This window comes from Esox lucius, chromosome 14 (genome assembly GCF_011004845.1).
Source record: "Esox lucius isolate fEsoLuc1 chromosome 14, fEsoLuc1.pri, whole genome shotgun sequence".
Taxonomy (NCBI): Eukaryota; Metazoa; Chordata; class Actinopteri; order Esociformes; family Esocidae; genus Esox; species Esox lucius.
In genome coordinates this window covers 28,375,825-28,952,540 of record NC_047582.1, presented here as the reverse complement: position 1 = coordinate 28,952,540, position 576,716 = coordinate 28,375,825, and the positions used below count along the sequence as shown (strand labels likewise).

Genomic DNA, 576,716 nt, shown 5'->3' with positions numbered 1-576,716 from the left:
TGTCTCTGGGTGACCGGTAGCAGCGCTAGTTAAAGATCCTTGAATCTACATCATAGTGGCTTTCAAACAGGAACACAGACAGGCCGTGCACCCAGTTGGATGACAAGGTACGTACCTCTCAGTTGAGCTGTCCTACCTAGGTTTCACCCAAGGCATGTTGCCCTCCTGCATTTTACAAATACCTTTGAAGCGACTGTCAGCCTACTTACATCAACTACTATACAGTAGATATAAGATCACTGTAGTGTACTAATGAAGATACCAGTGCGCTGGCCTACAGATCACACTGTAGAAAACATTAACACACACAGGTGAGACAGGGGGACAATCATTGACAGAGAATCGACATTTGGATATCCAGGTCCCATTTCTGTTTAAGCTTCCTTGCCAACTTCTATTGTATTATCGATGTCATGCAATCACATGGTCTTTCTGGTCTTGTGAGCGGATACTTTGAAGTCGGTAAAGATTCTGGTGCACAATTACTGTAAAAATCACAAATCTGCTTCCCTATCAAACTAATTATCTTATCTTCAATGGTGAATTTCAAATGTTCTACAAGTACATACAGTACACATATCCATAAATACCTGCCTCACGTTGACCTCCCTTGTGGTGTTGTCTTGGTGGTTCTGACTTCTGTCATGCAGAGGGTTGCAGAAGATACCAAACCTACTTGATTTATATACCTGTGCCAAATGGGGCAGTGATCAATCTTTATTGTTTAAATTTTTTTTAGCAGAAATACTAACTTGTACTTTACCATTCCAAATCCTTAAATTGTTGACTGACTTTTAGAAGCCGGTCCATAAATTCCTAGCAGTAGGTCAATTGAATACATGATTAACCTGGTTCCCAGGTAGATGGTATGTACCCTGATATTGAGACACTTATCCCAGCCTGGACTCATATGACCAACCATTCATTGCTTTGTGCGTTTAAAAGGAACCCCAGCATTTAGGATGTTGAATAACTGTCTCTGGAATTATACACACCATCCTCATCCCTCCTCCCACTTAACAAGACCCCCATCACACGGGGAGGATGAGGCAGATGAAACATTTTACAATATGTGAGGAGTGAGGGGAGCGAGGGCGTAAAGGAGAGGCGACATCAGAATGACTGAACAAGTGACTGTGCAAGCCAGGATGTTGGGAAAGTGAAATATCTATCTGTGCCTTTGTGCAAGTCACATCACCCCGATTTCTCCTGTATTTTGCTCTTATTTACTGCGTCTGCTGAATGACTCGTGTAAAATGTCTGTTTAGAATATTTAAACAAATTTACTGATGATTGTTTTACCATTTTAATGTAACCTTTTGTGTACCATCTTTTACAAGTAACAAATCTAATTTCAGCGCTAGTATTTACTGTAGCTAGGGCAACCATGAAGGGTCACTAGACCGTGAAAAGCAGCCATGTTTAATGATTACCCCCATGGAGCTGACCTAACCCAGATGGTGCTGACCTAACCCGGATGGTGCTGACCTAACCCGAATGGACCAATGCTGTCCACCAGACCCCCAGGCCAATGTACAAGCATGATTTAAACACTGGTCTCACAATAGCACAGCTAAATATTAAGAATTTAATATACCAGTACAACATTCAGGGGCTAAGTGGAGCACTTATTTCATTCTCAAGATGATCCATCTTAAAACAAGGAAGTGTTTATGGTATACTAAATGTACTCAAACTCTGAAATGATGCTGACTTCCTTATGGCCTCCTCTGGCCAGAAAAACATGAAAGAATGATTGTCTTCTTACAAGACTTCCTTCAAAACCTGTTTGACTGCACTGACATTTCAAGCGAATCCTTTCACTCCCCCAAAAACGACAGTATTATACCTGGGGAAATAAACATTATTCTGATACATGAAGGATTGTTAACAGATTTAGCCTTTGAGCAGTACAAGTACATTCTGTATCAACTTGTGAATACCGGCCACTAATGACAGGGACCCTGGTACAGAGTTGTCTTCACCCCACATCCAAGCTGAGCCATTCTGTACAGGACCCCTGCTGAATCCACCCAGAAAATGTAGGCCGCCATTTCTTTATTGGAGCAATATTGGAAGAATCGTAGCTGTGTTCACTAGCTCTCATCGCAGTATGCTGTGTTGTACAGACATCAACAAGAACAGGAATGAAGTCTCTATTCTTTGATGGGGGAAAAAGCATCCAAATGCCATCCTCCCTTTTGCCTTCTACTATGCCCTGTGTATTTTAAAGCTTCCAGACTTTTGGCAGTATATCCTGTCAAAAAAATTTATTAATCATTATTTTGGAATAATAACAAAATACATTTGGGAATGTCAACACAATAAAAATGGAAGGGGCAGTGATGCTCATAAATACATAATGGGACTATGTGTTTTACTAACTCTTAATTTAGTCACGTTATTAGTGAACTACACTATCACACACACAACCACACCAATCTGCTTCTATCACACACAACCACCCAAACACACCAATCTGTATCTATAAAACACAACCACCCAACCACACCAATCTGTATCTATCACACACAACCACCACACCAATCTGCATCTTATTCCTGGTTTATTCTTTTGGCAGTGTAGTTTCTTCATAGGCATATTTATCTTTATTAATTCATAGGGTTTTGATTCTGGACTAGTGGTTGAAGGTGGTCTCACCCCACAACTTCTCCTCTCAACCCTGTCCTCTACACAGTTTTCCAGACTATATCTGGAAAAACTCCCCTCAAGAATCAACACTTGTGACTGCTCTGACATCAAAAACTATCCAAAATACTATGCATGCTGTTTCTGATCAGCCTTCCAGCAAACTCGCTCAGAACAATCTGCTCAATCCTAACCAGACAGGCTTCAGGTGACGTTTAGGCCCTCCTCTTGTTCTCTATACACCAAGGTAAAATCTATTTAATAAAATGTATTTTGGGTGCTTGGGAAGTGAATTTAAATTTTCATCATTGTTCGACTTTGTTGTCGTTTCATCTGACCTGCGGCCCTATGTCTTGGACACTCGGGTGAAGAGAGGGGCGGAGCTGTCAACTGATCACCACCTGGTGGTGAGTTGGATCCGATGGCGGGGGAGGAAGTTGGACAGACTCGGCAGACCCAAGCGTACTGTAAGGGTCTGCTGGGAACGTCTGGCCGAGTCTCCTGTCAGAGAGATCTTTAACTCCCACCTCTGGCAGAGCTTCGACTGGATCACGAGGGAGCCTGGAGATATTGAGTCCGAGTGGACCATGTTCTCCACCACCATTGTCGAAGCGGCCGCTCAGAGCTGTGGCCGTAAGGTCTCCGGTGCCTGTCGTGGCGGCAATCCCCGAACCCGGTGGTGGACACCGGAAGTAAGGGATGCCGTCAAGCTGAAGAAGGAGTCCTATCAGGCCTGGTTGGCTTGTGGGACTCCTGAGGCAGCTGACGGGTACCGGGAGGCCAAGCGGACTGCAGCTCGGTGGTTGTGGAGGCAAAAACTCGGGCTTAAACGAGAGGCGACATCAGAATGACTGAACAAGTGACTGTGCAAGCCAGGATGTTGGGAAAGTGAAATATATCTATCTGTGCTTTTGTGCAAGTCACATTTCCCCGACTTCTCCTGTATTTTGCTCTTATTTACTGCATCTGCTGAATGACTCGTGTAAAATGTCTGTTTAGAATTTTTTAACAGATTTACTGATTAATGTTTTGGTCTAGCCCAGTTTTCTTTAGAATGGGGATGACAGCAGCAGCTTTGTAACAGGAGGGGACAATACCATTGGGGAGAGGTTGACTATGCTTGTGATGTGTGGACAGAGAGCAGGTATGGAGGCATTAATCAGGACTGTGGGTAGAGAATTGCGAGACCGTAGAGAACAGAATCCAGGAGTTCATATTGGAGCTACTGATGATGTTTGAGATGTAGGAGGACCTGGTAGCACTGAGGGCATCACTGTAAACTGAAAGGTTGAGTTTGTAGGCTTCAGCTTGAAGTGAGCCCTGATTTTCTCAACTGGCATTCAAGGCAACAACCAACTTACTTCATGGTATAGCTTGTACCTTTTAATCATGCAATTCATAATATAACACACATTATTGTGTTTTAGTCCAGAGAGATTGGAAAAAATATTTAGGTCCTCAATGAGACCACGCAGTGATTACATTTTTGGATTTACGAGAGAACTTGACATCCGCATACAAGGAGACATTTGTTTTTACCCCTTGGATTTCTAAACCCCTTGATTTAATTATTGGTTGTGATTTTAATAGTTTGCCTTTCAATGGCTACAATGAATAAATATGGGGATAATGGACATCCTTGTTTTACGCATCAAGATGCATTAAAACTGTGTAAGAAATTGACATTATTCATAATTCTACATCTGTGGTTACTACACAACACCACCCATTGTATTACAGGTGCAATGATATGGTTCAGACATTATATATAATATTTGTTCGTACATCCATGATAGAGCTCAAATGGGCCCAACACAAGGAGTAGGTAGAGCGCAGCGTAACAAGGTAGCCATGTCAGGGCAGTCCATTTGTGCCATGCCCTCTTGACTCAAGAGGAAGTCAGTCTATATCAGTGTCAGTATAAATATAAATCTATGGTAAGTCAGGTTCATAGCAGAGCAGAATGTTTGGAAACATAATTGGATCACTGGTTGATTTCTACTACTAGGCCTTTATTAGGTCTGTATTTTCTGTCAGTCTTGCTCTCTCTCTGCGTGGTGTTATTTTCTTCTCTCAGACCTTGAATGGGAGGACAGTGTAGAAGCTGTCCACACAGTGACAAAGACAGGCAGGGACTGGAGAGCCTCTACAAATTCTTACTGAGGCTATAGAAGAGGCCTAGGAACCATAACATCCAGGACATACCATCTGGGCCCAGTTAAGCCCAATACAATGTGCCAGGTTAACAGGACAAACATTATAACACACACAGAACAGACAGGTGGACATTGGCAGAGAATCAACATTTGGATAACCTGGTCCCATTTCTGTTTATCGCACATTTGCACGTTGGAAATACATTGCCGTTGACTTGGTTCTGTTGCTGAGTTAAATTCATGATTGCAACAGCTCCACAGTTGGTTCAGGTGAGTTGAATATCGAGGTGTCACCGGTGCACAGCCTGCTTAGCATTGAGCTTACTATCACACTACTTGCTAGACCAGCATTCGCCCAGCATACTGTAAAAAATCGCATTCCCTGCTCAACAGCCACGATTTAGCTTGCTTGCCCCTGATTCTACCACGAGCCGTCACAAGAGAATGAATGAGCACCTGGTGGGGTTATGGTTAGGCATGAGCTAAGGACCATTAACACTGTTGCATTTTATCCATCTGTGACAGTTTGAATGAAAATAGGTACCATGGAAATATCCCAAGGCGGTCTCTCATTCCATTCTCCCGCTACCATCATGTTTAATTCTGTATGATGACGCATGGCCCCTCAAGGTCTCAAGGATCTGGACAAAATTCTGGGATCTGAAAATGTCCCAGTTTTTTCATGGCCTGCATAGTCATCACCTGGTATAGCGTAAATTACACAAACTTTTCAGGAGCCCTGTAGAAACACAAATTATATTTTATTATGAAAACAGTTACCTTTAAGTACACAGCATCAAGAGACAGTTTGTATGATCTTTTTAGCTGTACATTGAATTGTACATCATTTGCATACAGTTTCATAAATAAGCAAGGCATTTGTAGTTTCTGTGCTTTTATTTGTTTAATCAATACAATAGTATGTGATATATGAAAGAAACATTTTCATTGTCTTGCCTTTTGCAGAATATATGTCAATGTGTTTAAACTGGACAATGTGTTTACTCGAAATGATCACATACTTACACGTGTAAACAATGATATTCTTGTACAGAGAGTGGAAACAGCTTTCTGCCCCAAATAGCAGTGCAGTTCACTTACAGTACAGATAATTCATAACTGAACAAAGGAGGCATGAGGCCTTTCTAGCAGGGTGTGCATTTTGCCATATGTTACGACCAAATCCATGGGATGGCAAATCTGGGCATTGCCCCTCCAGATAGAATCTGTGCCCCTCCAGTTTTCTTTCCCCATAAACACTGCAAATATTATATGAATTAGATATGTCCCCTCATTCATACCTGTCTCTTTAGTTACTTGAAATCCATAGATACTGTTCAATCACTTATTAAGTAGTGGACAATTCTGGGATCTTTTGAAACCAAATCAACATCAGGTAAACCAAGAAAGATTTCAGCAAAACTACCTGAAGAATTGTTCGGGAAACAAAGAAAAACCCACAGTTAACCTCAGGAGAAATACAGGCTGCTCTGGAAAAAGACAGTGTGGTTGTTTCAATGAGCACAATACGACGATACTTGAACAAAAATGAGCTGCATGGCCGAGTTGCCAGAAAGAAGCCTTTACTGCGCCAATGCCACAAAAAAGCCCAGTTACAATATGGCCGACAACACCTTGACACGCCTCACAGCTTTTGGCACACTGTAATTTGGAGTGACGAGACCAAAATAGAGCTTAATGGTCACATCCACAAGCGCTATGTTTGTAGAGAGGTCAACAAGGCCTGCTGCATGAATGCTGCGCATGGGATGCTCTTGGAATTTCCAGCACAACAATGACCCTAAGCACAAGGCCAAGTTGACCCTCCAGTGGTTACAGCAGAAAAAGGTGAAGGTTCTGGAGTGGCCATCACAGTCTCCTGACCTTAATATCATCGAGCCACTCTGGGGAGATTTCAAACGTGCGGTTCATGCAAGACGACCAAAGACTTTGCATGACCTGGAGGCATTTTGTCAAAACAAATGGACAGCTATACCACCTGCAAGAATTGGGGCCTCATAGACAACTATCACAAATGACTGCATGCTCTCATTGCTGCTAAAGGGGGCAATACACAGTATTAAGAACTAAGGGTATGCAGATTTTTGAACAGGGGTCATTTAATTTTTTGTTTTATGATTGTGCCATTCTGTTATAACCTATAGTTGAATTTGAATCCCATAAGAAATAAAATATGTGTTTTGCCTGCTCACTCATGTTTTCTTTACAAATGGTACATACAGTATACTACTAATTCTCCACGGTTATGCAATATTTTTATCACAAACTGAATAGACAGATTTACTTATATAAAGACTATTTTTTGCATGTTACAGTGTCTATTGTATAGAGTTATTTATACACCTTTTAAATTATTTATGATTCTTAAGGCCATGAAGTTCAAATTACAAGAAACCTTTTAGCGTTCCCAGGGAATCGTCTTTGCAATAGATGAATATTCCTTGCTCTCAAAGGATCGAGCCTGGGCCTCAGGTCTGATAGCCATGCTAGAACAATATACATACATGTCATATTGTCCTACCTTGCCTTCATGTTGGAAATATGTAGCCCATGTATCATAATATTTATTGTCCGTCTTGTAATTGTAGTAGAATCCAACCCATGAGTAATAGAACCTTTCCTGCCAGTTGCTGAATGTGTTCTTGATGATCAGATGAGCGCAGGCGTATCCGTCTTTAGTGTAGATTTGCAGACTGGCATCGAAGCCCTTGATATCAACAGGAGGTTTCCAGTCTGTGTCGTCATAGGTAGGACCACACATAATTTCATACTTGGTTTCCATAAACTGGAGACGGGGGCTCAGGCCTTTGTTTAGGTATTCACTGGTGTCGTAGGTTCCATAGCTTCTCCTGTCAAAAGGTGAAATGAAACACTTTCCATTTTCATTACAGACATTCACTTGGACCCCAATGTCCAAGAACCTGTCAGGGATATTAGACCATCTGATCCGAGCATACCCGTTGTCCGTGGCTTTCACCTCCAGCAATATTTCATAGCACTTAACATGGTTATCATTGTTACTCAAGGTAACTCTTTTGTTTACAGCAGTGGACTCGGTGGGAGGCTGTTGGCCTGATGCTTCTTCCACCTGATCTATGTTGATGTCTGGGCCAGTGTAGTAGCAGTAGTAGTTGAAGTTCATTGAACTTCCATCATAGTTGGCGATATACAAAAACACAGACCACCCCATTGTCTGACAAGGTATATATCTCTCTAAGGAGGGCAGGGCTTATGCGCCAGGTGTTTTGCGGGTCATACTGAGTACTATGGGGATCATTAAGGGGATAGTGCTGTGTAATATAAAGCGCCTCTAACAGTGAGCTGTTGGGGCTCGTTCTGACCACCACTCTGTCCCTGTTTCTCTCTGCACGATTTAGGGTGTAGCATTAGCTTTGTGTGACATGGGGGGCAGTGAGGAAGATACTTTTGTATTCAGATTCCCTACTGAGTAGTAACCCTGTTGGTTTTGATCTTGTAGTGCTGGAAGCACCCCTTCAGAGTTATGGTACTGATGGAAGCCCCAGTCTCCCCTGCCTGGCACAAAGTTTGGTCTTATGACATTGTTGTTATCTAGAACCAGTTTATGAGTTATAAAATAGAGCAGATGAAGGCCGTGGCGTGGGAAGCTGTGGCCAAAATCAATGGTTCTGAGCTCACTGATGGTGTTGAGGGTTGGGGGGTTTGCCCAGACCAAGACCACAGGTAGCAGCATCAGAAAGATGAATGGCAGGAATTCTCTCCCCATGGTGAACCTGTGACAGAGAGATGGTATGACAAACAGTGTTAAAGTAGCAAGACAAAATGAAATATTGAATGTTTAAGTATAAGAACTTGTTGATTAGTATTTTATGCTATGTAACTATCAACTGCTATAGATACAAGATCACTGTAGTGTACTAAAGTACTGTAGTTAAGAATGGACTGGCCTACAGATCACATCGTAATGAGCCCACAAAGCACACATTTACATATAGTTTATTATAGTATATTAGCATAACGTGTGTAGTGCAGCCTACAGAAATACAAACCTTGCATTATTTGTACTTTTCATGTTGTCAGGATATGTGTAGCTTGATATGTGTAGCTTGAATCAATCACACACAACTCACACCTACTTGCATCTATCACACACACACAACCACACACACATATCTGCATCTATCACACACAACCACACACACTTATCTGTTTTTATCACACACAACCACCTACACCCCTCTGTATCTATCACACACAACCACCTAAACCCCACTGCATCTATCACACACAACCACCTACACCCCTCTGTATCTATCACACACAACCACCTACACCCCTCTGCATCTATCACACACAACCACCTACACCCCTCTGTATCTATCACACACAACCACCTACACCCCTCTGTATCTATCACACACAACCACCTACAACCCTCTGTATCTGTCACACACAACCACCTACACCCCTCTGTATCTATCACAGACAACCACCTACACCCCTCTGTATCTACCACACACAACCACCTACACCCCTCTGTATCTATCACACACAACCACCTACACCCCTCTGTATCTATCACACACAACCACCTACACCCCTCTGTATCTATCACACACAACCACCTACACCCCTCTGTATCTATCACACACAACCACCTACACCCCTCTGTATCTATCACACACAACCACCTACACCCCTCTGTATCTATCACACACAACCACCTACAACCCTCTGTATCTATCACACACAACCACCTACACCCCTCTGTATCTATCACACACAACCACCTACACCCCTCTGTATCTATCACACACAACCACCTACACCCCTCTGTATCTATCACACACAACCACCTACACCCCTCTGTATCTATCACACACAACCACCTACACCCCTCTGTATCTATCACACACAACCACCTACACCCCTCTGTATCTGATCTAGTTTGGCAGTTGAGTTTGTTTCTAGCCATATTCATCTTTATTAATTAATTTAAAGGGTTTGGAGTCTGGTCTAGTGGTTAAAGGTAGTCTCACCCCACAACCTGTCCTCTCAACCCTGTCCTCTACTCACTTTTCCAAACCTCCTTAAAGTGTACAGTGCACTCCAGCTTTTGTTTAAAGGTTGAAATAAAAAAGACCAACCAATACTATGTAATTGCAAAAAAGGATAATTTCTCTGAAAATGATTCTGTTGTCTGCATGAAAAAATGTCCACAGTTTAGTTCTTCAGTTTACTTCTTTAGAATGCATGGTAGATATCAAAAGTTTGTTCACCAACTTCATAAGTTGTTATCGACAATATTTAAGTGAAAAACAAATTGATATTTCCTCTGAAAATGCCTTGGTTGCATACATTTTAAACATTTTGAACTAATTTTTGTTGGGGTACTGAGCACATTTCAGATCTTGAGATTTTGCAAATTTCTGGTGCACAGTTAGTGCACAAATCTTCTTCACTTTCAAACTAATAATCTTATCTTCAATGGTGAATTTCAAATGTTCTACAAGTACATACAGTACACATATCCATAAATACCTGCCTCACGTTGACCTCCCTTGTGGTGTTGTCTTGGTGGTTCTGACTCCTGTTGTGCAGAGGGTTGCAGAAGATACCAAACCTACTTGATTTATATACTGGTGCCAAACAGGGAAGTGATCAATCTTTATTGTTTCATTAATTCCTAGCAGTTGGTCAATCAAATACATGATTAACCTGGTTTGCAGGTAGATGTGCCTCTGAATCAGTCACCCTCATATTGAGTCACCTATCCCAGCCTGGACTTGTATGACTAACCATTAATTCCTTTGTGAACTTTAAAGGACCCCCTGAATATAGTGCAGGACATTGACTTATTCTCTCTGGAATTATACACACCATCCCCATTCCTTCGCCAACTTAACCATCACATGTGGAGGATGAGGCACATGAAATGCCTTACCCCAATATTAAAAAAAACTCTTTGAACTGGGCTGTTTGGATATTGAATATTGGCAAAGACACCAAAATAAGAACTGCATGTCATTTCCTTTCCTGTTTCCCATCAAGGAAACAAGGTGATTGGGACAATGCAGTAAAATGTCTACTCACGTTTTGATCATTGTGAACTGTAAACATTTTACAATATCGTGAATTATTTCCTATTGTAATAACTTCTCTTGATATCAGTAAAACCATCCAAAATGTTAACAAATGAGTTATACAGTGATTTGGAAAAGTATGTCCCTGGCATGTAATAAAGACACTTTCAAAAAACAATAAACTGCAACAGAAGACAAATAGTAACAATAAAAGAATAAAACACCTGACAAAAAAAAACTGTAATAAAAATTTGCATACTGTTCAAATTGTTTTTGATATACAGTGAGGGAAAAAATTATTTGATCCCCTGCTGATTTTGTACACAATTATAGACTGATCAGTGGGCAAATGTACAAAATCAGCAGGGGATCAAATAATTATTTTCAGGTGTCAGGTGTTTTATTCTTTATTGGTTGGTCTTATGACTCCAAGATGGGATTTGTAACTCGATAACAGAGTGACTGATTACCCTGGTTCAGATGCAGGTAGAGGATCATATTCGACTGACCAACTGCCAGGGAGGACCAGCTAGCAAGGTCCCTACAGAGGCCTGTTTAATTATTATTGTGAAACCCTTTAATTACTTGTAAATATAAGTTGATACAAGTTTGTAATACTTCAGCAATAAAATAAAATCACTGCTCTATTTGGAACCTCAATCAATCAATATCTTTATTTTCCAGTGTTTTCCACCAAAAACTTTATTGACCTTCACGTGGGCGGGAGTACATGTGCAGGCTCCTTCATTCTGTTTGCAGAGTCTGTCCAGCTTCCTCCCCCGCCATCGGATCCAACTCACCACCAGGTGGTGATCAGTTGACAGCTCCGCCCCTCTCTTCACCCAAGTGTCCAAGACATACGGCCGCAGGACAGATGAAACGACAACAAAGTCGATCATCGATCTATGGCCTAGGGTGTCCTGGTGCCACGTGCACTGATGGACACCCTTATGCTTGAACATGGTGTTCATTATGGACAAACTGTGACTAGCACAGAAGTCCAATAACTGAACACTGCTCGGGTTCAGATCAGGGGTTCCTCCCAATTACGCCCCTCCAGGGGTCACTGTTGTTGCCCACGTGGGCGTTGAAGTCCCCCAGTAGACCGATAGAGTCCCCAATCGGAGCACTTTCCAGCACCCCTCCCAGAGACTCCAAAAAGGTTGGGTACTCTGCACTGCCGTTCGCCCTGTAGGCACAAACAACAGTGAGAGACCTATCCCCAACCCGTAAGCGCAGGGAAACGACCCTCTCGTTCCCCGGGGTAAACTCCAACACATGGCGGCAGAGCTGGGGGGCTATAAGCAAACCTACACCAGCCCGCCGCCTCTCACCATGGGCAACTCCAGAGTGGTGAAGAGTCCATCCTCTCTCAAGGAGTGTGGTTCCAGAGCCCAAGCCGTGCATAGAGGTGATCCCGACAATCTCTAGTTGGAACCTCTCATCCTCACGCACAATCTCAGGCTCCTTCCCCGCCAGCGAGGTTCCACGTCCCTAGAGCTAGTTTCCGTGTCCAGGGATCGGGTTGTCTAGGCCCCTGCCTTCGACTGCCGCCCAATCCTCTACGCACCAACCCCTTATGGTCCCTCCTGCAGGTGGTGAGCCCACGGGAAGGCGGACCCACGTCGCTCCTTTGGGCTGAGCCCAGCCGGACCCCGTGGGGAAAGGCCCGGCCACCAGGTGCTCGCATAAAAGCCCCAACCCCGGGCCTGGCTCCAGGGTGGGGCCCCGGCTGCGCCATACCGGGCGACGTCACGGTCCTCAAAATGTTTTCCATCATTAAAGGGTTTTGAACTGCCACCTTAACGTGGTGGAGGGGTTTGAGTACCCGAGTGACCCTAGGAGCTATGTTGTCTGGGGCTATGTGCCCCTGATAGGGTCTCCCAAGGCAAACAGGTCCTGGGCGACAGGTCAGACTAAGAGCGGTTCAAAAACCCTTTAATAATTATACATCATCACCCATAATGAAATGTCTAAAAAATTAAACACAGAATCAGCAGAAATGAAACTTTTAATGGCACAAACAAGTACAAATGAAGAACAGACAAACAAGACTATTTTGGTTTAATTTGTAGCATGTTAGGGGGCTGAGTGACCTCAGAAAGACCTATAAAATATTATTTAATATCTATAAAATGATAGCAGCACAAATGAAAATGTTAACAGCAAAAGCCAGCAAAAACAGAGCACAAACCATTGAGCCTATTTTGTCAAAGTTTTGCTTTGGGTGGGGCCCAACTTCACACAGGTGTCACAAATGCCTGTAATTTTTTGCTTTGCTACTATTAAGCCATGCTAATGAAGACTCTACAAACATTAATTATCCATTAATTACTACACATATGGTTTATACTTTACAATAAGTGTCACAAATGCCTGTAATTAATGCTTGGCTACTATTAAGCCATGCTAATGAAGACACCTACAAACATTAATTATCCATTAATTACTACACATATGGTTTATACTTTACAATAAGGGTCACAAATGGTTTGTAGAGTCTTTAATGGTTTACTACTATTAAGTCATGGTAATGGATAGCCCACAAATGTTGATAATACATTTATTTCGGTTGTATTCCAATATACCATAATGGTCATGCAGTACATTTACTGCACCTCATAGCAGTGAATATTTTGTGAATATTTCCTCATTATTTTGTAATTGTACCATATGTGCACACAAGCATTTATAAGGTATAGGATTAACTCAAAAATGTGTACATTCAAGACACTGGAAGATGAGCAAGTAAGTTAAATGCACAGTCCGATAAAAGATAGGTAAAATAATATCTTTAGTTAATGTATGTATAGATGTTTACTCCAACAGAAAAAAACATGAACAATCACTTATTAAATGAATGAGGTGAATGTTAATACATTTTAACTAATACCGGTACGTTCACTAACATTAATACTTACATGTATAACTGCTTTAGTTAATATTAACAAAGACAAATAGATGATTAAGACCTATAATTCATGTTTATTAATATTTACTAAATCACTTTACAATTAATGAACACTTATTGTAAAGTGTTACCCTTTTTTGATTAAAGGCAGTCATTGACATGACTGATAAGAAGAGATAGGTTAATGATTTTTTAAGTCACACTCAGTTGACCACAATAAATGGGTCCAATCAGAGTTCATGATATGTATTTTGTCCTATCCATGATATATATTTTGTATATATAGGCTTTGCGGTAGCGCCTGTCAGGCATATCATTTTTGAAGTAGTCCACGAGTATAATTCAAAGACTGTATATTTGTTGAGAATAAAATTAAAAGACCCCCATTGCATTTGTATTACAAAAAACAAATAATATATGGCAAAGTTTATCTTTTTAAATGATTCATGTTGTATAGACGGTCCATCGGTCTGTGGTGCTCCCTCTGCTGCATGTGTAATCAATACTTACGTGATATCTAATCTGTAGTACAATAACATGACTGTTAGCTAGCTACCAGTCTGTACATCCATATCTTGTCACATCTCATTGCCTGGATGAGAGGCTAGCTAGCTAACGTTAACATTTGCTTATTTGCTGGTTAGTTAAGTTACAAATGATAAAGATATATAGATATATAAACCATGTTTACTGTCGGAGTAAACTCTCCCCATTTTTGATATCAACAATTTGAATTTATGATCTCAAAAAAGTAATTGTTTGTCTCAATAATTATAATTTTTGATCTCAAGAATTCAATTATTGAGATAAAAAAATATAATTGTTGATATCAAAAATGCGAATTGCTGATATCAAAACTATTACTGATATCAATTAATTGATATCAGTATTAGTATTAATTAATTGAGACATTTAGACATTATAATCGACCTACTGTATGAATGTTTTAATAACTGCCATTATCTGGCCCCCAAAACATGATTATGAAATTACAAAGAAATGTGTGGCTCTCCATCTAATTTCAAAATCTTGATGTGGCCACTGAGCAAAAAACCTTACCATCCCCTGGTCTATACATTGACTAGAATGACTGATAAGCTATATTCCAAATACAGATATCAGAATCAGCTTTATTCGCCAGGTATGTGTACACATTACCTATACATATACAGGCTCATAATGTGCTTACTCATAAAAAAACGTAAACAAAGGACACTCAACAAGAGTCACCGACTGCAATATACAGTACACATAAATACACTTAATAAACCAAAACAATAACATAGTAAGACTCATGAGACAGTAGTGCAATGAGCAGGGTATAAAGAGTGCTGGAAATAAATATTTTTGTGTAGGTATTATTATTTACATAATGACAGTGGATGTGATCAATATATACAGCTCTGGAAAAAATTAAGAGGCCACTGCACCTTTTTCCAAAAAAGATGAGTGAGGAAAAGGAGCACTTAATTTGCAGTGGTCCCTTCTGTTCCTCACTCAATACCTTCCTTTCCAACTTTTTGGGAAAGGAAAGAAAAAGGTGCAGTGGTCTCTTCATTTTTTCCAGAGCTGTATATGGTGTAATGGAGCAGAGGTCCAAACTATGCTGGGATAAATAAATAAGTATACAGTATATATACAGTACGACAAAATAATAAGTAGTAGACGTGTGGACATTAGGGTCAGATTTACTGCTGGAAACATTCAACTGAGTGCTATTACAGTACACAATAAGATCTCATCATGGGATTAAGATGGAATTAAGCAGTTAGACAAAACCATTCATTCAGTGAATCAATGATTCAAAAGATCCATGCCCATCATTAGTCTGAACGCCTGGACTTTTAAATTGGTAGTATTTTTAAATTGAAAATGTTTCATATTTTTTGTGTTTTTATGACCTTGGTCAACAGTTAGTGTGTTCTGTCTGTCATCAACAAGAAAAAACACAGAGGAGGCAGTATCAGTTGCAGCAATGGCTGAAGAATAATTAGCAGCAGAAAAAGTACTGTCTCCTGCCTTAATCTTAAATCATAGAATCAGATATTACAGGTTTAAGGCTGAGACAATGTTGGCAGATCAGAATCTGTGAAAAGAAGCTAAATGATGTGATATGATAACTGTGGCTGGTTTATAGAAAGGTACCTGTAACACCTGTTAAATTTCTCATTAATGCAATTATCTAATCAACCAATCACATGGCAGTTGCTTCAATGCATTTAGGGGTGTAGTCCTGGTCAAGACAATCTCCTGAATTCCAAACTGAATGTCAGAATGGGAGAGAATGGTGATTTAAGCAATTTTGAGCGTGGCATTGTTGTTGGTGCCAGACGGGCCGGTCTGAGTATTTCACAATCTGCTCAGTTACTGGGATTTTCATGCACAACCATTTCTAGGGTTTACAAAGAATGGTGTGAAAAGGGAAAAACATCCAGTATGCATCAGTCCTATGGGCGGAAATGCCTTGTTGATGCTAGAGGTCAGAGGAGAATAGGCAGACTGATTCAAGCTGATAGAAGAGCAACTTTGACTGAAATAACCACTCGTTACAACCGAGGTATGCAGCGAAGCATTTGTGAAGCCACAACACGCACAACCTTGAGGCGGATGGGCTACAACAGTACCCACCGGGTACCACTCATCTCCACTACAAATAGGAAAAAGAGGCTACAATTTGCACGAGCTCACCAAAATTGGACAGTTGAAGACTGGAAAAATGTTGCCTGGTCTGATGAGTCTCGATTTCTGTTGAGACATTCAGATGGTAGAGTCAGAATTTGGTGTAAACAGAATGAGAACATAGATCCATCATGCCTTGTTACCACTGTGAAGGCTGCTGGTGGTGGTGTAATGGTGTGGGGGATGTTTTCTTGGCACACTTTAGGCCCCTTAGTGCCAATTGGGCATCGTTTAAATGCCACGGCCTACCTGAGCATTGTTTCTGACCATGTCCATCCCTTTATGACCACCATGTACCCATCCTCTGATGGCTACTTCCAGCAGGATAATGCACCATGTCACAAAGCTTGAATAATTTCAAATTGGTTTCTTGAACATGACAATGAGTTCACTGTACTGAAATGGCCCCCACAGTCACCAGATCTCAACCCAAATAGAGCATCTTTGGGATGTGGTGGAACGGGAGCTTTGTGCCTGGATGTGCATCCCACAAATCTCCATCAACTGAAAGATGCTATCCTATCAATATGGGCCAACATTTCTAAAGAATGCTTTCAGCACCTTGTTGAATCAATGCCACATAGAATTAAGGCAGTTCTGAAGGCGAAAGGGGGTCAAACACAGTATTAGTATGGTGTTCCTAATAATCCTTTAGGTGAGTGTAAGTTCCACCATTAAGAGTTGAGAAGATATCCTAAACCTACTCACCAAACACAGCAGTCTTGTGTTCGCACCCTAGTGGCTGCATGAGATATACAGTTCCAGTCAAATGTTTGGACACGTACTAATTCATGGGTATTTCTTAAGTTTGACTATTTTCCACATTGGTGAATAATAGTGAAGACATCAAAACTATGAAATTACATATATGGAATCATTTACTAACCAGAAATGTGTAAAAAAAAAAATCTAAATACATTTCTAAGTAGCCACTGTTTATAACAGCTATGCACAGGTGGGTCAAAGAATGTACAGTCTTTGCATTCTTTGACCCACCTTCTTGAGTTGGTCCCCTGGAATGCAGGCTATGTGTTTGACTATATCTTCACTAGATGCTGTCTGTCCACTCATCTCTTTGTAACCCCTCCTCCAGGTCTCTGATCCCAACTTTATCTCTATCCTTTTTAACTTTCCTCTAATGCTACCCATCTAGTTTCTAACAAAATGGTCAAACGCCATCACAATATTTGTTTTTTCTCCTCTAGACTCTATTCCTCTATTTTCTCATCTATCAGATAGTCCTTTCACTACCATCTCTTACTTTCTTACTGCTGTTAAAACCGCTATTACTACAAATGTCAAGCATGGTCAACTGCTCCTCTATCTTTAATCCTTTAACTTCATCTTCCACCTTTGCCGATAGCTTCGTAAAGATTAGCTTAACTATGTGACATAAAAATGAACAGCCTTCCAACTAATTTGCAGGTAATTTGTATTAAACAGTGTGGAATGTGGTGACCAGATGGAAGGCACCAGTCATTCATTCGGCAGGGAGAAAATTATATTATTTACGCCTAGCATGGATGACTTATTTGTGACTTGACAATACTTAATTTGCATGTTTTAAAGAAAGAAAGTTGAAAGAATTTTTTTCCAAACATTTCCACACTTGACAGAAAATGTAGAGGAGTGTTTCTGCTGAAAGAACAGTAGGATTTTATCTCATGCTACAACATTATACAGAATGGGCACTAAAAACAGCAACTTTATGTGCTGGACCACCCTATTCATGACCTGGTTTATCCTAATGGTCCACATTTTAATGCAAAGTTTTTATTTTTACTAAGCCTAACACTAGAATCTGTGCCTTTATTTCAATATCAGAATTATTTTCTTCATGTATTAAGCGTTGTTGCATTTCATGGAGTGGCACTGTATATTCCCCACAGGCTTTATGTCCCACCTTGTTTGATTGGGATTCAATCTAGAAACCTTTCGGTTACTTGTCAGATGCTCTACCCACTAGAGCACATAAATATTTATTTATCAATGGAGATCCCATGCATGTGAACGTTGTAGGATTGTTTTATAACTGAATTAATACATTCCATTTGTAAGTGTCATTTTAGAATAGTTTCTATGCAATATTAATATTGGCCATTGATTTTGGCTTTTAGTAAAGATGGGCCAAAATTGTAAAAATTTAAAAACTTTATTTTTATTTTTTGCTTTAAATATGAGAGAAATTTTGCATTAGCAGAACGTTTGACGCATGGAACTCTGTAAGTGTGGAAAGAAGTTGTATGAAAATGTAGTTGACTTGCAGAAGATTTGAATCACACATTGCAAAAAACCCTGTCCACCACAAAGAATTGCCTGTGATAAGATACTGAAAATCTTGATAGGTGAAAATGTGTGCAGTTGGTATGACTAGAGGTTTTTCACATGCACTGACTCACTCTCTTAAACACAGAGGCTTTGCCACTCCTGGATGAGGGATCAGAATGTCATTCTTCACTGGTCGTACCATGGTGACGCCAGGCCAGGGTGCAAGCTGTCCTTACACCCCCCCCCCCCCCCCAAATAATTGCAATGCAGTATATATGCATGTAAAGCTGATCCTATCGTAGAATAACCTCACAGCCGACGTCTGAATAAGATAAGAATAGAACAACACAACGTAACAACTGCCCCCCATTACCGCTTCCCCAACCACAAATGCCCCCCATTACCGCGGCCCCCCTACCCACCAGTGCCTCCCCACCCACCTTCGCCCCCCATCCCTGCATCCCTGACAGTTACGCCAGTGTACATGAAAGTCAAGATTTCATTATTTTCCTGCTCAGGAGCACAGAGTTCTGCTTTCTGTGTATTCAGGGGCTCTATGTCTAATGGGTTAAGTACCACTGGCTATGACGACAGGTATATTATTGATATATTTTTTGCTATATTATTGCTTCATATATTTCTTAATTCTTACTATGTAGATGTTTTGTGCCATGTCCAGATATTTCATTGTTCAGGACGACGCTGTGTTATTTGGTGCGTTTGCTAAACAAACTTAGAACCTTTGGATTTCCTTTGTTCGATGTCAACTACTTCCTGCTTGTGGATCTTGAATTAATTAAATTCTACAGACATTGCAATTGGGACAATACTTCTGCCTCGCCCGGGTCATATTTTGGGAGAATACGACCGGATAAATGGATTAACTTTGCCAGCGAGACATATCATTTATGTGAGAAACATTTTAATACAGAGGATCGTGACCCCTGTATACTTAGACCAGTGGCTCCCAAACTTTTTCAGTTACTGTACCCCCAAAAATATTTTGTTCTGCTTGGAGTACCCCCTCATGTTAATTTCACTGGTAAGCCTATGGTGTCATAAGTGTTTTCAAGTACCCCCTGTGGAGTGGCCAAGTACCCCCAGAGGTCCTAGTACCCCTGGTTGGGAACCACAGGCTTACAGGACTGAAAGCAATTGCAATTCCATCAAGTTACCCAGTTCAACCCGTGGAGACAAGACAGATTATAAGTAATACTTCTGACTGCTATGTTATAATACACAAGGGTTGGGGATTAACGTGTTCTGTCCTAGGTGACTGTCCTAGGTGAATATCAAAAACGAAATAGGTAACTTGCTTTCTAGCTAGCGAACTAACTCTTTCCAAATGAACACATGGATTGATACAATTGTGAACAAAATTGACCAGTAAACACAGGAAGTACTTGTTTATTTGAAAAGAGAATTATATCACGGAAATCAAATCAAAACTTTGTTTTCGAGGAATACAACATTGTCATGTTCTTTGAGGTAAACAACACCACTTGTTTTAGTTTGGATTGTTTTAGAGTAGTTTTCCTTTTGCAATGCAGCTTTGCGATAAAGGTATGTATGGTTTCCATTCATGAATTTGTATGAAGCTAATAATGCTAATTACTGACTGAGACAGAGCTGAATAATGGATTGTTTTAAAAAAGGACTCTGTGTGCCTGAAGAACCAACTGGCAGTAAAGGTTCTGTCACTGAAATATGATGGATGAACGAACCCTTTAGGATTGGAGCGTAATTCAACTCTGAACAGTCTCCTGCAGATGTGTCATTAATATCGTGTTTGGCACATCATTCTTATTAGAACGATCTAAGGAAACTGGATCATTGATTGGTTTTACTACCTTTCCCAATATTGCCAGGAACAAAGAAAGATTGGCAGATGTGTGGGTTGGTCCCCATTAACCCGTGGAGTTACAGACCCTCTTATGGGGCAAGACGATTGCACTTATGAGAATTGGACGAGTATTAGTAAAGTTGTGTGTGAAGAACTATCGTGTTACAACTGGGAAAAAATGATCACTAAAGATAATACGCAACGATTGCTTACCATTGTGTTATTTTATCATGGATATAGGATTGTTTCATCCTGCAATAGCTTTCATAAAAATCACACTAAGGGAATGGGGAGAGATTCTATGGGAAGATTCTACCTTAATAAATTAGAATAAATTCCACTAGACTATACAGGTGCTGGTCATATAATTAGAACATCAACGAAAAGTTTATGGATTCCCAAATTCAGTATCTCCGAAAATTAGAATATTACTTAAGACCAATACAAAAAAATTATTTTTAGAAATGTTGGCCAACTGAAAAGTATGAACATGAAAAGTATGAGCATGTACAGCACTCAATACTTAGTTGGGGCTCCTTTTGCCTGAATTACTGCAGCAATGCGGCGTGGCATGGAGTCGATCAGTCTGTGGCACTGCTCAGGTGTTATGAGAGCCCAGGTTGCTCTGATAGTGGCCTTCAGCTCTTCTGCATTGTTGGGTCTGGTGTATCGCATCTTCCTCTTCACAATACCCCATAGATTTTCTCAAGGGTTAAGGTCAGGTGAGTTTGCTGGCCAATTAAAAACAGGGATACCATGGTCCTTAAACCAGGTACTGGTAGCTTTGGCACTGTGTGCAGGTGCCAAGTCCTGTTGGAAAATGAAATCTGCATCTCCATAAAGTTGGTCAGCAGCAGGAATCATGAAGTGTTCTAAAACTTCCTGGTAGACGGCTTCATTGACCTTGGACCTCAGAAAACACAGTGGACCAACACCAGCAGATGACATGGCACCCCAAACCATCACTGACTGTGGAAACTTTACACTGGACTTCAAGCAACGTGGATTCTGTGCTTCTCCTCTCTTCCTCCAGACTCTGGGACCTTGATTTCCAAAGGAAATGCAACATTTACTTTCATCAGAGAACATAACTTTGGACCACTCAGCAGCAGTCCAGAACTTTTTGTCTTTAGCCCAGGCGAGACGCTTCTGACGCTGTGTCTTGTTCAAGAGTGGCTTGACACAAGGAATGTGACAGCTGAAACCCATGTCTTGCATACGTCTGTGCGTGGTGGTTCTTGAAGCACTGACTCCAGCTGCAGTCCACTCTTTGTGAATCTCCCCCACATTTTTGAATGGGTTTTGTTTCACAATTCTCTCCAAGGTGCGGTTATCCCTATTGCTTGTACACTTTCCTTTACCACATCTTTTCCTTCCCTTCACCTCTCTATTAATGTGCTTGGATACAGAGCTCTGTGAACAGCCAGCCCCTTTAGCTATGACCTTTTGTGTCTTGCCTTCCTTGTGCAAGGTGTCAATGGTCGTCTTTTGGACAGCTGTCAAGTCAGCAGTCTTCCCCATGATTGTGTAGCCTACAGAACTAGACTGAGAGACCATTTAAAGGCCTTTGCAGGTGTTTTGAGTTAATTAGCTGATTAGAGTGTGGCACCAGGTGTCTTAAATATTGAACCTTTACACAATATTCTAATTTTCTGAAATACTGAATTTGGGGTTTTCATTAGTTGTCAGTTATAATCATTAAAATTAAAAGAAATAAACACTTGAAATATATCAGTCTGTGTGGAATGAATGTATACATTATACAAGTTTCACTTTTGAGTGGAATTACTGAAATAAATCAACTTTTTGATGATATTCTAATTATATGACCAGCACCTGTAGTTCCCCTTTAATTTCCCCCTGTTTTTCTCACAATGTTACAATTCTATGGAGCAACAGTAAATTCTAGCTCTGACATTAGATTTGTTACCTGTAAAGCATGGTGCACAAAAGGTTAAAACAAAAATTGGTTCGGGTCATTCATTAATGAACTTTACGCGAAAAAATAATTACAGCTTCAAAAATTCTAAACAGACATTTTACACAAGTAATTCAGCAGATGCTGTAAATAAGTGCAAAATACAGTAGAAATCGGGGTGATGTGACTTGCACAAAGGCACAGAAAGATATTTCACTTTCCCAACATCCTGGCTTGCACAGTCACTTGCACAATCACTCATGATAAATCAAAATCATACCAGTCAAAAACCCCTTCCATAGAGCACCAGTGACTATCATCCATTCACCAGAAAAGGACATCTTCTGCCGGCTTTTGAAAAACGTCTTCTTTTGTCTTTCCTATTGCAGGAGGCCTCTCTTCATGTGTACCCTGCTGTCACAGATCAAAGTGCTGGTCATTTCCATATAATCCTGGAGGGATTTGAGCACATCCTCCAACTTGAGAGCCAATAGACAGGCAACATCTTTAAACAGAGCCAATAAACAGGCAACATTAACATCTTTGTTACAATATTACATTTACCATATCTGAATTGCCCATTCATCTTCATTGCCATACATCAGCTAAAGGTTGCTTGAAAAAAACTCAAAATGTAATTAATAATTGACTAAAAACACTGATCTGCTTTTCAATTTCATTGTTCATGTATTATTCTCTCAGCACCTGGGATCTTCTTCATAGTCTGGTGACATTGATCCATTGATCCAGTTGTATTCTCCCCACAATACGACTCAGGAGTGGCAGAGGTATTGGTCCAATTGCAGATCGGCTACAATTTAATTAACTCAAGATCCATGAGCAGGCAGAAGTTGACATTGAACAAAGGAAATCCAAAAGTTCTGAGTTTGTTTAGCAAACGCACCAAATAACACAATGCACAATGAAATTCTTCTGACATGGCACACAACATCTACATAGTAAGAATTAAGAAATATCCAAAGCAAAAATACAGCAAAAAATATAGCAATAATATACCTAAATGGAAACTAGCTTTTAAAAAGCTAGGGTGAAGAAACCTATCTTCACATAGTTTGTTGACATTCAAATTCACGCTCACCTTGATGACATCACTGCCGAAGAACAGAAGCTGTGTATGTTAGCTATAGGGAATAGGTCGCTAGTGCCCATTTGAATACAGCCAATTCCGCTGGTTGTTTCATCAGTGTACAGTTTAGAAAATCGATGCTACCGCGACAGGTTACTGAATGTAGTTTGAAGTGTTTCGGAATCGTTTTCTGCTTGCATTGCAGCTTTGCGATAAAGGTATTTGCCATTTCCATTCGTTAACTGTGACAATGCTAATAATGTTAATTACAGACAGGGACATAATGGATTGTTTGAAAAAATGACTCTGTGTCACCAACCGTGAGGAAGGGGACTGTCATCGAAATATGATTTTTGGATGAACTATCCCTTTAATGGTCATGTGCTCAACCCCACCAGGTCCTCGATCATGCTCCTGTGACGGTTTGTGGAAGATCTCGTACAGGGTTGTGTTGTACTCCCTTCACAGAACAGCCCAAACTGTCTCTAACCAGAATAGAAAGAGGTGTGAGAGGCCCCGGTGCACAACTGAGCCATTAGAGTGTCTAGTTGGAGAAACAGACGCCTCTCAGGTCCTCAACTGGCAGCTTCATTAAATAATACCCACAAAACACCAGTCTCAATATCAACAGTGAAGTGGCAACTCAAGGGGTCTGGCCTTCTAGGCAGAGTTGTAAAGAAAAAGCCACATCTCAGACTGGCCAATAAAAAGGAAAGATTAAGATGGGCAAAAGAATATAGACATGGTACAGAAGAAGAACTCTGCCTAGAAGAAAGAAATCAGTCTGTCATTATAATACATTTGTACCTCACTGTATCTGATTCATCTGGGGCTCATTAGGAACCCTAATAAATACTAAAGGGTTAAAGTTAGTAATAATGTGTAATGGCGTTTTGTCACTGAAACAAAAATGTGTGGTCATAGCCAGTGATACTTAACCCATCACACTTAGACACAGACCTGCTGAATACAATGGAAGCAGCACTCAGTGCTCCTGAGCAGGAAAATAATGTAATCCTGTAATATCAGGTACAACAGTTAGGAGATGACAAGAATGACACTGGCGAAACTGGGGGCCCGCGGTGATGGGGGGGCCGTGGTGGCTGTGAGATTATTCTATGCCAGGATCAGCTTCACATGCGTATACACTGAATTGCAATTATTCTCCTTTGGGGGCGGGGGCTGGGGTGCGAGTAAGGACAGCTTGCACCCCGGTCCGGCGTCACCACGCTATGCCAGTGAAGAATGACATTCTGATCCCTCATCCAGGAGTGGCAAAGCCTCTGTGTTTAAGAGAGTGAGTCAGTGCATGTGAAAAACCTCTAGTCATACCAACTGCACACATTTTCACCTATCATGATTTCCAGTGTCTTATCACTGGCATTACTTTATGGTGGACAGGGTTTTTGCAATGTGTGATTCAAATCTTCTGCAAGTCAACTACAATTTCATACAACTTGATTCTGCACTTACAGAGTTTCATGGGGTAAAACATTCTGCCAGTGTGCAATGTGCATCAATATGCATCATTTGTTGTGTGCTTAGTCAATTATCACTCATGTTCTAGGTCATCTTGGCACCTTGTAAATCATCAGGCACTATTAAAATGTCTGCTATTGCTCGTTAAGAGAGAAAGAAATCCCCATTAACCCGTGGAGTTACAGACCCTCTCGTGGGGCAAGACGATTACATTCATGAGAATTGGACATTAGATTTGTTACCTGTAAAGGATGGTGCACAAAAGGTCATTAATCAATAAACTTGACACTGAAAAATTATTACAGCTACTAAATTCGAAACAGTCATTTTACACAAGCCATTCAGCAGATGCTATGAATACAGTTGTGCTCATATGTTTGCATACCCTGGCAGAAATTGTGAAATTTTGGCATTGATTTTGAAAATATGACTGATCATGCATTTAAGGATAATGATCATATGAAGCCATGTATTATCACATAGATGTTTGGCTCATTTTTAAATCATAAGGATAACAGAAATCACCTAAATGCACCCTGATCAAAAGTTTACATACCCTTGAATGTTTGGCTTCGTTATAGACAAACAAGGTGACACACACGGGTGAAAATGGCAATTTAAGGTCAATTTCCCTCACCTGTGGCTTTTTAAATTGCAATTAGTGTCTGTGTATAAATAGTCAGTGAGTTTGTTAGCTCTCATGTGGATGCATTGAGCAGGCTAGATCCTGAGCCATGGGGAACAGAAAAAAACTGTCAAAAGACCTGCATAACAAGTTAATGGAACTTTATAAAGAAGGATATAAAAAGATAGTCAAAGCCTTGCAAATGCAAGTCAGTACAGTTCAGTCACTTATTAAGAAGTGGAAAATTCAGGGGGTCTCACGATACCAAGCCACGGTCATGTAGACCAAGAAAGATTTCAGCCAAATCTGCCAGAATTTTTTTTTCGGGATACAAAGAAAAACCCACAGGTAACCTCAGGAGAAATAGAGTGTGTGAGCTCTGAAGGCACGGGGAATCTTGTGAAAATGAATGGCAAGAAGAATGCAGCATGTTATCAGAAAATACTGGCAGACAATTTGCATTCTTCTGCACGAAAGCTGTGCATGGGACACACTTGGACTTTCCAGCACGACAATGTCCCTAAGCACAAGGCCAAGTTGACACTCCAGTGGTTACAGCAGAAAAATGTTCTGGAGTGGCCACTACAGTCTCCTGACCCTAATATCATCGAGCAACTCTGGGGAGATCTCAAACATGTGGTTCATGCAAGACGACCAAAGACTTTGCATTACCTGGAGTCATTTTGCCAAATCGAATGGGCAGCTATACCACCTGCAAAAATGTGGGGCCTAATAGACAACTATTACAAAAGACTGCATGCTGTCATTGATGCTAAAAGGGCCAATAGACAGTATTAAGAACTAATGGCATGTTTTGTTTTATGATTGTGCCATTCTGTTATGATTTACAGTTGAATGTGTATCCCATAATAAATAAAAGACGTGTTTGCCTGTTAACTCATGTTTTTTTTTTTACAAATGATACATATATTATCAATTCTCCAAGGGTACGCAAACCTTTGAGCACATCTGTAAATGTTTTAATAACTGCACTTTTCTGGCACACACAATTTATGATTAACACATTATTAAACAAATGTGAGAACCTTGTGTGGAAAATTCTAGTTCATCAAGAATTAGACACTGAAGCAGAGGAACAGGGAAATGTGTCTTTACTAACCACGCTGTGTCTTTTTCCCCATCATCCCCTTCACATAACTCCTACATGTTCAGGTCATATCTGATGCAGCAAAGAGGGCCCTCTAGGGTCATTATGTGGTATGAGATGAAAAACCAATAACACACACTGTATTAATGCAATGTGTTAATAAAATAATGAATTAAAGAAAATATGGACACAACAGCCCTCCTTTTTATTTCAATATCCTGATTTGGTCCCCAAGCCAAAAGGTTTCTTCTTCCCTGGTCTATACATTAACTATGATGGCTACACCAGATACAAATATCTACTAGAAAATATTTATCTTTTAATTAGATAATCAAGAACATACTGAAATACCATTGATTTAGCTTGCTAACTAGCTAGATTGTTTTCTTACCAAACCAGATTTTCCTTGCCACAGTTTTCTACATCTGTATTTCTGTCTCTCTCCACTTGAATTTCTGCAGTTTGGCTGGAATGTGCGACTTTTGAGAGTGATTTAATGTCATAGTTATCAACCGTCCGTAATACTCGTTACACCAGATCATTAGCACTTATTGAAGATGATCAACGCTCAAACAGTGCAATATGCAATTGTAACCCATGTTATCTTTTTCAAATTCAGAGGTCTCTAACTTTCTACGTTTAGAGAGGAGTTGATAATTGCTTTATGGTCCCTAATGAAAGTGTCTCTAAATAACGATAGTTCACCTCAATGTTATCGACGTCATGCAATCGTACCATAGACGTTGGAAATACATTGGTGTTGGCTTTGTTCTGTTTCTGATTTTAAATTCACGACAACAATAACAACGCCACAGTTGGTTCAGGTGAGTTGAATATCGAGACGTCACCGGTGCACAGCTCGCTTAGCATGTTGCTTATTATCACAGTTATCCCTCGACTATGAAGCATTCGCCCAGCATACTGTAAAAGAGCGCATTCCCTGCTCAGCAGAGTAGCGTAATGCCGGCAACATTAGAGATTCAGTAGCAACATTAAGACTTCCGGTTTTCGGATTTTGCCTTCAGAATATAAGTCCGCGGTAAAACGCGATTTTAATAATATTAAATGTATCGATTTTGACACTTTGCTTAGTGTATATTGTAAACATTTATTGTAGGAAATGTTCAGGAGAGTGGATAGAGTAATTATATGCAAAAAAATCAAGGGGCACTGTGTATTTGCAATTGTTGCTGGCATTTTACTCCACCCACACCATTGGCCACAATGTAATTCAATGGATATGAAATACACTATACAGAAAGAACTATTCTATATGGCGCAGTGAATGTATTATAGGAAATGTTCAGGAGACTCTATAGAGTGATTATAGGCTTGTAAGACGTAAAATCTATTTGTATAAACAAACGTCTGGCGACACAATGGATGATTTAGCCACACCCCCAGCAACTGGTTTTCAACCAACCAAAGCTTTCTTTGAAACCCCTACCACAAAATGGCTTCCATTTTAATGTGTTTTTATTTCATGCATTTTTTATCATTTGTGATTCATTGTCAAAGTGTATGTTTTACCTTGAACAAATGTTGTATGAAAAATGCTATGTAAACATTGATGTGGTTTTACAAATGATTTTATTTTTGAATGATAAAGTTGACATACACATGATTTGCTTTTCTATTTCTTCAACAACAATGGCACAAATTAATTAGCTTCTTTATAACTCAGACCTTTTGTCATTTGATAGAGAAAGAACACACAATGTTGTCCACACGTGGTTGAAACCATGTCTTGTGCTTGTTTTGAACTGTATTCCACATTCTCACAGGTTTTCAGAAAGGCATTGATTGACTTGGGAAAATGTGTAATATCCGGGGGGTTTCCAAAACTGTCATAAAACCTTCCAATGCCATCTTCCTTTATGTAAATAGCCAGACAGTGCTCCCTGGGGTGATTGCTTTGATGTGTATTAACAATCATCATTGATGCAACATCTCGGACTGGTCCACTAGGTAGTTGGTCACTTGCCAGCACACCATAGAAATAAGTTCTAGATGAAAATTGGTTCACCACACCGGTCAACTCTGCGGTATTCATTTCCACACTGTTTTCCTAATAGTAGTCAACCATGACTTGTCGCCGGTTTGACACTTCGATAATGGAGTCAAAGATTGAATAAACAACCAAATTAATTGTGTGGGGTAGTGGTTGTCTGAACCTCATCTAAAGTCTTACATTCCCTGACTTGATCAAGGATAGGTGCTGACCACATTCCTCGTCCGGCGCGCAGTTGAATGCATAAAGGGCATAGCCGTGTAAGAAGTCCGACCTGTCAATACCCAAGGCTTGGTCCTTTAGGTGTTTTCCTGAAGCTAAGGCCAATTGGTAAAATTCACGCACTGCTGACCCTGTTGTGTAATTTGGTTGGAATGGTTTGCTAGGAAATTGCTGACCATCTACATACATAGCCATAAACTCAAAATTATAATGTTTGAAATTAAATGGATTTTTTGTGTAACTTCCTGTAAAACTGTCATTGTCCACCAATCCGATGACAATACATTTTGGCAGAGGTCCTAAAAATAGGTTTTCCTGGTGGCAAAAGCGACCCCCAGCCGGTAAACTATCCATCCATCCATCATCTTCCGCTTATCCGGGGCCGGGTCGCGGGGGCAGCAGTCTAAGCAGAGATGCCTAGACTTCCCTCTCCCCAGACACTTCCTCCAGCTCTTCCGGGGGGACACCGAGGCTTTCCCAGGCCAGCCGGGAGACATAGTCCCTCCAGCGAGTCCTAGGTCTTCCCCGGGGTCTCCTCCCGGTGGGACGGGACCGGAACACCTTCCCGGGAAGGCGTTCCGGAGGCATCCGAAACAGATGCCCAAGCCACCTCAGCTGACCCCTCTCGATGTGGAGGAGGCGCAGCTCTACTCTGAGCTCCTCCCGGGTGACCGAGCTTCTCACCTTATCTCTAAGGGATCGCCCAGCCACCCTGCGGAGAAAGCTCATTTCGGCCACCTATATCCGGGATCTTGTCCTTTCGGTCATGACCCAAAGCTCATGACCATAGGTGAGAGTAGGAACGTAGATTGACCGGTAAATCGAGAGCTTCGCCTTGCGGCTCAGCTCTTTCTTCACCACGACAGACTGATACATTGACCGCATTACTGCAGAAGCTGCACCGATCTGTCTGTCAATCTCCCGTTCCATCCTTCCCTCACTCGTGAACAAGACCCCTAGATACTTAACCCTTGGTAGCCTATGGGGCTTTCGGCCGGATTTCACTACTGGGTTTCTGTAACAGATACAACCTATTATGATGTATCCTGGTAATAGCAACCCCTCTGGCTACAATAAAAACACATAAAAACAGACTTCTGGGTCACTATTTATAAAACTCATCTGTTTGAAAGGCAAAAAAATTGTTTTCGGAAAACATTTCTGCCATTCAGCATCAAGATATATTTTTTTAAAGCATTATGAGATTTTGTGTCAATGGTATTTCCTCATACTTTCATGCCTTTACTATCAAATTACACTGTAATTGGGTTGAAAATAATGAAATAATTATATAATAGAAGGTAAAAAATATAGGCACCCCCAAAAAATTTGGTTCTTCAACCTAGAAATGAAACACTATAACATGAAAGATTATACAGCAATAAAACGGTTCCTTTATGTGTAATGACACAAAACGGCCAGCAGGTGGCAGCACTAGATCGCTAGTTACGTTTGGATTTATATATTTTATAAACTCAGAAAAATTACCAACTTCTTCCCAAAAACTCAAGAACATCCCCATACTATTTTGACTAAATATTTATTTTTATATCTTATATATAATACAAACAATGTTTAATGGTTCAAAACATCATATATAGTGATGTACACGCTTGTAATATTCATTCTGATGTACAAATGAGCCTTTCTAAGATGAATAGGCAATGTCGTTGCCTGGTGAAAAGTTCTCATAGCAACCCAAACTATACAACTATACAACCCATATTATACACGGAAAACCCCAATTATATACGGAACTCTTCAGGAAAGTGGCTACAAATAATATACCATTGGAATCGGACGATTATGGCGAATCTATTTTTTGAAATATTTATGCAAATGAGCACTGTCTGCAATATTGCGGACGTCGACCATGGATGGTTAAACTCCTCCACTTGACGCAGGCACTCTCCACCAACCTGAAGTGGGCAAGCCACCCTTTTCCGACTGAGGACCATGGCCTCGGATTTGGAGGTACTGATTCTCATCCCCACCGCTTCACACTCGGCTGCAAACCGTCCCAGTGCATGCTGAAGGTCCTGGTTTGAAGTGGCCAACACGACAACATCATCCGCAAAGAGCAGAGACGAAATCGTGTTGTCCCCAAACCTGACACCCTCCGGCCCCTGGCTGCGCCTAGAAATTCTGTCCATAAAAATTACGAACAGAACCGGCGACAAAGGGCAGCCCTGCCGGAGTCCAACATGCACTGGGAACAAGTCTGACTTACTGCCGGCAATGCGGACCAAGCTCCTGCTTCGGTCGTACAGGGACCTGACAGCCCTTAGCAAAGGACCCAGGACCCCATATTCCCGAAAGCACTCACCACAGGATGCCGCGAGGGACACAGTCGAATGCCTTCTCCAAATCCACAAAACACATGTGGATTGGTTGGGCAAACTCCCATGAACCCTCCAACACCCCGTAGAGGGTATAGAGCTGGTCCAGTGTTCCACGGCCCGGACGAAAACCACACAGTTCCTCCTGAATCTGAGGTTCTACTATCAGCCGTATTCTCCTCTCCAGAACCCTGGCATAGACTTTCCCGGGGAGGATGAGAAGTGTGATCCCCCTATAGTTGGAACACACCCTCCGGTCCCCCTTCTTAAAAAGAGCCATCCCAGAGACACTGTCCCTGACCGCCATGCAATGTTGCACAGGCGTGTCAACCAAGACAGCCCCACAACATCCAGAGACTTGAGGTACTCAGGGCGGATCCCATCCACCCCCAGTGCCTTGCCACCGAAGAGTTTCTTGACCACCTCTGTGACTTCAGCCTGGGTGATGGACGAGTCCACCTCTGAGCCCTCATCCTCTGCTTCCTCAAAGGAAAACGTGACGGCGGGATTGAGGAGATCCTCAAAGTACTCCTTCCACCGCCCGACGACATCCCCAGTTGAGGTCAACAGCTGCCCCCCTCTACTGTAAACAGCGTTGGTAGGGCACTGTTTCCCTCTCCTGAGGCGCCGGACGGTTTGCCAGAATCTCTTAGAGGCCAGCTGATAGTCCTTCTCCATGGCCTCACCGAACTCCTCCCAGGCCCGAGATTTTGCCTCCACAACCACCGGGCTGCAGTCTGCTTGGCCTGTCGGTACCCGTCAGCTGCCTCAGGAGTCCCACAAGCCAACCAGGCATGATAGGACTCTTTCTTCAGCTTGACGGCATCCCTTACTTCCGGTGTCCACCACCGGGTTCGGGGATTGCTGCCTCGACAGGTAACGGAGACCTTACGGCCACAGCTCCGAGCGGCCGCTTCGACAATGGCGGTGGAGAACATGGTCCACTCGGACTCAATATCTCCAGCCTCCCTCGGGATCCAGTCGAAGCTCTGCCGGAGGTGGGAGTTAAAGATCTCTCTCCCTTACAGTACGCTTGGGCCTGCCGAGTCTGTCCAGCTTCCTCCCCCGCCATCGGAGGTGGTGAGTTGGATTCTTCTATAGTTTTGCGTTTTGCTAGTGTCCTTGTCACTACTGGTAGCATGAGGCGGTACCTGCAGCCCATTCAGGTTGCGCAGTTATTCCAGCTCCTCCAGGATGGTACATCCATACGTGCCGTCGCAAGAAGGTTTGCTGTGTCTCCCAGTACAGTCTCAAGGTCATGGAGGAGATACCAGGAGACAGGCCATTACACAAGGAGAGCTGGACAGGGCTGTAGAAGGGCATCAACCCAGCAGCAGGACCGGTATCTGCTCCTTTGCGTGAGGAGGAACAGGAGCACTGCCAAAGCTCTACAAAATGACCTCCAGCGGGCTACTGGTGTGCATGTTTCTGACCAAACTCTCAGAAACAGACTCCATGAGGGTGGCAGATGTCCTCTAATGGGACCTCTGCTCATAGCCCAGCACCATGCAGATCGATTGGCATTCGCCAGAGAACACCAGAATTGGCAGGCCCCCCTTTAGCACACTGTTCTCTTCACAGATGAGAGGAGGTTCACACTGAGCACTTGACAGATGTGAAAGGGAAACTTTGGCGTGAGAAACCTTGGCGTTACCCTCGACCCGGGCCTGCTTGTCTCTGGGTGACGGGTAGCAGCGCTCGTTAAAGATCCTTGAATCTACATCGTAGTGGCTTTCGAACAGGAACACAGACAGGCCGTGCACCCAGTTGGATGACAAGGTACGTACCTCTCAGTTGAGCTGTCCTACCTAGGTTTCACCCAAGGCATGTTGCCCTCCTGCATTTTACAAATACCTTTGAAGGGACTGTCAGCCTACTTACATCAACTACTATACAGTAGATACAAGATCACTGTAGTTTACTAATGAAGATACCAGTGTGCTGGCCTACAGATCACACTGTAGAAAACATTAACACACACAGGTGAGACAGGTGGACAATCATTGACAGAGAATCGACATTTGGATAACCTGATCCCATTTCTGTTTACGCTTCCTTGCCAACTTCTATTGTATTATCGATGTAATGCAATCACACCATAATCACACGTTCACACATTCAATATACATTGGCATTGGCTTGGTTCTGTTTCTGATTTTAAATTCACATTCACAAAAGCTCCACAGTTGGTTCAGGTGAGTTGAATATCAAGACGTCGCCAGTGTACAGCTCCATTAACATTTTGCTTGTTATCACACTTCTTGCTCGACCCAGAAGCCCCAGCGTACTGTAAAAGAGAGCATTCCCTGCTCAACAGCCACGAATTAGCTTGCTTGCCCCTGATTCTACAACGAGCCGTCACAAGAGCATGACTGAGGACCTGGTGGGGTTATGGTAAGGCATGAGCTAAGGACCATTAACACAGTAGCATTTTATACATCTGTGACAGTTTGAATGAACATAGATTCCATGAAAAGATCACAAAGCCGATTGTCATGCCATACTTTTACTACCATCATGTTTTATTCTGTGTGACCCTTGTCCCAAGGATCTGGACACAGTTTCTGGGATCTGTAAATGTCCCAGTTTTTTCATGGCCTGTATAGTCACCACCCGGTGTCGTGGAAATATTACAAACTTTTCAGGAGCCCTGTAGAAACATCTTTTATTTTGAAATCAGTTGCCTTGGAGTACACAGCATCAAGATATAGTTCGTATGATCTTTTTAGTTGTACATTGAATTGAATATCATTTGCATACAGTTTTATAGATAAGCTCAGCATTTATAGTTTGTGCTTTTAATAGCATAAAAGATACAATAGGTTGTGATATATGAAACATTTTCATTGGATAGCCAAGAATATATGTCAGTGTGTTTAAACTGGACAATGTGTTTACTGGACCTGATCCTGTTCTTACACAGTTAGTGGAAACAGCTTTCTGCCCCAAATAGCAGTGCAGTTCACTTCTTATATTGGGCATGTCTGGCGTCCTCTGGAATGACGTGTGTCACAGCATCTTCCAGTTCCCATCAATCTGCAGTGACTTTGTACCACCATTGAAGAGGAGCTGGACAACATTCCACAGGTCACAATCCACAGCCTGATCCACTACATGTCAAGGAGATGCATCACGCTGCTAGAGGCAAATGTTGGCCCAACAAAATCATATCTCTCTTTTCAGTTACTTGAAATTGATAGATTAGGGCTGAATGAATTTATTTATATAGACAGATTTACTTGGGGATTTGAAATTTACCTTTGGGATTTTTGCATGTTTTTATTTATTTTCATTAGCTATAGAGAGTTATTCACACACCTTTTAAATGATTAATGATTCATAAGGCCATGAAGTTCAAATGACAAGAAAGGTTTTTAGCGTTCCCAGGGAATCGTCATTGCAATGGATACATATTCCTTATGGAGGAAGAATCGAGCCTGGGCCTCAGGTCTGATGGCCATGTTAGAACAAGATACATACATGTCATGTTCTTCTGCCTCTCTTTCAGGTTGGAACTTTGTAACCCATTGATGGGTGTCATAATTGTAATTGTACTTATTGTGATCGCTGTAGAATCCAACCCATGAATTACCGAACTTGTTCTTCCAATCAATGAATGTGTTCTTGATGATCAGACGAGCGCAGGCGTATCCGTCTTTAGTGTAGAGTTGCAGACTGGCATCAAAGCCCTTGATATCAACAGGAAGCTTCCTGTCTGTATCGTCATAGGTAGGACCACACATCATTTCGGACTTGGTTTGTATGAACTGTAGACGGGGGCTCAGGCCTTTGTTTAGGGATTCACCACTGTCGTAGGTTCCATAGCTTCTCATGTCAATAGGTAAAGTCAAACAACTTCCATCTTTACAGACATTCACTTGGACCCCCTTGTCCAGCAACCTGTCAGGGATATTAGACCATCTGATCCGAGCATACCCGTTGTCCGTGGCTTTCACCTCCAGCAATATTTCAAAGCACTCAACATGGTTATAACTGTTACTTAAGGTAACTCTTTTGTTTACAGCAGGGTAATCGATGGGAGGCTGTTGGCCTGATGTTTCTTCCACCTGATCTATGTTGATGTCTGGGCCAGTGTAGTAGCAGTAGTTGTTGAAGTTTATTGAACTTACATCATAGCTGGCGGTATACAAAAACACAGACAGGCTGTCCTTCCGATTGGCTGACAAGTTACGTATCTCTCTAAGGAGGGCAGGGCTTATTTGCCAGGTGTTTTGCGGGTCATACTGATTACTACGGGGATCATTAAGGGGATAGCACTGTGTAATATAAACCGCCTCTAAATATTCCCTATTGGGGCTCGTTCTGACCACCACTCTGTCCCTGTTTCTCTCTGCACTACCTAGGGCTAAGCGATAGCTTTGGGTGACAAAGTGGGGGAGTGAGTAAGATATTTGTAAATTCAGATTCCCTACTGAGTAGTAACCCTGTTGGTTTTGATCTAGCAGTGGTGGAAACACCCGTTTAGAATCACTGTAGGAAAAAAAGCCCCAGTCTCCCCTGCCTGGCACAAAGTTTGGTATTATGACATCGTCATCATCTACAACCAGTTCATGAGCTATAAAATAGAGCAGATGAAGGCCGTGGCGTGGGAAGCGGTGGCCAAACTCAATGTTTATGAGATCACTGGTGGTGTTGAGGGTTGGGGGGTTTGCCCAGACCAAGGCCACAGGAAGCAGCATCAGAAAGATGAATGGAAGGCATTCTCTCCCCATGGTGAACCTGTGACAGAGAGATGGAATGACAGACAGTGTTACAGTACGGTAGTAAGAGTATAATATTAATGATTGATGAAAAGTTAAATAGAACAACAATGGCAATTGGTTTTCTTTTAAGCTTTTCAATGTATATAAATACATACTGAAGTCAACATTGTGTATTCATAGACTGATATATTGTGTCATAATACCCATAAAACCTTGCAGCACAAATAGAAAAGCGTCCCTTTCAGTTGTTGTTATGCTATACATTTTTTCTATAAGAATTTTTTAAAACCACTTCAGATAAGGTCTGTGTGTTGTGTAGTCTTACACCACCTTGCCATTTTAATAACTGTGTAAGACATCTTTGCCTAGATTTAGCCAAAAATCTGCGGAAAGCTTATTAGCTGCTAACGTGGCAAATCTTACAGAACCACACTTTACGTTTGACATCATAACCAAATGTGGCAACAGGAAAATCCTCCCCAATTCCCTCTGAGCTAAATTTGATCAGTAAGTAACGTAGCAAGAATATAGTATATATCACATATGTAAAGATTTTATAAGATTGATTGGGTACCGTCCTATAAAACATATTCATGTTAGCTGTAAACAGCATTTGTATGATTTATAGTAAATCATTAGCTAATGTTCAATTATTTAATAGTTCTTCATGGTCTACAGCATGGCAATAATTTGTCCACCAGGGCGAGTGAATTAATAAAAAAATGCTACCTAGCATGCTATCTTGTTTGGAATTCTTAGTACACATACTGTGACCCGTCGCCCTCACCTCTGTGGATATGAAGTCATTTGAGTGCTTTGTGCTGTCCCACCACAAGACCATCACGACCCACTACTAGACCCACTGCAGTTTGCTTAGAGAGCCAACAGGTCTGTGGATGATGCGTTCAACACAGACCTGTTGAAATTTGTGGATGACACCACCCTCATCTGACCTACAATGGTGAGAACAAGTATTTGATACACTGCCGATTTTGCAGGTTTTCCCACTTACAAAGCATGTAGAAGTATGTTATTATTATCATAGGTACTCTTCAAAGACAAGGGCAGGCTACAATGCATCATCGGCTCTGCAGAGAAGGTGATTGGCTGCAATCTGACGTCTCTGCAAAACCCCAAAACGTTAAGGCATGCCCAGCGCTTAACTGTATAGTTACCTCCCTGACAGTTCGCCTCACCCCAGACTCCATGCTGTGACTCTTCACTCACTTTACTGTAGGCTACTGCCATCAATGCATCTGTCACACACTACCCACATTTGCTGATCACACTGCTGTAGTCCGTCTCATCCTGACATGAAAGAAATTAAAAATTATCTGTAACTTAACAAACGCAAAACTGTGGATGTGGTTTCTGAAACAGAAAAGACCCCTCATCTCTCCCCCTTGAGATTGAGGGCTCTGCTGTCAGTTGAAATATTCAAATTCCAAGGGACCACACCTCTCTCACAGTCTCAGGAAGGAGGACAACATAACAGCAGTCGCCAAGAAAGTACCCCACAACACACAATTCAAATCAACTGAAAAAATCTCCCAGACTTCCCTGACATGGGTCTAAACCAACATGTGTTATAAAAACATATGTTGCTAGTCAAACATTTTTATTAGACAAAAAAAAAAAACATAATTTCAAAAAAGAAAACTGTAACCTTACTACAGTATATATAGAGAAAATTACTTTCAGTCTGGGCCGTGTTGTTATAACAATTAACTGTACACAACTTCTAGAAGAGAAGAGTTCAAATTAAGGGCTCCTGTCTAACAAAAGGTAATGTTCAACTTTAAATGTTCTATGATTAAATATGGTACACTTCTATAAAACGTACAGTATATCATACTTACCAGTCTCAAAAAACTTTCCTTTTGGTTTTGTGTTGATGGTTGTGACTTCTGTCTTGAAGTGTTGCAGAAGATTACAATCCTGCTTGATTTATATACATGTGCAAAATAGGGCAGGGATATATATTGCCCAAGTAATATTTAGCAAGACAACAAATTATTTCCCAATAATTATCTTTAGCAATATTGGGGCAGAATTGCATGCATTTGTTTTTCTTTAAAGTCAAACAATTACAAAAAAAAGAATAGATTCTTATCTTTGATTTGAGGGTTTTTATGTACAATTTCAGAATGACAGCACATATCAAGGCACCCACTTATTTCAGAGGACCAAAAGCTTTGGGAAAGATTAATTGAACTACCCCACCAGATGCTCTGCCTACCAGGTCGGTACTGAATCCATCGTCGGTTGTTGTTTGTTTTGAGGTTTCAAATCTGAAAATCCACTTGGTCAATAAAACATTCCACTTTTTGGACCTGAGGAACTCCTTAGTTGGTAATTCTGTAAGGTGGCATTATCTTTATCTATGTCATCAAATAATTTTGCAGGATTTTTTTTTGAAATACAAGTGATAATGTAATCACCACTGAAAGAGATTATGTACGTATAGTCATATTTACGTTGTTTGGTCAACAAGCTAATTTGACAGAGAAGCAAGGAGAATTGCCCCTCTTTAACATAAACATGTTATTCAACTGTAAAAACAGAGTCAATGGTAAGTTTACCAATCTGTCGTAGTCCCATCATCAGCAAGACAAACACAGAAGACAAGTAGAGAAAGAGCAACGGAGTCAGGTCTGGGTGTACGTGAGTTTACTACTGGTGAGAATTGGGTGTTCAATTTGGAGAGCGTATCCAAGCCTACTTCAGGCTATTCATAATTCTTCTGGGAAAGAATGGACCTGTCATTGCCAAAATAAACAACTGATCTCTGCAAGCAATTGTCCAACAGAATACTTGACAAGTTTGTGGTGAGAAAACTAGAAAGGGATGAAACAAAGCAGATGTAATCTGTGCTCAAATGCTTTACCCCAAACTAAGCATTTGATTTGAACACCTCTGGTCTCCTTGCCATCCTTGGTCTCACTTATCTCATTTAAAGATGTTCTCTGTCCTAATACCCAAATAGTGGAGTAAGCTTACAACTAATGCTTAGTAACAATGTCCGAAAACCAACCTCTCCATACAAAGCATGTTGATTAACCCCACAGTCCCATGTTGTGGAAATTCTTCAACTGATGTATACTTGGTCCTATACATGTATAAATGGGTTACTAGTTAAAAGTACTGAGTCCCCATGTTTGGATAAGAAAAGGAACATGGTAGAGAGGGATCTGGTATTTGTTTAGGGGGGCATCCTTGACCGGCACCAGCGGATTAGAGGGTTACTCGTAAATCAGTAAATCTGTATAAATCCCTTTAGTGTCTATCTGTTGTTTGTCCAGACATTGTAACTCCTTGGGAGTTGAGAAGGTTACCCATGTGGAGGGGGACAGCCTGTCCCTTTGTTTGAAGCCCAGGATATGTGATGGAACAAAGGGAATGTGTTTTATTGACAAGACAGATGGGCAGCAGTTTAACACACCCCTTTTTCCTCTAAAAAGACAAACTGTTCATGTATTAAGTTAGAGACTCCTCGGATGATTATGTTTGTAAGCATTTGACACATCTCTCTATTTGCAAATAACCTATTAAATTGTGCAAGAGAATGTTGTCTCTGTCCTTACTCAATCAATCAATCAATCAAATGTATTTATAAAGCCCTTTTTACAACAGCAGTTGTCACAAAATGCTTTACAGAGACACCCGGCCTTAAACCCCAAGGAGCAAACAACAGTAGTGTTGAATTTCAGTGGCTAGGAAAAACTCCCTAAGAAGGTCGAATTTTAGGAAGAAACCTAGAGAGGACCCAGGCTCAGAGGGGTGACCAGTCCTCTTCTGGCTGTGCCGGGTGAGATATTAAGAGTCCAATTGGAATAATAAATACATTTCTCTGGGCTAAATCCAGAGTCTATTTGATTTTAGACTAGGTCAGGAGTATGACCAGGTGGACAAGGACAGGGACAGCAACGGGCCCCCAAACCAGGTAATCCGCAGGTGTGGACCAGGACCTCATCTCCTCCTAAAATTTAAAACTGGAGGAGACTTACTCCTTTGTAAGTTCTGATCGATGAAATCGATCGATGAAATCACACCCACCCTGTCCCAAAAGACACTAACTTAGACATTTTGAGTAAGACGGATATAGATTGTAGATTTAGTTTTTTCATTTGTGAAACATTTTATCTTGTCATTGTAGCAGTACTGCGGTTGGTCAATGAAATGCAATAAAGGCCACAAGACCACTTCTCTGAAATGTTTCCGACTGAGTTTCAACTTTATTTGGTTTTTGATCGCAATAGTTACTTCTGTATTTCTACTGGATTTTGTTTGACATGATGACAAAATCTTTTTAGCTAGTTTGTACAGCAAAAAATGTTTAGCTAGTTTGTACAGCAAAAAATATTTAGCTTATAGCTTAGAGTATTTTGCTGGTCTGTTTAAAGGCCTGGGCATGCTTCTACATTTCTGTTGCTGAATTTGTTTACAACGTGTGAAAACTATGTTCAATCAAGAGACAAAAAAGGAAAGCAAACTGCAGTATTACTAGCGGACATTATGAGCTGAAATGCGATCTGCCAACCAAATCCATAAAAGTGGAGCTGCTATTAGCCAAACACACTAAATATTATGAATACAAATATTATAGCTATCAGTTATGGAACGCCATTTGTGTCTTTGCATTTCAAAACTAAATAACAGTATTTAAAGTGTCAAATAAGTTTATTGACCAATCAGCACTCTATTTACCTTTATGTATACAGAGAAATCAACTGAGACTGACGTCTCTTTTACAGCTGAGTCCTGTGTTACAACATTTAAAACAAACACAAAATGGAAATAAAACAAACAATAAAATTATTTCGTTAGAAATGTAAAATGTCATATAGGCACTTAAAGATTTAACTTAAGCTCACTCTGTACTTAAATCTTTAGCTGGAGTCTATTATTTGGCCTGGCTTTCCTGTGCTTTATCACAGTTTTTTATGTCTATTATGTGCGTCAGTTGGCTGGAAATCACAGACATCTAGAAGAGTGACCTGCACATCCCTGTGCCAGACTGTACTATTTAGAGACTCTAGTGAAGAGATGTTGTCAGTAAAATGCTTTTTGGTTAACAGTGAAACCTTAACCTCGACCCGGGCCTGCTTGTCTCTGGGTGACGGGTAGCAGCGCTCGTTAAAGATCCTTGAATCTACATCATAGCGGCTTTCGAACAGGAACACAGACAGGCCGTGCACCCAGTTGGATGACAAGGTACGTACCTCTCAGTTGAGCTGTCCTACCTAGGTTTCACCCAAGGCATGTTGCCCTCCTGCATTTTACAAATACCTTTGAAGCGACTGTCAGCCTACTTACATCAACTACTATACAGTAGATATAAGATCACTGTAGTGTACTAATGAAGATACCAGTGCGCTGGCCTACAGATCACACTGTAGAAAACATTAACACACACAGGTGAGACAGGGGGACAATCATTGACAGAGAATCGACATTTGGATATCCAGGTCCCATTTCTGTTTACGCTTCCTTGCCAACTTCTATTGTATTATTGATGTCATGCAATTACATGGTCTATCTGGTCTTGTGAGCAGATACTTTGAAGTCAGTACAGATTCTGGGGCACAATTACTGTAAAAATCACAAATCTGCTTCCCTATCAAACTAATTATCTCATCTTCAATGGTGAATTTCAAATGTTCTACAAGTACATACAGTACACATATCCATAAATACCTGCCTCACGTTGACCTCCTTTGTGGTGTTGTCTTGGTGGTTCTGACTCCTGTTGTGCAGAGGGTTGCAGAAGATACCAAACCTACTTGATTTATATACCTGTGCCAAATGGGGCAGTGATCAATCTTTATTGTTTACGTTTTTTTAACAGAAATACTTACTTGTACTTGACCATTCCAAATCCTTAAATTGTTGACTGACTTTTAGAAGCCGGTCCATAAATTCCTAGCAGTTGGTCAATTGAATACATGATTAACCTGGTTCCCAGGTAGATGGTATGTACCCTGATATTGAGACACTTATCCCAGCCTGGACTCATATGACCAACCATTCATTGCTTTGTGCGTTTAAAAGGAACCCCAGCATTTAGGATGTTGAATAACTGTCTCTGGAATTATACACACCATCCTCATCCCTCCGCCCACTTAACAAGACCCCCATCACACGGGGAGGATGAGGCAGATGAAACATTTTACAATATGTGAGGTGTGAGGGGAGCGAGGGCGTAAAGGAGAGGCGACATCAGAATGACTGAACAAGTGACTGTGCAAGCCAGGATGTTGGGAAAGTGAAATATCTTTCTGTGCCTTTGTGCAAGTCACATCACCCTGACTTCTACTGTATTTTGCTTTTATTCACAGCATCTGCTGAATGACTTGTGTAAAATGTCTGTTTAGAATTTTTTTACAGATTTACTGATGAATGTTTTACCATTTTAATTTAACCTTTTGTGTACCATCCTTTACAGTTAACAAATCTAATTTCAGCGCTAGTATTTACTGTATGTAGGGCAACCATGAAGGGACGCTAGACCGTGAAAAGCAGCCATGTTTAATGATTACCCCCATGGTGCTGACCTAACTCAGATGGTTCTGTCCCCACCGGGATGATGCTGACCTAACCCAGATGGTGCTGACCTAACCCAGATGGTGCTGACCTAACCCAGATGGTGCTGACCTAACCCGAATGGACCAATGCTGTCCACCAGACCCCCAGGCCAATGTACAAGCATGATTTAAACACTGGTCTCACAATAGCACAGCTAAATATTAAGAATTGAATATACCAGTACAACATTCAGGGGCTAAGTGGAGCACTTATTTCATTCTCAAGATGATCCATCTTAAAACAAGGAAGTGTTTATGGTATACTAAATGTACTCAAACTCTGAAATGATGCTGACTTCCTTATGGCCTCCTCTGGCCAGAAAAACATGAAGGAATGATTGTCTTCTTACAAGACTTCCTTCAAAACCTGTTTGACTGCACTTACATTTCAAGCGAATCCTTTCACTTCCCCAAAAACGACAGTATTATACCTGGGGAAATAAACATAATTCTGATACATGAAGGATTGCTAACAGATTTAGCCTTTGAGCAGTACAAGTACATTCTGTATCAACTTGTGAATACCGGCCACTAATGACAGGGACCCTGGTACAGAGTAGGTTGTCTTCACCCCACATCCAAGCTGAGCCATTCTGTACAGGACCCCTGCTGAATCCACCCAGAAAATGTAGGCCGCCATTTCTATATTGGAGCGATATTGGAAGAATCGGAGCTGTGTTCACTAGCTCTCATCGCAGTATGCTGTGTTGTACAGACATCAACAAGAACAGGAATGAAGTCTGCTCTATTCTTTGATGGGGGAAAAGCAGCCCATCCAAATGCCATCCTCCCTTTTGCCTTCTACTATGCCCTGTGTGTTTTAAAGCTTCCAGACTTTTGGGAGTATAGCTTGTCAAACATTTTTATTAATCAATATTTTGGAATAATAACAAAATACACTTGGGAATGTCAACACAATAAAAATGGAAGGGGCAGTGATGCTCATAAATATATAATGGGACTATGTGTTTTACTAACTCTTTATTTAGTCACATTATTTGTGAACTACACTATCACACACACAACCACACCAATCTGCTTCTATCACACATAACCACCCAAACACACCAATCTGCTTCTATCACACAAAACCACCCAAACACACCAATCTGCTTCTATCACACACAACCACCCAAACACACCAATCTGCTTCTATCACGCACAACCACCCAAACACACCACTCTGTATCTATCACGCACAACCACCCAAACACACCACTCTGTATCTATCACACACAACCACCCAAACACACCAATCTTTATCTATAAAACACAACCACCCAACTCTACCAATCTGTATCTATCACACACAACCACCCAACTCTACCAATCTGTATCTATCACACACAACCACCCAAACACACCAATCTGTATCTATAAAACACAACCACCCAACTCTACCAATCTGTATCTATCACACACAACCACCACACCAATCTGCATCTTATTCCTGGTCTATTCTTTTGTCAGTGTAGTTTCTTTATAGGCATATTTATCTTTATTCATTCATAGGGTTTTGATTCTGGACTAGTGGTTGAAGGTGGTCTCCAAACGATACAAATTGGGACCTGGTGTTAAAGATTGAAAACATGTGACAGTCCGGGATGTGTTCGTTTTATATTTGGGAACTTGAGAATATATGGCACGGTGGCGCTGCTGCTCACCGCACCATGACAATGTCCCACCTTGTTTGATTGGGATTCAATCTAGAAACCTTTCGGTTACTTGTCAGATGCTCTAACCACTAGAGCACATATGAAGGTAAATATATATTTATCAGTGGAGATCCCATGCATGTGAACATTGTAGGATTGTTTTATAAATCACACTTTTTCTATGCGTACAGAATTAATACATTCCTTTTGTAAGTGTCATTTTAGAATAGATTCTATGGAATATTATTATTGGCCATTGATTTTGGCTTTTAGTAAAGATGGGCCAAAATTGTAAAAATGTAAAAACTTTATAGTTTTTTTTGCTTTAAATATGAGAGAAATGTTGCATTAGCAGAAGGTTTGACCCATGGAACTCTGTAAGTGTGGAAAGAAGTTTTATGAAAATGTAGTTGACTTGCAGAAGATTTGAATCACACATTGCAAAAAACCCTGTCCACCACAAAGAATTGCCTGTGATAAGATACTGAAAATCTTGATAGGTGAAAATGTGTGCAGTTGGTATGACTAGAGGTTTTTAACATGCACTGACTCACTCTCTTAAACACAGAGGCTTTGCCACTCCTGGATGAGGGATCAGAATGTCATTCTTCACTGGCGTACCATGGTGACGCCGGGCCGGGGTGCAAGCTGTCCTTACACCCACCCCCCCCAAATCATTTCAATGCAGTATATATGCATGTGAAGCTGATCCTATCGTAGAATAACCTCACAGCCGACGTCTGAATAAGATAAGAATAGAACAACACAACGTAACATAAAAATGTAAAACAATACATATGATAGAGGCCAAACATGGCCCCCCCATCACCACAGGCCCCCAACCCACCACGGCCCCCCCACCCTCCACTGCCCCCCATCACCACGGCACCCCCACCCTCCACTGCCCCCCATCACCACAGGCCCCCAACCCACCACGGCACCCCCACCCTCCACTGCCCCCCATCACCACGGCACCCCCACCCTCCACTGCCCACCATCACCACGGCCCCCCCCACCCACCACTGCCCCCCATCACCACAGGCCCCCAACCCACCACGGCACCCCCACCCTCCACTGCCCCCCATCACCACGGCCCCCCCACCCACCACTGCCCCCCATCACCACAGGCCCCCAACCCACCACGGCACCCCCACCCTCCACTGCCCCCCATCACCACGGCCCCCCCACCCACCACTGCCCCCCAAAATCACGACCCACCATCACCACAGCCCTCCCAATACTACGGGCCCCCCACCCACCTCATTTTAATACAGAGGATCGTGACCCCCGTATACTTAGACCAGTGGAGTCGATCAGTCTGTGGCACTGCTCAGGTGTTATGAGAGCCCAGGTTGCTCTGATTGTGGCCTTCAGCTCTTCTGCATTGTTGGGTCTGGTGTATCGCATCTTCCTCTTCACAATACCCCATAGATTTTCTATAGGGTTAAGGTCAGGCGAGTTTGCTGGCCAATTAAGAACAGGGATACCATGGTCCTTAAACCAGGTACTGGTAGCTTTGGCACTGTGTGCAGGTGCCAAGTCCTGTTGGAAAACGAAATCTGCATCTCCATAAAGTTGGTCAGCAGCAGGAATCATGAAGTGCTCTAAAACTTCCTGGTAGATGGCTTTGTTGACCTTGAACCTCAGAAAACACAGTGGACCAACACCAGCAGATGACATGGCACCCCAAACCATCACTGACTGTGGAAACTTTACACTGGACTTCAAGCAACGTGGATTCTGTGCTTCTCCTCTCTTCCTCCAGACTCTTGGACCTTGATTTCCAAAGGAAATGCAACATTTACTTTCATCAGAGAACATAAATTTGGACCACTCAGCAGCAGTCCAGACCATTTTCTCTTTAGCCCAGGAGAGATGCTTCTGACGCTGTGTCTTGTTCAAGAGTGGCTTGACACAAGGAATGTGACAGCTGAAACCCATGTCTTGTATACGTCTGTGCGTGGTGGTTCTTGAAGCACTGACTCCAGCTGCAGTCCACTCTTTGTGAATCTCCCCACCACATTTTTGAATGGGTTTTGTTTCACAATTCTCTCCAGGGTGCAGTTATCCCAATTGCTTGTACACTTTTTTCTACCACATCTTTTCCTTCCCTTCGCCTCTCCATTAATGTGCTTGGACACAGAGCTCTGTGAATAGCCAGCCTCTTTAGCAATGACCTTTTGTGTCTTGCCCTCCTTGTGCAAGGTGTCTATGGTCGTGTTTTGGACAACTGTCAAGTCTGCAGTCTTCCCCATGATTGTGTAGCCTACAGAACTAGACTGAGAGACCATTTAAAGGCCTTTGCAGGTGTTTTGAGTTAATTAGCTGATTAGAGTGTGGCACCAGGTGTCTTAAATATTGAACCTTTACACAATATTCAAATTTTCTGAAATACTGAATTTAGGGTTTTCATTAGTTATATTTATCAAAATAATAATCAGTTATAATCATCAAAATTAAAAGGAATAAACACTTGAAATGTATCAGTCTGTGTGGAATGAATGTATAGATTAAACAAGTTTACTGAAATAAATCAACTTTTTGATGATATTCCAATTATATGATCAGCACCTGTACTTCCCCCTTCAATTTCCCCCTGTTTTTCTCACAATGTTACAATTCTATGGAGCAACAGTAAATTCTAGCTCTGACATTAGATTTGTTACCTGTAAAGCTTGGTGCACAAAAGGTTAAAACAAAAATTGGTTCGGGTCATTCATCAATGAACTTTACGCGAAAAAATAATTTCAGCTTCTAAATTTTAAACAGACATTTTACACGAGTCATTCAGCAGATGCTGTGAATAAGAGCAAAATACAGTAGAAGTCAGGGTGATGTGACTTGCACAAAGGCACAGATAGATATTTCACTTTCACAACATCCTGGCTTACACAGTCACTTGCACAATCACTCATGATAAATCAAAATCATACCAGTCAAAAACCCCTTCCATAGAGCACCAGTGACTATCATCCATTCACCAGAAAAGGACATCTTCTGCCGGCTTTTGAAAAACGTCTTCTTTTGTCTTTCCTATTGCAGGAGGCCTCTCTTCATGTGTACCCTGCTGACACAGATCAAAGTGCTGGTCATTTCCATATAATCCTGGAGGGATTTGAGCACATCCTCCAACTTGAGAGCCAATAAACAGGCAACATCTTTAAACAGATCCAATAAACAGGCAACATTAACATCTTTGTTACAATATCACATTTACCATACCTGAATTGCCCATTCATCTTCATTGCCATACATCAGCTAAAGGTTGCTTGAAAAAAACTCAAAATGTAATTAATAGTTGTCTGAAAACACTGATCTGCTTTTCAATTTCATTGTTCATGTATTATTCTCTCAGCACCTGGGATCCTCTTCATAGTCTGGTGACATTGATCCATTGATCCAGTTGTGTTCTCCCACAATATGAGTTGGGAGAGGCAGAGGTATTTTCCCAATTGCAGAGCCGGTACAATTTAATTAACTCAAGATCCACGAGCAGGCAGAAGTTGACATTGAACAAAGGAAATCCAAAAGTTCTGAGTTTGTTTAGCAAATGCACCAAATAACACAATGCACAATAAAATTTATATAAAATTTCATCAGTGTACAGTTTAGAAAATCTATGCTACCGCGACAGATTACTGAATGTAGTTTGAAGTGTTTTGGAATCGTTTTCTGCTTGCATTGCAGCTTTGCGATAAAGGTATTTGCCATTTCCATTCGTTAACTGTGACAATGCTAATAATGTTAATTACAGACAGGGACAGAGCTGAATAATGGATTGTTTGAAAAAATGACTGTGTTTGAAGGACCAACCGTGAGGAAGGGGACTAACACTGAAATATGATTTTTGGATGAACTATCCCTTTAATGGTCATGTGCTCAACCCCACCAGGTCCTCGATCATGCTCCTGTGACGGTTCGTGGAAGATCTCGTACAGCGTTGTGTTGTACTCCCTTCACAGAACAGCCCAAACTGTCTCTAACCAGAATAGAAAGAGGTGTGAGAGGCCCCGGTGCACAACTGAGCCATTAGAGTGTCTAGTTGGAGAAACAGACGCCTCTCAAGTCCTCAACTGGCAGCTTCATTAAATAATACCCACAAAACACCAGTCTCAATATCAACAGTGAAGTGGCAACTCAAGGGGTCTGGCCTTCTAGGCAGAGTTGTAAAGAAAAAGCCACATCTCAGACTGGCCAATAAAAAGGAAAGATTAAGATGGGCAAAAGAATATAGACATGGGACAGAAGAAGAACTCTGCCTAGAAGAAAGAAATAATTCTGTCATTATCATACATTTGTAACTCACTGTATCTGATTCATCTGGGGCTCATTAGGAACCCTAATAAATACTAAAGGGTTAAAGTTAGTAATAATGTGTAATGGCGTTTTGTCACTGAAACAAAAATGTGTGGTCATAGCCAGTGATACTTAACCCATCACACTTAGACACAGACCTGCTGAATACACTGGAAGCAGCACTCAGTGCTCCTGAGCAGGAAAATAATGTAATCCTGTAATATCAGGTACAACAGTTAGGAGATGACAAGAATGACACTGGCGAAACTGGGGGCCCGCGGTGATGGGGGGGCCGTGGTGGCTGTGAGGTTATTCTATGCCAGGATCAGCTTCACATGCGTATACACTGAATTGCAATTATTCTTCATTCGGGGCGGGGGCTGGGGTGCGAGTAAGGACAGCTTGCACCCCGGTCCGGCGTCACCACGCTATGTCAGTGAAGAATGACATTCTGATCCCTCATCCAGGAGTGGCAAAGACTCTGTGTTTAAGAGAGTGAGTCAGTGCATGTGAAAAACCTCTAGTCATACCGACTGCACACATTTTCACCTATCAAGATTTTCAGTATCTTATCACAGGCAATTCTTTGTGGTGGACAGGGTTTTTTGCAATGTGTGATTCAAATCTTCTGCATGTCAACTACAATTTCATACAACTTGATTCTGCACTTACAGAGTTTCATGGGGTAAAACATTCTGCCAGTGTGCAATGTGCATCAATATGCATCATTTGTTGTGTGCTTAGTCAATTACCACTCATGTTCTAGGTCATCTTGGCACCTTGTAAATCATCAGGCACTATTAAAATGTCTGCTATTGCTCGTTAAGAGAGAAAGAAATCCCCATTAACCCGTGGAGTTCCAGACCCTCTCGTGGGGCAAGACGATTGCACTTATGAGAATTGGACGGGAATTAGTCCAGTCAGGTGTGAAGAACTATTGTGTTACAACTGGGAAAAAATTATCACTAAAGATAATACGCAACCATTGCTTACCATTAAAAACTCATTGTGATATTTTATCATGGATATAGGACTGTTTCCCTCTGCAATAGCTTTCATAAAAATCACACTAAAGGAATGGGGAAAGATTATATGGGAAGATTCTACCTTAATGAAAGATTGCACTAAATTAGAATAAATTCCACTAGACTGTAGTTCCCCCTTCAACTTTACCCTGTTTTTCTCACAATGATACAATTCTATGGAGCTACAGTAAATACTAGTTCTGACATTAGATTTGTTACCTGTAAAGGATGGTGCACAAAAGGTAATTCATCAATAAACTTGGCACTGAAAAATGATTACAGCTACTAAATTCAAAACAGTCATTTTACACAAGCCATTCAGCAGATGCTATGAATACAGTTGTGCTCATATGTTTGCATACCCTGGCAGAAATTGTGACATTTTGGCATTGATTTTGAAAATATGACTGATCATGCATTTAAGGATAATGATCATAGGAAGCCATGTATTATCACATAGATGTTTGGCTCATTTTTAAATCATAATGACAACAGAAATCACCCAAATGGCCCTGATCAAAAGTTGACATACCCTTGAATGTTTAGCTTCGTTATAGACAAACAAGGTGACACACACGGGTGAAAATGTCAATTTAAGGTCAATTTCCCACACCTGTGGCTTTTTAAATTGCAATTAGTGTCTGTGTGTAAATAGTCAGTGAGTTTGTTAGCTTTCATGTGGATGCACTGAGCAGGCTAGATACTAAGCTATGGGGAGCAGAAAAGAACTGTCAAAAGACCTGCATAACAAGGTAATGGAACTTTATAAAGATGGAAAAGGTATAAAAGATATAAAAAGATATTGAAAGCCTTGCAAATGCAAGTCAGTACAGTTCAATCACTTATTAAGAAGTGGAAAATTCAGGGGGTCTCACGATACCAAACCACGGAAAAAGACAGTGTGGTTGTTTCAAGGAGCACAATATGACGATACAAAAATGAGTTGCATGGTCGAGTTGCCAGAAATGCCACAAAAAGTCTGGTTACAATATTCCCAAAAACACATTGACACGCCTCACTGCTTCTGGCACACTAATTTGGAGTAAAGAGATCAAAATAGAACTTTATGGTCACAACCATAAGCACTAAGTTTGGAGAGGGGTCAACAAGGCCTATAGTGAACAGAATACCATCCCCACAGTGAAACATTTTGGTGGCTCACTGATGTTTTGGGGGTGTGTGAACTCTAAAGGCAACGGGGAATCTGGTGAAAATTAATGGCAAGAAGAATGCAGCATGTTATCAGAAAATACTGGCAGACAATTTGCATTCTTCTGCACGAAAGCTGTGCATGGGACACTCTGGGGAGATCTCAAACATGTGGTTCATGCAAGACGACCAAAGACTTTGCATTACCTGGAGTCATTTTGCCAAATCAAATGGGCAGCTATACCACCAGCAAGAATTGGGGGCCTCATAGATAACTATTACAAAAGACTGTACGCTGTCATTGATGCTTAAGGGGCCAATACACAGTATTAAGAGCTAAGTGTATGCAGACATTTTAACACAGGTTAGTTCATTTTTTTCTTTGTTGCCATGTTTTGTTTTATGATTGTGCCATTCTGTTATGATTTACAGTTGAATGTGTATCCCACACCGCTTCACACTTGGCTGCAAACCGTCCCAGTGCATGCTGAAGGTCCTGGTTTGAAGGGGCCAACACGACAACATCATCCGCAAAGAGCAGAGACAAAATCGTGTGGTCCCCAAACCTGACACCCTCCGGCCCCTGGCTGCGCCTATGAATTCTGTCCATAAAAATTACGAACAGAACCGGCGACAAAGGGCAGCCCTGCCGGAGTCCAACATGCACTGGGAACAAGTCTGACTTACTGCCGGCAATGCGGACCAAGCTCCTGCTTCGGTCGTACAGGGACCTGACAGCCCTTAGCAAAGGACCCAGGACCCCATATTCCCGAAAGCACTCACCACAGGATGCCGCGAGGGACACAGTCGAATGCCTTCTCCAAATCCACAAAACACATGTGGATTGGTTGGGCAAACTCCCATGAACCCTCCAACACCCTGTAGAGGGTATAGAGCTGGTCCAGTGTTCCACAGCCCGGACGAAACCACACTGTTCCTCCTGAAACCCGAGGTTCTACTATCGGCCGTATTCTCCTCTCCAGAACCCTGACATAGACTTTCCTGGGGAGGATGAGAAGTGTGATCCCCCTATAGTTGGAACACACCCTCCGGTCCCCCTTCTTAAAAAGAGCCATCCCAGAGATACTGTCCCCGACCGCCATGTGATGTTGCACAGGCGTGTCAACCAAGACAGCCCCACAACATCCAGAGACTTGAGGTACTCAGGGCAGATCTCATCCACCCCCGGTGTCTTGCCACCGAGGAGTTTCTTGACCACCTCTGTGACTTCAGCCCGGGTGATGGACGATCCACCTCTGAGCCCTCATCCTCTGCTTCCTCAAAGGAAAACATGACGGCGGGATTGAGGAGATCCTCAAAGTACTCTTTCCACCGCCCGACGACATCCCCAGTTGAGGTCAACAGCTGCCCACCTCTACTGTAAACAGCATTGGTAGGGCACTGTTTCCCTCTCCTGAGGCGCCGGACGGTTTGCCAGAATCTCTTCGAGGCCAGCTGATAGTCCTTCTCCATGGCCTCACCGAACTCCTCCCAGGCCCGAGTTTTTGCCTCCACAACCACCCGGGCTGCAGTCTGCTTGGCCTGTCGGTACCCGTCAGCTGCCTCAGGAGTTCCACAAGCCAACCAGGCCTGATAAGACTCCTTCTTCAGCTTGACTGCATCCCTTACTTCCAGTGTCCACCACCGGGTTCGGGGATTGCCGCCTCGACAGGCAACGGAGACCTTTCAGCCACAGCTCCGAGCAGCCGCTTCGACAATGGCGGTGGAGAACATGGTCCACTCGGACTCAATATCTCCAGCCTCCCTCGAGATCCAGTCGAAGCTTTGCCGGAGGTGGGAGTTAAAGATCTCTCTGACAGGAGACCCGGCCAGACTTTCCCAGCAGTACAGTACGCTTGGGCCTGCCGAGTCTGTCCAGCTTCCTCCCCCGCCATCGGAGGTGGTGAGTTGGATTCTTCTATAGTTTTGCGTTTTGCTAGTGTCCTTGTCACTACTGGTAGCATGAGGCGGTACCTGCAGCCCATTCAGGTTGCGCAGGTAGTCCAGCTCCTCCAGGATGGTACATCCATACGTGCCGTCGCAAGAAGGTTTGCTGTGTCTCCCAGTACAGTCTCAAGTTCATGGAGGAGATACCAGGAGACAGGCCATTACACAAGGAGAGCTGGACAGGGCTGTAGAAGGGCATCAACCCAGCAGCAGGACTGGTATTTGCTCCTTTGCGTGAGGAGGAACAGGAGCACTGCCAAAGCTTTACAAAATGACCTCCAGCGGGCTACTGGTGTGCATGTTTCTGACCAAGCTCTCAGAAACAGACTCCATGAAGGTGGCAGAGGTCCTCTAATGGGACCTCTGCTCATAGCCCAGCACCATGCAGATCGATTGGCATTCGCCAGAGAACACCAGAATTGGCAGGTCCCCCTTTAGCACACTGTTCTCTTTACAGATGAGAGGAGGGTCACACTGAGCACGTGACAGATGTGAAAGGGAAACTTTGGCGTGAGAAACCTTGGCGTTACCCTCAACCCGGGCCTGCTTGTCTCTGGGTGACGGGTAGCAGCGCTCGTTAAAGATCCTTGAATCTACATCGTAGTGGCTTTCGAACAGGAACACAGACAGGCCGTTCACCCAGTTGGATGACAAGGTACGTACCCTTCAGTTGAGCTGTCCTACCTAGGTTTCACCCAAGGCATGTTGCCCTCCTGCATTTTACAAATTCCTTTGAAGGGACTGTCAGCCTATACATCAACTACTATACAGTAGATACAAGATCTCTGTAGTTACTAATGAAGATCCCAAGTGTAATTGTCATGCCATTGTTCTGCTACCATCATGTTTTATTCTGTATGATGATGCATGGCCCCTTGTCTCAAGGATCTGGACACAATTTCTGGAATCTGAAAATGTCACTACCCTGGTTTAGTGGAAATTAAACAAACTTTTCAGGAACGCTGTAGAGACACAGACTGTCTTTTATTATGAAAACAGTTGGAGATTCAGAGTACACAGCAACAAGATACAGCTCATATTATCTTTTTAGCTGTACATTGAATAGAATATCATTTGCATAAAGTTTTATAGGTAATCTAAGCATTTGTAGTTTCTTTGCTTTTATTAGCATCATCGACACAATAGGTTGTGATATATGAAAAAAAAAGTTTTTATTGGATTGCCAAGAATATATGTCAATGTGTTTAAACTGGACAATGTGTTTACTGGACCTGATCCTGTTCTTACACAGATAGTGGAAACAGCTTTCTGCCCCAAATAGCAGTGCAGTTCACTTACAATACAGAGAATTCATAACTGAACAAAGGAGGAATGAGGCCTTTCTAGCAGGGTGTGCATTTTGCCATATGTTCCGACCAAGATCCATGGGATGGCAAATCTGAGCATTGCCCCTCCAGATAGAATCTGTGCCCCTCCAGTTTTCTTTCCCCATAAACACTGCAAATATTATATGAATTAGATACGCCCCCTCATTCATACCTGTCTCTTAAGTTACTTGAAATCCATAGATTTGGGCTGAATGAATTTATTTATACAGTTGTGCTAATAAGTTTGCGTTCCCTGGCAGATATTGTGACATTTTGGCATTGATTTTGATAATATGTGAAAAACTGTCTTTTATTTAAGAATAATGATCATGTGAAGCCATTTATTATCACATAGCTGTTTGGCTCCTTTTTAAATCATAATGATAACAGAAATCACCCAAATGGCCCTGATCAAAAGTTTACATTCCCTTGAATGTTTACCCTTGTTACAGAAACACAAGGTGACACACACAGGTGAAAATGGCAGTTAAAGGTGAATTTCCTACACCTGAAACTTTTTAAATTGCAATTAGTGTCTGTGTATAAATAGTCAATGAGTTTGTTAGCTCTCACGTGGATGCACTGAGCAGGCTAGATACTAAGCCATGGGGAGCAGAAAAGAACTGTCAAAAGACCTACGAAACAAGGTAATGGAACTATATAAATATGGAAAATGATATAAAAAGATATCCAAATCCTTGCAAATGCTAGTCGGTTAAATCGCTTATTAAGTATTGGAAAATTCTGAGATCTTTTGATACCAAGCCAAGGTCAGGTAGACAAAGAAAGATTTCAGCAAAACTGCCTGAAGAATTGTTTGGGAAACAAAGAAAAACCCACAGTGTGGTTGTTTCAATGAGTACAATATGACGATACTTGAACAAAAATGAGCTGAATGGCCGAGTTGCCAAAAAGAAGCCTTTACTGCGCCAATGACAAAGAAAAGCCCAGTTACAATATGCCCGACAACACCTTGACACGCCTCACAGCTTCTGGCACATTGTAATTTGGTGTGACGAGGCCAAAATTGAGCTTAATGGTCACAACCATAAGCGCTATGTTTGTAGAGGGGTCAACAAGGCCTGCTGCACGAAAGCTGCGCATGGGATGCTCTTGGACTTTCCAGCATGACAATGACCCTAAGCACAAGGCCAAGTTGACCCTCCAGTGGTTACAGCAGAAAAAGGTGAGGGTTCTGGAATGGCCATCACAGTCTCCTGACCTTAATATCATCGAGCCACTCTGGGGAGATCTCAAACGTGCGGTTCATGCAAGACAACCAAAGACTTTGCATGACCTGGAGGCATTTTGCCAAGACAAATGGGCAGCTATACCACCTGCAAGAATTCAGGGCCTCATAGACAACTATTACAAAAGACTGCACGCTGTCATTGATGCTAAAGGGGTCAATACCCAGTATTAAGAACTAAGTGTATGCAGACATTTGAACAGGGGTCAGTTCATTTTTTTTTTGTTTTATGATTGTGCCATTCTGTTATGACCTATAGTTGAATTTGAATCCCATAAGAAATAAAAGATGTGTTTTGCCGGCTCACTCATGTTTTCTTTACAAATGGGCATATACTACTAATTCTCCACGATTATGCAAATTATTTAGCACAAACTGTATAGACAGATTTACTTATATAAAGACTCTTTTCTGCATGTTTTTATTTATGTTACAGTTGTCTATTGTATAGAGTTATTTTCACACCTTTTAAATTATTTATGATTCTTAAGGCCATGAAGTTCAAATTACAAAAAAACTTTTAGCGTTCCCAGGGAATCGTCATTGCAATAGATGAATATTCCTTGCTCTCAAAGAATCGAGCCTGGGCCCCAGGTCTGATGGCAATGCAAGAACAATATGCATACAAGTTATATTCTTCTGCTTCGCTTTCATGTTGGAACTTTGTAGCCCATTGATAGGTATCAAAATATGTATTGTCCTTATTGTAATTGTAGTAGAATCCAACCCATGAATTATAGAACTTTATCTTCCAATCGCTGAATGTGTTCTTGATGATCAGACGAGCGCAGGCGTATCCGTCTTTAGTGTAGATTTGCAGACTGGCATCAGAGCCGTTAATATCAACAGGAAGCTTCCTGTCTGTGTCGTCATAGGTAGGACCACGCATAATTTCATACTTGGTTTCTATGAACTGGAGACGTGGGCTCAGGCCTTTGTTTAGATATTCTCTGGTGTCGTAGGTTCCATAGCTTCTTGATATAATAGGTGAAGTGAAACACTTTCCATTTTCTTTACAGACATTCACTTGGACCCCCTTGTCCAGCAATGTGTCAGGCATATTAGACCATCTGATCCGAGCATACCCGTTGTCCGTGGCTTTCACCTCCAGCAATATTTCATAGCACTTAACATGGTTATCATTGTTACTCAAGGTAACTCTTTTGTTTACAGCAGTGTACTCAGTGGGAGGCTGTTGGCCTGATGCTTCTTCCACCTGATCTATGTTGATGTCTGGGCCAGTGTCGTAGCAGTAGTAGTTGAAGTAAATTGAGCTTCCATCATAGTGGGCTATATACAAAAACACAGACAGACCATCCACCCAATTGTCTGACACAGTATATATCTCTCTGAGGAGGGCAGGGCTTATGCGCCAGGTGTTTTGCGGGTCATACTGATTACTACGGGGATCATTAAGGGGATAGTGCTGTGTAATGTAAAGCGCCTCTAAAAATTGCCTGTTGGGGCTCGTTCTGACCACCACTCTGTCCCTGTTTCTCTCTGCACTACCTAGGGCTAAGTGATAGCTTTGGGTGACAAAGGGGGGTAGTGAGGAAGATACTTGTGTATTCAGATTCCCTACTGAGTAGTAACCCTGTAGGTTTTGATCTTGCAGTGGTGGAAACACATCTTCGTAGTTATGGTACCTATGAAAGCCCCAGTCCTCCCTTCCTGGCACAAAGTAAGGTATTATGACATTGTTGTTATCTAGAACCAGTTGATGAGTTATAAAATAGAGCAGATGAAGGCCGTGACGTGGGAAGCGGTGGCCAAACTCAATGTTTCTGAGCTCACTGATGGTTTTGAGTGTTGGGGGGTTTGCCCAGACCAAGACCACAGGAAGCAGCATCAGAAAGATGAATGGCACAAATTCTCTCCCCATGGTGAACCTGTGACAGAGAGATGGTATGACAAACAGTGTTACAGTAGCAAGACAAAATCAAATAAATGTTTGTTGAATGTTTAAGTATATGAACTTGTTGATTAGTATTTTATGCTATGTAACTATCAACTGCAATAGATACCGGATCACTATAGTGTACTAAAGTACTGTAGTTAAGAACGGGCTGGCCAACAGATCACATCGTAATGAGCCCACAAAGCACACATTAACATATCGTTTATTATAGTATATTAGCATAACGTGTGTAGTGCAGCCTACAGAAATACAAACCTTGCATTATTTGTACTTTTCATGTTGTCAGGATATGTGTAGCTTGTATGTTATTTCCCCCTTGGGTTAATAAAGCTATTATTACATAATAATGTATGCTCAAACAGTCATTTCTTCCTGCCCTATCCAGGGTTACCTTCAAATCGTTTCGCCTTTCAGGAGTACAGTATGTCCTGTTTCAATATTTTTGGAGCATTTTGGAAAAATAACTAAATACATTTAGGAATACATACTTAATATGGCAAGGGCAGTGTGGAGCATACATCTGTAATAACGTGACTGTATTTTGGGTTGTTAATAGCCAACTCTTTATTTTGAACAATAGTAACGTTATTACTCAACTTATACCATACATTATTTTATTATTTTGTAACATACAGAAGTGGCCTAACTGTGCGGCTCATTTAGCCAATATTGCTTTAAGCCTGCTGTAGGGTGACCTGAAGCAACCCAATCATGCATGATGTCCCAAGAATATAAATGAAATAAACAGTTCTGTAAGGATGAAGGTCAGCGTGTATTTTTGGAGCCATTGGTGAACATATGCAGGACATTCAGGAGTTTACAAAAACATTTTAACAAGTATATGCCTCCTGTAGAAATTGGACAGATCACACACACCTATCTGAATCTATTACACACAACTCACATCTACCTGCATCTATCACACACACAACCACACACACTTATCTGTATCTGTCACACACAACCACACACACTTATCTGTTTCTATCACACACAACCACATACAACCCTCTGCATATGATCTAGTTTGGCAGTTGAGTTTGTTTCTAGCCATATTCATCTTTATTAATTAATTTAAAGGGTTTTAGTCTGGTCTAGTGGTTTAAGGTAGTCTCACCCCACAACCTGTCCTCTCTACCCTGTCCTCTACTCACTTTTCCAAACCTCCTTAAAGTGAACAGTGCACTCCAGCTTTTGTTTAAAGGTTGAAATAAAAAAGACCAAACAATACTATTTAATTTTTAAAAATAATAATTTCTCTGAAAATGATTCTGTTGTCTGCCTGAAAAAACTACCACAGTTTAGTTCTTCAGTTTACTTCTTTAGAATGCACGGTGGATATCAAAAGAACACACACCAGTTTTTGTTTATATTTTCACCTTTTCATAAGATGTCCCCGACAATATTTAAGTGAATAACAAATTGATATTTTCTCTGAAAATGGCGTGGTTGCATACATTTTAAAACCATGTCAGCAACATGGTCTAGAACAAATTTTTGTTAGTGCACTGAGCACATTTCTGATCTTGTGAGCAGAAACATTGAGATTGTTGCAAATTCTGAATGATCATATCTTCAATGGTGAATTTCAAATGTTCTACAAGTACATACAGTACACATATCCATAAATACCTGCCTCACGTTGACCTCCCTTGTGGTGTTGTCTTGGTGGTTCTGACTCCTGTTGTGCAGAGGGTTGCAGAAGATACCAAACCTACTTGATTTATATACTGGTGCCAAATGGGGCAGTGATCAATCTTTATTGTTTAAGTTTTTTAAACTTAAATATTAACCTGTACTTTACTAAGTAATTAAATGGTTGATTGATTTTGAAGGCCGGTCCATTCATTCCTAGCAGTTGGTCAATCAAATACATGATTAACCTGGTTCGCAGGTAGATGTGCCTCTGAATCAGTCACCTTCATATTGAGTCACCTATCCCAGCCTGGACTCGTATGACCAACCATTCATTCCTTTGTGAACTTTAAAGGACCCCCTGAATATAGTGTAGGACATTAACTTATTGTCTCTGGAATTATACACACCATCCCCATTCCTTCGCCAACTTAACAAGACCCCCATCACATGTGGAGGATGAGGCACATGAAATGCCTTACCCCAATATAAAAAACTCTTTGAACAGGGCTGTTAGGAAATGTAATATTGACAAAGACAGCAAAATAAGAACTGCATGTCATTTCCTTTCCTGTTTTCCCTCAAGGAAACAAGGTGATTGGGACAATGCAGTAAATTTTTTACTCATGTTTTGATCATTGTGAACTGTAAACATTTTACAATATTGTGAATTATTTTCTTATTGTAATAATTTCTCTTGATATCAATAAACCATCCAAAATGTTAACAAATGATTTATACAGTGATTTGGAAAGGTATGTCCCTGGCATGTAATAAACACACTTTCAAAAAACAATAAACTGCAACAGAAGACAAATAGTAACAATAAAAGAATACCTGACAAAAAATAAACTGTAATAAAAATGTGCATACTGTTCAAAATGTTTTTGATATACAGTGAGGGAAAAAATTATTTGATCCCCTGCTGATTTTGTAAGTAAATTATAGACTGATAATTTTTTGTCAGTGGGCAAACGTACAAAATCAGCAGGGGATCAAAAATGTTTTCCCTCACTGTATATCAAAAACTTTTTTTTTTTTTTTTTTTATTGGTTGGTCTTATGACTCCAAGATGGGATTTGTAACTCGTTAACAGGGTGACTGATTAACCTGGTTCAGATGCAGGTAGAGGGTCATATTCGACTGACCAACTGCTAGGGATCGGACCAGCTAGCAAGGTCCCTACAGAGGCCTGTTTAATTATTATTGTGAAACCCTTTAGTTACTAGTAAATATAAGTCAATAAAAGTTTGTAATACTTCAGCAATAAAAATAAATCACTGCTCTATTTGCAGGCTCCTTCATTCTGTTTAACATTTTGCTACGTGAACAGCGTTGCACACTGCAGCCATTGTTGACCTGGCAATCCATTGGCGTCCGTCTTACATCTTACAATGTATTAAGAAGTTTTTTTTTCAGTATTATCTGTTCAACCTACAGCTCTTTTATATAGTGACAAAAACATAATAATTATCTTAATGTTTAAAGGTGTACGCACATAAATATCTTGTTTGACTTTACACCTGAAGCACTACAAGCAGCCATTAAGCTGTACATTATTTGTAATAAAACTACTAACCTTTCATATTTGGAGCTGTTTATAGATGCTAAGTAGTCCAACACAATCCAAAACCGATTCATATTGCATAAGTATTATTTTCTATTTTGTATTATTATTATATATTTTACTGTTCCACAATTATATTGGTATGATGCTGTTTATAACTACAGAAGATGCAAACATGAATTCCTAGGATATGGGAATTTCCAGTGGCTGTTGTTGAGAATTTCAGTCACAGTCCTGACTTCGATACACATTGCATCCCTCTATCTTTCACTCTACACACCTGTATTGACTTTGAGGTCATCTCAATTTTGAATGTATCCTTTTTAGGTAAGACTTTAAAATAAGGGTACATTAACTAGTAACCTCAGAGGGGGGGTGGCCTGGTTGAAATGTTTTTGTCCAAAATGTAAATAAGTGTCACTGACATTAATACACATCATGGATAACATTGTAGTACATGCATAATGCTGTGGATCTCCTTTTTTGCATCTGTATTGTCACTTTATGTAGTTAGTACACAATATAATCTCAGTTTTTACATAAGAGAATATGAAAACTGATGTAATCAAGTAATGGTTTTCAAAATAGTTTAATAACTCTTTTGGTCTTCTCCTGACTCTTTCTCCCTTTTTTTTTTACTATCTCTTATCCCTCTCTCCCTCTTTGTCATGACACAGACACAATCACACACACACACACACACACACAAGTTTGTACAGCTACCCTCATGAAAATAGAAATTGCATGCTCCCTTGCCCAAATCTTAACCCTAAACCAAACCCTAACCCTAACCTTAACCTAACCCTAATCTAACCCTAAACCTAATAAAGTAACATTTATGCCTAAACTAAACCTAACCCTAAACTTAACCAACAACGCCTGGACCTTAAAGAAACCCCAATTCTAACTATAAATATCACATTATTTCGGGTTTTACTATACACATTGGGACATTTGGTCCCCATGAGTTCAGTAAGACCTAACCCACACTCACACACACACACACACACACACAAAAAAAGAGTGAGAGCAAATTGTGCAGTTTTAGTTAAAGTATTTTTGCCAATAGTTCCCTCTATATGTATTTCATTATAGATCATTTCCTTATAGATAATAAACCGTATGGTTTACACTTTACAATAAGCGTCACAATTGCCTAAAATTAATTATTTACAATTATTACGTCATGCTAATTAAGACTGTACAAACTTTACTTATCCATTATTACCACCCTTATGGTTTACACTTTACAATAAGTGTCACAAATGCCTTTAATTAATGCTTTACTACTATTAAGTCATGCTAATGAAGACTCCAAAAACGTTAATTATTTATGAACTACTACCCATATGGTTTACAATAAGGGTCACAAATACCTGCGTTGGCCCCCCACCCTGTGCAAAACCTCGTCAAAATAGGCTCAATCGTTTGTGCTCCGTTTGTTTAATTATATTTAATTATACATCATCACCCATAATTAAATGTCTAAAATATTAAACACAGAAGCAGCACAAATGAAACTTTTAATGGCACAAACAAGTACAAATGAAAAACAGACAAACAAGACTATTTTGGTTTAATTTGTAGCATGTTACGGAGCTGAGTGACCTCAGAATGACCTATAAAATATTATTTAATATCCATAAAATAATAGCAGCTCAAATTTAAATGTAAACGGTGTAAGCCAGCAAAATCAGAGCACAAACGATTTAGCCTATTTTGTCAAAGTTTTGCTTTGGGTGGGGCCCAACTTCATGCAGGTGTCACAAATGCCTGTAATTAATGTTAATAATCCATTAATTACTACACATATGGTTTATTCTTTACAATAAGTGTCACAATTGCCTGTAATTAATGCTTTGCTACTATTAAGCCATGCTAATGAAGACTCTACAAACGTTAATCATCCATTAATTACTACACATATGGTTTATACTTTACAATAAGGGTCACAAATACCTTTAATTAATGGTTTATTATTATTATTATGTCATGGTAATGGATAGCCCACAAATGTTGGTAATACATTTATTGCGGTTGGTTTCCAATATACCATAATGGTCATGCAGTACATTTACAAAATTCCCTACAGACAGACCGAAGTGTTGAATCCGTTGAAAGATAATACACCAGGACACAGTAAACGTATTCATTGTGTACTACTACTTCAATGTTTCAGATCTTTGGTGTACTGCCCCACGATTTCTGTTGGTGTTGCACCTGCGCATGCGTACACGCAACGCATAGGGAGACATGCACAAAGTACAGACCAAAAGTATGCAGGACAGGTGTGGCAGCCATCCTGTGTATGCGTGCATGTACTCACCGTGAAGGATGTTTGGGCCATTATGGTCCGCGGACTAAAAACTGTTTGTGAGTCTGGAAGTGTGTGCCCTGATGTTCCGGTAACGTCCACCAGATGGCAGTAGTGTGAACAGACCGTAGCCTGGGTGGCTGTAGTCTTTTATGATGTCCCGTGCTTTCCTATGGCATTTTGTATGGTAGATGCCTTGCACAGAAGGGAGATGACTGCCGATTATGCGCTCCACTGACTTCATCACTTTCTGGAGGGACTTGCGATCAGCAGCGGAGCAGCTGCCGTACCAGGCGTTAATGCGGCCTGTAAACGTTGGTGAGAGTTTTTGCAGACATGCCAAACTTCTTGAGCCTCCTCAGGAAGTATAGGTGCTTTTGTGCAGTTTTTACCGGCGATTAAGTTAGAGACTGGTCCCCGGAATAAGGAAATGAATGCCTATCTTAAAAAGGTTTAGCTTATACCAGTGGTGGGCAAACTTGCTCATAGGTAATAGTTTTAGGGTAAAGTAAATAACAACTCATCTGGATTTAAATTATTTAGACATTATAATAGATCTACCATATAAATGTTTTAATAACTGCACTTTTCTGGCCCACAAATCATTAATGTTTAACAAATTATGAAATTATGTGTGTGGCCCTAATTGTGTGGCAGATTCTATTTCACAAAGAACTAGAATACACGGAAGACAAGAAGACACTGAAGCAGAGGAACAGGGAAAAGTGTCTTTACTAACCACACCGTGTCTTTTTCCCCACCATCCCCTTCACATAACTCCTACATGTTCAGCTCATAACTGATGCAGCATAGAGGGCCCTCTAGGGTCATTATGTGGTATGAGATGAAAACCCAAAAGTTCATTGTCCCAGATTACCACATACATGGGATGCTCTGCCTGCTCATCACCTCTGTTCACGTCTCTGTAGTGCTTCCTGTATAGCATACAGAAACGTCATAAGATGTGCAGTGTTGTAAGGCCCTACAGTCACATGGCGGTGAATAAACCCGTAGCTGCTGATGCCAGCACATATGGTTACGTTGCCACCACGCTGCCCTGGCAACTCTACAATGGCACGTTGACCAATAATGTTGCGGCCTCTCTTCTCCTCTTGGTGAGATTGAAGCCAGCTTCATCCAAGAAGATGCACTCATGAGGCCTCTCCATGGAATCCAGTTGAAACATTCTCTATAGAAATGAACAAAAATAAATTCTTGAAGTAACGTCAATGACATAGCATTCCAGGCTTCATGCCTCTGTATACGTGTGCTGCATTACATTCAACACAGTAAAGATGTGCAGTTCTTCAATTGTGCAGTATAATCTCTGGACATGATTACTTACTTGTACATATTGATATCGTAGCTCTTTTACCCTTTCAGAATTTCTCTCAAATGGTACTCTGTAGGCTTGTTTGAGAGACTCACCCTGTTGATTCCTTCAAAATTCACATTGTCTTCCTCAACTCGTTGTTGTATTTCACGCAGACGAATGTGATTATTTTGAAGGACCGTATTGACAATAATGGTCTCCTGGTGTTGTGAGAACGTACCTCTCCTTCCACCGGCATGTGGCAGTCTTTCAATCCTAGAAAATAAAACCTCTTGTTAGAATTGTACAGACAGGCCTAATGCATTGAAATGTCCCCAAATATGTACAATACATAAAATACTATTATACAAGTATATCAGTATATATAGAGGGACCACAAATGATAGTACACTTACCTGTTCTCTTCTCTGAATGTCCTGACAATGGAGGCCACAGAGAACCTGCTTATATTTGGTTGAACACATAGTCCTGCTTCGTTATACTCATTCCATGAACCAGAACATGGTGTATGATTGTTGCTCTAATTTCATTGGAAATGATGGCTCTTGTCCTTCCTCCTCCTCGGTCTCTTCCTCCTCCTCCTCCTCTGTCTCTTCCTTCTCCTCCTCTGTCTCTTTCTTCTCCTCTGTCTCCTCCTCTGTCTCTTCCTCCTCCGTCTCTTCTTCCTCCTCCTCTGTCTCTTCTTCCTCCTCCTCTGTCTCTTCTTCCTCCTCCTCTGTCACTTCCTCCTCCTCCTCTGTCTCTTCTTCCTCCTCCTCTGTCTCCTCCGCGTCCTCGTCCTCTTCCTCTTGCTCATCCACTTCCCCTTCCTCCTTTTCTCCTGCCCTCCATTGTGATAATCACACATGCTATTTGGATTTGACATGGCTTTATATCCTGATTACTGAGTAGGTGCAACACAATACTGATTTGAAACAGGTGTGTTGAATTTGAGTGCTTGTGTATTACCGATGACAACAGTGTGTTGCTTGTGTTTCACTTTTGGGGGCTGTGTTGTGCCATTTTGAGTTGAAGTGCACCACAATGCTACATGTGCTTTGTGAATGAAAATGTGTTTACAGTTTTGCACAAAGAGTGGTTCCAATTTGCTAGTTATGTCTAACCACATGAGAAGTGTTTAAAGTTCTTCAAACTGTGTGATTCAATCAATAAGGTGGTTTGTACACTTGCAACTTTGGTTTTGCAAATGGATTTTAGTGTTTTAGCAATTCAGAAATACTGTAATGCAATATGTTAATAAAATAATGAATTAAAGAACATATGGACACAACAGCCCTCCTTTTTATTTCAAAATCCTGATTTGGTCCCCTTCCCTGGTCTATACATAAACTAGGATTACTGCTGTTGTGAGAACGTACCTATAATAAAACGTATATCTAATCACATTGACAGATCTTTTTAACATCTTAACCAAAGAGATGCTTTAGCTTTGGTATTAGCATGGAATTGGACAGGAATCTGTCTATCTATATGAATGAGCGTACTACATGCATTTTCCAGGGAATTAGCAACTAATGTGACTAGTGTAATTTCTCTAAAGAGCAATTGCAGACATTTTAATAGTGCCTGATGCATTACAAGGTGTTAAGATGACCTAGAACATGAGTGGTAATAGAATAAGCACACAACAAATGATGCATATTGACCTTTTAATTTCAAAGCCATCCAAACTTTTCAAGTCAGTTTGACAAGAATTGTAAGTTACAATTTCTATATGCAAATATACTTCCTTCTGGGCTAGGCATAATCAAATATTACTGATCAAACAAACACTTTCTGCAGTCATATTAAACACATGTTCACTAATTCTTGGTTTCAATTAATGGCAAGAAATCATTCAGCGTTCCCATGGCATCGATACTGTAGAAGATGACCCAGATGGAAAGAATCTAACCTGGGCCCCAGGTTTGATGGCAGTCCCAAAACAATGTGTACAGATGTCATAATATGGAATGCTTTGACTACATTGAAATTCTTTAGCCCATTTCCATTCAATATAACTGTCACTTCTGTGATCAGAGTACAATCCTACCCATGAATTAGAGGATTTTTGCATCCAACCACTATTCGGCTTGATGAATAAGGCAGCACATGCAAGCGTGTCTTTAGTGTAAACTTGAAAACTGGCATCGAAGCCTTGGATTTCAACGGGAAGTTTCCTGTCTGTGTTGTCATAGGTAGGACCACGCATAATTTCAGCCTTTGTGTCTATGAATTGGAGACGGGGGCTCAGGCCTTTGTTTAGGTATTCACCACTGTCGTAGGTTCCATAGCTTCTCATGTCAATAGGTGAAATAAAACAATTTCCATCTTCTTTACAGACATTCACTTGGACCCCCTTGTCCAGCAAAGTGTCAGGGATATTAGACCATCTGATCCGAGCATACCCGTTGTCCGTGGCTTTCACCTCCAGCAATATTTCATAGCACTCAATGTGGTTATTACTGTTATTTAAGGTAACTCTTTTGTTTACAGCAGTGTAATCGTTGGGAGGCTGTTGGGCTGATGGATCTTCCACCTGATCTATGTTATTGTCTCTGGATGGGTCAGAGTAGTCGCAGAGCTCGTTAAAGTAACTTGAACTTACATCATAGTAGGCGATGAACAGAAACACTGAGAGGCCATCCACCCGGTTGGCTGAGTAGGAATGTATCTCTCTCAGGAGGGTGGGGCTTATTTGCCAGGTGTTTTTCGGGTCATACTGATGGCTCTGGCAAACACCAAGGGGATAGTACTTCGTAATGTAAAGCGCCTCTAACAGTTGGCTGTTGGGGCGCGTTCTGACCACCACTCTGTCCCTGTTTGCCTCTGGATGCTTTGGGGCGTAGCGATAGCTTTGGGTGACGTACGGTGGGAGTGAGGATTCTGCTGATGTATTCAGACTCCCTGCTGAGTAGTAACCCTGTCGGTTATAATCTTTCAGGGGTGGAAACACCCCTTCTAAATTACTGTAGGGAACAAAGCCCCAGTCTCCCCTGTCTGGCACAAAGGTTGGTATTATGACATCGTCATCATCTACAACCAGTTGATGAGCTATAAAATAGAGCAGATGAAGGCCGTGGCGTGGGAAGCGGTGGCCAAACTCAATGGTTCTGAGCTCACTGATGGTGTTGAGTGTTGGGGGGTTTGCCCAGACCAAGGCCACGGGAAGCAGCATCAGAAAGATGAATGGCAGGCATTCTCTCCCCATGGTGAACCTGTTACAGAGCGATGGTATGACGGACAGTGTTACAGCCCCAAGTCAAAGAGATCAAATAAATTATAGGCAACATGTTAGGTAGAAGGACAGACTGGCTCTATGTCTTGGTGATTGAATATATCTATCTGTGAGGAAATACGTTTTACACAACCTATTCCACAATTAGTAATTATAGTGACAAAAGAGACATAACATTTGATTAAGGTTATGAACACTTAAGTCAGTCTTAATCTTTCCAGATCGATCAGCATAGATTGATATATTGTTGTTTTTTAGTTTATATGTGTATGTCAGTAGTCATGTTGTCAAGTTCTTTCCATACAAAAGTCCCATGGTGATACAGCTTGAACCTAGTCTGTAGTGTTCAGCCTGATGCACCTTAGATTGCTCTGCCTCCTCTGAAGCCCCAGCTGGGTGGTTGTTTCTTTGCTTTTAATTAAGAGAATATGTAAGGTGTGCTTGCTGAAAGCAAAGCACAACTTTAGAATTCTTTGATACTTTAATTTATAATTTAGTTTGGGCTGTAACCAGTAGAGACTAAATCATTCTTATATACTTATTTATACAGAAATATCAAATAAGACCCAGGTCCCTTTCACAGCTCAGCCATATATTATTACAATAAAATATACAAAATGGACACTGATCACAATTAACAATAAACTTAAAGTCAGGCACTTTTTTTCATTATTGATTTAGACTAGGTGAGACTAGGTGAGGTAATGTCTACCTTTTAATAGGTTTGTCATCGCAAAGGTTCCCATTTCTGATAATAAAAGCAAATGTTAATTTGTCAACATCAGACTCAAACACAACAACAAACAAAAGTCTAAAAATATGCTGCAGAAGAGTACATAATAAGGGCTCCAGGTGTATCTCTACGTGGCGTTAAAATATGAACTTCTGAATATTATCAACAAGTATACAGCTCCGGAAAAAATTTAAAGACCAGTGCACCTTTCTGTTTCCTTTCCAAAAAAAGTCGAAATGGAATGTTTTGAGTGAGGAACAGAAGGGTAAAATTAAGAGACCACTGCAAATAGAACGCTTCTGTTCCTAACTCAAAACATTCCCTTTCAACTTGTTTTGAAAGGAAAGAAAAAGTTGCAGTGGTCTCTAAATTCTTTTCAACTTACCAGTTGAACTCTGTTGTGGTTTAGGCTTGTAGTTGGGACTTCTGTTGTGCAGAGTGTTGTAGCAGATTCCAAACATGCTTGATTTATATAATGGCGATAAATAGGGAAGTGATCAATCTTTATTGCTCAAGTACTATTTTGCAATTACTTACATTTTCAAGTCATAAAATTTCTTCACAGTGCCCTCTGGAAATATTGTCACAGTATGGCATTTCTTCTTCATTAGGCTTTATGCTTCAGTTTAAGTTAGCGACAGCATAACATACTGTATTGGCTACCTGGATCAGTGCAGTTGGAATCGAGTCATTATGCGACGAGTCTCTGACAGCTCCTATATGTACAGGATTTTAAGGATGTATGAACTACTGACGTGTCAATCATGAATGATTCGTAGTTTTTTAGTTGAAGATTCAACAATCACTTATGTGTAAGAGAAAATCACGCAAAAATCGTAAATATATATTATTTCCTTTCAAAAAGTGTCTCTGTGAATATTTTCATGCAGTCAAACATATTTCTGGGTATGAGGTAGGTCTGAATCAACACAGTCAGAGCGTGGACAGCATGAAGCGTACCGGTTGTAGAACAAAAAAATTCAATATGGGGGAATGTTCTCAACAATATTTGTCCACATTTACAAAAATCTGTTCAAATACTGTCCAATGCACAATTTGATAAATCCATCTATCAACCCATGGAAGATGAACAGCTAATCTCCACAGACATTTTAGGTCCAAACACCCAGCCGTGAGACTTGAAGAGGTGAAAAGTGGGCATGAAACAGCAGATGCTAATGATGCAAGGCCTCCTTCAGCTCGAGCCATCACCACAGCCTCCATCACATACAGTACCACAACCACAACTACAACAACCACAGCTACTACAACATCTACAGTTACAGCGTCAACCCCAGCTACAATAACCACAATTACAGCGTCAACCCCAGCTACAACAACACAGTTACAGCTTCAACCACAGCTACAACTGTGACGACTGCGCCTTCTGCTGCCTTTTCTCCCCCTGCAGTGGGCAGGCCTCAGCGGTCGACGTCACCGGCCATCTGACACCACCGCCCATCCCATCAGTTCATCTCACCTGATTGTCTTGTTTAGCGCACACCTGGTCATTTACTTGATTCCCCCCAGTATATATGTTGCCCTCTGCTCCCTTAGTCTTTGTGTGTTATTGTCTCGTGTTACGAGCTATATAGGACTGTACTTCTTGTTTATTCTTCATTAAAACCCACCTGAGATTGCCTCCGCTGTTTCAGCTGCACCTTCTCTCAGTCCTGACAACAACAAAACAGTTAGATTCAACCACAGCTACAACCACCACAGTTACAGCTTCAACCACAGCTACAACCACCACAGTTAAAGCTTCAACCACAGCTACAACCACCACAGTTACAGCTTCAACCACAGCTACAACCACCACAGTTACAGCTTCAACAACAGCTACAACAACCACAGTTACAGTGTCAATCCCAGCTACAACAATCACAGTTACAGCGTCAATAACAGCTACAACAACCACAGTTACAGCTTCAACCACAGCTATAACAACCACAGTTACAGCTTCAACCATAGCTATAAAACCACAGTTACAGCTTCAGCTACAACAACCACATTTACAGCTATAACCACAGCTACAACATTTACATATAACTACAGCCAATTCTGAAACAAATGGTTTTCCATTGGTAAGGCCTAGAATCCCTCAGACTCTGCAGGAAACAAGTATGAATGGTTATGATATGATAGCACTTGTTTTTCATTGCAGCCTAAGAGGTGAAAAGGTGTATATGTTCCTTAACTTAAAAGAAACCAAATATGCACAGTCAATTATAGCTGTTGTTTATTGCTACCTACTGCATTGGCCTGATCTATTATTTTCTGAAGATTGTATCATTTGTTTATTGTAGGAAAAAATAAACAAGGTAAATTTTTTACCATTACTAATTTCATGTGTTCTATGCTGGAAACATTAAACTGAATGCTATTACAGTACACAATAAGATCTCATCATGGACTTAAGATGGAATTAAGCAGTTAGACAAAAGCATTCATTCAGTGAATCAATGATTCAAAAGATCCATGCCCATCATTAGTCTGAACGCCTGTCTTTTTGTTTTCCAAGGACTTTCAAATTGGTAGTGTTCTTAAATTGAAAATGTTTCATATTTTATGTTTTAAGACCTTGGTCAACAGTTAGTGTGTTCTGTCTGTCATCAACAAGAAAAAACACAGAGGAGGCAATATCAGTTGCAGCAATGGCTGAAGAAAAATTAGCAGCAGAAAAAGTACTGTCTCCTGCCTTAATCTTAAATCATAGAATCAGATATTACAGGTTTAAGGCTGAGACACTGTTGGCAGATCAGAATCTGTGAAAATAAGCTAAATGATGTGATAAGATAACTGTGGCTGGTTTAAAGAAAGGTAAGTTCCACCATTAAGAGTTGAGAAGATATCCTGAGCCTACTCACCAAACACAGCGGTCTTGTGTTCGCCCCCTAGTGGCTGCATGAGATATACACTTCCAGTCAAATGTTTGGACACATACTAATTCAAGGGTATATCTTAAGTTTGACTATTTTCCACATTGGAGAATAATAGTGAAGACATAGAAACTATGAAATTACACATATGGAATAATTTACTAACCAGAAATTTGTAAATAAAATCTAAATACATTTATATTTTTTTAGTTTTTCAAAGTAGCCACCGTTTATAACAGCTGTGCACAGGTGGGTCAGAGAATGCACAGTCTTTGCATTCTTTGATCCACCTTCTTGAGTTGGTCCCCTGGAATGCAGGCTATGTGTTTGACTATATCTTCACTAGATGCTGTCTGTCCACTCATCTCTTTGTAACCCCCCCTCCAGGTCTCTGATCCCAACTTTGTCTCTATCCTTTTTAACTTTCCTCTAATGCTACCCATCCAGTTTCTAACAAAATGGTCAAACGCCATCACAATATTAGTTTTTTCTCCTCTAGTCTCTCTTAATCTATTTTCTCATCTGTCAGATAGTCCTTTCACTACCATCTCTTACTTTCTTACTGCTGTTAAAACCACTATTACTACAAATGTCAAGCTTGGTCAACTGCTCCTCTGTCTTTAATCCTTTAACTTCATCTTCCACCTTTGCCGATAGCTTCGTAAAGATTAGCTTAACTATGTGACATAAAAATTAACAGAACAGCCTTCCAACTAATTTGCAGGTCATTTGTATTAAACAGTGTGGAATGTGGTGACCAGATGGAAGGCACCAGACATTCATTCGGCAGCGAGAAAAGTATATTTATTATGCCTAGCATGGATGACTTATTTGTGACTTGACAATACTTAATTTGCATGTTTTAAAGAAAGAAAGTTGAAAGACATTTTTTCCCAACATTTCCACACTCCTCTACAGGAAATGTAGAGGAGTGTTTCTGCTGAAAGAACCGTATCATTTGATCTCATGCTACAACAGTATACAGAATGGGCACTAAAAACAGCAACTTTATGTGCTGGACCACCCTATTCATGACTTGGTTTATCCTAATGGTCCACATTTTAATGCAACGTTTTTATTTTTACTAAGCCTAACACTGGAATCTGTGCCTTTATTTCAATATTAGAATTGTTTTCTTCATGTATTAAGCATTGTTGCATTTCATGGAGTGGCATTGTATATTCCCCACAGGCTTTATGTCCCACCTGTTTGATTGGGATTCAATCTAGAAACCTTTCGGTTACTTGTCAGATGCTCTAACCACAAGAGCACATAAATATTTATTTATCAATGGAGATCCCATGCATGCGAACGTAGTAGGATTGTTTTATCATACTTTTTCTATGCGTACAGAATTAATACATTCCATGCCAAGTGTCATTTTGGAATAGTTTCTATGGAATATTAATATTGGCCATTGGTTTGGGCTTTTAGTAAAGATGGGCCAAAATTGTAAAAATGTACAAATGTTATTGTTTTTTTTAGCTTCAAAATATGAGAGAAATGTTGCATTAGCAGAACGTTTGACCCCACTGAACTCTGTAAGTGTGGGAAGAAGTTGTATGAAAATGTAGTTAACTTGCAGATTTGAATCACACATTGCAAAAAACCCTGTCCACCACAAAGAATTGCCTGTGATAAGACAGTGAAAATCTTGATAGGTGAAAATGTGTGCAGTTGGTATGACTAGAGGTTTTTAACATGCACTGACTCACCCTCTTAAACACAGAGGCTTTGCCACTCAACTCCTGGATGAGGGATCCGAATGAAATATAATGGGTTTGGAGCGTAATTCAACTCTGAACAGTCTCCAGCAGATGTGTCATTAATACCGTGTTTGGCACATCATTCTTATTAGAACAATCTAAGGAACAATCCTTCAGCTCTTCTGCATTGTTGGGTCTGGCATATCTCATCTTCCTCTTCACAATACCGCATAGATTTTCTATAGGGTTAAGGTCAGGCGAGTTTGCTGGCCAATTAAGAACAGGGATACCATGGTCCTTAAACCAGGTACTGGTAGCTTTGGCTCTGTGTGCAGGTGCCAAGTCCTGTTGGAAAATGAAATCTGCATCTCCATAAAGTTGGTCATCAGCAGGAATCATGAAGTGCTCTAAAACTTCCTGGTTGACGGCTTCATTGACCTTGGACCTCAGAAAACACAGTGGACCAACACCAGCAGATGACATGGCACCCCAAACCATCACTGACTGTGGAAACTTTACACTGGACTTCAAGCAACGTGGATTCTGTGCCTCTCCTCTCTTCTTCCAGACTCTGGGATCTTGATTTCCAAAGGAAATGCAAAATGTACTTTCAACAGAGAACATAACTCAGCAGCAGTCCAGTCCTTTTTGTCTTTAGCCCAGGAGAGATGCTTCTGAAGCTGTGTCTTGTTCAAGAGTGGCTTGACACAAGGAATGCGACAGCTGAAACCCATGTCTTGCATACGTCTGTGCGTGGTGGTTCTTGAAGCACTGACTCCAGCTGCAGTCCACTCATTGTGAATCTCCCACACATTTTTGAATGGGTTTTGTTTCACAATCCTCTCCAGGGTGCGGTTATCCCTATTGCTTGTACACTTTTTTCAACCACATCTTTTCCTTCCCTTCGCCTCTCTATTAATGTGCTTGGACACAGAGCTCTGTGAACAGCTAGCCTCTTTAGCAATGACCTTTTGTGTCTTGCCCTCCTTGTGCAAGGTGTCAATGGTCATCTTTTGGACAGCTGTCAAGTCAGCAGTCTTCCCCATGATTGTGTAGCCTACAGAACTAGACTGAGAGACCATTTAAAGGCCTTTGCAGGTGTTTTGAGTTAAATAGCTGATTAGAGTGTGGCACCAGGTGTCTTCAATATTGAACCTTTTCACAATATTCTAATTTTCTGAAATACTGATTTTGGGGTTTTCATTAGTTGTCCGTTATAATCATCAACATTTTAAGAAAAAAACACTTGAAATACAAACCCGTTTCCAAAAAAGTTGGGACACTGTACAATTGTGAATAAAAACAGAATGCAATGATGTGGAAGTTTCAAATTTTAATATTTTATTCAGAATACAACATAGATGACATATCAAATGTGAAACTGAGAAAATGTATCACTTTAAGGGAAAAATAAGTTGATTTAAAATTTCATGGCATCAACACATGAAGTTGGGACAAGGCCATGTTTACCACTGTGTGGCATCCCCTCTTCTTTTTATAACAGACTACAAACGTCTGGGGACTGAGGAGACAAGTTGCTCAAGTTTATGAATAGGAATGTTGTCCCATTCTTGTCTAATACAGGCTTCTAGTTGCTAAACTGTCTTAGGTCTTCTTTGTCGCACCTTCCTCTTTATGATGCGCCAAATGTTTTCTATTGGTGAAAGATCTGGACTGCAGGCTGGCCATTTCAGTACCCGGATCCTTCTTCTATGCAGCCATGACATTGTAATTGATGCACTATGTGGTCTGGCATTGTCATGTTGGAAAATGCAAGGTCTTCCCTGAAAGAGACGACATCTGGATATGTTGTTCTAGATCTTGGATATAACGGTCAGCATTGATGGTGCCTTTTCAGATGTGTAGGCTGCCCATGCCACACGCACTCATGTAACCCCATACCATCAGAGATGCAGGCTTCTGAACTGAGCTCTGATAACAACTTGGGTTGTCCTTGTCCTCTTTAGTCCGGATGACATGGCGTCCCAGTTTTCCTTAATTGAACTTCTAATTTTGATTCGTCTGACCACAGAACACTTTTCCACTTTGCCACAGTCCATTTTAAATTATCCTTGGCCCAGAGGAAACACCTGCGCTTCTGGTTCCTGTTTAGATACGGCTTCTTTTTTGACCTATAGAGTTATAGCCGGCAATGGCGAATGGCACGGTGGATTGTGTTCACCGACAGTGTTTTCTGGAAGTATTCCTGAGCCCATGTTGTAATTTCCATTACAGTATCATTCCTGTATGTGATACAGTGCCGTCTGAGGGCCCGAAGATCACAGGCATCCAGTATGGTTTTCCGGCCTTGACCCTTACACACAGAGATTGTTCCAGATTCTCTGAATCTTTGGATGATATTATGCACTGTAGATGATGATAACTTCAAACTCTTTGCAATTTTTCTCTGAGAAACTCCTTTCTGATATTGCTCCACTAGTCTTCGTCGCAGCATTGGGGGAATTGGTGATCCTCTGCCCATCTTGACTTCTGAGAGACACTGCCACTCTGAGAGGCTCTTTATATACCCAATCATGTTGCCAATTGACAAAATAAGTTGCAAATTGGTCCTCCAGCTGTTCCTTATCTGTACATTTAACTTTTCTAGCCTCTTATTGCTACCTGTCCCAACTTTTTTGGAATGTGTTGCTCTCATGAAATCCAAAATGAGCCAATATTTGGCATGACATTACAAAATGTCTCACTTTCAACATTTGATATGTTATCTATATTCTATTGTGAATTAAATATAAGTTTATGAGATTTGTAAATTATTCCATTCCTTTTTTACTCACAATTTGCACAGTAACCCAACTTTTTTGGAATCGGGTTTGTATATCAGTCTGTGTGGAATGAATGTATACTTTATACAAAAAAAAAAGTTTAACTTTTTCAATGGAATTACTGAAATAAATCAACTTTTTTATGATATTCTAATTATATGACCAGCACCTGTAGTTCCCCCTTCAATTTCCCCCTGTTTTTCTCACGCGAAAAAATAATTTCAGCTTCTAAATTTTAAACAGACATTTTACACGAGTCATTCAGCAGATGCTGTGAATAAGAGCAAAATACAGTAGAAGTCAGGGTGATGTGACTTGCACAAAGGCACAGAAAGATATTTCACTTTCACAACATCCTGTCTTGCACAGTCACTTGCACAATCACTCATGATAAATCAAAATCATACCAGTCAAAAACCCCTTCCATAGAGCACCAGTGACTATCATCCATTCACCAGAAAAGGACATCTTCAGCCGGCTTTTGAAAAACGTCTTCTTTTGTCTTTTCTATTGCAGGAGGCCTCTCTTCATGTGTACCCTGCTGACACAGATCAAAGTGCTGGTCATTTCCATATAATCCTGGAGGGATTTGAGCACATCCTCCAACTTGAGAGCCAGTAGACAGGCAACATCTTTAAACAGATCCAATAAACAGGCAACATTAACATCTTTGTTACAATATTACATTTACCATACCTGAATTGCCCATTCATCTTCATTGCCATACATCAGCTAAAAGTTGCTTGAAAAATAATCAAAATGTAATTAATAGTTGTCTGAAAACACTGATCTGCTTTTCAATTTCATTGTTCATGTATTATTCTCTCAGCACCTGGGATCTTCTTCATAGTCTGGTGACATGCTCTCTACAACATAACAGTAATGATAGTTCATATTTTTCACCACAGTGGCAGCCATTCATTTCAACAAAATCCTTTTGGATTTCAACCAGGCAGACTGGACAGGTAACCAGAATAAGACAAACACGATATTAATGACACATCTGCAGGAGACTGTTCAGAATTGAATTAGGCTCCAATCCTAAAGAGATAGTTCATCCAAAATATTTCAGTGACAGACCCTTTACTACCAGCTGGTCCTTCAGGCACCTTTTTTAAAACAATCCATTATTCAGCTCTTTCAGTCAGCAATTAGCGTTATTAGCGTTGTACAAATTCATGAATGAAAACCATACTTACCTTTATCGGAAAAGCTGCATTGCAAGCGGTAAACTACTATAAAACACTCCAAACTAAGGTGTTGTTTAACTCAAAGAACATGACGATTCCTCTAAATAACATTTTAATTTCCATGATATAATACTTCCTGTGTTTACCCGTCTGTTTTGTTCACAATTGTATTAATCTACGCGCTCGTTTGGAAAGAGTTAGTATATACACAGTAGACAAAATTTTGAATTCGCTAGCTAGAAAGCAAGTTACCTATTTCGTCTTTGATAGTAATCTCGGACAGTCACCTCCGCAATGGTGAACGCTTTAATCCATAACCCTTGTTTTTTTATCCTCCTGAGCTTTGACAATGTATGAGCTTTGATAATGTACGCATTTTTAATGTCTCTTAGCTATTTGGCATTAGTAGGACCTGATAAGTATAATATCTAATCATTGTCTTTGAACAGGAAGTACTTTTTGAAAAAATGTATGATGGCATTGGGTTTATTTTACTACATAACACAATAAAGTCACCAATGTGTAACAAAGTAGAACATTTTTAATTTCAACTGTTTTCATCAAAACAGAACATGAACACATTTGCAGTGTGTGTGAGTACATGTATGTGTGTGTGTACTAGTGTGTGTGAGTACATGTATGTGTGTGTGTACTTGTGTGTGTGCATTTCAATGCCTGAACATGGCAACAAATAAGGGCACAACTGCTAATGACATATTCAGTCAAAGTGTTTTATTTATATACTGTACATCATAGTGCATACTGCATTTGTCAGTACCAGAGAGGTATTCAACGATCAATCAGTAATGCATGTTTACATGCACCAGCACAGGTGCATGGTGCAAGAAGCTTAAAACATAGTGACCTCATATGCAGACACAGGGTCTCAGGAGGTTAAAACATAGCAATCAGCAATATTACTTACAATCTGTCTTGTCTCCACGGGTTGAACTGGATAACGTGATGGGATTGGATTCGCCTTTAGTCCTGTAGGGGATCGGAGGTCAAGATCCTCTGTATTAAAATGTTTCTCGCAAATATTATAGGTCTCCTTGGCAAAGTTAAACCATTGATCCAGTTGTATTCTCCCCACAGTACGACTCGGGAGAGGCAGAGGTATTTTCCCAATTGCAGAGCGGATACAATTTAATTAACTCAAGATCCACAAGCAGGCAGAAGTTGACATTGAACAAAGGAAATCCAAAAGTTCTGAGTTTGTTTAGCAAACGCACCAAATAACACAATGCACAATAAAATTCTTCTGACATGGCACACAACATCTACATAGTAAGAATTAAGAAATATCAAAAGCAAAAATACAGCAAAAAATATAGCAATAATATACCTAAATGGAAACTAGCTTTTAAAAAGCTAGGTGAAGAAACCTATCTTCACATAGTTTGTTGACATTCAAATTCACGCTCACCTTGATGACATCACTGCCGAAGAACAGAAGCTGTGTATGTTAGCTATAGGGAATAGGTCGCTAGTGCCCATTTGAATTCAGCCAATTCCGCTGGTTGTTTCATCAGTGTACAGTTTAGAAAATCGATGCTACCGCGACAGGTTACTGAATGTAGTTTGAAGTGTTTCGGAATCGTTTTCTGCTTGCATTGCAGCTTTGCGATAAAGGTATTTGCCATTTCCATTCGTTAACTGTGACAATGCTAATAATGTTAATTACAGACAGGGACATAATGGATTGTTTGAAAAAATGACTCTGTGTCACCAACCGTGAGGAAGGGGACTGTCATCGAAATATGATTTTTGGATGAACTATCCCTTTAATGGTCATGTGCTCAACCCCCACCAGGTCCTCAATCATGCTCCTGTGACGGTTCGTGGAAGATCTCGTACAGCGTTGTGTTGTACTCCGTTCACAGAACACCCCAAACTGTCTCTAACCAGAATAGAAAGAGGAGTGGGAGGCCCTGGTGCTCAACTGAGCCATTAGAGTGTCTAGTTGGAGAAACAGACGCCTCACAGGTCCTCAACTGGCAGCTTCATTAAATAGTACCCACAAAACACCAGTCTCAATATCAACAGTGAAGTGGCAACTCAAGGGGTCTGGCCTTCTAGGCAGAGTCGTAAAGAAAAAGCCATATCTCAGACTGGCCAATAAAAAGGAAAGATTAAGATGGGCAAAATAACATAGACATGGGACAGAAGAAAAACTCTGCCTAGAAGAAAGAAATCATTCTGTCATTATAATACATTTGTAACTCACTGTATCTGATTCATCTGGGGCTCATTAGGAACCCTAATAAATACTAAAGGGTTAAAGTAATAAGTTAGTAATAATGTGTAATGGCGTTTTGTCACTGAAACAAAAATGTGTGGTCATAGCCAGTGATACTTAACCCATCACACTTAGACACAGACCTGCTGAATACAATGGAAGCAGCACTCAGTGCTCCTGAGCAGGAAAATAATGTAATCCTGTAATATCAGGTACAACAGTTAGGAGATGACAAGAATGACACTGGCGAAACTGGGGGCCCGCGGTGATGGGGGGGCCGTGGTGGCTGTGAGATTATTCTATGCCAGGATCAGCTTCACATGCGTATACACTGAATTGCAATTATTCTCCTTTGGGGGCGGGGGGTGGGGTGCGTGTAAGGACAGCTTGCACCCCGGTCCGGCGTCACCACACTATGCCAGTGAAAAATGCCATTCTGATCCCTCATCCAGGAGTGGCAAAGCCTCTCTGTTTAAGAGAGTGAGTCAGTGCATGTGAAAAACCTCTAGTCATACCAACTGCACACATTTTCACTTATCATGATTTCCAGTGTCTTATCACTGGCAATACTTTATGGTGGACAGGGTTTTTGCAATCTGTGATTCAAATCTTCTGCAAGTCAACTACAATTTCATACAACTTGATTCTGCACTTACAGAGTTTCATGGGGTAAAACATTCTGCCAATGTGCAATGTGCATCAATATGCATCATTTGTTGTGTGATTATTCAATTACCACTCATGTTCTAGGTCATCTTAACACCTTGTAAATCATCAGGCACTATTAAAATGTCTGCTATTGCTCGTTAAGAAAGAAATAAATCCCCATTAACCCGTGGAGTTCCAGACCCTCTCGTGGGGCAAGACGATTGCATTTATGAGAATTGGACGGGAATTAGTCCAGTCAGGTGTGAAGAACTATTGTGTTACAACTGGGAAAAAATTATCACTAAAGATAATACGCAACCATTGCTTACCATTAAAAACTCATTGTGATATTTTATCATGGATATAGGACTGTTTCACTCTGCAATAGCTTTCATAAAAATCACACTTAAGGAATGGGGAAAGATTATATGGGAAGATTCTACCTTAATGAAAGATTGCACTAAATTAGAATAAATTCCACTAGACTGTAGTTCCCCCTTCAACTTTACCCTGTTTTTCTCACAATGATACAATTCTATGGAGCTACAGTAAATACTAGTTCTGACATTAGATTTGTTACCTGTAAAGGATGGTGCACAAAAGGTAATTCATCAATAAACTTGACACTGAAAAATTATTACAGCTACTAAATTCGACACAGTCATTTTACACAAGCCATTCAGCAGATGCTATGAATACAGTTGTGCTCATATGTTTGCATACCCTGGCAGAAATTGTGAAATTTTGGCATTGATTTTGAAAATATGTCTGATCATGCATTTAAGGATAATGATCATATGAAGCCATGTATTATCACATAGATGTTTGGCTCATTTTTAAATCATAATGATAACAGAAATCACCCAAATGGCCCTGATCAAAAGTTGACATACCCTTGAATGTCTGCTTCGTTATAGGCAAACAAGGTGACACACACGGGTGAAAATGGCAATTTAAGGTCAATTTCCCACACCTGTCGCTTTTTAAAGTGCAATTAGTGTCTGTGTGTAAATAGTCAGTGAGTTTGTTAGCTTTCATGTGGATGCACTGAGCAGGCTAGATACTGAGCCATGGGGAGCAGAAAAGAACTGTCAAAAGTCCTGCATAACAAGGTAATGGAACTTTATAAAGATGGAAAAGGATATAAAAAGATATTCAAAGCCTTGCAAATGCAAGTCAGTACAGTTCAATCACTTATTAAGAAGTGGAAAATTCAGGGGGTCTCACGATAACAAACCACGGTCATGTAGACCAAGAAAGATTTCAGCCAAAACTGCCAGAAGAATTGTTCGGGATACAAAGAAAAACCCACAGGTAACCTCAGGAGAAATACAGGCTGCTCTGGAAAAAGACAGTGTGGTTGTTTCAAGGAGCACAATATGACGATTCTTGAACAAAAATGAGTTGCATGGTCGAGTTGCCAGAAATGCCACAAAAAGTCTGGTTACAATATTCCCAAAAACACATTGACACGCCTCATTGCTTCTGGCACACTAATTTGGAGTAAAGAGATCAAAATAGAGCTTTATGGTCACAACCATAAGCGCTATGTTTGGAGAGGGGTCCACAAGGCCTATAGTGAACAGAATACCATCCCCACTGTGAAACATGGTGGTGGCTCACTGATGTTTTGGGGGTGTGTGAACTCTAAAGGCACGGGGAATCTGGTGAAAATTAATGGCAAGAAGAATGCAGCATGTTATCAGAAAATACTGGCAGACAATTTGCATTCTTCTGCACGAAAGCTGTGCATGGGACACACTTGGACTTTCCAGCATGACAATGACCCTAAGCACAAGGCCAAGTTGACACTCCAGTGGTTACAGCAGAAAAAGGTGAATGTTCTGGAGTGGCCACTACAGTCTCCTGACCTTAATATCATCAAGCCACTCTGGGGAGATCTCAAAAATGTGGTTCATGCAAGACGACCAAAGACTTTGCATTACCTGGAGTCATTTTGCCAAATCGAATGGGCAGCTATACCACCAGCAAGAATTTGGGGCCTCATAGACAACTATTACAAAAGACTATACGCTGTCATTGATGCCAAGGGGCCAATACACAGTATTAAGAGCTAAGGGTATGCAGACATTTTAACACGGGTCAGTTCATTTTTTTCTTTGTTGCCATGTTTTGTTTTATGATTGTGCCATTCTGTTATGAATGTGTATGAATTGAATGTGTATCCCATAATAAATAAAAGACGTGTTTTGCCTGCTCACTCATGTTTTTTTTTATTTTTACAAATGATACATATATTATCAATTCTCCAAGGGAACGCAAACCTTTGAGCACATCTGTATATGTTTTAATAACTGCACTTTTCTGGCACACACAATTTATGATTAACACATTATTAAACAAATGTGAGGACCTTGTGTGGAAAATTCTAGTTCATCAAGAATTAGACACTGAAGCAGAGGAACAGGGAAATGTGTCTTTACTAACGATGCTGTGTCTTTTTCCCCATCATCCCCTTCACATAACTCCTACATGTTCAGCTCATATCTGATGCAGCAAAGAGGGCCCTCTAGGGTCATTATGTGGTATGAGATGAAAACCCAACACACACTGTATTAATGCAATGTGTTAATAAAATAATGAATTAAAGAAAATATGGACACAACAGCCCTCCTTTTTATTTCAAAATCCTGATTTGGTCCCCAAGCCAAAAGGTTTCTTCTTCCCTGGTCTATACATTAACTAGGTTTAATGATGGCTATACACCAGATACAAATATCTACTAGAAAATATTTATATTTTAATAAGATAATCAAGAACATACTGAAATAACATTGATTTAGCTTGCTAACTAGCTAGATTGCTTTCTTACCAAACCAGATTTTCCTTGCCACAGTTTTCTACATCTGTATTTCTGTCTCCCTCCACTTTAATTTCTGCAGTTTGGCTGGAATGTGCGACTTTTGAGAGTGATTTAATGTCATAGTCATCAACCGTCCGTAATACTCGTTACACCAGATCATTAGCACATTAGCATGTTGCTTATTATCACAGTTATCCCTCGACTATGAAGCATTCGCCCAGCATACTGTAAATGAGCGCATTCCCTGCTCAGCAGAGTAGCGTAATGCCGGCAACATTAGAGATTCAGTAGCAACATTAAGACTTCCGGTTTTCGGATTTTGCCTTCAGAATAAACGTCCGCGGTAAAACGCGATTTTAATAATATTAAATGTATCGATTTTGACACTTTGCTTAGTGTATATTGTAAACATTTATTGTAGGAAATGTTCAGGAGAGTGGATAGAGTAATTATATGCAAAAAAATCAAGGGGCACTGTGTATTTGCAATTGTTGCTGGCATTTTACTCCACCCACACCATTGGCCACAATGTAATTCAATGGATATGAAATACACTATACAGAAAGAACTATTCTATATGGCGCAGTGAATGTATTATAGGAAATGTTCAGGAGACTCTATAGAGTGATTATAGGCTTGTAAGACGTAAAATCTATTTGTATAAACAAACGTCTGGCGACACAATGGATGATTTAGCCACACCCCCAGCAACTGGTTTTCAACCAACCAAAGCTTTCTTTGAAACCCCTACCACAAAATGGCTTCCATTTTAATGTGTTTTTATTTCATGCATTTTTTATCATTTGTGATTCATTGTCAAAGTGTATGTTTTACCTTGAACAAATGTTGTATGAAAAATGCTATGTAAACATTGATGTGGTTTTACAAATGGTTTTATTTTTGAATGATAAAGTTGACATACACATGATTTGCTTTTCTATTTCTTCAACAACAATGGCACAAATTAAACGATTCACAAGATTGAGCAAGTTGTATGCAATTAAACATTTGCTTATCACGCTTACTCTGGTACATCTTAGCTACAAACTTTGAGACTAGGTCATCATTTTCTTGTAAATCATCAACATAAAAAGACATAGCATCTTTATAACTCAGACCTTTTGTCATTTGATAGAGAAAGAACACACATGTTGTCCACACGTGGTTGAAACCATGTCCTGTGCTTGTTTTGAACTGTATTCCACATTCTCACAGGTTTTCAGAAAGGCATTGATTGACTTGGGAAAATGTGTAATATCCTGGGGGTTTCCAAAACTGTCATAAAACCTTCCAATGCCATCTTCCGTTATGTAAATAGCCAGCCAGTGCTCCCTGGGGTGATTGCTTTGATGTGTATTAACAATCATCATTGATGCAACATCTCGGACTGGTCCACTAGGTAGTTGGTCACTTGCCAGCACACCATAGAAATAAGTTCTAGATGAAAATTGGTTCACCACACCAGTCAACTCTGCGGTATTAATTTCCACACTGTTTTCCTAATAGTAGTCAACCATGACTTGTCGCCGGTTTGACACTTCGATAATGGAGTCAAAGATTGAATAAACAACCAAATTAATTGTGTGGGGTAGTGGTTGTCTGAACCTCATCTAAAGTCGTACATTCCCTGACTTGATCAAGGATAGGTGCTGACCACATTCCTCGTCCGGCGCGCAGTTGAATGCATAAAGGGCATAGCCGTGTAAGAAGTCCGACCTGTCAATACCCAAGGCTTGGTCCTTTAGGTGTTTTCCTGAAGCTAAGGCCAATTGGTAAAAATCATGCACTGCTGACCCTGTTGTGTAATTTGGTTGGAATGGTTTGCTAGGAAATTGCTGACCATCTACATACATAGCCATAAACTCAAAATTATAATTTTTGAAATTAAATGGATTTTTTGTGTAAATTCCTGTAAAACTGTCATTGTCCACCAATCCGATGACAATACATTTTGGCAGAGGTCCTAAAAATAGGTTTTCCTGGTGGCAAAAGCGACCCCCAGCCGGTAAACTATCCATCCATCCATCATCTTCCGCTTATCCGGGGCCGGGTCGCGGGGGCAGCAGTCTAAGCAGAGATGCCCAGACTTCCCTCTCCCCAGACACTTCCTCCAGCTCTTCCGGGGGGACACCGAGGCTTTCCCAGGCCAGCCGGGAGACATAGTCCCTCCAGCGTGTCCTAGGTCTTCCCCGGGGTCTCCTCCCGGTGGGACGGGACCGGAACACCTTCCCGGGAAGGCGTTCCGAAGGCATCCGAAACAGATGCCCAAGCCACCTCAGCTGACCCCTCTCGATGTGGAGGAGCCGCAGCTCTACTCTGAGCTCCTCCCGGGTGACCGAGCTTCTCACCCTATCTCTAAGGGATCGCCCAGCCACCCTGCGGAGAAAGATCATTTCGGCCGCCTGTATCCGGGATCTTGTCCTTTCGGTCATGACCCAAAGCTCATGACAATAGGTGAGAGTAGGAACGTAGATTGACCGGTAAATCGAGAGCTTCGCCTTGCGGCTCAGCTCTTTCTTCACCACGACAGACTGATACATTGACCGCATTACTGCAGAAGCTGCACCGATCTGTCTGTCAATCTCCCGTTCCATCCTTCCCTCACTCGTGAACAAGACCCCTAGATACTTAAACTCCTCCACTTGACCCAGGCACTCTCCACCAACCTGAAGTGGGCAAGCCACCCTTTTCCGACTGAGGACCATGGCCTCGGATTTGGAAGTACTGATTCTCATCCCCACCGCTTCACACTCGGCTGCAAACCATCCCAGTGCATGCTGAAGGTCCTGGTTTGAAGGGACCAACACGACAACATCATCCGCAAAGAGCAGAGACAAAATCGTGTTGTCCCCAAACCTGACACCCTCCGGCCCCTGGCTGCGCCTAGAAATTCTGTCCATAAAAATTACGAACAGAACCGGTGACAAAGGGCAGCCCTGCCGGAGTCAAACATGCACTGGGAACAAGTCTGACTTACTGCCGGCAATGCGGACCAAGCTCCTGCTTCGGTCGTACAGGGACCTGACAGCCCTTAGCAAAGGACCCAGGACCCCATATTCCCGAAAGCACTCACCACAGGATGCCGCGAGGGACACAGTCGAATGCCTTCTCCAAATCCACAAAACACATGTGGATTGGTTGGGCAAACTCCGATGAACCCTCTAACACCCCGTAGAGGGTATGGGGCTGGTCCAGTGTTCCACGGCCCGGACGAAAACTACACTGTTACTCCTGAATCCGAGGTTCTACTATCAGCCGTATTCTCCTCTCCAGAACCCTGGCATAGACTTTCCCGGGGAGGATGAGAAGTGTGATCCCCCTATAGTTGGAACACACCCTCCGGTACCCCTTCTTAAAAAGAGCCATCCCAGAGACACTGTCCCCGACCGCCATGCGATGTTGCACAGGCGTGTCAACCAAGACAGACCCACAACATCCAGAGACTTGAGGTACTCAGGGCGGATCTCATCCACCCCCGGTGCCTTGCCACCGAGGAGTTTCTTGACCACCTCTGTGACTTCAGCCCGGGTGATGGACGAGTCCACCTCTGAGCCCTCATCCTCTGCTTCCTCAAAGGAAAACGTGACGGCGGGATTGAGGAGATCCTCAAAGTACTCCTTCCACCGCCCAACGACATCCCCAGTTGAGGTCAACAGCTGCCCCCCTCTACTGTAAACAGCGTTGGTAGGGCACTGTTTCCCTCTCCTGAGGAATCTCTTCGAGGCCAGCTGATAGTCCTTCTCCATGGCCTCACCTAACTCCTCCCAGGCCCGAGTTTTTGTCTCCACAACCACCGGGCTGAAATCCGCTTGGCCTGTCGGTACCCGAGTCCCACAAGCCAACCAGGCCTGATAGGACTCTTTCTTCAGCTTGACGGCATCCCTTACTTCCGGTGTCCAACACCGGGTTCGGGGATTGCCACCTCAACAGGTAACGGAGACCTTACGGCCACAGCTCCGAGCAGCCGCTTCGACAATGGCGGTGGAGAACATGGTCCACTCGGACTCAATATCTCCAGCCTCCCTCGGGATCCAGTCGAAGCTCTGCCGGAGGTGGGAGTTAAAGATCTCTCTGACAGGAGACTCGGCCAGACGTTCCCAGCAGACCCTTACAGTACGCTTGGGCCTGCCGAGTCTGTCCAGCTTCCTCCCCCGCCATCGGAGGTGGTGAGTTGGATTCTTCTATAGTTTTGCGTTTTGCTAGTGTCCTTGTCACTACTGGTAGCATGAGGCGGTACCTGCAGCCCATTCAGGTTGCGCAGTTATTCCAGCTCCTCCAGGATGGTACATCCATACGTGCCGTCGCAAGAAGGTTTGCTGTGTCTCCCAGTACAGTCTCAAGTTCATGGAGGAGATACCAGGAGACAGGCCATTACACAAGTAGAGCTGGACAGGGCTGTAGAAGGGCATCTACCCAGCAGCAGGACTGGTATCTGCTCCTTTGCGTGAGGAGGAACAGGAGCACTGCCAAAGCTCTACAAAATGACCTCCAGCGGGCTACTGGTGTGCATGTTTCTGACCAAACTCTCAGAAACAGACTCCATGAGGGTGGCAGATGTCCTCTAATGGGACCTCTGCTCATAGCCCAGCACCATGCAGATCGATTGGCATTCGCCAGAGAACACCAGAATTGGCAGGTCCCCCTTTAGCACACTGTTCTCTTTACAGATGAGAGGAGGGTCACACTGAGCACGTGACAGATGTGAAAGGGAAACTTTGGCGTGAGAAACCTTGGCGTTACCCTCGACCCGACCCTGCTTGTCTCTGGGTGACGGGTAGCAGCGCTCGTTAACCCTTTGGCGCGTACGATCACACCGGTGTGATCAATCTAGAGTGGTACCTGAAGCGTACGATCACACCGGTGTGATTAGAACGTCATGTTTAGAACGCACCATTAGCATACCTAGCTACAAGTAACGTAACAATGGCTGGTAAAACCGCACTGTTATTTACTCACATTTTGCTCAAACAGTGTTTATAACTTTATTTCCTGATTGTAATTGTTTCAAGACCATACTATGAAATTAACCAGGTAGAAAGCATTCAAATCGGGACAAGAAGTGTTACTTACGTACCAACAGACAGCCAACACTAATACACAAAAACGAATTATATTAGCGACTACTACCGATCAAAACCATTCCAAAAAGTTTCTAGAAGTTACGTTCCCCGTTGTATGCATTTTATATAGTTTACATCGTAGTGGCTTTCGAACAGGAACACAGACAGGCCGTGCACCCAGTTGGATGACAAGGTACGTACCTCTCAGTTTAGCTGTCCTACCTAGGTTTCACCCAAGGCATGTTGCCCTCCTGCATTTTACAAATACCTTTGAAGGGACTGTCAGCCTATACATCAACTACTATACAGTAGATACAAGATCACTGTAGTTTACTAATGAAGATAACAGTGCGCTGGCCTACAGATCACACTGTAGAAAACATTAACACACACAGGTGAGACAGGTGGACAATCATTGAAAGAGAATCAACATTTGGATAACCTGGTCCCATTTCTGTTTACGCATCCTTGCCAACTTCTATTGTATTATCGATGTCATGCAATCACACCATAATCACATGTTCGCACATTCAAGATACATTGGCATTGGCTTGGTTCTGTTTCTGATTTTAAATTCACATTCACAACAGCTCCACAGTTGGTTCAGGTGAGTTGAATATCAAGACGTCCCCAGTGTACAGCTCCATTAACATTTTGCTTGTTATCACACTTCTTGCTCGACCCAGAAGCATTCCCCCAGCGTACTGTAAAAGAGCGCATTCCCTGCTCAACAGCCACGATTGAGCTTCCTAGCCCCTGATTCTACCACGTGCTGTCACAAGAGCATGACTGAGGACCTGGTGGGGTTATGGTAAGGCATGAGCTAAGGACCATTAACACAGTAGCATTTTATACATCTGTGACAGTTTGAATGAACATAGATTCCATGAAAAGATCACAAAGCCGATTGTCATGCCATACTTTTACTACCATCATGTTTTATTCCGTATGACCCTTGTCCCAAGGATCTGGACACAGTTTCTGGGATCTGAAAATGTCCCAGTTTTTTCATGGCCTGTATAGTCACCACCCGGTGTCGTGGAAATATTACAAACTTTTCAGGAGCCCTGTAGAAACATCTTTTATTTTGAAATCAGTTGCCTTGGAGTACACAGCATCAAGATACAGTTCGTATGATCTTTTTAGTTGTACATTGAATTGTATATAATTTGCATACAGTTTTATAGATAAGCTCAGCATTTATAGTTTCTGTGCTTTTATTAGCATAAAAGATACAATAGGTTGTGATATATGAAACATTTTCATTGGATAGCCAAGAATATATGTCAATGTGTTTAAACTGGACAATGTGTTTACTGGACCTGATCCTGTTCTTACACATATAGTGGAAACAGCTTTCTGCCCCAAATAGCAGTGCAGTTCACTTACAATACAGAGATTTCATAACTAAACAAATGAGGAATGAGCCATAGCAGGGTGTGCATTTTGCCATCATATGTTTAGGCCCAGATCCACAGATAGAATCCAGATAGAATCGGTGCCTCCCCAGTTTTGTTTCCCCATAAACACTGTAAATAGTATATGAATTAGATACGCCCCCTCATTTATAAATAATGCCCCCTCAGTCATTACAACCTGGGGCCAGGCTTATATTGAGCATGTCTGGGGTCCTCTGGATTGACGTGTGTCACAGCATCTTCCCATCAATCTGCAGTGACTTTGTACCACCATTGAAGAGGAGCTGGACAACCTTCCACAGGTCACAATCCACAGCCTGATCCACTACATGTCAAGGAGATGCATCGCGCTGCTAGAGGCAAATGTTGGCCCAACAAATTCATATCTCTCTTTTCAGTTACTTGAATCCATAGATTAGGGCTGAATTTATTTATTTATATGAAAGATTTACTTAGGGATTTTTGCATGTTTTTATTTATTTTCATTAGCTATAGAGAGTTATTTACACACCTTTTAAATTATTAATGATTCATAAGGCCATGAAGTTCAAATGACAAGAAAGGTTTTTAGCGTTCCCAGGGAATCGTTATTGCAATGGATACATATTCCTTATGGAGGAAGAATCGAGCTTGGGCCTCAGGTCTGATGGCCATGTTAGAACAATATACATACATGTTATATTGTCCAAACTTGCCTTCATGGTGGAACTTTGTAGCCCATTGATGGGTATCATAATATTTATTACCCTTATTGTGATCGCTGTAGAATCCAACCCATGAATTACCAAACTTGTTCTTCCAATCGCTGAATGTGTTCTTGATGATCAGACGAGCGGAGGCGTATCCGTCTTTAGTGTAGAGTTGCAGACTGGCATCGTAGCCCTTGATATCAACAGGAAGCTTCCTGTCTGTGTCGTCATAGGTAGGACCACGCATCATTTCATACTTGGTTTCTTTGAACTGGAGACGGGGGCTCAGGCCTTTGTTTAGGTATTCACTGGTGTCGTAGGTTCCATAGCTTCTCTTGTCAATAGGTGAAGTGAAACACTTTCCATCTTCTTCACAGACATTCACTTGGACCCCCTTGTCCAACAACCTGTCAGGGATATTAGACCATCTGATCCGAGCATACCCCTTGTTTGTGGCTTTCACCTCCAACAATATTTCAAAGCACTCAATGTGGTTATTACTGTTACTCAAGGTAACTCTTTTGTTTACAGCAGTGTAATCGGTGGGGGGCTGTTTGCCTGATGCTTCTTCCACCAGATTTATGTTGATGTCTGGGCCAGTGTAGTAGCAGTAGTTGTTGAAGTTCATTGAACTTCCATCATAGTTGGCGATATACAAAAACACAGACAGGCTGTCCACCCCATTGCTTAACAAGTTACGTATCTCTCCAAGGAGGGCAGGGCTTATTTGCCAGGTGTTTTGCGGGTCATAGTGATTACCAAGGGGATAGTGCTGTGTAATATAAAGCGCCTCTAACAGTGGGCTGTTGGGGCTCGTTCTGACCACCACTCTGTCCCTGTTTGCCTCTGCATGATCTGGGGCTAAGCGATAGTTGTGGGTGACAAAGGGGGGGAGTGGGTACTGTGCTGGTGTATTCAGATTCCCCACTGAGTAGTAACCCTGTCGGTTTTGATCTTGCAGTGGTGGAAACACCTGTTCACAGTTACTGTAGTAATGGAAGCCCCAGTCTCCCCTGCCCGGCACAAAGGTTGGTATTATGACATTGTTTTTATCTACAACCAGGTCACGAGCAATAAAATAAAGCAGATGAAGGCCGTGACGTGGGAAGCGGTGGCCAAACTCAATGTTTATGAGATCACTGATGGTGTTGAGGGTTGGGGGTTTTGCCCAGACCAAGGCCACAGGAAGCAGCATCAGAAAGATGAATGGAAGGCATTCTCTCCCCATGATGAACCTGTGACAGAGAGATGGTATGACAAACAGTGTTATAGTACGGTAGTAAGAGAGTATAATATTAATGATTGATGAAAAGTTAAATAGAACAACAATGGCAATTGGTATTCTTTTAAGCTTTTCAATGTAAATAAATACATACTTAAGTCAACTTTTTGTATTCATAGACTGATATACTACAAGTCATAATACCCATAAAACCGTCAAAAAGCGTCCTTTTCAGTTGTTGTTATGCTATAATTTTTTTCTATAAAGATTTAAAACCACTTCAGATAAGGTCTGTGTGTTGTGTAGGCTTACACCACTTTCCCTGCTGCAGTGTGTGCAAACCTGGCCAAGAACTACAGGAAACGTATGATCTCTGTAATTGCAAACAAAGGTTTCTGTACCAAATATGAAGTTCTGCTTATCGAATACTTATGTCATGCAATAAAATGCAAATAAATTATAAAAAAATCATACAATGTTTTAGAATTCGTCTCTCACAGTTGAAGTGTACCTATGATAAAAATTACAGACCTCTACATGCTTTGTAAGTAGGAAAACCTGCAAAATCGGTAATGTATCAAATATTTCTGATGGAGACAAGTCCAACATGTGGGAGATTGACCAACTGGTGTCCTGGTGCAGACTTAACAACTTGGAGCTCAACACTCCCTAAAGACTGTGGAGATGATAACACCCCCTAAAAACTGTGGAGATGATAGTGGACTTCAGGAGAAGCCCAGCTGCCCTTCCCCCATCTCCCTGGGGGGCTCCCCAGTCAACTCTGTGGAGTCCTTTGGCTTTCTGGGCACCACCATTGCCCAGGACCTCAAGTGGGAGCTGAAAATCACCTCTTTTACTAAGAAAGCATTGCAGAGAATGTATTTCCTGTGACATCTGAAAAAGTTCAACCTGCCAACGACTATGGTGAGGCATTTCTACACTGCCATCACAGAGTCCATCCTGACCTCTTCCATCACCATCTGGTATGCTGCAGCCACTGCCAAAGACAAGGGCAGGCTGCAATGCATCATCGGCTCTGCAGAGGTGATTGGCTGCAATCTGCCATCTTTGCAAGACCCCAAAGCGGTAAGGCATGCCCAGCGCTTAACTGTATAGTTACCTCGCTGACAGTTCGCCTCACCCCAGACTCCATGCTGTGACTCTTGACTCACTTTACTCTAGGCTACTGCCACCAATGCATCTGTCACACACTACCCACGTTTGCTGATCACACTGCTGTAGTCTGAATCATCCTGACATGAAAGAAATTCAAAATTATCTAGAACTTAACAAATGCAAAACTGTGGACGTGGTTTCTGAAACAGGAAAGACCCCTCATCTCTCCCCCTTGAGATTGAGGGCTCTGCTGTTAGCTGAAATATTCAAATTCCTAGGGACCATACCTCTCTCAGAATTTCAGGAAGGAGGACAACATAACAGCAATCACCAAGAAAGTACCCCAGCGGACATAAAGACATCAAAAAGAGAAGAGTATATATTAAGTGCTCCTGTTTAACAAAAGATAATGTTCAATATTAAATGTTCTATAATTAAATCTGGTAAACATCAATAAAACGTACAGTAGATCATCCTTACCAGTCATAAACAAACTTTCCTCTTGGTTTTGTGTTGATGGTTGTGAATTCTGTCTTGAAGTGTTGCAGAAGATTACAATCCTGCTTGATTTATATACATGTGCAAAATAGGGCAGGGATATATATTGCCCAAGTAATATTTTGAAAGATAACAAATTCTTTCACAATAATTATTGAACATAAAATATCTTTAGCAATATTGGGGCAGTATAGCATGTATTTTTTATTCAATGAAATTTGTAAAGTCAAACAATTACAATGAGGTATAAGAATAGATTCATATCTTTTATTTGAGGGTTTTTATGTACAATTTCAGAATAACAGCACATATCAAGGCACCCACTTATTTCAGAGGACCAAAAGCTTTGGGAAATATTAATTTAACTACTCCACCAGATGCTCTGCCTACCAGGTCAGTACTGTATCCATCGTCGGTTGTTGTTTGTTTTGAGGTATTTTTTGTCTGAAATCTTATCCTTTAGAAACCTTAAGTTAGTTTCAAATCTGAATATCGACATGGTCAGTAAAACATTCCACATTTTGGACCTGAGGAACTCCTTAGTTGGTAATGCTGTAAGGTGCCATTATCTTTATCTATGTCATCAAATAATTTTGCAGGAGTTTTATTTTTTACTTTAGCATACGTTTCTAACTTCAACTCTCCTGAACCTGCTATGATTTTGATACTGGGACTAAAACAAATATTGATATGTAGAAATAATGTGTGATGTCACTGCTTAAAATCAGACTTGGTTTCATGGCTTTTTATTGGGAAACGTTGCCTTTGTACCCCACTCACACTGCATGAAGGCCTGTAGGAAACACTGTGACATATGAAATATAAGTAATAATGTAATCACCACTGAAAGAGATTATGTATGTATAGTCATATTTACGTTGTTTGGTCAACAAGCTAATTTGACCGAACAGCAAGGAAAATTGCCCCTCTTTAACATAAATAAACATGTTATTCAACTGTAAAAACAGAGTCAATGGTAAGTTTACCAATCTGTCGTAGTCCCATCATCAGCAAGACAAACACAGAAGACAAGTAGAGAAAGAGCAGTGGTGTCAGGTCTGGGTGTACGTGAGTTTACTACTGGTGAGAATTGGGTGTTCAATCTGGAGAGCGTATCCAAGCCTACTTCAGGCTATTCATAATTCTTCTGGGAAAGAATGGACCTGTCATTGCCAAAATAAACAACTGATCTCTGCAAGCAATTGTCCAACAGAACACTTAACAAGTTTGAGGTGAGAAGACTAGAAAGGGATAAAACAAAGCAGATGTAATCTGTGCTCAAATGCTTTACCCCAAACTAAGCATTTGATTTGAACACCTCTGGTCTCCTGGCCATCCTTATGAGAGGTTGGTCTCACTTATCTAATTTAAAGATCTTCTCTGTCCTAATACCCAAATAGTGGAGCAAGTTTGCAACTAATGCTTAGCAACAATGTCTGAAAACCAACCTCTCCTTACAAAGCATGTTGATTAACCCCACAGTCCCACCCTGTCCCAAAAGACACTAACTCAAAGACATTTTGAGTAAGATGGATGTAGATTGTAGATTTAGTTTTTTCATTTGTGAACATTTTTATCTTGTCATTGTAGCTGTACTGCGGTTGGTCAATGGAATGCAATAAAGGCCACAAGACCACTTCTCTGAAATGTTTCCGACTGCGTTTCAACTTTATTTGGTTTTTGATCGCAATAGTATACCAGAAGGTTACAATGAAGCAACTTCTCTTGAATTACTTCTGTTCTACTGTATTTGGTTTGACATGATGACAAAATCTTTTTGGCTAGTTTGTACAGCAAAACATTTTAGCTTAGAGCTTAGCGTATTTTGCTGGTCTGTCTAAAGTCTTGGGCATGCTTCCACATTTCTGTTGCTGAATTTGTTTACAATGTGTGAAAACTATGTTCAATCAAGAGACAAAAAAGGAGAGCAAACTGCAGTATTACTAGCAGACATTATGCACTCTATTAACCTCTATGTATACAGAGAAATCAACTGAGACCGACGTCTCTTTTACAGCTGAGTCCTGTGTTACAACATTTAAAACAAACACAAAATGGAAATAAAACAAACAATACAATTATTTAGTTAGAAATGTAAAATGTCATATAGGCACTTAAAGATTCAACTTAAGCTCACTCTGTACTCAAATCTAGACCTGCAGTCTATCATTTGGCCTTGCTTTTATCACAGACATCTAGAAGCTGGAAATCACAGACATCTAGAAGTGTGACCTGCACATCCCTGTGCCAGACTGTACTAATCAGAGACTCTAGTGAAGAGATGTTGTCAGTAAAATGCTTTTTCGTTAACAGTGAAACCTTAAAGTCACCTCTACTTTTAGCATTCATCCAGTGTAGAGAAGCAAGTAGTGTAGTCATACAATATTTAGGTTCTAGTCAAGATCCTAGCAGCCGTTCGTTTACTGGTCAGATGTTCTAATGGCTAGGGTGCATATGAGTGTAAATATTAGCATAGCTAGTTCAGACAGGAAACCTTAGTGGTTATCAATCAATCAATCAAATGTATTTATAAAGTGCTTTTTACAACAGCAGTAGCCACAAAGTGCTTTTACAGAGACGCCTGGCCTTAAACCCCAAGGACCAAACAACAGTAGTGTTGAATTTCAGTGGCTAGGAAAAACTACCTAAGAAGGCCAAATTTTAGGAAGAAACCTAGAGAGGACCCAGGCTCAGAGGGGTGACCAGTCCTCTTCTGGCAGTGCCGGGTGAAATATTAAGAGTCCAACTGTAATAATTAATATATCCAGAGTCTAATTAAACCAGGTCAGAAGCATGACCAGATGGACAAGGACAGGGACAACACGGGGGAGGGGGAGGTGTCAGCACAGTGGCAGCTGAAATAGTCAGGTATCGTCTTGATCTGCAACACAACCAGGAGGACTTTGGACAGGGACAGCAACGGGCCCCCCAAACCAGGTACTCCGCAGGTGTGGACCAGGATTTCATGCCCTCCTAAGTTCAAAACAGGAGACTGGGAAAATTCAGAAAATGCATTCCACATATTAACAACGATTTATAGTGGAGGAGGAGAACTTTGTGAAGAAGGAGAACTGACCCTACTCCCCCAGCACAAAAATATAGCCGTGTAAGACCTTGAGACTGAGACAGGGGGGGTCCGACGACACTGTGGCCATATCCGGGGGAGGAAATGAATCCACCCACATTGCCAAGCATCAACCAAAGGGACACCCACCAACTGCAACCACCCTGAATAAGGGCAGAGTATTGCCAGCAGAGTACAGCCCAATTGCAAAAGTGCGCGACAGAGAGACAACAACAAGCCAGTGACTCCGCCCCCGAAAGGCATTGTAGGGAAGGCATCCCAGTGGCGACGAGAGTCCACCTGGCAAGACAGCAAGGGTGGACAGTATCAAGCCTACTGGTGACCTTCACGCCCTTGGGGCAGGCTACACCTTATCATAAACTGTGCTGTAGAGATGTGTTTTTAGTAGACACTTGAAAGTTTGCACTGAGTTTGCATTTCTAACCTTAATTGGCAGATCATTCCACAGTAGTCTAGCTCTATGAGAAAAGGCCCTGCCTCCGGCTGTTTGTTTAGAAATTCTAGGTACAATTAAAAGACCTGCATCTTGCGATCTTAGGTTACGTGTAGGTATGTATGATTGGATCATTTCAGCAAGGTAAGTAGGAGCAAGTCCATGTATTGATTTATAGGTTAACAGTGAAACCTAAAAATCAGCCCTAACTCTAACAGGCAGCCAGTGTAAAGAGGCTAGTACAGGAGTAATGTGTTCCAAATTTTTTTTTCAAGTTAGGATTCTAGCATCCGTGTGCAGCACTAATTGAAGTTTATTTATTAATTTGTCAGGGTAACCGAAGATGAAAATCAGCAACTCTTGAGACATATTTTATATGTTCTTCAAAGGAGAAGTCAGGGTCAAGGGTAACGCCGAGGTTTCTTACAGTTTTTTGGGTTATTGGCTCATGAGTGACACATCGGGGGGATCGGTACTGTGTGCCTTGGTCATTGCCTATGGAGATTGCTATTTATGATATTATAGTGTTAATATTTGTTATTAGTTTAATTGTATGCACCATAATGTGATGGCGGTTAGTTACTACAGAGGAGCAGAACGCCAAGACACTGTTTGAGTATTGTTTTTCCTTGTTTCTCTTATAAATGGTTAAACTAATATGTGTTGTTTTCTGTCTGAAATATCACAGTGTAGGGAGGGGGAAAGGACACAGATGATTTTACTAAGTTTAAGGCAAGGAGTACCAAACTGGATGAGAGTAAAAAAACTAGATATAAGCTTGGGAAATACAGGGACACAAACAGATGACGTTGACAATACTTGACCAGAGACAGAGGGGAACTGATGGATTCATATAGTTATTATTGCTCACTTTAACTCTTCAGTGTTTATTAGAATCCCTAATAACCCCATGTTAATCAGATACAGTGATCTTTGAATGTATTTGGACAGTGACACATCTTTTATTTGTCACTGTATTCCAGCAATTTGGATTTCAAATGACACAATGACTATGGTGTTAAAGTACAGACTGTCAGCTGGTATTTGAGGATAATTTTATCGTTACTGGATGAGCCATTTATACATAGACCCCACCACTATTTCAGGTGCCAAAAGGGTGTGGACCCATTAGCATTACATCATCGGTGTTCAAGCACAATGGAAAGAGTCAGAGAAAGAGTAAGGCGAGGAGGAGAACGAGGAGAACGAGGAGGAGGACAAGGAGGAGGAGGAAGGGGAGGAAGAGGAATCAACAGAGGAGGAATCAACAAAGGAAGAGGAAGAGACAGAGGCCATGCTAGAGGTAGAGGTAGAGGTAGAGGAAGAGAAGAAGGTGCTCAAAGAGGACCGAATCTGACAAATGAGATCCGTGCAACACTGGTTGACCACGTTGTCCACCACGGCCTGACGCTGAGGGTGGCTGGACTGTACAAACAAATCTAAGCCCATACACAGTGGCAAGTGTGATAAGAACATTTAGACTGGAAAATAGGTATTGTAAAAATATCATAATATCAAAAACATCTGCACGGTTTCAGTAACTGCTTACAGTACTGTATTCTATGCACTATCAGCACTTCTGTTACCTTTTCCTGTGAAATTACTGTACTATTGTATACTGTTTTTTTTTCTACATAGGATTGAGGGTCAGGAACGACAAGGGGGAAGGCCTCCTATGTTCACAGAACAGCAAGAGAGGGAGATGGTAAACATGGTTTTGACCAACAATGCTATAACATGTCAATAACCACGCCAGTTTCAACGATATCCATCAGGTCTCAACATCAACACTGGCACACATCCTAAATAAAAAACATATTCAAATGAAGCAAATTTATCGAGCGCAATTCCGAAAGGTTGAAATGACTGCAGCAGGATTATGCAGAGGTATGTATTCACTTTAGCATTGTGATCTTGCATACTGTCTCATAATCTTTTATTGTACTGTTATATGTATACTACATCAACACTGAACTACACAATTTTGCCTGACACTGTTCTTCAGAGAGTTTTACAAATGGATGGAGAGGAGATCCAGCATGAGTTCATTTACGTAGATGAGGCTGGGTTCAACCTGACGAGCACACGAAGGAGGGGAAGAAACCACAGGGCTATAGTCATGGTCCCAAGGCAACGTGGGGGTAATATAATACTCTGTGCAGCCATTACACAGAATGGGGTCCTCCACCGCCATGCCCATATGGGCCCATATGGGCCCTTATGCGTCCTATATCTTCCACCATACTCTCCATTCCTCAACCCTATAGAAGAGTTTTTCTCGGCATGGCGGTGGAAGGTATATGATCTCCATCTCCAGGCTGAGGTACCCCTCATCCAAGCCATGGAGGAGGCCTGTGACCAGATGGAGGTTGCAGCAATGCAAGGATGGATTCGTCATTCAAGACGTTTCTTTCCAAGGTGTCTTTCCAAGGTGTTGAGTGCTGGATGATATCTGGAATGGACGTACGAGTCGTTTTCTTCATGTGTTTTTGGTTGCACCATTGCATTTCATGGCACAGATTGTACACTGCTCAAAACAAATTACAGGAACATGTAATCATCACTGTATAATACCAAGTCAATTAAACTTCAGGGATATCAATCTGTCCAGTTAGGAAGCATTAGCGATTGTGAATCAATGTCACCTGTTTTGGTACAAATGAAAGTGACAACAGATGCACTGGAGAGGCAAAAGCAAGACAACCCCCAAAAAGAGAATGTTTTTGCAGGTGGTGGCCACAGACAATTGCTCTCTCCTTAACCTTCCTGACTGATTCTTTTATAGTTTTGCGTTTTGCTAGTGTCCTTGTCACTACTGGTAGCATGAGACGGTACCTGCAGCCTATTCAGGTTGCGCAAGTTGCGCAGGTACTCCAGCTCCTCCAGGATGGTACATCCATACGTGCCGTCGCAAGAAGGTTTGCTGTGTCTCCCAGTACAGTCTCAAGTTCATGGAGGAGATACCAGGAGACAGGCCATTACACAAGGAGAGCTGGACAGGGCTGTAGAAGGGCATCAACCCAGCAGCAGGACCGGTATCTGCTCCTTTGCGTGAGGAGGAACAGGAGCACTGCCAAAGCTCTACAAAATGACCTCCAGCGGGCTACTGGTGTGCATGTTTCTGACCAAACTCTCAGAAACAGACTCCATGAGGGTGGCAGATGTCCTCTAATGGGACCTCTGCTCATAGCCCAGTCTGATGGCCATGTTAGAACAATATACATACATGTTATATTGCCCTACCATGACTTCGTGTTGGAACTTTGGCGCCCTTTGAAAGGTGTCATAATAGTAATTGCCCCTTTTGTGATTGTAATAGAATCCAACCCATGAATTACCGAACTTGTTCTTCCAATCAATGAATGTGTTCTTGATGATCAGACGAGCGCAGGCGTATCCGTCTTTAGCGTATATTTGCAGACTGGCATCAAAGCCGTTAATATCAACAGGAAGCTTCCTGTCTGTGTCGTCATAGGTAGGACCACGCATTATTTCATACTTGGTTTCTATGAATTGGAGACGGGGGCTCAGGCCATTGTTTAGGTATTCACTGGTGTCGTAGGTTCCATAGCTTCTCATGTCAATAGGTGAAATGAAACAATTTCCATCTTCTTTACAGACATTCACTTGGACCCCCTTGTCCAGCAATGTGTCAGGGATATTAGACCATCTGATCCGAGCATACCCTTTGTCCGTGGCTTTCACCTCCAGCAATATTTCATAGCACTCAACGTGGTTATCATAGTTACTCACTGTAACACTCTTTTTTACAGCATTGGACTTTTGGCCTGATGCATCTTCCACATTGTCTCCAGGTGACGGGTAGCAGTTCTCGTTGAAGATCCTTGAATCTATATCATAGTGGCTTTTGTACAGGAACACAGTCAGGCCGTGCACCCAGTTGGCTGACAAGGTACGTATGGCTCTCAGTAGGGCAGGGCTTATGCGAAAGGTGTTATCTGGGTCATACTGATTATTCTCGGAATAACGCTGCGTAACGTAAAGCGCCTCTATCTGTTGGTGGTTGGGGAATCATTCTGACCACCACTCTGTCCCTGTTTGACTCTGGATTCCTTGGGTCATAGCTTTGGGTGACATAATAGGGGAGTAAGATATTTGTGGATTCAGATTCCCTACTGAGTAATAACCCTGTCGGTTTTGATCTTGCAGTGGTGGAAGCACCCCTTCAGAGTTACTGTAGGAAACAAAGCCCCAGTCTCCCCTGCCTGGCACAAAGTTTGGTCTTATGACATTGTTGTTATCTAGAACCAGTTGATGAGTGATGAAATTGAGCAGATGAAGGCCGTGACGTGGGAAGCGGTGGCCAAACTCAATGGCTCTGAGCTCACTGGTGCTGTTGAGGGTTGGGGGGGTTTGCCCAGACCAAGACCACAGGAAGCAGCATCAGAAAGATGAATGGCAGACATTCCCTCCCCATGGTGAACCTGTTACAGAGAGGGTATGACAGACAATGTTAAAGTAGCAAGACAATCAAATCAATCTTTGTTGAAAGTTTAAGTATAAGAACATGTTGATTAGAATCTCTTTAAGCTATGTATTGTAATGGAAATTTACCAAGTCGAACTGTCTGAGGCAGGCAAGACAGAGACCAAAGAGAGAAAGAGGGAGAGACCAACACAAGATCAGTGAAAATCTCTCTGAGGTACTGCTCAGAATACCTCCTATTTATACAGGTAATAACATCTTACAAAAAAACTGACATTTCATTAATACATGTTTATCTGGTCTAAACCAGTCTGGGTTTGTTCTCAGTTTAGCTGTCCTCCCTAGGTTTCCCCCAAGGCATGTTGCCCTCCTGCATTTTACAAATACCCTTTTGAAGGGACTGTCAGCCTATGTCTTGTGCCTTCCCCAGTCTTGACCCCATTAGCACGTCCTGCATTTTCCTACTGTCTAAACAGACTCTGTATCATTCCAATCAGCCCAATACTTAACTAGTAATTCTCTACTCCCTTATACAACTTTAGAATTCATTTTAATACATCAGCTCAGTAGATTTCTATTACAGTAACTATCCACAGTTACTGTACTACTGGTAACTTCAGTAGTATACTATTGAAGTTACCAGTTGGCTGGCCTACAGATCTCATTGTAGAAAGGATACTAAACACACATAAGTATATTGTTTATTATAGTATATTAGTGTGACCTCTCTGTTCCGTCCTCCAATTCACTCACATGTCACACAGTAGGGTTGGGGATTAATGGACGCCAGAGGCGTCGCTAGGATCACAATACATTCAGTGCTTTGAACCACCCCCCCCCCCCCCATTACAGATCCAGGTAAAAAAAAGACTCATCGAAGTGCTGTTTCCATGTCAACCTCTATTATAGGTGCCATACTGTACCATGCTGAGTACTCTTCTTGGCAGACCATTGCTGAGGTTGGTAAACATCCGGCAATCATAAAACAACTTAGAAGTCCAAAATGTAGACACAGAATAACATTTTCAAAACAGAAATTCTATGAGATAATTCAGCAATAACACAAATTAAACAAAAACAGACTTTTATTTTGGTAGGATTCATTAGCTGTGGTATGTACAACATGTATTGGACAGAAACATGGTTTGGAAAACCCCAGCAATTCTACCTCTGTTAATATGGAAGAATAATGATGTATGTTTTGTCAGAGTACGTTCCCTATGTGCCTGGATGTCAAAAAGTCCTGGAAAGTGTTCACCCTCTCATATCTACAATATCAACTTCTTATTTACATCCAATCTGTACACCATTTTCATATTTACAAAAAGCAGGACAGTACCAGCGGAAATAAAGCAAACCCAATGTCTACATGGAATACGATGGGACTAGATTCATACCAGTGGGACCGAGGGTGTTGAAAGGTAAGAACTATGGATGACAACTTGATACATCCATTAAGTTCAATTTCAAATAGACATTTTCAGCTGGATTGGTTTGTAAAGTCCTCCAAAATACCATCATTCAAACCAGTCTGCAGTGCATTCAAACACATGGGGGAAAAGCCCTGATTCATGTATTCTGCTAAAGTTGCAGGAGTGCAACCTCCATGAACTCTGTATGAGTCCAGATCTGGTCCACAGACAATCATCTTCACATAATCGATTGATGATTCCTAATCTTATGACTCACTTCTACGTCTTTTCACTCTGACTGCTGGCTCATGTCCCAGAGGGACCACGGGTCGTAAAATATTGAATGTCCCCAAGCTGTCTTTTTCATTGGATTGTTTAGCTAAAAAAAATCAAAAATAAACGTAATTTCCCGAAACCTCGTTTAGCCCTTGAAATGCTCAGTTGGATTTTGTGGGTATTAGGAAACCAACTGGACCATTTTTCAGAACACAGACTTTTTGGATTATTAAATGGTCTGGAGCTCACAAACTCACCCAGCTGAGCAGTTATTTGGCAATTTTTAATTAAATCAGCCTTGTTACATCATGCAGTTGGTGAAAAATGATTGTTATAAGCACTATACAGACCTTTTATTTTATTTACACTGCTCTTACACAAAAACATAATTGTGATAATTGTTACCATTTCAGTGTTATATCAAATTTATTATGTGAAAACATAAACACAAGTCACATTTTTATATGCACTGGGCCTTTAAAAAAACTGAAAAAAGATTGGTGTTTTTCATTGGGCTTGAAGTCCAGGTAGTAAGTATCATACTATAATCGTTGACAAAACAATTTTTTTGTGTTTAGTACCTATTAAACCCAAGTGTCACCGCCCTGGTGGCAGTATGGGTAATTGCCAAAATACAGGGGTGATTAAAGGAGTGGCTGTTAGGACTAGCGATGGCCAAAAAAGGCATCATTACCATTCTTCTAGCAGCAGGATATTATGCTAGCAGAGTTAACTCAAATTTTCTTTTTCAAAATAAAATCCATAATTGGAAATGTAAGGCAATGTAGCTGGTCTGTAAAACATTTTTAAATGTCTGTTCCAATATTGTTAACTATATTAACTTATACATTTCAATGATGTCTTTTATTTTGATAAATAAAATCAGAGTTCTTCCAGCATAATATCCTGCCGCTAAAATAACGCTAACAAAACCTTGTTTGGCCATCACTAGTTAGGACACCTTGGCACAAGCTTCAGTGAAAAGACCATATGTCATGGCTTTCCCGGTCACCAAACACCAACCCTATTGGAAACTCAAGGGAGATTTTGGATCAGCTCCTAATACAGTCCTACACCATCTAAATGCTGAACACCAAATTATATTTTTTGTCCTGAAAGAACGGTGTTGCATCCCACCACTAGAGTTGCAGATACCATGCCAAGGTGCACTGAAGATGCTCATGGTGGCAATGCAAGACCATTCAGTTTAGCGATTATCTTTAGTAGAGAAAACGAATTGAGCTTTGAGTAACAAAATCCAATTTCTAAATAATTATTTAATAATTAAAGATTAAGACCCTGAAAATAACTTACTCAGCCTCAACAATATTCCGGGACATTCAGTATCAGTAACAACACATTTTCTAGCATCTACTGACATCTGCTGTGCAACATGTGTCATTAAGAGTAAGCTTATTGTGGGTAACCTAAAGCAATAAATTAATGAAATAACATTAAAAACAAAATATTCAGTTCTGTAACAACAAATATCATATGGACATTTAAAATGTGGAGCTTCTCATATTCTCTAAGTGAAACTGATGCCATTGGCCCTGGACTTGAAGTCTACTAGAGCCACAGCATAGTTTAGTTTTTGTTAGTGTCATTTCAGACAAAGGAAAACACAAACTGTCGCCGCAGTGCTGAACATGTATCATGAAAATAATACAAATACTGAATTTGGCTCCTCATGACTTTATAATTCATAATATTGAGCTAAGCTATCCTCCACTTTAACCAACCTGGAAAATACACTACCCTTCATTGTATATGTACTTGTGTGTTTTACTGCTGTTTTGGCATGTTCAGTATGCTTTAGAGTGGGGTTCTGATGGAGACCCAACCTTCACAGGCCCCTACCCTGTTTTCTTCACTATCCCAAATTCTCTCAACCATTTCCCATATTGCTACATGCTCTGGTCCTCTCCGTCTTGTTCCCAGGTCTTCATGGACATTCCATCCATCTAGTGACCTCCCAACACACACATTGAACTCTGATTCCTCTGCCTGTGTGCCACTCGTCTCAGGACCCTGTGGGCCAGGTGTTGAATAAAGAAGGGCACCACTTACACAAAGTTCCTTTTATCCATGCCTTCGTGAAAAAATAAATTCAGGTTGGCATGTTTCATTATTTCTCCTAGTCTGGTTTCAGCGCCTCCTCAAGCTCGGTTCCGGAGACCTCCTCACCACAAGCAAGTATTTCATTCTTCAATACCCTGAGGCCCTCCTCCCCTCTCTGTACTCCCCAGTCAGAGTCCCTCGGTGGGTGTGGTCACCCCAGATGGGGTGGGTGGGTGGGTGCGATAGAGACGGGACGGAGCACGGATTCCGGAACACACGTCATCCCTCAACCACACTCTAGGGAGCCAGCAAAGTGCAACAAATGCTTGCTTGCACACCCCCATTTAACATCCCCCCCCCCCCCCCCCGTGACAAGGGCGCAGCGGTCCAGCCCCTGGCCCAGCATCATGCCTTATACATGTTGATGGGGCTACTGAGTGTCAGCTGTCCTGTGGGCGCCACCTCCACGCCGGCCTCGTCCTCCAGCAGGCCCGACACGTCCGCCATGTTGGGCAGGCTGTCGTGGTAGCTGCTGAAGCTGATGTTGTCCTCCTTCAGCTCGATGGTCCAGAACGGCGCGTTCAGCTTGCGGTTGTGGTACTCGCGGTAGGTGTACACGCCGCCTGCCGCGGCCATCAGCACCACGAGCGCCGCAATGATCACGGCCAGGACGATGACGTTGAACTGGGTCCAGGAGACCTCGGCGACGGCCGTCGTGGCGTTGGCAAGGAGGCTCGTGGTGGAGCTGGAGGCGGTGGTGGTGAGCGTAGCGGCGGTCGCGTTCGAGGTGGAGGTCATGGTGCGTCCAATGGAGGAGGGCGGGGCTGTCGGCTCAGGGGGTACAGTGACTGAGGCTGGGGGAAGAAGCAAATGTAAATCAATAGGATTACGCTGTTACGCTATTGCATCTCGTGCTAAGTGGGTCAAAGGGCGAAGCACATATCTCTTCAGAAATCCATCCTCAGGTTTGTTCATAGAATTATTCCTATTACAAGGGTATGATTGAATGCCAAACTTGATAAGGTACATTTAACTGTTCACCAGTCAGTGTGCTTACAGGGATAGTTCAACCTAGATTCATTTTTGGATGAAATTCCGCTTACCATGAGCTGTTGTTGGACGACGCTAATAATGCTAATTCCAGGCTGGGACTGAGGTAGATAAAGGCTTGTTGTGAAAAATTACTCCAAGGGCCTTCAGAAATAACTCATGGTACACAGAATTTCAACCACATATGAACCTACAGTATCTCACAAAAGTGAGTACACCCCTCAAATTTTACATTATATCTTTTCATGTGACAAAACTGAAGAAATTACACTTTGCTAAAATGTAAAGTAGTGAATGTACAGCTTGTATAACAATGTAAACATTTCCACTTAGGGGTGTATTCACTTTTGTTGCCAGCGGTTTAGACATTAATAGCTGTGTTGTGTTATTTTGAGGGGACAGCAAATTCACACGGTTATACAAGCTGTACACTCACTACTTTACATTGTAGCAAAGTGTCATTTCTTCAGTCTTCATGAAAACATATCAAATATTTGCAACAATGTGAGGGGTGTACTCACTTTTGCGAGATACTGTATGTCGAATTATCCCTTTATCTGTATACTGTACATCAAATTAATCCTGGGTAAACTAAGACTGCCTTAGTGTTTTAAATGTTTTAAAGATCCTAATGGAACACTGAGACAGAGAGAGAGTTCAATTTAACTGTAGAAGAGATACTTTTTTTTTTTAAGCACATCCACATGAAGAGAATTGATTGGCAGGTGACCCTGACCTCTGCAGCTGTGGTCAACGGCAGTGCCCACGTAGCCCTCGGCGCAGCGCTCGCAGTGCTTCCCCGCCGTGTTGTTGACACAGCTCATGCAGTGGCCCGTCTCAGGGTTGCAAACGCGCGGCGATGTCCTGGGGTCGGCATTCCCGCTGCAATTGCAGGGCAGACAGATGCTGTCGGCGTTGTAGAAGCCATCCTTGCATTGGTCACAGTGGGGCCCCTGGTACTCCGGCTTGCATTGGTCACACACCGACTGTCCACTAGGGTCTAGGGTGGAGAGAGAATATTTCTTAGCTGGCCTTCAGTATGAGTGTCAGGGATATGCACCGCCACTAGGTGGTGGCAACGTACTGTTTAACAGGTGTTGTTAAAGGATGAGGTGTGCAGTGTGGAGCCGGTGTTCTCAACGTTCTCCTCTTGCCACTTTAGACTTTCACATTTAAGTTGTAACCATAAACTGGCACAGGTGATTCAACAAGACAGCTAATCATAAAGCACTGTGTGATTCATTTTAATTAGGTTTGCCAGTTGAGATTTAAAGTAGAAAAGGTGAGTCGAGGGGATGGTTGGAAATGCCTGGAGTTTAGGTCTTGTCAGATTTTGGAATTGTGATCCGAGGCAAATTAGATGTTTAAAATTCCCACCCAACACTGACTGGTCCCAGGTAATTATTCAGAAAATCAATCCAATTAGGATCAGAGGTGAACAACATCCAATCAGAAACATGTCAGAGATTAACAAGACCCACCTTTTTCTGCAGAAAAGGTTTTTACCTGTCTGGTGTTGAACCTTAGTGTTTCACATGCATTTTCTGTTATAGAGCAGCCTACCCAATACATGATTTGGTGTTCTACCGGTATCTTTAGTGATGACATCCCTCATGTAAAATATCAAGACAAAAAGGGAAGTTATATCAGTGTTCCGCTATTTTATGTGCATTCATAAATCATATATAGAGTAGATTGCGTAAAGATTAGTTTTTAAAAAGTCTTACTGAAAAGGATTCAAATGATTCTATAAATGTCAGTCATTGAGTAACTCCATTCAATTATAAATGAATCACTTAAATACAGTTGCTGCATAAGTAAGCCTATACTGGTAAAGCCTAAATTAGGTCAGGAGTCAACTTTAGCTCAACAAATCTCGTCTGAGAAATATATAAAAATAAATAAACTAATAGCCCTTATTTGGTCCTCCATCCAAACAACACCTAGAACATCTGCCGTGAGCACGTATGCGCTCAGACAACTCATATTTTAACAACTAAAGAACGATAAAGGTTTGAGTCTTTTTGCAATTCATTTAATTCACTGTCAGCAGACAACTGAAACGAATGACGGCCATGAAACAAACAACAGAATGACCGGAGTAAGGTATCTACCAGGAACTACCAGAGTAAGGTATCTACCAGGAACTACCAGAGTAAGGTATCTACCAGGAATTACCAGAGTAAGGTATCTACCAGGAATTACCAGAGTAAGGTATCTACCAGGAACTACCAGAGTAAGGTATCTACCAGGAATTACCAGAGTAAGGTATCTACCAGGAATTACCAGAGTAAGGTATCTACCAGGAATTACCAGAGTAAGGTATCTACCAGGAACTACAAGAGTAAGGTATCTACCAGGAACTACCAGAGTAAGGTATCTACCAGAGCACAGATTTCTACTGGGCAGGCAGACATGGAGGAACGAGGTGAGGTGGAGATTTGCCTAGGAGGGACTTGAGTTGGTACCAGTGGGTCCGTTGTTGTGTGTGTAGTGAGGACCAGTCTATAAGAGCATCAGGATGAAAGGGGTAACTGTTCTTGGGGACTCGGGAGACAAAGCGGATGATGCGGTGATAAACTAGATCTTATTATTATCTTTTTACCAGAGCACGCTTTGCAGTATCCGTGAAAGTGGCTTTGTTTGCGAAACAGGAAACCAACTCTTGATTTTATTCGAAAAGGCGGCTAATGTGGGTGTGGAAAGCGGGTGAACAGTCTAACCAGACACCAACACACATGTAGCTGTGGACAGACTAACTCAGATCTCCCCGAGGTGAGGATGTTAGCGAGGCAGGCAGGTACAAGCAGTTTCCCTTGGAAGAGCATGCATTTGTTTCACAGGCTACTAAGGAGTAGTTGGAGAACTAGGAAAGCGTGTTGTTACGTTACTGAGGCTACGTTAAAGGGACTCAGTACGCGGTTCAACGATGGGGCCAGGTGTGTTCAAAACACCCTTCTAGCTTAAAGGTGGATCGGAGAATCACCGGTAGCTGGTGAAATGCCACTGTATTACCCTTTACAGAGATGATAGATGGGAAAGCACAGAGACAAATCAGACAGCTGGTATCTCTTGAAGCATAGTCAAGTTAGGAGGCATTCAACCCTGCAGACACCACAAAGGTAACAGCTGACCTTCTGAACTCAGCTGTAGGACAGGAAGGAAACTGCGACGGCACTGTGAGGTTGTTGGAGAGTTTAAAACAGGAATGCACCTTTATTTTCGTGACTGGGAGACAACTGAGGATGGAGCAATCACAATGTTGTTTAGTCGACGATAATGATGTAAACTGAGTGAACAGAAAAAGGAACGACACACTATCAAGTAGCTGCCTCTTTATTTTCAAGCGTGGTGATGACTGGATCATGCTTTGGGTGTGCCTGACATCTTGCCAAGACTAGAGGGTTTTTCAACACGACAATAGCAAGGTCAAACCAGCACTCAGGTTGCTAACTGTGAATACAGTGAATGATTCCAAGTGGCCAGGTTACATTTGTGACTCAAATCAGTTTTAAAATCCACAGCGAGACTTGAAATCTCCAATGCCTTGACAAGGCCTGAAAACATTTGGAAGAATAAATGAAACAAAATACTCAACAATCCAGGATAGCAAAGCCCATGAAGATTCAGAAATGGAATCACATCCAAAGGCATTTTGAAAATGTATTGAATCAGGGGGGTGTATACTTATCTAATTATAAGTATAGTAGTGGTTTTATTCTTTGGTCCAGGAGCTTGATCATGCATAGAGCTAGTCCACCTGGCCTCTACACAAATGTAAGCCAGTAAAAGTGACAATGTTTGTATATCTGATGGTAGGCTATTTATTGTTTAAACAGATGCTGCTTCTCAAATACTTGTTTTTTTATTGCTTCAACAGTGTGTTGCATATCTATGGTGAAGGACAGTAGAACATACACCCAAACGTGTTTATGCATAATCACACTACCTCAGTGTGAAAGACCAGCACACTTCTGCTGGGGAAACATAAAAAGGTCTGCTTGAACACTTCTACCATAATTGAATAAATACAGCAATGTGCCAAAGCGGGAAACAGTGGGAGCGCAGTAAAAATGTTTTTCGGTAAGATAAAATGTGAATGGGAAATATCTAAGTTGTCAAAAATCAGGTGGGAGTTTGGTTTGTGGAAAGTGACGTATCTGGTCAAGCTGATTTGATTATAATGACAACGCCCTAGTTAAGACTTATAACTAGAGTTCCTTTTGACCTACAGGCAATATTATCTAGGAGGAAGATTCAAAGCTAGTTTGTCGGGTGTAGACCTTTGCCAATTTTTAATGGTAAGGAGGAGTCTGTGGTGTTTTAAGACTCATGTTCACCTGGAGGACGGCTGACATGAGGTGCAGGATTTTGTGATTGAGCTGCCGCAGTGCAGGAAATGCAAGATGTACTGTATGGCCACTTAGCCAGTGTGTGTGTCGTAGATGGGTGTGTTGAGGGTCCTTGAGAGGCGTGACGCGATTACGGTGGTAATCACATGGCCAACTCAATGGAGTGTTTAGCGCGGGTGAGGTTCAGGGCTGTGCAGCAGTTCTCTTACAGAACAGCAAGGTTAATGGTGATTGTTGTGCTTTGACCTGTGACCCAAGAGAGGTCGGCTGGGGGTGGGTGGTTTTTGTGGGTAGGAAGTGGGCGGGGCCTAATTTATCCTGGGATATAGGATTGGTTATAGGGCGGTGAATACACATCCTAGTCCTTGTTTTCTCCTCGTCTGGATACGTGACGCTCACCCCGCACGTGGTGGCGCGCACCTAGAACGGCTGTAACCCGCCATAATATTATGGAAGAGAAAGAGGTTTGAGAAGGCCGACGCTTGAAGTACTGTCATACCCATCCTGCTACACAGGTGCTATTAAGAAAGGTGTGTCAACTGGAGAAAACAGAGTCCTTAACTGCTCCAATCAGCCATCAGCTCTGCACGTTATTCAGTTAAAGCTCAGACTCATTGTCAGGCATCACTCACGTTACATGGACTATTCGTTAAGTTCCAGCCTTCCCAGTAAGCTCCTAAGTCTATACTATTGTCTCTGTCACCTTACTTTTGGACTTGGAGTAATTTTTACATATTTTGTTTATTTTGGAGTAGAGGACGTGACACTTGTGCTTATGGCTGATGTGTGTTGGAATAACAAGGGACATTACTGTGCATAAAAGGAAACACAAAAAAGACTCCTTTGTTGTTTGGTTTATTTCACCCACCCTTTGCCCCCTACTGCTTGCTTTTGTTCGGTTGGCTCCCCAACCGTTTACTAGAAATTCCACAGAGCATTTTCCACTCGGGCTCAGAGTTTTCCACATGCCTTCTGGCAAACACAAGTTGAGATTTAAAATGTTTTCTTTTCAACAATGTCTTTCTATTTGCCTCTCTCCCATAAAGGCCACTTTTGTGAAGCACCCAGCATATTGCTGCAGTATGCACACCATAAGAGTTGCCATAGGCCTCTTGCAGGCCTCCCTGAGTGCCCTTCTCTCCCGAATACCCAGTTTCTGAAGAAAGCCTGCTCTAGACAGATTCACAGTTTTGCCCTTATTGGTGCATTTGAAGAACCTTATTCTGGATTTGCTTTGAAGGTTCCATTGTCTTCATGATGTACACTTTGTTAGGAATAGGAATTGTACCAATCAACCATGGGACCTTTCAGAGACAATTAATTAGAACATTTTGCTGATTTGATATTTCATTTACATGGATTTTATGTTAATCAGTGGCAAAAAGTCCTGATTTGTCACACAAAATGAGCCGCTGTGTTTGTGCGAACATCTCATTTTGGATCTGGTTGGTATTGCAAAAACCCCAAAAAGATCCAAGATTGATGGTCGGAGTGTGAGCCGACCCAGGATAAATGGGTCAATCCCGTGGGATACCAGGTCTGATCTTGGATAATAGAATATAGGTATGCCTGTGAAGATATGCACAAGCCGGTTTCGTGGACACAGATTAAGCCTAGTCTAGGACTGCATGATGTTTTGCTGGACCGCGTGAGCGGAGGTCCCGCATTCTGGCCTCATTACAGTCAAAATAAACTATGCATTAGGATTTGTTCAGGATAGACAAAAGATTTGCTGGCTACAACTTTCAGTAGGTACGTTATCGTAAGCCTAAAATAAAACTGTTTTACGGTTATATTGCAACTATTTCTGGCTGATTTTTTAAGTACGCATCCGTGCATGCTTTCTGGGGTGATATAGGCTAGATCACAACCCCTTGGGCAGTAAAAAAAGGAGGGGTTTCCACGATTCTCTCGTCTTTTCACTTGACCAAAAAGTCAGTAATCCTCACCTATATTGATAATTATTGTATCAATGTCATTCACAAATGAAAGAAAGACAAACAATGTTGTGCCATGAAATTAAATAGCGTTGGCATTGTAAAGTATACCTTCAGACTCGCTAGCAATTGCTCAATTCTTATGACTATTCCAAATAGTAAGTTAGTAGATATGAGTAGGCCTATTCCTGGTTAATAAGCTATTAAAACGGCCAGTGGCAAAAGCCATACAGTTCATTGATGCTATTTGTGGTGGAGGGTAAACTTAATAAAAAGTCAGTTAGTCAGTATAACACAATGCTTGATGGTGTCTTGCGAAGTATTCAAACTTAGCGTAAAGCGTGACAAAATGATCTAATGTTGAGATGCTATACCGACACTGCGAGCGTATAGCTCTGTGATGTAGTGGTTAAAGATACAGCCTTTCATGTGGGAGACCCAGGTTTGAATCCAGTAAGGGCAACTGGGCAACATCACTTCTAATTGCGGGCTGGCTGAACCAGGCTTGTCTGGTTCCTTTTCCGGTTTAGACCAGGACGAGACTTCTGGGTCAGTGAAACCGAGCCCTGGTGTGGAATGTTTTTTCAGAAGAATCCTCTCTCATGGACAGATTATGGAAACATAAATGATCTTGTAGATCTGTCAATACACCATGCATTAGACTTCAGTTCTGGGTTAATGGAGACTAGTGCAACAGGCAATTCAATAAGCGACATAAAAAAAAAATCGCCTTTCTGACATCACTTAAAACAGTAGATCTCTGAATGAAACATTGGGATGTATTTAAGCAATCACACCATCCCATAAGATTTTCCCCCTTTTTCTTGATGCTATCTTAACTCTAAATCTAATGAAACATTTATTAGCAAAACTCACAGTTGCTAGGTCATGTTTGGACTAACTGTAAAAGAAAAAAAATAAATATATAAAACCAACAAGATCTCCTCACAGTGCATCGTCTTTATTTTACAGCCCTACATTTGCATCACTAAGCTCAAAATTGATGGGTTGTGGCCCATAAAGTCTAAGGTCCACAGAGATATAGCATGCCAGAGGGACTGTGGGTACAGTCAACCCAGTTGTACACTTACATTAAGAAGTCCTTTAGCAGACGCTCTTATCCAGAGTGACTTATACTGGCAGTAACGAGCGCATACATTTTTCATACATTTTATGTACTGGGTACCCGTGGGATTCGATCCCGCCACAAGCGCTATGCTCGACCAACTGAGCTACACGGTCTCCCAAAGACTCTGACCCACTGGAAACGGGGTTTTGGCATTGAGTACTTCAGTTCTAGCCTTCATGCAGGACGATGAAATCCCTGACTTAATCGCACTGAGCACTGCCACCAAATGTATCAACACATATCAAGAATGAATAGATCGATGGCGTGCTCTTCTTTATCTGGCGATGAAAGGGAATTTAACCATGGTTAAATTTAACCAATCATCGTTGTGGAAATCTGATTAACAGGAGAGATGCGCAACAACGGACCTGAATGGCACAGAGGTAGCGTGATAGTGGGTTGGGGGGGGGGAGCACTGGACCAGGGTTTGAATCCTGGTGGTTGATTGGTCCAGGGTTTCGGTGGAGAGCGGTGCATTTTGTGCATTTTCAGTCAAAAGGGCTGGTCAATAAACATGGCTGTCTTCCAGACCCCCCCTCTGGCTTTTCGGGTGCCCGGGGAGCCGAATCAAAGTAGGAGAACAGGGTTCGTTCCTCCTGGCATGCAAGGATTCTGCTCAAGACTTCCTGGTTGAGCGAGCAGAGTTGCAAGAGCCAGAACGCCATCGCATGTGCTCCGGATAAAGATAACCCGGCAACAAGTGAGTCGCTGTGATGAGGTCAGGCCTTTATCGAGAATTTGATATTCTGAAATCTGTGAGGAAAAAATGGGGTGAACGAGGAAGAAAAAAAGGAGGAAGACGTGCAACGTTTCCTTTGGCGCAAAGCCTTGGTGATTTACAGTACTATCAATCTAGCTTCCATACTGTTGAATCAGGAATCCACTCTGAGACCAATGAACCGGCAACCATCATCCATTCTCTCACTCTGCCTTCTCTAAGGCACTGGCAACAGAATGCAAAACTAGCAGATCAAAGGACTCCTACTCATCAGTGGACTGCCACTGGAGGAAAGCACCTGACGATAATCCAATTCCACAAGTAATGTGCAGGGTGACTGAGTCTGAGCCTAATGACCATTTCCAGATCCACAAAGGAAATGGGGGAACATTTAGTAACATATTAGAAGGCTCATTTAAAAACATTTACTGTTGCAGGAGAGGCTGAGTTCATTTTCTGTTTTGAAGACCCTCGTCTGCAGATGAGTGTGAAAGGCTGCACTGAAACAATGAACTAAAGAAATGAATAATGTTTATTTCAGTATTTCCTATCAGATCTCTCTGAGCACTGTTTTCTGTAGTCAGTGGCTGGAGGAAGTTACTTTGGTTGATTTCTTGTATTCAGTCTGTGATTTCACAATTTTGTTAGCTGGTAAAACAATGCAAATAACAATAATAGCAGTGGTGGCAGCTGAGTAAGGAACAGGCAGGCGTAATTCCAGGCTAAAATGACCGCTCATCAACCTCAATGTAAACAAATTATGACATTTGTTTGAACTATCCCTTTAACACACAGAGACTAAGTGGATTAGATTTCATTTTTGCTGATTCTAGTGAAATAAATAATTTCCCACTTCATAGTCTAATCCTATGAGTAGATTTTCCAGACATTTCTCACTCTCTCTCCCAACTACACTTATTTTACACTATATGGTTAAAATAAAAAGACATTCTCAAAATAACAATAATGCCCCTTTTATGTAAGAGCTGTTTTAGAAAAAAGAAAACGCCTGGAATTTCAGGCTGTACAGCTGGGTAGGAAGGTTGGACCTGGACCAGCCAATCAGGGCAACGGTCTGGGTAGGAAGGCTGGACCTGGACCAGCCAATCAGGGCAACGGTCTGGGTAGGAAGGCTGGACCTGGACCAGCCAATCAGGGCAACTGAAATCTTAAAATGGCTTTGTTAAAACTGAGCACTTCTAAGGGCCAATGGAGACTCACGGTAATGAATATAATATAATGAATTTCTATAAAACAAGAGAGACAGTGATGGTTTATTAAAATACATACATTTAAAAAGACCGCATATGGACTCAGGTGCCAGGTGACTCGGGCCGTCATGGTAACGTGCCTTCCGTATTGTAGCGTCCCCTAAGGACGAGACACTGTCTGGTGACAAAGTGTCCTCTGACAGAGAGAGAAACTGAGTGAGTGAGGGAGAGTTTCTGCTTATGGGATTTGACTTCTGCCTGATAAGTGTCCAGCTCCAGTGTATTGGGTGTACTAGAGTGTAAAATAATTAGCATTGCAAATTAGATAAATAAATCCTTACTGTGCAATTAATTTCAGTTCTGCTGCAGGGAGTGTCCGATTTTAAATCGTGCAGAACTACTGAATTAATGTGGATCAGAACACAGAACTCCATCAGTCTGCAGAAATGTCCTGTGCCTACATCTTTTTAAGCAGGGGGAATTGTTTGGATGAGCATAAGCTTTTCCTGACCAAAGGGAAGTGGCCTACACATTCAAAGATCAGCCCATCAAATGTCCACAGCCTACGGCGTGATCTGCCAGAGTCAAGTATTACAGAATTGACAAGGAAATGACACAATGTTGTGGTCACATACACAGAAAGAGAAAGAACCGAGGAGGCGTCCCATTCAAATCAGTGACATTATAGTGGACTGACATGGTGACACGGCGTTGGCGTGTCAGTCCCACACTGAGGGCCACTGCAGACATTTTTCATAATGACACCATCGGATGGGAAACAACGCCCGAAGAATGCAACACAGCAATGAACTCAACTGACATCAAGACTGTTTGAATTAACGTTCTTCATTACAATGGAAATTACTGCATCCTGATTCTAGGCAGCTATTTGCAATTGTCCCACCCAGTTTACAAGTCAAATCACAGGAGTTACAAACGCTTACTATTGTAAATTGAGTTCTCAGCATGGTACATAAATGTATCCATTGAATTGTTGAACTATTCTGAATTATTTACTGGCGGTGTCGAGGTGTCTTTTGCAACCATGTTCAAAAGCCTGCTTGAGTAATTAATTAAACCATCAGTGACATTTATATAGCACATGTGGGTCAGGCGTACACAGAAGGAGCTAAGTTAGGACGACGGCCCACATTTTTTACCCAATTGCAAATTAAGAGGCCGGATCATTCCCCAGATGGCACGCACTAACAAAATAAGAGTCAGCATTATGTATTCTGAATTGCAATTCCTCTTTTGCTGCCAGTGTGTAAAACATAAAAATATCAAACAAAGCCCAACCAATAATTTGTATATTTCTGGGCGAAATGTTCTGTATTCATATCATACGGAAAATGTGCTCTTTACTGTATGGCTTTGCGAAATGACTGATGAGAACCAACCTGCACACCTCTGTCGCTGTATATTGTAGCTCCAAGCCTGTTTGCTTGATGGACCAACCCGCAGAACCCTGCCTCAGGATCTTGGCCAGTGACACTGTGACAAATGCCATCCATGCAAGACTGAGCAAACAAACCGAGAACTGGCCCACTCGCCAGTTGGTCTGTTATGTTACAGCCAACCCCCCCCCCCCCCCAGTTCCTTCCCTGCCTCCTGGATGGGAACATTCTCCTGTCCCCCAAACTCACCCATCACTCACTCAAAACACACAACAACCCAACACTCACCCAACACACACAGGGGAGAGCAAGATAAGACTTGCTGAAGGAGCAGTCACCCAACCGACACTCAAGGGATGAAGCTGTCAACCCCCTATCCAAATTTAGGCACCAGGTTGGAAGTTAAACCAGAGAAGAAACGTTGTTAAATGTTCTGGAGCTGAAGTTAAGCCATAAAGCCTATGCTTTTGGTAAAACATTTGAAGGTGTCATGAAATACCCATCCAATATCCGCAAAGCCATATAATTCCATTTTACGATTGGGGGACAATAAAACCCCATAAAATGCTCCAGTATTCAACTTGGATTAAGACCCAGCCACACAAACTCCCACTAAACCTTCACTATGTTGCTGTTGTACACGGAAAATAAAGTATAGGACGAAGGAGCGCAATAATCTCAAACAAAGAAATCCCCATATATATTCTAAAAGCTCTCACAGGAGCAGGGTACCTACTCATTTGAAGACCGCATAACATTTTACAGATGCAGACACTGAAGCAATGCCTGCATGCATATTCACAGTCAGCAGTACCAAGACATTAGTCGGTAAACAGAAGCCCCCAGGATGCACTGTATCTGCCTGACCCACTATTTGTATGCATAGGACTGCAGGAACATTTATTCCCATCATCCATTTTGCTGGAGGGGCTTTTAACAGTTGTCCCCGAGCATTATTTTGCGTGCGCGCGCGTGTGCGTGTGTATGTGTGGGGTTAGCTGGTGAGTTTGCATTTCTTAAACAAATAAAATGATCCAAGACAGGTGATGTTTGGCTACAAAAGAAAGTACACTTGTCAGCAAGATGCAGTAATGAATTCTAGGCTACAACTGTTTAGGCCAAATGGAACCCATTCCGGTAGTAATAAAAAAAGACAAGAGATGGGGAGAATGAAAGCCTGGTGCATAGATATTAATAAGAACGAATTGAAGACGGCCAGGACGAAAAACCACTGTGACACTTCACCATCACGGACTTTAAGGCCCTCGGTACCAGAATCTGTAGAACCTCCCCCGCAATGGATTCTGGGCAGTGGTGTTCTTTTCTTTGAACACTGCCTTAAGGTGTTGGTTAATACAGGAAAAGCTCACGGCCGAGTAAACACAAGACAGGTTTGTTTGGAGTAGACATCAGACAGCCTGATGCGAAGGGTGGGTGGGGTTCTCTGTGGACCAATGAAACGACATTTCAGCTCCTTGGCAGGGCGGTATATAATATGGACCAAATTAGGCATTGGATGACGCCCTTCGTATGATGTGAAACGGGGGTGTGATAATGATGCAGGCTGGCTTGGTTGACGGTAAGTCTGGACCAGGTGGCGATGTGTCATAAAGACGATTATCCTGCTTTATAACAGTCCAATGTTCAACACGCTGTTCAAGAATTATCCATCCAAGGATGTGTGTGTTTCAGGAATACAAAAAACACACACATACACACACAGTTAAGAATCAATGCTGGACTGTTCCAGAGTGTGGAGCAAAGTGTTTAGATGTGAATTACAACAAAACCTTTGGCTAGAACCAGGAGTTGGTGGAGGATGGAGGATAACAGTTTCCTACTGAACAGCAGATCAAGTCGCCAATACAAAGGTGCAGGAATCTCATTGATGGCTACAGAAAGCACTGGTCTGCAGTTATTTTGCCTGAAGGTTGTGCAGCCATGTACAAGCTCTAGGATGTCTGTATTTTAATTACATTAAAATGTTAAACTGAATTAAGGCATGAAAAACTGTCAAATTCTGACTCAAATTAATAAACAGATTGTGTGCCTTAAGTGGTTCATCAATAACATTGACAAATGACTCCCACTTGATACTGTTATAACATCCAGAGTAAGGCTATGATACATGATACTGTTATAGTATCCAGAGTAGGGCTATGATACATGACACTGTTACAGTATCCAGAGTAGGGCTATGATGCATGATGCTGTTATAATATCCAGAGTAGGGCTATGATACATGATACTGTTATAGTATCGAGAGTAGGGCTATGATACATGATACTGTTATAATATCCAGAGTAGGGCTATGATACATGACACTGTTATAGTATCCAGTGTAGGGCTATGATACATGATACTGTTATAGTATCCAGTGTAGGGCTATGATACATGATACTGTTATAGTATCCAGTGTAGGGCTATGATACATGATACTGTTATAGTATCCAGAGTAGGGCTATGATGCATGATGCTGTTATAATATCCAGAGTAGGGCTATGATACATGATACTGTTATAGTATCGAGAGTAGGGCTATGATACATGATACTGTTATAATATCCAGAGTAGGGCTATGATACATGATACTGTTATATTATCCAGAGTAGGGCTATGATACATGACACTGTTATATTATCCAGAGTAGGGCTATGATACATACTGTTAAAGTATCCAGAGTAGGGCTATGATACATGATACTGTTATAGTATTCAGAGTAGGGCTATGATACATGATACTGTTATAGTATTCAGAGTAGGGCAATGATACATGATGCTGTTATAATATCCAGAGTAGGGCCATGATGCATACTGTTATAGTATCCAGAGTAGGGCAATGATACATGATACTGTTAAAATATCCAGAGTAGGGCTATGATACATTCTGTTATTACATCCAAAGTAGGGCTATGATACATGATACTGTATTAGTATTAAGTGTAGGGGTGTGAAACAGGATACTGTTATAGTATTCAGAGTAGGGCAATGATACATGATGCTGTTATAATATCCAGAGTAGGGCCATGATGCATACTGTTATAGTATCCAGAGTAGGGCAATGATACATGATACTGTTAAAATATCCAGAGTAGGGCTATGATACATTCTGTTATTACATCCAAAGTAGGGCTATGATACATGATACTGTATTAGTATTAAGTGTAGGGGTGTGAAACAGGATACTGTTATAGTATTCAGAGTAGGGCTATGAAACATAATGCTGTTATAATATCCAGAGTAGGGCCATGATGCATACTGTTATAGTATCCAGAGTAGGGCTATGATACATACTGTTATAACATCCAAAGTAGGGCTATGATACATGATACTGTTATAGTATTCAGAGTAGGGCTATGATACATACTGTTATAACATCCAAAGTAGGGCTATGATATTAGTATTAAGTGTAGGGGTGTGATACAGGATATTGCTCTGTACATTTAATAATGTGGTACGATGGTGTAGTGATCAGTGCATGTGTAGGTTGCACAGTTTAAAGCCATTTTACATAGAATAACTTTAAAAACTCAAATCCAAGCAATTCATAATAAGTTATTATTGTTAAAACTACACAGGCGAAATCGTCACCAGACAATCGAATTAAGTTCTAAAATAAAAAATGCTGGCAGGGTTGATAAAATCCCTAATTTATCTGTGTAGCAAATAGGTTTAAAAGTAACTATGAGAGGACTTGGCTATGTAAGTTGTACACAGATGGCACGCCTACAGTCAAAACAGTATTCGGCAATAGTGACTAAGAAGCACATCCGAACTGGAAATTAGTCCCTCTATGCCTGTAGACTAATTCTAAGAAAGAAAACATAGCACTTACAGAATTGCGTCATTCAAGTGTACAGTCCCTTTATTCCAGAAGACACTAGTGCAGACAAGAGGAAACCCATGAGGTTTAAGTTTTTTCAAATCTTGTTACGCAGGGACGTTTGACCAGACTCAGATTAGGCCAACTCCTGCACCAAAAACTCAGTTCAATTGAAAATTGAAATCTTTATTGAAAATGGTTATGTCATAGCATGACTTGGCTTAGTGTGTCGCGGCCTTATGAGCACAACCTTAGTGCATTTAATCCACCTTTTGCCTTTACGAAGCATATCGCTAATTGCCTAATTACCCTGCAGTCTAAACACAGAGCGCTAAATCACTGTGAAATGGCTACATTGGCAGTGTCTCCTTGACAAGAGAAATGGCATGAGGAGTCATTTCAAGGAGGATGGGATGAATATTGGAAGCATGTATCATTTTGATTGATGACTTAAGCTTGCTAGTAAGAGAAATGTTCTGTGGTGCATTGATCCCAATAGAGAGCCTTCCCCTGGAAGAAACTACAGTAAATCAGGGATTCGAATATTACATTTATTGCTAAATAAACCTGGTTGTTAATGTGGGGTCAAAGCTTCACAACACATTAACAACCTCGCAAATGAAATGTTGTGGACGGTTATATAGTTTGTAGAATGCAGTGGGAAGATCGCATGGGACTACCAGACTGAACAGGTCCTAGAGAGGAGAAAATAGCCAGTATGTTTAGCATCCTCCAGATCACAACTATCGTATATTATACTACAGTACTATATACTGTAACAGGACAATATACTGTAACAGGACTATATACTGTAAAGTGAATAGGACTGGGCTAAACAGAAACACAGAGAGAGAAACATACATATACATAGAGGGAGAGAGAATGAGAGACAAACTGTGACAGAGAAAGACAGAGAGGCAGAGAGAAAAAAACACAGAGAAAGAAACACAGGCAGAGAAAGAGAGACAGAAGGAGGCACAGAAAGATTTCCACTGAGATAAACCCCACAGGCTCACACACTGAGGCATAAAAAGGTGTCAGTAGACAGACTACAAAATATAAAAACAAGTGCTACATTGTGACGAAACGCTGAAAATGTTGTCATGGATGTGCTTTGTTAACCAATGCCAACGAGGACAGGAGACAGCACAGCCCCTTTACTTCCTCCCAAACTTCCAACGCTCTTTACAGTGGAATGTGTGTGTCACCATTACCTTAAACCCCGCCCTTTGTCAGGACAAGGTGTCGCTCTAAAATGATATGTCTGCCTCTCAGCTGTTTCAGTCTAGTAACCAAAACAAACCTAGGCACACTCCCCACCTTTCTCCACTCTGCTTCCCGGTCACAAAAGGGAAGACTGCCGGTTGGCAGGGACATTAATGAGGTGGTGGTCGGTGGCGCGGTCGATTTTGGGACTCACCAATGTGACAGCTGCCCGAAGAGGTGACACTGGAGCAGGGACACGGGATGCAGGCTTCAGCCGGGGCTGCGCCGGGCCTCCGGTAGAAATTATACTTGCATTCCTCACAGGCGGGTCCTTTCGTGTTGCCTTGGCAGTTCAAGCAGACGCCTGGGAGAAAAACAGGAGTGACAAGAGGTTGGCTAACTGTTGACTGTGCTGACAGACAAGTTGTTGAGAGATCAGTGAGAGCCACTGAAGGAAAAGGCCGGAAGTTGAGCTAGTGCGCAGGGCAGAGGAGAATTTAATTCAGACGGAGTTGGAAAAACAAACACAGGCAGGCGGCCAGATGCAAGCAGAGCAGAGTAAAAATAGAAAAAAAAGAAAAGAAAAGTGGTTGCATAGCTCACAAAACCAGGAAGTGACTCAGTAGGGGGAGGAACAGTGTTCACTCTGGGAGTACTTTCATTATGATCTGAATTGTAGAACATACGCTAAGAACATAAAATAACTCACTGGGAAGCACTTCGTAAATGTCCTGCATATTAATATAGTCATTTTCAAGGAAAACTGAATTTGTGGAATTTACCGGATTAATTCCCCTGTAGTCACGGAGTCAATACCTGAACCTAATTAAAATTTGCATAATCAACTAGAGCTGAGCTGTTGAAACAAGAATTTGTATTTCCCCTCCATCATTCCTGCACAATTCACATTTTCATTTGATCTATTGATTTATTCCATGGACTACTTCATTCTTAAAGCTACGCTGATTTGCTGGAATCAAGAAAGCACCACAGCTACTGTACATGCACCAACTGGTGTTGCATGGGGAGGAAAAACGAATACGGTTCACAAACTGTTTTGACCCATGAACACATTTTTGTTCCCATATTGTTAACCCCACCATGTAAGAAAAAAATAACGAAAAAATACAAAAGGAGACTATAGAGGAACGGTTATATATTGATACTGCATACAATTATTTTAAGTTTAACACAAAGGTAATATAGATGTTCATATAGTACCTGTTATTAACTAAAGATGAGTCTGGCAACTGTTAAATCCCATTTAGTTTGCAACTCAACAAGCACTTCATATGATAACTTAGCATTGTGGGCCTACTGTGTGATCAGGGAACTCCGTAGCCATGTGTTCTAATGGTGGGTGCATATTGGCTCCGCACCTTTTGGGTTAGGGGGGGAGCGGGGCGGGTAAGGTATTACGCGGCTCATTAGCATAGAGATGGAGAAAAATCTAATTTCTGTATCCGTGCCCTTATAGCTCCCGTTCCAGCCGGATCAGCGCCACTGAGGCCTTCTCACTGTCAATGCAGTCAATTTCAGCATAATTCACTGACTAATCTCTGGAACACAGACGAAGAATCTCGCCAAATGTGGTCAGACGTGTGATTACACCTGCCTGCGGGACATCACCCACCTGACGATCTCTCGCACACGATGATCCGGCTGGTGCCACGATCACAAGACCGATCGTGAGCTAATGAAGATGGGTGCCCCCCAATGGCAGCGTCCATACAGTAACCTTTTCCCTCCAAATTCAGTCCTCAAACATTCTCTGCACTAAACGCGCCCTAGACGACCACTGGAAACCTACAAGCTGACTGAGGCTGACAGAAAGAAAAGTGTTTTCTCTTGTCAGGTTGGTTTGGCGGACTACCTGGTTGATCAGGCGGTTCGATAAGCTGCATGACGACACGTTCCAGATATTCGCCTGTCCTGGACCCGCCGTGGGAGCGTGGCCACCATGAGACATGGTTGCAACTATCAATTGGGTACAATTTGAATAAAGCAATGAATAAAATGTGTTAGTATGCCTGCACCGATATATCGGCCATCTTTTTTATGGTTCAACGAGACAAATCGCGCTCTTGCTACATAGATGTTTTCAACAACTGATTGCTTCATGGCCTTGCCTGGCTACTTCATGGACAGGCTGACTTTATTGTGGACAGCTATACTGATTTGAACAGACAACAACCAAATGATTTCACGCTACTCAACAAGGCCACAGCTCTCAGCAGAGGTCCAAGTCTGATAGCGCTATGCTGCCTAGGTTGGAGGATTCTGTTTTTATTTTGCTTTTTGAAAGTGAATGAGTCCCAACAGAAAACCCTCTTCATTTAAAATTCACAAGTTGACCAGCTGGCTCTGGAAATGTTTTGCTTATTGGTCTCTACGGAGCCCCTTAGCTAAATCCTGTATTTTCTTTGTGTCAGTCACTGCGGAACTAGTCACCAGCTCTGCGTCTACCGGGCTTGGGTTTGTTTTAAATCAACTCTTTCTTCACCTGGATGCTGTGCCAGGTGGAGGAGATGTGCACGTAAGAGACATTTTAATTGGTTCCATTGCAACAGGCAGGCTAAATCAAGCAGCACAGGAGCATTTTTAAATGATTTCAAATAGTATTTGGAACCAGTTTCTGGTACCCAGGCCTACATACGTACACAAATGTCACTGCGTGTGGTGATAGAGAACAAAAGATGTACACGGTTGGAGTTCATCCACAGTAAAGTCGTTTTTCTTAATTACCTACAGACGCTTACAATGCCAGGGTTGTGGATTCAATTCCCAAGGGGGACCAGTAAAAATACGAGTACATATAATATATACACTCCCGACTGTAAATTCGTCTTGATAACAGAATCTGCTAAATGACTTAAATATAAATTGAAACAAATAATCTTCCTGGATTTTATAACCACCCCCAACGAGAGTTAAGCATTTTCATTATGAGGCAAACCGCATGTCCCGCCCTGTACTCTAGTGGTAGTCAGGGGCTTATCACCCAGCAAGGCAGGGTAAATGCTCTGGGTCCTCAAAATCCAAGGGGCCCACAAACCTATTATTATTATTGTTGTTGTTGTTATTATTATAGACGGCAGGTGAGAAGGTCCCATAACCCAATAACTTCCTCAGAAGCCCAAAAGGCTAAAGCCAACCCGGTTCAGATAGCATATGAAAATAACATAACCATTTAAGTAATTCAGCATAACTTACATTTAAGTAATTCAGCAGATGCTCTTATCCAGAGCTGCTTACAGTAGTGAGTGCATTCACTGTAATAAAAAAATAAGTGTAGCAGGAGATTTGCTTTAAAACTGCATTATTCTCTCTCTACCTTACGATAAAAGCAGATCTTAGGGACATAATTAGCAGCTTTTCTTTCCAGGGGTTCCTTGCCTAGCGTTTGTTATCATTTGGGGGTCCATGACATTACATTTGAAGACCCATGCACTAGATATTTCTGACACACCTTGAGCCATACAGTAAACTGTGTTTGGGAGGCCCTAGGGAGAGATGTCCTTTATTACTGTCCGTCTTTGAAGGCAGGGATCAAAGGGGCTGTGTATATCGACACAAACCCCCTTGTCAGACACCCCTGCTTGTGCTTTTCCTGTGCCAGGCCCCCTGGCGTCCCTTCAGGACACGGATCAAAGATAGAGATCGATCATTAGGCCCACTGTTCCTGTCTTATATTAAAAGGGCCCCCGGGTTTCCTAACGGAACCAGCTAACCGCAGGGTTCTGCTGTGCTGACCTGGGGTCAGAAAGCCTGGTCCCAAATGTGATGGCGCCGTTCGGCCAACTGAAACGGCAACAGATCTGGGGCCAGGTTACAGGCCCTAGATCCGTTGAGCTGAGAGGGGAACAGACAAGTATTTAAAACACACCCTATTCTGAGGCCTGGGGAGTAGAGTGGTCTTAACACCTCTGGTCTTCCTCTCCCAAGACATTCCGGAGACCCCCCCCCCCCCCACACTTCCAACTCTACTTCCAGGAATCCTCCAGAATTGATTTTTGGGATGGGATTTTGCAAACCTAGTGAAGAATACTGATGACTCTGGCATTTGAGCACTGAAACACATTGTGTGTATGTGTGTTTGAAATGCCATTTCAAGGTAGGCCACACTTTCCTTTCTGTATAATGGTTAGTGGTGAAGTGAATGTTCAGTTTACGACAATACATCTGTTTATCCGTACACAGGAAGTCACGTTGAGTCAAAGGCCGACAGTAATCAGCCAATGGGCTTACAGTACCGTGACGTGTATTCCAGGTTGGGATGTCTATAGAGGTACAACCAAAGTTTCTTTGAGATTGAGAGAGATGAGATCGGGTTTGTAAGACAGAGTAATGAGTCCATAACCTCATGAGACCGAACAATAGACTATCAAATGCTGTAATAAATAACTACGCAATCATTATTTCAACCACTATACGAAATGGCTGATTTTGAACATCAGTATCATTCCCAGATGAACTCTTGTGGAATCCTTGTCTCCTCACCAAGAACATTTGTCTCCTCACCATGAATGCTCGTCTCCTCACCATGAACGCTCGTCTCCTCACCATGGCATTAATTTACCTTTACCTAATGGTCTCTAAAACCATTAGAATCACAAACCTCTTTATTTCCTGAGTTCACGTGCACATACCCAGAATGGTATTTGATTGTAATGCTGCTTCTAGTGGTAGACAACTCTCAGAGTAACACAAAATCTATAAGCTCAAAGAACTTATTTACACAGCCAAAAGAAGAAAGTGCTTCACTGCCCCAATAATTTGAGATGGCACAGAACACTCAATGGGTGTGTAGCGTTATAAAATCATGGCAGATGAACAGTCAGTATACCCTATGCATGAATTTGAAGTTGATATAAAAATCTTCTGATTTTACAGTTCGCAAAACGCTAATCATAAAAGCCCCAGAGTTGAGCAGTGTTCAGATCGTTGCACCAGCCCAGGGTACACAGCGTGGGATTATGGATGCCATGTGCGCTATACTCCCGCTTGAGTTAAGTCTTACCCATGTTTTTTATTTTACATTTTTCACTGAGCTTCTCCAGACTAATTACTGTGTGTAGAAAAGAAAGTGTGTAATTAACTTATCATGCTGCAAATCCTTAAGCCTGCCATTCTGCCCAGCTGTGAACCATGGAGCAGTGAAATGAAACAAGCAAAAATGCTTATCACAGTGATTGCAGTGGGGTGATGACTGGCATTTTCATCATTAGTGGAATTGGCGCTGCTACATTGCCTGTGCTCGACAAAAACCCATTTTAACAACCAATGGATTTTCCTATTTTGCTATCCTTTCTTCCAAGGCATCAGCAATATCATGCTGGACGAATACAAAATCAAACCACTGCAACTCCCAGAACACTTGTCAGCAGGCAGTATGGGACAAAATCTCTACAGGAGAAAATTCAATACAGCTGTTTTGTACTGTTGCATAACAAATAATCTACACGCCGTTTCCTGTTTACTGCATAAACAGCGCTGCTGGGGACGTGTTAAAAATATGATTACAAGGAAAATATTTCTGTGGAGTTTGATTCACCCGGGTTTTATTTTGTTTAATGCATTTCTCTGCATCACGGAGAACGGCTGGCTCCTCTGCAGTGGCATAGAGTACAGGCCACAGCAGGCGCCTGTCTCAACACTGGAACCCAGGAAGGGGACTCACCTGATTGTGGGTGGCAGGAGCTGGAGTGATTGTTGCACTGGCACGGCTGGCACCCCATGTCGCTGAAGCGGAAGAACCCCGGGTGGCACTCATCACACTTGTCTCCGTACACGCCCGTCTTACACACACACGCTCCGGAGCTGTGAAACAGAGCGGACAGCTGGTGAAACCTCAGCCTCATAACCCCTGGGCCTCATAACCCCTGGGCCTCATAACGCCTGGCCCTCATAACGCCTCAAAATGCCTGGCCCTCATTAAGCCTCAAAATGCCTGGGCCTCATAACGCCTGGCCCTCATTAAGCCTCAAAATGCTTGGGCCTCATTAAGCCTGGGCCTCATTACGCCTCAAAATGCCAGGCCCTCATTAAGCCTCAAAATGCCTGGGCCTCATTAAGCCTCAAAATGCCTGGGCCTCATTAAGCCTGGGCCTCATTACGCCTCAAAATGCCTGCGCCTCATAATGCCTAGGCCTCATTATGCCTGGGTCTCAATACGCCTGGGCCTCATAATGCCTCAAAATGCCTGGGCCTCATTACACCTCAAAATGCCTAGGCCTACCATAAAAGAACAGCCACTGGCAGTGTTGTCACAACAGTGAAATGGATGGAGGGCAGAAAGCTGACCTGAGCTGTGAAACTTTTCCTAGAACTGAATTCTAATTACGTGTTAGGAGTACAATTATACTCCCATTGTAATTCTGTAAGTGTAGGTCATTTTCACTGGAAGGCATATGCAGCAGGAAATACTACTATATGATTGCTGAGTGGTGAGGGGCGATAAAACACAATTGGAAGGGACTTTAATCATTTGAATAATTGACATTTCAAGTTTGGGCACATTTTGGCTTCACAGTAGATCATAACAGTGTTTGGCAATAGATAAACGAGCTGTGGATCAGGGATTCTTGGAAATCTGTATTTAATCATTTAAAAATATCTCAATTTAAAATAAGTATTTTGAAAGACCAGAGTGTCAGCTAGGCCGGTTAAAATGAGTAAAGAGACTAACTAATAAAATGCAACTAACTGTATATTGGTATTGAAGATGCTGTCCTTGTTCAATGGCAAACTCCAAGCAAAACCACAAGTGTGTACAATGGTTTTCCAAAGGTCAGCTTGGACCTTTGGAACAACCAGACACGCAGAGAATGTGGCAGGGACAATTAACAGACAACACAACACAAACAGATGCCTCACTGCCAGAGACTAAACACATTCTTTGTACATCACAGTGGAAATGACACGTTAACCCTCAGTTAGAGCGCACGCTGGCGGCGTGAACCATGTGTGCAGGATGACACGTTAACCTCAGTTAGAGCGCACGCTGGCGGCGTGAACCATGTGTGCAGGATGACACGTTAACCTCATTTAGAGCGCACACTGGCAGCGTGAACCATGTGTGCAGGATGACACGTTAACCACATTTAGAGCGCACGTTGGCGGCGTGAACCATGTGTGCAGGATGACATGTTAACCACATTTAGAGCGCACGTTGGCGGTGTGAACCATGTGTGCAGGATGACCCGTTAACCCTCGGTGCACCATGTTTATGACACATTAACCCTCGGTGCACCATGTTTATGACACATTAACCCTCGGTGCACCATGTTTATGACACGTTAACCCTCGGTGCACCATGTTTATGACACGTTAACCCTCGGCGCACCATGTTTATGACACGTTAACCCTCGGCGCACCATGTTTATGACACGTTAACCCTCGGCGCACCATGTTTATGACACGTTAACCCTCGGTGCACCATGTTTATGACACGTTAACCCTCGGCGCACCATGTTTATGACACGTTAACCCTCGGTGCACCATGTTTATGACACGTTAACCCTCGGTGCACCATGTTTATGACACATTAACCCTCGGTGCACCATGTTTATGACACGTTAACCCTCGGCGCACCATGTTTATGACACATTAACCCTCGGCGCACCATGTTTATGACACATTAACCCTCGGTGCACCATGTTTATGACACGTTAACCCTCGGTGCACCATGTTTATGACACGTTAACCCTCGGTGCACCATGTTTATGACAGGTTAACCCTCACAAGCCTGCTGGGCCGGTGTAGCACCGCCAAACTGCTTGAAATGCATCTGTGCAGAACCTAAACATTGCCAAGGTGACCAAGAGAAATGACCACCACCCTGTCACAGTCGCTACAGTCACCCAGAAGGAGTTAACAAAGCTGGTCGAGGACCACGTCACCTCCATCGCGCCCACCACCGCAAACCGGCTGTAATGGTCGAGGCATGGCGGTCAGGAGGTCCACTCAAGGGCGCTGCGAATGGGCTTAGCGCTGCCCGAGGGCAGATGGGGCGCGGGTCAATATGGCTGTGCTGATTTTCAAGAATCCAAGTAACCTGCATGATCCCGGTTCGACGAGACCAGCCGACACCTGAAACATGTTGATACAGAACATTTAACACTGACATTCCAACAGGATCCCTTCCAACGTAGCAAGACGGAAACACAAAGAGGCCAAACTTCCTCTTTCCCCTGAGCATTTCTAAAGCTCTTTGGATCTGGTGGGGGAGGGCACTTGAATTATTTCAGAAACAGGCAGCTTCTGAGATTTATTAGAGAATAACTGGTTTCAAACACATTTCAACTGATCGTAGGGTTGTTGTTAATTGCTTATTTATGCATCTTTTGCTTAATGTCATTTTTCTGATTTTCTCAGGAACACCATTTCTCAGGCTAAGCAAGAATGCAGTACATGGGATTCCTGGTTACCCTGGTTGGGCTTTGATGTCCAAAACACTGTGTGCTTGAATCACATTAAAACAGACAGGTCTCCTTTTAACTACTGGCAGAACTTTCTGTCACATAATTCAAATAAAACAAAATTAACCATGAACCCTTTCAATGCAACTTGGGAAATGGAACTTCATGAAACCTGTAGCTTTAAATTTTGATGCATAATCAAATGTCAAGTGAGCCGTACATCAAAGCTCTTAAAACATAGGCTACCTCTTCATTTTACAGATGGATTCATTTAGAATGTAATTTCATAATCTGCTTGATGTGAAATGATGTACTGCAATTTAGGTATGACTTATACTACAGATATTCAGAATTTAGGATCTATGACTGGTTGTGTAGACATTAAGGATCTAGGACTGATAATGTAGACATTTAGAATCTATAACTGGTAACGTAGACGGTTAGGACCTAGGACTGGTAATACAAACATTCAGGATATATACGACTGGTAATGTAGACACTTAGGATTGGTAATGTAAATACTTAAAATCCATGACTGGTAATGTACTGCATACATGGGCCAGTAATAATATTATACAGCTCATCATAAAACAATATGACCCAGAATGGTTGAGAAATCAAGGACATGCTATTTCTTCATTAAAAATATTCTCCTCAGTCCATATACACTCACCTAAAGGATTATTAGGAACACCATACTAATACTGTACACCATACATGACCCTCTTTCGCCTTCAGAACTGCCTTAATTCTACGTGGCATTGATTCAACAAGGTGCTGAAAGCATTCTTTAGAAAGGTTGGCCCATATTGATAGGATAGCATCTTGCAGTTGATGGAGATTTGTGGGATGCACATCCAGGGCACGAAGCTCCTCTTCCACCACATCCCAAAGATGCTCTATTGGGTTGAGATCTGGTGACTGTGGGGGCCATTTCAGTACAGTGAACTCATTATCATGTTCAAGAAACCAATTTGAAATGATTCGAGCTTTGTGACATGGTGCATTATCCTGCTGGAAGTAGCCATCAGAGGATGGGTACATGGTGGTCATAAAGGGATGGACATGGTCAGAAACAATGCTCAGGTAGGCCATGGCATTTAAACGATGCCCAATTGGCACTAAGGGGCCTAAAGTGTGCCAAGATAACATCACCCACACCATTACACCACCACCAGCCTGCACAGTGGTAACAAGGCATGATGGATCCATGTTCTCATTCTTGTTTACGTCAAATTCTGACTTTACCATCTGAATGTCACAACAGAAATCGAGACTCATCAGACCATGCAACATTCTTCCAGTCTTCAACGGTCCAATTTTGGTGAGCTCGTGCAAATTGTAGCCTCTTTTTCCTATTTGTAGTGGAGATGAGTGGTACCCGGTGGGTACTGTTGTAGCCCATCCGCCTCAAGGTTGTGCGTGTTGTGGCTTCACAAATGCTTTGCTGCATACCTCGGTTGTAACGAGTGGTTATTTCAGTCAAAGTTGCTCTTCTATCAGATTGAATCAGTCGGCCCATTCTCCTCTGACCTCTAGCATCAACAAGGCATTTTCGCCCACAGGACTGCCGCATACTGGATGTTTTTCCCTTTTCACACCAAATGGTTGTGCGTGAAAATCCCAGTAACTCAGCAGATTGTGAAATACTCAGACCGGCCCGTCTGGCACCAACAACCATGCCACGTTCAAAATTGCTTAAATCACCTTTCTTTCCCATTCTGACATTCAGTTTGGAGTTCAGGAGATTGTCTTGACCAGGACCACACCCCTAAATGCATTGAAGCAACTGCCATGTGATTAGTTGATTAGATAATTGCATTAATGAGAAATTGAACAGGTGTTCCTAATAATCCTTTAGGTGAGTGTACATAATTGAAAAAGCCTTTCAATTATGTACACACACAAAGGTTAGCTTTTAGGAGCCTGTGTGTCACTCTTTCTTTCAAAGGGTAGGCCTGATCAAAGGGTAGGCCGGGGGAAAAGGCCTGCCAGAGGTTGCACTACACAGACGTGGCAGCTATTGGACAGATATAATTTGGTTTGATGGCCTAAATGTCACACTATCTAATATACGTTCATTAAAAAAAAAAAGTGCATTCTCACAGGAAAAGTGCAGCTTTAATTGTTTTGCACTGTAAAGACAAATCCAGACCTGGGACAGGTGGGTGCCATTAGACATGAGGTAGGACAACAGTACTCCTGACATTGTAGGGTAATAACTGAATACCTCGAATCTCGGGAGTGCAATTGTATTACGGTTAGTCTCTGTCTTGTCCTCACATACAGAATATGTACCTGATCTACTGCGGTACCCACCCATTGAGATAGAAGGTTTCCCTCAGCTTAAGTACTGAAGGACCAGGATTGGGGTCACAGTTCAGAGTGAGCCAGACGAGCCTCCTGGGACTGTGTGTTTCCAGACTACCAGACTACATGAACCGCCTCCAGACAGCCTGTCCCCACATTTACCCCCTCACTTCACCAGACAAACACACATTAGACAACAAGTGTGCTCCGCTACTACAGACTCATGCATAAAAGACCACACACACACACAGTAGAGACTGATAATGCATTAGTAAAAGGATCATGAATTATGAATGAGGTGTCCTAGAGCGGAGAGAGACCCTCCTATTGAAGGAAAAGGACTGAGTTTTTTTTTTTAGTAACGATGGATTAAGATGCCAACGTGCAATGTTCTGGCCCGGTAGAAGTGGGTGGCTGTCACAGAACTAACGTCTTAATGGGCTGGGACGGCACACATGGACAGTTTTATAATCACTCTGTGAAGGTACAGCGCAGGGCTCTCCACACTGGCAGATAAAGTGTCGTGTTTTCCACAGACATTTTCCCCACCTTGCATTTGCCTCCAGCATCTGATTATAATACTGCAGGCTCTCCCCTCCAGACGTTTTAGCCACGGGCACATGCAGTTCATAGACCTGGGGTTACTCGGGCTGAAATACCTTTAGGTATCCATGGAGTCTGTTTTGTTCAGCTCGCCACTCAGATTATTAGTGCAGGTCTGCTGCTGTGTTTTCTCGGTCATGTAAAACATGGAGAGCAGCCGGGATATAAGGGGGAAGTGTGCGGCAGAGCATAATGTGTGTCGCAGTGATAATGTAAACAGGTGTGAAGTAGCCAACGGTGGAGGATAATGTGTGTCGCGGTAATAATGTAAACAGATGTGAAGTAGCCAACGGTGGAGGATAATGCGCATCGCGGTGATAATGTAAACAGGTGTGAAGTAGCCAGCGGTGGAGGATAATGTGTGTTGCGGTGATTATGTAAACAGATGAGAAGTAGCCAACGGTGGAGGATAATGTTCCAGTTCCGACACCCACACAGGCCTTAGCTGGCGCGCAATATTGCCCCGCAAGATACCTCATTGCAATGTGGTGGGGAAAGGAGGTGGTGGGGGCACACCGCATTTTAATGCATCTCGGGCATAATCCCCCCAAAAAACCGGCAGAGCCACAACTCACTCCATCCTATCCCCACAGACGCAATGGGGGTTATGGTTTCCATGGTAACAACGGTGTGACCAGCACCCAGGGTGGGGATGGGGGGGTGGGGGGGGGCAGGTACCGGGAGAAACTGTATCTTCAGATTCAGCAACGGACACAAATACATATACATACATACATATATATATACACACACACACACACACGTGGGTGATGTGGCCAATGTCCAGCAATGTGTTTTCGTTAATAAAGCTGGAGGAGCAGATTGGACAGACAAAGGGATGACTTACAAAGCCGCCTCCCACTTCGTGATCACCGCCATAGGAGATAAATCTGACGTAACTCCCAGCTCTCCATATGTGTTTTATTATTATCACCACGGTGGTCCAAGAGCTGAGAGGCTTACGGAGCAATCTGTTCGGCATCAGATGTGCAATTTTAACATGATAGTTATAAAGCATTCATGGCAATTTACCTTATGACAGGCACTGGTAGTTGGTCCTTTTCTACAGTCTTGACGGCCAAATGAACGCCGTGAAGATAAAATGGCCCTATTTTTTTCTTCCTCACCCACTCATCAAAAATTCACTGAGGTTTCAAGAGTAAGACAATGAAAGTATGTATTTGCTATGATATGAGAATAATTACGCTGTTTGTCCCTGCATTATTGATGAAAGCTGTCAGAAACATCCTCTCTCATGAAGAATGTATTCAAGTGTGTTCAACGACGCCAGGAGCCTCTACACCAGCCACAGACACAGTGAGGTATAACTAATGATTGATGTCCAAGGAGCGGACAAGCAGCTGGCACGTAACCAACCTACTCACTTGGACAGGAATCGGACAACCCTGAAATTAAATGGACTGCTTTGAAAGCAGAGGACTGAAAGTATCCAGGAGTAAAAGGATACGGGCCGGTTCTTTTCATTATTCACATCAGGTCTTGCAAACCCACAGCACCAGGAGTCAAACAGAGAAAGGAGATGCCCACATATTGAAGGCCACCAGGGGAATAACATACCTGAGACAGCTCTTCTCTACCAGTCATTTTCTAAGAAATATGATTCAAACAGGTAATACGCAAGGCTGCAAGACTATGACAATGAAAAACAGATTTGTCCAGGAAACATTATTTCCAATCCAGCGGCATGAATCTGAACAAGAGGGGCTTTGTAACAAACCATGTGACCCAGAAAGGCTAAGGGTTTTGGCCTTTAAATGTTAACAGCATATTCACCAACGCAGCAGAGCTTCGGTGAAAGAACACAAAAGTAGTCTGTCAGCAGGCGGGGGGGAAGGGGGGGAATAAATGCTCGTCCCACTACTGAAATGTACACCCCCAGATCCACTGGACTGCATAATTGACACTGCATTCGGTAGCAGACAGGAAGACTTGCTCTCCAACCGGCCACTGCAGACGTAGCCGAGTGTCTGGGGTGGCCGGCGGCTTCCGGGACAGTTGCTGTAACAGCGGCACACTGGATGGGGATGAACTTGACGTATGGCTGACGTATTGAGCGGTGCCAGTTGGTTTCCATTAGCCAGAGTGGCCGAGGGGCTGAGGTTTGTCAGGGCCTCAGACAGGAGTACGGGGGTTGAGGGGCAGGACATGGGGATGAGTGGAGACGTGGCCCGGTGGGTGCCAGAGAGACATTAACGCGGACTTATTGATCGGGTCCCCCGTTAACGGAGAATGAAGGCAGCGAGGGGGGAAATGCCAGTGTCCCTTTGTGGGGTCATTTACAAAATGATTGAAAATGAAATCGTTTTCTATTTAAAGTGTTGGTCCCATGTTTCATGATGCCGAAATAAAAGACACCCGAAAATGGAAACAAACACCGTAAGACAATTTGCCTCAAATTCGTTGTCTTATTAACAAAAAAAGCATGATCATTACACGGGTGCACCTTGTTCTAGTTCATGATCATTACACGGGTGCACCTTGTTCTAGTTCATGATCATTACACGGGTGCACCTTGTTCTAGTTCATGATCATTACACGGGTGCACCTTGTTCTAGTTCATGATCATTACACGGGTGCACCTTGTTCTAGTTCATGATCATTACACGGGTGCACCTTGTTCTAGTTCATGATCATTACACGGGTGCACCTTGTTCTAGTTCATGATCATTACACAGGTGCACCTTGTTCTAAGGACAGTCAACAGCTACACAAAAAGCTTTTTTTAAATACATTTTTATACATTTTGGCATTTTATACCTTATTATACAGGAAAGGGATGAAGACCAGAGAAGGAAATGCATTAGGTCGAATTCGACCCACTGCACCAGAACGTGCACTCAGGGCAGCGGGGGAGATCGAAGAAATCCCCCACCATCGTTGCTTGCCGGCTTGTAGCCACTATTTGCAAAACTTAAGTTTTGAAAGCCAAAACCAGTCTGGAGCCACTGGTAGCAATACATGTTGACCTAGTACACACTGTGGTGCAACTGGGAGTTGGAAATCATAATAAGTGTTAGCTAAACATGTGCTGTGTATATAGTCACTTTTCAGGAGGATAAATATAGCAGGCCCACAACGTACACAAACCAAACTGAGTCACATACAAATATAACTTAGTATATTCTCTATTTGAGAAGCCAACATAAAGGCCCAGAGAATTCAGATAAGCCCTTCAGTTTTCGCCCCCAACTCTTTTTGTGTCCACTACGCTCTGGCAAAGCATCCTATACATTATACCTGAATTTTATTGAAACGTTTGAGACCGGCTTGTGAGTCTGTGGTACTTCAAAGAGAAATGGCCTGCTCAGGGATCAGTTTCTGGTGTGAAAGGGGCTGATATGGAGTGTCTGACAGGGATGAGTGGAGTTTTTTTGCACAGGATGTGCAGAATCAGACACCTACAAACTACACTCACCTAAAGGATTATTAGGAACACCATACTAATACTGTGTTTGACCCCCTTTCGCCTTCAGAACTGCCTTAATTCTACGTGGCATTGATTCAACAAGGTGCTGAAAGCATTCTTTAGAAATGTTGGCCCATATTGATAGGATAGCATCTTGCAGTTGATGGAGATTTGTGGGATGCACAACCAGGGCATGAAGCTCCTGTTCCACCACATCCCAAAGATGCTCTATTGGGTTGGGATCTGGTGACTGTGGGGGCCATTTCAGTACAGTGAACTCATTGTCATGTTCAAGAAACCAATTTGAAATGATTCAAGCTTTGTGACATGGTGCATTATCCTGTTGAAAGTAGCCATCAGTGGATGGGTACATGGTGGTCATAAAGGGATGGACATGGTCAGAAACAATGCTCAGGTAGGCCGTGGCATTTAAACAATGCCCAATTGGCACTAAGGGGCCTAAAGTGTGCCAAGAAAACATCCCCCACACCATTACACCACCACCACCAGCCTGCACAGTGGTAACAAGGCATGATGGATCCATGTTCTCATTCCGTTTACGCCAAATTCTGACTCTAGCATCTGAATGTCTCAACAGAAATCGAGACTCATCAGACCAGGCAACATTTTTCCAGTCTTCAACTGTCCAATTTTGGTGAGCTCGTGCAAATTGTAGCCTCTTTTTCCTATTTGTAGTGGAGATGAGTGGTACCCGGTGGGGTCTTCTGCTGTTGTAGCCCATCCACCTCAAGGTTGTGCGTGTTGTGGCTTCACAAATGCTTTGCTGCATACCTCGGTTGTAACGAGTGGTTATTTCAGTCAAAGTTGCTCTTCTATCAGCTTGAATCAGTCGGCCCATTCTCCTCTGACCTCTAGCATCAACAAGGCATTTTCGCCCACAGGACTGCCGCATACTGGATGTTTTTCCCTTTTCACACCATTCTTTGTAAACCCTAGAAATGGTTGTGCGTGAAAATCCCAGTAACTGAGCAGATTGTGAAATACTCAGACCGGCCCGTCTGGCACCAACAACTATGCCACGCTCAAAATTGCTTAAATCACCTTTCTTTCCCATTCTGACATCCAGTTTGGAGTTCAGGAGATTGTCTTGACCAGGACCACACCCCTAAATGCATTGAAGCAACTGCCATGTGATTGGTTGATTAGATAATTGCATTAATGAGAAATTGAACAGGTGTTCCTAATAATCCTTTAGGTGAGTGTATATTCATACTGAAGTGTGTCCTTGGAAGTGTGTGCGCGCGGCATAGAACGGGTTGCCCGTGGAACACACAGAGCTGTTGGCAGCAGGCTTGGATCGTGTCCAGCAGCCACAACACACCCAGCACAGGCCATCCACTGCCGGGACACAGGTGATTAAACACCGCCAACCTTCTCGCTGAAACTTCACAAGACCAAGTTTGAGTTTTGTGTTCATTTCGATAGTAGTCAGGATTAGCAGGATTTGTTTTAGTCTAAAGGTACCATATGCAAAATGTCCACCAACACAACCAAGATCCCAACTACAACAAACGCTACTATCCATTTTACAGCAATAGACTGATATACATATTTGGTTTTTGACAACTGAATTTTTTTAAATAAATCTGCTACTTATAACATCCCTGAAGCGCCCACCGATATACCCCCTCATGTTTAATTTACCTGAGAATACATTCAATGCCCTGCTTTGAATTGCAAATCACACACATTGCCAGTAGAGGTTAAGTATCAGGCAAATTTGCGTACAAATACTATTTAAAATCTTTCAAATACTTTAAGCATATGCTTTAGCCTACCAGGAATGCCAATTTAAGAGAGGCTTTCACATCTTCGACTATTCCATTCGTTCTATTAAATCAGACAAACTCAATAAAGCACGGATTAAATATTTGAAATAATTTCCAATAGTACTTGAATCCAGGTTGGAAGTCACCGTGTGTGCCTGATCCAAGCCATTTATCAGAACTGCCAGGCGGGATAAGCCGCTGAGGCACTTAACATTGGCCCGCATCTGGGAGGACAAATCTGGCCACCGCAAATACCTCCAACTTCAAGAGAATATTTACATTTCAAGCCATTTAAAAAATATTTTCAATAGAGAGCAATGCTCCACAGGATCGCCTTATATTTGACGTATATGTTTGGACGGATGACTAAGAGTTTCCTTATGGAAAAATAATCCCAAATGACATCCCACACACACACACACACACACACACACATCTCTGAAGTCATGAATGCCATTCCCACTGCCTTGAAACGTTGCTTTGGTGAGGTCTGAACTCCAAGATTGGGGCTTAGACCATCTTTTCCTTAAATCTCACATCCTTCATAATCAGTAGTTATATCAACGCCACTGAAATGGCATTGCCGACCAGCCAGACCACTTAACAAATAAAATCTACGCAAACATGGGAACATCCATTTCAGAGCAATATCCAGCCTTAATCTGATTACTGTCTAAACAAAAGGTAAATAAAAAAAAAATGTATACAATCTCAATCCCCTCAGGTTTATTGGATTTATTTATGGGATAGAAAAGTATTAACAACCATTCAACCACTAAATCCCTAACAGAGGATAATTTTAAGACCAACCCAAACCAAACTGGAATGAAGACTGGTCAATTGCCTCTTTGTATGTGTTTCAACTCGGTTTCCACTCTGTTAATACTTGAAATTGTCTCCCTGCATGCATACCACTTATTTTTGTCCTTTTTTCTATATCCTTGGTTTAAAACTGTAGGCTTGACCGTTTCTCTACATTAACAGAAGCACAGGACTAATTAGCTGTAGTCACTAGGCTTCACAGTGAAACGTGTCTGAATCACCATGGCTCTCTAGCCATTGTCATGGCACAGCAAGGGACACAGACAGACTGAATAGAGGTGCAACATGGAGCCCCCCCCCCATGAGCCTCACTGTAAGTAGCCCCCGCAGGCGGATTTTGACATCCTTCATCTGGCCATAATGACGTTCTAGTTGACACGATTAGCAGCCGTGACGGGAAGCTGCAATATTGAGAGTGTGACAGTTGCCCCCCCCCCCCCCCCCATATGAGAGGCCCCGCTGCTCAGCCTGTGAGTAAAGACTGTGCCGAGCCTTTCCTCCCCAGGCAGAAACAGTGCGCTGGTCTGTTGTCCACTTCAGCGTGCCCTTTGTGTCACCTTCTTTCATCTTCCCCCAATCGAAAACTGAACACAGCTTTATTTTCTCCCCCTTTTATTTATTTTTTAGGGGGGAGAACATCATTCCATCATTTCTGACCACCGCCCGTCTCCATTATACCCCCTCCCCATTAAACCCACATCTAAGCTCCCACTTTGCGCTTTCTTATTCTCCTTCACAGAATGGATGTTTGTTTTTCCCCTCTAACCAGCAGGCTACGACGGTTCCCCTTTTAAAAAAGGAACAGTGACTTGTTCTTCGAGTGGCAGCGTTAGAGTTAGGTTCACAGGAAGTGGAATTTAGCAACGAGGTTAATTTGATTTCAATTCAGACAATTTGGTAAAACAAACAGGCAGACATTTGGACCGTGCTGGCTAAAATGCCATCCTACTCAAAACAAACAGAAACTATTCAAATATGGAGTGAAGAACGGCTACTTAGAAAAACGTCTGAAAAGCATCAGTCAGTTTCACACGCCATTTCTCAATTTTCTATCCTGCCTGATTGCCTCCCTCTCCTGGATATGGTTTTGAAATAAACACAGGGATAAATATTGAGTAACAGCCTCATTGTTTGACAATATTAACAGAAGGGCTCAGAGTAAAATGGCATGCAAGGCAAACCAGTTCACAGACACAAGTCTGACAGTCTAGTGAGCTAACAACTGATTTTAACGAAGCCAAGTGTCACTTTCAAGCCAATAATTCCTTTAAAACTAGTCAACCCTGGACATTCACGGGAGGTCTTTAGAGGTAAACCACCGGGTCCAGTCACAAAACCATTCGAATAATAGAATATTTAAATCCCATTTCATGCAGCCTTAACCATAACATATTTGGTTGTGAATACACCAGCAGTGTTTAGAGGTTGCAGCGCCTGCCTGTATCTGGGGAAATTCCTCCCCTTGACTTCAGCGTCCCTCCCATGTTCCCTGGGCTTTTGACTCATGAAAACGCTTTCTGAACTGTGAAACTAAGTAGCGGGGGAACCATGATCATTCGTATGACAAAGCCATAAGAGAGGAAGGAACTGTTAAAAATCTAAACAGAATGCGCTAATTAAAGACATCCTTTGAACCGTTGAAGCAGCTCATTATTCTCTAATGAAGATACCGATCAAAGATTTTCACCACTCAAACCACTGGCCTTTAAATCATAAAGGTACGAACGCAGTAAGCAAAAAATTAAGTTGAGAGCCATGGGCCCAATGGGTTAAACTGCTATCAATTTAACAGGTTAGTTATTCCCACACTCCCAGAGACACAGCATTTTTCACAGTGCTATGTCAACCTAAGCTGTATTGTGCTGGCTTGGACAATTCAACATTGGCCTTTTCCAGAAGAAACCTCCCCAGCGTCTACAATGCACAGCCAAGCTGGCACGTACTGGTCGGCCGTACCGGCGCCAAAACTCAAACTCCCACATACGTAGGCTATTATGTCCAGAAATAAGAGCAACGGTGTGGCCTGAGTCAAATCTGAATGTTACGCGGTGTACAATCAGTCAATGGAACATCTCATCCCCACGGTCTGCACAGACAAAACAATCGTCTCAGTAGTGCAAACATGTTTTCCTTCACTTTAAATGTAGTTCTGTATTTGTTCTGTACACGTCCGGTCACGTCCTGCATTATGGCATGTTGTGTTTTATGTAGTGTGAATCCCAGGAAGAGGAGTCGCTAATGGGGATGCTAACGGAACCCAGAAACACTCGTTCACTCACTGCTCTACAGCAGACATATGATGCGTAAAATGTTTGGATAATCGAATACAATAAATGTACACTCAAATCACTATTTACATCTCAATCTCAATCTCTATATCTAATCTATGTATGTCTATCTCCATAAAATTGTGGTAATTGCAATACATATCAGGTTGACCTCTCGGTATTGCCATAATATTGTAACATGAGGTCCTTGTTAATTCCCAAACCTCCTCGGCAAATTCTTGTTCAGAAAAAAAAAAAAAAAAAGCAGTCCTTGGAGGTCAAATATTGACTAATGTCGTCAGACCTCCCTTTGTCCCCTTTGCGGTCAAAGCCTAATGAAAAGACTTCATCAAATTCCCCCAGACCCACTCATCCCAAGGCACTGGCCCAGGCCTTAGCCTGTGAGGCTCCACAATACTGGTGCTGTTCTGCAAGGGGAGGATATTCCACAACATTACCTCACTAACAGAGATGAATGGACTCCTCAGAGCTTTGTCACACACACACACACACACACACAGACACACAGACACACAGATACACAGATATACACACACACACACACAGACACACAGACACAGACACACACACAATAGCGGTGACATCAGACCAGGCTAATGCAGTGACACAGTTTAGGGCTGATTAGCTGATTACCACAATCAGAGCGAGAACATTCATCTGTTCAGCAGCAGAACAATCGCAGCCAGCTGAACCAAGTCTGAAAGATAATTACAGAGTCTGACAAAAGACTGAACGAAACGGTGCGATAGGATGTGGACATTTTGATACCTCGTGGTAAAAGGGGAAGGACGGAATTTGGCTCATCCGACTGTGTCTAAAGGACGACCCAGTCGGTAAATATTCCTGAGGCACCGAAATTCCCTGTTTTTACTCAGAGACTCCCCCCCTCTGTCTCCATGACCAGGAGGCGGAATTCAAGTTGGTTTTCTCCCTCAATGGAATTTCCTCTAGCGCTATAAGCAAGTCTGCTGGCCCAGTACTGCGGTCAGCAGGAATAGTCTGCTGTAGCAGCTACTCAGCCCACAGCTAGAGGTGGCCAGCACACAAACACAATGTATTTCAGAGACAACGTTTGCAGTTATAGTCCACAATTTATGTAGTGGAGTCCACAGTACGTGTGGACTGCCATTCCCAGGGATCCCGGCGTCATGGTGAACTACACTCAATCCAACTGACCTGGGGTCAGCAGTTAGGAGGGAGGCTAAAAACAGAACGGAAGGTTGCCAGTTCAAATCCCCCGGTCTCACATGTATGAGGCTGGATGGGGCATGAAGCAGCATTGGAGGTTTTGAAAGCCACCAACTGCTGCGGTGCCACCAAGCAAACCCACAAACCCCACACAACGTGCATCTCTTTTCTCAAGAGCGTAGTACAGTATGTCCACACTGTATATCTGGCACCTCAAGGAAGAGATAACATACTCAGCGTAAGTAGCAAAACAACCAAATGTTACATAACAGAGCATTGTTCTAACGACTCCCAAAGCCAAATTCAGAGCATAATTTCTTTGCATGTGGCCGACAACAGACAGTGAAGAGTAACAGAGGTATCAGAGGCTTTCACCACCTCCTCCCCGACTTCCCTAGACACCCACAACAAAAAAGCCCTGCCCCTAGGTCACAAATGGAGCTCCTCCTTGGCACTCAACAAATGCCCCTCCCCCATCGCCCCGCCCCACTGGACAAATCAACCGATGAACTCTTATCAGAGACCTTGAGCAGCTGCTGACCGAGAGCCGCAACAAGGCCGCCACGCAGTTTGCTGACCTGATAAAAGCGAAACCCACAGACTTACAGACTCCGCATGTTCACCCCCCCCCCCCCCATCCGCAGAGTGGAGGGAAAGACGGAAGGAGGGAGGCAGCTGGGAATAGCAAACAAAGCAACAAAAAAAAAAAAAAAAAAAAAAGAGGGGAGCTCGAGCCATTGTCAGCAATGTAGCGTGTTCCACTATTAAACATGCTACAAGGTGAAGGCAACGCAAATATTTTCAGTAGGACAGCGAGAGAAGCTGGACAGAAGACCTTTGCTCACTGCCTTGTGTGTTTCGGAGATCCGACAGGTGTTGATCGAGCCCCATTACATACAGATTTAAAGTGTGTGGATCATTCTGCCCCTCTGATGACACCAACAATACAGTGGAGGAGAGCAGAAGGATACAGCCCCATGTCCCCTCCATACCATCCATCTCCCACATTACTACAGGAGAGGGAGGTGCCCGCCATCGTCACAGCTGACTAATGACAGTGGGCCTTTAATTAAAACACCGTGGAAGAGGAGGGTCTGTTCAAGGACACACCCGTTGTTTTTTGTGTGCCACGACAGAGGGCATGTAGGTGCCAGAAAACGTGGCATGACGCCAGCGTGTTGCCTCTCCTCAGGACCTTCTGCTAGATGTACACAGGGATCCGTTACGTGTCTGCTTCTGCTGAGCCACAGTCGGAATCATTCACACAGTCCAGAGGACGGACGGGCACGCACAGACACACACACACACACACGGACACGCACGCACACGCACACACGCGCACGCACACACGCACACACGCGCACGCACACAGGTTTTACAATCCTCGTAGGGGCCTAACACTGACCAAGAAGTCCCCCTTTCCTTTTCCCAAGCCCTGAACTTAACCTAAATTGTATGCCTAAACCTAACCTAACCTAGTTTCACAGACACATATTAAGCCCAGTCCAAGACAAAAAAATAAATAAACAAGCTCAACTGAGTTTTTTGTCCTAGACTAGGCTTAATCAGTGTCTGCAAAACCTGCCCATAATGTAGCAATCTAACAGTGAGCCCAATTGGAAGTTCTTTCCTAAACCAAACCACTGAGCCGGAAATCGCATTTTCCCTAGTGGGCACCTGCCAAAAAAAATGCGGGGACCTATTTCTCAGAATTTTTTTTTGTTTCTTCAATAAGTACACATTCTGCAAGTGCAAACTCAGTCTAATTCAATTTCTAGGCCAAACAACAGTTGCCTAGGGCTGCTGCTCCCTGAGGAAAAACTGATTAGGGTGTCACTGCTCATCCCCAATCTCCTTTACAGCCACTTGGAAGTACCACAGATGGGAAGTGTCTGACTGGGCCTGGCCTTGACACAGTGATGGGCCCCAGAGAGGCTGTCACATGAGGTAATAACATCCAAGATATTTCACATCTCGGGATACAAAGTAACCTCTCCTGTATATATAGCATTCTGATCAAGATGTTAATGCCAGGCCGAGGGAAACACCCCGAAGAACCGGTGACGAAGGAACATGTCAAAAGAATTACCCAGGAAAGGGTACACAATGGACTGTTGTACTCCACTCCACTACGAGCTAATAAAGAAGACCACACCCTCACCCTTAAGGAGATATACCTTTAAGTAGGCAGGCACAAGGATAAGGGGTACGTTAAGGCAGTGTTTCCTAAACGTTTTCACTCCGGCAACCATACCATCACTGAAAGTTAGCTGACACATGCTAGTAGTTGACCCGGACATTTCCCCGATAAGTTATAAATATCCCTCTGAGGTCTGCAATGACTGACATGAGAAGAAGAAACCTGCTGATGCACGGCTCCATTTCAAAATTGCAATACTGGAAAATACTATTTAGGTTATTTTCTTTACAGATGTTTCCATCTAGCAGGGAGGGCAAAGAGGGTGACATTTGAGAAGGAGACCACCTACTACCCTGTAATTTCCGTTTGAATTTCAGTGTAAATATTACATCGGAGAGCAGGAAGTGAGCAACCAGGAAAAGGTCACAGAAATCAGGAGATTCCTGGTGAAAAAACCTTGGCAGCGGAGAAAGATGTTGGAATCACCTGGAATTAATTTGCCACCAACTGGGAACAGATGAGGAGTGAGTCACAACTATAGCATTCCCTATATGCCTATGCTAGCTCAGTTGCAAGGACAAGCCCACACATGCACACTTTGATTATCCTTAGGCAGAGTAAAAAACGCTCTAGTATTTCCTATCAATAACATAACCATAGGGTCAGGGATCCTAAACCTAAAAATATACACAATTCCACATGATATCCATCTACCATAAACAGCTAAATTATCCACCATTCCATTTTAACAGTGTGGGCCAGTTGAAATTCTTCTGCATTGACTGGTCCGTATAGGAAAACTGTCTTTCTTCTGGCTTCTAAAATGCATCTCTTTTTAACAATGTGCTGTAAACACGTTCAACTTTTAGCTACCTGGAATAATATCAAAGACCGTTCTAGAGAAGGGGGGCAAAACAATTTAAGAAATATCAAATGGACGGAGACAGTTCCCAGGGGAGGTAAAGTTTAACTAACAATGTATGGTAGAACTAAAAAACGTAAAATAGTGAAACTGAAAAAATTAGGCAGATGGATCATGACCTCTTCAATATTAACAGTTGACCTTTCCACTTGACCTTTACTCCATCCTCCTAAGCAAGTCTAGAGTTCAAAGCAGCAGCAGAAAGCGGCTGCCGTCCTGCCGGGGGCCGATCTCCGACTCTTAACATATGTTTGTTCAGAACGACCTCTCATTTAGGTTAACAGTATGCCTTGTGCATGTTGAATTTGGCCCTCTGCCAACAGAAACCCAAGAACTGTTCATTCACCAGTCGACTCTAGGGCTTGCATTATGTATTCTCTACTCCTCAAAAACTCCCCACCACTTTAGTAGGAAACTAGAAGGAAAAGACTGTGTAGCCAACGAGCAATGAAGTGCCTTCGTTTTAGGGTCGGTGAATGAGGCATCTAAGTCATACTAAAAGCAAAGGGAAGACACAGAGCAGGACAGTTAGCAACAGTGGCCTGTTTCAAAGGGGGGAGCATTGATTTCTATGGTAATACTATGGGCTTGGGGTCCCACAACAGTCAAGGCCTTGAGATTGTCACTGCTGCAACACAAGGGCATTTTCAGTATAATTATGACAGCAGGCATTACTACGATCAAAACAGGGAAGCGTGAACAAGCACCGACATATGGATACATTGCCTCTCAAAAGCCACCACTTCCTTGGACTCTTCCACATGTTGTGTTACAACATGAAATTAAAACTGATTTATTGTTGATTAATTATTCACCCTTTTAGCCATTATTTGGCAGGAGCACCTTTGACAGCAATTACAGCCATGAGCCAATTTGTGTAAGTCTCCAACTTTGCACATCTCGATATAGAAATGTTAAACTATTCCTGTTTGCAAAATCGCTCTAACACAATCAAGCTGAATGCTAAACAGCAATATAAACACTTTCTACATATTATTAAATCGAGACTAGGCTCTGACCTTAGCTTTCCAGAAGCTTTCCAAGCCATTACTAAGAGAAGCTCCCCCTTAGCATGATGCTGCCACCACCATGATTCACACCAGTGGTGTGTGTTCTCAGGATAATGTGCAGTGTTAATGCTATATGCTATGTTTGGTGCAAGCCTAAGGCCAAAAAGTTATATTTTTGTCACATCAGACCATATAATCTTCTTACTCTTGGACTCATATTCTCCCACATAACTTTTGGAAAACTGTAGCCAAGATTTTATGTGAATTTTTTAAATCAAAATAGTTTTTGCCATTCTCCCAAGAAGGCTTTTTAGCGCCACTTAAAAACAAGATGAGAAGCCAGAGAGACCAAATATCTTTTTAGCCTTTCTTGAAAGGAAAAATGACTGCAACACCAGACGTTGACAGCAGATACATCCAATTAAATACAATAATTAAATCCATTATAAAAAGGGCAAATGCCAAAGCTTTGTTCCTTGTTGTTCCACGTTCCATCACTGCCACACTCCCTGTCCCCCACCACACAGACCCCCCCCACTTCTGGAAACACCAAGTGAGATAGACTAATGTGGGTCAGAGACGGGGGGTTTGTTTCACTACCACGGTTGATATATTTAACACAGAACAGACACAAAACAGTGCGTCTTCCAGAGAATCAGGAAGGAAAGACAAAGAGACAGATAATGACACACCTGAATCAGTAAGGTGTTTCATAAAGACAATAAAATAGGGCAGTTAATGTCAATGTTTTTTTACAAATGTTGATTTCGTTAATACCATCTCCATCATGCAGACCCTTTAAATTGCATATGCACAAAACATACATAATTTGCATATGCCAGTTTATGTAATAAATATTTTATATATTTTAAATAATTGTAAGGACAGCTAATTTCTCAACTCCCGGCAAACTTCAGACCATCTGGCTAGCAGCGGAAATATTTTGTACATAATATCAATTGTGTTCCAAATGGGAAAGTGAGTAGCGGGCTATTTTGTTACGGCAGATGTGATGAGACCGTAATTCATGAAAAATGACTAAACCACAAAGTAGGCTATGCAGCCATTTGTAGATATATAGCGAGAAGAGAAATCTCTGTTCAACCTCTAGAATGTACATTTTGAAAATGATTGTTAATCTTTTACTTTGAAGTAGGCATGTGTGATGAGCTTAAGCTGGAGCTGCATTCTTTTATGTAGCCTCCCGGACAACATTTATGGGCATTTAGCCTAAGTTTGCATTTCTTTAAATATACAATCAGCTGGAGAATGTGCCAACAGCTACTTGCTATTAATAGGCTTAGTATGAAAACATTCCGCCCACACCTATACAGACGTGACGAACTACATTTGTCATTGAATTAGCAAGTGCCTTGGCCTGATTGCAATAGATTCACATTAAATAGGGCATTATCATGATTAAAGGGGAATCCAGGTTGTTTTACTGAGTATGTGTTACAATGTGCTCCCGTGCGTGTTGAGTTTCACAACCAGTCTGATTTACACTGTCATGGCTGGTTTGGCGCTAAGTTTATAAAAGCCGCATATGCTATTTGAGTGCACAGTATACTCAGACAATTACCAAGAAGATACTATGTATGATGAAATGTACGTAGCGTTTATAAATGAGGCCTAGGAACAGCAAATACAGTTAACAATGACTTCAAAACATTGTCCAACGAGCTCTTTGTTCTTTGCATCCACAGAGCTAGCTCATTATTCCCTGTTGTCAACCCTCCAACTAGGATTTGGGAGGACACTTAAGGTGTGACGTGTCAACGGTGTGTGTGTGTGTGTGTGGGTGGAGTTACAGTTGCCCAGCAGTGGCCTATCCTGCCCCTATTTGACATAATCCTAGATGGGAAATACTTGTTTCTACCATCTACAGTTGATGATAGGCTGTTAATACCTACTAACATGTTTTGGAATTCAGCTGTCAAGAATAGGCTTTTGACTGTTACTGTTTGTTAATTACTGTGCAACTGTCAGGGCAACATTCTAAAATGCAATCATGTTTGAAGCAATTTCACCAATCCCCTGCCCCCTTGATTAACCACAACAGAGAAAATCCAATCATTTCAGATATTACAGAAAGGCTAATTACCAAGACTCCTGATACCCAACTAAAAAGAAATTATGAAATCTGAAGGCATGTTACAACCCACATTACCAAGACACTTCAAATACATTTTATTCACTGTTTTTACAATGATTAAACATTAGAGTATAAAGTTAGCATGGAAAAAATTTGTGAATCATTTTCGTCATCTAGATGCAACCAAGATTGCGGTTTCACTTCCAACAGACGTAATAACTACCTAGATAGACCTATCTTTGAGCAAGAGTATTACCTGAATTTAACAGAAAACCAAAGAGGGCATTTGCAGTGTGTCGAGTTCTGGTGCACAATACGTCAGTCTGTTGCAACTGGGGCTTAGTTTGAACCCCCTATTTGAATTGGAAAATAAGAATGTCAATGTGTTTATAATCAATGAACACTGCCATGCTGGAGGATGGGCAAGTCAAAATAAAACCCAAGACCTTAAGGTCCGTGATTGGTCAGGTGGGCAACAAAAAGAACACACTAATTATCTGTAAAAGCATGGTGATGCGAATGGTTACGCTGTGAATGTATTTAACCACCCAGACACATCTTAGTTAGACTCCTGAACAGGACAGGAGAGAAACGGGTCGGTGATGTCACCATGTGGAAGGCTGGGGAAAAGTAAAAGCTGGTTCAACAATGTTTTAGTGTGTCCATACTGACCGAAGTGACAAAAGAAGAAAAAAGAAATAAAAATATCAAATCGGTAAAAGAAATAAGCATCCTGTATAATAAAGGCCGCAATCCTCTGTCCTCAGAATAATACTCAATGTGGTCTGCCCGGACACTAAACACAGTTCTCCTCAGGCCTCGATATCAGGGTCTAGCTATGAAGGCTTAAACACAGAAATCAACCTCAGACATCCCACTGGGACTGATAAAACCACAAGTTTATATACAAACTTGTGTCAAGATGGGATATTCCGTCCCATGCCTCCGTACTGTGACGGAATTTGCACCAAAGTGATTATGTTAAATGGGTCAACTGCCTCAATGCACAGTGGTCATCGCCAAGCCGTGTGCGTTGTTAACTTATGCTAACACACACTCAAGAGACAGAGGGCTTAGGCTCAGTGGTGGTCTACTACAACACAGCCCCCCCCCCCCCCCCCCCCCCCCCCCCCCCCCCACATACACACACACACCCTCATCGGCTTCGAGGGCGGGAGGGGTCCAGCCACGCTGCAGTTGCTAAGCAACTCCCCAGATTTCCATTATGCGTTAGCACACTCCACCCTGGCCTGTCTAATGAGCTAGCTGTCCTGGAGTGAGATCTTCCTGCTCCTCAGACCCTTGGAGGGTTAACTCAGCAGCGTTAGTCAATGCCTCTAGCTAGGACTCTGTTCCTCAAGAGCCCTTTTCAGAGAGGTTCATTGTTTTCCGGGCATTACAAAGTTAAAGACGGGATTTATCCTCTCCTGAGTTCTTGGCTTTGGTATGAAAACCAACTTCTCATTAGCCTCTCTCCGGGTGCATGGACCGAGTTTCAAAGGTTCCTTCATTTATAACAACCCCAGATAGAAGAGGAATATTGATCTGAATTATATGAGTTTAAAGCGCAGCGCATTCACAAGAAATGTTACTTTGGAGTGTCTGATGGACACCTATTTAGTGTGTTCTTATGTCCCTAGCTTTTAATTGTAAATGGGGACAAACATTTTGGAAAACTATCAATGAACCAGGAAAAGCTTTTAAAAAAAAAAAGGCGGGGGGGAGTCCTCATTTTGAATGTTTAGGCTTAACTGTTAGGTTAGGGGTAGAAAAACACTGCGATGAGTGAAGTTGTGCATGTTTATTCATGGCTACTAGTGTTGATTAGTCTATGTGAATGTTGTAGCAATTGTCCCAGGATTCAGGTGTTCCCTTTCCTAGAGCTGTTTTGGTGTTGGTTCTCCAGCAAACCCAGGTCATTCCCCATTCCATGTCAATGAGCTCAGTACATAAGCAGTCAAGCTTCCAGACTCCCCCTTCCCACCGCTATTGGGGGAGGTTTGCAGACAGAAGACTGTATTCAGACAGATGCCACAGGCACTTTTTATTCCCTAACACCCAACTGCCTTGTTGAAAAACAGGAATATCCTCCACATCCATTCCCAAGCCCAAACTGCTGGAGTATTGGCAGATCTAAAGGCCCGATTCCCCCTGGCATGACCTTGGAGATGTGAGAGGCATTTCTTAGTTGTGGTGAACAAAAGGCAGAATTGTAATGAGGAACCATTTCAGGACCGCGGACAACAGGAGCACCTGCTATAATTTTTGCAGACACTCAGCCAGTCGGAAGCAATACAATAACAAATTGTTGACGTGCGAATGGACAGAGACGACAGCGCAAGTGTGTCAGCAAGTCAACCCCTGGACAGACCTAGAGTGGCCTGGGGCGGGCCACATCTAACTGGCCTGAGGGTACAGTAGTCCTGAAGAACACGCTCAGTGACGGGGGCATGGCAATGGGCCGATCGATAGGCACAGATATGATGCCCCACTTCTCTGGCTTGGATGTTTGTCAACATGTTTTCTGCTCTTGTTCACACTGCCCCCCATCAACTTTCGCTTTTAACTCACGCTGCACTTATATAACGGTCTCCCAAACGGCTTTCCGCCGGCTGTCTGACGCTGGTCACCGCTCCACACTGCGGTTCTCTGCTGCTCAGCCACACTCTGTTCTCATCGACATTCCTTCGCCCCGCAGGCCGTCCAACTCGGGAATGTAGGACCGTACCATTTTCCCCAACTCTGTTTACCGCTGGGGAATTCAGATCATTTGAGACTAGGTTACAAACATTTTTGCTACAGAGTTCCTGTACAGGGAGACACCCTTTTTTCAGGTGGTGAAGGTGGTAGTTCTTAACTTCTCCTGCCATCAGTGACTTTTACAATAATGACTACAAAGCTCCTTTTCAGTTATACAAACGTACAGCCTTTTCTTTACATGCCCTTATCGGTCCTTGAATAAGAACCAGAGATTGCTTTGGGCATGGAAGTGGATATATACGTGCGCGTGTGTGTGTATGTGTGTGATTGGTGTGTGTGTGTGCGCACGCTTCACCTGCAGGGAGGGATCTTTTGATCCTGCAGTTGCATTTGGGCAGGAATCCTAGAACATCCTCAGGAGACAAACTCACAATCTGTTACTGTCCACAATCCAGAAGGACAAAATACGCAGGGCAGAAAAAGCTGACTGATGCGCAGGCATTTATAAAAATAACAGTGGGAGAAGGTCAATGGACACACAGCAGGGGCATTGATTGCTGTCTGAGGCTGATGGCCACTCTATCCAAACCAACTCGATATTGCACTATTTTATGGATAGATCAGTTGAGATGTCAGTAAATCATAGGGCAGAGATCCAAGCCGCGTGTGCATTAACCACATCTTTATCTGATGCTACAATAACCTCGGGAAAGAAGTGTCACATGGCAGTGTTTCATACTGTCCATCGGCAGCTGAGTGTCTGAGGTCACAGAACTGAAAACACACTGGATGAGACAGCTGCAACACAGGGAGCTGAAGACAAAACACTGTAATTGTACATTGACAGGCTTTAACCCAGTCGGATGTCATAGTGTAGAACAAATGTAGAGCGATGACATCCATGGCTTCGACTGTGTTCCCTATGGACTCTGTGTACGAATGCTATGTCACTCTAACTGGAAGAAGCACGCACAGCGAGGACTTGGCCCACCCCCATTCATTACAGGGGGATGTCCCAATTTGTTCCCACCTTCTGTACACAAGTTGAATTGAAAAACAAAAGATAAAAGCGACTTAGTCAGAACAGTGATTCTCTGAACTCTTCAATGCTTGTTTTCTCACATTTGAGAAGAACTTGAGGGAAGTGTGTATTCACACAACCAGGAAAACATAGGTCACACAACCAGGAAAACATAGGTTACACAACCAGGAAAACATAGGTTACACAACCAGGAAAACATAGGTCACACAACCAGGAAAACATAGGTTACACAACCAGGAAAACATAGGTCACACAACCAGGAAAACATAGGTTTTGCCTGTGGCCTCACTGGAAGGGAGTGTGTCGCTTTTCCCATTGACAACAGAATGCCTTCGACTGACCAACGGACACTCTCAATTTAAGGATGTGCTTTTGTATGACTCCAATGCAGAATTGTACTTGTTGTGACGGTGCTGGCGATGGACTGCACAGAGGGATAGAATAGCCTATGTAAAAGTCAACATGCATTTATAAAGGGGTTAGCAGGACATTAAGGTACATGAGTTAGAGTACTTCCTGTACATTCATTTACAGGAGACATACATATTTACGGACGCAGTTCCATCTAGATAGCATATGCACCTATCTAGTAGGGAGATGAGCTGAATTCTGGGAGTGCCACGCAGCTGTTTAATTAGCCGTTAACAGCTTGCAGGTGCCCACGGTGAGCTTGGTAAGTCTGTAGGGCAGATGGCCGATTACGGAGCCCGTTCGTGATTGACCAGTACAGCCTGCCTGGTCTCTGCGTGCTGGAGGATCGTCTCCTGAATAGCGGGGTGACCTGGAAGCAAGGGTGATGTGCAGTGACCTGGCCTGCATGCTTTCTAGCCCTTCAGTCCTGTTGGAACCCGAGCGTGCTAAGGATGAGACGGTACGGCGTTGAGGTAACCGATTATGTAAATACAGTCGCCTGGGTGCTGTTCGTGTTGCTATCACTTAATAAAGTAGCGGCGAGGTAAATTCTTCCAAGCATTGTGCAGGATTTGCTGTTTTTCACGTTGGCTGCTTCGCATCAGATGTGGATTGAGTGTTCCGGAGTGTGTGTCTCCTCACATTCTCCTCCGTGCTCATTAGATTTTCCAGCAATTCACGCTTTATCGGACAGAGACAACGGGAAGAAAACAGATAAGAGCACAGGGCCGGACCCATGCTGCAGTGTTGTGTGGGCACAGGAGGCAGTGACACAGACCGCAGGTCCGCTCTGGGACAGACTTCTAATTGCTTTTGCTGTTTTCTTGAGTAATTGGGGCTGTAACCATTGCACTGCACATCACCGGGCTTTAGCCTGAATTGCTGTGGGCTGCGGGGTTGCATCGAGACAGCAGCAAACCTCATTTCCCATCGAGGCAGGAAGTGATGGAGTGAATGCTGAACCCTCAGCGAAGAGAGACGAACGTGTCAGTGATGTTATTTCTGTGAGTGCGATGTGGTGGTGTGTGGTTTTGAAGCCGGCTGCGGCCATGCCGTTTTTCTTTTCTTCTTGCTGCACCTGACCCACACTACTGGACAGTGGACGGAATAACTAGTACAGTCGACCTGTGGCATGAATGCAGTTAACTTCTTATGTCGTAGCAGACATACCTCACCCCATCTTCGACCTGCTTAATGCTCTCACTCTTGCAGCACAACGCCAGTGGACCGTTAGTTCTTGGTGTGTGTTTGGGACGAAACGCAACGCTCTTAGTTTCAGCTGCATTCAGAGCGTTTTCAAGGGCTCAAAGACCGCAATGCTGTTCAGTGAGCTCACTGGCTTGATGTGGGGACATGCAGAGCGCAGGTGAGGGATTTCCTTAATTAAGCAGGCTGCACGGAGTGCCTCAGGCTTCTTGCACCTGCGGGCAAAATGAGTTGGTTGGGGCGACTACCTACCTGGCTAGATACGCGCTATGGAAAGAATCATGGTGGTTTGGTGTCCACGCATTGGAGGCAAAATGCCAGGATCTTCAACTCTACCAAGCCTGTTAAATGCAGATACAGTTGGATATCACAAAATTAGGGAAGGGGAGAATCATAGGGTGAAATAATAAAACAATATAAATTCTGGATAAAACAATTTAAAAGTAACATGGCCACACTTGGTGAGCCTCAGTGTGTAATATGTGCCCAAATATATCACTGTCCAAAATAATCACTTGTGCAATAACTCAATCCCATTTAATTCTGAGGGGGGGGGGTGGGTGTCTGTTTGTCTATGTCAAGCATAACCGTACAATGATGCAGTGACAACCATCCGCGACAAAAACCATTTAGACAATGTTTTTGGTTGAATATCTACTGCCATGTTCTTTTGTAGTATTGCTTTATTGCCTTTTGATTCAGTCAATGTTGAATCATTATGATGACCAACCATCCTCAGTTTCCTTCTGACATCACAGTAGCTGAACTCTGTACCAGTTTTAAAATAACCAACAGACTCATGGTGACATCCTGCTTTCCTTCCTGTCGTACAACTTTGTTCAGAACGACTATTGTGTCTGAGTAGTTAAAAAAATTAATCATCCACAGCATAAATTCTTTATTTAACCTAAAACTGATCAAGTCAATATATTATTGTTACCCATCAACCTATTGCTGCATTTTGTTATGAGACTTTCAAAAAGATCCCAGGTCTTTCTGGTTTATGTTCTACTACATGATTCTTTACATAAAAGTATGGGGGAAAGAGAAAGTGTTGGCCATTTAAAAATTAAACTCATCTGTCACATTTTTGGGGAAGCTGAGCTTCCCTTCTCATCCACCAAATACTAGCTACTGCACGCACTTACACAGACACACACAGACACACACAGACACACACGTTTCCTGGGGAGTATAAGGGATTCAGGTGACTGATCAAAAGCCTGAAACTGATTCACAAAACATTAAATCAGGTCTGTTGACCTTCTCTGTTGATTCCGATCAGTCAAACAACATCTACTATGTGCGTACTAAGTGCAGACCAGGAACGAAACATCTTGTACATACAGATAATCTTCACAAAACATCTTATTGAGATGCATGAAAAGATTTTGTAATTTCCAGAATGCCTCATTTCTCACACTTCATGTTCGTACATGTCTGACACGTATGAACATGAAGGACATTTAGAGGCATTCTAGAAATTACGAAAGAGTCTTCTGGCTTTCAGGTGAAAAATGCTGAGTCAATTGCCCTGGTTCACTCGAGTGGGAGTGGTCTCACAAGAGAAGAGACAGGTAGAGCTCTCTGCCTTGTTGTTCCTTGACGTCATAGAGCTTTTAACCCCTATTAACCTTGGGGATGAGACACTTCTCTTTAAAGAAAAAGACTGGGTTGAGTTAATAAAGCACCAAATGAAAGACAGCAGGCTGGAAAAAAAGGGGGACCACCAGGACCTGTCCAATTTCAGAGTACCATATTGTCTCTGGGTTCAGTGATTCACCAGTAAAACTGGTAGAGCAGGAGCACATAGGGGCCAATTCACTGCTGACAATGTGGTCAGATGACACACCTTATAGTTATTACACCTGTAAACATATCGGAGGCATTGTCCAATGACACCAGGCTGTTAAAGCAAAGGGAAAGAGATTTTTGAAGCTTTTAGCACATGCAGCGCGCGCGGGTTCGGGTGTAACCGGTGGGAACCAGCAGGGGATGTTGTTTTCACACACTAAACCAACACCCACAGACGAGAATGAACTCACTGCGGCCTGAGGGCCATGGTAACTGTCTGGCCTGTCGGCCGCATCGCAACACCGTGATTACGGATCACGTGCACCGGACTGGCGCACGCTCACACACCACAGTATGAATCATCCCTTTTGTCTGGAATGCCCAACACATGCACGCGTACGGGCACACAGGCACGTGCACACAAATGCACACGCACACACACAGGCGCACGCGCGCACGCACGCACACACACACACACACACACACACGCAGGCGCGCACACACACACACACGCGCACGCACGCGCACGCATGCGCACGCACACACGCTTGCGCACGCACGCGCACGCACGGGCACACACATACATACACAGGCACGCGCACACAGGCGCATGCACGCCAAATCACCTGTCACACAGAGGTCCAACAGCGCCGAAGGAGTCGCAGCCGCATGGGATGCAACCGGTGGTGCCGTTATCGAAGTGGGCCTCCTGGCAGTCGTCACACCGCTGCCCCGTGTAGCCGGGCAGGCAGACGCACTGGCCGGTGCCGCGGTCACAGTTGTCCACGTCCACCGACCCCTCACTGCTACAGTTACACTGGATCTCAGCTGGGGACAAGGAAAACAGTCATTCAGACGCGCGAGGAGCAGGAGTTGCTGCTCGGCGGCACCAGGGTGTTGTGTTGTTTCAGCGCCAATGTATTCAATGTATTCAAAATCCCAAACATCATCCAATTCCCAGCATCTCTAATCATGAAGATTCCTGAGAAAGCCAAAGCAAATCTCTGGCAGGCAGCGGGCCCGCGTGAAAATGCCAAGATACATCCAATTGAGATGCATCTCATTAACGGCCTATTTAAATATTTAAAAGACCTGGATTTCAAAGATCCCCCACTGAAGAGCCGAGCGCTGCTTGATCATTATCTCTGCAATAAAGACGGATGACCTTGATGTGCTGGGCTGTCGTGCAGAACACATTTTAACCGGTTTTCACAAAAAAAAACAGGAGCACATCAAATTAGCTATGGTAGCTGGTTGACAATACAATCAGAGATGCCAGGACAGAGGAGCTTTGAGGCAACTTGGTGGCAAGCGTTGAGACTTACACTGCCTTTCATTCTGGGCTATTATTGTCATCATCATCATCATCATCATGAAGCTAAATATCACAGACGCTTTGCCTTTCTTACACTTAGGAGGAAACTTGTCATTTCAGAGAACATAAATGCCTCCTGTCCTGGAGGAAGGTACTTTGGTTAGAGGATAGCCCTGGTGTGTTAACCTTGCAGTACAGGGAGGGGGTGAAAAACTGCTAACTGAGGGAAGAAGGACAAACTGTACAGTATTAACACAGAAGAGCCCTTGCTCTCAGTGAGGGGAATATAGGTCTGTTATCCATTTCTACATTGGAAATTTGTAAAACACAGAGTTTGCTGCAATCTCTATTTACAGTGGGGAGAACAAGTATTTGTTACACTGCCGATTATGCAGGTTTTCCCAGTTACAAAGCATGTAGAGGTCTGTAATTTTTATCATAAGTACTCTTCAACTGTGAGGGACGGAATCTAAAACAAAAATCCAGAAAATCCCTTTGTATGATTTTTAAGTTATTAATTTGCATTTTATTGCATGACAAGTATTTGATACACCAGAAAAGCAGAACTTTTGGTACAGAAACCTTTGTTTGCAATTACAGAGATCACATGACCTTCTCCCATTCCTCCTCTGGATCATCCAGATGGTCATTGGCAAACTTCAGACGGGCCTGGACATGCGCTGGCTTGAGCAGGGGGACCTTGCGTGCACTGCAGGATTTTAATCCATGACGGCGTAGTGTGTTACTAATGGTTTTCTTTGAGACTGTGGTCCCAGCACTCTTCAGGTCATTGACCAGGTCCTGCCGTGTAGTTCTGGGCTGATCCCTCACCTTCCTCATGATCATTGATGCCCCAAGAGGTGAGATCTTGCATGGAGCCCCAGACCGAGGGAGATTGACCGTCATCTTGAACTTCTTCCATTTTCTAAAAATTGCGCCTTCTCACCAAGCTGCCTGCCTATTGTCCTGTAGCCCATCCCAGCCTTGTGCAGGTCTACAATTTTATCCCTGATGTCCTTACACAGCTCTCTGGTCTTGGCTATTGTGGAGAGGTTGGAGTCTGTTTGATTGAGTGTGTGGACAGGTGTCTTTTATACAGGTAACAAGTTCAAACAGGTGCAGTTAATAATGTAATGAGTGGAGAACAGGTGGGCTTCTTAAAGAAAAACTAACAGGTCTGTGAGAGCCGGAATTCTTACTGGTTGGTAGGTGATCAAATACTTATGTTATGCAATAAAATGCAAATTAATTATTTAAAAATCATACGATGTGATTTTCTGGATTTTTGTGTACCTATGATAAACATTACAAACCTCTACATGCTTTGTAAGTAGGAAAAGCTGCAAAATCGGCAGTGTATCAAATACTTGTTCTCCCCACTGTAAGTCTTTACCCTCAATGTCTTTGTAAGCACACTGTATTTTCTACTGTAGTCTGCAAGTGTCTGTTTGATATGATAATACATTGAATTTAGTTAATGTGCAAGTAAAAGGGAGTGAGTGACAAAAGGCAGGGTAGGGAAAGACTGAACAACTGTTAAAAGGGGATGCAGAATAAAAAGGGACCAAATCGAGACCAAATCCATGATGGACTGTTACGTGAGACGTGTAGTCACGACCCCAATCACGACCCCAATCGAATTACCTAGTGAACCCAGGTGCTGGATTTGCAGGCAGACACGTTGAAATATCGGGACACTTTACTTGAACCTGCCGTCATTTTACCTAAACGGTTTTGGAAAAGTATCAACCCCATTAGAAACGTTGAAGTTGACGAAATTATGGATTTATTTAATGAGAATTTTCAATTACAAAAAAAAGTTTTAAACTCTGAAACACTTTGAAAGTGGTTTTTCAACAAGGACTCGCTGCTCTCTGCACATCAAAGGCATTTGAAAAGTATATTTCACTTCCCCCTCCTTGACGACATGATTAATGGTTTTCTGCATTTGTCATTTTGCATAATCAACTGAATGAGACACAAACTAAGGACACCATGGAGCTGCAGGAATGACAGCTCCGATTGTTACGCAATTCCACCAGTCGGCTGCAGACATGTCCCGGTGTGGCGGGGAGGAGATCAGGGGAGGCAACAGTCAGATATATTTAGCACCGGCTAACGGCAAAAGCCTCCCACTCCATTTGGCTGGGGAAATCGGAGCCCCTCTCAGAGGTGACCTTGTTGCCTTGGATGAGATTACACAAAGTGGAAATGTGCTAGGGTACACCCTTCTACTTGTCTTATTAACTGGTTAACCGCCCCCATGGCCGATGGCTGTAGACACAGGATCCCGGACTGACTTTACACCGGCGCTTTCTCCTCCGGTCAGTGGAGCGGCTTTCATCACAAAGGACGCGACTGGAGGGCCGTGCACAAAATATGAATGGGACGCCCTGCTCTTTGTAATGGAAGAGTGCGGTTGAGGAGGGACAATTAAAGGGCAAGGCAATGGCGACGACGGTCATGAAACGGAGGATGAGGCTCTGGCAAATTCCAAACAGCAACACAGCTGATGAACACCTGAACAGTATCCAGGATTCTTCAGAATGACACAGTGCAATCTAACGGAAGACAAAAGGTAGACAAAAACCTCCCATAGTTGTGTTTGGAGAGAGAGACCCCCCTCCCAGCTTCGGCACCGTTCCCTCCCCCTCCCCGCTTCAGCACGGTTCCCCCCCACTCCGCGCTTCAGCACCGTTCCCTCCCCCTCCGCGCTTCAGCACCATCCGTCCCCCTCCCAGCATCAGCACCGCCCCCCCCCCTCCGCGCTTCAGCACCGTTCCCACCCACTCCCAGCTTCAGCACCGTTCCCCCCCACTCCCTGCTTCAGCACCGTTCCCTCCCCCTCCCCGCTTCAGCACCATTCCCCCCCACTCCCAGCTTCAGCACCATTCCCCCCCACTCCCTGCTTCAGCACCGTTCCCTCCCCCTCCCCGCTTCAGGACAGTGAGAGGGGTCATTCTCACCCCTCCCTTTCCCGTGGTCCACGATCAGCACCTCGGTCTTGCTGCCAGTAGGGAAAAGATTTTCTAATGCTGCTCAGTTGGTAGAGCATGGCGCTCGCAATGCCAGCAGTTGAGGGTTCGATTCCCACGCGGCACAATTCGCTCGGCATAAGTGGCTCTGGATAAGGACGACGACTAAATTATTTTTTAATCTTTACTGTTGTCCTGATACCACACTGCCGGGTCCCTGACGGTAAGCTATGTTACTGTTGTCATCGGAGCTCATTCTGGCCACGTGGTGCAGACAGCAAACCCGGTGACTCGTTGGTGTCACGCGAGGCCATGCAGCTGTGGGTGAACAATGACCACAGCACCAGACAAAGAACATAGCTAGCTGGATTCTCCTCTTGTCCTGGTGGTGGGGAGCATTGTGGAGCGCTACAGAGACTGCGTCAATTGTGACTCAGTAAGGGGTGGCACGCAAATTTCCCTTGGTCCAGAATGTGCGGCATGATGGTGTTTACGTGAGACAGCGGCAGCCGTTCAAAGCATTTCGTGGGTTCAGATCTGAGTGCTACTGGAAGAGTCATTCACAAGAATTTCTGTTCTCGGGCACACAGACTCTCATGGACTGTTATAGCTTGTTTGTATTATGGACTGTGTCCAAGAAGAGGTTGAAGATGTCTGTGAAGACACTGGCCTGTGTGTCTGCCCATGCTCTGAGTACACGTCCTGGAATTGTGTCTGGCCCGGCAGAGGTAGGAATGTTAACCTGTTCTACTCACATCAGCTACAGTACAGCGAGCAACATCCCATAGTCGTTCAGACAACAGCACTGGCTCTCAGAGATGACTGTGTTACCTCCGAGCCAGTGTAAAACAGCACTGGCTCTCAGAGATGACTGTGTTACCTCAGAGCCAGCGTAGAGGGCAGTTAGCTCAATTCATCTTGCATCGCTGGCCAGAAATGTGTCCTTTTAAAAGTTTGCAAGATCTGCAAGCATCCAACGAGCATTAGAGCTGGCGCTTGAGCTGACGTTTTGACAGTTTTATGGCTCGTCGAACACTGAAGCTAGATTCCTTGTAAGAGACCAGATGTGGGTCGGGCCATTTAGTGACGTGTGGAGGTTTAAGTATATGCACTTATGGGCACTGGGGATGAATTCATTGGTGTGTCGATTAAAGAAGACAGAGATTGCGTTGGTAAAGTAGTCTTTGTTGTTATATGAATCCCAGAACTTTATCCAGTCTTTGTTTGCCAAACAGTTCTGTAGTTTACTATCAAATATATCAAGATATTGATAGCATACTTCCTCCCTGAGTTTTTGGTTTGATCCCACACTTCCTCTTCGAGCTGTGGTCATATGTACCAAAGTGGAAGCTCTTTTTGTATTTCTGAGGGTGGAATCAGTGTTCCAGGGTTTGAGCGCCTTAAGTTGCACAATTTACATGTTGACTGAAATTAAGGCTAAGGAACATGACCTAAAAGAGAGGGGTACATTTTTTCTGAGTTTTTGACAATAACTGATTTTAATCTCTATATTTCTCTCTTAAAAAGGCAACAAAAAAAAAGCAGAACACACACAAGTAAAATAACATTGATTCATTAAAATCAACAAATAAACAATGAGACTTTCCTTGCTTGCTGTTTGGTAACTGATAATTGGTCTCAAATGTATTTAGTGGGTTTTTAAATGGCCTTTCCACACAACCACCAAATATTAAGCAATACAGCACGTCACCATATTTCCTATGTTTAGTTATTTGTTGTTTTCCAGTGGTTCGGGGACTGTGACTGCATGAGACACCAGATTCTTAATTGATCCTGTCTATCACTCTTCTCGCATTCTACTGTAGGTTTGTGCTCCAGCTGTGACCAAAGAGCGCTGTGCTAAGAAATGGGGTGACAAACTGCGAGATGACAAACAGCCCTGGCAAAAATTCACCTCAACTAATTTCAGTTTCTTTCAGTTAGGCTAGTTTTGATTGGCTAGTATTCGATTGCCTGTTCACAGATAATATGGACGGCAGACTTGTTCTGTTTACTCACAGCCACTGTCTCATAAGAATGTGGCCTTGTCTGTCGCTCTGTCACCATCTTTTCTACGGTGAAAGCAGAATCTCCTTGGCGAATCTCCTCATCTCAAAATAATACTTACGGGCTATCTTAACGTGAGCTATTACCTTTTTGATTTCCAGACACTCATCACATAAAAAAATTATGCCAAAAACACTCCAAGATTCACAGGGAATACATCACAAAGGACGGAGAAGCAATGCTCCAAACAACAGCTCAATCTTTCATATACGTTTAGAAGAGGTTAGGTCCAATTCGGCCTCTGGATATTATAGGTATCAAATGTCATATGAATGCTATCATCTGAAATGTGTAATATATTAGCAATCAATCTTTCAACGACTGGATTTTTCAAGAATGCTAATCTCATGTTTAAACTTCCCGAAAAAAATGTTGGTCAAAATCTTCCCTGTGCTTTTTAAGGTGGAATGACTCTGAGACTCCAGACGTGGCAATACCTCCATAATCTACTCTATAATGACTTTTCATTTCCCAGACAGCTAAGCAGGTGTGAACAGAGTGGGAAGCCAGCAGACAAGGTTAAATTCACAGCAAGATATCATTTGGCTCACAATTATAATAGATCTTTGACAAACTAATGTACTGTAAATCCCTGAACACCTGGTCGACACCTCAGTGCCCATGCTTCATCGTAACCCTCTCAGGGGCTTTGAGGAGCAGGTCTTGAAATTGGGATGGCCTGGTTGGGGTAGCGGGGTGTGCTTGAGGCCCTTTCATTAGATTATACTACGAATGTTAATACTGCACTTTTCAGACAGAGCACTGCATGGCTGGCAGTGCAGGTGCTTGACTGGGAACGTTCACGACAAAGCCTGGGGACGTTCCAGAAGTCGTGTTTTTTCTGCCTGAGAAACTCTTAGCCTTTCAATTACCTCTTTCCTAGATGCTTGGGTGGAGGTATCTGGTAGAGTGATGGTCAACTAGCCCGAGCTATTTGAAAATTGCTTGTAAAATATCCAAAAACGAATGAATATGTGAGGAATGTTTGTAAAATGCTTAATATGTGAGAAATGTTTGCAGTGCCATTGTTCTCAGCTCCATTGAGAAAAGTATGGAATTGAATAAATAAACGGATAAAAATACACTTCGTTGCCAGAAATTCACAGATTCCATGGTCCCTGTCCCCAGTTTAACCCTTTTTTTTAGATCCAGGAAAACCCTGGACAGTTACTGCACAAATACAGAGGAAAAGAGATCACAAACAATGGTTCCACCCAGACTTTGAAGTCTGGTTCCTCTCAAAGTTTTGAGTCAGGCTTTGTTGTGCAAAGCACCCCTTAACTAATGGTGTTGTGTTCATGCAGAATGTGACCAGATTCTATTGGAGTTACACAATCCGGTAGCGGTGCAGTCAGAGCGATGCACCCGCTCCTGGCAGCAGAGCCGCTGACGCCGGGACTTTGCTGCGCCACTGTCACCTTGAATTGCTCGACACTTTCCTGATCCCCCTCGCAGCTTAATCACACACAGAAGAGAATCTTCAATCCGGCTCAGTGCAGTTCAGGCCACTTTGATGGCCTTAATGTAATTAACAGGAATGTGTTGAGCATCTTGAACTCTCTGGAACTTTTAAAGTTAAAGAATATGGAATAGGTCCAGAATATGGAATAAAACAGTTCTATACTTACAGAATTACGTCATCTCTTTCACTTCCTCAGACAGCAAACAAATAAAGACACCAACTCATGGGGCAATTGTTTTAAACACGGGAAATTGTACACTCACTGGCCAGTTTGTGGCCAGGTTCAACCTTCTAGTACTCAGACCCCACTTTGCCTACACATCAGCCTGAATCCTTCAGTCCACAGTGACTGTTGATTGGACAACGACGTGCATTCATGCAGAGAACAGCCCATTTTGTCAAATCCCAAATGATGTTCTACGGAGTCTAGAACTGCAGAGTCTGGGACTAAGTCTGGGACTGCAACTTTCCTCTGACACCAGGACGTCAGGGTGTATCTATGCAACTTACACTAAATCCTGACTCATAACCCAACAGGAACCAGGATTTGTCAGACCAGGCAATGCTTTAGAATTCACTAGCTGATGCTCTGATGAAGCTCAGTTGACTGAAAGCTCAAATACATTGAAAACTCCTGGGATGCTGAGTGTGCAGAGATCCATCTCCTGTTTCTACGTTCTCTTCTCCAGCGGCTCAGCTACTGACAAGTGCGCAACAATCCATCCTAGCATTCATTAGCTGCCATCAGTGACAAGAGTAAACAAGTTACACATTCAGAGATTCAGTTATGGACATCACCGCTGGGCTGTGTATCATAATTTGCCTAGCTTTTGCTGGCCCAACTCTAGCCATTCTCATTCGACAGCTCCTATCGGCAAAAAGTTTTAACAAACAGGACTGTGGCTGACTCTCTGTTTTGTTTGTCACACCATTCTCCTGTAAACCAGACACTATAAGCGTGAAAGAAGCCCAGGAGGGTGGCGGTTCCTGAAATACAAAAACTGGCGTGCACGGCACAGCCAATCATACCACACTTTAAATGTCTTAGATAACTTGGTTTTGCCCATTCTAATATTCAATCGAACAGCAAATAAAGGCTTCTGTGATTGTACGTCTGCCTGCGTTATATAGCAAGCCGGGGTCAAGTCAGTGACTGTCTGCAGGAGCAGTCCAGCAGATGGGATGGAGTACCTAAGAAAACACCGTGCTGAGTGTGTAACACTGACACCCACAGTGCCGCAGACACATTTTCTCTTGCATAAAAGCAAAACAGGGTTTTACTCAACAAGACACTGCTGCGCGGAACAACTTTCAAGCTGGGGAGCTTGAGCGGCACCATGAGCCATTTCTCTTGACCTGCGAAGCTCATCAAGGGGGCCCCTGCCAGAGGGGCTGCCAGGAGATGCTGTGCAACTCTAGATCTAATGAAGAGCAACGCGGCCGTCCTTAACACAGACCTCTGCTGAGGTCATCATCACTGGCCGCCGGGGCCGCTCTCAGCACATTCTACAGCGGGTAGAATCATTACATGTTCCCAGGGATTCTCCTCACGGTCTGGGAAAACGTAGCGCTTCCAATTCATCTCTTTTCCCCGGTTCTGGTTTTGTCTTCTGCAGGAGCAACCGCCTGCTGTCAGTAGCCAACATACTTTAGAAATACAAATTCAGCCCTAATTCAGTAGCCAACAAACATATATCTTTGAACAATTTTCTGTCAAAGGTTAATATTCAATATGCTGTTTTGAGTGTAAGATCAAACTGATGAACAAAAAAAAACTGATGTTCATATTTACATAGGGCACCAATAATTTGAGGTCACTGCGTCTGTTTGTGTGTATGTATTAGGGCAGCAACAACTAATCAACATTGTTAACAAATGTCATTATCGATGAACCTTCTCGAATGCATTGTTGAGTGTATTAATGTAACATTAACAGAAGAACCACTAAACCCGTGGGCCACTTGTGCACATGGAGTTTATTTACAATCACATTGCTTAAAAAGAGCATGTTAAGTGTTGAAGTAAATAAAATTGAAATAAATCTCTCTTCTCTAATGCATTTTGGAGGTCTGCATTAATGTAATACGCATGAAGTTTACAGTTGTTTACAGTTGAGCATGTCAAGTATTTCCAATATGAATTACTTGATTGATCGTTAAAGAGTGTCATAGAAACTTAGAGCAAAATACTTTTAAAACTTCTGGTTGAACCTTTTACTTTGGTACAAGATGACACAACTTGATGCTGAGCAAGCACTTCCATGGAATTCCTTCTTTCCATCAAAGAAGCGTACATTAAGCATGGTTCATCAGATGCATACATCTTTTTTATATCTTCCAAAGAGTTTTCTGGCATCAGCTTGCCCAGTGCTTGTTACTATATTGTCCACAAAAAAAATCTCAAGCTCTCTTACAAAATAGCATAATCCTTTTTGGAAATGCAAGCAATAATTGATGCTTTTTTTGTATTCTTGTTATTTGTATTTAGTCAAATTATGTAGTGTTTTTACAAGGAAATAAACCCCTGCTGCCCAGATAAATAGTGTTAAACTATTTTCTCATGGGGCCTAACAGCTTTGCACAGTACAGTACATAAATAACAAGCACACGCCCAGCCAATGTAATTGCGGACAAGAAGACACGAACAGTAGACATATGGGTCGCTCCCAACTGTTTAATGTTTTTACTACAAGAGGAAGGTATGTTGAAGGTTCTACTCTACAGTCAGTCTTTTTTCTTAACTCCAGCACCAGTAACTGCAGGTTCAGGGAAGTTTGGCCAAGCAAGCAAAAGCAGAGTAATGAGCGGCCGGGGTCAACGCCGTCTGGATCGAAGGCTACCACGCAGCCTTCTCAAGGAAGGTTGCCAACGTCTAGCGAGAGTAAAGGGAAACCTAATATTACGGCAGCTGTCCGGCATAATGCCGGGTTTAGCAAAGTCGGCAGTGGCACTACGCGATATTCTTGTTGTTGTTATAGTGGCCGGTGACACCTCCAGCCGGGGTAGAATGAGGCATATCTGTGATGTGAAAACGAGGACAAGGTCAGCTGCGTTATATCTGCCGAGTAAGCCCCGAAGCCCTGGTTATCGATCAAACACAGTCCCATTAGAGTAGCACTATATTTACAGGCAACTGGGTCCCTTGTGCGTGGGACAGGCAAATAAGAAACCAGGGAATAATGAATCCAAGGGAGTAATAGCGGTTTAAAGAGGGGCAACGCGAGCTGATGGGCAGGGCAGTAACAAATGCCTCGTGGATCCAGCAGTCTGCAGTCCTTGCCATCACAAACCCATTAGGGACAAAGTAAATCAGAGCCGAGCCACAATGTTCTATCGGAGCTTGGCAAGGGCTGCAGGGAGCACTGTGGATGCTATCCAACCAGGTGCAGTGAAACCAGCTCCTTTCAGTTGCACCAAAGCATGGGAGGACAAGGCAGGGTGTTCTGAATTTGAAGCAGGGCACATTCAATGTCAACTATGCTACGACTTACAGTCTGAATGCCCACATGAAGATCTCAGATTTTTTGTTCAAGTACGTCACTTCCAGACCGGCAAGCAAGGACAAAAATACTTCTCATTTCATCAAGCACTATAAAGTGTCACTTATTCAAAAACACACACCCAGCTGGCACATTATAAAACATTAGATTTTTGATTAAACCTGAATCAAACACAATGGGGTTTGGGGTGTTTTGGATTATTAGGGTTTGGTTACTCAACAATGATAAACAAAGCGACTATTGTATAAGTATGTAACTACGTATTTATGCAGGTAAATACATTTTTACTTTCATAAATCAACAATATGTAGTTATTATGAACACACAAGCCTTACACCTGGAGACAGGAGTGTGATAACCTGTCTAAATAAACAAAATAACTTGGTGAATTAATATTTAAAATATGATTGATTACTAAAAGGGGTGATTAAGTGTTTGTAGTATTGAGCAGGGGAATAATATAATTAGTTTTTATTTGCCAAAGTATTCTATCAAATTTAGGGCCATATGTGACTTAGACATCAAGGTAATGTTGCAAATAATTTTACATATTTTAAGTAACACCCTTAATGTAATATCCTTGTTATGTAATATTTCGGTACCTTTTTTCCTAAAATGAAATTATTAAAAAAAAAAAAATATATATATATATATATATAATCTATACACTGTTGTTAACTTTCACTAAAATAATTAAATGTCTGGAGACCCAAATTAGAGTCGCAACCCACCAGTTGAGAACCACTGAAGTAAACAGTAATTACACATGAAGAGTGATTCAGTTTGGCCAGTTTAGAAATGAATGTAAATGTCCTACAGCATTTAAAATTCCATAACTGGGTAGAGACAGAATTACTTACTTGATTGCCTGTCAGTAGTGGAGACAGGTGGAGGCTGAAAGGTTACCGTCGAAGTCGTCTTTGTTTCGGTAGCTCTGGATGTAAGACCTGTCGAAGAAGTGAGTGTTGTTGTCGGTCCAAATATTCCTGTAAACGCAGTGGGGGTTGTGAACACTGTAGCGTCCTTGCTTTTTACAGAGGGTTCCTTCGTCGTTGGGTCACTAATGATGGTCTTTGCATCTCCGGTCAACTTGTTTGTTTGATAAGACGGAGTGGTTTTACTAGTGATCTTGGTCGCCGCCGAGGTCGCAGTAGAAACTTGACTGAGTTGTGAATTTGTGGAGAACCTTACCTTGTCCTCAGGTAAATAGTTGGGCATAGTAGTACTGATCACCCCAAGTGTTATTTCGGGCACCGCTGGTTGACTTGAGTCAGATAGTTCATTGTTGTTAGAGGCGCGCGGCGCAGCATGATATAACCCAGCTGTCAATGAAAACAAAAGTAATTGCAGCAGCGTTGATGTTAACATAGTTCTGAGTTCACACTTCATGTTCTTTCAACTCCATGTAAAAGTCAAATGTAATAGCGCATGAGATCAGTGTACCCGTGCGACCAGCACTGGTTCAATAGTGTATCCCGCGCTCCCTCGACCGATACCACAACTGTTTCTCTACGGTTACAACCAGTTCGGTTTCTTAGTATCTGGCTCTCTCACCAAGCGCCAACGAGACAATTAGGCAATATGATTGACACGCTTTCCAACCAATGCGAAGAGCCCTTTTTACAGAGCCCTTTTAACAAATGAACTTAAGATTTTTCTTCATGTAGAGAAACTGGAATTGCATAGGTCAATTTATTGCTCACTCAGTCGAAAATGTTATTTTGAGTTATTTTGTTTTCTGTTTTTTACGTACGAGTCTAGAACGCTTGTGTTTTGTTTTTGTGGCAACCCAACACAAAACATGTTAATGAAAAAATACACATTAAAAACCTTTATGTTGATTTTTTTCAATAAATGCAATTTGCAAAAACAGACTGAAAGATTTACGAAGATTTACTAGTTAGTTGAAATGTCCATTAAATTAAAGTGCACCACCTGGTGGCAAAACTGGACTAAGGACCTACCTCTACACCCAAAAGCGTCATAATCTCCATAAAGCGGGGGCAATATGTAATAGTGCTTCTTTTCGCATTTCACCATTCATTAATTTCAGAAATAAGAATTTTTCAAACAAGGCCTGTGCTTCTTTTAGGCTTACATTATACCGGCTAGACGTTTTGACAACCGTATAAATTACGTCAGGACAATTTGACTTTTTTCAACATAATTAGCTATACAAAAAAAAAATATATATATATATATATATCTTTACTTCCATTTAGTGAATATTGTTAAAAGGTACCTTGTCCTGTAGAGATTTACACAATTATGAAAATGGCAATGTGTTGCAAACCTACATGAAACGGACCTTATTTTAAGTGGATCAAAAACATTTCCTATGGACGAAATGGTGTAAAAATCAAGACGCTTTTCCAATTGAGCGAGCTTTTATGGGTATTATGACTCATACTATTAGTCTGAGAGAAATATTCACTTTAGCCTGTCAAGACCATAGAATTCCACAACCAGTACATCTGTAAAAATCAATGAGTTTGGTGTTAATTTAAAGTTAGAATTAGGAATATGTTTAACACTGTGGTCAAAGCAAAGAATAACCTGATAAGACTAATTGTAGAAATAGGCTATTAGCATTTGTGGCTAAAGACCCATCAAAAGAGCAAGGTTAAACAATTCTATGGTCTAAACCAAACCTTATACTTTCCCCTGCAAGATTTCCGTCACCAGCCAACTAATTTTCAGCATCTAACTTTTTAACAAGAGGTTGTTTCTGTACAAGACCAGTCAATGTTTATGCAACATTCGTCTATTCCTTTTAGATCATTATTTTCATTTTCCTTGTTCAAGTTCTTGTCACACAGTGTTACTTTTTCACAGAAAGACAAGCAATAAATACTGTTAAAAAGCTTTTCAATTGTTATTCTCGGGCAGATGATTAGACAAACATGGTTTCCAAGGAAAGGGAATTTATTTTCAATAGAAAAAAAGTACAGACTCAAGCCTTGACAGCAAACTTGCGAATAGTGTACAAGCGTGATTTCCTCTGCATCTTTTTTGTCATCAGGCTCTCTTCGTGTTTGTTCAGTCGCCTGCGCATGGCACGGGTCTTCCTGGGTCTCAGGTCTAGTGGCTTGTATTTCTTACCCTAGAAAATTAAATAAAAGGGCACAAAGATTAAAATTTCAATTAAAATAGTGTCATTTCATTAATTACATGTATGAAAGTATTTTGGTATAGGTTTAGACTTTTATGGGGTATTCAGATTCAATAACCATGCTTTTTCCACCACACAATTACCAAAACAGAAGTCCCCTTCTAAATTTAAAAAGGCTCTTTTTCTCTAGTCTCTCTGCCTGGGACCTGGGCTTCCATTAGCTTTGTCTTCAGGAGGAAAAGTAACCAGGATCATACGCTTCACAAGGTGCTTTCGATTTCCCAGCAGCAGTAGCTCACTTGGAGCAGGCCAATAGACAAGCTGTGCTGATATACCCAACAACTCTGTGCAACTGAAACAAAGTACTCAACGTCTCCCATTGGCCCTCATTCATGAAACGTGCTTACAATAATTTTTAGATAAAATTATTGTGCGCACGTTTCATGATCATTTCACTGACAGAGTTGGTATTCATCAATATTGTCCTTGCGACCAAACTCACGTCTGGTCGGAGACCATGTAAACCAACGTCAAAAAATAAGATCATGCTTTATTCGCAATAAGACGATCATTATCACGAAAATCAATCGTAACACCCTCAGTAACAACAACCACGATTATAATAATAAATAAGTTAGATAAAATAAGAGGAATATAACAAACATACCACAATATTAAACATTGTATCACTAACGCAGGCTATTATTGTATATCTTATTTCACTTTATTCCGCATTTTCTCTTATTTCTGTTATTCATGCATTTGTACGGTTTGAAATGCCTGTGTGTGTAATGCGCTAGCCAAATAAACTTGCTTTGCCTTGCCTTAGTCACTCAGGCCACATCGACATAAGTGACTGTTAAATTTCAGTGGCTGACATCTTGATTAGCCAGCAGGTCTTAAATTGACTAGTGAGAGGATAAATAAACCAGTGGTTCTGGGTCGAGCAGTTACCCTAATAACGGCAAAGATTGCTCTTTTAAAGGACTTCGGCTCTAGGCTGAGACGCAAAAGGGTTCCGTAACTGCGCTGATTTCATCAAGGTGAATGAAGAGTGGTTAATTAGCAGTTTCAGGCTATAATTTACATTGAAATCTGTCAATTAATAGGTTGCTGATCGCCGCACCCACATAAATAGCAGGTGTGTCATAGGACAGGGGCAGCGCGTTCTCGTGTCCACAGCTTTATCCGATCTGCCATGACATCTACACTCATTTTGACCAGGTGCGACAGTTTCATGCGTCACACTACGAGATGATCGTCTCTCACAACGTTCGAATCAGAGATATTTTCTGAGAAGGACCTCATTCATGGAACCATGTGCATTTCGTAACGCATTGCTTGCAAAAGCCTGGGTCTTGGTGTTTCTCCTTGTTGATTTTCAACTGGACAAATTGACGGCCTCAGCAGTTCTAGACAGAATTAATTATACTGGCCTACACAAATAACCATCTTTTGTTATTTATTAAGCTGATTTAAAGTGTTCTAATAGCCTATGGGCACAGACCCAGATTAAGCCTAATCTAGGACAAAATAAATAAATAAAAAAGACAAGGTCAGTGGAGTTCAAATGGAAAAAAAAATGTCCTATACTAGGCATAATCTGTGTCTTTATTACAGTCTAGTCTAAGTGTATTTCTCAATTAAAATATACATTAACCATTGTTCAAGGAAGATGCAATGGGCTGTTTTGCCCTCCAATAAAACCTGTTATGTTGAGAACATTTTTAACACTGCCAGTCACATTGTACGGCAAGAAATGTCCTTAACTGCTGCCCCACGTGGGATATTCCAATGTCCAGGGAAAATTAACCACATAAGGATAGGGAGCAATTAATTACACATTGGCTGACCTAACACAGGAAGTAGCTCCTTGAGTAGTTTTGTTGGAATCGGGTCTAGTTGACAATTTGTGGGATTAGAACTCATAACTTTAGTGAAAGTGTCGAGCGATACAGGATCAACAAATTCAAGTGTCCTCATTGAAGCCAGAACAGAGAAAGTTTGGGTTTTCTCAGGACAGCAGAGATTTTGAGGACTATACATATTTAAGGAGGAGCCAGTTATTTGTTTTCTAATTGTGATGATCTTTTCATCTAAAAAGTTGATGTATTCATTACTGCTGAAGTGAAGACCCACTTCACTTTGTTAACATTGCAACTGTATCCAAGAGATTGTTTTGGTTCACTGGTATTTAAATAGAATGCATATTTCATAATCCTATACTGCACATGTGTGAAGCAGACACGCTTATCTAGTCCAAGCAAAGATCAAGCACAGATTCAACTAGAAAGACCAGGGTGCTTTATAAAAAAGGTTCCATGATCCCTTTTGGTCACAACCATTTTAAAATGAGCAACCTCTAATTTCAGATGTTGCCAACATCATTCAATCCTCAGGGAGGAAGTGGCAGGATTTATACTAATGGAAACAGAATCACCCCCACCGAAAACAAAGACAACTTTCCTGGCAAAATTAGAACCAGATGTTACTAGGAACCTCAGGATACGATACTATCACAATACATAGACCAGATTTAAGACACTGCTATTCTATACTACACAATTTTATAGTTGAAATCCATGTGGCCAGGAAAAGTTAGAAAAGGAGAGTTGAAAAATTTCACAATGAGGCCTTTTATCCACTTCCCAGAGGAAGAAAAGGAGAATTTGTATTAGGTGTGCAGAGTACTCAGACAAAACAGAATATCTTACTGGATATGGTCCATTTTCCTAATATGACTGATACGACCATTTGTTAATACAAAGAGATCAACACACCCCTCGTTTGTTTGTCTCTGTGTACAGTATGAAGTTAAAAGATTCCTTCCAACGATTTGGGAAACGTATCTAAACAATTGGAAACTATATTAACAGTTCACTCCAAAATACTTGAGTTGTGTCAACAGTAGTAAGAATTCCATTGAACGGCACAAAGGACAATGGTTTCCACAAATTAATCTGATTCTGGAAAGTACATTAAGGATCATAAAAAGTTTAACCATCAAAACAAAAACAACTGCCTGAAAAAAAGTCCTACCTTGTAGAATTTCCTCAGGTTCTCCTTCTGGGTCTGGTTGATCACTGTCAGGACTCTGGCGATGGACTTTCGAACAACACGACTGAAATGAGATCACAATAAGTGATTTACATGGAACACGTAATACTCTTATTTATTAGGGATATAAAGTATATTTAAAGACATTGTTTCCACAGAAATGTGTAATGAACATGCCATCACTCTTAGGGTCAGGCATAAAAATGCTAGGTCTGCCCTTGCCTTAAGATCAGACAGTTACCAGGGTTAATCTATTTATCAGTCAGTCTGAAAGAACACATCTGAAAAAAGATGCAAGAGTCTACAAATGTACTCGTCAGTCAATAAATTAAGTTCTAACAATTACTTAGTGTAGACTTTTAATGATGCCAATAGGAATCTGCTTATGAAAGCTCAGCAACACATTGAGGAAAGAAAGCTCCAACTAAATACTAGCTCATGTGATTTAAAACAATACTCACATCTTGGAGAGCTTGGATGCTGCACCACCGGTAACCTTGGCAACACGGAGCTGTGATAGTTCCACCTTGAGGTCTTCAAGTTGCTTAAGTAGCTCCTCCTTCTTCTTGCCCCGAAGGTCTCTGGCCTTTATTTTGGCCTGAAAGAGATGTTACACTACATTAAATTAGGCTTGTAAGTAGTTCTTTACTTGTCTTTAGATCTCTGGGGCCAGTGGTGTAGTACATTTTGGGTGCTATGTAGGGTCCTAACATGTAGAGGGACCCTAAAAACATTTTTAAATCTTGAATAAAGATGGGAGGGGCCCTCAGAGACCACCTAGGTACTGGGCCTAGAATTTTGTGCTACACCCATCTGGGGCACATTAAGTTCTAAAACGTTCCCGAACATTGACACCTTTTGCATGTTTGGTATACTGTACAAAACTCATCAAACCTCGTCTGAATCTTCCAAATGTTGTGTCCCGTTGAGGGAGTCACAGTCTAACTTGGTATATTTTGTAATCAGCCAAATCGTCCACATCTATAACACCATCACTGATTCAAGTTAATGACCATGTTCCCAATAGGCTGTAGGCAAAATAAAAACATGTCCTTCTATAAATTGTTTACTTAGGCTACTTACTAAATTCTAATAGGGTTTAGGCAACTAAGCGTCTGCAAACTTATTCATTTAAAAAAAATAATAATAATAACTCTTAATGCAGACCTACCACGTAGAACCGTGTAGTTAACCGTTACTGAGCATACTCGACGTTCTTACGATCTTGTAAAACTTAGCTAACAATTACCTATTCCCCAAATGTGAGACTAATGTCAGTGCATCTAAATATTAGACATAACTAACAGTCAGCTGCCTAATGTCAGTGCATCTAAATATCGGACATGAGTAACAGTCAGCTGCCAAGTTGACAGTCCATGTTATTTACCCATCACTCGTACCCAATTATGCAAACCTAAATCTGACCAGCTGATCGGCAATTGCCCAAAAAGCCACTTGGTTCGGAAAAGTGCAAGACATTCTTATCGGCAAAACCCCAGCCAGACTAAATCACTAACTAACCATATAATGTCCTGACATGCATGCAAGCTATTTCATTAATGCTACTATACATAATAATCATAAATATATGAAGATTGCGTTCGATTGACTTTTGCCGATTATTGCTTACCATCGTAGTCTCTGATAGCTCACGAAAAGGAAACTGAAGGGCCGACCAAATAAGAACATCTACCGGGTTATTATCGACAAACCAGCAATTTGCCTACGTTTCAAAATAAGAGCTCCCGGTCAAATAAATAATAACAAATCAAGTCTAATAGGAAACAGCAGGCACGAAATTGTTGATATTAAATATTTCTAACGCTTTGTGTCATGGTAAAATAGGTATTTAGCTGGTAAAATAATAATTATATAGAATTATGTTACTTAAAGGTAATTTATTAATTAAACATATTCATGTGGTTAATAGCTCACTTCTACAGATTTGTAGTTAGCACATGGTGGGTGAATCTGATATTTGCAATTGCTGTATTTAACAATGGATGAAAGTTTCTGTTGGCCCCTTTACAACTTTCAGACTGACAATGTGACCATCATATTCAATCGCAAAACACCTTCAGCACACAAGACAACACAATTCGCTCTTCCGTGACCATCATAACCACAGTACAGCACTATTTCTTTTTAATTTGGCTATGTTATATCATAGGACTACTGAACGCGCCCAGGCTTGTCTCTTCAATTCCATAGGTTGGCCACAAAGCAACACAATTGTATTTTGAAATGTTTGCATTAAGATTGTTACATTTTAGGAGGACATGAGGTCTTAACCCACACCTCCGAGTACCAGGCTTGAAAGACTTGTTGCTGTCCCTGTCCAAAGTCCTCCTTCAGCTACCACTCTACTGACCCGCCCGGGTTGTTCCTGTCCTTGTCCATCTGGTCATGCTTCCGACCTGGACTAGGTTTAATAGACTCTGGACTCAGCCCACATACCTTTATTAATCATTACAACTTTTACTCTTAATATGTTCAACCGGCATAGCCAGAAGAGGACTGATCACCCACCTGGTTCCTCTCTAGGTTTCTTCCTAAATTCTGGCAGTCTTATGCAGTTTTTCCTAGCCACTGAAATTCAAGTCTGTTGCTGTTTGCTCCTTGGGGTTTCAGGCTGGGTGTTTAGTAAAAGCACTTTGTGACAACTGCTGTTGTAAAAAGGGCTTTATAAATACATTTGATTGATTTGATACCTTTAGCATATTTCCGACGGTCTTTGGCATAGAGCTGCTCTTACTGTAAATGAACGCAATCTGACCGGGAAGTAAATGTTATTGCTGCTGACTTTATGAGTGCAAAGGTAATTTGAAAACAACAACACAATCGCGTGTCAAACTTGAGTTAGGCAGCTAGTTAGTAACTTAGTTATTGGTTTGTAAAGTGTGAAACACTGGCAGTAGGATAATAGTATCTAGACAAATTATAACCAAAGCACCGCAAGCTAATCGTTAGCGTTTCACGTCTGCGTAGAGTGTGTTGCATTGCTAGTTAAGCTAGCCGAAAGAGCGTCAGTACAGAGCAAGTATCATACGGGTCTTCGGTCGCATCAACTCAACAGCGCTGTGGAGGACTAGCTCGAGCTTGCTGGCTTGCTAGCTACTGTTTCCTCCAGCGAAGTGGCTCCGATGGCGAAGAACACTCTTTCGTCGCGATTCAGGAAACTCGACATAGATGAATTTGATGAGAACAAATTCGTTGATGATCACGATGAAGCTGTCGATAATCAGGGACCGGACGGCGCAGAGATAGACAATCTCCTCAGGCAATATCCTTTGGCTTTCAGTTCATGTATATATTAGCTGGTAAGCTAACGTTAGCAACTGGCTGCTAGCACATTTTAACTAGCTAAGACTGAGAGAGCATCGGTCAGTTGATGATGATGCAATTTTATTTTCCACTAAAAAATCCAACTGCTCAACATGCGTATACTGTCTGATACATTTCGCAACCTAGCTAGCTGGTGTTGTGTAACTATGTGGGTTTTGGTAACCAGGTAGCTACAGTAGCTAACCCATGGAGTATATCCCTGGCAGAACCCATGACTTTACTCTGGTTTAGTAACAGAGGCTGTCAGAACTCTAGCCTGGGATGTCCTACTTGCTGGTTAAGTCTAAAAATGGTTGGCTATATAGCTAGACTCCGAGCACCAGCAGCAACTTAGTATTAAAAATGATTTCACTTGTGCAATTTTATTTAGGTGAACTAGGTTAGGAGTTGAATTATGACGGCATATTAAGGGCCCCACTTAACAGCAGGTGTTTTTCCAGTGAGCCACTTTCAAGGAGCAGTGACAGGGTAGTTGCCCCCGTTATGTGATACAGCTATCCGTCTTGCACTTTATTTCTGCGTCATCATGCTCCATTCCCTAGTAACCACTTGGGAAACATGGTGGGTCTGATCAGGTGAGATGGAACCGGTTATGTATGTTCAGATGCCTCCAGGCTCACAAATGCGATCTCGAATTGGCTGCTGGCATCAAAACACTCCCTGGTATTGGCCTGTGTTTCTGTTGGTGGAAAAACATTAGCTTGTAGATGCAATGGGCCCTTGCCCTTTAACATATTCAGAATATAGCAGCGGGTGTGAACATTCCTTAACTGACCGCAGTGCACAGGGGACATGATGACAGCATTTCACATTGCTCTGCGGAACCCTCCTTTAAACACTAAGAATCCGGCAATAAAGGTAAAAGGCTTCTTGAGTTCTATCCTCTAACGTTTTACTATGATTCATCTTTTGGGAAGCTCATTGCTGTCAATATTGACATTGATTTACAATGCTAGCTCATTACAGGGGTGGCCTATGGCATCTAAGTGTTTCTCTTTTGGGAATCTGCGCCGGTTTAAATAACTTTTAACACGTTCTCTCGCCGCTCTTACGCTTTGTATTTCAGGAAAGAGCTCAGGCAATAGTGCTGAGGGTGTTGACATCGTTCAAGTCCAGCGATATCGAGCCAGCCGTCAAGTCACTTGACAGAAGTGGGGTGGACCTGCTCATGAAATACATCTATAGAGGTTTCGAGAAGCCCTCTGACAATAGCAGTGCCATTCTCCTACAGTGGCACGAAAAGGTGTGTATGCTGTGATTGAACTCCAGCAGAATTAATACTTTGTTAGATGTTTCCTTACTTGGGAAGAAGTCAATGTAATCCATGGTTAAGTTTTCTTTGAACAGCAATTAACAACTTCCGCTAACTGAAGCAGTGGCTAGCCATAAACCTATGCAAGTAATCGGGGGAAGGTGAACTTGCCTGGCTACAAAAATTCAAACTGAATGCCACGACTACAGACATGACTTTCTTCTCAGGAGTCTGGACATGAATAGTCGCTGGTCGAAAGAAACAACCAAACCATCCAGTCTGGCCCCAGAAACCGATGATCTGGGCCATTGTCAGGACACACGCGTGTACAGTGTAAAGCGATGTAACAGTTTTGGACGCCACTCATTTTGATGTGACCTAAATTACTAAAACGGTAGGGGTCTTGCGTGAAGTATGTAGGGAAGACCAGGCCGGTAAGACCAAGTGCGACCAACTATTGTGCGGCGTGATCAGGAGTTTTATATAGTTCTTTCTCTCCCACTCGTGCGGCCGGCCATGCCACATGCACCAAAACCCCGCCCCTGGCTGTTCCCGTCACTCAAAACCGAGCAGAACACAGATGGCTCCGCCATGGACTCGCTGTCTGTATTTCTCAGCATGTACCCGACAGATTTAAACGAACAACAAGATGCCGCTCTCCGCGTTGCTTCTAAAAATGAATCACATTTTCCCTATAATATTAGGGTTAGCCTGTTCTCTGGATAATATGCCCTAGTTGTTATTGTGAGAGCATTGCTGAGATGAGTTGGATGCATTAGAATCATCACATAATGGGCGGTCAGATGTACATTTAAAAAAATAAATTCTAAATAGGGTTAGGGTTCAAAAATAGTCAATAGGCTTCTATTAAAACAAGTAATCAGAGTTGAAGCAGTTGTTGATACACCAAAGCTTTCTTCAAATAATCGTATTGCCATAATATAACCACTGAACAGTTGGTGCAGACATTGAAGTACAAAAAAAAATCCTCGCACACCAAAAAATGTGTTCACAGAATAGCAATGCAGTCAGTCCAATTCTCATCTGTTTTCACCAATTAGATCAGATTTGAAAATGACTTGATGATGACCCCCCCCCCCCCCCCACACACACACACACACACTCATTTGTAGTTCACTTGACCAGTAACAACAATATAGAAAGTTGCCTATTGCCACCATTCCAGCTCTGAGATTAGATTCAGTAGCCTTTCATTTAATGGCCCAGTGCTGTGGCTCACTAGGCATCTGCTGACCTAGTGGTCATGTGACGCTACTAATGTTTTGTGTGTTAGGGGCACCAGTGTTACCCAACAAAATGGTTTCATGTGGATGATGTTTGGTCATTTGTCTCTTCCTCTCTTCACTCAAGGCTTTCGCAGTCGGTGGCTTAGGGTCAATTGTCCGTGTTCTGACGGCCCGAAAGACAGTTTAAACACGTGGAGCATCTCCCGGATGACCACTGGGAAGAGGAGTGTCTGCCTTCTGTGGAAGGGAAAGTAGCTTATATTTACCACAGTCCATTTTTCCTGAAAACCCATACACTACATGAGTTAAACACAAAAAAGGGAACACTATTTTCAGTTCCAAAATATGGGATAGCAAACTGTTACTAAGGAAAAGATGTTATATGTTCATGTATAGGATTATACTTTTTACCCCAATCACCAGTTTGTTGTTCTCTATTTCTCTATTGCATTTCTGTTCTTGTAATATGGAGAAACAGCATTTGTTTCTTTTGGGGATGGGGGCGGGGGAAGAAAGACAGCTGCCCCAATAACAAGACATGATCACAGGAAGGCTGTGCCTCGAGTGTTACTTGGTACTGTACCTTTATAACAGTGTGTGTGTGTGTGTGTGTGTGTGTGTGTGTGTGCGTGTGTCAAATTGAGTATGCTTGCAAGTGTATGTCCATGGCTCACGTCAGTGTTGAATATTTAGATTTCTTTTCTTTTTTTTCATTTTTGTACAGCCAGAGAAGTACATTTAATATAAAGAGATTGAGATTCATTGAATTCAATTAATTGGTATGTCGGGGGCGGGGCGGGAGATAGTGAACAATGGGGGATTTCATTGTAAAGTGCCTGCTGCAATAAAACTCATGGATCATCTTAACTGGGAACCAAGTGTCTTTGTCATTTGCCTATTTGTGAATTTGGCTACAGAACCTGGATATTCTTGTAAGAATGAACACAACCAATTGAATATCAATAAATCAATCAAATGTATTTATAAAGCCCTTTTTACAACCGCAGTTGTCACAAAGTGCTTTTACAGAAACACCCGGCCTTAAACCCCAAGGAGCAGACAACAGTAGTGTTGAATTTCAGTGGCTAGGAAAAACTCCCTAAGAAGGCTGAAATTTAGGAAGAAACCTAGAGAGGACCCATGCTCAGAGGGGTGACCTGTCCTCTTCTGGCTGAGCAGGGTGAACATATAAAGAGTCCAATTGGAATAATTTATAAATGCATGTGAGCTAAATCCAAAGTTTATTTGAATTTAGACTAGGTCAAAAGTATGACCAGATGGACAAGGACAGGGACAGCAATGGGCCCCCCAAACCAGATACTCCGCAGGTGTGGACCAGGACCTCAAAGTTTAAAACGGAAGGAGACTGGAAAAATTCAGAAAATGCATTCCTCATATCAACAACTATTTATAGTGGAGAAGGAGAACTTAGTGGGCAAGGAGAATTGACCCAATCCCACAGCACAATTGTATAGCAGCGTAAGACCTTGGGGCTGAGACACTGGGGGGATCCGGCGACACTGTGGCCCTACCCGGGGGAGGTCCCGGACAGGGCCCAACAGGCAGGAAATCAATCCACCCGCATCAACCAAAGGGACACCCACCAACCGCATCCACCCTGAATGAGGGCCGAGTATTACCAGCAGAGTACAGCCCAATTGGACAACAACAAGCCAGTGACTCTTCCCCCCAAAAGGCATTGGAGTGAAGGCATCCCAGTTGCGACGAGAGCCCACCTGGCAAGACAGCAAGGGTGGACAGTATCGATCTTTCTGGTCACCTTCACGTCCCTGGGCCAGGCTACACCTTATCATAAACCGTGCTGTAGAGATGTGTTTTTAGTAGACACTGAGTTTGCATTTCTAACCTTAATTGGAAGATCATTCCACAGTAGTGGAGCTCTATGAGAATATCTCCACACTCTGGGCTAATATCTAATATACAATGATCTGTTACAGAAGCTTCGGAAAGTATTCAGACCCATTCACTGTTTCACATTTTCTTATAGAATATTTAGAATTGATAAAATTCATTTTACCTTCAATCTACACACAATACCCCATAAGACTTTAAAAAACTTTGAAAATAAAAATGTTTAATAAATTCTAAATTCAGTCAATAATGGAACAAAATGTGGGGAACGGGAAGGGGTCCTACTCACTGTAAGGATTTCAACATTGTGAAGATGACATTTAGTCTACTAGAAGGCAAAGTGGAAGTCTGCAGAGCACAGAGGTAACAGACCAAATTTGGCATTAATATAGTACCGTTAAGCAAACGTAAGTATTTTAAGTAACCTATCAATTTAAAGACGTACGAGGCAAGGTTGATGGTGTAAAAGTTTGAATTTATTAAAAAATATATTTGAAGTAGTGTTACGACAAAACGTACAAACTGAGAATAAATCAAATGAATGAAAAGGGCCTAATAGCTGCCTCCCCTCTATGCTTACCCAGAAATGCTAAGCTTCAAATTACATCTCTCCATACAGGACAAGTACAACTTAACAGCCACCCTGGGAATGAGCCAGTGCCTCCCACATGCTAGGGGAGTCTAATTGTAACACAGACATAACAGGTAAATGACCTTAATACAACCATCTTTGACACTCAAACTGGTGTCTCTGGATAAACCCCTTTGACAGATACATCAAATGACTCAGACTGCTGGCAACAACTGACATTACTGAAGATTTGGAAAATAACTTATTTGTCTCTACAGAAGCTTATTTTTCTTTTAAAAACAAGATTCCCCCTCTTTGCCTATGGCTTACTAAAGTACCATAATCTAATAACAGATCATATGTTTTACCATGGTGCAGTGAAATTACTAGCAAGGTAAGTGGGGGACATCTGTTTAGTTTTGTGTATGCAAATTCATTCAGGAGCATAATCTGCATATTTGTTCATATTTCTTTAATAAGTCTAAATGTAAATATTTTTCCAATGCTTCCTGTGGATCTTATGTTGAGTTTGTTTTCATTGCTTCTTCGGGAGAGGTCTCGTTTTTAAAAGATAGGAATTACAAAGTGATAATCTATATAATAATATAAGAGATGTATTATTTAATTTCAACATTAATGCATTTCTGTCAGAATATTAAAAAAATTAAGACAATACATTTTACACAAAAACAAAAACTTTTAATTTTCTTAAAGAGCATTCAAAAAAGCTTGCATGTTCCGGTATTTTAGTCACATAACTTGGTTTCCCTCCATACTAAATAACATCAAATGAAATTGGCAAAAAAAAAAAGGGAAAGAACCACCTAGAGATTTAAACACAGAATGCCAAATAATGTTTAACTAGCATCACTAGAAACCCTTAACTTATAAAGAAAGAGTATTCTGACCAATATATCACTTTGAAATCGTTCCCTCCCACAACAGCAGGAACCTGTAGAAAGAACACTTCATTCAAAGCAACACTTTAGATTAGGCCCAAGAAATGAATTCAGTATCATTATTAAATCTATTTTTGTTCCATATCACTGCATTACTAACATAGGGCTTATTCAATGATGCAAAACCTTCAGCGCATTTCAGACAGACACATATTGCACACAACTGACAACTCTTCCAAATAACATGTAGTTATAGAATGACATTCCTTTCTGTTTCACAATGTTCTACCTTATTAGGAGTTATAACTACATGCTGACATGGGAATGATTACAGTCACATCTTGATTTACAAGTTTACCGGTATTGAAATTATATTATACATTATGCATAAATACCAGAAGTACTTTACATGTACTAGGATCACTAGTCAAATTAATTTTGGCCTGGGGTCAACTGAAGGGGTTGCTTCACAGTTTGCACAACAAGCTTTTTGTTTTTAAATATACTTTCTATAAAAATATAGAAGAGTACCTGTGCTTTTTTGTTCCTCATTGCTAACTACAATGCAGAATAAAACACTCCACGGAGGAGTAAAATCCCCACAAGATTGAAACAACTTGGTGTAAACAAAGGCCCACAGACAAAACGTGTCCTGAAATGGTTTTACTGCATACAATTCACAGTGTTATGAGATGTGACGGTCACAATACATAAATTATCCTATTTGGTCTTTTCTCTCTTTTCATGAGGATTTCATGTTTGTTACTTCGTGATTTAGCGAGTCCGTGACACGGATGACATGCTCAAATGGACAGTAATGCTTCATGGTCTTCCCTTGGGAGCTTTTCAGTCAACTTGTTTTGGCAGTGATAACTCTTATGGGAACTGGAGTTGTTCATAAAAAAATGGAGGATATTATTCAAAACAGGATTGCAATGTCGCGGCCGTGAGATGCTTGAGGAAGAAAGAAATAACTGGATAAAAACAAAAGGCAGTTTGAATGAAACACAGTCCACGGAGGCTTTGTAGATTATATGTTTCTACAAAAGTGGGTCTGAAGGTGAGCTATAGTAGTGTAGCCCGTTGCGCTAGCTTGTGCTTTCCAGTGAGCGAGGCTGCTTGTCCCATGTGATCGTGCGTCAATGGCATGCCCTGTGCTGCCCCCCAAAAAACAGACAGACACGCATGCTCTAGTAAAAAGAACATAGATAATATCATACGTCACAACAATGTTTTTTTACGAAAAATATGACCGTGTTCCTGTCAGTTGTCATTGACAAGAAACATGAGACCTAAATGTGTATTACAAGGATTGCGGGGAGGCATAGGGAACAACAGAACGGACAGTCTCTGACATGCCTTTTTACCAACAGCACAACAAATAAGATTAAGTCAATTCAATACAGTAAAGTGCAAGGCTACTATTGTTATTTTCATCATTATTAATCATAAGATCATTGTCAACAAATAAACAATGTTATAATTGTCATGGGGGTAGTATAGCCCATGCTGAAATGGTCCACATTGGTTGTCAATGTTACAGTGGGGAGAACAGTGGCAGTTCGACCCCCAACCCTCCATGTCCTTGGAATGTATGCTGGTTGAGTTTGACCCAAAAAAAAAACACTAATGGGAGCACAGTTAAGTCATTAAATTGCTATGACAACTGCACATCTTTTTCACAGTTACTACAATTAACTATTTGACATACGTACTTAAGACAAAAACATCTCTCTGTATCACATACTGTTTTTTTTTTTTCTTCAATTATACATAAATATACACATTTAAAGTGGTAATTATTTTCTTACTTTTGAAATTTAAAATTTCTTATTAAATACTTAAAAATGTTTGGCTATCTTTGTTCACCATCACAAACATGTACTGAAAAATGGTTGCTAGGAGTCCATTCAAGCACAAGCCGGTTCCATTGCCCCGCCTGTATAAGGAAACAAGACAGTGCTTGCTGCCATATAAGGGCAGGGGCTAGACGGCTGTTGTTGGAACTAACCTGCAATCAGACTAACATGAACTCGACAGAGTAAACGCTATGGACAATAATACTGAATAGACATGCAATGAGAGAGAAAAAAAACGCAGCATGAACTCTCTCAGTAAACCATCATGCCTAAGACAACCAGTTAAAGGAATGCCATTATAGAGGCTTATTAACTATGAATGACACAGGGTATTTAAAAGTCCTACATTTCCCAGAAACCAACAGTTTCTAAATCAGTACTGGTACCTCCCTTAACATAATTTATTTAATCCCCCACTGATCTGAAATAACTGGGCAGGATAAAGCAGGTAAAGGAGAGGTTATGAGGAAACATACACTTATTAAGATGCAACAAACAAAGAGAAAGGCCTCTGCCACCCATACAATGTATGAGTCTCACAAAGCATCATGTCAACATCTTAGATATCTAGTCACGGTCAAAGAAAAACATTTAAAAGATCCACAGCAGAAGAAGCATAACCCTGGGTCCTCACGTGAATTCTCTGGAAAACCCAGGTCGGCTGAGGTTAGTCCGTTTACACATGTTGACGGTCCTGTGAGCAGTCGGTTAGCTGTGTACCTGTGGGGTGCTTGAATCTACACCCGTGTGGAACCCAGTACGGGAACTTCCTCGGACGCAAGGAGCAACCGTGAAAGACTAGAGACCACCTGCCTGCCCGGTCACTGCACCACTGGCTGACATGTTGGCAGATCATCCAGAGCTGCCGACTACGCCACCCCCTGACTACACCACAGGGGTACTTAGGGTTAAACTGTCCTTCAGGGTCCGCATAGGCACACTGTCCCCAGCCCCCCACCCCATAGGCCTCGGTTTTACAGAGCGGACTATAGAAACAAAACAAACAAAAAGCAACGCACAGGCAATTACATTAGAATTAGATCTGTATTCAAACCGGCTGATCTAGTAAGTTAAACATAAACATGCAGAGTAGTCTCACTCTAAACTCTACAGCCAGTTGACTTGGCCACCACATCCACCCACCCACCCACCCACATAAGAGTAACCCCTACAGCTTGCGTTGAAGTTTGTTTTCAGCCCAGATAGCTGGAAGCATCTATCTAGAACCCACTGCAGGCAGTGAGGACAAACTTAATTTAATGTTTTCTCTTTTCTTTTCAAGTGGAAAAGCCCTCAATTGCTTCATGTGTCTGCTCGACACCCACATCAGACTAAGATAGCTGCGCTGTGTGTTCATTGGTGTGTTTTTTTTTTTTTTTGTAACAGTACGTAAGTACATGCTCATCTCACGTGGATGTAAGAAGCTAGTTGACATGTTTGTACTGTAAATGTGCAGAGCACGCCACTGAATTCCATCAAAAGCTGTATGGACGTTGAAAATAAATATAGCTGATATAAAAAAAATTATAACGACAATACAGTATGTGAAAAAAGGAATTTGGGTAAAAAATAACAAAAAAAAAACTGACATTATAAATAATAAATATTTTTGTTATATCAGTAACATCATTACCTATGAAAGTCGAGGAATCTCCCCTGTGCGAGTGTGTATAGCGGTGGTCTGCATGTCTGTGGTCGGTCTGGGTTTGTTCACTCGTGATTTGCTGGCCAACTGAAGGTCAGTAGTTCACACCCAGTGTTCCATCCCAAAAAAGGCTCTGCACATCCAACATGGTGGCCAGCTCCAGAACATGCTTCTGCAGGACACTGCTCTCCACCGTGTCCTGTTTGGGTAGCTGGGGGTAGGATTCTGGGAAGCTCCTGGACTCCTTGAAGAGTAAAAGAGAACATTATATTTTGCTCCCAAATTACTGTACCTAAACATGAGCTACACTTCAGCTATCAAGGGCCACAAGAAAAAGGAGTTACCCGAAAAAGCTTGTGCAGTCTCAGTGTAGCGGAGCAGAACACAAAGCGTATCAGTAACAATCGAAGGAACTCGTCACCATAGAACTGAAGGAAGGCTTGGTCTGTTGGTGAAAAATTGTTTCAGTTGTGATATTTGCGCTCAAGTTATCAAACAAAACATATCATGGAATTTACAAATAAAAAGTGACCTATAGCTCGTGAGCGCGTAATCATCTGGCCGATGTCACGGTACACCTTGCGTAGAAAATCCTGGGCCTTATCCCACAATCCTTGGCGCAAGCTGCTCAGGCCACAAACGGAAAGGAAGGCCAGTAGGGGGCAGTACAAAAAGAGTGTGAAGAGGCTTCCGCGTTGGGACTGGTCTGCGAGAAGAAGGACAAACAAAGATGAGAGAAATAGAAACGTTTTTCTGAAAACATTCACAAAAACTTGTCAATTTACATGGCTCATTCCGCCCAAGTCTAAACTCAAAACAATGAATTAAATAACTGCAAAATCCAATAGAAAAGAATGTTCCATATGAGAAGGCCTAAATTAGTGCAATGGTTGGAAAAATAGGCCAACACATTTGAGAATCAACTGACGAGCTCTACGAGCTCCAGAAGAGTGGAGTTTGTACAGTTTAATTGCAAACTCAAACAAATTACATTAACAGAACTCCGTGGCAGCCAGAATGCTGCAGGCTACCGGAAAGTGGGAGAACAGTTCCTTAAATCAGACTTAATCCCAAGTACCTCAGTTTCTCACATTATTTTGATTACAAGCGTTGTGGTATTTCAACATTAAAGTATAACTGCAACTGCTAGCAAAGACAAGTCAAATTCAAGATAGCGAGTGACAGCTACATTCTGCAACAGAGAGAAGCTCATTGACTCTCTTATCATGGCAACATTTTTGCCCTTAAAGTCGCAGATATTTTACCAGTTTAGGTCCAACTGATGTTTAGGAGCTGCTAACACAGAGATTCAGTTAGAATGAAAAACATGAGAGCAACATCTTCAGATGCTCTCTGCCACATTCTTTTCTGTAGTTTATGAAACCTGAAACTTGTTTTCCTGTTCTTACTCCACCCTAAACTAATTGTGGTTATTTATTTTGGTGAACTTTATCAGGGGAACATTATTCTTTGGGGGTATCGTTTAAAGCATTTTGTTAAAAAGTGAGCAACAGTGACATATAGCACCCGTGATAATATATTGTAAGGGTTCTGCCAATTCCCACCCCCAGTTCAAAGCTATTATGACAGTGACAAAACAAACCTTGCATGCTCTTTGGATAGACTGTGGGAGATAGCAGGCACACCAGTGGCTGACCAAAAAGATTGGTGAAATTCTACATGGAAATAGAAAAAAGATGCGATCAGCATTAGTAAGGATCACATCAGTGGCTCACATTCTCTTAAGGACATCCTAAAACAACACCTTGTTCATAAAGGAAACAGGATAAGCTTCACACGCCACTTTCTCCATCTTGACTTCCTATCTTGAATACTGATGCCCCACAGGGTTGTGTTGTAGCCCCTTTATCATCAGACTAACAACGTGACGACATCTAGGGAACTCAGCAACCAATCACCAAGCACTTATTTAAGTCATCATTACCCTCCTTTTAACCCACTCGAAAAGTGAAATCTGTAAATTGGAATTTTCACCAACCTTATAGGCTGTGCTGTTGGAGGAGTCCACAATGACAAAGAGAGGCTTCCGAGTGAAAGGGAACAAGTCCCCTGGGTGAAGACTAAGGCATATATAGGATTCAACAGTCATTGCATGTTCACACAAACACATTTGAAATACAATGAAGCAAATTGTGGGCTATGCTAAAATTTGAATGTATCTTTTTAAAGGACAACGCTTGTTTGCCAAACATTCCAAAACATACTGAGAACAGTGGATTTTCAGAGTGCCAGCACCGATTCCATACCAGTGCATTTCTTTTTGGGCTTGGTTCCTTTTCTGCACTGTCTCTCCATTCACCACATCACGGTTGGTGTTGGTGAGGACTCCTCCGAAGTCATATGGTCCTAAATGAAACAGTCAGTCAAATACCATTTGGGGAATTCCAGTTCCTGCGCCAAGAAGTTGACCAGTGTGTGAATCAGAGTGTGTGTGTGTGTGTGCGCGTGGTATACCCTCATAATCCAAGCGTCCGGTTGGGAAGACTCCAGTAGCTGAAAGATAGACGAGCAGCACACTGTTTGCCGGCAATTCCTAAAAAACAAATCAACAAAACTTAAAATCAGAAAATACCATCTAAACCCTGACACATTTGATTAAACCAACATTACTGTATTACCATGTTACTGTTTCAAAAGAATGATAGAGTTATGTACAGTTAACATTCACGTTTGTAAATTAGGACTCTAATCCAGAACAATTTACACTGCTGAACCCTGTGGGAATGCTACTCTAGAGTGGGTAGCAAGTGGCCTGGACTGGACCCAAGTTTAACAGCTCATCGATGTGCTAAACTCCTCTTTTTGATTTTATATAGTTTATAACCCAAGAGGAGACTACAACTAATATTAAAAAACAAGTTTCTGACATTTTGTGAAATCCACTGGAGCTTACAAAAATCATGTCTAAAAAGTGTGCGTGATGAAAAATAGATTTTAAAGTGGCAACAACTTTCTTCTGCTCAGCCAAGCATGGCTAAGCAGCCATTTTGGAACATGAAGGCAGAGCAAATGGGTGGGGTGGGGCTGACCTTAAAGGAAGCTGACAGGAAGGTGTAGAGCTGGCTGAACGTTGGCTTGTACAACAGGTACTTGTGAGGGTTCTCCCTCTTGGCTGGCTTCTCGCTGGGTTCCTGTGAAGGAAGACATGGGGTAAGGGCCTGTGAAGGAAGAGACGGAGTAAGCAGCTGTTTCCAGGACACGTTTCATGCAGGGTTGCCGGCGCTGCCTTTGGCCCAAATCACAAGATTCTTTTCATTCGGACCATCCTGAATGTTCACAGCACATCACGTTAAGATGCTAATACAGCGTTTCTTCTCACCAATGTTCCTGGCTTAGATGTCGATGTAGCCAGGTTGACTGGTTCCCGCTCCAGAGCTTGGAGTATGCGGAACATGTCGATGGTTAGCTCGCTGAACTTCACCTGACGGAAACAAGATTGGAGTCTTAAGTACAGTGGTAGTCAACTGCATGCCACAGAGACCGCTGCTTTTCATTCTAGCCCCCGTTATAAAAGAGACTGACTTTGACTTCGGGACACCAGGTGGATGCAATTAACTTAGAGGTACAATAGTAAACTAGCAGCTATCAGTGTTCCCAGGCTTTGAGACGAGAGCCAACGATCTAGTGTATGTGAACTAGACTTGTCTAGGGATTGTTAGGCCTGGTCTTTAGACTAGGGCTTGAGCTCACACACACCTGGTTGTTGCAGTTGCCAATAATTAGTGCATCTGCCAAAGTGAGCTGGCCAACCACCATTCCCTGTTCCAACTGAGGCACGCCCCCCTCCTGTAGCCGATTGGATGTGATGACCACGGTATTTTCCTCGTTCAGCACCACCACCGGGTCTGCCTGCTCACAGAAACACACACACGTTAGGCATGTATCACACACACTACTCTATTGTGCACACCATTCTGCTATCCCTGGTGAGGTGCAGATAACATTTTACAGTAATTGACAATACTGATTCATATCTTCACAACCCCGAAAACATAAACTACATATTAATGATAAATTACAGCAGTCTCTAATATGTTGTCGGTACTTTAGTCAATCTTGGTGGGCACCCGTAATTCTGTCCAAAGGTTTGTTGGCCCCTGGAGGCCTCCTTTAAGTGCTGCTGTATCCTTTATTCATAAGTTATGATGCCGTTTCCCCCTTTCAAGAGGCAATGGGCACAGTCAATTTTAATGCATCAGTAGATTAAGCCAGTTATTCTTTGGGATCTGACCTCTACAAAAGCCGCCACCTCCTGTAAGACCAGATTCCATTCTAACTGATCTTCGGTGTTGAATCGCTGTGTGTAGTCTTCAATTTCCTCTGATAGCTCCTATAGGAGAATGGAGTTACACACAGCACACACAGTTTACAACACAGTTTACAACACACAGCCTATTGTTGGGAAAGGGCTACTGGAATAAACCTTTTAATGAAGAGAAAATGTGTCTCCCTGTGTTTCCCGCACTCTACTGAACTCTAACATAATAGAGCAAACACAACAATGCACAGTAAGGGCCTACATGAGAATATTGTGGGATTCAGATACAGCTCTGGAAAAAATAAAGACACCACTGCACCTTTTCATTTCCTTTCCAAAACAGTTGAAAGGGAACTTTTGAGTGAGGAACAGAAGCATTGTATTTGCAGTGGTCTCAATTTTCACCTTCCTTTTCGACTTTTTTGGAAAGGAAAGAAAAAGTGCAGTGGTCTCTTAATTTTCTCTGGAGCTGTATTTTGTGTGGTTCATCTCAGGTTTCATACCTTGACCAGCACTTTCACGAGATCCATCTTGTTGAGAAGTAAACAGACGACGATGTAGCGGGCGTAATACCGAAGCTTCTTCACTACCAACTCAGGTCTAAGCGGACAGGAAGAGACGATGGGGGAAAGGAGAGTCGTGTCACAATCCAATCAAAATACAGCCATCCCCAGGCAACAAAACACAGTGAGAGTCATAAGAATTTAGCAATTGCTAGCAAGTCTGCCAAAGCAATTTCATTTCATGGCATAAAAACATACTTTTTTTGTTTTATTTGTGAATTACATTAATACAATAACCATCGATAAAGGTGACGATAACTAACTTTTTCATCAAGTGAAAAGACGAGAGAATCGTGGAATCTACCAGAAATAATAAATAAATGTTGTTGCTCTTAAGAGATTGGAATTTAGGTCTTCCACATGAGAGGCACTGTGCTTAACCACTACACCACAGAATTACACGTTTCAGGAGTAACTGGACTCCATTGAGGATTGTGTTAAACTGACTAACGTTTCTTATTACGTTCACCTCCACCATAGCGTCTATGAATTGTATTGCTTTTGCCACTGGCCATTTTAACAGCTTATTAGCTAGTAATAGGCTTACTAGTATCTACTAACTTCCTAGGAATAATCATAAGAATTGAGCAATTGCTAGCGAGACTGAAGATGAACTTTTCCATGCTGGTCCATACTTGGCTGCAATCTTGTGTCTGATCTTGTCAGACAGTTGAACTGATTTTCTTTTCTCCATGCTCTTTTCGGTACACAAGATGTCACAAAACCGAATAATTGGTCCTTTTCTCTATGGAAACTGACAGAATGCGTGATTTTCATATTGCAGGTACTTTCAACTCACAACAAATTAAATTTAATTCCACAGTAGAGAAGAACCTCCTGCTCCTGCATACATTTTTTGTTAGTTTTTTTACTTCTAAAGTGTGCCAATGATATTGTCTAGGCAACATAGCATTTCTTTGTGGAAGATACAGATTAGATGCAGTAAATTTTTCAGATTTGTTTGTTTTAACTGCCGACCAAAAGAAGTACATTTGTGGGTACCAAAGGATTTTTTTTATTGAAACAATTTTCCAGACTAGGTGACAAAACCTTTCCAATTTGGCTTTTTAACAAATACCCCAACAATTATAATGTATACAGGTAGGAAACGGAGTCTACGAGTTGACGAGTGCGACTGACTTTTCACCATTTGAACAAAGAATTTACCGCCATAACAATTCAGAAAACGTAGCTGCTTTCAACACATGACCAACATTAGCAAGACCAATATTTGATGCAGGCAACGATAATAAAGTGTACATTATAGTCATTTTGCTACATTACAACATCCTCTTGGCCAACCTCATGGGACCAAAATATAGATGGGAGCCAATTGGGACATAGAGAGTACAAAAAAAAAAAGGCATATCTAAATGAATACAATGCCATGAGCAGGCACTCACCGATCCTCTTTGTTGACCTGATAGTAGTAGGACCGCTGGCGAATGGCTGAGTAGAACGAGAAGGCCTCATTCAGGTAACTCGTTTCTGAGGTGCGAAGGCTACGGCACAGAAAGAGAAACGGTGCGCTAAGACCTCGCTGCATTGATGTGACACACATACCGACAGCTCCTGTGTGAGTACATAACAACCGGTCGCCTCTGTAACTTTATTTTCTACCAGAAATCGTTTAAAATCCAGGAATCTTACACCACCACAATCAGGGCTGCAAATTCATGCCTGCTCGCTGATCCGGGGAGGTTTGGGAAACCCTTTATCCCCATCAGCCAGTGAAAACATTGTAATATGTCATTTTTAAAGGCTACAGAATTAATAAAACTAAGGAATTGCTGAAGCTGTTAGTTGTGTTGTGTCTAAGCTATACTTACAGAGTACAAAGTTCAAAGTCTTTGCGTAATTGATTTATCATGAAATAGAATAGCAAATCTTTAATAGGCCTACATTTTGGGATTATTTTCCAGATTATAACAAATTAAATTAATTAAACATTTATAATTATGTCCATGAAAACAACCAAGAAATTCTCAGAATGTGAGGTCCATATGAAGCCTATAAGCTAGGCTACTTGCTCTGAAAAGAGAAAATCAACTGCTCTTGAAAACGTAAGCATGACATTCACACTTTACCATCAGAGCTAGACCTGAGCCAGTGTACTCTCTCTCCATTCAGTTCAGTGCCAATGTTGCCAGTGCTTAATGTGCCACTGGCAAATTAAATGGAATGTTGAGCACTGCAACCATTGTTTTAACCCCCCATACAGTGTGTGGTGGGGCAACCTTACTAGTAGTGGTAGTAGAGCTGGCCTATCTTTGATGCAACCTCTCCGATCTGCCATCTCTTCAGGCCATACCGATTGTCCAGGACCTGCCTGCTCACAAGAAAAGAAACAACAACAACAAAACAGGAACACTGTTTAAAATGAACATTTAGGACAACAAGTAATAACTTTTTTAATTTGAATTTTTAAGCCAATTTGACACTATGGGCATCAAGCAAATGTTGCCAACATATATACACACATTTACACTTTAATATATTATTTGTCACTTTTTTCTTTTCTTAAAACTGCTAGTAGGCCGGATTGAGCTTTTTCATCTGCGGAGCAGTGTGTCTTTCCATCTGACCTGCAGGACTCAAACGTTCTTCATCCATAAGACTGGGAACATGATTCAGGGATTTTGGAAGCAGTCTGTGGTGAACTGACCTGTGCTGTTGCTGGAACTTCCACAGCTTGGTGTAGACGTCAAAGGTGCGGCCGAAGTAGGACTGCCACTGCTTGTGCCCGTACTGGGGAAGATCTCTGCAGACCACAAGAGACAGGGGGTGAGAGGAAGGAAAAAGCACAGTAGTCACACCTTTCCTGGTGTGACAAAAGGCAGCCCGAGCTGTCAATGCCACACCAAATGAAGATCTTAATGTGATGACAGCTCTTATCACCATGTATTTCACCATTCGCTTACCACTAGAAATGTCCCACTTACATATTTGATTTTGCAGGTCAAGTTGCTACACTTGCATCTTTACAACCTTATATATTACGATCCATATGTGTAAAAATTCCTCCAAAAACATACAATACCATGAGAAGCAAAGAGGGGATAGGCTAATCAGCAGTAGAAACAGCAGCACTCTCTTTGGAAGTTATATTTAGTAAGCGTAGTTAAAAAAAAAAAAAAAAAAAAAAACATTAAACATTAAAGCATACATATGTAAATCATACACCCAAGTCACCTCTGAGCTGTCATATCAACTCATACACATATCACCAGAGCAGAAAGGCACAAAGTCCCTTTGAAATTCTACCTTAAAGCCATTGTCTGGGATTGGGGCTTTTTTGTTGCTTTCCTACAAGCCACTGTTGATGTGCCTAAGGATTGGTTTGTGTGTGTGTGTTTCTGTGTGCGTTTTAGTGTGTGTACGCTTGTGTGTGTGTTGGTGTGTGTTGGCGTGTGTGGGCGAGCTAGGCTGAGTCACAGGGGTGGTGATGTGATGGAATGTGACCAGGTCTGCCTGTCAGCTGTGGTTCAAGTCGGCCACTTTGTTCCCCCACCCCACTCCCCCCTTCCTATTTAAACGCTGAAGCTTAGGTCTCGTTGTTATCATTTCAGCATTGCCATGACAACATGTTTGGAGACTAGGAGGAGTGGGCAATGGTGGCTATGGCAGCCTAGAAACAACAAAAAGACCCAGTGGGATAATGGTAAACAAACTAAAATTAGCTTTTGGATAATCAAGAAAATAAAAAAGGCCAACAGTTAATGTAGTTACTTTCTTTGGCAAAGATGCAAAACAAACTCAGGAATAGATCATCAGCCATATAAAGCCCAGCTAAAGCACAATCAGCAGGGCCAACACGTAATATTAATAGTATTTCCGTCTGTTAAAACACACAGGCCACACAGACAATGCATAGGCCTATACAAAGGGTTGGCATCCTTGGTCCTCAGGTCCAGTCTGAGATCACAGTGTTTCTATATTGTAATGTGACTTATTTACCTTTCCATTCCAACAACCTAAATATACACTGTGCTTCACCAACACCGCATTTTACTTCACAAATACTACACAGGCCTTAATCTCAAGCTCTAGTTGGCAGACATTTGTGCCATAACTGAACCATTTCTCACGAACACTGGCATACATAATGGTGTATACTGCACACAAAGACAGACATGATTCATGATCCATCAAATGAATAAACCTACAAAGCCCTTGGTTGACTAACAGATTTAAAGTGCTTATTTTCGAAAATGCACTTCTGGGCCCTAAGTCAAAAAATGAAATACTGAATGTTTTCTTAGATGATGAAAGAGGGATGAATGGGCAGAATATTTACTGGTGGGAAAAAAAGTGTGCTTTTAAACACTGGTGGTTGGTAAAGCCTATTGGTTTCTTATTTTGTGTTTCATCTCCTAGCCTAATACCTTTGCTGGCTGTGGGAAACAATGTCAGAAGGATTGGTCAAATATTCAAGCAGAATTATATTTTGCCTCCAGGCACCATTCATTTTGTACCCGCCTGAACAAAATGAATATAGACAACACAGATTTATCAAGCAAAGTAAAGAATGGAGGAAGAAGTCTGTAAAATGTGCAAAATTGATAAACTTTCTTGCAGACTTTTGTATTCTACCACTGTTAAGACAACTAGATACAGCACAAAAAGTGTTTACATTGTTGTAAAAAGGGGTGGGTGTACACAAGCTATAAATCAGTAACCAAAGGTATGAAAGCAGTTTCATTACAGAAAGCTGGTCCAATACCACATAACAAAATACATATGTTTTTACAAAATACATGCTACTGTCAACAGGACAAAGTCAAGCGCAGCTGCATTTGACCTGTACTGTATCAAATTGCTAAATCCCCTAGTTCATAGGGATTCCAATTGTTTAATTGAAATCTAACACAGGCAAAGCCTAACACAAGCAAAGTCCCAAAGAAGAACTGGGACAGTGATCCCAATCTTTGGTCTGATTCTAATAACCAAACCTCTGTGTAATTAGCATAGAGGAACAGAGGACTGCAGTAGGCCTGGCTGTTGTTAATTCCAGGATGAGACTGGGCCTCCAGAGACTGGGTCAGTGTGCCCCAGATATTACATGCATGCCTAGTCTAAAATGCCTCTCTGCTCGCACCCATCAGAATGATAACAATCCTTCCCGTTTCTAGCCATGTTTCAGGTACAGACCCCAAGGCATCGCTCATTTTAGACAGTAATAGTATACATCACAGTATATTCATTTTTTCCCTCAAATTGCAATAAAAACATACTTAAGGAGTAATAAGAAGTCCTTGAAGACTTGAGAATGGTTACAAATAATTTGAAAGATTTTAACTATTTGGTTTCTACTGTACTGTCCATTTAGTACTTTGGTGACACTCCCTTAAGTTGACACGTATTACTATGTTACTGCTATGTAAGTACATAGTAACAACGGTATTAACAACAATGTAAAACCACAGGTATTACATCATACTTACACTAGAATTATTTATTGGTATAGGTTATTAAACATGTGGAAAAACAAGCGTAATTACTAAACATCCTATAGGATGTTATTCCAAGTGGGTAATTACACATTATTTTTGTTTTAGTAATAACAATGTTGTTACACATGTAAATAAAATATTTTGGAATTTTGCAGTTGGCTCCGTTGCATCATATGAATAAACAGACCAAAGATGTTTAAGAAATAGTTTGGTAATCGTGGAACTTTATCTAACACATTTCCCATGCTTCATGTCTGGCTACAATGTTTTCTTCAAACAAATGTTATGTAAGAACAATGTCATTAATATTTACCTACCTAGGAATAAGCAATTTATGAGAAAGTTAAATTAAAGTTAAAACCTTTGTAAATAACATGTAGTTACATTTATAATTACGCTATAGAGACCTAGGAATAAGCAACTTATTAAAAAGTAGAACGTAGAAAGTAAAACCTTTGTTATACCATGTAGTTACATTTGTAATTACTATGTACATACCAAGGAATAAGCTAATTATGGGAACGTGAAACTAAAGGCTAAAACCTTTGTAATACGATCAAGACTATACCTGACGATTTCAGCTGCCACTGTGCTGACACCTCCCCCTCCCCCGTGTTGTCCCTGTCCTTGTCCATCTGGTCATGCTTCCGACCTGGACTAAGTTTAAATAAACTCTAGACTCAGCCCACATGCATTTATTAATTATTACAATTGTAATCTTAATATATTCACCTGGCACAGCCAGAAGAATACTGGTCACCCCTCTGAGCCTGGGTCCTCTCTAGGTTTCTTCCTAAATGTTGGCATTCTTAGGGAGTTTTTCCTAGCCACTGAAATTCAACACTACTGTTGTTTGCTCCTTGGTGTTTAAGGCCGGGTGTGTTGTAAAAGCACTTTGTGACAACTGCTGATGTAAAATGGGCTTTATAAATAAATTTGATTGAAATAAATTTGATAATACCATGTAGTTACATTTGTAATTAATTACCTACCTAGGAATAAGCAACAGATAAGAAACCCAATAATCTGTTACAGGACCCAGACATGGGACCAGGTAGGCAGATTATATGACCTTGAAAACAGAATAAATAATGACAGATCGATTGTGCAGGTTTGTAGGAAAAGTTTCTTAATATTTATTAAAGCTCTTTTTTTATGTACTCTTTCTGATAGTACATTCATATACATTACATGTTCCATGTGTAGTGAATAATACAGTTAAGTTCATACAATTTCTAATAATACATTCTCAAAAACATCTGAGTAGCGCGTGCCACTTTTCCATGCATTTGATGTCAATTATGTTAGCATAGCTAGCTTCTCGGATAGCCAAAACAGAACAGCGCACCCAAATTCAATATAAGTTATAAAATTCATAATTCAATACCTGCCAAAAGATTGTAGTCATCTACTAACAATTGATCAAGAAATAGTGTTTGACACTTCACAAACCTGTAACACTGGATAAATAATACGACAGAACGACTAGAATGCTAGATGGTTTGGGTTCTCCTACAGATTAGAGATCGCCTGAGCCTACTCCCCAAACACAGTGGTCCTGTGCTCGCTAGTACCCCCTAGTGGTTGTATGAGGTATAAGTGGTTCTCAATGACCTCCAGTAGACTTTCTCACTTAAAAAAAAAACTGAATACAACAAAGCCATAAAATAACATTTCTACAAATATCAGGAACAAAAACACACAATCGTGATCAAACAGTAAATTAGAAAGGAATGACACTGTTCATACATAACATTTGATTGTTTGAAGAGAACATTGCAGCCAGGCATTAAGCATTGGAAATTAGACTAGTGTTTGTCGGTTAAAAATGCATGCTTTTCTTGATTACCAACCTATTATTTTATACCTCCTATTTTAGACAGAATGTGTAATATGTCGTTTCTATAAACATATGCACAATCATTAAGTAGAATTTCTCTCACCTCCGAAATCTGGAGAGCAGGCTTTGTTTGAGGCTCAGCATCTAGTGGTAGGAGTGACAGCTACTTTAGGTTCCAGCGGTAGGAGTGACAACTACGTTAGTATTAGCTAGAGACAATATCTTTGGTCTAGTTGTTCGTATGGTGCAACAGAGCCGACTGCAAAAGTGTAATTCCAAAATGTTTTATGTTTAGAAATTACTGCTTGTTTTTCCACAAGTCTAATACCCTAAACCAATAAATAATTTTTCTATTTTAATTATAATGTAATACCTGTGGTATTACAATGTTAATGCAGTTCTTAATATGTACTTACATAGCAATGGCATAGTAATAAGTCTCAATTTAAGGGAAAATTTTACCATTATTTTGTATATATGCCAGCTGTAAAAAATCCCAAACTTCAGAACAGTACAATTAAGAGATAGCTAAAGGTCTTAAGAGAGAAGCTTACAAAATGTACTATTAAAAAATTCCAACATGAATTCAAGTAAAATAGACCAAAAAGGAAATGTACTCATGACTAATAGTCTTCACCCAGTACTGGCGGTACAGGATTGGCCAGTTCTAAGTCTGACTCCTCTTTCAACTGTACTAAGGAGTTTTCCTAGCTACTGGGCATTCATTCTTCTTGTTGCTGGGCCTTTGGGGTTTCTGGCTGGGTATCTGTAAAAGCACTTTGCGACAACTGCTTATTTAAAACGGGCTTTCAAAAATAAATGTGACCAATTGATTAAAAATGTGATTTAAGTAACTCCTACCTTATAGAACAATGCAATTCACAATAAATTAACGTGAATATGATTCTTGTCCATTTGGCTTCACTAGCCTCGCATTGGAAACTACAGCATGTGGGTAAGTAAAAAAATAATCTCTTTGCTCAAACTCATGCCATTGTTTCCCTGGCAACCCTAAATTCTGATGTGGGGGGCAGGGGGGGGGGGGGGGGGGGGTTGTGTTAACAATCACCCAGTGTGACCATTACTATAAAGCCCTGTCATGCAGTGTGCAGAGAGCTTTCCCCACAGTGTAAGACGTTCCTGACCTTTGGGATGAATTCAAGTTTGTGAAATATTGCGTTGGAGGGTTTATTGGACATTAATTACTCCTGTTTACCTTGGCTTGTGTCGACTGAAAATGGAACAGGCAATTATCATAAACACCCCCCCCCCCCCCCCGTAACGCCATCCCTCCCATGTCAAAACAAAGGGTATCCATGCCAACTAGCGCAGTGAGACAGAGATTTCACAAATGTGCCAGCCAAGCTGCTGATGTCTGACAACACTGTAGCAGTGAAGTAATAATTGCAAACAGCCACAACACTTGTGCCTGGCAACACTGTCGAGATGCAATTAAATAACACATTGTTCCCCCCTCGCCTCCATGGCAGTGTTCGTTCCAGCGTCACGCCACTCCAGCTTCGAGGAAAAAAAAAAAGCCTACATCACAGGAACGAGAGGAATGGAGGGTTTACTAAGAAAGGTACCAAAGCAAATCAATCCCAAGCTCTCCGACAGTCATTAAAGGCACACGTTCCTACTGTAGGCATTCAATTAGGGACAGGGGGACAGAGTGGGGGAGGGAGACGGAAAGTGAGAGGGAGGGAGAGAGAGTGCTCTGGCAAACGAGCGAGAAGATACAGCCTGCAGCTACTGACATACCCAGTCTAAAAATAGACTAGAAATGACTGATTAACTCCAAACACAACCGGCCGGCCACACGAGATGGGTTGAACACCGTCTGACATGAATCACGTTCCATGTTAGCGGTTTGGAGCGTGCGTACACTTGTATGGGAAGTGACATATTGATTAAGAGAAAATCTTGACCCAACAGTGAGTTTTGGAGGAAAAACGGACGACGTGCCACGTAAAGTTGACAAATATTCTTTAAATTGGGTTTGGTACACAATTACTTCAGGTCTAAGCACCATTTCCTGAATATAAAAAGTTGGTTTCTGCAATAAAATCTAAAAAAAAAAAAAGTTTGGAGCACTTTTTTAAAAGAGTTCTGGTACATGGAACGGTGATTAGGAGAGTACTATTGTCCACCCCTCTTTGGGTAATATAGATCACGACCCCTTGTACAGTAAAAGAGGCGGGGTTTCCATGATTCTCGTCTTTTCACTTGACGAAAAAGTCAGTAATCGTCACCTATATTGATAGTTATTGTATCAATGTCATTCACAAACGAAAGATGTATATTGTTGTGCTATGAAATGAAATAGCTTTGGCAGTGTAAAGTCCTTATTCAGTCATATTAACAATTGCTCAACTCTTATGACAATTCCAAGTAGTAATTTAGTAGATACTAGTAAGCCTATTACTGGCTAATAAGCTGTTAAAACGGCAACTGGCAAACACCATACAGTTCATTGATGCCATTTGTGGCCTGGCCAAACTAGGCTTGCCTAGTTACTTTTCTTGTTTTCTAATCAAATAATCAGTAGTTACTCAACTAATGAAGCCTAATTTTATGCAAACCCCTTTTAAGCATTTATGTGCACAGAATCAAGATTACACATTGGGTATAGAAAATAATCACCCCCCTTTAAAATAATCACATTTTGTTGCTTTGCAGCCTGAAATGAAAACGGACAAAAACAATTTCTGTTTTATTCAGCTGTATTTACAACTTATAACATCCAAGTGAAAGATATAATACCAACTTGTCGGAAAAAAAATGTACAAATTAGCTCAGCATGAAACAAGCTTTTCCTGAAGCATTTCAGTGCAACTGAAGAAAACAATCAACTACAGGTGGCAAGGCATTGTCAAAAGATCTCCGGGATAAAGTTGTGGACAGGCACAAGTCAGGAGATGGATACAAAAAATGTCAAAGGCTTTATCAGTGCCTAGAAGCACAGTGAAGTCTATTATTAAGAAGTGGAAGGTATTTGGTACAACACAGACACTCCCTGGGTCAGGACGTCACTCCAAAACGCACCTTGAAGATTCTAAGGCCACGTGGAAAAAGGTGTTATGGTCAGATGAGACTAAAATGGAATTATTTGGCCTCAACGCCAAATGAAATGTCTGGCAAAAATCCAATACAACTCACCATCAGAATAACACCATTCCTACAGTAAAGCATGGAGGTGGTAATACCACGTTATGGGGTTGTTTCTCTGCAGCAGGGACTGGAGCACTTGTCAGGATAGAAGGAAAAATGGATGGGGCAAAATTCTGTCAAATTCTTGAGAAAAATCTGCTGTTCTCTGCCAGAAAGTTGTCAATGGGAAGAAGATTTACCTTCCAACATGACAATGACCCAAAGCACACAGCAAAACTGACCACACAGTGGTTGAAGGAGAAAAAGGTGAATGTCCTTGCATGGCCTAGTCAGAGTCTGGACTTAAACCCCATTGAAAATCTGTGGAATGACTTGAAGACAGCAGTCCACAAACGGTCACCATCAAATTTAACTGAACTTGAGCAGTTCTGCAAAGAAGAGTGGTCAAATATTGCAACGTCTAGATGTGCAAAGTTAGTATCAATCAATCAATCAAATTTTATTTGTAAAGCGCCTTACAACAGCCAAAAGGTGCACAAGGATGCTTTCCATTAAAAGCTTCAGTAGACAACAGAATATAAAAAATATTAAAACATATAAAAATATAAGCTAAATAAAGAAAAATGTATATATACACATATATATATACACATACCACCGCATACACGCATACACACGCATACACACGCATACACACGCATACACACGCATACACACGCATACACACGCATACACATAAAATATATAAAATGAGCAGTCGAGTCAGAGATTACGTGTTAAAAGCCTGTCTGAACAGATGTGTTTTCAACTGCGATTTAAAAACACTGAAAACGGTGATGTTTCGCAGGGATGGTGGTAAAGCGTTACACAGAGTTTGTAGAGACATATCCCAACAGACTAAAGGCTGTAATTAAAGCAAAAGGTTGTTCAACAAAATACTAACACAAGTGGGTGATCCTTTTTCCAACTCAGAGATTGTTTTTTTTATTTCTTTCTGACATGTTGGTGTTATATCTTTTACTTGGATGTTATAAGTTGCACTGAGTAAAATCAGCTGAATGAAACAAAAACTGTGTCTGTCTTCATTTCAGGCTGCAAAGCAACAAAATGTGATTATTTTAAAGGGGGGTGATTATTTTCTATACCCACTGTACCTACCTCTTTTTGATCTGCGTTTGAAGCCGGGGTGTACCGTTTAACAGATATGGCCTGGGGTTGTTTGTGGTTTTGCAAAATAAATGTCAAAAGAGATATTCTTAATTTTACACTGAACTAAAGTATGAGTCATTTGCCACAAAAAAAAAATGTAAGGCAGAAAGTGATTTTAACAACAAAATGTTAAGAGAACTGGCCATTCCAAATCAATTCTCTGACCTATATATGTTCCCTTTGGATCAGTTTGGGGTCCTGCAGATAGACACTTGTATCTTAGGGACAGATGCTTATAAGTAAATCACTCCTTATCAGCGAAGCATCCCTAGAGGATGGTTGGAATAGCAGACGGAGGGGTGTCTATTTTTCCTTAACATTATAAGCACCCATTAATGGTTTGTTCTGCTGTCACCAATGAAACATTTTACAAGAAATTGAGGAAAGTGTGTGTGGTGAAGAAATACTGTGTCTCTTTACATATGGTACTCTCCCATCTTCCTCTAATTTGTTTGCATTCATTCATTTTTAATATATAGGTGTATTGCTTGAGCATGCATTGAAATGCCTTACCAAAATGGTACCAAACACAGACCTATAAAAAGCACATTTGGGGTAATCTGATAGAGGACTAGTGATTTCCTAAACACACACATATGTTTTTGGTGAAGTCAAACAGAATGTCAGCAGTGTTTCACATTCACTGATTGTGACAATAATTCAGATGTATTGATAAATCTTTCCAATTCCATTCAAACACCCATTCCCAATAAGAATAATTATTTTTAGGATTTGTTTTTTTAAATGTAGTGACATATTTGGTCAGAGTTTCACATATTTTCACGCAGATCCAAAATCCACAGCCACCAACTGTGATTTGACCGAGGATCTAGCCACGATGAATGCATAACTGACCCAGTAAAATACTGAATTGAATCTGGGGAAATCCAATTTGTGTATATAAATGGCTAGTAGACTGGAGCTGGTTGTTTGTTCATTTACCTTGCATATAAGCCAATTAATTTCTATTCATATGCAGGCGAGTGGCTATTGCTCTGTATGCACCCACACAATGTCAGAATACCAAAGCAAAAGCTGAATAAAGTTAGGGATACAAAAGCTGTTTATTGTAAATTATACAAGGATTTGATGTGAGAATTGTGTCCAATATGACTAGATGTCATGAAAAAGTGGATTTATTTACCCATTCAAGTTTGATATTTAGCAATGTGAAACCTAGACCAAAGACATACCAATGGAACAAATGCTCAAAGTTTGATTAAAACAATAGCTTTGAAATGTGGCTTTAAAAATGTTCTATACCAATGCTGCATTGATTCACAGATCGTATTGATTTCAAATATAAACATTTAATAAAAACAGATCGCTTCTGGGACCGTGGGAACATTTAAATACTATTTTCAGTTATCACAAAAGTTCCATGCATTGAGAGGATTCATACTTAGTGTTTCAAGTTTTTACTTTGATGCTATTCATAACTGCGTGGGAAATTAAGTTGTGAAGCCAAAAATGGATGCATGGGTCTTTAATTTGTTGAGAAACGCTGAATGGCTAATGCCAAAAAAGCTGTGTCAACCATACACTAAAAGTAAAGCCATCATCATTCATGAATAAATTGCAAAAATCAACAAATCCATTGCCATTTATAATGTTTTGTTGTCGCATTTAACTTCCAACACTGGTGTGATAAAGCACCTTTCCTCAGTAGCTGACCATATGTTTAGGTTTATAGACCATACAACAAATTACCAGCTGAAGGGCAGTTCAACTGGATTGCCCCAATTCACGTAAAAAATTCCCACTTCCCACTTAACAAACGCACCATTACACCACCTTCTTCAGTTTCAAAAGTGAACTTGAATCTCCTATAAAGGGGTCATGTCTGCAACACAGTATTTCTCATTTCCCTCTGAGGTAATGTTTCTGTATTCCACCCAGGTAAGGACACACTGACCAACAGATAGGCATGGCTGGCGTATTCACAGAGAGGGTTGTCAACTACAGTTTTCTAAAACAGGGAGAAAACAGTGCGCATATCTACAGTTAAAAACCAAAGACAAATACATTTTTAAAAGTAAATTAATAAAGCATATCTTCCTCTCTTAAAATATATTTGGCCCGGTCAGGAGGCTGCTTAAATAGCATGATCAAAACACAGGTGCAATTTGTGCTGGGGACAATAAAAGGCCACTCAAATGTGCCGCGAAGTGAACAACACAATACTATTGATGTCTCAGCTTTTGAATGGGCGGTGCAGTTGGCATGCTGGCTGCATTAATGTCCAACGTAGTGGGGGAGTGAATTGAATATGAATTTTGCCTCCAAAACAGTTTTTGAGAGAATTTGGCAGTACATTGAAATGGCCTCAGACTCACAGACCTGGGCCTGGTTTCCCAAAGCACTAGGTGACTAGGATGATGGTAAGATACACCCAAGTGCCTCGTTACCTTATCGGTGCATTTTCCTAAAGTGTTCTAAATTAATTGTTCACGAGTTAAGACTACGTGCATCGTTAAAACGTCGTAAGAGCAGCGTTATCGGGAAACCGGGGCCTGGTCTAACAGCCCAGGACTTACACAACTAGCTATTTCGCTACATGTTTAAGCACAATAACACACAGCCTGATGTCACAAGGATATGTACACAACTTCTTGATTCTGAAAATGTCCAGTTCATCCATTGCACATGCTTTTTTCCAGCTCAGATTAACTCAAGAGGCATTTAACATATCGTAGGTAGCCATATTCAAAAAAGTGTTAAAATGTACTGATCATTTATTAATTCAGGTCAACAGTGAGGACCAACCCAAGATCCAGTACACAACCGCTCAGTAAGTATGTGTAACATTACGCCTTTAAATCAACAGTCACAAATCAATAGATAGACTGACCTGAGGCCATTGAAGAGTTGTTTCGACTTGTCCAGCAGGTAGCAGAAGTCTGTGACTGTCTTTCTTTCACCCAATGGGATGTCATCATCAGCCCCAGCTCCAGTCATGGCACCTGCTTCTTAGCCCTGACAAAATGACAGCATCTTTGACTTGACAGAGAAAATTTTAAATGTACATATTTTCTGGTGTATATCATTTTTATCCAACAATTCCTTTCAAAACCCATATTAAAAAGAAATTCAATTAAAGATTGTTTAACAAAAGCCTTAAAAACATCACAGTATAACACATAAAAGTCAGGGATATCAATCTGTCCAGTTAGGAAGCATAAGCTATTGTGAATCTACGTCACCCGTTTCCATACAAATGAAAGCAAGACTACCCCGAAAAAGGGAATGATTATGCAGGTGGTGGCCACAGACAATTGCTCTCTCCTTATCCTTCTTGACTGATTCTTCTCTAGTTTTGCTAAAGTCCTTGTCACTACTGGTAGCATGAGAGGTTACCTGTAGCCCATTCAGGTTACACAGGTAGTCCAACTCCTCCAGGATGTGCACAACCCCTAGATAGGGCCACAGCGTCACTGGACCCCCGTCTCAGCCCCAAGGTCTTACGCTGCTATATTATTGTGCCAGGGGAGGAGGGTCTGTTCTCCTTATTATAAATCCTTGTAAAAGCATTTTCTAAATTGTCCTTGTCTCCTACCCTGTTGTAAACGTAGGAGGACATGAGGTCTTGGCCCACACCTCTGGAGTACCAGGCTTGAAAGACTCGTCGCTGTCCCTGTCCAATGTCCTCCTGGTTGTGTTGCAGATCAAGAAGATACCTGACGATTTCAGCTGCCACTTTGCTGACCCTGGGTTGTCCCTGTCCATCTGGTCATGCTTCTGACCTGGACTAAGTTTAAATAGACTCTGCACTCAGCCCACATGCATTTATTTATTACTACAACTTGTACTCTTAATATGTTCACCGGGCACAGCCAAAAGAGGAAGGGTCACCCCTCTGAGCCTGGTTCCTCTCTAGGTTTCTTCCTAAATTTCAACCATCTTAGGGAGTTTTTCTTAGCCACTGAAATTCAACATTGTTGTTGTTTGCTCCTTGGGGTTTAAGGTCGGGTGTTATGTAAAAGCATTTTGTAACTGCTGATGTAAAAAGGGCTTCATAAATAAATGTGATTGATTGACATCCATATGTGCTGTCGCTAGAAGGTTTGCTGTCTCCCAGTACAGTCTGAAGAGCATGGACGGGATACCAGGATATGGGCCGTTACACAAGGAGAGCTGGACAGGGACATAGAAGGGCATCAACCCAGCAGCAGGACCACTATCTGCTCCTTTGTGTGAGGAGGAACAGGAGGAGCAGTGCCAGATCCCTATAAAATTACTTCCGGCAAGCTACTGGTGCGCATGTTTCTGACCAAACTGTCATAAACAAATTCCATGAGGGTGGCATGAGGGTCGATGTCCTCTAGTGGGACCTTTGCTCACAGCCTAGCACTGTGCAGCTCAATTGGCATTTGAACACCAGAATTGGCTGGTTCACACTGAGCACGTGAATGACATGAAAGAGTCTGGAGACACTGAGGTGAACGTTATGCTGCCTGTAACATCATCCAGCATGACAGGTTTGGCGGTGGGTCAGTGATGGTCTGGGGAGGCATATCCTTGTAGGGTCGCACAGACCTCCACATGCTAGCCAACAGTACCCTGACTGCTGTTAGGTACCAGGATGAAATCCTCAGACCCTTCGTCAGACCTTACGCTGGTGCAGTTGGCCCTGGGGTCCTCCTGATGCAGGACAATGCCCGGCCTCATGTGACCAGGGTGTGTAGGCAGTTCCTGGATGACAAAGGAATTGATGCCATTGACTGGCACTCACGTTCCCCAGATCTGAATCAAACTGAGAACCTCTGGGACGTTATGTATCAGTGTATCCAACGCCGCCAAGTAGCACCACAGACTGTCCAGGAGCTCACTGATGCCCTGATCCAGGTCTGGGAGGAGATCCCCCAGGACATCCTCCTCCGTCTCATCAGGAGCATGTCCAGACATTGTTGGGAGTGCATACAGGTACGTGGGGTCATACACACTACTGAGTCACATTATTGTTATTATTGTTGCCATGATGAAATTCACACAAGTTGGAACAGCCTGTGATTTCAATTGTTTACTTAGATTTTTGGTGTGAGTTTGAATGCAGCCCTGAATTAGTTGTTACATAATTTAGTTCTCAAACAATTACACAATGTACAGTAAAGATTTTCAATAGATTTTTAATATATTTAGTTAATCATGACCCAATGTGTGGTTTACTGCAAGGTCCGGAAATAATTGGACACTGACAAAAGTTCTGTTAATTTGGCTGTTTACCAAAATATATTCAAGTTACAGTTAAATAGTAAAAGTTAAGCCTCTCAGTTTTAATTTGAGGGTATTCACATCCAAATAGGAGGAAGAGTTTAGGAATTACAGCTCTTTAATATGTAGTCCCCTATTTTTCAAGGGACAAAAAGGAATTGGACAATTGACTCAAAAGCTGTTTCTTGGACAGGTCTGGGCTGTTCCTTCATTACTTCTGGGGGAGGTGGGCATATCATTATCCAGATCTATCAAAGCGAAAACTTCACAAGAGCAAATACAGAAGATTCACCACAAAGTGCAAACCATTTATAAGCCTCAAGAATAGAAAGGCCATATTGGTCTCTCAAAAAACATCTAAAAAAGCCAACCCAGTTCTGGAACAACATTCTTTGAACAGAGGAAACTAAGATGAACCTGTACTGATGGGAAGAAAAAAGAATGGGGAAGGCTTGGAATGGCTCATGACCTGAAGCATGCCAGATCATCTGTAAAACACGGTGGAGGCAGTGTGATGGCATGGGCATGCATGGCTTCTAATGGCACTGGGTCACTAGTGTTTATTGATGTGACAGAAGACAAAAGCAGCCGGATGAATTCTGAAGTTGTATAGGGATTTCCGGTCTACTCAGATTCAGCCAAATTCAGCGAAGTTGAATGGAGGGTGTTTCACTTTACAGATGGACAATGACCCAAAACATATTGTGAAAGCAATCCAAAAGTTTAAGGCAAAGAAGTGGAATATTGTGCAATGGCTGAGTCAATCATATGATCACAACCCGATCGAGCATGCATTTTACTTGCTGAAGACAAAACATAAGGCAGAAAGACCCATGAACAAACAACAACTGAAGACAGCTACAGTAAAGGCCTGGAAAAAATCACAAAGGAGGAAACCCAGCGATTCGTGATGTCCATGCGTTCCAGACATTGCTTGCAAAGGATTCTCAACAAAGTATAACAATTAAAATTCCAAAATTCCAATTATATTTGAGCCCCTGAAATAATGGGACTGTGTATGAAAATGGTTGCAATTCCTAAACATTTCATACACTATTTTTGTTCAACCCCTTGAATTAAAGCAGAAAGTCTGCCCTTCAGTTGAATCTTAGTTGTTTCATTTCAATGACCTAAAGAGAGCTGGGACCACAGTCTCAAAGAAAACCATTAGTAACACACTACGCCGTCATGGATTAAAATCCTGCAGCGGACGCAAGGTCCCCCTGCTCAAGCCAGCACATGTCCAGGCCCGTCTGAAGTTTGACAATGACCATCTGGATGATCAAGAGGAGGAATGGGAGAAGGTCATGTGGTCTGATGAGACAAAAATAGAGCTTTTTGGTCTAAACTCCAATCGCCGTGATTGGAGGAAGAAGGATGAGTACAACCCCAAGAACACCATCCCATCCGTGAAACATGGAGGTGGAAACATTCTTTGGGGATGCTTTTCTGCAAAGGGGACAGGACGACTGCACCGTATTGAGGGGAGGATGGATGGGGCCATGTATAGCGAGATCTTGGCCAACAACCTCCTTCCCTCAGTAAGAGCATTGAAGATGGGTCGTGGCTGGGTCTTCCAGCATGGCAACGACCCGAAACACACAGCCAGGGCAACTAAGGAGTGGCTCCGTAAGAAGCATCTCAAGGTCCTGGAGTGGCCTAGCCAGTCTCCAGACCTGAACCCAATAGAAAATATTTGGCGGGAGCTGCAAGTCCGTATTGCCCAGCAAGAGCCCCAAAACCTGAAGGATCTGGAGATGTTCTGTATGGAGGAGTGGGCCAAAATCCCTGCTGCAGTGTGTGCAAAGCTGGTCAAGCACTACAGGAAACTTATGATCTCTGTAATTGCATAAAACAGTTTCTGTACCAAATATTAAGTTCTGCTTTTCTGATGTATCAAATACTTATGTCATGCAATAAAATGCAAATTAATTACTTTAAGAAACATCATAATGCGATTTTCTGGATTTTTGTTTTAGATTCCATCACTCACAGTTGAAGAGTACCTATGATAAAAATGATAGAACTCTAAATGCTTTGTAAGTGGGAAAACCTGCAAAATCGGCAATGTATCAAATACTTGTTCTCCCCACTGTACATATACTCCGGGATGCTGGCAGAGATGCAAAGAAAAAGACGTCTCAGACTGGCAAATAAAAAGTAAAGATTAAGATAGGCAAAAGAACAGACATTAGACAGAGGAAGAACTCTGTCTAGAAGGCCAGCATCCTGGAGTCGTTTCTTTACTGATTATGTTGAGACTGGTGTTTTGCAGGTACTATTTAATGAAGCTGCCAGTTGAGGACCTTTGAGGCGTCCGTTTCTCAAACTAGACACTTATATATCTCTCCTCTTGCTCAGTTGTGCAACAGGGCCTTCCACTCCTATTTCTATTCTGGTTAGAGATAGTTTGCACTGTTCTGTGATTGAGTAATACCTAACATTGTACAAGATCTTCAGTTTCTTGGCAATTTCTTGCATGGAATAGCCATATTTCAGAACAAGATTAGACTGACAAGTTTCAGAAGAAAGTGCTTTGTTTCTGGACATTTTGAGCCTGTAATCAAACCCACAAATACTGATGCTCCAGATGCTCGACTAGTCAAAATAAGTTTTATTGCTTCTTTAATCAGAACAAAAGTTTTCAGCTGTGCTAACATAATTGCAAAAGAGTTTTCTAATGATCAATTAGCCTTTTAAAATGATAAACCTGGATTAGCAAACAATGTGCTATTAGAACACAGGGCTGATGGTTGCTGATTATGGGCCTCTGTACCTCATTTCCAGCTAGAGTAATTAACAATATTAGCAATGTCTACACTGTATTTCTGATCAATTTGATGTCATTTTCATGTACAAACAAATTGCTTTTCTTTTGAAAATAAGGACATTTCTAAGTGACCCCAAACTTTTGATCGGTAGTGTATATTTAAGACAACTGCGGGAAAAGGTCAAATCATAACATTGGGTAGAACAGAAAGCCTCACTGCAGTGAGTGGCCTATTATAGGACGTTTGGTCCTTGTTAAGATGGGGGTAGTGTAGAGAAGGCCAGAAAGGCTAGAGGCTAAATAAGCAATGTTCATCTGTTAAGTCAAAGCAGTGAAGAGGGACAAAACACACACAGTCACAAAATCGTGTGTGTGTGTATATATATATATATATATATATATATATATATATATATATATATATATATATATATATATATATATATATATATATATATATATATATATATATATATATATATATATATATATATATATAGGGCAGTATAGAGACACATATACATATATATGCATCACCAGATGACCCCAAGGTCTCTATACTGCTCAACAATTTGATGTCAAGCTCTAGCGATCAGGCTCAGGCAATTACTATTTGACTTGCCAACCATCGTATACACACATCAAGGTGTGTGTCTAAGGTGTAACCAACTGTAACCACACACAAAAACATAGCGAACGTTGAATATTTTCTTTTATAAAAACAACCATTTTAGAATGGATGCAAAAACCTGCGTCTCTCCCCAGACATGTACATAGCCACCATCTTTTCCAGGTAAAACAATTTTTTCCCCTTATGTACATCAAGTTTGTCATATACTCAGACAGGGAGATGTAGCTAGTTAGTAAACTAGCAGCATTGAGTACTTTGTTATTGTTTTACACAGTTTAAACCAGGTAAGTTAACTGAGAACCAATTCTCATTTTCAGTGACTACCTTCCCAAAGGCATTGAAATCACAAGCCAATACACAAAACCACATAAATAGTATTATAAAAACAAACAGGAACAAACCCCTATATACACAAGGCAATAAGAAATAAACATCAAATGACACTGAATATTGTGAGACGCATACAGATACTAGGTGTGAGTAATTCAGCAGATAAATCTATCGGTGGTTTGTTTAGTTACCTTTTCAAGGAGTTGTGTTTGATGAACCTTGAGGGATAACCATAGTTACTACCAGAGGTGTGAGGGATAACCATAGTTACCACCAGAGGTGTGAGGGATAACCATAGTTACCACCAGAGGTGTGAGGGATAACCATAGTTACCACCAGAGGTGTGAGGGATAACCATAGTTACCACCAGAGGTGTGGACAGACAGTAAGCCTTAAGTCTATTAATTGGAATGCACCAGTTGACAGAGTCAAAAGCCTTAAACTATAATCCATAAAACAGCAGCATAACACTACTTTTTGTCTAAAGCAGATATTACGCTGTTTAGAACGTTTAGAGACACTGAGATACACCCATGGACAGTTCTGAAGCATCACCGGAGCAAAAAGAAAAAGCACAGTGGGACTGAAGATGGCGGGACTTTGTTAAACAGGCATTCAAAAACCCAAGATTGGAATTGGAGAATTTAGATGAGCCTATAACCAGAGGTCGAGCTTTTCACCTGCGTTGAAAAGAGGATGAATGAATGCTGTGGGATTACAACCATTTTGTAATTACACATTTATCAAGCAGGTGATAAGGGCTGAGATAACAGATGCAGACAACCTCTAAAAACAGGGATCCAGATCATGGAGCCTTGTTCATCTTTAAAGGTCGAGACTAAGCAACACCCTCCACACTCCCTCACCAGTATCGGATGAAAGGAAAAGCAGGGGGAGCTCAGAAAATTGGGAAGATTCAAACGCTTGGTCTGCCCTGACAAAGTCACTATTGAAGCTCTAAACAATTTTATCTTAGTGAGTATGGAATATGTTTGCATACTTGGGTGCTAAAGGTAGCTGAAATTATAATGTGTATCTTTTCATTGATTTTATCATATTGCAAAACCTTTTAGAATCAAAACCAGCAGCGGAAAACTGATGCTAGGGGGGGGGGGGGGGCAAAATAGGGCAGAAAATAAGAAATCACTCAGGCTTAGTGACCCAGCAGAAGCTCTGGTAAAACTAGTGTTTTATTCAGCAGACCAGTAGTAATACTTAAATAAATAGAATGATATAGCATATATCCAAGTGTACCAATTTTACTAATTTCAGAAATAACTTTTCAATACAAGAATATATCAAACAGGAATTTCAATGCTACACCGTCTTAGAACAAGTATCAGTTGGATCACATATGGGTTTGATTGTATTCAGATAACTGGAGAAAGGGTGAGTTGATTTAATTATAATTTTTATCAAAACAAAGCACAACCATAAAAAGAAAGAGCTTTTTAGTCAAGGACGATCCAATTTAAATATTTTACCTCACTAGACTCGAGCAGGAAAATCGTCACAATTCGTTTCATTGAAGGCATTTCTTTTCAGTGGTCATTTTGGAAGCACAAGTAGATGCTGTGTGAAAGCATCCAAATACCCAGAGCAACAATATGATATCATCAGAGGCTAGAATCTGTCATTTACTCACCTCTCAGAACAGGCCAGAACTGTGTCAAGTCCGAGTTCACTTGATAGAAGTCTACCCCTATAGGTGCGTATGCGTCTTAAAATTAGACGTTTTACATCAGGGATGTGGTGTTGAGTAGCATAAACGTGTGCAATACAGTAATGAGTTGCCGGTTACTGAAGTCTAGCAAGTTACACTTACTACAGCACACCCATAACATAGCTAGCTAGTAATGGCTAGTACTATAGTAACTACGAACAAATGTAGGTCTAGGTAGTTGTCGAAAATTATAACTTACGTTCACGTGATTTAGATAACTAGCGTGCAACTGCAAATAGTTAGTCACCAAATGGTGTGGCTGCACTCATTAATCAAATCCATAACAGAATGCATTCTACAGTAGTAACTAGTAAGCTAAATAGCTTGTTAGCTTAGCTATCGTTAACGTTGCCGTTGTAACATTTTTAGATTGCAAGCTGTTATTGAAACTATATTTGGCAATACAAAACCGTTATTAATCCCTTTCGACTATCCAATCATTTAGCAACGATCCATGTAAGTCGCTAGACATTAGAAATCCATCAATCTAGGCTGCATGATATACAGTACTAGCTAGGTAATTTAACGTCACCTAGCTGGGTACCCAACCAATTTCACCTGGCGTACTTACAGTACTAGCTATAGCTGCTAGAACATCTGGGGGTGGGAGAAGCACAACCAGAGTTAACTAGCTAAATATTTCCTCCATTAATGGTTAGCAATCAAGCTAAACTAGCTACCTGACTCACTCCTGCTGTTGCCTCCAGAGCACCTGTCGTCCCCCGGCAACCGTATCCAGGTATAAAACCGGCGTAAGTAAATGTATGAACCCTTTTAGGTCAGAGCATCCAATGCAGTGCCGCACCGTCATTTACAGCTGTTTTACCGGGCAATCAAAACGGGTGGTGCAGCAACGCGGAGAACAGTTTCCACTAACTGTACTGTAAATTCGGGTGGTTCTGAGTAGTGATGGGAAGATCGAAACCCGGGCTCCGACGAACAGTTGAGTTTACAAAGCACTACGGATTCCACACAATGTGCGGATGCTCGTTTCAAAGTGACAATAGCACGTGATCAATGACGTCCGATGCTTCGTTTGATCACGTGCTGTTCCAAAGCTAGTGGCAAAAGGCTGGCTTCTTAAGTACTGCAATGCCAGCAAGATGCTTTCAAACACCAACCTCTAGTAATGGACACCCTATCTAACCAGTTTTGGTTCGAGGCACATCATATCGTGTTTCTCGAATTATTTTATAAATGGTAACAGGTAAGATTTAGAGTGTAGAAAAACGTATGCTATTGAAGTAAATTGTTTTATGTAGTGTATAGTATGACTCTTGTCTTTATCATCCAAAACATTATAACGGATACATGGTAATACAAAAAAGTTGCTGGAAATGCGAGGGGGGATGGGATGCGAACACATGAACAATCTAAACACAGAACAGATTTTATTTATTTCTGACCAGCAGATGTCATCAGAGTGCACTGCTTTAAAGCTTCGCGTAATTAACTGTTTTTTGTCGCAGATATCTACAGTAACTCCATATTAAATCTACCTCCATAAAAATCAGAATTCAGGAAAGTAAGAGTGAAGGGCGTATAAGCTCAATCTAGTTATTCTTTCTTTTAAACAGACAGAGAATTCAAACAAATAGAAACAGCATAGAGTTAATAGAGCCAATATTTGTAAGATCTTCTGTTAAATGCGACCTAAACCTAAATTTTGCTTTTTCAACCACTTTTAGATTCTGTAAAGAAAAGCGCTAAAGAAGTTGAATTAATATTATTATTTAACAGGAAAGTTATTGAAATGTATTTTTTCTGATATTTCGTTAGTTTTCATGAGTCAGTGGTCAGGGAAGCAATGGGATGCATCTAGTGTCTCCATTATAATTTCAAAGGTGTAATGTTTTTTGGATTTCTCTGCAGAGTTTTTGCTGAAAGAGCAGTTGGTCAGATTTGAATCCATGCTGCAGCAGTATACGGACATCCTTCCACTGGGCCAACCTAGGCCATCATGCTACAGAATCTCTAAGCCCTTTGAGCATGTCACAATCCAACATTCTGATATCTGCATCATAAGGAACCTTGGCTTGGATTACCATGGAAAAGATTGTAAATATGTTCTAGAATACCACAATTCTATACAGATTATACTTAATACTGATCATAAACTACTTAACCATTCTGAAAAGGGGGCCTTTTTTTTTTTTTTTTTGAACATACACTGTATAGCTTTGGACTTGATGCAATGCCAGTGGGATTCATTTTGGTTCCCGTTGTTGTGAACTTTATTCCTGACCAGGAGTTTGACTCAGGCTGCGACTCTGGCTATTGGTCTGACTTTGACTCTGATGACAACGCTGATGTCCTCATCCAGCTCAGACGTCCTCATTCCAGCTCAGATGTCCTCCATCTCCTCCTGTTCGTTGTAGAGCCTCAGTGGCCAGGAACCGCTGACCAGAGGGCTGAGCTAGACCAGGCAGAGGCCCTGGCTAGGCTCTACAGATCTAGACTCCCAGGCTAGAAACCTAGGCTCTTAGGCTAGAGCCCTTGGCTCCCAAACCAGAGTCCTAGATTCCCAGACTACAACCTTAGCTTCCCAGGCAAGAAACTTTGTTTCTCCAAATAGAAGCCTAGTTTCACACACCAGAACCCTAGTTTCCCTAGTCAGAGCCATAGTTTCTAAGACAAGTTTCTATGTGTCTGTAGTGCATGAGGCCAGCTGTAGCAGAGCTACAGAATGGGCCACTTCTGGTCCCCCACAGTCGGCGGACACCCCCTCTAAGACGGAGACAGCATCAGAGGATTGTTTCCCCATCAATAGAGTGATCACCCCTTGCAAGAAGCCCTGGGAGTCTGACATTTCAATTAACCCAGGTCACTGTGAGATCCCCCTGAAGAGGAAATATGAGGGAAAAAATGTGTTAGCCCGAAGTATGCCTTCTGTTTCCCGGAAGAGGACCTCTGAAGAATCCGACCACAGCCCATGAAGCTCTGATTTCTGTGTCAGATGGCAGTGAACTAAAGAGGACAAGGTTCCAGTAGGGAGAGTCCCTCAACTGAATGTTTGAGTGATATTCATCTGTGACTACAACCAACTACGATCAACACAGTGAATTTATATTTTATTAATTAGGCTGAAATTAGAAATAAACAAATTGCATGTCAAAAATCAATCGTTCCTGGTTCCTTATAACTTTAGCTTTCATTTCTTCTAAAAGGCAAGACAGTCAAATATAACTAAAAGATCAAATGGATTCAGCCTCTGACAAAGGCAACACATATAGAAAATAACAACTTTACAACACAGTGAAACACAAACAACTTGCTTTTCTTAATGATATTTCAACACTAAGTTTTTGAAATGACATTATGACATTATGAAAATTATAATGCAATTTTCTGTTAGAACTGTTCGAACCTGTTTGTCTGTGAGTATTTTTGGCCAACAACTCAGACACTGACAAATAAATGATGAAAGAAATATACTAGATTTAAAAATAAACACACCCAGTAATTTTTAAATGTTTTAAAGAAATAGAGTTATAGTATATAAATGTAAATAAAAAACTGCGAAGGGGCTTTTGTCCACTGCCATTTAAGCCTCAGACACTGGTCGTCAGGCTGGTAAACAATGGTACATCCACACATAGGATATAATTTTTTTTCATCTGTAAATATTAACTTTCACTACCACACCTATGTACATGTCAGAAAAGAGCCATGCATGGTCAAAGAGCCATTCCCTTTTTGTTTGCTCTTGGAGAGCTACTATCCTGGTTCTTTTCACTCCAACCGTAATTTAGCACATTTTATTCTAATAATTAGACAGTTCATAACGGAGTTAGGCTGCATACACATGGGCTTGGAGTGAAAACAACCAGGACAGTAGCTCTCCGGGAACATGGTTGGAGAACCATGCACTAAAGTCTCAGAAAGCTTTGGTTTCCCATGACTAGTTCAGAGTTTGTTTTGTGAAGGACGGATGAATGGAAACCATGTGTTAACATTCTTAACGGAGGTGTTCGACCAGACCAATAAAGTTTGCAGTGAATTTGTCAATTTATTAAAGCCGCGGTCTGTATTATTTCAGATTTTATTAAAATTAACTAGTCATTTGCCATTTAAACAATACTAGTATAATACAACTAGTACAACCAAAACCTAAAGATACAGGTACATTTCTTAATGATAGCTTCAAATTGTGTAAGAATTCAAGTAAATTACTGAACCAACAAATGCAGACTTCAAACCCTTAGGACAATGAAGCAATTATCATTGGAGAGAAGAGATCTTTCAATGAAATACAAACAATCAGGCACTTAAGTTAAAGGTTTTATTTTCAATTGGCGAGTGGGTTGCAGTGTACAATAATAAAATAAAACAAATCAGAAGAAAAATAAGAGAATCAATTCAATTATTTGAATGTACAAAACCATCATAGCCCACTCAGTCCCCAAGACTTACCCCAAGCCCCTCTCAGCCCTGATCTGGTTTAAAACCACAGTATATACTTAAGTTGCTGTTTTCTTTGAATATTATGTGGGGACAGTACAGCATTAGGAGAAAACGTAAATGTTTTCATCAAGAGATTACAGCTGAGAATATCCATAGTATTCAGGTCTAATATGCTATTGTAATTCCAATAGACCCTGTTCTAACAATCAAACTCACAAAACACAAACACCACCCAAAACCCCATTCAACAGTTAACATGGAATTTTCTGACGCACACAGTGCAATCAAAGGAATTCAATTCATGACGTGTTATAACTTTAAGGAAGCAGAGTACATTAATGACAATTGACTGTCTATGAAGCTGCGAAACATTGAGTATTAATACGAATAAATTGCAGGCTACAATTCCGTTTACTCACATTAAATGGAGTTTGAGGTTGGAGAAATTGAAGTAGTTGTATTGGTGTGAAGTAATGTATAAAGACACAGGCTTCAAATAAAATGAGGAGCCAAAGGGACTTTTGACTCAGTTCATCTAATGCAGCAATGTTATCTATACAAAATGTAATGCAAATAAAATGCATTAGGCAATATCAAATACAAATTAAAAGAGGTGTGTGTGTGTGTGTGTGTGTGCGCGTGTGTATGAGAATGTGGGGCAGGGGGTTTATAGTGGGGACAATAACCCAGGCCAAAAACCACAAATCCCTACCCTTTCCAGATAACAAGGAAACAGATGATTTTAGAAATATTTAGACATTTCCCCTAAACCATCAGACAATACAAACTAGAAGCATCCATCACAGCTTTTTGCAGATCTGAAAGACTCATACAGATGTATAATGACAGCTCTAGCCAGCTTTTCAGGGAGGCTTATGGGAGCTTTTATCATATTGCTTCCACTCATGTTGTTCCATCAGATCTGTAAACACAAAGGGATGAGACCAATGGCTAGTTCAGGACCATACCACGGTGAAGCCCTGCTGTTATATTTCTTAGGCACACCAATCCATTCCATTAAGACTGTAAGGGAAAGAGGCAAGGGGCTATTTTGGGACTGAACAAAAAAAAATGCTTGTGATTAGAGGAAATAAGGTGTTGTGGTTCGGGGTGGGATGACCCGCTCAGAGTCAGGCACGGCGCGAAACAGCTTGGGCTCCCGTGTGTTCACGTCCTTGAAGACCATGATGGACGCAATGTTCCCACAGCGGTAGCAATAGTTGGGCGCGGACCACACAGTCACCAGCTTCTCGTCAAACATGAACTTGTAGCCCTCATGGACCAGCTGGTGTGCACGGCAAATCAGCTTCAGGTTGTTGATGTGAACAAACTGAAATGGGTAAAACAGAACATGGGTATGAACTCAGTACTTGACATAAAAGGCAGAGTGCTTAAGACTTCCACTATTTCCACATGTACAGCAAAGAACTGGGAGCCGGACTCAATCTGGACTCCAGAGGCTGGACTCCAAGCCCAGAAGGTGATTTTAAGAAGATAGTTGACCAGTATTTTTATTTTTTGCATCACTCAGAAATTGCATTTCCCTACGTAGGGTAACAGGCCATGTGAAATCAACTTGCTGCACAGGCAATAACACCATTCAATGGACAGAGGTCAAGCCAACGAAGATTTGCCAAATAGTCAGTCTGAAAAGCCACCTAGGCCTGCCCTTTATCATCCTTATCCTTTCGGGTAGCAAACCCTCAGCTAGAAACGATTAGATGTCTGTACCTCATTAGTGACCTTGGCGCCAAAGAGCCAGCCTGCACCTCGAGGACTGATGGCCCAGGTATCTACATCCTCGGGGTCTGACCACACCAGGTCACAGAAGGCCCCCTTGTGGGGAATCTCTTGGTTGCGCTCAATGGTACGAATCTGGTCCAGGGTCTTTATGTCAGGCGAAAGGCCACCGTGTACACAAAGGATCTGCTCATCTATCAACTGTGGTAAGAAACTCTGTTAGTGATTCATCCATAACTGTGTAACACAGCAAAAAGGACATGCTCAACAAAAAAAAATTAAGCTGGACTTACAGCAGCTACTGTTAGCATGTCAAACACTTTAGTGCAGTATCGCCAGGCGTTTGCATTCCCATATTTAGTTTGGCACTCATCTGCAAAGAACAAGAGAAACCGTATTTATTTCTATATACTCACACATTGGTAAAATGGTAATTTGCCATAAAAACCTTGATGATTAGCAGATTATTATTTACTAGCTGTCACAATTACTACTACAAGGAGGACCCATACTATCTGAAAACCCTCTGCGTGTTTGAGCTATATGAAATGTATCAATCGCCAGAGCGCCGACGCGAGGCCAGAGCGCCGACGCAGAGGCCAGAGCGCCGACGCAGAGGCCAGAGCGCCGACGCAGAGGCCAGAGCGCCGACGCAGAGGCGGCTAAGTACAGCTCTGAAAAAAATTAAGAGACCACTGCACCTTTTTCTTTCCTTTCCAAAAAAGTGGAAAAGTTTTGAGTGAGGAACAGAAGGGTTAAAATCAAGAGACCACTGCAAATTGAACCCTTCTGTTCCTCACTCAAAACTTTCCTTTTCAGCTTTTTTGGAAGAGAAAGAAAGAGGTTCAGTGGTCTCTACATTTTTTCCAGAGCTGTATATACAGGTATTGTTCTTTAGGAAATGTGACACCAGCAATCAGGCATGTTGCTCACCGTAAAAGCCATACACTTGTGTGATCTGCCTGCTTTCATGATTTCCCCGTAGAAGTGTGATGCGGTCCGGCCACTTGGCTTTTAAAGCTAGAAGGTATGTAAATGTCTCCAGGCTGTAGTATCCCCTGTCCACAAAGTCTCCCTTGGGAAAACAGATAAACATGTCAAGTCAGATGTTGTTTCTCATTACCATCCTGGTTACAGCAGTGCATAAGAATGAAATAAAACTTCACACGTACCATAAAAATGTAGTTGGTGTCTGGAACTTGTCCGCCAGTTCTGAAGAGTTCACATAGGTCATAAAACTGAGGATGGGTTGGAAAGAGAATTTCACATGTATGGCAATGGAGTCAAACTAAAACAAATGTGAGGATATTCAAAACATGCATTGTAAAAGAATCACAGAAGTTGTTAAATGTATTTAAAAAAAAGACATGGTTTACAATACCTGGCCATGAATGTCTCCACAAACAGTGACTGGAGTGGATACTGGCTGAACATTTGATTCCTCAAGTAGCAAATCACACACATAATCACATAATCTCTGTTGGGGACAAAACATGACAGAATTATTAGAATGCCTAATAAAACTAGCCTAGTTGAGCCTGCTGACATTTCTAAACCAACTGTAATTTCATTTGCCCATTATCTGATCTCTGTAGAAATGTGGGGGACCATCTCAAAAGAGACGGAAAAAAGTGCTATTTTGCAAGAGCACATTGTGAAAACTGCTGATGCAAAAAGGGCTTTATAAAATAAATGCAATTGACATAGTCATAGAAAGCATCTGGCATTCTAATGTAATAAACTGGGTTAAACTTCCAACCAGCTTCCAAACTTAATTGGCTCACCTCTTGACCTGGTTTCACGTCAGCCACATCAGAAAATACACTCACCTAAAGGATTATTAGGAACACCAAATACTGTGTTTGACCCCCTTTCACCTTCAGAACTGCCTTAATTCTACATGGCATTGATTCAACAAGGTGCTGAAAGCATTCTTTAGAAATGTTGGCCCATATTGATAGGATAGCATCTTGCAGTTGATGGAGATTTGTGGGATGCACATATAGGGCACGAAGCTCCCGTTCCATCACATCCCAAAGATGCCCTATTGGGTTGAGATCTGGTGACTGTGGGGGCCATTTCAGTACAGTGAACTCATTGTCATGTTCAAGAAACCAATTTGAAATGATTTGAGCTTTGTGACATGGTGCATTATCCTGCTGGAAGTAGCCATCAGAGGATGGGTACATGGTGGCCATAAAGGGATGGACATGGTCAGAAACAATGCTCAGGTAGGCCGTGGCATTTAAACGATGCCCAATTGGCACTAAGGGGCCTAAAGTGTGCCAAGAAAACATCCCCCACACCATTACACCACCACCAGCCTGCACAGTGGTAACAAGGCATGATGGATCCATGTTCTCATTCTATTTACGCCAAATTCTGACACTAGCATCTGAATGTCTCAACAGAAATCGAGACTCATCAGACCAGGCAACATTCTTCCAGTCTTCAACTGTCCAATTTTGGTGAGCTTGTGCAAATTGTAGCCTCTTTTTCCTATTTGGAGTGGAGATGAGTAGTACCCGGTGGGGTCTTCTGCTGTTGTAGCCCATCCGCCTCAAGGTTGTGCGTGTTGTGGCTTCACAAAGGCTTTGCTGCATACCTCGGTTGTAACGAGTGGTTATTTCAGTCAAAGTTGCTCTTCTATCAGCTTGAATCAGTCGGCCCATTCTCCTCTGACCTCTAGCATCAACAAGGCATTTTTGCCCACAGGACTGCCGCATACTGGATGTTTTTCCCTTTTCACACCATTCTTTGTAAACCCTAGAAATGGTTGTGCGTGAAAATCCCAGTAACTGAGCAGATTGTGAAATACTCAGACCGGCCCGTCTGGCACCAACAACCATGCCACGCTCAAAATTGCTTAAATCACCTTTCTTTCCCATTCTGACATTCAGTTTGGAGTTCAGGAGATTGTCTTGACCAGACCACACCCCTAAATGCATTGAAGCAACTGCCATGTGATCGGTTGATTAGATAATTGCATTAATGAGAAATTTAACAGGTGTTCCTAATAATCCTTTAGGTGAGTGTATATAATTATAGTATAATTAAGTCTACTTACTTAAGCTCTAACCATTTCTAGGGATGTTAACTGCTGTATTTACAAGTACAGTTTGCGCTTGTACCTTGCTTATTTGTTTATTAAGCATGTCAAACATTCTAGGGGGAAACCTCGAGTTAACCACAGCAGTTAAGATGTAATATACTGTACACACTTGTGATGGAAATGCAGATAACTAATGCATATCGCCGGTAACTAAATTATGGTGTAGACCGTAGTGTCAGTAGCTTATTCATTGGCGTTCAGATCGTCCTCGTATCTATCTTGCTAAGTAGCCAGGCTCTGGTTGTATATTATGATATGATGGGTTAGAAAATATATTTTGTTCAATTATTCACAATATTGGATACTGGCAAACTAATCTAACTGAAAACCAACTAAGTTCAAAAAGCAGTAATTGCTCAGTAACAACCTTAACAGATTATGAATTGAAAGGGCGATTTTCACTAAACAGTTACTGTAACATTACAGTAAGTACATAAGAGGCATCACGTACGCTGGCTAAATTTAAACAATGTATGTGATCATCTACTAACATGCTTCAGAACCACAGATAAACTATAAAGACAGGGTTTGCCAGTATCCAATATTGTGAATAATTGAACAAAATATATTTTCTAACCCATCATATCATAAAATACAACCAGAGCCTGGCTACTTAGCAAGATAGATACGAGGACGATCTGAACGCCAATGAATAAGCTACTGACACTACGGTCTACACCATAATTTAGTTACCGGCGATATGCATTAGTTATCTGCATTTCCATCACAAGTGTGTACAGTATATTACATCTTAACTGCTGTGGTTAACTCGAGGTTTTCCCCTAGAATGTTTGACATGCTTAATAAACAAATAAGCAAGGTACAAGCGCAAACTGTACTTGTAAATACAGCAGTTAACATCCCTAGGTAGATGTTTCCGTTTTGCTAAACTCAAGTCGGAAATCATTCCACCCTCCTTGCGCTAGCTAGTTAGCTAGCAATTATTGATATCAAAGTGTGCTGGATAACAACGAGCACGTCAAATGGGTATAACATATGGATATTGGTTATGTACACTACTAAAAAAAGTTGATCACGCTCACCTTTAGATCGTTTTCTGGTAAATATTTGCACTGTCTTGCAATCTCAACATACTTATCCAAATCCAACGGCGCCATTTTAAAAACAACAACTGCACAAAACCGGAAGTATATGAGCATCACTTCCTATTCTCGACCGAAGTGAGACCAGTGAGACAGGTTGGCAGACAACGTCACCAAACTAAGACCCGGTGAGACGGACGTAATTCCTTTTTTTATATATAATATAGATTACAGGCAACATTTAATAATCTTAATGACAAAATAAAATAAATAAACAGCACATATTAAATATCCTGTACTACATATACATCAGATCACTAGTCTATATGTATTATAAATAGCCAAATGTCATAAAGGGGTATACATTAATTAAACCTTATCATAACAAAGATATCTCATGCAGATCTGTAAGCCTGGATTTTTATTTTCATTTTATATGCAGCATATTATTGTAGCGACCCTGTGTTCATTTCTAAGTTCTAAGTTGGTCAGTTATGCTTCATTAGGGGGCGGGGCCTGACAGTTAGGTGGGGCTGTTTTACCTGGTGGGATGTCCCGCAGTGAGGAGGGCATCTCTGGTGGGCTTGGGGACAGCAGGGGCGGGTCCAGGGGTCTCAGGCCATAGCTTATATAAGGTGGGCTTTTGGGAAGCTCTCGCTCTCTTGTGGCTCCACTCCTGTGTGTGATAGAGAACCGTGACATGTGTACTTGTCTTAGCTAGCTACAGATCTAGGAGAGTTTGTCAAGAGCCGGTGTTTTGACAGGTATTGTTGGGCGTAGACAGTGGCCACACAGCTGTCTTGTTAGGGTTAATAAATTCTACCTGGCATTCTTTACCTCTGACTCCGACTCCTGATTTAGCATCCCGGCCAGGGGTGTTACATTATGTAGTACATTTAAATGGACATCTCCAGCGTTGTTTGGTATTCAAAACTTGGAAGGACACCCACAGCTTAGATTGATGTTAAAATATAATAAAAAAATATTTTATATATGCTATTCTCAACTTCCCAAAATTTGGAAGATCTCAAAATAACCAACTGGGTGGTTCTGTTATAGAACGCGTTCCCTAGTATAAATATGAGTGGCAACACCTAGGGATATGGTAATCTTACTTTTAAAACACACATTGCTGAGCTAGTGAATAAACTGAATTTTAAAACTGAAAAAGCTGAAGATTAAGATCCCATAGAAATAAATTAAACCGTGCAAGTTACTTCATGTCAGTACTTGACTATGGTCATGTGCTATATTGGCCTATGCATACCTCAGAGTCAGTACTTAAATCATGAATGCAGCTTTGCGTAATATTATTAGTGCAGGCTTTCATCCACATCATTCCCTTTTATACTCTTTGGTTGGCTGGCATCAACAGAACTTTTGTTGAAGCTCTTGACCTACCGTACCTCAATAACCAATTGGTAGCTCACCAGTTCCCTTTCAGTCAGTCACTTCAATGCCAGTATAGGGAACACACTTGCGTCAAGCATATCCATTAAAACACAGAGTGCATTGGACGACTGGCTGATATAGTGGATTCTCGCCTGCAGGTGTATAATAATGTTAATAACAAGCCAACTTCCTGTGCATAAATCTTTGAGTCATTGACCATTTGGAAGGTGAACGACAACTTTGAAGACATTTGTTCTCCATGACATTTGAAATAGGGAAGATCTTCCATTCCCCAATCCTTTCCAAACAAGAGACTGCTCTTCTAATTCTCATGACGATGTATTTAATAACACGCACAACTACCTCTCATTTTTAGCAGTATGCGTAGGCCACACAGAATCAACATTAAGTGTCTTCACAACAATGGGCATTGGAACTTTACGAAATCATTAGAATCAACTAACTGTGGCATTTGGGTCAATTATGTCCATAGTCAAGGCAGTGTCCTGTTGTTATAGTATTTAAATTAGAGGTGTTGATACAATTCTTAATGTTGTCAAGTAAATAGTTCCAGAATAAAGAATTCCTGAACTAGGGGCCAGCTATCTCTGTGCATTGCTCCAGAATATTGAACACAGTAGAAGCAGTCCCCAGGTGTTGAAAATGTGGGAACAACCTGTTGTTATCTTTATCCTGAGACTTAATTCTGTCTGCTGCACATCTTCAGATATCAAGGGAAAAGAGGATCTATATATATATATTGTTCAGCATTAAAGGTGCCAGATGTGCAAGTCACCCATGCCATGTGCACAAATGTACCCCCACACATTCACGGATACTGGATTTTGAACTTTGCGCTGATAACAAGCCGGATGTTCCCTCTCCTCTTTAGTCCGGAGGACGTAGGGTCCATGATTCCCAAAAATAATTCCACATTTTGATTCGTCAGACCACAAGACAGTTTTCCACTTCGCCTCAATCCATCTTAAATTAGTTTGGGCTCAAAGAAAGCAACAGAGTTTCTGGATCTTTTTGAAATATTGTTTCTTCTTTGCATGGTAGAGTTTTAACTTGCATTTGTGGATGCAGTGACGTACTGTTTTCACAGACAATGGTTTACAGAAGTATTTCTGAGCCCATGCAGTGATGTCCACTACAGAATCGTGTCTGTTTTTAATGCAGTGCTGCCTGAGTGTCTGAAGATCATGGCCATCCAATATTGGTTTTTGGGCTTTGTCCCTTGCATTGAGATTTCTCCTGATTCTTTGAATTCTTAAATTGTTGCACTATTTGCCTGCACAGTCTTTCACAGAGTGGTGAACACCTCCCCATCTTGACTTCTGACAGACTCATCCTCTCTGGAATGTTCTTTTCATATCCAATCATGTTACTGACTTATTGCCAATTAACCCACCTAGTTGTGAGATGTTCTACCAGGTTATTCTTTTGCATTATGCAACTTTTCCCGTCTTTTGTTGCCCCTGTCCCAGCTTTTTTTTTAAATGTGTTGCTGGCATCAAATTCAAGGTGGACTTTTAGAATATATATTGCAATTAGTACATACATTCTTCTATCTGTATTGACTGCATTTCACCAGGCTGGAAAGAAATCCCATAAAATCCAGAAACCACTGTCTTTCAAATTTGTTGCCTTGTAGCCTTCTCTGGTTCAAAAATGTATAGTTCAATGTTATGATGTAAGATCACTTTTTAAAATGAATCCTTCAAATCAAGAAAACCTAGTTCAATGCTTTGTGTAAATTGCAATCTCAAACATAGATTCTAAGAAAACTATAGTCTGTAAGCTTAATTACAATAAGCTCTATCACACGCCAGTAAAATATTTCTGTCAGGCCTCCTCCAGTCTGGGTGGGAATGTGTAAAGGAGAGTCACCGGCACTGGTGTGAGAACGTGTCAACCCCTAGAGGAGCACTTGCATTCCCAACAATATTTTTTTTCCGATGTTTTAGATCTGTCAGTGCCCTAACATGTATGTAAGGTATGTTGGGTGATTAAAACAGCAGAGAGCATCACAAGCTCTGACCTGCCATCCCTGCAAGATCTCTACAAAGAGAGGTGCAGGAGGAAGAGCAAACGGATCATTACAGATCACAGCCACCCATGCCACGGACTGTTTACCAAGCTGCCGTCAGGCAGAAGGTACAGGAGTATTCAGTCCAAAACAAACAGGCTACGGAACAGCTTCTTTCCACAGGCTGTAAGGCTGCTCAACTCGAGGACCCATCTTCCCTTCCATCCATAGTCCATGCACACCTCTCACTTCATATTATGCACACCTGTCATATTACATTGCACTACGGTTGTATAGTTGTATGGTTATAATTATTGATGTGTTTTTTTGTATACTGTTATTACTGATTGATTGTGTTATCTTATTTCTTGAAATTATAATTACTGTTACTTTTTAACTTTTAACTGCACTCTCGGGAGTAGGAAAACCAAGCATTTCATTGCCGTAACTTGTTATTGCAAATGACAAATAAACCTTTTGAACTGTTTAGGGCAGGGAGAACTCTAACACACGCAGGGCAGGGGGAGTCCAGGACCAGGGTTGAGAAACACTGTTGTAGGGCAACAAAATGTTATTCAAATGAGTTTCAAGTTTCAATGTTTATTTGTAAAATGCAGCGAAAAACACAGCGTCATCCTGCACAATTAAATTCTTGTGACGTGGCACCCGACAACTACATAGTAAGAATTAATAAAAAGATACAAAGCAAAAATATAGCAAAAAAGAAAGCAATAATATACGTAACACTTAAACTAGCAGCAGTTTAAAATGAGTACTGTAAACTAGCAGCAATATGGGTACTAGTACTGAATATTATAGATATGGCAAGTATGGCAATAATATACATAACAATGTAAACTAGCAGTAATTTTAGAAAGAGTAGGATGGGGAAAATGAATAATATGGGTAGAATGATTGAATATGATAGATACATATGAGTGTAATATGCTTATGAATGGTACATGTAAAAGAATATTCTAGTATACATTGAATGTACCTGAAAAGACATCAGAGCATCTGGAAAAATGTTTGTGAGTCTGGAGGTGCGTGCCCCAATGCTCCGGTAGCGTCTACCAGACGGCAGCAGTGTGAACAGACCATAGCCTGGGTGGCTGTGGTATAATGATAGTCAGGTAGGTTAGTGAGGTAATGTTAGTGTTGTCAAAGTGGGACTGTAATTTTGACTAAACACTTCAAGTAATTTACCTACAGTGGATAATGTCTGCTCTTCTCATCATCAGTGGAGTAAAATAATAATAGTTACTGCGTTTCAATCAGCTATAGAGACTGGTCATCATCCAAAAAACGCCTGTGAAAAGTAACACAAATTTGGCAAAAGGGTTAGCACGGATACAAATTTCTCACATAAAACACACTGCATCCTGCAGGAATTTCATCTGTTGTGAAGGAATCCTGCAGGTGTCCTGCAAGATGCTGAAGGATTGATAAAATCCTGCAGGAAATGATGCTCCTGCTTGTGTATGCAATTAATGTATAGAATCCTGCACAACCAGGACAGGACCAAAACCTTGCAGGAATTGTTATTTCAGGCTGGGTGTTTTGTAAAAGCACTTTGTGACAACTGCTGATGTAAAAAGGGCTTTATATAAATACCTTTGATTGATTGATTATTCCTGCAGGATATTGCGATCCCTGCAGAACCAAATCCTGCATCATTTTTATTATTCCTGCATGACCATGCTTGTACAAAAGCCCCATGCCTTACTGTATGTTACATGTCTTTCATGCCTTATTTTAGTTACTACAGTTAAATGTTTATCCATTATATAGTTAATCGCCGTAACCGACTTTCAGCCAATCATAGCTTATCTGGTCACGCGTCTCACTCCACAATAAGCGTCATGCTGGCAACATTAAAGATTCCGTAGGTGGGTGAGTGATGTTTCCTGCCAAGGTGTAATTTAAAGTTGTGTAAAACTGTTTGTGTGTGCGTTCAGATACTACTAGCCTATTATTCCACAGATATGTTTACAATGTACAGCATTATAGTCGAGTGTCAGGTCTGTATTACGTTTTTTTTTTATCCATCTTTATCCGACAAAGTAATGCTAGCTTGCTAAGTCACATTTGCTTTGATGTTCATATGAGTTGGCACTAGGAATGCAACGGTACATCTTGTCGAACCGTTCGGTACGCCCTCTGTGCCGTGTTCAATACGCGCAAGTGAACCGCGGAATTACGGTGTGCCTGTAATTTTCCTATAATTTCCTAAACTTGCTTATTGCGCTGCAGACTACCCGCACGTTGTACATTCAGATCCCGGAACCAGATGTGTAGCTTGCGAACATGCAAGGTAGACCACTGCTTGGGGCCACAGGTTGTTAGGGTGCTTCCCGAGGGCTGACAAACATTACTTTACAGCAATGTCTCAAAATGTGGCAACCACAGTGACACCCCCCCACAAACAACCAATGGACGATTTGCACTGACATATCCGTAGGAAACCTCCCTACAGGGGCCCCATGAAGAGAGGGGAGACTAAAAATTACAATTGAGGCAGAGAGAAGCACATATGAACAGTGGCGTTTTTATATGTAAAACATTGGTGGGGCACAAACCATTTCAAAATATAGGATACATACCAGTAAAGCTACAAAACTCCCACCCTTAGCCACAGCGTGGCTCCACAAAACACTTTTAACGACTGAGCGGCTTGCTTCTACCAGGTGTTGTAGTACACATACTGGAGAGCGAGAGAGAGAGAGAGACCTTCTTGTGTAATTGCTCTCCTCTCTCACACACATGTAAAATTACCACTGTCACATTTACAAACCTATATTAGGAATGCAACCAAGCTCAGAACCAGTGTGCCTACAGGGCCATACGCGAACAGCAATGAGCTCAACACCACTGAAGGCCACAACGAAGCAGAAAGACAACTTTCTAGGGATACAGATCCATTCTATGACAACAGCCTTAATAGATAAGCGTGGACACACTGACACTCGTCACCATCTATATCAATCGATCCAGCACAAAAATATGACCAATGCACAGACCAGCACCACCAAGGCAGGATGGAGCTGAAGCAAGGACACTCCACTCCGACAACAATTTGCGACAAATTCTGAAAAACACAAGCAAAGAACGATAACAGTGGGAGAATTCATAGTCAAAGATCGCAAGCCATATTAGGTGGTTACTGACTCAAGAAATCGTCACATGATGAAGGGTGATGTGTTTTTATTTTTTCCTAAAAATAAAGATACCGAAACAGTACCGTTACCGTGGCCCACAGACTGTGAATCATACTAATTGCCAATGTTATACATAAACCTCGAATATACACTGCTGTTATACACTACCGGTCTAAAGTTTGGGGTCACTTAGAAATGACTTTGTTTTCCATGAAAACATGTAACACCCTTTCCTCCTAACCAGGGTGATTTCTGGAGGTAAGGGATAAGGGATGATCTGGGGTCTAGATGACTGAAATAACCCCTAGAGTTGTCCTCTTTCCATAGGTAAATACCCTTCAATTGAGCACACTACAACAGAATATATACACGAGAAAATGTCAGCTGAGGATTAGAATAAAATCATTGGAAACCACTACTTATCTAATAACATGAGTCACGTATAATTGTGCAGTTCAAACAAACTAATCAGCATGGCGACTTATCAATAACTACAATGCAACTTATTATTTTATAAAGTTCTTTTCACATAACACAGTCCTCGCATGGAATAGCCTTCATTTCTCAGAACAAGAATAGACTGATGAATTTCAGAACAAAGTTCTTTGTTTCTGGCCATTTTGAGCTTGTAATCGAACTCAATTTCTGATGCTTCAGATACTCAACTAGTCTAAAGAAACAACATGCTATTGAAATACAGGGCACCTATGTAGATTGTGTCTTTTCCAGCTACAATAAGCATTTCATACATTAACATTATCTACATTGTATTTTTGTTATTTTAGTCAACAAATAATTAGCTTTTCTTTTGAAGTGACCCCAAACTTTTGAACAGTAGTATATGTAACACATTGCAGTCACCTTTCAGTAACTGATTTCAAGTGATTTTCACTTGTTTCTCGCTATCAATAAAGTTATAAAAAAAACACAAATGCTACTAAGAAAGTTATCCATCTTTTTTTCATGATGCAAGTTACAAATTTAAATCCCTGGATAATAAGTAGAGTGCATAGAGATCATACACATGCCTTGTGGCTTTGACTCCTGATAACAACACATAAATTGTTGTCGAGAATTTTTTTTTGTTGAGCATTCATGGGTTTTGATATAATTAACTATTCTGTCAGTCTATGCTATGTTTCGCAACCATTGGTAGCTAGAATAGCTATTGCTGTTGTGGGCAAAGCTAATCCATACCACAAATATTGTATTTTTAAGACAACAAAATGGAACATAAGGGAACTAGTAAATTCCTGCCGAGAATATGCAGGCGAGAATATTCTGCAATGCTGTTGGTTAGCTACTTTTTAACGATGACAACATTAAACAGGCAACACAAAGGTAGGATTAGAAATTATGCTAGACATGTTGAGTGACCATCTATAATTCCAATATTTTTTTAACCTTTATTTATTGAGAGAAATCAATTGAGTCCAAGGGCTCTTTCACAGCTGTGCCCTGCATTACAACACAAAAAAACGATCACAATGAACAATAAAAACTTTGTTCATCAGACATTTTAAGTTGCATTATGTAGCTTAGTCTCACTGGGTGGCATTCCATGCGTGTGCGGCATAGTATTCAAAAGTAGTTTTACTCAGCATTGAATAAACCTGTGGTATTTCCTGGGCTAGCCTGTCTTGACAGCATGTTTTTCCAATACATTTTAAAGTTTAGATAGGTAATATAAAATGAAATCTGTAATACATACCCAGCCGTAATAACAGTTCGAAAGGGCATTTTCATATCATATTCATTAAAAACAAAATATATTCCCAATATTGTCTTAAATTTTTACAAAAAATGAATAGGAACAAACGTAGGTCATTGGCTGGTGGGCATCCTATACAGCCATCCTGCTTTTCTAAATTTAAATGCCTCTGATCATTTACATTTAGTCATTTAGCTGATGCTATTATCCAGAGCAAATTCCAAATAACTGAATTTATCAAGTAGCTATAGTAAACAACATAGAAGTATCATATCAAAAACATTTACCCACAACAAAGTATTTATCAGCATTGTCGGTGCTTGTAGGAAAATACCTTTCCCCCCCCCCATCACTGAGTCTGCCTACAGTTTCTCTGTCTTACTTGCACACCAGGCATTTAAAAAAGTATGCAATAGTTACATACTAACTTAGGATGTGGCATAGGATGTGTTTTTCGTTAAGATTTTAATCTTTGATGGTAGAGAATCAGATTCAGCCTTGCAAATAACCCAGTGGAAATAATATGGCTTGTTGATGTCCTGAGATTCAAAGATGTACATGTGCATTTCATGATGACATACATGCCTTTTATCTGTAACAGTCAATGTTTTGTTGGCACACAGACTGAGTCAGTAATGGTGACCTTGGTTAGTCGGACAATCTAATAATGGTGATGAAAGTGGACATAGGTTTCAACTCATAATCAATCAGGTCCCTGTGGTTTGCCAGTACAGACAATCCATTTCCCTCCTTCATCTGCACAATGACAGGAAAACTCAGATGGGCGTCTTGCTCCTCTTTAAGCAACTGCCGTGTGTCGAAAGCGCTGGCAAGTTGGTCTATGCGCTCCGGGTAGCAAAAATTCAGTTGTAGCCGAAGGTTCTTGGTGTTGTTCCCTGGTGGCAGCTTAAAGGTGGCTTGCACAAAGACCAGGTACCAGCCTGCCTTGGTCACCTTGATGTGGGTTCTGTTCTTGGTCAATGAAAAAGGGTCTCTCTCCCTTTCCTCCCACTCCAGCTCGCCTATCTCAGTAGACTTCTGTTCGCTGTCGATTGCTGCGGCACAGAAAACAAAATAAGCATGGTCAAAAAAAACTGTGTAAAGCAGGAAGAAATTCTTTAGAAGTGTAATCTCCCTTTGGATTATTTTTTAAAATTACATTCTGCACAGAATGCGATACCTTGGTGAATCACATAAGTTACTGCGTCAAGTTATTTCTTTCGCTTTCAGACAGTGTGTAGGCTGTGTACTGTTTTGATATTACAGTACACCAAGCAGTTGCATTTATTTCTTTTTGCTTTTCCAAAATATAAGGCACTGATGTAAGCTACATCATGCAGTTGTGAAAAAGGAAGTTTTTTGTTTACCTATTTGGACATTTGAGTTACGTTTCAACCACATTCGTTGATAAACGTAACCCAATTTAATAAATCTCAAAACAAAAATGATCTTTGAACCCATTCAAACAATAAAAAAAATACAAATAAAATGCAATTACCTTAAAAAAAGTTAGTACACTCTTACCTTTATGATCACATTAAAAGTCTAAAATTAGAATCAAGTGCATCAAAACAACTTCCATAAAGATTAGAAACTTGCTCTGGTTTGGTCTTAACCAGATGTTTGGTAACACCCATGCCAACATCAAAAGACCTACCAGAGACCCTCAGATAAAGATTATTGATACATGTGATTCTTGGAAGGGATCACAAAGCTATTTCCAAGCTACGTAATTCCAATGTCTTATGGATCATCTACAAATGGAGAAAATCCCAGACCACTGGCAATCTACACAGGACAGGTTCTCCCTCTAAATTCATCCCATGAGCTGACTGAACAATTTTAATAGAAGTCTCTAAAAAACCGCAGGCTAACATCAAAGGATCTACTGCCCTCTGTTTCCACAATCCATGTCGAAATGCATGAGTCAGCTGTACACTGCACAAAGGTGGCCTACATGGGAGTTCAGAAAGGAAGAAGCCTCTGCCCTCAAAAAAGAATATCAAGACATGACTGATGTGTGCCAGATAGCTTCTTGGTAAAGACCAGAACTACTGGGAAATGTGCTCCAGGCAGACAAGTGAAAGGTTGAGTTGTTTGTCACAATGCCAGATACCATGTTTGGAAACACAAAACACCATAGGTGATGGCATTATGGTTTGGGGCTGCTTTGTGACTCAGGGCCATCATTGGTTTAACCATAAATTCCATACTGTACCAGATAATTATATAGGGGAATGTCGAAGCTGAAGCAGAACCGAATATGGATCTGCAACAGGACAATGATCAAAACCCTCAAGCAAATCTACAAATGAATGGTTCAAAAAGAAGAGGGTTATAGAATGGCAGAGTCAATGCCCAGAATTCAATCCTATCGAATTTTTGTGGGGGGACGTGAAGCAGGCCATGCATGCAAGACAGCCCTCAAACATGACAACAGTTAAAGCAATACTGTAAAGAAGACTGGTCTGAAATTCCTCCCAATTGATGTAAGAGATTAATAATTAATAATTAATTAATAGACAGTTACAAGAAATGGCTACATGAAGTTATTTTTGCCAAGGTGTTACTTATTTTCTCCACAATATGAATAATTATTTTTGATGAAGGAAAGTAGTTATAATTATTCAATATAAATTATGTTATCTTTGTGTCAACAGTGTTGAAGGGAAAATTACATCCAAATATGTGCCACAAAAATAAGTGATGGGGATGCGAGGAAGGATGTGGCCATGTTTCAGCAAACCTGTATTTGGCCAAAATATGATATATATTAGAGTGCATGATGCCATTGACCTTAACCAGGGCCCCAGGACTAGTGTAGAACAGCCCCAAAACATAGGGAAGGATTTTAAGCAAACTTTTAATTGGGGGGAAAAAACTGCATGATCACAGAGTTCTGTGTCTGGCAGTACTAGTTTTAAGCAAGCTGTAAAAAAAAGTGCTCTTTAAACAAAATCTTAGCCTTGAATATGCTTAAAAAATGTGACCCGTAGGATCACGTGACCAGAGTGAACTTTAACAGTCACCTACCTTTAAGGAAACAGGTTGTTTTGGCCAAGTCTGTGGGACACAAAATATTATATTTCTCACTATGCAGCAAAAGAAAATGCTCACACAAAACTTTTTATTCATTTCATGCATTTAAGGCTTCCTCTCTCCCACAATGTGGTTCATTCTCTGAACATGAACACAGCAAACATAACTTCAAGAAAGCAAATCCCAATGTGCGCATACACCCCCACATCACTTTAAATGACTGTCTACATGTATAACTTTCCTTTCCACCCACAGAATGAAGCATACCATCAATTCGACCTCCTCCCATACCTGACTGTGCGTCACCCTGCAAAAAAATAAAAGGAATTGAAACTACAGAATAATGCGTAAACCTGTAGCAATTTTGATATTTTTATGAAAATTGGCAGTATATTCAAATCATTGTGAAAGTTTTGTGGCTAAATACATCTTAGTAAGTCTTCTCATTTGACTCATTGGAGTTGTTTACAGTGACCCTAGTGCTTTGAGTATCTATTAATGCAGAAAAGTAGTCGGTTTTTCAAATCCTAGAGTCCTACTTGAGGCACCTCATAACAAAACAATATTATCTTCAGATTTAATAAAAATAGTAAACTTCCCAACAATTGAAAACGACATAGAATAAATCACATTAGTATCTCACCGTCGTCTAGTTACAATCTGTTCCATCGTGAAATAGGTACAAACTGTACATAAATTAGGTTGCGTAGAATTTACCTTCTTAGAATAAATCCAGATCAGAAACGCCGAATTGACAAGCAGCGCGGCCAGGACAACTCCGAAAAGTCTGAGGCTCGTAAGACAGGGGTGGTGAGCCATCCTCATGACTCTGAGGCTCTCGCAGGACTGTGGATGCGACAAGGTGCAATCAGGTGTCTGGCTTTCTATTTCTGCTGATGACTGGCGCAGGAGGGAGGGGGCGTGTTGCATGTGTGATCATGTCAATAGATTCAAATAGTCACAGTCCAATCACTGACGGGTGTGCCTTTCCAATTTGGGAGCATCCTCTGAGAAAGGGTCAAATGACACACATTTTCCATATTTATTATTAGACTAAGCCACATGCATGGTATCGGAAGCCATCTTCAAAGACTGCAGTTTATTGGAAATGAATCATTTTAAATAAATCCCCCCTCTCCCCTGTCAACCCAAGTGGTTTTAGCTGACACGCCTTAGAAGAAATGCATGATGAAGACATTTGATGTGTCCTACCCGAAATAATGAATGGCAAAACTGGTGACAAAACTGCTTTCATGTTTAATTCAAAAATTGGTTCCAGGGTTGCACATTGATATTGTTAAAAATACAACCCCAGAAAAAATTAAGAGACCACTGCAACTTTTTCTTTCCTTTTGAAAAAACTCAACAAGGAAGGTTTTGAGTGAGGAACAGAAGGGTTAAAATTAAGAGACCACAGCAAATTGAACGTTTCTGTTCCTCACTCAAATTTACTTTTCAACTTCAAATTTACTTTTTCCAACTTTTTTGGAAAGGAAAGAAAGAGGTGCAGTGGTGTCTTAATTTTTTTCCAGAGCTGTAGATGAGTTTGCAAATTTCTTTTTGGTCAAATGGCTTGACAAGTGTTCCTAGCTAAGTGTGTTCCATCACAATTTATGAAGTCATAAGAGATCTGTCAGTGTATATTCTTGATTCTGGGCTTTGAGGCTACTAATAGTCTCAACAAGAGGTGTCAATAAAAGTCACAAGATTATTATTTACTGTTAACAATTTCTCATTTACAGCAATTTCCTGAGGAGTTGTTAGAGGGGGAGGAGATGGGATTAATGAGTCACTTAGAAACCGGGCAGGATCAGGTGTCCAATAAGATAAAAAATGTGGCCATGGAAACCTGTGTTAACAACCCTTCTCTTACGATTTGTGCCACTGGATCATTAGTGATCACAGATACTCAGGACACCCATTTAACATCCTACCCTAATGACAGCCCCCACTGGATCATTAGTGATCACAGATACTCAGGACACCCATTTAACATCCTACCCTAATGACAGCCCCCACTGGATCATTAGTGATCACAGATACTCAGGACACCCGTTTAACATCCTAGCCTAATGACAACTCCCACTGGATCATTAGTGATCACAGACACTGAGGACACCTGTTTAACATCCTACCCTAATGACAGACCCCACTGGATCATTAGTGATCACAGACACTGAGGACACCCGTTTAACATCCTACCCTAATGACAGCTCCCACTGGATCATTAGTGATCACAGATACTCAGGACACCCGTTTAACATCCTACCCTAAAGATGGCCCCCACTGGATCATTAGTGATCACAGACACTGAGGACATCCGTTTAACATCCTACCCTAATGACAGCTCCCACTGGATCATTAGTGATCACAGACACTGAGGACATCCGTTTAACATCATACCCTAATGACAGCTCCCACTGGATCATTAGTGATCACAGATACTCAGGACACCCGTTTAACATCCTACCATAATGACAGCACCCACTGGATCATTAGTGATCACAGACACTGAGGACACCTGTTTAACATCCTACCCTAATGACAGCACCCACTGGATCATTAGTGATCACAGATACTCAGGACACCCGTTTAACATCCTACCCTAATGATAGCCCCCACTGGATCATTAGTGATCACAGACACTGAGGACACCCGTTTAACATCCTACCCTAAAGATGGCCCCCACTGGATCATTAGTGATCACAGACACTGAGGATATCCGTTTAACATCCTACCCTAATGACAGCTCCCACTGGATCATTAGTGATCACAGACACTGAGGACATCCGTTTAACATCCTACCCTAATGACAGCTCCCACTGGATCATTAGTGATCACAGATACTCAGGACACCCGTTTAACATCCTACCCTAATGACAGCCCCCACTGGATCATTAGTGATCACAGATACTCAGGACACCCGTTTAACATCCTACCGTAATGACAGCACCCACTGGATCATTAGTGATCACAGATACTCAGGACACCCGTTTAACATCCTACCCTAATGACAGCCCCCACTGGATCATTAGTGATCACAGACACTGAGGACACCCATTTAACATCCTACCCTAAAGATGGCCCCCACTGGATCATTAGTGATCACAGACACTGAGGACATCCGTTTAACATCCTACCCTAATGACAGCTCCCACTGGATCATTAGTGATCACAGACACTGAGGACATCCGTTTAACATCCTACCCTAATGACAGCTCCCACTGGATCATTAGTGATCACAGACACTGAGGATATCCGTTTACATCCTACCCTAATGACAGCTCCCACTGGATCATTAGTGATCACAGACACTGAGGACATCCGTTTAACATCCTACCCTAATGACAGCTCCCACTGGATCATTAGTGATCACAGATACTCAGGACACCCGTTTAACATCCTACCATAATGACAGCACCCACTGGATCATTAGTGATCACAGACACTGAGGACACCTGTTTAACATCCTACCCTAATGACAGCACCCACTGGATCATTAGTGATCACAGATACTCAGGACACCCGTTTAACATCCTACCCTAATGATAGCCCCCACTGGATCATTAGTGATCACAGACACTGAGGATATCCGTTTAACATCCTACCCTAATGACAGCTCCCACTGGATCATTAGTGATCACAGACACTGAGGACATCCGTTTAACATCCTACCCTAATGACAGCTCCCACTGGATCATTAGTGATCACAGATACTCAGGACACCCGTTTAACATCCTACCCTAATGACAGCCCCCACTGGATCATTAGTGATCACAGATACTCAGGACACCCGTTTAACATCCTACCCTAATGACAGCCCCCACTGGATCATTAGTGATCACAGACACTGAGGACACCCGTTTAACATCCTACCCTAAAGATGGCCCCCACTGGATCATTAGTGATCACAGACACTGAGGACATCCGTTTAACATCCTACCCTAATGACAGCTCCCACTGGATCATTAGTGATCACAGACACTGAGGACATCCGTTTAACATCCTACCCTAATGACAGCTCCCACTGGATCATTAGTGATCACAGACACTGAGGACACCCGTTTAACATCCTACCCTAATGACAGCACCCACTGGATCATTAGTGATCACAGATACTCAGGACACCCGTTTAACATCCTACCCTAATGACAGCCTCCACTGGATCATTAGTGATCACAGATACTGAGGACACCCGTTTAACATCCTACCCTAATGACAGCACCCATTGGATCATTAGTGATCACAGACACTGAGGACATCCGTTTAACATCCTACCCTAATGACAGCTCCCACTGGATCATTAGTGATCACAGATACTCAGGACACCCGTTTAACATCCTACCCTAATGATAGCCCCCACTGGATCATTAGTGATCACAGACACTGAGGACACCCGTTTAACATCCTACCCTAAAGATGGCCCCCACTGGATCATTAGTGATCACAGACACTGAGGACATCCGTTTAACATCCTACCCTAATGACAGCTCCCACTGGATCATTAGTGATCACAGACACTGAGGACAGCCGTTTAACATCCTACCCTAATGACAGCTCCCACTGGATCATTAGTGATCACAGACACTGAGGACACCCGTTTAACATCCTACCCTAATGACAGCACCCACTGGATCATTAGTGATCACAGATACTCAGGACACCCGTTTAACATCCTACCCTAATGACAGCCTCCACTGGATCATTAGTGATCACAGATACTGAGGACACCCGTTTAACATCCTACCCTAATGACAGCACCCACTGGATCATTAGTGATCACAGACACTGAGGACATCCGTTTAACATCCTACCCTAATGACAGCTCCCACTGGATCATTAGTGATCACAGACACTGAGGACACCCGTTTAACATCCTACCCTAATGACAGCTCCCACTGGATCATTAGTGATCACAGACACTGAGGACATCCGTTTAACATCCTACCCTAATGACAGCTCCCACTGGATCATTAGTGATCACAGACACTGAGGACATCCGTTTAACATCCTACCCTAATGACAGCTCCCACTGGATCATTAGTGATCACAGACACTGAGGACATCCGTTTAACATCCTACCCTAATGACAGCTCCCACTGGATCATTAGTGATCACAGACACTGAGGACACCCGTTTAACATCCTACCCTAATGACAGCACCCACTGGATCATTAGTGATCACAGATACTCAGGACACCCGTTTAACATCCTACCCTAATGACAGCCTCCACTGGATCATTAGTGATCACAGACACTGAGGACATCCGTTTAACATCCTACCCTAATGACAGCACCCACTGGATCATTAGTGATCACAGACACTGAGGACATCCGTTTAACATCCTACCCTAATGACAGCTCCCACTGGATCATTAGTGATCACAGATACTCAGGACACCCGTTTAACATCCTACCCTAATGATAGCCCCCACTGGATCATTAGTGATCACAGACACTGAGGACACCCGTTTAACATCCTACCCTAAAGATGGCCCCCACTGGATCATTAGTGATCACAGACACTGAGGACATCCGTTTAACATCCTACCCTAATGACAGCTCCCACTGGATCATTAGTGATCACAGATACTCAGGACACCCGTTTAACATCCTACCCTAATGATAGCCCCCACTGGATCATTAGTGATCACAGACACTGAGGACACCCGTTTAACATCCTACCCTAAAGATGGCCCCCACTGGATCATTAGTGATCACAGACACTGAGGACATCCGTTTAACATCCTACCCTAATGACAGCTCCCACTGGATCATTAGTGATCACAGACACTGAGGACAGCCGTTTAACATCCTACCCTAATGACAGCTCCCACTGGATCATTAGTGATCACAGACACTGAGGACACCCGTTTAACATCCTACCCTAATGACAGCACCCACTGGATCATTAGTGATCACAGATACTCAGGACACCCGTTTAACATCCTACCCTAATGACAGCCTCCACTGGATCATTAGTGATCACAGATACTGAGGACACCCGTTTAACATCCTACCCTAATGACAGCACCCACTGGATCATTAGTGATCACAGACACTGAGGACATCCGTTTAACATCCTACCCTAATGACAGCTCCCACTGGATCATTAGTGATCACAGACACTGAGGACACCCGTTTAACATCCTACCCTAATGACAGCACCCACTGGATCATTAGTGATCACAGATACTCAGGACACCCGTTTAACATCCTACCCTAATGACAGCACCCACTGGATCATTAGTGATCACAGACACTGAGGACACCCGTTTAACATCCTACCCTAATGACAGCACCCACTGGATCATTAGTGATCACAGATACTCAGGACACCCGTTTAACATCCTACCCTAATGACAGCCCCCACTGGATCATTAGTGATCACAGATACTCAGGACACCCGTTTAACATCCTACCCTAATGACAGCCCCCACTGGATCATTAGTGATCACAGATACTCAGGACACCTGTTTAACATCCTACCCTAATGACAGCCCCCACTGGATCATTAGTGATCACAGACACTGAGGACACCCGTTTAACATCCTAGCCTAATGACGGCACCCTAGGCAGGGCAATGTCCATTCACTGCCATGGGGCAAGGGGATTTGATATTTACACCAGAGGGAAGAAGGCCCCACACTCCAACCCCACTTTCAGCAGATTCTCGCCTCCCTCCTTGGGTCTGTCTCTGCTTAAAAAGCAAATGTATCACTGGCATGAGACAGCACAATTTGTAAAAATACATAAGAAACCTAGCTAAAGCAGACATGGTTTAAAGAAAAATAATTGTTTGGAACATCATTAAAAAGAAGGAATTGCCCTGTTGAGCTCAACAATCACAAAATAGTTTTGTAAGCCAAGAAAGACCTCAGCGGATGACTGAACATTTTTCACAATGATGAGGAAATAAAATAAATTGTCCAACAGATCAGGAACACTTTCCAGGAGTTGGGCGTGTGTCAGCCACTGACAACTGCAGAAGACTCAATCAGCAGAATAACAGAGGCTACACTGCAAGTTGCAAAAAAACAGGATGACCTAAAAAGTACCTAAAAGAGCTATTGTCTCCGTAAAATACGTTTTCTGGCATTGTCTCTTTGATGCGTGAAAATACTGAAAATACTGTAGGCAATGCACGTTTATGTGATAGGCTGCACAGTGAATAATGAAATGATCGATTGTAAAAAAAGTGTTTTGATAGTGTCCTGACTTAATTGGCATTGTTCATGTTTTCAGGCACTAAACAGCATTCGAACAGCACAAGGACAACTCAAGCAGGCAGCAGTTACTGTAAGTAAGTTACTGTAAGTAATTTCATGATTGCTGCCAGCCAGCACATGTATAGCCTTGTGAAATGTTAATTAACCAGTAACATAAGCGTGTATATTTATGCACACATATGTATACACACATACACCCGTGTATATAAAATGTATCAGCTCTTAACAAGGGCACATGTCAAGGTCAGGGTAGATTAGATGATAAGCAAACAATACGTTCTTGAAGTCAACATGTTGGGTGCTGGACAAATGGGCAGAAGTAAATACCTGAGCGACTCTGACAAGGGCCGAATTATTATGGCCAGATGACTGGGTCAGAGCATCTCTGAAACGGTAAGTCGTGTGGGGTGTTCCCTGTCAGCAGTGGTCTGAGGAGGGATAAACCACAAACCGGTGTCAGGGTGTTGGGCGCCCAAGGCTCATCGACGAACGAGGACGAACGAAGACCATCTTGTCTGGTCTGAACCGACAGAAGGTCTACTGGGGCACAAGTCAGAACATTTGAATGATGGTTACGGGAGGATTGTGCCACCCTGCTGCGTATGGGGCTGCATAGCCGCAGACAGGTCAGAGGGCCCAAAATGACCCCTGTGACCACCGTTGAAAGTGCCTACAAGGGGACCGCGAGTGTCGGCACTGGACCTTGGAGCTGTGGAAGACGGTCACCTGGTCCGACGAGTCCCGTTTTCTACGTGTGCTGTTTACTTGGGGAAGTGATGGCACCAGGGATGCACTGTGGGAAGAGAACAAGCCGGTGAAGTGAGTGTGACTCGCTGGGCAATGTTCTGTTTGAAAACCTCTGGTCCGGGCATTCATGTAAAGGTCAATCTGACACGTTCCACCTACGTAAACGTTGTTGCACACCAGGTACCCCACTTCATTGCCATGGTATTCCCTGAAGGCAGTGGCCTCTTTCAGCAGGATAATGCGCCCTGCCATACTGCACACATTGTTCGGGAATGGTTTGAGGAACATGATGAAGAGTTCAGGGTGTTGCGCTGGCCAAATTCCCCGGGTCACAATCCGCTCGAGCATCCGTGGCATGTGCTGGACCAACAGGTCCGATCCACAGCGGCCCCACCTCACAAGTTACAGGACTGGAAGGATCCGCTGCTAATGACTTGTTGCCAGATACCACCTTCAGGGGTCTTGTAGAGTCCATGCCTTAGCGGGTCAGTTATCATGGATTATTTTCCACAGGACTGGGCTACTAATGTATAGATGTGTGATGTGGACTAAGTCTAAAACCTGCTTTCATATAGTGTATAGATAATAGGAACCATGGCGATGCTGGCCCTGTCCAAAGTTAATCCAATATAGGGCGAACCACGCAGGAACTTGTCCCATCCACTTTGCCTAGCAACAGACAATGCAGACTATAGCCCTCGCATTTCACAGGAGCTCCATGCGGCTGGAAAAGCTTCATTAAGGGACTCAAATGTTCTCATTGACATAATGCCAGATTATTTGATTTATGATGTGAACTACGCAATGGGCGAAGATGCCATGGACTCAACCCTCGTAACAGAACAGGAGATAGAATACCCCAGAGGAAGCAACCGTGGTTTGTCAAACCTGTGCTCTGACGTTTTAATGTATGATACAGCCCAATGCCAGACTACATTCAATCTTAGGCATGCTGAAGTGATTCAGTAAAGATCTGCAGATTATTCTCCAAAAATAGTGATCTGTGGAAAGCTGTCCCTCTGTCAGGTTGCGTCCTATAGGTATTTGAACAGCATGGACTAGTACAGAGAGATTTGTGGGAGGATGTCCATGTAATTCTTTGTAGGTTAGCAGTAAAACCTTGAAATGAATGACTGGGGTGACTGAAAACGACAACAACCCAAAGTACACCGCAAAGACAATGCTGGATTGGCGTAGGTACAAGTCTGTAAATGTCCTTGAGTGGCCCAGCCAGAGCTCAGTCAGGAACCCAATCAAACACCTCCGGAGAGACCTGAAAATGGCTGTGCGGCGACATTCTCCATCCAACCTGATAGAGCTTGAGAGGCTCTGCTGAGAAGAATTGGAGAAACCCAAATGCAGGTAGGCCTCACAACCAAGAAGACTCAAAGCCGTAATCACTGACAAATGTGCATCAACAAAGTAACGAGTAAAGGAGTTTGAGTACCTGATTCGTGATATTTCTGTAAAAACTTGTGGTTGCTTTGTCATTACGGGGTATTGTATAGATTGATAAGGCGATTAAAAAACAATTGAATCTATTTTAGAATCCCCTTGTTACAAAAATGGGGGGGGGGGAAGGGAAGTGGTCTGAATGCCTTCCGAGTGCACAGCATTGCCATAGCAACTACTGCAGGTAGACATTACATGAATGTTTCCCAAAAGATTTCTTGCCCTGAAATGCAGTGACTATGTAAAAAATTATATATATTTGAACATAAATACCATTAATAAAAGCTGACGATCTGTACATTAAGTTAATAATAAAAGTTTGATTTCAAATACATACTTTTGAGATGTGGAGTCAAAATTAGAAAAAAAATCCCAGTATTTACACAGGGCATTGTATATTATTCATCTTATTACTGTCAGCCTCGAAGAGGAAAACACATGGACCCTGCTTTAAGTGTTTTCTAATGGGAAAATGATAATGTGAACTATGTTTTTCATTATCAGTAATGTGGTTACTATCGCTCCATCAACAGAATTAGGTCATAGCCTATCAGGATCTCAGTCTGAATGACATAATAGGTGTGGGCGGAAGCCGAGTCTTGTACCATACTTACACAAGAAGGTTCTTTATTCAGTTGGAAGTGCACGCCCCTGGGGTATATTCAAAAATAAGTCCAATGACTCATACCCGTCAACAGCTTAATCAGCTTTCCCCTCTGGTGTATATTTATAAGAAATAACCCATTACAGTCCTTTTTCTATTTGTTTTTAAGAAACCCTATCACTAACTTTCCAAGGTCTCAAGATTTGTGATATTTTAACCCAGAGCAGTGAATTGGTATTGACATCAATAATCCCTTCAGTAACCCTTATATTAGTAGACAACCATTTATATATGTTACATGTGGGGGAGGTTACTAGGTCCAGATGAGGCCCAAACCACAATATACAGGACATCTTCAAAAAAAGCATAAATACAGTACCTGAGATGCTATCAGGACCATGGGCTAAAAGTTTATGAAAGTTATGAACACAATGTTTATATATGTACAGTGCAGGGGCATGTGAAGAGTATGCCAACAAGTGCAAGTTACACACTGCAAGCAGTAAAACATTTCAAGTTCAATTATAGATATTTTGATTTTATTCAGTTAAAGTTAATTTAACCAAATAGTAGAATGATGCACAAAACAATCCATCCCCACAGATTTACCATAGGAAGGATACAAGAACTTGTGTCTTAGTGTTTCAGCACTGTTAGTAAGTTGCAAGGCTTTGGAAGACTGTAGTATCGTAGTCATGAAAAGGGGGCTTTAAAGGGACAGTCTGGTATTTTGACAATCCCTTTGATCTGGAACAACGCAGTATCCATTTTCTTTGTTGTTATGCTGTTTATTATGTTGTTCTTATATATATGATTCACCATGGTTTCACGGTGTTTCACTGGAAAGCTTTAAAAAAGGAAAATGTAAATTATGAGTTGATGAAACAAGTTTTTAAAGTAAAAATAATTTTTGGCAAACAAGATAAAGTTTATTGCATAATCAGTATTCAATATAATAGAAAAACTGTTACTTACCAATTGAAAGTCATCAACATAAGAATATTTCTGTTCCATGTAAAGGTTTTTCTTGGTCATGCATGTCAGGACAATCCAGTCACAAACAACAGTCACCTTCAGAGAGTAAAAACTTGCAGTTCAAGGTGTATATTCCATCACATGATCATCCACCTGATTTCAGCTAAAATGTACCACCTTGCAAAACAATAATTGGTTTAAAAGACAAAATGAGAGTGACAACTACTTGTAGCCTATTAAAACAGAAAGAGCACCCTTCAAACCACCTGATGCACCCCTGAACCTTGTATTGACCGGGATTAGTGGGGATCTTTCTGAGGAAAGGTGAGATTACCTTTTTAGAATATTGTGGTTTTGAAGGAGCTCGGTATTTTCAATGGGGTGATCAGGTGAAGGGAGTGCCCCTTTAAAAGGGGCAATATGTAAGGTGTTTACTGTACTAATAGCATAAAAACAAGCAACAATTACTAGTAGTAGTATTCATGCGGTTAATGATTTAAGTTAATATTTTAACTAATATTTTTTCTACAAAATGTATCAGAGTGACTGACATATTCCCCATTTAAACCGTCTCACCGGTCCGTATATCAGTTTGTACGGTCTTGTAATCTCCTTATACGTTCTGCTTTAGACACTCCCAGTACCATTCCTCCCACCTAAAATCACCCTGGACTTGCTAACTCTACCTTTCTCAGTCGGTTAGGTAGAGGAGGAGGAAACAAGTGGTACTATTGTTCAGAGGCAGGATTCCACACAGTGCCCCCCTACAGGATCAGTATGTAGCCTCCATCCCCCTTGTAGAGGGTAGGCGAAGTGCCGAAGTAACAGTTTGGCTTATAAACTTTCATGATAACAGTGACTTGCACTCACACAGAAAGACGCAGCTTTTTCATTTGACCACAAAAACTGCTGTGTCTTCTGTTGGCCGACAGGAATTCAGTGCTTGTGTATGCACCGAAAATCTTTTCTGGTGAATAAAGGTTTTCAAACCCTATCATTATGGAGGTCCAAAAGGGCTCAAGACATCCAGAACAAGTATTTGATACACTGCCGATTTAGCACGTTTTCCCCACTTACAAAGCATGTAGAAGTCTGTAATTTTTTTATCATAGGTACTCTTCAACTGTGCGTGACGGAATCTAAAACAAAAATCCAGAAAATCCCACTGTATGATTTTTAAGTAATTTGCATTTTATTGCATGACATAAGTATTTGATACATCAGAAATGCAGAACTTAATATTTGGTACAGAAACCTTTGTTTGAAATTAAAGAGGTCATACGTTTCCTGACCGATGGAGATTGACCATCATCTTGAACTTCTTCCATTTTCTAATAATTGCGCCAAAAGTTGTTGCCTTCTTACCAAGCTGCTTGCCTATTGTTCTGTAGCCCATCCCAGCCTTGTGCAGGTCTACAATTTTATCCCTGATGTCCTTACACAGCTCTCTGGACTTGGCCATTGTGGAGAGGTTGGAGTCTGTTTCATTGAGTGTGTGGACAGGTGTCTTTTATACAGGTAACAAGTTCAAACAGGTGCAGTTAATACAGGTAATGAGTAGAGAACAGGAGGGCTTCTTAAAGAAAAACTAACAGGTCTGTGAGGGCAGAATTCTTACTGGTTGGTAGGTGATCAAATACTTATGTCATGCAATAAAATGCAAATTAATTATTTAAAAATCATACAATGGGATTTTCTGGATTTTTGCAAAATCGGCAGTGTATCGAATACTTGTTCTCCCCACTGTATATAATTTTAAGTGCCACATTATTATGATTTAGTTTTATAATGCCTCTTAAAAAGAATAATAAGATATTTCATAAGAATGCATTGTATTTCCCAATCTTTTTGGGAAACGTTTATACCCATTTCACATTTCCTGTTGTATTTCAACATTTAATGATGCATTTCATTGCGTATTTCATGATCCCAAGTGATACGTCAGTCAGTGCAAGTGAGTGGTCTTTAGCCGCTGATAAGCTCATCCAGCGACACTAGCTTCACCAACAGTTGCTCGCTTGTGTGAAACGAAACAGGGTCTTGCTGCTTTAGTTGCACTTGATTTATCTCCTAGCGAGCAAAAGTGCAAACAATTGTTGTCTACCTGGCAAGAAAGTTTCTGTGTCGAGAAAGTTAGGCTTATTTCAATGGATAAGCAATGTATAACTACAAGTAGTGATATTCCTATTAGCCAGTATGAAGGTCCCCGGGGACACAATACGACATTAGACAATATGGTGGGAACCATCTGGATGAGTCTGTCTTTTGCTCCTGTTCGTGGGCGTCCAGTGGGGAATGCATGTGAGGAATTTGTTTCTTAGCCCCATTCCATCTGCCTTAATGTCAGCTCAAAAACAAGCAGACATCTTCATTCTACCCGGGGCTATTCCATAAAGACCCCGGGCTCAATAGCCCCGGAAGCCCAGGCCTAACGACCGCGCTGGCAGAGACCAGCATTTTCGTTTGCTTTAACATTTCTATTGCCAAATATGTACATAATTGTGATTTTGCCAGAAATGTCTTCATACAAACTTAAATTTGCTATAACTCAGTACAACTGCAAATGCTGCAAAATCATGTTTGAACACCCACAAACGAGCAACTCTTGGTGAAGCTAGTGTCGCTGGATGAGCCTACCAGTGGCTAAAGACCACCCACTTGCACTGATTGACATATCCCTGGTGATCATAAAATACACTTTGAAATATGGCATTAAATGTTGAGAGTGGTCATAAAATCTTAGAATGTAATTACATTTTGAAATATGGCATTCAATATTGAAATATGCCATTAAATGATGAAATTCATCATGAAATTATGCAATATGTCATGATATCATGAAAAAGGCCATAATTTTATGAAATACATGTTATGATGGAAAAAAAAAATAGGAAATACAATGTATTATGAAATATCATACCACTATTTTAAAAAGGGGCCTTATAAAAATATGTCCTCTTAATGTGTCACTTAAAATAATATATTTATTTAATTAATAATTATATTTATATATTTAATTATTTCATTTTGACCCCTCTGCTCCTCTGTATATAATTCCACTAGCACTGCAAATATATTATGAAAATGTTCTGACATCACAATGCAATAATTCTACATCTTTCGCTTTGATACAAATGGACAGATTGTATAGAGTTGACAATGTTGTAGTGGTGCCATATGAAGCACAAACCATTTATAAAGGATAACATTTGGCCAATTTAACATTCTATTGTGTTGCTGTTAGGAAAACCAATGAAGCCGTATTAGACTTACCAAGCCAAGTAGGGCCAGACCAGCACCGATGTTCACCAGTGTTGGTACTATGTTAAATTTTCCAGCCTAAAGCAGATATTTTAGCAGTTCAGCTTCAAAACCAAAACTTTAGAATTGTAAAACCATCTCATTCATTAACCATCAAGTTGTCACATTTCAGTGAGAACTCACCTGACCAAAAACCATGACATCAAAGCGTATTCCGAACCCTTTGATTAATGTTCTTGTCTCCTGATTGTCACCATTTTTGTAGTATTTGGCAAATCTGTGAAAAAAGAAATGCATAAAGACTGTTGCCAAAAATCAGCAACGATTGATATACATTTTCTATTGATACCATCTCTAGTGGTTGCAATAACTCCGGTGTCCAACAAATGTGGTGTTAATAGAGAGACATTTATCTGACCTATACGGTCGCATTCTCATAACAACAACAACAACCCCTGAACCTGAAGTTGTATCCAGGCGCAACATTATTCACTGGGTCCTTGTTGTCCAGGCGACGGAAAGTGTACTTCGGTACACACCAGCTGCTCGGCATGTCTAGATTACATTCCCAGCTGATCTGGACACCCATAACCCCACCCTAGACAAAGACAACGAATATGCACTAAATTAGGCATACACAGTTTCAAGGGATTTTCATCATCGACTAGCTAACAACAACTCCAATGCCCCTGGACGATAAATATAGAAGATTCTGATACAGCGTTTCGCCGTTAGTATTTCTTTTGCATAGCAATTTTCAAGTTTGAAAAACAGGGCGGCCTTTACATGGACAGCCATGGTCTGAAAGTCCTCTTCGGCTTCAGTGACCATGTCTTTGAGCCTGAAGATCGGGCAGTCTGGGTCAGTGATTCGATTGAATACGCAGTGTTCTAAATAGCTGGTGTTGACGTGAGGTAAGATGTTCCTTCTGCAAAACAGACAATTATAAATACAACTGTGTAGTTATTGTATGGAACATCACAGATCACAGTCTTTGAAGGGCTGATTAACATGTTTGATGGTGAAAAGATAAGAGTCCTTTGGAGGTTTCTCACGGTCAACCAGCCTGTCTGCTGTCCCACTTAGTTGATGAGTTGACAAATCATTTAACACATTTTGGATAGTTGACTATCAAGGCACAGAGAGAGTGTCAAACAGACTTACTTATTGAAGTTGAACTTTGGGTACCGGATGCTGTTCTTTATAAGCACTGTGAAGTTCTCTGCATCTCCCAGCATCGGAGGACTGAAGGAAATTATATCATGGGAAATGACTGGACCATTCTGGAAGGAATGCAACCTTGACATTCTTTTTTTAGCAACCATGGCAACTAAAAACATTGGTATATTAAAAACATTGGTATTCCAAAGCTCTTACACTGGTGGCTCGGCATCCATCTCCAACGGGCACCAAGCCCAAACTTCACATGTCTTAACATCAGCTGAATAATTAACACATTTTCCAGTCTGAACACCTGAGGGTGGAGATTTAGGTGTTAATTCTGAAGTAAATTTCAAGACTAACTTTCTGAGTAAACGATAGACCGTATTCAAACACAGTCAACAGGCGCAGTATGGCTGGTGCACTGATCAAATGGTCAAATCAAATGTCAATGCTGCCATCTAGTGTCGATATTTTACACAGAAAACATGTCTATGTCAGGTAGCATAAAAAGAAATTAATGAATCTGAGTCATTTATAAATTATTAACGATGATTTCAGAAACATGAACATGTTAATAATGCTTACCGTTGCCTCGGGTGTCACGGAGTCCAACCCTGCAGTCCCTATCTGATGTGCAGTAAAAACCTGTGCTGTTACTCTGAATGGGAAACAGCATGAGTGTCATTTCTCAAGTTTAAAAATACATAGCTACTGTATCTCCATGTTATAAAATGGGCCCCTTAAAAAATGTTTCTGGGAATTACCTCAGTGGACAGAAGAATGAGAACATAATGCTTGTCAAAAATTAAGGAACTTTCCACTTATTTGCCCAGAAAAAAATGTCCTTGTTGGTCTGGCAGTCTGTTCGGAGTCATTCATTACCTTACAAACGGTGTGATGCTACTGTTGCTGGGACTGGTGGCCAATGTAGATAGTCATTTACTGCTTGGTTGCCTCAAGTTGTGTTTTTGATAAAGCATGCACACATGGGCATGGGGAGTCCTGTCACCATTTACAGTGGCACTCAAAAGTATCCACTGCCTTGGACTATTCCACACTTTGTGTTACAACATAAAGTACATTTTGATTTAATTAGGTGATTTTGCCACAAATACAACCCTGTTTCCAAAAAAGTTGGGCTGCTGTTTAAAATTCTAATAAAACCACATTGCAAATCATTTGTCCCTATATGTCATTGAAAATAGTACAAGGACAACATATAAAATGTTGAAACTGAGAAATGTTATTGTTTTTGGGAAGATACATTTTCAAAATGATGCCAGCAACAAAGGAACACCTCTCCAAAGTAATTGTCCTTCTGCAGTATCATAAATGTTTTAGTTATGAAAAAAAAAACAAATGTCTTACCTCTGGACAGCGTGACTGGGTTTGGTTCAGAGTGATGATCAGGTTTGTCAAAACAAAGAAGGAGTTCTCCTCCTGTCACAAGCCCAAACAAATAATACTCTCAAACAAACCATCATCAATCATTTATGTACATATGACTGAATCTGAAAGCAACTCCAGCAGCATGTAGATGGTCTCAATGATGTTGCTCATGCAGGCACTGCAAACTACCCTGTTTTAAAGGGCAAACCGGCTGACCCAAATGTCCAACCGAAAGTGAAACATGCAGGAACTAAAAACCACCCCTGTGCTCGTTCAGTCTGAAGTAAACACCCGCCTCTGTGATGGTTGTCAGCCAGGTACCATGTGACTGAGGGAAGTGAAGGGCTGTATTTGGTGGCAGTAACAACAAATCGGGCCTATACCTCATATTTTATACGTTTAGGTGATACCTGTGGCGGGATGACATAGTCTGCCACATCCCAGATGCGCAGGCCCAGGTCGGAGGTGTTTGTCAGGGCAATGCCTTTCACCTTGGTCGTGACAGAGCTAAGGACTGTGTCCGTGTCCTGGTAACCTTTTTTCAGCACACAGACATACCTGCATTGGTGTGCAAGAGAAGGGTGTAGAAAGAGGTGTTCAATGATTGAAAGTACATTTTATTGTCTTAAAATGATACAGACTTTTACTTGTATTTATTAAACAATAGTTTTCATAGTTTTTTTTCTTTCAAATAATGCTGATTTATAGCTGTAGTTTGTGCCAGCTTGGGGAGAGGCACTGAGAAAAAGACATTTTAAATCAATATTAGTAGTATTTAAGAAATTCTGTTATTATATTTCTTGGCCAACACTCACCCGATTATATATGCAATCACTAAAGCTTGGGTAAATCTGTTCAGGGTTCCAACCTTGAAGCTCCTTATGACAAGAATTTTCGGTGTTGAATACTCAAAATAACATTGCCAGAGGGACGTACAAAAGCTTCTCTGTTTCATCATGTTTCTTGCCTCAGAAAAAAATATTTAAAAACGATTTCGTGTGTCCTTACAAAGAGACAGATAGTTTGACAGTTTTTAACGGATTTCCTGCTTTTTGTAAGAATGAACCGGCAGCTGAACTTCCACTCCCAATGAAAAATAATTCCCAGTGCTTGTCTTCCGCATGCTATCGGATTGTAACAGTTTAGTTTTATTTCCCCCAGGAAGGACTCTATTTTGTTTTTGACAATAAATCTCTTCATAGTGCCGACCACTTAACAATGGAGTAAAAGTTCGATTGAAATAATACGTAAAATGCTTTGGCAACACTGTTGAAAATGGCAACATTATGCCAGTAAAGCCCATTGAATTGAATGGAATAACACGTTATCATAATCGCCGTTGTGGATCGCATTTAACTTTGACAGAAACCGTGGAGCTTCGGTGAAATGTAAATATTATTTTTATTGACAATACTAACGGAACCTGCCAGAAAGACAGAAATAACATTTTCTGAATCAGTTTGGAATAATGATCCGTGTATAATTCGTTCAAACCATACTGTTATTAAGCAACGAAGACAGATAATCATTCGCACTGCCTACAGGTTTCTAATTTTGTCCACAAGGTAAAATATTGACCACCTGGCTACAAGAAAGAGCGGTTTGTAGGGCTACATAATCACCCCCAGCCTTTAATTGGCACATTCATCCCCTCCGCTCTTCTTGTAACTGTTCCTCAGGCCGTTGCTGTAAATAAGAACGTGTTCTAAGACAGTAGTTCCCAACCAGGGGTACTACGGCCCCTAGGGGTACCTGGCCTCCCCACAGGGGGTACCTAAACACTCATATCTAGATGTTCTCTATATGTTTATGGGTTGTTTTGCTGCTTTTATTTTTTATATGCTTGTTCTGTAAAGCACTTTGGTCTGTCTAGGCTGTTTAAATGTGCTATATAAATAAATGAACTTGAACTCATGACACCATAGGCTTACTAATGAAATAAACACGAGGGGGTACTTCAGGGGTGTTCCAAGCAGAGTAGTTAGGTGTATTTAGTCTTTTCTGTTTATGCTGCAGATGTACTGAGACTAGGTGATTAGTGAGTAAACCTATATAAATATATACATGGTTAAAATCAATTTTAATTGAGATTTACATTGAGTTGTATTTATAGATTGGGGATAGCCGTGCAGAGAATATGTTTTGTGTGTGCCTGCCTAAGGAAATCTGTGGAGAAGAAACTGTTTCCAGACTACATCTTTAATGGATTTGCTAATTTTTGCAATTTATATGGAGATTATTCATTTCTGATTGTATATTGGTGTTTGGACTGCCTGGTATGAACTATAGTTTTTTATTGGTTTGAGAATTTCTGTTTGGACTTTTTGAATTAACGGGACGGGGGCTTAAAATATACATTTTGTGGGTAATTGTAGTTTGACATAACACAACTATTTTTGCATTACACAAGTTGTTTTGTCTGTCTGGTCACTGGTACACACATTCAAGAAAAGGTTTTTATTTCAGTTGCAGGGTTTGTAATCCAAACAATTTGTTATAATACTGTAAATTCCCTGTGTTAAGTGCAATATCTTCAATATAAAACCAACTTTACTATGGTGGTTAATTAATGAACAAGCTGCCTACCAGTCTGTTACGTACAAAGTCCAAATTACATTTGTAGACATACACTGAAATGTGTTTGCCTCACTTGCCTCACTTGAATGTTTGCTTTATTGCAGTTTGTTCTAGACAACAACTCTTTTACATGATTAAATCTGTTTTTATTGTTCAATAAAACATATTTAAAACAAGCTATTGATTAATTTCCTTTTGCCAATGAGATGAGGAAGTATTTCTAGATAACTTTTAATGATAACTTGCAGGAAACTGCTGGACAAAACTGCTAGAAATTCCACTCAATGGTTCCTCATATTTCACCTCCTCTCTGGGGTGTTTGATAATTATGCAATAGCTCACAAACCACAACTGGTTGCCAGAATTTTCTAGTCTATAGTTAAGTGCAGTGAGAAAATAAGTTACAGAGAGATCCAGTTGAAAAGTCACAGATAGATCCAGTAAATAAGTTACAGACAGATCCAGTAAATAAGTTACAGATATAAGCTTTTTGGTTATTATGTGTTACTTGTAAATTATGTTAAGAACATGAATTACAGGTTCATCTTGATTATTTCTTCATGTAAATTCCTCTGCACAATCAAAAGAACATTTTCATGATCTTGGGCTTGAAGACTTGCATCTTGCTGGCATCCATATTCTTGACCTTTTCCTGGGATGTGAGAATCATCTGGTGGGCCTCATTAAACAGCTCCTTACCAACCTCTGCCTGAACCCTATCTCGCCAGGCACTTAACTTAGGTCTCCCCTCAAACACATCCAAGCCGGCACCGACAGGCTGCGAGATGCCAAAAAGCAAAAACACCCAAAAATGTTACAATGCTTTTAAACCCAACAGAATTCTGTTGGTAATGAATTAATAAATCAATAGCTAGTTTTGCGTTACCTTATCTGGCGTAATTTTCTTGAACATTTACAGAGTTTGCTTAAAAAGTAGATCTGACAGTTGCCTTCAATGGTGCATTTCCACTGAACTTTCTTGTTAAATATAACAGATGGACGTAATGACACGTCATACCTTAAATAAATGTATTAGCCAAAAATAAATGTTGAATGAAAATAAAGTGGCTTAAGGTTTATTTATTTAGCCAAATAAAGCCTGTAAACGGTTCCCACACACCTACTGCATCTCCCTAGTAGCCTTAAAAAGTTAGCGTGGGTGAAATGCAGTAAATTATATAATTGACATATTGCAGTATTTGCATGATTGACATGTGACTATTTCTCCCTATGGTGCCACGGTAAGCCATGAGAAATTATTTAATATTGACAACCGGTCAAGACAATCAATAGCTTGGAAAGATACATTCTTTCTATTGCTGGATTGCATAAATTACGTTTGCAAGCAGTAGCCAAGGTATTTAGGAAATTATTTAACAAAAAAATGAAAGGAATCAGGGATAAAAAATGTGTGTACAAATGGTTAAATTATTCTTGTGTCTTGTGTTCATTTATCAACTCCTACGTGGTCATCCATGGCTTCCAGTTTCACTGGGGTGTAAATATCAGGTGACAAGTGCTTCCCAAATCATTGGGAAGGTTAGAGAACAGACAAACAAAAGGTTGCAGACCTTCATGAATTAGGCGATGGCTATAAAATAAATACTAGCTACATGCTTGACAATATTTTGATATTACAAATGTACTGAAACTATACACTTGATTCCAAATGCCTTGGCTACTGATTGCAAACTCAAGTTAGTAAATTTGACTCCAAACACATTATGAAAATATCTTTGCAAGATAAGTGTTATCCATTAATCCATCCAGTGTTATCCATTGTCCTTTTATCCATTGTCCAAGTTTCAATATCAAATAGTTTCAGATCTCTTGGCCTTCCAGAGTGCAGATTAACATGGCACAGACCATGGTGATGTTTAGGAACGAGAAAGTGATAAGTTGGCCATGTCAAACTCATGCTGGCTTGATAAGGGGATACCTGAGACCTAAAAACAGATAGATGGGCATAGAGTCTATAGTTATTAATGCGTAACTTGGTTAAATGGATCGAGGAAACACTTCAGCCAATTTTTTTTTCTCCACTTTAAATGTATTGCTAAAAAAGTATTTTTTTTCTTCAAGACATCATTACATCCGCTGTCTTTATTGACAGGACAGTTCAATGGAAACGCATTGTAGCCGGTGATTTTTGCCTGTACTTAACGTGCAAACTTTAAAAAGACGACTATCGGTATTAGCACTGCCCTCACTTTGGAAGAAACCAGAGCTTGTGAACACACACCTGCATGATCTCAACAATAGCCACCAGGTCAGCCAATGAGATCTGCTCTCCTGCAATAAAAGGCTTGTCCTCGATGAACTTCTCTTCAATGAGTTTCAGCGAGACCTCCAGGTCCTCCAGGGTCCCAGCAAGCCGGTCCTTGGAGACCTCCACACCCATGACTTGTGGAATCATCACCTACAACACAAAGGCAGCCTTTCACCATGCAAAACGAGAAATGTGAAACTCGTTATTACGTGAAGCACTAAGACTCCCAAGGAGATATTTTCCTCGCTTTGCAAGGGCTGCTACTTTTGTGTGGTAACGGTAGCAAAATTTCAAGGGGGACCGTTGTCACTGTGTTTGGGGGGTGCCTGGTGTACGGGCCACGTGTAGGTCGATTGGAGCCACACTGTTACACCAGCAGACAGGTTTCCTGGTATTATGGCAAAATATCCCAGTACTGAGTAAAGTTCATGACTGAATTAACCTCAACACACGGACACCAGGATGATTGGAAACCAAACAGCCCCATTAAATCAAAGATCCACCACCACATTCTACAGTAGACATGGGGTTCTTTTTTGCTCATGCATTTTCATTTCCACACCAAAACTACTACAGGTATGCATGGGCAACGATCACATGAAACCAGAGCTCTTTTACTGAATCTCATCTGGGACCTCATCATCACGTGCCCAGGCTGATAATGTGGGCATTAGGAAACCAACGTGAAGATATTCACTGTACATACACAGCCATTACTGGCGGATAAGGTCTAGATTTACCCAGGTTCACAGTCTATAATCAGATCACATTGGGATAATGTTTTGGTGAGAAGACCCATCCTTTCATAAAAAGCAGAATTCCTTTTTTCAAGTATGCACAAAAATTTTCAACATAGTTTTTAATTAATATTACTGTTCGGTATGAACTCAAGGAAGTCTTGGATTCTTAGAGCAGGCCTGCATCTAGTTCTCATAAAAGCGTCACCTACCTTCTGCCAAAAAATCTTTGAGCCATGCATTCGAATGGCTGTGTGCTGCCAGGACAGGTATTCATTGACACGGGCACGCTTCTGCAGGTCCAATGGGTACCAGTGGTCTGCGGTCTTGTACTTCTCTGCCAGGTAGGTCAAGATGGCAATGCTGCAGGAGTAGTTTACCAGTTAGACAAGAGAGAAATCTGACTGACATACATAAAGTAACTAAAACTTAAAGTATCTTGAATTAACATAAAACTACAGTAGAAATATAACTTACACAACTTATGTTGTGGATTCCCACTATACTCTTATTTTTAGCAGACCCATCAATTGGAGAGAAAATAGCCAAATAATACTATTTCATTTGTTTAATTTATATACATTAACCACCCTGAACCACCAATAATAATAAAATTTGTGTCGCAAAACAGACGTTAAAAAATATTTTACGTTTGCTATTCCCTCAGGGGATGACACATGAAAAATGCTAAAATTGGTACCAAGGTCTACATGGTATTTGTGCCACAAATGCCAAAACAATGTCATTTGTAAACCATGGCAAGGAAATAAAATCCATGCATGGATTTTTGTCATATCTTCTCCACCAACTTCATACAGGGTAAATACACCAATGTGTTATTCTGTAATTTCAATGAATTATCCTCATATAAATATTGGAGTTATATTTACTGTTCAAGTCAAATAAGATAAATTACAGTAATAAACAGGGTACATTTTAATGATTTTGCTATTAAAGCCATAGAAAACCAATTATAATCTGTCAGACACACATGGGTCTCTACAAATTATTTTCTTCCTTTTAAGTGTGCAAGGAATTATCCTAGATTAAAGTCAATAGCAGTGCAAAATCCTAGAATTTAGAGCATAACATTTTTGAATTCCCGATACTTTCATATTATCTCTATACTGTTTAGAATGCAAGCATGGGTATTCGGATGAGGCCATGGAAATTATTTTTCTTAACACACTTTAATAAAAAATCTATAATAATACTAGAAAAGGAACCAGGCAAGCCTAGTTTAGCCGCCCGCAATTAAAAGCATAAAATGTTTTGACATTAGATTTTGTCATGCATTAACATCACGTTAAGTCTGAATATTTCGCTAGACACCATTAATCATTGTGTTAAACTGACTAACGTTTCTTATGAAGTTTACATCCAACACAGATAGCATCTATGAAATGTATGGCTTTTGCTACTGGCCGTTATAACATATATATAAATAGGCTTACTAGTGTCTACTAACTTAGAGCAATTGCTAGCATGACTGAATAAGAACTTTACACTGCCAAAGCTATTTTATTTCATGGCACAAAAAAGTTTATTTCATTCGTGAATGACATTGATACAATAACTATCAATATAGGTGACAATAACTGACTTTCGTCAAGTGAAAAGACGAGAGAATCGTGAAAACCCCAACTCTTTTACTGCCCAAGGGGTTCTGATCTAACCTATATTACCCCAAAAAGCATGCACGGATGCGTATTTCGAAAATCCGCAATATAACCGTGAACAGCTTTATTTTAGGCTAACTATAATGCAGCTCCTAAAGGTTGTAGCCAGCAAAGTCTTTGTCTATAATACTGTGTCCATAATTTGCTAATTTACTGTGACGAGATTCGAACGCAGGACCTATTAGTTGCAGGTAACCACTACGCTATTTAACAAGCGCCAGTGAGTCAGTCAGTCAGTAAGAGACACTCGCTCTTCTTGGCCAGCTCGTCTTACGTGGTCCGGCAAAAACCTCAATACACTACCTCAGAAGACAAGCTAGCTGATCTCTTAGATACTGCATTCAATGTTTTATTCCCACCTTTCACCCAAGCAGAAGTCTCCATCTCGGATTGCAGGAACTTTTGAAATCATGTTAATCTTCCTGAACTCTTCTCCATACTGCTCTCCTGAAATGTAAGGAATCACAACAAAGAGAAAAATCATGCTTCTGTAATAGGCCATCTATCTAGCATATTAAACTTTGCTACAATGTAAAGTAGGGAGTGTACAGCTTATATAACAGTATAAATTTGCTGTCCCCTCAAAATAACTCTACACAGCCATTAATGTCTAAACCGCTGGCAACAAAGGTGTGTACACCCTTAAGTGAAAATTTCCAAATTGGGCCCAATCAGCCATTTTCCCTCCCCGGGGTCATGTGACTCATTAGTGTTACAAGGTCTCAGGTGTGAATGGGGAGCAGGTGTGTTAAATTTGGTGTTATCACTCTCACACTCCCTCATACTGGTCACTGGAAGTTCAACATGACACCTCATGGCAAAGAACTCCCTGAGGATCTGAAAAAAAAAATTGTTGCTCTACATAAAGATGGCCTAGGCTATAAAACATTTGCCAAGACCCTGAAACTGATCTGCAGCACGGTGGCCAGGACCATACAATGGTTTAACAGGACAGGTTCCACTAAGAACAGGCCTCGCCATGGTCGACCAAAGAAGTTGAGTACACGTGCTCAGCGTCATATCCAGAGGTTGTCTTTGGGAAATAGATGTATGAGTGCTGCCAGCTTTGCTGCAGAGGTTGAAGGGGTGGGGGGTCAGCCTGTCAGTGCTCAGACCATATGCCGCACACTGCATTAAATTGGTCTCTGGCCATCTAAATACGATCTGAATAAATTTTCCAGCCTGTCTAGAAGTGTTCTATGATCTACAGTGTCAAATGCTGCACTGAGATCTAATAGAACCAGAACTGTTATTTTATCCAAATTAGTATTCAGACGTATATAATTTAGAACTTTTATCAGAGACGTTTCAGTACTGTGGTGAGGTCAGAAGCCTGACTGAAATTTGTCTAAGAGACTGCTTGACTTCACAGAATTGCTGAGTTGATTGAAGACAACCTTCTCAATGCTTGGCTATAAAAGTGAGATTTGATACAGGTCTATAGTTGTTCAATATAGATGCATCCAGTGTTCTCTTTTTTAATAGGGGCTGAATGGCAGCTGTTTTTAGAGACATTGGAAAAATGCCTCATTGCAGAGAGCTGCCAACTATTTGCTGTAGATCCATTGTTATAGAGTCGGATCGCAGTGTGCTGAGACAACACATGGAAGATTTAAGATGTCAAACTGTTTATCCTAGGGATTTTTGAACAATTCCATGAAATTGCGACATAACAATGTCTTGGTGGTCCTGTTTTGGCGGTCGGAGTGACGGTAGAGGGTCATTGACTGTGTGGTTCTGATGGTCCGTCTGATACTTTGAATTTTTTCATTAGAGAAACACGGAAATTCATTACATTTCACAGTGGACATGAGTTCTCATGTCCTCTGCTTTATTGGGTTTGTAAGCTCATCGACCATGACAAATAGCGCGGGTATTGTCAATATTCTTGTTGATCAATCCCAATAAATAATGCTGTCTTGCCCTGCGTAGCCTCTTAAAACAGGCCTAGAATTTACAAGGAGGCCAGACAAGATTGGAGGCGTGGCCTCACTAGACTAAGCCCAGCCACACTATAACCGCTGTATCCAACGATGTATAGTGGTCTGCTTTACGGTTAGGGGTCCGTCAATACATTTGCACAGCCTTTGGTTTTTACGAAAAAAGTGTGGATATTTTCTTTTGACATTTGAACATTTTAAAATTGAATAACTTTCTCGTTTAATGACTTAGAAACCTGTAACCACGTGCAAATTGTTCAGAGAGGACCCCCGCATGTTGCCCAGTCTTTGGATTTTGAACAGATTTTTTTTAATAAACATTTGAATATATATAAGATCATAGCTTTTTTGTTGAAGGACTTAGAAACCTCAAACCACTTCCAAATTGTTCAGAGAGGACACCCACATGTTGAACAGCCTTTGGGTTTTGCAAAAAAATAAAATGTAAAAATGAAATAAAAAAAAACAGAAATTCTAAACTTTTTTTTTTTTTACAAAAACTAAATATGTTCGAATATTAAACCAACTTTATCTCGGTTACCGGTGCAACATGATCCATGACAATTAATATTTTGGCGTTAAATAATCCAGGAGTAGAGCCTACATCAACTGACTCTGCACTGCAATCACAAACCGCTTAGATTGTTGTTATAAATCTGTTACGAGATTTAGAGCAGTACAAATTGCTGTGAGATCATATCCGTGGTATACGTTTCATAAACAGCCATGGTATGAGACAGCGTATAACCATATGCAATGGGTATGACATCACATCGCTTTTCACTGCTCCAATTTAATAGATAATCGGTTTATAATGAGCAATGAAGTAGCCGATCTCGGGATGTGTGGAAGGCTATAGCATTAAACTCATCCCACCCTTAGCTCGGCCAATATAAACTTCAAGTGGCCTATACCATCAAAATGTTTCCGCAAACATGATTTGCTCTAAAACTAATCACGGAATATTGAACCCGAAATGGAGTGCAACACTTGAAATGCCGATATAACTCCAGAACTCTGTGCTGATCTTTAAATAAAAACCTACACAGAACGTATACATAAACTTGATGCAAACATGAAAACTCTTTGAAGATCGGTTGGATCCGCAGCCATAGACATGTTTTTGAATGCAGTAGGACACTTTAGCTATATAGTTTGCCTGTGTCTACGAAATCGGCCCTAAAAGTTCAGTCCAAAGCGTAACAAAATCAATGATAATTTGTTAAACATCAGCCTACCTCCCAAAAGCGAAATTTGTTTGAAATCAAACGGAATGTTGTTCTTCTTGGCAAAGATATATACCGAACGACATGGCTGTGAAAAAAGATCTAAATACATTTCCAAAACCATTTTTAATACAACCACAATGAAACTGCGGGAAAACAGTCCTCAGATGTATGTATTTCGACTTCGTTAAATTTATTGAACAGTTCTATACATACATCGAATTACCACGCCCCTGGAGCGTAAGAAGAACTACAGACCATTGTACTAGTGCAAGGCCCATGAGATAAAAAATGCGTGTGGGTGAAAAGGCACACCCGGAACGCAAAACCAACAGAGGCACGGAACAACCACAGGTCACACGAAACGATATTTTAATAATTTAAATAGGAATTCATGATTGCATAATGCTGCATGGATTTCTATATACTTTAAGTATCCCAAAAAAGTATGCTTATACCTACATTATTTGAATTACAGTCTGTCCTAGGGATGTCTTTTTCTCACATTCTCTTAACTATTTAAATGAATACACCAAAGCTGAATGTCCTTAAAAATCCTGGTATGAAACCTTTACTAATCATAAAGGTATACCATACCATTACAATCACAACAAAACATTTAGTCCTAATCCTCAATGTCCCCATTGGTCACAATTACATTTTATGGATTTTGGGATGTCACACAGTCATTACAGAAACACAAACATGAAACCTGAAGTTTTAGTCCTATTATTGTATTGAAACAAATTAATTCTGTTCTTCATTTTGAGAGCTTGTTTTGGCAGGGATATTTCAATCTAGATCTTTTTTTTGCCCGGAGTGATATAACGTTGCACTTGCAAATCATGATGTCCATTATCATTTTAAGGGAAGGGTTCAGGTAACTGCGTCAGCATTTTGCACATCCAATTAAAGACAAGCATTGTTGCAAGGTAGGAACATTGTTTGCAAGTGCCCAATTTATGTAAACTAAATAGCTTTAAAAAGGGCACAACCCACAGCATGATTGGATTCAATCATTTGGACTACATAGATTATCAGTGAAGCATGAATAAAAACACAAGAGAAATACAATATAACCACTTCAACTTTATTGTTAATTAACTGAAACCAGAGAAATTAATCAAATGTAAAATTATTGGTGCTACCGAAAGGGATTAAAACGATGATGCCATGTGAGCAATATGCATTCACCTCTTGCACATTTTGGCAGTAGGTAACACAATTATGACCTACTGAGATGTCATGTGTTACCTACATATTCCTCAGATGTTCCACACTTGCAACTTAATCTTTTGTTTTCATTAACTTGTGTGATATGTTTAGTGCTAAGAGCTAATGCTGCAGCCTGCAGACATACAGAAATCACCCAGCAACAACCCTCCCTTTTACTCTGCCCAATGATTATAAGAGATTCCAACATTATCAAACTTACAATGAAGTGAGGTTTCTAACATTATAGTATATTTTCCATTTCTATAGGCCATGCCCATTTTGGTCTCCCATTTGAAAACTAACTCCCACCATAACTGTGAAAGAACAATATAAATATAGTTGAACCAGGCATACAATACAAACATACAAAATCACATGAAAAACATTTTTTAAGACAATGTACATGGAAAAGGTAGGATTAAATAATTCTACACCTAATGGAAAAGAAGATTTCTGTTCAAAAAATGAAAAGTTAATATCTAAATGTTTGGGACTGCATGTAAAAAATGTAAATAAAACCACTAGCTAGGGATCGAACAATTACAAATTAGTCTAATGTGGAACCTTTCATTCTTTGTAAAGATATCAAGATCTTATGAAACCACATTCTGTAGGGAGAAATTGCTTCACATATTTCTGAACATAGACCAATCAATGAAATCTGTTTTAACATACATTATATTTCTTGGTCAGGTTGTCTAAAGATGGATGCAGTGAGTATTTTAGCAGCCAATCTACATTTGACATTAGCTGATCAAGGCCAACTTTATGAATATGATATATCAAAGGTTTAGTTTTTTTACATGGTTCCCAAATGTTCAGAAATTACATACAAAATTTGTATGTGTAAAATCTAAAGATGATTCCAGATTTCATGGTGAAGGACACTGTATGCTAAATGCAGGTAGCATGTGTAAAAATGTATACAATGAGACACAATAATATTTTCATTTGACAAATCCACATTCAGACTTAAAACATTAGCATATTCTTTTTGAGATTCCTAAAATCCTAACAGTACTCGTCCTCCCTGGTTGGTTTCTCATCACTCAGCTTCATTGTAGGTAATATATAAAGAAAAGGGAACCAAGCCTAGATTTACAGATTAAATCATTGGAGTGTTTATAATCATATATAATAAAAACAGACAGAAACAAAAATGTAACTACAACTCCAAAAATGTAAAAAAAAAAAAAAAAAAAAAAAAAAAATAGAAACAAGACCACCCCCACGCCCATGCCACAGGCTCAAGGAAGACTGCAGGTGGGCCATCGCCACGGATCCCCTCCCCCTGCTGGTCTGTGTAGGTCGGAGGGGCCCGGGCAGACATGGCGACTCCACTGTGCAATAACAACTGTCCAGGGATGAGTGCTGCTTGGGATATGACAGTGGCTCGTCCACACCTCAGGGCACCAATCATCCATTTACAATGTCTGTTGTCAGAAACCACTGAGAGGGCTGGGCATCCTGCCAAGGCGGCCGCTGGCCGTAACGAAGCTCTCTGACGACGGTGTGTTGGGACCTAAGCTTATACAATGGAGGGCCTCTCGCTAGACCCAAAACATCGGACGAGGAAAGACAGCAAGGACCTCCGTTTTTGTCTCCTTTTGCTTTCAAAGAAGCAAACCCCCCCCCCCCCTCGTTATATCAAACGCACCCCAGCACATATTTCTGCGCATACACACACGCACACTCTAGCACGCTCACACCCAAACAAGGACAAGCACACCCACCAGAAACCCCAAAACAAACCATTAAGAGAACACAAATCCATAAAACAAATTATGCTTATCATGTGCAACACAAAAAATACACACGCACACACGAAGTCCGCGCACCACATCTCAACCTCCTAATAGTGTCACGTAACAAGGTCCAGTCCGGAATGCCCGTTGGAGGCAAAAAAAATATATAATCAAAACGTTGCTCTGTTCTACAGTAAATCGATGCACGTAATTGACCCTTGCGGTGAGAAGATAGTGAAGAAGGACTCCTATGATGTTTCGACTTGTTGTTCCTGTAGCTGTATTGCTCCCCTGACACCAACCTCTGATGGCCCTTGTCTACCTGGTCGTTTCCATGGGGTCTTCTTTGAAGTTCTCACACTGCTCCATCACTTTCCTGAAACAAAACAGAGGAACCGCGGTGTCAACTTAGTTCCCCTGGATTTGGCTGGGAGGTGACTAGAGCATCTTTCATTTGTGGGAAAAAAAAAACATTTTAATGAATTGCTTCAAACCAAAACAGTTGCGATGTAAGGAGGCACCGAAATGATCATGAACTCCAGAAATATCGCCCTGATTTTAAGGTGGCGAGTTCAATGTCTGGGTGGGTCAACAGGTCGTACCGTGCCATTTCCTTGGTCTCTTCGTGCGATGTCTGGAGCTCCAGCACTTTCTCCAGGAGAATAATCCCTCCTTCCTTGATCAGCAGAGGGCAATACTTACTCGCTAAGGGGAGAGAGGAAGAAAAATTAACAAAGAAAACATTTAACAATAGCCCTGGTCTGTCACTGTGAAATTGTGGTAGCTGAAAATGCGCAGATAATTGTTCCTGCGGAGACAAACTCAAGATCAAAGTGACAACTGTCGCAACGACGCACACCAAGCTAGCTAATGCCTAAATGAAAGCCACCAGCTCTCAGCCTGACTCCCCTAGAGTTCACAACCGTGCATCCGAGCCACAGAGTGTCACCCAACTCAGAGACTTTGCACACAAGCCGGGGACTCACCGTCGGTTTGTTTCAAGACTTGACTACTTACTCTCTAGGTCATTCAAGAAACATTCTAAGTAACTAGCTAGTTGTTACCTTGCTTTCTGTGCACAAGGGAAAGGATTCAAAAATCACCAGCTGCGCAGTCAAAAAAAATAAATCAATCAAATTTACTTTACAAAGCCCAATTTATATCAGCAGTACTTTTAGGGATACCCAGCCACAAACCCCGAAAAGCAAGCAACAAGAGTTAATGGACAGTGGGTGCACACCAATTCAAATTGAACCTAACAATCATTATGAGAAGAATTCAGGATGTTCCTGACTAAAGCGGCATTCAGGATCCAAACATTGAAATGAATTCAGAAGATTTTATTTAAATAATACTACGTTTGAAGGTGAAGAAGAGAAAAAGACAAAGGAAAGAATAAACAGAGAAAACATGATTGGGAAAGTATTAACAATATCTTGGGACGGAAATCTAACCGATATTATGGGCCCCATAGAATTGTGATGAAATGCCCTGAAGTTTCAAGATGAGTTAAATACTTTCAAAGCAAGAAAAAGACAAGACTACCAGGACAACCTAGACCAGACAGTCAGGTTAGGTGGACTACAGTTATAGTGCATGATTTCTTAACTAAGGGTACAAAAATGGGCCTTGGGTACACTTCCACATTCTTCAGACTGCTCATGCAGACCCAATACATTGCATCGGTCGCCCAGAAAGTCCACCACCATCTACCTGCTGGCAACCCACCCAACCACCAGTCATACTCACGGTACACGGACACCAGGTTGAAGAGCGCCCACGTGGCCCAGTGCTGGCTCACTGGTGCGATGCTCTGGGGCAGCAGGCGCAGGATTGGTTCAAAGGACCTGAGCAGAAAAGGGGCGGGAGAAATCCATGAAGTGATCATTCAGAAAAAATCCCTTTGCATCTACAAGACTCATCCTCATCTGTCAATGTTTGGTTTAGAGGTGGGTGCAAGTTGGGACTTCTCAGCGGGAAAGAGATTTCAAACAGATGATTATATGACAGGAGTGCACCTTTAACTCTTTCCCTGACAATCTACCTTCATCCGTTTACTGAGGACATTTAAGTACAGTTGGTATCAGAGTGACGCGTCTATAGACTCTCCGCTGACGCGTCTATAGACTCTCCGCTGACGCGTCTATAGACTCTCCGCTGACGCGTCTATAGACTCTCCGCTGACGCGTCTATAGACTCTCCGCTGACGCGTCTATAGACTCTCCGCTGACGCGTCTATAGACTCTCCGCTGACGCGTCTATAGACTCTCCGCTGACGCGTCTATAGACACTCCGCTGACGGGTCTATAGACACTCCGCTGACGCGTCTATAGACTCTCCGCTGACGCGTCTATAGACTCTCCGCTGACGCGTCTATAGACTCTCCGCTGACGCGTCTATAGACTCTCCGCTGACGCGTCTATAGACTCTCCGCTGACGCGTCTATAGACTCTCCGCTGACGCGTCTATAGACTCTCCGCTGACGCGTCTATAGACTCTCCGCTGACGCGTCTATAGACTCTCCGCTGACGCGTCTATAGACTCTCCGCTGACGCGTCTATAGACTCTCCGCTGACGCGTCTATAGACTCTCCGCTGACGCGTCTATAGACTCTCCGCTGACGCGTCTATAGACTCTCCGTTGACGCGTCTATAGACTCTCCGTTGACGCGTCTATAGACTCTCCGTTGACGCGTCTATAGACTCTCCGTTGACGCGTCTATAGACTCTCCGTTGACGCGTCTATAGACTCTCCGTTGACGCGTCTATAGACTCTCCGTTGACGCGTCTATAGACTCTCCGTTGACGCGTCTATAGACTCTCCGTTGACGCGTCTATAGACTCTCCGTTGACGCGTCTATAGACTCTCCGTTGACGCGTCTATAGACCCTCCGTTGACGCGTCTATAGACTCTCCGCTGACGTGTCTATAGGATCTCCGTTGAGCATTTTGTTCACCTGTAGTTGATATTCCGGCGGGATGTGACGTCCCAGCTCTGGATAGCAGCCATCATCTTGTCCATAACCGTCTCTCTCAAAGGCTCCTCCATGGCCCACACCTCTGGGCCGTCAAACATGATGTGTGACAGCACTCCACAAGCGTTGTACGACACCTCGATCCCATCGGCCTTGCTGTCGAGCAGGTTACTGTCACCAAAGAAGAAATTAAAACGTCAGTTTGCTGCACGCTTCATATTTGAACAACGGTAAAGCAAACAGGAAACAGATAGGAGTGTTAACAAAAGAAACATTGTTATTTGTATAATAATCCTGGATGAAAAAGCAGGGGTTTTACAGCATTTATCATAAAAAGACTACCATCGGACTCTCCCAAGTTGTTCTTTGAACCAGTGTAACTAGATCATTAGTAAAATAGTGCACTGGGTTTCTCCTCAAAAAAACATTTCAGCTCTACGCCTCAGATGTCATGTAAAGCTGTTGACCAAGCAAATTAAAATACAATAATTCTACCAATCCATTCTACAACCTTCTCCTGGGAGCGGAGAACCCTGTCGGAGTTGATTGGAACAAGCGTGTTTGGCCAGCAAAGCAGAATCCAGCTTTGTGTCCTAGTTAGTCTCCAGTAATTAAAATCTCTTGAAAGACAGACTGTGGGGCTGTATGTATCGATTATCTCCCAGTAGCATCTGGGATCAGGTCCCTGGTCTATGCCTTCGCATTCATGTTGACCAAATAGTCTAAACGTATCCTGGTCAAGCACCCACGGTCCCACACAGCAAGGCCAGACCAAACTGCATGCAACCATTCAAAAGAGACAAAGGAGGCCTCACCTGAAAACAGAGATAAACTGTGGTGTAAGAAGCTGTGGCCGCAGTGCCCGCACTTCTGCCACATTACCCAGCAGCCCCAACATGTTACGGTGAAGCTCCTGCTTGTCCGGAAACTCCTGAGAGGAAGGGAAGGAGAACGAGGTGAGAAACTGCGGATGACAGGAGGAGGGGTTCCGGTTTCAGAGTTCCCTGGCCGGATATTTTAACACATCATGTCCCAGATCACCTTCAGGCAATCCAGGAAGAGGCTCATCCCCCGACAGTTGAGGAACATCTGACAGTTGTCTGGCGTCTCATCGGTTATGTTCCACAGGGCGCTCCAGGAAAACTCCATCACCTGGTCACACTGTTAAAAACCCGTCAGGGTACATTTGAACCGGGTTTGTCGCGCAATGTTTTCTTAAGGCTTCTCAATGTTTTCTTAAGGCTTCTCAATGTTTTCTTAAGGTTTCTCAATGTTTTCTTAAGGTTTCTCAATGTTTTCATAAGGTTTCTCAATGTTTTCTTAAGGTTTCTCAATCTTTTCTTAACGCTTGCATGTCCAAACACTATTCCGGTGTGCCTGGAATCAGCTAAGTGCATGATTCATAACAATTCAAATATGACACGGCTCAGTCTAACTGAACAGATGTGTTGAGGTCAGAACAGATGCAGAGAGGAAAAACAAAGACTCACCATCCTGTCTTGTAGCTTCTTCTGAATCAAATTCAACATGGTCTGACAGACAAAAGCAAGGGGAACATAAAAATCTAACATTTGACAATGTAAAGCGTCAACCACCAACTGCACGCGTGTGTGTCCAAGCGTTTATTCATATAAAACCAAATGCAAGTCTCTCTTACTTTGACAAAGCCCATCTTGCCCACGGCCTCCTTGTGGTGGTTGTCCACCTGGCAGACCAGGGCGTTGCAGAGGTGAACAGCGATACGCTGGATGGACTCATCCTGCCGAGCCGGCTCCAGGATCTTCAGCAGTAGTAGATTGACCCGACCATACTGGAATTCCAGCTCCTCCGGGATGCTGAAGTTACACAGAGTCAAGCAGCAGTTCCTCTGAACCTGGAGAAAGGTAGAGAAAACACGTGGACTGGTGAACGGGCCGACTGGTGAACGGGCCAACTAGAAGGTTAATGTGTTGGCTGATGTGTTAGACGGATGAACAAGTTTGGCAGAGCTACAAAGCCTGTGGTGAAATAAACAGTTGTTTGACTTGACAGCATTTTACTTACCAAAACATTGCACAGTATAATAATTACACTTGGGTTTGTTTTGAGACATACTGCCAGCGGCATAACCAGAAACCATTTGGTAACAGGTAGTTATTAAATATTCTTTGAAGTACTAAGGCATATACACGTTTAGAAAATTTTTCTTAGGGCTTGTTTACATTACGATATATTTTCCCGAGACATATGGAAGAAGACCCGAGACACTAGATGATTCTGTTGTGTTAACTTGCAGATATTGACAGCGTAAGAATCCACCATCCAAGGTAACGTGGGACACTTCTGACAGAGCCCCTCCGGAGGTTCACAAGTGTAAAGAACATTTCCGGAACTGTAACAGGTTTCTGTGCAGTGTGCATTCATCACGCTCGATTTCCTCTCGACTGTCGTGGTACATCTCAAACATGCCAGTGTAAATTCAAACGCTACGGAAATAATAAGGCAACCTAAGACAGATCCACCACTCTCGCAGTGCAAACAAGTCCTTAGTTGATATCACATGGGTTAGCTGAGCTACAGAATGACAACAGCAGTCCTTGACCCCTTGCCACGAGCATACCGTGACCTCCTGGTATTGCTCCATGCCGTTGAGAACCACCTGGATGACCTGGCGGCGCAGTCGCACACTCTGGTCGCTGCGGTACTCTGTGTTGGTTAGGTAGAAGAGGGCGGCGCTGCCGGTCACCTGGATGCTCTTGTCGTACTTGTGGCACTTCAGCGCGGCAATCACCAGCTAGGGGATCGAGATCAAACTGAACCACACAGACCACCGAGGGGGACAGCTCTCCCATCCTCCTTAACATGTACCATGGGATTCCAGATCACATCGACTAAAGTGCCCGTCTGGGGTGTGTTTTTTACGAAAGAAAAGTGGCTTCACATAACTATTCTTTGGGCTCCCTGTTGGCTTTCTGGAGCAAAATGTTTCTTGGCAAAATACAGAGAAACTCCACATTCACATGAACAAAAAGATCCCGAACCTGCAACGCCCGCAGAAGCTGGCTGCAGTGCTGTATCCTGGCTATGTCGAACAGCTGGTTGATGGCTCGGTGGGCTAGCTCCGGGCGGAACTCTGTGTAGGCCTCAATGGCGTTCAGAACCTGGTCTTCATTCTTAGAGCCTGTGACCTAGATAGGCACACAAAGACAGAAGACGCCTTAACACCCAGGGCAACAACACACACATACAAGGTCCTTATTATTAACAGAAAATGAAAGTTAACATTTCCTACAGGACGACACAACCCGCTCCGAAGAGATACTCTGTGAGCGGTTTATTAGAATTTGTTTCCCTCCAACCCTGCTCTGATCTGTTGCTGCCCCACAATAAGACAAGTCATAATGCTGTTCCGCGGTCAAGGCCTACAACCTTGATAGTAAGGCTCAGACTTGAATTGTGTTGTAATGACGGACTGGAGCAAAACCCGGCACGCCCAGTATCTCCCCGGGACGCAAGTCGGAGTGACTTTACCTTGTAGGCCGGGATGTGAGTCACATTACACAGTGTGGTGTTGTAAAGACCCAGAAACTGCAGAGGCCTCTTCAGCTCCTGGAATGGGTAAATGCTGCTCTTACAGGGTTCAATGCTGAAGATCGGAAAGAGAAACGTGTGTTCAGAACACGGAAGACGTAGCCACGTTTTCAGGGAGTACATTGTCAAACTGTCCTATTAAAGTAAGAACGACGGCCGGAGGTTAAGAGCCACCGCTTCACATACCTGAGACGAACACACTGCAAGCGTCAAGGGCTCAACCAACCGCGCCTGCCTTACAAATGTGACTCCAACTTCAAAATGAATGACAACTTCTTCTAGCACGCGGTAGAGCCTTCATGAGCACTACGTAGATGCCTCACGAGTTGCCTTTCGAGCCAGGGATGTCGAACGACTTACCTTGGACGTCCCATGGCTTCCTCAAAGTGCGGCACTGTGCAGTTGTCCAGCATGATGTGGCCCGAGATGTCCAGGGACACCAGGTTGACCAGGCCCTGCACGATGGCTGTCAGGGTCTTTCGGGTCATCTTGAACTTGGAGGTGTGCTCTCGGGAGATATCCAGGTGCCTGGGCAACACAGAGACAGAAGGGAATAAAAAAAAAAACAATAACGCGCGAATGGGATGCTTGCTTGATTTTGGAAGTTAAAGTTCAGAGTATGCAATGGGTTACGAGTGACAGTTCTTTATGAACACTAAGTAGTAACCCCAGGTTCACCCAGATGACAACCCGCCCCTCACCCCTCACCCCTCACCCCTCATCCCTCACCCCTCATGGCTCACCGGAGGTGCCCCAGCTCCACCACCGTGTTGATCAGCTCCTCCGACAGGTCCACATTGTAAAGCACCAGCGAGGCCAGCCTCTCCTTCCACTGGGCCAGGAAGGCAGCCCGGGGCAGCTGAACACCGGACAGGTCCAGGGAGGTGAGGGCCGGTAGGGGCTTCAGCAGGCCCTCAACATCCACCTCCTCCGGTAAACCCCCCAGGTTGAGGAGCCTGAGCCGGTTGAAGCCCTGAAAGCTGAAGTCTGTGTCCAGTGCCTGTCTGGAGGCCGGCCGCTCCTCCTCCTCCTCTTCCTCCTCCTCGTCAAACGCCAGCGGGGCACCTCCTTTGCGGTAGAAGATGCGGCTGCAGCCGAACAGGCTGAGGGAAACCAGCGTCTGGCGAAAGCTGGTCAGAGTCCTGAGGCTGCGTGCTGATAGGTTGTGGCAGGAGGTGAGGTGGAGCTCGATCAAGTCCTAGTTGGAAGAAAAGTGTCACTTGATACTTAATGAATGGTCATGTGGAAAGACAACAGAGATTTGTTTGATAACATGTAGTTAAAGCCTAAAAGGTATAATGCTTTAGGACTTCTTCTTTCAGGGCTTCTTAAAGTGGAACTGACAGCATTTAAACAACATTAAATCTTATTTAAAATAATATGTTCAAATACACCCCCAGAATCAATATCACACCGATTTTCAAATCACACATAGGTCATTTTGAAGATTGTATACTTTCTTGTTATGTTTGGGAATGACGTAGAATAAGGCATCTGTGAAAATTCAACAGCAATGTAGAAAACCAACGTTAACATTTGGAGAAAATGTTGACTTCGGCTACACAAAAAAGCCATTTGCCTCATAAGCTGTCTCATTCGCTTTCAACTGAACCGTTCACAGGCGGAAAGTGATATCATTAAAAAGCATTAATTAAATCTAGAAGGATCCCTGAATGTTTTACTGCAAATACGTAAACACTGCAGGGTCCTCTTGCACTAGGGAACACACTAGTCCTGATCAAACCACCACAAATTGTAGACTCCCTCTCCCTCAGCAGCACACACACACAAACAACACAAATGCTAGCCAGGGCATGATGAGATAAACTATAATGAGGGAACAGCAGTTAAACCCTCTCCGATATTTTCGTCTTGAACTTCGGTACACTTCGGCTGCTTGTCTGCCGGTATGCTCTAATGTCCCAACATGGTCTCAATCCACACTGTGACAACAAAGGGGAAGTCGCCTTTCTGCCCATTTCATTTAGAATAAGAGAAATGCTTAATGCATTGCAACTCAAAATAGTTTTTCACTTAGAATCAATTCTATGAGATGACAACTCGACTAACAAGCTGAAGCACGCTTACAGCAAGTAAGACTTAATCTGACACGTCCTAAAGGAACAAGTTCTACCGTTTGTGCATGACAGCTCCAGACATCAAAGGTTAACATGTGGTTTTGCGGGAGCTGCAAACACTTGTGTGAAGTGGGAGACAGTTTATGGGAGAGCAATGTTTGCCACCATCAAAAGAAGAATGTGGAAGCGCCCCATTTATCGTGCATGACTAAATTAAACAGATCCACAGAGAGAGAGAGAGAGACAGAGAGAGAGAGACAGACAGAGAGAGAGAGACAGAGAGAGAGAGACAGAGAGAGAGAGACAGAGACAGAGAAAGAGGGAACGATAGGCAGATGGAACAACCTCTTTGGTTAAGGGGCCGATCAACCTTTTACGAGTACCTCTTCGTGTGTGTGTGGTTCTAATATACAGCCACACACTACAGCAGGTGTTTTCAACCCTGGACCTCCAGGCCGGTTCCACTCCATTTTTTCACAGCAACTTCCTAATCAGGGATGTATTTACCCCTGGGACAGCGGGTGCAATTAATGATAAGGTAGAACCGAAAACCAGCTGGCTCCGGACCACGTAGGGTAAGAGTTGAATGCTCGGTATGCAACGATATACTGGGCCACAATCAGTTTTGGAAGATTAAAGGCAAAAATGCAGTAAACATTACCGGACAGTTGCTTTATATTTGGTGAATAATTTTGGACCAATGACAAAATAGATGTCCAAACGATATATTTTTCTAGTCATTCTATTGTTTTCTGTTATCATTTTCATTTCTCCTCCGTTACAGTTTTGTTGAACAGGTCGAATGCCTTAGTACGTCTTTTGTAATAGCCATTCTGTTATTTTTTGTTAAAATATATAGACATTTTTATTTTTGTATGACTGAAATTCCATTTGTTTAAATTTCAATCATGGTCAGAAACAACATTTTCATTTCATTTATATGCAGGGTGCAAAGGTACAGACATGACATGTCTATGGAATCGGGCGATGTTGGACACATGAATATTGGCAACTGACATTGGCCCAGACTTTTCTCATGGATGCACCCGTAATGAATAACCCTAATCCATTACCCATGATCCCCCTGGAAGACACACTCATACTGGTATAACAAGGAGGGAGAAATAAAGGCTTGCATATTAACCTTTTCTGTTGCGAATGCATTTGCGTTGTCCTTCGCTCAGTGGTGCATGTAGACCTGGGGGCTGAATTATTAACTGGACCTTTCCAGAAGCAGGTGAAAGGACAAACATGACAGGGTCCATGAACCACACCATCCATCTGTCACCCTGCCCCTCACCACACAGGTGTGTCTCAGCGGTGGAGGCCACTCCATTAGCCCACGTTAACACCTGTAACTGAACTTCCCAACAACCACACAGGTGTGTCTCAGCGGTGGAGGCCACTCCATTAGCCCACGTTAACACCTGTAACTGAACTTCCCAACAACCACACAGGTGTGTCTCAGCGGTGGAGGCCACTCCATTAGCCCACGTTAACACCTGTAACTGAACTTCCCAACAACCACACAGGTGTGTCTCAGCGGTGGAGGCCACTCCATTAGCCCACGTTAACACCTGTAACTGAACTTCCCAACAACCACACAGGTGTGTCTCAGCGGTGGAGGCCACTCCATTAGCCCACGTTAACACCTGTAACTGAACTTCCCAACAACCACACAGGTGTGTCTCAGCGGTGGAGGCCACTCCATTAGCCCACGTTAACACCTGTAACTGAACTTCCCAACAACCACACAGGTGTGTCTCAGCGGTGGAGGCCACTCCATTAGCCCACGTTAACACCTGTAACTGAACTTCCCAACAACCACACAGGTGTGTCTCAGCGGTGGAGGCCACTCCATTAGCCCACGTTAACACCTGTAACTGAACTTCCCAACAACCACACAGGTGTGTCTCAGCGGTGGAGGCCACTCCATTAGCCCACGTTAACACCTGTAACTGAACTTCCCAACAACCACACAGGTGTGTCTCAGCGGTGGAGGCCACTCCATTAGCCCACGTTAACACCTGTAACTGAACTTCCCAACAACCACACAGGTGTGTCTCAGCGGTGGAGGCCACTCCATTAGCCCACGTTAACACCTGTAACTGAACTTCCCAACAACCACACAGGTGTGTCTCAGCGGTGGAGGCCACTCCATTAGCCCACGTTAACACCTGTAACTGAACTTCCCAACAACCACACAGGTGTGTCTCAGCGGTGGAGGCCACTCCATTAGCCCACGTTAACACCTGTAACTGAACTTCCCAACAACCACACAGGTGTGTCTCAGCGGTGGAGGCCACTCCATTAGCCCACGTTAACACCTGTAACTGAACTTCCCAACAACCACACAGGTGTGTCTCAGCGGTGGAGGCCACTCCATTAGCCCACGTTAACACCTGTAACTGAACTTCCCAACAACCACACAGGTGTGTCTCAGCGGTGGAGGCCACTCCATTAGCCCACGTTAACACCTGTAACTGAACTTCCCAACAACCACACAGGTGTGTCTCAGCGGTGGAGGCCACTCCATTAGCCCACGTTAACACCTGTAACTGAACTTCCCACTTAAGACGACAGCGGCGCCTGTGTGTCAAGGAATTAAATGACAGAACCGGACAACACTTGGTCCCTGCCTCTTGGGTGGAAGGGCAGCCGAAATGCTAAACAAGGTGCGTGGTTTGGGTGTCTTACAAAGGTCTCAAAGCTAACACACGGGGACAGCTTTCACGTTGGCATCTGTTAATATGTCAATGTGGGAACACTGGTCGCTTGTTTTAAGTCTTCTTCTACACACTTTTTTATTTTGCACAACAGTTTGTAAAGAAATATTATCAAATTATTTACTGACAGTTGAATTCCAAACATTAATATTCCCTCTGCATGCTCATTTTGGAATATTCTTTTTGTGTTGGTGTGCCTGGCTGTTGCTTTAGTTGTAATTAGAAGGATGGTAATATCAAGGCTTATTCCAATATGGTCTAGTTAAGGCCTAAAGTGCCTGGAGAAACCATCCCACATTGTTAGTCTTCATGTCCTCCAGAAAGAAACACTGCAGCCCCACCCATTTAATGCAGTGGGGGAAAAAAGCAAAGCGGTCTTTAAAATGCGGGCCAGGAGCTCTTCTTCAGATGTGGCTCACAGGCATATCAACTGACTTTCTCTCAATTCACTGAGTGGTACTATTTCCGTGTGGAAAAGTGGGCCAAAATGATTCCAAAATGTGACATACTGTGCAACAGCTACAGGAAGCATTTGCTATCAGTTCCTGTGTTTTGATATTGGATATACTAAATTTTGTGATATGCTACCTTAGGTCCTCTTTATTTAATTTTAGGTTTTGGTTGAATCTTTGAAAACATTCACTAACAAAAACAGAGACAAACAGTAATTGACAAAACGTTTTCACAGCCCTGCATATAGCAATTTCTTACGGTCTTTATACAGCTCAAAGAGATCTGACATCAGACTGGTCTAATTCCACCAGGTCCCACCTGTTTCCCAATGGCCTCCAGGTCCCTGTCCTGGACAATGTCCTCCCTCAGCTGGATCCGGGTAAGCCTAGTGCTGCGTGGGTCCGAAAACAGCTGGAAGAAGCCGTCCTGTGGTTTAAAGTTGCTGTCTGTGTGTACCAGTTCCATGTATCTGTGAAGATGGACATAACATTTGAGTGTGCCACAAAGAAATCATTGTTGAAGGTGCCATATTAACATTTTCCAAGACATTTGGCAGAGCAACTTGCAGTAGTGAGTATTAGTCAGAGGAGGGGCTAATAAGGAAATCTGAACACCCCAAATGTTCTCTCAACACATTCAACATTTTGAGAAAATGTTCTCACTATTACTGGGTTATGTGGTTATCCTACCTATCTTAGGATGAATGCACCAAGTTGCTCTACATTAAAGCTGATACAAATAACTTGGGTTTCCTCATTTTAAGCCTTGAAAACTAGCTGGTAAACAACTGCAAAACAACAGGTGGAATGTGAAGTGATGTTTTAACCAGTTAAAGATTTTAAAAATAGCGATAACTTTAGTTCTTATTTTACATTTTTCCGTTGTCTTCTACTAACAGGTTCTGCAAATAGACCACAACACAGTGGTCCGAAAATATTAGACATGCATAATTAACCATTAGAATAAGAATGACTCGTCCCAAATCTGTACTTACGTGTTGACCAGCTTGTCACATATCTCACTGGGCAGGAAGACGTCAGAGCGCAGACAGAGCTTGTTTCTGTCACCTAGGTAGCACATGGTCTTCCTTAGGTTCCTCAGGCAAAAGGCTGTGGACAGCGCCATGAGGCTGTCAGGGTTGTCCCCTGCTTTGGATGCCATGTCAGCGGCTGCTTCTCCCAACCCCTTGTTTGACAACAAAAGGGCAAAGCAGATGGCCTCCGGAGGTGGGTGCTGGGAAGTTCTCAAAGGGTATGCATTGGGATGGACGAGTTGGTCGACAAGAAGAGGCAGTGCTTAAGACCTCCCTAACTTTGGGTTTAGGCCTACAAGAAGCTAGCGGAGACAAATAAAGACAAGATGTTTTCATTAAGCTACTTGACAATGCTTTTATAGACACATCTAAAAAAACACATTGTTTTGCTTTGATACAGATACAATATTTAATGTTAAAGATATATATATCATACTTGTTTGTCAACTGTAACAAAACGAAATTAATTTAGGATTATAAATGAAATTGTATTGACAGGCATGGCGTCCATAACATGAACTGTATGTCAATTATTTACAAATAATGTTTGCAGAAGCAAACAAATATTCCACCAGATAGTTAGCTTTGCTTGCTTCTTTTGAAGCCTTACATTATGCATTTGACTTAATTACACTACCTAGATTACTAACGCAGTGAAAGCTACAGTACAAACATTAATACGTCGATAAATTAGGTACAGCATATTGGGTGAAATGTTATCTAATTGTTGTTGTCGAAATAATATAATATCTAATTAGCTAGCTAGTTAACCACGTCATAAATGAAAAGCAAGTCCAAAATAATTGATAGCTCTTAACTGACGATAATTATTTTACAGATGCCCATACATGCGCTAATGCTGAATGAATAGCTAGCCAAATCAAAAGTTAACTGTAAATTATTACAATAAATTTGTAGAGAAAATTGTCTTGGTCATAAATTTAACGAGACAGTGTAACTTTCTAACATGACAGTTAGCTATTTAGCTAACTAGCAAGCTACATCAGCTCCATCGCTAACTAAAGTATTAGCTGGCAAGGTAAAGAAAGCTATTAGCTAACGTTATCCCGCTGGCTTGTAAATGATTGGTGATCTAGCTAACTATGTGCAAGATTTGTCAACACTGCTCACTTGCACTTTTTATCAGACAGTGTCATACCTTATCTTTACACAGCGGTAGTTCTGTTGTTGATTCAATTCATTAATATGTTTTTTAATATTTAGCTAGCTACGTTCTCTTCAGTTTTTCGTTTTCGGCCGATGTCAACAAAACAACCTCCCCATCCGGTTCACAATGTGTTACAACGAATTGCTTCCTGATTCAGGAGAACTGGAAGGTTATGAATCATTACTTAACATGGTCTTTGATAGGTAAATGCCTTCATATGTTTGAGAGTAGCGGTGAGTTAGAAGAACATTGTAGCCATGTCTAGAATACAACACAAAAAACATGCGATCACTTAGTTATTGCTCATTAAGTGTTCGAATTAATATTTGCATAACAATTTGCAGAATGACCTGATAATATATGCATTGTTATACATAAAAATTGCTAAAATAGATATTATCATATAATAGAAAGACTTAATAGTCGTTTAGATTACTGTGAGAGAAGAATCCGTCCTAGCAGCTGGGAAATATAAATGTTTTATTTTTTTAAATGAATACATATGAAAGTGTTGCATGGGCACAGATTTAAAAACAAACAGGCTGATTAGTCTATGCCATAGATATGGATAAACGACCTAACTTTAGCACGTTGCCATTTAGCGTTTTCCAGAAAAACTATTGTTAATACTTTAAAATAGTCAAACTTTCATTTTTGTGTTGTCTGTTGTATTGCATAATTTGCTGATAGCAACTTCATTGCGATGCTGATCGTTCCATCTTAAAATAAGTAAAAGTTCAGTTTGGTCTGGATAAGTGTCTGCTAAATGCTTGAAATGTAAAAGCAAAACATGCAACATTCAGGGATAAATCAGAAATACTCTGAATCGGAATAATGTAAATTCCTTTCAAATTATATTACCTGTGTGGATGATATCCAGGTAATCCCGGCACAAGGATTGAATGGGAGTGCTGGGGCAGATTCTGCCAATGTTGGTGAGGTCGTATAATAATTGGAGTATTAAGGGATAATAATTGCATACATTTCATAAAACGCCTCACATCTAAGGTCATTATGCTTTTACTGCAGTCTACTTCACCACCCTGCAGATGCTTCTCACCAACTGCACCATGTACCCATTTTCTGTTTGATGGAAGGCATTATTTGTCAACCATCAAGTGTTTTTGGACATTCATACTGTAATTTTGTGTAGTTTTGCTATCTTAACATTATGTACCACATACATTCAAAGAAAATATACACAGCTATGTTCCTCCATTACCTGGTAAGATTCCATCTCCTTATTTCTTATGCAATTTGAAAAAACACTCAAATGAATATTGGAACTCCTTAATTTAGGTACTCCACTTTAATTGTTAATGTCTACATTGCTTATTTTAGAGTAATCAATGATGGACTGACAACGTCAAAAGCTTACATTCATATGATCAAATAATGTCAACTGGATCGTCAGGATGATCCAGCCAATTATGTATACAGTGAATGTGAAAATGTACTACTTTAGTGGAGATACCATCAACAATATCTCTGCCCGTGCGCTTGAAGACACCATAATGAGGACCAATATTGGAAAACGATGTCTATCCATCTCTATGGTCCATACGAAGACATGGATGATTCCCCATCGGACTATTTTTCTTGTGGCACAGGTCTTGCTTTTGGATTCTTCCAACAACATGTCGAGCTCGTACCGAAGCAGGTGAGATGTACATTTTATGTATGAATGGATTTTGCCCCATGATTGTAACATATTCGATTACATATCATGTACGTTAATGTCTTCATCGGAAACCTCTTTTGGTGCGTTCGGCACAGGGTTAATCACTGTTCCTGTATTATTTGCTGGATTCCGAAATATCTTTGTAGCTAGCCAGGCTAACGACGTTAGCTACCTAGCTAGATATAGCTAAGAAGCTAGTACTGTCAATTTTCTAGATTTAATGGGAACACGTCTTAGTAAAAACATCGATTTAATTGAATGCTTTCGTCTTTACAACGTATCCAACAGTCGCTGTTTGAATATATAATTTTTTTTACACCTGTTCAGTAGCTATCTTTTTCTCGATCTAGCTATCAAACCACATAGTGCTAGTAGATCGCAATATAACTCAGTACAATTAAACCGAAGGACCAACTAACCTCTTTTTGAGGTTAAAATGAACTAGGTAGCTAGGTAACGTTAATATGGTGGCTAACCAAAGGTATGGTATGGAAAGACTGTGAGAGCGGATACAGAACTTGTGCTGGCTAACTACTTAATTCCTCAAATTCAATTATGCAACCAAGGTTGCTAACAGCGTGCCCACATTCTCTGCTGATCAAATTATCACAACAGAGACAGTTTTTATACGACTTTTGACTAGTGAAAGTCAAACCTGTGAGTTATATTTTACAGTGTTAGCTACTGTGTAACTTATTTGAGCAGTGCACTTGAAACACCAGGGTTGTGTTCAGTTACTATTGGAGGCCCTAATAAAGAGTATGCACTCAATACTGCAAGATTCTCTGCGTATGAGAGTAAATTAAAATCCGCAAGGGTGTATATGTTGGTATATGCATATACTAGGGCATCTGACTTACTGTCTGAAATCCCCCTACCGCCAAGGTGAAGGCTATGTGGTTCTGTCCCAGGGCCTGACCATTGCCCCTAATTGCCTCTCCTCCTTTAACATTACCTACTGGTTGTTTCTGTTGATGCTGTAAATAAGAATTGGTTCTTAATCAACTTCCCTAGTTAAGTAATGGTATTATTAAAAGAAAAACAACATGGCATCTCAATCCTCGTAGGATGGGCGATTCAAAGGGAGAAAATAATTGACGTAGCTATACATTTTCTTTAGGCTTCTGCTATTGGTGGTGATAGTTTCAAACAGAACCCTAGAGAATGTGGGCTCTTTGTAAATGAAACTGCTCTTATGTCTTCTGTAGTAACCTATTTTCTGTGATGTTGGAAAGCTGAAGACTTCACATTATGAAGTTTTCTTTGCTTATAGACTAGTATACACTCTTGTTTCTGGACAATAATTGATCTGCTGTTATAAAGGGCAATAAAGGAAAGGTTTTTACAGTGTGACAGCAAAGCACTTTTGCATGTGTTTGATGTTAATGATCTATGGTAGGACTGGTGTCTCATGAGGGCCTTTTCTTTAATGAAAAAAAAGCTAAATTTTCCTTCTTAAGCCTAACCGAGTCATTTTGCTGACCAACTGCAGTTTTAAAGGGAGCAATGACAAACAGGATGTAGCTCCCACTGAGGGAACAGAGTAGGAAAGAGTGAGATCAAAATTACGGAAAAAGGCATACTAGGTTAAAATCAAATAGCTTTCACTTTGGTTTGCTTCAGTAGGATGATAATGTGATTTCTATATAATTATATTAGTTTCATGCTTAGTGAAAACAGCTTACGTGAAGAATCTTTTCTTTAAATGCAGATAGTAATCAGAATTAAAGGATAGAAAACTGTAATGCAGGGAATACATTAAATGGCCAGTTTATTATGTGGGCCTACAACCAGAATAGCCTAAAGGTTTTGAGGATGTTTAAGCAATGGCATGACTCGCTGCAGATTTGACATTTGTGCATTCATGTTGTAAACTGGCCATTCCAGAGCTGCTGTATTGGGTTGAGGTGTGGCAACAGAGAACTTCACTCTGGTGAACTGAACTGCGATTCTGTCGGGCCTGGACGTTGTTTTCTTTCCACTCGTCCCTGTTTTAGTGTTGGTGTGTCACAAGCCCACTGGAGCTGATGCTTCATGCTTTTAGCTGATCGGAGTGGAACATGTTATGGTTGACTGCTACAATAGCACATCCATGGCTATACACACACATCCATATCCGTGTGTGTGTTCCAGCACCACTGTTGTACTGCACTCTTATTTGCTTGGTTGTGGCTAGCCAATGACATTTCACGATTCTTGACATTCTCCCGCTCAGCGTCACTTCAAAGCATTTTGCTCATGCTAACTTTCAGCTGAACCGTAACAGAATGCTTCCACTCCTGTCTGGCGGTGTTAAGGAGCAAGCCATGGCCAGCTGACTCACTGTCTCCAGGAGCAATCAGTTTTTTGTGAAGAGATGAGCCTTTTATAAACTGACCTCAGAGTGTTTATACAGGGTCATACGAATGTGTAAATGCAAAATGGTACGAACGGTAACGTGGCAGTTTACGGGCTAAACGCTAATTTTGAGTAAATCACTTCAACAGCGAAAATACGACAGGGTCATAGCAGGTCAGGCAAACGGACCTGGAGATAAATGGTATTTAGTGGCGATTCAGTTGGCTCGTCATCCTGTCAAGGGCAAGCCTGGGAAAATAACCCCGATCTTAAACCGCTGCAAGAATTGTAAAGGGCACCTCTGTAATGGAACATCCTGTCTGCACATAGCTTGGTGTGTATCTTCTATGGGCGCGGTTGTAAGCATTATATTTTATTCAGACTACTACTTTAAAATCCTGGGCACTACTGACCAATTCATGTTCATGTTGGCGGGCTGATCTCCGTTGCACTTCACGCTTGTTCTGTCAGCACAAAACAAGCGTGGAGCGTTTTTCCATTTCCCCATGGGTATTGTGACATCTTGGCGGTTTTGGGGGTTTTAACATGGAATATTCAGACCTACTGTATGAGACCTGAGTTTGCTAGTTTTTGTTTTGGGGCTAAATCACAGTCTATCCACCTGATCTATTTAGAGTTGTTCAGGGAGGATCTGTGTGTATTTTTTTGGGGAAGTGGTAATCTAGCTGAACAACCACATCAGTGGGTCCTGTGATTTGGCTGGACTGTCAGCTGATTAGCATGACAGGAGGACAGCCATCAATAATCATGGGATCACATTAGTCTAATGCAAACATTAGAGGGCCCCAAGTATGTTTGTGGACATGCAGTACTGCAGTTTGAATGACTGGCTTAATTAGGGTCAAAGGCTGTATGTTCCAGATCACATGGAGAGGACCTTTTGGTCACAACCACATCTTTTTCTGGCAAGAAATATGACCCGGCTTTCTTATACAGGATCCAGGAATTCAAGGTGGCTTTGAGTGAAGAGAAGCTAGACTTGAAAGCGCTTCGGGAACTCTGCTTCAGCGGTATTTAAACTCTTTGCTTTTATTATTATTATTATTATTTTTAAATTAGGTAAGTGATCATAGGAATTCTAACTGTACTCTCCTTTCTAATTTCTCTATCTCTCAGGAATCCCATTTGAAGGAGGCATTCGTGCTCTCTGCTGGAAAGTGAGTTACTTCAGCCTTTCGTATAGTTTGCCTTAGTTTTAACGATTGATTCAGCCTGTTTGTTTTCATTGTTTTCTTATCTGTATATCTAAGTGATTGGAATTTACATTTCTTATTGCTTCCTTGAATGTTATGACTGTTGCTACTCATCTGATAAGATGTGATGGTGAAACGAATAATAGTAAGAATGTCTTAAGGTCCTGCTCAATTATCTACCCTTGGACCAGACAATATGGATATCCTTTCTGAAGAAACAGAGGTAAGCTAGCTATCACCACAGCATTCGTTAACTTCCAACATACTCTAAGCCACGTGTGTGTTTGTGAGTTAGATTCATGTTTAAAATAAAAATGAACCAAAAAAAAGAGGCAGTGACTTTTAACCGAATGTTTACAGTAAATTGTGGATATTCTTCAATCTCAGGCTTTCAGACAGTGAAATTGAATTACACCGTGATAAAAAAAAAATTAGTAGCTCAGGTCAAGTATATCCAGCGTGTGGCGTTCTCTTTGGGAATCTTTTCTTAGACGTTACCGACTGTTCCTAGACAAACCTGAGGCATAATGGGATAAGGCCTGTTCAATTCTCCCACCGGAGCACAACACACCCAGAACGGGGCATCTATATCAGGTCTGCTCTTCCCAGGGGAGACACTGTGGTGGTGGTGGTGGTGATGAGTCATGCTTTTCTGCTGCTTCTGTTGGTTCACTTGTCACATCATTAAAACCCTTCCAGTTGTGTTCAACTGAGCGTGCCTGGAGGGCTTTGGGTGGCACTGCCCAGAAAACAACCCCTAGCTTCCATGCAATTCATGGAGTTGACTAAGTCTGTGTGGCCAAAATGTAACTGATGGTCCCGGACTCCTGGTCTCTTGATTTTACCTTCAGGGAAAGAGCTACGATATAATACTGTTTCTCATGACTGTATATGTATAGATAGAATATAATACTGCTCTCAACTCTGTTTGTAAAGATACAATGAGATAATGTTCTCATAATTGTATAGATACAGTTTAATATTGTTCTCAAGTGTATATGTAGATACACTATTGTATCTTTTAGGTTTCTTTTTTTGTCCATTAAAATAACATCTAATTGATCAGAAATGCCGTGTTGTTAATGTTATAAATGACTTGTAGCTAGAAAGGGTAGATTTTTAATGGAATATCTACATAGGTGGCACGTTGTGTTTGCTAATCCAAGTTTATAATTTAAAAAGGCTAATTGATCATTAGAAAAACTTTTTGCAATTGTTAGCAAAGTTGTGAACTGTTTTGCTGATTTCAAGAAGCAATGAAACTGGCCTTTTAAAGTTTTTGAAGCGTCAGCAATTGGTAGTTCCATTACAGGCTCAAAGTGGCCAGAAACAACACTTTCTTCTGAAACTTATTCTGAGCAATAAAGGCTATTCCAATCGAGAAATTCTCAAGAAACTGAAGATATCATACAACGTTGTGTATTGCTCCCTTCACAGAGCAGTGCAAACCGGCTCTAACCAGAATAGAAAGAGGAGTGGGAGGCCCTGGTGTACAACTGTGCAAGAGGACAAATACTTTAGTGTCTCATTTGAGAAACAGACGCCTCACAGGTCTTCAACTGACAGCTTCATTAAATAGTACCCGCAAAACACTAGTCTCAACGTCAACAGTGAAACGGCAACTCTGGGATGCTGGCCTTTTCACCCCAATCTTCCTTTTTCCAGTGTCTTATCTTTTCTTTTTATTGGCCAGTTTGAGAAGTCTTTTTCTTTGCAGCTCTGCCTAGAAGTTGAGCGTTCCGGAGTTGCAATTTCTCGCATGCAGTAGTGTTCATTCTTCTGAAAGACTGACGAGTTTTAGAAGAATGTTCTTTGTTTCTGACTATTTTGAGCCTGTAATCGAACCCACAAACGCTGATGATACTCAACTAAAGACGACCAGTTTTATTGCTTCTTTAATCAGCACAACAGTTTTATGCAGTTCTAACAACCGCAAAAGAGTCAATAGCCTTTTACAATTGCAAACTTGGATTAGCAAACACAGCGTGCCGTTGGAACACGGGAGTGATGGTTGCTGATAATGGGCTTTGGAACGCCTGTGTAGAAATTCCATCAAAAATCTGCCCTTTCCAGATACAATAGTAATTTCCAACATTTCCAATGTCTACACTGTATTTCTGATCAATTTGATGTTACTTTAATGGACACAAATGTGCCTTTTGAAAGCAGGGCCATTTTTATGTGACCATAAACCTTTGAACGGTGGTGCATGTAGACCGACACCTATGAGCGTGCTGTTATATTGAATGTGGTTTTGTCCCTCCAGGGAGGTGTATTCCCAGTTCCTGAAGGAGATGATCATCCAGCCTGGTATTGCCAAGGCCAACCTGGGGCTCTCCAGAGAAGACGTAACCATGGAGGACCATGTGAGTTCTGGCCTCTCCTGCCCTTCCGAGTGGAACCATTTCCCTTTCTAATACACGCCGCTGGGCAGTCTCTGCCAAGTCTCAGTCCGTCTCAATGTTTGTTTCTATTCCCCTCTGTTTATCGTTGTCCCCCAGCCTCTCAACCCTAACCCGGACAGCAAGTGGAACAACTACTTCAGAGACAACGAGGTGCTGTTGCAGATTGATAAAGATGTCCGGTATGTAGCTCTGCAACAAATTGGGTCCCTCTTCAGCTGAGTCTGAAATAAATATATCCTTGTTAATTTGGTCATTTGTCCTCCTGAGCAGGGACTTGATTTATTACTTTAATGTCAAGGAGCATCAGCACCAAAATGGCAGGCAAACCACAGCAATGTTGCTCCCCTGTTCAATAGTTCTTTTAATAGGAGGAACCAGTAACTAACTACTGTGTATCTGTGCCGGCAGGCGCCTGTATCCGGACATGGCTTTCTTCCAGCGGCCCACAGACTACCCCTGCCAGCTGATCCTGGATCCCCAGAACGACTACGAGACCCTGAGGCGACGCGTGGAGCAGACCACCCTAAAGGCACAGACCGTGGACCGCAGCCGCAGCGGGGTCACCAACGTGAGTCCCGCCCGCCGCCGAGAGTTTGTTGCCTGGTGCTGGGGAGGCGTTGGTCCGCGGATCTTAATTGCTCGCTCCGCGGAGGCGACGGGGGGGGGGGGGGGGGGGGGGGGGGGGGGCGTCGCTTAGAGGAGGAGGAGGCGGCGGGGGGGAAAAGTCGCTTTGTGGAGGCGGCTGCAGGGGGGGGAACGATCGCTTAGTGGAGGCGGCGGCGGGGGGGAACGATCGCTTAGTGGAGGCGGCGGGGGGGGGGGATGATCGTTTGAGGAGGAGGAGGCGGCGGGGGGGAACGATCGCTTAGAGGAGGAGGCGGCGGGGGGGAACGATCGCTTAGAGGAGGAGGCGGCGGGGGGGAACGATCGCTTAGAGGAGGAGGCGGCGGGGGGGAACGATCGCTTAGAGGAGGAGGCGGCGGGGGGGAACGATCGCTTAGAGGAGGAGGCGGCGGGGGGAACGATCGCTTAGAGGAGGAGGCGGCAGGGGGGAACGATCGCTTAGAGGAGGAGGCCGCAGGGGGAACGTTGCTTAGAGGAGGCGGCAGGGGAACGTGTTGACTATCACCCGGTCACGTTCACCCCCCCATCTCTCTGCCTTAAGCAGTGTGGTCGCGATCCATGCGTTGTGGTGAGTGACCGTGGCCTCCGTGACTGAGTGTGGTTGGCTTCTTCGTGGATGGGTCGATGGCCTTATTTGACTTATCAGTGGTTACCGTTCCATAATTGTGGAGTGCTGTTTGAATCGTCTTCGTGGTTTCCCTATCCTGTGGTCGTCGTCTGCTGAAGGCAACTGCCGGGTGTCAGCCGTTTTGGAAATCTCTTGTCTTGACCTTCACAACCTCCCTTTCGTCACATTCTGTACAAGCAGGATGGGAGTCGTTTGTGTCCGATTGACTTGTTAGGAATTGGAGTCCTGCCTATACCTTGGATGTTCCTCTTTTACCAGTAAAGGGGCTGGTTTTGAACTAGGTCTTATTTTTCTGTCTTTCCTCCTCCCTCCCTCCCTCAGGTGAGCTCTCCAGGTAAGGCCCTTAATCTGTACCCGTCCAATGAATACGAGGTGCTGCCCAGTGGCTGCGAGGCCCACTGGGAAGTGGTGGAGCGCATCCTGTTCATCTACGCCAAGCTCAACCCAGGCATTGCCTACGTGCAGGGCATGAACGAGGTGGTGGGCCCCATCTACTACACCTTCGCCACAGACCCCAACGATGAGTGGAAAGGTTTGTTCAGAGGGCAGGGAGGGCTTTGTTTTCTGAGCGGAAGACTTTTTCGTCTCTGGTGTAAATTGATTGGCTGTCTGCTGTTGCTTGCTGCTGCCCTCTGTCAGTCCAGTTTCATTACTGATGTTCTGGGATGGAAAGGCGCTGCCACCTAGAGGACACAATAAGGCATGACAACACCTCAAATTCTCCCATCCAATCCCCATAGATTTTTTTTCTTTTAAATAAAAAGTCAAACTGTATTGTCCAGTGCTTTGTTCTAAACAGCTGTTGACTCACAGGGAAATGCCCCTTTTCAAAAATATTAATCCCTGGAATATGCTCAGTGATGTGGATAACATTATCAAGAAAGAAAAAAAAAGGTGTGGCCCCTAAATATGTATTGTAATGTCTGTTATATTTACAGACAGGGGTAACATTTGGCGAGCACAATTTTGTGACTGACTGATTCTACTGTCCAATCAGAGCACGCCGAGGCAGACACATTCTTTTGTTTCACCAACCTGATGTCGGAGAACCGGGACATGTTCATCAAGAGTCTAGATGACTCTCAGTGCGGCATCACCTATAAGATGGAGAGCGTCTACTCCATGCTCAAAGAGAAGGACATGGAACTCTACATGAAACTGGTAAGAAAAGGTCACCAGAACCTTGTTGCTCTGAAAGCGTACAAGCTCATAGTGATATTTAAAGCAGTGGTTTTGGCATTGGTTTGATTTTTTCCCTGTGCGTTTCCCAGAAAATATGTTGGATTTGGTTGGATCAGCCCTTTTCCTGGAGAGCTACAGTCCCAGAGGTTTATTCCAACCCTAATTTAACACACCTGATTCTAATAATTTAGCAGGATAAAAAGCCACCTCAGGTTAATCAACTTGGATTAGAGAGAGAACCCCCGGGACAGGTGCTCTCCAGGAACTGGGTAGAGCAGCTGTGGGTTAGATTAATTTATTTAGTTGGCCAATTTTATGTTTGTCGTTATGAGTGAAGTGTTTTTAATCTTTCAACCTCATTTGCCGAGTCACAGCAGGAGCAGAACATCAAGCCCCAGTACTTCACCTTCCGCTGGCTCACCTTGTTGCTGTCCCAGGAGTTCCTCCTGCCCGACGTCATCCGCATCTGGGACACGCTCTTTTCCGACCAGGACCGCTTCGAGTTCCTCATCCTTGTGTGCTGCGCTATGCTTGTGTGAGTTGGCTTCCTTTCCTGCAGGCTGCTTTAGAATAGTCCTCTGACTGGGTTTCACCACTCGAACATTAAATGCGCAGACATGGAAAGGAGTCCCCAAGTCGATTATTCTCCTATTCTATTGGTTTTATTTCTTCCTATTTGATGTGTGAATTCCAGGTAGGTGAACAGCCACGGGTTGGATGAACCTGTATCCGTAACCCCAGGTTCACACCAGTCCCAATGTCCAAAGTCTGTTGAATTTGATGTTACATGTTTTTGCATAAAAGTTGATCACGTAATTTCATAATTTTTATTAAAAAAAAATGTACCCCGTTTTTCACGACGGTTTTGCGATATTCCATTTGTGATTAAGGCACTGCCTCATCGCTGCAACTTCAAGTGGACTCGGGACAGTCTATGTCGAGGCGTTTCATCCAATGCTGTTTTTGTTCTTTTCACTCGCCGGTGAGAATTCCCTACGCGGTCTTCTACCTTAAATATGCATGCACCCAAGCCAACCACAAGGAGTCGCCAGAGTCTGACTAGGCAAGTCAACCGTATTCAAAAACGAGCTGCCCTCCCAAACCCGGGCAGTTCTGGCTAATTGCCCCCCGCCGTCCCACTGGGCATGTGCGGGAGCCGCATTTTAACCCTGGTCTGACTGACGCGACAGCCTGCGAGGCGTTGACTGCACCGCTGCGCGGTTCATTTTCACTCTCGGCTAATGTGCCAACTGAATTGGCAACCCCAGTGTTGGAAGCACCACGCTCCTGTCCGCTGAGGTGCAGGGGGCCTGGAACTGGATGCCAACATGGTGTCAGCACTTCCCTCGCTATTATCTGCTCTGATTGTCTTGCCGTTTCTGTATGGTTTCAGACTGATCCGAGATCAGTTGCTGGCAGGAGACTTCACTGTCAACATGAGATTGCTGCAGGTATGTCAGTCTGGGTGCGGTGGGTAGCAGTGTAGGCCGTGTTTTTAAACGGCTACGGTGGTTTTACATGACACTTATCTGGTTATTCATGCTCTTATTCAGGACTACCCCATCTCAGATGTGCACACCATCCTGGCCAAGGCCAAGGAACTCCAGGATGCCTCATAGCCACGCCCCGCCTCCTCCTCTGCCCCTCTCCTGGCTGGGGTTCGTTGAGGCACCATTAAAACTGGTCAACCTGGGTGACAAGTAGGCCCCATTGCACCCTGGGATGGAGAGGAAGCCACGTGGCGCCGGGTTGGTGTACAGTTGTTTGGAGAAACCTTCTCGTCTCACGGGCCAAAACAGTATTTCCACTCTTCCAGAGGGTGTGTGGGCTCAAGCTATTTATTTTTGCACTGAACACTTGAGGAAAGAAAACAGACGAAATCTACATGAAGCAGAGGAACCATGTTAACCCATACTACAGAAGCCCATCAGGGCTATTATAACACTCCTGAGGTTTTTTTAAAAACATTTTTTTTTCCGGTTTCTTTTTAGTGGCATGAGATTGACCTATTTTACTGTATGAGTAAACATAGTAATTGTTTTCTGGCACTTGTAAGAAAGACTATATTACTACCATGTAATGGTCACACCAAATGTTTTCCAGAGGGATGAGTTGTGCCACACAGTAGGGTGAAGCAGCAGACAGAAGAAACACTATATAGTTAACATTACATTGTCTTAAGCCTGGCATCATGGTAACTTGATACAGTGGTGATAGTGTGTCTTTTGATGAGGGGGCATTACTGAGCAAACAAGTCAAACTTCAGTTGGGAATTCTTTCCTGATTTAGTTTGAGGCATTCACATGTCCTGTAAGCCAAAATACTTTTTTTTTTTTTTAAATGAATAACATGTTGTACAGGAAGAAAAGCATAATTTATTTTGCTCTGTATACTATAGGACTTAGAGAAAATAAATGAGAATACAATTTCTGCATTAAGAAAACTGGCAGCGGATAACAGATTTGGATGATTAGGGAGTCGCTTGCTTAAAATTGCTAATTGAATGGATTCATTTTTCTAAGTCTTAAAACGCTAACACATCCTAAATTTTTTTTACACTAGGACCTGCAGAGGAATGTGATTAGAAGTAGACAGAAAATGGCTTACTTTATAATTCCTCATTATGGTTAGAATTACACACTCCCTCCAGGACTCCAAGAAGGCGGAATTGTTTCCAAAATCAACAATTCCCTGCATATTCCGCACGGGCTTGCATATTTGACTTACTACTAAATCGTTTTGTGTGAAACAGTCCATCCATCACATTAAGAGCACATAAGTGAGCCATAGCCGCAGTGCAAAAAAGAGGTCCTGCTACCACACCGCGTATTTCTGTCCAATCAAACTCACTCTCGGGCACTGTTGTCAACAGCCGGATGCTTTATGGAACGGTGTTCCATAAAACATTTTTACTTTCTATTTTTAATATGAAGGACATCTCCTGATGTGAACTAGGCCACGCTCCATCTAACGTGGTCTGTTATGCCACGTTTAGGAATTTGGTTGAAATAATTATAAAAAAATTAATTCTTGCTACGTTAGATTGAACTGCACACCAGTAAACTTTATTTTAATTTTTTTCAGCTCAAGTTGTTGACAAATTTGATAAACAATGGATATTGCCTTGCTGCGTTATAATTGATGCGGATGAATATGTATGCCGATATGCGGAGCCCTATAGTGACTGAGTACAGCTCACAAAATGTACTAATTATTCATTTTTTTTTGTACTGTTTGTGTTTCCTGTACTAGCCCCCCTGGGAATATAATAAGCATAGCGGTCCATTTTACTCAACATTCCCTTTCGTCAGCGCTATTTCAGTGAGATGGTGGTGTCCTTCCAACTGGCCAATCGTCGATGCCGGAGCTGTTACAAATTGACCGTCTGTGATTAGTTATGGTTCAAATTAACTCCATTGTCCTAAAGTGATGCACTACAGGATAATGTACGCAGTACTTTGACAAGCTCCAACACTCCTAGTTCAAACAACTTGACTGGGTTCATCAGTAGGACTGTTATCACACCGTGATCTTAATGAATGTTCAGTGACAAATCACCGTGGTGGATAGTATTGTCTTCCCGTGACTTCCCGTGATTTAGGATTTATCAGCCTCTAATTTCTTCTTATCTTGCTCCTTTTGTGAACCTTTTCACTTTGTATCATTGCCTTGGCGCTTGTCACTCTGTCGCCTCGCCAACCCCCCCCCCAATACCCAACCCGCCACCATTCTGCGTTTCGTGGCAAATTAATTTTAAAACAGGATCATAATAAGACACTGTGTCCGTGTATGAGGCAGAACGCTGTTATAATTATGGACTTGAGAAAGATATGGGTAGAATGGAGAATGTGTATGGTTGGTATGAACTGCTATAATGGAGTCTGTAAACCTGTTTGTAGACAGCCCATCTGTAACACATTTCCTCCGTTGGCTCAAGCATGTCTGAACGGTCTTGGTTCACAATGACCTTGGTGTCGGGCAAATGATTGTCATGCCACCAGTGACCAGGGCAACAATGTCGATTGTCTTGTGTTTTCTCCGATTTGACCGCAATCCTCCATTGTCTTAAGCCCATAATGTCTGTGACGTTAGGGAAAGACAATATGTCATTGTCAGTGTTAGTGTTTATGTCAGGAGTTTGACAATGCTATTATGTAACCATATTCTTTCAATGCTAGAAGTTCCCAAAGTTTTTGTTCTGTCTCTTAACTCCATTTTGATATACATATTTTTTTTTGTGGGACAACTATTTTAAGAAAAGGTTCTGTAATCAATGTCCCCACGTTCACCTTTTTGTCCTTTATTATTTGGGTTTTGACAGTCCATTAGAAATCAGTGTAACACTTTTGGACAGTATTTTAATCTGATGGAAGTACACCTTTATCATAAAGTTATTGAGAGGTTTTGAAGGCAATCAGGCAATAAATGATCATCATTACTTATGCTAGTGCTTCTCCACTCGATTCCAATAAGTCGTGGGCATTGTAGGTGGGAGAAGATACACATGACCTGAGAGTCGTATCCTTCAGTGATGGCGTCCTAATATTCTGTGACTCAAAATGATCAAATCTACAGACACATTTCTGGGAGAAAACAGAAACCACGGTTTGCTACACCTGGACCTAGCAACTGTTGGAATTTACTGATCCACCCCATTTAGATCAATCGAGTGCTGTTTTTGTCTTCTCCAGAGTTCTTCTTGCAAACCCATTTTTAAAACAGGGAACCCAACGCCGGCTTGTGACCAATAGTTTGGGAAACCCTACTTCTAAACATTTAAAGCTAGAGTAGAGTTCCCCCAAGCTATTTAAAGAGATGCCAAGTGCTCAAAAAGTAGCCTGCCGTTTTCATTTCGCGCACTATCCCCGTTGCTGTCCCATGTTTTTCCCCATTCTTCATCAAACAATTTCCCCCCTCCTTTCTTTCACTCTGTCATCTTCTCTCCAGCCCTCTCTGGGCCGGCTGGCCACCCCCTCATTACTGTTGTGTAATTTAAGGCCGCCTAGCTCCGACCGTGTGACAACGTTCAAACCGTGTGACAACACTTAAGGTGCAGCATGTCCCCTCTGTGAAGTGAGGTCACTGGTGGCCTTGGACCTAATGAAAAGGGAGCGGAGCGCAAAGCGCTGGCAGTGGAAGCGTGCAGAGCCGCGTAGGAGGGGAGAGAACTGGACACGGGCTCTTTGCTACAGAGCTCTGAAGTCTGTTGGTGTTTAGGAGTCAAGGCTCCTGTGGACAGCAGCTGTAGTTCCACGTCCAAAGTTGGTGAAGTGGAGAAAGAATGGCTTGTGAACTTGGTCCATGTGGTTCTTGGTAATTATCATTTCGTAGACATCTGACAGCCTCTGACACAACACAGAATGGTCCACTGCACTCGTGCTGACTCTAAAACTCTTTGCATGAGGACGTGATGTCAATCAAAAAATAATTTCAATAGAAAACTTCGGGTACAGCAGTTTTTTGGGGGTTTTTTTTCTCCCATTCTCACTTTCCATATCTAGTCATCCAACTAGATAGGCCTATTCCATCAGAAAGCTTTCCTCATTGCCATTCGTGCAGACGAACAGACCTTCCAACCAGGAAGTCACATGGGGGTCCGATGCATATTAGGGCCCGCCCAGTCACCTGGCAAACTGCTTGGTAGACACCTGAGGAAGTGGGTAGAGGGGGGTTGAGATCAGGTAGTCCCTGGTGAAGATGCCTCCCAACACCTGGGGCAGGGGTGGGTGACCTAGCACCGCCCATGGGGTTTCCACTCGCCAGACACCGGGGCAGTCAAGACTTGAACCTAGACTGTGGTGATCCGCTTGGTGCTACAGGTGCTTTGCGCCATTGTGCTACTTAAGAGCCCCAGTAGTGATAATTGTGATTGGTTCACTGACTGGATGTGGCGGGAACAAAATGATCGCTTCTGATTCTTACCCTGCAACCAGTCTTTTGTTTTATTGGGTTTGGATACAAGTGGTTTTCCTAATAGTATCCCTGCCATAAATGTCCACTTTGTGAAGCTCCCAACTTCTTTACTACTTTGGAACTGTTAGTTGCTTCATGTTACTCAGTGACAATTGCCTGACCTTATAGCCGACACATGTACTGTTTATTGGCCATCAACCTCATGTGACCTGTAGCTGAGTTTGTAATTGTAATTTAGTTACATCAAAGTAACAGTTCTTTTCCATGTGTTTATTTTTTATTTTGGCCATCCCCTGCAGGGTCAGCTCTGGTAGGGACTACTCTACACCTTAAAAAACCTTGAAGGCTTTTGTAAATGTGTAGCATTTTGTTGCTTTTCTTCCCCCTCATCTCCCATGTGCCTGAACAACAAGTGCAAGAGAAAATGACTTATTTTTGTTGCCGTTTAGGTCTTTGTTTTAGTTTTTAGGTGGGTGGTGGAATGTTGAGACCAGGTTCAGAATGAATGTCTACCATATAAATCAATTTTCCCTTGATTGTCTAACTTGTTTTATATTTGTGTGACCGAAATCACTGGTCTCTCTGGCTACTTAACATCAGTCTTTACTCTCTTTCTAATGATTATCTTATTGCTACTATGTAACATGTGGGAAAGCATTGGAGGAAAGGATGTTGCAAACTGAATTACCTTTTTCAAAGCTGGGAGAGGAATCGACTAAATCTGGGTCCAGTTTTTCAAAAGTTACCTACTGGGATTTGGCCTATTGGATGGGATGATATGTATAGATATAGGGTTAATAGAAAATTATGAATCATTGACTTGAATAGAGACATGATACATCTGGGAATTGTTTTTCCTGTGGATAGGTGCAATTCAAGTGTATAACTTTTGGGGAAGAAATGGCCCTTTATGACAATTGTTGTTCTTTTTCATGTGGGCTCTGCTCTGTATTTCTGTCCTGAAACAGTGTAACGTGTGTGTGAGAGTGTGAGAGTGTGAGAGTGTGAGAGTGTGAGAGTGTGAGAGTGTGAGAGTGTGAGAGTGTGAGAGTGTGAGAGTGTGAGAGTGTGAGAGTGTGAGAGTGTGAGAGTGTGAGAGTGTGAGAGAGAGAGACTTCTGTTTTTTGCATGACTATACATTTTTGTATGGGTATATATCTTAGTATTGGAGTTCTATATTTGTTTTTACAGTGTTTGCAAATGCACAATAAATATTTCAATTATGGTTTGAATCAAATATCTTTGAGGTTCTCTGTTTGTTTGAACTAGGCCTACGAAATTCTGCTTTGGTGTTTTTTTTTTCTTTATGAAAACGAAGATTCAAATAACTGACTTAACAGACCGTTTTTTTGCCTCTTAACCAAACCCTCATGGCTGGAGTATGCTGTTGAATGCTGAACATACACAATGAATTGTGAATCCCTGCCTCACAGTGGCAACATCGCAGATTATTATACAACACTCGGTAGGGATCGTTGAGCAGCTTGTTTCCATGGCAACCCCTCCCTCAATTGCCGTGTACTGGGTTCTCGTTCCCCAATGATAGATTATTACCGTTCATGTCTTCGTTTGCTACCGTCCTGGTGGTATTACCGAAGTCCTGGTGGGTGAATGTGACGTTACAAACCGCATTTCCTAAGATTGCCGTCTTGCGGTGGGCAATGCGAAAGCAGACCGCCGTTTATAAAAATCGTGTCGCATCTGCTGGACTTGTGCGCGAGATGGGGCATCTGTCACCTTTCCCAAAGCGCGAGGACAGACTTCTGCCCAGGTGAATTGGTGCCCCAATGAAAAGCCTGCTAAAATGCACCTCGAAACCCACAAACCTACATGGGCCTAATGATGCACTGAGGATGTGAGCAGAATGTGAAGATAAGCTTGTTTTTAAACAAGGCACCAAGAGGGCATTTTGCCAGTCTCACGCAAGAGCTAGGTTATAGATGATAACTAAATCAAAAATGTCTCTAAAATGTCAGGCTCAGTCTGACATTTTACCCTATAGCCTATATTTTCTCTACGTCAAACCATACGACGCGGGAGTTGCGTTTAAATTATTAGCCTATAGGTCTACAACATAGCCTAGGATTAAGCTACTATATGTGATCACTTGTTTTTCCTGCTGTCTTACATTTTTTATTTTTTGCTGACTGCAACAGTAGATTACACCAGACACGTGACCCAATATAGATTATATTCATGTCTGTAACCAATGTAGCAATTTCAGATTGAGGTCAAATCTGCCCTGGCTGGCTGCGCACGCAGAATTCAGACAGAGCGCGTCGTGAGGACTGGCGGCATTCCCTCTGTTCTTTATCTCCCCGCGAACCGGCTGGCGGAGTGCGTCTGGTGATTCTGCTCGTAGATTCTAGGTTTACCTGGACTACACCGAGGAACAACCCGGTGACCCTTTCGACAATGAATGGAGTAGGTCTACTTCGGGGATCGGAACCATCCACTCGAGGAGATGAGCGCTGTAAGGATAGGATGCTAAATTAACGTTAAACTCAAAATACTGGCAGCCTGGTCAGTAACTACCGGTGGATACCGAATAATTCAAATCAAATGTTCTAACGTCGTGCGTTGTGGATATCAGTGATTTATGACGTTTATTTCTCACATTCTCGTTCCGCATTTAAATGCGTTGGGCCAGAACTGGACTAATTGTTATGCTATTTATGGGGTTGCTATTTTTTGTGTACGGAACGGCCAACACCTCAGAGGCATATGAAAGAGCGATGTGACACTGATTCCACACATCCCAAAAGAGGCTGCTCAGAGAAGAATATGAAAATGCAAGACATTGGAGAGACCATCCATTTTGTGTCTGGAGATTATTTAAAGGAACGGGACATTGGGATAATTATAGAAACCGGAGCTTAGAAACAGGAGCCTCTGGAAATGCATTCATCTACATGGGAGCACCCAGCAATGAAAATTGATGTTGACCGTATACATTGTATGATTTATATAAGCTAATGGTCGGGTCTTATTTCTCTTGTCCAGAATAAGGCTGTAGGAAAAGATGACCCAGAAAATGGGATCGCCTTGTCATCCATCCGTGCCTTCAGCGTCATGTAAAATGTACATGGATATCGCAGATTGTTTTTCATAGCCTATTTCATAATGTAACTGCCTTTAGGCTACATTTATTTTAAGACACAGAATAATTGTGTATTTTAGGAGTGTGGGTAACCCACTCTACTTGGTCTCCAAGTGTCAAATAAAATTACTCTCTAAATGGGAATTTTTCATTTAAATGGGAGCAACCTCGATATAATCGAGACTCGTGTTTCGAACCAAAGAAACAAACCCATGGCACACCGAACAAGGCCTATAGCGTTTATAATATGGGGTCTCCATGCGACAAGTGAAGTGGTCGCCTGTGGTTTCTCATTCTCGTATGTAGGCTACCCACAGTGATCTATTTTTCTCTAGGGCTATAGCCTTTTCTCTATTTGTCCTCCCTCCCCCACTAATTTCTGGATTAAAATCGGACCACCGGTTTATCATCCTGAATGGAAAGCATATGTGGCCCAGTTGATTTGAAACAAGTGTTTTTTCCATTACTGAGCATGTTTTTCTAAAGCGGCCATTTGCCCAAACTGAACTGCGGGAAGCTTTTTCGATGTTTACTGTCTGAATTTTAGTGGGTGATATCAATAGAGGTGGAATTGATGACACACAACTGGACACCGCTGTTGTACTCCTATTATATTCCACTGTGCAATCCTGGAGCAGTAGCCTACTGCAGTCACTGGGAATCCGACACGTTTCAAGTGTGCTGTCAGTGGGGTTTTGGCAATTTCGCTGGAAATGTGGAGTGGTGTGTTGTAGGTGCCTCACGACGCGTCAAGATTTGCCTGGAAAAAGACAAGGAGGAAGATATGAATCCGAGAAGATGATGATGATGCTGGATACACAGGTATAAAAAACATTTGCTTTATGATATTGGTGACAATATCTGTTGTGTTTTCATGTGTTGCTCCAGTTCTGTGTTAAGCACATAGGCTGCTCGTTCAGAGATTTAAAGAGACAAAGAACATTTTCACTAAATCACATGTTTGATATTTATGGTTGGATGTGTAAGGCTGCTATTTACTTTCTCACGGTAAATTCAATAACATTCAGAATACAAACGACCGTAAACAAACTGCTTGGATGCAGTTGCTAGAATGTATTACCATAACAACTCACTATTCACGTTACTGCCCCAGGCTGGGGATCTTTTTTGTAGTCTTTAAAAAAACAGATTAGGCTCTGGCACGAGGCCATGTCTTTTGTACGTCTGTCATGGCACGCGGAACGAGGGCAGTGCGCAGGGGGGGACATGGGGTTGCCTACCTCAATCGTAACGAGTCAGAAAAGCTTGTAAAATAAACAAGTGTGTGTGTGTGCGTGCGTATGAGTGTTTGTTTCGCAAAATGTATCCCGAAAAAAGTATTTTGTCTTTTTTTCTTGGGCTTCGTCAGAGTTCATTATTTAACAGCTTTGAATGCCATTGAGAAAGGTATTGAAAGTGTCATGGAAGTTAACCACAACCAAGTTTCCTCTGTCAAAGAGCTGCAAGAAAACTAAACCAAGATCATCTGCTATTGAAATGACACCCAGAACCATGGCAACCCAGAAAATACTTATCATAAACAATTGGTCCAATATCAACTTGTGTAAAAGCTGAGGGACGGAGGAAGGTCTCATAGGTGCATTGGGACCAGTCCCCTTCATTATCATCACCTTTGTCAAAATAATTTCTGTCCATGTTCTTGGCAAAGCCACCCTGTTCTATGTATCCTCCTGAGGCATCCAATATCCTTTTTTGTTTTCATGGGTTTGGAGGAGGGCGAAAGTTGTAAGCTCTGGGAAGCCGTGGGGGACTGTAGTTTGTCTGTTTTTCGGTCCGACTTTGGGGTCCACAAGGAGTGTGTGGTTTTGCTGTTCCCCTGGTACTAGTCTCTACTGCAAAGTTCTCCAAATCCAGGCTTAGAGAACAACAAACCCACCATTTTCTCCAGTTTGGTGATAACACAACTGTGTATCAATATCTACCTCCAATGCAGAAGCACTACCAACTTACATAATGCCTGTATTATCAGGTAAATGAAAGGTTTTGTCCATACTATAAAGCAGAATCGGTATCCCCACATTTTTGTAAGAGATTGGTCTTCCTTTCAGTGTGTCAGCATATTCTTTTTTGTAGCTTTATGCCAGAGGTAGACTTTGGACGCGTTAACCTAGAATGGAACTCTTTCTCTCTATATATATCCTCCTTTCAATCCCTCTCTCAATCCTTCTTTTTCTGTCTCGCTCTCTTTTGTCTCTTACCCTTTCCATCATTCTCTATGACCCCCCCCCGTTCTTCTCTTAATTCCTGTCTTTCTCCATCCCCCTCTCTGTCTCCCCCTCACTCCCTCTTTCTTCTACAGCGTATCCCTCTATTACTTATTTATTGATCTTAATGCATTATGCTTTACATTGGTCCGAGATTACTTAGGAGATCCTCAAATGCATTGAGCTCCAAGCTTCTTTTCAGTTTTTGCCAGAGGATTTGTAGTTTATGGACCACAAATTAGTGGTCTCAGCACTGGCATATTAGAGATTCCAGTAGTACCCTCATCTGGAGGCTTCTATGTGGTCCAGTATATGTCCACCTGTGAGCTTGGAGAGCTGCAAATGCTTGGCTAACGTGGGAACAAGGAAGCCGTCTCAGTGCGTCTCTCTCTCTGGCTGTCTGATAGTGGGTGAATGGGCTGGGGAAGAGTTGGAGATGTGAAATGGTAGAGGATCGCTGGGCCTGAGCCAGGCCAATAAATAATAGATAAGAGAGAAGAGACCATTGGAATGTCTCCTGTGAAGACCAATAGACGGACTTTATGAAATTTTTTAGAAACCTAATGTCCACGATGAGCCACACTTCCTCTCTTTATTTCTCACTTTCTTTATGTCTTTATTAAAAACACACTGACACTACTGGCTAGGACAATACAAACAGTAATAGTGAATGTGTCTTAATTTTTTTTTATAGATATGACAAGAAGACAGCTGAAATAATCCAATTATGGAGGTACTGAGAAGTCAATGGAATTCCAAGTCAGCTTTCCTGCCCTTTAATATGCCCTTTAATATGATTGTGGAGACCAGTCCTGTTGTGCAACGAAGCGTGTGGATCCACCCAAGCCAGACCAGTCTCTTCGTCTGGAGCACCCCTTATAATGAGCATGTCATTTGACACAGGAAACAGAGTAGACCCTGCGGTCTGTTATCCTTATTACTCTTTTCTTATGAGGGTTCGTGTTTTGGTCTTGAGAGTTAGTATTTTGGTCATGAGGGTTAGTATTTTCCAAAATGTATTTGTTTATTTTTGAGGGTGTATGCATTTCCCACTAGGTCTATTGCTTACAAAATGCTTGGCTGGTTCAAGAAATGGCAGCCTATGTCCCTATATAGTCTGACCTTAAACTTTAGTGAAAATCACACTTGTCTCTCTGTCCTCTTTGGCCCCCTTGTGAGAGCGTTGCTATGTTAACAGGTTAGACAGCCAAGCTTGTGGCCTTAAGCCCCAGTTGGCAGACAGCCCAGCTTGGACCGCTGTGGGAAAATGGGGAGTCCTCCAATTCACTTATCCAGACCTCTACTCTCTGTCGCTGCACTACTTAACAGGAAAACACCTGAATTAGGAGAAAGCTAAAAGTCAGCGATGACTGCATGGATATTTTGTGCAGCTGTACCTATTTTCTGAAAAGCTTCGCAGCCGAGTCACTCAGCAGAGATTTGGAGTAGTAAGTTCATACATTGTTTTACTGGCCCCCAGTGGGAGTTGAACCCTCAACCTTGGCATTCTAAGTGCTAGGCTCTGTCAGCCAAGCTACAGTGGACCACTACGAGCTGCTATTGTCATTTCTTGTTTGTAGTTCTCACAACCCGAGTAGCTCCTAAAGCATAATTTCAGGCAATTAACCACCTAGGTTTTTCCATTGTGTGGGTAGAACAGAGGAAAATGCTTCAAATTTAGGTTTGTTGGACCGTGCCTTTGAACCACTTGAGACCGAGAGCTGTGTTACCCAACATGTCCAGTAGGAGTCTCTGTCACGCCTGTGAATTTCTGACTGGGCCGGCTTGTAACAGTGTGACGTGGTGGATTCCAGATGTTTTTGCTCTCTTCACTCGGCCTTGTATTTGGTGTGTTCCCACTGAAAGCTCAGGAGAGGAACGTTACGTAAAGGTTGTAAAAAAAAAAAAAAAAGCGAAACATCTCTGTGAGGGATCGTGTGTTCACATCTTAGTGATTACAGAGGTACTGTGATTTCGTAAAAGCAATGCTATAGAAAACAATTGTGATATGTTCCATTTGAGCATTGTGTACATTTCCAATGTACAATGGTCAAACAGGGCACACTTATGGCCTCTGTGGCAGTATAAACAACGCCATCTGGGCTTTTGTTACATTTTAAAGTAGGTACTTAATTTACTTCACAGTTGGCTGATCCATTCTAATGGCCTAGTTGGACAAGTCGTCAGAGATCAGCCAATGAAGTTGGGAATTGTTGATAAAGTTGCCTAAAATGGTTAAAAGCACTGATCACTTATGTGACAACGTTTACCAACTTCTCAAAGTGTGTTCTGGGACGGGGATGAAAAGTATTGTCTGGATGGATTCATTTTTCAGACAAAGGTCATGACGTTTTGAGTTGTCTTCACGACACTGCAGTTCTTCTCAGCGTTGGCCTCAGACTGCCCTCTGCTTTTTTTTTTTGATTGACTCAGCCTAACGTGAAACACGTGCCTGGGACGTCTCTCACCAATTGTACGTGTTCATACACACATGATCACAGTTTCACATGTGATTTGGGGGTTGGAGACATGTTTATTTTGACATTACTTACAGTGTAAATACGGCCATGTTAACCTGAGCCTGGCTGTGTGAAAACCATAACAGCATCCGACTTTAGGCTGCACAACAACTTTACTCATCTACAGTCGGCTACTTTCGGCTAAACACTGTAATTCTATGGCATCAGCTATACTAGGAATGGAGCCTGATAGTCAGCTGTTCTTTATGGGAAATCACATGACATACTGTTCTCTTCAATCGTCATCAACTTGTCCAACCAACCGCCACAGCGATGATGTCACAAAGAGCCAGTCAGCCTTCTTCCCATAAGCCCCCTCTCATCTGTCATGATAATGAACTTGATGTCAGCAACGTGAATAGGATTTAATTACCACCAAGGCAGCTGATGAGCAATCACCCAGCACAAGCATCACTTGCGGTTCATTGGCTAATAGCCGCCCACAAGTGTTGTCATTCGCTCTGTAACAGTTGACTGTAAGTGTTGTTTCATGTAGCAGAGCGTGGTCGACTTGTCAAGACCTGTCTATCATGTTTTTCTTTTTTTTGCCTCCATCGGCGAACAAAAGCGTTTAATCATGTAGAACGTGAGGGCGGGAAAACGGGACTTCCTTTGGCAGGCGGACAATGCCAGGGGTTGAATGGAGTCTCTCACTCCATTTGACCCTGGCCAAATGTCACTAGCCTAAGGTCACGCTGTCACAATGTGAAGGGACACAAGTCATTGTTTTGCGCCTCAGTCGTAGTGCGTATGTGCACGAGGAGCTAGAAATTGTTGCGTCGTCATCATGTAGGCTTGTACTGATTACAGTCTGAAGCTGAAATGTGTTGTTGTTTTGTTTTATTTTGGGTTATCATAGGGCCGCCCGGAACTGTGTAAATCAGGTAATATGTTAAACGTTTTTGGCCCTAGTCAACCTCTACGTCTCGATGGTTTAATGTACCAATACCAGCAAAAAACACATGGTGGATTAGTTCCTTCGCTGGGTTCGTTTTGGATATAACTTGTTATACACTCACCTAAAGGATTATTAGGAACACCATACTAATACTGTGTTTGACCCCCTTTCGCCTTCAGAACTGCCTTAATTCTATGTGGCATTGATTCAACAAGGTGCTGAAAGCATTCTTTAGAAATGTTGGCCCATATTGATAGGATTGCATCTTGCAGTTGATGGAGATTTGTGGGATGCACATCCAGGGCACAAAGCTCCCGTTCCACCACATCCCAAAGATGATCTATTGGGTTGAGATCTGGTGACTGTGGGGGCCATTTCAGTACATGTTCAAGAAACAAATTTGAAATGATTCGAGCTTTGTGACATGGTGCATTACCCAGCTGGAAGTAGCCATCAGAGGATGGGTACATGGTGGTCATAAAGGGATGGACATGGTCAGAAACAATGCTCAGGTAGGCCGTGGCATTTAAACGATGCCCAATTGGCACTAAGGGGCCTAAAGTGTGCCAAGAAAACATCCCCGACACCATTACACCACCACCACCAGCCTGCACAGTGGTAAAGGCATGATGGATCCATGTTCTCATTCTGTTTACGCCAAATTCTGACTCTACCATCTGAATGTGTCAACAGAAATCGAGACTCATCAGACCAGGCAACATTCTTCCAGTCTTCAACTGTCCAATTTTGGTGAGCTTGTGCAAATTGTAGGCTCTTTTTCCTATTTGTAGTGGAGATGAGTGGTACCCGGTGGGGTCTTCTGCTGTTGTAGCCCATCTGCCTCAAGGTTGTGCGTGTTGTGGCTTCAAAAATGCTTTGCTGCATACCTCGGTTGTAACGAGTGGTTATTTCAGTAAAAGTTGCTCTTCTATCAGCTTGAATCAGTCGGCCCATTCTCCTCTGACCTCTAGCATCAACAAGGCATTTTCGCCCACAGGACTGCCGCATACTGGATGTTTTTCCCTTTTCACACCATTCTTTGTAGACCCTAGAAATGGTTGTGTGTGAAAATCCCAGTAACTGAGCAGATTGTGAAATACTCAGACCGGCCCATCTGGCACCAACAACCATGCCACGCTCAAAATTCCTTAAATCACCTTTCTTTCCCATTCTGACATTCAGTTTGGAGTTCAGGAGATTGTCTTGACCAGGACCACACCCCTAAATGCATTGAAGCAACTGCCATGTGATTGGTTGATTAGATAATTGCATTAATGAGAAATTGAGCAGGTGTTCCTAATAATCCTTTAGGTGAGTGTACAGAGTGGTTCTGTCACTGTGGGATGTCAATACACTCACAAACGGACAATATTATGGTAACACCTTTCCTCACACTGATTTATCAAACTTCAATATCAGTCAAAGAATCCGCTTTCTCAGACACACACACACACTGTCTCTCTCCCCATTCTACCCTCCCACAACCTCCTGCTATAAGGCACATTTGCTTCCTCATCCTCATACTTGTGAGCGAGAGCCCTTTTCTCTGAGATATTGAGACCCCCAGGTCAGATTTGTGATTCTCACTTGTTTCCTGCTTCTTCCAGTCATCAGGTGCCTAAACTTGGTGTTCCAGGCCCTCTCACACTTTGGTAATTACCTGAGCTAACGTACACCTACACAAATAGCCAGCGCTTGATATCATGTGCTGAATGGATTAGGCAAACAGGGACCCAAGTCAAGATAACGTATTTACTGAGACGATTATGCGGCCACAGCTACTCAACGTCTCTGCTGAGTCAGTCTGATGATATTGGGATTTGGGATTATTTCAGCCTCCAAGTGTGTCATCCTGTTTCATCCCTCTGTCCCTTCCTTCTGTGAAGGCCTCCAGGAGCTCATTTCTGGTAGTGTCCCTTGGTTTCTAATTGAATGACAAGCTGCACTTGGTTCAGAGCCCCCTTACTCACGGTAACAACTTTGCGATGGCCGTTGCTGTGTGTGTGTGTGTGTGTGTGTGTGTGTGTGTGCGTGTGTGCGTGTGCATGTGTTTGTTTCTGCGAAGCTGGGCGTGTGCGTGTGCCTTTGTGCCTGCCCGCGCCATCACGTTGTCTGATATCAGGCTTGTCTTCTGTGTCCTGATCAGGAAATACATTCGTTCTCTGCTTACGTCCACAGTGTCAGATACAGATTATGTAGTCCGGCGTGGTAGAAATTTGACACTGTGAATACCTGGGGGTATGTGTTCATTAATAACATGTAGTGCTGACGTCCTTTATATGTTGTCCCTCCGTTGCTATGGAAACGATGGGGCGCTCTGTGCTTCTGTGATTGATTGACTATGCCCCTCTGGCCATGTGGGTTGATTTGTTATGCCTGGCTGCATCAATCAAATTGCACATTGCTATAATTTACATTTAAAGTGAGTTCATAATTTTTAGTGCGAAACGATAGAATTTTACAAATGAGCACAGCTCCAAGGTTGGACGTGTGGGTGATAACTGGACCGATGAAGACCAGGGGGTCTCTTTGAAAGGTTTTGGCCCAAGGCCATGTTCCCCTCAGATGTATCTTTCAGGGTTAAACGTTAGCTGACAGCTTTTCCTGTTTTCTGTGTCGACCTCGTAAATGACATAAGCCTCATGTATCGGCCCGTTTTGCTCTCTGTCACTGGCTTCCTTTGCTGATGGCTCAAGGAAGCAGGTCCTATATGACTGGACGGTACAGCATGGCCAGGGTGTCCTGTGCTGGGACATGGGGTGGGGGGCATCCGCCCTGAAATAAGGGTGGTGAAAGCTAAATGCAGGGGTTGGCCAGGTGGGGTAAATTGTAGGCAACAGTATGACAGGCACAGGGAGGTTGAGGTTCTACCTCAAAATAGACGTGAAGCACCAACATCCAACCTCCTGTATACATTTCTTTTTCCTAGGCGGTGGCTGACCTCTGACGCAAAACTCTGTGACCTTTCCTTAATGCGCTTGTTATGAAAGGCTCAGCTGGATATCTGCAGTTCATGTCTGTTTTCCTATAGTACATGAAGTCTTATAGACTAAGAATATCTCCACCAAGTTCTGACAGAGCAAATAACACCTTTTATACCAAACACATGTAGCAATGGAGAGAGAGATTTGTCCAGATAGGATAAGCATTGAAGATGCATTGTTGATCAGTGGGATGATATCAGACCTGTAAAGGAACTTTAGGCAAATCAAACCTCAAGTCATTGGAACACACAGAAGAGACTAGTCTAAAGGATTCAAGGATGAGGCAGTCAAATCTCTCAAATAATCGACCGTGACTTAGTTGAGTCTCAGGTCCTGAAGCCGCAAGTTTTGTCTCAAGCCTTTGAGCCAGTCAGCATAATCCCACTCCTTCAAAGGCAAATCTTCCCTCAATCTTTGGGGCTCTGTTACACATTTGTGGGCTGTCGAACTGTGCCCTCACTCCTGCCTCTGTTAAGACCACTGACCTGTCCTTTGGTCTCCACTGTGCTTGAGTGCTTTCTCTGACAAATGTTTCACAACTACGATCCTCCGCTACCCGCAGCAGTATTGATTTCTACTGCAGCCGAGTACAAACACGTCTGATTGAAACAGTCAACTAATCATTGGGCCCTCTGTGAATTAAAGGAGGTGTGTCTGTGTGTGGCTGCAACACAATGTGGGGTATCCTGAAACAGGAAACACCGTTAGACTGTTCTGGGTTGTAGGGATCAGCGAATCAGCAGGTCAGATGACTAACATGATTTCTGGCTGCGGCTCCAGACAGACAGTGGTTTTCCACTGTGCCATTCAGACAGCTTGTTACTGTCAAAAGCCTCTCAATGGGGATGAGCTTTCGTGCTCAGGCTGGGAGTAATGCCGAGTTGTCTTCCCGGAGACAAAGCACATGAATGTGTGTCATATAGGGAGGCTGGTCAGAGGTTTTTGTTTCTTAGAGCACAACAAATACTTGACTTAAGACAGGAAATTGCCAGTAAATAATAATAAGCATTTCTATTTGCAACTCATCCTCCCTTTTCTAACAAAATGTTGTGCTGTGTATAACAGGCCTACAATTCTATGTAAAAACTAAACTATAACTTCAGGCCTGCAAACGAAATACATTTGCCACTGTGTTTTAAGATATGTATAGAAGTGTAAAATATTCTGCCTAGCATCACTTCTATTTTTTGACCAAGTGAAAGGGCACTTCCTGTTTTTTTAGTTTTTTTTTTACTAAGGGTGATCGGTAATGGTCACTGCGTTGCCAAGGCAGCTTGCGAATCGCTGCACCTGGTCAGTCAGGGTGGCATGTGTAGCCTAGCGCTTGTTTTGCGTCATCGTCAAACTCCGCTCGGGCTGCTTTTTTGACACATTAACTATGTCCTCAGGCGTCGGGTTGAGCGGACTCCAGGGCAAAGGCACACACCTCTCTGTCTCCTGTCATCTGTCAGACAGAGGAAGGAGGCTGCTCCCAGCCATCATCCGGGCTTCCCTGGAGGAAGCCGCTGTTTCAGGATGCTGTTGTACCTCTGTACTGAGTTGTCGTTGAGCGTACAGTATGTCCTCATGTAGGTGAAGGTATCACCCGTTCTTCCCATTAGGGAAGATGTTACTGGCCAGCACGGTAAGTTAAATGTAGAAACAATATGTGATTGTTATGTGATGACCCCAGGCTATATACCCCCAAACAGACCCTAAATGTGAGTGGGCTACCTGAATTTGTACCAAAATAAACTATTTTTTGAGAACACATTTTGCAGTACACCTTGGAGATAAATAGGGAACCTTAACAATTTTGACTCAGCCTTGGCTTTGACCCACAGGAAATGGAGTTGTCTTGTCATCCAGTAAACAGACTTCAGATCCTAGACATTTACCATCACATGACATGGGAGGACAAACCAGGCTATATACTGAAGACATGTAAAATGCCAGAATATCAGCTACAACCAGTGGTGTAAAAAGCACAAAGTGAAAGTACTTGACTTCGTTCAGCTCTTTAGGGAAGTCTCTAATTAAGACCTAAATGACCAGGGAAAGGCAGTTCATATTTAACCAGTGATTAATTCAATAAATAGGAAGAGGGAAAAATTATGAATTAAGATAACTCTTTATTAATAACCTCCCAAAACTGCTGAACACCGCCAAGTACTTTTACTTTTTCCACTAGCATAAAAAGGTTAAAGGACTGTTCTGTGATTGTGGTGGAAATCTCAGTTCCCTTTCCAGGAGTATTTAGCTTTTTGGTCTCATGACCAATCCCTGCCTGTCTGGCTGAACACATTGAGGACATTAGGGGTGGCTACCTGCCTGAAAGATTTTTGGACTTTTACCTTGTTTCACAGCACATTTTTACCATGTGACATAAAAATGTCGGGACGTGACCACCTCGGAGTGTCTCCGTGTCTTGGCCAGCTGTCAGAACTCACACAGACAGGAGTGGGATTGCGCTGAAGTGCTCTGTCGTCTCCATGGTGACGGAAGCTCTGCGGCGTCGGCTGTTTGGCTCTGCATGTTAATAGCCTGTTTTTTTTCTGCTGCTACTTCACTTAGCTGGTGCTTGGATTCAGTTTCACCCTCCAGCTTTTTGTCTTTAGGTGTTCATTCTGTGCACTTCATTTACTGTCCATTTATGCACTTTACCTCTAGTATACTATCTCTTTGAGATTGTCTACGTCTACCCTATTTCTCTTTCGCCCAGCCGTAAACAATTCCTGTCCCTAAACTCTGCATATTCATTTAATTTTGTGACCGCCGCAATTCATTTATTAAGCTCTAACTATCTTAATTGCTTCTATCACTTGTCCCCTCCTCTGTACAGAGTCTCTGATATAGATTGTTCCATTTGATTTTGTCACGTTACGCTCTGAACAAAGTGAATTAACACAATCCTGTCAACCAGCTTGGATCAGACCTGGTATTTATCATCCACTGAGTGAATCTGACATTTTGTTTGGTGACAAGAAAGGTCTCTGTGTGATATCTTATCCATATCGCTTCAGTTTCCCTCTGAAGCGGGATTTCATACTGATTATTTGCTTCTGGCAGAGGTAGGGTTGGCTATATTTTCAAAAGAGCAAAGCATTTACATGGAATAACGGCTTAAATTGAATACAGCCTTCAGTGTCAAGCAAATTTTCAATTGGACATTAGTCTATATAGACAGGGCTGCATTTAAATGTTTCTTACAGAATTTCTAATAAAATCATTGTCAAATCCGGGTTAGGGTTAGTGGCTATTTTGGAAGTTATGGGACAAGTCCAGAACAGTTCACCTGACACCTGACACAAGGCTGAATCCCAACATTACTACACTCGGTTTTTGATTACATTTTACATGAAAGGTACTTTTTGCTACATTTGTCGATAAAAAAAAAATGGGAAGATATTCTGAACATATTTAGTTGAAATCATATTCCTGGAATAATGTGGTGCTTGCTGTAGTGGGTGTCCACAACAATGCTTTCAGCAAGTCATGAGAACGCTTTCGTGGTCTGGGAATAAATAGACAAAATAAAATGTTTGGAATGTATTTACCCTTCAATTCAAGTGTGCAAGCACTTAGCAATGTTGTTTATACAATGGCAGCATTTTACTGCAAATAGTGATTGTGGATATCAGTTGGTTTTATGGTTCAGGCATACCATCTGGTAACAACATTGTAACCAGAGACGCATCAGATGGGAAAATTAGCGGGACGGTTTTCAGCCCTGTTCATGTGCCCTTTCTGTGCTACAGGCATGCAGTGGAAAGAGCATGCTTACCTATGTCCCCAACTCATGCATAAGTTAAGGAATGTAATGTTCTTAAACTGGTCACACATGGCCCTCGGCACTGTAAATAGACACACACATACACCGTATTTTGTGTTGTACATTGTTGTACGTATTTTGTGTTGTACATTGTTGTACGTATTTTGTGTTGTACATGTTCAGGGATGATGACGCACACACAAACACCACCACCACCACACAAACAAACAGATACACACACACACACACACACACAAACACCACCACCACCACACAAACACCACCACACAAACAAACAGATACACACAATCACCACCACCACCATCACACACACAAACACCACCACCACCATCACACAAACAAACAGATACACACAAACCCCACCACCATCACACAAACAAACAGATACACACAAACACCACCACCATCACACAAACAAACAGATACACACAAACACCACCACCACCACACAAACAGATACACACAAACACCACCACCACCACACAAACAGATACACACAAACACCACCACCACCATCACACAAACAGATACACACAAACACCACCACCACCACACAAACAGATACACACAAACACCACCACCATCACACAAACAGATACACACAAACACCACCACCATCACACAAACAGATACACACAAACACCACCATCACACAAACAGATACACACAAACACCACCATCACACAAACAGATACACACAAACACCACCACCACCATCACACAAACAGATACACACAAACACCACCACCACCATCACACAAACAGATACACACAAACACCACCACCACCACACAAACAGATACACACAAACACCACCACCATCACACAAACAGATACACACAAACACCACCATCACACAAACAGATACACACAAACACCACCACCACCACCACCACACAAACAAACAGATACACACAAACACCACCACCACCAAAACAACAAACAAACAGATACACACAAACACCACCACCACCACACAAACAAACAGATACGCACAAACACCACCACACAAACAAACAGATACACACAAACACCACCACCACCACACAAACAAACAGATACACCACTGGCTCATACAAACATGCAGTCGGGCGTTTTGTTCTTTCAGCAGCTCAGGGAGAAGGGGAGGAGAATATCTCCTATACACTTTACAAAACGTAGTGGACAGGTCTAGCAGTTTGTTATGAGGAACTTTCGGCAACAAGACCAAGCGAAGGAGAAGTACAGAGAGAGACAAGAGAGGAAGGAAGAAGTGGCATCTTCTTAGTCCACTTCTGATCCTTCGTTTCCCCTTCCTTCATTATGGAGGAGGAGAGGACATAAAGCACAGCAGAGCACTTGTCGTGAGAGGCCCCTTCCTTTGGTTCCTCTTCGGCACTCTTGTCTCGACGACAGTGGCGAGATGTGAAAGTGGCAGCGTTTCACCTCAACGCCCAAGCCCAGTAGGAGCCTGCGGGCTGGAGGACCACAGCCCCAGGCAGGGGTCCTGTCTCCACCCCAGCCCATATCAAGTCTCTGTCCCTGGGGTAGCATGGGGCCCCACTTTGGCCTCCATTGAGCCCTGGTGAGGCCCATGAGGATATGTACGCTTGGTTTTCCTCTCGTACTGGACCCCCTGGTAGGTGTCACCTGGTAGGTGTCACTGTGTGGTGTGTGTGGTGTGTGTGTGTGTATTTAGAGTGTGTGCATACAGTGTGTTTAGAGACTATGTGAATGTGGTGTGTGGAGTGTGTGTGGAGTGTGAAGGCGGTCCAGAGGGGGTGTGTAGGGTGTGTTTAGAGAGTGTATAAGGTTGTGTGGGGGGGTGTGAAGAGGTTGTGAAGGGTGTTTGGAGAATGTAGTTTGCTGAATGCAGAGCTAGGACATCTGGTGTGACTGTTCAGTATGATTTATGATCTGTATGGTTCAGTATGATATGTCTTTGAATGTAGGATGCTGGAACATAAGTATGTACTATTCATCAAAGGCAGTTTTCTGTGATGCGGACCATGCAGTAGATGTTTGCCGTTTCCTCTGATACCAGGTCAGCTTTCATGGATCCCTAAGTTATCTACTAGGTTGAAGGAGGTGGGTGGAGACATGTAAGGCCGCTCTTTGTTCTTTGGTTGGCATGGTTTCTCCGGGTCAGGGTTCCCACTCAGACTGGCCCAGAGCTTTTATTCTGGTGAAAGAATGTAGCCTGTAATGTGACGCTGTTATTAACACGGGGAAGGGGAACAGCCTTTCGGATTCAAAGGACACTCATAAGATCAGGACTATTTACTGGGGAATGGTAACTTTCAACCGGTTCACTGTGCCTCTGAGAACTCTTGCTACCTGTGCTTTTCATCTTACAGTCATCCAAGACTCTTGGAGAACTTCCTACAGGAAAGGAACCCCAGATACACAGATTGTATCAAACAAAGCAGCTATTTGGATGAGAAGGTGTGTGTGTGTGTGTGATTGTGTGTGTGTGTGATTGTGTGTGTGTGTGTGTGTGAGTGTGAGTGAGTGTGAGTGTGTGTGAGTGTGTGTGTGTTTGTGAGCATGAGCATGTTTGGGTGCATATGTAAGAGGAAGAAAGAAAGTGCATTTTACTCATTTTTCATTTTTAAATGAGTCATGTCTCATGTTAAATGTGTTTTTAAATGAACAACTGAGTTTAACAGGAAATGAATAAAAAGAAACACCTGGCTCATGTACATGGTTGGCCCTGACTCCAGGCCTGCACCTGGCCTTCCACTCTCGAGGGGTTCCAGGAGACAGACAGTTCCGCCCCCTCCACCCCCCTCCACACTCTACATCCCCTCCACCCGCTCCACCCCCTCCACCCGCTCCATCCCCTCCATCCCCTCCACCCGCTCCACCCCCTCCACCCGCTCCATCCCCTCCACCCGCTCCACCCGCTCCACCCCCTCCACCCCCCTCCACCCGCTCCACCCGCTCCACCCCCTCCACCCCCCTCCACCCTCTACATCCCCTCCACCCGCTCCACCCCCTCCACTCGCTCCATCCCCTCCACCCGCTCCACCCCCTCCACCCACTCCACCCCCTCCACCCGCTCCACCCGCTCCACCCCCTCCACCCTCTACATCACCTCCACCCGCTCCACCCCCTCCACTCGCTCCATCCCCTCCACCCGCTCCATCCCCTCCACCCGCTCCACCCCCTCCACCCGCTCCACCCCCTCCACCCTCTTCATCCCCTCCACCCGCTCCACCCCCTCCACTCGCTCCATCCCCTCCACCCACTCCACCCCCTCCACCCACTCCACCCGCTCCACCCCCTCCACCCTCTACATCCCCTCCACCCGCTCCACCCCCTCCACTCGCTCCATCCCCTCCATCCCCTCCATCCCCTCCACCCGCTCCACCCCCTCCACCCGCTCCACCCCCTCCACCCTCTACATCCCCTCCACCCGCTCCACCCCCTCCACTCGCTCCATCCCCTCCACCCGCTCCACCCCCTCCACCCGCTCCATCCCCTCCATCCCCTCCACCCGCTCCACCCCCTCCACCCGCTCCATCCCCTCCACCCCCCGCGGGGGTTCTTATACTGCCTTAGCCACCTTGTTGCATGGGGGGAAATTAAATAATTAAAATAATTAATTGCGGTGGAGGGCTTAATTGGCCTAAAATGTGTGTTTAGGGACAAGGTCAGGGCTGTTTAGGAATCTAAATCCTTGTGATTCAGAATCAGATTTCTCATAACCTAACCTGAGCCGCAAAACCCTAACCTAACCCTTTAAACCTCATTCTAAACCTAACCCTTAAACCTCATTCTAAACACTAACCCTTAAACCTCATTCTAAACCTAACCCTTAAACCTCATTCTAAACACTAACCCTTAAACCTCATTCTAAACACTAACCCTTAAACCTCATTCTAAACCTAACCCTTAAACCTCATTCTAAACCTAACCCTTAAACCTCATTCTAAACCTAACCCTTAAACCTCATTCTAAACCTAACCCTTAAACCTCATTCTAAACCTAACCCTTAAACCTCATTCTAAACACTAACCCTTAAACCTCATTCTAAACCTAATGGGAACTTATTTTAAAACTTCTCAGCTGAAAATAACTTGTTTCTCTCTTGTGTAACCAGGTTAGTGAACTGTTAACACACAGACACGCTTGAAGTGTGATTGTGACGATAATGATTCAACTTATAGATCAGGCACACATAAAGAACATATTTCCCATCCAGCCCAAAATAGGAAGTATTAAACAGAAATTGTTTGTTACGGGCAAAAGTCGAAGAATGCATGTTTAATGTTTGTTTATTAAATATAACAATAATGTTGTGCGTATTCAACGTAATGAGGTCAGTATTTGAGGGATTGTGCCTACAGATACATTTTGTTTTGGTGAGGTATAACAGGTCAGAAGAGGAAAGTCTGAGGGCAGAATGTTAGACTGAGGCTCAGTGAATGAGAGAAATGGACCTGATTTAGATGCCTCTGTAACACCAAGACTTAGCTGTGCCTTCGTGGAATATCTTAAGTAGCGAATGGATTCTTTCCGGATAGGACTGTAACGAGATAGCGGGTGGCCCCATTTCAGGAATTTGTGGACCACGTCCCATATCTCTAAGGCGTTTAGGATTATTGAGATAACTGTAATAACTTTCCCTTTTTTAGGCCTCAAAAAAACAATATGATCAAAGTCACAAAGACGGCTTCCATTTTTACCCAGGCCTCCAGTGATTGCTGCTGCATTTATTGGATTGTCTTTTTCACACACACAAACCCTTCACAGTACCACTAGCATGTTTCACATAACAGAGATGTTTCTTCTGGCCATGTGTCCTGCCTTTGAATATTAGGTTGCAGTTACTAATAAGGATTCGGGTGTCTGTGCGTAAGCACTTTCATGGGGGGCAGGCGGACGTCCACACTGGAGAAGAGGCTTCCTTGGCTGGTTAGTATAGCTGGTGTGGAATGTCCCTCTAGTGGAAGAAAACAGTTAAGGCTAGTTCCCATCACGGCTTTCGCCTCAAACAGAATGGTCTGGAGTCATCAAATAGGTATCCTTGGCACTTTAATGACATTAACTGACATTGCATTGCATGCTACTAAAATGAGTACAAAGCATTGATCTGGTTTTTTTCTCACTGTGTTACAGATAAGATGGGACTTGCGTATTTGTATAAACTGGTTCAATAAAGAATGTGTGTGTGTGTGTGTGTGTTTTTGAGTGTGTGCGTGTGTGTGTGCACGCGTGCGTGCGTGCCTGCGTGTGTGTGCGCGCATGCGCGCGCCTTTTACTATTATTTATAATAGCCTGATGCACTCGATTAGGGCCCCACCACACACACACACACACACACACACACAGACGATTGTTTGACTGTTTATAGGCACATCAAGAGATCCTTTCCCATGTTCCGCTATCTCTTTCAGTCACAGTTAACTGCCTTTGACGCAACTCTTATTTTGCCAAAGTTGTAATGTTATTTTATGTCATTGTAATGTGTCATTTTCTTAGCATTCATTTTCACTTTTATTTCTCCAGAAAAGCAGAATTTTGCCCAAATCCCTCTCTGCATTTCCCCATTGTCAAGCCCAACTGATAGGAGGCCAGGCTCGTTCCTGGAATGGGATTCCCAGATAAGAGGTGGGAATGGGGGCTGGGATCGTTGTCTTCCCCCTGTGAAGGTGGGGAAGTGTTATCACCTCCAGTGTCATTACCCTCTAGACTGTATGATCTCCAGTATCTGATCAGCAGCTTTCTAATGACACTGTCTTATACCTCTACTGAACCATCAGGTCGAAGAGAGGCGGAAGGGGGGGGGTTAGAATGAGTGAGGGATAAGGAGAGAGTGAAGACCAGTTCAAACTGGATGTGTCTCCGTCCTCACAAGCATACGGTCACACTGAATGCAGAACTCGTAAGTCAACCCATTAATTCATGTCTGGAGTGCTGGACTTCCTTTTCTGTGAGGACAGCCATCAGGCCTAACCCCAGCCCATGTAGCAGGAACACAGTGGCGATGAACACCTCATGCCTGTGTCCTTATGCATATATAGAAAGTCTAGTTATAATCGAATCATACAACACATCTGATACATCTGATTCTAACTACAAGGCTACACAGGAATACATGAGGTACTGGAAAACTCTGTAAATGAGGTTATGGTGAACTGTCTTGAGAATATAGGCTGTCCTTTTTGACAAGGGTTGATCTATATTTATATTACCTGGAAATAATTCATTCTTCTATGCTAAGGAGTGATAGAATAAGCAAGATAGGTTATGACCTAAAAAAAAATGGAGTAAAACAAAATCGATTTCCAGTCTGACTTGGCTCTTAAGAGATGTGTTGACTGCCCACAAAATGAGGCGGTGCACATAACCAATGTTTAGCTGTACACTCTTTGAACATTGCACACTTATACTTTGCAAAGCTTTTTTTTGAACCAGGAATTCCTGTTGTGTTTGAGTGGACCTCAGCTGTGGGGAAAAGGGCTAGCCAATGGGATCTTGTGTTGTTTTAACATGAGCTGCCTTGTCTGACAAAAGGCCCTCCAAGGGAAGACTTCATAGCCGACTACTTTTATGGTCCTCAAGAGGAAATTGGATAGTGGTAGAACTAATCATTGTGAAAACTGACAATGTGTTTACTTGAGCAACAGAGAATTTTTTATTTTTTTTAAGAAACATATTTCATTTGACATTAGATGTTTTGTTTTAGTAATGTAGAAGACACTCTTACTGTGAATGATATATACATATATTTGTAGGAGTTATGAATCTTGTTTTTACAATAAAAAACAAAACAATGAATAGATCCTACATTTGATGTGTTTACAAGATTAGACAGTTTTGCTGGTAGATAGCAGTGCGTTTTCTTCCAAATGGAAGGATATATTTAATCATTTGGAATTACTGGACAGCTAAGGGACAAAAGTACTGACATGCTGTCCAGAAGTATTGTATAACTGCAGCGGGGAGCGGGGGGAAGTTGTCTTAGAATACCTTGTGGTTTGCAACTGCTGCCGCTTAATTTTGCATCTGTGATTTCTCGGGAACTTCCCTCTCAGGGATCTCTCCAACTGCCACCCTTCCCCTCTTCCTCGCCCGTTGTCTTCTTCATGCCTGGCCCCTCTCTCTTTCCACCTTCCTCCCCCGTAATCTTCCTCTTCCTCCCTCCTGTTATCTTCCTCAAGTCTGGCCCCTCTGTCTCTTCCTCCCCTTGTTTCCGGACCGATGATCAAAGGTTCTTCTGGGTTAAAGGGGAACCGTGCAGAGAAACCAAACAAGTGTCATGCACTGCAGAGTATGCGGTGTGGGATGGATGTCACCATGACAGCACACAGCCGCTCACAAACTCACGCTAAGTTCATGTTTTATAGCAATGAGACCGTTCAGCAAGGATTTTCTCCCTGAAAACAGCAGCACCCCAACATCCCCAGTCACCCCCAAACTGCCCCCCCCCCCCCCCCCGCTCCCTCTCTGCATTCCTCAGCCTCCCTGACTTTGTTTTCGGTCCGCGTTTACTGGCAGTGAGTCGTACCGCTCAGCCCACACATAACGCAAAGCAGATGTAGAAAGTGGAGCAGCCAAAATGTTACGTGTGGGGGCAGCTAGGACTACTTTTTACTGCCCTGCGCTGTGCTCGACAAAACAAATGGCTGTGTGTCCATCTACATTTTCTATTTTACTTTCATGGAATAGTTTTTGGGCTGTGAGAAATGTGCAGAAAGTATGCGTTTCCCTGTTAGTTTTATTTTTCAAACATTGCCTTGGTGGCATACATTTGTTCAGTCAGCCTCGCTGCTTTAATATAAAATATTGTATGTCAGTGTGTATATATATATATATATATATATATATATATATATATATATATATATATATATATATATATATATATATATATATATATATATATGTGTATGTATGTGTGTGTGTGTGTGAATAATGATAATAGAAATGATCAGGAACAGAAGGTTTTGGGAACAAAGCACCACTGTTACAATTCCAAATGTACATTGTACCATGCATATGGGATATATATTGCTAGGCCTGTAATAAAAAGGTGTTAAAATAGTCTAATATTACTCTCATTTAAGTGGTTATCATTCCTTGATAGCACAAATCTGTTATTGTGAAAAGGTCAGCACATATTTTACTCTGCTGTTTATGCTCGTGTTCGTTGCCCTCTCAACGGTAGGTGTCTACTTGAAGTGCAAGAACACAACATAGGCCAGCTTAGATGAGGGTGTGAACCGTTTTAAAGCTGTATAGTCGATTACTTACGTTCTATACACAACGACTTTCTCCCCTCATCACTATCTTGCGAAAATGACATCAGCTTCTCAAGAGGGGGCGGTCGTTCCAGCTTCGGAGGAGGAGTTACAGATCCGGCTGGTTCTTTCCAAGCCAACCCAGGCATCCCGGGTCACGCTAGCAGGACCAGACGTAGACAGAAACAGAGCGGTCAGTAGCCTACACTCTCCCGGTCTTCGGTTTGACTTTGGTTCGCTTTGATAGACATGGATGAAGAATATCGCGGTGTCGGCTTAGTGTGACATTGTTGCTGTTGTAGAGAGATCGCAGGACGACATCAATGGTTTTTGTTACGGGAGCTCAGTGCGAGGGGCGCAGCATCAAGCTGGCTTCCCCCGATGTGATGTTCGATGCCAGCGCCTGGAGGATACGCCACATCTGGGACGGGGTGAAACTGGAAGTTGCCGGGGATGCGAGTCCCGTTGTCCTGCATAGTTTCACCCAACTTGATCCTGACCTCCCGCAGTTGGAGGTAACGAAATCCCCAAGACTGGTAATTAAACAGCTCCCTGTCCGTTTTCTCATTTAATGTGTCTGTTAAGTGACTTTTTTTGCAGTGGTCGAAATCGACACTCAGGATTGAAGCTGATATTGTAGGATTTTTAAGCAATTGCAACTGAGTTCCATTGTGATTCGTTGTCTCCCTCAGTTTTAGTGTCAATGACAGTTTCAGAAGTCAAAGAACACGAGGCTAAAACAAGGTCCCACGTCCTTTTGACAACAGCTTTACGAGCCTTTATAGGATATTTCATTCCACGTTGTGGAATCTACATGCTCTAATGGTAAATTAAAACAGCTGAAACAAATCCATCGGCTGTCTTATTTTTAATTGTTTTATTCAACCTTTAGGTCTACTGATGACGACTCAGTAGTGAGACACAGGTGTCGTTTCCAAAGAACCACACAAACAATACTTATGTCATGATAGACTAGTCCACAATGCAAAGATGCATAGAAGATTGTCATTATAATCACTGCAGTAATATATATGTGTATATATATATATGTGTGTGTGTGTGTGTGTATATTAATAATACAGTCATACACAATCCTTAATGTAACCCCTTTAGAAGAAAATGTCAGGAGTTTGAGCCTTGGTCTATTTCATGTGTGTAGCATTTGTGTAATGTGTGTAGTTGCTTTAGGCTTATTGAACATCCAAGCATCGTTGTTTAAGATTTCTAATTAATTTCAATGGCTTACTCTTGTGACTGCTATCCTGAAATGTGCGTTTCACTCAAAAAACTTAAATCACCCTGTCTCGCTGGTGATGTCATAGGGCTCTCAGCGGTCCTGAGACTTTGTCTTCCTTGGTTTTACTGGGTGACAAGGGCTTCTTCTGTCTGGTGTAGTGGCACTAGTAGAGGTTATCAGGTTGTTTCTGGGTCAGAAGGGACTCGACTGTTGCTGTTGTGTGAAGGGATGATTGTTGCGACACATTTTATGTGTCGCGGTTAGGGTTGTGTGTATTTTAGTTTATCATTGGTATGTGCTCACAGTGTGTGTGTGTGTGTGTGTGTGTGTGTGTTTACTTTGTGTATTTACCATCAGTGTTGGTGGGTGTGTGTGGGGGCACTCTGGGCACAGCTGTTTGTGTGTGTGTGTGTGTGTGTTTGAGTCCCTAGAGATTTCTAATTTTCTCTCCTGGCCCTAAGGCTGCAATAATATCTGGGTTTTCAGACAGCTCAGACTGCCTCCAACCCACAGTCTCTCTGGGATCCAGCCCCAGTATATAGATGTTGCAGAGAAAATCCTCCCTACTCCAAGCTCTTTTCCTTTTAATACCAGTTACCCAAAAAGATGTGAGAAATAACAGACGGAAGACACAGATGAGTCAAGAAACTAACGTCATTGACTTACAGTACTAGTCTTATACTAGCTGTGTCAGTTTCAAGTGCCCGTCAGGTGACAGAACATTTCTTGTACAGTGCACACCCCTGGCCGTTTGTGGAGGTTGTGTTACCGTAGAACGCAGCGTCCATCCGTGATTCTTTGACGTCTTTGTTAGACTAATTTTCTTTGTTCAAGTCTTCTCGCTCATGTAGCTCTAGAGGGAGGGGAAGACTTGGCTAGGACGCTAACTGGCTAACTCAACACTGCTGCCTGTCCTTTGTGAAAATAATGGCCTCAGCTGCATTTCACATCTGCTGTTTCGTTGAGCAACAACTCTGCTTACTCCACCCTAACCCTACTTTACAAACTTCGAGGAGGCTTGAACCCGAGTAACTGTTGTCCATTTTTTGCATTGAGTTATAGAGCATCTGCAGAAAAGAAATTACGAGTGTATCATGTTCAATGACACACTTGCCGCAACTTATTGTCTTTCAACACTGGCAAAAGTTGGTCAAAGATCACAATTAAAAGTGACAGTGCTGACATAGACATTTAAAAAGGGAAGTGGAATAGTTTTACAAACCAGGTCGGGGTCAAATTGAATTAAATTATGGATTACAGTATTCCCCAGGAGCAGATATCAGCAGATAATTGTTTTCCATGCTGAAATAAACTCACAGACTGGTACTCAAAATCTCACATGGAATCCCCGCAGAAGCATTTAGGAATTGCTAAAGTGTACTTTGTGTGTATGTGTGTGTGTTGTGGGCAAATGTAAGCAAACACACAATATACACTGCTAAAGTACTTTTAATTGGATTGTAATATTATTATAATACACTAAAGAGATCTTCATCATAGAACTGAATCTGCCCCCAGTATTTTCCCTCATGGATAGTGGAGAGGCATGTCGACAACTTATTTTTTACGGCCAACTTTCCCTCTCATAAATATATGTATACCCAATCCAGAAGGAAAATAAAGGGACATGCCAGTCACTATGTATCTTATTAGCCTACTTTTTAGTAGGTCTGAGTCTGCAAAAGGCAAAGACCTGAAGACCTAGAGACAGAAAACTGTCGAAAGTGGTCTTCCTTGGTCTATCAACCTTTCAATGTGCATGCAAAACGATGTTATAACACACCTCCAGCGCTGGCCGAACAACACCATACAAGTGCTATCTGTGTCCAAGTACTATCTGTGTATCTGTAGTCCTCAGATTCCATCTAACACCAGTCAGTTGTAGACAGAAATTTGCCAGTAGAAGAATTGTTTTTGCTAGAAGAGTTTGCCAGATCAAAATGGCAGTGAAATGCAATCGACCTGGACTCCACTGGCAGTCAGCTAACCTGATCCCATGGCATTAGCATCTGACCAACACACAGTCCTCCTTTTGTGAGTCTCGGGACAATCCTGGGACAACAATAGCTATTTATAGCCCACCAAATAAAGCGGAATATGTGGAAAACCGGATCAAGCCAAGGTCTGCTTTAAAGCCTGCTTTGATCCCGTGAATCCGCACTGGGAAGGCTGTTTCCCCTCCTTTCCCGTCTGCATCTTGCAAGATTATCTGCCCATGTTTTCTAAAACTATGAGAAGGAGGGGGACCAATAGCTCTTGTGTAAGGCAATTCGGCTAATACAAGAAGACCATTGATCTCCCCTGTTGATTGCCAGAAAATTAACAACCCAAGGTGCCAGAATTTGGCGAGACACCCTGCTATGACCAAGGTCTGGTTATCTATTAACCGAGAAGTGCGGCTCTAGGATGTTGGTTTCAATGTGTTATCTGTGAAAGGGATGTGAACAGACCTAGACATGGACATCTGCTTCTGGCGCATGTGCCCTTCAAGGCCACTATGTTATTCTGAACCTGGACCAATCACACAGTTCAAATTCCACACTTGGAAACAGACAGACTGTATAGCACATGGGAGGGTCAATTCACAAAAATATGAAATAAAAGTTGTATATCAATATTGAATATGCCACCAGCAACAGCCCTCATTCTGAGCTGTGTGTGATGAAAGATGAAAAGTCTGATACAGTCACATAATGTCTGCAAGGGCGCAGTTTTCATTCACACTATTACCGTGGGGTAGCCATGGCATCAAAACAGAGGAGAAGGGCATTACAGCTCAGTGCTGAGAGGTTTTCTATATTGCTGATATTTCCTCACAGATTTTTATGTACTATTTGACAGGAAAGTGAGAAAATAGCAGTGAGCTGAATTCGAAAGCACGCTACGGCGTATGTGTGCCAGAGGCAGCAGCTGAGACCCCTTGACCAACCAAGGCCACGCTCAACAATCTGAGATGATGCGGAAGTTGACCAACTACACCTTCTCTGCATTGATGACATATTCCTTTCAAAATAAACTTCTAATAGTCCTCTAACAGTGCCCAGGTTCCTGCAGAGAGCAGTGTAAATTGTCTCCACACCATCCAGGGTGGTAGGATTTTGGACAGGGCTGCCTGTAACGGTACGTACCATAAGCTCACTCCACAGCTAGCTTGAAATGTGGCTTGAAATTTAACATTTTTGTGGCTCAAACAGTAGTGCGGTCACATGGGTTTCAAAGTAGAAGACTGCAAGTTTGCCCCTGTGTGGGGCCAGGTGATCTGACAGTGGTGGAAGCTAAACTGTGCAAAAGCATGTTTGACGTCTGTTGGTGCCGTGACCCGGATCATAAGTTGTGCTCACACTCTTCTCAAAAACCACACAATTATTGGAACAACCCAGCAGAGGTCAGTGAGCCCCTGATGTCTCAGTAGCCAGTAGGACAACATTATTTTTAGAATAGATGATATTACCCTTGATGTGATTAGGTCCCTGTTCTCAAAATACAATGACAATAACTTTCAAATGAAAATACATTTTATGTAAATGCAAAGGGTGCCTGGAGGATGTTGAGCTTTGCATTTGTCTCATTGTTTTAAAGCCTTTTCGCAGATGCTTTTATCCAGTGCAGCTAACAGTTGTGAATGCATACATTTTCATACTGGTAACTGAAGCCAAAACCCTTGCATGTTCTTACCAAGTTAGTTACACATATTGATCACAACACTCAGTGGCATATTCTCTGTAATCTGTGTCTGTGTATGGCCAATGCTGGTCATGAAGCTAGAGTGGCAATACTGGGTCTCCTTTAAACCCCTTCAACTATTAATCCTGTTGGTTGATTAAGGATAATCGGTCTCCACACCCATGGAAACCAAACACACAAACTCCACTTTGGACATTCAGAGACCGGGTCTGCTAGCTGGCTTTTTATTGTTAGTATTTTATTTTTGTTTTTTTATCTGCCAATTGACTGTGAGATTCAGCACGTAATTGCTAACTGTTCCTCAAATTTTTTGCAAATAAGAAAGAACTTTTTAGCTTTTCTTTTCTCTTTTAAAAAGCAGATCATTATTATGGCATTTCCCACATTGTAGACCCCAATCGGCCTTTTTACTATACTATTCGGGTATAAATGCTCTGTGACCCATGACCCGCAGTGAAAGTGAAAGCACTTTCTTCCTACAACATGCATCCAAATTCCCTCATTGTGATTTACTAATGTACCAATTTCTCTGTCAGGTCCCCTCTTCACTTCTATATTAAGACAGCCCTCTCACTACCCAGTTGCTCTTCAGTCTTAATGACTTTGCTTAAGAATCCCTCAAGAAACGCAAACAGTCACTCTGAAACCATATGGTGTACAAATCCAGGCCCAGTTGTAGCTTTGATATCCCCTGAGACGTATTGATCCTGAACTGTCTGTATCCAGTGTCCCCTGGAAACCCAGCACCAGCCTTCTCCTAGTGTTAGGGGGTGGCTTATTGGTGAGATACGGAGCCTGTCTGAGAAAGACTTCACTGAGCCCAACTTCCTGTAAACACATCGTCTTCACATTTTACCGCTCTGTCAAGATTGCCATTTTTCTTTTTATGTCCTCCCTCTCTTCCCCCCATTTCCTTCCTTCCTCATAACTCTCTCCCTATCTGCTCTCAAGCCTTCCACTGTAAATTCAATTAAGATGCCTCCAGCAAAAGCTGTCCGATCAATTCTACTCATCTATGGTTGATGATGTAATGCCTCCAGCACTACCTCTTAATTCCTTGTTATCCTCCGGCCATAAACAAAAGCGTAATGTTCGTCTGGGTCATAGCTCTAATGTGAAATGTATTTACACTATTAGATGGCAAGAAGTGGTGGTTGTTAAACAGGGTCAGGGAATGCATTAGTGAAACGTAACCTTTCACAACAAGACCCAGTGGCTGAGACTATTCTGGCATCAGGTTAAAATGGTTCATGAAAGGTATAAATACAAGAAAATATCGAAGTTTGAGATAAGACTTAAATATTGTCAGAAAGATTTAAGTGTCAGAAAGATTTAAATATTTGCTATAGCTGGTTTTTACAGTTTGTTTTGGTTTTAGGATGATTTATGCTTTTCAGTTTATTGTAATTTCTATCTTGTTTTAGTTTGAGGCAGTATTTTCTTTAGGTAACGACAGGCTCAGTGTAGTTGATTCCTCATGCTTAGCATTTAAGTAGGGCATAGTTCAGGTTTTATTAGATTGCATATCACAACACACATTGTAAGGAAGAGCAATCTATTCTTTTCCTCCTCCTCAGTCCTCCTCTGTTTCAAAATGGCGGGCACATCCCTGGTTGTTTTGGCCTTGTGTGCATTCTTTGTGGAACTTGTCGGTCTGAAGCCAAACAGCAGAGGCTGGCAGAGACAAGAGCTCTTCTGTTGTCGTCACGTCCATTGTTGTATCATCAGTTGACAGAACACTGAACAGCAGAGAATGACTAGAAGAGCTAGGCAAGAGGAGGGACAGTGGATCTGGACTTGAGAGAGTGGGGCGATGCGATTGATTATGGGCAGTGAAAAGGGGAGCTGCAATAGAGGACACGAGATAACAGGAAGAGACAGCAGGAAGGAATGACGATAGTTCTGTAGCCTCACATCTGGACCCCATCAGACCTGGTGCTTTATCTCCTTGTTTTCTCTATAAACATCCACCCACACAGAGCTCTGCCAGCCAGAGCCAGGTGGTCATAAACAGCCAACGAGAGACAAATATTATTTAGAAGTTCACGTTATTATTGATAAGAATATCGGATGGCAGTAATTTATGCTTAATTCTCTGGGAATTTACAGAACAGTGTTGAAGGATTTGCTGGCAATATGAAAATGTTAATAAATCATGGCAAACGTTTACACTTAATTTCAAAACGATTGGTCTCGGAATTCACCCCTGTGGTACCTCTTTTGCCACTCCTTTGGTTTCAGAGCTCATTCCTCTCCTTCATGCTGTCATAGCAGAGTGCAGGGATGTTGTTCTTTCGGATTCCTGCACACATGTGGCAGAACGTGAGAAACGGACCGAACTGTCTGCCGAAGCCTAAATGCTCCCCTGCCCGTCCTCAGTGTGTGTGAGACACAAAGCAGATGATACAGTATGGCACCTGGTGTTGTCACCAGTTACATCCTGTTATTTACACCTTCCGCGTCGTAGCCACAGCAATAAAATAACTTGACCTTCTTTGGGAAAAGCCAACAAAGAAGAGTGTAACACTAAGACCCAGCTTTGGGATTTCTGTAGTTTAGATAATATTCTTGGGTTTTGCTTTCAAAGGGCATTCCCTTCTAGCGATAGTGTTCTCCATGCTGACACTAATCAATTGCTTTTACGTGGGTGTCTTTTGGACAGACTGCCTCCTTCGATCAGACAGAGATTACAGGACCAATCCATTCAATCTTTTGACTCCCACCTCTAGGAAGACAAATGGGGCATTATGGGTATAGTAAATAATGGGAGTATATTTTCAAACCACCCAACCTATCCGGGCTCTGTAAGCCCATGGAAACTTATGACCCCGATAAAATGTTTGATAGCTGAAGTATTGATTTGGAGTGTTGAGTGCCTAAGCCACAGTAGACAGAAATTAGGCCGACATCTTGTTGGTTAGCAGATTGAAACTTTTGGTTTACATAGGTGTCCACTTGATGTGACATGTGCTTACTCTCACTGATCTGGTGAAACCAGCAGGACCATGCCAGAAAACACCAAGCCAAATATCCTTCAACTCAGGACAAAGCACACATTTATTTCATTGGAGGGTAATCATTCCAAAAGAAGATTAGGATGAGAGAGTGAAACGGAAAATGAACGTAAACTAACTTCAAGCTTGCAACCATTTGTAAAAGTAGTACTTGATATGTTCACTCCGACAATTTTTGTTATTTTTATAACTGTTTTAAGAAAAGTGAAAAACCTACAGGACGGAAGGCTTAATATGATATTGTGGTTTGTGTGCATTTGAAGGCCACCTCGTCCCATAAATTCTGTGGTGGAGCCGATCCCGCTGATCGGCTGGTACAGCAGGGCGGCCTCCCGTCCCTCCTTTTGGCCCCAAATGTTATGCCTTTCCCTGGGGTCGAGGGGTAGCGTCTGTCAGCCGGCAGCAGCCTGGGTGGATGTGGCCAAGTGGGACCGGAGAGGACGCACACAGAGCCTGCCGGGGATGGATGACTGACTGCTGGGGGAGGGAGGGCGGTGGGGGACGGACGGACGTGAAAGCTGTTAGCCTAGCGTCCTCTTGGGAGTTCAGGCCACTTTAAAGAATGTCACAACAGACGCCACCAGCATTATTCCTCTGTGACCGAACTGCCCTCTCTCCTCTCTTTCTATCCTCTCTCCTCTCTCCTCCCTAGCATGTTACCCTTTCTCCACCTTTTCTCTTTTCTATCCTCTACTCCCTCGCTCTTTTCTCTCTCTCTTTCTCTTTTTACCCTCTCTTCAATCTGACTCTTCTCTCACTCCACCCTCTCTGTTTCTGTCCTCTTTCCTCTCTAGCTCTTCTCTCTGTCTGTTCTCCCTTCTGCTCAGTCTCTCTCTTTCTTTCTTGCCCTTCTCTGTCTAATCTGTCTCTCTTCTCTCCTTATTTTCTCTATGGGCTTCTTCTGTCACACACTCTCTCTTTCTCCGTATATCCTTTCTATCCTCCAAAACCAAAATAAATCATTGGATGAATTATACTTAGCAAACACAGAACTGTACATACGACACATCTGTGGACGGATTGAAAGCGAGATTTAAACAATCAGCCGTGGGCCGACCAGAGATCTGGCACATGATGTCATCGCTTCACTTCAAGGACTGGAAGGGTTCAGTGGGGGAGGGGAGAAGAATGACTGTTGCCTGCAGAGAAATCACTTTCATTCTGTCTGACAGGGAGGGCTGGTCTATCCCAGACACACACCCCTTTGTTTGGACTTTGGTTCAGTCCATTCATATGTTTGTGGTAAGCTGGGCAGTGTTGCGTGGGTATTTTGACTTGGGACTATTTTGGATTTGTTGGAATGCTATCCTTGGTCCAAATAACAAAAAAAAAAAGGATATATTTCTTTAACACTTTAAGGTTTAAAATGTTTATTATTTTCCTGTGAGATGAGAAGAGTGAGCAAACAGAAAGAGGAGGAAGAGAGGAGTAATGAGACGGGATACCAGAGGATACAGCTCCAGTGCCGGTCTATTTAATATCAGTATCATGTCTTTTCTGGGGAACATTTAAGTAGTTGTGTGATTGTTTTCAATTGAAAACAAAAAGGTCTTCTAGGGAAGATCAATTTCTTAAACAAGAGTTTTGGCATTTAGACTGGGTTAGGGTCTGAGTTGAAACTGTAAAACATATTTTTTTTATTGGCGAGAGGTTTGAAAATGTTTCTCATTGGTCTCTTAACTCATTAACCACCTAGTGATGCCGTCAGTCGAGCATCAAAACTCTATCAGACCTAAACAGACAGACATTTCTGCTGGTCTTTTCAAACGGCTCTAACAGTCATTCTCAAAAAAGCACTCAATGGGCAATGTCATATGTGGACTATACAATACAAACATAGATTGGTGTTTTTTATTTTATTTTTGTTTTACTCTAATGGGTTTTGAGAGCGAGAGAGGTACAGAGAAGTTCACTGGTCATTCTTAACTTCTCTACTGCCCTTCTCAGCAATAGGCATTGCAATAGGATGCAATAGGCATTTTAGAATGTGTCCCCAAACTCAAGATTTGTCATCTTTAATTTAATGTCAACTTGTTGTCCATTTATATATTAGGTTTGCCATGCAGCTAATTTAGATGAACCGTTAGATATGCATAGTTCTGTAAGTTTTTCTGTTTTATTAATAAAAACTAAACCATCGCAAAATATAATTACATCTGAATGGTTAAGTCTGAATGGAAACTTCTAGCAAATGTATTGCTCGTGTGTTGGGAGCAAAAGTTTTCTCCGTTGGAAATCAAAAGTTTTCTCAGTATTCAAATACTTATAACAATGTTAACATAGCCTTCATGTGGACTTTCTTCAGCCACCAGTGTAATCACACTTGTTGCTCAATGTTTTGTGTAATTGTTTTTCTTCCTCAGTGTATGCTGCTTGACAGTTTTCTAATCTAGTCATATTCAGAGTGAAACTAACAGAGAGTGTTGTTTGGCTCTAGATTGTGCGTATGTGTGAGTGTGTCTTGTGAGTTTGTTTACATGTGTGTGTGTGTGTGTGTGTGTGTGTGTGTTTTAGGGTTTGCTCTGGCTAAAATCTCAGACATTTGAACAAAGTCATCTTGTCTGTACGTGCTGAAAATTTGTGCTTCGGAAGCCTATGTGTTGTAAATCGGTACTTGAGCCAGTATACACTCTTGAGAAACGCACCAACATATGCATACAATAGACGAACATACACTAACGTTGTGTGTGTGCACTGGTGTGTGTGTTATATGAGTGTTGACTTTATGCACCCGGGTCCCACTGTGGCAACGCTTCCAGAATACAATGAAGGAAATGAACCAGGTCAAGTCTGGATTGATTAAACCACAAAAGGAACCAGGCAAGCCTAGTTCAGCCGGCCCGCAATTAAAAGTGATAAGTACTGTTGTTGTTCAAATACAGGTCCCCCACATGAGTGGCTGTGTCTTTAACAACTACACCACAGTGCAATACATTTGCCCAGTGTCGGTGTAGCATCACCACATTAGATACTATGAGATATTGCATAACACTGACTAATGTTTTTTATGAAGTTTACCTCCATCACAGATAATACTTATGAAATGTATGGCTTTTGCCACTGGCCGTTTTAACAGCTTATTAGCCAGTAATCGGCTTACGAGTATCTAACTTACTACTTGGAATAGTCATAGGATTTGAGCAGTTTCTAGCGAGACTGAATATGAACTTAACACAGCCAAAGCTTGTTTTTCTTTCATTCATGAATGACATTGATACAATAACTATGACTTTTTCATCAAGTGAAAAGACGAGAGAATAGTGGAAACCTCTACTCTTTTACTGCCCAAGGGGTTTTTATCTAACCTATATTACCCAAAAAAATCCTGCACGGATGCGTACTTCAAATATCCACCAGAAATTGTCGCAATATAAACAGTTTTATTTTAGGTTTACTGTAACGCAGCTACTGAATGTTGTAGCCGGCGACGTTTTTTCTATCCTGACCCAAAAAGCATGCACAGGTGCGTATGTGAAAGTCCACCAGAAATTGTCACAATATCGCCTAACCGAGAAACAGTTTTATTTTAGGCTTACTATAACACAGCTACTGAGGGTTGTAGCCAGGAAAGTTTTTATCCATCCGGAACAAATCCTAATGCATAATTATGCTTTGACTGTAACAAGATTCGAACGCGGGAACCTATTGGTTGCAGTTCCGCGTCTCAAACCACTACGCTATTTAACAAATAGTCAGTCACTCACTCAGTAAGAGACATTCGCTCTTCTTGGTCGGCTCCGCTTAGGCGGTCCAGCAAAAACTCTAGAGAGAGAGGGAGTGAGAGAGCGAGGGAGTGAGAGAGAGAGGGAGTGAGAGAGAGAGGGAGTGAGAGAGAGAGGGAGTGAGAGAGGGAGTGAGAGAGGGAGTGAGAGAGAGAGAGAGAGATAGAGAATGAGGGTGGAAGGGAGGCTATTTCCAAATTTGTCTTACAGAAATAGAGATGGAAGGGAGGGAGTATGGCCTTCTAGAGTTACAAAAGCTTTGTGATGGCAAGAAAAATCCTTACAGCATTCTTATCAGAACATTTCCTTACAGGAACCTTATGACAACAAAACAAATGCTTATAGCATTCTTAAGACACATTTCCTTACAGGAACTATACAACAACACACTACAACACAATAAACCACATTTCCTTACAGGTGCTTTGTGAAACTACAGGGGAAAATGTTTTTTGTTATTTACGTTTGGAGGATTGCCATGGGCTCAAAGTCAACAACACGTGCACATTTCAATCAAACCCTTTTCCATCAGCAGTTGTCACAGTGCTTTTACAGTCAACCAGCCTGAAACCCCAAAGAGCAAGCGACAAGAGTTAATTCACAGTGGCTAGGAATATAATATAGACATATAATGGGATGTGTATTTGGATGTGTACTAGCGTTGTATCTGATTGATACTGACAGATGAGTAAACGGACATAAGAGATGTCTATATCGAGAACAGCTCCGAGAGGTCAGAGGTCAGCATGCTAATTCCACAGCACCTGGTGGCACCATTTAGCATAGTGTTAAAATACGTGGACCAAGTGTGCATCGCATGAACTAATACAGGCAAACACATGCTCCTCACAACTAGAGCTGGGACTGTTTATTCCTGTGTTGTGTGTGTGTGTGTGTGCAGTGTGTGTGGGGTCTTCCCATCTTCTCCCGCTCCCTCCACAGTGAGGGGAGTATTGCCTAAACCTCGAGGCTGCTCCCTCTGCCGTCTATGACTAAGCATGTGTGTGTGTGTGATGTCTTCCCGGAATAGACCACACAACCCCCAGCATGGTCACAAAGCAGCACACGCCCACACACTGTCACTATTTCCCTCTAGTTACTACTTCTAAAGAAATTATCTCCCCCCTTTCTCTCCCCCTCTCTTCCTCTCTTCCTCCCCCTCTCCCCAGTCTTTCCTCCTCTCTTTCCCTCTTTCTCCCTCTCTCTCCCCCTCTCTCTCCCTCTCTCTTTCCCCCATCCCCCCTTTCTCTCCCCCTCTCTCCCTCTCTCTCCCCCACTCTCTCCCTCTCTGGATCGATGGCAGCAAGAGTGTCTCTGGAGCGCCAGTGGAATGTCTGTCAGTGAATAATGATGATGACAGGAACCACACAGAGGCAGACAGAGATGGGGAAAGAGAAGGATAGAGAGATGGGGATGGAGAGAGATGGAGAAAGATGGAGAGGATGATGGAGGGGCAGGGAGAGAGGTAAAGGAAGGGAGGGATGGAGAGAGAGATGAAGAGGGAGACAGAGAGACTGTCAGGGAGAGACAGAGAGGGAGATTGAGAGAGTGTCAGGGAGAGAAATGAAGACGGGGACAGATGAACGAGAGCAGGGGTTTGTTTTCCGACCCGGGACTTGGCAGTGGAGCCGGAGCATTAAGACCTTAGCAGTCAAAGCACCTGACAGAAGGCAAGCAGTGTGTGTGTTTTCATGTTTTACCATCTTAGTAAGGACAGAACGTGATCACTGCCTTAATCAATCAATGTGTGTGTACGTGAATGTGTGCTGTGTATATTGTCAGAGTTTATCGTATTCAACAGGTGGGTTAGTCATGCACCAACATACAGATATGAACACACACAGTACACATATTTAACACGCAGGCACGCACCCATGCACGCACACACACACACACACTTGGACTGACCCCAACTGTCTGAAGAGTCAGGGTTATCTAGTGTGTGTGTGTGTGTGTGTGTGTGTTGGGTGACATGCCAGAACAGCCAGACAAGGTTAGGGCCAGGCCAGACTACAGACAGACCTCAGGGCAGATACACAGAGAGACAGGGCAACAGACAGACAGCCCTCAGAGCAGATACACCGACAGACAGTGCAACAGACAGACAGCCCTCAGAGCAGATACACAGACAGACAGGGCAACAGACAGACAGCCCTCAGAGCAGATACACAGACAGACAGGTAAACAGACAGACCTCAGGGCAGACACACAGACAGACAGGCAGACAGACCTCAGGGCAGACACACAGACAGACAGGCAGACAGACAGACCCCAGGGCAGACACACAGAGGGGTAGACAGACAGCTATACAGGGAGACACATAAGCAGGCAGACAGATTTCCAACAATGCAGCATCTGTGTCCGTTCTCCTTGAAAGATTATTTTCCCTCCTCCTGCCAAGCACTTATCTGTTTTCCTGTTATCCTCCTCATGTGGAAGAAGTTCTCTCTCTATCTCTGTTTTTCTCTCTTCCTTTCCCTCACTCTCACTTTCTTTCCTTCTCTGCCTGTCTCCTCTCTTTCTTTCTCTCTCTTTGTCTGTCTTTCTGTATCTCTGACTTACGGACTCTAATGATTTATTGTGCCCTTGAGCCAGGCCCTTCACTATAATTGCTACTCTAAACTGCTCTGGATAAGTGCCAGCTGAATTACCAAAATTACAATTTAATTTACAGTTGTCATTGTGTCGTTGCTGGTTTTTATTCTAACTGAGCAGTAACACATTCAATTCTCTTAATGAAAGTCTTTATAAAAATGATGATTTATCTTATTGGTGCAATCTGACACTGGCTGGCTGGCTGGAAAGAAAATCTTCAGTTTAGCATTTATATTCTGACCTTTAACATTTCAACAAGCATTCCGATAAACATATTTATAGTCATAGACACTTCAGGTGGAAAACATCAGGTCTCAGATCAGCTGTCTTGGTGCAGACAGACATTGATACTCCGTGTGCAAAGGCATACATTCAGTGTGTTTTATTTTCAATTTTCCAGCCTAGTTTCAGTTCAACTCTAAACTTACCCAGTACGCCCCAGAAAAGCTATCTGCCTTCTGCATCCAACTGTTGACCCACTGTAGTGGGCGTGTGAATAACGGATGCCAGCGTGTGCTGTGTAATGAGTAAAAACCTCCCTCACTCTCGCCCATGGGTTTTTGCTAGAGCACTCGACTCCCATCCACAGGAACTGGGTTCTAGTCTGACTAGGACCTGTTACATGTGCCCCCCCCCTACACAGTAGAAAGACTCAAAATAACATGATGGTGTTATGAAACCATGTTATGAAACCAAGTAATCCACCCGACCTGGGTTCTGGTGTTCACCGTGTGTTTCAATGTACAGCCAAATGGAGGTGTTATGAAGCAGAAAATGCATTTTAAAACAGAACAGAGGAACTCTGAAACACCCCTAAGGGGTTCTTTCATCTCAATATTGGTGTATTTCCAAAAGGTTTGTGAGAACACTTTTGTTGGTTTCGGGTGAATATAGAGTAAAAACTTAAACTTTTAAAAACTTAAACTTAAAATTATTTGACTAAGTCCTAGAGGCTGATACGAAACACTTCAATAAAGCTCTATTTTTCCGGGCATATACAGTAAGGCAGCTTAAGAACACTAATAAGTGTCTCTCATACGATTACATGGTGAAATGGCTTATAACGTAATATGAAATGCTACAAACTAAAGCAAGAGCAGCTACTGCAGAAAAGAGCTTTCTCATTTCATACCATTAAATCTTCAACCCAGACTGTTTGTAAGCAGGCCTGGGGCCATCATTCCTGCCCTCTACCACCACAGCAGTTAACTGTTTTAACCTCCTGCTGTCAGCCCTCACCCACATCCTGTTGGCCAACTGATAACAAGACAGACACTGTCCTTTGTGATTCCCTGTGAAGCCCCGCTGGCTGAGAAAACCTAGAACTACAGGGAACACTTTGTGACGTGACATTTGGTCGAGTGCCACGATTGATTTTGGCCCAAGGCTATGGGTCCGGGTCAATGTCGAGGTGTTCAGCCTGTGATGGAACAATACTGAACAAGTGGGTCACAGGGTGTGGGAGTTATGAGAGACATGATACGGGTGTTGGCGCCACAAATCAAAAGGCCAAAGTTGTTGTGATGTGGTCTGTCACGGGACAGTAGGATTATAGCCGAGATGAGACAAATTGAATCACTTCCTTTTAAAAATGTCACGCTGTGAAGTGTTATAAGAACTACTACAATACTGTACTTTCGTAGCATTAAAATATTTGTGTGTGTGGTGCATGGAATTGCATGGCTCAGGCCTGACCCTTATAGAGAAATACTGGAACTACAGATCATTTTTAGATGAAATTAGTAGGCAATAGAAATTATAGAAGAGTGTGTAACACCCTTTTGGTCCCTCTGCCTTTCAGAATGCGACCCAGGAGATTGGTGAGGAGGTGGAGGACGGGGCGGTTTACACCATCACCCTGCGGAAGGTGCAGATGCTCCACCACCACCACCACCACCACACAGGGCACCATGGAGGCGGAGGAGGTGGGGCCAGTAAGGGCCAGCGCTGGCTGGGTGTGGAGACAGACTCGGCTCTCAGCCTGTACGAGACGTGCAAGGTGCGCACCATCAAGGCGGGCACGCTGGAGAAGCTAGTGGAGTACATGGTGGCGGCCTTCCGGGGCAACGACTCCACCTATGTCACCATCTTCCTCTGCACCTACCGCTCCTTCGCCACCACCAAGCAGGTGTTGGATCTCCTGCTCAACAGGTGAGTAGGAGAGGGCTGGGGAGAGATGGGAGGAAGAGAGAGGAGGAGAGAGAGTAGGGAGGGACAGAAGGGAGAAAGGAGAGGAGGGAGAGACAGGAGAGAGAGGAGGGAGAAACTGGGGGTGGCGAAAGGAGGGAGAGAGAAGGGAGAGACAGGAGGGAGAGACAGGTGAGATGAGCGAGAGAAAGGAGAGAGAGACGGGGGGAGAGAGGAGAGAGAGGTAGGAGGGAGAGAGAGTAGGGAGAGACAGGAGGGAGAAAGGAGGGGGAGACCGGAGAGAGAGGTAGGAGGGAGAGAGAGAAGAGACAGGAGGGAGAGAGAGAAGAGACAGGAGGGAGAGAGAAGGGAGAGACAGGAAAGAGGGAGAGGAGGGAGAGACAGGGGAGGGTACAACAATGGATGAGTAGATTAAGAAATTCATGGATTTGATGTCAGGTAGAAGAATGAATCGATGCCACACTGGAGAAATCAATGGATGGATAACAAACTGATAAACAACTGACTAACTGATAAACAACTGACTAACTGATGAATAACTGACTAACTGATGAATAACTGACAAAATGATGAATAACTGACAACCTAATAAATCTGTGTTCAGGTATGCCAAGCTTCAACACCTGCCTGGATCAGAGGGCCACAGACTGACTCATGATGACCGCACAGACCTGAGGAAGTAAGTCTCTCCTGGACTTTGATACAGTGACAAAAAACAGGGCAAATGTAACTGTTTTCCTCAGTTTCAGAAATAAATACACCTTTTTTGTCGTGAAATCCGTAATACAGACTTTCCTCAGCCATTTCCTTCTATTCATCCAAACACCTGTATTTTTCTCTCTCTCTGTCTATTTCTCTCTTGGTCAGCACGATATCCTCCATCTTGGGGGCGTGGCTTGACCAGTACTCTGAGGACTTCTGGAAGCCTCCGGAGTACAGCTGCTTGCGGCGACTCATCTCCTATCTACACCTCAACTTCCCGGGATCGGATCTTGAACGCCGTGCCTGCAACCTCTTGGCTCACTTCCATCGCCGGCAGCTCCAGGAACCGGAGCACGACTGTAAGACGCCACCCAACTAAAGATATGACATAACTCATGACTGACCTTTGACCCTAGCTCCTTCAAACGGTAATGGAAAGTCCATAGAGACTGTCCTAATGGTAGGTTGCAGATGTTTTTTGATGGTCGGTGTAATTAGGGAACAGTCAAGGCCACAGACAATACTGAGTTCTCGTTGCTTTGTGTACCTGTGACATAGTCAGCTTTACAACTTTTCCAATTTACCCTAATTTCGATTTTCAACCAAGGGTATCTCTGTGTCATCACCCTCAGTATACTACATTAAGGACTAATCCCAGCCCCTCATGGAAAAGCATGAAAGTGTGTTGGACGCTGTGATGTGGATGAGTTGTGATGTCATTCCTCAGTGCTGGACCATGGCGGCTATCCTTTCACCCTGTTAGAGGAGAATGGCTATGAGGATGAGCGGCTGGACTTCCTGAACTTTGACCCCACAGTGGTGGCCGAGCAGTTCACCCTCATGGACGCGGTACGAATATCACAGATCCTTATACAGTATCAACCAAGTCTCTGTTTGGTTTTCAGTTACGTTCTAGTCTGTTGTTTTCCATTGTGACACTTTGTGAGTTACCATCTCATTGTTCTCACACAGATCATGTGTATATTTTTCCACATCAGCGAGGCTCCTTGGTTATCTTCCAGATTAAAAAATGGAAAGCTGTAACCCAGGCCTTCCAGTGTTCACTGGAAAACTAGGGTTTTCCTTGACCAGCCTTTAGAGGCTCTTAGATAACAGGGGAAGTGAGGACAGACAGTTGAAAACAAAGGGCTCTGGGCTCACTCCACTGTTGAGATATCTCCATAAATGAATGTCACTCCAAAAGCTTTCCTGCTGATGTTTGTTAGGAGACTGAAGTGGGTCCTCCTAGAAGTCCATTCTTTCTCTTCCATTGGGAGTGAAAACAAGTCAAACTCATCCGAGATATATAACAGTGGAATCCAAGACACATCACTAGTGGCAGCAAGATTTCGAGCCTCCGTTATGTTTCTGCTCTCCCTCTAAACCCCCCCGCCGTTCCCTCGTAGGAGCTCTTCAAGAAGGTGGTTCCCTACCACTGTCTGGGGAGCATCTGGTCGCAGCGGGACAAGAAGGGCAAGGAGCACCTGGCGCCCACCATCCGTGCCACAGTCACCCAGTTCAACTGCGTCACCAACTGCGTCATTGCCACCTGCCTGAGTGAGCGCTCGCTCAAAGCCGCCCATCGCGCCAAGTTGGTGGAGCGCTGGATCGAAGTGGCCAGGGTGAGTCGCTGTTGTCAGCTAAAACTGTCATGGCTGTTGCTGAGGCTTCACGTGTGCTGTGTAACACAGTGGCTACATGGTGGCGTTCTGCCGGTCTCCTTTACCAGAACACTGGATTGATTTGCGCCTGGTGCTGAATGGTGTTCACTGATTTGTTGTTTTCTTATGCTGTCTTTTTTTTGCCTTCAGGAGTGTCGAATCCTGAAAAACTTCTCTTCGCTGCGGGCCATCCTCTCTGCTCTGCAATGCAACCCGGTCCACAGGCTGAAGAGGACATGGGACGAGGTGTCCAGGGAGAACTTTCGCATCTTCCACGAGTTGTCAGAAATCTTCTCAGACGAAAACAACCATTCGCTCAGCAGAGAGCTGCTCATTAAGGTGGGTTGTTTGTGTGTGACTGTGTGTTAAGCCGTTCTGCAGCTCAGTTTCAGGTTCTTGGCAATGTTCGTATAACCTAGGCCATCTTTATGTAGAGCAACAATTCTTTTTTTCAGATCTTCAGAGAGTTCTTTGCCATGAGGTGCCATGTTGAATTTTCAGTGACCAGTATGAGGGAGTGTGAGAGTGATAATACCAAATTTAACACACCTGCTCCCCATTCACACCTGAGACCTTGTAACACTAATGAGTTACATGACACCGGCAAGGGAAAATGGCTAATTGGGCCTAATTTGGACATTTTCACTTAGGGGTGTATTCACTTATGTTGCCAGCGGTTTAGACATTAATGGCTGTGTGTAGAGTTATTATGAGGGGACAGCAAATTTACACTGTTATACAAGCTGTACACTCACCACTTTACATTGTAGCAAAGTGTCATTTCTTTAGTGTTGTCACATGAAAAGATATCCTCAAATATTTGCAAAAATATGAGGGGTGTACTCACTTTTGTGAGATACTGTACATCAAGGCTTGTGGAGCACGGCAGATCTGTGTGTTTGGATGGTTGGTTAGGTATGTGGAGGGGACCAGGGAATCCCCCCTGTGACATCAAAGGATGGCAGTAGGCTGGGCCAGCTGTCTGCTCCTCTGGTGCAGAATGAGGGGGAGTGTGTATGTTCACCATTTGGCAGCTAGATAAATATTCCTGTGAAACAGAAAAAGAAACCTGTGTTATTTGATTGCTGAAATAGGAGCTTAGATCTCAGTTGTGTTGTGTCTTTCGTTCTTCTCTCTAGGAAGGCACGTCCAAATTTGCCACCCTGGAAATAAACCCCAAACGAGCTCAGAAGAGACAACAGCAACCAAGAGACCTGGTGAGACCTTTTAAGAGTGAGGGGATTTCAGGAGGGGGGGGGGGGTGCATACTTGCGAATAGGACAATACAGTAAAAAGTAATGTGATGTCATACCTGCGGCATTCTGTATTTAATACCATGGCTTTCAGCCAATCAGCATCTAGCCAGCTCATACAGTAGAGTGTGTTGGCCCTGACCTATAACCATGAATGGTACTGACTCTGCAACAAAACCATGAATGTCAGCGACTCTGCCACAAAACCATTAATGGCACTGACTTTGCCACAGAACCATGAATTTGCAGCGACTCTGCCACAAAACCATACATTTGCAGTGACTCTGCCACAAATTCATGAATGAGAGCGATTCTGCCACAAAACCATGAATGGCACTGACTCTGCCACAAAACCATGAATGGCACTGACTCTGCCACAAAACCATGAATGGCACTGACTCTGCCACAAAACCATGAATGGCACTGACTCTGCCACAAAACCATGAATGGCACTGACTCTGCCACAAAACCATGAATGGCACTGACTCTGCCACAAAACCATGAATGGCACTGACTCTGCCACAAAATCCTGCTGACGTGGTCAAGTCGATATCCATGTTCATAAAGAGTGTTGTTACAGTTATTGTCATTTTTAGTCTTAATCATTATTTGTAAATACAATTTATGAGTGCGGTGCACATTTTAACCAGTAGATTTGTAAGGAAGAGCCAGACTAATGTACTCAACAAAGTAACAGAATCATATTCAGTATAGCATATGATTAATAAAAAGAGAGAGGTTGAGGAAGACGGAGGGGGTAAAGTCAAAGCATTCGCATCTCGCCCCTGTAGATTAGACAGCCGGGAGGAACTGGGTCTTTTAAGCCGACTCAGGAAGTGCTTCAGCAGGCAAGACGCCAACCATCTGTCCTCACTGACCTCCCAACAGCCTGATGCGCACGTGCATCATACACACACACACTCCTATTGCAATTATACGGATCACTGCTGTCTTCCTTTGCCTTTTGATATTGGCCCACTTTGTAGCAATTGACTGTAATGTGGTGAGAGGCGCAGAAGCGTTGCTGTTCAAAATCAGGGGACAGTTCTCTCTCTGTGGTAGGCCGAACACTCTGCCCTCAAGTGGTGGTTTGCGGAATCACTCTGACACACCGCGCTCACAGCGCACTCTAGTGGTGACAGTGTGGACGTTTACAGTTACTGTAATTAAAGTGTATTCTAATTGTTCAGTTATTCCACTGTAGATGGTTTGTTTAGATAATAGGTTTCCACAGTCCAACCCCGGCATTTTTGTCTGATGTTTCAGAGTGTGATGCAAGGGACTATTCCGTACCTGGGCACTTTCCTTACAGATCTGGTCATGATGGACACAGCCATGAAGGACTACCTGGACGTGAGTCTCGTACACACGTGAACACACACCTTTCCTTTTTTTTTTTTTTTTTAAATAACATCTGTTTTAAAGAAATTCATATTTCGTTGTTCACAGGGAGGGCTGATCAACTTTGAGAAGAGGAGGAAGGTGAGAAATGTGTGACGATAACCAAGACGCTAATGACGAAGATGATGATGATGAATGATAATGATGTTATACTGTTCACTGATCCCTATATTTCCTCTGGTCTGATAGGAGTTTGAGGTGATCGCCCAGATCAAGCTTCTGCAGCTGGCCTGCAACAACTATAACTTCACCCGCAACAAGCGTTTTCGAGAGTGGTTCTCTGGTGTGGACAAACTCACAGAAGCAGAGAGGTAAGAGAGAATTCTGTTACAAGTACATGAATCAGTATTTTCACACTACACTATAAATAGACAGTTTGGGTTAGGGTGTGAGAAAAAGTAGGAATTAGAATGGAAGAGAGGGAGAGAGAGAATGGGAGGGGTGAGGATGAGGTAAGAGGACAGGAGGACTATAGACTTGGGGGAAAAGAGGAATAATGAAAAGTCAGTAACACATTCCATTCTCTTCTTTGTGGGTGTTTTCCACAGCTACAGCCAGTCATGTGAGATCGAGCCTCTGTCTGAGTCAGCCTCCAACACTCTGAAGAAGAAGAACACAGGAATCATCAAACGCTGGAGCGAGTAAGTCAAGAAATGCCTTCTCCTGAAATGATGACAGAAAGCCTGTCAGCTGAAGAGGCGCAATATCAGTGTTTCTAAAACTATGCATAGCCTCATTCCTCTGGGGACCACATGCTTAAGAAATATCAGACATCATTTTTTTTTTACAATTTCTGTATAATATCTACTAACCTAACACACTAAATCATTTTTACATAGTCATAACATGGTCCACCAAGACATTTTGGCACACATTTAATTGTATTTGGCCTTTAGGATACGTCCATAATAATGAATCAATCAGATGTATTTTCTAAAGCCCTTTTTTTCTTTGTTCCTGAGTTTCATAAAGGCCCATGGTCCGCTGACCAGGGTTGAGAAATGCTGCAATGCATGATTTGTAGTCATTTTAAAGTAGATGTTTTTATTCGGTTGTTTTTGTTCACTTTTGCCTCTTTCACACTCTTCCTGACATCCTCCGCTCCCCCTCTCAGCCGGCAGCCTGCCAGCTCAGAACCAGGTTGCAGCAGTGCAGGCAGCTCCCACTCCAAGTCCTTCGACCAGCTGCGCTATGCCCCCTGCCTGGGGGGCTCCGGCGGAAGCGGAGGGGGGGACGGAGCGGACTCTGTGAGCGTCACCTCGGCTGGCTCCAGCAACTCTGACGTGGAGGAGATCAGTATAAGCTTCATCTCAGACTCGCCTGACGGCCATGAGCGAAAGGTGAACTTTGACCTTTGTTTTCGTAGGAAAGGTGAACATCTGACCTTTGTGTACGTAGGAGAGGTGAACATTTGACCTTTGTTTACATAGGAAAGGTGAACATTTGACCTTTGTTTACATAGGAAAGGTGAACATTTGACCTTTGTTTACACAGGGAAGGTGAACATTTGACCTTTGCTTACATAGGAAAGGTGAACATTTAATCTTGGTTTACATAGGAAAGTAAATTAGGAATGAATACCCGGGGGCTCCGAAATGTCTGCTAGGAATTTGATCCCGGTTGTGGGGTGCCAACAATGCCCGGGAGTCATGCCTGGGGTGGGGGCATTTGACTCCCCATTCAGAGCTGGGGGTGGGGTTGGGGTCTGGCTAAGTTGCCTTGACTCCTAGAGGTAGATTGTAAGTTCAATCGTAGTTGATGGCTGGAGAATGCATTCTTCTCCAAGCGTGTAGGTGCTGGAAAGTACTTCCTGGTAAAGCAAACGGTGTGATAGGAAGCAGACACCTCATGGTCATAACTGAGATGTGGCTCTAATTGGATGTCAGGTGCACTCTGGTGACATGATCACCCTGTTGAAATTGCCAAGCTCCACCAGAAACACACACTGTTTTAAAAAGTTATTTCACCAAATCTGAAAGTGTCTCGGCCAATCACAATCAAATTTGGTTCAGGTGTGTAACAGGTGGAGGAGGGGGGGTGCACCGAAAACTCTATTTCAATTGGCTACAACTGGCTGTTACTCTTATTTTGTCTTCTAAGCAAGTAATTGGTCTCGAAAGGTGAGACTTTTCAAATTGAATAAGAATTCCGATGGGTGATCATGTGACCAGGGTGGACATTTGAAACAACAACGCATTCTGATTTACCATGACGACGTGTCAGAGGAAAGGAACGTATGACTACCAGCATGTTTTGAAATTCTGTTGTTGCTGATGTTTGTAAGCCACGTCTGTAATGACGACGTTGACTCGGTCGGTTTTCCTTGAAACGCCATGGTAGGTGTATGATCGCCGTAGCAACAGCATAACTGTTCCATCCCACACCTTCCAACCCGCGTCTGGCCCACTGGTGACTGCAGCTCTTGATTCCTTTTTTATAGACCTCCACGCCTTCCGTAAAACATTCCAATTCCACGTTAGGGAAGTGCGGCCCCTTGCCTGACCTGGCACCCACGGTACTACCTACTACTTCCTGTGTCATTTCTCTGTTTCACCTCTGCTAGCCTGTGACCGCAGCCACACTTAACACATGCCGTCACGCGACCGCCCCGTGACATCACCATCTCATCATCCCTCTAGACGTTGAGTTAACCTGTGTTCAGATGTCAACTTATTTACAACTTATTTGGATGTCTGCTGATAACCTTTCGACAACTTTACGTTGTCCTTTGGACTAGTTTCATTTGTCTTTGTCTGGGGTGAAGGGGTTAATTCTGTGTGCACCCCCACTCATAGCAGCTCCATAGAAGTAGCATTGCAAATTTCACCTGGTTGTCCATCCTCCTTTCCACACTTTCAAATCCGTTTTCTCCATTTAATGTGCATGTGGTGCTAACTAAGTCCTGCTAGCGCCTCTGGGGCTGTTCCATTGGTACCTTCCTCCGATTCAGTTCTCAATTGTTTTTTGAGGTGTGTCTCGTTAGCCTTCAGCGGCGCCATGACCTAACCGGTTCTCTCCGGATTCTGTCCCCGTCCAGTTCTGGGAATCCACATCTCTGTCCTCCCTGGACGCCTCCGGTCTGGGCTCCGGCTCGGGCTCCAGTAGCGCCTCCTCCTCCTCCATGTCCTCCACACCTGTGGCCGGGGCCGGCTCCCGCTCACACAAGCGCTCCGTGTCGGGCGTGTCCAGCTACTCGTCGCTGTCGCTGCCCCTCTACAACCAGCAGGTGGACGACTGCTGCATCATCCGGGTCAGCCTGGACGTGGACAACGGCAACATGTACAAGAGCATTCTGGTGGGTCAGTCTGCTGTGATAGTTACAGAGAAGGGAATATCCCTGCATTGTTTGATGGTTGCGGCTGTCAGCCGCGGTTGAGCCAATCCCAGGTGTCTTGATGTGGTCATCATGTTACCTCCAGGTGACGAGTCAGGACAAGACGCCGGCGGTGATCAGAAAGGCCATGGTCAAACACAACTTGGACCGCGAGAGACCGGAGGACTACGAATTACTGCAAAAGATCTCTGAGGAGAAAGGTACGTCAGCTGTCCATCGCATCCACTCAGGACGTACAGTAGAACCCCAAAGACAACCTCAGAATTTACACATTTTCAATTACATTTTGTTTGAAATATTTCTACCTCGGAGTTGTTTGTTTTGGTTCAGTGTGTCTTCACGTTGTCACTGTGTTTCAACTTTATTCCCTCCACAGAGCTTAAGATTCCGGACAATGCCAATGTTTTCTATGCCATGAACTCCGCGGCCAACTATGACTTTGTCCTGAAGAAACGTGGATTCCCCAAGGTGGGGCGGACCAAGCACGTGGCCAGCTCCACCCTGCCGCGAATGAAGCAGAAAGGCCTCAAAATTGCTAAGGGCATTTTCTAAGGGGCGACGCCAAGTCACGCCCATGGAAACCCTTGCCCACCTCCCTGCTATCTGCTGGGCTCCCTGGGTGAAATCTTTTAGTGCCACCCCTGCTGTGCCATGGTAGAGGTGCCTGGTGCCAGTACGGCCGCGTGTTTGCCGTCTGAGCATCAAGGCCTCAGAGGACTAATGAAGTGAAATGGAAAGTACCATATGCCCATGAACTCACACTGGACTCCATTTGGTGAGGCAGGTTGTGGAAGAAGTGACTCTGTCGATTCTGGATATAAGGACACACTAAGTTCATCCAAATCTGACCCCTCTCCTGGGTGTTTCCTTACCAGGCTACAGCTCATGTTTCCTGGTGTCCAGGTCACTTCCTGTGAACCCACATCACTTCCTGTTACCTTAAGCTCACGTTGGACATCAGAATTGAGAGTGGGCAGTGAGCAGAAGGAAAGACTGATGGAAAATGGTGATAATATGTCACCTGTGTGTGTCGGAAAATGCCTTCCTCCCCTTTAAAGGAGTTACACTTCCTCTAGTTTCTATGACTTCCTTCAGCGAAGGTTCAGGCACATTTCACCAGATGGTACTGTTTTTTTACACTCCTTTTTACACTACCAACAACTGCATCTGTTTCTGTGACATTCTATACCACATACTGAAACAGATGGACAGTTGGACAGATGCTCAGCACTGCCAGCTTGCAAAGGGAGACACTACAACAAATTACTACAAGGAATTTAGGAGAAAACAGGCCCTATTGGCTGGCTACATCTGGTTGTTGATCAATCATCAGACTTTTTAACTCCTGACTTCTAATGGGAACAAGTCCAGTATGTTTAACTAACACTATTCACAAAAATAGGGCATTATTATTACTAAGCTATCAGTAATAGCTACTTTTGTCACTGCTTTGATTCGGCGACGCTCTTGCAATTATTGTGCATTGCGTCATATTTCTCTTAGTGGTGCTAACAGACAGTGGAAATGCAAAAGCCGGCCCGCTTCAACCCTGGCCTCCCTTCCATACCTGATGTTTTCAGTTTCACACAGCTCTCTCCTGACGGCAGGGCCAATGAGAAGGAGGAAGCAGCCCTATGGCCCTACTGATGATGGGTCACGGAGGTAGCGCAACTCAGGCGTCCAGCATCCATTTTGGTTCAGTAATTGCGGATTTGAACGGTTGCATTTCTGGAATAAAAAAAAAAGCCATGGGATCGATTAGAATACATTAAGGTGGCCTGAAATTCACAATTTGCTGGGTGGCCATTGCAGTTAAGGCTTTTTTTAGACTTAATAGCTTCTCCTCGATTGGCAATGCCTCAGAGAACAGGACTGTCTACATGTGAGTGGCACAAAATGGCTGTTGTTGGCATGGTGACCACTAATCTTCAAGAATGTTAGATTTAACTGCAAGAGCCCATGTGTGCTAGGCCTTCTTTGTCAATGAAGTGTATGTAAAAGGAAACTGTGCTACCTTTTAACTAGGACTGTGTGTGTATGTATGTATGTATGTGTGTGTGTATGTGTGTGGTGTATGTGCGTGCACGCGTGTGGGTGGAAAGCACTCAGAAAGAGAAACATGAATGTTGTATTGTGAAATGAATTGTGGTCTTCAAATGTCTAGTCTTTTTGTTCCCTGTAGTGTACGGCAGAAGGTTTTCTGCTTATTGCTCTCTTTCTCTCCTCTTGAGGCCTTTCTTCCTTGTGTACCAGGGTTGCCGTCCCCTTCATTTCAACTCATAACTTCAACTTAATAAAGGAGATAAATTAAAGAGAGGAAAAGAAAGTACAAGCCAAGTCAAACACAGTCCACTCTATGTGTGCCAAAGAACAGAGAAGAGTGTACTGTCATATAGGGTCATAGATGGTTATGAAAGTATAGAGAATGCTGTGAGATTTGTGAGTTTGATTGCTGTTGAGAGACACCTGGCTCGCACGTTGTCTGATTCTCTGCCTACGATGATGACTAAAGAGTAATGTCTTCATGAGTCCTTGGTTTGTGATAACCCATTTTGTAAAACTCCTCTTTATTCAGTATTTCAGCTTTTTGGATCAAAAGCCAGTGTCCCTATTTAACAGCAGCCATGGCAGTGGTGTTGTGGATGACAGTGTTAAAACTCAAGCCTGTGTCCATTCTCAAAAGGTTTCTTGAGAGACGTTTCAACTGACCATGTCACACTGTGACAGTCAACAGACACATGATGTCTACCAGAGGGACACTGTGACAGTCAATAGACCCATGATTTCCACCAGAGGGACACTGTGACAGTCAAAAGACACATGATGTCTACCAGAGGGACACTGTGACAGTCAATAGACCCATGATTTCCACCAGAGGGACACTGTGACAGTCAAAAGACACATGATGTCTACCAGAGGGACACTGTGACAGTCAATAGACCCATGATTTCCACCAGAGGGACACTGTGACAGTCAAAAGACACATGATGTCTACCAGAGGGACACTGTGACAGTCAATAGACCCATGATTTCCACCAGAGGGACACTGTGACAGTCAACAGACACATGATGTCTACCAGAGGGACACTGTGACAGACAACAGACACAGGATGTCTACCAGAGGGACACTGTGACAGTCTACAGACACAGGATGTCTACCAGAGGGACACTGACAGTCTACAGACACAGGATGTCTACCAGAGGGACACTGTGACAGTCTACAGACACAGGATGTCTACCAGAGGGACACTGTGACAGTCTACAGACACAGGATGTCTACCAGAGGGACACTGTGACAGTCAGACACATGATGTCTACCAGAGGGACACTGACAGTCAACAGACAGGAGGTCTACCAGAGGGACACTGACAGTCAACAGACAGGATGTCTACCAGAGGGACACAGTGACAGTCAACAGACACGTCTACCAGAGGGACACTGTGACAGTCAACAGACACATGATGTCTACCAGAGGGACACTGTGACTGTCAACAGACAGGATGTCTACCCGAGGGATATTGTGATATGGGTATTTCTTTCTTTTTTTCGTTTCCCTTTGATCATTTCATCCAGGTCCTCGTTTCCCAGAGCCTTCATAGCATTAAGATCATCATAAGAAGCGTCTTAAAATGTAGCTTTAGGAGCCAAGTCATTTCCCAGAGCCATTCTTAGTTACTCCTAAAAACCAGCGCACATCTACTAGTGACCCAGACCCAGGCACTTTTTTCACAAAAGATTTCCGCTTGTCCTAGAATCAGGACTTGTAAGCTATCAAGTCATAGAATCAGGACTTCTTGGCAATCAAATAATAGTTCAAGATTTGTATCTATCTGGTTTTTACTGGCTTCTACAGCAGTGATGTGTAATAATTTTGGACTCCAGTGATTTCAAAATTCCACAAGGACCTCTGTACATCTAGATCCATTATAGGTCATATCCTTTCTAGTAGTAGTAGAAGAGATGTTTGAGAGTGGCCTGGGCTGTTTTCTTCCCCGGTTTCACACAACAAAATTCCCATATGCAACTTATTTACTTTTAACACTGAACTAAAGGCAATCTGATGTTAAGAACTTGGAAACGAGGGCCTGAACAGCGATCTGCTAGCTGGCTCTGATACTTTCATTTGACATTGTCCTTTCCAGTACAGTTTCAACCCCTATCATTAATAACAGAACAGCTTGGTTCAGTTCAATACAGTATGAACATACTTTCCATCTGCCACGTCAAACCTAGAACATGTCACCACACATCAAGACATTATCAACATTTACAAAACATCTCTAATGCGCCTGGAAGTAATGGAAATCCTTTTTATGTGATATGTTGATAAATCACATATATGTGATGTATACATGTGATGTATTACACATCAGCTGTCATAAATAAGGGTCATAGTTACTACATTATGAATGCATTGACAGTATGATATAAATGCAGTGACGTCCATTTACATTTGCTTGCTGGTGACAGTGAAGGTGTTGAAAAATATGCGGTATGTTGGTGTATAATTGGTCTGTTTCCTGTGCATGTCATTTGATTGAGTTCATATCATTGGTGTGGACAGAAGTTGCCCTAGTCTCTAATACAAGGAGAATTTGTATCGCTGAAGTGTTACAGATAATGTGCAATAAAAAACATTAAAGTGATTTCCAAAAGAGCAGCCACGGAGCATCTCAATGCAGCCTCCGCAAATGTGGGAACACTGGCATTGAATTTAAATCACGCTGAACTTACGTAATTAGGATTGAATGGAGCCTGTGGTCAGCAATCTCCTGCGACATGGGTTAGGGTTTGGGAACGCTGATCTGGGCATAAATTGACTGTCCAGTGAAAGTCTCAAGTTAAAAAACTCATACCTAAAAAACATATAGTTGAGTCATCTGACGTGTGGATTTGTCGCCAAAGAATGGGCTCGAGTTGGGTCATCTACTTGCATCTGAAACCGAGTTGACCATTTCAACCGTTCCAATAACTATTGGCCATATTTCATAGAAATCCGAAAACAGTCAATAAGGGAGACGTTTTTCATTTTATAAGACATCCATGTGCCATGTCTAAAACATATGTGTATATCCTACATTGATGTCAACGGGAGATTTGCACTTTATATCCCGATGAATGTGTGAATGTGAACTAAGCATTAATGTGTGTTTACTTTTGCATGTCTCCCCAGTTACCCAGCATATCAGTGTATTGGAGAGGTTGGAGATGGGGATGTGTCAAAAAGATGTCAATAATTCAGGTTTCACAAATCTGTGTGTGTGTGTGTGTGTGTGTCTATGTATTGTTTTTGGTGAAAGGAAGGTCCAAAGACAACTGCACCAGTTCCTCTAAGTTAGTCCCTCTCAAAACACTGCCTAATCAGAAACTGTCACCTTGCCTCATCCTCTCACAACGATCATCTATAAACCTTTATGCTGTCACTCTCCATCACTGTCAAAGACTCTGAACTCTCTGACGATTACCTGTTCGATGTTTTTTCTATGTTGTTTTTGTATTTTTTTGTATTATAAAAGACTGTGTCCTTTGTAGTTTGTGTTCTTCATTCTCCCCTCTTTTGTGTTTGCTGGCTATATTTATTAACTTGTAAATACATTTTGTAGCATTGTACATTTGTTTTCTTTTCCCATGCAATTACAAATTAATATATATGTAAATATAAATATATATGCGAAGTTTATACCACTGTATTTGCGGGTTCACTGTTCTCCACATCTTGTTAACTTTGGTTGCTTTATGTCAATCCCCTGTCTTTTTTGTATAATGGTCAGTTTTGATATTGCTTTCCCTATTATTGCGCTGTTTGTAACAATGGAGAAAAAACCCACCTAATAAACACTTACCATGTGTCAAACGTGTGCATATGTCTGTGATGCATGACACCGTCCAGGGCTTGAAGAGCATTATTAGTACACCCCACTGAAAAACCACCTATTGACAGGCCTTGAAACCATTCAGAAATAGTTTAATATTTTCTTCACCATTTTAATTGAAGAAATGAACACTACAATGAACAACACACATTGATCTTTGTCCGAGCTAACGGCCAAAGACACCAGTTGTCTGAAAGCCACTAACTATCATATGCATGACATGGGGGCTTCTCACCATGTTCTGCCAGTTTAAAATAAAACAAATCTTTTTCAAAATGTTTTATTGTAAACTGCTCTGGATTAAAACGTTTTATTTATTCTCACGTGTTGTAAATACAATGATTCTGTTCTGCTTTTATTATCATTATTTTATCAGGTTAGTTGACTTTACTTTTGGATTCTGGTCCAACATTCTTAACCACAGGAATCAGCCGTTCCAAAGGCATATCTGCTAAGACTCCTTCATTCACTGCAACCAAGTCACCTATATGGTGTTAGTTACATTTAATGAGTGAATTTTTTGATGTGCCCCTAATGCACTTGATGAAATAAAGCATTTTTTACATACAGGACACCCATATGGTTTCTCTCCTGTGTGAGTCCTCATGTGAACTCTCAGAGATCCATGAGCCGCAAAACTCTTCAGGCACAAACTGCAACTAAGAGGTTTCTCCCCTGTGTGTCTCCTCATGTGTACTTTCATATCTGAGCCATGTCGGAAACATTTGCCACAATAACTACATCTATGTGGCTTCTCCCCTGTATGAATCATAATATGCAATTCCATTTTCGCTTTCTGAATAAAACCTTTGCCACAAAAGCGACAGGCAAATGGTTTCTCCCCTGTGTGGCATCTAATGTGAACTTTCATATTAGAACTATTGCTGAATCTTTTGCTACAATGAGGACACTGATAAGGTTTCTCCCCTGTGTGGCTCCTGATGTGTTTTGTTAGATTTGAGCTGTTCCTAAAATCTTTACCACAACTCAGACATTTGAATGGGTTCTCCCCTTTGTGAATTCCCATATGCATTACCACCTCCGTCTTCATACGGAACCTTTTATGACAAATATGACAAGAAAACCCAGTGTCCATATGAGTCTGAAGGTGGCCTTGCAGGCTCTCCATGGAATCAAAGTGTTTTTCACACACACCACAAATATGTTCTTCATCCATCAAATGCATCTTCACATGACTGACTAAAGAAAACATGGAGTTGAATGATGTCCCACACACCTTACAATAGCAAATGGGCACAGCAGCATGACTTTGACTTTCACAAACAGGTAATTTCACATGAGACAACTCCACAGACTTCCTTTCATTATTAGTACCAATGCATGAGCTCTGTCCTTGCAAGGTCTGAATTCTCTTTGATCCAACTGAATGAGGTCCTCTTTCCAAACATGTATCATCAAAGGTTTCTGTCTGAGATACAGAACATTGTGGATTTTCTGCAAAGATGGGCTGGGAGTCATTGTTTGGTTCTGATATACTGTAGTACTCTTTATCATTTTCTGTTTTGATCTGTTCAACTGTGGTGCTGAAAATGTCTCCCTGTTGCTTTTCTACAATTTGGGGCTGGTGAAGATGTGGAGACACACTTGGATCCTGATGAGAGTCACTTTTCACCAAGGCAGGAGACAACAAAGTTTCCTCCAGCCAGTGAGGCTGAACCTTCGCCTTACTGGTTGCAAGTTCCTCTTGTCTCTTTTTTATCTGTGTGAGTTCTGGTTCTTCCTGTCTCAAAGTGGGAGGGCTCCACTTCTCACAGAGCTGCTTCTCAGAGGTAAGCTTCTTTCCAGAGTCAAAGAGTTGCTGAAGGTCTGGAGAAGGAAAGACAGTGTCATAATACTACCGTACACTGTAAAAATGTTTTTTACAATACTTAACTGGTAAATTGTACATGTTTTTCCAGTATTTATGAATAATGGTAGAATACTATGAAATAACTTATTTTTAACATTCATCATGTAGAATAACAGTAAATGTCAGGAAATTCAAAAACATTAACAATTTCTGTTTTTTTACGGGAATGCATTCTTTTTCACAACAATAAGCAGTAAAAATAGAGTATTTTACATTCTAAAAACCAATTACATTTACCATTTTATGGATATTTGCCTTAGTTGTATACACAAATTACATTCTAAAAATAAAGTTCAAAAACAGAAAAAAGCTATGAACAAGAATATAAAAACATTGATATTGTCTGTGACTAAAAAGACATTGATCAATAATGTGAAATTATCCATTATCAAATTGGTTATTATTTTTGTAATTTTATTTTGTGCATCAAATTGGCCTACCTTTTCCGTATCCAGGACATAACATGCATAAATATGCTTGAAAAGTAATATATGTATAATACATTATATTAAGCTTTCCAGACTTTAAGCTTATATCATTTATAACCTTAACAAAAGCTACCCAGAACTAAGAACTCTGAAAAATTTGGATTTTAGCCCAACCCCAATCTCTAACACTACACTTCACCATGACATATAATGAATAGAATCCTTCAAAAATAGAATTTTTGTATTATTGTGTGACATAATTCAAATTTTAACATAAAATAAAATGTTTCATCAGAAATTCATAATATGTTAGTTAAAATACACATTTTAGTCGTGTCCCCAGGTTTTCACTCAGTCCTCCTGTCACATTTCCATCTCTTACAAGAATGTGACATTTCTTGTCATATGATCAACAGGAAATAGCAGCTTTTGAGTCTCCCTCACTAGGTTTTCATCATATTTTAAGTATGAGGTTGAATTTCAATCTCAAAATACAGTCCTGTTATCAAAATTGTCTATGGTGATATATAGTTAGGTCAGGAAATAATTGGACAATGACAAGTTTTGTTATTTTGGCTGTTTACCAAAATATATTCTAGTTACAGTTAAATTATGAATATGGGCTTAAAGTCTCTCAGCTTTAATTTGAGGGGATTCATATCCAATTTGGAGGAAGGGTTTAGGAATTACAGCTCTTTCATATGTAGCCCTCTCTTTTTCTAGGGACCCAAATAATTGGACAATTGACTCAAAAGCAGTTTCATGGATAGTTGTGGGTTACTCCTTCGTTATTTCTTCAATTAAGCAGGTAAAAAGTCTGGAGTTGATTCCAGGTGTGGCATTCACATTTGGAAGCTGTTGCTGTCAACCCACAACATGCGGTCAAAGGAGCTCTCAATGCAAGAGAAACAGGCCATCCTTAGGCTGTAAAAAAATCCATCAGAGAGAGAGCAGGAACATTTAGGAGTGGCCAAATCAGTTTGGTACATTGAGAAAAAAAATGAACACACTGGTGAGCGCTACAACACAAAGGCCTAGCACAAAAACCCAGCCTATGGTGTCCATGTGTGCTAGACTTAAAGCAGCCATTGCCTGCAAAGGATTCTCGACCAAGTATTAAAAATTAACATTTAATGATTAAATAAGGGGACTATTAAGATGGTTGCAATTCATAAACATTACAATATTTTTGTTCAACCCCTTGAATTAAAGCTGAAAATCTGCACTTCAATTTCGTCTTGGCTGTTTCATTTCAAATCCATTGGTGGCAGAGTACAGAACCAATGTCCAAATATCTCCAGACCTGATTGTATGTTTAACTTTTTGGTAAACCACTTGAAAGTGCTAAGTGTTCTCATGCTATTAGCGTTGATGTCATGTGGCTCTTTCATGTATTTGCTAATGCTATGTTAAAAAGTCAGTCCAGTTACTTCCAGTCCGGTTACTCCCAGTCCTTTTACTAAACTTAAGGGTAACAGGACTGAGTAAGAGTAACATGAGTGAGAAGTTTGAATGAAATTGTCATTTTAAAAGTGTATCAGAACATTGATGATTGTTGAGTGTTTCAGTAGGTGTCACTGGCCAGTCTATTAAATGCTGCAGAGAAAGTGGCGGTTTCGCGTTTGTTGATAGCAATTCTATAAATATAATTTGGATGTCATGTTTGCAATTGAATGTTGTGTTTTACATGCATAAAATAGTATTTGCAATTTAATATTAGGTACTGGTAATCAATGTAGAGATTTCAGGATCTGCTTAATGTGCTCAGCATTTTGTATTTGTTGTCCTCTTGCCTTTTGTGGAGAAATATGGACCCATACTATGTAGAGCCAGACGCACATGCTGAAGGGAGAGGAGCGATACTCACCTCATTGTCTCTACTCTGCCTACCCCACCCTGCACACACACAAGCACACAAATTCATGGACACACACGCAAAAGCATGCACACACAATTGTTACTGCTTTATGTTGCCATTTAGACATTTTTTAGCAAATTAAAAAAAATGAAATTGAGGTTGGGGGTCTCCCTTTAAAATAAAAGAAAGCATTGCTAGGAACCATAACAGAACTTTATTTTTTTTGCGTGAACTTTGGTTTCAAAGTTCCAAGCTCCCATTACAAAATATAAATTAAATCAAATTACACAACATTTTATAGAGTCTGGCTGCAGAGCTCAGTCAGGCTCCTCTGTGGGTCACTTCTGCCACAGATGCCGTCCCATACCGTTGTCATGTGTAGAGAAAACAACAGAGAACGATACGTAAAAACAAAAAAACTATTTGTTGGAAGCGACCCACAAGTGGTGCCGGAAGCGACCGCATTTTTCTTCTGTCCCATTCTCTGTTGTGTTCGCTACACACGACAAGGATAAAAATGGTATGAGACTGTATTTGTTACGGAAGCGACCAACAGTGGAGCCCTGCAGCCGGACTCGCTTGCATTTAACAAAAAAGCTTTGATGTTATGTTAACCTAAGCATTACAAAATGTACATTGAATCAAATGACACTCATTTAACAAGGGCTTCAATGTCATGTTAACCTAAGCACTACAAAAACATAACACTAATTGAACGAGGGCTTCATTTTTATGTTGAACAAATCCTTCCATACAATTGCCTGTCAATTGCTTGTCTACAATTAGTGGATCCATACAATTAGTGATGGCCAAACGAGGCTTCTTTACCATTCAAGCAGCAGGATATTATGCTCGCAGTGCACTGGAGAGAGCAATTGTCTGTGGCCACCACCTGCAAAACCATTCCCTTTTTGGGGGTTGTCTTGCTATTGCCTCTCCAGTGCACCTGTTGTCAATTTAATCTGCACCAAAACAAGTGACATTGATTCACAATCGCTTATGCTTCCTGACCGGACAGATTGATATCCCTGAAGTTTAATTGACTAAGTGTTATACTGTGATGATTGTGTTCCCTTAATTCTTTTGAGCAGTGTAGTTAACAATCTAGTTAATCTAGTTTATTTTGATAAAGAAATTCTGAGGGCTACCAGCATAATATCCTGCTGCTAAAATAATGCAAATGATGCCTCGTTTGGCCCTCAATACATACAATTGCTTGTCTACTGAATCCATTCGTAGCCAGCGATGTTGGTGATCAGGGAGAGGACCTTGGGACTCACAACATGTGGTTTCCGTGATGCATTTTTCTCAACTTTGGACCCCTTGTCCGGATTAATAGTGAAAAAACACCTGTTGGATGAAAAAAATACAATCAATTAACCAGTCTCAAAAAAAGGCTTAAAATGTCTCCCCTTGTCAGTCTATACTGAATTTAATCAAGTCAAAATTAAATGGGCAATAAATTGTTAATATATATTGTTTAAATTAAATGGGCAATAAATTGTTAAAATATATATTTTTTACCTCTGCAAAAATTCCAAAGTTGCAGCCATCTCCACTGGGTAATTGATGTTAAGACAATAATACAACGCAAACATCATTAAAAGGGCATCTGTAAAGTTGGAGATGGTTCCATTCACAATAGTCTGGTCCACTGCAACCATGAAGTGTTCTGCTGTCAGTGGAGGACTCCCTTTGGCACAGACAGACAAAAGGGGCAGTTGTCAGTGCAACAGGATTCTGAAACATACGTAGACAGCTCACCAGGTGCTGCCTCTGAAAGGTGCAAAGCATGGCAAATAAAAGTTGGAAAGGAATATGGTTATTAAATTAGTGTGATCAGCCCTGAAGACTACACATTTGATCTCTAATGTATGCGGTGTATTCATCCATTTTGTGTCAAGAAGTGAAAACGCATAAAACATCTTACCACAAACAACGACACAGGGTGTGCATGGCAGCTTTGCACAATCAACTTCGGATGGCAGACACGTTTTTTCAACTACAAAGAAAAACTTGTCCTCTTCATTAAAATACTTCAGAAGTAGTAACACCAACCCTTGTAGCTTGGCTCCTGGTAGCTTCTCTTTAGCCGCTTCAATTTCATACAGGATTTTGGGAATTTCACTTCTCTTCTCAGTAGGGAGAAACTTTAGGTAGGAAACCAGTCTCTCACATTTTCCTCCTATGGCCTGCTCAAATTCATAATTTGGATCGATTCCTGTTAGTTCTTTGAAATGTGTCTTAATACCAGAGGTTTCAAACAGGTAAGGCCACTCTTTGCACAGGTCAGAAGTATCCATTCCTCTTGATATGTCCTTTCTCTGAGAGTAAAAGGTTGCCGACATCATCTTCTCAATCCTTCTGGTGTCATTACTTCGATCTTTGTGCATTTTCTTCATTTTCTCTTGTTGAGCTTTTTGAGTTTCTGTTGTTTCATTGGCTGGTAGCTGCACCGGTTGCCAATTGATGCAGCCATAGGAATTCATGTGTACCTTCTTGGGTGGCACCTCATCTGTTTCCCTCACAGAGATGGATGACTTTCGTCTTCTGGATAGAGTGTTGTCTCTTTTCAGGTTATCCACGCGGGTCTGTAACTGCTTGGTAAGGGAGTCATAGCCACTTCCGATGACTTGGTCTTCGATGACATCTTTGAATGACTTCGGATATGTCAAGACCATCTTCCTCGCTATTTCACTGAGGTGTTTCTTTCCTGGTGTTGGACAAGTGGTGATGACCTCATCCGCAATCAGGCGAATTAATGCACGCCTCTCTTTTGCAGTTGGGCGCTCTTTGTTCTCCAGCTTTCTGTTAACTTCTGGACTCATTCTGTGCCATGGAATCATAAAATTGTAGTGCCAGTTGTTGTCCGCGGGTCTCTGTCTACAGGGGGTGGATGTACTTGAACGTGAGGAACCAGTCTGTGGTGAGCTTGAATCGGTGTTGAGGTATTCATCTGCAGCACACAGGAAAATACATAATATTTTGAGCATTCTGTTTCTGCATAAATGCGTGTAACCTTTCTCCACCCAGGACTAACCACCTCATATTTGTTCCTCTCTCAAACTGTAACCCGGTTATGTTCCAATGTCCATAGTCCAGTATGGGGTTAAGTTTTGAGAGAGGAATTAATATTAATTTTGGCACTACACCAACAACTAGCTACTGTGCAAATAAAAATGCCCCTTTAAGAGCAGAGGACAAACCACATACAAATTACTGAATAGTTGCACGTTTTGCATTAGAAAATGCACTAAGTCATTGCAAAGATGGGTACTCGTGGGGTCCCAGCCACAATTCTGGAGGTTGTTTGTGGAGTCTCAAATCCACATCTGGGTGTTGCATCTATTGTAAATGAAGTATCCTTTTCAACTTGAATAAAAAAACGACAAGTTGGAAATAAAGCCTGGTACTGTTCTTTATTTTCAGTAAATGAATAGTGAATTATTTCACCATCTACGGCCTAAGATTTCCATGTGTAATTTCAAAGTCATAAACAGACACATCTAGCTTTCACATGGGCAATTAGCTTCCTTGCCTCTATTGGCTTCAGTACATGAAGATCTGCCTACTGAACATACTCCATGTCTTGAAGGTCTTCTAATCCCAGTGTCCTGAGAGCATCTAGAACCAACTTATGTCCACTGAGGTTTGACAGAACAGAAAATATAAAGGAAGCAAGGGTATCATCACCATAGTCCATGACTAAAACAGAAAAGAGGGATAGGTTCATTGTTGATTGTTTCTTTCCCGACTCAGTATCCAGTATGCTATATTTCAGAGAAACTACTCTGGCAACAAAGAGTGTCAGCAGGTAATGGATAGAAGTCCAGGCACAAGTCTGCATTCAAGCACAGCATGTCCACATTTGCTTTTTGAAGTCCAAATTCTGGTAAATAAGACGAGCCACGAGGTTTAACAAGAAAGTAAACATGCTTGTTCTCCTTTGACATTGAGTTCTAACTGTCCAAACGCTGTTGTCACTGCATGACTTAGAGGTAGAAAATTTAAATAAAAACTTTCTGTATTGTCTGCCCTTTAAATGCATCTCTGTAGACACTACAATACCAGTTAACAGCGTGTACTGCTTCACCATACAACTCTGCATGGAATGGTGAGGAGTTTTTCACTTGCAAAGCAGGAGCAAAAAAAAGAATGAGTTGAGATACTTTTTGTAGAAGTTGGTGATTATTGGCAAGTGATTGACACACGTTTATGAAATGTTGCATTCTTTGGACACTTTTGAAGTAAGAGTGTTTGCTTTCAAACCACATTGTCCCAAGTCTTGTAAGAGGCCCAAAGTTCAGTATTAAAGCAGGGTAGCGGATTAGGTAGCAGTGCTTTGGTTTCATTTTCTAAGTAGGAAACTATTCTTTCCTTATCTCCAGATACTTAAGAACTTGAACATTGAGCAAAGCAACTTGAGCAACAAATACTTGGGGTGCAAAATTATTTGTCAATTTCTTACAGTGGGATTAGTTGCCATACCTGATCTTCTATATCAATCATTTTTTTCACCAGTTATTACAGGGAAGAGTCACAGAAGACACCAGTTCTCTATCACCTGTCCACCTAGCGAAATTCCCTTTTCTCCAACTTCTGAAGGTAGAGAGAAAGCATCAGATCCCTGATACCTGAACTGCCTGATTCGCCAGTCAAGCTGCGAGTAGGGGAAGAATTACTTTACCTTTGCAAAATACTTAATGTAAATGGCCAGGTCACTTGCCACTATACCTTCGAAAAAATCATGCCCTGTGAATGGTGGGAGGCCTGGCTGACAGACATGAAAATGTTTGAGAGAATTAAAACTATGTTTTGTCAGATGTCAATCCTCTGGATTCTGTTGTGACCCTATCTTGTAGTAGTTTCACCGCCTCAATGTGGTTTTGCACCATTCGTGCCGGGACATGCGTCCCCAAATTATCCATCTCATCTACATATATTGTACAAGACAATATTGGCAGCAGTACTTGTATGTACTGACATTTTCTGCGAACCCTCCAGTGTTGTGAGAGCCAACAACCTGTAATGCAAAAGGCTGTTGCCCTAATAACTTGTCCAGCTATCTCCAATCCATTGGTCTCTAAATCACTGATATCAGACAGCATTATAGAAAATACTTTGTGTCCAAAATATCTGAAGTCTCTCATTACAGAAAAGCTGCAAGTTATCAATATTAGAGCAATAAGATGGGTCAAAGTTTGCTAATGTACAGTTGACCCCCATTATCTTTTTTTATTTGCTGAACCATTTGGATTTACCTCAAATGCATCCTGATATAATATAAGCTTAAGCCTTAAACCTGGCTGTACAAACAGTACGTAAGACTTGAACGCAGAAGTAGCATAATGTACAGACTTAGCTCATTCTTGCCACACTATGGGATCCTTTAGCATAATTTCCAAAGTATATTTTATAGGGATATACTAAGCATATCATTCCTTTCTACTTACATCAGTGTCTAAATTGATAGTTTGAGGATGCACATAAGTTATTCTGAAAATAGGGCCTTCGCTTATATACTGTAGCTAGGTCAGGGCCACAGGATGCATACAACTGTTTCTTCTCAAGTCTTCAGAACACCTTAATTTCTAAATCTGACAGATTGTTATCCTGCGTATACTGATGACAAACTCTGATTTAGAGCATTAATCTCCTCAGCAATCATTTGTATTGTAAGAGGAAGAATAAGGTATTTGGCCTGAAACAAGTAAAATGAGTAAAATGAACTGACTCAGCATTGAAGGAACAAAATGTGTACTGGACACATGCACAGCTGTAGCATTCAAATACCACCTTGAAATGTGACCAATAAAAGAGGACCTCACTGTAAAGGTACTGTTACAGTCTATAAAGTGTAGTTTGTCAGTGATCTGATGTCAATTTCTTGCAAAATTGACCTATAGCTTTTAGTTTTAGTGTTTTTTTTTTTTTCATATCACACCGATGTCGATTTTCTCCTGTTACTTGTTGTACTGTACTTGTACAGTGACAAAGCTGAATATAATCTAATTCAGTGTTTCCTAATCCTGGCCCCCAGGACCCAAAGGGGTGCACGTTTTTGCCCTAGCACTCACAAATCTGATTCACATTAAAGACTCGATGATGGGCTGATTACATCAATCAGGTGTGTAAGTGGTAGGGCAAAAACGTGCACCCCTTTGGGTCCCCAGGACCAGGATTAAGAAACAGATCTAAACTAAAATGGTCCATTGTACTACTCTCTGTGAAACATGTGACCTCAGATGAGCAAGAAGAATTTCTAGGTGCACGCTTTCTTTCTGACAGCGAGCATTGCGGCATATAAACAGTCTTCGCATAGTCTCACGTTGTGCCACACCAGATGATTCACAATGACGACGATAAATGTGAGCTTTAAAAGCAGTGCATTTCTTAAACTGAGATTTGCAGCCGACAATACATTAATATTGGCCATTTGCTTCATGTTTTAGTCCCTGATGATCCACATAACCTTTCAATGTTTTGACAGAAACACCACAGTAATTACATCTTAATGATTTCAAAACACTTGTCATATTTCTTTAAGGTTACTCGGAACTACAAAGCAGCCTGAGAGCAGGGGTAAAGGAAGACCAGGAGGAAGAGGTTAGTCCAAAATAATTTCCACATGCAAATTAATTATGATCAGTGCTTCTAGACATGTCACAAGCATAGAAATTCTACTTTGTCGCCACTAGCACTATGAGATTTTCATCACCCGTTTTGGATTTTGATAATCGTTTAATACAATTTCATGTGACACCATTAACATACTAAAATGAATCTGTAATTATTTCTTTCAACCCATGTAAACAATTACAGATTTTTTCTCTTTTCTTAATCAGAACCCATTTTCATCTCCACAAATTCAGTTGAAATAGAATTAACAATGTGTTTTTAAGTGAGCTGACCAGGCTAGTCCGTTAAGACAACTTACCGCTTTTTAGATGACTGAAGTCGATTTAAGGCCACCACCTTGCTTTTGCTTTCAAACAAGTCAAGATATTTAACTGTAGAGAGAAACTAACATCAAAATTGTGCCTACACGTTCTTGCTTTATTAGCAAAGTTAGCCAATTCTGTAAACTGCGATGCTGGCTTTCAACCTAGTGCTGTAATGAGAAAAAATAACTAAAGTAAAAGCTATCGGTAAATGTTGCAAGAACATGACATCAAATCACTGACAAACTAACATAGCATAGCAAGCAAATCAGTTACTGCTAAAATTGTCTACTTAAGTGATAGTTGGTAACGTTAGCTAGCTAGCTGACGTGAATCGTTGACCACCAAGCAAACACAGTTATTCACGAACAGTTAATAGCATTAAGTAATTTAGTAAGTAACATTTGCAACACGTACAAATCTTACCTTGCTTGAATAGGCTTGTCCAGGAATGTAGGAGCACGTGTTCACGATGAAAATATCCAATGCTTTAGGCTTGAAAAAATTGGTAGAATTCACAATAGTGACTCAAACACACATGGAGTTACCTTTATCAAGCTATCAAATTTTCAGTAAATTCCTTCTCTTTAAGATCTCTCTTTTTTGTATGAATAATTATTTTTATTATTTACTCATTGGTTAATGCCGACAAGCATGTCAACTAAGTTACAGTAATTAATGAGCACATGGGTATATGTTTGACTTCAAATGTGAGGGGGACTAAAAATGTTTTGCAGTTCATAATTGACAGGTCATTTTTTTCCAGATATAAAAGGTACTATAGGCCTATATTATAACGTATAAAAAAAGCATATGTAAGTCAGATTTCAATAAAATCTATATTTTAAAAGCAGGCATATGGTACATTCAATCATTTTAAAACATGACAAAATCAAATTAAAATAATTTACTTTTGATGCAATAAAATACAAATATTTAGGCTACACTATATGCATACCTCTCATCTCCAAAGAAACAAATATGTCAACCCTTAATCCATCTTCCTCTAACTCTAATTTCCCATTACAAATGTTCTCTTCATCCCACTTGTTCTCTGTTGCCCTCTCCTTTTACCAACTTATTTCCTTCTCTTCATTTTCTTCCATCCTAACTTTATTCTGAAATTGAAAGCTCCTAACAGCAGGTTTCTTTGATCCTTTTGTTAAGAGATCATATGTAAAACTTCCGGAAAAAGGGTTATGTCCAATCAATCCAACTTGTCCTGATGGACATGACAGGTAAGAAAAAAAGTATTGCTTTCCAGTTTTTATTTAATTGGATGCAGTTGAATTCCTGTGAAAAATTTGAAAATGGTAAACTGCCAGAGGTAAAAAAAAATTATAAATTTCGGTTACAAAAAAAAGAGGTATAAAATATATATTTCGGAGGTATGGGAATTTCATTTTTAGTGAAGACGACAACGGTTAACAAAGCTGTTCAACTGCAGCATTGGAAGTAAATTAAGCTTTGGAAGTTCATTCTAACAATTCCAACTGGAGTCCCAAATTTTGTTGATTGCTTACCGTCTTCTCTGTCTGTATAAAAGCATTGCTTTTATATAGTGTTACTACACTATTTATTTGAATAGTATTGTACTGCAAGAAGAATACTGCTATCAAAAGGAAAAAGGCCATTAACAAAGGAAGGCAGACAGGCCATTTATAATCCTTAAAAGTGTAGGTCTTTACAGAAATTGCTTAGAATGCCAAGGTGTCATTAAGTACAGTTTCCCATACCTTCAAAATGCCCTTAGAAACTGGTGCAATTGTGACAGGAGGAGATCTGGCACACCCAAAGCCACAACAGAAACAAAAGACAAAAATTTCGTAATCATTGTGTAATTATCCCACAGAAAAACTCCCTTTTTCAGTAGTATACTAAGGTTTATTTGAAAGGGCACATACTTGCAGCTAAAATTTCAAATACAGCATACACTACTGAGCCAAAACATGACCACCTGCCTAATATGCTGTTGGTAGTTCTGAGCCGCCAAGGCATGGACTCTACAAGACCCCTGAAGGCGACCTGTAGTATATCTGGCACCAATACAATAGAAGCAAATCCTTCCAGTGCAGTAAGCTGCGAGGTGGAGCCGCTGTGGATCGGACTTGTTAGTCCAACAATAATCTTTCAACAATAGCAATCAACTTAAAGTGCACACTAGGAGCCATACAGTAGAAAAAACATAACTGCAATTTCTGTTATACATTTTTTTAGCAGTTGTTCTGGTCTGAAAGCACAGATTGAGCATCCCACAGATGCTAAAAAATGTATAACAGAAATTGCAGTTATGTTTTTTCTACTGTATGGATCCTAGAGTGCACTTTAAGTTGATTGCTATTGTTGAAAGATTAACTACATAAACTACAGCTATACAGGCTTTCCCCTGTGTGAATCATCATATGTATGCCCACATGCGCTCAGAGTAAAACCTTTGCCACAATCAGAAAAATTATTTTTCTCCTGTGTGACTCCTGATGTGTATTTTAAGATTAGAGGTACTACAGAAAGACTTACTACAATCATGGCATTGAAAAGGTTTCTCACTTGTGTGGGTCCTGATATCCACTTTCAGATTAGCTGAGCAATTGGAATACTTACCACAAAACAGACATGGAATTCTATTCCATCTGTGGCACCTCATATGTATTTTCAGCTTAGTACTCTTAGTGAAACGTTTACTACAAACATCACAAGTCCACCTAGTGTTAATGGGAGTTTGGAGGTGATCGGCTTTTTCATATGAACCAGAAAAGGAACCAGGCAAGCCTAGTTCAGCCGGCCCGCGATTAGAAGGGATGTTGTGGTCCCTGGTTGGTTTCGATTTGCAGTTTTCTACAGTATGTGGCAGACTGTCTTTAACCCTTACGCTATTTAAACAGCAGGAATGCAATTTTTAGCTCAGCCATTATATTTTTGCTGAATGCAGTCAATAGAATATTTTTTAACAGAACTAAAGTGTACTCTTAAACAAAGATTACTGTGGATGGCTGTCCATACAGTAACAGTTGAATAGCTAACCACTACGTAATATGAACTATGAGGAAATTGAAAGCATTGTCTGAATCTCAAATCGTATACTAAATACTACAAGTGTGTACTGCACAGATGATGGTGAAGTACTGTTTAGTATATAAACTAGTATGCCAGTATTGGGACTGATTGGGACATACTACCTCATTAGATCATTGTCACTCATTAACATCAAGCCAAGTTTGAATATTTAGCTAGACACCATTAATCATTGTGTTAAACTGACTTAAGTTTCTGATGAAGTTTCCTCCCACCACAAATAGCATCTATGTCTTTTATTAGCCAGTAATAGGCCTACTAGTATCTACTTACTACTTGGAATAGTCATAAGAATTGAGCTATTGCCAGTGAGACAGAAGATTAACTTTACACTGCCAAAGCTATTTCATTTCATGGCACAACAACGTACATTTTTCTTTCATTTGTGAATTACATTGATACAATAACTATCAATATAAGTGAAAATAACTATTTTGCCAAGTGAAAAAACCCTGCTCTTTTACTGCACAAGGGGTTGTGATCTATATTACCCCAAAAAGCATGCACAAATGCGTAATTTGAAAATCCACCAGAAATAGTTGTAATATAACCGTAAACAGTTTTATTTTAGACTTATTATAACGTAGCGACTGAAGGTTGTAGCCGGCAACGTTTTTGTCTATCCTGAACAAATCCTAATGCATAATTTGTTCTCTGCGGCGAGGCTAGAACACTGGTCACCTGCATGGCAGTCCACGTCTCTAACCACTATATTTTACAAGGGGTGGGTAGTCAGTCAGTCAGTGACATTCTTGGCCTGCTCATCCTACATGGCCCAGCAAAAAGAGAGCCCAAGGAGTTAACTGCAGAACTGTCAGGAGTGGGGGTTGTAGTCACTGGTTGGTTTTGATTTTCTATATTTACCTTCATCAAATTCTGTGTTGATCTGTTCAGTTGAGGTGCTGGCAAGATGTGTGAACAAACTTGAATTCTGATGACAGTCACGTTCCACAGTGGCAGGAGATAAGTCTTGCTCTAGCCAGTGAAGCTCTTCTTTCACCTGACTTGCACCAAGTTCCACCTTTTCTTTTTTTATCTGTGTGAGTTCTGGGTCTTCCTGTCCCAAACTGAGGGGCTTCCACTTCTCATAGAGCTCATTTTCAGCGGGAATCTTCTTTCCAGAGGCAGTGAGATGCTGGAGGTCTGGAGACAAGAAATGTACAAAGTATGAAACCTCAAATAATGATTTTGGCCTAGTTTGAGAATGTTTTCGAATTTAATTAAATTACGAATGGAATGGCGGTTTAATTGCATCGGCTTATGCGCCGAAGCGTTTACCAGTACATAAGCACTATTACCCTGCATCGGTAATAGGTAATTGGTTGTACCATGTGGTTCAACTGCATCACCGAGCAGCTCGTAAAATAACATTAAATACAATCGTTTGATGCAGTCACCCCTCCAAATTAATACCGAACACGGATTTTAGTTTACACCGGTCTACAGCAGTACACGTGGCCCATGTGCTAACCAGGGAGATGTGCGCGACGAGCGACACTACGTGAAACCAATTTTTTGTTTGGAGAGAGTGTGTAACAGACATTGATTTTAAGGTTTTCGGTTTAAGGGACGACCAGCTTGGAATATATCAATTTAGGCCTATGTCTGCCCTAGACAATTTCCCATAGCAGGAATTCATATTTATCTGTTTACAGACCACATGTACAATAAATTATTTACAGAAAATTTTAGTTAAGACGACAAACCTGTTCGATGCAACTTTATTTCAGGTTTAAGGACGTCATCTAGCAGCTTCAGTAAACGGTCGTTCTCCTCCTTTGTACGGGAACATTCTTCATGGTAGTCTGCTATCGTCTGTTCAACTGCCCCAAAAATCTCCTCAGCAGCTGCTGATAATCGCTGGTTTAGAAACACTTTCAACAACTCTATTTTAGACATTTTCAGAAAACGTTTCGTTGTAGTCGCTTGTCTGAATTATAAGCTATTGATCTCAACATTCTACCAGCAGCACTAACGATGACGTCACCGTCGTTTAGTAATGACAAAACTTTCAAAATAAAAGCGCCCATGTCAAAATATTGCAATGTGTATGGTCCGTTCTAAAAATGTGTCAATTGCAGAAGAAGAGTAAATTGAAAAAGCAAGTTTAATGTTGGGTTCCAGAAAATGAGTAATTGAAAGAAAAAATGAGTTGGTTTGAAAAAAATATTTGTTAAGACTTTTTAAAAATGTACAGATAGCTTAAAAATATTGCCTTATAACAAAAACTAGACAATGTGAAATGGAACATGGCCTTCGAGAAATACTCATTAGGGTGTTTAGAATCCATATAAATCCAACATAGATAACAAACCAGTCGGTAAATTGTATAATGTGTATGTTTCAATATCGTTCCTATACTTTTTTATATGTGTATTAAATGTTTATATTTGTTTCAAAGTATGACTTTTTGCATTTTCTTTAAAAGATTGATATTGACTACAATTCTTCATCTTGCCAATGAATTGAACACATTGCCCTGCATTTCAAAGATGACAAATATTTAGTGTCTTTTCTAGGTTGTGCTACCAGCATAATCTCCTGCTGTTAGCAGAACTGAAATGACAATTTGAGTGGTTCGTTTTTCTTCTGTAAAATGTATTGGCGGATCGCAAACAACTGAAAGTTGCATACACCGCCACCCACTGTTCTGTAGAGGCCTGCCAACCTACACACACTAGCTAGGGCGTTCCAACTAGGTATACAGGTGCTGGTCATATAATTAGAATATCATCAAAAAGTTGATTTATTTCAGTAATTCCAAGCCGTTTAAGCATGTCACAATCCAATATTCGGATATCTGCATCATAAGGAACCTTGGCTTGGATTACCATGGAAACAATTGTACAGTTGTGCTCAAAGGTTTCCAGACCCTTGGAGAATTGAAGAGGACAAGGTTTCAGTAGGGAGAGTCCATCAACTGAACATTTGAGTGATGATGTTCATCTGTGACTACAACCAAATACGATCAACATTTGGCAAAAAAAATAAACAAATTGCATTTTAAAAATCAATCATCTTTGTGTTCCTTATGACCGTTTTTATTACTGCTGAAATGGAAGAAGGAAAAACATAACAATTTTTTTTTATTCAGCCTCTGACAAAGGCAACATAGATACTAGAAAATAACTAATTTAAAACAGAGTGAAAAATAGACAAACAAAACTCTTGCTTTTTTTAATGATATTTGAACACTTTATGGTTGTAATAAAACTATGACATTATGAAAATTATGATAATACCATACAAAAATGTAAATAAAAACCTGCAAAAGGGCTTTTGTGCACTGCCATTTAAGCCTCAGACACTGGTCATCATAATTTCTCAAAACGTAGACAATATAACAACTGGTTATTTGCTAGCAAAGTCAAAAGTTCACAAACATTGTGACAAAGGTATATTTTGATCCTCTTCAAAACAATAGGGTTTGAGGAGTTTGTGAAAAAGCTACTGTTGTAGCTTTAAGTGGGTACCAGAAAAGAGAATAGTTTTGACTGGGATGAGTGGAAGCTGAGAACAGAGGTGTCAGAACAGAAATCTTGGGTTTGTCGTAGGGTATGAGCGTTGTCTGAAGGTAGGTTCCCCTACCGAAAGGCATTTACCCTATCGCCCCATATAAGAAAAATAATTACTATATAAGTACTATATAAGTACATTAAGTACATGTATCAACTCCCAGAATTTTACAAGTGTAAATGTGCTGCTAAGGGGAGACATAAAATCAGAATACATCAAATCTATTTTAAGTCAAAATACATAATGAACTTAGCTTTGGAAATGAAGGGACATTAATGTCCTATACATTCATTTACAGTCGATGTACACATATACAGATATAGTCCCAAGTAGATCATGTATGTCTCTATCTGGATGTAAGGAGATTGGGAGTACAGTGCAGCTGATTAATTAACAGTTTGGAGATGGCTTGATGCATGATGGCTTAATTCGTCTCAATGGGGCATATGACCGTGAACCACAAAACAGACGTTTTTTTATACAATAAAATAATAAAATAAATAAAATGTGAATTGTTAATAATAATAATTGCGTTTTTAAAAATAATTCCCCATGTTCTAATGTGTGGCAAACAATCTTAAAATAGGCTATAATAACTACATCCTCTTGCTATTTCCTTTGTTGTGTGTAAATTGTTGGTGCTGTGTTGTTCGGTGCATTTGACAAATAAACCTTTAAACTTGAAACTACATGTTTTATAACAATACATTTATTTTAATTTGTATTAACACTCCCCGAAATCACCCCAATACCTAGTATAAGTTTCCTTAGGACTCAATATAGGTTGTACTTAAAAATACATCTGAAATGTAATCCCCGCGTGTCAAATGTCAGGTTTTGTAGGACAGTTTTTTATATTTTTCATCCGAGCTCATTGTCTGAACTGCAAAGGCCAACCCAGGCCGTCGCATTGGAGGTAGCGCACACAATTAGCCCGTTTTGGAGCATGCGCTTTAGATTGTTTTAACCGTTCAGCCAGTTCGCCTAGCTGCTGTGAAAATGGCGTTAAGTAAGACTTTTGGACAGAAACCGATTAAATTTCAGTTAGAGCAAGATGGGGACTTCTATATGGTTGGATCAGAGGTATGTATACGATGTATGGTGTCGGGGAATATTTAATTGGTAGCACAGTTTTAGTTACACATTACAGCCATCCTTTTAGCCATCATCAGAATGCGCCATTGCACTGTTGTCTGTCCTAGCTGGCTAGCTAAGTACTGTAGCTGACTAGCTAGCTAACGTTACCTTTCAGAATAGCTAGCTAATGCCCTGTTTTGTGTATTATATATTAAATTAACATATAAAAAGTGAAGTGTCGTGAATAATTATACCCCCCCCCCCCGTTTGATTTTCGGAGTTTTTTTTTTTACAGTGTTCATATTGAATTTGTTCAGATCTTTTTGTGGATTGTACCTAGTGTGTTCATTTGTTTGGTGCACGAAGTAATTACAAATGCAGTGTGATCGTTTTTATGGAGGTGTGATGGGTTATTTGCCCCCTATTTAACACAATCTTACGAAAAAGGGATGATTGGGTTTGTGTTTAGTAGAGCCTGGTAGGGTTGCAGGGTTGCAGGTTCTATTCTCACTGGGCCATTCTGAAAATGTTTGTACTTACCAACACTGTATTTTGAACTGAATAAGAATATATACAGTACTAAATGTATTTAAAGTTACACGTTAGGGTCAGCGATTTGTGTACTTCGGTTCACTACCTGGCCAGATTTTGCCCAGCCGTACCCAATAAAAAATTCTTTAAGATCCTGTGCACAAAAGGTCTTGAGGTACTTCAGGCACGATCAAAATACATTCCTGAAGACTTCAATGTGTTGTTGCTTATCAGTCTGAAAAGGGCTACAAAGCCACTTATAATGTTCTGGGTCTCTGCTGGGTCTCTGTATCCAAATGGAGAAAGTTTGGGACAGTAGTTAATCTCGCCAAGAGTGATTGGACAATCAGACCTTCAAGAAATCTACCCAAGAGCAAGGTGTAAAATCATCCAAGTCACAATGACCCCTAGGGATCCGCATGCATCTTTCGCCTCATTTAGATTAGTGGTCATGACTCCAACATTAAAAAAAATAAAGATGTCAGAGTTGCAAGGTGGTAACCACTTCACCAACTAGAACATAAACGCTTGTTTTGCAAAAGGTACAAGGAGGATCCTCAAGTATCGTGGAGCATTGTTGTATAAATTAAGGTTTCATTATTTTTGGGCCTGCCACATTGCATTCTCCTGTAAGAAGTTTGAATTCAGGTCAACAAGCATGGGTGATTGTGGTGTGATAATGGCATTGTGACATGCAATACTTTGTATCAGCAGCGGAGTAATACTGTAGAATGTTTTTGGGGAGAATCTTTAACTTTTAGGGCTTAGGGTTCTGAACTGTATCTAATAATTTGCACAGAAATCTAACTCTATGACATTCTCAGGTTGGAAATTACCTCCGTATGTTCAGGGGCTCCCTGTATAAAAGGTACCCGTCGCTCTCAAGGAGATTAGCCTCAATAGAGGAGAGGAAGAAGATTGTGGCATCCTCGCACGGTGAGTGATAAACCCTTGTCAGAGACAGCCTCTTATTAACATTTAGTCTTGCTACTCAGAGACTCAAGCGCTTAGCAGTTTGGGCTATTAACACGACACACACTTACACGTCTTTTAGCCACAAGTGTGACCCTGCTGAAGGCATCGGAATGTGAAGAGATCTTCGAGGGGAATGATGAGAAGTACAAAGCTGTTTCCATCAGCACAGAGCCCCCGGCCTACCTCAGGTACTGCCTACATGTTTTCTCAGTGTATAAAGTACCCAGTAAAAAAGAAAATGCATGGGTTGGGAACTTGAGCAATTTGATAGATTAGTTTTCTCTGGGCACTTGTATTTTAATTTATTTTTTTGTGTGCCAACATTTCTGTTTTAGCTAAGGTGCTGAAATAAATAAAATAACATGTCTGCTTAGACCTTTATTTGTAAGCCCTGCACAATAAATTGAACAATATTTTAACAAACAATCTGTAAATAATCCATTAAAGGAAATTAACACTTATTTTGATCTGTCTGAAAACTGATAAAATTATAAAATCACTATTGAAAAGAGAACCAGCTTGTAATAAAGAGAAACATCACTCTCATAGCTTACAAAAAATATTTAAAAAATATAGAAATTCCAGGAAGAATGGAAACAGTAATATGCATCCCTGTTTCACTGGCAACCCTGTGTCTGGTTTGCCACAACATTTTTGGTGTTTGCAAATACTTTCAAAAGTTACCTTTTCACCCCAAGGGACAACTGGCACAAATAAGTTGAAGCTGCAACTGCAGGTTACAGATCTGTTGTTCTCCTAACCCAAAATGATTAATGAAAGGTAACTAGTGCTTCCACAGAAGGCCTGGGTCTAAATGCCTTCTCATTTCTGAAGGTAAATCGCTAATAGTTAAATAGTACTACATTTCTCTCTGAATATAGAAGGCTAAGAACATCATAGAGACCTAGAAAACATCAGCATATGCTTCAGAGTAATGTTTTGTTGTTTTCAGAAGCCTGGTTTTGACGTAAAGCTTCACACAAGCCTTTTGTGTAACCAGGATCCTTACCATTTCTAAAACAAAAGATTACAATATGTAGGGTCTTTTAGGCCCAATTGTCTTTGGCTATGGTATATCCTCACATACCTTGAATTCCAGCCCCCGTTTTAACCAAACTCTTCACAGACATGGAGATGTTGATGCAGTGCATGGTGACAGTATGGGAGGATTTGTCTGCCAACAAATCTATGGATAGTGTAGTTGAGTCTGGCAAACAGGTAGGCCTTCCTCTTATCTTAAATAGTAATAAATAGGCTTTAAATGATCCGTGTTGTTTTTAGTGATATTAATAGGGGGAGGGTATAATGATGGCGGCTCCCATGTACTTAACCACAGATGCTTAATTAAAGTTTTTCGCCTTATTGTAAATATTTCTCAGGCAGTGACAATTTTACGGAAACAAACATTTACTGTTTGATTGGAACACTGAGCCTTACTGAGCACCGTAGTTAAAAACCCTGGCTAGTGCTAAATGGCGCCATTTCTTTATCCCCTGTCTTTAGGCCAACTTAACACCATCAGTTCGCAGTCCACCTATGTTTGAAATGTGTCACGGCCTCTGCATGTTTCAGCGCAACAAAGTTGTCCACCGCTAGCCTCGTTAGATGACTGCCTCCTGCACACTCTCATAACCCAAAGTTGTCATTTTTGCTTTATTTAGGCTGGGAATCGTCCTTCATGGGACATTACCATTAGCTCATTTTGCATAATAAAATTGGGGGTTTTAGTGGGGACAATATAATTCACCTGTTGCAGAGCTAATGTATGGGTAATGTTTGTTTCCAAATGGAGTGCATGTGCTGTGTTTTGGAGAATAGGTCGTATGTATGTAGAATTTGCCTCTTCAAGCTCCCCACGCACCTTTTTTTTTTAGTGTGAACAAACCCAAACGGGTTGCGTTGGTCGCTGCATTGGGTCTTCATTGTGCCTATGTGTGCCCGTCGCAGGGAGCAGAAAGGCAAGAGGAACAGCCAGTGGGTCCCCACGCTGCCCAACAGCTCCCACCACCTGGATGCCGTGCCCTGCTCCACCACCATCAACCGCAACCGCATGGGCCGCGACAAGAAGCGCACCTTCCCCTTGTGGTGAGGATAGTCTGTGTTCATCTGCAGTAAAGCCCCCTGATTTAATCTGTTTCCATTGCATGCTGTAACACAATGACATGTGGATATGTCTGGGGGGGGGGCATAGTGATTAGACCTGTGGGGTTGCTTCAATGTATAACTGGGTTGAAAAAAGACTTTTTGTTGCCAAAATTACTTTTGTAAATATTTAATCCATGTATTTGTGTTTATATTTCAGTATGGTTCATTCATAGGTGCTTGAGTGACACCGTATGGTTAGTTGATGGTATTGCATACTGCTTGCTGTGTCCTCCTTCAGAAGTGTGTGTGTGTGTGTGTGTGTGTGTGTGTGTGTGTGTGTGTGTGTGTGTGTGTGTGTGTGTGTGTGTGTGTGTGTGTGTGTGTGTGTGTGTGGCCTTGTTTTCCTCACTTCTGGGGACAAAATGTCCCCATAAGTATAGTAAAACCTGAAGAATGTGACTCATGGGGAAATTCTTTCGGCCCCCACGAATCAAAAGTAAATTTCCGGCTCAGGGTTTAGGGTCAAACTTACAATTAATTTTAGCGTTAGAATTGGGGTTTCTTTAAGGTACAGGCGTTGTTGGTTAAGTTTAGGGTTAAGGTTAGGCATTACATCTAGGTAAAGTTTAATAATAAATGTTACTTTATTGTGGTTAGGTTTAAGATTAGGGCAAGATACAAAAAGGTGTGTGTGAAACCAACCAAGTAAATAAAAGTGCAAGAGTTTTACCACCACAATCTGAGCCTACAGAATAGAACTGATTACAAATGCCTTTTTCAGGATTGGTCAGGATGACCGTAAGATGTTTTTTATTTCATTCCTCTCTTGACAACTGTGATACTTGGTACATTTCCCATGTGAAATGGAGCATTCAGAAACGATGGGATGTCCACACAACCTGGTGAACCTCAGCTCTCCTGGTCCCTAACTGCTGTCATCAGTGAGTGAATGACTGTGTGACTGCTGTCCTTCAGAGGTAGCCTTGGTGTGTAGGGAACTGACGGAATGGTTCAGCCACGCTTTGCATCTCCTCCTCTCTCTGACTGTCTGGGGCCAGAAGATGCTGAGTCTGAGATGGAGGTCATCCAGGGTCACTGCTACTCCCTCTTCTGGTTCCTATATTCTGTAGAGTGGCTTGTTTATCAGCTGCTTTTTCTGATGGTCTTCCAGAGTAAAAGCCCCGTCTCCGGACTTAACTGTCCTACACCCTCAATAACACAAGCCTTTTGTGTCACTGGAACTAATCAAAACAGATCTGTCTACTCAGGGGTTGTTTTTGCTGACTTAAGTGCTGTTGCCATGTTTTTAACAGACTGGGTCCTTGACCCCCGCTCTTATTTTCTATTTTGGATTGTAAAATACCAAGAGGCCATCTTTGTTTACTTGCTGTGCATGTTTGTAATTAAGCCCATGTTATGCTTTTGAGTAGGTTGGTGGAATTTAGCCTGGTTATTGGTTTGAAATGCGTTCTGAGCCATAATAAAAAGAAAACTGTTTATGACATGTAATCCTATGATGCCAGATGGGATGAAGCAATTGTACTCAAGAGGGCATGGTTAGCTTTTCAAATCTTTCTGAATAGTGTTATCTCAAGAAGTCTGTTTTCCTTGTGCTTTAATTGTTAGACTGGGATCAGATTATTTGACCTAACTGTAGAACTTTAAGAGGAGAGGAGCTGTTTGGTTTCGTATCTTTAGGATGAGTGTGTAGTTGGAAGTGTTGGCAACTCCACTTGCTGTTGGTAGAACCTGCCCGCGTGTTGAAGTCATTGTTCAGTGAGAGACGGAGTGAAGTTAGAGGGAGGTAAGAGGTTGTGGTCTGCTGTCAAGATTCGTAGGTCTGCCACAAACGGGAAAGACTGAACATCAAGTGTAACCAAGATGCTTTCGCTGTCACATCTGTTGGTGTTTAGTCTCATAAATCTAGACCTCCGTAGTTGAGCTGGCGGAGTGGATTTACTCCCTCTTGATTTTTCATCTTGGCTTAAGGTGCTGGTTTTGGCTTGAACGATCGAGAGGACCAGCTGATGGCGGCACTAACTCTGCCTAATAAGGGGCTTGGATAGGAGCCTCCGGGCTGGGTGGAATAATAAACAACACTTGATCATCCCAGAGGCCCAACGCTTCCCCGTGGGTTGGAATTCTCACTCACTGGTTCCCATACCCATGTAGCCCGGTCACCTTCCCAGTGCCGCCGTACTGTCTTCAGATGGCCCACACGATGCAGTACGTCCTTGAAAACAGTAAACAGCAGCATGTCTGTCTCCAAGCCGGGCCCCTGTTCCTGTGGTTTTGGCAGAGCATCCATTCTGAATTCTCTAGCGAACAGCATTTCTCACTTTAGATCACAGATGTTTGGTTGAACAGTGAAATGTTGTGTACAGTGCACTCTTAGTTCTGATATGAATCACTCAAGTGGCAGATCCTTGAGTCAACATTCACCCAATTAGACAATGCAATTACATTCTGGTGTCCCCATTTCCTGTTGTCTTCCTGGAGTCCAATGCAGAACTGGAAAAGATTAAGAATGTGTAGAATATACCCTGGTAATTCTGTCTGAATGTGTAGAATATATCCTGGTAATTCAGTCTGTGCTGTAGCAATCTCTTATAGTTGTCAAACCACACAGTTTGGCCTGACATGAATGAACACAGGAAGGATTTGGCTAAAGTACAAACGGTCTAGACCTCCAGGCTAGTAGAATACTGAGACCGAACAGGCAAGAGATGGGCATTGAATGTTTTCCCCATGTCATTCCCTTTTGTGAAGCTTTGATGACCACGACCCGGCCGTGATCCATGAGAACGCTGCTCAGGCTGAGGTGCTGGTTCCCATCCGTCTGGACATGGAGATCGATGGCCAGAAACTCCGAGACGCGTTCACCTGGAACATGAACGGTAAGGCAACTTCATCTCTGGGGAGGGGACTGTATTGGCCCCGCATACCCTAATTTGTGGTGTTTTATTTTGCATCAATCCGAGTTTTGGAAAGTATGATTATTGTGCTTGTGATGTACATTGCCATTTAGCATACTCTCGGGCAACCGAATTCAAGCGGTATCTTATCCGACACATTAACATATACAGCAGCATGTAGTTTAAATCGCGTGCGTACGCTTTATTTTTGACTTGCGTGGTTACATAGTCAACTCAGCCTGCAGAGGTGGTTGAAATACGAACACAACTTTTTAAATGTCTGGCGCTTGTCTGTGATGTATTGTAATCATAGTCCCAGTCTGACACTGTACACCTGCTCCCTCAGGACCAGCTTGTAGCAGCAGCTACTATTTATGACGTTGATGTCCCACCACACATGGTGCCAACCAACCAGTACAGTCCAACTCCAGAAGAAACCACCACACTACTGAGACTCACCGCCTCACTGTTCCTTTCTCCTTCCAGAGAAGCTGATGACCCCGGAGATGTTTGCCGAGATCCTGTGTGACGATCTAGACCTGAACCCACTGGCCTTCGTCCCTGCCATCGCCTCGGCCATCCGCCAGCAGATTGAGTCGTACCCCACGGACAGCATCCTGGATGAACAGACTGACCAAAGGGTCATTATCAAGGTGGGTGCGCGCACACACACACACACCGTTTATTTCTATTTACAAGTTTTCATTAGGTTTCCCTTTTTTTTTTTTTTAAGTGAGGCACATTGGTCTAGATAAATGAATCAAAGTGATATATCAGTCATTGTTTTAATATAATGCTGGTTTCCTACAACGTGTTGGTAAGGCTGTAGCCTCGTACCTACTATTGTGGCACAGCCGTGATAAAAGGTCTTTCACACACACTGACTTCACTGCTCCAGTGGAGTCGCACACACACTGACTTCACTGCTCCAGTGGAGTCGCACACACACTGACTTGACACAACCTGGACCTGGCTGACATTAGTTTTGACAATTCACAGAGTGTGTGCGCGCGTGTGTGCATGTATGTGTGTTTCAGCTGAACATCCACGTGGGGAATATCTCCCTGGTGGATCAGTTTGAGTGGGACATGTCGGAGAGGGAGAACTCTCCGGAGACATTTGCCTTGAAGCTGTGCTCTGAGCTGGGCTTGGGGGGAGAGTTTGTCACCACCATTGCGTACAGCATCCGCGGCCAGCTCAGTTGGCACCAGAGGACGTACGCCTTCAGGTAACGCACAAAACCAACAGCGAATACACACGTGTGGACACAGAACATTCTCACACACATGACAAACGTGTGACTTGAAAAATCTCAGCACACATTGGCGTGGCAGGTCTTGGTTGTATCAACAAACCATATTCTCTCAATATTCCCAAGAAACTCATTCCATCCTTGAGGTTTTCTTGTATACTCTACATGGGAGATCATCTCCCTCATGGGACCTTGCTGGAATGTGTTAAATCTAAATATTTTCTCTAAATTTAACGGTTTGATGTGACTATACCTTTACAAGTAATGTTGTGGATGCTCCTATCCAGAGAAAAGGTACAGAAGCAGTTGCATCCGAGGGCACTGGAAGCACACAAACACAACCCTCTGACAGCTTAACTACACAGGGCGATGTCGTTTTATTTTAGGAAAAAACTTTCTCTCAGTGACGTGACATTGGGGTGTAGTCGCGTGCGTGCGTGCGTCAGGGTTTGTTCAGAGTGCTTGGAGTACATTCATTTTGATTTTAGAAAATGAAGTTCTAGGATACTTTGAAAATAAGGTATTTCCTCAACTTGGATGACGTGCGCTAGGGTAAAACCATGTACAGTTATCATGAAGGCTACAACGTCCAACGTCGGCTTCAACTCGGCTTTCCCCTCTGAAGCTCGAGGGGGGGGGGGGTTAACAGTTGTCTGCCTACGACTCAGAGTGGGGTCCCTTAAGGACACTCGTTGAGCTTGCGTCCTGTTTACATTACAGAGTAAACACACAACCGTTAGCCTACATTCATTATCAACCAGCACGCATGCCATGTGTTCCTCCACTAAAAGGAAAAACTCCACTACATCCATTCAAATAGTCCACTGTCCAGCCGACTGAACCCAGAAACTGTATTGACAAGTCCTGAATTTAAGTTTTTTACCCTCCCCGTGAACAAAGAAACTCTTTGGTTTGTGTATCTGTTCCTCCCCTCTCTTGCCTTGCATGGTTAGTCTGGTCACATCAGCTTGGCCGTGTCCATTCTGGACTTTCGGATCGTTTGAGCTGTTCCAAAGAGTCCCCTGCTCGTCTATCAGCGTTCGGCTTAAATCCATTTCACTATTGGTCATTTCATTAAATTAACTGAAATGGCATTTCAGTAATGTATTATTATTTTTTTTTTTATTCCATTGGTTTTCGGTTTGGCGCCCAGCCCTGATGCCGGTGCTTTTCAAGTCATTTCTGGCCATTCATTGTGTGTAAATGTAAAATGAGTTTGCTAACATCATCATGGCTTGTTTTGGGCGTTGCAAATTAATGACCTTTTCTACTCTCTCTCTCTGTCTCTCTCTCCCCACCTGTCTGTCCCTTATAGGTCTGATTTCAGGTCAATATGCTTTTGAATTACTTGAACTCCTCCCCTCTCCCCCAAGCTTAACCCCTACCACCCACCCACCCACGTTCTCTTGACACGGTCTGCCCCGGGAAGCTGAGTACATTTACACTTTATCTTTTCTCTTTGATCTGTTGACTTGACTTTGCAGGGTGTCCCCCCCCACCTCAAAGTATGGAAACCCTATATACTTGTATTTGTGAAAAAAACCTAGGATGATATTCTGTTCATGCCCAGTGAGAGAAAGACTGTTGATACTGTCACAGTCTCTGTTGTTTTGCCTACAAACAGCTCTCTACGCAGACAATTGAAAGGATAGTCCTGACTCTTTTTGGATTATTGTAACTATGAGGATAAAGTATGAGAAATCCAAGAATCATTAACATTCAGTTTTCTCCATTTCGTCAAACTTTAACCGCCCGTGTATGTTCACAATCCCATAATGCTTTGCAGGCATTGTGACTACAGGTATGTAAAAGGCTGTGGCGGGTCTGAGCAGGCTTTGAGTGATGGATGTTATATGATGCTTTCACAGCTTCGGCTGAATGCTCTCTATTGGTGATTTAGGGATTTCTCAGCAAGTTCAATCTTGGGTTACAGAAATCTATATGATTGTCACACATTTTGAGATTTTCCTCAACGTTTTAGTAATTAAGTAAAACGTGTTAAGAATAAAACATTTGATTGAAGGGATATCTATTCCTGCTGAAAATGGGATTAACCCACAGGAGTGTCAGAAACGGCCATGCCAGGTTTCATCCCGAAGATGCCTCTTATTTCTGTCACACGTCTTTAACACGCCATGACAGCAGCAAGTCCCCACCTTGGTGCCGTCTTCCTCGTCTGCGTCTCTGACTTCCTGTCGTTCGTGTCATTTCCTGCAGTGAGAACCCCCTGCCTACGGTGGAGATTGCCATCCGCAACACGGGCGACGCCGACACGTGGTGCCCCCTGCTGGAGACCCTGACGGACGCCGAGATGGAGAAGAAGATCAGGGACCAGGACAGGAACACCAGGTCAGATAGGGACTGTCTGGCACTCCTCAATACATCGTTCCTTGATTTCTTGTCCTCCTCTCAACCTCTTTGGGAAGAGGAGGAGAGGCCCTGTGGATGGCGGGGATTTGAGGGAATCAGTGGCGTAATCTACAGTGACCATGCTTGCTTCTAATCTTCTGTGTCCACTGGTGTACAAGGGTTCAAGAATACCACTTTAACAATTTTTTTTGCTATTCATTTGCTCCCTGTTAATGCAGTCACTATTACAGCAGCTGTGTGTGTGTCTGTATCACAAGTCAGTTTTTGTGACAGCTTGGTCTTGGCTCAAAGGACTGCATTGAACTGTTCTCCAACCTAAACGTTAAGTGTGGATGAGCGTCATTTCGGGTGTAACTCATTGAAGGCCATGTTTACACAGGAAGCTTAAATTACATCGGATCTGATCCGTACTCTCCGGATCTGATCTGATTTAATAGCGTTCTAAAATAATTGAGGAGAAACAAATCTGAAGTGCACTGCCTGTGTATTTATGCCGGCCACACAATAACACACTCAATGGGTTTTCCTTTCAGGCGCATGAGACGACTGGCCAACACGGCTCCTGCCTGGTGAAGAGAAGAAGGAATAAGCAACTACAGAACCTCTGGTCAACCTACGGTCAACCCTTATGGGGCCCTCTGAAAGGACGCATGTGCATACATATAAACTCCCCAATAGACATTCCACTGACCCCTTCTCACAGCCATTATAGCGTCTACTAACTCAGTGCTTGGCTATCACAGACATGAACATTACTCCAGGACCAGTCCCATTTAGAGTGGCTAAATCTGACTCCGGACCAGAGAGTTAAAGCTGTGTTCAAGGAGCCTTATCCATATTCTAGTCATGAAACCTCATTTGTGTCCCTGTTCAGAGACTGAACTCCTTCCATCGATGCTATTTTGTGATGAAGGGAGGCGGTGAATGGGGAGTGCCGTTGGTAAAGTGTCTACATATAGGTATGGAATGTAGCCCTGGTTGCTTGTACAGACTCCATCTAAGTGGGCTTCAACTGTTATACTGCGTTGATGCACTCACACGTGGACGATGCTGACCGACTTGATCCAGGTCTGTGATTAGAATACGTTACGCTCGAGCATACTAAACTCTGGCCAATAATGGAAACGTGTGTTGTGCTTCCTTTTTGTCAAGTGCTGATACTTTTTGTCAACTTTCTTCATTGTCTTTTTCCTTTTTTTTATTTTTAATAAAATACCATAGAATCTTCAGAATAATGTGTTTTATTGGGATTCCTGTTACTGCCTGCTTAGGGATCAGCTACACTTTCTGGGGTTCAAACTGAAATCAAAATGCACTATACATGAAAAATATTTTGCCCCCAAATACAAAAATGAAATGCACAATAATAAAGTAAACAATGCCTCTTCACAGTCTGACTTGTAACAAGTAGCACCACAGACTGTCCAGGAGCTCACTGATGCCCTGATCCAGGTCTGGGAGATCCTCCAGGACACCAGCTGCCATCTCATAAGGGGAAGCCCAGACGATGTCGAGAGTGAATACAGGCACTTGGGGGCCATACACACTACTGAGTCACATTATGAGTTGCCGTGATGAAGTTGGAACAGCCTGTGATTTCAATTGTTTACTTCGATTTTTGGTGTGAGTTTGAATCCAGTCCTCAATCGGTTGGTGATTTTGGTTTCCATAGATTGTTACGTCATTTCATTCTCAACAAATTACACAATGTACAGTAAAGATATAGATCTTTAATATGTTTCGTTCATCGAGACCCGATGTGTCATTTAAGTGTTCCCTTGATTGTTTGGAGCAGTGTATAATGCTTTCAGTTTTTGAAATGTTTAGGAGATCCCAAGATTTTCTTTAACTGTTGTGGATGACTTAATTTCATACTGATACTGCATAGTTTCTTGGGTAAACACACTTCTCGCTGGTCCCTATTTAAGCTGATTATATAGAGCCAAGCTAAACTTGTAAACCTTTCCCATTTTGCGCTATTGTGTTTTCAGGAGAAACTTTTTCGTTCCGGCCTTTTGAAATGCAAGATGGCGTAACCTTTATTTGGCCAGCAATTGGAGGTTATTCACACAAACCAAAAGTGTCATGGACTGTAACAGATATGCAGAAACCACAATACATGTTGGCAACCAATCCCGTTGCTTTCATCGATGTTAGCCAAGATGAATGAGATGCAAGGGCAGTTTCAGATCCATGTAATATTCTGTGCGTCGTTCACCATTTTGTACATTTCATGCAACAGAAAATTACACCAATGATATGTATCAAAGAGTGTGGTTTCAAGCATGTTTAGATTAATGTTACATGTATACGTGGTGACAGAAAACCAATGTGGTCAACTGTGTAGTTGGTGAAGAGTAGACCAGCTGTGAGCACATATCTCAAGGTCAATGGGTATAATGCATTGGAAAATTTGCTATAATCACATATGATTTCTTTCAATGCCCTGTCTTAATAACACGTTTGAACTACGGATTGGAGATTAATAGGCTTAATCTTTGTCCGCAAAACCAGACCTATAATAGCTCAGACTCAGAGATGCTTATATGGAATAACAAATTGTGTCTGGTAGATAATACCTGTCGACTTCAAGAGGGATGGAATGTTGTCATATGAAGAATATCAGACTTCTTTCCAGGAACTGTATTACAAGTTTTTCAGTACCGTCACAACTTTTTCTGACCTCAAACCAGTTGAAATCCGTAATTTTCTTATGCCTGCGGATCCCCTATGTGATCTACAATCCAAGCCCCAGAGCTCTTCAATTAGGTACTAATTGAGGACATGGGCATCTATTGATTGGAACCCATCATTCAGAATCTGGGGCTCAGAAACCCACTGATACCCACCCACAGATTGTCCAATCTGTCATCCAAAAAAGGATGACAGATTGGACAAACGCTTGCAAAGCAGAAGTGTTGTGATGACAACATAGACATCTAAATTTGTTTTGGGCAAACACTACTGTCATAACAAGCTAGTCTGAATACTTCCAAATTGGTAGAGCTCCACCTACATTCCAATTTTTTGCCTTTGGGAACTCAGCTCATGAACATAAACAACATTAATCCTGAGCATTCCTTACAATAAGGCCTACACTTCAGTAGGATGTTTGCATTTTATGGCACAGAATTCATTTTTTTCACAAATTATGTTACAAACAGTGCACACATTTTATTCACTAAACAAAATGTAATTTTAAACCAGGAGGCTTTTTATTGGTAGTAATGTATTATAAAGGATTTATACGAAATTATTTACATAGTAAATATATGTTTATGTTAAAAAAAACAATCATAAGAAATGGTTAGATTGATATCTGAGATATACAAAAATAGTAAAAAAAAAACAAAACAGTGATTGAGAAACATAATTCTACAGACATTGCTTTGCAGCAAAACTACCAGTGCAAGTGAGGGCTTTTCTTTTTGTTATACCTCAGCTAAGTGTTTAAGTTATCTTGCAATCTAAGACATATCACAAAGTATCAAAAAGACTGAAAAAACGGTATCAGTGGCCTGCACTGATACACCGTATGTTTATGCAAACTGCAGGACAAATGGGTCCACGCTACAACATGATCAAGGTTAACAGCACCATCTTGGAGGAAGTAGTTTTTCAAAGAACTTAAGGACATTTATCCTGACAAAGTAGCACCATGAGAACTGCTGATATGCAATAGTTAGCTACCATCACCATTACGTCATTAAAGGCCCATTTCAGTCCAAAACCTGCTTGATGATATTTTGAAAGTCTGAGGTCTGAATAATCCCTAGCAACTGTGAAAATTATAATTATTCCATATTTTCTGAAAGAACTCTTTAAACATTTCAGCCGGTTCAGGATAAAACACTTGGCCTACAAAGTTGACCTGATTGTTCTGGACCATTAGGTGGGCAGAATACTATCGTGTCAGCCAATCAGGGATGTGCATGTAAATATCTTAAAATCTGTTTATTATTGCCCACAGGATGAGACATTTTAGGTAGGTAGGTTAAATATTAAATATAAATGTTTTAGTATTTTCATTAAATCAGCACACACAATGATATGACATGTGCAGTGACATTTCACAATAAAATTTTAAATAATTGTTTGGGGCTTTAAAGGGACATTTAAGTGTAAAAAAGAAATTCGGGCCAAACAATAAACTTAATAGATATTGCTTGATCTACAAAACTGAGGGCCTACAGAAAACAAATCTGTCTAATGTTGATTTTGGAGTGAAATGTTCTTTTAGTTATTCAGGATAAAACTCTGTGTTTGAGAGACATGTATCACCTGTGTGTGAAATCAAAAGCCTAATTAAGCTGGAGAGAAAATGTGGGTCTGTGTAAAACAGGTTTACAGTGCTACTGAACGTGATGTGTTCCGTCTGAAAGAAATGGTAGGAAAACTGCACAGAGAAATGCTTGAGACTCTGTGGATAAAATACTGAAAAATAAATAGAAACCAAGGTTATACATCAAGTCAAAACAGTATTCAGAGGCTATAGTTTGTTAAATGGCCTTTTTCCTGAGAAGAGGATATGAATGCCTGTAGATTGGGTAATGCGTACCAAAAAACATGGAACTGACACCTCATTTTTCCTAGTTTTAAAGAGAATATTATTCAAACAGTATTTGAATAATACTGTTATGACAGGGCTACATAAAAACAAATGAAATGTCCCTTTTCATATGGAACCCAATACCAGAGGCAAATGTCAATAATTGTTCCAAAGGCTGAAATAAGAAAAACATACAACCTCCCACAACTTGTTTGATGCAATCAGCATTTCTTCCAAAAGGGAAAAAAACAAATAACATTTGCCAACTGTCTTTTGAGTTAGCTGGTCATGAGTCTTTCACGTATCTCTGAAACTCTATGTTCTGATCATACCATTAATTATCGTACTGTGGACGGTGATAGAACCAAACTAAATGTCTCTGTTGGATTGTGGACTCAATTTCTATTGGTCTTCAGCCAGAGTTTCAACCAGTAGCATCCAGGTCCTAACTTCCAAAAGACCAATAGCTACAGTCAACCTGTTGATGTCACACAATGTCAGTGTACTGACACTACCATTGGAGCGACATCAGTCTTATCAGCAAACCAATAAAGTTGGCTTAGATATTCCATTCAACTCTTTTGGCAATAAGGTGGGTATTACTGATAATAGGAAGCAGGGCAGCCAAAGAAATCCATGCCGATATAGCGTGGATATCCTTCCAGAACCTTCACCTCCACCGGGTCGAACTTCCAGTACCGCCTCCCATTCAGGAAATGAGCATAGCCTTATAGGAGGTAAAGAATGTCAACAATTGGCTCCGGACAGTTCAGTGGAATTAACACAAAGTTGTAGACATGAAGATTTGAATTGACAGAGATGAAAGATAACTACACAGCATTATCCACACAGCAGCTAAGAACCTCAGCCTGTTCTCTTTTTACATTCTGGAGTTAAAAAGTGTCCAATGTTATCAGGAATTAGAAGCAAATACATTGAGTCACTAGCAGCTGATACTTAAAAAAAAGGCTGCTGTATAACCACGGGCAATTCATACTTTTGATTTAAAAAAATGTATCATGTACAGCCAGACTTTTTTTTAAGTATTGTTTGTTGTTCCTGACATCAGCACACCCACCTGTGCAATTTGTTCACCCAACACATTTTTTGTAGATTGCGTGGCAGAATTTCATTATATTCTATTGATTCTATTGAGGGAAAAGTTGGGGTTGTCAGAGCAAGACCTGGGTTTCTACAGGACATACAGGTTAGCGTAACGTAAGATACTTCTCAAAAATATGAACTAGTGGTGACTCAATGTTTTTGCTAGCAATTGTCTGCTAACACTGACTGTTGTCAATCAAACCGAGAACACTCTACACATCCTAGTGGGTTCAGAACAGATACCCACTTTTTGGCATTTGGCTATTTTTGTATTAACCTGACTCTCACCATATCGGTCCTGGAAGGCAGCATCGATGTCCATGGGAATGCCCCTCCAGTCCTGCATGCTGCGCGGGTGGGCTGTGTCCACTCGGTTCTCCAGGGGGCTGAAGCGCCAGTAAGTGCCTGCCTTGAAGAGGTAAGTCTTCTGGGCCTTGTCCTCGCCCCACATGAGAGCTGCCTGGATGTCCGACACATGAAGGCCCAGCCGATGCACTGAATCCGGCCCTGTGATCCTTCTCTCTGCATCAAACACCCAGTATCTGTCACCTGTTGATGATGTCACACACACACACACACACACAACACAGGGGACCTACAATTAGAAGAACTATACATTCCGCATGTCATTCCAAACATAGGCCTAGGATGACATGACAGGCTTGTCCGTCCTACTGTAAAGATGCAGTTAGTACTACCAGAAGCGAGCAGATTAATCACTATCCACAAACAGCAGCAAGTTCCAAGTTTACTGTCTTTGCTTTGTCTAACAACAAAGAGGGCCCTAACAACTACCAATACTCTGAATCTGTTCCCACCTAACAACTATGGAATAGCGGTGGGGAACTGTCAGGGCCCTCTACACCCTCAGGATCGATACCTATTATAACTTGGAATTTTGTTTTCATTGATTTAATGGTGTTTTTTGTCTTAATATTAAAGATCTTCCTATTTAATTTCTTTCTTCAGTTAGTATTGTGAAAAGAAGGGTTAATATCCAAGATGTTGCATGATGCCTCAAGGACCTCTAGAGGGCCTAAGCATACGTCAGTAATTCAGAGCCAATAGCAAGCCTTATCTTGTTTTCTCATGCTTGAGCCTAGCTAGCTGGTGTAGTGACTGTAGTTAACGATGGCCCGACTGTCAGCCGGCTTTGAGCTCAGTCGAAAAATAACCTATTTCGGATTTGAAATCAAACGACAAGCTTTGTGAACCAGCCATTATCCATTTCATAAAGAAGGACAGGAGAACGGATTTCGTTTTTAAATGATAATCGTAATGATGAGAGGACATTTTGTCCTTACTTTTTGTTGCCATCTCGTTCATTTTAAATGCAATGTGTAAAATATAATTTGAGCTTTAGATCACTGGTTGTGTGGTAAAAACAAAGGTAATGACGTTGCAGTTGGAAGTACTGGGTACATGGCATTTTGTGTTGTGGTGCTTCTTTTTTTTATTGTTGCATGCTGGAGATGGAACATAGAATACAGTATTCACTGTTCGTGGTCTTGAAATAGTGCGCTGAAACAGTGAATTTATTCACCCACTATTTGAGTGACTGTTTTGGCAAATGTTTCTTTGAAACAACTGCATTTTCTCTTTAAGTGGTTCCTGCCGTCAATATTTGCAACCGTTGTGTACATATGTTGCTTCTGTGCCAAGACGACTCTGTCATCAAAGAATCGCTTCTCCTACGTAGGTCTGCAAAAGAAAGGTCTCAAGTCATGCTCTGTACACACAGGCATACAAGTTCTTTATCTGTATGTATGACGTCAGATCTTTTATCCACAATTGAGGGCTTGGCTCCGATAGCCACAGTTGTCCACTGAGGGACAGTGAACATTTCAATGAAAAAAATAATAATTTCAGGTTAATACGAAAGAGCTAACAAAAACTAGATCATGGCATAAGTAACTAATAAAACAATTAACATTCAATACAAATGTGTGTGGGCAGAACCCAACGTCATCTGGATAGGTATCAGAATGGGAAACGTGTTCGCTAGGTACGTGTGCACATAGCCAAAATTGTAGCTGGTGTGATGGTCAACCGTTCCGAGGCGGATTCTGTGCTAGGTATTCAGCAGAGCACGTAAACAAACCATATGCTCAGGTTGAAACCTGTACCTTGTGAATGGACTACTGCTGGGCTTCTAAACACTCCCTACTGCTGGGCTTCTAAACCCTCCCTACTGCTGGGCTTCTAAACCCTCCCTACTGCTGGGCTCCTAAACCCTCCCTACTGCTGGGCTCCTAAACCCTCCCTACTGCTGGGCTCCTAAACCCTCCCTACTGCTTCTGTTTATAAGGGCTGCCTGCTAAATGCTGGCTCCTAATTGGCCCACCCAAACACTGGCTGAGCACTGGTGGGAGGAGTTTACACACCCATAAAACACACACAAGAACAAAGACACACACACATACACTTTTGAAAGAATAGACAATGTTTCTGTCATCTTTCATCACCACCATTGACACTGTTCAAATAAATTAAGCAAGAGCAAAGAGTTGGCTAAGCCCTGGATTGTTTGTGTATGAATCAAGTTTGACCAAACCACACTTTCAGAAAAAGCTCACAGACGTCTCAAAAGTGCAACCAATTCAGGGCTTTGAGTCTCACCTTGAGCCTCTCCAGTCTGTACCCCTCATTTCTGTACCCCTAGACCTCTCTCCCAATATTTCCAGTCCTAAAAACATTTCCTAGTAAAACATGATATGAAATACAGCTTCAGGCAGCAATGTCTGGGTTCTTGTCTTCGGACACTAACGCGCTACAATCAGGACAACCTGGACGTATTACTCCTCCTTCCTCCTTAACAAGCCTGCCGAATATCAGAGCTCCAAAGCAAATGGCGCCTACAGAGCAGTGAAGCCCAAAGACACGTATCACAGTACTTGAATGGTGAAAGGCCCGCAGACTATGGCGGCTACCAAACGTCAATGGTGGAACCCACCTTGGAAGAACCAGCTGTTTCCAGTCTTGTCTTCGTAGGCTGCATCAATGTTGTCGGGGATCCCCCTCCAGTGGCGCGTTGCTAGCGCCGGGTACCCCGCCTGCAGACGGCCGTCACGGATTCGCCACACGTACCGGGACTTGAAGAAGAACAGCTCCCCCCTGATCATGGACACGGCGTCAAAGCTGGTCCTACAGGGGTCCGGCTGTGAGCAGAAGCACGGTGCAAATTACGGACGGACTGGAGTGAAAAACATTTGTACGTAGTCGGCCATACTTGTCAACTGCAGCGATTAGCACAGTATAATATGCAAAACTGAGAATCAGCCCCAGCAGCGTCGAGGCCGGTTGCTTAGCCAAAGCAATCGATAACATTCAATAGTAGATTAATTGCACCATGAACTATTGTCAATTCTAAGCACAGTCACCTGTGTTCTGTCTTACAGACAGTACCTGTTCGGAACCTTGGTGCCCAATGGGCCGGAGGAGAGCATATTGATCCTGCAGTAGAATAAATTGCAGCCATCAGGTTCACTAAAAAGGAACAAGTAACTAATGACTCTTCAGTCGGTAAAAAGTGGTGTTCAAAAAGAATAAATCTGTTCTGATTTGGAGACTAAATTCCTGTTAAGATGCTGGAATTATTTCAGAGAAGGACGTGCGCAGATGACAATGAGACGAAAACATAATGTTGACGTGTTCATGAAAGCTTACAACGTTATAGACGAAACACCTAACATCGCTTTGACCGCAGGTAACGTCGCGCCCAAGCATTCTCCACTAGTAACGCACTAAAACGAGCGTTGCGTGTTTGCCTACAGATACTCCGGTTCCACATGCTCCTGCTCGCTGAACCATTCATGTCCTCACCACAGTCATTTCAATCTCATTGGTCTCTGTGATGACGGGCGGGGCTTTCAGCGGCGGCCCATACAGGTATTGGATACCCTGCTTGTCATCCTCACTCAGCTCCAGCGGGTAGGAGAAGCTGTAGAAGGGGGACATGATGGCTCCTTCGACCAGGGAGTGCTGGAGGCCGAGAACATGGCCAAACTCGTGAGCCGCCACCTGCAGGAGGTCCGTGCCTACAGGGACCACCACGGGACGTGTGCCGGTCAAGAGACGGTGACAATGAGTTTAAAGGGCTTCAGCCAAACCTGCCTGTGATAATTAGGCACTATCTCTACAGTACTCATAGCCATGTTCATTTACGACAACAAATAACACTACTGCACTGAAGTTGCTTCTTTTGGCGATTCACTCACCCATGCTGTTGCCCACTGTCCAACGCTCATCATAGTCAAAGTGGATGTCACCCGCTCTGTGAGTCCTGGGGAAAAAAGCGTGGGCCAGAATGCCTCCAGGGCCATCGAAGGGAAGGTTGTCACCATGCCAATACCTACACAACAAACACAGACAGGCAAGGCATTGTGGTAACCAGGGCATTGTTGGGGTCCATTCCAGGTCTAAGTTCCTTGGCCAAATGTTCCTAATTGAATTAGAATTGGAATGTCAGTGCAAGTGTGGAATTGAGTACTGACCCCAACCCTGGTGGCCACCCATTTTGTTTTAGACAAGCGTTAGGTAATTGCAGAAATCTGATTCACATCTGTTTGTTACAGATGTCCATTCCCAAGGCTACCCTGGCCAAACACTACTCCTTGCTCAATGGACATTCATTTATTCTGAGCAATGAGTGGCAGCAAATTGCTTGGCGATTAGAAAATTTGACTAGTATCTGAAAGATTGCCAGAACCAATCCAGCAAGCTAAATCACAATGACCAAAGTCCACGAGCAACACAATTAATCCTAATTAAGTAGCCCCTGAACAATTTATTTGAACAAAAAACCTTTCAAGACCGTTTGATTTATCACAGGCACAGATGGGTTGGCCCAGAGCCAAAACACACAGAGTAAAGCAATGTTTCAAAAATTCATAATTGCCTCTGTTTAGTTAGGGACAATGCAATCACTTATGACTTTGGCCTAGATTCAATCATAAAGCTCATTTTGACTAACCACAAACAACTTCAATGGTGGCAGTCGCAGACTAAAGTATGAAGCCAACGAAAAGATCAGTTTGAGTCATCATGCAGTGAGTTGATGATTGGCTAAGTTGGATCTTCTAAATGAGTTACGCTCTCGTCGCAGACTGTAAACCATCTGGGCCTATAACAAATCTCCATAACCCTCTTAACGTCCGGGTCCAACCATGTGAAATAACTGTACGTAAATGCCATTCATTACTGAGGCATCGTTCTGGTCCTTAACTAGGTCCTTCTCAGCCTGCTCGCACTGCGGGGCATGGAGTCATGGCTCATACCGCATAAAGACAGCGTCTCCGGGCAAATACAGTACACCCTGGGAGAACATTTGAAATGTACATACCGTCTGTTGTGTCGGAATCATTTACTACAAAGGGTTTTGATACTGTTGTGTTCGTGACAAAATAAAAAATATGAGACATTTGCCCTGAGGCTTCATGTAAACTCAAGCCAAACTAGTACCGCTTCATATGACCAAGTGCAGGTTAAGAGGAAGAAACTGCCTCTAAGCATAGCTTATTATAGGCATGGGTGAGCGATGGGCATGGTTTGAGTTAGTTAAATATACACGTGGTGATAGGAAATACGTTAATACATACAGTGCATGCATCGAATTGCAGGATTTATGAACAGATTGAAATTGTCTGCAATGTTGGCGACGTGTTGGCCTGTAAAAAAAGTGATACACCTCGACTAGCTGTAGTACCTCTGCTCTATTTCCCAGTCCTTTCTGAAACAGAAAACAGCTGTATGGATGTCAGTAAAGCTGATTATCTGTACAACCATCAGCTCTAATCCCCTCAAATTACCTTTGGTCCGATAAGATTACAACTTTTATCTTTGTAAGTCAACAAGACTCACCTGATAAGGAGGACACAGTTAAATAGGATTAACTATGTGTTAGGATTAGCAGTATTTGTCTTAAAGGCTGAGCACAAATGAAATAGGTCTGTTTGTAAAGGCTGAGTACAAAATGGAATAGGTCAATTTCTAAAGGCTGGGTACAAATGAAATAGGTCTATTTCTGAAGGCTGAGCACAAATGAAATAGGTCTATTTCTGAAGGCTGAGCACAAATGAAATAGGTCTGTTTCTAAAGGCTGAGTGCAAATGAAACAGGTCTACTTCTAAAGGCTGAGTACAAATGAAGAGGTATATTTCTAACAAATAGATCTCTTATGTATTATGTTCATTGCCTCACAGACGGTCCTGTAAAATGGCCTCATATTCTTTGGCTGTTATACGACCATGCAGGGCTATCATCGGACCCGACGATTTCTACAAGATTGCTGCCCGTACCATTACACGTCCCCCACCACGTTTAACAGTTGGCCAAAGCAGCTGGGACTTAATCCCATCTCCAAATGTAAACCTGCCTGGACGTAGGAAATAAGGTGAAGGATAACTCATCAGATCATGTGCTCATGATCATTACATTGCTCATGGGTCCATGTTTTGTGCTCCTTACACCAAGTTATGTGTCTTTGTGAGTTGGCCTTGGACACAAGTGGCTTCTGAAAGGCAGCCCTGACATAAATGTCAGCTTTGTGAAGCTCACGACATACAGTTGCTGTTGGGATTGGGTCACAGAGGTGCTGATTCAATTGTGTCGTTCACAATCACCTGTTAAATGTCTGTCCACCCCTGTCGGTCAGCTTTGACTAGTGACTACTGTTCCTCTTTGCCAATGCAATTTTTCCATATTCAGGCATACGCTATCATACAGAATTTTTCCCATTGACACACTGAATAATTGACCAGTGCAATTTGGGCACTGACCATTTTGCCTCTTTCGAACTCTGTTAGCTGCCTCATGTAGATCTGAAAACTCAATTAAATTTCATACCTGTTTTGTGGCTGGCACGTGTCCGGCTAATGAGCTACGTTTGTTATTGTGATTTAGTTACTTCAAAGTAAAAGTCCCCTGTTGATTTATTTTCCAAAATAGTGTTTACATTAAGCTAACTGAAATGGAGTGGATGCCAAGCCCAGCACTTTATATTAGAAGCCTACGGTTCTCAGGATGTTAAACAATAGCAGTTATTATTTGGTCTTACTAATTAACAATGCCCAAATGCAATCTATACAATTTCATCTATCACCTAGTATAATAATTACCTGGTGAAATCAATGATGATGTCAGCTCTTCCACTGTTGACCTCAGTGAACGTTAGTGGGGTCACATCACTCCACACGCGCAGAGCCTCCTGTAAGATACGACGCACTTTATCCTTACTCAACTGCCAGGGAAAACGCATGATCCTGTGGGACACACAGCGCGCACACACACACACACACACACACACACAACTGTGTCAGAGACCACCCATGTGATTTCCATCATTGTGTTCCACCCATAATCCTCTCTTTGGCGGGTGGTGGTGGGGGGGGTAAAGATGAATGCCACCTTGGCGTGGTTACTTCACAGTCCACAGGGTGACCTTGGCCTGGGATAAGCTGACTGTTGTGAGAGACGGCCAGACCGGATGCCACCCAACTTGACTGGTCAGCTGACGTCCCACATCAACAGACACGGTCACTACATAGTCCATCTACTGTACAGCCACGTGAACAAGGGCTGATACGGAGGCATTGGCACGCTGACCAAACAACGCTCTATGCAGAATCCGGCATTCGGATCCAGCCTTTAGGTACATAGACACTGGCAGGTACATAAAAAGGGTGAGTGTGTCCAAACTTTTGTGACTTTCACATGTTCACCGTTGTTGTGGATTCCCAGGCTGGGTGATTACCCCCGCAGGCTGAAGACTGAGCAGACAAAGGTTGCATGTGTGTTCCCCCAGCGGATCCAGAAGTGATACTGCAGACGCTGACAGGCAGAACAGGCTCTGCTTTATTTTTCTATTTCTGTAACTGGGCGACTACCAGTGCTGGACATTTACACAACCGTGACATGTTTTGTCTCAGTCCAGTTCCTGTGTTCTATATGATGGGCTGCCCAGTGGGCGCCGTTCTGTTGTCCTTCAGCCCAGCCGACAGTTTCCCTGGAGCCTCCCTTGAAAAAAAGCCATCGCTGCAATCACTTTAATTCCTCAGACTTTACAATGCCTTGCGTGTGTTGATGGGGGGGTGTGGGGGGGTGGGGGGGCTGGGGGTTGAAAAATGTATTGCATCTCATTGTGTGGAGGCCCTAGAAACATGCCTAGACACGAGAATCCTGCCTTTCTGCTGTTGCTTTATAACCCCGCTCCACTTCAAAAACCTCCATAACCCTGCGAGGGGGATGCATGCCAGGGCCAGTTTACGCCCACAGACCTCAAACGCCTGCAGGAGCCTCCTGTTAAAACTGTGCCCTCGGAGGAATTCAGTTCCAGAATGTGGAACACTCGCTGCGTTGCTAAAGCTACTGTCCATTGTTATTACCACGAGTCGTCAAAGAGGAGACTGCAAAACTCCGGCCCGGCCACTCCCCCCCCCACCCCCGCACCCCCCTCCCCCGGGAGTCAGATGTCAGGACTCGTTCCCCACCACAGCCTCTCCGGGAGAAGATGAGTGAAACCAGGGACAACAGCGCTGATAATTGTCCCGTAGGCTAAAAGAGGTCTGCCCTGTGCTGCTGTTGTGCGTCTCCTGAGGTAAAAATGTGATGACCCAGCAGAGTACAGTACACACCCCAACTTCACAACCTTTTTCTTGATAAGAGGCCTCTCAAGTGTGCCCGCCCGAAATGAGTGGGTATGACAGTGAGTGCAGTGCACAAGGAGTTTATGTGGCTGTTGGCAATCAGCAAAACGGCCATGAGGCTATATTTAGGGACACCTAATGAGGGTTTGACTCTCATGGAACATGACTAATGCTGACTTACTGTGCAATATTTTGCTGTTTTTTGTGGAAGGGGTGGTTGATCATAGACATGATCATAGATCAGACAAATATATTTTCACATGAAACGATATGCTCCCTGTTCAAGCAACAAAATATTTGTTTTCCTACAGCATCACTATGTTTCTATGTGGCCTTGGTTATTCCTCAAGCGACATTGTCTTGGTGCTAAAGAGGAAATTGCTTTACGCAGGTCTGAAGTCTTATTCTTCTCAGCTTTGCTCTACTGATAACACTCCCCTGGAAGCAACTAATAGCTTGACCTTTGCCCTCTCCGGACCCCTCCCTGCTATGCCCTATGTGCTGACGCCAGGAACCATGGGGGCCGTCGTGCTCCAACATGCCTGAGAGCTCTGCCTCTGTCTTGTAAATGGGCTTTGTTTTTTTCACGTTGTGACCCCCAGACTCCAAATGACAGAGGAGGAGGGTAGCCAATGTCCGGTACAGCCCGTCTTTTGGCCGTAATGGAAGAGGGCGGGGCTGTCAAAACAAAATGGAGGAGGAGAGGTAGACCCCTGAGGGCGCCAGGTCAAAATGTCAATCAAGAAGTAGCTTAAAAGGCGAATGAATCCAAAACGAAACTGTAGCACGCATTGAAGTATGCTGTTACATCTAGTTTAAAATACCATCACAAACCTGAAATTGGTCCACCACTGAATACACTGATATGCAGCAACAGGGAACTATGTCTACTGATGTCTACAGCAGAGCTTTTGACAAGCAGTTTTAATAGCAAAGGGCATTTATCCATCACTGAACTCAGTCTCCTGGCTTCAATGTAAAGACCCCTTTCACATCACAGTAGCTGCTACTTGGGTGGTCTCACCCAAATTATTCTTGATTTTGATCGCATAGAAGAAGTTGATGTACACATTAGCTGCTTTCCATTCAGAACCAAAATTAGCAACCTTTGTCAGCCAGTGAACCAGTCTACTGTGACGGGGGGAGGCTGGGTAATTATTTCCTTGCTGGTAAAACTAAAAAGACATCAGTAATGTCTCTTAAGCTTTTGCATCACACGCAAAAAGTTCCAGGTAAGAGGAAAAGCCATCGCATGGATAATTTTCCACAAAAAGAAGACCCTTACTTGTAGGTGAGGTCGGTCTTATCCCAACGCCCACCGAAGAGAACAAAACGCTTAGACCGGTGCTTTCCTTCAAAGGTGGCCCCCTTTGGTGCGTGGTGGTCTGAGATGCCACCTTGCTTCTGGGTAGGGTAGTCTGGGACACCACATCGAGGCCGGTTCCAGACCAATCCTGAGCCATTTCCAGGCAACACAACATCTGGATAGACAACTCCCGAAGGGCGCAAGGGTTCCTTAGAAGTGTCTTGATCATGGCCAAGCCTGCTCCTCTTTTTCATGCCATAGTTGTGGGTGTTTTGAGGCCATCCCTGTGGACAAAGTTATGTGCAAATAATGAGTGTTCCAAGACAGTAAACAAGTCTATATATAATAATAATAATATACATCCAGGTTACCGCTGACAACCAGAACCAGAAATCAAATTCATGTTTATAAATAGTTGCAAGGCAAGACTATCAATACACAAGATGTTGGTATGGCACATTACCGGAATGTTTTGGTAAAGGACCTCATAAGTAAGAAAGCTTCCAGGACAGATAAATCTCAGGGGCATTATTACAGTCAATTTCCTGCAGAGAATTTAGAGGAAATTGGTCTGGTAATTGACTGGGTGTAGAGTCGACATGGGTAGGGAGGGGCTGGGGGACAGAGCAGGGTGGCTGAACCCTCTCATCCCCCCTGTCCTCCTCCTCGCTCTGTCGTTGCCTTGGTTTTATTACAATTTACTGGTTTCCTAAAATACAGCTGTGAGGTTTGGAAACCTTTTGCTACCTATTTTTTTCTATGGGGGTTGGGGGATGACGGGTGTGGAATTGAGTAAATTGTTGTTCCTTTCTTGTATAAACGGTCTCAAAACGCTTCCGCGTCCAACAGCCCGAGGCTAACTTTTTTTGAAGCTGTAATTTGTGGACACGCTATTTTTAAACTTCCATTAAAAGTATAAAACATCAGAGGCTTTAATGCAGGGGTGAATATTAGCAAAGGCTTCTAAGACTTGGATGTTGTGATCAGGTACTAATACACAGTAACTCCCCCTTTTTTATATACACTATATATTTATGTATAAACCACATATTGACACACTGAGAAATTAGTAACAATCCCAAATATTGACAAGTTTAAACCAGGAAACAATCTGCCAGGAAAGATGTGTTTGTCATATTAACATCAGTTACATATGGTTTTTAAGTGTGCCAGAGCCTCATGTTCCTTCATTTATCATTTTAATACTGTAAATGTAGAACATGTTTGCCAGTTGGAGCACTTCATCAAAGAGCTAGGAGGTTCTGGAAATTGATGAGGTAATCTAAAGATTACCCTGGCTGTTCCAGTCATTTCCTGACAGAAACAACAATGTTAACCTAAGGTCAACTCTCGAACAAATGGGGCAAGATAAGGGAATTTGAGAACCTCTGATTCAACAGAGGTCGAAGCTCAAATATCAAAGCAAATATAAAGCAGCCCTACATGAGAACTAAAATCCAAACAAGCGCTCCATTGGTTGGGGGTTGACTTGAGAGACCGATGTGCAGCTAAACACTGATGTGCAGCTATATTGTGTTGAACAATACTACAAAAGCAGCCAACTTTTCAAAACAATCAGGAACTCACCACTCATACGCTCACTACATTTAGTCTCAAAAGAGTGACTATCAGACAACTCCTTACAGCTCTCCTCTCACTGGTGACCTACTCCCACCTCCCCCATTCCTCTGGTCCCTGTCAACCCACAGCATTATTTGCCTTGGGCCCTGGGCAAAACAGTTCGGATCCTTACGGGTTTAGATGGTTTAATGAACTGTGGCTGAAAAAATAAGTCACCATCAAGAACAATCACTTAACACCTGAGCAAAAAGACAATCTTTTTAAGAGCTGCCTAAATCTAACAACAACAAAAAAATGCCCTCCAGAAAGTTGTCAAATATTCAACATTGTAACAATGCCAGATAGAGGAATCAATTATTCAGGATCATAAAAAGATTTCTTCAAAAAGAAAATACGTTCTGTTGCAAGTTACGAGTTCCCCTACTTATTAGAAACACGTGAACCTTATAAAGGAGTCATGGACTTGATTTTAGTTAAGTGTAATTTTCAAAGGCCCAGCATGTCAGGGTTCAGATTTGCAACACAATGCATTTACAAGCCCCAGGTGATTAAGAAAGTGGAGAACAACATAAGAGAAACATAAGAAAACAAAAACTCAATGTGTTTTTCCTGCACATCTGTCACAAAGGGATACCTCCAGGTCCGCCCAGCAAGAATGAAGGTCTGCCCATTTAACGTGTAGCTGATAGCGCGGTGCATGTGAAAATACAAACAAGACTAAAAACTGAATGCACTGTATATCAATGGAATGCTGTTCTAGATTTATGACATATCCATGTCATGGTCAAATACAAGGTGCCTGAATTTATCTTGTTCCACACGCACAATTGTTGGTGTGAAACTATTAAAATTTTCTTTCCATATCCCAACTCCCCCCTAAAGGGTTTGGATATGAAATTCGGACAGTAGGGCAAAGGCCTAGGGATTACTCGTTATCGACAACAACCCGGGAGCAATTAGGGTTAAGTGTTTTCTTCAAGGTCCTCTTGTTGGCTATGGGATATGAACCAGTACTACCTGACTTCTGTGCAGGGACATCACCATGAGGTCAATGGTGAGTTTCACTGTTGCGATGTGAAAAACGGTGAGGATGGATCAACCACACTGCAGTGCAGTGTTGTCTACAATGACCTAAACAACAGTGAGAAACAGAATACAAACACTTAAGTGCCAAAAATATTTCAAACCATTTTTGGACTAAGCACATTTTGGAATACATCCCAGTGTCCTGGGGACCCCAAGGGGTGCACATTTTTGTTTATGCCCTAGCACTCACCCAACGTTTGCCCTAGAACTCAGACCTTGGGGTCCCCGGGACCAGGACTGGGAAACACTGATATATCCTATCCCTGACTGGTGCTCCTGAAGAAGGTTTTTCAGATAGGCTTTGAAAGATCCTTCTTCATGATGATGTTTTTGTTATGAATTCAACTAACCAACGGTGGGACCTCCCAAAGACAGGTGTATTTAACCGCAAATCATTTCAAACACTTTGATTGTATATATGTGGACTCCATTTCACCACTCTGGAGTTGCCCATGGTGAGAGGCGGTGGGCTGGTGTGGGTTTGCTTATAGCTCCCCAGCTCTGCCGCCATGTGTTGGAGTTTACCCCGGTGAACGAGAGGGTCGTTTCCCTGCGCCTACGGGTCGGGGATAGGTCTCTCACTGTTTTTTGTGCCTACGGGCCGAATGGCAGTGCAGAGTACCCAACCTTCTTGGAGTCTCTGGGAGGGGTGCTGGAAAGTGCTCCGACTGGGGACTATCGTTCTACTGGGGGACTTCAACGCCCACGTGGGCAACGACAGTGACCCCTGGAGGGGCGTGATTGGGAGGAACGGCCCCTCTGATCTGAACCCGAGCAGTGTTCAGTTATTGGACTTCTGTGCTAGTCACAGTTTGTCCATAACGAACACCATGTTCAAGCATAAGGGTGTCCATCAGTGCACGTGGCACCAGGACACCCTAGGCCGCAGGTCGATGATCGACTTTGTTGTCGTTTCATCTGACATGCGGCCGTATGTCTTGGACACTCGGGTGAAGAGAGGGGCGGAGCTGTCAACTGATCACCACCTGGTGGTGAGTTGGATCCGATGGCGGGGGAGGAAGCTGGACAGACTCGGCAGGCCCAAGCGTACTGTAAGGGTCTGCTGGGAACGTCTGGCCGAGTCTCCTGTCAGAGAGATTTTTAACTCCCATCTCCGGCAGAGCTTCGACTGGATCCCGAGGGAGGCTGGAGTTATTGAGTGCGAGTGGACCATGTTCTCCACCGCCATTGTCGAAGGAGCTGTGGCCGTAAGGTCTCTGGTGCCTGTCGAGGCGGCAATCCCCGAACCCGGTGTTGGACACCGGAAGTAAGGGATACTGTCAAGCTGAAGAAGGAGTCCTATCAGGCCTGGTTGGCTTGTGGGACTCCTGAGGCAGCTGACGGGTACCGACAGGCCAAGCGGACTGCAGCCCGGGTGGTTGTGAAGGCAAAAACTCGGGCCTGGGAGGAGTTCGGTGAGGCCATGGAGAAGGACTGGCCTCGAAGAGATTCTGGCAAACCATCCGGCGCCTCAGGAGAGGGAAACAGTGCCCTACCAACGCTGTTTACATTAGAGGTGGGCAGCTGTTGACCTCAACTGGGGATGTCGTCGGGCGGTGGAAGGAGTACTTCGAGGATCTCCTCAATCCCGCCGTCACGTCTTCCATTGAGGAAGCAGAGGATGAGGGCTCAGAGGTGGACTCGTCTATCCCAGGCTGAAGTCACAGAGGTGGTCAAGAAACTCCTCGGTGGCAAGGCACCGGGGGTGGATGAGATCCGCCCTGAGTACCTCAAGTCTCTGGATGTTGTGGGGCTGTCTTGGCTGACACGCCTGTGCAACATCACGTGGCGGTCGGGGACAGTGCCTCTGGGATGGCAGACCAGGGTGGTGGTCCCTCTTTTTAAGAAGGAGGGTGGAGGCCCACTTCAGGTTGTTGGAGAGTGCCTGCCTCAAGTGGAGGAGTTTAAGTATCTAGGGGTCTTGTTCACGAGTGAGGGAAGGATGTAACGGGAGATTGACAGACGGATCGGTGCAGCTTCTGCAGTAATGCAGTCGATGTATCGGTCTGTCGTGGTGAAGAAAGAGCTGAGCCGCAAGGCGAAGCTCTCGATTTACCGGTCAATCTACGTTCCTACTCTCACCTATGGTCATGAGCTTTGGGTCATGACCGAAAGGACAAGATCCCTGATACAGGCGGCCGAAGTCTCCTACCGGGAGGAGACTCCGGGGAAGACCTAGAACACGCTGGAGGGACTATGTCTCCCTGCTGGCCTGGGAACACCTTGGTGTCCCCCCGGAAGAGCTAGAGGAAGTGTCTGGGGAGAGGGAAGTCTGGGCATCCCTGCTGCCCCCGCGACCCGGCCCCGGATAAGCGGAAGATGATGGATGGATGGATGGACTGGAGGGTGTGTTCCAACTATAGGGGGATCACACTTCTCAGCCTCCCCGGGAAAGTCTATGCCAGGGTTCTGGAGGGGAGGTTACGGCCCATAGTAGAACCTCGGATTCAGGAGGAACAGTGTGGTTTTCGTCCAGGCCGTGGAACATTGGACCAGCTCTATACCCTCTACAGGGTGATGGAGGGTTCATGGGAGTTTGCCCAACCAGTCCACCCTACACAACATGCCCCATTACCCCAGTTACCCTACACAACATGCCCCGTTACCCCAGTTACCCTACACAACATGCCCCGTTACCCCAGTTACCCTACACAACATGCCCCGTTACCCTAGTTACCCTACACAACATGCCCCGTTACCCTAGTTACCCTACACAACATGCCCCATTACCCCAGTTACCCTACACAACATGCCCCATTACCCTTTCCATGGTCTTATTGCACGATAATATTGTAAAATCATTGTGATTGGCAACTGAGATCGCTGTTTCTTCTTCATGTCACTATAAACGGCGACAAATGATTATAGTACAGAAGATATGAAACACTTATAAATACATTAAATATACATAAAACAATGTGTTTTGGTTTTTCTTTTATAGAAAGACTTCATGCAATTAACCGGATCGACGCTTGGGTGGCTGAAATTAGCGCGTTTTTAGAATTTCGGACTGATAGAAAAATTTGGCTGAGGTCAAATCTAGATGGGAGTTGTTTACCAAGAATACTGGGATCTTTTCTGAGTGGCCAGGTTGTAGCAGCATTGAACTGCTGCCAACAGTGGTTTAACTCAAGGATGTGAATCCTTCTCCAAACAAAGTATTTCTTCCACTTTTATATTGTGGAATTATAAAACATTTGTTGGAGATTGTAATCAATTAATCAATTTCAGTCACATGTTGTAACAATCCACGCAGCTGTGTCTGTAAACCACAGACAATGCTTAAGATACTGGCTCAGTTTTGACAAATCTTGGGTGAATGATGCATCTTGCCATAGCAATCTGACATTTACACTCACAGGCCACTTCATTATTTACGCCTTTCTAGTACCAGGTTGGACTCCATTTTGCCTTCAGAACTGCCTTAATTCTTCATGGCACAGATTCAACAAAGTGCTGGAAAAACTTCTCAGAGATTTTGGTTCATATTTGTTGGCTGCACATCCACGATGCAAATCTCCCGTTCCGCCACATCCCAAAGGTGCTCTATTGGATTGAGATCTGATGACTGTGGAGGCCATTTGAGTGCAGTGAAATCATTGTCCTGTTCAATAAACCAGTTTGAGATGATGTGATGATGTGAGCTTCATGACACAGCGTGTTATCCAGCTCGAAGTGACCAATAGAAGATGGGTACACTGTGGTCATAAAGTGATGGACATGGTCAACAACACCCAGGTAAGTGAGGTTCTCCTGGCCGTTCTGTAGGCCAGCTCCATGGTTTGCAGAGGTTCTGAGCTTCAACTGGAAGCAGCACAGTTGGAGGGTTAAATGCCAGACGGGCCGCCGCGTTCCACTACACCCACACTATACGGGTACCACGTTAATGCACACCACAGCAAGCAAATTACATCTCAAACTTTGCAAGTCCATGCCACTCGCTCCGCTTTAACTGAAGTCGTCATTTCCCAAAAGAAACACATGGCATTTAGAATTTGGTGGAGAAAAAAATAAATGGCACTGAATGACCAAAGTGCACAAAACCTGAGTCAAGGCTTCTACAGTATGTCTCCACCTACTCTTTTCCAGATTTGTATTTAAAACAACATTTTCAATAAACATACACATTGGTGAGGTTTTTCACAACGAATAGGACATTATTAGAACTGTTCTGCTGATATTTTCCCAAAAAATAAGCGGCCTATACTAGTTTACAATTTAGTTTAACATTAAATAATTGTCTATGTACGGTAATATAGATTGATGTCCATGGTATCCGCCCTCATTGCATTTCCTTCTTAATATAATTTTTTCTTTTAGTAAATTCACAATACACCTGCAGTTAGATCAATTCACTACCAGTGACCCCCGACACCACAATTACCTCCCCTTACACATTCCTCCGAATATAATAACCCCAATCTCCACCACCATTTGCAGTGATCACTCTTCCACCCTTTTGTGTTTTGTATGAATGGCAAGCATTCACTTCTTAAATTGACTGAGCTGAGATGGAATAAAGCCCAATCCTGGGCAACACCACATCACACTGCGCAGAGATTAGCCGGGTGAGCTCGGCTGAATTCAGTGGTATTAACAGTAGCCCAGTGGAGCTAGCCGAGTTACTGGTTTTTTCATGAAGCATGTGGTGGCTGGTGTTGGGTTGCTCTTCAACAACAGGGGCTTAAAAATGAAATAAAGTCAAACACATAACCGCAGTCTGTCAGATGTATACTGGGGAAAACCCAGGTAAGGAGACTGGTCGTGTCCCCACAAGTCCATTCTGGATAGCGGTGTCTCCCGTACCTTGGCAAACCCTGTGTACACAATTGGTTCACCGCGTAACACAGACCATGGTTCTAGGGGTCAATCGTTCCAGCCGTGTCTGCTGCTTTCAAGGGTTTTTTGTTGATGTCATTAATCCGCCCCAAAAAAGCCCCCTTTACCTCTGACTCGCCAACCCCTCCTACCAACCCAAACACACAGCTGTAGTGAGGGCAACAGCTGTTAGGAAATCCCCCCCTCACAGTCAACATACAGACAACATCTGGATGTTGGTCTGGGCCACAATAAAGGTAACTGTCATAAAATTGAGTGATGACGCGATGTTACCTTAACAACCTGAAAACAAGTGGTCCTCTATTGAAATGTAAGGCTCGGGATTACTGTAACCAACGGAGGTTGCTTGAGATTAAAAGGTGGCCCTTAGAAGAAAGTTTAGGGGAAATCTGCTTTGCCTAACCAAGACAGATACAGGCTTCTGCTGAGCTACTTTGACTTGTCATTGCAGACTTTCTGGCTTCCTTCCAAATCAGCAAATTAAACAGGAAAAAGCTGAAACTTATACTTTTCTCATACAGTACAGTAAACAAGGTTTCAAATAATACCTGATAAGCACTTTTCCCACTTACTCATGCATCCTTTGGCAGATAAAAAGTAGGCCACACTTGGACTAAAGAATGTGAACGCCAGAGGAAACCAGTCTAGGATAAATATTTATGCACAAAGAACCGAGAAGATCTGCATTCTGCACGCCTCAAGAGGTTGCACACACAAACAGTGATTACACTGAGTGGATAAATGGTCAGGAAGAGAGGAGGAGGATTAAGAGGATGGAAGGGGATGGAAGTTGGGAGATACTGTAGATGCATTGTCAAAACATAATTCTAAGAATGAAAGCACTGGGTGCCAAAGAAAGGTGCTTGGCAAAACATTTTAATGGAAGATCTGACTTGGTCAATTCTAGCCATTGGGTTCTTGCTCGCCAGAACTTGTGTGGATCAAAAGCTTTTGGAACAAATTTTGTTACAGAAGATTCATCCCATGAGCAAGCCTTCCAACAACCATTAGTAATATTTTAAGAGTTTTTCTGTTCTGTTGATACAAGACTATGCCATACAAATTTGGAGTATTGACTTTGGTACTTATCCTGATTCCAATGGCTTGTGTAACAATAATTACGTTGTCAGTGTAATTCTGCAAATGCTGGTTCTCTCTGACATGACGCATCATTCACCCAAGTCTAGTCGAATTCAAATAACACATATGGAATGACATAGTAACCAAAGAAAAGGGTTAAACAAATCAAAACAACCTTCACATTTTAGATTCTTCAGAGTAGCCACCCTTTGCTTCGATGACAGCTTTGCACACTCTTGGCATTCTCTCAACCGGCTTCATGAGATAGTCACCTGGAAATAATTTCAATAAACAGGTATTCCTTTTTTTATTTACTACATTTGTAAAAATACCCTTGAACGGGAAGATGTCCAAAAGTTTGACTGATCCTGTATACACTCACCTAAAGGATTATTAGGAACACCTGTTAGATTTCCCATTAATGCAATTATCTAATCAACCAATGACATGGCAGTTGCTTCAATGCATTTAGGGGTGTGGTCCTGGTCAAGACAATCTCCTGAATTCCAAACTGAATGTCAGAATGGGAAAGAAAGGTGATTTAAGCAATTTTGAGCGTGGCGTGGTTGTTGGTGCCAGACGGGCCGGTCTGAGTATTTCACAATCTGCTCAGTTACTGGGATTTTCACACACAACCATTTCTAGGGTTTACAAAGAATGGTGTGAAAAGGGAAAAACGTCCAGTATTGATTTTTTTTGGTAAATATAGTCATTTCGTTACTTGTGGCCTAGGGTGTTCCAATGGCCTAAGTCACAAGATAAAATGCCACAAAAAAAAAACATTTAAAAAAGAATGTAGACTTGACGCCAATTGCCAAGCTCCAGTAAAGCACTTCTTGAGCTTCAATTATCTGCACAAGCATCTACATGTTCAGATATAACCGATGATGACTAGATAATGCTAAGTAGCATCACTCAAAGAGGAGCTTCCAGCGTATTTCACTTGACAGGTTTTTGTTTGAAATATTTCTTTATTAACCAACCACAGGAAATTATACAAGAGAAAGCATCATACAAAAATTACTGTAGGGGTGTGCTTTTTACTTTTTTTCCCCTCAACAAACGAAAAAAAAGGAACTGACAGTCTAACAGAAAACCAACCAAAACCTTCTCACCTATTCACCCCATCCTTCCTCTAACCCATTCCTGAACCATATGGCCCCAACAAACCTCCACCCCCCCCAAACAAATCTTCTTCCACTCTCCCCCCTCCTGCTCCCCCCATCATCCCTCACTCCCAACTGTTTGGATGCCAGGGCGTGCATGTGAAAGGAGAAGCACACACTAACTGTAAATTCCATTTCATACCGTGGCCTAGGTTGACACAGCAGTATAACTGCTCTGATACAAATGTACCGATGCCAAAACGATGGTTCCCGTCACATTGGGTGTGTTCCCGTCACATCAGGTGTGTTCCCGTCACATCAGGTGTGCAGAGATAGCAGAACCTCCTATGTCTAGTTTTAGGCTTTGCATTTTCCTTTATAGACTGCTGTTGTTGTCCATCAATTAAGCTCCGGACTCTGGACCATATGGTTGGCCAAGGAAGACTCCGGACCACATATGGTTGGCCAAGGAAGACTCCGGACCACATATGGTAGGCCAAGGAAGACTCCGGACCACATATGGTAGGCCAAGGAAGACTCCGGACTACATATGGTAGGCCAAGGAAGACTCCGGACCACATATGGTAGGCCAAGGAAGACTCCGGACCACATATGGTAGGCCAAGGAAGACTCCGGACCACATATGGTTGGCCAAGGAAGACTCCGGAACACAAATGGTAGGCCAAGGAAGACTCCGGAACACATATGGTAGGCCAAGGAAGCAACCCTGAAAGGTGCAAACCACTGATCGGACTTAAAAACAGGAGAGCCAAGTTACAGTCTTCTAAAAAACAAAGTTCTGGAAAATGATACTGTGGAAAGATGAGACAAGAATGTAAATGTTCCATACTTGAAAATACAGCTTTTGTCAATGTAAAGGCAAAAATCAAGACAAACCGTTTCAGACCTTCAATCCCAATGAACAAGATTGTAACCAGCAATATTTAAGTGAGAAACAATGAAAAAAAAAATACTGTCAATGACTTAGTAGTATAATGTAAGCCATATTGTTGAAAGGTACAGGTAAGTAGTGTGCTATAAAATAATTTTAATGGCATTACATATATCATGGAAAGACGAAGTGAAGACGTCCATCCACAATTGATGACAGGGCCAAGAGGAAGCTCATCAGGGAAGCAACCAAGATGCCGGAGTTCCTGTCAGGAACTGGGCACCCCCTGCATACTACAACCATTGGGTGTATTCTCTGCAAGCTTGATCTGTGTGGTAGGGTGGCAATCAGACAACGATTTGAAAAAACAACATTCAACCCTGTATACATTTTGCAAGGAGACACATCATATCTTCCAAACCCATGTGGGGGAATGTGTTACACACTGTTGGTCTTTTGGCCTGAATTCTAGTTTGTTTCAAAGCCAACACTGGTCATCACCCAAACTACACAATACTTTCTGCCAAGCAAGGTGGGGGAAGCATCAAGCTATGGGGCTTCTTCTCTTCAGCAGGGACAGGGGCTCGGGTCAGAATTGAAACCCTGCTGCCCTTTGCCAGGAAGCCGAAGTTAAAGACAGATTTTACCTTTCAAAACAACAACCAAAGAAGGCAGCACCAATTTGGGAAGAGATTGTGTATTTTACGCAACTTATACTTAAACACAAATCTCGCTACTAATTTTGTTGAAAGTGTGTACAACTGAACAGTTGACTGTCACTTTGATTTCAACAAACTACACTCAGCATTATTCTTTTTTTGCTTTGCAGTGCCTTTTTTTGGCAGCATAAACAGATGTGATACAGAGGAGGTAAGCCAGGTCTCTCAGCACAGCATCTTTCTTGTCCTCTCCCTTTCAGCTGGATCAGCACACAGGGGTTTGTTATCTTGTACTAGATGCCAGGTGACTTGTCTCTGCCTGCATAATCTCTGTCTTTCGCGCTTTGTCAACAACGGGGAACAAATTGACTGAGCGCACCACTCTTGGCATCCATCAAGTTGTGTAGGTTTGGGGAGGAGTGATTTATTCTTTAGAGGGGTCCGTCATTCAAGTGTAAACAGCAACAACCTTAATTCCCCTATTTTACAAACACACACAAACACGCGCACACACACAAACAGACTCAAAATGTGCCTGGTGTACACAGCTAAGCGCTATAGCACATGAGTGTACCGGGGCGATAGCACGGAACCTGTACCGGAGCCATACTCATAACAATTTATTCAGCTTCTATAGTACTTTTCATGACAAAGAAGGATTTTAAAGTGCTTCCATTTAAAAAAGAATAGTATATACATGTAGCTAGCTACTGTACATAACAAAGTAGGTCTGGATTACCGTACAGCAATGTTCAGCAAGAGAGGAAAGTTTGGATTGTTTACAGGCAACCCAAAAGGGTTCAACCTGGAACCAAAATGGTTCTAACAACAACCAAATGGATCTTACTACAACCAAATGGTTCTAAATCAGAATAAAAATGTTTTATTCCGCAGCCCCAAAAAAGTAATTTAACAGAACCCTTTGGGAACCTTTTTTTCAGTGTACAACATCATGTCATACTGTAGGTGACCTCTTGGCATGAGTGCAGATTTAGGGAGGGGGGGGGGTCATGAGCCCACAATATTACAGACAGGTCAATGTGACCTGGAAGAGTGAAAATCTTGGGATAGATCAGTGAAAATCGCCCCCCCCCCCCCCCCCCATTATACAATGCAAACCTACGCCCTTGCCTCTTGGCTCATACTGAGAGACTCTTGACTCCTGCCCAATGAGAAGAAGTGTTTTCATTCATGCTTGGCTTCATCCTTTTTTTCCTTTTTTTCTATAGGAAGCAACTCTCTCAATTCACCATGGGTAAAATGCATGTTGTCTATATCTTGCACTAATAAGTCGAGCAACCTGGTCACAAAATATATTTGTCTCCTGCAAAATTATAAATACCCATGTATTTAGAATTCAGACCTAAGTATTTTTCACCTGAATTCCCTGAAACTCCTTCCAAGCTCCTCTATAAATAAGGTGACTTAGTTATCTCTCAGCAAGGAGACACTTGACACTGTACACAAGTACACAAAGATCAGCACTGAAATGTGTATTTTACATTTACGCCATTAAGCAGGCAATCTTATCCATAGTTACTGGTGATAGTGATGTGAGTATAGCTTTTCATCCTCACCCACCGTGGGAATCAAACCCACAACCCTGGCATTACAAGAATCAATAAATATCAACTGAGCTACACAGGACCCCGTGCATGCATGACGAGGACCGCGTGAAAATATTGATGTTGTGAGGGATGGATTTCAGAGAAAAGATACACCTGTTCTCCTAAATATCTCAATCAAACAGTTCTGTAACGTCACAAGAAACCCATGTTTCAAGAGCGCACATGCATGAACAAAACTGGCTGTGCATACACCTGGATATTGTGCAACAAATCCCTAACAAAGCAGTAGTAACAAAGGTTACTGCTTTACTAGGGACTCTTCACATCACATTTTACCTTAACACGTTCTCTCTACCTTTCTCACTCAAACCAATAACACACACACACACAATTATTCGGGTCCCACTTTGCCACGGACACCATCATTTTGATTCATTAAAATGCGCTTGTTCTGCAAACTGTAAATCATTTCACATCAACTGCATTTAGATCTTAAAACACTCACCGCCGTGGCTTTGTACCTGTTGCTAGGGATGCCCTCCGGTACTGGCAACGAATGAATGCAGCGCAAGAGGTGCAACGCAAAGACGCCACAGAACACCCGAGAAATCGGCATCATCTTTTTGATTTGGAGAGGACTCGCTGTTTGAACGGTTGTAAGCACAGAAAGGAGAGAACACTTTGGCCCTGGTTTAGAACGGGCAGAGGGTATGAGCGAGACGCAGTTGAGTCAGTGAGTGACTGAGAAGTGTCTTGCACGAGGATTTTATACTCCCTCATTTCTTTGTTCACCTTCTTCAAATTACATTTTTATGGGCCTCAGTGACATGTTCACTGGCGCTCACGTGATTTAACCCCTTTCCCGCTGGCGCAAGCGCATTGTAAACGTTCTCACAACTCGTATCCAAGTATCAAGTCTATATTAATTTGCTCTTTAGATTAATGTGGCCAACAGGCCACTAGGGTTCGATCAGTTGGTCACAAATGTTATGAATAACATGTTTATTACTCTTATTTTATAGGCTTCTAGGATGTCGATTTTTTAAAATATGTTTTATAACTTTCTATTGTTGGAGCAGCCTATTAGTGGTAGTGAACATGTTTATAGATTATGCACATACATAAACAACATATTACACACCACTGCAAAATGGGAGGTTTATAAAAACAACTAGTTATTCGCAAAAGTAGCCTAGATTGAAGTTTGATTTAGACTTTGCACCGATCATGGTTTAGGTATTGAGTCGTTTAGGACAAGCAAAACTAAACACATTTCCCACTTTGGAATCCAAGCCAAAACCTTAATAAAGCTCTTTCTTTGTATATGGATGTGTAATTAAGTAACATGAATTTGGATGCAGACCAAAATATCTGTTCCTGTTCAGATCTTTTCTAAAAAAATTGTTTATGTAGTAGTCGTAATTGTAGTAGTAGGAGGCGTGTCACTTAAAGCTTCCTGCAAGCCAAGACACACACTTTCAATTAATCTCATACTGCTCTTAGAAGTGGGCAACGCTAAACTGTTCAAGACACCCTGCATTAGCCAGGATGCGTGTACTGGAAACAATGGCCGACTGAAGCTCAACTGCAGTGGACCTGACACATTCCCTTCATTCCCCTCACCGAGTCAAATGGAGCTGTCGAGCAAACCCACTCAGGGATAATAAGACTACAACAGGACCAAATAATGTTTATTCTGCTCGTGTTAAAACAGAGTTGTTAAAACAAACCTGTTGGGTTTATTGGAGGGGGGGGGGGGGGGGTTGATGGACTCTGGCTCGTACTGGGTCTTTAGTGATTAAGCCAACCCCCTAACCTTCTCCCTCCGTCCGACGAGTGACCCCGACCACAGACCAGTCAGGCCGCAAACCAGACATGGGCTCCCTCTTTAAGCTCATCAATCTCCTCATGCGATTGTATTTGAGGGATGCTAATAGGAAAGACATCTCTCACAAACAGGCCATCGGGTTTAGAGTTTATTACCAACTCTTTATGGGGAAGCCAGTTCTGTTATTAGCCACAATCTGTCAAGTTAAGACCTTAAAGTGGGTCCACGCTTTAGTCCCCTCCTGTGGTGGCAGAGAAGACGAAAGGTTCGAAGGTTAGTAGAGCGAACCTTGTTTAAAAGAGTTGCTGTTTTACAAATATTTTACCGAAAATTGTGCTTCAGCTGTCCTTGTAGGAGGCAGCTGTAGAGTTAGAACTCTTTTTGGTTTTAGGTAGAACATGGAGTTCTACTTGGAACCAAACGATTCAAGGAACCAAAAAGGGTTTACCCTGAAACACAAAAACCTTTTCAGAAACAGGGACAGTTGTAGAACCATTTTATTAGTAGAAGGTACCGCTTCCTTTCATCGTTTCACTACTGGTACAGTATGTTATCATTGCAAGCCAGCACCACCTCTTGGCGGCAAAGAGTGAATGCAACTGATGGTTCAGTGCCAACTCAAACCACCCTGCTCTCTTAAAACACCCCCTCACCAATCTGGAGATGGATGCCCAAGTCACAGAGGCCCTGCCGAAAGTGCACCCCTGAATCACCCCACTTTGCAGTTTCGTGGCCTTTATTGTCAGGTGCAGATTTGGACTGATCAGCCTAGTTAGGCTTACACCCGACCCCCCCCCCCCCCCCCCTCCCCTCCCCTCCCCTCCCCTCCACAAACCGATACACACCTCACTTCCCTGACCCCAATCCCCTGGACCGGGCTGCTGAAACTGGGAATGTATTGGTGCTGCCAGCCACAACAAAGCCAGAGGACCTGCTGGCGCCCCCCCACCCATCCCCCACACACTCATAAGGACCCACTTAGGGTCAATTATGGGTCCAAATCGATGGTCGAGCACAGGAGGAATGCTGTCCAGCTTAATCGCTGGCAGATTGTTTCCAAAAAGCCCCCCTTCCCTTTTTGTGGAGAGTACCACACTAAAATTGAGTCATCTCAAATTGCAGGTTGACTCGTTAAACGGCTTACAAAAAAATATTATTTGTCTTCCCGGGGGAGCCAGGTGCGTTTAAAGCAGGAGCAGTTACACTGTGAATACACAACTTCCAAACTATTTGTATGTTTAGACAAGTCACCTCATAGTAAACTGGAGTCTATTTAGTTTAAGGTTCCTCTTCTTCCATCAGAACTATCTCAACTCCGTCCGTCCGTCCATCTGTAACACCTGTAGTAGGTCCGTTTTGTTATTCTGACACACCCTAGTAACTTAACCTACAAAACAGCTCAGGTCAACCCTTTGAAGAAGGCCCCATTGCTTCAGTTCTTTTTGCTGAAGTTGAAAATAGTGATGGTTGTCTAAAAAAACAAAAGCTTCTCTTGGGTCAGCTTTCAGGGTGAGAAACCATCTAACATGAAGTTGAAAAGTGTGAGAGAAAACTACCATCTGTCCTCCTTTTCCTGATGCAGTTGCAGGGAAGGGATGAAAGATCTCTGCCGCAGTGTAGATAAAGAGTAAGGGCATTGCCGTTTCAACACAAAATCATGGTGAAACTCGTTTCACCCACACCTGGCTTTGGCTGCACTTTAGTCTATGAATGGCTGGCTGTTAATGTAATGTTTGAGCAATGATCAAGCCACAGATGAGAACAAGCTAATGAATAAGAATAGTTCAACCAGATCCAGATGTCGGTTGAAGGGACCTCAATGGGCATAGATGTGCACGTATTATCACTTTGACATTGCTATCATTAAGAATATGATTTTCTATTCCACCAGTCAGATCAGAGATAAAGCACTGAGAGCAAAGGTGGGTAAAGAGCCAATAGGATGTTGGCCTAAATGACTCTATTAGAAATAGTTAAGAGAAAGAGAAAAAAAAAAAAGAAGAAAGAGAAAAGGGCTGGGTTCAACAAGTAGACAGTCTCTAATCACTAGCCCAAGCCATTTTCCTTCATGGGAATCCCCATCAGAACCGGATGCAGTTTTGGTAGCCATCTTAACTGCTGGTCCAATTTACAAAAGCTGCCCCCGTTGTCCCCAATTTAGCTTGAGGGAACGAGTGAATGACTTAGCTCACTTGCCGGGCTGACATCACCCACAATTCAATGCAAATTGTTGTCACAAGTCTAATGCCACCGGTTGTTAAGTCTCAGATTTAATCAGACTCATTGGTCAGACTGAGTTGGTAGCTAGTTAGTGAAATGCATACTGAGTTAGCTAACTCCGAACATCACTCTTCCTCGCTTTGACATGTGCACTTGCAAGTACATTTGGATGTGACAATGTAAACTGCATAACAGCATTATCTCAGATATGTGTTCAGCGAAACTTTATATTTTTGGTGCCAAAATAGTTTTTACATCATAGCGTTTGGAAAGGCTAATGAAATGGCTAATGAACATCTGAATTGCTGCTTTCTAAATTGTACAGACAAATCGTCTTAACAGTCCTGCCCTCTAACGCTGAGGTACTGAAGCAGCTGCCAAACAGTTCTAATGGCAGAGATTACTGATATTATAGTCCCACACTGATCAGACCACAGCAAAGGTTTCCTAATGCCCAAGTTACAAGCTCATAAAACAAAATGTTGACCTTTAAAAGGTTTTGTAAATGAATGTTGATAGAAACATTGTTTTAAGCAAAGCATGCATTGTTAAAATGTAGATATGTCATTAATAATACAGTATAAATGTACTGGAGTAGACCCTACAGCATATCTGATGGATAGCTCTTTGAAATTCAAAGCAATAGACGCTTTTTAATAGTACTGCTGACATGGCGTTTTACAACAAAGGACATTTGAGAGTTATTTTCATTTAGATCATCCGAGTGCAGGGCAGGCGCACACGTGTGGTGTTAAATCTGTGTAACTGGACCTGTAGAATTTCAGAGAGACGGAGAAAAAAGTGAAAACAACTGCTGGAACGAAAGAGAAGACAGATACCAGCAAATCCAATAAGACTTGAGGCCTTTGCTTTTAAAAGGATTTATCTGACACCCAAAGCTGGATTTTCAGAGTCTTTGCCATCTGGTCTCTATTTGGAAATCTTTCTGTTGGTGGGGTATCCTTGAAAAGGGGCACATTCAGAAAAGGTGCTGGAGTATGCAATAGTAGTTCAAGCAAATCACAAATGTTATATCGTACAGAGACATAAAAGTGTATAATTCTGTCCCCTGATGCAATGGAACACATATTGGTATAGGTCCCAGACCCAAGTCCCAAACAACCTATATTTGTCCTTATGTAGCACTGTATATTACTTTATTTTACCAGGTAGTAGCTACTATACACTCACCTAAAGGATTATTAGGAACACCATACTAATAATGTGTTTGACCCCCTTTCGCCTTCAGAACTGCCTTAATTCTACGTGGCATTGATTCAACAAGGTGCTGAAAGCATTCTTTAGTAATGTTGGCCCATATTGATAGGATAGCATTTTGCAGTTGATGGAGATTTGTGGGATGCACATCCAGGGCACGGAGCTCCCGTTCCACCACATCCCAAAGATGCTCTATTGGGTTGAGATCTGCTGACTGTGGGGGCCATTTCAGTACAGTGAACTCATTATCATGTTCAAGAAACCAATTTGAAATTATTCAAGCTTTGTGACATGGTGCATTATCCTGCTGGAAGTAGCCATCAGAGGATGGGTACATGGTGGTCATAAAGGGATGGACATGGTAAGAAACAATGCTCAGGTAGGCCGTGGCATTTAAACAATGCCCAATTGGCACTAAGGGGCCTAAAGTGTGCCAAGAAAACATCCCCCAGACCATTACACCACCAACAGCCTGCACAGTGGTAACAAGGCATGATGGATCCATGTTCTCATTCTGTTTACGCCAAATTCTGACTCTACCATCTGAATGTCTCAACAGAAATCGAGACTCATCAGACCAGGCAACATTCTTCCAGTCTTCAACTGTCCAATTTTGGTGAGCTCGTGCAAATTGTAGGCTCTTTTTCCTATTTGTAGTGGAGATGAGTGGTACGCGGTGGGGTCTTCTGCTGTTGTAGCCCATCCGCCCCAAGGTTGTGCGTGTTGTGTGCTTTGCTGCATACCTCAGTTGTAACGAGTGGTTATTTCAATCAAAGTTGCTCTTCTATCAGCTTGAATCAGTCGGCCCATTCTCCTCTGACCTCTAGCATCAACAAGGCATTTTCACCCACAGGACTGCTGCATACTGGATTTTTTTCCCTTTTCACACCATTCTTTGTAGACCCTAGAAATGGTTGTGTGTGAAAATCCCAGTAACTGAGCAGATTGTGAAATACTCAGACCGGCCCGTCTGGCACCAACAACCATGCCACGCTCAAAATTGCTTAAATCACCTTTCTTTCCCATTCTGACATTCAGTTTGGAGTTCAGGAGATTGTCTTGACCAGGACCACACCCCTAAATGCATTGAAGCAACTGCCATGTGATTGGTTGATTAGATTATTGCATTAATGAGAAATTGAACTGGTGTTCCTAATAATCCTTTAGGTGAGTGTAGATGCCTGCAGTACTCTTGGAAATTGTACCTGTGATATAAGTTGCAAGTTGATCTATTCAATGTCTTTGATCAAACCAGAAGCTTTATAAACTCACATTAGTTGAAATTAGTCAGAGACTGTGTGCCATCAAAGACACTATAAAACCAATCTGTACTGATCTATATGATAGAAACAGGCCTATTGCTAAAGTTTGTCATCTGCATCTGATTTATTTGATGTTTATGTCGTTATTCTCATTTGAAGTCATGAGAATTTTTCTAAAACAGAGATTATGTTTGAGACTTCAAGAGTCAAATACATGAATTATCCTTGTTCAATCCTGTCATGCCTGAACACAGATCTGCGGATCATTATGAAATCACTGGAGCACCTATGCCTGCCCCCTCTCAAAACTGCTATGAGACCAAATCCACCAGGAGAACATGCTCTCACCCCTTCCCTCCTCTCTCTGCACCAACATCCCACAATGCATCTGTCAAGGTACTCCATTTTGCAGTTGACACCACTCTGGTTAGTTTCTGTACTGACGATGAGAAGTTAACTGGCTGGCGGCCTGTTGTGATAAGAATAACCTGAAACAAAACAGACAGGTTTGTGGAGGCGGTGGTCGACTTCAGGAAACATCCTTCACCTCTTGAGGTCTCTTGAGGTGCTGAATCATTGAAATCCCCAAGGGCAAGCATCTCCCACGATCTCAGATGGGAGGACAGTCTCACAACTATCCGGAGTGGATGTGTCACTTGTAGCAGCTGAAAAAACCTGTCAATCCTCCAGTCATTTCTGATCCAGCTTTACTCATCAATCCATCCTCACATCCTATATCTATGTCCGATTTGGGTCTGCCTTGTGTGGTCGGCCAGAAAAGGGTCATTAACTCTCATCTGGACTCCCGGACAAGGAAGAGTGATATATATATATATTATATTATATTATATCCTCATAATTTATATTCAATTATTGCATATGCTAACCATCCATTGCATGTAAATTATGTGCAGATATTTAATGTATATAATGTGCAATCCGTCATGTCACTACATGTTAGTACCAGTTGCAGTACTAAAAAGTAAAATGTGTATTTGTAAATTGCACATTAATTTAGCGATCAAAGTTAATTCTGATTCTGGTCTTTTTCTCATAATAATGTCTTAATTGACATTATATTTCTCCTCCTCTAATCAACTTTAATGCAAAGTAAGCCATATGTGTCATCTAAACTTCAAAGCATCATCAAAGGATTCAACTAAAATCCTGGTGGAAATGTTGTTGTCCAAGGATGGAGCCCATCATTGACCATTAAAGCAAATTAAGAGCTTCCTACAGACACACTGTTTGCGTTCTGAAGGTATTGTGATGGTAGCGAGCTTCACGTTCAAATCAATAGTAAGAGTGGAGGTTGACAATGCAAACTGTGCTGGAGGACATTGGGAATAGGGTGGCCAAATAAGCTACCCTGAAAACATAACTTTACATCAATATTTTTAAAACGTTAGGAGCCTGTGAAAGAATAACACAGCTGTACCAGGTCTTCATCCAGTTCCAGGAGCAGGAACCTCATGGCGTTTATGTGATAGTGCTTATTAAATGTTAACAAAGGATCCAGGCATTCTCCTAATTCTTTTGTTTGCATTTTGCAACGAGTAAACGAGTGTGTTTGTAACCGACAGATCATCATTGTCGTTCCTTATGATGACTGGGGTTTTCCTTTACCAACAAGCCAATTCGGGACACCTTCTTTTGAGGCAACTGCTTTGAGGGGGAATTGGTTCCCTTACACAGAGCCAGGGAAGGTTTTCTTTGTGCCAGTGTCAGCCCTTTCAAAATAATGGGGTCTGCATGCTCTGTCAAATGCAAGCCAGACTTTAAAAGAGTGGTTCCGCCACAGACACCGCTTCAACCATCCCCCAGTGGCTCAGTAAAACAGGGCATTGGCTCCAACTTGAAAGCTCACCCCGAGGATCTAGTCACCCCCACCCCCAGCCCCCTCTTCTTCAGTCTGCGTGCTGCTGACCACAAGAAAGAACTTGGGTTTGGAGGTGGGTGGAGGGCTGGGGGAGGTTTTGGGGGGCTGAGGCAAGGGGACGTGGGGACCGAGTACAGATTAGGGGTACAGCTGTACCGCTCAGCTGGAGAAGTAGAGACCCACGCCAAAAAACAGGACTGTGAATTTGGATGATTGCTCTGAGCTCATGAAAAGACGTTGCCCGAGCATGCAACTCCGCGCCCACATCCAGTCAGCATACCTATCACACACACCTCTCCAGGAGTAGAGTAACAAGCACCAGCTCCTATTCAATACCTAATTTGTGATTTCTACTAAGCTAACGAGGATCATTTGGCGATTAGCTTCAGAGTTTTAGGACCTGCAAAGATATAAGAAAGATAATTGTAGATAACTTGATAATTGTAGTTCGGGGGGGGGGGGGGAATTCACTGCGGTTGGAAATACATTGTTATACACATGCCTAAAATGGCAAAACAGAAGTAAATTTGTTTTGAATTGCATTTGATGAATCTGAGAGATTTAAGATAATTATAGAAATAATGTTTTTTCTTCTAGACCACTTTTTGTCAGGCATGTGACCCCAGGGATTTTAACACCTGGCTGCAATCAGGCAGCTGTACGGCAAGGCACTGACTGAGACAACTGCCCCCCTCCTGGCCCAGTATAGTTAGTTATTTATATAGCAACAGTACTTAGTTTTCTTGTGTTTAAAAAAATTTAATAAAACGTTTCTTCCACATTTTGTGATATCCAAGTAATGATTAAGACCTTGCGTCGCTGCAGCAACTCCCAACATTCGATGATATATGCCTTCCGAAACACATCCGATGCTATTCTGTTTCCTTGCTCAAGTGAGAAGTCTAAACCCAAAGCACATGTGTGTCTTACAGAAAACATTGTACGTTTCTTGTGATCCAGAGTCTCTACTGAGTCAAATGGCTCTATTTATATATTTGTATCTCCAAGGTTGAGGTCCCAGCATTTGTTTTTATTACGAGAAAACATCTGAAAAATAGACAACAGCTACTATGAACAAATTCATATGTTGCTCTAATCTGATTAAACATTGTAGTCTACAAACCCTATGCAAAGCAATACATTATTTTTTTAATGCAGACAGACACAATGACAAATGTAGTAATTAGCAAACCCTGTTAGCCCCTGGAGTTAACAGGGTTAAGTACCTTGTTCGAGAGTACAAAAACAAATACCTTCTCGGCTCAGGGTTTAGAATCACAGATTTTTCCATCATAAAAAAGTCTACCAGAAATGACTAGGTGAAATAACAGAATGTGATGACATCCAATTTTTTGAGTTTTAATATAATTAAAGTTCCTATCCACTCAGAATGGAGTGAGGAATATACATGGTTAGTGGAGCCTTTTACTGTAAACAGAAAGTAAAAATTGGCCATCTACTCCTCTGCTGCTAGGCTAACTGCTGTTTTGATGTTTCCCCATTTTTCATTCAATGCGAAGCATTATTTGATAACTCTGTTTTAAGAGTCAGCACATCCAAACTGCCCTAATTTAGTAAAACCAGAAGTTGGGTCAGCCGTTTATCACCTGTGGCTTGTCTAACGGAAAGAGATGCCTCATGGGCCTTTTGATTATCTTATTAGTCTGTATGCCTTTGTGAGTCATTCTCTGTGGGAATGCACTGCGGTCATGACGAGTGAATGGGGCTATTCTTCAATGACAACACGTCACAGCCTCAGCACCTGGTATGTGATTTAAACAAACGCCTTAACATTCGAATTTAATATCACACACACGCGCGGGCGGATGTTTCCGACCGTTGCGACACGTTATTGTCAGCTGTTCAACAAGCTCGTGATCTCTGTGTTAGGTTTTTAAAATCTAAGATTGCAGCTTTCATTGTTTCCATCGTAGAAGACGATGAAGTTGAAATGAGTAAGCACACCAACCACCTTGGTCGCCACTCCCATCCCAAACCTCAGCCAGTCAGAAGTGGACGAATCACGCGTGATTTCCCAGATCATTTAACACCGTAAGTCATGCCACAATTACCTGGGCCAGTTATACGTAATAACACACTCGGCCTATGTTAAAGTATAAATAGACACGCCACGTGTTCGTCCCATGTTATCACAGACTTTGTGGGGTGTAGTGATTTGGAATTTTAGAGTTTTTTATTTTATTTACTCCTAGTACCAATATAAAATGTCGGTGTGTTTTTTGAAGGTTGGTCCGCAGTCAAGTCACAAACAGAATACACGTGACTAATTGGGGGCAAGGAAAAAGAGGTCAAAGTTTATAGACTAGGGCAAACCCCTGGAAACTTCTGGAAACAGTCAGAAACAGTCAGAAACTTAGACCCAGAGACACCAATTATCTACATCATTGTAATGATAAGAGGCAAACACATCAAACGACGGCTTTGTCTGCTTCTGTGTTTGTTGTAAGCCACAGGTGTAAATTGTGTAAAGTTCCTGACTGATGTTTATGTAATACATCTCCTTTAGGCAATAACTCTCTCCAGGCATTCACCGCCTAGGAGGCTTAAGAACGTAAGGAAAATTTACAAGCCATCCATGCTTGAGATTAAGTCTTAATGGAACACTGTTTTCTCTGCTCTTTGTGTTTGCTCTTTCCATCTGCCCCTCCTAAAACAGTGGAAGGGCTGCAGATAATGCAGAACAGCACACCATAAACATAACATTAATTATGGGTTTCTATAAAGAAGAAAAGACAATGCTTCTACTGCCTCCAATATGTAATGTTTTGTTTTTATAGAACTTGAAAAAAACATTCGTTTTTTTCTCCATTTATATTAAACTTAATTACAATTAAAAATGTATAGCAGACAGTTAACTTGCTGGGTTTAGTCGGAGATTTTTCTTCAGGTCTTTTAGCGTCATCAAGTGGCCATCAAAGGCAATATATCAGAGAATTACATACTATTTGTCTGCTATAAGTAGGCAATATCTGCTGATTTGGGTTGACAGTTGGCCATTTGGTTTCAATGGACCGTCACTGCAAGCTGGTCAGACTTCTAGAAGGTTTTCATAATCAGAAACCTCTAGAAATGTTTCATAATCTGTGTCCCGAGTTTTCAAATGACCAAATCACTTATTTTTGTAACGTCATAATTAAAGCATTGTATCGGCCTCCACTTGTCCGAAATAAAAATCGGACAAATTTCAGTCGTACTCTGGAGTGATTAAGAACTTTCTAGCTCAACGTTAACAACCTACCCGGCTGTTATGTATGCGCATGCGCTTACAGCAATCTCGAACACAAGGTCACTGGCACGTGTGCCTACTCTCATTCACGACTTTTTCGCGTTACAGAAGAACTCTTTCTAGAAACGTGAAGTCTATCCTGGCAGGAAACATCTGGAATTGCTGAAGAAAAGTATTTTCTTCGTCAAAAATGGCAAGAGGAAGTCGCAGTCGTTCTTCGGCACCAGCCAGGTATTGTGCTTTGAACGATTATGCAACCAGTTCAGATGCCTGTTTATTACAATGTTACAGCCTCGTTCCTTAGCAGTTCTTTGGGTATAGTTACCGTATCTGTTGTAATTAGATGACGAACTGTTTTGCCGTACAGCCTTTCAACTACAGCCTTTTAACTACTGTTAGTATTGTCTCAACCTGAGTCAGTCATTTCTCAGTACTTGCTGTCAAGGCCAGTGGGTAGAAGGTCAACACAGTCCAGCAAAATGTGACAAAGTAAAACACCAAGTTATTACATTTCAACAGTTGTCCTTGCCGTTAAGATGTTTCCCTTTGTTCTTTGTTGATGATAATGTGCTGTATGTGTGGATATGGGATTAAGGCTCAGCTCCTCTGTAATGTAGCTGATCATACAGTGCTGACTGATGTAACAGTGTCTTTTCAGTCAGTGCAAAAGTGGGACTTGATGTCATTACATTTTTAAAGTTGTCTCGTTTCCATCGGTTGTTCTTCTCCGTTTTCCAGCTCAGCGCCGGCCCATCACGCCCCGGCCCCAGTCACTCCACCCCCGTCAGCGCTCGCCGCCCCAGCTGCCCCCCAAGGGCCCGGCCTGATGGCCCAGATGGCCACCACCGCAGCCGGCGTCGCAGTAGGCTCTGCCGTGGGCCACGTCATGGGCAGTGCCCTCACTGGCGCCTTCAGTGGGGGCAGCGGCAGCCCGGAGCCAGCAAGACCTGCTGCTGGCACATATCAGGTGAGCAGGATAAGGGGCCCGGTGAGAGCATGTGATTGGAAGTAGGCAGTAGGCATATTGCTAAATGACTTAGGTGATGGGACTAGGCTTAGATTGGTTTCTGAGCCGACATGGTATTTGTTTTTGTACCCTTGAACGGCAGACAAGAAGGAAGGGACTTTAGTTCTTATTTAAGTGATGACGCTTTCTTGTCTGGAAAGAACGACTGCCAAAGATAGATTGGGACTACTAAATCTGTTACAGGGTTGTTGGGCAGCGGAGGATGTCTCTGAGAAGCATTAAACTGTGTTTGGCAGCCCTGGTACAGGTCAACTACTGCCCTAAATGACTTGACCACTTTCAAAAAGAGATTTTCAGAAATAGACTTGAACCTGGCGAAATAATTCTGACATTGTTAACTGTGTCACTGAATAATAAAAGAACACTCTTATGTGTATCAATCACTCTTGGGCATTTAAATATGTTGCAGTGTGATGTACTAGAAGGCTTCAGAAAGATGGGAGGAGCTTGGTTTATAAGATTTAGTAAGGTCATGTTAGCGCCACCCATTCACTAAGTACTGTGTCATTATAGTTCTCTAGACAACTGTGACACATTTGTGGTGCTGTGGACAGCAACATAATTATGGCTTGACCTAATAGTTTGGTCCATTTTGGGGAAAAACTATCCATAAAGGTATGAGATTATGCACCTTATTTATGCTATGAATGGTCTTTCAGATGGCGCTGAAGTCAAATCAACGGCATGTTGCAGAATGCTGCTGTCCTTTTTTACAGTTGTGTGTGTGTGTGTGTGTGTGTGTGTGTGTGTGTGTGTGCGTGCCAATGCAGGAGGCTCCTCGACCTGCCACCTCCCAGTCGGGTCCATGTCTGTTTGAGGTGCGTCAGTTCCTGGACTGTGCCACCACTCAGGCTGACCTGACCTTGTGCGAGGGCTTCAACGAGGCACTCAAACAGTGCAAGGGCTCACACGGTAAGGCACATGCTAATAATTGGTATATGGGAATGATGAACGCCCCAGTCGTATCACAGTACACCTGGTTAGACCAGTGACATGAAGAAAAGAATATGGCTGTTTACTATACATTTCTGCTCAAAGGAGTGATATTGTTATTCTAAATCATGCACAGGATACAGCAGTTGGAAGCAGTACGGTGAAATTGTTGCTTACCAGCACTCAACATTGCCATCACAATAAGTCATAAATGACATATTACCTAACTACATATTGCACTTCTGCTGTTTGGATTTTTCCTGACTCCTTTTAGTATTTACACAGTAAGTACTATAAGATGTGCCCAGAGAATCTCACAGCCTTCAGTCTCGATTCGCGGAAACAAGTGGCTGGTGAAATGTCAGTTTCCGGATACAGATGATGCTTTTAAATAAATCAGACAAATGTATTCATTCTAGTTTTGAGCCATGCCATCTTAGTTGCTGACAATCTCCCCAACCTAATTTCAGAATCTAGACGTTTTAATGTGACTCGCATGTCAAAGTAGATAACAGCGTGTCACACAGTGTGACCAAAGAAAAAAAAAACTCTAACTCCACTTAATCTCGTGTTTTGGGCACCCATGCATGAATCACTAGGTTGTTGTGGGACAGCCGGGCTGTCTCAGCACCGCACTGACTCTGACTTGTGTTGTTTTCTTTCTCTTTCAGGTGTGACCTCACTAGTTTGAGCGATGATGTTGGTAGCCGGGACAAGAAACCATGTTCAGATTACTGCATCGTAGAGTAAACCGATGAGCCTCTCAGTCATGACATAAACTCTACTCCACTAACGTTCCACATTACCAAGAAAGGAATTATATTTGTTCACTGTTGACATGATAATGTATGTTGTATGATTGTTTTGGTGATGTTGTGAGATGTGCAATAAAGAGCTGCTATTTACTTTCTGCGGAAGACTTGTGCTTATATGGTTTTTCACTCAGGAATGTTCAGATAGGAATATTATATTTACCATAGAATGAAAAGGCCAAGCTGGGTGTAAAATTAGCAGGGCGGGTACAGTTATCCATCTGCTTCTTGGGATAGAATCGGATGTCACTTCTTGTTTCAACATTTGTTTTTTAATGTACAAATGTTATTTGTTTACGTGGAAGTGTTTCGTAGTTCTAAAACACATTTGCCCAAAATTCTAGGATCAATAATTGTTCAGACCCATATATAAATGGGCATATATATATATATATATATATATGGGATGCTTTAAAACCCTTTATAACATAAAAATTGTCCATTCTATTTGCTCGAATGTACAACTCTGAATCTTCATTAAAAAAACAAGAGTACATTTGTACATATGGTATTTTGCCATTAGAATTAAGGGGATCAATTGTTTCTTCTTACCATAAATATGAAAACCAAGTAGCACATTATCCCATTATAGACATAAATCAAAAAGAACATGTTAAGTAAAACATGACAGTAGTCACCGACAAATCGCAACTCGAGGCGTAACTCTCTCGACCAATGAGGAGAAATGTCCGGCATAAAACTGCTGTGTCATCATTTGACCTCCATTCTTTCTGTCTAAGAGTAAAGACGCTTGAGATATAATGCCGTTTATTGATTTAGAAAGTAACTTACCAGCCAGTACTTTTTCAGAGGATTTCTTGAAAAAGCTGTGCTCCAAAACAGCTGCTGTTCTTGGGAAACCCGAAGAGGTCAGTAATAGTAGAATGTTATTTAATAACAATGTTACCAGAGATATTTACCACCAACACGATGCAGGGTTTGGAACTTAGGTGTGGATGTTATCTTTTTTTAATGCAGCGAATGATGTTGGTGGTGAAACCTGGACTGCCAATGCTAATCGGTGGAACATGCGCACCTTGCGTGATACTGTCGGTGTCTGCTATTGGTGTCACCGACACTGCGGAGAAGAACAAGGAACACAGTGCTAACATCTTTCCTTTTCTTTCAGGAGAACTTGGCCTAACCGAGGACAGGTTCGTAGCTTAGCCTATGTGTAACGGGTGGTTATGTTTCCACTTGATTCTGAAGAAAAATATGTATTTGAATGTTTGTATCCTGATTATTAGTTTTGGTTCACTGTTATATTACATACACGTGAGTGTGCGCTCCACTCATTTCTTTATGTGCTTGGTGAAATGGAACGGAAGCCGGCGAGAGCCATTTCACCTAGCGCTGAACACGTAGGAACAAACTAGGCCACTAGAGAGAGGTACGCAGCAACACATCAAACACGCTTACTCAAGGAATACTTTTTCTGTTAAACAAGAAATCCGACAATGTACATAAGTGGTAATGTACTTATGTAAATGAGACTAACTTTGTACTGACCCTCCACATAATTCTGTTAATGAGCTGTATTAATGGCAAAAAATAATCAATTATAATTTAATTCCTTATTATAACAAGAAAATGGAGGAAGTGAAGGGCCCTGAATACTTTCCAAAGTCATTGTGCATTAGGATGTATACTGTCAACGAATAACCTGATCTGAAAGCAATTCTCCAAAGGAAATTTGGGGAATTCAAAGACCCAATCTGTAGGCATGCAGGTTACATGTTAAGTAAATTCAGTGGATGAGCAAATTCAGTGTGGCGTTTAGCTCAGTTGATAGTTTGTGCTTATTGCTGTGATTTTGAAAATGTACTGCAATTACTACTGTGACGGTTTGAGAGCACATTTCCTAAATTACTAAAATCTGAATGAATTATTAGGGACTGCAGTGGCGATCAGTGTGCAATTATTTTTTTTTTAAACCCCCATTCTACTGAAGTTGCCTGAAGTAGCAGTTTGAAAGAAAATGTGCTGCGGTTCTATACATTTTGCCTTGTGACAGATTTTTCAACCTTCCAAAGACATTAATGCAAATTCTTTCCTAATTTATGCCCCCATGATGGACTGACAATTTTGCAGTTTTAAAAACAAATTTCATGCAATTGTACTTTCTATTTGATATTTCTGTAATTTTACAGAAGCTCTTATCCAGTGCAATTTAATAAAGCAAATCAATGACCTGTTAGTTACCTGCCCAATGTCCTAACCATTAGGCATCTGATTTCTCCTTCTCACATGAACCTGTATTTAACATTGCGTTAATATGCCAATGCATTTAGATTTACGCTGAAGCATATATATGATTTGCAATTATTCTGTTTCTTCGTAACATATTTATGTAACTGTAGGTAAACTTGTCTTCCCCAGGATCGTGATTAGGTTCTATGCGCTAGAACCACATCAGGTTGGAAAGAAAGGAACTGTGATGAGTTACCTGTAGGAGGTCCTTTGGACTACAGTGACTTCATGGGTCCATTCCACAACAGTTCCCACAGAACAGCGCTAAGGGAATATCCACCTCTGTTGGATATGCGTGCCACATTTATGAAGATCTTTCTGGAATTTTATAATGAATAGACGTATTGTGCTGTGCAAAGGTCTTAGGCACCTGAAATTCAAACTAAAGCCGTTTACTTAGATATTAAATGTTTATTTGTGAATAAATGTATATTATATATATTCTTTGTACAAATATACACTTACTACCCAAATAAATGGCTTTAGTTATTGACCTGTTTTCACTGTTACAATGTCATCTCACCTATTAATTTCAACCATTGGATCATGTTTTTTTTTCTGCTGATTTGTTTCTAAGAACCACAATGAGGAGCATAAATGGACTAGTATTACCAACTACATAGTGCAGAATATTTCCTACTCTACAGTATGTGCAATGTTAAAAAAAAGTTCATGTAATTTTGTACAACACCATGGAAACCGCAATCCATGGCTTTGGTGAGTGTAGAGGTAAAACTAGATTATAAACTCATTTTTAGCATTGCTGATTTCTCAAACAATGTTAGAATTTATTTTGTGGCCTGAATTTTGGAGGTGTGACATTTCAACTCCTTTTTACCTTAATGCAATTAATAATTTCACCTCTTTTTACTTTTACCCAAGTTTTTCTGACTAACATGTGAAATGAGCTTGATTCTTTTTTTCAATATTTGTGAAGGTTCAACTCTGTGATTTTCAATATGATGTTGTCAGATTCTGGCTCTTTTGCATATTTATATCAGACCAAACCTTCAGCTCATCCCCTCCACTGTCTGGCCCTCGTCCAATCATATAAGTGTATTCTGTATCCTAACCGTAAGGTCCATAGTGTTCCCTCTTGAGTTCTTGGCTCCACACACTCACACATTTATCAGGTGTTTTGGTTCCACTCCCATTGTAGATACCAGCCATTTGCTATATGGTTCCTCATATAACACATAGTAGCAAAGCACCGCATCTGTGTTGTGTTCTTTTACAAAAGTATAGAACTAAAATACACATTATCAGGAAAAGACATGCTTTCTTACACTGTGTATTTTTCTATTTCACTTAGGTAGTATGTGTATACTTTTTCTAAAACTGTGTAGTACTTTCTATTAAATTTGTCTTACTTGAATTAAAAGTACTAATCTCCCTTAAGTGTCCCACCCGCCTCAAATTATTTTTAGATGTGAATGTCTTGTAAATGTCATTCTTACATGCAAGCTTTGTCTTTTATATTTATTCACTTTAAAAAGAAAGAATGGACAAACATTGGTTGGCTTGTGGTGATCTCAAATTACAATTCCTCTTCTCTGGCTGTATTAATTTAATTAGTCAATTCCTCTTCTCTGTCAATATTAATTTATTTTGTCAGGGTCCGGGTGTTGCACCAAAAGGTCCTTTTCTCTGTTACGGCCCAGCTGGAACCACTCCTGAGATACAGCTCCGGAAAAAATTAAGAGTCCACTGCATCTTTGTCTTTCCTTTCCAAAAAAGTTGAAAATGAAAGTTTTGATTGAGGAACAGAAGTGTTCCATTTGCAGTGGTCTCTTAATTTGAACCATTCTGATCCTCACTCAAAACCTTCCTTTTTGACTTTTATGGAGCTGCATATGTGCCTTTGTTTGGTCGGTCGCATCCTCTCTCTGTCCTCAGCATTAGGCATGTGAAAAGAAACAAGACAATTACTCTTTTCCCATTGAGAAACACTGCAGTGCTTTCTCCCCACATCCCAAGTATGAAGCAAAAACAACTTTTTACATCGTATTTTTGATTACATTACCTATAGGTTTTCCTGTAACTTCCCAGCGAGACTATTCTGGTTCATTTTTTTCAGGATCTCCACAGTGATTGTCACTGCACCATCCAGATTGTAAGCCTGCACCATCGTATCCACTATATCTGTCCTATCTTTATCCTCCAGTCGGCCCTTGGGAATTGAAGGAAAGCCCTCCAACACACCCTTATTCAGATACCACTGGAATCTCTTGACCTCTGCTGCACCTAGCTCGTCAAGAATGGCAAGTAGCTCATCGGAACTGATCCCCATTGTTAATTACACCACACAGTACTGTAGAGACAGTAGAAATACAGGTAAAACACCTAAAACACCCTCTTTATTTCTAAAATAAGTTAAATCTATTAGTTTCCTGTGAAAAACATACCTTTTTATAATCCAAAGTAAAACTTTGCCGGTGCCAGCTCATCAGTTACTCACTTTCACTCTTGAGAACAGTAAATGTAGGAAGTAAGGTACACTACATTTATGAGCGGGAAACCTGTCCCAAACTCCTCCCTTAAAAAGCTGGGTTCCATTTTGAGATAGGTGGTGCTGATGGGCCAAAACGAGTTTCCAAAAATGTTTTACTATGTCGTTTATATATTATGCATATGTAAACCGGATTAGGAGAATACTTTTTTTTTGTTATTTGTTATTCACTAAAGTCCCAGACTACATCTTTAAGTGATCAGAATATGAATCAAAACATGTGAATTAAAAATGTGATGGATACCACATCTGGAAAATTGCTATGAAAAACCCACAATTAATCTCACATCCCCTGGACCAGATCATAGCCTGGCTACACGTTTCATAATGCCTTGTATGAATAGCCAAGAGCAAAGGTGTAAACCAAGGAAAGGAGCTGACAATAATGAACCATTATGAAATGTATTTATTTTGACTACAGTCCCTTGCCAACCAGACCTCAACATTGACTTGGTGGTAAAAAGTGATATTAACCTTTTCATTAAAGAAAATTCCCTGAAATTATGAACTGAAATTAGATGAGAAAGCTGAAGTATATTTTATCTTTATCAAATATGTATGCCATTCACATGTTGCTGCATTATCTAATGTGAACCCAACTTGCCATGGTGGAAAATAAAGTTAAATGTTTCCCTTTTTTTATCTGTTATATATTTTTTTCTGTACATTCCTTTTTTAAATGTATATTTTTGACACCCAGCATTCCTTCCATCTACACCCTCTCCACTCACCGAGGTATCACACAAAACAAGAATATATGTTAAATACCATATACACATACATATACGCAAACACAAACAATTTACATATGTGCATATCTGCATCCATAAATACCCATGGACAACAACAATATATAACTACCTTCCTAAAGTTTAATAAAAACAATTATTCAGCTATGCCTCTCACCCTGGAAATTGACTATTTAGAACTCTATGCAGAAGGTTGAGGTTTATCAGGATCAAAACCTCTCACCACTAGAACAGTTTCTTTCCTACAGCAGTAGGCCTCATTAACATGCCCCCAGAACCAAACTGACTTTAGCCCACTCTCAACATGCACACACAACAAGAGTTATTCTGCATTCTCCTAACGTGTCACCTGTGATGTCTTAATGGATGTTGCTAAGCCTTGCTACACACAGCCCTGTGTAACAACAGAGCACCAGATACACTGCTAATGAGAGGCACTGATGCTAGTTCTGTTTTCTCAGGGTTTTGTTATGTTCCACCCCACCCCCAGGCTATCTGACAGGCAGTGAGAACTACTACACTCACCAGCGCTGCAGCCACGTCCCTCCCCTGAATGTGACCCGCTGTGCCCTGGACCTGAGAGACAGGGAGGAGGTTGCTACCAGATACACAGGCATCTACTCCACTCAGCTGTTTACTGACAGGGTTACCAGCATCATCGTGAAGCACAACCCAGAAAAGGTACAAATACACACACATGTATGTTTGCTGCCATGACACAATGACCTTGCCATGACGTCTAAGACCTATACACTTCCAGGACATGGAGGCGGGTGGCAAAGACTGGGGCTGATCCATCTCACTCTGGAAATGGACTATTCAGAACTCTCCCCTCTGGCAGAAGGTTGAGGTCAATTAGGACCAAAACCTCTCGCCACAAGAACAGGTTTCTTTCCTATAGCATTAGGCCTCATGAACATGCCCCAGGAATCAAATTGACTATAGTCCGCTCCCAACATACACACACAACCCTCAATGGACAAATCTATAATCCCTCCCAACATACACACACAACCTTCAATGGACAAATCTATAATCCCTCCCAACATACACACACAACCCTCAATGGACAAATCTATAATCCCTCCCAACATACACACACAACCCTCAATGGACAAATCTATAATCCCTCCCAACATACACACACAACCCTCAATGGACAAATCTATAATCCCTCCCAACATACACACACAACCCTCAATGGACAAATCTATAATCCCTCCCAACATACACACACAACCCTCAATGGACAAATCTATAATCCCTCCCAACATACACACACAACCCTCAATGGACAAATCTATAATCCCTCCCTACATGCACACGCAACCCTCAATTGGACAAATCTCACACTTTACATATTTTTTGTTATTTATTAAGGCTCAGTCTACTGTTTTTATTTGTTTTTATTTATTTTCTATAAATTGTTTCACTATAACGGGCCAGAACAAATTCCTTGTTTGTCGTGGAACATATTTGGCCATAAAGCCATTTCTATTTCTGATATCCTATTGTGTATCCAGTGGCTCGAACGACCCCAGCCAAACAGCTAAAGCCAACAGGCCAACGAGTGGTGTATCTTGATGTGCGTTCAGCTCGGTTCAGCCCCCCTCTACATGTGGAAAATCGACATGTGAAATAAACATTCCTGCCCGATGGTAAAATAATTATTTACTTCGGGTCTATTTATGATTTATCTATGTGCAACGTTTTAGTAACTGTAACTGAATGTGGACTGGTTTCTAAGGAGGACCTTGTTGCTACCAACAACTTGGAACTCAAGGCTACCAAGGTCACCTATTTATTCCAATCACAGAGTGGCAACGTTTTGAACGAGCCAATCACATACCAGTACGCTGGTTGTACCGGAACAAATGTTTTTTGAGGACGCTTTGACTCTTTCCCTTCTGAATTAAATGCTAGCTACCAAGTTAGCAAAGTTTAATATATTTTACAATATTCATATTCCACTATTTTGATGAATATTTAGATCTTCACATGGTAAGTGACTTCTGATGCTCTTTATAGCACCTACAACAAAGCTTATTTTAGCTAATCTGTACACATTGCACGGGTCTCTCGGGTTTAGCATGCAGTTGTTGGTTCCGTTTACTTTAGCCAAAGTCTGTTCTGGCTTTTGATGTGGTTTAGATTGCTAACAAGCGAGTTATCTACCTGGCTATCCATCCTTTAAAATCCCAGCCATAATTTTTTTCAAACTGGATTGTTTTGGTAAATGTGTGGAACTAAATTACTAGCTCATTGGTCCCAGTTTAGTGTCTGAGGGGGATACGCTTTTGCTCTGAAATGCGATCATATTGTACGTCACCTCCCAGGTAAAATGATACACAAAGCCATGTGTTCTCCACACTGTAAACAAGGACTGACATGATCACTGCATATAAGCGTCCAGTTCATATCTAACATAGCCTATTATCAGAACTCGACATATATGTATTTTAACCATTATTTTACCAGGTAGTTAAGTAAGAATAAGAAACACAGTCATGTACTGTGATAACCTGGGAACAATTTGGACAAGGCATACTGTCTCGGGATTTGATCAAGCAACATTTGGGTACTTTTTGCCTACTATTCTTGACACTACCTGAGTACCAAACTCGATTAGAAGCCTTTCAAATAACATTGTTTGCAAATTGTACCAACATATAACAGTGAACCAACCCTGCCATGTTTGTTTACAATTGCCACAATTTCATTGATGTTTATATTTGAGAAGGGAACCAGGGAAGCTGATGTACCATGTACTGCTTTTCGCTGTGATTATCACTGATTTTGTCTCCCTTGCCAGAAGTCCCCCTTTGGTTGAATTTAAAGGTGTGGTAGTAAAAAGCCACAGTAGGAAGGCTGACACATTTAGGGAGAAGGTGGTGGAGGAATATTGTGGCCTGTGCATAGCTGTGATGCTGCTCTTTTACAGAAAAAAGCGATGAGGACCCGATCCATCTCACCACCACTACATGTACACGTGAACGAGACCACGCCTGTGCATGTACACGTGAAGAAGACCAGGAGCCCTGCCAGGACACCACAGGTCGGAAAACCTTTATCAGGAGAAGACATTTGATAAAGTTCTTAAGATGTCCTAGGTTCCTGTCAATACCATGCTCACTCAGGGCTGAAAGGTGGTGATATGAATTTAACAAAAGCCTTTTTATCAAATGTTTGTAAAATTCTTCAAAAGTATTCTCCTTTCTCTTAGGGTACTGTATATTTTCAGCTTGTGTGAAATGTTTTGAATTGCACTGTGTGAATGTCTCTGGAGTTTGACGTTGTCTGTTCTAGGGGAAGACAAAGGGTGAAGGAGCGAACCTGCGACCTACTGCGAAGGTCAAGACAAGGGTGCCGTGGATACCTCCTGGGAAAGCCTCCATAAGGGACGCCTCCTACAAATGGGAGGTCTGAAATGGTTTTTACTCCTTCAGTCTCATCTGTCATGTTATCACATATCCACCAATGCAATGTGTCCATACACCAATTGAAGCAGCATGTTGTGCCAGGACCCGTGATCACTGAACCTATTCATGTCTCAGGGGCCAACTCATCGTCTGGAGATCACACCATTAACTGAGCTAGAGACCTCCCACTCACCACTGCGATTGGCCGACCTTTCGTATGAGGAGGAGGAAGTGTTACATGGACGAATCAGCCAGTACGAGAGGAAAATTGACAGCCTGATGACTGAGGTCAGCTCGTTGAAGAGTGAGGTCTGTCCCTCCCATTAAATTATGAATAAATACGTACTCCCATTATTGAAAAATACTTCAAACTGGATCCGTGCATGCCCTTCGTTCCTTACTTCTTACAGCATGTATTTACTTTTCTGTGTGTGTAGGTAGAGCTGCGGAAGAAGGAACAGCAGCTGGAGCGCCAGTCAGAGAAGCTGAGCGTATCTCAGCGGGTCATCGAGGAGCAGGAGGAGGAGTTGGCTGAGGTGGCCAAGGAGCTGGAGGTCACCGAGAGGGAGAACTCCCGCCTGCGACAGTCCATGGAGAAGATGTTGGAGGAGACCGACTGCAACAGCAGGTATGCACGAGGAGAAACTCAAAGCCATAGTTCCAGATTTCTCTGATTCCGCACAGCTTATTTTTTAGTCCTATTAAATGTAAAATCGGATGCTCTGCGCAATAATGAACCCTCTGATAGCCGCCCAGCAACCTGCGAGAAACAATATGGCAGGCCTATTGTTACGTAATATACAAAAGCACGGTACATCTTTCCTGTGCCCCTTATGAACATGTCTGCCGACACGCCTGTCCAGACTGGAGAGGTCTATGGAGTCCATGCAGCTGGAGAAGGAAGTTCTGCTCAGGAAGCTGATGGAAGCCGAACTTGACGGGACGTCCGCTGCCAGGCAGGTGTCTGCCCTGCGAGAGACCGTCACCAAGATGAGGAGCGCCAGCGTGAGTGGGAACCCCGACGTGAGACGTTGTGTGTAGTTAAAGAAAAATCGAAACGTGCACGCGGACCTAACGCAGTGTACAGTGAGATGAAACGTTTAAGGATACGGTTGAAATGATTTCATTTGGTTTGAAAGAAGATGTCCGGTTCGGAGGGTTCCCTCCTGGCGCGTCAGAAGGAGCTGCTGCTGCAGAAGCTGGAGACGTTTGAGGCAACCAATCGCACTCTTCGCCACCTCCTGAGGGAGCAGCATGGACGTGAGGTACATCGTCCCTGCAAGTGGAGGGCAGACTAACTCTATAGCAAGAGTAGAAACCGATTACCACTAGCAATGACGGCAGTTTTCACGTGGGGAAAATAAGTGACTTTCATTTAAACCTCTAGGTTTCAGCAACTTCACGTGGTTAAAATGTTGACACGATGAAAACCAATGAAACGTTGATGCAGAAAAAGGCAGCAAACCCATTAGAATTGACAGTTTTGTTTACTTAGGACCTGTCAACAGCTCCACTTTGACCTGTGGTGGTTGTGCTTTGTTTCTGAACAGATGGAAACCGTGAGGATGTTGGAGCAGAAAGATGTTCTTCTGAAGAGGCTGGTGGAGACACAATCAGAAAACTCAGTGTGTTTCTTTAAATAAGCCACAGTCTGTCAGCAAAACATTCCTTGGGTAATGAATACCTCAAGTATCCTTCTAATAGATGGTTCTACGGACGTTAATGTCTGCCTGTATCCTTCCTCTCACAGCATCTTGTGGGGAAACTCCAGGAGAAAGAGAAAGAAGTGAATCAACTGACTGCTCTTCTGGACACTGAGAAGGTACAGTAGAAAGACAATACTTAAGTTTGTACAACCCACAGAATGACAGTGTTCATAAAAAATTTAGAATTGTTTAAATAATTGTAACATGAAATCCAAAAATGTAATTCCTTACCACAGGACAATATATTAATTAATAAATACTGTTTATTTTTTCATTTTAGTCTGTAAGCTCTTTTTAAATTAGCATAATTTTTTCATTCTGTTGCTATTTCAGGAGAACGCTAAGACCACAGGTGAACTGTCTAAAGTGTTGGAATCTACTCGGGCCCACTTGCAGAGCCAGTTACGCAGTAAAGAGGCTGAAAACAATCGTCTTGCCGTGCAGATCAAGGTAGGGCGATAGGCAGGTTGCTAGGTTTGTGTTCTGTACACGGCTCAACTTGCTCTGAGCAGTTTAAGCAGTGTTTATATCTGAGCTTTACCCAAATGTTGAGAGAAATAGGATGTTTTTGCTCTTTTCTGTTGCAGACACAAAATGCTGTATGTTTTTTCTTCATCCTCTGCTCTCTGATTGGTCCAGAACCTGGAGCGTGCAGCCAATCAGCAGCAGGGCGAGATGGATCATCTGCTTGAGCAACTGCGTGGCCTAAAACTTCAGGCTGAAGCCGATAAAGAGGCCCTGAAGAGAGCAACACGGGCCCAGAAACACCGGGCGGAACGAAGCGAAGACACAGCCGGTCAGCTCAGTGCCAAGTTACTGGACATGGTGGGTGGGGCAAGAATGTTATCCAGGCCAAAGATCAGTTTTCTGTCAAAACACAAACATGGCTCGACAACAAGTGAAGTGTTTGGTGATGCTTGGATAGAACAAACGCCAGCCTAGCCACACCTTTTAGCTTTCCCCGGGCCAGGAGTAAATAATGCTAAATCATCTGGGTTACCTTGCTGCCTCCACAGGAGAACCAGATGGCCGAAGCCATATCAGCAGCAGAGAGCTGGCGTAGTCGCCACGCCCAGGAACTGAAGGACAAAGCTCAGCTGGAGAAGGAGGTCTCGGTCCTCAACAGGTGACTGACAGAGACATGATTCATTTAACAGCCGCTGTCTATGGTTATGTCCAGTATGCTATAACACGATGGCCTGTTGACCGTGTGCGTGCGTGTTAAGCCGAGTGTCAGACCTGACGGAGCAGCTTCATGGGGCTGAGGATAAGGGTCGGGCTGAGAGGGAGGGCCTGCTGGACCGTCTGCACACTCTCACTACAGAAGCCACCCACACCAAGCTGGAGAACCAGAGCCTCAAGGTCAGTGACAACCACCGACTGACACCTGACATTATTGACTTGGTTTCCCAGACACACATGAATTGAAGTCGAGCCCAAAACATTACATGGAATGGGCATCCGTCTTTTATCATACTTTCAAAAGGACATGGGATGTGAACCTTTTTCTAATATACGAAGACACTTATTTCATAGATAATGGCTTTGTTGACGTATTATTTAGACTGCTGTGTGTTCTGCTCTGCCAGGCCACCTTGTCTGCGGTTGAGGAGAAGTTGTCTCTGTCCCAGTCAGAGGTACAGCAGGTCAAAGCCTCGGTGAAGCAATACGAGAGCCTAGTGGACAGCTATAAGACCCAGGTCTGTACGAAGACTTACATTTCAGCTGACACTCCTGCATACATTTTCATATTAGTTCTCCTGTGTGACTCACAACCCCGGCGTTCCAAGAGCTATGCTTTATAAACGAACTCGACCGACACACACAAACACACACACACCCACACACACGCTGTGCCATTATACAGACTAAAGGTACAAATAGGGAGAAAAAAGTATGGAATCGAGAACTGTGTGTGTGTGTGTGTGTGTGTGTGTATGTGTGTGTGTGTGTTTTTCTGTTTGTGTGTCGTTCATCTGAGTCCGTTCCGTCTATGTAACACTACCCCCTCCGCAGGTGGTGAAGACAAGGGCGGAGGCAGACGAGTACTGTGCCAGGCTTGGTCAGGCGGAGCGCGAGGCTCGGGAGGTCCGGGACCAGGTGGAGAGGGAGGTGGAGGCGGTGCGCAGGGATCTGCTGGGGCGTCTGGCCGAACTGGAGCCTCTTCCCGAGGCGCTGCGGCGCTCCGAGCTCCTGCTGGAGGAAACTCAGGAGAGGGAACGCACCCAGGAGAGGCGTAGCAATGAGCTGAGCACCGCCCTGGCCGACCTGCGGATGAAGGTGTGTGTTGTGTGTAATGGTTGGGTCGGGGTGTGTATGTGTTGTGTGTAATAATTGGGGGGGGGGGGGGGGGGGGGTCTGTAGTGGTTGGGGTGTGTGTGTGTGTGTGTGTGTGTGTGTGTGTCTCAGCTAGCCACCATGGCTGCCCCGAGTTTAAGTGCTGTAGACAAAATGTAACCTTATTCTCATCTTTCTGACCGCGTCTTCCCGGCATTATTAAAGGTTTATTCTTTGCTCGCTGATGGATGGATTGTGTTTAGGTGGAGCAACAGGGCAGTCAGGTCGAGCTGGTGAGGCAGAAGAACTCTCTACTGTTGGAGGAGAACAAACATCTGCAGCACCGCGTGGAGAGCCTGGAGAGGTCCGTAGGGCTGTAGGGTGACACTGTTGACTGTGTGTGTGTGTGTGTGTGTGTGTCTGTCTGTAATTCTCCTAACCCCCAAACTCCCCACTCTGCCTCTCCTTTTACAGGAAGCTGGAGGAGGCCAAATGTCAAAACCAGGACCTGTTGGCCGTGGTGGCCAAGCGAGAGGAGACCATCCACGGCAACCAGCTTCGCCTGGAGGAGAAGTCCCGGGAATGCACCCACCTGACCCGGCAGCTGGAAGAGGCCTTGGATGATGCTCGACGCCAGGTCAGTCTGTGGTCCGGGGAGGTGGGGGCTGGCAGCCGGGGGGAATAGGTGTTTGGAGGGAACGATGCGGCTTGAGATCACGTTACACTTTAGTTACACATTGTTGCATAAACACGGACCTCAAATTGAGATGCACATAGCAAATTAATTAGTGTCTGTCCGTCTGTTTTTGGGGAGGTTTTTTGCACTGAATACTGAGAGAACAACATTAGTTTATACAGATTTTGCTATATTCTTTCCCGTGGGGCACAGCCATTTAGTTTGAGGCTTGTCGTAAAGATCTGTGTAACAGGGTCTTTGTCCTGGAGTGCAGGTGTCCCAGACCCGTGAGCGGGCGGCCACCAAAGAGCGCTCCACACAGTCCAAGGTGGTGGACCTGGAGACCCAGCTAAGCAGGACCGCCTCAGAACTCGCCGCCCTCCGTCGCAGCAAAGAGGAGGTCAGGGCATGTTTGATAAATCATTTTAATATCTCATTATAATCAGTTTACACTGTTAAGACACACACCTACAGAGTAGCGATTTTACAAGGGCCGTGCGCGTGTCCGCCCTACTCAGGCGGAGCGGAGGTACCAGTCTCGGCTGCAGGATGTGAAGGATCGACTGGAACAATCGGACAGCACCAACAGGAGTCTGCAGAACTACGTCCAGTTCCTCAAAGCCTCCTATGCCAACGTGTTTGGAGACTCGGCGCTCACCAGCACTCTGCGGGCACCCTCTCCCATCTGAGGGAATCGACCCAAGAGACACTCTGAACACACGTTTTCTTCAGGGCTCGACTCTGAGGGGACTCTGAACACACGTTTTCTTCAGGGCTCAACTCTGAGGGGACTCTGAACAGACAAACATATTTATCTAGGTCTGTACTCAGTGCTCATTTCACCTATTTATTATGTTGATTTCATATATATGTGTACACTAAATGGTTTTGGCATATACATTCAATATACAGTGTATCAACTTGGTTACATTTATCCACAGTCCACAAGTCAACATGGTTACAATGGTTGAACAAAATAATCTGAGAGTAAGGTCACTAATTGTTACTGTCCTATAGTTCTGTGGTTCTCAAACTGGGGTCTGCAGAGGGTCCTTGACCAGATCAATTAACATTATGTATTACTTACAACAATACACTAAATTGTTTTATCAAAGTGATGGGGCTCTTATGGTTTGGTCCCATGGTAAAAATGCGGACCTGTGCACATGCTCAGATACAGTGACCGTCGGAGCGAAAGGTATTGCATCTCACTCATCTAAGTAACATCTGCTTGTGGCAATGCCACTGCGCCGAGTGCACCTTCAAAACTGACTTTCAGTTGACTCTCAGCCACATGGCAAAATGTGTTGAGTTGCAGGAAATTTGCTTGAAAACTGAATGTTTTCTGTTGCCACGTGGTTTGCATTTCAAATGGCCGCAACACTTTGTTTGTTCAGCCATGTACCAGCAGTAAAACTCTCTTCAATGTTATTTTTACCTTACTCTAGTTTGCTGTTGATTGTGAGAAGTTAATTGGTTTAATTGGATAACAGCAAAAGGGTCCCTGGTCCCAAAAAGTCCAAAATGTCCTTCTAACTGCAGTATGTATTCACCTCTGCTGCATCATTCTGTACTGTACTGTTACGAAGTAGCCACCCATCTAGAAAATATCCTGTACCAAACCCTGTCACGTTAGTCTCATATCGATCATTTGTCATCTTACAGATTTAGGAAATGGTTTGGTTGGTGCTATGACCAGGTAAGCCTGGTCCAATATGTTTGTGCGATCACATCAGCTCCTTGTCATGATTGGCTCCACCTACATGTATAGAAGCCAGCATCTGGTTTTAGGGGAAACCGAAGTATGGTAGAAGGTGACCCAAATCTATTAAAACTGTAAGTTTCCATTTTATGTGAATTTGGCTTTGAAATGAGCGGTATGATAGCATAAACATACAGTAGACCCAGGCTAATAATTGGTGCTATATTATAACCAGGGCCATATCAGTGGAAGCAGTGATTTTGTTTGAGCAGTTTACTGTTTATCTGTGTGAGTATTTGTCTAAATGTGATGCCCACAAAGAGTATCAACAGTGAAGCAGTTGTGTTCTTGTCAATCATTTAAATGTCTGCTTCTACTTTAATTATGAAATAGGATATATATTTTTAATCACCAAGTATTTTATATATCTTGAAAGTGTTTAGAGATGTATTGAGTTGCAATTAAACAATTCTAAAGGTAATCAAGACTATTCAACAATTGCTTTTAGCCTAAATACTTTAGTGTCAAATGTATGTTACATACACAATTAAAACAACAATTCAAGGAATGTACTTTTTCACTATCTCCAGTTCTCACACAATATTTGGTTCTGGGTTTTTGCGATTACCTAACTCTGTGACTGTTAGGAAGGCTTCGCGTGCAGCTCTGACCTGGGCCTTCATGAGAATGTTTCTTCTCTCCCACACTCTCACTTTAGCTTCAGCTTCTCTGGCTCTTCTCTTGTACTCATGACGTTGCTTCATTACCATTGCCAACTGTCTCTGAAAGCTGTTTTTCAATTCTTGCCGGGATCTCATTGCGTCCTGAAATCCAATGCTAATAGCGGTAAGAGGTTGGCCACAATAAGAACAGAAATTGTCACCAGGGCCTCTAGCTTCATCGTTGTTGTCAGATTCAGATCTCAGGTTAGGTATTTGAAGCTGTGTACTCGGTCTATGCAGTTGCTGAGCAGCTGTTGTCCAGTTGCGCAGTTGTGCACGCATCTCCTGGAAGATATCAAAATAAAAGCAAATCTCACTTGAACACAGGTTACTGACATTGAATTTGAACCCTCATTGTGTTCTTATACAAGGTATGTGCCTTGAGGTTTTCACACTTATCAGCAAACGTACTTACACAACCTTATTAAGTACCTGAGGAAATAAGACATACCTGTAATTGTTTGCTGACGGAGTTGCTTAGGACCTGACCATGTCTCAAAGCATTGACCTGTGCCCTCACTAGAAGAGCCTTTCTCTCAAACGTTTTCACTTTGGCGTCGGCTTCTTTGGTTCTTCTCTTGTACTCATCACGTTGATGGATTGGTGTAACTAACTGTCTTTGGAGTCGGTTTTTCAGTTCATCCTGTGAACTAACGGCCCGTAGGCAAATGGGGGTGACGATGGGAAGTCCTTCACAAGAACAGAGAGCAATCCTGGGACTTCTCCTGTAATTGTGGTTCTGAGACTCAATAGGTTTTCTCAAGCTAGACAGGGTAGGCATTTCCTGGGACACAAAGCATGATTCAGATACACTTACCACACCTGATTTGAAAAACATTCATTATAGCGTGTTTGGGTCTGATTTGTCACACACCATTGGTCGTAAATATGCTACAAACACTTTGGCCTAGTCATGTGTTTTGATTGTCCTTTCCAGCATGGTGCTAGCAACTATGAGGGGTGGATAAACAGGCAACATTGTTCCACAAAGCGCAAGAGGCAATAGGCAACATAGTTAGTACACATTTAAGCAAAAGTAAAAATAACCAAATGTACCTGTAATTGCTGGAGGTCTGGGATGGCAGCAGGTCGTAAACGGCCTCCCGAGTCTACTGCATCAAAGCTGTTCAAAAATAATACATTCGATTTTTTTGCTGCCGATCAGTTTATACTGAATATTTTGGGATGGCAACCTCTCCTCAACCACAGAGGACTGAATCACTGAAATGTCAACAAGAAAATAGAAAATTAATAAAGCACTTACAAGTCAAATATTATGCTGCTGCCATTGTCCCTTTCTGCTATGTTCCCTGTGAACAGCGTAGAGGCGTCCGGGGCGGACATACTCCTTGTCTGGTTCTGTCTTTGAAATGAATGTGATGATTGAGGTTGAGAGCTTGTTTAAATGGTGTTCTGGATCTACAGAGGCAGGTTAGGGTTTCTATTGGTTGTCTCAGTTCTGTTTATCATGCATGAGTGTCAGTTGATGGGGCTATCTAACTTCACAAAGCTGGTAACTGAAAGTCGGTGACAAAAGCTTGATCCATGACAATTGGGCTGACAAGAGGTGATATCTTATAAGCCTGTATGTGGAAAACATCTATCATTATAATATGAATTGACATTACATTAGCATTTTAGCCAGACACAAAAGCTCTTACCCGGAATGACCGGGAATTATGTTAGGTGAGACAATATTACATCTACAGAAGGTCTTAAAGGTTTATTTGGGGGGAAACTGGCAAAACACACAATATGATCTTTACAACAATGACATAATTCTTACCTTTCCCAGCATGTGATCACAGAAAACAAAACTTTTTGGTACACATTTGAAGACAAAGGAAAGTGATGGCCTTGCCCAGGGGTGCTGTTTCACATTTGAGGATGGTTACAGCTATAAACAGAATTATAGTACATTATATATCTGAGTACCAAAATAATTCAATACTTTATTGAGGATAAATGTATGATAACCGTGTGTTTTATATCAAAATACAAGTCAGTTGGTTGGGATGGTTTTTATCTCAAAGCAGTAGGTGTCATTGTTTGCATGCGATTTGCATGTTAAAAGTCCCGTGTGGCTAGGTCGATAGCGGTGCTTTGCAATGCCAGGGTTTTGGGTTTGATTCCCATGGAGGACTAGTATGAAAACGTGTGCACTTACTAGTTGCTTTGAATAAGAGTTTCTGCTTAATTATCTAATTATTAAAATATTTTGGAAATCCTTTTGCTAGTTTTGATTCAGTAACAGGACGACACAAACAAAAGTTTTATTAACAAGGACACAAAACAATGTGATACGATAGTTTACCATGTATATTTTTCTGGTATATTGTTCCCCATATTATAAATACATTTCTCGTTTTTGTTGACATTACACATTTTCATGGGCTACGTGTGAAACTCTATGGGCATTATGTTCGGTATGTTTCGGTGGTCTTCGCCGGACACTCGGCCTGCCGTTGCGGTGTATGATGTCACTACCATAGATAAGGTAACTACATTGCAAAAGCTCAGCGCGGTCGACGCAGCAATTCCATTCCGAGAGGTTGCCATCGTTTATAGTAAAACCATTTTACCCAAGCTACCTGCATAATAGAGGTAAGCGTGCCATTTTTTAATAAAAAGATGGATTTGAATGAACACAGCTTTCTCGTTTACTAAACTGCACATAGGGCTTTTCTTTTATGTTGAGTAGGATGATCTCTGGCGAGCTAACTTATCCCAGCTAGCCATACCACTACTATCCCCTGCTAGCTCAAAATGTTTCATACCACTACTATCCCCGTAAAATGTTTCATATAGCAGCCCACCCCCGGTCAGAAACACAAGTGTCATTGTCTTATTGAGCAAAAAGCATATAATTGGATTGAAAACGCTACAGCAGCAAATAGCTAAGACATACCATCTGGCATATTGGCTAGTTAGCTTGCTAGCGAACAGTCGTCTGTGCACTGACTAACAGCGCTTATTTACCCAATCGGTCGAGCAAAATATACAGTTTTGAAATGCTTACATAAATAAAGAACCCGTTTTATGACGTTGTATATATTTTAGTGTACATTTTGTATATTACCCTCTTAAATTTTTTATTGTCAGTTGTGGACGGTCGGCAGATATTGTGTCGGCCATAGTTGCGAAAGGACCCGCCCAGCACCGCCATAGTGGAATGCCATTGAAAAACTGACATCAGCTGTTGTTGGTTCAGCCAAGGGCGTTGTATCAGCCAATATGCTTTTATGCTGTTTTGAGAATATAATTAAAATTATATTTTGTATAATAAACACTACGAAACCACACGTCGAAGCGCAGTTTGCAGCTATTTCTGAGCTGACAGTTAATTGTTTTGATATTCAGCAATTGTATCGTGCCAACAATGGTTTTTCTCGATTGGTGTTTCACCTTGCATTCTTCTGGCTATTTGTTATTCTTGTTATTGCCAGTAGATCTCTAAAATGTCGTTTGTATTCAAGCCCCACATTTTTTAAATGAACATGAAAGGAGCTGGGTATATGGGCCCTGGCCTGCCCGACAACCCTTCACATGTCTTCTTATGATTCTGTCCGTAGAAAGCTCCAGAAAAGTCATACAAATATAAGTGGAGTGTTTTTAAGAATTTTTTTAAAAACAAAAATTAGGCCAATTTGGGTTTTTGACTTGGTATGAACAACTGATGATTCAGTCAGCAGTCCATCTCTTCAGAGGTTTTGCAGAAGCCCTAAGGTAATTTAAATATGTCAAAGGGAGATTGGTTTCACACCTTGGTGGGTGATTCCCTTTCAATTTGGACCTGGCTCTGTCTCACATCAGCTGTTTTCACAACTACCCCTTTAGAGGGTAGCGCCAAATTTTGACCATGCCAACATCTTTGTCGAAATCAATAGACTAAAGTAACACCAAGTTATCCTCAAAGATCAGCATGCAAAGCTGATGATCTGGTTGTCACCCTTGAGGCTATAGTTTTTACTTGTCCCTTGGGCTAGTTAAACCTAATGCCTCCTTGATGCTTAACGGTGCCAAGGTCTGTTCTTTGTCTGATGGCCCTAATAATACATGCTTATTTGTTAAGTCAAGTTGGTGGGCTATTCTTAGACCTGGGGCCTGTGTGCAGAAAGAAGCTTTGCATGATGAATGAAGCCTCCCCAGCATTCATTGTACTGTCTCTATTGTTCGTCACGATTGTCAGAAATTAGTCTTCTGGTTACAATGCTGGCCCCGGTGACGTTTCAGGCTCAGACCTGCTTACATTTTGGGCCCTAACATCTTCCATTTGTCTCTAGCCCCACTTCTTTCTCATCTGAGAGGATTAGATGGGATAAAATGTGTTGGAAGGAAACACCACTTCGCACAACACAGGGTCAGGTGGAGCAATCGCAGTTCTGCTCTGCTTGAAAATCCCTTCTGTCCGTCAACACTGAATTGGAACCAAAATGTGTGGTTTCTTGGAGGTAACCCGTCCCGTACTGAAACCAGTGTGTTTTATACGACAGCCAACCCACCACGCTTCCCTTCATAGTTTTTCACATTGTGTTTCAACTGAAGGGTGACAGGATGGGTGTGGCTCAACAACAAACCACTCAAACCTTGAGGCGATGCGTGAAACATTGAAAGGTCTTCTTCAAAGGTGCTTGAATTCTCGCTCATGTGCGTTTCGTTTAGCATTTTTGATGGGACTTAAGAATGTAGTTAAAGGCATTGCTGGTGTGGCAGAGACCTGAGTGAGTGGAACACATGACCAAAGAAGTTCACATGGTTAAACGTTTGGTCAGCTGTCCCACTTAGAAAAGGGTGTTGTATGGATTCCATTTATGTTCTGAAACTTGCAGGCTCATTCCTAAACACATTAATAGTGGGGTGATTCGGATTCCCATTCATGCCATTTAAGATTCGTTTCAGCATTTGACTTGTTTTACATGGTCAATTTCACGGCTGCCTGATAGTCAAATTTGAACAGAGGGTGTGTTGCTTAGTGACTGTAAAGTAATGTGAAACTGTCCGTTCATGCTCAGTTACGTTTCAGTTTTGTAATATTCCATGAACTACATTTGTCTCAGGTTGCTCCGGCATCATATCAAATTACCCCCCCCCCCCACTCAAAACACCAAGGAGTCACTAAACAGGGCATCATGACTATGCTGCTTCCCCATCTGGCTGCTGGCTGACGGGCCTAACTAACCCCACACTTTTGTTTGGCGCAGTTGGCCCAGTAAATAACAGCACCTTTTCAACAGGAACGTTATTCTTTATTCCAAACGCACTGCCAAATGTTTAAGATGTGGTGTGAATTGTCTGCTATGAACCTCTAGTGTCCGTTGTTGCCTTTAGCCAGCCCAAGCCGCTGTCGTCATGTCCCAGTTTATCAAACCAAAACTCAAGGTAAAGTGTGTCACTGCTGTGTGCAGTGTGTCTTCCTGTGTGCTGTCCTGTCGTTAGGGGAGATGTGGTGGGGTGTTAGACAGTGTGGACGTTTCTGGAATGCGGAGAGACTTCAGGGGGAATGTTTTGAGGACGGGCTGCGATGAGGCTGTTTTGCTGAGTGAGGGAGGGGGTGGGTGGGAGGGATACGCCGGGGCTGGGCGGTAATCTTGGCTTGCTCGGCCGGGCCACTGCAGGGGCGGTGCGTCTGTCTGCGCTGCAGCGAGACAGCGAGAGAGAATAAGGGTGGCGTTCAGTTCGTCAGCGCTTCCCATATCGCTTCATCTGAGCGGAGCGACTGCTGCCTGCATCATGGACACCTCGTCTCCTCAGGTACTGGTAAAGGGTGGGAGAGGGAGGATAGAGGTCCTGACCCACTAGTTACAGCTCACTTATAACACAGCTGTGAGTAAATGGGTATAACGGATGAGTCCTGTTCATCTGTCAGTTTTTGCTTTTAGTTCACTTTCCTTGTAATTTGGTAATTGAATTCATGTGTGTTTACTGCATGCGGTGTGTGTTTGTGTGTTATTTATTTATTTTCTGCCTTGGCAGGACTTGGTTAATTTGGAGATTTGATTGGTTTCTGTGGAATCCCATGCTAATTGATTTACTAACCAAGCTCTGCATACGGGGCTATTGCATGTCGTGTGGGTGGATTTGGGAGGGATTGTGGGCATGAAGCCGGCATCTTGAACTGAGCTTGAATAAATAGATATTACTTACCATTCTTTTTTTTTAACAATACGTGCAGGAAAATCAGTTTATTAGGCCTGACTTCAACAGATTCAGTCATTTTGTTGTTGACTGGGGCTGCAGCTGTTTCTATTGAATCCAGGCATTTAGGTGTTCCAGATAAGATACGGTCCTGCTAAGGCTGACCAGTGGGTTTTAATGCGAGAATGCATTAAAGACATGTTTTATTTTTATTTTTATCAGGAGATGGATGGTTTGCTAGTGAACCTCTCCAGCTGCGTTTACCCCCCCCACCCCCTCCCCTGGGCATGCTGTTGATCAGCCATGATTCTTCAGCGGGGGGGGGGGGGGTTCAAACTCTTTTCAGTACGCCTCATCTCCCTTCACATTTGTCTGGTGGTCTGTGTACTAGGTCTCTTGGGGCCACCCTCCCATTTCCTGTAAATTCCTCCGGCCTGCATCCCTCCCGGAATGGCGTCATATAGAAACCACTCGCTAACAGATGTGTTTTCACGGGAACGGGAGACTGCTGACTGCTTGTCTCTGGCCTCCTTTTAGGAATGAGGCCGTGCCTTCGTGTGAGGCACTTTACTCTCCAACGAGCAGGTGCCCTTGGGATGGAGTGTGTTGTTGGGCCGTTTGTTCTGTAGGTTGCTACGTCTGAGCCTTATTGCTCATTCTCTTTTTTTCTTATTTACTTGACCCTGGAAATTTAGGGACTGATGTCAGTATGAACCATCTCCGTTCAGTATAAACTTTGTTTTGTGCTCGATGACAACTAATGGTTTGGACGCAGGCAAAAAAAATATCTGCTGCGTTCATTGTTTATTCAGGTACCGGTATATGTAACGTGTAGGCAGTAATTGTAGCAGAGTGACTATACCAACCCCCCCCCACCTACTTGTGTCGCATTCAGTCTGCAGAGCCGTTTCTCTCAGCATAGCCTAGTTGTGCAGTGAGATGCCACACAGGGCTCTATAAATACCTCTGGCCTTGAATAGAATCTGTGGCACGTTTTTATGACAAACCTGATTAAAAAAATTGTGAGAATGGGAATAATTACGAGACGAGGCGTCAAAGCATTTCTGGGGAGTCAGTCATCTCTGGGGTACAGAAAGTAGCCCAGATGTCATTTGGAGAACGGTCTCCTTCACATTACCAGGGGAAATATCACATCTTGCTTGACGGGCCTGGGTATAAGCCATGGAATTTTGTCATTTGTATGCTCATCCCACTCGGAGAAGAGCTGTTAAACACTGCAAGGCCATGTATTTGTACAGAAATGTCTTTGTAACAAAACCTTACAGTCTAAAAGGGTAGTGTGTGTCAGGTGACAGAGTTTTGTTTCGGTGCCAAAGAGATACGGCAGACAATGTCGACGAAGATATCTGTTTCAACATTGGAAAATCACGGCTGTATATCCAGTTGGAATGTTGCTGATTCATGACATAAAGTGTCAATAGTTAATTGGAAACTGGTTTTGAGGGCAACGCCCCCATGTTAAATGAATGAAGGGACGGCCTGAGAGGAAGGAAGAGACTTCGAGAACCTTGAACCAACCCAGATTTGGCTACGTAGCGCTTCAAGTGTTCCTTTCATGTACTGACATAATCTTATGTCTTTGTTTCTGGTGAATGTAGTAGCTTCCGCTGTCAGTATTCCCCACATTACATTTGTGGGTGTATAAGCCTATAGTTGGCCAGATAACCGCGTCTTTATCTGGTCTGTATGGGTTTAGCTGTCTCACCACAACAACCCAGGATGTGGGCCCACCACCTCAGTCTCTGGGAAGCAGCTTGGTCCTTACCGCTATGAAACTTGGACCCACGGTTTAATATGTTACATTTCTAGCTGCTAGGTTGCAGTCCTGACGACTGTTGAGATTGAATTGCTGCTAGCACCCTTGAGAAACCAGGTGGTTGGACTTTGTCTGTTTTATGTCACGCGGATGGAACGTGTGCTGCTAAGTGTGTCTCTCCCTCTCAGCGCTAAAAGTGAATCTCCGCTAGAGACCAGGGGTTACCATGGATATGGTGTCTCTGTCGAGGACGCGTTCAGCTCTGCCGTTGGGTTGTAGAATGTGGGTGTGTGGGTTGTAGTGGGCGAGCGAGCGATATCTACCACTCACAATGTCGGCGTCACGAACGCTATCTACTGCTGCAGCTGCACAGTGCTAGGGGACCTTCAGTGGGTCACTTTTGACGTAGCCTCCTGCTTCCTCAAATATATTCATGATTATTGGCTAAACGTTACAGATTGTTTGCTTTCTATAATGTGACCGTTTACTTGAAACATTCCAGTTTTGCGTAGCTGGATTACTTCAGTTTCACACCAAACCGACAATACCTCACGTAGCTGTGAAAATTTGCTGTGTCACTCTACGACGAATTGGGGAACATCGTGTCAAAGAGCAGCGCGGTGTCTTTCAGGAGAGGGCGGTGCCTGAAAGAAGGAAAACCCAAAGGCTGCTTTTTAATTGGTCCCCGAGAACTGTCCGTTAACACTGCAGGCTTGTCGGTTTGGTGTGTGCATTTTATCTCCACTGGCCAATGACAGAGTTGAACACGGTTCTATTCAGCTAAATCCTGGGATGATTTAAACCCTTTGGTGATTTGGGACTAGTGTAAGGGGAGGGTATGTGTGGGGAGGGGATAACAGCCATGCCGATGTTTTTCTTTTCTAGGAAATGGGCCAGGATGGACAGGGTGGTAATCGGCTTAGTCAGACAGCCATGTTGTCCGTTATTTCTGACATTCCAAAGTCTTTGTAGATGTATTTGTTTTGTTGGTAGAGTGGGCATATTACCGGTAATACATGAACTATTCAGGGCAAGTGCCCCTTGACTGGATCCGTGGTCCAACGGTGTCCTCTCTTTACATCCTGTGGCATCTCGTTAGTAGCTTACGTCCCTGTTTTTCAGTCCAAGTCCACCAGGATCTCAACAGTACACTTTTTCGGTGGTAGCCAGGATAACCCCACCTAATTCACCTTGTTTACTAATGAGTTAAATTAGCTTAGTCAAGGGCTATAACAAAATGTGTACTGTTGGAGTTGGGAAACAATGGATTAGACTGTGTTATGGTGTGATGGTCAAAAAGGAATTAAACTAGGAAACTGAGGCTACTATTAGACCTGTCTTTTGACCAGTCAGATCAGCCTGTGAAATGATCTGATATGATTGGTCAAAAGCCAGGTTAGTGGGGGAAAACCCAGCAATTGAAACTGCCTGTGTGTGAATGCACGGCTAGAGAGCAGGCCGGTTCTGTGGACCAGACCCAGCACTCTGAATGGGATGTCACCTCACTGCTGACACCGCTAATCCTACTGTCAGAGGTTTACCGTTTCACTCAACCCCTCCATCCATCCATCTCTCTCTTCGTCCCTCTTTCTCTCTGTCTGAATGGGAGCAGTGCTGCCTGTGCTCTCACAATGGGCTTCTTTCATCCGGTCTAGCACGCCCCCCCCCCCCCCCCCCGCCCCCCGGGGGGGACATTTGACCTTGGGACTGACTTTAACCTTGTTTACAGTATATGAGAGTTTATAAACGGTAGATAGACTTATCGACGTTTGCATAGGGTTTTCCATAGTATTTGTTGAATTTACACCAACATATGTCAGTCGTGAGAACATCCTGTGTTATGTGTGGGCACTGCACAGTAACTGGACACAGTCCTGACACAATTGTCTTCACACTTGCCAAAGTCTTCGTGGGCCCCGAGTTTACACAACAAAATAATCTAGGCGTCTCGAGTCTTCTACGATGTGTCTCTGAAAATGTAGCGTAATGTGAACAAGCCCTTAGACTTCATGACCGAGCACATCCCTCTGTCTTCACCTTTGGCTCATGGGGTTCTTTGACCTGCCCGGATAAAACCTTTGACCTCAATGTTCTGCCCCTCCATTTAATTCCATACATTTTCACTGGTGTGAGTATTATTTTTCAGTCAGTTACATTTAGGTATGATCTCTTTCCATTGCTGTGGGTGTATACGTTATTTGAAAGGCCCCAGTATAGTTCTCTCTGTGTTGGGTAAACTCTACCAGATGTAGGCCTCAGTATTGGGAGAGACCAGTGTTATGGTAACAGTGTATCAATCCCCCTGCTTGGGCTGGACTAGGACTTGTCCGGCTGGGACCGCACCCATCTGCTGAAGTTCTACAGCCTCAAGGAGTCCATTTTGTAAGCTGCCTCACTTGCACACCGAGCAATTTGTTCCAATGCAGGAAATGGTTCCACTTGCTGTCTTTGTACACAAGCAGATTAAGTTCTTGGTTACATCTTTTTCAAAGTCCGACATTGTTGGATGGTCATTCAGGATTCTATGGTACACGGGTCTATATTTTCTCACCCCTTTTGCCACTCCTTAAACAGCACCACGTGATTCCCACATTCCCAGAAGTCCATAGTCCGTAGTAAGTTTGAGAGCACTGTGGACTTGACCCACTGACAGACTGACTGACCGTCTGTGTCTGTCTGCCTGCCTGCCTGCAAGAGTTATTGCCACTACCAGGGTGTGGTTCTCCAACAGACCCTAGCTCGGGGGTGTTGGGGGGGGGGGCTGACGGCTGACGGCAGCAGTCCTATTGTGAGCTGGCGGCCTGGTTACTGTTCGAATAGAGCTGTGGAATGTCCGCCTAACCCTAAACCTTGCTATCCAGCGTGCTCGTGTTCTCAGCTGCTGCTGGCCCCTAGGCTAGCCGACGGGACCGGAGGGGCGCTTTGTCTCATTCACCAAGGGACTTTTGTGTCTTTTTCGGGGCATGTTGAGTAGAAGCTCAATGACGCGCTGCTCTTTTCTAATGCCCTCAGGGAATAAGAAAGTGGTGATGTGAAAGGGAGAATTGCGCTGCTTGACATTTTGAAATTCATTTGGAAGTCTTTCATAGCTGTTCAGTTTGAGAGCTCTTGTTTTGGCTAAATAAGGGATGACAAATATTGGATGAGTGCCAAGTAGAAATGCTGAATGTGATGCTAGTGTTGCCATAGCAGCCTCAGTGAGACATGAATGTATGCACTATGCAACAGATAAATGTCAGTAGCCATGTTCATACAATCAGGCATTTGTCAAAATGGCTACTCTCCTTCTCTGCAATCCATCCTAATTGTAGCATCTGTTATATCTGTTATTGCTAACAAATGAAAACTAAAGATCCAACAGAATGGTAAAGCTCCTGTAATACCTATACCAAGTCCTAATTCCCCCTTGTATTTCTGCCAACAGAGAATGGATACCAGTGGGGTTAAAGTTCTGGAGTCTGCCGATGACATCCAGGAGCGCCGGCAGCAGGTACTGGATCGCTACCGGCGCTTCAAGGAGCTGTCTGGCATGCGCCGGCAGAAGCTGGAGGACTCATACCGCTTTCAGTTCTTCCGCCGCGATGCCGACGAGCTGGAGAAGTGGATTCAGGAGAAGCTGCAGATAGCCTCTGATGAGAACTATAAGGACCCCACTAACCTCCAGGTCAGTTTACCCAGTCCGTCATGGGACACAGTTGCACTTCACTTTTGGATCCACTGGTCCAGTTGACACTTCAAGTCAATTTCGGATTTGGGCGGTTCTTTAAGCTGGGCTTTGTCAAAGGTGTTGGGGAAAAGCTGATTACGTTTTATTTTCATTATGTGCCACTTGTTGTATAATGACAGACTTTTATCCATGCCATTGAACAATCAAAACTTAGTTGGCCATAGAACCGACATGAAAGGAGGGGGTAAATGTGACCCTTGGCCAGGTAGGTTTGTCTTGCTACTTCATGCTACACTAACATGACCTCAACCCCCTCCCCCATACACACACAGGGTAAGCTCCAGAAACACCAGGCCTTTGAGGCCGAGGTGCAAGCCAATGCCGGAGCCATTGTAAAGCTGGATGAGACTGGCAACCTTATGATCTCTGAGGGCCACTTTGCCTCCGAAACCATCCGCGTAAGTGACCACACACACATACACTGCTGAGCTATTTCCCTGACCAAGATAGATCTACGAATCCTTTTTAACCTGGTCATGTCTGGTTCAGTCCTTCACGCCCTACCGGACTTCCCAAAGACCCATAGTGTCAAGTTTCAATATGGCTGAGTATATAAAAGTAGGTGCTTGAGTGCTGTGGGCTTCCTGGCCCTTCTGTTCCGTTCTCTTCTGGTTCCACTCCTTTAAATCTTTCAGTTCTATTCTTCTGTTGTTTGCTGTGCAGTTTTGAAATATTTAGACTGTGTGAAGTGCTTGGAGTGTGACATTTGTTTTTAATTCATAAAACAAGAACTTCTCCACTTTCCATTCATAATGACAAACTGCTGCTTCAGAACGTACTACAGCCACAACCCAAAAGTGTTCAACGCATAGTTATGAAACCTGATTAGTTGTAATGTAGACTGGTACGTTTGAGTGCTTTGTTTGAATCAGTTGGTTTCATACAGCCCCTCTCAACACTAGACTACATGGTTGTTCCTCGGGGGAAATTTAGGCATGACCTCTTGCTCAAAAGTAAAATTTTCTAGGCAGTGTCACACCTGTTCAAGGTCAAATCATTGTTTATTGCCCCTAAAAGACAAAAAGATTCCGTTATACTGTTTTAGCTTTTTAGATCGCAATAAATTGGAGGGGAGCAGATCCTACATACTCCTTTTCTGACAGTGATTATGGACCCTGGTCTTGACTCATCTTCGTTTACTGTGTGTGGACTGTTTCCCCTTCTGCCTGTAGACTCGTCTGGAGGAACTGCACCGTCTTTGGGACCTGCTGCTCCAGAAGACCAAGGAGAAGGGCGTACGTCTGCTGCAGGCCCAGAAGCTGGTGCAGTACCTGCGCGAGTGCGAGGATGCCCTGGACTGGATCAGTGACAAGGTGAGTGCCCCAACCCATCGTCACACTCATCTACCGGAGGCCCAGTGCCCGGCTTCCCTATTCCCTTATTATTAATCCATTCCTGGCGGTTGACATGGTTACATCACGTTCAACAGGAGGCCATCGCCACCTCTGAGGAGCTGGGCCAGGACCTGGAGCATGTCGAGGTGCTCCAGAAGAAGTTTGAGGAGTTTCAGACAGACCTGGCTGCCCACGAGGAGCGTGTTAATGAGGTGAACCAGCTGGCGGGCAGGCTGAGCCAGGAGTCCCACCCAGAGGCGGAGCTCATCGTCCGCAAGCAGGAGGAGGTGAACGCCGCCTGGCAGAGGCTTAAGGGCCTGGCCCAGCAGAGGCAGGGCAAGCTGTTTGGGGCAGCCGAGGTGCAGCGCTTCAACAGGTGGGCCCAGGGCAAGCTGTGTGTGATTGGGTGTAACGTGAAGAGACCACACGGGGAGTGTTGATCTTTGTGGTCTGACCGCGTGTTTGTCCGGCAGGGATGTGGACGAGACGATTAGCTGGATCAAGGAGAAGGAGCAGCTCATGGCGTCCGATGACTTTGGCCGGGACCTGGCCAGCGTTCAGGCCCTGCTGCGCAAGCATGAGGGGCTGGAGAGAGACCTGGCTGCCCTGGAAGATAAGGTCAACACCCTGGGTGAAGAGGCTGAGCGCCTGCAGCAGACCCACCCCCAGAATGCCTCCCAGATCCACCTGAAGAGGGACGAGCTCATTACCAACTGGGAGCAGATCCGGACACTGGCTGCCGAGCGCCACGCCCGGCTAAACGACTCCTACAGGTGGGTGCCAGCAAAAGCCCTGGACGTCCTAACAGCCAACTGTGCATGCTGCAACATTACAGTCACTGCCATAACGTGGCAGTGTCACTACCGTAGCTGAGCCGGATCAGTACCGTGACACGGCGGTCCTTATAGTCGAAAGCGAGGTCAGACAACACATTTATCCGCCAACAGACCCAGCAAGTAAATGTGTATAGAACCCTCTTGGTTTCTGCCATGCAGGCTACAGCGTTATACCGCAGACTTCCGCGATCTGACCAGCTGGGTAACCGAGATGAAAGCCTTGATCAATGCCGACGAGCTGGCCAACGATGTAGCCGGTGCTGAGGCTCTCCTGGACCGGCACCAGGAACACAAGGCAAGGGGAACAGAGAAGCGGTTATGTACATTATATTTGCCGGGATCTTCAATGTGCGCCGCTTGTTTTCCCTGCTACGCTGCTGAGGTTTACTGTGTCTGGTCCTCAGGGTGAGATTGACGCACACGAGGATAGCTTCAAAGCCACGGACGAGGCCGGCCAGGCCCTGCTCAACACTGGACACTACGCCTCAGAGGAGGTCAAGGAGAAGGTAGGACTTTCTACCTTGGTTTTAAATTCACACTTTAAGCCGAGCCTCTGGACGGATAACTGAACCTCCCGTCCACGTGCAGCTGGGCATCCTGAGCGAGGAGAAGGAGTCTTTGCTGGAGCTGTGGGAGGTGCGCAGGCAGCAGTATGAACAGTGCATGGACCTTCAGCTCTTCTACAGGGACACGGAGCAGGTCGACAACTGGATGAGCAAGCAGGAGGTAATTCCACTGGTCTCCGCATAGAACTGTAATCGATGTTCTCGACCAAAAATTATTTTCCCAACGCTATGAACACTAATATTTTTTTTGTTTTCTGTGAATCCAGGCTTTCCTTCTGAACGAGGATCTTGGTGACTCACTGGATAGCGTGGAGGCGCTGCTGAAGAAACATGAGGACTTTGAGAAGTCCCTCAGCGCCCAGGAGGAGAAGATCACCGTGAGTACTTAACTATAACTGCAGATCTAAGATCAGCTTCTCTTCCTCGTGTTATTTACAACCGCTAACCCCTCTCGCTCCGCAGGCCCTGGATGAGTTTGCCACCAAACTGATCCAGAACAACCACTATGCCAAGGAGGACGTTGCCACTCGTAGAGATGCTGTGAGTACGAAGGAAGATCACATAAACGTAGTGCTGAGGACCGTGATGTGTTCCCCGTTTGTCTGTAGCACTTCGCCGTCTTGTTTGGCGAAATCTCCAAACTTAATGTATTTTTTGCCCCCTGCAGCTGCTGAGTCGCCGTAACGCCCTACACGAGCGCGCCCAGTCTCGTCGCCTCGCCTTGGAAGACTCCTTCCACCTGCAGCAGTTCTTCCGCGACTCAGATGAGCTCAAGAGCTGGATCAACGAGAAGATGAAGACGGCCACGGACGAGGCTTACAAGGTTTGTTTGGAACAAGTGTCTCTCAGTTCGGCTGCTTAAGCTAGCTCTTTACAGTGGTTTGCGAGGCTTGTTGCTTGCTACTTTGTTAATTGTGTGTCACTTATCAATATTGCTGTTTCTAGACTGCTTCTGGATCTTCTTTTATTCATGTTGTTCTGTGTGCTGTGTTCTATTTGAATTCCTTAGCAAGGTAGTCCTAGATAATGAAAAAAGGTTAAGTAACGGATAAATTAATAAATACAAAGACATTTCTGTTGGCCACAGTACCTCTGTGAATTTATTATTTTTATTTTGTTTAAAGCACCAAGGCCTAATTGCAGTCCTTCCTGTATGCCATCTCTGTTCTCCCCAGGACCCATCCAACCTGCAAGGCAAGGTCCAGAAGCACCAGGCTTTCGAGGCAGAGCTGTCAGCCAACCAGAGCCGCATCGATGCGCTGCAGAAATCTGGCCAGGAGCTCCTGGATGGAAAGCACTACGCCGCCGATGAGGTCTCAGTCCGCATGGATGAGGTCAGCTCCCAGTGGAAGAAGCTGTTAGAGGCCACTGAGCTCAAAGGTGAGATTGTGGTTGTTTACATTAAATGTGTGGCTTCATTAATAGTGACTGACATTTTGTGTGGAGGAACCCCAAAATGGCTGGCAAAGCTATTGGCTTGGTGTAGAACAGTGCCATAAAAATGTATGGTTATGTCTTGTCTAATCCTCCTCCTCGTGACGTCTCCACACAGGCGTCAAGCTGCGTGAGGCCAACCAGCAGCAGCAGTTCAACAGGAACGTGGAGGATATTGAATTGTGGCTCTACGAGGTGGAGGGCCACCTGTCATCCGACGACTATGGCAAGGACCTCACCAGCGTCCAGAACCTGCAGAAGAAACACGCCCTGCTGGAGGCCGATGTGGCTGCACACCAGGTAGCTGGAGCATTTAAAACATTAAGAGGCTCTCCTTTTAGACATTAGTGTTGGCTAGCTGCCTAGTCTGACGGAGACATAAATGACAAGCTTTCTGACTCACTGCCAGTGTATAACTGACTGAGCGACCCTCCCTTTCCTCTTCAGGACCGCATTGACGGCATCACCATCCAGGCACGTCAGTTCCATGAGGGAGGCCACTTTGACGCAGACAACATCAAGCGCAAGCAGGAGGCACTGGTGGGACGCTACGACGCCCTCCGCGAACCCATGGCTGCCCGCAAGCAGAAGCTGTCCGACTCCCTCAGGTTGCAGCAGCTCTTCAGAGACGTGGAGGACGAGGAGACCTGGATCCGGGAGAAGGAGCCCATCGCGGCCTCGACCAACCGGGGCAAAGACTTGATCGGGGTACAGAACCTGCTGAAGAAGCACCAAGCCCTGCAGGCGGAGATTGCTGGCCATGAGCCCCGCATCAAGGCCGTCACTCAGAAAGGAGAGGCTATGGTGGAGGAAGGTAAGCAGGCTCTTACTAATGTGCAACTGTCACCCTTTAAAAATCAGCCAGATCGAAACGAACTTCCTGAGCTACCAGAATTTATACGGAATTTTCCAAACTTGCTATGAAGGTTGACTGTTACACAGCTGTCATTGACTTACTCATTACTTGTCTATGAATGTGCCCCCCCCCCCCCCCCCCCCCGTGGTCCCAACAAGGTCACTTTGCCGGGGAGGAGGTGAAGGTGAAGCTGGGGGAGCTGAACGGCCGATGGGACACCCTGAAGGGCAAGGCAGGCCAGCGCAGACAGGACCTGGAGGACTCGCTGCAGGCCCAGCAGTACTTTGCCGACGCCAACGAGGCTGAGTCCTGGATGAGGGAGAAGGAGCCCATCGTGAGCAGCCCTGACTACGGCAAGGACGAGGACTCTGCTGAGGTAAGGGGGAATCGGGTGCTGCCCAGCGGAAGGCGAGTTTTAACGCCTCATCGATTGAGAGTAGGTTTGGATGTAAAGGGGTGTATGATCTTCACCCCTTCTGTTCTGCCCCCCCCCAGGCCCTGCTGAAGAAGCACGAGGCCCTGATGTCTGACCTGAGCGCCTATGGAAGCAGCATAAAGGCTCTGAAAGAGCAGGCCCAAACCTGCAGGGTCAGTGCGACTCCCATGCTGTGTCTTCAGTCTCATATGTTGAAAAATGATGCATATGCTTATCACTATACACGCCTTATGCAGCTGGCTAACATTTTGTGAACGGGTAAACCCTGTTTCCTTTTTTGAGAACCGAGCGTCTGACGTTTCTGTCCTTTCACTGATTTCCTTTCCCGCCTTTAGCAACAAGTGGCTCCCACTGACGATGAAACGGGCAAGGAGTTGGTCCTGGCTCTCTACGACTACCAGGAGAAGAGCCCCCGGGAGGTCACCATGAAGAAGGGAGACATCCTCACCCTGCTCAACAGCACCAACAAGGTAGACACGCGGGCGCACACAGCATCTTAGGGCCGTGAACCGAAGCCTCACTAGAAGCCAATTATATGGTTATGAACAAGGTGGGATGAGTTGTATATGTTAGGGGTTTATGTTACAAAGCTTTAGAGCTTGTATACTGTTCTGTTCCTCTGTCATGACCTCTCCTCTCTCTCCTGCCGTAGGACTGGTGGAAGGTGGAGGTCAACGACCGCCAGGGCTTCGTGCCAGCTGCCTACGTCAAGAAACTGGACCCTACCCAGTCCTCCTCTAGGGAGAATCTGCTGGATGAGCAGGGCAGCATCGGCCTCCGCCAGGACCAAATCGAGACCCAGTAAGGGCTTCCTAACTGTCCACCTACCTAGTCCAGTCCCTAATCTAGCACCTTTACCCTAACCTAGGACTTATTGTCCCTCATGGGTTAGTTAACTGTGTTCTGCGTCCCAACTAACACGTCTGAGTTCAGTCAAATAACATTTAACCTTATTAGATGTTCCAGTCCCTCTCTCTGGTGCTCTCTCTCTGTCTCTACTTTTCTCTCCCGTTTCCATTTCTCTTCCTTACTGAAACAGCAGAGAGAGCTACACTATTCTCTACAATTAACAGCCTTGCCTTTTCCTCACTCTCCCTCCCTCCATCTGTCTGTCTCTCTCTTTCCCTTTCCTAACCACTAACGCCTGCTTGCGCGTGTCACATCTGTGACGGAGCAGGGCGGTGGCCAAGGAGGCGTGCAGTGTGTCTGTACGCATGAAGCAGGTGGAGGAACTGTGAGTAGGACCAGTGGTGTCCCCCTCTAGGTGTCGTGTTTGTGAAGCCGCCGGGCATTGCCATTTGCCATTCTTTCCACCCCCCCCCCCCCCCCCCCCCCCCCCCAGTCAGTCCCCATGTTGATGTTGTAGTCCTTGTGACTGTGCACACTTTCTTTTCCCATCTCCTTGGTCTCTCTCTCCCTCCATTTCTCTTAATAGGCTATCCGTCATTCATCTTCTATTCAGCAGAGGGATAGAAGCCTCATCTCTCTCATTCTCATTCCCTCTTCCTCCCATCTCAAAGCTTGACTATAGGGGTCAAAGATTCCCACTTGCTTTCTGTATCTGTGTTTCTAAATGTGGGTTTAAAGCAAAACCTAGTATGTCTAAGTTAGTTCATTCACTCTTAGTTGTAGCCATGGCAACAACTTTCTGCCAGGAAACTCACCACACATCAGCTAGATCAATGTAGATGTGTGTTGTTTAGAGGGCACCTTGGAGGTTCATTTTAAGGTGCACAAATAAATTCCTTCTAATTTTGAAAATTTTATTATGATGAGATATGACCTTAGCTTGCCAGTCTCTTCCTTGTAAACACACAAGACACCACCCGGTCTTGATTACCCCCCCCGCAGGAGAGATTTTCAGGCCTGTGTCCTCTTCTGTCTAGGTACGGTACTCTCCTGGAGCTGGGCGAGAAGCGCAAGGACATGCTCGAGAAGAGCTGCAAGAAGTTCATGTTGTTCCGCGAGGCCAACGAGCTGCAGCAGTGGATCAACGAGAAGGAGGGCGCTCTCACCAACGAGGAGGTGGGCTCCGACCTGGAGCAGGTGGAGGTGCTGCAGAAGAAGTTTGACGACTTCCAGAAGGTAAGATTCACACAGCGCGTGGCCCCCAGTTGGTAGTGGCCGCTTGATGGACAAATCTGCGGTCACATGTTGGCTTGCTTTGTCTTTGTGCGAAACGAGAACGTCAGAGTTCCCGTCGACTCCCCATTAGGACCCCTTGGAGGGAAAATGATTGAGACTTGCCCGTTTTTAACTGGGTTTTGTCCGAGTACACTTCACCTCCAAGTCGATGGACATGGAGTACACGGCATTTGAGATGTTGTTGAGGGAGTGTTCTCCTTAAGAACCCTTGCCTGGTGGTTCCTAGGGTCAGCCAGACTGCTCTGGAGGCTTGATTCATCTATTCCATCTTCCCAAGTACATCGGTCAGTGTTTGGTACATGACTGATACATTTGACTTTTTGACTCCCAGGACCTGAAGGCTAACGAGTCCCGTCTGAGGGACATCAACAAAGTGGCGTCGGAGCTGGAGTCTGAGGGCCTGATGGCAGAGGAGGCGCCCATGATCCAGGCTCAGGTACAGTGGTGTGATCCGTGTTAGAGGACAAAGATGACAGAAGTTACGACTTGAGTTCATGGGACATTGTTTACTAATTATTTGGTACAAAGCAGTGGCACTCCCTTTTCAGTGATACCAGTTTAAAATATTGTGCTCAAATTTTCCACCAACCCCCCTTCCAGGAACAAGTGATGCTGGGTTCTGCTCATGGCAAGGTGAGACTAATTATGGTTTTCAATTCATATTCAATTTTAATGAAGTTTCCATAACATTATCGTGTATCTACAATGAATCTTACTATAAAATGTTTAACCCAAAGTCTTATTATTCCTAAAGGATGAGGCAGATGCCAAGAATGCTTCACCATGGAAGGTAAGTCTTCTCTAGTGGTCAATCTAATGGTGTCATGGATATCCAAACAAACCATTTTGTCTCATCAGCCATTTTGTTTGTCTGTCATTTTAGTCCACAACAGACAAAAATTATCTGCAAAGATTGGACAGCATTTAACCTGTCAATCTGGACTTGTTGTCATTGGAACTTATGCATGATTGGACCACATTGTTTTTTTGACTGATGATTCAGTCAAAAATATTTAAATGAATCCTGAATTCATGCCAACTAACTCAGCCTGGTTCATAGGCGCTTACATCAGTTAATGTAAGACCTATGTGTTAACACAAAAGACAAATGGAAGACCTAGCAGTGGCACTCACCACTGAGGTAAACACCCCTTAAGATTAGGTCATTTCATACACAAAGCAGCCGCTCTGACAAATGCAGACACGTCCGTTGAAACCGTAGACCGTCTTTATGGACACATCCTACATACCACTGTGCAAATAGTTGGTGAGGCCAGCTCCCTGAAATGTTCTGCAGGTTGGGATGTCTACGTTCGCTAGCCATCTTAATTGGCTAGCTAACACTATAAATACAGCCATTGCGCACTCAAAATTGCTCATATCCCCGATGCTAGGCTAGATGCTTTTCCTGAGTTGTGGTTCCAGAATGGCTGTTCGCTTATGTGCTACTAATGTTACAGCAATGTTGCATTAGTTTTTTATTTTGATGATTATTGGGACTGATTTAGTAGTAGTTTGATGTATAACCCCCCTTTTAGGGATCTCAGTTAATTTAAAATGGAATACTTTTAAACGGTCACACACCCTACTAGTTCCCAACATTCAGTTCAGTATTTACATTAACTTTAGTGTCCATCTTTAGGTTCAGGGGCTGCTGGTCTTCTGTTACCATGGTGACACTCTGGCAACAGTGTAAAGATGAGCAGTTAAAGGGCTGCCTTTATCTCCCTGCTGCGCAAACATGGTGCCTCTTTTGACTCGTGACGTTTTCTGTTTTTGTCCCAATTACCCTCCACTCATCCCCTCTCCTACCCCTTGCCTGCTCTGGGTTTTTTTTTTTTTTTTACCTTTGATTGTAGAATGTACGATTGGCTGTTCAAACGACGGCTAACTTTAATACCATCAAGGTAAGATATTTTTTGAAAGACCACTACTTCGGTCCATACTCCCTCCCTTGCATCTTTGTCCTCCTGGCTTGCCCTGTCTGCATGGTATCCTTGGAGACTAACACATCCATCAACCTGGTCTGTCTTATGCCTGCAACATGTTTGTTGTGGAGACTAACCGCTCCATCAGAATGGTGTAATTGTGATCTTGCCATGCTGTTATGATCATCCTGTGGATCCATTGTTTTGTCCGTCGGCCTGATCTAGCATGGCCGTTGTCCATCTCTGTAGTCCTTAAATTGTTTTCAGTTTTCATTGCATTACCAGTTTCACTGAATGGCCTTTTCCTCGTTCCTGTTTTTCATTTCATCCCCTCCTCCTTGAATGATTTTGTTTTCCGAAGTAAGGATGGCTGGCACAAAAAGGCACTGAAATTAGCCTCCAAACCTTCTTTGTAACCCTGGCATTTTGTTGTAATTTCTTTCTCAACTGTTTCAGCATCATGTTTATTGTGATTACCGTGGCGTTTTTGGTAGCAGGAATACGTTAGCCGGAAAGATGGATTCTATCCAGTTATCTTGTTCCTTCTTACCAACATCTGTCAAAGTCTCTCTTACCCAAGTCTGTCTGTCAAAACACAATAGAAGCACAAACTAAATCATTGAGCACTTTTCCTGATTTAACAATCAGGTTTTTCAAATATACAATCTGGTACATTAAATCATTCACTCAATTTTTATTTAATAAATCAGAGCACTGGCTTGCATACACTTGGCCCAAGGGAGTGATTGGCTCCTGAGATCTGTGATTGGTTGATAGCGGTATCCGGGGGTGTGTTTTGTAGGATCTGAACAACCGCTGGAGGTCCCTGCAGCAGCTGGCCGAGGAGAGGAGTAACATGCTAGGGAGTGCCCACGAGGTGCAGAGGTTCCACAGGTAAGTGTTCCGGCCCGCACACAGTTAAAGCCTACGGTTTGTAAAAGTGGTTCTATTGAGCCAGAAGGAGTACACAATTATTGGGGATCATGTCATTTTTGCTGATAAGCGCCCTACATCATTAAATCTACTCACTATCAAACTTAGAACTGATGGCTAACTGAGAATATGCACAGATTAACAACATATCACACATCCTGCCCAAAATGGGAGTTTTTTTTTTTTTATTATTGCAAAAGTTCTACACTTAATCTGTAAGCCAGAGACAGTGGGTGGATGTGCTTAGTGGATGGATGTCATATGAATGCACCTGTAACAAAATGGCTGGTGTGGATTCAAAAACAAAATGGCTGCTTGTTATGGTTTTCAGGGATGCAGATGAGACCAAAGAGTGGATTGAGGAGAAGAACCAGGCCCTGAACACAGACAACTATGGACACGACCTGGCTAGTGTTCAGGCACTGCAGCGCAAACACGAGGGCTTCGAGAGAGACCTGGCTGCCCTGGGAGATAAGGTGAGATACCTAGTCCCGAAGCTAGATTCGAATGCCTCCGCAGTCTAATGACTACGTTGGATTACTAGATAAACGATTGCATAAACAGTCACACGATTATTGGTCAGCCGTAGATATCTGCACGGGTCAGTATTTACGAATCACACAGAGACCATGTTGGCTTCAAGTTTCCGAGAACCAACCCGACCGGACAGATTTTTCTCCGCAGCTCACCTACTCGCAAACCATTACTCGCAAAAAACATTTGATTTATTCATGCCTCTCATTTAGAAATTCAGTCTCCTGCATTCATTCTATTTGGGAGCCTGCTTCTTTAAACCATTCTACATTACAAAGCCATGTACAGAATGTTCAAGCATTTAAGTGCTTTTGTTTCTGGTTCTACTCCTACTTCCACAAACCCCCTCCCTCCCTCCCCCAAATCAATGCTTCTCATGTGGGTGGACAGTTCCTGTGATAGAGCTTGCCACTCATTCTCACTGCATCGTAACTGATTTTCTGTGTCATCTCTCACACAAATAAATGTTTGTCTTTTATATAAACAGTTCTGCAAAATAATTGTCCTGAGCTGCAAGCCGACCTGTGGGCTGAAGTCAATTCTTTTTTTCTACCCGTTGAATGATTTATTTGCGTTTCATCCACACACAACCACAGGCAATCGGCCCAATGCAGGACTCTACTGCAGAGGGATTCAACCCCCTCCTTAGGGACCCCAATTCATCTGACAGTTTTGTTGTATCCCTGAACAGACACATCTGATTCACTATTCCAGGGCTTGATTATTAGCTGACAAGTCTGATCTGTTGTTACCTCTGGAATGGATCAAATGCATGGAATGACTGGAGGTCCTGAGAAGAGGGTTAAATACCACTCTTCCACTGTTTAGAAGTGCTTTCCGACACTGACGCGTGCTTTCCCATTCCAGGTGAACTCTCTGGGCGAGACGGCGGAGCGTCTGATCCAGTCCCACCCAGAGGCAGTGGACGACATCCAGGAGAAATGCACGGAACTCAACACGGCCTGGAGCAGCCTGGTGGGGCGTGCTGATCAGCGCAAGGAGAAGCTGGGCAACTCCCATGACCTGCAGCGCTTCCTGTCTGACTTCAGGGACCTGATGTCCTGGATCAACGGCATCCGAGGCCTGGTCTCCTCTGAGGAGTTGGCCAAGGACGTGACCGGAGCCGAAGCCCTGCTGGAGAGACACCAGGTACAGACCACACATCCACCCCAATGTGAATTGGGGACAGAAAGTGATTTGAAAATGAAGTCACTGTCTGAAACTTGTCAAAATAAAGAACTTGACTACAGTTTGTTTCCATCCAAAACACACCTGCAGTCTGACATCCTGTTTGTCCTCTTCAGGAGCACCGTACTGAGATTGATGCCCGTGCGGGCACCTTCCAAGCCTTTGAGCAGTTTGGCCAGCAGCTGTTGGCACGCGGCCACTATGCCAGCCCTGAGATCCAGCAGAAGCTGGAGGCCCTGGACCGGGAGAGGGCTGACCTAGAGAAGGCCTGGGTGCAGCGACGCATGATGCTCGACCAATGCCTGGAGCTCCAGGTACAAACTCGGCACAGAACCCCAGCTGAAACCCTGAACGTAGTGCCAGATCAGTTATTAAACCTTCCAAAAACCCAATGCTTTGTTGTTTCAACTTCAGGTCATCGTTGTGCTTTGGTTTGCAGTCCTATGGCCTATTTTCTGGGTGGGGGGGGGGGTTCAATATAATTTCACCAATTTCTGTGCGACACAACAAAAGCAACTAACCGGAGACAACCTAAAATCCCACTCCTTTAGCTGTTCAACCGAGACTGTGAGCAGGCAGAGAACTGGATGGCAGCGCGCGAGGCCTTCCTGGCCAGCGACGATAAGGGAGACTCCTTGGACAGCGTGGAGGCTCTCATCAAGAAGCATGAAGACTTTGACAAGGCCATCAATGTTCAAGAGGAGAAAATTGCTGCTCTGCAGTCCTTTGCCGACCAGCTGATTGGCGCTGACCACTATGCCAAACCTGAGATCCACAACCGTTGCAGTGAAGTCCTGGACAGGTCACAATTTCTTTCATGGTCGCATGTGTGAGACAGCAAGCATCTGTGTGTAACAGTCTGACTGACTGGAGCCATGGTAGTCTTAAACAGTGCCATTTGTCCTCCCATCCTGTAGGTGGCGCCACCTGAAGGCCCAGATGATTGAGAAGCGCTCCAAGCTGGGGGAGTCTCAGACCCTTCAGCAGTTCAGCCGTGACGTGGACGAGATTGAGGCCTGGATCAGCGAGAAGCTTCAGACGGCCACGGACGAGTCCTACAAAGACCCCACCAACATCCAGGTACAGGATTGGCTAGGAACGTCACTGGAACACGGCTCTATCTAAAGTTTCAAGATTAGATACCTGATGGGTAGAGTGCACATGTGCCAGAAACGACTGATAGAGGGCTTTTACCACTAAATGTACGTCCTCAAACGGTCTCCATAGGAATACACAAATATCTGACTTTCTGGCAGTGTGTAGAGTGTACTTTTACATAGAATGTCAAAGCTCTGTTTTTGTCAGATGAAGCACTTGGACTCGATCAAAATATCCTGATTTATTACTGACTTCGAACACTTTTTAGAAGGTACTTTATTTTTAATGGGTAATACATTTTATGTGAGGTGGCATTGGACGTGTCTTGTAAAAGAAAAATAACGTTTAACCTGTCAGTGATTTTAATAATTCAGTTTAATACAGTGTAAATGTGTTTTAGCTCCCTGTTAATAATGAGCACCCATGCATTGACTACTACTCCTGTAACAACTGAAACAACCTCCCCATGTGCTGTGGATGTGGGACTGAATCTCTCCTCTGTTTTTATTGTCTCGTTCATAGCTGTCCAAGTTGCTGGTAAGTTGAGTAGAGTGTCAGCTTCACTAACTTCTACAGTAGGTTTTCTATCACATGTCTGTGTCTGTTGCCTTGTCTGTTGTAGACATTTAAGTAGAATGCCACATGTTTTACGTGTTTATCCGCGCCCACGAGCGCCTGCTTTCTTTCCTATGATTTTCATTCGTGTTCATCTTGTGCCAATGCACATTTGTATATCGCTAAAAGTTCTGTTACCATTTGAGCAAATGTTACTACTTTTTGTCGCTGGTTGTGGCTTCCATTTTTTTTGCTTTTGTTTATTCTGAGGTAGGATTGTCTTCAAACTTGCTCCACATGTTATTATTGTCGTAAATAGTCCTATGTGGACTGACAGGTCTATGAACATGTTCTGATCTTAAACTATCAGAGCCTCTGGGTAATTGTAAAAGATCTATCAAAACGGCTATGTATATTTAAGTTGCCACAGCAAATCTGGAGTGGATCCAGTAAGTAAATCTGAGAGGGACCTGTCTTTGAATTGGTGTGTCTAGTCTTGTTGCATCTTATGTACAGCTCTACATAAGCAAGCAGCACGCCATGTTGCTTTGCCGCAGCTGTGTTATTACCAACGATCTGTCAAATACGAAGGATAGCTTGGATGCCTCGCCTAAATGTTTTGTCTGCTCCCTTCCGCTCTCTTTCTCTGGGTGTGTAGCAATTAAATGTGGAACTAGTTTTGAAAAGACCCTGTCCTCTTCTAGGTGCTCTTGAAAAGTAAATGTTCTTGCCATTCTGGGTCCGTTCCACCTCCATTTTGTGCTTATCTTGGTGTCTCGTCTTTTAGAAGTCAGTCCAAAAAATTGTCTGTGCTCATTTGTTGGTGTCTATTCGACCTCATTTACTTACTTAAGTTCTTGTGTGGCTTTGGTCCAGCAGTCATCTTTTGGATTTACCATTGGGTTTGTGTGTGTCTCCACAGTCAGTAGATGTCAGTTACTGACATTCACTCTCCACGCACAAACAAAAACGTGCATGACAAAGGACTGACACTTTTTTAAAGCACACCGTAAAAAGTGCCATTCTAAAACCACGGTGGCCATATTCTGCACATCAACCCTTACCAACACTCATCTATTGAGTGGCCTACTGGATTGTGTTTTCGCACGATCTAAGGGATATGGCACCCACACAGCGCCATCACACCAACTCCGCGGCACTCATTCCTTCTCTCTGCGTCTCTTTCCTGCCTGTGATCAGAGTAAGCACCAGAAGCACCAGGCCTTCGAGGCGGAGCTGCACGCCAACTCGGACCGCATCCGGGGAGTCATCGACACCGGCAACGCCCTCATCCAGAGGGGGGCTTGCGCCGGCAGTGAGGATGCAGTTCAGGTACTTTGACAGAACTGGTTTTCTTTACGTAGACTTATGATGTCAGTACTGGGACGAGAACCTTTGAGGAAAATGTGGTTATCAAATTACAGATGTTCAAGTGAGCCTATCGTTGCTTTGTTCCGCATTTGTAGGAATACCAAGAGAACAATGTTCTGTCACCGCTCCAAAGCTGGGTGTCTAAATTGTGTGTTTCCCCAGTCTCGTCTTGGTGCCCTGGATGAGCAATGGCAGTTCCTGGTGAACAAGTCTGCGGAGAAGAGCCAGAAGCTGAAAGAGGCCAACAAGCAGCAGAATTTCAATACAGGCATCAAGGACTTTGACTTCTGGCTCTCTGAGGTAAAAATGGAGAATAAGGAGAATACCCAATCCATAAAAAAATTCTGAAAAGTAAAGATGCTGATATTTGGTCTATGATGACAAATTGTGTACATTCTACTGAATACCCTGATGTTTAATAGGATTTATCTGAGACCTTGAAGGCAAGTCAGTAAAAGTTTGAAGTAGTGGACAGACTAACAGGCCAACATGACCTGTGGATCTTGTTTTTACCCTGTAGGTTGAGGCCCTCCTCGCGTCTGAGGATTATGGCAAAGACCTGGCCTCTGTCAACAATCTTCTGAAGAAACACCAACTCCTGGAAGCTGACATCTCTGCTCATGAGGTAATGTGGAGCAAACGATGTAGGGCTGAGAGTTTTCTAGATACCTAATGACATGTGACTCTTGGGTGTCGGTTTTATGTGTATTGGGATTCCTAGGATAATCATCTGTCCTGTCTTGAATTTAACAATCTTCCATAATGTCTGGGAATACGTCTTTGGTAGAAATCACTAGGCATACACTGAGTACCGTCTAGCTACACTTTGAACTTCTGTCTGTCCACAGGATCGTCTGAAGGACCTGAATGGCCAGGCTGACAGCCTTACAGCCAGTACGGCCTTCGACCCCACCCAGGTCAAGGACAAGCGCGATGCTGTCAATGGACGCTTCGCCAAGATCAAGAGCATGGCTGCCGGGCGCCGTGCGAAGCTCAATGAGTCCCACCGCCTGCACCAGTTCTTCAGGGACTTGGACGATGAGGAGTCTTGGATTAAGTAAGTGGTACCCTTGCAGTTGTGGATGAACTAATTAAAAGGATTCTTCCTTTTTTGAGGCGCAGGTAACCGTTTTGATGTTTGTATTTTCTATTTCTTTGTCTTGACAAATCAAATAAGGAAAACGTATATAATTTTATTGGCGACCACAACAGAAATGTGTGCAACTGTAATTACTACATGCACATTTTGTCCTTCTCACCTTCTCTTTCCGTCTCCACGTCTATCCAGAGAAAAGAAATTGCTAGTAAGTTCGGAGGACTACGGACGTGATTTGACAGGAGTGCAGAATCTGAGGAAGAAACATAAGAGGCTGGAGGCTGAGTTGGCGGCCCACGAGCCTGCCATCCAGTCTGTGCAGGAGACCGGGAAGAAACTGTCTGATGACAACACCATCGGCCAGGAGGAGATCGAGCAGAGGCTGGGCCAGTTTGAGGAGCACTGGGCGGAGCTGAAAAACCTGGCCACAGCCAGGTGAGTCTGAAACCACACACACACACACACACACACACACACTCTGACATGCACGCACACACAAGCACACCACCACAGACATACACCCCTCAGATCTGCGAGGCGGCGGAGCCATCCGTTGTCATTGCAGACATGAATGGATGTGGCTCGATGTAGCGGCATGCTAACCTGCGTGTGCCTGCCGGTTTCATCAGGGGGCAGAGGTTGGAGGAGTCGCTGGAGTACCAGCAGTTTGTCGCGAACGTTGAAGAGGAAGAAGCCTGGATTAACGAGAAGCTGAACCTGGTGGGAAGCGAAGACTACGGAGACACCCTGGCCGCTGTGCAGGGCCTGTTGAAGAAGCACGAGGCGTTCGAGACCGACTTCACCGTGCACAGGGACCGAGTGAATGACGTCTGTTCCAATGGAGATGAGCTCATCAAGAAGGTACACTGAAACACTGGCCGTACAAATAGTACGCGGGGCCAGGTGCTAACTGGTTCAGTGAAAGGGATAGTTCACATATTCACGCTTTGGTTCATTCAGCCAGGTTTTTCCTAATTGATATTTTCCTTGATTAGAACAACCACCACGTGGACAGCATCTCAGCCAAGATGGCCTCCTTGCGGGGCAAAGTGACTGAATTGGAGAGGGCCGCGGCCATGAGGAAGGCCAAGCTGGATGAGAACTCTGCCTTCCTGCAGTTCAACTGGAAGGCTGATGTGGTGGAGTCCTGGATCGGTAAGCTATGGGACCCGAGAGATTTAAGGGACGAGGCGTTGGCCTTCTTTTTTGTCGCTAAATGAACCAATTTTTTTTTGTTTGTCCATAATGACTAAGGAATTGTGAATGCGTTTTGTGTTGTACTGAATCTGCGCTCTCTGCTTGGTGGTTCAGGTGAGAAGGAGAACAGCCTGAAGACTGATGACTACGGAAGAGATCTCTCCTCCGTGCAGACGCTACTCACTAAGCAGGTAAAGGGTGACAATGCACATCTATCTTAACGGGTGCACATCTATCTTAACGGGTGCACATCTATCTTAACGGGTGCACATCTATCTTAACGGGTGCACATCTATCTTAACGGGTGCACATCTATCTTAGCGGGTGCACATCTATCTTAGCGGGTGCACATCTATCTTAGCGGGTGCACATCTATCTTAGCGGGTGCACATCTATCTTAGCGGGTGCACATCTATCTTAGCGGGTGCACATCTATCTTAGCGGGTGCACATCTATCTTAGCGGGTGTACATCATTATGTCCACCAAGTCATTGATGGGAGCAATTTTGTTCCCGCAAAGCTCGCCACACTTCAGGCAGATACATTGTCCCATGCCTCATGTTTCCTCGTCCCCTCTCTGCTCCACAGGAGACCTTTGATGCTGGTCTGCAGGCCTTCCAGCAGGAGGGAATCACCAACATCACAGCCCTGAAGGATCAGCTCCTGGCAGCCAAGCATGTCCAGTCCAAAGCCATCGAGGCGCGCCACGCTGCCCTCATGAAGCGCTGGAACCAGCTGCTCAACAACTCACAGGCCCGGAAGAAGAAGCTGCTGGAGGCCCAGGAGCACTTCAGGAAGGTGGGGTGTCTCTGTGACGAGAATGCTGGCGGAGGAGGAGGCTAAATAAGTTGTCGTCATTAATCCCCTGGTGTCTGTCAAATTCAGCACACCTGACCGAGACAGCCCCCCGAGTCTGTTTCCTGAGAGTGCAACTCTTTTACGTTGTGTTTTCTCTCTCAAGGTGGAAGACCTGTTCCTCACCTTTGCCAAGAAGGCGTCAGCCTTCAACAGCTGGTTTGAGAACGCCGAGGAGGACCTCACCGACCCGGTGCGCTGCAACTCACTGGAGGAGATCCGGGCGCTGCGTGACGCCCATGAGGCTTTCCGCTCCTCTCTGAGCTCGGCACAGGCTGACTTCAACCAGCTGGCCGAGTTGGACCGGCAGATCAAGAGCTACCAGGTGGTGTCCAACCCCTACACCTGGTTCACCATGGAGGCCCTGGAGGAGACGTGGAGGAACCTGCAGAAGATTATCAAGGTGAGAGGGGAGAACGGGTGTAGGCCTCAATCTGGAAGGATCTGAGGAGCGCCCTGTTGAGGAGCACTTGGACAGATGTTATCCTATTCCACACTGTGCCAGGAGAGGCTTCTGGGAAGGCTTGGGGGGGGGTCATGTCTTGGGTCCTGCGTGGTATCATCCGTCTGTCTTCATCTCTGCATAGGAACGAGAGCTGGAGCTACAGAAGGAGCAGAGGAGGCAGGAGGAGAATGACAAGCTGCGGCAGGAGTTTGCACAGCACGCCAACGCGTTCCACCAGTGGCTGCAGGAGACCAGGTAGGGTCTGGACCTGTTGTCCTGAGAAGCCCTTTGGCTATTTCATCGCTCTTACAGGAGGACTATTTTAGGAGTAGAATAGGGAGAATGTTCCCAGGCTGTTGTAGCTGTTTTAAAGAGCACCATTTGAATCCACTGGAAAATGTCATAGGTATGAATATCATTGATCGGTCTTAAAATGTTGTATGCGTGATTCTTTCAATTTGCCTCACTACAATAACGATAGTGAATTGTCTTTCCGGATACTAAATGTGCGCGCTGCTCAGGAGTCAATGTCATGTCTATCTTTCTGCCAATCTGTTGTTCTTTGGGTACAACAGGAGCTATTCATTGGTGTGAGGTGTTGCAGATAGAAATGCATTGCAGGAAGCCTAACACGATTCTACACTCCACCCCACATTGGTGTGTGTGATCCACGGGAATACATTTCTATCTGCAACGCTGTGAATACTGCTCCCCACTGAATAGGCCAGGGCATGTGTTGTCTTGTGCAGTAGGTGGTTGGCCGTCTATTGAAGGGAGGTTTGTGAACATTTCCATTCAATAACGGACCATTCTGGCCATGCTTACATGTGTTATTCAGTGTTTGTGTGCCGTATGTTCGTTCGGTGGTTCTAACCAATGTCTCTCTCTTCCTCTCCCAATTGCTCATCTTGTTGCTGCTGCTGCTACGTCTCTGATGCTTGGAATCACTTTGTTAATCAGGACATATCTTCTGGATGGGTTAATATCATTTTACTACCTTGTGTGTGTGTGTGTGTGTGTGTGTGTGTGTGTGTGTGTGTGTGTGTGTGTGTGTGTGTGTGTGTGTGTTGGGGAACGGTTGATTGGCATGACAGCAGTCACAGGATTGATGATGAGCTACTGCAGGTTTGTTGTCAGGATGGTGGCAGGAAGTAGTCAAACATGGTTCTTTACACAGAACCACCAGGTAACTGTCAACATATGATGTGAAGGTAAAAAAATTAAATAAGACTAAGCCGTATAGTTCTTTGTCACTGTGACTCCCTCTGCATTTCACCCCTCTTCTGTTTTTGAATATCTCTGTTGTATAATTATCCTTTGTCTCTCTCTGTAATATTTTCCTATTTTTCTGTTTATTTATTTTCTTTCATCCTCCCCTCCCCCAAATAGCATAGCTTACCGACGAGTTGTCCGTGTCTATCAGTATGAAGTCGCTGATGATCTTTCTGGAAGGTCTTTTCCTTATTCTCCTGGGGTTCCATTACCTCCTTGACTCCCTAAAGCCTCCATCACTTCCATCACAGCCTCTGGGTTTGCGTGTCTTCATGCACTTTTAAAACCCACAATCTGGGCCTGGTGTGCTCCGCTTCATCTCTACTAACGTCACCGCAATGCAGCTTCCTGAAACTAAGAATTCAACCACAGAATTGGTCTGCACACTGAGTCTGGCTACATTGAGTGCAGTTTTCAATGACTGAACAGGCTTCATGTTTGGTTATTTTCCTCTGGGACACTTGAGTCAAAACATTTTCACCTTCACTGTTTGAAATTGCAGTTGTGTATGAAAGTATTTAAAAGTGCACATTTTCCTTGCTTATTCATTTAATATTTATATAGGCAAATGCAGCGTTTTCAATTCTTCAAAAAAAACCTAATGCACTGTTTACCTGATGTTCCACTATTTTCTACTGAGAACTAGTGGAACATCAAAATGGGGGAGGGAGCTGTTTGAAGGAGCGGAGAAGCCTCTGCAGTTTACAGCCTTGCATAACCTTGCATGGTACAGATCACCATGGCTATTGTTCCGCTTCTTCGGCATGGACTGAGTGGGTTTGTGAAAGGCCAGTGTCTGTTGACATTATTTGTTTTTTCCCACCCTAATACAACTGTGGTAAGGGAAAACACTTATTTGGCTATTTCCAGTCTGATTAAATCTGAAATCTGAACACGGCTTGCTCCATTCGTTTCAGAAGAAAATGTTTTCTATAAAAGTAAAATCTACATAAATGTATGAAATTGATCTTGGGAATGAATCAGATTGTGTAGACTGTGCCCGCTGTGAGACTAGGCATATCTAACGGCTGTGGCATGTTGTCTAGCCTAATAATGGATCACGAACCAGTCCTCCTGACGTGTGTGTATATGCATCTAGGTCCTGCATGGTAGAAGAGTCCGGAACGCTGGAATCACAACTCGAGGCGACCAAGGTAAAAATTCTTGAGGTCTTAGTTGAGGTCTCACCGACCTGTGGTATTTCCACAACCTCACCGTCCCGCCGGTCGCCCCCTCTCTGCAGCGTAAGCACCAGGAGATCCGGGCAATGCGCAGTCAGCTGAAGAAGATTGAGGACCTGGGCGCGGCCATGGAGGAGGCCCTGATCCTGGACAACAAGTACACGGAGCACAGCACGGTGGGCCTTGCCCAGCAGTGGGACCAGCTGGATCAGCTGGGCATGAGAATGCAGCACAACCTTGAGCAGCAGATCCAGGCCAGGTCAGAGAGAGGGCTCACGCACACCCACGCTCCTATCGAGGGGCCCCGTTGGTGTTGGTGCCAGATGGCTAGTGTGTTAACGTTGACTCCTCCTTAACGTTGTGCTGTTCTCCCTGTCCCCCACGGCAGAAATACCACCGGTGTGACGGAGGATGCCCTGAAGGAGTTCAGCATGATGTTCAAGTGAGTGGCGGCCATTTTAAAACTATGTTGGAGACGGTTTAATGTGAAGGAGTGAAGCAGGCGGCGAGACGGGAATTCAAAGCTACCTTCTGAAAGAAGCTCTTTCCCTGGCAACTAACATCTGTCGTTTCACCACGCTCCCAGGCACTTTGACAAAGAGAAGTCAGGCCGTCTGAACCACCAGGAGTTCAAGTCTTGTCTGCGCTCGCTGGGTTATGACCTACCCATGGTGGAGGAGGGAGAACCAGACCCAGAGTTTGAGTCCATCCTTGACACCGTCGACCCCAACAGGTAAGCAACAGCAACCACTGCATAATTTAGCAGAAGTACCCAGAGCCGCAGTACCCAGAGAAATACCCAGAGCCTCTACCCACTATTTGGTGGTTTTCCTTAGTCCAGTGTCTCCCAAACTTTTTCAGTTACTGTACCCCCAAAATGTTTTTGCACTGCTTTCAGTACCCCTGAAGTACCCCCTCATGTTCATTTCACTAGTAAGTCTATGGTGTCATGAGTGTTTTCAAGTACCCCCTGTGGAGAGGCTAAGTACCCCCAGGGGTCCTAGTACCCCTGGTTGGGAACCAGTGCCTTAGTGGAATCCAGAGTTGAAACATGATCAAATCAGCCCACGTTCATAATGGAGTTATTCAGAATGGATGTTAACCCCATCGTCCCCGGCCTGTTTTCTCCCATAATGGCTGACGCGGGTCATCCTCTGCTCTTCCAGGGATGGCAACGTGTCCTTGCAGGAGTACATGGCGTTCATGATCAGCCGCGAGACAGAGAACGTCAAGTCTAGTGAGGAGATTGAGAGCGCCTTCCGAGCTCTCAGCGTGGACGCCAAGCCCTACGTCACCAAGGAGGAGCTCTACCAGGTACGCCACAACGACCTTTCCCCCCAGCACTTCTTTTATGAGCCGTCCACAACAGTCCCTTGAGTAACACTACAACGGTTACGAACCTGTAGAGGCGCAGAGTGTCTAATGTGTCGTTCGTTCTTTTTCCTCATTCAGAATCTGTCCAAGGAACAGGCAGACTACTGCATTTCACACATGAAGCCCTACCTAGACAGCAAGGGCCGAGAAATGCCCTCGGCCTTCGACTTCGTCGAATTCACCCGCTCGCTTTTCGTCAACTGATCCCTTGCTTGCCAGTGACCAATCGGGATGCGTTGCCCCCCACATACACAGCTGAAGTGCATGATTCTGACACTAAATGCTACATAGTTATCAGTATCTGTATCTACCTATATCTCACTGTTTGTGCTTCACTGACGATAGCCTAGTGGATCTGTCTGCATTTGAATGTGGTTGTTTTAGCTGTTTTAGTGCTTTGCTGGATTTAAGAACCAATTGAGACGGTATGCTGTAAAATCACAATAACGACTGCTGTGTGCTTTAATAAACGCTACTGGTTAGAACTGGAAATGTTATCTGTACTTTTATTACATTATGAAACCACTCTTTATTTCAGTACAAAATGAACAATGGAGAGCTGAATAACCAGTCTTTAGTACCAACAGAGTAATGACTATTTGTTTCAAAGGATACAAGCCTATTAAATACTATAATACTTAAAACGGTCTATACATACAGGTGTGCCAGCAACCTTACAAGCCGGTTATCTCGTAATTTCATTGGCCCTCTCTTTCCTGCCTCAACTCACTCTGCCACTTCATTGGCTAGTTGCTCCAACTGGGCGGTCTCTCTGTGTCCTTGTTCTGTCAGCTCTGTGCTAAGGTGCCAGATGTTGACTGAACCGTCTGCGTTGCCCACCGCCAGGAGGTCTGTTTGACAAGGATTGAATTCCATGCAGTAGGCTGGTTGGCCACTCGTCAGCTGATCCATGGTGGCTGCTGGTCTCAGGGACTTTCGGCCCAGATCAAATATCTGCACCAGACCTGGGCAGAATGTCATCAGCTTTTTAACTTAGCATGGGAAAAACCCAAAAGTTAACTGATGAGCTGTTGAGTACGCTTTAACATCGAATATGAGCCATACAATGACAGACCACTTCAACACTGTGGCTCAGTTGAGATACCTTGTCCTGTGGCGGCAGCAAAAACGAGGGGCCTTGTTGGTGACCAGCGTACCCCGAAGAGGTAGGAGTCGGACACCCTGAGCGAGAGCAGAGGATCAGGCTGCAGCAGAGAGTGAAGGCGGGCCAGGCCGTCGGTCCCCACACTGACAAACAGGTTCCTTGGACACAACGAGACAACCACATTAGAACTTTGATTCATTAAGAGAATATAATGGTACTATAAAACCTTGTGCTAACTTTTTAAGGTGGCAGGGTAGTAATTTTCTTCTGAGAGCTATTACGAGTTAGCAAGACACTTCCAAATGTAACATCAGAACAGAGTACTTCAGCAAAGATCAACAGACTTAAATACAGTATCGTTGGATGCCTGCTGGGCTTTGGCATCAAACCTTTATTTTTTTTTACAGCGCAACGGCTAAATTAGGGATCAGAGGTTCAGTGCAGTTCTTACTCTTTTAAATCTTTAACCTAGAGACTGTAAAACCTTCCATAAAGTATCAGTTATTGGCAGCATGATATGGTGTTTCTCACCTGTGGAAAGGGGAGTAGTGTAAGGAATGGACAGGGCCTCCCCTGGGGCTGAAGGAAAACTGGGCCGGGGCTCGCAGTGCCACACTCTCTCCATCGGGGGGAGCCGCTGCCAGCTCTTGGGCGGAGAAGGAGCACTTGAGGACCAGGCCGCCTTCGGAGCCCACCAGGAATGTGTCAGAGTCCCAGGGGGACAGGGCCAGTGAGGTGACCCCAACATTGCTGCTACCACGACCCTGCAGAGTACAGATACGTACAGTTAGAACACTGGATGGATGTCAAACAGATTTGCCTGGTCATGCCACACTCTAGCGCCTCCTTGTGGTATGTCAAGGGCCAATTCTGCAGGGAATGTTCTCTTGCGGAATTCCAGCTTCTGTTTCAAGTCTCACCTTGCTCAGTGAACTGTTGTGAGGCACCTGCTGTCTGACTAGGGCGTAGCCGGCACTGAGCACCAAACTCCCCCCATCCACTGTCCAAAGCAGTACCCTGCCCCCGGAGCCCGCACTAAGAACCAACATTTCCCCTCTCCTTTGTCCGGGGACCCAGGCTACCTGAAAACACACAAAGGACACCTGGACACTGAAATTTTTTGCAAAAGGGATTTTTTTTTTTTTTACATACTGGACAATTCCACGGGGTATCTATCTGTTTCAATCATGTCTTTTGTTTGGTGTCTAATGAACACAACTACTGTTTTCAACCCATAAACACACCCCTGTTATCATCAAGTTATAATGCAGTAAAGTTATATACCAAGGCCTATGTAATAGTGTCAAATCCATCACCAAATTTAGAATGTATCAGTGAATTAGTGTAATGAATTTTATGTTAATACCTGATACACTGGCTCCCGATGAGCGTCCGTCGACATTCCTGTTTGGGCCAAAACGGGGTCCTGGGTCCTGTTTGTGTCCCAGACCACAACTTCTCCACTGTAGAGTCCCCCTGGGATGGGGTGGTGGATAATGGAAGATGGGCAGAGGTACACAAGACAGCTGTATTTATCTCCTGACATTTACCATTACCAATTTACAATTTATTTCTTTTTTAAACAGCCGATCAAACCACTGGCAGAAGCAACAGGGAATTGTCTGCCTACCAGCAATGAGAGAGGGGCTAGTGGGGTGGAAAGAGAGAGACATCACTGGCCTCGCCACGTCTATGACCGTGTTGGGTCGTTTGGGGTTCAGGCCTCTGCGGTCCAGGTTCCAAGTGCAAACGCAGGACTTCTCTGCACTCCAGTCTCCATCATCAACCCTGGGACAGACGATAGGCGAACGGGATCACCATTCCCCTCAGGTTCTGGCCAATGCTACACCACATTTGCACAACCATGACGTCAAATAAATGTGAATGATGACTGAGGTCTTGAGACTGAACGTACCGACCAAATGCACAGGCAATTACTGAACCTGTGCAGCTCCAGGATATGCTGGTAACGTGAAGACCCTTCTCCTGGGCAACGAGATGCTGCAGACGATGCTTGCATGACACCTTTACGCACAATTAAAAACACAACCACTTTTGTAAAATAACTGTCATCTTTAATAATATAGAATCACAATAAGGCATCTTGGGGGTATGTGGTGAATTGCCAATATACCACAGCTAAGTCTGTCTCTGATGTATTGCCCTACCTGATGTATTGTGCCTAAGAACACCAGCGCTGTGGTATATTGGCCACATAGTACACCAACGCATGCCTTGTTGATTAGGTATAAAACAAAAAACACACTGTGAGATATTGGACATTTGATTCTTATCATTCCCGCCTTACTGTTTCATTCTGGTCCTCCCAATTCACATCGAATCCATCGAAGGCATGACTTTTTGCATTTTTGGCCAATTCCTTGACAATCATGTCCTCCACTCTGTGCAGGAAGTCGCTCAGCCCTGAAAACGTTGGTCGAAGCTCACCTTCTAGTGGGAACTGGTGTGCCAGGTGGTCTTGCGGATCTGTCTGAGTGCCGTTATCTGAAGTCAACAGTACCTGTACTTGAGCCTCAGCTGTGCGCACAGGCCGGGTTTGACAGCCTCTCTGAAAGACCACAGACATTTCCTTCAATGGTTTGGCCAACATAATGTCAAAACAGGCCCAAAGGCTGGTTTGATTATTGTCAAGAACATACTCAAAATGTCGCATTGCACGATAATCTTTCTTACTGCTGTTTACCCAACATATCAGCATCACTGTCCAGTTACACTTATTTTGCATACATTCTAAAGATAGCAACATTTTAAGTAATGCACTGGGTTTCCTCCATCACAACAATGCAGAAAAGCACACTTTAGCTCAATACACGTGGTGAGGCCATCACTACCACAAATCAAGAAGGGTTTGTGTAACAGGATGTGTATATAGTAGACATCTGAGAATGCATCACTATCCCTAACTAGTGAACGTACCCCTATTGGCCACCTATAATCGGCCTATAATAGTTAACATTTGTAAGTCACTAATAATGACTAAACATTGACAACCTGATCAAAAGATTACTCGGTACAAGAAGATACATTTAAAAACTGCTGTTGGCCTTGCCGACATGAGTTTCTACGCTAGCTACCGTAGCTATTTGGCTAGCTCAAAGAAGGCACTCATTAGTAGATTGTGTACCCTTATCAATATTCTTCAATATAATATCCACTTCTACAGTTCGTTTTCATAGATCTGATCTCTGATTAATTTTGATGCATGGCCTTGTTTTATAGCTATGAAAACGTACATAGCTAGCGGCACAAATAATCATTCACCAACCCTAACAAAACGTGTGTTTTGTCACGAAAACATACCGACTCCTGTTCCAATTCCAGCGATTTCCTCCACTGTGACTCAAAGCCAACGGCATCCAAAGCTTCATCATTAAACATGATTACTACAGTGTTGTTATACGTGTCATTGACAAAATATGCTTTCTAGTTGTAGCACACTAATAAAATCGGACAAGATTCTACATTTTGGTAAAATTAATTTGAAGTATTCTCTAGTTTTCCACAAGGAGAACGACTTCCGTTTACCTCTGCCTCCTAGGAAACACTTACACGGACAGTACCAGTCAGCTTTCTTTTTCCTATTAGCCATGCGCACTACCCGCTTATTGGTCCAAAGGTCGTCATTTTGGCCTTATTCTAATACTATTACAACGTTCACTTCAATCCATCTCAAATACGTCACTAATCTGATTTTTGCAGTCGAAAACAGTATCAAACATTACAATGTAGAATGTTCTCAAAAATATTAGATCATATCCCGTGAAAACATTATGGGGTGTGTTGAACTATTTCTAGCTGTGCTTATTTAGGCCAGAACATGAGTTGACCTTATGACCTTTATCCTTCTATATCCTTTAAAGTGATCTTGCAACTGATCAGTAGACCGCTCTTTATACAGTAACTTATTTCCCTGTTGGCCTCAGATATTTTACCCCCTAATAAATGGTGTTGATACAGTTCAGAAACTACCCCAAAACACTCGTGTATACATTTATTTATTGTAACAAAGAAACTGGTACACTTAAATGTTAACATGAACAGTTTTCCAGTGGAAAAGGGTGTAGAACACCAGCGTAGATTCCCCATGAGACTCTATAGGGTCTTAACTCTTAAATAACCTATTAATTAACCAAGCTCAAAATTACAAGAGGACTTTTTTTGTGTTTTGTTTTTATTAAAAATGTAATTTTCAAAACTCATGGGTGTCTGTAAAACATTACAATGAAAAGTCAACCAACACAAACCCAAATGTTGATGTGTCAAATGCCCACTTGCCCCCACCAAACGGTCTATAATAATAACAACCGTGTCCGCCAAGTTACCGACCCCAAAACATTTACAACAGTTGACAGGAACAAGCTGGTGCGTTCCGTGCATGACGAAGAAAGTGTCAACTCCAGGGGAACCCATCCGAACTCCGCATTAAAGAAAATGTATATAAAAAAAGTAGCTAGGGATGCTATGATTAAGTTATCACCGCACCATGGCTTATCTTTATTCAACTCACAAGTTTAACAGAAACCGTATTTATATATCATACATACAAATTGCTATTCAACTTTATTTTAGTCTATATAAGATGAACGTGCAGAATGCTAGTACGTTTATGTCTTAGGAGACATGTGTAGTAGTTTTATGACACGTGATACTGCTGCGGGCATGGCCTGGGAATTAACTGGTCTTGAAGACATGGTATGGACAGGTGGAAGCTTGTAGAACAGGAGACATAGCACAAAATAATACAAAAATAAAATAAAACAAACTTCTTGCTCCCTAGGGTTAAAGGATGATTAAAAGGAAAGAAGGGGGAAAAGATGGAGGTTGGAATACATCCTTTTCGAGCTTAATCATCCTCGCCGTCGTCCTGTAGAAGAAGCACAGGTTTATCCATATGCTTATAACAGCTCGCATTTCACACCAGAGGCAGACAGATTACACAGAGGAGTTGTACAATATTAGAGCTAAAATACCTCTCCGTCTTCTCCATCCTCATCGTCGTCTTCTTCGCCTTCGTCCTCATCTCCTTCCTCGTCGATGTCTTCCAAGCCCTCTTCATCATCATCATCGTCCTCACCTTCCCCTTCCTCATCATCCATATCAGGGACCTGGTGGAATTGAAGGCCATATTAAATGGGTCCCAAACAGTACAGTAATAGTACTGCTCGTGTTCAGTAGAACCTATGGGCATCATATACACCACATTATGAAATATTTTTACAGATCAAACGTTCTTCAGTCCTAGGATTCAGTGTAATCTGAATAAGAAACAGTTTAATGTTCCACTGAAGCAAGACTAGGTAAACAGCAATTATTACTCTGGTTATTTTTATTCATACCAGATAGTACTGTAATGGGTTGGGCCAGATGTCGTCCTTGACAACTTCTCCTAGCTCGTCTGCCCCGGCATCGGAGTGGTCTGTGAACCAGGTGAAGAAGCTCTCTGGTTCTTCGTGTTGCCTCTTCTTACCAGCCTTGTTTGGCGTTTGGCCAGCACGCTTTGTCAGGTCCTAAGAGCAGCAACAATTTGTTTTGGTTTATGCAAGAATACGCCACAAGTGGATTGTGTGAACATGTAAATGAGATAATTAACTTTAACCTGCTCTGTCAAAAAAAGGTGTACGAACATACCTTCCCAGCCTTCCATGTGATTTCAGTTGACTTTGAAGATGGGTCCCCACTTTCATTCAAGTGAAACTCTTTGGAGAGGATTTTGTTCTCAAAGTACGGGTTCTCGTCAAAGTACTGAACAGATTTGGAACAAATGTGGTTAAAGTGTGCCCCCTTTTGATGATTTAAACAGCGCCATCTCTACTTGCACCAAAATACTTACAAAATCTATTCTGTAACCCGACTTGATGTCTTCAAACTCAGTCACCTCCACCCTGGTCAGGTAATGAAGTGCCTCCTCATCCTCCTCGCCAAGAAGGGCTGAAACTGAGACAAAACATATCTGTGTTGGTAGATTGACACTGATTTTATACTAACAATTTAACAACCAGAATGATACTTGTGAATGTATGATAACAGTGGTCATATAGAATATGATTATAAACAGTACAACTATTTAACAAACTAGTAAAAGACCATAATATCTGGAGTTACCTTGTGGATGGTTGACGAATGTTGTGACCCAGAAGTTGGGGATTTTTGCTATGAGTTCTGACCGCTTCTGGAAGAATGGCTGGCGTAACTTATTGTACTTCTGCTCTACTTTTAAAATCTCCTCACTGGCCTGTTCGTTCAATCTAAAAACGGGAGAATGTGTAGGAACATATTTAGTGAATATTCAAATGTAAATACAAAAGTCAGTCCCGAAACAAATTAAAGAATCCATTACCTGTCAATTTCATTTTGTACTTCGTCAATGTGTTCAATTGCTTCCTGTTGCTCTTTTTCTGAAATATAAAAATAATAAAACGTTTCCTGTAATTAAATGTAGAATGCAAGCAGAACATAGAGCCGGTAAAAATAACACCGTGAAGAAAAAGAAAAAACAACCACGATAAACATACATTTTAATACATTAAGCCTAGGCTACTTCGATATTCACGATTTACATAGTAGCCAAGCATTCGACTATATTTCACAGGACTGTACTTCAAGCTATCAAGCAGCGAACGGTAGCCCTCTAACTAAGGAAAAAGCACTGATGCAGCTTCCTGCTGTTTCTCAAGGCCGCGTGGTTTGAATGAAGAGGGGCCGCACGCTGGGGGGACTGATTTGTCCCTCGCCGACAGCCTGTTTACATTCTGGTGGATACCACTAGTAGCGAAGTGTTGGCAACATTTTCCAGTCATCATCTATAAATCCATACAAATGCTAGGACCTCATGTTGTACGTTTATAATGGCATAATACTCCAATGCGTGCGTACAAACCGCGATGGCGGAGCAACAATGGGCCTCACAAAAACAAATGCTAGCTAGCGGCTAACTTATCGTATTTGCTAGTTTAGCTACTAACTTGCGGACAAGTTCGTAAACTAATAACGTTATATGGCTGATAATACAACGGTGTAAAAATGTAACGTTTGAAAAGTACTTAACCATAGTATGTTAACACAATTTATAGCTAAACGCGCATCCCTCCCAAACATGCGTGGCACAATGAATGAGCTTGTGCAAGGCACAACATGGCCTCCAACGTTGTATAGAAGGCTAGCCAGTTGGCTAACGTTAGCTCGTTCGGTTCTCACCACACTAGTCCCGAAAGAGCCATTAAAAGCACCTTTGACTAAAACCTATACAAAATAAACACTTATTTTTTGGCATACTACACGAGTGTTGTATCTAACAAAATAATACGCAATTGGTATTGCAAGATAAGACCAGAAAATGGCGTTATAGTCAGGAGGCCGCCATTTCTTACCGGAGGTCTCGTCCGCTCCTTCGTGATTCGAGTTCTCCTTTCTACCGACTTTCGCCGCCGAGGCTGACATGATTTTCCAACACCGTAGACGTTTGAGTCAGAATGTATATTCCCTGTTGTTTAGACGTCTCCCCGGACAAGAGAAAAGTCAAGTTCCACCTTGAACAGTGGAGAGTGCGAATAAAGCGTGTCGTGAACGAGAGGCTTTGCTCATGCACACACACTCCTCACCGTCAAGCTTTGCCTTCTCGCGCTCGCAAAAACCAGAACGCGCCTTCCGAAAGTAGGGAATGAACAACTCCGCCCCCAACAGAACGATATTGGCCGGGTTCGAATACTATAAAATGTGTCGTCCTTGGGGTTATCACATGATTCCCACTGTAGGAAGTGTTTTTTCTTTACAGCCAGGTTTGCAGTTGAATGCTGTATCATATTTTTCCGCAATGTTTGTAATATAGCAAGACAGCCTTTCACAGAAAACCGCACCCAATAATAATAATGTTTTTCTACATGCTTTGGCGAATCAGCAGATATTTCTGCTGGACAGATTGAGGTTTTACTTTGCCAAGCCACAGCCAGCAACTAACATTTTATCACAAGACATCCTTTGTGTATTTAGAATTTTTTTCTCCTGAGTCCTGCACAAGTCACGAGTTTATGACGAAGGTAGTAACAAAACGGTAGTGGGAAGAGAAAGTCAAACGAACCTTTGTAACAAACTGTTCCTTTGTAACATGATAAAACTAGCTTTTCTGTGAATATTAAGTTGTGAAAATGCTTCCAATAGAGGAAGTAAAATCAACTTTAGAAGATGCAGGACAGTCTCATATTCTGCAATTTTGGACCGAACTTTCTGAGGGTGACAAAAGCTCATTTCTGGTCGAGTTGTCTCAGTTAGACTTGCATGAATTGCGCGAGCACTGTGAACGTGCCGCGGAATCTGCAGCAAATGTTCAGTCCGCATCAGCCGCTGACCAGCAAATTGAGCCAGTACCTTCAGAATTCATCGGGAGCATTCGGAAGAGTGATCAAACCACTTTAACTTGCTGGGAAAATGAAGGTAGGTTTCTCAATCTAAATATCTAAAAAATATTATATTAAACACTGCAGATACTATCTCTGACTGTGTTGTAAATTCTTTATTAACGTGATCTGTGTGTACGTGTAATTGATAATTAAGTTTAACTGTATTTTATGTTGTGGTAAGCCATAAGGACCGTTCGATATTTACTAGGGGTGCGTTTCAATATAATGGTCAAATTTTTTGCATTATTATTGTTGAACGAATTTCAAGACACCAAGAAAGAAGGAACAAACAGTATACCAATCTGTGTATAGGTATGTGCAACGTGCATTGGGATAAGAAGACACAAATGTTACCTAAAGATCCTATGAAAAGCACAAATATGCCGAAATGTTTTTTAGCTTATCTTTCTAGGAATATGTGTTTTCGATTAAGAAATGTAACTTTACGTAGTAAAAGTTAACTTTAAGATAAAATTCTGCATCAAAAAAAGTGATTGGCATTAATTGTTTATAAAAAATAACATTTCAAGCATTAGATAACTATGATCGTGTATGTATACATCAAGTAATTTCCGTTTACATCAAATCTACAAGTAATCAAAAAATATATATTTTTAGTAGGGTAGCACCTGTGAATTAAAGTAACTTCTTCAACTGTAATTATTGAGAAAGGAAAGAAAATGAGTTCAATATTTTAAACAAGACCATTCCCTTGTGATATAATGTAAGGAACTGAAAGCACATCACATTTAAATAAGTCTCGTATTTTCCCTAGAAACAGTGGGACAGAAACAAATTGTATCTACTGGGGAGCCAGTCAAAAGCAATCAAATTTACTGTTTTTGGAAACTTTTTCAGAATTTCTAGGCCACCTAAACGAGAAAAACATACTGAGATATAAAAAAGGGGTCTAGTAGTGAGATTTCATAATCATGATGCATATCTGGAGGAACAGTTAGAGGTGTCTGGAACGGTAGAAGGGACTTTGGGCGTGCAGTCGGTCACAGTGGGTGGAGTTGTTCTGATATCACGTATATTAGTGGAGCAAAAGAAGGCACTATTGCTGTACAAACTGTCTGACTATGATGTCACAAGCTATGATTTTAAGAGCAAGGCCATGAGAAAATAAGGGATATCTGATGGCCCAGTGTTTTGTGATTGTTTTGGGGAAGAGATTCATACTGATCAATGTGTGTGGTGGATGAAAGGAAAGTGGAAAGCCAGTCCGCAGTGCGTTTGTTTGAAGATCAGCTGCCTATGCATTTGGTGTTAGGATACAGAGGGTACCATGTGCGATGCGTGTGTGGCACCCTCACGATTGCAAGCAGAATCAAATTTATATTATGATTTATTTATTTTTGCTAATTACTGTTTGTTTGATTTGTATTTTATAGGTTTGTATGAAAATAACATTTACAGTATCCTTCAAAATTCTCTCAACCAGCTTCATGTAGTAACCTGGAATGCTTCTCCAACAGTCTAGGAAATTATATTATGATAACACTGAAAACGTATTTTAAATAAAACACTAACTCTGATTATATATATTTTTCATAATTTGTTTAATAAAAGTAGTAATCAACAGATTAATCCATTATCAAAATTGTTGTTAGTTGCAGGTCTAGAACAAACTGTCAATCTACTCACAACTGCAATGGGGTATGACAATTGAAGGACATGGCCACATTGCTAATGCAGATTTTGTTTTCGTGTACTGACAATAAAGTCGAAGGAACTGGCAATTTCTCTTGTACGTACGTATTCAGACTGTTTGACCCATCCAAATTGACAGATGCACCCTGTGTCCTTGAGACCTTTAGATTTTTCTAGAACTTTATTGGAATACATTTGTGGAAAATCAATTAATTGGACATGATTTAGAAAGGCATACACTTCACATGGCATGTCGGAGCAAAATCAAGCCATAAAGTCCCAGGAACACTCCACATGCATGTGGTGGGAAATCACAATTTTCAAAGCACACTGCAAATACAAGGGTTTTTATCTGACAAAGCATTGAAAATGTACATCAGAAATTTAGAAACAGAGGTGATCTACAGGTAAATCCACTAGCATGGGTTGCTAATATGACTAAGATTTGTCTTGGTTTGCTTGCTAATAAAGAAAAGTTTTGTAAACAATAACAATATTGCTGGTCAATGGCATGTGAGAAAGTGTTTATAAAATGTTGTCATTTCTATCAGCAAATTTGAAATGCTTTTATAAAAAGGAGATAAAGCTTTTAAACATTTACTTTTATGACTAAATAGTTAAATGCTGACTGCCTCTTTGCACATTTTAAGGTGGAAGGTATGTGCCGTGCTTGATGTGCACCCTTTTTTTTCTCTCTCAACTGTTTGAGCTTAACAAACAATGAATGTATGTTGATAGCAGTAAGGTATTATTATCAATTGTTCTACATTACATTAGTCCACGTCACATATTTGGCATATCATGTATTTATTTGTATTTGTTTGAGAATTATTTTTTTTTACACCCCCGATACCCTGACCCTATAACAGCTAGGCCATCGCAGCTGTATTACTGTACAAACCGCAGAAAAGGTTGATATGTCAGACCGGTTTAGTGATTGATGAATGTCAGTTTCACACTTGTTTCTCAGTTTGTTCTTATGTGGTCAGTCACAATCCTGTAATTACTGTTTTTACCTTCAGGGTATTTGCAAATTTCCCAGAACCGAGTTGCTATGTTGTTGTTGGCTGGCGGTCAGGGGACTCGTCTGGGAGTGCCATACCCAAAAGGAATGTACGATGTGGGGCTTCCAAGCCACAAAACCCTGTATCAAATCCAGGCAGAGCGCATCCGCAAAGTACAAGAGCTGGCGAATGCAAAGCATGGATCAAAGTGCACAGTAACATGGTGAGATTTCAGGGTGCTCCACTGGGCAACCTCATTTAATGAGTTGGCAATATGTCCATGCAATGCCTGCAAATAGTGTCTTCTGAGTTGTATCCTCATGAACAAGCTTCATTGCACGTAAGACACTTCTGAAAATATCAAACATTCTAAATTTGACAGAGATTTCACTTTCTGTTTTCCTCCTCTGTAATCTGTTCCGCTCTTCTTCCATTATCAGGTATATTATGACTAGTGAGTTTACCTTGGATCCTACCAAGAATTTCTTCCAGGAGAATAATTACTTTGGACTGGATCGCTCTGACGTGGTCATGTTTGAGCAAAGGATGATCCCTGCTGTGACTTTTGATGGAAAGGTTATTCTACAGGACAAAGGGAAGATTGCCATGGCACCAGGTAAGACAGTGGCATGCAGTGGTTTGGAAAGTGGAATTGCGTTCACAGGGACAGTGCATATTAATAATTTTCAACATTTTACATTTCTCTTAACTTCAGATGGAAATGGTGGCCTGTACCGAGCTCTGGTAGATAACAAGGTCCTTGAGGACATGGAGAAGAGGGGTGTGGAGTACCTACATGTGTACTGTGTTGACAACATCCTGGTCAAAATGGCTGATCCCATTTTCATTGGTTTTTGCGTGAGCAAAGGTGCTGACTGTGGTGCCAAGGTAAATTAAAGGACATCTTCACACCCAGAAAGTAATCATGATGCTTGAATGTTTTCCTAATCCACACTTGTACACGTTGAACATTATAGACTGCTTTTGAGGACACAGATTAAGCCTAGTCTAGCGCAAACAAATCAGGATCAGTGGAGAACTTATTTTTGTCCTACACTATGTTTAATTTGTGTCTGTGAAACAGGTCCCTAATTTACTGTATGTCAGACTTCTGATTATATCGAAGTAGTTCAATTAGTCCGCTAATCCTCAAGTCCTCGACATATTCAATCGTGTTTGCCATTTTAGGATTTAAAGCCAGTTTTAACTGTGTAGGGGAGGCCGAGGGGTGGATTCGTAAATTCTTGTATAATACACCAATTCCGGATACCATATTTAGCTTGCCGCTTTCGGTACTCCTAACTGTAAGTATACACACATTATCAGGAGTGCTTCTGAGGTGTCACTTCTAATGACACACCCAGGTGGTTGAGAAGGCGTACCCAGCAGAGCCAGTGGGCGTGGTGTGCAGGGTGGCGGGGGTGTACCAGGTGGTGGAGTACAGCGAGCTCCCCCTGGACTTGGTAGAGCAGCGAGGCCCAGAAGGAGAGCTTGTGTACAGCGCCGGAAACATTTGCAACCACTTCTTCACACGGGCCTTTCTCAACGAAGTGGCACAGTGAGTGAGATGAAAAGGCACACATGGAGGGGAGTGTTGGGCACCTAACAAGTCATGTGCCCAACACTTACACAAACTGACAAGTCTTTCTGAACACAACTCTCTCTGAAAGTGTCATGGTTTTGGTTAATCCAATACATCAAATTATTATATGTTGAATATTACCACTGTTGCACAATTTGCCTGCTGTCTTGTGATATTGCGTTGGTCTTTCAAATATTTTTATGGGACAAACTGACTAGCAATCCAAAAGTGTTAACTAAAATATAGATATTGCATTGCTAATATGACTGTCTGGACAAAAACAACTTGTGTAATATTTTCCATTCATCCGCCTACCTCAGGAAGTATCAGGGCCAACTCAAGCAGCATGTGGCCCTCAAGAAAGTCCCCTTTGTGGATCAAGACGGAAACATGGTGAAACCCACCAAACCGAACGGGATCAAAATGGAGAAATTTGTTTTTGATGTCTTTCAGTTTTCAAGGTGTTTTATTTTTGGTGACTGATTTTTAGTATAATATTTTCCTAAAATGTTTAATATTTTGCCTCTGAATTAACATATTTCTCCCAAATACCAGAGCTCCAGATATGACATAATTCCCATCTCTCACTGGCAGGAAGTTTGTGGCATTTGAAGTTCTGAGAGAGGACGAGTTCTCACCATTGAAGAATGCTGATGGAGCACCCTTGGACACCCCTACAACAGCCAGACGATCCTTACTGGCGCAGCACTATCGCTGGGCACTGGCTGCAGGAGCCAATTTTCTTGATGCCCAAGGGAAGCCCCTCCCTTCAAGACCCAGGTGGGTGCAATCTCTACCCAACTCCCAGGTTGCAGTCAATTTAATTGACAAATTCTAATTCAGAAGAGAATTGACTGGAAAGTATTTTTATTTAAGCAAAACCCTAACAAACGGCTATCGGAATGGGTATCGGAGGGTGTTGGTTTGTGTTTGCTTCTTTTTGAATCTCAAACCTTGGAGACATCTTCCATTTATTCCAATGTTTGTTCTGTCCCGCACCTGAACCATTGGGATAACCATCTATTTAATATTATTTTTTAGGGTAACACAGGATGAAGACCCACCAGTAGTCTGTGAGATATCCCCACTGGTATCTTTCTTTGGGGAGGTAAGACCACAATGACACTTCCTATGTGATGTCACTTCCTTCACCAGTTCCTGCAATTTGGGGTTCCTAACAATATGATTAATAGTTCACATGCAGGGTCCAGTATTGAATTCATGCAAGACTGTTGAATGTGACCTTACGCTAAAATAGTTAATATTTTCTCATGGTAGGTTAGGAATTTGTACTTTTTGAACATTAACTTTTTCCCCTCATGAATTTACACTTACACATAAATCATTCCTTGATGTAAATTAGAAACTTGATTGAAAACCTTTAAGCTGAGTGCACAGCTCTACAATTACTAATGGCTCTGCACATGCTCTTAATTTGGAGAAATGTTGCTTTAATTGGGAAGAGTTACAGTGAATTGGTCATGCAAATGATTGCAAGGGCTTGTATGGCCTTATGGTCTCCCCACATACTCCATTCAGGCATGGTAGAATGTAACTGCTCAGTCAGTCAGTCAGACATGGCAGCATGTAAACTGCTCAGTCAGTCAGTCAGACATGGCAGCATGTAAACTGCTCAGTCAGTCAGGCTTGGCTGCATGTAAACTGCTCAGTCAAGCGTGGCAGAGTTAAAGCTGCTCTTTCTGCCTCCCTCCATGTCCGTCTCCCCCAGGGTTTGGACCAGCTGCTGAGACAGAAGGCCCTAACCACCCCCCTCCTGCTGGATGAGAAGAGGGCAAAGGAACTTCTACAGGCCCAGTAGCTCTACAGCACACATCTCCCATCCAATAGGACCTACCTCTTGACTAGTTGATCCTGTTGACATGAGCTGCTCATTCCTTCTGAACTTCAAAATGGTGCCCCTCAAAAGGATGCATGTCATATACATATATACATGTATACATACACAAATATTTGCTTTATATGAAAAGCATGTATTTCTTTTAAAATGTATTCTTTATTTTTTCCACATTTTCAGTAAGGGACTGTTCGGATTACCATTAATTTTCATAGAAAAGGGATTAAGAGCACAAAGAAAGCATTGGCGATGACAAGATGAAATTCAAAACAAAGTATCCAAATTTACACTTTGTTTGAATTCCATACTTTTTATTTATTGCTTAAAAATAACAAATGGATCTAGCACTTAAAGCCAAATTATCTTTTTAATCTTTTGATTTCAAACATTTCTGTTCATATTATTATCTTGGGATTTATATTTCGATATGCATTTGGAAAAGTGGAAAAACCTAAATGCTCTTCAAAAAGCAAAACTCAAGTACTGTAATCATGAGAACTTTACATCCGGGATTTATGTTTCAACTTTTTATTCATTTTGAGGAAAATATACTGACTCTTTTTACCGTTTGTATACCAAATGTTAAAAATAAAGGTAGTATTGAAATTACTGTGTTCTACACCCAACTTTTCTGAGCGAAAATTGCAGTCTGTATACGTATTATTTACCTCCAAATTTTGAGGGGTTGATGGTTCATCATAATTTTGTTAAAAATGTGTCAATATTGCCATCCTGTGGGCAGATAAGGGATCATTCATGATTGAGTTTCTAGTGCAGTATACTATTTTCTCACAGTGCACTACGTTCATGTGCTAAATGGAAATATAAACTATCCGACTGCACATTGTTCAAGGACAGTGCTCTGAAATGTCTGTGCAATGAAATACTAAAAGCACATAAACGAATCCAAATGTATGTGGACAAATGATGTCATATAATGTGCTACCACGTGAATCCAACGGACCAATAGAACTAACGTTGCTGAAGATATGACAACAACCGCGGACAATAATAGTGCAGCCCTCCAGAGATATTCTGATCATAATTATTAGAGCGAAAATTATTTAATCCACATTTGGTGATTCGGGCGAAATCTGTCTCCCCAGTTGTTTGTACCTAACCAGCCAGCGTCGAATGTTCATTCTGAAGTTTAGTGAATGTTAGCGGGACCAATCGCCATTTGATTGCAATTCCATCACACCGAGAGAATCCTCGAGTTGTTAGGCTGGCTAGCTAACCGGATAACCCTGACTTTTGCCGTTGTGTGGGACGATGGTCAGAAAGGCTAGCAAGCTGAATGCATTTGGTTAGCTAGCTGTCAGCTCTCTCTACTTAGATTTATTCTGGTAACGTTACCTGCTTGTAGCAGCACGTTGAAGAATGCTAGGATGTTCAAAAATGTGTTCGGATCTGGATTTATCGTAAGAACCGCGCATGTTGTCTTGACATGGGTAATAACACTGATACTGTTCCTGCATGATACAGGTGAGTCTTATTTTATTGGTTGTTGATAATGTATTGGATGTGTGTACAAAAACAGTTTTAACCGTCTTACATGTTTACATTATTCCGTATGCTGTTCAGACCTTGATCTGGGTTATAGTACCGAATATGTAGAGGTAGTCTTAAGAGAAAACTGAGCTAAAAGTTAGGTTCTTGCTTCATTTGTTTGGTGTTCTATTATAGGTAATTATGCAATCTTCAGGTGTGAAAAACGTACTGCCTCATAGTTAATCCAACCCAGTTAAAGGGATTATTAGGGTAAGGTTTTGGAATACGCTGGTGAACATTCCTGATTTGGGTCAGCTTTGCAAAATGTAAATCTGACTAACTTTGGCTGGTGCTATCAGATTGAAGTTATCAGCAGTTTCCAAAGCCACGTCATACCCAGATCAAAGGAAATGTCTGAACACTTCTGAAAAACAGTTGATGCATATAAATCTGTAAAGGGCTACAAAGCTACCAAGTTTGGGGGAGTAGTGAATCATCCCTGGAGCCTTCCTGTCAAAAGTTCAAAAAGCAAGGCCTAATATGAATCAGGAAGTCAAAAAGAACCCTAAAACAACATCCAGGGATCATCAGGCATTTCACCTCAGGTCAATATTCATGACTCCACCAAAATGACCCAGGGCAAAAATGGGATTCATAGCAGATAAGCAAGGCAGAAACCACTGCGCACAAATATTGTGTGTCTTGGGTTTGCCAAAGAGTACATGGATGATCTTTAAGAGTTCTCGAACAGTGTTATGGACAGACAAGTCAAAAGTGGAACACGCTGGGCAACATGTGCCCCATTACGTCTGGCGAAAGTTTACAGAGATGTAAAGATTTAGACTGGCATAGCCAAAGTCGAAACCTTAACTTTATTCAGATGTTGTGGCCAGACCTGAAAAATACTTAATGCTCAAAAACCCACATATGACAGAGTTAAAGCGGTTATGCATGAAGAGTGGGCCCAAATTTCTCTAACACTCTGAGAGACTGATAAATAACTATGTGAAGCATTTGTTGGTAGTTATTGCTTCTAAAGGTGACCTAACCCTTTGTTTAGTCTAAGGGATTACTTTTTCACACGGGAGTCTTAGGTGTTGCATAACATTTGTTAATTAATAAATTCAATTAGTAGGCTATCAATAGTTTGTGTTGTTTGTTCACTTTTATTTAATCTAGGTTTTGGTTCAAGATCTGATGACATTCAGCGCCAAAAATGTGCAATATGTTTAAAGTCTGACGGGGCGGATATACTTTTACAATGCAACATGTTCTTATGGCATTAAACTGCTGTACTTTGCTATTTACTAAGTACCACAGTCAGTAAGTTAGATGTACCTTCATATGATACGTACAAACAACTGTCTCTCTCTGTCATGGCCAGAAGGCTTCCATAGGAGTCAGTGCAGCTGACAGTCGCAATACCCAGCGAAAGACGTTGCTGTCTTTTACCTTACGATGCATCAAGATGGGATAAAGATACGTACATACTAAACAAATAAACGTTAACATGACAGCTACAAATACTAGGAGGTACATAAAAAAAAGATATTGGATATTGATTCACTGATACAGAGGGACTCGAAAAAAACATCTGTAAATGGACAGTAAGACAGGTTGATGTTTTTAGGGCAGTCTAGACAGTACAAACTAAATTTACATTTTGATTAGTTTTCCACTGTTGGTTCCAATGTTCTGCTTATCAGAACACAGTGACAGTACTGTTCTCCCACCGGTTCTGTGCTCTAATCACCAGTGATGGCGTCCTTTGGAGCTTCATAAACACTAAGATTAGGTTTCTGGTTCTGACTCTGTGCCGTTCGGATCCAGAAGTTCTTAAACGAGGTGAAACCTGTCCGCTGTTGGCTGGGTCGTAAACCAGATATACACAGCGAATAACCATGTCATCTGTGTTGTCTGTTCCCTCAGGGCATCTGCCTCTACAGGGTGGGTACCCGCACAAGAACTGTTACACCTGCTCATATAAAAGGGCTTCATGGCAAACACTTGTTTGACTGATTATAACATATATTTTGTATGTAGGAGAGAACCAAGTGTTCATTATGACAGGTGTTAGTGCAACAGGATGGCGAGTGAGGAGAGCAGCGCAGCTATTGTTGGGCCAGGGCACACGATTGATGATTTCCACACTCTCCCTTTGAAGGGGCTGTGTCCTCACTCAGTACAGATCACAGAACACACCTCTCCCTTTGAAGGGGCTGTGTCCTCACTCAGTACAGATCACAGAACACACCTCTCCCTTTGAAGGGGCTGTGTCCTCACTCAGTACAGATCACAGAACACACCTCTCCCTTTGAAGGGGCTGTGTCCTCACTCAGTACAGATCACAGAACACACCTCTCCCTTTGAAGGGGCTGTGTCCTCACTCAGTACAGATCACAGAACACACCTCTCCCTTTGAAGGGGCTGTGTCCTCGCTCAGTACAGATCACAGAACACACCTCTCCCTTTGAAGGGGCTGTGTCCTCGCTCAGTACAGATCACAGAACACACCTCTCCCTTTGAAGGGGCTGTGTCCTCGCAAACATGTCTCTTATCACACGTCCTACTGTCCCATTCAGTGTGGCATTTCCTGAGGACACAGTCCAATCGGTACCTTCAATGCAGTGTCGGTCCAAATCGGTACCGTCAAAGCAGCCTCTGTGCTTTCTCAGTAGTTTAGTTTTGTAGGATGGAATGACTTTGACTGAATGATGGGGCACAGTGTTTAGTGTTGCCTACTAAATAGCCTTGTAGGCATTAAGACTATTATAGACTAGAAAGTAAACTAAGATATGTCTTGTGGCTGACCTGTAACTTAGGACATGTTGTTATAGACTTTGTAAGCCTTTGTGTGGTCACGTGGTATCACTGATGCAGTATCAATTGAATGCATTTAAAAATGTGCCAATATTAGTATTTGAGTATTTAACAAGATCGTTGTAGTAGGTAAGAAAAATGTGCAAACGTGTCCTTGCATTGCAGATCTACGGAAGCAGGAGGAGACGGGAGAGCTCATCCAGCCCGTGCTCTTTGTCCTGCTGGTCCTGGTGTCGGTGCTGCTGTACTTTGCCATTTCACTCATGGATCCGGGCTTCGTCCTATCTGACTGCAGCGACTTACAGGTCCGTCAGACCCAAGCGCTGCTTTCGTCCTCACGCGCTATATGACACCAGTTATGCACATCATTGCTCACGGTACATTACAGCTTTACAGAACTGCATTTGTGTTTTCAGTTTACCCTGGGTGTCACTGAGGAGACACAGGACATGATTCCGCCCACCACCAAGTCTCTACGGCAACGGCGATGTGGTCATTGTCTGCTCCAGGTACGGAGTCGGCTACTGTAGTTGTGTGTGTATATTTATGGCGGGTGTTTCTCAGGTGACACTAGGAGTCTGACAGACACACCGTCTCCTCTCACCCTGACACGATAAGCTCTCCCTAAATTGAGGTGCCGGCAAGAGACGCTGTGGCCACTTGACTGGCACATAATATGATTCCAGACCAGTGGACTAGTTCATGGTCAGTAAGAGCTTGACTTGACTCCTCCTTCCTCTGCTTTTTGTGTCTGAGCAGCAGCCAATGAGATCCAAGCACTGTCAGACGTGTCATCATTGCGTGCGTCGCTATGACCACCACTGTCCCTGGATTGAGAACTGTGTGGGCGAGAGGAACCACCGCTGGTTTGTGCTCTACCTGGCTGTCCAGCTTCTGGTGCTGCTGTGGGGACTCCACGTGGCCTGGTAAGAGATGGGTCATTTGGTTCTGTGGGGAGTCCACGTGGCCTGGTAAGAGATGGGTCATTTGGTTCTGTGGGGACTCCACATGGCCTGGTAAGAGAAGGGTAATTTGGTTCTGTGGGGACTCCACATGGCCTTGTAAGAAATGGGTCATTTAGTTCTGGTACTGCTGTGGGGACCCCACATGGCCTGGTAGGAGGAGATGAGTCATTTGGTTTTGGTACTGCTGTGAGGACCCCACATGGCCTGGTAGGAGGAGATGAGTCATTTGGTTTTGGTACAGCTGTGGGGAACCCACATGGCCTGGTAAAAGTTAAGGGTTAGTTTACACCAACCCTCAAGTGGTACGCAGTGCAGAATTTAGTTCCAGATGCTTTTGTGCTCGGCTGGAACAAAAAAAAAAAAGACTTAAAACACATGGCCCCACTTCCTTGTTCCCTGTGACACAGGTCAGGCTTCACCACGGCACCCACGTGGCAACTGTGGCTGCGCCGTAACGGCGTGCTGCTGGGGGCAGCGGCCGTGGTGGCGGTGCTCTCACTGACCGTCCTCCTCCTCCTGGGCTCCCACCTCTACCTGGTCTCCCTCAACACCACCACCTGGGAGTTCATGTCTCGCCACCGCATCTCCTACCTCAAGCACTGTGGCGCTGACGAGAATCCGTTTGACCGCGGCGCGCTGCGCAACCTCTGGGGATTCTTCTGTGGCTGGGGCTCTGTGGTATGGGAGCAGGTGTACTTCAGGGAGGGCAGCGACCCCATCTGACCAGCTGAAGAGCAAAAAAAAAGAAAAAAACTAGCTGGTGTTTCCCGACAATCATTTTCTGTCCTTCCTCAAATTGGGTTTACATCCTCCTTTCCAGGGGCATCTTTACACGAACGAGGTGTCCAAATGAACTATGAACTCCTCTAATCACTGACCAAACAGAACCAGGAGTGGAAGGGATTCCGGGCCAGTGGTTACAGTAAGCTGATCTCACTGGAACTGACCCCAATCCTGGTATTTGTGTCAGATGTGAATATCGCTTAGATCCTTAGTTGGTGTTGATTTTTTTTTCTTCTTCAATCCTTACAACTTACCCTTGCCTTTTAAATGCTACACTGCCATCCACTCCGATGTCATCCCCTGTCCATATAATTACTTGAAAGGAAATTGTAGTACTGGGAATTTGAGCTTAGTGAGAGAACTGTTGTGCTGGGGGACACATTCACAGAATACATCAGTAATACTAGCTCAACTTGTTTCTAGACTCTTACTCGTAGTTACAGATACATGCCATTCACATTAGGCCTGTGGTTTACTAAGCTATTACAAGCTATAAGCTAACACTGATTATGTACTGGATAAAAGCACTTTCATACTCTGTTGATATAATACTGTATTTTCTTGAGAGCATGATTTTATTTCTTATTGGTGTATTTTCCCCAATATCGACTCAGCATGAACAGAGCCTCTGTAGCCACTATGTGGCTAATTGACTCAGTCAGTCAGGTCCTTTAGGTTTCCAGATGCATAGTTCGTTTAGTATTTTTGCATATTGAAACTTTGTTACTAGTATCACATTTTCAAAGAGTGGTCAACTGTAATGAGGGTTTTACTGAAACTTTACATAAAGGCCTTTCTGGTTTTATAGTTGCACTGTAGCTCAAAGAGGTCTGGCGTCAAGAGTGTAAATGAAAGCAATGCATCGCCATTTCATAGATTCATTCAAAAATATTTACATAAGCGCATGTAATGCAAAAGGATAGCATAAAAATGCAGAGAATGGGGTGTATCACAAGTGGTTTGAAAAAGGATCTTGGGTATATAACCATGATTATCACCCAAACGAACATATTTGAGGTCCTTGGCTGTTATAACTCCAGTCATGCTATTATTCTTAACATTGTCAGGAGGCTAATAGTAAATATTGCATTCTTACAGCAATACTAAATATTGAAAATTGGTTTGGAGGCCCCCTGGAGGTTGTGGGGTCCAGGGCACATTCATGTTTGTCTGTTTGGTTATCCAGGTTCTGCTAATTAGTTTTAATCACTTCACATTTTCTGTTGATATGTCATTTAACTATTTGTTTGAAAAGGGATTAGTTGCATTCATTTTTTTGAAAAAGAGACTTTATATTACATATGATTTGTGTTTTGAAAATCTTAATATTATTAATTTCTGTGTCAGGTCTAGGTTTGGAAATGCCCTTGTATTTTATGAAGACAGTCTCTTTTCATGTTATGATGGCTGATAATTTGTTATATTGAAATAGACAGTATATTTAATATGTTAGTATAAAGAAAAACAACATATAGAACAAATACTGATTTTTCCCTAATTTATTTTTATTGCTTGACAAACTTTTTGAACATCCATTTTGAATCAGTTTGCATGAGATTTTTAGATTTTATTAACTTTAGGAATAATCCTAGAGGATTATAATAGGGAATACATACAGTATCTTAATTAAAATAGAGTGCAATGTGTGGATGTTTCCTAAGACCTCATTATCCTCTGTCCAACTGTAGGAAAGCATTGAAAAAAACAGAAATAAGCAATAAAGGTAATAGTGTCTACTTTTTGAATAGTATCTGAAAATCTTTGTAGATCTTTCAGTAGAATTGAAAGATGATTGATGTGATTTTGTATACATTTGTTTGGTTTTGTATGTGCTGATTTCAGTGTGAACAAAGTCCTTCATGCAATATGTTTTTTAAGAAATTGTTGAAAAATATATGCCTATCAAATTCGATTTGATGGCTTATTTCTGAAACATACTTCAAGGGTCCAGTAAATATATTTATTAATTTACTTTTCCTTCATGTTGTGTATTTGTCTCATCTATAGATATACTATTGTATGACAGTGTATCTCACCGCATATACAGTATTTTGTAGCAAAGCATGTACAATGATATCATACAATATATAGGTTGCAACAAACTGGAACAGAATTAATGTTTCTGTAGGAACACGAACAAACTGTATAACCCTTCCAAAAGTTGACTTAGAATAACTAGTAAAAATACAAAATATTTCAGGAACATGTCAGTTCCAACTTGACAATCAATGGCCTTAACCAGCCCAAGATGGACCGATAGATTAGATGGATTTCACAGGAACACAATGCACATAAAGACCAATTTAGAGGCCATTTCCTTCACAAAGACTAACTAGTTATGAGCGAAAGGCAATTCTGTCTGGATTTCCAGGCTAAACATACCAATATCACATGATATAATCAGCATTAGTAACCGAATGGACATCAACAGACAGCAGCAGGGTTGGAATACACAAACACATTTTGATTTACAGCCAAGTGTTATAATTGGAGGTGTAGCACTATAAAGTGCTTGTCTCTTGCATATTGTTTGAATTAGAAACTATTTAAAATCACTGCATGGTGCCCCTGGTAGAAACAAAACAGTCCTGTTTAGTTTCACAAGTGAAGAACAAATGTTTTGATGATCAGGGTTGACACAGTACCACAACAGTGGCATGTAAAGTATTAATTTGGCATTGTCAATGTCAAACCTAATTTATAAACCAAACCATATGGATTGGGAAACCAAAACACAAAACAGTACAAATAAGTCAATATTGAAACCCAACAAAAAAAACTGAAACAATCAGACATTAACATAAAAATCCAGAGACCATTTGGAGACACTCACAGGGATGAGCAGTCCGTTTCTTGAGCGCGAGTTCTGATTGGCTGTTGAGGTTCCACTTACGGAGCAAGTGAACAGTGGCGGCCCTGAGATGGCAACATACAGACGACATCCCAGAGGCCTGTCCTCCGTAATCAACCACAGGTTGGACAGTCTAGTAAAAGAACCAGACTCGTGGAGCAGCAGCCATTTTGTCCTACCGTCCAGTACCTGGGTTTACACGTACATGTTTAAGCTCAGTGAAGTGAGGAGAAGTCAAAGTCTGCAAATATTTCCTGCTGCTCAGCAGTTAGGAAGTAGGCCGTCTGTGGGGGTGTTAGGACTGGCTTGAGTTTTGTGAACTCTTCGTCAAAGTTACTGACGTCCCCTGGCATCTTAATCTGTGGGACGAAGGGGGGTGCCAATTTTTTGTGAAGCAAGGACTCCCAGTTCACCCCCTGCCGTAAACAAAATTATACAACCAATTAGGATCCCAAAATCATCATGACGCTGAACTTCTAATGACCCACAGCCACACACAATGCCAGTTAATACCTGGAAGAACCTGTGCTTCTTGACCTCGCTAGCGTCTGCCTCTCCTGCTCCCAGCCTCCTCTCAGGGTTCTTCTGTAGTAGCTGATGCACAACGGGAGTCTAGCTTAGTCTCAATCACACAAGGACATTTCCATCTCTCAACATATTTGTATGTACACGGAGGCCTGTGGTAAACCCGGCAGTTCACCAAGAGTATCATGTGACCCATACCTTCTGGATGATCGAGACAGACTCCGGGGAGAGAAACCTGGGAAAGCGAACCTCATCATTCACTATGCTGTCAAACACCTCCTCTTCATCGTCCCCAGGGAAGGGCGACTGACACAAAGAGAGGGCAATGAAAGTACAATCAACCGCAGTCCTCAGCAACACGGAAACATCTGAATTTACAGAGCAACACAACCAAGTCCAAATACCATCGTAGTAGAAAAGTCTAAATTAAACCCAGGACCTTGAACAGAAATATTTAGCAGTTTAACCGTAGGAGTGTGACTCAGGTGACCTAATAAGAGCCTATCCTGGAGTGGGACATTTCCTTATTCTCTCTGCTACAGACCTCTCCCACCAGCATCTCATAGATGAGGACACCCAGTCCCCACCAGTCCACACAGCGGGTGTAGTTATTATCCGTCAGCACCTCGGGGGCCAGGAACTCCGGTGTGCCACAGAATGTGGAGGTGCGATCTCCATGACCCATACCTGCAAATACACACAAAGGACGATAAAAGACGGGACATTTTCCAGGGATGAAAGGGGTTAATAATGTTTTAAGAGGAAAGGGAGGGGTTTAAAACAAGAATGGGAGGGGTTTAAAACAACCTTGATAACATTTTCTTAAAGTGGTAGTCATTGCTTATCTCAGGGCTAGGTGCGGTCAGAGGTGGAGAAAGTACTCGGCTGTGTTCACCAGTTTTGGGAAGTTCCTAAGTTAGAGCAAAATGACCAGAGAAAGTTCATAACTAACCAGTGACACTATTGGACATTTACACTCTCCCTTTATATTTAATTGATCACTGGTTACTTAGATCATAATTAGATACTTCCCTAAAGTGGTGAACACAGCTAAACCCAGTTGAGTATTTGTACTTTTTCCTCCCCTGAATGCGAGTATCTATTAATCAAAGTGCAACATGTACCATTTTATTATTGTGAGAAACAGACCAAGACTTTTCATTTGGGATTTTTTTAAATAAAGACTTGGTAAGACAGTGGTTCTCAAAGGGAATGGCCCAGAAGCTTTAACCAATGTACCATACCTTCCTTGCACAATCCAAAATCTGCTATTCTCACATAGCCATCTGCATCCATCAACAGGTTGTCCAGCTTCAGGTCCCTGAGAGACAGAAAGTAAGATGATACACAACAAAATGAGACACCAAGTATGACAGCAGGTTATTAGGCATGTCAAGGCCATGCGCCGGAACCGCTGGGAGAACTCACCGGTAAACTATCTTGTTCTGATGCAGGAACTCCAGTCCCAAGAGCACGCATGAAGCATAGAACCTCAAGAACACACAAAAAGGAATGTGAAATGGCGGGTTAAAATACCCAGGACATTCACTCATGGTTGTAAGTGTGTGTGTGTGTGTGGGTTGTGTAAGACTTACTGAGTCTGTCTCTCTGTGAAGATGTTGGTATGTATGTGAGTCATCAGGTCACCCCCAGGGGAGTACTCCATCACAAAGCACACATGGTCCTCCGTCTGGAAGCAGCCATGCAGGTTCACCAGGAAAGGATGGCGGGACGAGTTGATCGTCTCAAAGATCCTCCTCTCGCACATTAGGCTAACTCGTTGACACGTCAACACGCACACAAACAAACAATCACCCACAGTAAATAACAACAGTAACAGGGCTGCAAGTAACTATTTTGATAATCTATTTATACCGACCATTACCATTTCAATTAATCGATTAAACCAGAAATACATACGGAAAAATTAAGCAACCACTGCATCTTTTTCTTTCCTTTCCCAAAAAGTTGAAAAGGAAGGTTTTGAGTGAGGAACAGAAGGGTTACTGGAAAGGAAAGAAAAGGTGCAGTGCTCTCTTCATTTTTTCCAGAGCTGTAGATTCCAGATTCAATTGCCCCTAAAACTTGACGTTAATGTTAACTCCACCCTGGATTCAACATGAAATATTTCTCACTTAAAAATGGAACTCCATGAATAGAAATTAAGATGAATGATGAATTTGTATATTAACTTGGTGTGCTGAGCACTATTCATCTTCTGTCATCTTGGTTACAATGTTTTTTCTCCTCAAATGCTCAGGCATTACAGTCGTGCTCCCATGCCATGGGGAAATCCGGTCTGCAAATTTTGCAACAAACTGTTTTCGTTGAATTCTTAAATGTAAAGCGGTCCCATGTGGTACTATTGAAGTTGTTGGTCACACGCGACTTGCCTCTGGTGTAGCCTCCATCATCCCCCATTTTCTTTTGCTGTTCCGTATAGACTAATCGACAATATCGATATTTAGCAATATTAGTTGTTACAGCCCTAAACAATAGCGTCTTTCTAATCTGGTTAGCTCAGTCTGTGACGTCTAAGTACACTGTTCTCTCACCTGTCCACTTCGTCGCGGGTCACAACGTCCCCTTTCTTTAAGGCTTTGATGGCGTACAGTTTGCCTGACATCTTGAACTCTGCCAGCAAAACCTTGGGGGGAGGAGGAAGGATTAAGGGGCAACACACAGTAATCCGGTTGGTGTTTACTAGAAACCAAACAGAAGGAAATAGGGAAGGACCACTTGGGCCTTTTTGTGTTTCATAGAAAATAGTGACTGAGTAAGAGGATCTCTGCTGGGTTGTGAGTGAAACAGTACCTTTCCAAAATGCCCTCGCCCCAGAACAGAGAGGCACGTGAAATCTTCCATTTGCATCCCACCATTCTCTTTCCTCCTTGAACAGACAACAAAAAAGAAAGGGGGAACGTGAAAGTGGAGAAGAGAGGGGGGGTTAGATAACCAGGTAACAAACTCCCCTTCCAGTCCTGGGGGGGGGGGGCTTGAATAATAAGTAGTGGATTTGGGTTACTGCCCTGTGTGTTGTGTGCGCGCGTGTGCTTCTAATGAATGAGACAGACATACTTCAGAGAGGGTTGAGGTGTAGTCATCTGTCTGGGTGTTGGCTTGATATCTGATGAATTACCTTTAGAGGACTGAGGGAGGAAAGAGAGACCGGTAAGAGACACTTGACACTCCACAGGAACACAATGTTAGGGAAAGTGGACCGAACACCACGGACCGAACACCTGCAACACTTATGGTGTATTCCAAATGCGTGACTAAACCTCTCATCCGATTTGTAAATTCATTTAGAACAATTTGTATATTTCATTTTTTTTTTGTTGACCAATTGGAAAAAAAAATAAGGGTGGATACTTTCGTGAGCCACTGTATATAGAGGCACCGAAATAATCTCCACTTCAGAAAGGTAACTGGAGCCCTGAGGGGTCTCCTACCTGAGAGAGAGTGGTCTGCCATATGGATTCTGACATGTGAATTCTCCCCACACTGTTCCTCAGAGACTTGGTGTGTTCCTCACTGAAGTCCAGTTTCACCACTGCAGACTCTCTGCAACGACAGGACAACTTTTTGAGAACACATTTCCACCACTGAAATCCACCGGAGTCATAGGGCTGCCCACGTCATCCCTCAGTATGATCTTGAAGACAAAAAGGCATTCCTGTTTCAGCAATACCAGAAGATTCCTGTGTCGACCTACTGGAAGACGTGTAGCGCCTGGGTACATGGCCACCTTACCCTAGCGGAGGAGGGGTCGAAACGGCCGTCTTCTCAGCGGACGGAGGGGAGGTGAGGTCAGGGCCCCCCATGGGGGGGCTCATGGCCTGCAGGGACCCAGTGCAGGGAGGCAGGACGCTCATCATCAGACGCCCCCATGTGGCGAAGTTCATGTTCATCTGGGCTGCGCGCAGGAAGTTCTTTCCTGCGGCGACAGGATGTGAGGTCAGAGGTCATTTACGGAGGGTACGGATTTACTGAGGTGTGCCGAGGCCAGGCTGCGATACGGGGAAATGTCAGCTGGAGATTAGCGTCAGTAACATACCTTTTTCTTTGGGGAATATGCGCTTCTGTCTCTGAAGTTTAGGATGCCTCTCAATGACAGGATTGATGAACGTCACCTGGAAGTTAATGATGAAACAATGCTAAACTTTAGTTGTAATCTATAAGAGGCGATGGGATTTCATATCAGACCCAATGTGTAAATTACTACAATATAAATGTGACTGATTGTGACAATGTCTTGTTCTCAAGACAGAATCCAAAATGGTCGTTTTGATTTTTGAAAGGATGGCTGACTGATAGTGACAGGGACATAGAATACTGATTGTGACACAATGGTAATAATAATAATATTAATGTGACATAATGTCTGCTGGTGATCATTACACGAGTGACTGTGACATAATGTCTGCTGGTGATCATTACATTAGTGACTGTGACATAATGTCTGCTGGTGATCATTACATTAGTGACTGTGACATAATGTCTGCTGGTGATCATTACATTAGTGACTGTGACATGTCTGCTGGTGATTGTGGACTAGGCGTGTTAGTGACCTCAGTGAACAGCAGGCCCTGAGGCTCCAGGCAGAGACACATGCTGTGGCGCTGGTTGTCCAGAAAGTCCTCCAGACGCAGGAACTTGACTCCACACAGAGCCCTCCAGTCACGCCAGAACACACCAATCTCCAGCTCCCTGGACTGGACGCACGCACGCGCACACACACACACACAGACACACACATTTAGGTAGTGATTTTTATAACATCAGGAGAAACGTCAACAGATTTGCGGGGATAAGGGACCATCTTTCATGAACACTAATGCCTTCCCTTATCACAGACCTTCTGCAATACAACTTAACAAAACATGACTCAGACGTGACGTTTCAAGACTCATCACTGGGTCTGAAGAGGCTGAGGCTTGGATCTGAAAGGAGTGTGTGCTCTTGAGCTGGAAACAGCAGCTCCGTTAGGCCCTTATGTCAGGCTTTCATAGGCAAGGATTGAGATTAGAGGGAAGCGTTGAAGGATTAGCAGTGAGATTACATGTGCAGAGTGGGAGCATGGGAGAGGGGCGATTGATCTCTCTGCTAAGGCCCCCATGACCGTTTGTGTCGGAACACGCCGAGGCTTGGTCCCATATTTATTGCATTCTAAATTTAATTTCCTGCATTTCAATGTAACTCACAGCACCTCCAACAGCCCCCCGCCCCATGCTCAAAATAACAGAAATCCTCAAAGGCTCCTACAGGTGTTGCTCTGAAAACTGACCCGTTCCAGGTCGATGCTGAAGCTCTGGTCCCAAGCATCCTTGCTGAGGGCTCGCCAGTGTGTCCGACCCACCATCCTGTTGTCCACCTTCATCACGGCACAGATCTCCGCTGTGGACCAAACACATACACTAGTGCCTCTCATCCCACAGGCAATTGGGGCCCGTCCCTGTTTATCTGCCCTTACAAATGACCACACCTTGCACCCAGACGTGAATGGTATCAGAGTTTGGAATATTTGCATGTTTTGCATGACTAGTACATGGAAGCGTATGGGAGTAATAACATGCAAGGCAGCATCTGCCTGGGACCGGCGCCGTGTGGAACTCACTGGAGGGCTCGTCGGCCTTGTTGGTTCTGCTGACGTTACTGCGTCCGGACAGGCCGGTTCTCATCTTCAGAGACTTGGCCTCGGAGGGGCTGCTGGGAGCGGAGGACATGTTGGCCACACGGCAGCGGCCCGGCACCGACTCCAGCAGGTCCTGGCAGCCCATGAGACGCACGTCTAGCCGCCCTAGGGAGGGGACACGGAGCGGACCGGGGACATCCCTTCAGGGCCAGGCTTACCGCACGGAGAACGTCACTCAAACTAGAGCTCCGCAGGCTCCACTTAACGCATGCGTGGGAATTGTCTTGGCAGTGTTTTACTACAGTAACACTCACAAATACTTTACCACAGAGAAACCATACCAAAAAACAAATGCCTACAAATAAATAAGTGAGTGAGTCAAGTACCCGTTTTGAAGAGTAAACCAAAACAGCCAGATGCACAAGCAGAAAGAGCTAACACGTTGCCATCGGTTACCGGTGAGAGTGGCTGGTTTAAAGAAGGAGGACGAGGCGGAACTGAGGCGCTCCGGCTGCAGGCCCAGAGAGGGCGAGGAGGTCCCAGGGGTGAGCTCCTCCTTGATGACGGCCCGTTTGGGGTGGTCGGTGGGCAGCTCGACCAGACGGCGCTCCAGAGAGAGACGCAGCAGGTCCAGCTTCTGGCACGACTCCAGCAGCCTAGTCTGGGCCTGAAGAACACATATCGGAGGGCGTTGGTGTACACACACACACACACACACACACACACACACACACACACCTTTCTTAGTGACCCACCCCATAACTGATGTTTTTAGTGCCCATTCTAGTCTCAAAGCAGAAACTCTAAATTAACCAGAAAATTCATTTACAAAAAAAATAAGCTGGCATTTATGCTTCATTGGACAGGAAAGTGGTGACAGACAGGAGTTTTTAGTGAAGGAGCAGTAGGCCGGACTCAAACTCCCCCTGCAGCAGTACAGGAGCAGTAGAGGAAGCCGTTGTTGTCATGCGTGAACCCGTATGAATCGTGTTAAGACCTGCTAATCCTATTGGACCATTAAAACGACCATCTACCTCTGCCAGCGCACGCCGATCATGCACCTTAAGACCTCCGAGGTGCTTCACCACGTTCTTGGCGCCCTCCGCCACAGCTGACTCGATCTTTAGGTGGTGCCGGAGCTCAGCCACCCGGAGCTCCAGAGAACTGATTGTCTCGGAGGGACGGCCTGGCGAGGAGGAACAGGTGACGGTCAGCGTCACAGAAATATTTTCAACCACCCATTTCTAAGCAGCGATTAACTAAACTATTGCTGACTAAATAGACCCATAACAAACAAAAAAATATATATAATCTGTGACTGAAATCTGACTTGTACCAAGTAGACAGGACAAGAGTAGAAAGGTTTGAAGTGACAAGCAGAATGAATAATGGCAGTACTACTGCAGATGCCACACCCAGCCTACAGTAGGGAGAACAAGTATTTGATACACTGCCGATTTTGCAGGTTTTCCTACTTACAAAGAACGTAGAAATATAATTTTTATCATAGGTACACTTCAACTGTGAGTGACGGAATCTAAAACAAAAATCCAGAAAATCACATTGTATGATTTTTAAGTAATTAATTAGCATTTTATTGCATGACATTAGTATTTGATACATCAGAAAAGCACAACTTTGCAATTACAGTGATCATATGTTTCCTGTAGTTCTTGACCAGGTTTGCACACACTGCAGCAGGGATTTTGGCATCTTGAACTTCTTCCATTTTCTAATAATTGCGCCAACAGTTGTTGCCTTCTCACAAAGCAGGTTGCATATTGTCCTGTAGCCCATCCAAGCCTTGTGCAGGTCTACAATTTTATCCCTGATGTCCTTACACAGCTCTCTGGTCTTGGCCATTGTGAAGAGGTTGGAGTCTGTTTGATTGAGTGTGTGGACAGGTGTCTTTTATACAGATAACGAGTTCAAACAGGTGCGGTTAATACAGGTAATGAGTGGAGAACAGGAGGGCTTCTTAAACTTATTTGTTATTATTCTTATTGGTTGGTAGGTGATCAAATACTTATGTCATGCAATAAAATGCAAATTTATTATTTAAAAATCATAAAATGTGATTTTCTGGATTTTTGTTTTGTTTAGATTCTGTCTCCCACAGTTGAAGTGCACCTATGATAAAAATTACAGACCTCAACATGCTTTGAAAATAGGAAAACCTGCAAAATCGGCAGTGTATCAAATACTTGTTCACCCCACTGTAGGTAAAACATGCAACAGTACTGTAGATGCCAGCACACTGGACATGCCACACCCAGCCTATGTCAGACAGTTAGCTGCAGGGGAGCTAGCGCAGAGTGTGAGCAGATTGAACACACAGTGCAGGCGACTCTCTTACTTGCCCGTAGCCAACCAGTCACCACGAGCATTCTAGTTAGCTACACTCTGTCTGGTTGAGAAAAAACCAAAACATCCAATGAAAATCAAAACAATGGCAGTTTAATATTAAAACAATAGTGTACACCCCGCCCTCCCGCTCCCAGTTCAGCTAGCTAACCCTTTCACCTGGTTAGCTAGCTATATACTCAACCTGGCCATGTTCTCAGAAGCCTGAATGATAACATTTGGAACCAGAAGGAAGGGGAGGAAAAACAAACAATTCCTTGACTAAATCCATGCTGCTTCACCCCTGTATCTGACTGGGTAAATAACTATTTCGAGTGATTGTTGAACTAGTGACTCAGACTTGAGCTCCAAGACAAGGTGAGGTTTTGTATGTAATGTGCAATGAATTAGGGAATTTCCATGGCCAAATATTTATAATATTTTTTTTAATCTGGAAATGATCCAACAGAATTTTGTGCTAGGAAATGGCTAGGCCCTTGTATGGTTGTGACCACAGAATTCTGGGATTTATTTTGTAAGGAAATACAAAGAGAAAAATGTACTAAACTTGGCATTTAGGCAATAAAATGTCCCACTGCTTTCATTAGATTTAATTGCATTAAATTAAGATTCAAATGATAACTGTCACTAAAGATTTAATGAGGGATTAACCAAAATGAACAATGGTGAGCATGCATTCACCAGTAAACACACAAGGCGGCCAAAAACCTGCATATGTTGATACATATAACCAAGACAAACTGTCACACACAGACACACACCACACAGAGGGAGTGAGACAGACAGTAACTCACCAGCTGTTTCTGTGTTGTCCCGCTGCCCCTCTCTGGCCTGGGTGACTTTGACAATCTGCATGCGGAGCAGTTCGATCTTAGTGCGGCTGTCCTGAAGCATCTGCTGGGCTGTGGAGAGCATCCTACGGTCCTACAGTGGCGAATCAGACAATATAGTTGTTCCTTATCAACTGCAAAGTCAGTACGGTCTCATACCTCTCCATGAAACGACACTGACCGCCTAAAAAGCTGCCCTAATGGCCTTGTTCACACATGCATGTCATTAACCTACACCAATCACACAAACACGCCTTCCCTAGTCCACAACAACATGACAAATGCAAACCAAGCCCCTCGAGACCTCTGCCTTGTTAAGTGTTAAAGGACAGCTCGGCCAACCCCTTCACAAAGCAGTGCCATTCACCTGAACACTGGGTCTGTGCCCCTGGAGGATTTTCAACGGACAAAGGAAGGTGGTGCAGCCTATTCAACTCTGTCATGCACATGAACAGAGAGCACGGGAGGGGAACGGTACTGGGTTCTCAGGTCTGATGCAAGAAACTAACCATACCCGTTCAGGATATAAAAAAAGGCACATCTTCTTGGAAAGGTCACCCTGCAGCACGTTGCCATAGACACTAATATGGACGGGGTCACACTCACTGCCCTGAAAGTTGTGTGTGCTGTTCCAACATTTTAACGCACTGGTCATTCGTCAAATAAACTGTTTCATCTCAGGCTGAACATTTTAAGTGAAGCCTCAGGTGTTCTTCTGCCTACATGGGGGGGTGGGGGGGGGTGCTCTTACACCTGCACATACAACCTCTGATTAGTCACATTCTCACTACTTTTCACCAGCATTTTCAGCTTTTAGTTCATTGAAAGACCATGTAGCCAGGGGTATTAAAAAAGGATTTGAGCAGATCTGGTTACACAAATTTCCTAGGGGGGGGGGGCAATGTCCAGATAGATATTTTAATTTACCGGCGTAGTAAATAACCCGCGCCTCACAATCGTAAACTATTCACAGCCTACTAGTCGGCAGAAAGAAACAGCGCCAGCCACTATTCCATTGAGCAATGGGAAACCAGAGCAGCTCTCTGGCCTCACCTTGAAATGCCACAAGTGTCCGCCTCTCTCCTCTGTCGGAGTGCCTTTCACCCCATCTTCATTCACTCTCTTTCCTCGGAGCACGCAGGTTTGTGACACTGAACACTGTACTCTAATTCTGTAAATTCCTTCCATGGGATAAGTTTACCTAAGTGTCTGGCAGAAACCTAGCCGACCCTCCAGTGATGTTGGCCAGCAGGTTCACATGGACGGCTGCTGTCGTCGGGCTCTGAGGGGGGGGGGGGGGGGGGGGGGGGGTGAATTCAAACACTGTCCTGCCCAAAAAGGTGTTCGTCTTAGTGTGACTGAACGAGGGTGTGTGTGGGACGGAAGGTAGTGACAGAGAGTACACAGTGTGTGTGTGTGTGTGTGTACACACGTGTGTGACACAGTGAGTGTTTGTGATGTGGGAACACAACACACAAGTCTGTTTCGAACGGAGCCGTCGATCAGTGGCTGCCAGACTACCACGGCAAGCCTCAGAATCTCATCACAAGACTGGAACTAATGGAAGCCCTGTGACAGACAAAGGCTATTACATTAGACAGCAAGATGAGATGTTCACCCCTGTCGTGGATATTTCTAATTTAAGAAATTATTCAATGATTCTTTTATTCTGAGCTCAGGGGAAAACAGAGTTACACGGCATAATGCCACCTCACTGCATTACCTCCCTTCTGAGGCACACACATATACATATTTTTTTAATCCTTGTGAAGTTAGAGTATATACACACACACAAACACACACACACACAAACTTCGCAAGGTAAGCGGATAAAAAAGTAAAACTCTTCCTGCAAGAAGGGTAAACAGTTTTGAAAAGACAAATGACCTCTACATAGGAAATATAAATCATCTGTCAGTGATTGCACATCTGTTTCTCATCTTCTTTCATATACACCACTGTTCAAAAGTTTGGGGTCCATTAAAATAAATTGATCAGAAATACAGTGTAGACATTGTTAATGTTGAAAATTACTATTGTAGCTGTGAACAGCTGATTTTTAATGGAATATCTACACAGGCGTAAAGGGCCCATTATCAGCGACCATCAGTCCTGTGTTCCAATGCAACGCGTGATTGCTAATCCAGGTTTATCATTTTAAAAAGCTATGTGATTATTAGATAACCCTTTTGCAATTATGTTAGGACAGCTGAAAACTGTTGTGCTGATTAAAGAAGAAATACAACTGGCCTTTAGAGTATTTAAAGCAATTGTGGGTTCGATAACCGGCTGAAAATGGCCAGAATGGTCTGAAACCCATCAGTCTATTATTGTTCAGAGAAATTAAGGCCATTCCACGCAAGAAATTGCTAAGAAACTGAAGATAACATACAACATTGTGTACTACTCCTTTTACAGAACACTGCAACCTGGCTCTAACCAGAACAGAAAGAGGAGTGGGAGGCCCCGGTGCTCAACTGAGCAAGAGGACAAAGACATAACTGTCCAGTTTGAGAAACAGACGCCTCACAGGTCCTCAACTGGCAGCTTGATCCAAAACCAAAACGGCTAAGGTGCAATTACCGACATCTAACATGGCAAGTACATTGGTCCCCCAAACCTTGACATAAACGCCACCACGTAACAAGGAAAGGTTATTTGACAGAAGCATAGAGTGAGACTGCATGTGCATTCCAGACCTTAACAGAGCTGCTGACGTAGGTTTGGATGATGTTCTCCGCCCCTTGCTTCACCTTGGTCTCCATGGTTAGCTGCTTCTTCAGAGCACAGATGCGTCCCGCCAGCGGGGAAGTCACTTCTTCCCAGCGACACGGGTCAGGCGACGTGGTGTCATCTGCTCCGACGGAAACATGCAGCGTGGGACAAAACCGCTTTAGAAAAAGCACCGTTTTTCTGTGGTTTTTATCATTTTAACTTCCCGCTATTAAAAACGGTTTACACAGCAGATTAAGGCTCTTGGGCGAAACCACAATGAAGAACTGCAAACTAGCCCGTTTGCTCTGATCCAGACAACCCTGTCCACCGTCAGTGTTCCGTTTGGTATGACATGAGTTTACAACACAGCCCTGAAACCATGCGTGATTATTACCTGTCGGCCTGTCCTTCTGAGGCTTGGGTGTGATGGCGCGGGTGTTGAGCTCCTGCAGCTCCCAGTGCAGGTGTTCCAGCTTGCGGCTGGAGGCCCTCAGCTGGCCCTCCACGTCCGCGGCGTTCTTGCGGTTGGTGACGGCCCGCCGGAGCCTCTCCGCCGCCTCCTTAATCTTGAGCTCTCGCTGGATCTCCTGCCTCAGCAGCGTGCGGGCGTCCTCCAGACGCTGCTGGAACTCCGGGTCGAGGATGTTCCCCTCAGCCAGACCCAGCAGGCCAGCGTTCTGGAGGGGGCAGACGGGTAGGGTGGGCGGGGGCGTTAAATGGAAAGGTCCGGGCTGACAACGGGTTCACTGGAGATCAATTGATTCGGGTTGAATGTTTACTGTAGTTTTGCTCAGGACGCCATGGTAAACATGACCCTGGTCTCGATGGGTTTCCATTGATTAAATAAAAAGGGATAAAACCGGCAGCATTGTGTTTTCTTGCAAGCGCCAGTTTTTGTCCATTCAATATAAGGATTCTGTGTTTTACACAGACCAATTCTAAATTCTAAACCACACTTGAACCCAAGCCTGTTGCTCAACCGCCAAATTATAATAAATACTACCCTATTTCAAGCAAGTGCCATTGTTACTGGCAGTGGATGGCTGGAGAGGTTGAACATATTATATAGGTACCCATCAAACAGATGTGTTTTAAAGCAGCAGTTGTCTCAAAGTGCTTATACAGATACCCAGAAAACCAGAAAGAGAAAGCACCAACAATAATTGATGCAGGGTGGCTCCCTAGTCCAAGGTTCAGAACCTTGGAAGAAACTTAGAGAGGAGCATGAGGCGTGGACAGTCCTCTACCTAGACAAGACATTAACTCTCAGTGTCTTTCAATGGAGTTAATGGCAGGATACAGATGGAAAGACACCAGTCAGATTAACAACATGAACCTTTGACTCAATTCTTAACAGGTTCGGACACTTTCTTTGTTAGTATTTCCCAGGCTGCACTGCTGCATAAACCTTAAATAACAATAGAAAAAGTAAACTGAGAGATACCAGTTTTACTAGAAGTGGGAAACCAGATTAACTAGAAATTCTACATTGTCACAATGATTTCAATCACAAACATCTTGATAAAACAGGGTAACGAAATAGCTCTTTGACATCGGCACGCTAGCCAACTGCAGGTGTTCAGATAGCTAACATAACAGCTAGCTGATTGAATCGAGAAGAAAAGTTATAAAGTTAATAGAATAAACTCTACTGTACCTAATTGTTTAATAGAAGCATACCATGAATAAAACATGAACCTGTGCTTACCTGTTGTGTTAAACCTGACATGTCAGACTCAAAATGTCGTAAATGCCGCTGTATGGATTTCAAGCTGGGAGGGTTGGGAATTATCCACACTGACCACCGCTAAACTCAACGTCTCGCCAAGTTTCCCCGAAAGAAACCAATCACCATGTAAACAGCTAACTTTATAACCAACTAAAGTAACCACGGACAACTTAATATATTAAAGTAATGAAACGCGACAAATGCGTAGTACAGCGTCGGTAAGTACCGGCTCCTCATCCATTGAATAATCTTTGATGACCAAAATGAACAGTCCGGGCTATGAGGCTTTCCGTTCTGCCGATGGTTTACTTTGAATACACTTTGACGCCTTCTTTCCCAAATGGAGATTGGCTGAATTTCATGTCAATCACAGCATAACCATATGAAACCCAATCAGATGATGTCTTGTGATATTTTGGACCCTCCTTTTTGTGCACCTGCCAAGGTAACTACAGGTGCTGGTTTCACTGGACTCAAAAGCATTACGATTTTCCTTAAGCAAAGGAGCCCATGTGTGCTGATCAAATGCAATATTGCTTAAAAATTATTCATACAAAAAAGTGCAGTAGCTTTAAACGGTTCGAAACCCTCAAGATGAACTGTTGCAGGGAGGTAGGAAACCATGAGGAAACAGACTAAAGAATGTGGTGAGCCTCTTCTGGCTGACCGAGCAGAAACCACACTAATAACAGAGGCAGAACAGAGACACAGTACGTTTTACCATAAACACCTGCTAACCCCATTTCAGTTATAAGCAACAATGCAAAAATCTCCATGTCCCATTGGAATGCAAGGTGGAGCCATCACTGCCCCCCCCCCCCCCCCCCCCCACTCACTCAAATAACACACAGATCTACCGTAGCACCCAAAGGGCAGAGAACTGGGGCTACCCTAATAGTTTTTTTAATGTACTTTCAGCCCATTGGTGGTGAATGTGGTAATCCAAAACACAGAATGATTCAATACTGCCACCTCTATACGATATTCAGAACTACTTCAGCACAAAGGGTTACTCTTTCCATCGTGAAAAACTCTGCTTTCTCCAAATTAAAGTTGCACAACTACATCTCTCTTCCATCCTCTTTACCCCTTCACTGAAAAAGTCACAGGCTGCCTAAAAGGCAACAAGGGGACATTTTGGTAAATGTGCATCCTAAATCATTTCTCCTACATTCTTGACTCTGACTTGGAAGTGGTCAAGATAAGTCCTTTGGTTGCATGTCCTTCCCTCATCAATAATCATGGTTTATCAACAATGTGGGGTTTAAGTTGTGGGCTCTGTCTTCTGGCTCCTTTGTTTGAGCAGTGGTATGGGAATGGAACGTCTACTTTCAGTTGTCTGGGATACCATTTTTTTTTTTATATCATCTTGCAGCTGCCAAGTTCAATGTCTGGACAAATGTTTCCATTTTAACCCATGTCTGCTGGTGGCCTACAGTGGTTTGTTACCTTTGGTTGTCCATGTATTACTGCAGAATGGGTTCGAATCCAGCCCACAACTCTAAGTCAAAGCTCTCTCAGAAAAAAAAAACAACATCCCCCACTGTCTAAATCAAATAAAGGATAAAATATATATTTAAAAAGGCCCGGTTGGGACCGTCGTGGATCCATCATATGCTACAACATTTTTACATTTTGTACACATTTTTATGGGCAATGGAAACTATGACTCAATGCAAACACTTAACATGTAATTACTTTATTTAACAGCAGTTCCTATATATTGTAAGCATTAATACATTTAGCTTTACATTCATTCAATGGATGCATTCTGTCAAAGGACAACAATTGTTTTTATTGACATCTTTTCAAATTACTTTCAAAATGTATCAGAATTTAGTCTGGATGTTTTGAAAAAATACTTCAAAATGCCATGAATGAGCTGTTTTGATTCAAAAGAGACAAACTAAAGACTAATATATAGATACTATACATTTCAGCCTTCTGTGTAACAGGGCCAGCCCCCCCCCCCCCCCATTCTCTTGGAGACTTAGAGACTTATGCTCTAAAATCTGCACCAAAACAAAAAAGTGCAAAAGAAAACTACTTATTCTTTTTTTAGAGCTGCACCAACCAGGAAAATCTTTTAGTCAAATTGTGTCACATGTTTGTGTGTATAACCTCCTTTCATAAACACATGCTGAGAGGAGACAGTAAAGTTAGGGCTTAAAGGACTGTCTAATAAACAATGGGAACATTGGCGGATGGGGAAATGTAAGGGGAACAGAGAAGTCAGGAGTGGTCAAAAAGGAACCGTAAGTAGTTTTTTAATACATTGAATTCACCAAACTCAAAAATTTGAACAAAACATGAGAGTTTGAATAATTCTCCTCTTCATTATCTGGAACTGGAGTAGATGAGTCTATAAGAGTCATTTATCTCAGATGAAATAAGGCAAATATAGGAACACGTCTTGCATTTGAAGATTTGCAAGGGACAACTTCTCAAATCGTAACTTGAAATGTTTTATTCTCATTCAGATTGGGGGGGGGGGGGAGGGCTTCCCTATTGTGTACAAAGAGCTTGAAACACTAAGCCATACAACATCAGCCTCCATCCATGCCCCATATAAAGCTTAATATCAATCATATCTGCAAAACCTATGATTAAGAACAGTACAATGCAACACTGGCAGTCATTTATGTTCAGTCAGAAATAAATTCAAGTCTTCTTGAAGCAAAAGTGGATTGCCTTGCTTTAATTGACGTTGACTGCTGGCACCAGCATCCACCTACTGCATCTACTTTTCTGTTCAAGCGGCTGTTTGGTCGATGCAGTGCAAATGCAATGACGCAGAATGAGAGAATACATTCCGTTAGTGCCATGTTGTAATTTCCACGGCCCTGTCCCATGACACACGGGGACCGAGCACTCACATTTCCAGGTGTTGTGTTTCCAAGTGCAACGCAATGCACTTTGACTAAGGCCGCACAATTACCACCGTGCCTACACAGGACACGGAACACCCCTGCCCCATGGAGATTGAAACATTTACATACGGTAAACTTCAAGTGCAGAGATGCGGGGGGGGGGGGGGGGGGGGGGTAATCATGTCAAGTTAGGGCTTCCTGTCCAGAAAGTTCAACAGGAAATGACAGCGCAACATTTTAAACCATAATCAATGAAAGGTGCTTGTTCCATCTGTCTCAGAAAACAATTGAAATGTTGATAGAGTACTGCATCTAAAACCTTTGCTTACAGTATCTACTGAGTGCTGTCTGTACGGATCACAGTTAAATAAATACGTTTACAATACAAAAATAAATTAGCATCAAGACACTTCTGTTTACCATCTGTTTTATAACTAAAAGGACAGTAAGACACTATGGGTATCCAACCTGCATTTTCAATTCAAATGATCAAGTCAACCAGTAATGGAGTAAAAGATAAAACACAGGCAATTACTTCAGAATGGGTCAAATTAAATGAACCAGACCAAACTAGATTGTGAGTTGAGGTTTTGTCCCCCCTCAACTACATTACAGCTAGTGCCCTAAGTTGCTGGCTCCGAGATATTGGGGAGTGCTTCTTTAAGGGGGTGGAGTACATAATATATAAAGACCATTTCAAGAGATATTAAGAAAAGCCCTTTGTTACGAATTCAGACATACTTGTCTTTCACAACCAAAATAGGTTGACTGCTACTTCTACCGAAAGGATTGTACTGTGGTGTGAAGGGTTAAACATTCCCTTTTATGAACTGCCTCCCCAATTGGTTTTCTCCCACCCCAGATTAACATAAAACAGCAGTTGCTACAGTGCAAAAGTCACAAGCAAAAGCGGATTCTTGGTCCCTACATGGATTTTTTTGTTAGCAAACTTCAAGCACGTTATACCGGAGTTCCAGAGAAGATTCATTTTCAGGTAACCCAGGTCTTCCTTGTTTTATAACGAAAAGCCAACAGTGCACTCACGAGAGATGTTCCTCTGTTGAGTAACACATTAAATAATGATAACTTAAGATCACAACTATGTGAGTGAATCCACTTCCCTCCCAGTCACAGTGTCCATTGCTTAGTGTTGCAGAACTGTCTCTTCCCTCCCTCCATCCATCCATCCACCGATCGTCGCAACATTCACAGAATGAGATGGCGTCTCCAACAGCCCCAGCTCTTGGCTGTGCCGAGATTCGTCTAGACTCCCGGGCAACCCATTCAGTCACCAGCCTCTTCTCTTCAAAAATAAAATAAAAAATAAAAACACCCTTTGGCCTTCCAAGGGAGGGCCTCCCTCCTCACCGCGACACCACACCTAGGCTCAACTTGAGGTTCTCGTAGACCACGTAACTGATGCTGACGGCTGGGATGACCTTCATGAAGTTGGGGGCCAGGCCCCGGTAGAGTCCGGAGGCACCCTCGGTCTTCACGATGTGCCTGAACAGGCCTGACATGGTCATCTGGGGACCACCCTCTATGGAAGCTGAGGGGACACAAAACAGCGTGAACACGGCATACAACCGCAGGGAGGCGCACACCAGGAAACTGGGTCAGGGTTTGAGAACCACTGCAAGACCCCACCACCAACAGAGACCAACGTCCTGCACCTCAGATTAATACGTTCCATTTTACCAGTGATTTTGCAGTCACTAATTCATTCTAAGTGGTCTAATTAGATCCCAAACAGGGGCGACGGCGTACCTTGTGCCTGCATGCGGGTCCTGACCAGAGCCAGAGGGTAGCTGGCCAGTTGGCCACAGGTGCTGGAGGTGGTACCGCAGGCCAACAGGACAAACACCCCCGGGTCGGCGCTGTCTGTGGCGTAGCGCTGAAGCCACCAGTTCTTCAGAGTCTGGGAGGGAGAAACGCACAGAAATCTCAGGTTGTGTGTGTAGAACCAATACACCCACTGTAGAGCCAAGACTTAAGAATGACATTGAGACTGGATACACACATTATCTACATATTTTCCCCCCTGAAAAAACACACGCACCTCGTAGACAGCCAGATCGATGCCTGCGTACGGGATGATGCCTATCAGGTTGGGAACGTAGCCCTTGTAGAAGGCAGCCATGCCCTCCTTCCTGAAGATATGTTTGGCACAGTCAGCGATGCCGGAGAACTGTCCAGTCTTCCTCAAGGCCAGACGGGTCTTCAGCACCTCCATGGGGTAAATGCTGCTCTGGGCGATGGCTCCAGCCAGGGACCCTGCCACAAACCTCTCCAGGATGCCGAGAGTCTCCTGGTTGCTTCCGATCAACCGTTTGATCTGGACAATAACACAGCGAGACAACAGGTGAGGGACTGTCGCGAAGAGCATGAGCTCAACATCTAGGCCACAAGAGCACCTGGTTAAGACCAAATGTGGAAAGTGAAAGGAGCTTTTAGTATAGATTTTTTTTTAAATCTGAAGGACAGTAGAAGGGCAGTGGTTCAGAGAGTTCCGCAACAGGTTTACCTGCTCGTAAGCCATGAACTTGATTGCCGACTCCGGGGCAATCTTGATCACATTCATGCCATTGCCGCGCCACAGCGACCGCACGCCGCCCTCGCGGATCATTTGGGTGAAGCCGCCGGCAATACACATGCTGTTGGTACGGGAGGCGTGCACCTGACGAAATCAATGAGACATTGGGATCTTCCATTTAAACGCGACATTTACATTATTCAAATCACTGTGTTGTCAAAGGTGCACTCGCAACTTAAAATGTCTCGTAACAGGGAGGACAGCAACCTCACCAACTCCTCATCCAGCCCTGTCATTTCGATGTAGTGTTCATTCATATTTGAATGTGCTTCCCCAACGTTTGTCATGAATAAAAGGGCCTTTCCCCATCACAGCCACTCTCAGTAGGTTCAGTAGAGTGGAAGTCACTGAGGTAAGCCGCTTTTTATCTGCACTACCCACTCGAAGGTGAATGCATTCCTTGGCCAACCACCACGATTTTACTGGCACGCTCCCAATCTTCCATGGGGAATAACTAGAGAGACGTGAACACAGTGTTTGACACCAATCCCAGGTGGTGTTAAGCCAATTTGTACCGCCACAACAGAGGCCCTCTGGGCACCGTCGATGTGCAGGGACCAGAATTTGTGTCATTGCGGTCAGGAGTACAATTTCGTTAGTTCTCTCTGCTCATACACGAATACGATGTGAATAAAAAAGTTAAAAAAAGAGAGGAGCAACTGACAGAATTTTGAAAAACTCTGCTGTTATTCATGCAAGTGTTCTACTGCTAAAAACATTACTTAGTTACAGATTTCACCAACCAACAGACACAGGAATATTCCCTTGCATACACTCCCTCCATCCAATCACATCACAACCTGAGGCCGTGTGCTGAGGGCGGGGCTTCAGGGAGCACTGGACCCTGAGCCACTTGAGAAAGGTGAACTCTGCCGTGTCACCCAACGACTCATCCTTCTCAACCACTGGTGCAACCACTGTTCACTTTTTAACGGAACAGCAGAGTTCACCTGAGGTGAAAACATGAAGAACAAATTCAGGTCCGTTCTTTGTTTCCCCCAAACTGAACCGCATGTCTACTCTAAAGGAGGGTCCTTACCTGCATGAGCACTTTGAGTCGGTCCAGGGGTGCCGTGCAGGTCCGAGACACGGCGCCGGCCACCCCTCCGGCCACCAGGTGTCGCCACCACATCCCAGTCTTCTTCTCCTCGGCGGTGAACTCGTCCGGCACCATCATGCTCTCGCCGACATCGAAGATCTGCCGGATCGATAGAACGGAAAACGTCACTGGACTGTTCTCCCTGGCATAAACGGGAACAATTACATCCGACGCTTTCCAACAAACACGTGTCCAGCGATATTTGACATGTAGACATCTAGTACTAACATGGCAGTAGCATTTGGAAGTTGTAAAATAATTACACATTTCAGACATCACAGTGCACGTGCATGTGGAATGGTACTTCAGCACTCAGCAATTCACATAGTGTAGAGGCTGAAACCTGATATGTAGGTGTGCAAAAACAATAAATAAAACAGCTATATAACTTATATCAGAAACAACTGTCACAATTCTAATTTCTGTTATTCCAATAACAGAAATGATTATTCACAAAAATAAATTCTGTTATTCCACCTAACCACTACGCAATACCGCAAAAGAAACCCAAGATTACCACCTGTGTAGCCCATGTCAGGGAAATGATAGTATGACACATTCATAACCACAGTACTAGCAACGAATGCTCTTGACTGGGGCATTCGCGGAGCAGTGACTGATGCGTTAAACAGGAGGGGACTGGGTGAGGAGCCGTGCAGTACGCTCTGACGCGATAAGAGGGAGATAAGAGGCAGGCAACACCAGCGTCCCACAACTGACACGCAGACTAGTTGGACTGCATCGACTAGTTGCAATCGCCCACCAACGCACGAATGCGTTCTGCCAGAAAACCATTCAGAGATTCTTCTAACACCTGCATGAGGGGGATCCAGTGAGGCAACGAAGCAACAGTTTTCTTTTTTTTGCATAACAACATTACATAACCACTCCAACATTTATAGAAATTCTGTTATTTGTGACCCACAATTATTTAAACAGATGTGTGTGTGTGTGTGTGTGTGTGATGACCCCGTGACCTGCACAGACGTACCGTGACAGCAGGACGAACCGGTGAGTGTGTGAGATTCACCGGGGGAATCAGGTAAAAAGGCATCCTGCTTCAAACCAACTCAGATAATCGACCACTTCTTATGGTCCCGGGACGCTACAGGCTGACGTTGTTGAACGCGATAGAACCACAACGCGTGTATGAACTTAATAATCCCCACTACAGCCTCTGTTCTCCTTGTCTAACGGCAGTCGACAGCAGAAAGACCAGCTGACTGTGGTCAGCGGGAGACGGTTGGCTGATCTGGTTAACAGGATTAAGCAGGATCACAGTGACCCGTTTTGCTCCTTCGGGGAGTATTTCCGGAAACACCTGTCAAGGCCTGGATGGTTAACATGGCTGCTGCGTGGAAAGCGCGCTTGCGTCTGTATTAGTGAAGGGCAACCGGCCCCTTCACAAATACAACCTTTATATTGGCCGTTGCTTGTGTGATTTAAAAAGGTAAAGCGAAATCAATACAGTTCCTGAACAACCCCCACCCACCCCCCCCACCCCCCCCCCCCCAGTCTCACCGTTGAGTGTTTCCAGTAGAGGATGATCTCTGGGATGTTATCAGCCGGGTGGAGCAGGTGGTAGTCTCTCCACTCATTCCAGTCAATGGTCATGGTGCCGTTCTTGTCCATGCTATTTGGGAGAGACAACAGAAAACACCAGAACCGTTACGATGTAGTCGTTGTTTTGGGCCGTTTTACGTCTTCTCTGACGTTTCACCAGAACGCCTGTGTTCACACATGCACGTCCTTACAAAGACAGACGCTCAAGTGGTGCCTTTCTCCATTCACAATTCAAGCATGGTAGGGGCATTGAGTGTGTCAGGAATCATTCATTGATCTTCTTAATCTTCTTAATCCTTAACAAGCAATTAAGAGGACGGCCAGTTTTTGTAACAATGAAAATAAAACTTGAAGAGAGGTCCAAAAAAAACAGTGAGCAAATAGAAATAGAAAGCAAAGGCGGCGATGCGTTTATGGGGGTGGAAGAGGCAGGACAAGCAGACGGAGAGGATTCCATTACTTACTACATTATAGGGGCCAAGATAAGGCCCCTCCTTATTCTGACACCAGCAAGAGAAGGCAGACAGGGGAGGGAGGGAGGGAGACAGAAAGGGGGAGGGCAGGAAGATGCACACACACCATTAGAACGGCAAAGAACGAGTGAAGGAGTGGGGACTCTGGATGTGATATTGCTAACACTTCTGGAAATGGACAGTATAAAGTTACTGGCCGTTAGGGATTCCACATCCTAATTGGATGTGTAACATATAAAATGACACATGTAACGTCCAATTAAAAAAGTAATTAGCTCAGGCCCCGGCCGAGTGACATCAAACACTGCACTTGAGCGGACTCTAGAAGGCACCTGGTCGACCAAGGCATCTGGTTAAACGGCAGCGTGAAAATGGACCAAAGTGGCTGCGACCCAGTCAAAACCGGGTTGGGAATGAAAGAGGGAAGACTGAGGTAGAGAAAGAAAGAGAAAAGTGGGGACCATCAGAGTAGAGTGTATTAGAGGAAGAACACTTGTTAAACTCTTGAGCCACGGATGATAGCGGGATGACACGTCTGGAATGACGGCCTCACCTTTTGAGGATCTTCTCAGCCTGCTGTTCCGAGATGTTAACGCCCAGGTCTCGTAGCGACTGCATTATTTCCTGTGAGTCAATGCGTCCTGTGGGGCACAAAGAGTGATGATCAACACAAGCTTGAGTTATAAAGTTGTGCCATTGACTACATGACATTCAACCATCACTTTGCTTCCAATACCAGCTCATATGCCGTACATGACAACTATAATATTCAATACTACTACCCACTGGCTGCTGGTTTACAGTACTCCTTAAATTGCTGCTAGTTTTAAAGTGTAATTTATATTATCGATTATATTTTTTTTGCTATACATTTTGCTTTATATATTTAAGTATTTTGGGTGCCATACTACGCATATGTCGGGTGCCAGGATGACGCTGTGTTATTCGGCACATTTGAAAAATAAACTTTCAAACATCTGCTGTACAAGCTATTCTGTGACAGCAATGTTGTAAGAACAGCTAAATCCAGTTTAGTAATGAATACCAGTAAGAATCCTACACCACATAAGTCTGTACAATAGGTAAGAGTCCTAGGCTGGTCCAACGGTCCGGTACACATCCATACTTCTGTAGCTTGGGCTACAACTTAGTCCACAGCTCTTTCAGCAAGAACAAGAATAAATGGTCTGTCTTTCCTCAAAGGATAGAAATGCCTTGGCGGCTGTATCGTGTTCTTACCGTCATTTTTCTTGTCCAGGCTCTTGAAGACCAACCGGAGCTTCTTTTCGTGGTCTCTCAAGTAGTGGACAAACTCTTCAAAGTCCAGCTGGCCATCCAGATCCTTGTCTCCCGCTTTCACAATTTTCTGTCAGAAGAGAAAGAGGTGGTAAAAGAGAAAAGGTGAGTCAAGGACACAGGTCACCAACGGAAACTTCCGGTCAACGTTTAGTTAACCACTATGGCAACAGAGAGCGGAAGGACGAGATGTTTAAGGACAGGAGTGCAGGTCAGCAAGCGGAAGGACGAGCCATCTGGGTTTTGTTTGCTCCAGAGTGGTCATACAACGGACATTGCCTGTTCCAACCGCCCCATTAGCCAGGAGTGTTTACACCATCACAGTCATGTTGGGACGGAGCACACAGGCTTGTCCGAGGCATTGAGCAGAATGAGCTGAGAAATGAACAGGGCACTCACTGGGTTTCATGTGCACTTCCAATCATTAACCCTTGCCCCAATGGGCTCTCAGCCAAGGAAGAATATTGTTAGGGAGAACAAGGTCTGGATGTTCCAATCTGGGATTTGCATACTGCATCCTGGTACAGGCAATCTTGACCAACAGTTGTGAACTTTGGTTGAGGGGTTTTAGTGGGCCAGCAGAATCTAAATGAAATGACTCATAACGGTGTGTGTGTGTGGGGTTGAGTTAGGTTCCATGAGTGTGTGTGTGTGTGTGTGTGTGTGTGTGTGTTGGCACGCATTTCACGCAATATCTTAACTATTGACCTTTGGGAGCTATTTTAGGAGACAGGTGAAAGATTAACCATAGCGAGTAACATATCCTGGGTCACATTTTGTCCGAAAATGTAAATAATAGGATAGTAGAGACCCCCCCACCCCCCTCGGATACTGAACACTTAACTACCCACCAACCCACAGCCTTCATTAGGACAACATTGGGGGACTGAGGCTTCATGAAGATGGGTTGCATTCCAGTTCTATTTTCAGAGCCTGTGGTTTTATACTGTCACAGACAGTCTGGTGATGGCAAATGAACGGCGGCTAAGAGGGTAATGGAGTTTTAGTGTCCACCGTGAACTAATTCAGGTGACAGCAATGTGGGTCTAGTAATATATCGTGATACTTTGAGAGTAGGACACTTCTAAAAATACTTAGGGACATCCATGGTTAGTCAGTTGACCCAGGGAACCAGGCTAGCATAGGTGTTTGTTAGTCAAGCAGATTGACCATGTGCAATCCATTTCAATATGGGAAGACCCCTTTCGAAAGAAAAAACTTCATGCACACTATTCAGACATTTCTGCAAGGCAATGCTTTAAAAATACATTTTAAAAATGACGGTGAAAAACTGAAAAACTATTTTGGCCAGATGCAATTATCAACTAGCGCAGAGGCTGCAAATAAATAGAAAGTTGTGTCTGATGCCTAAAAATCAGGTCTTTCAAGAATGTTTTATGTACCCCTTCTACAGCAAGCGCTTGAGCCAGGTAATTCTTTCAAGGATACCTGTCAAACCAACAACACTTAAAGTCAACAGTATTAATTTAGCCCCTTGGGCTTTCTAATCATAGTAAAGGTGGACAGTACCTGTGACAGAGGCTAAATCTGGCTACAAAACAATTGGATTAAAACAGAAAGCAAATAACCTAATTACATGGCTATGAAATAACATTTCTGGAAACCACATTTGAACCCTATGGAAACCGAAATGACAAAAATAAGGACAGTGCATGAAACAGTTTACTCAGAGGCACTCTTTACAAGTCTAGCCACATGCACACTTAAGCAAAAGGTGCGCCTGACAGCAGTTAGGGCCGTCTGCCAGCCTTGCTGTATGAATGAAAGAGCTGAATTAAAGAAAATATAGCTATAAATATAGCTAAACAAAACAGTTCCAACAAGTCTCCTGATGTGTCTACCTTCCGCCAGTTTCGATATGTAGAAAATTCCCGTGATGGAAGAAATAAGCTCAGTTTGATGACAAACTTCAGTTCAGCCGGTAGTCCATTTGATTCAAAATACTCAAATTCAGTCTGATCAGAGTTTGGAACAGGCACGTACAAGCACAGACACAACATGTTTCTTAGTTAAGGCTTAAATACAAATTAATAAGTTAAATAGAAAATAAAATGTGTTTGCTCGCACTATGAAGCAACACTAAAATGCTGGTAGGCAGAAGACACATGGGATAAAAGGACTCAAGGCCCCTCCCACACAGACGCCGGTAGGACCAAGGTGTAATCTCACTGGATGCCACAACATCCCACCCCAGCAAGATCTTTGCATCCTAGGCTGTCAATCTGAACAGGACCAATCAAAACAGCCTTGCAAAGAGGACCTAAATCAATTCACCTGGTAAAAAGTTGGTAGACAAAACAATAACAAACTTCTTGTATTCGGCACCTAAAACATACTGAATCCAGAAAAAAAAGGAGAAAAAGTGGAACAAAACTTGCTGTGAAAGATTTAAAATGACAATGAATGTGAAAATAATTTGTCATGGTGGCAAAGCTTATATAATCCAGTAAACATGAAAAAATACATCAATATAAAAGTAAAATAAAAAACATTTGAGGTTCCTTTTACACACACACACACACACACACACACACACACACACACACACACACACACACACACACACACACACACACACACACACACACACACACACACACACACACACACACACACACACACACACACACACACAGAATAGTAAATTAGCAAAACCTTTGAAAGTGTTGGATGTTGCTTTTATAGTTTGGTGAAATAGAAAATGTGTAGAAGAGGGAATTTAGCATCTGTTCAAAACAGATCTGCATCTGTTCAAAACTGGTTACCTACATATTTTTTAAATATATTTTGGGTAAAAAAAATAAAATAAAAGGATAAATAAATGATTTTAAATAGTTTTGGTACTACACAATGCAACATCATCATAAGGAGAACCTACCTAGCAGTGCAACACAAATGTCCTTGGAGTTAGCTAACGTTAGCCACTAGCCACGATCTGTCCACGGATCTGTAAGTATTACGGTTTTGGGGCCAAGCAGTGAGTAATTGAAATTGTGTGTCCTTTAAGACATCACTTTCCTCCCAATTTTTCTGGAATTACTTTTCAGGGCACTTTTAGAATTTCAGATTTATTCAGAAAAGGGAGGGTTCCCTGCCTCAACTCCTACAGGTAATGAAAAATACAACACAAAGTTGGACAAATGGCTGAGATTGGTAGACATATTGAGCTAACTTTTAACATAGCAGCCTACTTATTTAACATACACAAGGAGACCTACAAAACAGGCAGACCGTTTAAATCACAGCATGAGATCCAATTCGGAAAACAAAATAGTAACATGCACACAAAAAAACTAAAACTGAACGCATGCACAGAAATAGAATGCATTAAAAGGGTGACAGTTAAAGGTACAAAGTCCATTTCATTAAATCTATGAGGCTACCTGCCTTCACAGGCCGTATTGTGTGTCAAGTATAGATAACCCCAGTGACGTAACTGTCCGCTTAATTAGTGTCCCGGGTCAACAAGTGGTGATGAGAGAGGCCAAGAACCGACAAGCACGGGGATATGGAGAGACCCCCCAGAAACTGCAGGAGGCCTACAACAGTCACCAAGTTGTCCACTAGAGAAGTTACTTGGCTGTAAAGTTATCCACATCGAAGGGGTCTGGAGGGGACACAGATTTCAGCCAGATACCTCCTCAGTGACCCCCCCCCTGCATCTAGCTATCAGGCTCCCCATTTCGCTTGGCCAGCTATTTCTGGGTGAGTCACTTGGTTCGGGGGGGGGGGGGGGGGGGGGGGGGGCTCTATTTTACAAGCGTGTCAGGAATGATCCCTACGTAAGGGCTTGTTGACATTGGGAGAAAATTAAACACTAGATGGTCATTGGTTTGCATAACCCTTTCCATTGCGTTTCAATTCATACTGGCATGTGATGTACCACACGGGATTGTGGCCGTCAATCGTGGGAAAATGTAGCGATGTGTGCGTGCGCACTCAACAGAAACTTGATACAGCTCCGACAATTGCCTTCACACAGCAGCCTACCTCGGCAAGCGGCGTCTCAGGCTATCGACATCTGCAAGTTTACACAATGAAATAATTCGGCGTCTAGGTTCCTTCAACATGTCTCGGGAATATGGGCCATAATGTACATAAGGCCTGAGCAAAGAAAGTGTGTGAGCATGACGCAAGTAGGTGGGTTTGTGTGTGTTTGTATGGAATGGTCTCTTACCACACAGACCAAAATGTCAGCAGAGGATGGAGGTCCGGGGAATCCATGTTAGTCTACTCTATGAGGTCAAATCTACAGTTGAAGATAACCTATGCACCCGGCTCTTCTGAATGAAAAAATGAAATGGTAAAAGTATTTTAAGTGTATTAAGCTTCATGTTAATATACTTTAAAAAAATGCTACAACTACAATACATACAGTTGAATTATCGTCATGGACAGTTGAAGGACTACTGATCAACTAGTTGAATGAACATTTACTAAAATGATCAGCGATTTCATTACAGGACCACACGTGCGTTACCTAGCCAGGTGGGCATAAAGTTGCCACCGATTATAAAAACAATTGTTAATGAACGACAGAACACTGCAGCTGAAAAACAACACCTTTTAACCTAACACAATACTGCCCAATGAGATTGGCTGCAAATGGGACATTAACCTTATTCTCTTTGGCCGACTTGTGTAATGATGAGCACACGCGGAAAACATGTTTTTTTTCTTTCTCCGTTGAGCAATGCAGGCTAGCTCTAGAAAACAAGACACGTCAAAGGACCCAATCCGTGTTTACTTCCGCTCCCCAGCAAGTTTAAACCAGTCACCTTCAACCAAGGGCAGCGCGAAATGGCTCATCACCATCTAGTTTAAGGGGAGGGATGGTCGGACAGGTCACCAGAATACCGGTGTCACACTTATTATGATCTGCAGTCCTCCCAATATGACCCAGGAAGGCATACTGGCAGTTTATTAGTCTATGGGTAAGTCATTATGAATTTCAAAGTGGTGCATGATGTATTTACATTAACATACCGAAACAAATACCAGAATATAGTTTTGGGGCAGTCTTCTCCTTTAAAGTCCCTATGCAGTCTTGATTTCATTTTTAAAACAACAATTTATGTCTAGTGAAATAAATGTTTATCTGTGTAATATGACTATGAATAAAAACCCATTTGGCCCTGGAAATGCTCAATTTGATCGAGTGGGCATTTGGAAGCACACGCTGGACCTTTAAGCCATGTTAGGGTTTGAAATAATCAGAACTATAGTACATATCAATTAGAAATCTCTCTAAGCAGAGTTTTTTATGCAACATCAGATACCGGCACAAACATGACTTCCCCTAGCGGCCCACGTTTTGGGCAAAAAAGACAAAAAACAAACAAATTAAAAATGTATTTCAGAAAATCAGTTACCACAAAAGACATCGTGATCATGTCACAATGTAATCAAATGAACCACTTATTAATTTAAAAAATACTATGTGATTAAAAATAATAACATATTGTGATTAAAAATAAATGTATACAGCTAAACAACTATATCAGCTCTGGCCAAAACGGGTCTGAGGCAAAATCTAGACGCCTACCCCGAACTAACCGCCCTGTCCAATCCCTACACGTTACTCCCTCCACAGGCCTTCCATTCCCGCGATACCTGCTGGAAGCCATCAGGGGGCACCACTCTGATCAGCACTATGGTCCTCTTGGTGGACGAAGAGCCGCCCCCATCCTTGTCATTCTCGGCTGAGGTGTCAGGGTTGCCCTCGGGTCCAGATATCTTGGCGGCCTCACTCTCCTCCGGTGACTGGGTTCCCACGGGCTCACACTCGGCCCTTCCCAGAAGCCAGTGGCACAGGGACGTCCACACACTCCGCAGCATCTTCGTCCCCAGCGATGCCTCCGAGGGGGGTGGGTGCTCCACTAGGATTTCAAAAGTTGCGCCAACACACGATTAGAAAGGTGGCCGTCAGCCAAGGTGAGAGCCGAGCCAGGGAGAAGTGACTGCCTGGGCAAAGGCAGATGAGGACAACCGCAAAAACTGCAGGGAGGGTTCCTCAAGTTTAAAGACAGTCGTGGACGGCAGAGAGGCTGCTTCCACGTCACTTCACCCTGTGTGCACTTAGCCGTGCACTCATCCCTTCGTCATCCTTCCTCGGACATCTGTTAGTATTAACGGCACATCTTTCTTGCAATTGAAGCATTTGGTGTACATTTTCTCTCTGCCCCCCCAGCCCAAAACAAAAACCTTTGGTTGGATCTTTCAAGCAGCTAAATATGCCAACCTTTTCCTATTAAATTGAGTCATGAACAAACTGTTAAGAAATCTTCTATCAGTGACAGTTGTTTGAGTTAAGTTCAATACTATCCTAGACCGCATATCATCTGATCTCCTTAGCAGTTTAAACAGAAGCCGGAGCTACCGAGAAACTATGTCGCTTAGCTGGTCCAGCGGACTGAGAAGAATGCAGTAAAAAAAAAAAAAAAAAAAAAAAGACTAAAAAAAAATAACCTGCATCGTCACTGCAGCGCTGCACCGGCCAATCACAGCACCCCACATTGAAAGGTCCAGCTGGAGATTCCCAGAACTTGAAATCAAAGCCAATTAGAAGAGAGGATACAACGAAGCAACTCTTTTCTGATTTGTCATGCAGAATAAATGGATTTGGGGGGGGGTTGGGGGGGTTCCCTCTCAGTCATTCCCTCTGGGAAGAATCTGCTGACTCTTCTTTGCCCTTCTCTTTCAAACCTCCCCATCAAAATGTCAGTATCACCGTGGCAACCTCATACACCCCTGCTTGCTCTTTTACCCCAGAACCATTACTCCTCTCTTTTCAGTCTTTGTTTTAGGACACTGTTCTGAAGGAGCTTGCACTCTGGATTTGCAAATTACCTTCTTATTCTCAACCTTAAATTTAAGACTAGATCTGGTTATAGCTGAAATAATGGAACCTACAATTACATTTCCATAAACTAGGCCAATAGACATTCTAATTACAGTGACTGAACCACTTGTTTTACTCAAGCAGGTCTCATTCAGTAAAAATCTACCCATTACCTTGAATATAGACCATGCTTTGCAAAAACACAATCGAATACCAGAAATATACTGAGCAGATTTAAAACTGATGTTCAAAACGATCTAAGTTCACCTTTTGGCAACAGATATGCACATCCATTCCTCAATGCCAGCTAACCGTGCCCCAGGATTTTAGGAAAGGAAAGGAACATCCGAGGACCATTTCAAAAGTCAGCGAGTGCTCATATATAGGGACATGTCACCGAGTCCTAGTCACATGTCCACTGCACTCGTGATTTGAAATGGTAGACAACGGTGTTGTAACCTTCATGACAAAACACAGAACTGCACATTGTGGCCATCAGTCACACGTTCTGATTACTGCTGTAAAAACATGCTCCATGTATAAATGATGTGATCTGACAAGGCAACGTGTCCCAAACGCAAACAATGAACAAGACAGGGCATCGCCTGCTGGACAACATAAGAAGTGTCCCAAAGAGTCACAACACATTAACCACACTGCAGGGAAATGCTGTTGAGGTTAATTGACATTCACCATGATTACTGAGTTTTAAGAGGTTGCCAGAAATATGTGGCAAGTTCCCCATGAGTGAGAATCAGCAAGCTTCCTTCAACAACATGCACCCATCTGTCAAACCGTAATTACCCTACAGTATTGAAATTAGCTCCTTCCTGCATGAAGGCTAGTTTACCTTATAGTTAAAACCTTATATTTCTGGGCTTGTAGGAGAGCCTTAAAAATATACAGTACATACAGTACACAGGTTCAGAGAAAACAGGATTGTCAGATAGGCATTGACTGATTTATGCATTTATTTGAATTGAATTACCTTAGACCACAGCAAATCAAGTTGTTTAAATCCTAATGGCGTAGCTCATGGGTAATTCAGGCAGACTGGTTCAGTTTTGAGGGGGAACTAGGTACCAAATTTCATGACTATGTCAAACAGGGTGATTGGAGTCACCCTGTAAAGTTAGCAATTTATCATTACTACTGCCACAATCAGGCCAAGTGGTGCCATTTTGCAAAAGCTATATCCCTGCAGCAAGACTGGGGCCAGTGCTGTGAGAAACTGGATCTCTACTGAAGCAAAAAGATTGTGTGCTTAATAATGAGCCAACAACACAGAGAGTGTTAAGGCCAAATGTAAACCACAGGAGTTCAAGTACTATCACTTCTATATCAATTTATTCCTCCGGTGAACCTGCATCTCATCTGGTTTATGTGGCTCAACCTCCTATGACACAAACCCCATGGGTATATTTCTCCCCAAAATGCAAGTAATGTGAAAACACGGATTCATGTGTATCAAAAAAGCCTACAGATTCACATGACAGATTGAGAAAAAAATATAGTCTAAATATAGTCAATACAGTATATCTTCCCACTTAGTGGTGCTGGTCATAAAATTAGAATATCATCAAAAAGTGTATTTATTTAAGTAATTCCATTCAAAAAGCTGAACTTGTATAATTTATACATTCATTCCACACAGACAGATATATTTCATTGGTTTATTTCTTTTATTTTGATAATTATAACTGACAACTAATGAAAACCCCGAATTCGGTATCTCAGAAAATTTGAATATTGTGAAAAGGTTCAATATTGAAGACACCTGGTGCCACACTCTAATCAGCTAATTAACCCAAAACACCTGCAAAGGCCTTTAAATGGTCTCTCAGTCTAGTTCTGTAGGCAACACAATAATGGGGAAGACTGCTGACTTGACAGCTGTCCAAAAGACGACCATTGACACCTTGCACAAGGAGGACAAGACACAAAAGGTCTTTGCTAAAGAGGCTGGCTATTCACAGAGCTCTGTGTCCAAGCACATTAATAGAGAGGCGAAGGGAAAGAAAAGATGTGGTAGAAAAAAAGTGTACAAGCAATAGGGATAACCGCACCTTGGAGAGGATTGTGAAAAAAAACATTCAAAAATGTGGGGCAGATTGGCAAAGAGTGGACTGCAGCTGGAGTCAATGCTTCAAGAACCACCACGCACAGACATATGCAAGACATGGGTTTCAGCTGTCGCATTCCTTGTGTCAAGCCACTCTTGAACAAGACACAGCGTCAGAAGCGTCTCGCCTGGGCTAAAGACAAAAAGGACTGGACTGCTGCGGAGTTATGTTCTCTGATTAAAGTAAATTCTGCATTTCCTTTGGAAATCAATGTCCCAGAGTCTGGAGGAAGAGAGGAGAGGCACAGAATCCACGTTGCTTGAAGTCCAGTGTAAAGTTTCCCCAGTCAGTGATGGTTTGGGGTGCCATGTCATCTGCTGGTGTTGGTCCACTGTGTTTTCTGAGGTCCAAGGTCAACGAAGCCGTCTACCAGGAAGTTTTAGAGCACTTCATGCTTCCTGCTGCTGACCAACTTTATGGAGATGCAGATTTCATTTTCCAACAGGACTTGGCACCTGCACACAGTGCCAAAGCAACCAGTACCTGGTTTAAGGACCATGGTATCCCTGTTCTTAATTGGCCAGCAAACTCGCCTGACCTTAACCCTAGAGAAAATCTATGGGGTATTGTGAAGAGGAAGATGCGATACGCCAGACCCAACAATGCAGAAGAGCTGAAGGCCACTATCAGAGCAACCTAGGCTCTCATAAAACCTGAGCAGTGCCACAGACTGATCGACTCCATGCCACGCTGCATTGCTGCAGTAATTGAGGCAAAAGGAGCACCAACTAAGTATTGAGCGCTGTACATGCTCATACATTTCATGTTCATACTTTTCAGTTGGCCAACATTTCTAAAAATCCTTTTTTTGTATTGGTCTTTTGTATTGGTAATATCCGGAGATACTGAATTTGGGATTTTCATTAGTTGTCAGTTATAATCATCACAATTATAAGAAACACTTGAAATATATCAGTCTGTGTGTAATGAATGAATATAATGTACAGGTTTCACTTTTTGAATGGAATTACTGAAACAAATCAACTTTTTGAAGATATTCTAAATTTTATGACCAGCACCTGTAGATTACCAAAAGAACAAAGACAGAAAAAGGTTTGACACAATTTTACGCTGATCAACACGTTAATACATACAGAGAAATCACACCAATTGAGATGTAGTGTCTGCATAACCACCCGTTTCTTCTCTTTAACATTTGATCAGAAGTTGATCATAAACATTAGGTTTCATCATTCTATATGTTTTTGGGAACGGAGAGATGATCTGTTCATGCAAGTTGCTTTAAATGATGGATCTGCATCAGCTTGCTAACTCTTTCTGTGTCCCTTCTGCATCATGCCCAACATGTCCTCTCTAGCATAATCATTTGTTTTGTTCAGAACTCCGTGAAAGACAGTTTATACGGAAACTGAGAGAACACACAGCGTGGTTTTTATAAAATAACTGACTCAACATTTGTCACCGGTACTCTGACTAGGCTTCTTTGAAGCAAGATGAGACAGGTTTCAAATTATGACCTTAAGTGTGTACTGTAAATAATGTGCACTTTACAACATGCATTTGCCTGTCTGAAGGGAGTAGGACAATCAACAGAAAACCTGCCTATCCGCTCTGGTTACATACTGGTACAATATTAGACTGATATAAAATGCTAACATTACCTTTAGGTGGGTGCTTTAGCAAGAGTTGGTTCAATGGGTGTTGGAAAACAACATGGTGGTTCCAGGGGTGATGGAACATAATATGATTAGGTCAAATAGGTCAAGTACAGAATATCTGACTAAGCATCTCCCAGGGTGGATTTCGGACAAAGCAGCCTTATTTTGTTGTGCTCTAGCAACTTCCTTGTGGTTGATAAGGCACCTGAAGGCTCAATCATGGTTGTTGTCCAGGGAACACACGTCACACACAAATGTCTATTTAAGGTCCCACACATCTCACAGAGTGCGTATCAGGTCAAAAAGCAATGAACCCTCTGTAGAACTCTGAAATTTGTGCCAATGCCTGGATCTGTGCATGGTCATGAAATAAACACTAAAGCATTGAAAGTTGCCAGGAGCACACTGGCCTCCATCATTTGGAAATGGAGCCGAAAGGACCACCGACTGGGATGAAGAATAATTTTTCAACACGACAACAACTCGAAGCGCAAACCAAAACAATGGTTGCTGGAGTGGCTTTGGGAAAAGTCTGTGAATGTACTTGAGTGGCCAAGCCTAAGCCCAGACTTGGTCGTCTGTAGGGAAATCTGAAGATTGCATTTCACATACAATCTGACAGCGCTTGAAAAGACTGCAAGGAATAAGAGTTAGAAACTGCCCCAAAACCAGGTGTGCATAGCTGGTACAGACACGCCCAGGTAAACTTGCCGCATAATAATTTGTACTTCTTCGGTGGAAGTTGTCTTTTGTCTTTTTTATATTTGGAGACAAATTCCAAACACATTCATTGAGAAAGGTAACGCAGTTTAACAATTCACATAACTTTAAACCCATTTATGCAATTACACTAAACAGAAATTCAATTTCCTTATGCAGAAAACATGAGTACACGCCTACCTTTTCCATCCCGCAAATGGCCATAATTAGAATAAGAAACCGATGTGCACGTGAGGCAGATCGCCCAGCACTCAAACCGGGACATTGCTTGGCAGCTCAAACGTGCTTGAAGAAGATGGACAACACAAGGCAACTCTGTCAGCCAGTTACAGCAGTCCAACCCTGAGGCAATTTGCTGTGACCCCTGCGTGAACCTGGACACAGCGACCCGGACTTGAACTCTTGGCCACGATGACACTGTTGTACCAGCAAGGCACTAACCTTGACCAAAGTGTCACTCAGAAGAACCTTCATCCTTGTCGTTCTGAAATGACTCAATTGTGCAGTAGTTTTATCAGTTAATTTCCTTAAAGATCAGAAAGATCTACATGTTCAGATCGTTCAGAAATAGTGCTTTTGTTTGAGCTGAGAAACAGGTATGTTTTAGCTAAAAGTTATAGAATAGAGTATCATACAATAGTTACTAAATTCCATCAGCATTAATCATTTAATACTGAGTGATACTCCCTACTCCACGCCTCCTTCAAATTACGGTTTCGAATGACTATATAGAAAAATATGAAACCACACACTTACCATAAGCTCGAGTTCAGTACGATGAACCCCCAGTTTCTTGAGACCAATGGACAGGTCGTTGACGCAAATGCCTCCATCACCATTCACGTCCAAGACTTGGAACAGCACCTTAAGTCTGTGGTCCTGCTCGGGTCCACCACAAAGTTCACATGGGTATGATGGCTCACATGAGTCATCACAGGGACTTCTATTCTCCCCTGACAATGGAAGGTTTGTCGAGGAAAGTGAGGATGGGAAGGACGAAGAGAATGTGCCCCCAGGACCCCCGCCACCAGGATCGGAACCCCGGTGCGCCTCCTCCGTTTGGCATTGACAAAATACACCGCTGAGCAAGGGGGACACAAACGAACCTTGCTGGTGCATCATACGGATAGAACCAATTTTGTCAAGTTATCAATTACAACCACTGTTTTATAATATCGAAATGTAAGGTGACGTGGGATATGGCAAGTTATTTCAGACACCACGTCACGTGCGTTCTAAAAGTGTTCCGAATTGTTAACTGTTAACTTAGACAAAATGTTCTACACGTTGCAATGTAACTTTCTTATTCCACCGCTATCCTGGATTAATAAACACTGGCTTCCAAATAAAATATTTTCTGACACGGTTGGCTTACTAGCTAGAGGGTAACCACCGGCATATTAGCCAACTAGCTATGTGTTAGCTCCGTAACAGCTAAGAAGTAATGATGCTAAAACGCGCGCGGATTAAAGACCGTTAGTTTTCAATGTGTGACCCAGTCCACTTCAGAGATACCTTCTACTGGCGCTGAAGAAGTCAAAAGTCCTTTCTTGGCTATTACCGGCAAATTCCTTCCGTTTGAATTGGCGGTCGGTTTGGCGAGCGATACTAATCATGCCATCCAAAAAAAAAAGCCGGTAGGAGGAGGGGCTGTTCCTGCCAGGAAATGACTCGGTCCCAAAAGTATCTCGTATCTCAGCGCTAGGTGGTCTGGGGGATGGGTTAGAATGTTCACGATGATGGATATCTACCGAAGCCAATCACAATCGTAAATGTAAATATGTCCGATTCACAACGAAACCGATGAATAAATGAACAAAATAAAATCTTCTTGTTAGACTTACCACCTCATGACAAATGTCTACATCACAACAAAGTATATTGAATATATTAATGTAATGTTTATATTATGTCAATTCGACGTTGTTTTACTACATGAAGCGAGAGAAATCGTTTTATGAAGATCAAGGATTGACATTAGGGTTTAGCAAACGGCAGCAGGCAAACTGGAGGGACCGTGGAAATGTAACCAACCACAGCGCTCTGTACATAGTTTGGTTGGGCGGTATTCTAAGCACAACGAACGTAAGCTTTGTTTGTAGGAAGAAGAAGCCGATTCTGGAAGCCATTACGTTGCGCAGATCAATTGAGTAAATCGTACTATTTTTGCGTACAATACGCACAATTATCTTTTAAAAACAGGAATTTATTCAAATATGGCATCGAATGCAAAAAAGAGAAAAATGAATTTTTCAGAGAGGGAGGTAGAAATTATTGTGGAGGAAATAGAGAAACAAAAGCACACACTCGTTAACCACTTCAATGCTGGAGTCACTCACATAGCTAAGAATAACGCATGGATGGAAATTTTGAAGAAGGTTAACGCAGTAACAACCTGTCCCAGAGAGTTAGCCGAAGTGAAGAAGAAGTGGTCGGACATGAAGACCGAAGTGAGGCGCAAAGTGGCCCAAGCGAGAGCGGCAATTGAGGAGACCACTGCCGACTGCACTCCGGTTCACGTCATCCTCACTGCTATGCAGCAGCGTATTTGTAACCTCTTGGGAGAAGCAACTATTATCAGTTTGCCTGCTGGAGATCCAGATGCTGAGATTACGTTACCTGTTAGTATGAGTACAACCACTACAGTAACACTCACAGAGAGTAAGTTTTACACATATTTTTTTTAACACGGCTTTAAGTTACATTGGATAGATGAGCTACATTTAAATTTTTCAGAGCTCCAATGTCACACTTATAGGTAATTGCAGTATGTTATTCAGGATGCCTCACAAAATGAAAACAACATGTTTCTTTCCTCTTTGTCTGACCTCTGCTTCCTCTGATACCTATAGGTCTTCAGACAGGTTCTGTGTCCTGTGAGGAGACCAAGTCGCTAGATGGTAAATAATGTATTCCTGGGTTCTGTAATGTATTTTGACTTTATTTTACTTTACTTCAGGCTGTCACAAGGTGAACTAACCCACAGGGGGTGCATGTACTTTCTCCCACCCAGCACTAACAAATCAGATTTCAGGCTTAAACATTCAGCCATTCGTCTTGATGAATAGTTGAATTAGGAGTGTTCAACTAAAGACAAACCATGGCAGCCTGTAGCTCTCCAGGGCCCGTGGCCAATAATCCTAAGCTTACGGACAAAACTCTTTGTTTTCACCAGCCGAGACAACGTACCACACGCTGGAGGAGGGAGGCGTGGTGGAATACTGCACCACCACTGAGGCCACGCCCACTGTGGTGTCCTCTGTGGAGTCACATCCCGTGGAGATACTGACGTCGGTATCCACGTCCCCGCCGCCCAGCCACGCCAAGCCTCAGGAGCTGAAGAGCCGGATTGCCCTGAACTCGGCCCGGCTCCTCCAAGAGCAGCGGGTCACCAATGTGCATGTGAGGCAGATCGCGCAGCACCTGGAAGGCCAGAATGAGCTGCTGCAGATGATCCGAAGGTCCCAGGAAGCGCAGGCCTACGCCCAGGAGAGACAGGCACAGGCCCTAGAGGGAACCCAGGCTGCCCTGCTGGCCTTGGTTCAGATGATGAGGCCTGCTCTTAAGGACCTGAGGAAGTTCCTACAGAGCGGGACCGAGAACTCCAACAGCAGTTCTGGGGCGGCTGCAGATGGCTCAGAACAGAGGCCCAAGACACCGCCACCACAGCAGGCCCAGGATGTAGAATAGACTGTCTTTGTGTGAATGTGTGTATATGCATGAACATATTGTGCGCCTGTGTACAGGCTTGCGCGTGCGTGTTTTTGTGTGTGTGTGTGTGTGAAAAAAGTTGCCTTAGAAGGAGCATGTACATACTTCCTTTTAGGTTTGTAGGTCTATATAGACATACTGTTCTAGATAGAGGTACATGTATATATAGGTGAGACTGTTATTTAAATTGGAGGCATATGCTTGGGAATGGAAACCATGTGTTTTGTCAAACCGTTCTATTTACTTTTGTCTGGTTTGCCAGACAATGATTTATAAGTGAAGTACTGGTCTAAAAATCTAGGCTTTTTTTTTTGTCTACAACCAGGCTTAATCCATTTCTGAAAAACTAGTCCCTCACAGGTCCATGTCTGTGCAGAATTGTCCTCAGTTATTTGAAGAGAAGAATAAAATATTTTTTTAAAGTAAAGTGGAAAAATGTAGTTTTTGTTGAACATTTTGTGTGAATCGTTTCAAATGTTTGTCATCAAATAATTTCCTGTTCCTGTTTCCTGTATGTTGTGCATTTTTACATGTGCTACACAATAATTATTTGCTCTGCGCTACCTAAACTGAGAATAACTGGGCCATCTCTGTATTGTTGCAAATGGTCAATTTCGTTTGGTCCATTATTTAAATGAAAAAGCAGGTGCAGTTCTCGCTAGCCATCAAAACATCGGTGATATGTCATTTTTATGTTGATTATCCATTTTATATGTTTTGGCTTTACCTCGACACATCAAGTTGGTTGAGTGCCTTCTGCGTTTCAATAATTCCCGCTTTTCCTCGGTTGACGGAATTTGTCTGAAATAACCTGTTGGGGGACGGACTGAAAAGTAGTTGTGCCTATGCCTCACGATCACCAGCAGATGGCGCTCTATATTAGGTTTAGAGTGCAGTTCATTTTAAGATGAGTTCTCAGGTCTACGCCGAAAACGACGTTTTCGTATACGTATGTCTTCGTAGCCTAGCGAGAATGAACCTGTAGAAGATCTTTATCAGTTTATGCTTGCAACTAACATGTGGATTCATAACCAATAATAAACTGAGACTGGTTTCACTTTTGATCAGATTATTATGAATGCATACAAATTCATATATGAATCTTTGCAAACTGCATTAATTCAGGTGACCTATCAATGAGAAAAAACATCCGAAGGCGGTGCTTACCGACTCGGTTGAGAAGAGAGGCTGGACAAGACCAGCCCACCATGATTCAAAGTAAAGTATGAATGTCAGTGTTGTTGGACTGTGCGGATATATCCCGTTGTCCTCGTTGGATATGAGGTAAGACTATTACTTTGACATGTTTAAATTCCGTAGGGGTCCTTGTGAATGTATCACTTTTGCTAATTTAGTTTGCACTCTGATTTTTTAAATGCGCGTGTTTGCTTGGAGAGTTGGCTAGAAATACACGTTCCAATTCCTAATACTTGAGAATCGAATGAAAATGGGACGAGCTACTATTTTCTTGTTTTGAATGGTGTAGATGCTTTTGTAATGTTTGAACCCAATGACCAACGCATGTTTTATAAAGCCAAGAGAAGATCTTTACAAAGCATGTATTCTTTTATAGGATATGCCTTCAAACTATTTTCTTTGAAGTTGCCCTGATTCAATATCACGATAATAAAGCTATTTCTTTCTGTTCCAGGTCCAAATCAGCACTGGGTCACCAGAGATGCTGAGACAAATAATAAGAACTTCCACGCTCCTGATTGAAGACACATTCTATTTCATTTGCATTTTGTTCGACATTTTTAATTTAACCTTCAGTTTACTTAAATAATACTTATCTTGCGGAAGCCTTTTAACTATAGAATTCGGTGCACCTGTTTAAAAAAATCTCAATGGCGTTTTTAATAAAGAAGAAGAAGTTCAAGTTTCAAATCCATTTTACATTGGAGGAGCTCACGGCCGTGCCGTTTGTGAATGGGGTACTTTTCTGCAAGGTCCGATTGTTGGACGGTGGAGACTTCGCCATGTCCTCATCCAGGTGAAAAGCATATATATATTTTTCTGTTAACCTTGATTCTAATGGCAATGCATGTGGTTAGTATTGTTATTAGCAACGTAACAGCTCATACATTACCCTGCAGGGTCACGCTTCACACGGGGTGGGTTGTTGGCAGACTGTCCTGAAAGCTTAGTTGAGTTTGGTCAATGTGGGCACATTAAGGATTAGCCTGCATAGCCCTACGCAGTTGGAACACACCTGTCAGAATTGTAAATTGTGGATTAGAAAGATTTTAAGGTTGGTTTACAGTACGTTGTATAGTATTCATTTTTCATATACATTTTAGAGGATATAAGGCTCTCAAATTCAGTAAATATTTTACTTGGATTCCCTGGCAAAAAGTTGCATGACATTTTATAATAATTTAAACGGAATAGTATTTGTTTATTTCACACTCCTGTTTCTGACACAAAACTGAGTTTTTAACAGCTTGTTCATTGGAACTGGACTATGTCCAAATTCTATTCTAACAGACGCATTGGTTTTATACAACCATAGCAATAATAATTAGTAACAAATCTTTTTATTGTATGACACCTTGAGGTACAGTTGCTGTATGCTTTATGTCCGCCACAACATGACAAGATGGGCCACATGTTGATCAATGTATATTAGTGGGCTGTTAAATAGTGTTGAAAACAACAACAAAGATAAGCAGTCTGTTTAGCACAAGGCGCTGTAACCCTTCTCTTAACCCTTGAGAAGCCCACATCCGTTTAGAGCCCTCGTTCTACTTCTCTGCAAGAGTTGTATTTTCCCCTCTCCTTCCATGTTGGCTAATAGTCTTGACTGTATGATCTCATCCGCTGGATCCCCTAGCAATTCTCTCTTTGATGAAGAGACCAGAGTATAGTTTGCCTCTGCAGATGTGGATCTGTCAGGGCATTATGCAGTTTCATCTCCCTGGCCACTCCTCGTTTCCCCTTCGGTAGGCCTTTGCCTTGCTTAATGGAGAAGTCTGTCATCAAAGGCCTTCACGTAATAAGTCAGTTTTGGATCGCTCATACCGTGGTTAAAAGGTTGTTGTTGCCTTTCTGATACTCAGGCATGTGTTGCTGTTATGAAATGGCCTGAATCCATAAAATAAATGTTGATGTCTGTGTCACGACTCCGAAATGGACGCAGTTGGGAATGAGACATTGCTGTATTGTTGCCAAGGCAACACTGAATCAAAGGAATCAGACCCAACATTGCTTCTCTCCCCTTGCAAACCAAACAACCATCATTATCACTCTGTGAAAACTAAATACATCAACACAGCTGACTAGGCTATAGTATAGACAATATCTACAAATTCTGACAGTTTTATTGGTGGTAGTAGTAGTAGTTGTAGTTGATGATGTCATTATTGACATCCTCGATCTTATGGATTCCGCAAAGCACAAAACAAATGATTGGCCACTTCCGTCTAAGATCAGCTGGAATCCACAACTCTGACACATGCATGTGTCAGTTGCTGTCCTGTTTTATTTGGCTGTGACGGTTTAGTCTCGTGCAACCAACATAATGTTGCAAGCTCACTTTCAGCAGAATGTGTGGTCACAAGATCAGGACTTGTATTGGCTGCCTTTGCATAGAGGACAAGGCTGAAAGCTGAGTTTTGCATACAGATCCAAACACAGATAACTGTTATATCTCAGAACGGCCAGGTCCTCTAAATGGGCAGCACTTAGTCTTGTCTTATCTGGGTTGTGGATGTTTTAGCTCTAAGTGGTCAGTGACCAGAGCTTTATTGACCTTGGGTGAATGCAGAAGTCACGGTTACGGTCTATGGCTGTACACTGTGTATGCGCAGCTTACACATCCCCCCCTGGAGACGGATCTTGGTGCTTAGAACATGTAATACAGCTTCGTAAATAAATATGGGGGGGGGGGGGGCAAAGCCATTGTGAGGGCAAGCCTGGCAAAGCCATTGGAACTTCATCCTCTATCGGGCATTGGTGCAGAACCGGTGAGTAATTGCAAAAATGCTGTAATAGTTTTTCTTTTTCTGCATAGTGCAGCTTTAACTGCGGTGGCAATGGGCAAAATGTAATAATAAATTAGAATGTTTCGTTTTCCACGTCTCCACTTTATCGGAAATGTACTGAATCGTGACTTAAAAGTTCCGGTGCATAACAAACCGTGACTTTTGCATACCGTTACACCCCTTCTATGCTGCTATCAAATTAGCCTTTTTGAAACGGCCGCAGCTGTGGACACCCTCCCATCCAGTGATGTTGTTTTTCAGGAATCTGATTGTGAAAGAGAAAGTAGGCATTGCTGTTTGAGAAGAAATGGCCTTTGGGACGGATATCTGAGTTGAGGTCAAAAAGGAGAGACGTTGCAATACGTAAACCGACGGTAGGCGAATAAACGACGTGGGACGGGGACGAGGAGGGTCCTTGATGATGAAGGGCGCCTTCATGTGGCATCTTTTCAGATGTCATGGATGAATGAGAGCCTGATCCCAGTGATGCCCTGGGCCGTCTCTTCCCCCTGCTGGAAGACCCTGGGGTCATGTGCAAAGCAGTTTCCATACCAGGCTGCGAGAAGCACTTGGAGTGGACCCAGTGTTGCGTGCCAAATGTCTGTAGTCGCCTTGGGCAGTGGAGTTCCAAAGTTATGGAAAGGGGACACATTCTTCTGTTATAGATAATATATTAGAAAACCCAATGCAGTCTGGGAGCAAAATTAATTTAATTCCCCCTGTTGTAGGGGTTCAATATCCCTGTATCAGGCACCTGAGCTGAAAAGTGTGTATTTTGCCTGTCCCGAATATCGATTAGATAAAACCCTGCCATACAAATAACGGGAAAGTCAGGGCGTTTGCCGGGAACCTTCCTGGTGTCACTGACGATGGTCCTACTGGTTGTGGACACGGAGAAACGTTTAAAGGAAAAGGCCTGTGGAGAACTGGGCCCGTGGAAAACTTGGCCAGTGCTGTAGACTTCTGTAGGCTGGTCAGACTGGCCATGACCCGAGCATGCAGTCTGGAGCTCAGACCGACAGGGACGGACAAACTGAGCCAGTGACCGTCTCTGGTACTGTTTTGATACAAGGACTTATACAGTGTGCAGGTTGTGCGTTAGGCCTAGCTGGCGTTGCAAACAACACGCATCAACACGTTTGTGTCAGGGACGTCTGCCGTGATGTTGTTGACGAGGTGTTGTTCTGTACGCCAAGTGAGTCCAGGCGGACATGTTGGAATAGAGACCTGGGTTTATTGGTGGCCCTGATATTTAGCCATCTCAGTCATGTACTTCTCAGCTGGCTGTATGTGGCCTCCAGACTGCAAGACAGCTGGCTTGGCACTGCTCTGTCTTTGCTGTTATGGACAGCCTGGCTATTTTGAGTAGAATGAGCTTTTTATTGTACCTTTTGCATATTTTGCTGGAAAGAAGCTTTTGTATTGTTTGAATGCCTTTGTTTATGTAATGTTATTTGTGGATTCAAATGAAGCACACTGTGTTTGTGTGTGTTTATTCTAGGACTAGGCTGTTAAGATGTCCGGGAACATTGCTACTCTGTATACAGGGACAGAGGGTAAGGACATTGACAAGTATGAAGGGAAAGCGGGAGAGAGAGAACATGTGAGAAAGAAATAATGCGATGGGCAAAATGATACTGAGGACAGACAAGTTTTTGTTTTCCTAGTCAGTTTTCTCCCTCTCTCACTCCATCTCTTTTGACCCTGCAGTGAATAGCAGGAAGACAAAAGCTCAGTGTCATTACTCTGAGAGGTCATGCCCTTTTCTGTGCATATTTTTGTAATTATGTTAGTTTATTTATTAATATTTAACTGATTATATCTCAAGTCAAATGCTTTTGTGAGCACACAAGTTAGGTCGCTTATTGAGCCAAACTACACTTACATCGCTTATTGAGCCAAACTACACTGCAGAAATTGCTACTTATTATAGTTATTGGTATATTAACATGTGATTATGAAATCAGTTTTGAATGGACACCTTCTGGAGGTGGACCAAAACTTGTTTGGAACTTTATTTCAGTGCGATGGACAGAAGGACCGGACAGACATGAACTGAAAACTCTTTGAATGGAGCTTGTCACTGTGAATGACTGTCTCAGTTTTCCACTAGACTGTTTCCAGATTTCAGATAACGACACTATCACGGCACTAATGATCAAATCATGAAGCAAACTACCTACAGTCTTTACTGGCTGGCGTCTTCGTTACTGTTTTGAGGAAGACTGGAAAGAATGTACACTTGGGACCTTCCAGTAGGGTGGCATGGCAGGGGTATTACTGATTTAATGTTAGCCACAGTCTCTGCTCTTCTGTTATGTCACATTGTTCCCAGACATTCACTTTGGTAAGGTCATCGCACTGAGGGCAACTCTCCCCTGCTGTTCCAGTGAGATGGACTCTCGTGTTGCTACCACGATTGGAAACTGTCACTGCTGAGGCTTTGGGCTTGGTAGGAAAGTTGTTAAATGTCTTTCCGAGGCACTTATTACCTTGTACGAGGCAGAAAGAAAAAATGAACTGGTAGGATTTCGGTTTTGTTGTTTACCAGTGTGCTTGGTGATGTTGTGTTTAGGTCAATGGGGATAAGTTACCATGGGGACACCTGTACAGAGACGATGTCACTCCCCCATGCTTGAAATGTCTTCTAAATCCTTTTCTGTGTCTCAGTTTTTCCCCTAACGAACTGTTTGGTTTTCACTCTGATTCGTTCCTTCGCTCTCACGGGGGGGATGTTTCAGCATAACTTTTTCCAGCCTGAGTGAAAAAGACATCCAAAACCCCAGAAATCAGTGTCACATAACTGGCATCCACCCAAGAGTGGAATAGTTCAGATTCTGTACAATTTAAAGCTATAGTGCACAAAACACACCACATTTGTTGTGGTACAAACTAACCCGGGGAAGCTTTGCTGCCCTTTACGGTGTTCTCATTCCACCTGGAATGCATCTGTGAAATGTTGCCCCACGGGTAACTGACAGTTATGTCATTCATTAATGAGTGTTGGAGAGCCCTCAGGAGTTGTTCACACACATACCATGTACAATCATTTCACGGGTAACCATTTAAGCACTTAATTGATGTGTGTGTGTGCGCTTGTGCGCGTGCGTGTGTGTGTGCGCGCGCGTGTCCAGGGAAACTCTAATCTATGGGCTGTCAGTGTCGGCAGCGATTATCAGCATCATTGTGTGCTTGTTTCTAAATGTTCCTTCCTGTCCGTCTGTCTGGCTATTACTTAAGCCCACGTTGACCCGCAAATAACACAGTACAACCGCTGCCCAAATGAAATGCGTAACGTTGACCGCAGAGACTCCGCATCGGACGTCTGTAGCCTGCGGTGTCAGCCACATCACTTTCATAAGCACCTAACGGCAGCACCACAGCGCCGTCCGAGGGCAGCGTCACTGTGCCTGGCGGCAGCCAACGTCCTCCCCGGCGGCTAACGCATAATGAGTGTGTCCCGGGGGGCAGTTGACGGGTTACTCACGGTGTGACGTTTTCTCCTCACCAGGGTACTCCTTTTGAGACCAGGTGGCTGCACTCCCCTGTAATTTCTTAGGGGTTTCTGAGGGGATATCGAGACACACATGCATACATGGCTTCATCTGCGTGCGTGCGTGCGTGCGCGTGCGTGGCAGGCTATAAGTGTATTGCTGCAGCAAGTGGACCCTCATTCCACAAATTCCTTTGCGAGAGAGGACAGAGCGAGAGAGAGGAGAGGGAGAAAAGAGGGAGATTTTCAGACAGAGAATGGACCCGGCTGAAGAAAGAGGCCAGAGGCAGGTCTTTGTTTGAAGAATCTGGAGAGTTGGTTTTAGCGCCACTATTTGTTTGAATGGTTTTCAACTGACCAGGATGATGTTGTAGTATATTCTCACTTGCCTGGCAAAACAATGATTAGATTAAAAAAATATTTTCAATGCGGTTTAATTACTGCAAGTATAAATGGTATCAACATAAACATGCCCTTCCTGTCCTAGAATTCAAATGAGAGCCTGCTTGACCTGAAACCATAGAGAGCACAAAACACCCTGCCTCTGCCGAAACAGTAGGGAAACTATTTCACTGGGAGGTGTGTGTGTGTGTGTGTGTGTGTGTGTGTGTGTGTGTGTGTGTGTTTGTCTCTGTCAGGTGATCCAGAGATTGAGATTATGAAATGGTTGGGGCTTTTGATTTAAGGCTAATGTCTAAGCGGTTGTCTGGCCCGGCTCTGTGAGTCACGACAGCCACTTCTGCCAGGCTGTGTAAGCAGCATTTCTATCTTGTGGAAGTTGATCTCTTAATTAACATCAGGATAACAGATTCTGTGTAGAGCTCTGCCACACCCTCCATCTCCTGGCTCTGTCAGCCCGTATGGTTTAGCTTGGCAGTGTGTCTTCTGGGTAGCCTTATAGCACTGTTGCGTGCGTGTGTGCGTGCGTGTGCGCGTATGCTGATTGGCCTGACCAGTCTCAGTAGATGATGTGGATCTACCATGACCAGTCTGCATGGACAGAGAGCTGCCTGCCGTTCTAACAAAGATATGTTTCCCAAGTTACACTAACTAAACACTTTCATTTTCATAATTAGCAGAACTAAATGACTGCAAATCTTTTAAAAGTTAAGTAAACTTTAGGATGATGTCATTTGTTTAATTTGATCATGAACCGCAGCGTTTCCCAATCCTGGTCCTGGGGACCAAAAGGGGTGCATGTTTTCATTTTTGTCCCTGATTTACAGCATTACATCATCATGTTGAACATGTTACCATTCCTCAGGTTAGCAGTGTCATTTTGTCTCCTGGCTGTCACTGGCTGTGATATCGTCTCTGTGGCGTGGCACTCCGTGACATCATCATCATGTCTCTTTGGCGTGCCTTCATCCCGCTATTGGACAGTGCAGTGACCTACATGAGTTGAAACCGGAACTTAGCCTGAGAATATTGATGGTGTGTGTGTGTGTGTGTTTGTGTCCACATTCATAGGTCTTTGCTGGTGTCTTTGGGCACCAGAGCCTGTAAATGTCCATTTTAAAGCATCGTTGAATAAGGTTTATGTATCTGAGGTTCTGCGTTGCAGTTCTACCTTGTGTTCATCTCATTAGGAAATGACCAGTCAGACATGACATATTGATGACTGTGATAACTCTCTCCCAGTGCTCCTGGTGTGTTTTCAAGTTATTGATGTTAAGTGCTTGTTGATCAGTAGTCTGTCTTCTTCCTTTTCTGTACACAAGTGTGTGCGCGCGCGCACGCACACACGCACACGCGCGCACACACACACACACACACACACACACACACACACACACACACACACACACACACACACACACACACACACACACACACATATATATCACTTTCAGAGGGATCCATTGTCCTGGAGAGCTAGCTGGGAAACCGGACAAGCAGCGATGTGAGGGGAAAACTGAGGAGTTAAAGGTCCGTTCCACCCTGGATGGAGGAAGGAATGCCTCTCAATTCTTTCCTCCGGCAATGACTGCTGTGTGTCACCAAACTTGACACAGTCATACACCGATCAGCCGTAACATTATGACCACCTGCCTAATATTGTGCAGGTCCGCCTTTTGCCGCCAAAACAGCCCTGACACGTCGAGGCATGGCCTCCACTAGACCTCGGAAGGTGTGCTGTGGTATCTGGCACCAAGACGTTATCAGCAGGTCCTTTAAGTCCTGTCAGTTGCGAGGTGGGGTCTCCGTGGATCGGACCGGTTTGTCCGGCACATCCCACAGATGCTCGATTGGAATTTGGAGGCCAAGTCAACACCTTGAACTCGTTGCGTTCCTCAAACCATTCCTGAACCATTTTTGCTTTGTGGCAGGGTGCATTATCCTGCTGAAAGAGGCCAATGCCATCAGGGAATACCGTTGCCATGAAAGGGTGCACATGGTCTGCAACAATGCTCAGATAGGTGGTACATGTCAAAGTAACATCCACATGAATGGCAGGACCCAAGGTTTCCCAGCAGAACATTGCCCAAAGCATCACACTGCCTCCGCCGGCTTGCCTCCTTCCCATAGTGCATCCTGGTGCCATCTGTTCTCCAGGTAAGCGACGCACACGCACCCGGCCATCCACGTGATGGAAAAGGAAACATGATTCATCAGACCAGGCCACCTTCCTCCACTGCTCCATGGTCCATTTCAGATGTTCACGTGCCCATTGTAGGCGCTTTTGGCAGTGGACAGGGGTCAGCATGGGCACCCTGACTGGTCTGCGGCTACACAGCCCCATACGCAACAAACTGAGATGCACTGTGTGTTCTGACACCTTCCTATCACTACCATCATTAACCTTTTTAGCAATCAGAGCTACAGTAGCTCCTCTGTTGGATCGGACCACACAGGCCTGCCTTCGCTCCCCACGTGCATCAGTTAGACTTGTCCCTGTCACCTGTCACCGGTTCATTGATTTTTCTTCCTTGGACCACCTTTGATAGGTACTGACCACTGCAGACCGGAAACACCCCACAAGGGCTGCAGTTTTAGAGATGCTCTGACCCAGCCATCTATCCATCACAATATGGCCCTTGTCAAAGTCATTTAGATCCTTATGCTTGCCCATTTTTCCTGCTTCTAACACCAACTTTGAGGACAGAATGTTCACTAGCTGCCTAATATATCCCACCCACTGACAGGTACCATGATCACGAGATTATCAATGTTATTCGCTACAACTGTCAGTGGTCATAATGTTATGGCTGATCGGTGTACGCCGTTTTGTCATGTAGTGACTGAGTTCTGTCTCTAGACAGGTGTTTTTAAATCCCTTGTTGATCTGGTTGGAGATGTGGTCACATGGCATTTGGAGGCCACGTAATAGTGGAGTTTCTCTGGAAAGGAACTAATGGTTTTCTGATGCTCAGTCCCTCCTGTACAGATAAAATGAATTCTAGGATCCTCTTGAAACAGTCACTTGGGCTTTGCCTCCCTCCATCTTGCTGAGCATCAAGGTGGAGGGTGGTGACACCTCCCAAGGGACTTGAAGAGGAAAGAACAAGGCATGAATAAGATGACCGGGCCATCCACATTACAGAAAGAGGAAGAGATGAAATCAACATGAAACATCAACAGATAGGAAGGAAGCTGTGTGTGTGTTTGTGTGTGTGTGTGTGTGTGTGTACGCAGACATAGGTGCATTTCTCAGCAGGGTGTGCAGTAGCTGTTTCTTCTAATGACAAAGTGCTGCTTGCTGCTAATGCTGAGTAATAATGAAACTACATTTTGGCACTTTGTGCCCCTGTCTGAAAATTGTTGTTCTCAAATTGAGCTGCAACACACATGCATGCTCAATTATGCACACCCACATTAATATAGTTGACATTAAAGGCATTACATTTACCAGAAATGTAATCAACGTTTTCTCCAATTTCAATAGTTTCTTATAGTATTTTTCCACTTGGGTGAAGTCAATCCAGTAGTGCCAGAAGACATTCACAAGAGACACCTGTCTGTGCATTAAAGCCTGAGTCACCCGTACAGCACCAGAGTGTTGTGTGATTTGGGGGACAGGCGTGTGTGTGTGTGTGTGTGTGTGTGTGTGTGCGTGCATGTGTCTGCAGTGCATCTAGACTGTCAGGATTGTCAGGCCAGTCTGTTGTTGTCATTAACTGTTGTTGTTGTTCATTGTTGACAGGGATCCATGAGCTTTCAGTTGCAGTCCATGGCTGCTGGCTGGGCCTCACCAAGGGTTGCATCACGGAGGCTCCGTTATATCCTCAGACATCTCTTCCTCCTTGCTTCTCTCTCTTGCTCTTTTTTGAGCGCTGAAGTAGGTTAAACGAAGCCCCTGGGGATTAGAGTGTGTGGAGGAAGAGGAAGTGCTGTCACTTCAAACTCACTCGCAGGCTTGCTTCACTGTGCATGTGAGCTCTCCAGAGGAAAGTATTGGGCATAATTGGATTTGAGCTAATGAAAATACTTCGGTTTGCCATCAAATGGAGTGGTTTTTTGTGACGTTTGATCATGTGAAGGAACACTTCAATCGCACGCTGTCTAGCCTGAGTCCGGCCTTGATATTACGGACGATAAGGTAATCAGGGAGCCTATAACACTAAATGCAATGTTTGTTCAGTTCGGCTACTCGATATTTGAGAAATAATCTCCTTTACAGTTTGACTGACTTTTCCCTGAGAACAAAAATCCTAACCATTACCCCAAGCCTTAAATGCTCTCACTTTGCCAGATCCTATTCAAAATCCTATTTTCCTAAACCCTAACCCCAAACATAAAAATTCTGCACATACTGGGAACATGTTCTTTCTTGGTCTACAATACTTGTATTGACTTCTTCAGTCCTGTCAATGTTTAGTTAAATATATTTAGTAGCAGCAAACATGCAAAAGTGACACAGTTAGTCCCATGATAACAGAGCCTGCTAATACAACAAAACAGAACTAATACCCCCCCCCCCCCCCAAATACTTCTCTAAAGGCAACCTTATTTGATTTGCTATGTCACTCCTCGTATTCTCAGATCATGAGGAGGAGTGGATGGGAACTTCCTTGCCTTACTTTGCTTTCAGCCTATATTAGCTGAGTCATCGCAGCTTAATGGCTTCTTTCTGTCTGTATTGGCTCTGTTGTTTAGTCTGTCAGTTCTCAGGTTGTTAGGGAGTGGAAGTTCCCTGGTTGCCTGACGACCCGATCCAAAGTCTTCCACTGCACTGTCCTCTGCTACATATCCCAGTCTGAGATTCCTTCCGTTGCAGTTGAATAGGCGGCGTCAGATTGAGGGAGATTGTCACGGAATACGATGACATATTTTCAAAATGTCGTCTTTCCCACGTGTCCCGGCTCATTACCAACTCGTCAGTTTCTGGGACCAGTCAGACGGAACCCACTGGTTGCTGGTGCCAAACAGGTGGGACCCATCGGTTTCTGTGAAGGACTCACTTTGTGGAGAAGAAGCTAACATCTTTGGCTGTGGTGCAGCCGTTTAGTCAGAGCAGGGAGTTTGAGTGGCCAGGCAAGTACTCTGGTGCCTCCCAGCTGTTCTACCTCAACTTTCAGAGCTTGGGCTCTGTTCAGAAACACCCACTAACCACTACACAGAGGAACATGTATTTCCTAAATGTGATAAAGGCCTCTCTGACTTGCGCTTGAAGCCCAAGCTCCAGGAAAGTCAGTCTAGCGGTTAGACCTTTCGACTAGGAGTAGTTACTAGTTAATGTATTAGTACTGGTAGCACCTGGCTACTGTCTAGGTGGAAAGTTTGTCTGAGCTCGGCTGGCTTTGCTCAAAGTTCAAAGGTCAAAGGTGCAGAGATAAGGTGGTCTGCCAGCACCGCTTTCAAATATTAGTCCTGTTGTCCCTGGTGCGGGGGGAATGTATACATGAGAAAACTGTGTGTATGAATGTGCAGTGAGTGTTTTTCTGTCTGTCGTCAGGATGACTTGGAGAACTTCACAGGGCTCCTACTGCTCCCTCCTCTGTCCTTTCTCTCCCTCCCCTAGTCTATCCTCTTTCCCTTAGTCCCCTCCTCTCACTTGAATGCATAAACACACACTCCCTTTCACTTAGGAAGTGCCAAGCTATCAGCTTTCTGTCTGCACCTCACTTAATTTTACAGTAAGTCTATTGAAGCTTCATGTGAGCAACTTAGTTCATGGTCTTTTTCCTGGTTACTTCCAGATAGGAATGCCTGTTTGTTTTGTTGTGTAACAGCAAGCGGTGATTGCTTAGGCATTTGTTAAGATTTGTCAAATGACGGGCTTGCTTAAGCGTTTGTTGAGCATCGTCGTAGTGTTTGTTAAGCATTGTTTAAGCAGTTTACACAGCTCCTAAAACAACATTCTGGGAAATTGGGTGCTTACTCATTCTTGCCCTGGGCAGGTAACTACTGCAACAGGCCAAACTGGCTTCTTCGATAATGTTTTCATTAAGACATTTGGGATCTTTGCCCCAGGAGACTGTTGTTTTTTGAACTGACAATGAGATGTGAGTTTGTCTTGTTCGCATTGCAAGATATATGTATATACCAAGATCCTATTGACTAAAACCCCTGACTTCCTCTCCCATTTCTTTTATCTCCCAGTGAAAGTTTGTGATTTTCCTTCCTTATCGAGAGCCTCATCATCTCTCTCTATCTCACCTGCTCTCTCCATTTCCTTCTTTCATTGTCTCTGTGATGGGTTTATTTCTGTCTCTTGATCTTTTTAAGTCTTGTGTTTACTAAATCATTTAGAGCTGCACTCCATTCTGGGACTCTACCACTCTGTCCTGTTCCATTAACATTCAGTTACAACCAGCACACTCATTCTTATCCCTGGAGTTTTCTTAATATACGGAGACTTGAGTTGGTAGGCCAGGGTAACCCGTTTGTATGTATTTATTTAAAATGAAGCCTATTTGTTGCTACAGTTTCTATGGCGCAAAAACCAAAATAAACATATGCAAACAATGCAACACACAAAAAAGAAAACAAAACATTCTCAAATAATGCATTAATGCACATTTACTGCAGTTTGTGTGTGTGTGTGACTCCTGACGCTCCAAGCTCAGCCACCGTCCATGCTTCACTCAAACAGGAGTCTTCCTTCTGTCATTACTAAGGAATCCACCTCTGCAGGCTGTGGCATGAAAATTGTTTTTAGAGACTGGGATGTTGGGCATGCTTCTCTGCCGGGTCCTGCCCGTCTCGCCAAGGGAAAGGATGATTAAATAAAACCTATTTTGATGTGGGGCGTAGGACACTGGAATAGGGTGTAGTAGTGTGTTTGTTACAGTATGAACCATTTATAGGTTGGGACATTGTCTTCCAAATTTTTTACTAGTAAAATGATAAACATTGGTTGTGGCTAAAGATGTTAGGGTTGCACACTGACCTCTTTAGCCGTATTGTTTGAATATAAGCTCTAATTTACATTTAAAATCAGGAAATTTACTCCATCCATGATTTTACCAATTTCTAATATAAACCCCCTCCAATGATTGCATATAGTATATCATAGAGAAAGATGCATACATATACAGGAATTTCAAATAGCAGCTCAGTTAGCAAGATTTATGGTTTTACAGAGTTTCTAGTTACCTTCTCAGCTTTCCCTTTCATTTGCACAACACTCCTCTTTTACCCTATAATTTCTTTACATTCTCTTCCTCTTTCACCCCATTGATTAATTTGCGCCAGAAATATAGGGCAGTTAGATCACCAAGAGCATGTGGAAGAAAGGAAAACATTGCGATTTTTTGTTATTGATGTTTCGAGAGCTTGCTTTTTTTTATGTGGTAACAATCATCTACAGCTCCAGAATAAATTAAGAAACCACTGCACCTTTTTCTTTCCTTTCCAAAAAAGTTGAAAATGTAGGTTTTGAGTGAGGAACAGAAGGGTTAAAATTAAGAGACCACTGCAAATTGAACTTTCTGTTCCTCACTCAAAAGAAAAAGTTGCAGTGGTCTCTTAATTTTTTTCCGGAGCTGCATATCTAAACAAAATGAAGCAGTGAAATGAGAGAGAAAAAGTAAAGAAGCGGCAAATGATAGAAATGTAAATGGAATGTAATTTGTAAATAGAATGTAATTTGTAATTTTTATCATAGGTACACTTCAACTCTGAGAGATGGAATCTAAAACAAAAATCCAGAAAATCCCATTGTATGATTTTTAGTAATTAATTTCAATTTTATTGGATGACATAAGTATTTGATACATCAGAAAAGCAGAACTTAATATTTGGTACAGAAACCTTTGTTTGCAATTACAGAGATCATATGTTTCCTGTAGTTCTTGACCAGGTTTGCACACACTGCAGCAGGGATTTTGGCCCATTCCTTCATACAGACCTCCAGATCCTTCAGGTTTTGGGCTGTTGCTGGGCTATATATCTATCTATCGATCGATCGATCGATAGATAGATATCCAATCAGCGTATTATATATGTATACCGATCAGCCATTACATTATGACCTCTGACAAGTGAAGTGAATAACACTGATAATCTCATCATGGCACCTGTCAGTGGGTGGGATATATTAGACAGCAAGTGAACATTCTTTCCTCAAAGTTGATGTGTTAGAAGCAGGAAAAATGGGCAAGCATGTGGACCTGAGCGACTTTGACAAGGGCCAAATTGTGATGGCTAGATGAATGCGTCAGAGCATCTCTAAAACTGCAGCCCTTGTGGGGTGTTCCTGGTTTACAGTGGTCAGTACCTATCAAAGAAAAACGGTGAACCGGCAACAGGGTCATGGGTGGCCAAAGCTCACTGATGCACGTGGGGAGTGAAGGCTGACCTGTGTGGTCCGAACCAACAGACGAGCTACTGTAGCTGCGATTGCTAAAAAGGTTCATGCTGGTACTGATAGAAAGGTGCCAGAACACACAGTGCATCACAGTGTGTTGTGTATGGCGCTGTGTAGCCGCAGACCAGTCAGGGTGCCCATGCTGTCCCCTGTCCACTGCCGAAAGCGCCTACAATGGGCACGTGAACATCTGAAATGGACCACGGAGCAATGGAAGAAGGTGGTCTGGTCTGATGAATCACGTTTCCTTTTCCATCACGTGGATGGATGGCCGGGTGCGTGTGCGTCGCTTACCTGGAGAACAGATGGCACCAGGATGCACTATGGGAAGGAGGCAAGCCGGCGGAGGCAGTGTGATGCTTTGGGAAATGTTCTGCTGGGAAACTTTGGGTCCTGCCATTCATGTGGATGTTACTTTGACACGTACCACCTACCTGATCATTGTTGCAGACCATGTGCACCCTTTCATGGCAATGATATTCCCTGATGGCATTGGCCTCTTTCAGCAGGATTACACATCCTGCCACAAGGCAAAAATGTCTATGCCTTCGATGGTTCAGGCAGGTGGTCATAATGTTATGGCTGATCACATGCGTCAGCAATCCTGTGGAGACAGATGGCAAAGATGTAATGGAATCAGCCGCTTTCCATGTGGATGTGCTCCTAGCTCCTTCTCCCTTCCCAGAAGGCCATCTGTTTGACTAGGCCCCGCCCTCTTCTTGGTCCTTTCCATGTGATCTCCCGTGACCGAAGCATGATCCACGGGCCCGGTCTTCCCCAGTTTGCACCCCCTAACACTGATCATCTGAGATCATTTAAGAGTCGGTGGTTTCATTCAGTGTATGTTCAAATGTCAGTGGAATGTAGAAATATGTTTTGTTGTTGAAGTTCCCGCTTCCTTTTTCAGTCTGTTGGTTTTGAATGCCTGATGAACACAGCCATGTTTGTAGATGTCGCTCTTGGTGCAACATGACACTATAGCACCCCACATAGCATAAATTATATGGCACGCTCTATGTTTCTCAGCATGCACTCTTGTTGTCATGCTTTCACTAAAGTGAGCTGAAACCAAAAGGAGCCGAGAAGCCCAAGGGACATATTCTAGAGTCGACACCCAGTCAAGGTGTCTCTTAAAAGAGGAACAAGAGACACATGGTGAAATGGACGAAAGATCTGTTCCCAGAAAGTGATCTTACCCCGTCCCACTGTCCTCACATTTAAACCAATCACTTATTTGGAAGTTGAACTTTGTTGGGAAAGACATTTCCAGTGGAGGATTGTTAGATTTTTAACTATAGAAGAGTGTTATTTTTATATTCACCTACACTTCATCAAATACTTTCATTTTACTGAAAGTTGCCCTTGATCAGAACGTTGTACATTTCCTAAAGTAAAACCCTCAGATCCCTACCTGTTTGTTCTTTTTAGAGAAATTTCAATAGCAAGAATCTGGGTCAATTCTAAATCCAGTTCAGTCCTCTGGGACATGCTGATTGGATTTCTGGTTCTGTGGGTTCTGTGGATGTTGTTGATGAAACATGAGGTCAAATTCATACCATACGAGCTACTCTGTCTAGTACTAGTATCTTTATACTCCCATGCTCTGTCCTCTTTTTTTTTTTGTTGTCATTTTTTTTTTTTTGTCATTCTCTTTGTTTAATTCTGTCCCTCTGTCTTTGTGTGTGTGCGCGTTTGTTGGTGTACATCATGTTAACACACGCACACATTCAAATTGAATTGGAAAATACAGGTGCAGATGGAGTTTCTCATGGATGTAATCATTTTCACACATCCCTGGTTCACCTGTGTAATGACCTAAGGGCTTGGCGGTGTATTTGGACTGCTGTGTCCTGTGGTACCAGCTGGACCAGGTCCAAGGCCGTACACTGGTAATGTACTGGGAACGGGGGGAGGGCTTCCGTCGTGAACGCCTCCACAGACCCTCGCTGACTGTCTCCTGGCCGTGGCTGTACAACTGTCACCGTGGCGGAGACCGTTGTGTCTAAACTGTTGCGCCAGTATGCCCTGTTGTAACCGCCATGCGCCTCCGTGAGCCAATGTTCCCGCGGTCCCCGGGAAGAGTAACCTCTGCGTTAGCAACGGGGACGCTATTTAATTTAAACGTGTGTGCGCTGTGCGACCTGTCAGGGTCAAGTTGGCAAGACGACAAACAAATCCGCACTCAGGCCTGGATATATTGTAGGTGGATTTAGGTTACCTGTAGTCTGCCCCTTCTCAGGCACGCTTGATGATTGTTTTGTCTGTTTTTGAAATCTAGGTCATTGTCTTCCGTGTTATTTTATTTTTTCTTGACTCCAGTGGCAAAAACATCTCTGCTCTGAGTATAGCCTCTTGCCGGAGAATCCTGTGGTTCAAACATCTCTCCCTTGCACGCTCTCTCTCTCTTCATACTCTCTCTGTCCGCCTCCCTATTCCTGTCAGTTTCCCCCATCTAATTTGTCTTCAGTTGGGGTAGCCCAAACCCCTGAGGGATGCTGGGTAAATTGGGCAGAAGGAAACCGGGTAGGAGAAGGAAGTGGGTGAAAAACCTTAGTCATTATTCCTGACCAGATGTTTACTTTCGTGAAGTTTTAAAAAAAGAAAAGCGGGCTATTTATTGTTAACAGATGTACGAAGGGACATGTGATACGAATGGGAAATGTGGAGGAACGGGACAGCAGGTCCCAAAGGCAGTTTATTACAAATACGTTCTCATGGACATTCCTGTGCCACATTGAACTGTAGGTATTCAGAGGAGTGATTGGGGGTCTTGACACTCCCACTACTCATTCCTACACACGTAATGTCTATCTCTGGCTTGCCCTCACTCCTTTACTCTGTCTTTTCTTTTTGACCTATGCACTTTCTTCAGGCACGTTTTCTGTCTATTACTTGATCTTTCTTTGGTGTTTGTGGACAAACTGACAGTTTCTTTTGCCAGGCTTGTGTGATTGTGCGTGTGTCTGGCACCTGTGTCTGGCGTCTGGCGTCGTCCAGCCTTTTCCGGACCTTTCCATTCCGGGGACCCACACTTAACACAGTTGTTTCTTATACAGAAAGTATCTTGCAACACATTTGCAGAGTCAATTTTATTAGTGAAACTAACACATACAGGCTTTAATTTTGCATACATTTTGATACTTGCTCTGTCAAAATGTATGCAGTGCCTATAGTAATTATATTTACAGTCTAATATTAAGTTTTTAAGTAAAACCTAACTTTTAGGTAACATTTCTAAAAACGTACTACCTGCAGAGGTATGGTCATGGATTAGGGATCCACTGTGGGATCACTCTGTTGTCACTCTTGGCTGTTATCAAGTGAGCGTGGCGGTGTTTATGCAGAGGGCTTTAACAGTCCTTCAGGCTGCATGGCTAGCGTGCCTGGGCTGTGTTCCTGGCAAGCCAAGAGCCCTTTCGCCTTTCCCACAATAACAAACATCAGTGAGATTTGGAATTAAGATTGGAATTGAGAGTGAGTGAGTGAGTGAGTGACAGAGAGAGCAGATAACGGGACAGGGGGAGAGAGAGTGAGGACAGAGAAGGATTGAAAGGGAGCAAACACAGAGAGGGAGAGGGAATGCGAGCACGGAGAGGGAGAGGGAGAGGGAATGAGAGTGAGGGAGCATGGAGAGGGAATGAGAGGGAGAGGGAGAGGGAATGAGAGTGAGGGAGCATGGAGAGGGAATGAGAGGGAGAGGGAGAGGGAATGAGAGGGAGGGAGCACGGAGAGGGAGAGGGAATGAGAGGGAGGGAGCACGGAGAGGGAATGAGAGGGAGGGAGCACGGAGAGGGAGAGGGAATGAGAGGGAGGGAGCAGGGAGAGGGAATGAGAGGGAGGGAGCACGGAGAGGGAGAGGGAATGAGAGGGAGGGAGCACCGAGAGGGAGAGGGAATGAGCACAGAGACTTTCTGCACAAATCCGGGCAGACTTTGGTAATAGTGAATTTAAGTAAAATGTATAACTTTTTTTTTTTTTTAAAGATGCCATGATTCTACTAGGAACTAGGGCAGCGATCTTTCAGCAATCACTGTTTCTACTTTCCCCACATTCTCGATCCTGAATAAAGCATAACATTTCAGAAAGCATAGAAAGCTACCCACTGATTATCAAAATCCCCAAAATAGCTGTTTCACACCGACCTAAAGGAAGGCAACTCTCAAACCTTCCACAACATAGCTCTCATCTACAGAGATGAACCTGGAGAAGCATCCCTAAACTGTTCACTAAAAAGCAAAGACCCAGACAGAGCCAAAACAGATCAACACAGAAACAATCAAATAATGTCACAACCGGGATTCAGAGAGTTTTATTGCCAAGTAAGTTTCAAAACAAACTAGGAATTTGTTCTGGTCCGTTACTGCAGCAATTTTGTACATAATAAATAAAAATTATAATAATAATAGTGGACTGAGCATAAGAAATCTAGACTGAGCATTAATAAATCAATAGAAAATATATTTTTCTAAATTAAGGTGCAAGAATTGTCCAGTTGATTGTTGTGTGTGTGTGTGTATGTGTGTGTGTGTGTGTGTGTGTGTGTATACGGGGGGAAAAACGACCCAAAAATGAGCAAATAAGAATCGCACCTCAAAATACCAGACCACTGTGACTAACCTTGCTCTGTGTAAAGCAATGTAGAGCAATGAAAAATTCAGTCATGGTTCCTTAGTACTGTAGGTTTTTGCACTGTGCCCAAGCACTTTTCCAATTTTCCAACAAGAACACATTTCCTTACAATTATTAACCACCTTCCCTCCATGGTTCTGTTGAAGTCTAATTTCAGAATAATAGTAATAAATGTTTTCTATATTTCACACAAAGCCCTTCATTCCGTAATGCTTGAAATGATTCCAGGACTCTGTTCAGAAGTGTGCAATTTTAAACACCGTAAACCACGTTCAAATATAAATGTATTTTGTAGAGATTTTTTTCTCTTTCTTTCTGTGAACAAATAGCAATAATGTCAGCTAATTACATTTGGTTTACATTTCTGTACAGATTTTTCTGTATACTCATAGAATTTCTGTTTTCAAAGCCTTGCTGTCGTTGTCACTTTCCTGTCAAAAATAAAGGTTTAATAAAAAATAATCAACATTCTACATTTCATAAATGTTGGCTGGATGTTTGGGTAATGTATAGATTTTCCAGACCTGCTTCTGCTTGGTCAGTCTAATCATGTCTTCCTGGTTCTGGTTAGTGTGGAAGAGGGCCTGCAACTCCTCAGTTATGTTGACCAAAGTTCGTAGACCTGTGACTCACTAAGTGTGTGTATGTACAGGCAGGTGACAAATTAAAGGACAAACCTGAGCGCTTGACCTCTACAGTGATGGGGTCCGGTGGCTACAGTGATGTGGTCCGCCATGAGGGACATTTTCCTGTCATGGTTTCCTGTCATTTTCCAGTGACACTTCACTGATTTCCAGTGTCACTGTAAAGCAGTACAACGTTATTCTGAGAGATCACATTTATCCTAGGGTGAAACATGTCTATCTTGATGGGAGTGGTCTCCTCCCGGATGACAATGCCCTCAGCCACAGGGCATGAGGGGTCACTGAATGGTTTGATGAGTATGGAAATGTGAATCATATGCTATGTCCAATTGAACACCTATGGGAGACAGCGCTTTAGACAGCGCTCTCCACCACCATCATCAAAACATTACATGAGGCAATATCTTTTTGAAGAATGGTGTTCCATCTATCCAGTAGAGTTCCAGAGACTTGTAGAATCTATGCCAAGGCGCATTGAAGCTGTTCTGGCTGCTCGTGGCCCAGCACCTTACTGAGAAACTTCATGTTGGTTTTTCCTTCAATTTGTCACTATGTATGTAGTCTGTATGTATGTATGTATGTATGTATGAATACCTTTTCATGACACAATTTCCATTGACCTCAACAGACAAAACTGGTATAAAACAGTAACACTTAGCAAGTGTGTTTTTTTTTGGTGTTCACCTTTTACTTACCTGGTGGGGACAGAAGATGTAAAACAAGGACGATTTGAGTCTTTTTGGTTCAGGTGTTAAGTTTTTTTTGGAGTGAAGGCTATGGCATGGGTTTAGGTTATGGAGTAGTGGTTCAGGATGAAGGGATATGAATTGGGACTGAGTTTGTCCGCACAAGGGGAGCGATTCCTATAATGTGTTTGTGTGAGTAGGAGGCATGTTTTATATCAGACAAATATTCAATAGATTTGCTGTAATTGTGAACTTTGTTTGCTTGCAAACAAAATGGAGCCTACATAAAGTTATTACCATTTATTCATGTGCATGTTCAAAGTGTATAACCAGTCCCACTCTTTCACTCTCGCTCTTTCCCTCTTTCCTCTCTCTCATATCCATAGTTTTCCTTTGGAATCTAAGAGGGGCTTTTTCATTCTGGCGGCTGAGATTGGACACAGATGTGTTTCGACTGCATTTGGTTGGGCGTGTGTCTGTGTGTTTTGGTGTAGCATGTCTGCCTGTGTTATATCACACATCAAGCTTTGTTTCTGTGGACCTCTAATAGGGGTTCTTACTGTATACTGGGATGTGCGTGTGCGTGTGCGTGTGCGTGTGCGCGTGCGCGTGCGCGTGTGCGTGTGTGTGTGTGTGTACTTTTCCCTTTCAAGGAGCTGGTTTGTCGGCCATGAGGACAGCCGCCCTGCGGAATCGTTTCGGTCACCGCCACGTCAGCAGATCTCTGCTGTGTGTGTGTGGGTGGGTGTGCATCTGATCTGTGCATACTCCTGCCTTCCTTCCTGCTGGTTTCTCTGCTGCCTGGGATTTCTAACCTTTCACAGTGGTTTGTGTGTTTGTCTTTCACTATGTTGTAACTTAGGTTTTTTTCTCAAATCTGTGTTGGCTTTGTCATTTTGGCTGAATCATTCATTTATTTTTTTGTTATACTTATCTGCCGTTTCGGCAATAATGAAAGCTGAAGTTATAAGGAACACAAAGATGATTCGATTTTTTTGTCTATTTACAATTTAAATTAATAAAATATAAGTTCACCATGTTGGTTGTAGTCACAGATGAACGTCATTACTCAAATGTTCCGTTGAGGGACTCCCTCCTGGAACCTTGTCCTCTTCTGTTCAGTGCCATCTGACTCGGAATCAGAGCTTTCTGGGCTGTCCTCTGATTCTTTAGAGGTCCTCTTCCGGGAAACAGAAGGCACACTTTGGGATAGCAAATATTTTCCCTCATACTTCCTTTTTAGAGGGATCTCGCAGTGACCTGGGTTAATTGAAATGTCAGACTCCCAGGGCCTCTTGCAAGGGGTGATCACTCTACTGATGGGGAAACAATCCTCTGATGCTGTCTCCGTTTTAGATGGGGTGTCTGCCGACTCTGGGGGACCAGATGTGGCCCATTCTGTAGCTCTGCTACAGCTGGCCTCATGCAATACAGACACATAGAAACTTGTCTTAGAAACTATGGCTCTGACTAGGGAAACTAGGGTTCTGGTGTGTGAAACTAGGCTTCTATTTGGAGAAACAAAGTTTCTTGCCTGGGAAGCTAAGGTTGTAGTCTGGGAATCTAGGACTGGTTTGGGAGCCAAGGGCTCTAGCCTAAGAGCCTAGGTTTCTAGCTTGGGAGTCTAGATCGGTAGCCTGGGAACCTAAGCCGCTATCTGTAGGAATTCTGTTTCTAGCCTGGGAAAGTAAGGCTCTAGCCTGGGAAACTAGGGCTCTAGTCCGGGAATGTAATGCTCTAGCCTGGGAAACTAGGGCTCGATCCTGGGCTACCGGTTCCTGGCCACTGAGGCTCTACAACGAACATGAGGAGATGGAGGACATCTGAGCTGGATGGAGGACGTCTGAGCTGGATGAGGGCATCAGCGTTGTCATCAGAGATCAAAGTCAGACTGATAGCCAGAGTCGCAGTCCGAGTCAAACTCCTGGTCAGGAATAAAGTTCATAACAACGGGAACCAAAATGAATCCCACTGGCATTGTATCAAGTCTATACAGACTTGATACAATGCTATACAGTGTATCTAAAAAAAAAAATTAAGTAGTTTATGATCAGTATTAAGTATAATCTGTATAGAATTGTGGTATTCTAGAACATATTTACAATCTTTTCCATGGTAATCCAAGCCAAGGTTCCTTATGATGCAGATATCAGAATGTTGGATTGTGACATGCTCAAAGGGCTTAGAGATTCTGTAGCATGATGGCCTAGGTTGGCCCAGTGGAAGGGTGTCCGTATACTGCTGCAGCATGGATTCAAATCTGACCAACTGCTCTTTCAGCAAAAACTCTGCAGAGAAATCCAAAAAACATTACACCTTTGAAATTATAATGGAGACACCAAATGCATCCCATTGCTTCCCTGACCACTGACCCACGAAAACAAATGAAATATCTGAAAAAATACATAATAATAAGAAAATAAATAATATTATTTATTCAACGCTTTTCTTGACAGTATCTAGAAGTGGTTGGAAAGTAAACCACTTGTTTGGTCTAAACTGTAGACCAAACAAAAAGAGAATGACTCTTTAACCACACAACTCAGCTGACATACATAGGTGTGGTAATGAAAGTGAACTTTTCCGGATTTCAAAATGTTTTGTCCTATGTTTGGATGTTCCATTGTTCACCAGCCTGATGACCAGTGTCTGAGGCTTTAATGGCAGTGGACAAGAGCCCCTTTGCAACGTTTGGATTCCATTCTTTTCACTTAATATCTTTAAAAATATATATATAAATTACTGTGTTTATTTTATATCTAGAATATTGTTTTCATTTATTTGTCAGGTTGAATCCTGTGTAACATGACACATCCAAGGCTATGGAAAATGTCAATCCCTAATCTCTCCTAGAAAACACATTGATCCTGTGTTATGTAATACTTGCCTCATTGTTTCAGTTCTCGTGTTTTGTCTTCTTGTGGCTATTCGGTGCAGTCTTGAAGGGGCTGCATTGGGGTGCTGTGATTCACTGCTTTGAACGTGACTCAGCATTTCCCTGTACAGTTCTGCCTGATGTGTGTAAACAGCAGGACTCATGGGGGACCAGGGTGGAGAGAGAGCCAGTGGTGTTGTTTATATTTCCCTCTAATGGTGAGGATGAAGGTGGTGGTGATGATTATGATGACTTTTTGTTCAACAGGGTCACACTGATATTTAGGAAAGATAAAGTTCACCCTGATCTAGAGAGGGATGAGGAGAGGGGGACGGGGGGCAGGGAGGGGGACAGGGACGGGGGACAGGGGACAGGGGACAGGGGACAAGGACGGGGGGGCAGAAGGTGGGAAGGGTAGACATGTTTGATAGAAAAGGAAGTAAGGAGAGAGAGAGAGAGAGAGAGAGCAGGAGAGTGACGGGCAGATAAGGAGCAGGAGAGAGACCGATGGATAAGGAGCAGGAGAGAGACCGGTGGATAAGGAGCCGGAGAGAGACCGGTGGATAAGGAGCAGGAGAGAGACCGATGGACAAGGAGCAGGAGCGAGACCGATGGACAAGGAGCAGGAGCGAGACCGGTGGACAAGGAGCCGGAGAGAGACCGGTGGACAAGGAGCCGGAGAGAGACCGGTGGACAAGGAGCCGGAGAGAGACCGGTGGACAAGGAGCAGCAGAGAGACCGGTGGACAAGGAGCAGCAGAGAGACCGGTGGATAAGGAGCAGCAGAGAGACCGGTGGATAAGGAATAGAGAAAAGTGCGGAGACGGAAGGGGAAATGGATAGTGGGACTGAGCGTGAGAAAGAGTGTGAAACTGAGAAGGGAACTACAGATTTAGGGAGCGGTAGACACTAGACAGACGTATCTCTACAGGATCCAGATAGCCCTTCTGCACCCAGTCGCCATAACAACATGTCTCATGACTGGAATGACAGTCTGTGTTCAAAGGTTGATATCTGCAGAGTGGGCGCCAGTTATCTCTGTCCTCGCTCTCCAGTCTCAATTCAATTCAAATGGTCTTTATTGGCATGGAAGTTACAACTGAACAACACTGCCAAAGCAGTTTACAATTTTAATGATAATCATAAAAGAAAGTTCATACAATTATTAACAATTCAATTTATTTAAATACAATAAAATTGTGTGTGTGTGTGTGTGTGTGTGTGTGTGTGTGTGTGTGTGTGTGTGTGTGTGTGTGTGTGTGTGTGTGTGTGTGTGTGTGTGTGTGTGTGGTTGTATGTTGCATGTGTGTGTTAGATTATTGGGTGCAGGATTATTGGGTCAACTGGCTGTCCCTATGGGTGTTGCATGATGCAGCATATTTTGCATAATGGTTCTTCTCACCCAATATGCATTGTAATGTTTCGACTTCTGTTTTCCGAATTCTCTGTCGTTTTTCAGTCTGGGGGAAGAAGGTTGCCCGCAGATCTGCATAGCTATCACACTTATGGAGAAAGTGTGTTTCGGTTTCAATTTCGTTCTGTGGGCAGAATAAACACATCCTGGCATCTCTGGGTTGCTAGAGCTGTCTGCGACGACCTGTCTCTATGGCCAGGCTGTGTTCGCTGTGTCTGTCTCTCTGTCTCTGTCTCTCTCTCTCTCTGTCTCTCTTCTGTCTCTCTCTGTCTCTCTTCTGTCTCTCTCTCTCTTCTGTCTCTCAATAACATTTAAATGACTTACACTGAGTGGCCAGTTTATTAGGTACACCTGCTTGTTAAAGGAAATGGCCGAACAGCAAATAATGTGAGTGCAGCTCAATATATATCATATGCAGACACTGTCAATAGGTTTAGGTGTTGTTCAACCAAACATCTGAATGTGGAAAATACATGATCTAAGCAACTTTGACCTTGGTATAATTGTTGGTGCCAGACGTGGTGGTTCCAGCATCTCTGAAACAGCTGACCTCTTGGGATTTTCATGTACCACAGTCTCTTCAGTATACCAAGAATGGTATGACAAACAAAGAACTCCTGTGACCGGCAGTTCTGTGGACAAAAATACCTTGTTAATGAGAGAGGTCAGATGAGAGTGGCCAGACTCGTTCCAGCTGACAGAAAGGCCGCAAATACTCAAATGACCACTCTTCATGAGGGCGGTTTGCAGAAGGGCATCTCTGAACGCACAATGTGTTGAACCTTGGAAGAGAATGGGCATGTGCTCACCAAAACTGGACTGTCGGAGATCAGAAAATCGTCACCTGGCCAGAGGAATCTCGATTTCCCGCTGTGACACACAGACAGTACGGTCAGCGTTTGATGTAAAACACATGAATCCATCGTGCCTTTAGGTCAACAGTACAGGGTGGCGGTGGAGCAGTGGTCTTGGCACACATTAGGCCCCTAACAACCAACCGAGCAACATCTGAACGCCGCAGCGTAATTGAGCGTTATTGCTGACCGTGTGCGTCCCTTTGCTGGCCACTGTCTACACGTTGAGTGGACCTCTCTGTCTCTTTGTGTGAGTCACGGTCCAGCTGGATGTGAGCAGTATCAACACTGAGGGAACAATCAGCAGGGCGAGAGAGGAAGGAAGCTACATGTGATAACAGTAACCCTGTTCCGTTTCCCCCGCTTCTCACCCAAGTGTTCACTCGTTCACTCCTGTGTTCGCGCTTCATCGCCTTGTATCAACAATGCTGTTTGCCTGATTTGTTTAGATATTACATACATGGTGGATTTCTAAAGGCATTTGAGTGAAGCATCACATTATCAATGTAGATCAGCTGAACACAAGGGATTTTCCTATTGCTTAATATGAAAATGAAGATATCCATCTGTTGGGTGTGGTTCATATTCGCACTTACTGATGTTTGTCTTGAGACCCCGTCTAATTTACTTTATTTACTTGATTTTATGTCTAAGGACTTACACATTGTGGTCAGTTGTGACACCAGAATACCTGATCAGAACAAATGAGTTGTTTTCGAATTGAACTACACTTAGTGACACTAAGGTTGTCATCCTGTAGTCTTGTTAGCAAATACAGTCCCGCAACATGCCTCACACTGACACGGGTCATAGTAGGGCAGGTGGGTGTGGGTGGCAGGGACACGTGGGTGTCTGTGGTTGGCCTTGGCTGAACCAGAGTCTGACTCTGTTATGGCTGACTGGCAGGTGGGGAGGGGGTGGTGTTATAACAGATGCTTTGGCACCTTGCCCAGGCCAACCGTGGTGCCAAGGTTGGGCACCGGTGCGCAAAGGAGAGTGGAGGAAGCGGCTCAGGGTTCAGGCCATGCTTTACCGCTGAGGTGGGTTCAGGCCATGCTTTACCGCTGAGGTGGGTTCAGGCCATGCTTTACCGCTGAGGTGGGTTCAGGCCATGCTTTACCGCTGAGGTGGGTTCAGGCCATGCTTTACCGCTGAGGTGGGTTCAGGCCATGCTTTACCGCTGAGGTGGGTTCAGGCCATGCTTTACCGCTGAGGTGGGTTCAGGCCATGCTTTACCGCTGAGGTGGGTTCAGGCCATGCTTTACCGCTGAGGTGGGTTCAGGCCATGCTTTACCGCTGAGGTGGGTTCAGGCCATGCTTTACCGCTGAGGTGGGTTCACTGAAGCAGACAAAACCTTTAGTTTCTGCAGCTAGGACATAATGTAGCCGGCCCTGGTTGTATCGTTTAGTTTGACACACACACACACACACACACACACACACACACAGTGTCTTGCTCTTTCTCTCTCTCACTCACTGTCTCACAAACACACACCCAGGCTAATCAAAGAGCATAAGATAAACAGGATGTGTTTTAATTATTATTTTTCGGGATCCCCATTATCTCTGGCAGAATCAGCTGATACTCTTCCAGGGCTCCACAGAAAACACACAAAAATGTAACAAATAACAAAACACTGATTTGTGATAGATCATAACAGTTTTACCTATTTAAAATAGAACTGTAAAACAAAAAGCTATATGTAGACTGTGCCTGGTTGGGCTAGTGTTTGTGTGTTTTGTCTATTCAGATTCCCGTATATTTCCTGGCATTTTATTATTTTTATAAATATTTTTTGAAGAAAAACTGAAATAAATGGAAGTGATGGATCACCTCAACATAATATCTTTACCACCAAAGGTAGATGGCAATTTCAGAAGTTTGCCAAATGTATGAAGTGTATGAAGTTACTCATTATGCTGTGTTGGTGCACCTAACATGCATTAATTATTGATCTTTGAATACCTCTCTGGTACTGACAAATGCTATGATGAACAGTATATAAATAAAACACTTTGACTGCATATGTCATTAGCAGTTGTGCCATTAATTGTTGCCATGTTATTTGTTGTCATTGAAATGCACACACACTTAGTGCACGTACATATGCTCCCTCACACTGTTTGCACATTTGTTCATGTTCTGTTTTAATGAAAACATTTTAAATGAACGGTTTTCTACTTTGTTACACACTGGTGACTTTAATGTGTTCTGTAGTAAACCCCATGTCATCAGTAGTTCCAGTTCAAATACAATGCTTAGATGTTATACTTATCAGGTCTTACTAATCCCACATAGCTAAGAGACATTAAAAATGCATAGAGTATCAAAGCTCAGGTCTTAGGAGGTTAAATGACCAAAGACACACCTGACCATTCACAGACATGGATTCAAGCATATACACACCTTACCATTCACAGACATGGATTCAAGCATATACACACCTTACCATTCACAGACATGGATTCAAGCATATACACACCTGACCATTCACAGACATGGATTCAAGCATATACACACCTGACCATTCACATACATGGATTCAAGCATATACACACCTGACCATTCACAGACATGGATTCAAGCATATACACACCTGACCATTCACAGACATGGATTCAAGCATATACACACCTGACCATTCACAGACATGGATTCAAGCATATACACACCTGACCATTCACAGACATGGATTCAAGCATATACACACCTGACCATTCACAGACATGGATTCAAGCATATACACACCTGCTAGAGTGTGTTATGTCTAACTATAAATTGTATCCTCAACGTCGGTTCTCATAGATAGGGTCTGCGTAAATATTTTTTTTACAAAAGCAACAGATTATCCCTGATGAATGTGTTCACAAAAGGGGTCACTGACCTCAAAAAACACAACTGCTGCTCTACACAGCCTTTGTAGGCCATGTTGTGGCAGTCTGCGTTGAAAGTAAGGGGCTTTCCGAGCAACAGAACTCTGTCTTTGCCAGTGCAATGTTCCCGAAGTGCATAATAGTCTCTTGTCAACCGCAAAACAGGTGGTTTTCATTCACTGGGCTTTTGGCTTTGGTGCTTTTATCAAGTACTGTAGAGCGAGCATTAGCCAAAGCAATGCAAACAACAGAACTCCAGAAACCCGTGCTATTGAAGATGATAATGGTATGAGGTTCCGGACTGATCAGGACAATGATAATGATCATAATAATGATCGTACTGGTATTGATGATGACTGATTCTGCATAATGACAATTGCTATTACCCCAACATGTAATGTGTGAAGATGATTGACCTTTCAACATTACGTGTCTGTCTTTCTCCATTTCTGTCCTCTCCGTCTGCATGTAGGGAGGAGGTCCAGCAGAACTGTGTTCGTTGGAAGAAGAAGTTCTCCTTTATCTGTAAAATGAGTGCCAGTCCCAACACTGGAGTTTTGGACCCCTGCATCTGCAGGGTCTCTGTACGCAAGGTAACTACACTTCCCATCATCCCCTACTGTAGTATTTCTCACTGCCTAAAAAAGGTACTTTACAGATGACATGTTGCTAATACGCAGTGGGAAAGCACCAGTGCACCAGGTCCCTTTCCACTATTTTAAGACATACCAAGTTAATGTACCCTTTACCTGCAATGTGAATTTGACACTCCAACGCCTTTCGTACTCCCACACAGTCGACCGGTGGTGAGGTTGGAGATATAATTTGTACCCTTGGTTCCCATTCTCAAATCCACACACCACTGCAGTCTGCTTAGATATTTCCGTGGGCCATCTTTGGTTGCGTCTTGTTTACTTTGCACTCACATTAGCGCCAATGCAAGCTACAGTAATTATCCCTTTTGATGTTCTGAAATATGGGGATTGTGACTTTACATGGCTTTCCCTTTCATGTGTCAGTAGTGGCTGATTAGAGATCAGATTGTGGATACGTATTTTACTTTGATCATGTTTTGTTTTCTTTCTCCAGTCATTTAGCGATCTCTTATCCAGAGCATATTATAGAAGCAATTAGGTTTAACCGTTTTGCTCAGTGGAAGAACTAATGATTCTTCACCTTGCCGGCTTGGGATTTAATCTCACAACCTTTCTGCTTTTTGTGAGATTATATGTCTGACAGGCTATAATCACACAGCTTCCTATCTGCTGCCGTGAAATGGAGGCCTCAGGTCATGTCATTCATAGGCAGTGAACTGTGGGGAACATCCCAGTTATTGTATTTCACACATTGTGAATCTACATAGAAACCTTTCTTCCAACAATGTAACATAAATTATTCACTGTTAAAAACAATATTAAAGCAGTTCCTACTTATTTTGTATCATTTTGGAATTCACTTCAACAATCATATCTAGCCACTTGAAGGGGAATGGAAACTAGTGATGGCCATACGAGGCTTCATTACTGTTCAACTAGCAGAAGGATATTATGCTAGCAGCACTAACTCAGATTTTATTTTTCAGAATAAAAGCCATCACTGAAATATAGTTAGCAATCTAGTCTGTAAATTTTATGTTTAATGGCCGTTCCAATAGTGTTCATGTCTTTTCTTTTTTAACAGACTGTATTGTTAACTATATTGCCGTATAAATTTCAATGATGGCTTTTATTGTGATAAAGAAAATCTGAGTGCTGCCAGCATAATATCCAGCTGTTAAAATAACGCTAAAGAAGCCTTGTTTGGCCATCACTAATGGAAACACTGTGATGTTGTTCGCTAATACAAATACCCTAATCCTAAATGTGCATTTTACATAGAAACGTGAACACTATAAGGATGAAAAACTGTATATGAATGGGCGATGTTGGTTTACTATTATAGACAATAGTGTTAAAGAGTGTGCTTCATCCCAAATTACAGTATTAACCACACACTTACTTACTACTTAATGAACACTTTCATGTGCTACTTATTTATGTACAGTATTTGAAAAACTACTTCTGGAGGTACAGTATTTCAAACGCTACTTCATATGGAACAGTTTTTCAAACACTTTTATTTTTAATGTACAGTATTTCAAATGTTACTTCTCATTGCAGGAGCTCAAAGGCGGAAAGACCTTCTCAAAGGTAAAACTTCCTCTTATATGGTTGTTTGGTTTACAGGCGTGCCTGTACAGTAGAATGCACACACACGCACGCACACACACGCACACACACACACACAGTGTATCTGGAGACAATGAATTGCTGTCTAAAATGTGACAAATAATATGATTCAATAATACAGAATGTTTTACAGCCCCAATGACTGTAAAACCACTGCAGTAAAAGTCATGTGGGAGTTATTCACTTGGGACCTGGTATGACATACTTGTGACAAGCCGGGTGATACAGGATGGGACTTTTGGGGAAGGTGTGTGGGGGGGGGGGGGTTGGGGGGCATTGAGGTGACTGTATCCATGTCTCACTGCCTTCCATCCATGTTCTTTATAGATCAGTTTATAGGTCACTTAGCTGTTCCATGACCCAGACCTGTGTTGTTTTTTCCCCCACAGTCCTCCACTGTGACTGTGGGTAGCGCCACCTGGTGGTTGGTAATAATCTTGCTGGGTGTCTAGAAATTACAGACTTACACGGGTGTCACATAACTTCTAAAATATATTGATTTGTTACCATTATTTAACCTGGTAAGTCTGTTGAGAACCAATTCACATTTTTGACATGTACATTTAAGTGGAACAACTTGACTGTGTGTGTTTGTGTTTGTGTGCTTGGCTCTCTGCCTGCCTGTGTGTGTGTGTGTGAAGGCAGCCTGGATGTTATCATTGGGCTAGGGCTTCCCTGTCCCCATCGTTTCCTCCTTGTTTGCTGATCCTGTTCATCCGGGAAGACGGCACTGCACTGAAATGTCTGCTGAGTCAGCTGAAAGAGAGCGAGAGCGACAGACAGGCGCTCTCTGACCGCTCCGGGCCTGTAGGTGTTAAACACGGAGGGACAGAGTGCAAGAGGAAGATGACTGTGGAAGTGGACTAATAGTTCTGTGTTTTGATGTGTTTGCCTAGTTTGACTCTCATTAATACAGGCCACTGTCTGCCAAACTGACTGTGTAGTCCAGCCTGCCAGAGACTTAGCATTGACCCTCCAGCCCAGAGATATATTTGTCAGCGATGGCTGTGGGAAGAGACTAAGTTTACAGTGTGCATGAAAATGCTTTGTACGTCGCTCTTTTGTGGATACAATAAGACAAGGCTTCTGATGCGCACGTGCTCTTTTGTAAAACCACAGCGTTTGACCACATAAAAGGAAGGAGTAGGAGGATAAGTACATTGTGGTGTGACTTGATGTCTGGAAGATGACTGGTGAGACGGTTTGATTATAGTTCCCGAAAGCAGAAGTCTGGGGAATAAAAAATAAATAAAGGGGAAAAATGTAAATACAGTGGACTACCTCTTTTACTGTGAACCGTCGGTCATTCGAAAGGTAAACAGATCAAATGTTGCCTTGATGTTGCTGCTGTGACAAAACATTATAAAATGACACTGTTTCCTAATTCTGTTTGCAGCCTATAGACATTATCCATGCTTTGGTTCAGTCTACCTGGACTCTTTACAAATGCAAACCTTTTTTCGTTTTGTGGCACAAATCCCATTTAAGTTATGGCAATGATATGATTGTTTTTCTTGTCATGTCCAATAATGTAAAAGTATCAGAAATTAGTTGTGAGGCTCAACAAACTGAATTGTACAATACTAAAAGTAATAAAAATGAAATGCTTATATTGATAACATGACTTGGATGGAATTTGTGCCACGATTACTAAACGTTTGCTGTTCTTCCCCTTTAATAGAGAGGCCATGGGTTGCAATAAAACCGAAGCCTAGAAAAGGTTTCTGTCATAGTGGTTTTTGGTTTAACCGTTTCAAATAAGGTCTCATTGCATAATCGTGTTACCAAAGAGTCACTATAGTCGTTTTTAGGGAATCAGAAAGGAAAGGGTCATGTTTACTCAAGGCTTAGTTTGTCTGTGCAATGGTTGAGAAAGATGTTAATGTATGAAGACACATTTAGGGACTGAACCATTTTATAAATCAGCTTACTTTGTTGAGAGAAACTTTTTCAATATATCACTCCATCTCTGGGATACGTTTTTTTATGAGTTTGAAGATTAAGACTAGTGTGAGAATGGCGATGAGTCCAGAATTCTAAACTAATACTTTAATTTGCAGATATATAAAGAAAATGAACTGGCAACAAAGGCATCTGCAGGTTCCATGTAATGTTAGATGCAAAAAATGCTCACTAGTTACCTCTCAATTATGGATGTGCCCATTTTGAAATATTTCGGTTTCCACGTTTCGGTATCAAATTAGCGATTAAATTGTTCGGTTCCTATTAAATTATTAACATTAGACGAGGAAGGGATATAGAACGGAGGTGAGGTAGTTGGAGTTGGACTGACGTTATCTCGTCTAATGTAGTCTAAGACAACAGTCCTCTTGCCTGAAGTTTTGTTTTCGTAATTTACCTGTGCAGTCAACATTTCAGGAGAATATTTTGCTGTATTAATTGCATGTAGCTTGATTTTAAGTATAACAAAATGCAGCCAGACTTTTTATCCACGTATTGGCTGCTCAGATAAACCTGCTGTTGGTAGTCTACTTAGCTAGCTAAAATGACAGGCAGCCCCAGTTATTCCTACATATGTGATCAACACTTCCGTTAGCTAGCTCCAGAGTTGTGCATGTTTTCTAAGACGCTGGCTAGCTACCGGTTTCGGAATTGGCCGGGCCTGTAACTGTCTATCTGCTCGTACATGTTATTCAAACCCCCACCCCATCAAATTAAGAGTTCAACAAATTGATTATCATGAAGCATATACTTCTTGTTTAATATTTAACGTCATCTGTTCCCCTTGGAACCGATTTTTCTTAAAGCAATTCGGTAGTAATCGGTTCCAGCAAGATTAAATCAAATTCGGTACCCATCCACACTAAATGTATCTAAAGGGTACAGCATACTGTGTCCTGACAGCAATGGTCTGGCCGGCTGGTCACATTATATTGTGGCATATCTGCGTTCTTCCAGATGGGCAGAAGACCGAGAAATGAGGAGGAAAGGAGACATTGAATAATATAAGACCGATGGAAAGGGGAGAGAAGAGAAGGGAGAGAGAGAGAAAGACAGTGGGAAAGAGAATGGAGAGGAAGAGTGAGAGAGTGGTGATATAAGGGGACAGAAAGATGAAAAGGAAGCCGAGGAAGCACTGTGCGAGGTAGCACTGTTTGTCCCTGTTCCAGTGACATCATGGTTGGGTGACCTTGCCTCGCCCGCCTCACATGCCCATCGTTATGTAACGGCACACTGGGCGTTGGGGGAGGTGTGTGTGTTTGTGTGTGCATGTGTGTGTGTGTGTGTGTGTGTGTGTGTGTGTGTGTGTGTGTGTGTGTGTGTGTGTGTTTGAGCGGGTGTGTGTGTGGGTGGGTGTGTAAACCACTCGCTTACTTGGCCCTAGAGTAAAAAGATGGAAATGGCATGCCTAAAGCGAGGATACACAGCATGTTTCTTGAAAATGTCTGATGTGTGCGTGGGTGGCTGGTTTCAAAAAACCATCTCACTATGAAATGAAGCATTTCTAAAGAAATCGCCTCATTGCAGTGGGTTCACCTCTGAATGGCACTCCGTTATAATCAGCCCAATCTGTTAACTCCATCGCCTCTCTCCCGTCTCCCTCTATTCGGTTTTCTCCCCCCCTCCAGCTGGGCTTTGCTGACCTCAACATGGCGGAGTTTGCTGGGTCAGGCTCCACTGTACGCTGCTGTATCCTCGAGGGCTACGACACCAAGAACACTCGCCAGGACAACTCCATTCTCAAGGTTACCGCACACTCGCTTGTGCGAGCGCACACACACATTAACATTAGCTTTTGGTACTTAGCCGAGTGAGAAAAGCCATGTTTAGACTTGTCCTGGAATTGTTGGACTTGAATGAAGGCTTGGCCTTGAGTGGATTGGTGTATGGTCCGTAAACGACTGAGGAGCACCTAAATGCTTATCTAACGGATGAATAGAATGATCTTGTTTGGTGCCACCCTCTGGCCTCTATCTCATTGGTTTCTTTTACTTGGTTACTTAACATACTTGCATTGTTACCATAGAAACATTGTTGTGCCACGAGAGAGGATCAGCACTTCATATCATGTTAACTTCATATGCCCCTAGATGCAGTGTCTGTAACAACGTATGTCAATGCTGGTTATCATGTTTGTCACTATCCCTTTCCTAGGTTACTATTGGAATGACTCTTTTGTCGGGTGATCCGTGTTTTAAAACGTGAGTCAGACCTCTGGCGCCACCTCCTGACCAAAACATATATACCACAGAGCAAGTCGGATCCTGTGCTTAAGATCTTCTGCTCCTTGTACCAAACATGACATTTGCCTCTTTTGGGGTGCTTGGTTCGAAATTATAGAAAATGTCTGTATATTTAATGCTTATTGTGACTTTGTAACCCGTAGGCCCCCTAGCACGGCCAAGTCGATTTCTGTCCCGGGCCAGGACCCCTCTCTGCAGCTGGACTGTAAGGGTGAGGGCACCGCGGACGGCAACTCTAATCTTCCCGCAGTGGGCGTCACCAGGACGTCGTCAGGACGAACCATCAAACCCAGACTCCCCTCGGCTCCCCTTCACTCTGGTACCGTTAATCACATAAAATCCCATTTAACATATATAAAAACTATATATAAAAACAACCATATATATGTTGCATACTGTCCTATATGACATCTCCTGTGTGTTATTGTTTCAGGCCTGCCTGAGGAACAGTTGGAGCAGAGCTGGTCCAGTCCGGACGAAGTGTTCCACACAGGACACTCACGGAACTCCAGCTATGCCAGCCAACAGAGCAAGATATCAGGTCAGTCGGCCTCTTTAACCAACAGAGCAAGATAGCAGGTCAGTCGGCCTCTTTAACCAACAGAGCAAGATAGCAGGTCAGTCTGCCTCTTTAACCAACAGAGCAAGATAGCAGGTCAGTCTGCCTCTTTAACCAACAGAGCAAGATAGCAGGTCAGTCGGCCTCTGTAGGTTAGACTTTAAATGATTCCGCTACGGTTTGTCAGCTAGGTTAAATTGTCCCCTAGGCACTGATCTTGGGTGATCATTAGCATCACTCCAGTTATGTTTAAAGTAGGGATTTGGGGGAAGGAGATGCTGATCATATATTTGTACCCTGAGGGAAAGTTTTGCTTTCTTGGACCGGAAAATTATGATCGCTAGTCCTGGACTAAAAAACGGTGATTCTCTATTGAGCTTGATTGTTTTAGTCCAGGACTTGGGTTGCACAGTGTCCGTGATCCCGGCCCATAGGCCCATTTCTCCCTGGAGCATCTTGGCACCAGACCATAGCTATTCCGTTCCCCCATGCTGGTCATCTTAGTCCAGGACTGACTGTTTGAAAGATTTTGTCCAAAATATTCCATAATTTCCTAAATGGGGAAGAATCATGGTTTTATTCTGACATGAGGTTATATGACAATACATACTGTGTGTGTGTGTGTGTGTGTGTGTGTGTGTGTGTCTGTGTGCATGTAATCTCCATCCTCCCCTCCCACAGGCTACAGCACCGAGCACTCTCGTTCCTCCAGCCTGACGGACCTCACGCACCGCCGCAACGCCTCCACCAGCAGCAGTGCCTCTGGGGGCCTAGCCACACCCACCCAGACACCCCACGCCCTTGCCCACCCACACCCCCTGGCAGTAGACCCCCAGGCACATGGAGAGGCTGGTGCCAAGCCCGAGAGACCCCCAAGGCCACCACGCCCCAACCTGCTCTCCAACAGACCCTCCAGGCAAGCTACAACATATACAGACACAGGCTAAACACACACCAGGTTGAGAGATAGCTACAGGCTTAAATATTTTTACACACACACACACACACGTTAACACTTACAGTTTTGTATTTCTTTAACCTTTCAGTACATTCCCCCAAATTATGAGCCAAAAAAACACTAAAACAGCCTTCCGGTACCTCACTACGCGTAAAGTGCCTTTCGGCAGAAACTTCTCAAATCCTGTTTATGTGCACTTGTCAAAAGGTGAGAGTGAGGGCCCCTATGTCCTGCAAAGTGTGTTACCAGGCTAATATCACCACGGTTACTGAGACATCCTTGATCAGACCTTGTTGCCGAACTGCACAGAACACGCATGGTTCGTTTGGGTTAACGCTGTTGTGTGACCTCCCAGGAGGAAGAAGGACACTGTGGAGAATCATCCAACGTGGGTGGATGACACGCGCATCGATGCCGACGACATCGTGGATAAGATCATCCAGAGCCAGAACTTTGCCGACGTCAGCAACCATGAAGAAGGTCAGAGGAGACCTGTGATCATCACTGAACGTTGTGACTATTGGGTTGATTGAATATCGCATGGGAAATGACAACAGTTCTAGTTTTCTGCTTCTCTCTTTTCATCATTATGTTCTCCTCTAACTTTTTGTCTATTTCCCTCTCTCCATCTCTCTCTGCTCACTCTATTTCCCTCTCTGTGCCCACTTCCTGTGTTTTTCCTATCTTTCATTCTGGCCTCCATATACAGACAGCAACCTCAGACTGTTTGTCAGCAAAGATGGGACCACAGCACTCAGTGGGATACAGCTGGGTAGCAGGTGAGTTAGTGTGTAGAGACAATGTCTGTGCACAGTCTGTTATGACAGTGTGTTAAGAAAATAGAAATGAAGCTATTCTTCTTCTGTTTCCTTTAGGGTGTCTGCTGGTGTCTTTGAACCAGTGGTGATCGAGAGCCACTAGCGATGAGCGTGTGTTTACTCTGCACAAAAACATCTGTCTTTTGACGTACACCATTTAGATGAACGCCACTATACAACAGTTGTTACTCGTTAATCGTGTATTTAATCCTGTATTTTACGTGTGATGGTGTTGGGGAGGTGAAACTGATGAATAATTCAATAATATAGAAAAGCTTTTTTAGGAACTCTTTCATCTGAGGGAGTGAAGGTGTAAAGTGTAAAAACTACTTCATTTAGGGAGATGGGAGACCATTACAGTTGTAGTGCAACACTGAAAATCAGGAAAAGGTAGCCTGACAGATGGAATTGGAGTCTGAAGTGTCTGTCTGGAAAACATTTGCTCAAGTCTAAGCCATTATTGTTTACCCTGTCTGGGGAACGTTTCGGAGTAATCTGTATTACACTGTGTTTTGTCTGCATATGATAATGGCTGGGGATCATTTAGCTTATTCAAACAACAGATATCTACTCAAACGGAGACTAACATGTTAACGTCAATAAACAGTGGGTTGCAAGCTATTAAATATTAAATAGAGAAATTGAACAAGACCTTTCAAGTAGGCAGCAAATTGGTGGTTTACACTATGAGATGTTCAATATTTGATGACCCCTTTGCATTTCTCCCACTTCAGAAAAAGTGCTAGAACTAGGGTCAATGTTACTGTGTAGCCCAAAGGACCCATGTTATAGAATTCTAAAGTTATAGATTGTTTTAATATATGCATATACATAATGTAATATGCCAATAGATAATGTTACTATATGGACCTGAGAATAATGTTTGCACATTTGGCTGGCCATATACATAGTGCATGGTCTATGATTCACTGAACACTCTCATCTAGATTAATGGAGGCAGGCAATCAATGACTTTATTCTAGGCCCTTGGTCCTTTCCCCCTTGGGCCTTTTACATAGTCTGCCTTACCAAGCTGGCTTGGTGACTATACTGTAAAAGAAGAAAAATCTATTTAACTTTTCCTTTTATTTCTGGTCATTGTTTCTGACCAAGTTAGGCCCATACTGTGTCTGGTTACTGAAGTGGGTTGCTAAAGTTGGCGGGCTAACTTTGTAATCCCTCATTGTATGACAATGTCTGTGTGGGCTTGGTTGTATGAACTGTCCAACTGGCCCCTCAACTAAAGCCTCAATATCGCAATAAGATGTTGACTAGTTATCACGCTTATCAGTAGATGACTTAGGGCTCTAACATAACAACCCACTGTGGTATCGGGTCATCTTCTCTGACCGAGCTGTGCTTTCTTGGAGGGAAATGTAATTTCTGTTGCCTCTAGGCCCTCTTGAACCCTGTTTGAAGAACATTGCATTGGGGGGTGTGCTGCAGTTAGATCAAATGAGTCAGTCTCTTGCAGCTGCATGCATGTGAAACAATGCCCCTGGTGTCCCCGTCTAACAATGGAGGGTTTCAGTAGAAACTCCCCACTCATTCCCCAAATTACAATGGCCTCTTGTTTGTTTGTCGCAGCCTGTGTGCCTGTCTGTCTTTTTGAGGTAGGGAGAGGAAACAAAGCGTGTGCATGTGGGTGTGGGTCTGTCTGTCTGTGTGTGTGTGTGTGTGTGTGTGTGTACGTGGATCCATGCATGGTCTGTATGTTCGTGCGTGCGCGTGTGTGTGTGGGCTGAATTCACAAGATCTTGCCATTCACCTGTCTTACGGGTCTTGACCCCTGAGTTTTCAGTTGATCTGAAAAGTGCTCAGTAGGAATACTGACCCAAAGCTTTGCCTGTCTTTTCATTCTAAGACTGCTCAGTTGAAGTGTATTTTAAAAGTGCAATATGGGATTTTAGATACAAACACGTGTGTTATTTACACCACAGAAGACATTCACAGCATGAGTTAAAATTCAGAGCCATGGAGAGAAAATATCCAGACCCTGGACTCGTCCTTTAAAAATCGAACTGTGCTGTTTGGGCTGTGGGATTGGGCTTTCATTTTGTATTTCACTCTCCAACTTGCTTCCTTGTCATTGTAGATTTTGCTGGTTGAATATTGTATTGGTGTAATGTACCACATAAGCTCAAACTCCACTGACATGTATACACATTCATGGGGAAATATTACACACAGATATCCTTCTTAGCTTTATTTTGAATGTGTCAAACTGATATGGATCATTCACCTCTGTTTTTTTTAATCAACATTAATGATGTAAGCCCTCTGTTAGACACTGAATATGTGTATTTTAGCAGGAGTTTCTTTTAAAACAAAACCACTATCTTTCTTTTGCTTGGCCTCCTCCATTACTTTACAGTCTGTCTCATAATAGTGCAGTCTGAAGCCATTTTAGAATTGTTAATAGTTTTAATGGCCAACACTTTATGAATATTGGACTTTTTTGTATTTCCAAACCAGCTGGCTGGTTTACTTTGCAGCTGTGATGTATTAAAACATGCGCTCTTCAAAAAATTTGAAAATCAAATACACAAAAATGTTGTCTGCATTAAAGAGTTGAAATTATTTGTTATTTCTGATTCTCGTGCTACTGTTTTTACTCGTATGTTTGTACAAGAGGGCTCATTGTATATTCCTTCTATTGTTTGGGTTTTGTATTCCTACATACTTGATTGTTGGTAACCTGTGATTTTCTTTCTAACACACAAGTAGAACCAATTATATGTTAACATAAGGTTCTGCTGTCATGAATGGAGGGCCAAGTATTTTCTTGTGCATGTAATCATGTATGACTGAATGACCAAACCTCCGCTACATAAACGGCGAGGTTTCTCTGATGCAACACTTCATTAGATACTGTATATGTCAGTGCTTTTTACATCAATCGCAGTATCAACTCCATTTTGTGGGATGAAGAACTTGATACTTACGTTGCTCTCTAAAAGACAGAGGGCGTTGCTGTAAATCACTCCCATGGTTCAGACATAAAAATCACGTATTATAGTTTTTTTACATTATGAGCTTTTCCTAAAGCTTCTATAGCTCTTTGGAGCAGTACACGGATAAGCCATAAATGAATTTGGGACCAGATTACTCTATCTTGAAACCTTGGCTGGTATGATATTCATGATAACAGCACTTTGGTGTGGACGACTAACTTCACTTAACATTTGACCTTATTTTAATTATTTATCCTTTCTTTTCATTTTGTCATCTTTCTAAAGGGATTGTAAAACTATGCACATGAGTCCAAGACTCCCAAAAATGGCGTTGATTAAGAATGAGACTTATTAAAGATAAGAGATTTATATGATTTCAATAGTATATCTAATTACACTATTGAAATGACAATTTTTCAGATTTTCCAGAATATTGATATATTTATTTGATACATAAAGACACGCAGACGTGCGCACACACACATTGCTCCAAAGTATATTCTCATATTTTGTTTTTCTCCCAAATAGAATAAATCAATCACATTCAGCTCACATGTAAGAACACTGTGATGTGATGAATTGGAACAATATTTGTAAACGCATAATTGAATGTTTCTTATTATAGATTGTAAATGTCTATTTGAACAGTGTAAATGTCATATTTTGGAAGAATAAAGCTTTTGTTGGACATCTGAAAAACATGTTGGCTGATATCTAACATTTGTTAAGCAATGTACAATGACTCATACTAAGCTTCATATAGAAGACTATAACTTAGTGATGACCAGAGTTAAAAAAAAGAAAAGAAAATGCATTCTCTATCCTCTGTGGGTGACTTAGATTCATATTCAGAAACTAATTAACACCGCATCACTGCAGTTATCCAAAGGGACAGAAGCTAATACTTCTACATATAAATATACAAAATATGTGCCACATTAAACTGTGAGAACAAAATGTATGCAATTGTGGCAGTTCCAGGGAAACCATTAGACATTGTGAAACCCCTGACCACAGCACAGAATTGCCTG

General features: G+C 42.6%; 31 protein-coding genes and 2 long non-coding RNA genes across 75 annotated transcripts; 13 read left to right on the top strand and 20 right to left on the bottom strand.

Annotated features, from left to right (window-relative positions):
* Positions 1-34,007: 34,007 nt before the first annotated feature.
* Positions 34,008-38,036, bottom strand: LOC114840866. Of its 3 annotated transcripts, none has more exons than XM_029125211.2 (3): positions 37,962-38,031; positions 37,798-37,843; positions 34,008-36,118 (listed from the first exon to the last, which is right to left on the bottom strand). In XM_029125211.2, exon 3 carries the CDS (start codon positions 36,109-36,111, stop codon positions 34,753-34,755), a length of 1,359 nt encoding a protein of 452 aa, XP_028981044.2. In that variant the 5' UTR covers positions 36,112-36,118; positions 37,798-37,843; positions 37,962-38,031; the 3' UTR covers positions 34,008-34,752. The 3 variants fall into 3 exon arrangements, with proteins under 3 accessions (XP_028981044.2, XP_028981045.2, XP_028981043.2); XM_029125212.2 differs by having other exon boundaries at positions 37,798-37,840; positions 37,962-38,023; XM_029125210.2 differs by lacking the exon at positions 37,798-37,843 and having other exon boundaries at positions 37,962-38,036.
* Positions 38,037-55,611: 17,575 nt separating this feature from the next.
* On the bottom strand, positions 55,612-58,954 carry LOC105009578. Its single transcript, XM_029125250.2, has 2 exons — positions 58,905-58,954; positions 55,612-57,224 (listed from the first exon to the last, which is right to left on the bottom strand). The coding sequence occupies exon 2, from the start codon at positions 57,215-57,217 to the stop codon at positions 55,856-55,858; it is 1,362 nt and encodes a 453-aa protein (XP_028981083.2). The 5' UTR covers positions 57,218-57,224; positions 58,905-58,954; the 3' UTR covers positions 55,612-55,855.
* A 6,802-nt stretch (positions 58,955-65,756) lies between these two features.
* On the bottom strand, positions 65,757-76,992 carry LOC105009577. 2 transcript variants are annotated; one of them, XM_020053235.3, is made up of 4 exons: positions 76,863-76,992; positions 76,117-76,162; positions 75,828-75,958; positions 65,757-67,299 (listed from the first exon to the last, which is right to left on the bottom strand). In XM_020053235.3, the coding sequence occupies exons 3-4, from the start codon at positions 75,869-75,871 to the stop codon at positions 65,940-65,942; spliced, it is 1,404 nt and encodes a 467-aa protein (XP_019908794.2). In that variant the 5' UTR covers positions 75,872-75,958; positions 76,117-76,162; positions 76,863-76,992; the 3' UTR covers positions 65,757-65,939. The 2 variants fall into 2 exon arrangements, with proteins under 2 accessions (XP_019908794.2, XP_010867311.2); XM_010869009.3 differs by lacking the exons at positions 75,828-75,958; positions 76,117-76,162; positions 76,863-76,992 and adding an exon at positions 68,438-68,483.
* Positions 76,993-89,366: 12,374 nt separating this feature from the next.
* On the bottom strand, positions 89,367-92,351 carry LOC105006810. Its single transcript, XM_010865503.4, has 2 exons — positions 92,307-92,351; positions 89,367-90,723 (listed from the first exon to the last, which is right to left on the bottom strand). Exon 2 carries the CDS (start codon positions 90,714-90,716, stop codon positions 89,367-89,369), a length of 1,350 nt encoding a protein of 449 aa, XP_010863805.2. The 5' UTR covers positions 90,717-90,723; positions 92,307-92,351.
* Positions 92,352-104,406: 12,055 nt separating this feature from the next.
* si:dkey-220k22.1 (multiple epidermal growth factor-like domains protein 9) lies at positions 104,407-167,871 on the bottom strand. The gene is made up of 6 exons (XM_010865502.5): positions 167,205-167,871; positions 155,653-155,854; positions 126,539-126,678; positions 121,073-121,222; positions 105,824-106,087; positions 104,407-104,891 (listed from the first exon to the last, which is right to left on the bottom strand). The coding sequence occupies exons 1-6, from the start codon at positions 167,731-167,733 to the stop codon at positions 104,443-104,445; spliced, it is 1,734 nt and encodes a 577-aa protein (XP_010863804.1). The 5' UTR covers positions 167,734-167,871; the 3' UTR covers positions 104,407-104,442.
* A 1,383-nt stretch (positions 167,872-169,254) lies between these two features.
* On the bottom strand, positions 169,255-174,175 carry rpl35 (ribosomal protein L35). The gene is made up of 4 exons (NM_001304157.1): positions 174,144-174,175; positions 172,975-173,111; positions 172,496-172,577; positions 169,255-169,447 (listed from the first exon to the last, which is right to left on the bottom strand). The coding sequence occupies exons 1-4, from the start codon at positions 174,144-174,146 to the stop codon at positions 169,298-169,300; spliced, it is 372 nt and encodes a 123-aa protein (NP_001291086.1). The 5' UTR covers positions 174,147-174,175; the 3' UTR covers positions 169,255-169,297.
* A 1,145-nt stretch (positions 174,176-175,320) lies between these two features.
* Positions 175,321-179,224, top strand: LOC105006807 (actin-related protein 2/3 complex subunit 5-like protein). The gene is made up of 4 exons (XM_010865499.5): positions 175,321-175,796; positions 176,644-176,716; positions 176,925-177,101; positions 178,482-179,224. The coding sequence occupies exons 1-4, from the start codon at positions 175,657-175,659 to the stop codon at positions 178,542-178,544; spliced, it is 453 nt and encodes a 150-aa protein (XP_010863801.1). The 5' UTR covers positions 175,321-175,656; the 3' UTR covers positions 178,545-179,224.
* A 2,253-nt stretch (positions 179,225-181,477) lies between these two features.
* On the bottom strand, positions 181,478-213,494 carry scai (suppressor of cancer cell invasion). 8 transcript variants are annotated; one of them, XM_020053674.3, is made up of 18 exons: positions 213,004-213,486; positions 212,246-212,302; positions 204,510-204,634; positions 192,711-192,806; positions 192,288-192,374; positions 191,449-191,547; positions 189,986-190,082; positions 189,456-189,554; positions 188,921-189,073; positions 188,544-188,645; positions 188,254-188,355; positions 187,679-187,757; positions 187,471-187,570; positions 187,203-187,284; positions 186,807-186,879; positions 185,736-185,909; positions 185,548-185,648; positions 181,478-185,447 (listed from the first exon to the last, which is right to left on the bottom strand). In XM_020053674.3, the coding sequence occupies exons 3-18, from the start codon at positions 204,614-204,616 to the stop codon at positions 185,298-185,300; spliced, it is 1,701 nt and encodes a 566-aa protein (XP_019909233.1). In that variant the 5' UTR covers positions 204,617-204,634; positions 212,246-212,302; positions 213,004-213,486; the 3' UTR covers positions 181,478-185,297. The 8 variants fall into 8 exon arrangements, 7 of the variants coding, with proteins under 7 accessions (XP_019909233.1, XP_019909231.1, XP_019909232.1 ...); XM_020053672.3 differs by having other exon boundaries at positions 188,254-188,382; positions 212,523-213,483; XM_020053673.3 differs by having other exon boundaries at positions 188,254-188,382; positions 212,895-213,483.
* A 3,097-nt stretch (positions 213,495-216,591) lies between these two features.
* LOC105006805 (protein phosphatase 6, catalytic subunit) lies at positions 216,592-222,735 on the bottom strand. The gene is made up of 7 exons (XM_010865493.4): positions 222,623-222,735; positions 219,849-219,944; positions 219,640-219,705; positions 219,401-219,542; positions 218,761-218,840; positions 218,459-218,668; positions 216,592-218,057 (listed from the first exon to the last, which is right to left on the bottom strand). The coding sequence occupies exons 1-7, from the start codon at positions 222,695-222,697 to the stop codon at positions 217,809-217,811; spliced, it is 918 nt and encodes a 305-aa protein (XP_010863795.1). The 5' UTR covers positions 222,698-222,735; the 3' UTR covers positions 216,592-217,808.
* A 7,850-nt stretch (positions 222,736-230,585) lies between these two features.
* On the bottom strand, positions 230,586-235,295 carry si:dkey-220k22.3 (uncharacterized protein LOC796870 homolog). Its single transcript, XM_010865491.3, has 4 exons — positions 234,672-235,295; positions 234,222-234,261; positions 233,949-233,978; positions 230,586-231,970 (listed from the first exon to the last, which is right to left on the bottom strand). The coding sequence occupies exons 1-4, from the start codon at positions 234,882-234,884 to the stop codon at positions 231,564-231,566; spliced, it is 690 nt and encodes a 229-aa protein (XP_010863793.1). The 5' UTR covers positions 234,885-235,295; the 3' UTR covers positions 230,586-231,563.
* Positions 235,296-244,508: 9,213 nt separating this feature from the next.
* Positions 244,509-252,592, bottom strand: p2rx4a (purinergic receptor P2X, ligand-gated ion channel, 4a). The gene is made up of 12 exons (XM_010866989.5): positions 251,591-252,592; positions 251,186-251,333; positions 250,755-250,826; positions 249,972-250,044; positions 249,600-249,696; positions 249,387-249,467; positions 249,009-249,150; positions 248,684-248,820; positions 248,406-248,499; positions 248,235-248,300; positions 244,962-245,057; positions 244,509-244,833 (listed from the first exon to the last, which is right to left on the bottom strand). The coding sequence occupies exons 1-12, from the start codon at positions 251,731-251,733 to the stop codon at positions 244,813-244,815; spliced, it is 1,170 nt and encodes a 389-aa protein (XP_010865291.1). The 5' UTR covers positions 251,734-252,592; the 3' UTR covers positions 244,509-244,812.
* Positions 252,593-253,480: 888 nt separating this feature from the next.
* gstt1b (glutathione S-transferase theta 1b) lies at positions 253,481-261,460 on the bottom strand. 2 transcript variants are annotated; one of them, NM_001303675.1, is given in 5 exon segments: positions 253,481-254,130; positions 255,595-255,771; positions 256,571-256,721; positions 258,397-258,484; positions 261,216-261,437. In NM_001303675.1, coding segments are annotated over 5 exon segments (726 nt in total). In that variant the 5' UTR covers positions 261,328-261,437; the 3' UTR covers positions 253,481-253,932.
* An 812-nt stretch (positions 261,461-262,272) lies between these two features.
* On the bottom strand, positions 262,273-278,278 carry zer1 (zyg-11 related, cell cycle regulator). The gene is made up of 16 exons (XM_010866991.5): positions 278,157-278,278; positions 276,959-277,299; positions 276,283-276,433; positions 271,451-271,905; positions 271,068-271,235; positions 270,648-270,762; positions 270,158-270,304; positions 269,737-269,910; positions 268,795-269,010; positions 268,628-268,669; positions 268,179-268,298; positions 267,953-268,068; positions 267,120-267,308; positions 265,913-266,010; positions 264,766-264,868; positions 262,273-264,539 (listed from the first exon to the last, which is right to left on the bottom strand). Exons 2-16 carry the CDS (start codon positions 277,123-277,125, stop codon positions 264,482-264,484), a joined length of 2,319 nt encoding a protein of 772 aa, XP_010865293.1. The 5' UTR covers positions 277,126-277,299; positions 278,157-278,278; the 3' UTR covers positions 262,273-264,481.
* On the top strand, positions 271,915-274,245 carry LOC109616608. Its single transcript, XR_004576784.1, has 3 exons — positions 271,915-273,360; positions 273,732-274,092; positions 274,168-274,245. It is a non-coding gene; the product is annotated as an uncharacterized LOC109616608 (long non-coding RNA).
* Positions 278,279-279,726: 1,448 nt separating the features above from the next.
* tbc1d13 (TBC1 domain family, member 13) lies at positions 279,727-292,517 on the top strand. The gene is made up of 12 exons (XM_010866992.4): positions 279,727-279,825; positions 283,141-283,214; positions 283,321-283,361; positions 283,559-283,620; positions 285,664-285,763; positions 285,899-285,981; positions 286,211-286,370; positions 287,376-287,586; positions 288,052-288,215; positions 288,611-288,771; positions 289,630-289,687; positions 289,790-292,517. Exons 1-12 carry the CDS (start codon positions 279,740-279,742, stop codon positions 289,853-289,855), a joined length of 1,266 nt encoding a protein of 421 aa, XP_010865294.3. The 5' UTR covers positions 279,727-279,739; the 3' UTR covers positions 289,856-292,517.
* Positions 292,518-296,451: 3,934 nt separating this feature from the next.
* Positions 296,452-348,480, top strand: LOC105007891 (ral guanine nucleotide dissociation stimulator). Of its 5 annotated transcripts, none has more exons than XM_029124997.2 (17): positions 296,452-298,071; positions 333,929-334,278; positions 334,880-334,954; positions 335,143-335,336; positions 335,705-335,826; positions 336,384-336,599; positions 336,789-336,977; positions 337,778-337,855; positions 339,158-339,244; positions 339,341-339,373; positions 339,482-339,603; positions 339,841-339,933; positions 340,407-340,632; positions 341,733-341,807; positions 342,330-342,587; positions 342,712-342,826; positions 343,003-348,480. In XM_029124997.2, the coding sequence occupies exons 1-17, from the start codon at positions 298,048-298,050 to the stop codon at positions 343,176-343,178; spliced, it is 2,433 nt and encodes an 810-aa protein (XP_028980830.1). In that variant the 5' UTR covers positions 296,452-298,047; the 3' UTR covers positions 343,179-348,480. The 5 variants fall into 5 exon arrangements, with proteins under 5 accessions (XP_028980830.1, XP_028980827.1, XP_012992680.2 ...); XM_029124994.2 differs by lacking the exon at positions 296,452-298,071 and adding an exon at positions 318,008-318,411; XM_029124995.2 differs by lacking the exon at positions 296,452-298,071 and adding an exon at positions 318,199-318,390.
* A 115-nt stretch (positions 348,481-348,595) lies between these two features.
* Positions 348,596-364,648, bottom strand: LOC105030828 (zinc finger protein 570). 5 transcript variants are annotated; one of them, XM_020053644.3, is made up of 6 exons: positions 364,375-364,648; positions 363,533-363,811; positions 354,586-355,611; positions 354,180-354,348; positions 353,866-354,005; positions 350,240-350,326 (listed from the first exon to the last, which is right to left on the bottom strand). In XM_020053644.3, exons 1-5 carry the CDS (start codon positions 364,565-364,567, stop codon positions 353,876-353,878), a joined length of 1,797 nt encoding a protein of 598 aa, XP_019909203.3. In that variant the 5' UTR covers positions 364,568-364,648; the 3' UTR covers positions 350,240-350,326; positions 353,866-353,875. The 5 variants fall into 5 exon arrangements, with proteins under 5 accessions (XP_012992619.2, XP_019909203.3, XP_019909205.3 ...); XM_020053646.3 differs by lacking the exon at positions 350,240-350,326 and adding an exon at positions 351,767-352,693; XM_034296817.1 differs by lacking the exons at positions 350,240-350,326; positions 364,375-364,648 and adding exons at positions 359,593-359,665; positions 360,023-360,091 and having other exon boundaries at positions 353,777-354,005; positions 363,533-363,608.
* A 2,420-nt stretch (positions 364,649-367,068) lies between these two features.
* Positions 367,069-378,613, top strand: smarcb1b (SWI/SNF related, matrix associated, actin dependent regulator of chromatin, subfamily b, member 1b). 2 transcript variants are annotated; one of them, XM_010904928.4, is made up of 10 exons: positions 367,145-367,267; positions 368,617-368,728; positions 368,847-368,955; positions 370,715-370,852; positions 373,622-373,749; positions 374,254-374,420; positions 374,805-374,995; positions 376,335-376,346; positions 377,237-377,368; positions 377,923-378,613. In XM_010904928.4, the coding sequence occupies exons 1-10, from the start codon at positions 367,184-367,186 to the stop codon at positions 377,960-377,962; spliced, it is 1,113 nt and encodes a 370-aa protein (XP_010903230.1). In that variant the 5' UTR covers positions 367,145-367,183; the 3' UTR covers positions 377,963-378,613. The 2 variants fall into 2 exon arrangements, with proteins under 2 accessions (XP_010903231.1, XP_010903230.1); XM_010904929.5 differs by lacking the exon at positions 376,335-376,346 and having other exon boundaries at positions 367,069-367,267.
* Positions 378,614-382,033: 3,420 nt separating this feature from the next.
* On the bottom strand, positions 382,034-406,618 carry mmp11b (matrix metallopeptidase 11b). Its single transcript, XM_010904927.3, has 8 exons — positions 406,307-406,618; positions 392,970-393,274; positions 390,158-390,301; positions 387,260-387,393; positions 386,865-387,079; positions 385,996-386,200; positions 383,331-383,591; positions 382,034-382,665 (listed from the first exon to the last, which is right to left on the bottom strand). Exons 1-8 carry the CDS (start codon positions 406,418-406,420, stop codon positions 382,538-382,540), a joined length of 1,506 nt encoding a protein of 501 aa, XP_010903229.2. The 5' UTR covers positions 406,421-406,618; the 3' UTR covers positions 382,034-382,537.
* Positions 406,619-417,480: 10,862 nt separating this feature from the next.
* chchd10 (coiled-coil-helix-coiled-coil-helix domain containing 10) lies at positions 417,481-420,331 on the top strand. The gene is made up of 4 exons (XM_010904925.4): positions 417,481-417,686; positions 418,194-418,422; positions 419,253-419,394; positions 420,087-420,331. Exons 1-4 carry the CDS (start codon positions 417,646-417,648, stop codon positions 420,104-420,106), a joined length of 432 nt encoding a protein of 143 aa, XP_010903227.2. The 5' UTR covers positions 417,481-417,645; the 3' UTR covers positions 420,107-420,331.
* Positions 420,332-420,932: 601 nt separating this feature from the next.
* Positions 420,933-423,875, top strand: ddt (D-dopachrome tautomerase). Of its 2 annotated transcripts, none has more exons than XM_020053112.3 (3): positions 420,933-421,096; positions 421,206-421,381; positions 422,588-422,693. In XM_020053112.3, exons 1-3 carry the CDS (start codon positions 420,989-420,991, stop codon positions 422,589-422,591), a joined length of 288 nt encoding a protein of 95 aa, XP_019908671.1. In that variant the 5' UTR covers positions 420,933-420,988; the 3' UTR covers positions 422,592-422,693. The 2 variants fall into 2 exon arrangements, with proteins under 2 accessions (XP_019908671.1, XP_010903226.1); XM_010904924.4 differs by having other exon boundaries at positions 420,939-421,096; positions 422,607-423,875.
* A 66-nt stretch (positions 423,876-423,941) lies between these two features.
* On the bottom strand, positions 423,942-424,985 carry LOC105030823. Its single transcript, XR_829639.4, has 3 exons — positions 424,883-424,985; positions 424,501-424,788; positions 423,942-424,363 (listed from the first exon to the last, which is right to left on the bottom strand). It is a non-coding gene; the product is annotated as an uncharacterized LOC105030823 (long non-coding RNA).
* Positions 424,986-426,288: 1,303 nt separating this feature from the next.
* On the top strand, positions 426,289-435,949 carry odf2a (outer dense fiber of sperm tails 2a). Of its 6 annotated transcripts, XM_034297061.1 has the most exons (20): positions 427,608-427,736; positions 428,677-428,790; positions 429,042-429,155; positions 429,290-429,463; positions 429,592-429,782; positions 430,018-430,159; positions 430,294-430,419; positions 430,705-430,779; positions 430,905-430,976; positions 431,194-431,310; positions 431,500-431,685; positions 431,877-431,986; positions 432,087-432,222; positions 432,450-432,560; positions 432,877-433,140; positions 433,401-433,501; positions 433,612-433,774; positions 434,088-434,213; positions 434,332-434,545; positions 434,587-435,949. In XM_034297061.1, the coding sequence occupies exons 1-19, from the start codon at positions 427,734-427,736 to the stop codon at positions 434,500-434,502; spliced, it is 2,496 nt and encodes an 831-aa protein (XP_034152952.1). In that variant the 5' UTR covers positions 427,608-427,733; the 3' UTR covers positions 434,503-434,545; positions 434,587-435,949. The 6 variants fall into 6 exon arrangements, with proteins under 6 accessions (XP_034152953.1, XP_010903223.2, XP_034152952.1 ...); XM_034297062.1 differs by lacking the exon at positions 427,608-427,736 and adding an exon at positions 426,289-426,416 and having other exon boundaries at positions 434,332-435,949; XM_010904921.4 differs by lacking the exon at positions 427,608-427,736 and adding an exon at positions 427,231-427,393 and having other exon boundaries at positions 434,332-435,949.
* A 51-nt stretch (positions 435,950-436,000) lies between these two features.
* On the bottom strand, positions 436,001-439,368 carry LOC105030821. Its single transcript, XM_020053282.3, has 6 exons — positions 439,317-439,368; positions 438,024-438,134; positions 437,502-437,600; positions 437,294-437,360; positions 436,689-437,021; positions 436,001-436,522 (listed from the first exon to the last, which is right to left on the bottom strand). Exons 3-6 carry the CDS (start codon positions 437,579-437,581, stop codon positions 436,109-436,111), a joined length of 894 nt encoding a protein of 297 aa, XP_019908841.2. The 5' UTR covers positions 437,582-437,600; positions 438,024-438,134; positions 439,317-439,368; the 3' UTR covers positions 436,001-436,108.
* On the top strand, positions 438,719-471,002 carry sptan1 (spectrin alpha, non-erythrocytic 1). 12 transcript variants are annotated; one of them, XM_020053277.2, is made up of 51 exons: positions 438,719-438,841; positions 447,574-447,813; positions 448,149-448,274; positions 449,049-449,189; positions 449,306-449,586; positions 449,684-449,983; positions 450,206-450,341; positions 450,451-450,552; positions 450,635-450,772; positions 450,879-450,989; positions 451,075-451,152; positions 451,280-451,435; positions 451,788-451,992; positions 452,165-452,346; positions 452,494-452,860; positions 453,061-453,278; positions 453,398-453,490; positions 453,674-453,808; positions 453,991-454,139; positions 454,516-454,572; positions 455,225-455,423; positions 455,815-455,919; positions 456,084-456,116; positions 456,238-456,273; positions 457,343-457,390; positions 458,214-458,305; positions 458,676-458,820; positions 459,746-460,027; positions 460,183-460,380; positions 460,618-460,868; positions 460,984-461,146; positions 461,687-461,701; positions 462,920-463,051; positions 463,253-463,390; positions 463,611-463,715; positions 463,939-464,147; positions 464,379-464,621; positions 464,816-465,047; positions 465,182-465,341; positions 465,498-465,574; positions 465,972-466,181; positions 466,345-466,641; positions 466,826-466,938; positions 467,644-467,661; positions 468,073-468,135; positions 469,055-469,109; positions 469,199-469,395; positions 469,525-469,578; positions 469,723-469,869; positions 470,303-470,450; positions 470,589-470,714. In XM_020053277.2, the coding sequence occupies exons 2-51, from the start codon at positions 447,577-447,579 to the stop codon at positions 470,712-470,714; spliced, it is 7,503 nt and encodes a 2,500-aa protein (XP_019908836.1). In that variant the 5' UTR covers positions 438,719-438,841; positions 447,574-447,576. The 12 variants fall into 12 exon arrangements, with proteins under 12 accessions (XP_019908836.1, XP_034152950.1, XP_034152951.1 ...); XM_020053275.3 differs by lacking the exon at positions 438,719-438,841 and adding an exon at positions 441,876-441,988 and having other exon boundaries at positions 470,589-471,002; XM_020053278.3 differs by lacking the exons at positions 438,719-438,841; positions 457,343-457,390 and adding an exon at positions 441,875-441,988.
* Positions 471,003-471,004: 2 nt separating this feature from the next.
* On the bottom strand, positions 471,005-475,173 carry wdr34 (WD repeat domain 34). Its single transcript, XM_010904912.4, has 9 exons — positions 474,937-475,173; positions 473,924-474,184; positions 473,531-473,640; positions 473,246-473,403; positions 472,982-473,091; positions 472,536-472,697; positions 472,147-472,379; positions 471,616-471,773; positions 471,005-471,475 (listed from the first exon to the last, which is right to left on the bottom strand). The coding sequence occupies exons 1-9, from the start codon at positions 475,012-475,014 to the stop codon at positions 471,237-471,239; spliced, it is 1,509 nt and encodes a 502-aa protein (XP_010903214.2). The 5' UTR covers positions 475,015-475,173; the 3' UTR covers positions 471,005-471,236.
* Positions 475,174-476,101: 928 nt separating this feature from the next.
* setb (SET nuclear proto-oncogene b) lies at positions 476,102-479,271 on the bottom strand. Its single transcript, XM_010904911.2, has 8 exons — positions 479,004-479,271; positions 477,974-478,031; positions 477,739-477,881; positions 477,467-477,570; positions 477,265-477,378; positions 476,973-477,143; positions 476,607-476,741; positions 476,102-476,500 (listed from the first exon to the last, which is right to left on the bottom strand). The coding sequence occupies exons 1-8, from the start codon at positions 479,071-479,073 to the stop codon at positions 476,480-476,482; spliced, it is 816 nt and encodes a 271-aa protein (XP_010903213.1). The 5' UTR covers positions 479,074-479,271; the 3' UTR covers positions 476,102-476,479.
* A 456-nt stretch (positions 479,272-479,727) lies between these two features.
* Positions 479,728-486,732, top strand: uap1l1 (UDP-N-acetylglucosamine pyrophosphorylase 1, like 1). Its single transcript, XM_010904910.5, has 9 exons — positions 479,728-480,063; positions 482,705-482,909; positions 483,127-483,302; positions 483,402-483,574; positions 484,051-484,244; positions 484,589-484,729; positions 484,863-485,048; positions 485,310-485,376; positions 485,998-486,732. The coding sequence occupies exons 1-9, from the start codon at positions 479,778-479,780 to the stop codon at positions 486,085-486,087; spliced, it is 1,518 nt and encodes a 505-aa protein (XP_010903212.2). The 5' UTR covers positions 479,728-479,777; the 3' UTR covers positions 486,088-486,732.
* Positions 486,733-486,982: 250 nt separating this feature from the next.
* zdhhc12b (zinc finger DHHC-type palmitoyltransferase 12b) lies at positions 486,983-494,376 on the top strand. Of its 2 annotated transcripts, none has more exons than XM_010904908.5 (5): positions 486,983-487,608; positions 490,600-490,739; positions 490,851-490,943; positions 491,194-491,360; positions 491,807-494,376. In XM_010904908.5, the coding sequence occupies exons 1-5, from the start codon at positions 487,512-487,514 to the stop codon at positions 492,120-492,122; spliced, it is 813 nt and encodes a 270-aa protein (XP_010903210.2). In that variant the 5' UTR covers positions 486,983-487,511; the 3' UTR covers positions 492,123-494,376. The 2 variants fall into 2 exon arrangements, with proteins under 2 accessions (XP_010903210.2, XP_034152983.1); XM_034297092.1 differs by lacking the exon at positions 486,983-487,608 and adding an exon at positions 487,959-489,561.
* pkn3 (protein kinase N3) lies at positions 494,377-509,229 on the bottom strand. The gene is made up of 22 exons (XM_029125177.2): positions 508,811-509,229; positions 507,497-507,779; positions 507,087-507,241; positions 504,352-504,481; positions 502,228-502,379; positions 501,650-501,860; positions 501,176-501,358; positions 500,846-500,955; positions 500,130-500,273; positions 499,616-499,691; positions 499,312-499,495; positions 499,011-499,122; positions 498,637-498,707; positions 498,373-498,448; positions 498,114-498,205; positions 497,154-497,330; positions 496,987-497,049; positions 496,803-496,879; positions 496,103-496,245; positions 495,757-495,864; positions 495,547-495,627; positions 494,377-495,449 (listed from the first exon to the last, which is right to left on the bottom strand). Exons 1-22 carry the CDS (start codon positions 508,829-508,831, stop codon positions 495,249-495,251), a joined length of 2,850 nt encoding a protein of 949 aa, XP_028981010.2. The 5' UTR covers positions 508,832-509,229; the 3' UTR covers positions 494,377-495,248.
* A 2,882-nt stretch (positions 509,230-512,111) lies between these two features.
* slc25a25b (solute carrier family 25 member 25b) lies at positions 512,112-532,133 on the bottom strand. 4 transcript variants are annotated; one of them, XM_010904903.4, is made up of 10 exons: positions 531,565-532,133; positions 530,806-531,130; positions 518,669-518,795; positions 517,983-518,070; positions 516,915-517,026; positions 515,334-515,492; positions 514,226-514,378; positions 513,761-514,036; positions 513,469-513,619; positions 512,112-513,250 (listed from the first exon to the last, which is right to left on the bottom strand). In XM_010904903.4, the coding sequence occupies exons 1-10, from the start codon at positions 531,663-531,665 to the stop codon at positions 513,066-513,068; spliced, it is 1,677 nt and encodes a 558-aa protein (XP_010903205.2). In that variant the 5' UTR covers positions 531,666-532,133; the 3' UTR covers positions 512,112-513,065. The 4 variants fall into 4 exon arrangements, with proteins under 4 accessions (XP_010903205.2, XP_010903206.2, XP_010903207.2 ...); XM_010904904.5 differs by lacking the exons at positions 530,806-531,130; positions 531,565-532,133 and adding an exon at positions 524,360-524,489; XM_010904905.4 differs by lacking the exons at positions 530,806-531,130; positions 531,565-532,133 and adding an exon at positions 520,588-520,818.
* Positions 532,134-532,139: 6 nt separating this feature from the next.
* naif1 (nuclear apoptosis inducing factor 1) lies at positions 532,140-534,560 on the top strand. Its single transcript, XM_010904902.4, has 3 exons — positions 532,140-532,710; positions 532,902-532,949; positions 533,225-534,560. Exons 1-3 carry the CDS (start codon positions 532,266-532,268, stop codon positions 533,737-533,739), a joined length of 1,008 nt encoding a protein of 335 aa, XP_010903204.1. The 5' UTR covers positions 532,140-532,265; the 3' UTR covers positions 533,740-534,560.
* Positions 534,561-534,808: 248 nt separating this feature from the next.
* fam102ab (family with sequence similarity 102 member Ab) lies at positions 534,809-576,378 on the top strand. 2 transcript variants are annotated; one of them, XM_029124933.2, is made up of 12 exons: positions 534,809-535,044; positions 535,412-535,753; positions 564,436-564,556; positions 566,123-566,152; positions 569,782-569,898; positions 570,308-570,354; positions 570,540-570,715; positions 570,830-570,937; positions 571,637-571,871; positions 572,269-572,393; positions 572,623-572,692; positions 572,789-576,378. In XM_029124933.2, exons 2-12 carry the CDS (start codon positions 535,608-535,610, stop codon positions 572,832-572,834), a joined length of 1,221 nt encoding a protein of 406 aa, XP_028980766.2. In that variant the 5' UTR covers positions 534,809-535,044; positions 535,412-535,607; the 3' UTR covers positions 572,835-576,378. The 2 variants fall into 2 exon arrangements, with proteins under 2 accessions (XP_028980766.2, XP_034152833.1); XM_034296942.1 differs by lacking the exons at positions 534,809-535,044; positions 535,412-535,753 and adding an exon at positions 559,383-559,636.
* The last annotated feature ends 338 nt before the right edge of the window (positions 576,379-576,716 follow it).

Excerpts from the sequence above, each read along its gene's own strand:
- chchd10 (XM_010904925.4), top strand. The coding sequence starts at position 417,646 with ATGGCAAGAGGAAGTCGCAGTCGTTCTTCGGCACCAGCCAG. Across the intron at positions 417,687-418,193 it reads CGTTCTTCGGCACCAGCCAG|CTCAGCGCCGGCCCATCACG; the intron begins GTATTGTGCTTT and ends TCCGTTTTCCAG. Across the intron at positions 418,423-419,252 it reads CTGCTGCTGGCACATATCAG|GAGGCTCCTCGACCTGCCAC; the intron begins GTGAGCAGGATA and ends GTGCCAATGCAG.
- ddt (XM_010904924.4), top strand. The coding sequence starts at position 420,989 with ATGCCGTTTATTGATTTAGAAAGTAACTTACCAGCCAGTACTTTTTCA. Across the intron at positions 421,097-421,205 it reads TTCTTGGGAAACCCGAAGAG|CGAATGATGTTGGTGGTGAA; the intron begins GTCAGTAATAGT and ends TTTTTAATGCAG. Across the intron at positions 421,382-422,606 it reads CTTGGCCTAACCGAGGACAG|GATCGTGATTAGGTTCTATG; the intron begins GTTCGTAGCTTA and ends TGTCTTCCCCAG.
- tbc1d13 (XM_010866992.4), top strand. The coding sequence starts at position 279,740 with ATGATTCCCCATCGGACTATTTTTCTTGTGGCACAGGTCTTGCTTTTG. Across the intron at positions 283,215-283,320 it reads TCGGGAACTCTGCTTCAGCG|GAATCCCATTTGAAGGAGGC; the intron begins GTATTTAAACTC and ends TCTATCTCTCAG. Across the intron at positions 287,587-288,051 it reads CCCCAACGATGAGTGGAAAG|AGCACGCCGAGGCAGACACA; the intron begins GTTTGTTCAGAG and ends CTGTCCAATCAG.
- fam102ab (XM_034296942.1), top strand. The coding sequence starts at position 559,434 with ATGGACAAGGAGCAGGAGCGAGACCGGTGGACAAGGAGCCGGAGAGAG. Across the intron at positions 570,355-570,539 it reads GGTGATCCGTGTTTTAAAAC|GCCCCCTAGCACGGCCAAGT; the intron begins GTGAGTCAGACC and ends TGTAACCCGTAG. Across the intron at positions 570,938-571,636 it reads CCAACAGAGCAAGATATCAG|GCTACAGCACCGAGCACTCT; the intron begins GTCAGTCGGCCT and ends CCCCTCCCACAG.
- uap1l1 (XM_010904910.5), top strand. The coding sequence starts at position 479,778 with ATGCTTCCAATAGAGGAAGTAAAATCAACTTTAGAAGATGCAGGACAG. Across the intron at positions 482,910-483,126 it reads TCAAAGTGCACAGTAACATG|GTATATTATGACTAGTGAGT; the intron begins GTGAGATTTCAG and ends TTCCATTATCAG. Across the intron at positions 485,049-485,309 it reads CCCCTCCCTTCAAGACCCAG|GGTAACACAGGATGAAGACC; the intron begins GTGGGTGCAATC and ends ATTATTTTTTAG.
- naif1 (XM_010904902.4), top strand. The coding sequence starts at position 532,266 with ATGGCATCGAATGCAAAAAAGAGAAAAATGAATTTTTCAGAGAGGGAG. Across the intron at positions 532,711-532,901 it reads TACAGTAACACTCACAGAGA|GTCTTCAGACAGGTTCTGTG; the intron begins GTAAGTTTTACA and ends TGATACCTATAG. Across the intron at positions 532,950-533,224 it reads GGAGACCAAGTCGCTAGATG|CCGAGACAACGTACCACACG; the intron begins GTAAATAATGTA and ends TGTTTTCACCAG.
- rpl35 (NM_001304157.1), bottom strand. Across the intron at positions 172,578-172,974 it reads GCATCCAAGCTCTCCAAGAT|TCGTGTTGTTCGAAAGTCCA; the intron begins GTGAGTATTGTT and ends ATCTCATTTCAG. Across the intron at positions 169,448-172,495 it reads ACCTGAGGAAATTCTACAAG|GGTAAGAAATACAAGCCACT; the intron begins GTAGGACTTTTT and ends TTAATTTTCTAG.
- odf2a (XM_010904921.4), top strand. Across the intron at positions 429,156-429,289 it reads ACGCCTCCTACAAATGGGAG|GGGCCAACTCATCGTCTGGA; the intron begins GTCTGAAATGGT and ends TTCATGTCTCAG. Across the intron at positions 434,214-434,331 it reads TCCGTCGCAGCAAAGAGGAG|GCGGAGCGGAGGTACCAGTC; the intron begins GTCAGGGCATGT and ends CGCCCTACTCAG.
- LOC105006805 (XM_010865493.4), bottom strand. The coding sequence starts at position 222,697 with ATGGCGCCGTTGGATTTGGATAAGTATGTTGAGATTGCAAGACAGTGC. Across the intron at positions 219,945-222,622 it reads TACCAGAAAACGATCTAAAG|AGATTATGTGATTATGTGTG; the intron begins GTGAGCGTGATC and ends TGTCCCCAACAG. Across the intron at positions 218,841-219,400 it reads ACAAGTGTATGGCTTTTACG|ATGAGTGCCAAACTAAATAT; the intron begins GTGAGCAACATG and ends TGTTCTTTGCAG.
- pkn3 (XM_029125177.2), bottom strand. The coding sequence starts at position 508,831 with ATGTCAGGTTTAACACAACAG. Across the intron at positions 507,242-507,496 it reads TCAGAAGGACAGGCCGACAG|ATGACACCACGTCGCCTGAC; the intron begins GTAATAATCACG and ends CCGTCGGAGCAG. Across the intron at positions 496,246-496,802 it reads TTTTGGATTGTGCAAGGAAG|GTATGGGTCATGGAGATCGC; the intron begins GTATGGTACATT and ends GTGTATTTGCAG.
- wdr34 (XM_010904912.4), bottom strand. The coding sequence starts at position 475,014 with ATGTTTAATGATGAAGCTTTGGATGCCGTTGGCTTTGAGTCACAGTGG. Across the intron at positions 474,185-474,936 it reads TGGAATTGGAACAGGAGTCG|AGAGGCTGTCAAACCCGGCC; the intron begins GTATGTTTTCGT and ends GTGGTCTTTCAG. Across the intron at positions 471,476-471,615 it reads TGCTGCCGCCACAGGACAAG|GTCTGGTGCAGATATTTGAT; the intron begins GTATCTCAACTG and ends CATTCTGCCCAG.
- LOC105006807 (XM_010865499.5), top strand. The coding sequence starts at position 175,657 with ATGGCGAAGAACACTCTTTCGTCGCGATTCAGGAAACTCGACATAGAT. Across the intron at positions 175,797-176,643 it reads ATAGACAATCTCCTCAGGCA|AGGGGACATGATGACAGCAT; the intron begins ATATCCTTTGGC and ends ACCGCAGTGCAC. Across the intron at positions 177,102-178,481 it reads TCCTACAGTGGCACGAAAAG|GCTTTCGCAGTCGGTGGCTT; the intron begins GTGTGTATGCTG and ends TCTTCACTCAAG.
- mmp11b (XM_010904927.3), bottom strand. The coding sequence starts at position 406,420 with ATGATGCCGATTTCTCGGGTGTTCTGTGGCGTCTTTGCGTTGCACCTC. Across the intron at positions 390,302-392,969 it reads AAGACCGACCTCACCTACAA|GATCATGCGTTTTCCCTGGC; the intron begins GTAAGGGTCTTC and ends TGTGTCCCACAG. Across the intron at positions 383,592-385,995 it reads AAACAGCTGGTTCTTCCAAG|GTGACAGATACTGGGTGTTT; the intron begins GTGGGTTCCACC and ends CATCATCAACAG.
- zer1 (XM_010866991.5), bottom strand. The coding sequence starts at position 277,125 with ATGGCATCCAAAGCAGGGGACAACCCTGACAGCCTCATGGCGCTGTCC. Across the intron at positions 271,906-276,282 it reads TGGAGGCCATTGGGAAACAG|GACTTGATCGAGCTCCACCT; the intron begins GTGGGACCTGGT and ends TCTTCCAACTAG. Across the intron at positions 271,236-271,450 it reads GTGGAGCTGGGGCACCTCCG|GCACCTGGATATCTCCCGAG; the intron begins GTGAGCCATGAG and ends TGTGTTGCCCAG.
- gstt1b (XM_020052997.3), bottom strand. The coding sequence starts at position 261,327 with ATGGTTTTGGAAATGTATTTAGATCTTTTTTCACAGCCATGTCGTTCG. Across the intron at positions 256,722-258,396 it reads GACTTCTGCTTGGGTGAAAG|CATTGCCATCTTGACCTACC; the intron begins GTGGGAATAAAA and ends CTACTCCTGCAG. Across the intron at positions 255,299-255,594 it reads CTATTGTTGAGATCATGCAG|GTCTCAGGTATCCCCTTATC; the intron begins GTGTGTGTTCAC and ends ATCTGTTTTTAG.
- LOC105030821 (XM_020053282.3), bottom strand. The coding sequence starts at position 437,581 with ATGTCCGCCCCGGACGCCTCTACGCTGTTCACAGGGAACATAGCAGAA. Across the intron at positions 437,361-437,501 it reads AGCAGCATAATATTTGACTT|CTTTGATGCAGTAGACTCGG; the intron begins GTAAGTGCTTTA and ends ATTTTTGAACAG. Across the intron at positions 436,523-436,688 it reads CCGTCAGCAAACAATTACAG|GAGATGCGTGCACAACTGCG; the intron begins GTATGTCTTATT and ends GATATCTTCCAG.
- LOC105009577 (XM_020053235.3), bottom strand. The coding sequence starts at position 75,871 with ATGGATGATAGTCACTGGTGCTCTATGGAAGGGGTTTTTGACTG. Across the intron at positions 67,300-75,827 it reads ATGGAAGGGGTTTTTGACTG|GTTCACCATGGGGAGAGAAT; the intron begins GTATGATTTTGA and ends GCTCTGTAACAG.
- setb (XM_010904911.2), bottom strand. The coding sequence starts at position 479,073 with ATGTCAGCCTCGGCGGCGAAAGTCGGTAGAAAGGAGAACTCGAATCAC. Across the intron at positions 476,742-476,972 it reads ACCCATTACAGTACTATCTG|GTCCCTGATATGGATGATGA; the intron begins GTATGAATAAAA and ends CAATTCCACCAG. Across the intron at positions 476,501-476,606 it reads AGGATGGAGAAGACGGAGAG|GACGACGGCGAGGATGATTA; the intron begins GTATTTTAGCTC and ends CTTCTTCTACAG.
- LOC105007891 (XM_029124994.2), top strand. The coding sequence starts at position 318,199 with ATGGTTTTTGTTACGGGAGCTCAGTGCGAGGGGCGCAGCATCAAGCTG. Across the intron at positions 339,245-339,340 it reads CCATGAAGGACTACCTGGAC|GGAGGGCTGATCAACTTTGA; the intron begins GTGAGTCTCGTA and ends CGTTGTTCACAG. Across the intron at positions 342,827-343,002 it reads AAAGATCTCTGAGGAGAAAG|AGCTTAAGATTCCGGACAAT; the intron begins GTACGTCAGCTG and ends TTCCCTCCACAG.
- LOC105009578 (XM_029125250.2), bottom strand. The coding sequence starts at position 57,217 with ATGGGGAGAGAATTTGTGCCATTCATCTTTCTGATGCTGCTTCCTGTG.
- smarcb1b (XM_010904928.4), top strand. The coding sequence starts at position 367,184 with ATGGCGTTAAGTAAGACTTTTGGACAGAAACCGATTAAATTTCAGTTA. Across the intron at positions 368,729-368,846 it reads GATTGTGGCATCCTCGCACG|CCACAAGTGTGACCCTGCTG; the intron begins GTGAGTGATAAA and ends CACGTCTTTTAG. Across the intron at positions 374,421-374,804 it reads ACCAAAGGGTCATTATCAAG|CTGAACATCCACGTGGGGAA; the intron begins GTGGGTGCGCGC and ends TGTGTGTTTCAG.
- zdhhc12b (XM_010904908.5), top strand. The coding sequence starts at position 487,512 with ATGTTCAAAAATGTGTTCGGATCTGGATTTATCGTAAGAACCGCGCAT. Across the intron at positions 490,944-491,193 it reads GTGGTCATTGTCTGCTCCAG|CAGCCAATGAGATCCAAGCA; the intron begins GTACGGAGTCGG and ends GTGTCTGAGCAG. Across the intron at positions 491,361-491,806 it reads TGGGGACTCCACGTGGCCTG|GTCAGGCTTCACCACGGCAC; the intron begins GTAAGAGATGGG and ends CCTGTGACACAG.
- slc25a25b (XM_010904903.4), bottom strand. The coding sequence starts at position 531,665 with ATGATTAGTATCGCTCGCCAAACCGACCGCCAATTCAAACGGAAGGAA. Across the intron at positions 514,379-515,333 it reads GACTCAAAGTGCTCATGCAG|GTGCACGCCTCCCGTACCAA; the intron begins GTAAGGACCCTC and ends TGATTTCGTCAG. Across the intron at positions 513,251-513,468 it reads GACCCGCATGCAGGCACAAG|CTTCCATAGAGGGTGGTCCC; the intron begins GTACGCCGTCGC and ends GTGTCCCCTCAG.
- si:dkey-220k22.3 (XM_010865491.3), bottom strand. The coding sequence starts at position 234,884 with ATGCAACACGCCCCCTCCCTCCTGCGCCAGTCATCAGCAGAAATAGAA. Across the intron at positions 234,262-234,671 it reads TCTGGATTTATTCTAAGAAG|GGTGACGCACAGTCAGGTAT; the intron begins GTAAATTCTACG and ends ATTTTTTTGCAG. Across the intron at positions 233,979-234,221 it reads GGGAGGAGGTCGAATTGATG|ACTTGGCCAAAACAACCTGT; the intron begins GTATGCTTCATT and ends TGTGTCCCACAG.
- sptan1 (XM_020053275.3), top strand. The coding sequence starts at position 441,968 with ATGGACACCTCGTCTCCTCAG. Across the intron at positions 450,553-450,634 it reads CAGAGGAGGTCAAGGAGAAG|CTGGGCATCCTGAGCGAGGA; the intron begins GTAGGACTTTCT and ends GTCCACGTGCAG. Across the intron at positions 453,491-453,673 it reads AGCAGGCCCAAACCTGCAGG|CAACAAGTGGCTCCCACTGA; the intron begins GTCAGTGCGACT and ends TCCCGCCTTTAG.
- scai (XM_020053672.3), bottom strand. The coding sequence starts at position 204,616 with ATGACTGGAGCTGGGGCTGATGATGACATCCCATTGGGTGAAAGAAAG. Across the intron at positions 187,571-187,678 it reads CGGACGCTTGGATTATGAGG|GACCATATGACTTCGGAGGA; the intron begins GTATACCACGCG and ends TGTTTCATTTAG. Across the intron at positions 187,285-187,470 it reads GCCCAAAAAGAAATGCACTG|TCTTCACCCAGGGGACTTGT; the intron begins GTATGGAATCGG and ends TATATGCCTTAG.
- si:dkey-220k22.1 (XM_010865502.5), bottom strand. The coding sequence starts at position 167,733 with ATGAAGTGTGAACTCAGAACTATGTTAACATCAACGCTGCTGCAATTA. Across the intron at positions 126,679-155,652 it reads GTTGGACCTCTGTGTGACAG|CTCCGGAGCGTGTGTGTGTA; the intron begins GTGATTTGGCGT and ends TCTGTTTCACAG. Across the intron at positions 104,892-105,823 it reads CGTTGACCACAGCTGCAGAG|CCTCAGTCACTGTACCCCCT; the intron begins GTCAGGGTCACC and ends TTCTTCCCCCAG.
- LOC114840866 (XM_029125210.2), bottom strand. The coding sequence starts at position 36,111 with ATGGGGAGAGAATGCCTTCCATTCATCTTTCTGATGCTGCTTCCTGTG.
- p2rx4a (XM_010866989.5), bottom strand. The coding sequence starts at position 251,733 with ATGATGAAACAGAGAAGCTTTTGTACGTCCCTCTGGCAATGTTATTTT. Across the intron at positions 248,301-248,405 it reads ATGTCATGGTTTTTGGTCAG|GCTGGAAAATTTAACATAGT; the intron begins GTGAGTTCTCAC and ends TATCTGCTTTAG. Across the intron at positions 245,058-248,234 it reads GTCTGGCCCTACTTGGCTTG|GTGACTGTTGTTTGTGACTG; the intron begins GTAAGTCTAATA and ends TACTCTCTGAAG.
- LOC105006810 (XM_010865503.4), bottom strand. The coding sequence starts at position 90,716 with ATGGGGAGAGAATGCCTTCCATTCATCTTTCTGATGCTGCTTCCTGTG.
- LOC105030828 (XM_013137165.4), bottom strand. The coding sequence starts at position 364,567 with ATGTCTAAAATAGAGTTGTTGAAAGTGTTTCTAAACCAGCGATTATCA. Across the intron at positions 363,812-364,374 it reads AATAAAGTTGCATCGAACAG|ACCTCCAGCATCTCACTGCC; the intron begins GTTTGTCGTCTT and ends TCTTGTCTCCAG. Across the intron at positions 350,327-363,532 it reads CAACACAGAATTTGATGAAG|ACCTTCAGCAACTCTTTGAC; the intron begins GTAAATATAGAA and ends TTCCTTCTCCAG.